The sequence below is a fragment of the Lacerta agilis genome, chromosome Z (genome assembly GCF_009819535.1).
Source record: "Lacerta agilis isolate rLacAgi1 chromosome Z, rLacAgi1.pri, whole genome shotgun sequence".
Classification (NCBI taxonomy): Eukaryota; Metazoa; Chordata; class Lepidosauria; order Squamata; family Lacertidae; genus Lacerta; species Lacerta agilis.
In genome coordinates, this window is record NC_046331.1 from 28,081,563 (window position 1) to 28,658,278 (window position 576,716).

The 576,716-nt window shown below is 42.9% G+C and overlaps 8 protein-coding genes across 18 annotated transcripts; 5 read left to right on the plus strand and 3 right to left on the minus strand.

The window, feature by feature from the left end:
* The first annotated feature begins 9,275 nt into the window (after positions 1 to 9,275).
* On the plus strand, positions 9,276 to 311,020 carry DACH2 (dachshund family transcription factor 2). 2 transcript variants are annotated; one of them, XM_033138097.1, is made up of 12 exons: positions 9,276 to 10,111; positions 160,247 to 160,362; positions 202,669 to 202,800; positions 232,911 to 233,066; positions 237,754 to 237,926; positions 253,496 to 253,631; positions 256,302 to 256,382; positions 295,713 to 295,858; positions 297,510 to 297,657; positions 298,612 to 298,755; positions 300,230 to 300,295; positions 300,424 to 301,764. In XM_033138097.1, exons 1-12 carry the CDS (start codon positions 9,549 to 9,551, stop codon positions 300,696 to 300,698), a joined length of 2,136 nt encoding a protein of 711 aa, XP_032993988.1. In that variant the 5' UTR covers positions 9,276 to 9,548; the 3' UTR covers positions 300,699 to 301,764. The 2 variants fall into 2 exon arrangements, with proteins under 2 accessions (XP_032993988.1, XP_032993989.1); XM_033138098.1 differs by lacking the exon at positions 300,424 to 301,764 and adding an exon at positions 310,068 to 311,020 and having other exon boundaries at positions 9,279 to 10,111.
* Positions 311,021 to 416,565: 105,545 nt separating this feature from the next.
* On the minus strand, positions 416,566 to 423,677 carry CETN2 (centrin 2). The gene is made up of 5 exons (XM_033137276.1): positions 423,573 to 423,677; positions 421,269 to 421,427; positions 419,616 to 419,744; positions 418,879 to 419,016; positions 416,566 to 417,428 (listed from the first exon to the last, which is right to left on the minus strand). The coding sequence occupies exons 1-5, from the start codon at positions 423,573 to 423,575 to the stop codon at positions 417,339 to 417,341; spliced, it is 519 nt and encodes a 172-aa protein (XP_032993167.1). The 5' UTR covers positions 423,576 to 423,677; the 3' UTR covers positions 416,566 to 417,338.
* A 432-nt stretch (positions 423,678 to 424,109) lies between these two features.
* On the plus strand, positions 424,110 to 432,725 carry NSDHL (NAD(P) dependent steroid dehydrogenase-like). The gene is made up of 8 exons (XM_033137275.1): positions 424,110 to 424,127; positions 424,715 to 424,813; positions 425,133 to 425,294; positions 426,349 to 426,495; positions 428,306 to 428,434; positions 429,094 to 429,236; positions 429,593 to 429,695; positions 432,042 to 432,725. The coding sequence occupies exons 2-8, from the start codon at positions 424,793 to 424,795 to the stop codon at positions 432,372 to 432,374; spliced, it is 1,038 nt and encodes a 345-aa protein (XP_032993166.1). The 5' UTR covers positions 424,110 to 424,127; positions 424,715 to 424,792; the 3' UTR covers positions 432,375 to 432,725.
* Positions 432,726 to 441,973: 9,248 nt separating this feature from the next.
* Positions 441,974 to 506,128, plus strand: ZNF185 (zinc finger protein 185 with LIM domain). Of its 5 annotated transcripts, none has more exons than XM_033137715.1 (29): positions 441,974 to 442,283; positions 467,821 to 467,898; positions 468,143 to 468,278; positions 469,641 to 469,715; positions 470,915 to 470,977; positions 471,582 to 471,620; positions 472,826 to 472,894; positions 473,795 to 473,863; positions 475,960 to 476,040; positions 477,041 to 477,124; positions 478,631 to 478,714; positions 480,752 to 480,832; positions 482,550 to 482,633; positions 483,022 to 483,105; positions 483,263 to 483,334; positions 485,122 to 485,205; positions 485,518 to 485,622; positions 488,631 to 488,729; positions 491,076 to 491,171; positions 492,078 to 492,176; positions 493,989 to 494,072; positions 497,121 to 497,375; positions 498,712 to 498,810; positions 499,193 to 499,279; positions 500,667 to 500,735; positions 502,128 to 502,208; positions 502,726 to 502,828; positions 503,466 to 503,564; positions 505,646 to 506,128. In XM_033137715.1, the coding sequence occupies exons 2-28, from the start codon at positions 467,874 to 467,876 to the stop codon at positions 503,562 to 503,564; spliced, it is 2,406 nt and encodes an 801-aa protein (XP_032993606.1). In that variant the 5' UTR covers positions 441,974 to 442,283; positions 467,821 to 467,873; the 3' UTR covers positions 505,646 to 506,128. The 5 variants fall into 5 exon arrangements, with proteins under 5 accessions (XP_032993606.1, XP_032993603.1, XP_032993604.1 ...); XM_033137712.1 differs by having other exon boundaries at positions 441,975 to 442,283; positions 485,515 to 485,622; XM_033137713.1 differs by having other exon boundaries at positions 441,975 to 442,283; positions 480,755 to 480,832; positions 485,515 to 485,622.
* A 6,765-nt stretch (positions 506,129 to 512,893) lies between these two features.
* Positions 512,894 to 531,153, plus strand: LOC117039923 (SLAIN motif-containing protein-like). Of its 2 annotated transcripts, XM_033137312.1 has the most exons (9): positions 512,894 to 512,909; positions 516,844 to 517,596; positions 519,135 to 519,268; positions 523,043 to 523,192; positions 526,022 to 526,162; positions 527,732 to 528,046; positions 528,170 to 528,307; positions 529,138 to 529,459; positions 531,018 to 531,153. In XM_033137312.1, exons 2-9 carry the CDS (start codon positions 516,890 to 516,892, stop codon positions 531,070 to 531,072), a joined length of 1,962 nt encoding a protein of 653 aa, XP_032993203.1. In that variant the 5' UTR covers positions 512,894 to 512,909; positions 516,844 to 516,889; the 3' UTR covers positions 531,073 to 531,153. The 2 variants fall into 2 exon arrangements, with proteins under 2 accessions (XP_032993203.1, XP_032993204.1); XM_033137313.1 differs by lacking the exons at positions 512,894 to 512,909; positions 523,043 to 523,192 and having other exon boundaries at positions 516,668 to 517,596.
* Positions 531,154 to 535,849: 4,696 nt separating this feature from the next.
* VAMP7 (vesicle associated membrane protein 7) lies at positions 535,850 to 549,558 on the minus strand. Of its 4 annotated transcripts, none has more exons than XM_033137412.1 (9): positions 549,433 to 549,528; positions 548,777 to 548,863; positions 543,429 to 543,587; positions 541,213 to 541,270; positions 540,088 to 540,225; positions 538,603 to 538,693; positions 538,011 to 538,078; positions 536,431 to 536,523; positions 535,850 to 535,972 (listed from the first exon to the last, which is right to left on the minus strand). In XM_033137412.1, the coding sequence occupies exons 3-9, from the start codon at positions 543,572 to 543,574 to the stop codon at positions 535,907 to 535,909; spliced, it is 660 nt and encodes a 219-aa protein (XP_032993303.1). In that variant the 5' UTR covers positions 543,575 to 543,587; positions 548,777 to 548,863; positions 549,433 to 549,528; the 3' UTR covers positions 535,850 to 535,906. The 4 variants fall into 4 exon arrangements, with proteins under 4 accessions (XP_032993303.1, XP_032993304.1, XP_032993305.1 ...); XM_033137413.1 differs by having other exon boundaries at positions 548,719 to 548,863; XM_033137414.1 differs by lacking the exon at positions 548,777 to 548,863 and having other exon boundaries at positions 549,476 to 549,558.
* A 456-nt stretch (positions 549,559 to 550,014) lies between these two features.
* LOC117040336 (DNA-directed RNA polymerases I and III subunit RPAC2-like) lies at positions 550,015 to 556,403 on the plus strand. Of its 2 annotated transcripts, none has more exons than XM_033138044.1 (5): positions 550,015 to 550,145; positions 551,292 to 551,389; positions 553,298 to 553,374; positions 555,232 to 555,311; positions 555,979 to 556,403. In XM_033138044.1, exons 1-5 carry the CDS (start codon positions 550,101 to 550,103, stop codon positions 556,030 to 556,032), a joined length of 354 nt encoding a protein of 117 aa, XP_032993935.1. In that variant the 5' UTR covers positions 550,015 to 550,100; the 3' UTR covers positions 556,033 to 556,403. The 2 variants fall into 2 exon arrangements, with proteins under 2 accessions (XP_032993935.1, XP_032993934.1); XM_033138043.1 differs by having other exon boundaries at positions 555,229 to 555,311; positions 555,979 to 556,394.
* Positions 556,404 to 560,875: 4,472 nt separating this feature from the next.
* Positions 560,876 to 576,667, minus strand: LOC117040355 (endothelin receptor type B-like). The gene is made up of 8 exons (XM_033138077.1): positions 576,491 to 576,667; positions 573,004 to 573,539; positions 566,452 to 566,564; positions 565,879 to 566,083; positions 564,624 to 564,773; positions 564,101 to 564,234; positions 563,273 to 563,381; positions 560,876 to 561,997 (listed from the first exon to the last, which is right to left on the minus strand). The coding sequence occupies exons 2-8, from the start codon at positions 573,457 to 573,459 to the stop codon at positions 561,854 to 561,856; spliced, it is 1,311 nt and encodes a 436-aa protein (XP_032993968.1). The 5' UTR covers positions 573,460 to 573,539; positions 576,491 to 576,667; the 3' UTR covers positions 560,876 to 561,853.
* Positions 576,668 to 576,716: the final 49 nt, after the last annotated feature.

Below are 576,716 nucleotides of genomic sequence, written 5' to 3' on the forward strand. Positions count from 1 at the left end.
ATCACAGTGTGGATTTGCCAAGCGTGCCTTCCTCTTAGCACGTGGGATCAGGTGTTAAACAGGGTTGTGTTATTGCCCCAACTCTATTCATTATTATGCACCATATATTTAAAGCACCCTCTAATAATCCTGGAAACTGTAGTTTGTTAAGAGTGCTGGGAACTGTAGTTCTGTAAGAGGTACAATTCACAGGATTCTTTGTGGGGGGGTGGGGGTGTATTAAATGTATGGTGTGTATGCAGTCTCATCTTCATGTATGGGGATATCATGAAATGATGAAAACCTGTTGCCCCTTAACCCCCCCCTTTTTTTAAAAATGGCACCCATCCATAAATCTGACCTTTACAGAAAAGTTATCAGGATATGTTACCGGTATATTACGTTTTTTGCTTTGCTTTTCATATGAGATGGTGGTGATGATACACCAAGAACTGCCTTTCCACACATGAACCAACCCAGACCCTACCCTCATCAACTGTGTCCCTTATCATGTGCCCAAATGGAAAAATATTACAGGACTTGATGATCCTTGGGGTCCCTTCCAGATCTACAGTTTCTGATTCTATAAACTTTGGCTCTGGTGCAATAATGTTTGGAATATTGCTGTTCTGGAAAAAGTTACACTCCATCTTCGAACATTGCAAGGCACAACTACACTGTGTACTTTTTAGGCTGGATACTTGCAGGATTTTACTTTGCGTTCAAATGAACACCAACAGCAGCAACTTAACACTGGCTCCTTGTGAGATCTGGAACTCTTGAGTTAACTTTATTGGTTTTATTTTTTTTTGCCACAGAATAAGATGCAGTATATGATTTGTGCTGTTCTTTATCCCCATGGTTCCTTATCGTTTTTGCTTTTCTCTGTCTTTGTAATGCTGTTTATTTTTTTTAAAAAAGATTTAAAAAATAGAAAAAGAGCATGCCAGTGCAAAATATATTTAAAAATCTGATTGCACCCGAGTCAATTAGGACAGAGAAGCATGGCTGCACTCTCCTTTGACAATCTAAGATCCTTCCTTGTTCAGTTCCCCCCACCCTCTATCAGTAATTGGCACACAGAATTACTTTGGGTGCCAGAGAACAGAAGCAATGAAAAGCTCCGAAAGCCCTGAATCATGTCCCAACCTCAACATTGCATCCTCTGCTGCATTACTTATTGATGGCATTTTTAGCACACTTTTCCTGCAAGGAACCCATGGCAAGGCGCATTGCCCTGTTCCTCCACCCAGCCCTGTGCAGAGCTTGCCACAGGTGGGAGTCTTGTTAGAATAAAGTTGTAAACTCTATCAAAAAAGCAACCAGTCCCTGGAGGCCCCCCACCCCACCCCACCTCAACCAGCTTAGCCCTCTGAGGCCCAGGGCAGGTGTACCTGGCTGCCCCCCTCCATGCTCACAACCACTCTGTTCAGAAGCTTAGGCTGCAACAGTGGCTGGACCTATGTCTGGAGTTGTTGCAGCAAGAAATGGGAACCATCTCTTCTGTATGTGGCTGCCCCTTGTGGCAGGCTGCTGTTACTGAGGCCTGGAACATCTTCTCAAGGTCTGGAACATTTTCTAAAGGTCTGGACCAGCCACCCCAGCTGGTGACTGCCCCTCCAGTACAGGATGGGCTCTAAAAGCCTTGTTCTTTGGGCTGGACCTTTGCCTGAGCAACAATGGATCTTCTTGGCTATGGTGTGCTCCTCAGCTCTGATGCACCTCTTACAACTGCTCAGGTTTCAGACCTAACACCATAAGTGGTTTCAAACAGTGTGCTTCCACTAGCACAAGGGCTTTGGGTTGTGCCACAAAACTCCCCTTTCCTTATTTTCTGCCCCCCTCCCAACCCTTTGGAACAGATCTGGGGAAGATGCAGTAGATGGGGAGCAGGAGTGAAAGCATCTGCCAAGAATGTTTTCATTAATCAAGAACGCAGGTTGGAAGTTCGAAGACGATCAGATACTGTCATAATTCTGTCCATAAATTATGCTGACTGGTGCTCTGGTGCCATTATTCCCATGACCCACCGGGCAGGTTCTGAAAAACCAAAGTCTTTGGGCTCCAGGGGAGTATGGTTGCAAAGCTGAAACTTAAATGAATCTGCAGAAGGATACCACCAGGATTGGAGCCTGTGGCTTAATTTGACTCAACACGGGAAAGCTCACCTGGCCAGGACAAGGAAAGATTTATACCACCCTTTATCAAAAGACCTCAGGGCAGTGCACAACATTAAAAACACTGCTTGCCAAATTGTAATTTTATTACGGTTGTGTGATCCTAATAGACTGGCCACTATGCTAAGTTTGTGTGTTTGAGAGAGAGAGAGAGAAATTTGCAATAGATTTTAACTGTTTTTGTATATGTAACTGCTTTGTATGTTTGTATATGTTATCATATTGTAAATCACCTCAGGATGCCTCATGGAAAGTGATTAGTATTACATTATTATTATTATTATTATTATTATTATTATTATTATTATTATTATTATTATCATCATACGTCCTACCTTTCAGATCCTAATCAAACACTCTAGCTACTACAGGCTCAACACAATGACTGCATTTTTTGATTCGCCTTGGGTGTGTGACTAGGGACTCTGCTTGGGGGCATGGCTAGGTGTGTATAAGGGGAAGCTGTCATACTGAGCTCCTGCACTTCAGACTTTTGAATGACATCGCTGGTGAATAAGGATTCAAATCCAGCTCACCCCAGTCGTCGTTCAACAATCTAACCACCATACCACACTATCTCTTGTGACCGTGGATGGCAGCATGTAGCTTTTAGCTCTGAGAAGTGCACCCCATGAACTTTTGCAACACTGCGGTGAATGTTGGTGCTCAAAATGTCATGTGTTGGTTGCCTCTATACACTTGCATGGATTGCAAATCCAACCCTACCCCCACCTTAGCATTCTCCCCACCCCTCCCTTAACTTTAACAGAGCTGTCAATCACAAAAAGAGCATACCTAATACTTAATAAGGAATGCCACATCTTAGAGACATTAGAAACAGATGTCACTGCATTACTTCACTGCTGATGTATGTAATAGAAATGACACTCTAATTAATTTAATGCAGTATAAAAGGACTGATTATTTATCATGGCTGACAATAAAATTAAGAAAACATTCAATTACAATCAGGAGTAATTCATTATTTATTGATTTTGCATTATGCACATATTAATACAATGAGTTTAATTACACAGGAGAGGGTATCATTTCTCTATTGACAATCAACCCTTTGAGTCAATTTCATCCCCCCCCCACCATTTCATTTCAATAGGGAGTTTTAGGATATACTTCTAGCAGTACCAATATGTGTAATACCAACCTGGCGCCCTACATATGTTTTGGACTACAACTCCCATCATCCCCAGCCAGCAGATAGGTTGGTGAGGGTAACCATAACTATCCCTGTGTGTGAGCAGTTAAGTATGTATGTTTGTGTGTGCACATCTCAATGTAGTAGCCTTAGATCTGCATCTTAGCCTTGCCAGAGACTGCTGCACGTTCTGAATCTATCACTGTAAGGTGCTCATCAGACATAGGGATGGGTTCATCTGTCAGTTTTATTTTTGCTTAGCTTCTCATCTTTCCACTCTTTGGTTCAGTTTCCCCACATTTCTCAGTGAGTTTGTATTTTAAGAAAAAAGGTCTCACAAAAATTCTTCAGTATTTTAATGTGCATTTTGTCTCTCTGTGTGTGTATGTGCAAACAAATTAGCTGAATCTGTATTATTATTTTTTGGTATCGCTGGCTGTATACACACGAACAGCTTAAAATGCAGTGAAGTTGTCACCCACCCCCGGGCTGCATTTGCACATTGCATTTGCACACTGCTGTACACACCAGTGGGGGGTCAGGGATGTCTTCATCCAAGGAACACTACCTGTATCCACACACCTTCAGAGCTCAGAACTCCTTTTAATGAAGCTGTCATCTGCACATGTGCAATGGCACACACACCAGCCTAACTGTGAAGTGAATGTGGCTTATGTTTTTAAACTGGATGGAAGCCAAATTGAGGGAAAATTAGGCAAAACAACTGTATTGAGAATGAAACTACAGGATATTTATGTATTTTGACTAATGTCACATGTACACAATGATGTGTGCTTTTTAATGCACACTTTCTCATAACGTATGCATTTTTGTATGCTGGAGTGGGGTTGGAGGACTGTGTTGCAAAATTTGGAGAAGTGTTGATTTTGAAAGACAGCTGTGTTTTGGTTCATCTATTGTTTCAGTATGAACAAACTAGGGAGGAATTGAACCAAATTTCTCCCCTGCCCTTAGTCTGTTGGGGTAGATGCTAGAGACATGGTCATGGGTAGAGGTCAGACACCAGATTAGGTGAACAGAGTAAGGGCCATGTTATGGCTAGTTTTGTTCGAAGCTGCCTAGGAAGAGTTTGTTCTTAAAAGCAGCACATAAATTCTTTAAATTAGTAACTCTGGAGATGCCTACTGCACATACGTGCATGCTATCAATATTTGCCAACCTGATGCCCTCCAGATGTTGTTGGACTACAACTCCCACCAGTCCCAACCAGTGTATGCTGGGTGGGGCTGATGTGAGTTGTAGTCCAACAACATCTGGAGAGTATCAGGCCAGCGAAGGCTGTTTGGAATACACAAAAACATTTCTCCAAAATGGGTTGAGGAGAGTGCTTTTACCAGGAAAAACTACTTTGGGACATTTCATGGTAAAAGGTAGCAGTTGGAAAGTACAAGTACTGTATTGGGGTCTGAAAGGACCCAGAAGTTTGCAGTCTCACAAATCCCTCCCCAACCCTGCTGTAAAACATAAAATCCCCAATTGCTTACTCTTTTTTTTTTTTAGCATGGATGCTGTCAATCCATTTTTTAATTTGTACTGAAAAGTGCTCTGATATTCCCCCCGGTTGCTCATATCAAGCGGAGAGGTTAAAACTTGGTTTTCGAAAGCTCAAATGGGGAGATATATTAGATCAAGAACTATCACTTGTGATGTGGGGCTGCTGGGCCTCCATTTTGGTGGGAGCCTAAATAAGCTGCCAGACCCAGGAGGCTGCTGTTGAAAAGGGTGCCTTCAGTTCATAGTAGGGGTGGCCAGACTTCAGAACTGCTGTATCTCTGTGTGCGTTGTTTTGAAGTAGAACCTCCAGACCTACCATGCAAAAAGTCCCAGATTAAATAATTGGCATTTGCAGGTAGGGCTATGAAAGACCCATCTGAAACCCCAAGAGCTGCTGTGAGTCAGTGTGGACTAAGGGTGTGGTGGGAGACCTCTGGCTGGCATGTCTAATTAAGCCTGATAAGCCACTGTGAGAACAGGATGCTGCACTAGATGGGCCACTGGCCTGAACTTGTGGCCCCCCAGATGCTGTTAGATTCCACCTGTCTTTAGGCCCAGCCAGCATGGCCAATGATGATAGGAGCTGTAGTCCAACAACATCAGGAGAATCACAGGTTCCCCAGCCCCTAAATTATAGATTATGATAGGTAGGGCTGGGTACAGGTTTGAGCAATGTGCCCCCTTCTCCATCAGTGAGCCCTGGCAGACTCACCTGGAGGCAATGGAGCAGCAGTGTTTTTAACCAACATTTTCACTTCTCTCAAGAGTCCAAAGTGACACATAATCTGGGGAAATTAAGATGGCACCTAGTCCCAGGGTCCCAATCCTTTTTTATTGTGCATTCATGATGATTTGTGCCCATGATCATGATTGCAACTAGAGTAGTTGTACACGATCCTGCTTTCAACGCTGTTCATGCTTTCAGGGCAAGAACATTTCAGGGTTCAGGGCAGACCTATAGCTTCATATCCAACTGGTACATTTCTGCTGAAATCCTAGTTACAGGTAGGTAGCCATGTTGGTCTGCCATAGTCGAAACAAAATAAAAAATTCCTTCCAGTAGCACCCTAGAGACCAACTAAGTTTGTTATTGGTATGAGCTTTTTTATTTTGCTGAAATCCTGTAACTTTTCATATGGCAGATATTCCAGGTATGCGTACGTCCTACTTTCGTTGGTGCAAGAGTGCCCCTCCAGGTGACAATAATGCAATAACACTGGGGAAACATGGCAGGGCAACTAACAAAGCAGAATGAGGTGTGGATGGTCTAGTATAAACCCACCAGAAATGCACTCTTATTGTGTCCTTGTAAAGGACAGCAAACCATGATCTCTGATCACTTGGCTCATCCTTACATGTGAACAGAGTCAATGCACAAAAGATTCAGAGTATTTTTTTTAAAATCTGCCAATATATTAAAACTGGGTCATATGTTTGTTTTACCCTGAAAAATTATGGGAAATAATCCTGCAGACTAATGTAGTCAGCTCTTCCATGCTCAGGTGAGCTGGGCCATTGCCTGGTATTAATTCACAAACCTTGAGCCTTTCCTTAGAGTAAGTGCAGTTCTCTTCTCCATGGATAGTCGCTTCTCAAGGGTACCGTTTTTTACTACAGCCTTTATGATTTTATATTGCTGCATGCCACTCTAACATGCAGGGTGGGAGGGAGTTGGGGGGGGGTGATGCGCAAGACTTCATCTGGCCTTGCAAAAACTCAGCCTTATTTAGAAATATATTTAGCCTATGGAAGGCATTACAGTCCAAAGCTGGGGGGGGGGGAAGGGTAAATCCCAGAGAGTGGAATTTGATAGTCTCATTAATCTGCAAGCAAAAATTCCTTGAAAGGGAGGAAAGGAAGGAAAACAACAACAATGCAAAACCTATAAATCAGATTTATATTTCCTGCTCAAAGACCTTTGCATGTTTTTGTTTTTGTTGTTTGCAGCTGAAGATACAAACCTTAAAAGTGGATGGAACATAAGAGGAGGGACAAAATCCTTTGGCTGGCCAGAAATTCTTTGGAAAGTTTGAACTCAGTATCTCTCAGCTTTTGTTCCTCTCTCTCTCTCTCTCTCTCTCTCTGGAAATGGGGGTGTCACAATGGCCTCCCTTGGTGTATTATTGTGAAGATGAATGATAGAATGGCTGCAATGTAGCTTTGGAATCCTAAACCCAGGGGTACGTTGCACTGAAGGTGGGAGGTCTAGTAGGTGCAAGGGCAGAGTAATCTTAAAAGAGGCAAGGGAGGAACAGTGTAGGAGTAGCAGGATCTGTCAGTTTCAGTTTTATCCATTTCTCATTTTAAATTCTGTTCTCCACATTTCTGCAGCAATTATTATTATTATTATTATTAATTACTGTATTATTAAGCCCTTGTGAAAACTCATTAGCATTTTTAGTGCTGATTCCTCCCTAAAAACACATTTTTGTATGCTGTTCTCCCTAATGTAGCCTACACTTTTTTGCAATCAATTTCCCAAAACACAATGCATTTGGGGTGTTATTTTCACTAATATCTTAATTTTTATGCACACTTTCCCCAAATATGTGCATTTTGGGTAAACGCTGGTTGATTGGAAATCCGCAACGCAACATTTAGATAAGTTTGGATTTTGGTTCACATACTGTTTTGGAAACTGTGAATTTGAAAGATTTGCTTGTAAATGAGTATTGTATCAGATTTCTGCCCCATTCCTTTCTCCACAGAGCGGTAAATTTACCAGTGCACCCGTACTCCTGCTGTCTCCTGAACTACAACTCCCATCAGCTTCACACGGTTAACACAGCAAATGCTATACTGTACAGGGATAATGGGAGTTGTAGTTCAGCAACAACTGGAGGGCCAAATATTCCCTTCATCCGAGCTAAACAAAGAGTTCTAGGGAACTAAGAAAAAATTGCTTATGATTTGGCAATATTTTGGTTGGTCTTAGTAAATATAGTACCAGTATGATAGTGTGGATTTGGGATTAACATAATGAAAGGAAAAGTCCAACCTATTTACTTACAGTACAATCTTCCTCATGTTTACTCAAATGCAAGTCCTAGTTCCAGGGTATGGTTTAAAGCCAAGTAAATCTGGGTCTGGTCAAGATGGGAGGCCACTAGTGCAGTGTTTTTCAACCACTGTTCCACACACTAGTGTGCCGCGAGATGTTGCCTGGTGTGCCGTGGGAAAAATTGAAAAATTCGAAAGATTTTTAAAAAACAGCCAAACAGACCCAGGTTGCACACTGAATAAAGTATTTTATAATTTTTCATATTTCATAATAAAGTAATTATAAAATACTTTCTTTGTTTTTATTTGATTCCTATTCAAGAGAATTACTTTATATATAGTCAATATAGGCACAGAGTTAAATTTTTTAACATTTTCTAATGGTGGTGTGCCTCGTGATTTTTTTCATGAAACAAGTGTGCCTTTGCCCAAAAAAGGTTGAAAAACACTGCACTAGTGAACCACATCTTCTGGATAGTTCGGTTGGCATGGGCATGGTGCTGATAACACCAAGGCTGCAGGTTTGATCCCCATATGGGACAATTGCATATTCATTGCGGGGTGTGTGTGTGTGTGTTTGGACTAGATGATTCTCAGGGTCCCTTCTAACTATGATTCTATGTACAGTATGTATGTATTTATGTATGTAGGCTTGCGTGGTGGGTAATAAATGCCAGGATTTATATCTGGGTAATAAATAATAAATAAATGTAATAATAAATGCAAATAATGTATAAGTGTATACAGTATACACATTGTGTTCGAGGGTGCTTTGTCCCCAGTAAACGTGCCACAGGATTTCAGATTTGTAGCAGCTCTGCACTGAGTGTCTGAGTACTCAGAAAGTTAACTCCTAGGTTAAGTGTGCACGAGACGGCAGCTCTCCATATCTCGCATCCCTCAGTCGGATGCCTTAAGTCCCACACTGAGCGAGATCTTCGGCGCGGAGTCGCCCTCGCAGGATCAGGCTGCACCTCTTGCGCACCTTCCCTTTGGCTAAGAAACCCAGTTGAAAATTCAAGCGCGGTCGCGGCTTATTTCCCAGTCACCTGTGCCTCTGGTTGGGGCGCGCGCAAACTTTCCCGCCACCCCTCAAGTTTTAAGTTTCTTTGCTGCCCCCCCCCCCCGCGCCGCGGTTTTCTCTTTCTCTAAGTCATAAAAGGTGTCCCACCCACCCACCTACCCCTCAATCCCGCAGCTAGAACGTCCAGCCCTTTCCCAAAAACGCAACCTCGGGTCGCAAACTCTCTTCCACTTTCCCTTTCCCTCCTCCCCCAGCTGGGTACCCTCCTCCTGATGCGTCCCGGCGCTCCATTCACAGGTACCCAACGCTCGGGGGCAAGGGAGAGAGGGCCCCGCCCCGCCTCGCCTCCTTCTCCATCCTTAGCCAGTGGCTGGCGGCCAGGCTGAGACCCCGACGCGTCGCATTGGCCGCCGGCCGCTACCGCTCTGCGCTCCTCCTCCGCCCCTTCGCTGGGAAGTGGGAGGCGACTCCGCGAGCGGCTGGGTCGTGGGAGTGCGTGCGGGGTGTTTTTTTTCTCCCCTCTCCCCCACTTCTTCCCCTTTCTCTCCTCTCTCGCTCTGCGTCTCCGTCTCCTCCGTTTCCTCGAGTGTTGCAAACAGTTTCGGGTGGAAAAGTGGAGCCGGCAAGGTTGGATGCTGTAGCTGCCGCCGCCGCTGCTGCCGCCGCCGATGATCCAGGCGCCCGGGGCGGAGTAGAAAGCATGGCCGTGTCTTCTCCCCCGATTATCCCGGCAACTTCGAGCGGCGGCGGCGGCGGCAGCGGCGGCACCAGCAGCGCCAGCACCGCCGCGAGCGCTGGGGGCTTGTTCCGGGCGGACGCGCTCTATCCCTCCAGCCCGTCGGAGTCCCCGCGCCTGACGAGCAGCCTCATCCACAGCTTCATCGCGAGCACCGCCAACGCTCCCACTGGCGTGCCGGGCAGCGGAGCTGGAGCAGGAGGCGGCGGTGGCGGTGGCGGCGGCGGCGGCGGGAACGAGTGCAAGATGGTCGACCTGCACGGGGTGAAGGTGGCTTCATTCCTGGTGGACGGGCAGGAGCTGATTTGCCTGCCTCAGGTCTTCGACCTCTTCCTCAAGCACCTGGTCGGAGGGCTGCACACCGTCTACACCAAGCTCAAGAGGCTGGACATCGCGCCCGTGGTGTGCACCGTGGAGCAAGTGCGTATCCTGCGCGGGCTGGGCGCCATCCAGCCCGGCGTTAACCGCTGCAAACTCATCACGCGGAAGGACTTCGAAACTTTGTACAACGACTGCACCAATGCCAGGTGAGAGAGTGAGAGAGAAAGAGCGCGTGCGTGCGTGCGTGGGTTTGTGCCTGTGAGGGGTGTATTTTTTTGGGGGGGGGGCATAGGATATGGCGGTTCAGGCCTCCCCCTTCACCGGGGTCCCGACCGTAGTGAGGAGCAGAGAGGTCCAAGTCCGTCCGGCCACGGCTCCCTTCCCTGCAAAAACCGGGTTCGTTTGAGGGAAGCGTCGCTTTCCATGGCTGAGTGGGATGTCGAAAGTATCCCAAGTGCTTAGCTCCTTGTCTTCCTGAAGCTGAATGGATGTTGCGTGCTTCTTTTAAAAAAAAATAATCACCCGCTTTTTTATTTGGGAACAAATCCCGTTAGGTTTCTGTGATGCTTGCTTTAAAAAGTAGGGTACGCTGCTTTTTTTCTTTGCTTCAGATAACAGTTCTGTATAAATCCGACATCCATCTAATTGCGAAGTCCCAGGGCAGGTCAACAGAATTGTGTTTTGAAGATCCCACGTGTGCACAAAAAAGTTTTAAGCCTTGTTCAATTTGCTTGAAACAGGAAAATGAGCTGAGGGAGCAAGGAACCACTGATGTGAGAGATGCAAACAGGTCTTGTGAAGTGCAACTTGTTTGGGTTTTGATTAAGAAAGAAAAAAGTTTCTTTGAAAGGGAACGAGGGAGTTTATTTTAAAACTCTTTGGAAGTGACTTGCCTGAGGAGTTGCAATTAAAATCAGTGGGCCGGGGGTGGGATGGGGTGTGTGGGTTGGAACCTTAAGCAAACTTAACTTCTGAAAGTTTAGCCGCATTGTAAGTGATGGTAGTTGGTAGGGAAGTATGTGATCATCATTGATGATTTGGGGTAGATTTGAGCAGACCTACTTGGACATTAGGCTCACAGAAATCCTAAATGGGGCTTGATTGCGTGGAAGCAAACAAGCTGCAGCTGTAGGCAAACTTACCAAGGAGTAAATTAGGCTGCAGCTGTAGGCAAACTTAGGAGTAGTGCTTGTCAAAATTGGTCATATTTGACCCAGTACATCTAATGCTTAATAGATGTTCAGACAAATGCATTTATGATGGGTGCCCTTACCTGCAACTGAGTGGGAAACTGGGATGCATGGCCAATTCACACATTATGTTGGACACTGGTTCTGTGGGTCCTAGCACCTGTATATAAATGATGGGGAATTTTATATTTACCCAGTGATCAATATTACACACTTTGGTTGGAAAATTCTCCAAGGGTAGAAATTTTTTCCGAGGGGAAATACTTAGCATCAGCAATATAGTTCTTTGAACAATACTGAGTGCACTTAGAGGAATATCTTGTTGATTTCATTCAGCAACCTTTACTTCCAACTGCAGGCGTTTAAAGAGTGGTTGTTTAAAACTTAGCTTCCTTGAAAGTAAGTTACAGTACTTTGATTGGGACAAACAGATTTTGTTTCCCCAATCAAATAGGGTTAGGAGTAGGGGATTTAGTACGCGCTTACCAGGAAGTAAGTTCAAATGAAAGGAATGCAACTTGTGGTAAAAAGTGGTAAAGTGTTCAACATTGAGGACCAGCCTCTTCCTTTTGATAATGAAACCCAATTTGTGTCTACCCAGAAGTAACTCCCATTCAGCTCAATGGGACTTGCATTCAGATAGAGTGCGCATAAGATCACAGCCTAACAGTGCAATCAGGAGTGAATCCCATTGAGTTCAGTGGGCCTTGTTCCTAGGTAAGTGGTTACCTGATTGCAGCCCTTACGATGCAATAATTAGCATGTTATATTAGGAACATGTGTATTTAGGGTTGCAGCTTAAACGAACCAGCAGGTGAGCATACCTGCACCTGAGTTTTAGGAAAAGTAGCTGCAGGAGCCCTGAGATGCTGCCTGGCTTCCCTTTGCTTTTCCTGACAAGTTTTTGTCTGTTGGGAGGGTCCCCCTCCCCATCTCCTTTTTTATCCTGTTCATCATTTCAGGATAAATTCAACATGAATCATTATTTTTCACTCTGCCACATTTTTCTTAGTTTTGTATAGTGTGTTGTCTGAATGCCTGCCCTGCCGGGTAGCATTATTGGGGGTATAAGCAACAAAAAGCCCCGGGGGCACCTTGGAGTCTGCTGTCATGTACCCTTGGTGCAGTAGGTGAAATTGTGTGGCAGGTCAGGGAGTCTATCTTTGTATTCATCCCCCCACCCACCCAAAAATTTGCACCAATTGCTCTGTGCTGTAAGATTCCAAACATGGCACAAAGTTGGTCTGTCCAGAAACTGGAATTTGTGGGTGCTTCTTCCCTGTACAGTGAAAGTCTTATTGGACAAGTTCTGCTGGTCTCTTCAAATCATTGACCTTAAATCTCATTGACCCTAAATCTTCTGTCCTCATTAGGATGCTCTTTGCCCAAAGGAGATTGCGACTGAATTAGATTATGCAAAGAAGTGTGTCACAACTTTTCCTAATAGTGATATAATATACGTGGTTGAGATGTTCATGTTGGGGATTATCTGGTATCCTTGCCCAGAGAATAACAAGGTTCACAGTTGTGGTGAATGTTAAAAGGAGAGAATTGCGTTTTTCAAATGTGTAGTAATAAATTTCTTTCTTTTTCTTTTGCAATTGTTTGGCAATCATTTTTTGCAATAGTTTTAACGTGCATGAAAGGATATACTTCTTTGCATCAAAACAGCACAGCACACACATACTTCGTATTCCTTTGAAGACGAAGAAAGTTCCCTGTTAGATATTATTTTCTGTGAAACTTTACCTGTTAGGATCTCGCTAGAGGTTGTGAACATAACTTGGTGATGCTGAAGCACATCAAGTGGGGGGAAATTCACAAGAGAGCATTGTGAGATAGGAACCTAAGAACTGAAGGAGAGTTTACAGACTAACTGTTGCTTAGCATAATTCTGGAACAATATCATGCTAGTGAGTTAGGAGGGTCTGTTGTGTTATCTCATTTGGAGCTGTTTAAAAGCAGCTCGGGTCTAGGGAACTGTGAAGAAGCTTCTTCAAATTTTAGGGTGCTTAATTCCATTATTAATTGATAAAGAAATGCATGCAATGTAAGCAAGAATCTTCAGGACTCTATAATGTAAATAAAAGCTTGCATCGGATCCTAAAACCTGAAACTATTAAATCATTTTTATTGGATTCCTCCCCACTCCCATCTTCTTCTGCAGGGAAGGACCTGCATTAAAAACCTATTATACATTTGCACATGAACAAATAAAGCATGTGTTAGTTAAAAAAAACCACATGGCAGTTTGATTAGGTCTATTGTGACTCATTGTGAGGTAAATGTTTTGCAACTTTTTTGTCCGCAATAGGAGCCTTGTGGTTGGTTACATGTTATTCCTTAGAACCTTTTATAGGAAAGTGTTGGTCTTATGTACAAAAGTGTGACTTGGATAACACGCTTTCTGCACTTGCTTGGGAAGTGTCCTAGTCCCTTAGAAACTGATAATTTCTCCAAGACTAGGCTCTTGATCACCCCATGTTAATTGTCAGTTTGGCAACAGGTAAAATTCTAGAGCTGCTCAGAGCACTTAACTCTTGCTCACATCCATACCTATTCAGTAATTTAGGTGCATATGTGACGGAACAAATTCTACTTCAGGACGGGGGGGGGGGGTTCTGTTTCAAGAATAAAGAGTTTAAAATTTCACAGGTTGGCTCCAATTCCTGGGTAGTTCTTTAGATTGAGGAATGCAGACTTCAGGCTTGTAGGACCTTCTTGGTATTTTACTAGAATTCTGGGATCTCCCAACTGTAGTCAAGTGCAGCATATAAGCACTTCGAAATAAAATAATTCTGAGCCCAGGATTTTCTTTTAAGTACAGAATTCAAGGGAGCTTTTGGTTCACTCTGAGTTACTCCTACCTTCCTTCATTTCACAGTACTTTTTTGGCGGGGGGAGAAGGGGGAAAAGTTTTTTTGTTGCTGCGCTTGCTAAACAATTAAGGGACAAGAATCTTTGCTGGTCCAATATAAATCAGAAGATCTACCAGTAGATTTACTGTCCTGCCTGCTTAAAATTAAGGACCAGGAATCAGATCTTGTGTCTGGCACCATGCTAGTTGACCACTGCCCATAGTTAACAGGGCAGCACATTTTGCTGACAACATAACTGCAAAAAATCCAATGCAAAGTTCTTAACAAATGTCTTTTGACATTCTTGGTTCCATTTGGCACTGAGTGGGAGATGGGCTCTTTGAGCCATTGACAAAACTTGCTGGAGGGGAGTTATGAAATCGGGTCTAATAATGGATAAATCTGATGGGGCACCCTGAAAGCAAGAGGCTTGAAAGCATGGAGAAACATAAAATGTGAATATGGGAGAGCTATTTGTGCAGCAAAGATATAATACAGAGATTGGGGAAAACAGCTTCTGCCTCCCAAAGTGAAACAGGAAAAACTCAAAACTGTTATGTGTGTTTTGCTAGTTAGATTTTTTTTTTCAAATCTGCTCCTACAGCTAACTCAGTGGCCCTTGTAGCTATTATTTCTAATTGTTTCTGCTATCTGCTTAATTTCAACTCTCTGATCAAGTTGTTCTGATAGCAATTATCAATCTTACTGGAAATGAATTGCTGCGTTTTTATATTAATCATCCTGTGAGATACTTGTTTTCAGTTTTGACTCAACCACCATATCAAATGAATCCATCCATCAAAACAAATCTACTTCAAATTTTGATTTAAAATCTGTGTCATTGAATGTGTGGATTATATGCACTGGAATTTTCTCATATTTCAACATTTCTGAGTTAGACCCGCGCATATAAGATGAATCCAACCGTTTCCTCTTGCAGGGTCACCTACACTAGTTCAGTGTCTGCACCTGGAAAGTGAAATTGTCAAGATGATATTATTGAGCAGGTGGGGTAATTTTTTTCCTGTATGCATTCTTCAAAAATATCGCTCAGTCATTGCACAAGTCAAGTTATGGGCTATTTTGCTCGCCAATCACCGCCACAACAAAAAAGTTACAGACACTTCAGATCGCTCTGATATAATGTCAACTTCAGTGGGGGCTTGAAAAGCTGTTTTGAAGTTTCACATCCTTTTCGTGCAGCAGGATGAAATATTAAACAGGAGCACCTTAAGCTAAGCCGAGGGACAAATGTTTCCTTATGTGTCTCTTTGATTTTTAAAGTGGAACTCAGCTACTGAATTTGTGACAAACTATAGTAAGCATCTCATGCACTCAGATCCTAAGTGTTCCATGGAAGTCCTGTTGAAAACATACACTGCTATAATTTAACGTTTGGGGAAAGGCCGTAGCTCAGTGCTAGAGCATCTGCTTTGCAGAAGGTTCCAGGTTCTACACCCAGTGTCTCCAGGTAAGATGACGAGAGACTCTTGCCTGCTGGGAACTGGTGCCAGTCTGTGTTGGAAGTACTGAGCTGGATGGACTCAGAATAAGGTGCTGTTTATGTGTTAGGATTTCAGACAATGATAATCTGCTTATGTACCCATATATTTGTTGTTCGGCTGAAATATATTGTACAGTACATGCTTAATTAAAAGTCAGCCCCATTGAGTTCTGAGTAGATATGTATAGAAGTTTCTTACTTGCAGTCTGAATTTTAGAATCAATATTAGAATAAACTTTTCTCACATAAGCAAAGAAGGGTGATTGGTAGAATAGAGGCTGTACAAAGAGCATTATAAATGTTATACCTTTCCCTCCTTTCCCTCCTAATAACGAGGAAGCATTGTTAAAAAGAAACACCAAGAAAGTCCCCTGAATCTGGCCTGTACATACGCACTTTATTCTAACTGTTTCTAGTTGTAGGGTCTGTTAAACAGAGTCCAGTAAAGTTGCTGGTTTTTATGAGAAAAATCATGTCAAAGTTATAGTTCTAGGACTTATGCGCCACTCTGCAGATTTCAGTGCACACATTGTTCATCCATGCTCACTTAAATAAATGGCATGCTTCTCCCTACATAAATTGTCAGCAGGGATTTAAACTTGCCCCAAGCTGTATGTGGAAAGTGTTAATTTTGCTGGTTTGGGCACAGATGTGAATTTGGGGGGGTGGCAGTCTTGGGGTCATGTAATGCAGTGGCTAAGAAGTGAGCCTTCAGTTCAATTATTTAACCTGCCGCAAATTAGCCTTGTGGCTTCAGGAAACCACTGTTCCCTTACTCTCCACCTCTTATCATTTGTAAGATGGGAATATTAATACTGAACAACCTTACAGTGGTGGTCAAATTATGAGAAGGAAAGCTGATGGAGGGCATAATCCACCCCGGGATACTTCCCCGTACTAGCCAAATTATTTCCCCTCCGTAGCATTTGAAATACAGTGGCAAAAAGGGCCAGCATAAAAGACAACGTGATTAGTTTTGTTCTGCCTTTTCCCTCAAATTTGAGCACCACATTACATGTCTGTTAGAATCAATGTGTGTGAAGCATCTTGAACACTGAATATGCACTATAGAAATGCTTTGCTTAGTTAGTAGCATTATTTTACCAGCATATGTATAAGCTTATTCACCAAGTCTCACTGAAATTAATGGGATTTACTTCCTAGTAAATATGTTTAGGATTGCATCCTACGTGTCCAGAGACATGGAGAAACTGTGTGTGTGTGTGTGTGTGTGTGTGTGTGTGTGTGTGTGTAAAGCCAGAGGTTTAATGTGCTTCTGTGTGTGCAATTCAGAACAGTTTTGGCTTTTGTTTGCCTTTAGCACACTGAATATCTTACTGGCTCATTGATAAAGAAATCTAATTTGAAGGAACAGTGATTTAAAACAAATCTTGTAATTTCTGAGAGCTCTAAGATTTCTCCAGCTGCAGATGAAATGCTCCCCCCCCCAAAAGGGAAATGTTTGTACGTTTCCATTAGATGTTTGAGTTTTTATGGAAGCAATTTCTTCACAAACTCTCCCTACCACCTCCTCTCTCCTCCCCTTCCCCCAAAATACGGCATTCTGTGCTCCTGGAGCCAAAGCAAAATAATTAGGCATTAATGATGTTCTCGCCACATATTCAAAAGGTCTTTGGAAGCATTTTTCCTCTCCCCGCATCTCTTTTTCTCCTTTTCACCATCTCAACCTGCAGAAGAACTCTTCAGTGTCACTTCAGATCCGACAATTCTGAAAAGATGTAGGGATCAGAACGCGCACACTTTCAAAACTCATTGGCTCTGGCAAGGGAAATTGAGCATTTGCACCCAATAAGCCTGATTGTGGAACTGAATGCAAATTGTGTTTTGATTTATCTCTTTTTCGCTTCCCCCCCCCTCCATTTGAATTGATCTTGCATTAATTTTGCCAAGCAGCTCTGTGAGGCTGCAGATGTTGCCCTGTGTTTAATAAATCAACGAGACGGATCTGAATGAATCACTTCAGATGGATTCTCTGCTCGGTTTGATGTCTAGATGTTATTCTTAGCTTGTTATCGTGACAGATGCATTAATGTTCCCATACACTGCCAGCAATGTCAAAGAGATTGAAGCTTTTAAAGTGGCGGTAACCTCTCTCCCCCTCCCTCCCTCTCTCCAGGTTTTCTAATGGGGGAAAAAAAATCTCACAATTTTTCCTCCCAAAAACCCCAAAACAGTATTTTTAGCAAGAGGAGGAAACCATAAGTAAAGCCATAAACTTAACCGTGGCGTAAGATGATTCTGGAGGGTGGGTGAAAAGGGGAATTAACCTCTTGATTAGCCAGCAAGTCAGGGTTAAATTTGTAAGAATTTATTTCTGAATGATTAATTATTGCACAATGGCAGAAATCAATATATGTATCTAAATATAGCACAAGGTCTTTTAATAGCGTAACCATTTTCTCAACATTAATATTTCATTGCAAAAGGAAAAGGAGGATTGGGGGGGGGGAAAGGATGACCAGGATAAGTAATATAAGATTAAGTATGTTGAAAATGAAAATGTTGAAAACAGAACTAAATTGATTGCTTTTGTTGTTGTGGCTGAGGGTGGGCTTTTCTCATTTTGGAGGTGGGTGTTAATTCAGTTGGACTTGACATTTCTTAGGTTTCTTCTCTTGGATCCATCAATTTTACACTAATTTAAAACGGTCTCACACATGTACCAATACCTTGGTTGGAAATGAATGAATATTTGTTGACAGGCACATTCTGGTAACTTTTCCTACAGAAGTAGCATTTGGCATCACAGATCATAAAGTTGCGTAAAGTACCCTGACGGCTGCTGCTTTTTTTAACAGAGCATGCTATTTTAAATTCTAAACATGCTCGTGGAAAAGGAAAGATATCTTGGTTATTGCACTGTAGCATTTTACCCTGCCGTACTAAATTCAATTTATTACCTGGCTTATAATATTTTAATGGCCTCTTCGGACCCCCTGCTACCCCCACAACCCTTATGACTGACATATGAGGAACTAGTACTTTGTATGGGATCTGTTTCTGTCTGCGTTAAGGGTCTTAGAATGTTATTCAGCCATAGTTGAACACTTTTAAATCCCGTTGATTTCAAGGGGGGATTAAGCATGCACTTCAGTCTATCTCCTACTGAAACTGGTGGGGCTTAAAAAGTGTTTATAGTTGGCTGGATCATGCCCTTAGTGCCCTGCCAAATGACGTGGGAGGAAAATATTTCTAGTGCTTTATTTTTCTATGGCAAATTTTATCTTTAAAATAAGTTTTATTAGGAACAACAAATGGGTGCTGATTTCAAATGTGATAGTAAGGAAGTTTGACAGTTTTGAAAGCACTTGTACGTTTGTTTATTAAACACAGTATAAGTAAAACAAATATGCTGAATTAAATTTGTAATTAACGTGGAGTCCAATAATTACTGGTTGCACTTTCACCCAACACTTAACCATGCTGGCTGAGTATGGTGGGGATTGTAATCCAAAAAATATGGAGGGCACCAGGTTGGCAAGGTCTGATTTAAAACTCTAGGTTGTTCAGCAAACTGTGAGCTATCTTACAGGCAAAGGAACTATGGCTAGTTGGTCCAAAAAAAGGGATCAGCAAACTTTTTCAGAAGGGGGCCGGTCCACCACTGTCCCTCAGACCTTGTGGAGGGCCAGACTATCTATCTATCTATCTATCTATCTATCTATCTATCTATCTATCTATCTATGGGAAATGAACAAATTCTTATGCCCCACAAATAACCCAGAGATTAATTTTAAATAAAAGCACACATTCTACTCATGTAAAAACACACTGATTCCCGGACCGTCCATGGGCTGGATTTAGAAGGGGATTGTGCCGGATCTGGCCTCCGGGCCTTAGTTTGCCTACCCATGCTCCAAAGACTGGGTCACTTTCCTGCTGCTCTTCCATTGTGTTTCTATAGCTTGATGAGCATTTGGAGTTGGCTGGCCAAACGAACTATGGTTAAGTGAGGCTGCTAGGCTTGGACATAACACCAAACCACAGTTAAACAAGCCATGGTTTATGAGCCAACAACAAACTGTTGCAGTTTGTTTCCAGAAAGCCAACTCTGGTTAAGCCATGCTTTGGCTAAACAACTATATCATAGTTTAATGTTCAAACCTCGACAACATCTTCTAGTGTAACTCCTTTATCGTCATTGAACCAGTGGTATTTAAAATAGTCATATGGTCGTAGATGGTATTGCTGTGCTGTGTTTGCGTTTTTTCCTTTGCTGAAGCTTTCAAAGTCCTACTCCTCCTTACATCTGTTGAAATTTTCCATCTCTCTTTCAGTTTTGAGTAGATGTTTCTTTTATCTGAACCCTTTACTTCAGATAGGAGTCATTACTCCAGATGAAAGCTTTTTTAAAAAACAAAACAAAACAAAAACCTGTCCTCAACTCCTTAAACCTGCAATATATATTAAATGGAATAACTGGTGTAAAGACACTTGTAAATAGGAGATTTTTTGCCTCGTGCCTTCACCTGCTATTCAAACATAGCTGAGCAAATGTAAAGTTCTTCTTGATGTTCCAAACAGAGGGTTGCCGCTAATGCTCGTCCTTTGTAGAGTAGACCCATTGAAATCAATGAGCATGCCTAACCCAGACCTATTAATTTCAGTGGGTCTGCTCTGAGTTGGACTTAGGAGGATACAACCCTATGTCTGCAGTTCTGCATGCAATGAAGCAACTTAAATCCCGCTGAAGTTAATGGGGCTCATGCAGCTTAACTGTTTACAGGCCCGCAGCCAAAGGCGTTCTCTTTCCCATTCATTAAGCCCCTTTATATATCCTGTAGGAATCCTTCGCTACACCTCATTCAGTTGTGTAGGCATTTTTTTTTTTTTTTTTTTTGCTATTGACCTCAAAACCTCAGTTTCAGCAACGACTGCAATGAGAACGCAACAAGTTGTGAAGAAAGAACAGACCTGATTGGAAAAGCCACAAATTTGAACTCTTTAGTGCTCTGAAAAGAATCTCCAGCAGTGCAGCCAGGCTCATTCTTTGCTATACAGTATATGTGCAGGGCAATTTTTTTATTTTAAAAAGAGTGTTTTGATTAAACATGAATTACTAAGTGCTACAGCTAGTCTAGCATGTAATGGTTCTCAGTGATTACAGATTTATTCTGCTTGATATATTAGAGACATCCCTTGGGGCAATGCGGTTTTGCTCTCCATGGCCACCGGTTAACGCACGCTTCTGAAAGGCAGCAGAGTGCGGGGAGAAACTTTTCCCCACCAGTTCTACAGCTGGAGAATTAGAAATATTAATAACCACAGCTAAAGGCATTATGTCTGTCCCTGAAAGGTTCCAGTGTATGCCTTTTTATATCCATGTAATTAATGACCTAGCGATATAGCATCCCTTGTATATGTCCTTTTTCACATGAACTTCTCTGTCGTCTCTCTGCCATAAGTGAGAGTAAGGAGATTATGTTTCTTATGTCTGTATGCTATTTTGACCTTCTAAGCCTGTTTTCCTTGTTGCATTGCGTTGCGCCAGACGCATGTTCTTGATCTAGCTCTATGAATTCTCAATAAAAATCCAAAGTCATGCAAATAATTAAATTGACAGCATAACAGCAGTTCTTATGTCCATGCAACATTTATTTTCCTTTTAGGATATATATATATATATATATATATATATATATATATATATGTAATCCTGCTCCTTATCAGTAGTTCTAATGTAGTTTCGCAAACGTTTAAAGCTTTACAAAATGTTCAATTACTGTTGTGTGCAGTGATCATATCGGGTTCCTCGTGGCTGATCTCTGGTAACAGCATTTAAACTGCAGTTAGAGACAACACGCTATTTATGCACTGGGTTAAAAAGGAAAAGAGTAATATTGATCTGCCTGTGGATTAAAGTTTTCTTTTCTTTTTTAAATCGGTAACAGCTCAAACACAAAAGGCTTCTCCTTCCCCCCCCTCCCCTCAACCCCTTTATGATTTCTCAAGCCTGCCATTGATCTACTGGTTTTATTGCATTCATTATTTATTAAAAGAATTTGCAAGCTAAACATAACGCTAAGCTAGTTTGCACAGAGGGACCGCACTTAGGAAATTGAATGGAGATTGCATTAGGGATGAACATCTGTGCTGTTTTTCCACTCGTGTATTTATTGGTTTGTATAAAAGGTGTATTGGATTAACAGTTATAACTGTTATGGCATGAAGCTTTCTCTCTGAGACCCCAGGCAATTTAGTTGTTGTTAGGGAAGGTTGCCGCCTTTACTTATTGTAAAACCCGCGACAATCCCAGACTTGGCATGTTCTCTCTCTCTTTTTAATGCAGCTGTTTCTGTTTGGATATAAAACACAATACATTGATTGTATGATACATGCAATATCGAAGATGATGTAGCATACAGACGGCCACCCTCTCTACTTTCTGGTGACGACAGGTGTAGTTTTGTAAATTAGTATGGAAATAAACTTCATCCTATAACCCTAACCTCACTTACTGGTTACTAAGCACCACTGGAACTCAGTGGAGCTTATTAATGAGTCAATATGTTTAGGGTCTTACTCTCTTAAGAATTTGTGCTATATTATTTTGACTTGGTGAACCACTCAGAACTCTGGTGGCAGCACTCTTAACTAGCAGCCGCTTCTGGATATTCTTCAAGGGTAGCCCCACATAGAACACATTACAGTAGTCTAATCAGAAGGTTAAGGTAAAAGGTAAAGGGACCCCTGACCATTAGGTCCAGTCGTGTCTGACTCTGGGGTTGTGGCGCTCATCTCACGTTACTGGCCGAGGGAGCTGGCGTACAGCTTCCGGGTCATGTGGCCAGCATGACAAAGCCGCTTCTGGCGAACCAGAGCAGCGCATGGAAACGCCGTTTACCTTCCCGCCGGAGCGGTACCTATTTATCTACTTGCACTTTGATGTGCTTTTGAACTGCTAGGTGGGCAGGAGCTGGGACCGAGCAACGGGAGCTCACCCCATTGAGGGGATTCGAACCGCCGACCTTCTGATCAGCAAGCCCTAGGCTCTGTGGTTTAACCCACAGCGCCACCAGAACAAAATTATATACCAGAACATAATTTTCCCCTTGCAAGGCTCTAATGCAGGCATCTGCAAACTTTTTCAGCAGGGGGCCGGTCCACTGTCCCTGAGACCTTGTGGGGGGGCTGGATTATATTTTGAAAAAATAATAATGAACGAATTCCTATGCCCCACAAATAACCCAGAGATGCAGTTTAAATAAAAGGACACATTCTACTCATTTAAAAACACGCTGATTCCTGGACTGTCCGCGGGCCAGATTGAGAAGGCGATTGGGCTGGAACCGGCCCCCGGGCCTTAGTTTGCCTACCCGTGCTCTAATGGTATACAAATGGCTTGTAAATCCTCCACATAGGCCTCCTTGTGACCATGCTGAATCAAGGAGTGCCCCCAAGCTGCACACTAGTTCCTTCAAGGAGAGTTAAACCACATCAGCAACAGCAACCAACCCAGAATACCTTCCATTTATCTGCATTAAGACTCAGTTTATCAGTTCTCATCCAGCCCATTACTTCCTACAACACCGACCAGATTAAGAAGATTAAAAACCTGCATATTGACTGCAACTTCATATAGACTTCATATCATTGTGTTAGTTTGATGTCAATGGATGAAATATGAAATGGGATAAGTAACACCCAGGAACAGGTAATGCGTTGGCTGAGGTGCTGGTTCCTGTAGAGTCATTCCCTTATTGCTTAACCTGGCTCTCGCTGCCGTTTCTCAGAAGCCCTCTAAATGTCTAGGTTGAAATGCCAGCTGGAGGACTGTTTATTCCACATGCTCTTTGGGTGGAATATCCAGCCTTGTGTGTCATTTAGACTTTGTGACACATGTACCCACCCAAGGCCTAATGACTTGTCTGCAGATGAGCTGTTATTTATTACAGTCATGTAGAATAAAATTGATTGTCTTCTGAAATTAATCTTTCATTTGCCTCTAGCTCTGTTTTTAATACAGGACACACAGTTGCCTGTTTTGCAGAAATACTGTTTAATCACATTAATATCTCCCCCTCCCCTTTTCTCTCTTCTCTTCCTCCCCCCCTCCCACCTGCCCGCCTCTGGGCTGGGGAAGATAATTGTACAAACGAACAGCAAAATCTGTATCTTTAACTTCTCTTTATGATTAAATTATGCAAATGACTTATCTCCTGCCCTTCCAAGCAGTAATCATCTAATTAGGAGTGATGTGTTAAAGGGACAGTTTTGAATTGGGAGGGGGGAGAGTTGGAGAGAGAGAACGAGAGAGAGAGCGAGAGCGAGAGAGAGAGAATGAGACATGGAAGGACTCATTTTTTAGCCCTAATGCAGGGACAGCATTGGATGGCAGGTCTGAAAGCTATATGCTTAAAAGCTCTTGTTACACTCTGTGCAGGTGTTATTCTAAAAGGGGTTGTCTAGCACCTAGTTATTCATTGCCTGACTTCAAGGATCTGCTTTGCAACGTGATGCCCCCCAGATCTTGTTGGACTCTCAGTTCCCATCAACTCTGACCATTGGCCTTGCTGACTAGGGATGATGGAAAGTGGACTTCGCAACATCAGAGGAGCACAGGCTCCCCACTTCCATTTTACTGCTTTGTATTGAGTTCTTTAGTTCAGAGATAATTACCGTATATACCCGAGTATAAGCCGACCCAAATATAAACTGAGGCACATAATTTTCCTACAAAAACCTGGGAAAGCTTATTGACTCGAGTATAAGCTGGTTCACCTTTGCCGCTGTGAAGGAGGAGGAGGAACGAGCAACCCGAAAGCAGCCCTTTGGGCTGCTCCTTCCTCTTCCTCCTTCACCAAGTTTGCATTTATGCGAGCAGTTCAGGAATGGAACAAGCTGCCTGGGGAGAGTAAAGAACCGCTGTTCTTGTACGCTTCTTAAGGAATGGTTGACTGGGGAGAGCAGGTGGCGGCATGAGCGGAGAGAAAGGGCTTCTTTCTCCGCGCTCCCACAGCCCGCCTCACTCGAGTATAAGCCGAGGGCAGCTTTTTCAGCACAAAAAATGTGCTGAAAAACTAGGCTTATACTCAAGTATATACAGTATTAAAAGGGTATTGAGTTGCCTTGAATGCTGAGAACCAGTCCCCATTGCAGCCTTTTCCAAGCTTGGGTTCCTAGTTGTTGCTGGACTTCAAGATCCACCATTGGCTGTGCTGGGCATGATGGGGACTGGAGCCCAACAAAAACTGGGAAGCAAAGTTTGGGGAAGAACACTCTGTTGCCTGTCTGATGCAGACAGCAACAAGGAAGGAAAGAACTGATGCTGGTTACATGTATGAGCATCAAAAGTATTGAGGCAGATAGAGAAGAGTAAGATTGGTATTGAGAAGACTTAAATTACCCAAGCCTCTCAGGAGCTACTGGGTTAAGAACCAGAAACCCTCAGCCCATTATGGTGAGCTGTGCTATGGTGCATCTCCTAGGGCAGTGAAGTATTCTAAAACTGGTTTCTCTCACGATAGGTTTTCATTGGGCACTTGTAGACCAAGGTCTATAGGAACATAGGAAGCTGCCTTATACTGAATCAGTCCATTGGTCCATGTAGCTAAGTGTTGCTTGCACTAACTGGCAGCAGCGCTGCAGCTTTTTCAGGTAATGGTCTCAGCAAGCCCTACCTGGATATATGAGGGCCTGAAGCTGGGACTTTCCGTATGGTAAGTAGATGCTGTACCACTGAGCTATGGTCCTGTTTAGTTTGGGGTTTGGGCAGTTGTGGCTTATCTGGCTTGGGAGCATTTTGATGTGAATCCTGCTTTGGTTCCTCACCTCTGACTCTGTGGCGCAGCATCTGGTTTCTGGCTCTTCTCTAGCAGCTACCTGTGACATATAAGTATATTTATGGCTATGCTATGTTAGGAAGAGCTAGGGATGTGTGGTAAATTTTATTCAGTTCACATTTAAAGGCAAACCTTACTAATCCACACTTTGCAAAACAATGCTTGAACCAAAATAGCCATCCTTCAAAATTCAAATTTTGCTGAATTTTGCATTCGAGTTCTCCAACCAACCAATATCTACAAAAAAATGCATCTATTAGGGGAAAGTGTCCATATAAAATAATACATTACTGAAAATAACCTAGACAATGAGTTACACTAGGCAAGGCATGACCAAACCTGGCTCTTCAGCTGTTTTGGGACTACAACTCCCATCATCCCTAGCTAACAGGACCTGTGGTCAGGAAAGATAGGAATTGTAGTCCCAAAACAGCTGGAGGGCCAAGTTTGGCCACGCCTGCACTAGGCAATGTATATTGAATGCTTTCAAAAAATCTGTATATTAGGGAAGATTGCATAAAACTTGCATACGGTATTTAAGGAAAATTCAAACGAAAATTCTACTGAATTTTCTTTTTATTTATTAGTAAAATAATTCTTTATTTCATTTCAATCATTACAAATTAAACAAAAGAGAATCATAATGAAAATAATTTACATAGCCAACACAAAGTATAATATACGTGCCAATTATCTCTTCTTCCCTTTCCTCCCCTCCCCCCATCCCTTCCCTCCCCTCTCTGTATTCTACTGAATTTTCAAGATGACTTAATTTTGTTGTTGTTGTTCCTGACATGGAAATGTGGAGAGCTGAATTCAAGATGGCGGAAATGAGAAACTGAGAGAATTCAATTAAATTTTATTGCACACTTTCCCCAACTGTATAGGTATTTGGAAATATTACTTGGCTGGAGAACTGCATAAAACATAGGATTGCTGTGTTATACTTCATGTATTGCTTTAAAGGTAAAGGGACCCCTGACCATTAGGTCCAGTCGTGTCCGACTCTGGGGTTGCAGTGCTCATCTTGCGTTACTGGCCGAGGGAGCTGTCATATAGCTTCTGGGTCATGTGGCCAGCATGACAAAAGCCGCTTCTGGCAAACCAGAGCAGCGCACAGAAGCACCATTTACCTTCTCGCCGGAGCGGTCCCTATTTATCTACTTGTACTTTGACGTGCTTTTGAACTGCTAGGTGGGCAGGAGCTGGGACTGAGCAACAGGAGCTCACCCCGTGGCAGGGCTTCGAACCGCCAACCTTCTGATCAGCAAGCCCTAGGCTCTGTGGTTTAACCCACAGCGCCACCCGTGTCCCCATGTATTGCTTTAGGAAGTGCAAACTAGGTAGGATCATCTTTAAATGTGAACCAGATCAAATCCCACCCCCCATCCCTTGTTGCAGGCCTGGAATCTTAAAATTTACAAACTGTACAACTGACTTACCCAAAATATAATACGATCTATATCAACAGGATTTACCTGCAATGAAACAGGTTAAGGGATGGGAGCATGGATGTGAACCTCTCCATTAATTCCAGAAACAGTGTTACAAAACGATCCACTGCCTCAGAAATGCACCTTGCCACTTCTCTCCCCCCCCCCAATTTTTTATGGTGCTGCTGCATCCCTTGAATTATTATTGATACACACATGTCATCTTAGCTTCCAAGACAGCTGCAAATGGTGTGATCTTTTTTTCTAGGTGTGTGATCTAGGCAGAGGGAAACTTCAAGTGAGCTGTGTTCATGCTGCTCTGAACCATTTGCCATGGAAAAATAAAAAGGGTTCATGTAACATGATAATCCTGGGCAGCTTGTGTCTCTCTTTGTACCTACATCTTCCCCTTCATGTTGTGACAATGGTGGTGAATGCTAATGAAACAGTACATAGGTTAGCCCCCTTAGCAGTAATTTTAAGATAATTAGTTAAAGAGTCTACAAAGGAGGAAACACAAGTTCTTTTTTACCCCATAAAATAGCCCCACTATGCGGCTCATACGACTTGGATTATTCACTACGTGATCTCATAGAGTAAAATCACTCCATGGCTCTGTGCACAGGATGACTTGCATCAAAGTCTAAAATGACCTCCACAAACTTGAATATTCCTTTTGTTGATTCCCAAGACCAGATTCATACAGTGGCCTATGAACCAACCACCATGTGGGGCCTCGTGGTAACTGTGGCAGCAGCTCTCTGAACTGATGGAAAGCGGATATGGAGAGGCCCCTTCTGGTCCTCTGTGTCCTCATGCAATCCCAAACATTGGCATCTTTTAACAGCAGGAAGTATCAAGGATGTCAGAGTGACTTCCTCCTTCCTCTCAGCATCAACTTGAACAAAATATTGGAGGGTGCTCCGTCTCTTTGTGGGAGATGATTATTCATTGCACACATTATTGCAAAGGACACAGTTACCTTAGAACTGCCAATGTTAACCTTGCTCAGTTTGGGGAAAACGAGCTGTAACCAATAAATGCCATTATTATCTTACTGGGGAATTAGGCATACTCAGAAAACTTGTGCCCCCCACAAACAGTATTGTAACTCTGAGAAAATGCAAAAGCCCCATGTCAGCTGGCTAATGCTTGTAAAATGCTTTGAAGATGAAAAGGAGAAAATAAATTTCAGCTTGCAACTAGTGACATTTCCTTCCTCAAGAAAGGCTAGCTGGCACACCGATTGCTCCTATTTATTAGCTGTGATTTATTTGTGAAATTCCAGCAGGGAGCCATACAAAGGTCTCCAAGTTGCGGGCTGAGATAAATTGTGCATTTTGAAATGTATTTAGCTAATTAAAATAGAAACCGCATTAAAAATATATTAAAAAGGAAGTGGGGAAAATCTTCAGTGGCTTGAAAGTTATTTACACTCAATGGCTGAAGCTGTTTACCATCCGTGCTTGCTGAGGAATATATTTGGCTGATACACCTGTGCTTGCAATCTAGATAAGCTGTTGTCCCTCTCAAGAGTAGCTGTTGGTACATTTTAATTCTCAAGCATGTGATCAGGTCCACTCAACAAAACTGGGAGAGTTTTGGCTGTTTAACACTGCCAGTTTTAAACTTTTTTTTTTAGGCCTTGAAGAGGACATTTAAGATATATTCTGTTGACCCGGCTGTGAACTGCTCACACAATTACCAACAGGTACCATTGATGATCCTTTGCTTGCTAAGGATCATCAAATGGTTAGAAGTAACAGTGACCTGCATGTAGCACGAAGGGAAAGGGGGTGAGTTGGGAACAAGAAGTTCCTGTGTCAAATCATAATACCCTATAAATCAGGCTAGATCAGATAGGGTTTCCATATTTCAAACAGCGAAAATATGGACAGAGCTCCTTTTCCCGGACATTTACCCCAGGCATTGCTGCCGCCTGCAGTATTCCGGATATGTTTGGGAAATTCTGGACATATGGCAACCTTATATCAGACCAGATCTTTGTCCAGTATCCTGTTCCCAGTAGTGGACAATCAGGTAGGGTGCCTTCCCAAGGGAAGAAGGCTCAGAGTCTAGGGATTGATGGTGGGACAACAAGGTGGGAGAAGACTGGTGGGAAGCTGAAGGTGTTGGAAGCTGAAGAGGTAACAGGGGAGAGTCTGGCAAAGTGAAGTGCAGAATCAGAGGCAAAAGCTGGCGTGGGGGGAGAGTGGAAGGAGGGAAGCCAAGAGGCAGAGATGAGTCAGGCTGGTGAAGAATCATGGGTGTCTCCCTTTCCTGCTGCGATGAGCTCCCCTTCCCCCTTGTTTCCCTTGTTTCCAGTACCAGAAGAGGTATGAAAAGGGTGAAGGAGAAATTGGTGACGCACCAACACAGTCTTGGGGGGAAAAAAGAAACCTGGAGAGGAGAGGACTTAGGCAGCTGTGGGGAGGTGGGGACCTTCAGTCTCAGCAACAGCTTCATGGGGGTAACACCTCCTGGATTTGAGTTGCTGTGCTCAGTAGGCCTGACACTCCCGTGTCAATGGTGTTTTTGCTAATAAAGAGTTAACTCCAACTTGCATGGTGCGTTTATTGGTCGCTCACTCCTGACACCTGTCAGCCATTGCTAAGCTTTTCAAATTCAAGGCCCCCTAGACCTAAAGTTTGAGTAAAGCAATGTAAAAAGGAAATGGAGAGAGAAACTGTGGTTTTAAACAACAGCATGGATTTGAATAAAGTAGCTTTTGCTCAGTTTTTTAAAACCATCATTTCCCTCTCAGTGATCCCCTATCCTTGCTTTACTCAAACCTCTGCTTTTGTTTAAAACTGCCAATTGCCTCTCTGTGTTTCTCACCCCACTTTTGTCCAAGTTCTGCTGTTTAAAAGAGAAACTTTCCCCCTTTCAGTACTCAGTACTCAGATTCTCCCTCTTACATTCCTCAGCTGCCTCATGTGAGAGAGATGAAAGAGGTGGAGCCCTCTAAAGAGTCCATAGTTCCTTCTCACCATGTATTTTACTTCTGGTACCACAAGTGGGACGCAGGTGGCGCTGTGGGTTAAACCAGAGCCTAGGGCTTGCCGATTGGAAGGTCGGCAGTTCGAATCCCCGCGACAGGGTGAGCTCCCGTTGTTCGGTCCCAGCTCCTGCCCACTTAGCAGTTTGAAAGCACGCAGTGCAAGTAGATAAATAGGGACAGCTCCGGCGGGAAGGTAAACTGCGTTTCTGTGCTCTGCTCTGGTTCGCCAGAGCCACATGACCCGGAAACTGTACTCTGGCTCCCTTGGCCAATAAAGTGAGATGAGCACCGCAACCCCAGAGTACGGTCAGGGGTCCCTTTACCTTTACCACATGAAGTGCTAGATTCTATGTAGCTATGTAGGCATCACAGGTAGACAAAGCATGTAGTAATTTAGAAGAGATACTTCATTGTCTGCAATACAGAAATGATAATGTTGGCCTACCTTGCAGAGCTGTCTTAAGGATTCCTAAGAATTTACCAAAGGTACCTTATTAGGCACTTGGATGTGCTGTCTGTGGTGCTTTTCGTGTGAGATGGTACTTGTGATGCGGAATATCAGCTGTCAGTCACAGCGCTTTTGTTAAGATAGGAGTACTGGCACCTCCTTTTCTTTAACTCCAAAAAAAAAGACCACTGGCTGTATTAAAGCAAAATATTTATTATATCAAATCATACAGGGCCAAAGGAATATGATTGATAGCTATGCCTGTATTCCAATGCTTCTGTTGGAAAGTTCTTAGACTTGGAGCAGGAGTGTTGCACCCACTTAAAAACACACATTTTGAAAACGGTGAAACTACATATAAAGCTGTTCTTTGCTTCATAGACTGCAGTCCTGTACACACTTACTAGGCAGTAAGTGACACGGAGCACACTAGGATCTTCTACGTAAACACATGTAGGATTGCACTGCCCATAGCTAGAATTATTGTGGCTGCTAAATCCATGAAAACCCTTTTATTCAAAGGCCACTTCATCTATAATCCAAGTATCAGTGTGCAAAATGAAAATGAATGGAGCACATGGACATTAAAATTGCGATATTTTTTTTCCTGGTGAAAAAGGTGAGGGGCTGATCAGCAGATTCTGTATTTATTTCTGGGAAAAGTAGCAATTTAAATTGTGCTTTGCCAGTTGATCCACAAGGGTATAAAAATGTTTTGCAAGGGACAAGGAAGGCTCCTGAAGCCTGGGGAGCTGCATGCAGCCCTCCAGGCCTCCCTGGTCTGGTCCTTGGAACTCTCCCTAGGCCACACCCCTCATTGGCCTTGCTTCTTATCCTACTTGAGAGATTTTGCTGGGTTGGAATATATCCTTAAGCTCTTACAATGCCTCTTGCAGGGCTGGCTCACCCATGAGGCAGGCTGAGGCAGCTGCCTCCAGTGGTGGAAGCCCAAGAGACAGCGCTCCTGTGGGCACTCCACCTACCCTGGCAGCACTTGCAACAGTGCTGTCTTCTGGTGAGATCTCGCAAGATCTTGCTGAAATATTGCAGCAGTTTTTTGCTCTCCATGAGATCTCAGAAGAGCTGAGCTAGACTATGTGAGATCTCACCGGAACCCGCTATGGCTGCTGCTGTTTTGCAGGTGCTGCTGTGAAAAGTAAAGGAGGGAGTGGGGCATAGCGAGGTGGCACCTTCCCCTTCTGCCTCAGGCGGTGAAATGGGACGCCCCACCCCGGCCTCTTGGTAGTGTGGATAGAGAATAGGGAGGTTGCACATAGGTGATGTGGCCTTTGAACTATAGAACATTCACCACCCTTCCTCTTCATAGAGACTGTTATTTGGGTAGCCTACTTCTCTCCCCCGCCCCCCCCCGCCCCTCTGTAAGTGTGCATTGTTGAGCAAGCCTCCTGGCTCCTGCAGCAAACGGAGGAGAAATTGGCAACTTCTTGATTTCTCGGTGTGTTTTAAGAGATTAATTGAAATGGATAATTAAATCATCTTGTGCCTTAAGTCAGCAGCTAATCGAAACCTAAGGAACTCAGATTGTGTTCTGCAAATGCATGCTCTGGGTGCAAACTCCCTTCCTTTTAAAGGCTATTGTTGAGTGTGGATGGCAGTGGAAATTTCACTCTTGGGACCCACCTACACCATACCTTCAAAGCAGCACCATACTGTTTTAAACGGTCATGGTTCCCCCCCCCCCAAGAAAAAAATCCTGGTGACAGTAGTTTGTACTGAGAGTTCATCATCACTATTCATCATCATAATCAGTTTTAGTAATAAAAATTTGATCTGTAATTCATCCTTCATCCTAAGGTCCCTCTCACATGCCCCTTAGAAATCAGAATGATACCAGCAATGTGTTATTTTAGGCACCTCCTTAAGACTTTTAAAAATTCAATCGGTTGACATTAACATTTTCAGGGTGGCATTGTTGGATAAAAACAACAGCACCTTTTATGTCCAGCACATGTAATATCCACTGAGCATCTGTTTGTCTTTGCTCTTTAGCTCATAGGAATTGAGAGTGCAACCTTACTCCTTAACAACTGGTAATCTGTTCCTTCCACTCATTTGCTGGGTCAGAATGGCATTTACAAGGTGAGCTCACACTCAGAAAAGCTTGTTGGACACAGAGGAACAGCGGGAGGAACCAGCTGGGAGCCCCTAAGCAAAGAAGGCTCAGGGGGCAAGACCTCCTGGAGATGTGCTGCTGTACACATTAGGCCTGACACTTCTGTGCTGATTGTGTTTTTGTTAACGAAGAGTTAACTCTAACTTACACAGTGTGATTTATTGCTGGCTCGTTCCTGAGAAAGGGGTTATGTGTGTGGGGTGGGTGTGTGACAGCAGGGTTGATGGTCAGAGTAAGCAGGGTTGCATCCAGGTTAGCAGCTGATGGGCATTGGAGCCCAAGAACATCTGGTGGATCATCTGGTAGATCCATGTCTATCTTTTTTAAAAAGCACAAACATTCACATTAGGCAGTATACAGTGCTAGTTCTCCTCAGAGTAGGCCCATTGGGTTTAGTAGATATGAGTAATTTAGGTTCATTAATTCCATATTATTGTAGAGTTGGAAGTAACCCCCAGCAATGCAGATATTTCAATGGGTCTACTCTGAGTAGGACTTTTCTGAATGCTATCCATGATTTTTGAATGTATTTTTTCCTCACAAATTGTCCATTTTTAAATGCAATTTAACCTAAGATTCAGGGTTACACATTCAATTTGATACATTTTTCAAACCAATAATGGTATCACAAAATATGGAGAAGTGTGAAAAACAAAGGATAACTATGTACTGATTTGTGCTTTAGTCCAGAATCAAGTCGATTTACTTAAAAATGCAGATTGAACAAAATCCTCAAGCGTATCTAGTTGGCAGTCACAGAACATCCAGAGTTAACACTGACCATTTTAATGTCTGCAAAGACTCCTATCTATTGTTGCTTTCAGTCCACAAGTGATACATAATCAATGGCATTTTCTCCCATTTGCATTGTGCTTCCTTTGCATTGGAATGAATGGGATGGAATAACAGAGTGTCAATGTAATTTATGTAATTACATAAATTGTATAAGTTACATAATTCCACCCTGATGGACAGCAAGAGAAATAACATTTTCAATGTAAGATGATCTGCAGCATTATGGAAACAGTGCTGTATGCAAAGAATAAAGGCCATGAGGGAACAATGATGCCTTCTTACATCTCTAGGTACCATTTTTTATTTTATTTTGGCACTTCCTTAAAACATAATTATTTAGCTATTCAGATGTAATTCCAGTTTCCGTTCTTCTTTTCCTAGTGATCTGCAGAAGTGTTTTTTATTCTTCATATTTCAATTTTAATATTTAATATTAGTTTTACTTTTGTATGTTGCACATTTTTAATATGTGCATGGCCTTGAGGCTTTGCTTTGGATGAGAAAAAGCAACCATCCAGCTTATATGTCCCTACTGAGCACCTGCTTCTTCCTGCTCTTTAGCTCAGATGTACTGATAGTACAGTACCTTGATGTTGCTGGGGATCCTTTTCTTGGTCCTTAGCTGGGTCAAAAAGTGTGCATGCACATGAAAGCTCATACCAAGAACAAACTTAGTTGGTCTCTAAAGGTAAAGGTAAAGGGACCCCTGACCATTAGGTCCAGTTGCGGATGACTCTGGGATTGCAGCGCTCATCTCTCTTTATAGGTCAAGGGAGCCAGCATATAGCTTCCGGGTCATGTGGCCAGCATGACTAAGCCGCTTCTGGCAAACCAGAACAGTGCACGGAAATGCTGTTTACCTTCCCGCCAGAGCGGTACCTATTTATTTACTTGCACTTCGTGCTTTTGAACTGCTAGGTTGGCAGGAGCAGGGACTGAGCAATGGGAGCTCACCCCATTGTGGGGATTCAAACCACGTTTTTTAAAAATTAATTTTTTAAATATATTTCTACTGTGTCAGACCAACCTGAATCTGGCATTTTGAAAGATGAGCTGGCATTGAGAAAAGCTTGGCAACCATTGCTAATTTCTCCAAACCCAAGGCTCCCTAAAACACAGTTTAAACCCCTCTCTCCTATAGGCTTTTCGCTACCACCTGACTCTGGTTCTTGCTGAGAATGAACAGACTTATGTTTTAAAATCTCATTTTTCTCAAGGATGGAAAAATATGTCATTTGACATCTTAGCTTGCATGGTAGATGTGAACACTTAAAGCTGAAGTGCTAGTTGGTGTGTTGTGCAGAACAGATATTTCCCTGATCAAACTTTAAAATAATTTGTATTCAGAAATACCAACAGTGAAATCTCTTTAACTAGAGTTAGTGGGCAGCATTCAACTAAGTTTTACTCAAAGCAGAGCAATTGAAATGAATGGACACAATCCATTAATTTCAATAAGTCTAGTCTGAGTAAAATTTAGCAGAGTGACACCTTTTATCTCTTGCTTTGTCTACATGGGTTGCCTACAAAGCTCCTCCTGTCTTGCTCTGCTGGCCTGGACAAAAATTGCAAAATGTCAAATTGTCTAAGAAGTATTCTGTTGATTCCTCATTGCTCTACCTGTAATCATGCATAAAAAAAACTTTTACAAAAATCCTGCAGAAGTCAAAGGTGGTGTGTGTGTGTGTGTGTGTTGAGTGGGATGCTCACACTTGCACCATAAAAAACCTTGTTTATTGCCACCATCCCTCTTCAAAGATGCACCCCACAATGGGATTTGGTAAAGCCATTACAAGGTGCCGTATGAGTTCCATTTGCCTACAGTAAATAGAATGTCAGAAGTGTCAGAGGGAAATAAATATCGGGCTGGTTAAAAGGGAGCAGAGATGGCTCAAAGCATCATTGAAAGGATTGATTTATCTGGCGTGCTGTAATGACTGCAGATGTGGATCTGTTATTCTAGATGAGCAATGAATTTGATGAGCTGATAACACGGGGGCCAGCAAGGCCTGGTTTTAATTACTGATGAGGAATTTATTTGTGAAGTGTTGTGATTTACGGAAGGTTTGTTCGGTTATTGACAGGTGACCTTGGGTCTTTTCCTCCCCCCCCCTTTTGGAGTAAAATAAAGTGGCACACCTCCCTGGTTCCTTCCTTGCCTACCTCCAACAATAAAAGATGATGTGCTTTTATCTGTATGGAAAATACAAAAAAGGGCCATTTTTCTACGATACATTTTTGGAAATTACGCCTTTATAAATATATTCCTTTTGTGGAAACTCTTCAGAGGCAGCTTCACTGTGAGACAGAGCAGGGTTTGTTTAACCTGAAGCCCTCCAGATAATGTTGCCTTACGGCTCCCATTGTATCTGATCGTTGGCCATGAGGTAAGTGGATGTGTCCAGCTGATTCTGGCAATGCATTGTGGGTACCGTTAAGGACAAGAGAGTGAGAGACAGGCCAGCAACTACTGCAATGACATAGTTACAGGAGACATAGCTCAGTGATAGGACTGCGCGATTTAGTGATAAATAATTGAAAATCCACATCGCGATAACCGATTCAAAATATCTGCCTTCTAGATAAACAACATGAAACCAGCCTTTGTCTGTTGCTCTGCTGACTCTGCTCTCCTGCAGGGGGCAGCAAACCACAGAGCAGGTAGAGACCAAGAACTTTCCTCTGGCAAGGCCGCCATAAGCTGCTCTTCCAGAAAGGCTACATGGTTTATGGGCAGCAGTGTCTGCAGTCGGCGCAGATAGAGCTGTGCTGTGGTACTAAGGAGGAACGGAGGAGCTCCCAGTAGTCACCATTTGCACAACAAGGCCCTTGATGTGAGTGGGAGCTGGGGGTAGCCCAGGGAGAGGCCGTGCTGCGGTGTCACTGATTGCCACAGACAGCTGGCTGGCTACTGAGCCAGTTCAAACCGATTTGAAGTCCTCCTTCCTCATTTTCAGACATTGTGATGTTTCTCTGTATCACTATGTTTAGCTGGTGATACATCACAATGTTGAAAACCTACTCAGCCCTACTTAGTGGAAGAGCATCTGCTTTGCATGCAAAAAGTCTCATGTTCAACCACCAGCATCTCCCAACAGGGCTGGGGGAGAATCATCCCATAAGACTGTTCAGGACCTCTGGATGACGGAGAGCACCTGGGCCATCAACTCGGGCTGGATCTATACTGATTGTAATAAACACTAAAAAAAACCCAACAAACATTATATAATGCAGTTTTACATTGACGATTTTTAATTGTTCTACAGCACCCTCTGGTTTCACATGTTTATAATGCATTTATAACATTTTAACTGACCAGTTTAGATGAGTCCTTGGCCTATCTGATATACCATTTTGGGATGAAGCATCATTTCTGCACACAGACGCTGGGGGTGGACAAGGGTTACAAGAACCAGTCGTTCTTGTTAGTGTATTACTGCCTAAGAGAGTACACCAAAGGGAAGCCCTTGAGACTTTGGGGAACAAATGGCCTGCATACACTTTGCTGGACTTTTGCATTGGTTCATTCCCTCTTGACAGTGTCTGCCTCATCAGTTCGTGTTAATTCATTGCTCTTCAGTGGGTGTTGATTGTGGGTTTTTATGATACCTTTTCATTTTTAATGTTTTGATTTGTTAACTGTCTTGTGAGGGACCTTATGATTGAAAGGTGGGATGCAAAATAGTTTAGGTAAACAAACGAAGCTGGCACAATAGATTCCCCAGGTATTAATCAAGGGAATGGTGCCCTTTGCAAAATTTGTGCTCTGTTTTACATTGTCTCTTTTAAAAATGATCCTGTGATTATCACGACTACTACCGTGTTTGAATGTGGCACTTTATGTCCCTCCTTCTTTATGTGTGAAAAAGGCATTGTAATCTTCCCAAGAGGCAGTGAGCTTAAAAGACACAGTGTTGTATCTTCTTCTTTCCTCCTGTTAATGCTGTGATACTGTACAGAAGGACCTGCTCTTGAATGTTGTCAAGTTAGGTAGTTAAAGCTGAGTGCTTAGAAGATCTTTTTAAAGAAGATCTTTAAAATTAATTTAACAGGAAATCATCTGGCAGAGCTACTACTTTTATATGTGTTTTAATTCCTGGGTTCTCTTGGGAGAAGAGAATTAGAAGAAGGAATTGCATGCGTTGGTGTCACCCTAATTTCTCTTGCCTGTCTGTTTTGGAAGAAAATGTTTCCTACAATGCATTTGAATGGGCTCCTGCCCTTTCCAACTGGTTAAAGTTAGCTGGAGCAAAGTGGCCAGCCAGATGGGCCCAGGGTATTGGGAACACATCCTTAAGAATGTTAGAAGAACCTGCTGCAGCTCAGAGTTTTAACCTTTCTGAGCACATTGCTCCCTTGACTACATTCTTTCTGATGCTCCCCTGTGGCACAAAAACAAAACAAAACCAACCACCCTGTGTTGGTATTTCGTCATAGAAAGTTATGCCAAAAAGGCAAAGCCTAGAAGACTGGCAGAAGGTAAAGGGAAAGGAGTAACATGGAGGAACGACACGTATGAGTAACATTTACAGCAGGGGTTGGCAAGGTTTATCTTCCCTGGGCCAGATTGGTCCCGTGGAGATCCCTCTGTGGACCAGATCATGAGCGCCTGTGAATTTTAGCATTCGTGTCTGCGCAGGCGCGATTTTTGGCACCACGGAAGTGAGTCCCTGCGCTGTGCCGGTTTAGCACAGCACGCAAGCGGGCAGCTCAGTTCTGGGGCGGCTTGTGGGCTGTTCAAACGACCTCCGCGGTCTGCTTCCGGCCCATGGGCCTTAGGTTGGTGAACCCTGACTTACAGCAACATGGTGGTATAGTGGTCAAGATGTGACAAAGCAGGCATGTGCAATGTGAAAGGAGCATTCAAAAATGGGACGGAATCACTAGCCTTATAATCAGTGAAACTAATGCAAATTAACCCCACGTATGAATGCAATTCAATCTGGCCTGGTTTTCAGACCAAGTCATTTTTGGCTGCCTTTATGGGTGATCTTTATTGTGGTAGGTGAAGTGGCAGTTTGGCCCTGTTACTCTCACCTGCTCAGTGGCTTTTGATACCATGGACCATGGTAACCTCCTGGATTGACAGTTCAGGATGGGCATTGGAGGCACGGCAATGCAGTGGCTTCTTTGCTGCCAGGTGAGTCCACGGGGACTGTTCTTCAGGGAGCGCTCTGTGCTGAAGCAAGATTCAGCTGCCAGTCCAGTCAGGTTGTGTATGTAGAACTGTGTGCGCATGCGCACAACCATCTTGTCGTTTGCCCAAGGCAGCAAATGCCTTTGGCCAGCCCTAAGGGTTAGATAGAAAACTGAGAAATGATGTGAAAAATCAGGTCTTAGAAAACAAAATAACCCGAGGTCTTACACCAGCAGATGCTAAGCTTCTTGGGACTTGAAAGCTGTGATCCTTGGTTTTCTCTCACCCCACTCCTTTTGGAGGGATGAACAAATCCCTCCCCTGTGTGTGCTGAATTAATTGCAAAGTCAGAGAAGTTCATTTTGTGGAGTTATGCGATTATTATGTCTGATCCTGTGGGTTCCCCTCACTATGCAAAGAGGAGATGCTTCCCTCTTCTGTGAATAACTAGGGCTTTATTATCAAAATACATGAAGAATTTCACTCCAGGGACTGTGTTATAATTAAACATCTATTGGACTGTTTTAGACTATATTTGTGACTTAACTCTTGCCTTTAAGCAAATGTAATTAAAAAGACTATTAGATAATACTCCTTCTGAGGGCGAAACGTATCATAACCCTGACAGAACGTTCAGTGTGACCTCCCCCCCACCCCCACCCCCATCAAACAACAGCCAGCAACAGACTTCAACATTTTGTTCCACTGAAAAACAACAGCAAAGGGCATTATGCTGCTTAAATCTCTTTAGAATGTGCCTGTCACTTCCCCCTCCCCATTCAATTGAATAATAGTTCAGTATTGTGCCAAAAAAGGGAAAAGGATAAAGGTTAATGAATTTGGACTGCCAGGTAAGTGCACCAGGGATCCTGTGATGGGTGTGTGTGTCACCAAGCCTCACCCCCCAAGCCAGTCCTGATCTCCACCCTCCTGAAGTCCTTTTGTATGGCTGGAATGTGTCTTTGGACTGTGATACTCTGTCCAGGCAAGCAAAAGGTGCTATGGAGACTTTTTGTGTTGTGTATGTAGATCACAGAATCATGGAATTGTAGAGTTTGAAGGGACCCCAAGGGTCATCTGATCGAACTCCCTGCAATGCTGGACTATGCAGATACTCTGTGAATTTGTGTGGTTGGAATATAGCCTACTGTAGAAACTGCTAGGTTGCCCCTGGAATGTTTCCTACAATGGAGTGTGGCTCTCAGGCTATGATTTTTAACCTCACCCAAATAACTTTCCCTCAACCTAGCGATGGGGCTGTGGCCCTCTAGATGGGGTGGTGGTGGATGTTGTTGGACTGCAGCTCCTCTTCAGCCCCAGTCAGCATGGCTAATAGTTAGGGCTGGTGTTAGTTGGAGTCCCAACATCTGGAGAGCCACAAGTTCCATTTCCCTGTTTTAAACTTGTTTCATACAGGACAGTTGTGAGGTCCAACAGTCGGAGGAGCACGAGCAGGTGCAGGTCAGACTTCTTGCCAGTCTAGCCCAGTACTCTCTACTCATCCCCTTGATAGCTCAGTTGGCTAGAGTGTGGTGCTGATAATGCCAAGGGTGCAGGTTTGATCCTCGGAGGGACAGCTGCATATTTCTGCATTGCAGGGGGTTGGACTAGATGATCCGCAGGGTTCCTTCCAGTTCTATGATTCTAATGGACAGCAGCTGTCCAGGGTCTTGGGTCCAGAAGTCTTTCTCATGACTTGTTACCCTATCCCATTAACTGGGGGAAAAAATAGACATTGAGCCTGAGACCTTCTTCATGCAAAGTTTCTGATGTAGCCTGGCCCGTAAACTATGTATGTGCTATACCACCCTCCACAACCTGGGGTTCTCTGGATGTTGTTGGGCTACAACTTCTGCCAGACCTAGCCAGCATGACCAGTGCTCAGGGATGGTGCAAAAGCTATCTGCTGTAGCATTCAATGTTTCATTGATCGGTCAGTTTGCAAGTGATTCTTTGAAAGCAGAAATGCTCTCTTGTAACCAAAACTCACCCAAACCTCTTCATAGCATTTGTTTTAGAATGCTGAAAATGTCAAACTGTTTAATGTGCCCCCCACCCATTAACTGTATTTTGATTAGGAGGTGCTGCTCCAAATTTTGGTGTAGCCTGGGCTGCGAGTGCAAACATTTTGAGGTGGGGGAAAGTGAGGAGCTGCTGCTACTCTTCCACTGGTTGTGGCATGGAAGCGATGGAAGCTACTGCAGCACTGGAGACTACTACAGCTTCTGCTGTTTACTCACTTAGCATGATGTTAACATTCTTCAATTATTAGAAAATATAATGAGCAACAGAGTTCCCTTGAGAATATTTGCATGGATTTAAAATGGTTTTTCACATCTTATTGGGGAGATCCATCTTTGCTAAAGAACTGGCAACTCTTACAGTACCCATCCAAATGTTTTTGTCATGGAAGGATTTCTTATATCATTTAATGTCAACCCAGATGGAGATTCATCATAGTGTTGTTTCCTCTTATTCATCATTCTGTCAGAGCAATCATACCGCTGAAATTATGATTTCACATTGAGTGGGTTTTCCCCATTGTGTGCAGAGCTGACCTCTGATAGAAATGAATGAAAAAGTTTTTTGCTGCAGGGTAGGGAGTGGGCAGGAAGTTTGGAAATGTATATTGGTTTGCCATTTCTTCAAATGATTGGCAGGGTGGGAAAATTAAACACTGCTCCTTGGCTATAATCCAGCACACAGTATGGATATAAGTAGCAATTAAACAGGAGAAAGCAATATTTCATTCTCCATGAAATTCTGTATTGTAATTCCATTAGCAAAGGGATGTGGAACCTATGGTTCTCCATATGTTGTTGGACTCCATCTCCCATCAGCTGCAGCTAGCCTAGACAGTTATCAGGGATGATGGAAGTTGGAGTCCTACTAAGATCTGGATGACCTCAGGTTCCCCATCCTGCTTTAAGAGATGTTGTGACGGCTGTGGAAGTTTCATTGGCTGAAATCCCAGAAAGGTACAGCAGCAGGTGGTCTTGGCCATTGGCTGACTTGCTTAATCCTGAAGCACCTCAATGCATGACATCAACCCAAATAGTGGTGTGCTTTGCCAGGGAGATTCAGAATGCTAAGTTTGTTCATGCTTTGGTTCATTCTGGTTTTAACATAATCTTACTCAGATTTGTACATCCTTGTTTTGTTTTAGTCATTTTAGCAAGTGATAATTTTAATTTTTAAAGGTGATTTGTTAGGGAATTTTAGCATTCTGAGTTTGTTCATGCTGGGGAGAGGACGTCACTTCCTGCACTTTCCTTATTGTGGTGTTTTGTACAGAGCCCCCGGTTGTTTCAGGGATTATTGACCTGTACACCACTGCTTCATTCTTACACTGCTACCAACCAGGTTTCTTCTGGTGAAATACCGAGTCTCAGTCAGGTTGTAAAGTCAACAACGAAGATTAAAGTTTATTAAGAACAAACAAGTTTTAAATATACGGTATTCAGAACAGTTTCTCAAATGTGCGCCCTTAACTAGATGTGGCACCATCTCACACTGTCACACTCTCCTCTCTCAGTTCTATCCCTGTCTCTCACTCTAGCTGTCACAACCGCTATGTTCGTCTTTTACTGGCTCTGCCAGACTCTGACTCCTCTATCTCCCAGTGGTAAAACCCCTGGGCTGAGCCTCAAAACCAGGTAGGCTCCGCCTCTGAGCTTTCTCATTGGTCAATCTACATTAACCATTTCCACCCCCCTGTACAAACAAAATAACAAGGAATGGGCGAACGCCACACTTACATTCACTCTTGGTGGTTGTGAGGATTGGGCCAAGAAAGGAAGAGAGAGCAAGGAAAACAGGCAGAAGTAGTGAGGAGGGGCTCACTTAGAGCGGTGGGCACCTGAGGCCATCTTGCCCAATGCCCCACCCCACCCAAAAAATTGCCGCTCATACTAGTAGTTAGTATTCCAAAAAGGGGCTCATTCCTGATTCTCCAAACTGCACTTTGAAGGATCAGAAACATTCTGCCGAAACATCTCATATTGTTGGAGTCTTTGAAGTGATGACATCAAAGTAGCTTGTTTGAGGGGGGGGGGAACCTGCAAATATTTTCGTATTTATTATTAATAATTGCCTTTATTTTCTGCCCCGTGACCCAGTGGACCATTCTAGAATGTACTGGCTTTCCAAGACACCTTATTTGCCCTTAACAAGTCTGCAAGGAAAGGAGGAGGAGGAGGAGGGAGTAAAGGAGCGGAGACCCATCTTTAAAACAACAATCAGGCTTTGTAAGGTTTCATTCCAGGCTAATGGCTGGTGAAATTGTTCCGGGTAGTTAAAATGGAATGAATTAAAGAACATGAAAGGGAGCAAGCTGGATACTTTATTGCTTTTCTTTGAAGGCCCAATAGCTGCTTGGTGTGTGTGTATGTATATATCTGTGTCAGATATTTAAAGTCCAGTTCTTGAGGACAAGGGCTATAAATCCAAAGCTACAGTGTACCATTCAAATGAGGGCAAGTACTCAAAACACACACACACACACACACACACACACACCGCTAACAGCACTGAAGCTTAAAGTAGGATTTTGCCCAATGAATGTAAACAGGCATTTACCTTATACCAGGTTATGCTTTTTGCTCACTTAACTCAGGATTGTCTTCTTTTGACTGTTGCCTACCTGCAGCCCTGGAGAGCTACTAAGTCCCTCCCATCACATGCTACCTGACCTTCTTCACTGCAGATGCCAGGGACTGAACCTGGGACTATTTGCGTGCAGAGCATATCCTCTGCCGGTGAGGCATGATTCCTGCAGAGATCAGTGCTCAAAATACAGAGGACACCTGGGCCTAGCATGCTTAACCTTTTGTGCCCTGCCCTTCTTAGCATTGCATCATTACCTGAGGCTACCTTACCTGGAGATGAGGTGCCGAGAAGTCAGAACATGCTAAGCAGCTCTAAACCATGGTTTGGCCCTTCTCTTTGGGAAGTTCAAGCCATGGTTTGGGATTCCAAACTGTGATTATTGTAAACCATGGCATTATGTCTAAATTGAGACTGAATTCTCTCACCCTTCCAGAATTCTGAGATTTTGGCTAACATTTTCATCATGCCTTAATATATATATCATAAGAACTAGTGAACTGAATGCCAGTTTTCAGAACACAGTATTCTGTGTCATTTACCACATGGCTGTGCTCTTGGGGAATTACTGCAAATGTAGTGTCCTGGTAGTTATTATCTACATAGAAAGAACTGTGGGTAAGAGTGGACACCAACTGGTTCGCCTACTGATAGATCTTGGCTTGAGGTTTTTGCCAGAACTGATTTCTCCCCCGCCCCCCACTTTCTCCATGGAGGAAAGAATATTACCCAGGAACTAGTCCTTATTTGCTGTCTCAGCAAATCTTATAACATTTCCCTTTTTCTTTTTAGTTTGTGTTTTTCTTCTTCTTTAAGTCTCCTGCCTAGAAACCTCTGAAAGGTGACTTCTCTCCCCACCCCTCCTCATGCACCATCCCTGCTGAGAGCTAAAGAAGCCCCCCTCCTCCCAAACAGGGCAAGGGATAAGGGAGCTTAAAAAGCACCTGGTATGTGCAGGCTTCTTTTTCTCCCCCCACTTTTTTTTACACAGCTGCAAAAATAAAGTGTCCTATCAGGTTGGGGTCACATTTGTCTAAGAAAAACTAACAGGAGTATTTCTTTTGTCAACACAGGAGATGAGCAGGATGATAAGGGCAAATTATACTCCTCTGATCTGTCCCTCTTAGAGAAGTGACTGGAGATTAAAGCCTCGGTCTGGAATTTCAATACATCTATGCATTTTTCATGGAAGACAATGTTTGTCAAAATTGCTGGGAAAGAAGGGTCAGAATTTTTCATGAAAAAGCCACATTGTTTTTCTCTCTCACTTTCCTCTAAGCCAGTGTGCATGGCTTAGTAGGTTTGGAAGAAAAAAAATACAACCAACTTCTTCCCCCACTTAACGGATGTTTTAATTGTGCCTTTTTGCTCTTCCCTTCCTCAGAGTAAGGGTTCATCCACACTTACTTTTTGCCCAGTGCTTTCTAGTCATTCTAGACTTTCCCAGTCCATGTATGGGGACTTTCTGCAACTTTCCCCAGGAAAACCCGATCTGTCCCACTGAATCGGAGCAAATGGCAATTCAGGAGCCCAAGGATTATAAGTACACCACGTTTTTCTATTTTCCCGTAAAACATTGGAAGAGTATGCAGTAGTAGTTGCTCTTTTACTGAGGAGTGTATGAAATCAGTGGTGGCTGGCCTGGGGACCTCCCGATGCTGATGGACTACAGCTCCCATCATATCTGACCATTGGCCAGTCCATTAGTGGTCAGTGGGGTGGTTCATGCAAGGTAGCCTTGCTCACTTGCTTTTCCAACTCTGAGCATCACTGCTGGTTCCTGAGAGGATGAGGTGGAGAGAGAGCTCAGTGCAGGTACAGCAGTGTGGTGAATCTGATATGTTTATTCTTCATCATCATCACCATCACCATCATTTTCTATTACCCTAAGGTCCCAGGGCAGGTTACAACATCAAAACACAGTATTAAATTCAGTTTAAAACAACTTCCAATCACAGAAATATGGTGTGTCCTAAAACTGGGGGTACTATTCAGTGTTGTTTATATTTGAGTAGACCCACTGAAGTGCAGGTGGGCAAGTCCGTGGATCTCAGTAGCTCTTCGCTTGAGTAAATCTTGGTTGGCTATAACTCTCAAACCATGGAGTTCCCCTTCGGTGTAATCCTGATTTGAGGCATGCATGAGAAACACTTTTTTTTTTTTTTGGAAAACATCAGCAGCAGCATACACATTTTGACATTTCTGAAACTTTGAATCGGTGTGACTGTAAAAATATTTATCGTGCTTCAGCTTCAAAAGCTGCCATTGATTTTAAAATATGGCAGGAGTATTTATGTAATGGAAAAAAGCTGTATTTCGGCTTGTGTTTACTTTAATAAAACAGCTCGCTGCTTTCCTCTGATAGTATCTAGGCTTGGATAAAGGAGCGATAATTGGTCGAGGAGCGTAGTGAAAGAGGGGCCTCTTGTCTTATCTAACATGGCAACATGGCATTAATCAAAATATCAGCACTAAATCCACTAAAAAAAATGGAAATGTTTCCTTTGAATATCATTGAATGTGTGTGATTTTGGGGTGGGGCAAGAGTGGTTGAGTTTTATATTAGGTTTTTCAGCTTTTACCTTTTCCTAAAAAAACAAAACAAAAAAAAACTGCTTGTACAGTTCAGATTGTAGTTTAATATTACGGGAATAAGCCCTATGGTCACATGCTGTGATCCCTTAGTGGTACTTACAGTTTGTGGGGAGAATGCGTTCCATGCAAACCATAGTTTGCCTTGTTCAGAAGTAACCATGGGATAAGGACAAAGTTTTTATCATTAAACTTGTCCATGTAGTGCCAGCCCTGCTGTTGGGCACCAGCGTGAAGTGACCTGCTTCAGGAAACACTTTAGGGCAGGAAAGATGAAGGCAGAAATTGGTGTCTGAATGCTGCATGGAATACTTTTTTTCACATGTTTGGCCTCGCTGGGACTGCCATGGTGCATTTTCATCACAGCTGAGTAATTACAAGAGCCAGCTGCCCATCTGATTTCCTCTTCCTTCCATGATCAGGGATGTTTATCTGTAGCTGACCACTGTATATTTTGTGGTAGAACTGGACTCAGCAGCTGACTGCTCCTTATTATTACTACTGCTACAATTTATTACGTACCCTTTACACCAAGGTACCAGGGTGCGTTACAAGAATTAAAACACAACATTGATTATTATTTTTTGGGAAAGTTTTTTTTTATTATTTCATTTTATAATGTGTATAAAGCAGAGAGAACAAGTATAACAACAACAGACAGAAACTAAAAGATGAAAAAAAAACCCAAAGCTGTAAAATAGTTACGTGGAAAGAGTAGTTGTCCGTGAGTTAAAATAACCAACTTTATCTGTCCACTTTATCAGATCATAAAGTATAGCTATGCTCCAGATTTGCAAGCCTTGCGACAAGGGTTGTCTTGAAACTCCAGTGGTGCCTCACAAGACGAATTTAATTCGTTCTGCGAGTGCTGCCGTCTAGCGAAGAATTCGTCTTGCGAAGCACGGACGGGGGAAGCGCGGTTTGACGGGGGGGGGAAGCTATTTTTTTTTGTATTGCGAGTCGCGCCCATAGGGAAATTCGTCTTGCGAGTCACCCTTTCGTTAGCGAATGCCTTTCGTCTAGCAAGGCATTCGCCTTGCGAGGTACCACTGTATACAACATTAATATTAAGACACAATATTACAAAATAGTTTAAAAACAACTTTAAATTCCCCCAAACACTTGAAATCCCCTGTTGAGATGAGATGCTAGAACAAATGTCCCCGAACCTGGCACCTTCTGGATCTTTTGGACTGCAGCTCCCATCAGCTGCTGCCAACGTTGCCCGGCGGTGATGGAAATTGTAGTCCAGCAACATCTAGAGCATGTCACATTGGTTGCAGCATGCTGTGATCTTACAGCATTGTGGATGGCCTTAATGGTCATTTTTATTTTGTTTACTTAAAAGTATTTTTTTTTCTCCTGCTCTTCAACCAAAGAAAAGCTCCTAGATGGGTTTGCAAACATTTCTAAGCCTGGGGATTAAAGTCCAAAAAGCATAGGCATCGAAGGGGAATGGATTAAGAGAGAAGAGGAGAAAAGAAAACTCCAGGCACCAGTTCTTCTTCTTATTCATTTATTAAATTTCTATACCACCTTTCATCTGAGGATAACAGGGCGGTTTACAATATAAAACACAAAAATGCATAACTTAGTAACAAGGAGAAACAATTATAACCCCAATACAATACAATACAATACAATAGTTTTAGAGAGAATAGGTGACTTCTCTTCCCGCTTCCCGCCACAGGAAGTCTGAACATGAGTTGGCCTTCCTTTGCAATTGCAGTTAGCATTGATTGTCCTACCTTGCTGACATGCCTGCCTACTTTCACTGAAAACCTTCAAGGAAGGAAGTTCTACAGACTCGCTTAGCAGCTTGTTCTGCTCTGGCAATGCAGTAACTGGGACAATCAACAGTCTGCCTTGCCACAGCATGTGGCATGGTTCACCTGTGGGTTGCTGTCACCCCCAGTTTGGTGAAGACTTGTGTCAGGTCAAGACATTTTCGTGCCTGCAGAGCAGCACCAGACAAGAGCTACTCCCTGCCCTTATGCTTGCAGCTACAAGAACCCCCCCCCATACATACACATTCACACACACATTGGAACCTTGGTTCCCGAACTCCTCTGTTGTATGTTTCGGTTCTCAAACGCCAAAACCCCGGAAGCAAATGCTTCTGTTTTTGAATGTTTTTTGGAACCCGAACGTGCAATATGGCTTCCGCTGAGTGCAAGAAGTTCTTGCAACCAACGGGAAGCTGCGCCTCAGGTTACGTACGTTTCGGAAGTTGAGCAGGCTTCTGGAACGGATTTCGTTCGAGAACCGATGTACCCCCCCCTCTCTCTGTATAATGTACACACACACACACACTGGACTATAAACATTTCTCTGCCCATTGTCCTAGGATAACATCTGTTGCATGTGTGATTTCACCTTTTATAGACCCACAAGCAGCCTCGTACTTGGTGTGACTTAGGAAATCCAAGAAGCCAAAAATTCAGTGCTGTTTTGAAAGGCTAAACCTACCATCTAGATTTAAAAACTGCTCCTTGATCTCTGATGCTTTCATGCAAAATTTGGTTGCGATAACTTAAGAGGTGTCCAAATACACAAAGAAGGAACAACTTTCCAGAATTCATATTAGATTCGGTATTTAAACCAGCCATTGTTAGAAGTGCTTGTATTTCATTACGCATACCTTTTTAGAGTGATCCCCTCTCCCTGATTAGCTTGCTGTTTATATTTATTTTTACTCATGAAAAATTCAACAGATGGTGCTGGGTTAATTTTGTTGTAAATTAATCTTGCAGTTCACCGCCGGTCTTCTTCTTCTTCTTCTTCTTTTTTTTTTTTTTAAAAAAAAGGAGTTTAAAAGGCCACGAAGGCAAAAAAAAGGGGGGGAGAAAAGAAGCTTGAACATGCTGTTAGGATATAATGTCACAGTTGAAATTCTACAGTATATTAGTGCAGTGGATTCACAGCCATTTCATACTGTATAAAAGAGTTGTACAATATTGATCCTCCTAGATTATTACATTTGCTTTTAAAGGCAAATGAAGCATTAACACCTGGGCCTACAGCATTGATCATAACATTGGCACTGTAAAAGCTTTCCCGCTGTTAGCTGACTTCCAAGGTAATATGAACAACGGCCTACCTTTAAAAAAAAAATTAGGTGATGGGCAGAGCAATCTTATGCACTAGTTTCATGGTGTATAAAGGATATGCCACTGCTGTGGTGTTGGAGCAGTTTCTGTACCCAATTTGTGTGCTCTACCTGGAAGGGAAAAACACACATTCAGGAAATATGTAGTTTGTGCTGGTATAAGTTGTACTGCCAGCGGGGGGCCATGGATCATAGGTGTAGTAATAATAATTTATTTGTACCCTGTCCATCTGGCTGAGTTTCCCCAGCCACTCTGGGCGGCTCCCAATCGAGTGTTAAAACAATACAGCATTAAATTCGTTTAATCTCACTGTAAACATGTGGTACAGTGACAATAAAGTATTTCTGTTTCTAAAGATTAAAAACTTCCCTAAACAGGGCTGCCTTCAGATGTCTCTTAAAAATAGCATAGTTGCTTATTTCCTTGGCAACTGATGGAAGAGTGTTCCACAGGGTGGGCGCCACTACCGAGAAGGTCCTCTGTCTGGTTCCCTGTAATCTCACTTCTCGCAGTGAGGGAACCGCCAGAAGGCCCTCGGCGCTGGATCTCAGTGTCCAGACTGAACGATGGGGGTGGAGACACTCTTTCAGGTATTCAGGACCGAGGCCAGTTAGGGCTTTAAAGGTCAGCACCAACACTTTGAACTGTGCTCAGAAATGTACCGGGAGCCTATGTAGATCTCTCAGGACTGGTGTTATGTGGTCCCGGCGGCCACTCCCAGTCACCCGTGTAGCTGCCGCATTCTGGACTAATTGCAGTTTCTGGGTCACCTTCAAAGGTAGCCCTACGTAGAGTGCATTGCAGTAATCCAAGCGGGAGATCACTAGAGCTTGCATCACTCAGTCTGAGGGCAGGTAGGGTCTCAGCCTGTGTACCAGATGGAGCTGGTAGACAGCCGCCCTGGACACAGAATTAACCTGCGCTTCCATGGATAGCTGTGAGTCCAAAATGACTCCCAGGCTGCGCACCTGGTCCTTCAGGGGCACAGTTACCCCATTCAGGACCAGGGAGTCCTCCACACCCACCCGCCCCCTGTCCCCCCAAAACAGTACTTCTGTCTTGTCAGGATTCAACCTTAATCTGTTAGTCACCATCCATCTTCCAACCGCCTCCTGGCACTCACATAGGACATTCACCGCCTTCACTGGTGCTGATTTAAACGAGAGGTAGAGCTGGGTGTCATCCGCATACTGATGAACACCCAGCCCAAACCCCCTGATGATCTCTCCCAGCGGCTTCATATAGATATTAAAAAGCATGGGGGAGAGGACGGAACCTGAGGCACCCCACAAGTGAGAGCCCAGGGGTCTGAACACTCATCCCCCAACACCACTTTCTGAACACGGCCCAGGAGGAAGGAGCGGAACCACTGTATAACAGTGCCCCCAGCTCCCAACCCCTCTAGCCGGTCCAGAAGGATGTTATGGTCAGTGGCTCTCCAAGGTTGTGGATACCAGCCCTCCCTTGAGACACCACGGATTGAACCTGGAACCTTCTGCATGCAAAGTGTGTTTGCTCCATCACTGAGCCACTGCCCTTCTCTCATTGCTCTTCAAACCCTGCAACTAAAACAAAAAATCATATGCTATTCTTTACCTTTACTATTTTCTAAGTACCCCTCTGGCTCCGTGCATTAGTTGTCCACGCATTTGTTATTTTAGGAATATAGGAAGCTTATGCTGAGTCAGACCAATGGTTCATCTAGCTCAGTATTGCCTTCACTGACTGGCAGCAGCTTTCCAGGGTTTCAGGCAGGAGCCCAGGCCATAGATGCCTGGGATTGAACCTGAGGCCTGATGTATGCTGAGTGGATGCTCTACCTCTAAGCTGCAGTGGTCTTGTTCTGTAGGGCAAAAAAGGGGGTGTGCCAAGGAGAGGACCAAGGGAAGAAATGGGTCCAAACTACAAAGAAAACTACATCAGCCTAGGAGCTGGCATAATTCACTTCCCTTTTTATTTCCTTTTCAATTAGAACAATGGGAGAGGGGAAAGTAAGAAAAGAAATCCTGGAAACAGACGGAGGGGTGTAAGAGCACTTGCTTGTCCTCTCTTCCACCCTGCCTGTGAGAGCCCAGCAGTGTTGGGTTATGCAGAAGGACTGCCATTTGCTTCCTCCCCACAACTTTAGGTTTGCCATTGCAGCCTAGATGTCTCCTTTGAGAGGAGGTTTTATGAGGATGAAAACATAGCAAGAAGAATGTATGTGCATGTTTTGGTTTTTTTAAAAAAGTTTAGTGGAAACTTCAATCATTATTAAACAGGAAAAGAAAGCGAGGATGGAATTGCTCTCTGCTCTTCTGGAGACGTGTCCTTCCTTCTTCCTTTAAAGCGATTCTTAGCAAAACCTCAGTTTGTAGCAGTTTGTTTAGCAAGAACGGCAGAGCTTACTGGGATTAAAGATGAAAAAGAAAGAGCTCAGGGAGGAGGCGCTATTAACACCCACGATGATGGGGCTGACAGATCAGACCAAAAGTGGCGCTGGGGCAGAGAAGCATCAGCCCTCGTAATGGAGACATGTCTGGTGGAAAGATTGCTCTATCACGGTGATGGGTTCCTAGCATGTTATAAATCTAAGATTGTTTCTTTCCTGCCACAGAGATGAGCAGGCTCTTTCTCCCCTTCTAGGATGAAATGTCGGACCGAGACAAGGAGCTGAGATGAAAGCACCCCCTCCCCTCCACAAATAAAATAAAAAAAGTGGAGAAAGTTATATTTTTAACATAAATCTTTTGTGGCAACTCTATTGGACCCTCTTGCGATCTGAAGGATTAAAGCTCTACTGTTCCACCTGGCCCTGGAGAGAGGGAGAGCTGGCCCTCTCTTTTTTTACAGCCCTCCTGTGCATTTATGGTCACTAGAACATATCTATATCTATATATCATCTATATCTATCTATCTATCTATCTATCTATCTATCTATCTATCTATCTATCGATATCTATCTATATGGGAAAAGGATATATTTTGACATATCAGAAACACCTAATTCTTGGGGCAAAATAAGCTTGCTGTCATCAAGGATCATCGTTATGCAGCGTGTTAGCGACCTGTTTTTAATTTTATTGGTAGGTACATATGAGTCAGACCATTGGTCCATCTAGCTGAAGATTGTCTATCCTGAGTGGAAGCAGCTCCTTCTGATTTCAGACAGGGAATGTTCCTGGTCTTGCCTAGAGATGCTGTGTCTTCAATGTGAGATTTCCTACATGCAAAGCAGATGCTCTACCACTTATATAACATGCTTGTTCTCAAACCAAGGAGCGGCACTAACCTCTCTCCCTTCCCATATTACTCACGGACAAATGCCTGTCATATGTTGCTTGTGTTTACTCCGCCACAGTGTTGTTTTGTTGATACTATTGCTTTCTAGCCCACCTTTCCTACAAGGAGCTTGCATGGTTATCCTCCTCGTTGTTTTACCCCACAACAACCCTAACAAGGTAGCACAGGCTGAGAGATAGTACAGTCATACTTCTGGTTGCGTTCGCTGTGGGTTGCACTCACTGCGGGTTACGAATGTGCCGAACCCAGAAGTACCGGAATGGGTTACTTCCGGGTTTCGGCTAAAACGTGCTTTGCGCATGCGCAGAAGTGCCAAATTGCACTGCACACATGCGCAGATAGGGCGCTTCAGGTTGCACTCTTTTCATGTTGCGAATGGGCCTCCAGAACGGATCCCATTCGCAACCAGAGGTACCACTGTAACTGATCCAAAACCATCCAGTGAGCTTCATGGCTGAGCTAGGATTTGAACCCTGATCTCCCTAGTCCCAGTCCAACACTCTAACCACTACACCTTACCGACTCCCTGTGTTAAGTCAATACTTTTTGGAATAGAGCAAGAGAGATGTGGAGAATCAGTGGGAGGGAACAGGAAAACATTTGCCCTACTACCTTGGCCTCAGTGGGGCTACAGATGTGGGTGTGTATAGGACCACTCTGCCTAGTTTTCATAAATAGACTAGAAGAGCTGCAACTCAAGTATTTTCAGCAAAATGCACTGTTTGGTTGGAAGTTATCTGGTGTGGGCTGGGGGAATAGAAAAGGACATACCCCCTTCTACATGCATGCAGGTTAGTGTTTTTAAAACATTTCTGCAGAGTGTCCTTGCAATAGGTACAATAGTTTGTGAGGGACAGTGACTAGAAAATAGCGCTCCTGGGGTATGGTCTGAAGCAGTGTGAGATGTATAAGCTAGGTGCCAAATTGCTCCTTAAACCAGGGTTACAGCCACCAATACAGGATGCTTAGTTGCAACTTTGGGCCAGATGGCTCAAAAAGTTATATTATTCAATGCAACCTTTTGGTTCCTGCTTCCATCCCTCCCTATGCTGCTGCCTGATTTTGGAGGGGTGTGCCCTGGTATGTGAGGGACAGGACCCTACACAAGTGATAGAGTTTCTCCTTTGCAAACAGAAGGAGCTTGCTTCAGTCCTTGTCATCTTCAGCTAAAGGGTCTTAATGTAGCTGGGAAAACTTGCCCAAGACCTTAGCAAAACGCTGTCGGCCAGAGTATGCCCTGGGTACTTGACTATATAGGCAATTGATCTGACTCTTATTAGAGCATGTGCAAAATGCCTTCCTGCTGGGAATTCATAGCCATGGCTAGCCCCTGGTCTGCCACCCACATGGGTTTAATCTTGGGCGGGGGATTCTCTTTTTGTTAACAGCTGTATCCCTGTTGAGTTGTCCCTGCAAACACCAGCCTTACCTGCTTGTAGGAAACTCTGAAGATAAAGCTGGAAATCTTGCTCTTATAATTTTGCTCAAACATGATTGATAACAGTCAGTGTATTTAAATTTCTTTTTTGAATTGGGCAACACATGCAAATGGACCGCGGCCACCCCATCCTCGATTGCCAGCTTTATTCTTGTTTTTCAGCCTGTGGGAAGTTATTTAACTTCAGCCGGCAAGCTCATAACTTGCCTTTATAAATGCTAAACCTCTTTTAGCTTGGAACAATCAATGTTTTATAAATATTAATTAACCCTCGCAAAATCCTTGTGGCTCATGTGCTCTGTTTTTTAACCGTAAAGAGAGAGGTTCAGACACAGTGTGGTTAAGAGCCTTTTTGTGTGTGTGCAAAAGCCGTTTAAGAAGGAGAGGAAAGGGGGGGGGGGAGAGAGAGAGAGCCTGCTGATTCCTACTGAGGATTTGTCAATGACACAGCACACGTGCCGTTTCCGATGAAGACAGAGTGAGAAATTTGCCGGCCCAAGGTCACAGGGAAAATGAGTGGCAGACTAAGAAACAGAAACCATGAATCTTTACTATCTTTTTCTCCCTGTGTTTTAACTACTGACCAAGCACTCCCTTCAGCATGTACAGTTTGAAAGAGACACTGTGCAAGGGCTCTTTTTTAACACTATAGAGCTTGTTTAAGGAAACGAGAGATTGTGTGAGGGTTGCTTGGGAATCTCACCTCCCTTATTCTTGTGAACCGCTGCTCAGTTACATGATGCAGGCAGTGAATTTTGGATCACTCCCCACCCCACCCCACCCCACCCAGAATAGGGCAAGTCCCCTGGTTGTGGGGCATGGGGAATAGGAGGGAGGCAGAGGGACACACCACCTGCCAATGGAGGAGTTTTCATAGAATAGAATCATAGAGTTGGAAGAGACCACAAGGGCCATCCAGTCCAACCCCCTGCCAAGCAGGAAACACCATCAAAGCATTCCTGACAGATGGCTGTCAAGCCTCTGCTTAAAGACCTCCAAAGAAGGCCATACTCCTTGGCAGCAAATTCCACTGTCGAACAGCTCTTCATTGAGTTTCAGTTGGTAGCACTAGCAAGGGATAGTGAAGAGGGCAGCAGAGGTGGTGGGGATAGCACAGGTGAGTCGGGGGGGGGGGGCTGGCATTTTCTGTTTTTGCTTCATGTGGCAAAAATGTCCTGAGCTGGTGCTGGTTTTGTGGGAAATTAGCCTTTTCTCACCTTTCAGTGTGTCTTTAGCCAATGATTGACATTTAGGAAAGTAGATCTAGCCAACTGGACCAGGATAAGGCTAGAGTGTTCAGATTCCCAAGGGAAGGAATGTCTTGATTTGTTTTAAAGCCTTTTCTGCTGGTCTTCCCTGGTGGATAAATGATTCCCGCTGCCCCATAGAAGGAACTCAGAATGTTAGCGTACCTATGATCGGGGAGTAGTGTGTCCATTTAAAAAAAGGAAAAGAAAAAAGAAAACGAAAAGCAGAAGCGAAGAAAGGGATTCATGCTCTTTGTAATGGGTTTTATTTCCTGCAAAAAATTGTGACACCCTCTCTCATGGGTAAATATTTTAAAAATTACCCCTTGGATGCTAATGCAGATAAAGTCCATCACACAGTGTACTGGGCCCAGGTAATACTGTTGACATTGCTTGCTGCTGACACTTACCACCCCAGTAAGTGCTGCTACCACCCCTGGCAAGCACCTATCTCTTTCGTATGTATTTTTAATCTAAAATACACCTTTTAATACACATCTGGTAATTCTCTTCTCCCTCCAGAGAACCCTGTTGTTGGCATCCATCTGCCTTAAGAGACAACGGAGTTTGCCTCTGGGAGCGAAGTCAAACTACAGATTTGCAGAAGTGCAAAAATAAAAATGAAGGTTAACTGATTTCTGATCCCATGTATTGGTCCAGAAAGCATAGATCGGGCCTGCTTACTTTAAAAAAACAGAGCCTGCACAAAATCTACGGCTATCTTTAGTGTGGAGTTGAACTCCTCCTGTGGCAACACCTCAGCTTATCAGAGACACTACTTGGAAGTATTTCTAAAGGTAGCCTTCGCCAACCTGGTGCCCTCCAGATGTTTTAGATTGCAAACCTGGCCTCTTCTGGTAGGTCTGGGTGAGACACCCCCTTCTCAAATTCTGGAGAGCCATTGATAGCCAGTGTAGACAATGCTGAGCCAGACAGACAAGTGGTCTGATTTCCCATTTTGGAATTGTACAGAAAATCCCCCATTTGTCCGTGTTCGGCACATGCGTGACCACTGACCCACACACGAAGCGGGCAGAGCGGGCTTATGTGCATCCCACCGTGCCTCAGAATGCAACTCCTGCACAGATGTGAAGTTGCCTGTATTGTAACAATGCTGGAGAACACTAGATTGGCACAGATTGCATATTCTTTTTCTATCCATTTTTCATTAGGATTGCTTCTTTCAATTCTATTCCCCTCCTCTACCATGACCCATTCCAGTTAAATTCTCCCTATCTTGGTGAATACAAAATATTATCCTTCAGGTTGATGAGTTATGGCTTAGTTGTGTGTCCGTTATGATAGGTAAGGTCAGTAATTATGCAGTGCAGGGCTTTAGCTGTGGTGGCACCATGTTTGTAGATTTTTATTATTACCAGTATTTCCTAGTCCTATAAATGATGTAGATTCTACCTCACCCAGTGTCCGAGTCAGCTTGCCATTGTTATTCAATTAACATCCACCATGAATTAAAAATTATGATACCTCGGACAGTGTTAATTAGGTCCCAAGGTCAACTACCAAAGCACCTTTCTTAATAAGGAAGTCTCTCTCTCTCAAAAAAGGGTGGTGATAATCTAGGCTATCGGACTGGTTCAGTTGCCCTTGTGAATGTTGCCTTTTGTGAAGGCTTCTTTTCAGATCAGTAGCCAGTTTTTTTTTGTTTTTTTTTTTTGGGGGGGGGGGTAGACTAAGCCAAGGCATGTTAGCCTTATATACTTAACATTATTTAATGGTATTATTTTTTTGCGAGCAGTTACCTATGTAAAATATTGGCTTCCTTCAAATATCCACAAGGAAAAGAGCCAGATTCTCAAATCCCAAAATTCAAAGAATAAACCATATTTTTCCATGTATAAGACTAGGTTTCCCCCCTAAAAAAATAATGTCAAAGATTAGGGGGCATCTTATACACGGATACACCTCCCCCCATTTTCTTAAATCTGAGTCCTCAAAAATAGGGGGTGTCTTATACATGGGGGCGTCTTATAGACAGAAAAATGTGGTACTTAACATGGGCCTGGAAACTACAACCCATTCATAGCTACATAACTGCCTCTTTCTCTCTCTGATGTTTTTTTCCCCTTTTAAAGGAACTAATGGAGAGAGATGTGATGGACACGACGTGCAGATTTTAAATAATGGATTGTTTAATGGAATCATGAATAAATGGTAACAGATTTGTCTGTCAAAAATTAAATAGTGGTATTTCTTTGATTAATATCAGAATCTAATCTAAAATAGTTTTAGCCATTTCATACAGGTGACATCTGTGCTTAAATATAATTTTCCTCTCCCTGTTCTGGCATGACTGTTAATTACTTACTCAATGTAGTTCAACATTTAGTTAATAAATATGTCAAGCTTTTACCATGGTGTTCTTTTTGCAGAGTTGTGAATTTGCAATTAGTTTTAGATTTACTACATGGTGACAGACAGTGCTGTATAAATAGAGGTTAAACACACAATTTACATATTAATTTCATGATTCATTTATTCAATGATTTATGTGGATATAGATTGTATTTAATCTCTGTGCTGTAGTTGTTTGAAGCATGACGAACAGAGTCACTATACTGGCAGAGCAATAATGATCGTTGCATTGAGCTACTGGTAGCTTGGAAGAAGAAGAACACCCATGAAAGATTTGGAAACATGAGTGTTTATTAGCCTTAATGCTGGGGAGATGGGTGGGCAGAGGGATAAAAAAGTAGATTGATAGAAAGTAGGGATTATCTTTTTTTTTAAAAGACCCATGGATTGTATGTGTGCATTGTGTGTACGCATACATACAGGAAAGGCAAGTTGTACTCTGAGGAAAGCTGATTTCTGTGAGGTGCAAATTTGCATTATGAAAATTCCATCATTTATCGCTTTTCTGAAAAACACAATTTGTATCTTCATCTTCTTTGGAAAAAATCAAACTTGTTGTTAATGCTTATTACAGATGTACAAATATAACCGGAACTGGACAATGTGTAAGTGTCTCATTTCACACTTGCTTAAATCATGAATGCCACCGCCCTTTGTATACTTTTTTGAGAGCAGTTGCTATTGGATTTCATAGGACTTGCAAGTACATAGGACTGGACTGTAAGAATCTGTTTATAGATTTAGTGGGATCTAACATGTAAACCTTTTTTGAGCTCTACTGCTTCCACCTACAGCCTTGACCCAGTTTACTTTGTATGCAATTTTTTCTTACATGGCGCTTGTATTGAATACACACTTTTTCTGAGTTATTACACAAATTCATCAAATGTCTTGCATGGTGTGGTAAGTACTAAAAATGCACTTTTCCTAAGATATTGCGACAGGAAATACTGGATGTTTCAATGCACCTCCGGGTGCAATACTCATGATGTTTCATTGGTGCAAGAACTCTTGCATCCGATCCTGATTCCTGGCCTTCCTTGGTTGGCTATAGGATTCTTCCATAAGAACCCACCCGTGAACTGAGATCTTGCTGCATGCGCCTTCTCCAGCTAAATCAAAGTGGTGGCAGCAGGGATTCTTGGCACGGATGGCAATGGTGTGGAACCTCCCTCCTTAAGAACATACACTTTCCTCCTTTTCTGCTACTGTTCAGACAGCTGGCATTTTTTCCAATGGGCTTTTGGGGCTGAATGATTCCTCCGGATCTGCACCTTTTTGCTGCTGTTTAATGCTTGTTTCCTGATGTGTGGTGAATTGCTGCCAACTTTCATTTTGCTGTCTTGATTATTGTTGTAGTGATAATATTTGTACACTGGGCTTTTAAAAACAATAGCTTTGCTGCCTTGTGGATTTTTGAATGGACACGCTGGGTTGAAATGATAAATCTAGGCTTAGTGTAAGGGTGTCTTTCTCCCCACAATTGGAGTCAGCAGGGAGGAAGCTACTTTATTGATTTTTTTTGTTAAAGCAGGTTGCAGAGTTCAAATCTGGCTTTCCGACCCCTTGAAATTGGGAGCCGTTAAGGAGCAGAAATGGAAGGGAGCAGGTGCCGAACAATATTTAAATGACAGTCTTGGCAAACTTAAGTATTGAATTGCTGTGTCATTTTTTTTTGGTGAAAGAATAATCTACTTAAAGAAAATCGTTGCAAACTGCCCCTGATATTTGTTCTGCAGAAATTATTTTCACTTTATCTTCTGCATTGAAGCTCCCCCTTCTTTTAATCAGCTCAACAAGTTGTTGAAACTGCTTGCAATGAAAGAAAATAAAGGGGGTGGGTGGGAGAAGGTAATTGACTATTTTATCAAATGTTTGCAACAAAACAGACTCTGTGAGTCATAAATGAAGATTAAAACTCTTGATGGCAGGGAGGAATAAATAAGAATGATTTGTTATCCGAAGCTTCAATACTCTGTTGCTTCAGATTTTTTTTTTTAAACAAATGAAGGCTGTAATCCTATAATATTTAACTGGAAGTAAGCCCTATTGAATTCAGGAGGGGTGCTTTACATCTGAGTAGACATGCATACAATTGTGCTGTTAAGAAATAAAACAAAACATGTTCATCTTCCCTTTCCTGCAAGGATGCAGGTGCTTCTTGTCTTAACCAAGCCAAGGAAGATGCATAAATGTGTACTTGAGATCAGGAAACAAGGTAGGTAAATATGTCAGAGGAGAGACCAGCTTCTGTAAGACTTTAATTGAGAAAAAGAGACAGTAATAAAATAACTGTGTCAAAGCAACACTGTGTGTACTTCACAAGGGGCAGTGTGGGTTTACTTACGGTGTATTAACTTGTATAACGTCAGTGCCTTGAAATGGAAAACTATCTTAATCTCCTTTAGTTGCTGGATATTGGGACTCTCACAACAGTTGCAGAAAACATTAATGAGGAGGTTTGGTAATTAAACTCTCCCTGGATTATTATTTTTCGGGAAATAGGCCAAAAACAAATGTCAGCGCACAAGTGGATTCTGGTGGGATCCTCTGTGACACGTAGCAGCCAAGGTGATGCTAAAATGGGTTTAATTCCAAGGACAGATTGAGAGGCCCGGAGGGCCACATTTGGCCTCTAGGTCTGAGGTTGCCCACCCTAGACAGGTCAGAGAATGGACCATTTGCCAATTATTGGCCTATTACATAGCAGAGCCCCTATTGTCCAGGTTTCAGATGCTGGAGGATCCAGAGTGGAGAGGACCTGAGATGAAACTGAAATTGAAGTATGACTCTCTATGCTGCCTTCTCTGAATGTCATTCCTTCTGAAGAAGGTAGGCAGCAGTATGCTATTGTACTTGGACCAGGAAATCCCTGCTTGGTTATGATGCTTAGTGAGTGCTGTTAGGCAAACCTTGATCTCCTCCAACCTATCACCACAGAAAAGAGTCATCTGTATGTTGGTTTGAGTTCCTTGGAGATAAAGTGTATATAGCATTGTAACTGATAAATAAGCAAATTGCATCTTTTATTTATTCCATTTCCTTTCCCTACAGCAGTGTTCTTCAGTCTTGCCTTCAGCCACAAAATGTGTGGGGTATTTTGGCATATAACTCCCACCAGGCTTGTTCTTTGAATAAGCTGGCTAGAGATCATGGGAATTGTTGTTCAACAAACATATAGGCACTCAAGTTTAAAGAGCACTGCCTAATTTTACACATTTTCAAGAAGCATATACAGACTCTAAAAAGTATGCAGGGGAAGAAAGTGATACCCCTCAAACACACACAGGCACCAGCATAAGAGTCTGCTGCATCAGGGTAGTGTCCCAGTATCCTGTTCTCACAATGGCCGAAAAGTTGACCATGGGAAACCAGCAAGTGGAATTCAAGCACGATAGTGTTCTCCCCACCTGTGGTTCCCAGAAACTGTTATTCAGAAACATTGCCACCTCAAACTGATAGCAAACTCATTCTAACCTTTAATAAGCCAAAACAGTAAGGCTGACCTTGGTCTTGGAAATAAACAAATGTCCCTCAGTGGCATGCCAGTGTTGAGTCTTCAAACCTCCAGGAGTTGGGTTTCTTTTTTTGCTGAGTGGTGAACCAGATCCTTGCAGGCAAGATACGAGCTCAACAGCACTTTCCTCAATTGTGTTCTTTAGAAACTGGTAAACAGGGGGATGCTGCATCTGCCAGTGAAGATTGTACACAGTCATGATGGTTAGTAGCCACTAATAGGTTTTATCCTCCTTGGATTTTTGTGTAAACTCTTTTTAAAGGCACCCAAGTTGGTGGCCATTAGTCCATCCTGTTGTAAAGAGCAGAATTTGTGGAAATTCAGAATTCTCTGCCAAGGGCATTACAGTGGGATTCCCTGCTAGTAGAAAGCCTTACAACTTTTGGATTTACCACATCACTGATCACCTGAACAGGCCTTTTGACATGTAAAGATGTTTTATAATTGTATGTGTGTGTTTTTTTAAAATAAGTATGGCATAGTGTTGATTTCACCTGCCCATGGAATTGCCCTTTCTTGGACCTTGATGTGGAAAGGTACTACTCTGAAAGCTCAAAAACTGATTTTGCTCTGTTTGGAATGTTTCACGAAGAACTGTTTGTTCACTATTTGCATGCACTGTGCAGAGCTAAAACATATCCGTCTCGGTTCAGCCTGACTTTTCATATCCACCAGCTGTGAGTCTGTTGTTGCAGCTCCGTAAACCTCTGACATCGTATAAAGCATTCTAGAGCTCTTTCGTACTTTGTTGTAAAGGTGATCCTTGGAAATTGTTTGTTGAATAACCCCATGGTATACTGTACATCATTTTTATTCTTTGTAATAAAGATGGAGAGGCTACATACCATCTGCACAAAGTTGGTTGGATGCTTGTATAAAACATTATGTTCCACAGCCACATAGATCTCAGGAGCTGGAATATATTCACTCCCTTGCTCTTTCCATTCCAGTGGAAACTCTTCCCAGTCTCCATGCAATGCAGCTGGGAATGGTTTCAAGGTTGGGTTGGACTGAAAGTTTGATTAGGCTTCTGAGGATCTATTTTTAGCTCCCCCAAACTGTGTGAATGATTTGGAAATTATTTCAGAGGTTTTGTGGTAGTGATAGAGTTTACTGTGGCAGCATTTTATCTTTTTAAATAACATAAGATACACACAAGAGCATACACGGTTAGTTTGAAGTCAAAATACCAGCAGATTTTTTCCCCAGGCAATGAATGGGCAATAATTGAAGAGGCCTCAGGCCCGACCCATCCTCTGATGGAAGTAAGTGATTTTGTTTAGCTATCCATGTGAAATGTGTAGTGCTTAAATCAGCTTAACTTTGGCTGTATAGAGTAAGGAGTTCATTCATTTCATTTCATTTCCTTGGTTGTCAAAACACAATCAAGTTGTAGTGGCATTTGCATATTAATTATTTAAACCAGGTGTGGTTTACCCAGACATTTGGCTTTTCAGATGTTGCTGAACCACAACTCCCATCATCCCTGCCAATCGGCCATGTTAGCTGGGGCTGATGGGAATTGTAGTCAAGCCATATCTGGAGGGCCAGAGATTCCCCACACCTCCTGTGTACCAAAGAAAGCCAACCTGCTTTCTGAGGGCCTGATCAGGCCCCAATGCCTCTTGGTCTTGAAGCTCCCCATGCCTCCATCCCATTCTTCCTCCTTCCTTCTTGTTTCTTTCCCACTTATTTTTCCAGGATTCTAAAAGTGCCTTCCTTATATAGAAGGGGCAGTGTTTTATCTTCCTTAACAATTTTGTCATAGAATAATTGCTTTGCACTTCCAGAATCAAAATTTGTAACATGAAAAACAGATTCGCACTCCTCTTCTGTTGCTGGTTCGAATTCCTCTACTCGCTTAAGATGTTCATTAAATAATTTATTAATTAAATATATGTATGTCATGCTCCTCCTCCTAAAGGAACACAGGGCAGCAGACACACAAAATGATGAAGCAGTTAAAACATTCAAAACAATTCAAATACCGATGCAGGTTGGGAAAGATCCTTACTTAAATGATATGCTGGAAGAGGAAGGTCTTCAGTAGGCAGTATATTTGCTAGAAGATACGTTGAGTGAAATGATTAGCAGCATACTCCCATTCATAGTTACTCAGAAGCAAGACCCATTGGAGCTTATGATTTGGTAAGTATGTTTAAGGGTGTAGCCTAATTCAGTAATGAACGGACAATAAAACAAACAAACAAACAGCCATCAATCAATCAATTATACTCTAATAAATAGAGCAACTTGGCTATGAGAAATCAAGTATTGAGGAATATATATATGCAGGCTTTTTAAAGTGGTGGCTCCTGTTTGTGGAATCCACTTCCCAGGGAAATGTGCCTGGCACCATCACTGGCAGTATTGGCAGGCTGAAACATACATATTTACCCAGGCATTTGGTGCTTAAGTTAGTGTCTGCTGTGAAGCTCATATTTTAGTGAGGTGGGGTATGTCTTATTATTGTTTTGTTGGATGAGCATTTTAGGAATTTTTTTGTTGCATGTTGTTTTCCTTTCTTTTTTGCTTTTATATGGTTTTAGCTTTTTGTAGTTTATCGTGTCAAGTCACAGCTACGTCTTTGAAAAACTACCTCCCTCCCCAAACTCCAGGGCAGTGCAGAGATGCAGCTGCTGCTTTTTTTGTATAAAGCAAGAAACAAACATTATTATTATTAATAATAGAGTGTATCCAGTGTTAGTCCTAGTCAGGGTAGACCCATTGAAGTTAATAAACATGACTGCCTTAGGTTCATTACTTTCTGAGTTAGACTTTGTTCAATATAACCTAATTTGTGTTTCAACCTGAAAAAAAGTACTCATCCCCACCTTTTCACAGATAGTATTGGGTATAACAGCTCACTATTAATTTAAACGTAATTTAAACTGTATTTATTATGGTGATTATAGCAGCTGTTTAATTATGATGAAGGCTGTGGATTTTGTGACAACTTGGGAAATAAAGTAACAATGCTTTCACTAAAAGATCCCCACAAGTATTTTGAGGGAAAATAATAAATAGAAATTATGAGTTGCGTTTATAATTGAATGGGGTACAAAAAACTGTACTTGTATCATAAGAAGTTGATTTAAGTGAAGACTGTTTGTTCCACCTATTTTGGTATTTTCTACACCAGTGGTTCACAATTAGCTGAGTACTGTGGACCCCCCCCCTTGTTTTTCTAGAGCCGAGCCATGGACACCCACTTATCAAAATTGATGGGATTGTACATTCAATTGTATCAATATTCTATTCGTGTTATACATTCCAGTGTGTAGGAACAGATGGGTGCATCCAGGAACAGGAAACTGTTGAGATGCAGATGCCCTTGTTCCAGAATTAATGTTTGAGATTCTCCTACTTTTATTATTCATTTTTAAGGCAGTGTTCTCTAGGGTAATTTCCTCTTAAGGTAAGCACTGTACCAACATACCAAGCACAATATATCAGAATCAGGGTGCCGTGAAACATCAGAAAGCGCTGTAAAAATAGTACAGCCCAGCGATAAAATTAGCAACAACAATAACATCCCAGCACAATGCTCCTCAAATAGTTTAAAATTGATGTAAAGGCATGGTGCGTAGAGCAAGTCAACAAGGTTGACTAATGGCCCAAACCCAAGGAGGTGGCCCACTGACAAGAGGCCTCTGGATGAGTCCTTGTCTTAACCATTGCAACCCAGTTATTCACCAACCTTTCTCCCTCTCTACCCCAGGCCTCTGTGGTGGTGAGAAGGGCTAGTAAAGGCCACTGTCTGCTTCCTTATTGGCTCCATACATGGTAGCAAAGATGAGGAAGAAGAGCAGTAGCAGCTGAGAACGAAGGTAGGCCTCCGTATGCATCATACCCAGAAGTTTAGGCATGTTTTATATACACAGTTGAGCAGCCATGGTAGATCAAAATGGTTGGCAACATGCTGTATATATGTCTTTTAGAGCTTTGTACACATGCTTGACTGGAATCCAGTGAATGTTAGCATATTAGCCAGGCATAGTGTTTACTGATGCTGATTGGATTAATGAATTAACAGAGAGGGACCTTTTCCAGTGGCTCTCCAAAACCTAGAACTGTCACTGATAGTACCCATGCCTGTCTAAGACAGTGGTGGAGAACCTTTGACTCTTCACGTGTTTCTGGACTACAGTTCCTATCAGCTGTTGGCCATGTCAGCTGGGGCTGATGGGAGCTGGAGTCCGTGAACATCTGAAGGACCACAGGTTCCTCATCCCTGGTCAGAGAGAACGCAGTTTGACCAAACAAATCTTAAAATCCCTTTGTTGGCAGAAGATCCCAGATGCAATCCCTGGCATTTCCAGGGAGGGCTGGGAAAAACCCTCAGATTCTGGAGAGCTGCTGCCAATCAGTGTAGACAATACTGAGATTATCTGCCCAATCTGATTGGGTATAACACAGCTTCCTATTTCGCTATTGGGTAGAATTTCGCAAATATGACATCGGACCTGAGAAGATTAGGATACAATTCAGGAGGAATTGGAAGTTGGTCAGAATGACCTAGACTAGAGGACTAGTGAAGGAATATCTCTCCTCCATAGAAAAGGTTCAATATGGCCGGTATTGTGTCCATTTTTGTTCTGGTACCAATTCACTTTGGGAAATGATGCTTTTTTTAGGAATGGAAAATTGTCACTGGAAGGATCTAATAGTGGGAAGCTCACCTTGTTCCCCATCCCTGCATAATTTCCCATCTGTTTCAAATAGGTGCTTTGAGTAGAGAAACTGGTGGGGCTAGGAGCCAAGATGAAATGTGGCAAGTGAGAGGATGGAGCTGGGACAGAATCTGGAGTTATAAACTGACTTCTCAGAGCCTAATATTTTGGTGGTTTTGCTGATCAGATCAGAAAAATACTAGTTATTTGGTTAGTATCCCATTCTGTAAAAATGACACAACATTGTCATTCTGAATGCAGCAATTATACTAAGTCACCCCCATCACTACCACCACTGTGAAATCAATCCATGGAAGCATTCTAACTTTTAAGAAACAATGCTCCCTTATCAGGGTTTATCCTTGTGGCCTCCCCCTGCCCGTGAAGCATGGATACTGGTATAAGGAACAAGCTTATCACATGAAGATTCTCAGCCCGAAATTGTTTCAATGTTTTATGAGGTCTCTCCTAATTATAGCTTTTTAATTAGTGCAAGTCGTTAGCTTCTGATTAGTTTACAAAAGAATAAAAAAGGAGGAGGTTATTGCTCTTTAATAAGACTCCTAGATTTGAATTCTTGAACATTAAGTGTGGTGGCCGGGGCTGAGTCTTGGGGGCTGGCTGGTATACAGCTTAAGAAGTCTTCCAGGGTTGTAGCCTATGAAGTTTTTACTCACAGTGGATCCATCAGTAATGGTAGTAAATTTCATGGTCATAAATTTCAGTGGCTCTACTCTTAGTAGGCATTGGCTACAAGCCCTACCTCCCTTCTTGAAGAATACTTTACTAGCTTTTTGTCAGTGATGTGTGGTCCACTTCAGCTTCTGTAGAATAGAATAGAATAGAATAGAATAGAATAGAATAGAATAGTTGGTAGGGATCCTGAGGGTCATTTAGTCCAACCCCCTGCAATGCAGCTGGCCAATAAGCTGGATCGAACCTGCAGCCTTGGCGTTAACAGCCCCATGCTCTAACCCACAGAGAAGATGCTTTCGGTCCAGAAGTAGAATGACAGACATGGGGTGTGGACAGGAGTATGAGTTTCAGGAAGCATAGGTCCCATATGCACTATACATTTAAAACAGTATTACACCACTTGCATCGCTTTCTCCCAAAGAAAGTTGAAAATCCAAAGCCTCCCATATTAAATATCTTTTGGAAGACAGGTCAAATGATATTACACTGGCCGTGGCAAAGTTTCTTTCAGAGGTGATGAGAAACAAAGATCATTATGCCCTAGATAACACACAAAATGACTGCCTTGGTTTCTTCCATCTGTGTTTTAACAGTATCTTGTTTTGAAATTGTTTTGTGGGTCTTTTGACCACAATAAAGTATTATTATTATTATTATTATTATTATTATTATTATTATTATTATTTGACAGCAGTGTTGGCTCCAGGTGAACTTTGCTAGGGAAGGCTTTTTTCCATCTGGGGTGCCACCACCATGAAGGTCTTGAAGAAGGAGCCCTGCTGAAGACCTTAGTCTACAGCAGGGACAGGGAACCTCAGAGCCAAGTGTGGCCCTCCAGGTCTCTCTATATAAACAATTCCAGTTTGGAACTGATCCTATGTTCTAAAAGAGACCAGCCATCAAACTTATTTCCAAAATATGCTTAGCCTTGCAAGTTAGAAGCAGAAGTGTCTAACAGAAGTTGGTATGCCCCTTTTGCCTCTTGCTCCACCTTCCACTGGCATGGGGCCTCATGAGAGTTGTTCTGGAAGTGAATTGGGCCTTTAGGTTGAACGATATTCCCAGTACCTGGTAGACAGGTAGACTCTTGTGGAAATAGGTGTTCTTCCAGGTGCCTTGATCCCAAATCATAAATGGCTGATGATATTTATTTAAAATTATACAACAACGCTAGTATTGTTATTGTTTTATTACTATTACCCAGTCTTCAGGACAAGGGACCCTTAAAGGTCAAAACCAGCACTAAAACAGCTTGAAAGCCATTATAATTTATAACAGCCATTGACAAACTGGAGTGTATTTCTAATTTGCTTTTATTTTATTAAGCTGGGCTGTGCATTTGTTCTGAGGTTGGGGACAGCAATCCCTTTAGAAAGTAAAAATATTAGGTGCTTTAAATTTATCTTATTATACATACGTAGAACATTTCACTCAACTCAGGGCTCAAGGTGGTATCCATGGGAAGTGGGGTGCTCAGGTGGTCTCCCATCGGGTACTGACCAGACCCGAACCTGCTTAGCTTCAGCAATATAACTGTACTATGTATATCCAGACCAGGCAATAAGGTTGTTCTTGCCATTTATGCAGTGGTACAAGCACATTTCCTACTGTATGACATCTGAACGGGCTCTGATTCATGCTGAGAGATGTGGTCTCTTAAGCTATACAAGTCTTGATCAGAAATACATCTGGATATGCAGTTTTTGAGCCTGACGTGTGTGATACAAATGACAGTTTTAAGACTGTGCCAAAAATCAGCCTCCTTCTTCTTTTGTTTTGTTTTCCAGGTGGTGTATATTTGGAATCCTTGTGCTCTTGATTGTTATGTGCATTTTAGATTTAGACATCCTATTGCGATATTTTTATACTTTTCCTTCAGGGATCGTTATTCTACTGCATCCAGCACAGGAAGTTTCAAGGTCAGCATTACTTGAACAGTTGTAATAGTCCCAACAGAAAGATAAATATATATTGACTGTAGCTGAAGCTACGAATCTTGCAGTTGCTGAAGGTCAACGACCCCTCTGAGGTGCTCTTCAACCTTCAAATGTCTATAGGTTAAATCGCTGATGAATTGCCACACGCTTTTGAAGGGTGGAAATGCATAGACACTGAGATTGCAACCCTGAGCATGGCAAATCATGCACAAGTTCCACAGAATTCAGTGAGAATTATCCATGCATTGCAGATGGTAGATTTGCAGGTGTGTGTGTGTGTGTGATGTATGTGTATATGTGTAGTGAAGGGAGGAGAAACAGAATAGAGAGCAAACCAATATTTATTACAACCAAAGACCTAAAATAGGGTGAAGTAAATTAAACCAAAAAATATAATTGTTTTGCATTCAGTATGTCATAGCTTTTTGCCCCATTATTTTGATTACAAATTGTTTTAGCAGATTTGAAGATTGTATTTTTACTTTGTTATAACCTACCCTAGGATGTTATTGTGAAGGCCAGGTATGCCACATGGGAGGGGCGTTGAGCTTCTGCTTTGCGTGCAGAATGCCCAAGTTCAACCTCTGGCATTTCCTTGTAGGGCTGAGAGAGACCCCATCTGAAACTGTAGAAAACCAATGCCAGTCACTATAGATCAGCTTTTCCCAACCTAGAGCCCTCCAAATGTCACTAGGCTGCAACTCCCATTATTCCTGATGATTGGCCGTGCTGACTTGGGCTAATGGGAGTTGGGAGTCAAACAACATCTGGGAAGCTCCAATTCGGAAGAGGCTAGGTAAACAACATTAAGCTAGAGAAGTCAATGGTCTGACTTGATATGCATTTCTGAGTGTAAGCTTTGGCAGGACCATTCTGGGGTCAAGGGGACATGCCCAGTTCAGAACAGGAGGCTATGTTCACCTGCTTCAAACCCCTAATGATGTGGAAGGCACTATTCTGTTGATCAGATACAGTCAGTGAGACTTACTTCTGAGTATACATGTATAGCATTGCTCTGCAGATCAGGAAATCCCCTCTCCGCTGGTTGTGTGGTGGGGTGCAGAACTACTCAAAAGTAATCGGAACCACTCAAAAGTCAATTAGCTGTGGAACTTAGAAGTGGCAACTCAATGGTCCAAGGCTGTGCACCTCCTTGACCCCCATCAGCTGCTGGTGATGGGAAGGAAAAATGATTAAGTCTATTATTTTCAGGGAACCTGTTGTTTTATGATTCTGCAGGTGTAGATTGAATTTTAGAATTCCACATTGAAATGTACTTCCTGCCATTTGCTTAATGTTTCTTTTTCCTGCCTGTTTAGCACCGGTAATATGAAAGGCATATTTACGTAAAAAATTGAAAAAAAATATTTTAAAAATTAATCCATAACCTTCATGAATATTGCATTGTTGACCCATTTATTTAACAGCTTACTAGAATACGGCCTAGTGCACCTCAACCATCCAATGAATTTTTAATTCAGCACCATGAAGAGCAGATGCTCAGTTTCACCTGCGTAACAATACTGGACCGTAAGCAAACTTATGAAGACCAATCTCAATCAAGATGCAGTGCTTGCATCTCTGGGTGGTATCCTGCTGTAGGCAGCTGTTCCTTCTCTCTGTATATTCTGAGGCAGGGGTGGACAACCTACTGTCCACTGCCTAATGTAAAAACCCTGTGCAAGTGAGTAGTTAGACCTCCAGGAAATGTTGCCCTTCTTTCTGTAGAGAGTCTGCTAGGTGGAACAGGAGCGGGAGAGATAGAAGAGCAGCAAAATGATAGATAGATAGATAGATAGATAGATAGATAGATAGATAGTGGTCCAGCCCTTTGCTTTTGCCCATTGTTGACATGCAGTCTGAAACAGACTGCTCCATCTATAGTGACTACACATCATTGGACTTCCGATTCTCAGTTGAAAGCTGCAGTTTGCAGAGTTCCTTTGATCTGTTCCAGATAACCCACCATTCAGCTTCTCTGGTCCTCAGTCATGCAGCACTTTATTAAGTCCCTTTGCAAGGGCTATGCTGCCAGTGCACGTGATTCTGTGTGGTTCTGTTCCTACTTACCGTATATTGCGGCGTATAAGACGACTGGGCCTATAAGACAACCCCCAACTTTTCCAGTTAAAATATAGAGTTTGAGATATACTCAACCACAGATTTTCCACCCGGCGTATAAGACGACCCCCGACTTTTGAGAAGATTTTCCTGGATTAAAAAGTAGTCTTATACGCCAGAATATACTGTATTTAGAAAACAACTGGAAAGAAAACAATGGGAAAGAGAACAGTGCACTTTTTGAACTTTGGCAAAGAACTTCAGGACTTTCCGAATCTGTCAGAGTTTTCACATTGACACAATAGTGTGAGACTAGTGGGGAAATTAGCATTGGTCAGAGATTCCATTGTTTTACACATAAAAACTTAAGTGTTATATATATTCCAGCATTTTAATTTTTAAATGTTCATCTTTCTCTTTCAGTGCTAAGGGGAAAAATATTCTTGAAATATAAAGGAACTGCCCTGTGGTCAAAGATAGTCTTAACTACCTGTCAATCAAAAGGAGAAATTTGTTGAGACACTTAATTACAAGATAATGTAGTCATCAAAATGTCGTTGTGGTAACTGACAGCTCATTTTGGACTGAAAGCGGAGAGCACCCTCCCCTGAGGTCAGAGATGTTCTGAGGTTAACTCAGTAATGACAAGTCCTTTATTATCACATTATGACATTGAAAAAAAATTGCAATTATACTAATAAATTAATAACAGTAATAAAATGACAGTCATAATTGCATAATATACATGTTGTCAACTACATTTTGGTGACATGGTTTGAATTTTTATTTTAGCAGCGTTATCTTATATGAAGTCATTCCAACTTAGCACAAAGATTCCTTGCTTCTAAAGCTTTGGGTGTTTGCACTTTCAGCAGCTTTTAGGCAAGAAATAGGAACAAAGAATGTGGACATTTTGAGGCACCCTCCAACTAATAAATGCCCGAGGCCTTTCCCAATTGCTTTCCTTCCAAACATGTGTATTTATAGATTTTGCTCTGAGAATTCCTATTCCATTATATTCTATCCCTTGATTTCCCTTCTCTTATTAGCTGGACTTAATCTACATACAAGACTGATTGTGGCTTAGCCATAACTCCTTTTTATTGATACCATTCACCAGTGGAATATATAAAATAGTGAGTTCTTAGAGCATATATGGAGTGCTTCTTATTCACTATTGCATAATCATAATCAGCCCCCTTGACACGCTTATGATTAGGAGAAGGGCTTCCAAATAAGAGGGCATGGTTTCTGAGCATGTGAAATAAAAACCCTTCTTCCCACTTATTCATTCTAGGGATTCTTTTGAAATCCTCCCATCTGGTTTTGAATCTTGATCTTGGAGTTCCGAGTTGCCTGGTCTTTTCTGTGGAGTGATAGCAATGCTTTAGGGACCTGTCATTATTCTGTGCAGTTTACTACAGCTAATTTGTTCAACCCATTCTCCTCCCCCAGCCCAATGCACAGAAATGCTTGCACACACTGATAAAAGGGTAGCTGAACAAGGCAGCTGGATGCGCCTCTGCCTGTATGTGCTATGTTTCATCAGCTATGAGCATTTCTAAGAGAGGAGCAGAGGGCAGAGTAAATGAAAGGAAATGCAAGTTGTGGTAGAGTATACATGCACCATTTCTAGAATTAATTCTAGAAATTAACCATGTTCAGCCAGAATGTTGGCATGTAATAGTGAATGAACCCATAGAATGGAACCAGAGATGTTCACCCCATGTTCATTCCTCCTTCTCTGTGCCAATGTCAGGATTAACACTTGATGCTTTGAGCAACCAGTGTTATCTTCCAACAATCTCCAAAGGAACTGTCATGCAGTGCACAACACTCCAGATGCGGTTGGACTACTATCCCTGATGACTGACAATGCTTGTTGAGGGCTGATGGAAGTTGGTGTGCCATATACCGGTATACTGGAAAGAAGTGAAGAGACGCTGCTTGGAACTGATCAGGCCTTGAGAATAAGTTTAACACATGTTCAAAATTGCACCACCTCTCAGTTGATGCAGCACTCCATGCAGCACTCCTTGTTCTGTGTGCTTTGCCCAGAATCATTCTTCCCATTTGTCTATAGTTTTATTCCCCTTTGAAAGCAGTTCCCATTTTTTCCTGAATGGGCATTTGAGGACTTCTTTTACATTTAAGGCAGTGTGGTATTTTGAGTTCATCTTATTGTCACAAGGTAGTCAAGGATGGTGTATGTATTTTCCTTTACAGTAAACATTTCTCCAGTAGCCTTCGGATTCCCCAGATGCCCACACTTTTTGATCTGAAAAAAGCCCTATGAGAGGAGTGGTAGCCAAGGGCTATTACTGAAGGCACCTGGGATGGCTGCGGACTGCGGATGAATTGTTGAAGGGAAGAAAGGACACTCAAAAACACCTCTTGACCATCTCAGAAGTTAAAGCAAACACATAAAAATCCCAGTCTCCCCCACCCAGGAGAATTTCACTCCAGTTTTTAAATTGAATTTCTTTTCTCAAGAAGAGGTGGAGAACGGTTGAAAAAAAGAGCACCAAGCTAGCCCTTATATTCAGTTCAGCAAACGAAACAGCTCATTGTGTCCACGTAGTCACCTCCTCCATTGATGAGTATGGGGAAGCCATTGCAGATGCAGTGATGGAGCCCACAAGGACTCTAGGGCAATTAGCGTTTTACAGCAAGTACTCAAAACTAAATGATTTTTAACTTTGCTAACTGAAGGAAGAGATACAGCCACAAAGCCCTTGTAAATGTGCTTCTGCCTCTCCAGTTTAATGTCGGGAATTAGATTTGCATTGATGCCACTACACAAATGGAGTCCCGTTTCCCGTCTGCTAAATGCTTACAAGGGATAGTTTCTTACTGAGAGAACTTGGTGAGAGCAAGCTGGGTTTTATTTTTATTTTTATTTTTGCTTACTCAAGAGAGGAAACGTAAGTGAAATTCTTGTTGACAGAGGGTCTCCTCTTGCTCACCTTGAAGTCTGTGCCAAAGGTCCTATTGATTTCATTGAGTAGCACTGTCCACCTTTGTTCTGGCTGGATCAAGACATGCTATTGGTGACAAGTAAGCATAACTCATACCTGCCCTTGGGGCCAGCCCTACCATTAGACAGAGTGAGGCAATCAGCTTGTAGATACTGTGCGTGGGGGCAACAGCAGCTCCCCCCATCTATTTCTCGTGAGCCCCCCAGCCATTGTCCTCTAAGGGAGATTAGAGCTGTGTGCCACAGGCCTGTCACCAACCCCTTAAACTAGCCTTCTCCTGCAGATGCAGGGAAGGATGTTGTTGCACCTCTAGTGTTGAAGCCAGGCTACAGCTGCACTATACATTAAAAGCACTATTATACCTCTTTAAACAGTCGTACCTTCCCCCAAAGAATCACGGAGCTGCAGTTTTTAAGGGTGTTAATTTCCTCTCACAGAGCTTTAACTCCCAGACTTCCTCAGGAAGAGGGATTAATTGCTAAACCAATCTGAGCTAGTGTATTCCCCCATACCCACCTTGGAGGAATGGGAGAGATCCGTACTTCAAAAGGATCCATTCCAATAAACGTCTAGAACACTCCCCCCCTTTTATCTCTGCAGAGACAACAGAGGGGCATTGGTGACAGCCCTTTCTATTGCAGCTGAGAGGGGGATCCCCAAGGCAGATCCCCTTCTCTCCCCTTTGAGAAGGAGATCCTCAAAATCTCATTGTCTCTGGAACAGCCTCTCAGTGACTGTGGGATTGCAGCCAGAATCTTAAACTTGGAAGATGGGTGCAGACTGTAGAAGTTCCTACTTTATGCAAAACACAATAGATCTTCAGAATAGAGATGATCCAGCCTAATGTCTGGATTCGACAAATAGCCAACTAAACTCTCTCTCTCCCCCTTTAGTTTTCTCATCCTTTTGGCTGCATTTGCTGGACCGAATTTTCTTTCTGGTGGCATCTGCCCTATTCACTCTCCTTTTTCTGACTTACATTATGCGATATCTCTGGGGTGCGCTTAAGAAAGGTCACCATCTGTGTACTTGGGGAGGGAAGAAGGGGAGAGATAGAGGTGCAGCTCCTGGAACCAGGAGTTGAGGATTTTCTGATACTGAGCACAAATGCAAAAATGGCAGCATCCAGGGATTAATGAATAGCAGAAAGTGCTTTAATTTATTTGGAAGCAGTTTGTAAATGGTGTGGAGTGCAACACAAATTTCCCCCTTGGTGTATTTTATTCTGGAGAAAAGAACCTGAGCCCCTGGCCCTCAGAGAGATATATGATACATGACAATTGGCTGATGGAAGATCCCCTTCTTTTCATCAGGAGGGGGTGAGACAAGGAGACCTAGGCCTATAGCTTTCTTTTATGTTAATAGTAAAAGTTCTTACTCAACTGCAGAGTGCCCTTTCTTTATTGCACAGCACAGCAGAAACCTGGTGTATTTGATGTGTTTTACGAAGCACGTGTATCTACAGATGGTGTTTTTGGAACATGCGAAATATCCAGAGTTTGGAAAGTTCATTTTACAAAGGAAATAGTGCTAGTTGAAGTTCAGCATGCATGTCAGAAAGGGAACTAATTCCAGTTTGCATTTGATAGTCAAGAGTTACACCCACTCATAGCCACACCCCTTCTAAGATCATACAGTTATAATTATACAATAATAATAATAATTGGTGGGTGCATTGCAAATATCAACACAGATCTCCAACTAGATTTTCAGCTAGATTTACTGTTTTCTGTGCACGCACTCTGGTTGGCTCCAATCAACACAAAGGGTGAGGTGGCTTTTCCTTGGTGGCTGGAAAGCTCCCCTTTCATGCTGATAGGGTGGCTGTAAGACGCTGGAGGCTGGGACCCTGCTGCAGAAATAGTCATGGGTCTTCAACCTCTCAGTGACCCTAGACAAGTACACCTCTTCTGGAGAGCTTATGTCCATCCTAGTGTACAGTACTGAGATGGACTAGATGGACTATGAGTGCGGCTCCATATCAGGCAGGTTTTATTCTTCTGTAGATCAAGGGAAATCAGTGGATGTAGTATATCTTGATTTGACTAAGTCTTTCAACAAGACCCCCCCCCATTATATTCTTGCTGTTAAACTGTGGGTTAGATTATTGAACTTTTAGGTGGATTTGTAGCTGGATGTTGGACCATACCCACAGAATGTTCATCAGTGGCTCCTTGTCAACAAGTGCAGGGTTTCTGTCCCAGGCCCAGTGCTGTTTAACAGGTTTAAGAATGACTTGAACAAAGCAGTGGAAATGATGCTCATCAAATTTTCAGGTGACACAAAACTGGGCTGATGGTTATAACTAGCATCTTAAGAAGTCAGAAACAGGATTCTGGCTGATCTGGACAGAATGGGGAACTGAGTCCAAACGATAAAAATGATTTATAATGGATAGAAATGTAAATTGCTGTGTTTAAGTTGGAAGAACCAGGTGTACAGCTACAGGATAGGAAACTCCTGGTTTGACAACAATTTGCAAAATGGATCTATTGCTTTTAATAAAATTGCCAGCTAAACATGAGACTGTGGTGTGATACAGCAGCTAAATGGACTGATGCGTGTCTAGGCTACATCGATAAAAAATAAGGTTTCCAGATCCTTGTTTGTTAATATCTATTGTCATCAAGATGCCAAGTGTATCTTTTTAACCATGATGCCAAGGAACTTGCTTATACAGTCGTACCTTGGAAGTTGAACGGATTCCGTTCCAGAAGTCCGTTTAACTTCCAAAATGTCCAAAAACCAAATCGTGGTTTCTGATTGGCTGCAGGAGCCTGCAGCCAATCAGAAGCCATGGAAGCCATGTCAGACGTTCGGGTTCCAAAAGAATGTTCGCAAACCGGAATAATCACTTCTGGGTTTGTGGCGTTCTGGAGCCAAAATGTCTGAGTTCCAGGGTGTTTGGGATCCAAGGTATGACTGTATTTAAAATGAAAACTGGATTCTCAGCTTATGTTAACAACTTTTAAGTTGCAAAAGATTTAGCAGGTGGCAGGTGGGAAGCCTGCCGTTCAGATGTGTGTCACTCTTTGGATAGAATGGTCCTTTGTGTTTGCAGTGAGGCTTAAAAGAATGCCATTATTGCTTTCCTATATCTGTAAAATGTGCCATAATAACACTTATTGAGAGTCATTTTTGCAAGGGTAACATTTTGAAAGGGCCACTTAGCAGGAAATATAACCCCCCCCCCAACACACCCACATGCAGGAAGAGCATGTGTCTGAGTCAGATGTCCCCAAAGCTTCATTCATTGTTGTTATAGAAATCATAATTGTGCAGTTGCACGAACCTAAAGTTCAGAGATGCTCCTTTGTGCTTTTCCTTGCAACAAACGGCCCTTTTAAAGGTTACTTGTATGTTGTGAACAAATCCTTTTCTTACCCCTGTAGCTGTGTTTGGAGGTATATGTTGTAGCATCCCTGTTGAAGCTAAGCAGGTCTGGGTTCAGTCAGTTCCTGGATGGGAGACCACCTGGATGCATGTTGCCTTGAGTTACTTGGTGGAAGAAAGGTAGGGTGTTTTTGTACAGCTCTCACTGATTTCACAGTTATGCACTGTGCCTCATGTTAGTTAGTGGGAGGGGGTTGCCATTTGGATTTTCCAGTTCAGCGTCAGGATCTGCTGACCACTGCCCCATGTGGTGAGGTGCATGACTGCAACCTCTTGCTGAAGAGTCAGGAGCAACTGATCACTGCCCCCATCAGGTGAAGTACACAACTGCATCCTCTCGGTAAACACCAGGAGATGTTTTGACTCTGTCCAATAGGCTGCATGTTGGTAGGAAGGGAATATATGAAAGCTTCCTGCCTCCGTGGTGCTTTGCTTGAACAAGGCCTGCTGAAGTTCTGTTACTCCTAGTCTTGCTCTTCTAGTCCTGCTTCCTGGCTTGTGTTCAGGTCCTGTCTCCTGGTTTCCTTCTCACCCTGATTCCTGGCACCAGCTTGCTACCCAGTCCTGACAACCAGGCACTAAAATGCCTTGGGTAGATCATGTCTCATGAAAGCCTGAGAACAGTTTTGCTAAGTGAGTCCATTGGTTCAAGATCAACTGTCATTCTGTTATTCACAGTAGCCAGTCAGATGCTTCTGGGATGCCCACTAACTGGAAATGAAGGCAACAGCCCTCCCCTGCTCCCTAAGCAACTGGTATTTCATGGTAGACTACCTCTGAATATGGTGATTCCATTTAGCTGTCATGGCTAATAATAACTGATAAATACATTTTCTGCAAATCTATCTCTAATCTTCTTTCAGAGCTATCTCAGCCAGACTCCAGCATCTTGTGGCAGTGGATGAAGAAGACGGTTCTCTTTCTTATTCATTTCCCCCTCACTCCATATATATATAGGCCTGGGTGTACATGCACGCCTGAAAAATCTTCTAGGTTTAATGCATGGTTTCTCTACTTAAAAGGGTCAGACCACAGAACATTCAAAACACCTCTATCTGCCCCAAACCCTGGAGAGATGCTGGCAGTCAGAGTAGATAAGAACATAAGAAGAGCCTGCTGGATCAGACCAAAGGTCCACCTAGTCCAGCATCCTGTTCTCACAGTGGCCAACCATATGCCCACAAGAAGCCCATAAGCAGGACACATGCACCTGAGCATTCTCTCCTGCCGAGGTTTCCAGCAACTGGTATTCAGAAGCATTACTGTCTCCGACTGTGGAGGCAGTGCATAGCAACATGGCTAGTACCCACAGATCACTCTTTCATCCATGAATTTGCTCCTTCGTCTTTTAAAGGCATCCAAGTTGGTCCCTGTCAATGCCTCTTGTGGGAGTGAGTTCCACAGTCCAACTACACACTGCGTGAATAAATATTTTCTTGTCAGCTCAAGACAGCCCAACTCGTACTTGCTGACTCTTTGACTCGTAGCATCCCTCTAAGGTCTTGGGCAGACTTCCTCATCTCTTGCCAGGGCTTGAACCTGGGAACAGTTGCATGCAAAGCACACTCTCCATCTACCACTGAGCTATTTCCCCACCTTACCTGACTTTTGTCTCGATGAACCCAACCCCAGCCTAACGTGTCAGTCTTTCCTCCTAAGGAAGGTGCTCCAACCCCTCGATAATTCTGACAGGCCTTTTCTTGAAAAGAGCCGTGGTTCCTAGTTGCATAATGGCACCCGAAATCTGCCACCTTCAGCAGGGATCAAACCTCTTTGCTCTGTGCAATAGCCAAGGGGGCTGAATTGCATTGTTGGAGGTGCCCTCTGAGGATGAGCAAGCCGTCCTGAATGCATTTATCCCAACAGCCCAGGGGAGGAAAAGGTGAGGGTTCAAGTTGGGTTGAAAGAGGGACTTGGTTTTTGCCAGACCCTGGCTTCTTCTTGCTTTGCTGCTTTCTCTTTGGTTTCTAATTGTCTTACCTTCTGCAGTCTGTTTGCATTTGAATTAGAAGACAGGAGCATTATGCTTACGCCAGGCTTTCAAGTTGTTCACCTTTAATTTCTGAACTGCAATTAGATCCAGTGTGGTGTGTGTCCCCCCTCCACACACTTTTCTTGCTGCTTTTCAGGCTAGCAATTAGGAAGGGTTGGGTGAATAAGGTTACCATTTGCTCCATCTCTATTACTCTGACGGATGGAGCTATTAAATAAAGGCAAACTGTAATTCCTCATTACCTGCCTGCCTCATTTCTGCTCTTTGCCCTGGAGAAGAGCTGCATAAAAGATCAGAGTGTTATTGAGAGCTACCGGACAAATATTGAGTATTTGCAGCAGAAAAGAAAAGGAGCAGCAAAGATTCAGCAAAAGGGCAGCTGCAGTTGGGGCAGAAGGAGAATTTTTTTGCTGTTAAGAGTGACTGCAGAGGGCAAACAAAAAAATACTATAAGGCACCTGTCTCCAACCCTGTGTACTCTATATATTTAAGGCCTATAACTCCAATCAAAACACCTGGAGGGCACCAGGTTGGGGCAGCTGGTATAAAGTATGGGGGAGAGCCATAATGCATGCAGAAGGTCCCAGGTTCAATCCTGGCATCTCAAGCTAGGGCTGGGACCCTGGAGAGCTCCTGCCAGTCTCTGCGGACAGCGCTGAGATAGGTGGATTACTGTTTCAGTTCAGTATAAGGCAGCATCCTATGTCTTGACTGCAGACTTGTAAATAAGCCCATAGTGGTTACTAGCCTGCTGGGTAAATTGACCATTGATCCTGCTGGCTGGGACTGATGGGAGTTGGAGTCTAATAACACCTGGAGTGCCACAGGTTTCCACATGTTGGGGAGTGCAGTATGGATGGCACAATATGTTTTTAAACAAAATGGTGCCACTACCAAACAGTCGGGAAGCATTCCCTTTCCCTCCCTCAATAAACCAAACTCTAGAATATACCTTTGAGTCTCTAGTATGAAGGATAAACAGTTCCCTCTTGTGGTTTTAGCTGGTGAGTACTGTCTCCAGGATTTTGAGAGCCCTTGAGCATGCCACCCTCAGTGTCATCCTCCCCAATCTGGAAGAGACAGGGCATGTAAACTGACAACCTCTTAAATTGCTCCTAATCTTCTTGGATGCAAAGGGGAAACAGTAGTGCTGTTAGGGAAGTGAGCCCTCTGCTGGTCTTGCCCTGTTAAATGCCCATTGATGTTACCCTCTGGAACTGGCCCTAGAAATGAGGTCCCGTAGAGTAGAGTTTGGAATCTCTTTACAGTATGGTATACTTCATTTATGGAGAAGAATTTGCCAGCGAACTGCTGCTTTTCTTACGCCAGTCTCCACTGTATCTAGAATCAGGAACCAAACACTGAGTTAGATTGCTGGGTGCAAACAGCCCTTAGCTTAAACTATATTAGCCAGCAGCAAGTGACACACTGGAAGGTGGTATCCTCCTTTTTCTTTTTCATTTGCATCTTTGTTTGTGCATAGGTTGCCAGCACATGCAATTGACTTCCTGTCTGATTTCACTGTAAATGTCAACATGGACTGGCTGGGTGCAGAGGTGGGAGGCCCCACCTGGACAACCCCCAAGGGAACCCCCTGGGGAAGAAGGCTCAGAGCCAGGGAATTGGTGGTGGGATGACGGTGAGTGGTTAGATGGAGTGGTGTTGAAAGCTGGAGTGGCAACAGGGTTTAGTGAGCAGGATGAGTCTATGGCAGAGTGCAGTTCAGACTCTGAGGCTGAAGCAGAGGCTGTGTTTTGGTTTACTTGCATAAAGAGTTAACATCACTGGCATCAGTGACAATTACTTGAGTGCTGATGCGCATCTGACTGCAGCCCTGACACTTTCTCAAGCAGTGAGTGAAGACGCTTTCATGGTTCCCACTTAACAGCTTTCAATGTGATGTTCATGCATGCCAAATCCCAGTTACACAGAAGCAAGATTTGAAGTTATTAAAGGAGATTGAGATTACAGTATCCTAATAGGGTCCTAATAGATCATTGACCTGTTTCCTCTGTGTCTTGTCCTGTCTTCTCCCCATGTGGGTGGGGAGAGGTGGGAACCTTGCAAGGTGGAGCTTTTTGTTTCTGGCTTTGTTTGGGCACCACACTTAACCCCCCCTTTCCCTCTATCCTTCCTCCTATGTGGCTGAGAAGAGTTTGGAAGCTTCCATTTCCACTTTTCAAGAACTACAGCTTCTAGAGCAATCCTAACTGGGAACTGTGGTTAACATTAACTGTGCTTAGTTTAAAGTCTGCTGGATTTAGAAATGATGATGTGAAGTTGAATTGTTTTCAGCAAACCACAGTTGATGTTAATTACAGTTCATTGGTAAGGAATATGCAACAAACTGTGGCTAACTAAAGCAAAAGCTAATGCAGGGGAAATCATGAGAGCCCAATAAAACTTATTCTTGCTTTTGTATGTCACACTAAACCATGGCTTATAGTTATTTTCAAATGTGCCCACTCTCCCTCTATACCTGTCTTCTCATATGGGTGGTGGTGGGGAGATGGGGAGCATTCTGAGTATGATCTGAAGGCACATATTGAAACAAAGTTAGAAATAGATCAGTAGATCTGAGACTGATCTTTGTCTGGTTGGAAGACCACCTAAGTGCTCCATAATCAAAGAAAAGCAGGATCATTAATGTGCTAAAATGTATATTGCACTTTAGAGGATTTAAAGGGCTTCACATACATTATCTTCTGATCTTTGTTGTTGTTCAGTCGTTCAGTCGTGTCCGACTCTTCGTGACCCCATGGACCAGAGCACGCCAGGCACGCCTATCCTCCACTGCCTCCCGCAGTTTGGCCAAACTCATGCCAGTCGCTTCGAGAACACTGTCCAACCATCTCATCCTCTGTCGTCCCCTTCTCCTTGTGCCCTCCATCTTTCCCAGCATCAGGGTCTTTTCTAGGGAGTCTTCTCTTCTCATGAGGTGGCCAAAGTACTGGAGCCTCAACTTCAGGATCTGTCCTTCTAGTGAGCCCTCAGGGCTGATTTCTTTGAGAATGGATAGGTTTGATCTTCTTGCAGTCCATGGGACTCTCAAGAGTCTCCTCCAGCACCATAATTCAAAAGCATCAATTCTTCGGCGATCAGCCTTCGTGATGGTCCAGCTCTCACTTCCGTACATTACTACTGGGAAAACCATAGCTTTAACCATAGCTTCTGATCTTTACAACAACCCTAAAGGTAGGACAGAAGTATTTATAACCATATTGCAGGTAAGAAGGCAGAAAGGAAGGACTTAATTCCTGGCCATTGAGTGAGTTCCTGGAAGGGGCAGCATTTGAATCAGGGATTTCCTGACTGGATACACATTGCAATGAGGCTGCTGCAGACTAAGAATGCTCAAGAAATTTGATTTTTGTGAATCAAGATAGAGACTGACATGAACCATATACCCCGGATCAATGTATGGACTGTCAAAGGGACACGGTAAGGGACACAGACAGATGCTCAAGAAGGTAGAGGTGGCTTTCTCAGTCTCTTACAAGACCTCTTCCTTGGGCTGCCAGCCCTATGTTAAATAGCTCACTGAGCTCCTTCCCTCCCCCCCACTTAGCCCTAGTTGGACACAATTACAGATGTGGCTGTTCCAGTGAGTATTGGTGCTTTGCCCAGTCCCTAACCCAAAGCTTTCCACACGTTAGTGTGTTGGCTGCAGTGTGAAGAAGGTGTGTCACACGAATGCTCCTCCTGGGGATGGAAAGGGGGTTAAGTCTAACCTCCGGTTTGCTAGTAAAACTGAATTACTGTGTCGCAAAATGATGCATGTCTGAAAAGTGCGCCACCAACATGGAAAATTTGGAAAGCTCTGCCCTAACCAATCAGAACTTTGTTATCCACCAGCGTTTACACATCCTGAATGTTGCAATGCAGTTCACAGTTCAGGAAAAAAACAACCCAACCTATCAAAATATGTTTAAAACGAACATTTTAAAAGTATGATTAAAAGTCCATGTTTAAATACATATTTAGGAAGCAAGTTTTAAATATATACAGTGCCATTAAAAAAATCACAGATTTAATGCAGGAACAAGATGGAACTGACTTATTGGGGGGGGGGGATGACACATGTGAAAGTGACACGGACTGGATAGAGATTGATTTGCCCATCGCTGCTCCAGCCCGGTCTTCTCCTGTGGGGTGAGCAGGTGTGTGCATTTGGGGCAGGGGGGGGGGGGGGCTGTGCTGCTTAAGCCTCCATTTGCTCTTGCCTTGTCTGCATCTACCAAGAACGAGAAATACTGTAATAATTAGTGAGATCATTAGCATGGACCCCGTGTACTTTAGTATTCACAAAGAAGTCTTTAAGCTAAGCAGTAAGCTTTCCGATGCAGGCGAGAAACAAATGGATTAGATCTTGCTGAATAAGCTCTTTAGGATCTCCAAGGAGGTGACTTCTCCGCTGATGGCCAGTGGGGGTCTGGAGAGTGAAATAATTACTTAACAGTGTGTAAACAATGTGAGATGTGAAGTGTGCTTCCCCCCTCCCCCTCCTCCCCTCTCCCTCCATCTCTTTCCACCGCTCTCCCTTTCCCCCCTTTCCTTCATTGAGAGAGTTTCTCATTGCGATGGCTCCGTAGGGACACACAGCAGAGAAATTTGATTAAATGGATGCCTGGGGTCGTGACCCTGTCTAAACACGTTGCAGCTCTCAGCATTAATCAAAGAACAGTAAAAGAAAAAAAAATTCTGACCTTGGTGCACGTGAGGTTTGTATACAGTTGCACAGAGGAAGTTTGTGTGTGTGTGTGTGTGTCTTCCTCTGTGTGTGTGTCTCTCTCTCTCTGTGTTTATGTGTGTGTGTGTGTGTGAGAGAGAGAGAGAGAGAGAGAGAGAGCAGGCAGGACACAAAAACAAACTAGGGAAGAAGCAGATTTGTAGAGCAGAGGTCCAATATCCTAATATTAGTATCATCATCAGAGTCCTACTGCATCAGTCCAAAGGTCCACCTGGTTCACTGTCAATATACTTATTATTATTACTGTTTATAATTATAAATTATATTTATGTCCCTCCCCTTCCTCCCAAGGGAGCCCAGGGAGATGTCATGTTTTCACAGCAACTACTAGGATGCCTCTCTGGGAAGCATGCTATTAAGGAGTGGATGGACATAGCAGACGACACAGAGATTTCTCCAAGTAGCTCTTTATAAGTACTGTAAGCTGGAACTACACACCAAATAGCTCAGCCGGCCTGCTTTTATAGGCAGCCGGCTGGCAATATTGTAACAACAACAGCCCAGGTTGGCCAGGGTGAGAACTTCAATGCATAACACCCCTCCCCACCGAGATAAGGCGTTACAGTGGTGCCCCGCTAGACGAATGCCTCGCTAGACGAAAAACTCGCTAGACGAAGGCATTCGTCTAGCGGAAGGCAGTGTTTGCCATATATATGTTTGTATATGTATGTACACACACACACACACACACAGAGAGAGAGAGAGAGAGAGAAGTACCATTGAGTTCAGTGGGGATTTCTCGATAAGTTTTTGAAGTTTTTAAGCTGTCATACAGAAGGAAATGCCTATCCTAAGGTGGTACCTGCCATGCCAGTTGTGTGCATAATTTTAATTGAGTACTGTTTTTTATTTACATGGAAATCTGTGCAACTTTAGTCAATGAGTGTAATTACTAAAACTCATGTGGTTAATAAACATTTTTCTTCCTTTCATCATATGACAGTCTAAAACCTATCAATATGTCCAAGAAAGTTTATTTATGTATTTAAAACATTTCCCTCTCACCTTTTCCACACATGTGCCCAAGATACCTAATAAGATACATTTATAAATAAATAAATAAATAAACAAATAAATAAATAGCTAGCTAGCTAGCTAGCTAGCTATAACCACTAAAATTCACACTCAGGGAGTACCTAAAACAGGTCATACATTGAAGATGTCAGTGGGTGGGAAGTCACAAACACCACAAAACATAACACCATTAAATGTTTGGCCCTCCAGGTGCTGACTACAACTCCCAGCATCCATGACTGTGAGCCATGCTGACTGGGGCTGATGGGAGCTGGAGTCTAGCATCATATGGAAGTTCTATGGTTCACTAGTTCTGCTTAATTTTTTTTTTTTTTATGGTGGCTGACTGAAAGACTGCTGAAAAAGTGTTGCACTAAGGCAGTGGAGGGCCACTGGAGAGTGACCAAGATGAGCTTTCCTTAGTAGGGATTTCTGCAGCCACAGAGAAGTCCCTTTCATGTGTGCTTGCCAGCCCTACCACAGTCACTGATGGGACATAAAGAAGAGCATCTCCTGCCAATCTTAACAATGGGATAGACTCTCATGAGAGGAGATGGTCCTTTGATATCCTGGACACAGAACACCTTGCAATAGTTCAGTCTCAAGGTTATTAGAGCGCAGTATCTTATCTCTTCAACACAAAGTTTTCAATGCCCAGCACTTTGAACATACCCTCCAACATTTCTCCAATGAAAACAGGGACGTCCCATTCCATAATGATAATTTTACTATTTATACTCCACACATCGTACTGGGTTATCTGAGCCACTCTTGGCAGCTTCCAACACATACAAAAACATAATAAAGCATTAAACATTTTTTTTTAAAAAAACTTTCATTTACAGGATTGCCTTCAGATGGCTCAGGGGTTGGATAACTCCATCCCCTTCAACATTTCTCCAATGAAAATAAGGGCATCCTAAGGAAAAGTGGGACATTCTGGGATCAAATCAGAAACCAGGAGGGCTTCTCTTAACCAGGGACGTCCTTGGAAAATAGGTACACTTGGAGGGTCTGTTTTGAATTGATCTTGGTAACAAACTTGAAGACAGCACTGCTCACCTCACACGTTCCCCCCCTTCCCCCCCTTTTTGGTTGGCCCAGTGTTGTAGCTGCATCATCTATTTTTGTATGTGGGGAGGGATTTGAAGGACTTGAAACCCTCGTGAGCGGTCTTGGAAGTGATGGCAGCTGTGCGAGGAAGTAATGCTCTCCACAGAACAGGTGAACAGTTGCAACAACAGGATTTTAAGAATTACCAAGACAGGTTTTCTGCCTTTGCAAGCACAGCCGAATACAGAAACGCATATGGCATGTTCATGGTTGCTCTCTCCCCCCTCACTCCTCTCCCTGCTACCCAGGTTTTGAATGCTGCTCTGACACACAGAGAGCAGTGCTGTGCTGAAAGAGTTAAATTTTCTCTCGCACCCCTTGATAAAACAATTCTACAGTAAATATTTTAATTAAGTTTTCTTGGAGAACACAAAGGTTCATCTAGACACAGGTCACATTGACAGCGCTAAACAGCATGGCAAGATTTATGATCTCCCCTTGTTTACCCAGGAATGTAAAAATTTCCCTTTCTAAATGGGACAGTCTTATCTTTATTATTCCAGGGCCCTTTCAGTTTACAGTTGTGCTGTAAGCAATGTTTCTGAAGCTTATTTCGGGATTCCTAAATAAATGAACAGACAAAATTAATGCTTGGTGCCAGCAATCTTAACATTTTTATATATTTTGTGATTGAGAGTTAAGTCTAGCTAAACAGAGGCAGGAGAAGGGGGGGGAATAGAGAAAAATTGACTGCTGTACTTTATTTATACAGAATTTATGTGATAACAGACAGTAAATTGAGCTTCTGGAAATAAACCTTGTTTACAAATCTTTTTTTTTTTTTTTAAGGAAAAAAAGTGGAAGCCAAGCTATGATGACTTGAATTTCAAGTCTTGGTAACATCAAAGAATGCAACTCTCCTTTTAAATCTAATATCTGTCAAAATGGATGTCTTCATGCATCTTATTTATCTGAGCCCTAGGAACATGTGGCTCTGCTAACCTACTCATGCTCTAGCTTGGTTGTTATAAACTATTTCCCCTCCCTTTAGTGAAAAGGCCAAAAGCCAATTTTTATTGGCTGCAGGATGCATCTTCCTCCCTTGCCCACACTGAAATGATCAAATGTTAGAGGCATTGTCCTAGCCTTGATGTCTACAGGAAACGTTGACTTCCACATCTTTGTACAAACTCGGAGTCTTTGTGTTCTGCAGAGAACTTTCCAATACGCCTTGTCAATAATAATTGGGAAAACAGCTAATCTTGAGGTTCAGGAGAGACTATTACTTGCTTCCTTAAATAAAAGATAGGCTACAGAATAGAACAGCTGACCAGGGCGGGGGGCGTGTTGGAGAGCTGTTCCCATCGTCTGATTTTAAAATCAGATAAAATAACAAGGGAGGTCCTAGCTGGAACAAAGAGTACCATTTGTATGCTAAAAATATTGGAAGAATGTTTGCAGACCAGACCATCTGTGTTTTGTTTCCAGTAACAATTAGTAATGCCATTATCTTTCTCCCCTCGCCTTGTGTTAGTTAGAGCAGACTTAGGCAACTGGGTGCCCTCCGCTGTTGGGAGTTGTAGTTCAAAGCATTTGCAAGGCATCAGGTTGGTGAAGGCTGACCTAGAGACACAGCTTCACAGGGCTCAGTCCCAGAAGATGCGAAGAGACAGGGAAGCTGAAAGAAGAGATCCTGGATGAATTTGATCTTTAATAAGTTCTGATATAGACTGACATACACAGCAAAGCTCTGTCTGATATGCCCATTGTATCCACACTTCCCAAATGTTCTGGTGCACTTATTGACTTTAAAAAAATGTATAAAAATAGTTTAAATGAGTAGTTTGAGATGAAATAAAAACACATATTGTGGGATATGTAAATATCTCATTTTTTGTGTCTATCTTTATATTAAAAATCAGATTATTGTGGAAATGGATGCAACAGACTGATGCATGAGCACAGACTTATATGAAAGTAGCACAGACCAGAAATAGAATGATTTACTCTTCCTTAGCTGGGAGTTCTTCTGAGTGCATGCATAGTTTTCATCAGTCAGCCATGAAATCAGAGCCAGGATCCACAATGAGTTAATTGGTTTGTTTGTTTTTTAATGCCAGAACTGGTATTTTAGAAATGAAGGAATTTTAATGTTAATTTTTTTTCTTATTGGTTTCTTTTTATGTGTGTTCATTCCTTTGATGTTTCATAGGAACATAAGAAGCTGCCTTTATATCAGCTTTGTCCATCTAGCCAAGCATTGCATACCCTGGTTGGTAGCTGCTCTCCAGGTTCTTAGCACAGGTCTTCCACATCACCTGCTATCTGAGATCTCTCAACTGGAGATACCAGGTATTAATCAATTGATCCCTTCTGGATGCAAAAGTAAGTATCCTGATACCCTCAGCACTCAGGATCTGGCATAGTTTGGCATTCATAGAATACCGGTAGTTTAACAATCAGTCCCTCTTCCCAGTAAACTAAAGGAAATAAAGGTGACTCCAAACAGTTCTCAGCACCCTTAACAAACGACAGTTTCCAGGATTTTTTGGGGGGTGGGATGGGGGGGGGGAAAGGGAGACAAAGTTTAAAGTGGTATCATAGTGCTTTCAATGTATAGTGCAGGCATGACCTAACACTTGTTGAGATTCTGCACAAGTTGCTTGCCCATCACTAACCACCAGGTGGGAGATTCTTTAAGAAGAAGAAGAAGAAGATAAGAATCATATGATAGCTGGCAAGACAATCTATAGGGATGGTAGAATTTCTTTCAGTCTGCATTTTTAAGAGAACTGACTTAATTCATATCTCATGAATTAATTCAGGGGTCGGCAAACTAAGGCCCACGGGCAGGATCAGGCCCAATTGCCTTCAGGATCTGCCCCACGAACTGTCTGAGAATCGGTGTGGGGATTCTGTTTGTTCAGGCTGCACCCCCCCCCTGCGCCATTCCATTCCCCCCCTCCCTCACACACATCGTGCCGCCACTGCCTCCCTCCCTCCTCCTGGCTTCTCCCTGCCCTGCCTAGAGGAGGAAGGGGGCTGGGCTGAGCTGCCTGAGCGCCATTTTAAGCAGCCCCTCTCCAGAGCCAGCCCTTTTGCACTGCTCACCTTCCTTCCACTGTCGCCGCTGCCCTGGTGCTCCTGTGGGCCAGAGAGCGGAGCAGGCGAGCTCACTCTGCTTACCCATGAGAAGAAGTAGCGGTGGTGGCAGCAGCAGCCCCTGGGAAGGTACGTGCAGCAGGTGGGGGTAGGGGTGGGGTGGGGAGGAGGATTACTTGCCCCTCTCACCTCTTCTTCCAGCTCCCCCCCCCCCGGTGCTGCTTCTCTGGCCCGCCACAAGGTCTGAGGGACAGTGGACCGGGCCGCTACTAAAAAAAATTGCTGACCCCTGAACTAATACATGGATTGGAATGCAATTATACTTCAAGTTTCACACTAGGATCCCAGTGCTTCAGGTGGCAGGGTCTGTGAGCTGCCTGCCATTTTAATTGCCCATAGTTAAGGAAGGTTATGGAATTTGATTTCTGTGAATTCCAGTGTGAACAGACCTGATCAAAACCTCTTAGACCTGTGCTCCTTAAACTCACCCTCCCAATGAATCACTTGAAGATGGCTGAGGGTCTCAGCAGATTTTTCTGCCTGTCGTAGCAACAGCAATGCCCTGTGCTACATGAAATGATTTTTAATTGTGTTTTCTTTGTTTTAAGAATTTGATTTCTGTAGAATTCAAATTGTAAGAAAAGAAAATACAATAAAAGAAGTAATAAATGTAAAAATAAATAAATCATAATGACTGTTTAATGTGATGAATCTGCTACTTCTCGACCAGAACGAACCTTGCAGACCACTGGTTGCTTGCAGGCCAAAGTTTGGGAGCCCCTGTCTTATACTAATGTGTGCACTGGAATATAATTGTCCTTTGGTTTTCACAATTTCCCCCCAAAATTGATGCAAATTTCTGCTCAAAGCACCCTGTCAAAACAAGTTAGCATACCCTCCAACATGTCGCTGCAGAAAACCGGGACACATGTCTTCCGGGATGCGCTCCTGCAGGAGTCACATGACCCACATGCTTTGGGGTGCCCTGTTTTCAAGAGCACGTCCCCCAAACAGGTTGCCCCGATTTAATGGGGGGGGGGGCGGTGCAGTTGAGGAGTTTGCATTAGTTATGTATATTTTGTAATAAAAGTACCATTGGAGTTGCATGCGTTGAAACAACATAGGTATTTTCTTTTCATATGGTGCGTGGGATCGAATGGATTTGCAAATGGACACATATGAAATGGCTTGCAGTTCACATTTCAACAGCTTGCAGTGCGGCCGCCGCTAACAGCAAGTCAAGCCATTGGTAGGTGGACACTGATGCAGCACGGAGGGTTCTCTGATACCTGCAGCTGGCCTTGAGTTTTTTTTTGCACTGTTTTCATTTGGACTCTGGCCTGGGATTGCAGCTGGATCTTCTCTTGTCCTCTATAGGAATACAAATGAGGAGCCTGGATCAGGCTAAAGGTCCATCTTGGTCCAACACCCTGTTCTCACAGTGGCCAAGCAAATGCCTGTGCAAAGGCCACAAACAGGATCTATGTGAAACAGCACCCTCTCCCATTGTGATTGCCAGCAACTGGTATAGTGGACATAGCGTGTAGCCATTGTGACTAGTAGCTGTCACAATTGTTCAGAGGCAATCCCTGGGCTGCCATTTGGGAGATCAAGGAAGCTATTCCCTTTCCCTCTGGTGCTTGAAACCACATGTTCCTCAGGGGTCCCTATCTCTTTCTGGTTATTCTTATACGTTGAGCATAATGGTCTTAAAAGGCACTCCTTTTTATGCAATGTGGTCTTGAATAGATTGAAGCAGAGGCCTTTGAACCTTTCTGTGAACCTTGACACCTGCCTGCAATCCCTGTGCCCCTCAGTTTCAGGCTTTGCCCTTTTTTTTTGTTTTAATTTCCAAATTGGATCCATGCGATCTGTTAAGCTGGTTTGTGAAGTTTCCCTTTCTGCGTCTTCACTGTCTCCAGCCAGACAATGAAAACAAAGATACAGTAGGATTCATTTTCTCATTATTGATTTCACGTGCCAGCTGCCAGCTGTTTTTGCTTGTTCGTTTATATAACCCTCCGGGCAACTTTTTTTTTTAAAGTACTTTTCTTTGACCATCTGCTAAATGCAGTTGGTTTAATAATTAAAGACTTGCCGTCCTTTTCCCCCAACAAACACAACTGCTGCCATATTTGCAGCTGAGAGATCAACATTTCTGGTGTGTCTGTGTGCTTCTATTCCTCTGTCGGACTATTTCCCTTTTTGAGACAAATTCACAGCAATAGAGTTTTTAGATAGATAGATTAAATAGATGAATAAATAAGATAAATGGAAAGACTGGCTAATTAGATAAATACATAAAATTGTGTTGGATAGATTTTGTCTCATTTACCCATAGCAGGGATTTTATGCATTGAGAATCCAGATAAAACTTCTGACACTCTTTGGAGATTTTCACATTTGCCATACACCTCCTTGTGCATGCTGACAATGTTTAGCTTTTCACTGTGCTGCCTTGCAGCCACATCCTCTGTGCACAACACACACTCTCCTGCTCATTGTTCTGAATAGTGCATAAAGACATCATATTGCAGCTCAGCAGAGAAGTCTCTGTTTGTTTTCGTGATGTCTTGACAGTGACAGCTATTTCTGTAGTGACGTTTGGATGTCTGTGTTTCGCCATCTGTTTTGCTCCTGGCAAGGGATAGTGAAGCTGGTAATGCTTCAGAGATGGAGAGGTACAGCTATTCCCTACAGTCCCTAACAATCTGAAAGGGGGGGGGGGAAATCAGCTGGAAGCACAAATCCTTTGCATTTATGAGCTCCTTGATTTGATCTTGCCAGAGATTTTGAGGCTTAAACTGGGAATCCCATCGGCTGAGGCATGAGCTTGGCTACAGGTTACCTGCACTCACAGATCTCTCCAGGTGCAAAACATAGGAACAAGGTAGGCTGCCATAAACCGATTCAGACCATTGTTTCATCTAGCTCAGCATTGCCCACACTGACTGGCAGCAACTCTCAAGGATTTCAGGCAGGATGCTTTCTCATACACACCTGGAGATGCTGGGGATTGAAACCGGGACCTTCTGCATGCGAAGCAAATGCTCTGACACTGAGCTATGGCCCTTCCCCAGAAGGGAACAGGACTGTGTAATATTGACCCTCAGATTGGCAGACAGTATGATGCCTCTGGGTTGGCCAGTCCTGGTATATAAGCACCTTTGCCTTTCCCTGGCCTACAGAGAAGGAATTTCTGCCTGTTCCTTTTTTCAGTCTCCAGCAGAAGCCCTTGTTTTAAAAAATTAAATTAAATTAAATTAAATTAAATTATTAAATTAGTTTACTGCCCTTCATCTGAAGATCTCAGGGCGGTTCACAGCATAACAATACAAACTAAAAACCCAGAATACATATTAAAAACAAGAAAGGAATAAACCTATTAACCTGCCTCCCACATTGTTTTCTTTTTACTATAATAAGTATTATTCATTAAATTTCTATATAGGCAACAATCATTTCGTGGGTGCTCATAGCATGTGTGGCTACATTCACGCATCGCCGCGAACCCAGAAGTGGCAAGAAAAGCGGGTGAATGCAACCCCCTTGCAAACTGGGGTGTGTGTGTGTGTGTGTGTGTGTGATCACAGGGTGGTTTGCAATATAAAATCACAAAAATACATAACATAGTAACAAACAAAAACATTCATCTCTCCCCCCCCCCCCCCAGTTTAAAAGGCAATGGATTAAAGGCATGGGAGAAGAGGAATGTTTTTGCATGGACCCAGGGCTGAGAGTAGGGTAGCTACCAATCCCTAGAAAAATGGGACCACCCCGTTTTGGGACAGAAGTATCCTTTGTCCTGTTTGGACTTCAAACCTCCTCTCCCCATATTCAAGCAGTTGCATCACTTTTGGCTCTGCATGAGTGACAAGAGAGAAAAGGGGGAAGTAAGGACCTCCTCTCCCTCCCTCACCCACTCCTCCCTCCTCTCTCGCTGCTGCTCCTCCTCCTCAGCTGCTGCCCACTAGTCCAACATGGTGCGGGTCCTCCAATTCTTGGCCCCCTCTGCCACCCCAGCCTGACCTCTTCTCGCCCCCCCCTCCTCCTCCACACTTGAGTCTCTTCCAACACCAGCATGGGTGAGAGGCTGGAGCTACTGCTCAAGTTGTCCATGGGAGCCGGCTGTCTACCCCTGGCCACTGCTTGTTTACATGAGATTAAGGGGAGAGAGGGGCCAGGGTAGTGAAGGAAGCAAGAGGCCGAATGTGGGGAACCCGCCTCCAAAAAGAAGAGTGGAGGATTTGGAGTCATGAGAGTGTGTGCGCTGCCCAATCCCCACCCCAACCTGTCTTTTATTTTGCCCGACCTGTCCTGTATTTTGACTGACCATAGGTGGCAACCCTAGTTGAGACCTCCCCAGGTGTTCACCCTCACCTTTTCTGAACGTTTTTCAGACTGAAGACTGTAATGCAGCTTTCTATGCTCAACTAACCTTTATGGCCACTAGGTTAGTAACCACCTAAATCAGGATGTGATTGGGCAAGACTCCTTACGTTGTCTGGAAGTTGGATTTTACAGGATTTTAACCTTTTGTCCATATCCTTCTATCACCCCCTTTCCCAAAAGAAAAATAGAGGTACTTTCAAAAAACTAATTGAGGACTTGTGTAAAACAGATTTCAGAGCCATAATGTGCATGTGAACATCTTTCTGAGTGTGGTATGCATCCTGTTTATCCTTAAGGTTACAAATAAAAAAGGCTACTAAGGAACTCAGGATAAGTTCATAAACTCTTCTTGCTTTGAATGATTAAAGGTTTGATTTGCTCTTTATACAGTTGTTCATTTGCCATCTTGTTTTGAAGGGCATCCAAAAAAATCCTTCCTCCAGTTTACCATTTTCTTCAAATGTATCTTGAACCTGACCTGCAAGATTGTTCTCTTGAGAGGTGAAAAGGGGTAATCCTCTTTTTAGAAACAGCAACAACAGTCTTTTAATCTTTGGGTCCTTTCGAGAACTGTTTCTGCTGTAATAATTTGGTTTTGTTTTGCTGCAGAACCGTTTGTACAATCTCCCATTCCTTGCCACATAATTTGTTCACAAGGCAGTGCAGATATTTATGTTTGTGATGGCGATCTTAAAAAATTGTGCTGGCGTTTTTTCCTTCAATAGGACTGAAGAAGGAAATGATTGTGTGTTTTCTTAATGAGATGAAAAGATACCCATATTTTTCCTTTTGAGATCACTGTATTTGTTTGTCTAAAATATCTTTTATACTTTTTATATAAACACAACTCTATTCCAGACAGCTGTTGTACTCAGGAACTCTTTATTACTTTTAAAATTGATATAAAGACGTTTACTTACCAATGTTATCTTGATTGCTGGAGTTGACAGCAGGGATAGAGCCTAAGATAAGGGGATCGGTACACTTTTAGTAGGCCTTTTTCATACAACCACTGAATGCATGGCTGCCCACTGGTATCATTTGCAGCCATGGCAGAGGGGGCTTGTACACTGAATAACAGGGCTATATGGCTGGTCCATTAGGGCACAGGAGCACTGCCCCACCAGCTGCAGTTTGCCCTTAGCCAGCCCTTAGCTTGGTTTTTTTTTATTTGCAACCAGTTTAGACTTCCTGATTCACAGTAGAACCCAACAGGGAGGAGGAGGAGGGCAAAACTAGATGTAGTTGTCTTTGCTTGGCTCTTGTTCCCCACCAGAAACAATGGGCAGCAGCCACAACATAGAGTAATAGAATTATAGCGTCGGAAGGGACCCCAGGTCATCTAGTCCAACCCCCTGCGATACATAGAAAAAAACAAACCATTGTAAGAGTAACTTGTCTACTTTTTGCCTTTTGATCACTCAGCTGTTCGCCCCATATGCATAGTGCAGTAGCCTCTGGTTGGAGCGGAACCGGTGGTCATAACTCCGGTTTTTCAATGCAGGCGCCACACCAAAATAATTAGCACAAGCCATGCCTTGCACACACATTTCAAGACATGGTTTCTGGTTCCAGTTTGTTGACCAATTGCAAACCATCTCATGTCACTCCAAAATGTACTTAAGCTCCCTGAAGAAGGATCTGGCGCGATTTTTGAATTGAATCATTGTAACACACAGTCCAGAGGGCAGGGCTTATTTTTGAATAGCCCTAGTTTGGACTTGTTGGACTTTTTGGTCTGGTCCTGCAAGTCAGTTCTTGAGCTGTGGAAAATCCCCGTGGATCTCTTTTGTGCCCTTTGTATTCGGTTTTGCTTTGGTTATTCAGGGATAGGGAAACTGTGGCCCTGCAAATGTTTTTGACTCTTGACTCCCATCAGCACCTTCTAGTATGGCCAACTCTCAGACCAGTGACACTTTGGGCAGGGGCGGGGGGGAGGGGTGGCACACAGGTTTCTCAGCCTCGCAATATGGGATATGTCATGGGATTTGCCCTTGGTTTCCATGAGACGAGTATCATAGAATTGCAGAGTTGGAAGGGACCCTGCGGGTCATTCCATCTAATCTCTTGCAATAGAGAAATTTAGATGTGCTGAATCTATTGGAGCTTTCTTCAGAAAGCAGCATTTTGAGTTCACAGATCAAATTATTCATTTGGTAGTTCACGCTTTGAAAAGGCAAACCTCAGTAAAAGAAAATGTTACAGTAACACCCTATAACTTTCTAGAAATGAAAGAACATCTAGTCAGTCCTCTTAGCAGCCTCTGCTTCCCCCAAGTTCTATAAAGCAGATATTTTAAATCTACCTGCTTGTGATATTCCCACCTCCCAACTGCAGGGCAGAATTATGCACAATCACCTTGCTTTTTTAAAAAAAGGAAAGGTGAGGCAGCCACCTGGATAGTTTTCCTTTAGACCAAGCAGAGAAGGTCACTGAAGGCACCTCTAAGATCTCCCTGAAAAGACTTGTCCTCAGCGACTGCTTTCCTGGAGTATTAACAGAAATGGTGCTACGTGACTGAATTTCTGTTTAAAATGTATACCACCATTGGAATGGGAGTGAGGAGAGAAGAGAAGGGGCCCACCTTAGAAAAAAAACAAAGTTGTATAGTTTTGTCAGTTTTGTACAGTTCTGGTATATGCGGCAGTGAAGTAGAATGTAAGTTTCCTGTAGTGGCTGTAACTTTTTGCATGAGGGCCTAATAGTAAGGCAGGGAGGTCTGAGGCTGTGTCAACCAAATCCGGCCAAAGCCCAGATCTTCCTGGAATGGCCTAGTTCAGTTAAGGGTTCAGGCTTTGGGCTGATCCCATGCATAGCCCTAGAAATCACCCCCCCTCCCAGGCACAGAGATAAAAACCTAGGAGTACAATGTGGGCACATATATGCCCTGGGGGTCCCAAATTTCCATTATAGAAAAAGTTTATGGGGGGCAGGATTAATTCCCCTCTTTCTCCAAGTCCACAGCTCTGATCCAAATTTTGCCCTCCCTTTGGGGAGGGGGGGAAAATATATTTGGAAATAGCTTCAGTGACTCCCTTCTGAGTAATACCCCTCCCCACTCCCTCACTATATTTAAGGGTCTGGTGACTTCCGTTTCAGTGTATCTGAAGAAGTGTGCATGCACACGAAAGCTCACACCAAGAACAAACTTAGTTGGTCTCTGAGGTGCTACTGGAAGGAATTTTTATTATTATTTTGTTTTCCCCATGTCAAGTCTACGTTGGCCTGTGGTCTGCGGAGATGTGCTAAAATGTTAGACACATGTGCTCTTTAAGGAGCAAAGGTTGAAGGGGGGTTTAACTGGAGAAAAATACAGATTTCCTCCGAGAGCTAGAAAGGGAGAGGTTGTGTCACCTCTCCTTTTTTCACTGCAAGCTAACTCAAACGGGCATCTCTGAGTCTTCTCTTTTCCAACCCACCCTGCTATGTCACGCAAAAGAGCAACCGATTCAAGTGACATTCAACTTGATGGCGAAAGGAATAAGACTTTGGAATAATTAAAACAATTAGCGCAGGCTGAATTGAAAGGAGGAAATGAGTGTGAATGTCACTCAGTAAGGGAACGGAGAATAAATGTGATAATTCAGGGGGTGGGCATGCCACACTTCCTGTGGAGCCTGAGGCTGAGGGTGGGGATTTCATAAGACATCCTGGGATTCTCAGCTTTCATTAACAAAAAGGGCAGAAGTTGTAGTGTTTGTGGTTTGGAAATGGCAACTGTGCTGAAGTTTGATAAGAAGGTACATAAATCCTGTGCCCACATAGAAGGCAGAAGTATCAGCAGGCTCAGGGGAACCCTGAGGTTTGCAGAAGTACGAAAATATTTAGCAGAAGGGTGGAAAACTGGGCAATGAGGATCAGACAGAATTCAGTTGCCACAGAGATCTGGCTGTTGGAGGGGAGGGGATGGCGCCATAACCAGACCCAGTGCCATGATTTCATTGGAGAGGGTGGTTGGATGCTGAGGAGGAGTGGGAGGAGATTGGAGAGCTGGAGTTGGGAGGACCTCAGGGAGGATCCTAGTTGAACAAGGGAGGAGAAACTGGGACCCTCAAAAGGAGTCTGACCCAGACAAGGGGCCCAGCAGACTGGGAGGTGGAGAACTGGATCCCAGGAAGGGACTTGCCGCCTGTCAGAAGAGCAGTCTGCCCCCATGGTACTAGATATCCCGAGGCCCTCCGCATCAGGAGAAGATCACAGGGGAAGGGCCAAAGCTGAGCAGTAGCACATGTGTTTTGCACATGGAAGTTCTTTAGTTCAATCCCTGGCATCTCCAGGGAGTGCTGGGGAAAATTCCCTGTTTGAAACCCCAGAGAGCTGCTGCCAGTCAAAGTAGACAATACTGGCTTAGCATACGGCAGCTTCTTGTGTTCCTAAAATGTCAAGCTGGCCCCCGACTCTGCTCCTATTTCCAATGATGTAGCGGTGGCAGCGCATGCTAATCTGTGCCTTGCTAGGCCTACACATCCTATCACACCCAGCAGTTATGATACGTTTTACACACACACAGTAGAACAGCCATGGTGGCTCAAACCTGGTGGCCCTGTGCCATGTTTGTGTCTCTCCTATAGAAGCTGTGTGGACCTCTATGCATATATTTGCTGCTTTTGATAAAGGTTCACAGAGCCAAAGTATCACAGAAATTTTGACATTGGTATGGCACCAAAACGAAAGTGAAAGCTAAACATGTTTTAGCAAACAGGAGCTGGAAATGTGGTTTGGGGCAAGGATAGATGGACCATGTGCTCCCATTGTCAGTTTTGAGACACAGCCTTTTCATAGGCTGCCACTGAGTTCTAATTCTGGCAAGGTAGGCGAGGGCCAGGTAACTCAGAATTGTCTACACTGACTGGCCATGGTTTCAGGCAGGGAATATATCCAGCCCTACCTGGAGATTCTGGGTGATTGAACCTGGGACCTTCTGCATGCAGAGCAGATGAGGTATGGAGGAAAGGAAGCAAGCTACTGGGGGTGGAGCCAGTTCTGTTTGGTTCTGGCACCTAGACTTTGGACTACTCACCCCAAGCATGTTTACAAGACTACCTTAATAATTTAAGCGCCAAGGAAAACAGTTTCTGTTTCTGTTAAGGGTCTTGACCAACCTCCCCCAACCCTGGTGTCCTCCAGATATTTTGGACTGTAGCTCTCACCAGACCCACCCAGTGTAATTGGCAGTCAAATCAGCCCCTTTTCTTGTTTTTTATTTCTTCTTTTAATGTATGAGATGGTTTGCTGTTAGCCACCTTAGATCTGTGGAAAGTGGGAAGGGTGTGTGCGAGTGAGAGATTTTAAGCAAATTAATAAAACAGATAAGCCAGGCTCTTCATCGGGAGTAGTTACATTTAAGCATAAGGGGAGGGTGAAACACGTTCACTCTTTCAGCTTCAAAGATTCTGACACCTTGCTTTCTGAGAGAGAGAGAGATTGCATCCCAAAGATATTGAAGTTTGCTGGCTATAAGGCAGTGGCATGTCCCATTCTCTCCATTCCTGCCATGGGGATCATGTCACTCTGATCAGTGAGGCTGAGGAGCTGTCCAGCAGGTGAGGAACCAAGGTGTTCCATATTGCAGGGTAGCTGTCCAGCAGGAAATCACTGACTAAACAGTTCTGTGGCCTGCTGTGCTTCCCCACACCTCCCTAGCCTAGAATGTCATCAGGACCCTTCTCTAGAAGGTTTTATTGGATTCTTTGTAAAGAAGCCAGTAACAGATACATATCCTGTAATCAGCCACTGTCCACAACTGTTGGCTTGATGTACTAGCCAACCATTACTTATGGTTGCTATCAATCATTCCTCCTTCTTTTCCCCTTGAAGAAAGAAGGAAATATTTGTGTTGGGCATTGGGAACAGAGGTACTCCCCAGAAGGGAATAGGTGCTTGCTGCTGGTGAATGGGCAATTATATTTATTGAACCCTGCTTACAAGGGTACAAAACAGGGCACAAAAAATATGGTATTCCCTCTCTTGGGAAATCCACCAGAATATGCTCTCTTCTGTTTTTAGGAAGAAGGCAAGGTACAAGTTGTTGAGAAGGGTTAAAAAAAAAAGCTGAATAGTATCCTGCTGCAGATTATAAATTGTGGTTCTTCCTGAGGTACTGGGTTATTTTGTGGTCGGGGAATTGTTACTGCTCTTTTGTTTTGTTTTCATAATCATCTGCATTAATAGTTTCTAGATTGCAATCTGAATTTTCTCCCCAGATGGGAACCCAGAATATAAATACAATAAATACAAAATTCTGGCTCCACCACCACCAACAAAAATCTGACAGCCAACCAGGAGGCCAATGAAAACAAACACAAAACATGGCCCAATCATCTGGTTAGAAACTCTTAATTAGCAACAGATAAAGCTGCCTTCTGCTCTGTTAGCCTAGCTCAGTATTGTCAACATCAGTGGTGGCTAACCTCATGGCCATTCAGGTGTTGCCGAACTTCAACTCCCATCATCCCTGGGCCATTGGCCATGCTGACTTGGGCTGATAGGAGCTTTAGTTTAGCAACATCTTGAGGACATCAGGTTAGCCACCCCCTGGTGTACACTGCCTGGCAGTGCCTTCTCCAGGGTTTCAGGTAAGGATTTTCCCATCCCTTCCTGGAGATGCCAGGGATTGAAGGTGGGGCCTTCTGCATGAGCCACAGCTGCTCTCTCCAATAAGTGGATCAAGTACAGTTTGATATAAGTGTATCATGACCATTAAGCACAAGTTTTTGGAGTGAGAAGGAACATTCTGATGAGAAGCTTCTGAATTTCAGTCAAGGTTAAAGCATCACGAATGGCCTCAGGTGCCCAGTCTACTCTGAAAGAAATAAATTGCCAATGTTGCTGTTTTCTTCCCGTTATTCCCCACAGTTTCCCTTTTGGGAAAAGGAAGATCGAAGAACAGAGAAGACAGGACTTGATTGGGGCATTTTGTTAGAAACATAAGCAGCTACACCCACAAGCTGATACTATGTTTTTGTTTGTTTGTTTTTTTCCTTTTTGAAATAGGAAGATATATTAGGATGACTTCCTTCTCTTCCTTTGCTTCAGCATTATTGTTATCATCAGCTGAAGAAATAAACTTTCATAGAGATTAAATAGTTCTTCAACAGCTACTGGAATGGAGTTGTTGTTGTTGTTGTAGTTGTAGTTGTACATAAGAAATAGATCAAAGCCATCATTTTAAAGAATACAGGGAAACTTGCTTTTCACAAAGGCCAGACTTGAATGTTTAAATCATGGCTTAGGAAAAAACAAGGATTGAGTGGCTGCAATAAACAAATCTTGATTTTTGATGACAGGCAGAAATGTACAAGAAAAGGAAGATGATTATGCTTGGGTTATTCGTAATTTATTACATCTGTCCCCTCATTGCTGTTGTAGGAACTGAGTCTTGCTCGTGCTCAGAGTTGTTAGGCGACCCTTATTCTCCTCACAGCTACAATTCCCAAAGTGATTTAACATTTACTTTTCCCAAAGAACTCTGGGAATCATAGCTCTCCAGGTGGAATAGGAGTATCCTAACAATGCTCAACACCCTTAACAACCTACACTTCTTAGATTTCTTTGAGGAGGAAGCCATGACTTTCTTTGAGGAGGAAGTGGAATCATAGTGCAGATGTAGCCTTAGTTACTCTTGAGCATTTCTGACAGTTGCTTCTTCTTCTTCTGGGTTCAATTGGATTTAAAAAGAACTGTCCTCCTGATAAGCCAGAGCACTGAGTGTTTCCATGACATACATGACATCTTACTCTTAATCACTTTCCCCTTTCTGTTGCATTCCAGATGTGTGTGGATGGATGAGAGAGCCTGGCAATGTTATCAGAAGCATTTCTTAATAAGAAAGGTAACCCAAGGAGTTAGCATAACAGAAGCTGAGTTGAACTGCTGATTGGAACGCTGAGGTGGATAAAACAAAAGCTTGTTATCTGAGATTTATTTTATAAGGGTCTTTTCCAGCAATCGGAGACCTTCACTTGTTTGCCTGTCTTGCCCTGGACCTTGGCACGTAATTCCACAGTATAGTTGTCTTTCTGACATCCTATTGGCCTTTCCATCAGCATCAATCCGACAGTGTGTTTGTCTAGAAAGGAAACAATTAAATTCCAATCTCTCTTGAAAAATCCTAGCTTTTTTAAAGAAAACACACTTAGGCAGTCATAGAATGGTGTTTGAAGAAACAGAGACCATATCAGAAGCACAATTCGGTAGGCTAGAACATCAATGTTTGGCTATGAATCCTGCAATTTCAGTAAAAAAAAAAAAAAAGAGTATAGCCTCTTTCTTCGGCCACATTTTTTTTTAGTGCAGTTTGCATTTCTTTTTTTTCCAACAGAAGTTTCTAAGCATGATTTGCTGCCCTCTTCTGCTCTCCTACATCAGACTAAGCAATTGATGCAAATGCAAAAAAATATTAACTCGAGGTTTTAAATATCTGTATGTTTTGCATGCATGTACACAAACAAGATGCGGAATTTTATTATGGTAGGAAAAGGAAAGTAGAGCAGAAAGAAATAGGTCCCTTCAGATTTTTACACCCAAGTAGTTTCTTTGGATGGTGTTAGTACATTGAGTGACTGCCTGTTTCCTGCAAGCTAACCATAGACTGGGCTGCTCTGATGTATTGCAGTGAGTATTCCGAGAGCTGAGCTGCAAGTGGGAATGATTCTGTATATTTGAATGTAGTGACCAGCTGCAGATTCCTAATCGGTTATTTGCTTTGCTCTAAGGATTCAAGCCAGAAAAGGTTCCCCAGCTCTGGGCTTTATAGACAAATGGTCTATTTTGTCCAGTATATTACTACATGATGCCAAAATATCAAATCATCAGTTTTAATAAATAAATAAATAAATAAATAAATAAATAAATAAATAAATAAATAAATTATTCACGTGATCAATGGATTATTCTGGATTTCCTTTTTGTTAAAAAAAACTTTGCATCTCCTGAAAACATGGATTTTCCATAATTCTTCCTTCCCAGCAGTTATTTCATCTGTCTTTCACTTCACCCTCTGTCTCTTTCAAAAGCCAGTTGTGATGGAAGTGTTGATTGTTAGCCAGCACTCTTGTGAATCCTCGCCCTCCCTTCGTGCAGCTCAGATTCTCTCATCGTCTGTGTAGGTGATGGAGGAAATTATATGTCCTAAAGATAGACAGTCTTATTAGGATTCGTTTATAAGAAGGAGAGGAGCTTGTCCCTGTGAAAAGGGCTGAGTTGGGTTCATGTTCCCTTTTCCAGTTTCCCACATTTTCTCGAAAACTGCATGCAGTACACAAATGTGTACCATAACTAACTTTGGAAGCAGATAATCTGCTGTGGAAAGTGATGGAGAAAGGTGATTTGGAATTGAATAGTGGCAGGTGTAGAAAAGAGTTAAGGTCCTCCCCAACCTTCACCACTCCAAAATTCATCCCCTTGAAGCTTCCATAAAAGACATATACGCACGAGAGTTTTAAACACCTTATTCATTTGTGGCATGTAGTTAATCATCTAATTTAGATGATCGTTTCAGGGAGTGTATGGTCCATGCCAGTGAGCTTCTGCAGATTTAGCAGCTGGAACCCTGGTTATGCAGGACCCGAAGTGATACTATCCATACTTTCACTATCATAGTGTGTGAGGAATCCTCCACACAGAGAAGCTTTTCTCATGCATCAATAGGGCTCTGGATTAGAACATATCTCCATATAGGTTATATATCAATGTATAGTTCTGAGCGTTTAAGAAATGGGAATCCCACTCAGGGCAAATGAAGAGACTTGACATCTGAATCTAACTCACCAGGCCTTGAGAAGAAGTTGCACACATGTCCCGTATTGCACCAACACTCACAGTTGTTGCAGCACTCCATGCAAGCAGTGTTGTAGAGAGCTCTTGCCCTGCTGGGCCGAAATCTGTCCTCCAGTTTTATCTAAACCTTTCTTCCCCTGAACTAGAGGCTTCTATTTTACTACCTCATTCTTGGGACATTTTAGAATGTCTCTATAATTTTGAAACAAAATAAAATAAAAAATTCTTTCCAGTAGCACCTTAGAGACCAACTAAGTTTGTTCTTGGTATGAGCTTTCGAAAGCTCATACCAAGAACAAACTTAGTTGGTCTCTAAGGTGCTACTGGAAAGAATTTTTTATTTTATTTTGTTTTGACTATGGCAGACCAACGCGGCTACCCACCTGTATCTATAATTTTGGTGATTGCAACATTGAACTTACCTTATTGTCACAAGATTACCCAGGGTGGTATGTGTTGTTATTTTCCCTTAAACATTTCTGCAATCTCCCCAGCTGCCTGCAGTTCCTGATCTGACAAAATTCCCCAGTGGGAAAAGTTATCTCATGACATATTTCTCTGAGCTTTAATTGAAGCAGGGGAAGCTACTGAGTGCCTGAGAATTGGTGCAGTCACTGATTTTGTTTCTAAGGGAAGTGCTTAACTTAGACAAAATAGCTGCCAAGTGGAGAACAGACAGTCTCCCCATCTTCTCATGCTAACATGAAAATCAAACTGAGGACATCATGAGGTTGTCAGGAAATACAGGCACCAGGAAAGTTCTAAAATTGTGGTTCCTAATGGACCTGTGGACCCCCTGTTTTTTTCTAAAGGCAAGCCACGGACCCCCTGCATTTGAAAATTTTGATATCTCTGTGGTAGTTTTTGTTATGTGAATGGTGCCACAGACTCCCTGGGTGGGTTATGCAGACCTCTTTCAGAGCCTGCACCAGCAAGGAGAGGATGAATTATTTAGCCCTGCCGTTTCAGTTTCCCTAATATGAAAATTAATTAGTACCTTTTATGTCACTGGAACAGAAGTAGTGTGTCTCTCTCCTGGCACATGCTTGACAGGTGAGGCTATTCTCTAAAAGGCTTTCAGTGTTTTGACCATGGATCCCCTCAAGGAATGGATTCCTTTGTTAAGATATTAAGCAATGTGCTTTTGATCTTTCCTACAACATAATACCCAAATGTTGGTGTAGAACATAAGCCATTTACTGCTCTTAAGAACCCAGCTTGAACCTCCTGAGCTAGTCATTTACATGATGTTTTCTTGGGATTACCTATATTCTTGTCCACTCTGACCTTGTAATTTTGTCGCAGTTGGAAACGTAATGCAGAGTGACTAAGATAATGTTGTTTACACAGCCTTTAAGTGGAGTGACATTATAGTCAAGCAAGTGTCACATCACCCAAAGTGAAGGAAGACTTAATTACCATAATCCTGTGAATACTAAAATTCCTTAGCCATGTGCAGCATAGTAATGTAATGTTCTGCATGTTTGGTTTCATAACCCAAAGGAAGAACATACTAGCTCCTGTCTTTCCTTTTGCTTCCTCCTCCAAAATGAGAACAGCCGGGTTTTAGGAGTGAGCAAAACAAAATTTTAGTCTTAAGAAAAAAAGTTTTGTGTAACAATAAAGTACCAAGATAAAATAAAGTACTGCAGCATGTTAGAAACCTAAGAGTCAATCCAGATCTTTGAGAAAACCCATAGACAGTGTTATTTCTTGCCTGCAAAAGGTCTCATTTTTTAAAACGTATCCTTTGCAAGGTGTCAAATCTTCTTGCATTGGGAAAGCTAGCATGTGGGAAGATAGCCAAGCTAGACCCAGAGAGTTTTTCACATACAGTATTTTTTTTTTCCTTTGAGACCAAGCAAGTGACCTTCACATGTGTCATTCTGAAGTGACATGTGTGTTATGCTCTGTTGCTAGATAGGTTCATGGGTTACATAGAGTCATTTGCCATTCAAGGACTGACATGTCAAGTAAAGCCTTCTTTGCCTTCTTGCTGTGTGTTCAACACCACACAGAAAGAGCAAGAAGAGCCTAGTTTAAACTCAGTGTTTCCTCACTGTTTGCCCTGCAAAAGGGCCTTTTACTGTTTTCTTCTCAATGAACTCTCCTGAACTGCCTTGAAAGCATGCCATGAGTCACTTGGTGTGGTCCACAGACTATGTTTTAAGAATCATTGATTCAGAAGATAAAGTTTAGTTGTTTTGGTGGTGGTGGGACTCTCCTAGGAAATGGAATTCTAAGGTTGAAGAACATCTGCTAGGGATCATCTGTGTATGATGGAAGAGTTGAATAACTGCTCTCTGTTGATATGAGACCTCCCATGGGATAGCAATCTTTTTAAGCAGCAGAAGCTCATCCCCATGTTAAAACTATAACAAAACATTCACTTCCTGTGCTATCTAATGGTTTCAGTGATGATTAACATGCTACATGAGCTATCCCCAACCCACTGTCCTCCAGATGATGTTGGGCTACAGCTACTATCATCCCTGACCATTGGCCCTGCTGGCCATGACTCCTGGGAGTTGGAGGGCATCGGGTTGCTGAAAGCTGTGCTACATTTTCTTCATATGTTTGCCCCATAACAAGTAAAAACAAAAACAAATGGCTGTTCTATATTTCTTTACATTGGGTGAAATAGTATGGGAAATTCTGCTATTTAAAAGGGCAATGTAACCAGTTATATACAGTTATAATTTCAGTCCTACACCAGAGTCATTTTATTGGTTAATATTTTCATTATTGTTATTCATACCTGGTCATCTGAAACTCACAGTCAAAACAAGTTTAGCTATCTTGCTAATGCTATTACTATCTTTAGCTATCTTGCTAATGCTATTACTCTTGAAAACTGGGTGGCCTGACTACCACCAGCCCTACTAAGCACTAACAGTTCTTAAAATCATTTCTGTCCATGATAGATCAAAAGTTGCTGTTTTCTTTTATCTTTCTAAAGTGGTAAAGCAGATTAAAGTTAACTGAATGACAGAGAAGGAACGAGACTGAGAAGATTATCATTCTCTATTGAAGAACGTTGGGAATTGTGCCATTTTTCTAAGGTCATGAACAACTGTCCTTCAGTATTCAGATGAACCTACAAGAATCTGACGTACAATATTTTTGAGCATTTTTTGGCCTAGTCTACACTGGCAGCAGTATGAGGTGATATAAAGTTCTGAGAAGGTGAAGTGGACTGATTGGACTACAGACAAAGGACAGTATTTTTAAACCCCTGTTTGCATCAAATACTTCTTGCCAATTGAAAAGTAGCACAGCAAGGAATGGGCTAGCCTGGAAAAGGAGTGGATGGAAGGTACTTTGGGATCTACTGATTGGTCTCTGAAATCAGCAATTGTTTGAGAATAACAACAGGGGGGGGGAAACAGTGTTTTTCCTTCTAAGTTAAGATCTTTGAATGAGGTCCTTCTGTCCTCCATGGAAGTGCATTATTCATCCATAGATATGAGGGTCTTTTCGGTAGTGGCATTCTGATTTTAGAATCTCCTCTGAAAGGAAGGAAGACTGGTGCAAACACTGTACTATTTTTGGTGCCAGATTGAGTTTTTTTTTACTCGCCCAGCCTTTTTCAATGTATATATTGACTTAGGTGGTATAATAGTTTTGGCTTTACTATATTTCAGTTTTTTTATATTTTGATTTTTAAACATGGTTCCTTTTAATATTGTACAGAACTGGTGCCTGACTACAAGGAGTCTCTACACAGTGCCGCCAACGCCCTCTTTTTCATGCCCAAAACCATACAGTATTTTTTCTTCTAGTTCCTTTTTAACTGCGTAAACAACACTGCCCTTCTTCACTCTTGTCTTGTCACTTAAGTGGTGGGTGGAAGTGCTGGTTGTTTCCCATCTCAAATGCCTTCAATCTGACTTGGCTTTATGATGTCACCAGAAAGCCAAGTCTGATTAGTTTTGTGGTGCCATGGCATCATCACAGTAGTTATATGGTTGGCTAGAAGAGGCCATTGGCCATCTTAAATGTTCTCACTCTGACTTGACTTTATGATGTCATCACAAAAGCAAGTATAATTGGTTTTACAGGGCCATGGTATCATCACACAAATATGATCTCTGATTGGCTAGAACAGAAAATCCCTTTATTGGGGCGGGGGGAGTTGCCCCAAGAAATACCAAATAGGAAAGAATATGGTGCAGAAAAATAGTGTGGTGGCGGCATTTTCAGTCTCCAAAGGTGTTCTTTTTCACACCAAAAAGGTTCAGCCATGTAAAATTTACTAAGCCTCAATTATGAGAATTGCCACAAGCTTTAATCAGTGTAATCCATGGATTAATCAACTAAAGCTTGAGGCTGTAATTGCATAAATAGTTGTATGCTTAAATTCGATGGAAGTCGAAGATTGATTGTTAGTTGGTTAGGGCAAATGTTAATTGATGGTGCTGAGAATTAAGGGCACACTTGTTTACTTTTTGAAGTCATTTTACCTCTGCCGTTTTACTGGAATAGGAAATGAGAGAGAAATGGGAGGTGGACTTCTCTTTCTTCTAACTGTGCATTAATGTCTTGTGTTACCAAATTGAAAATGGTCCCACACTTCTTTCAGTGTCTGAAGAGGACCATTAACTACCTTATTTTTCGCTCCATAAGACGCACCTAGTTTTTAGAGGAGGAAAGGGGGAAAGGCCATTTTGGCAGGGATCAGCTCACAGTTGTGCAGCTTCTTTTGCAAAAGGGGAAAGCCCCCCTTTTGAGGATCAGCCCAAAGTTGTTGAGCATATTTGCAAAGGGAAAAAAATCCTGTTTTTATGGGGTTCAACTCACAGTTCTGCAGCTTCTTTAGGAAAGGGAGCTGTTTCTACAGTTTCCAGACAGATAATCTAATCAGCCAGTCACATGTCACTGGGGAAACAAACAATTATTCTCCGTCTGGAGGCCTGGGCAAGGTGGCGGGGCTGGAAAGGGAGCCAGCGGGCGACCACCCATTCACTCCATAAGACGCACAGACACCCCCCTTACTTTTTAGGAGGAAAAAAGTGAGTCTTATGGAGCAAAAAATACTAGTTTAAAGACAGGTTTTCTGCTACAATTCTTAATCGTTCCAATAACAAATAATGTCACATTGAAATACCAATGCCATACTGTATCTACACAAAAATGTTACTTCAGGTGCTTCATTTCATATATTTATATCCCACTTAATATTCAGAATTTCTGTTGCTTTTGTTCTTGTTAAAGCTAGCTGCATTCAAGGTGTACAGAGGAAAACAAGAGGCTGGCTTATACTGAGTCAGATCATTGGTCCATATAGCTCAGTATGGCCAACACGGGCTGGCAGTTGCCAGGGATTGAACCTGCAGCCACCTGCATGCAGAGCAGAAGCTCCAACACAGAGCTACTGTCATGGACTGGCTGGATGCTGAGGAGTGGTGGGAGGCACCAGCTGGAGAACCCCCAAGGGAAGAAGGCTCAGAGCCAGGTGACTGGTGATAGGACAACAATGAGTGGTCAGAGGGAGAAGAGGGAGCAGTTTGGGAGGAGAAAGTGTCAGAAGCAGAAGAAGTAACAGCGTTTAGTGAGCAGGAAGAGGCGGTGGCAGAGAGCATTTTGGAATCAAAGGCAGAAGCAGCGGCTGGCAAGGAGGGGGCCCAAGAGGCCGTGATCAGGCAGGCAGCTGCTGAAGCCAGGGGGTTTCCCCCTCCTGCTGCGGCCAGCTCCTGTCCCCCTGATCTCCCATGACTAGAAGTGGTATGAAGAGGGCAGAGCAGAAACAGACACATCAGTGGAGTGTCAGATCACTTGGGAAGGACCTGGGGGAGGAGGCGGCGGCTTAGGCAACTGTGGAAAGGCGGGGATTTTCAGTCCTCACAACTGCCTCATTGGGGCAAGATCTACTGGGGAGAAATACTGCGCTTATGAGGCATTAGCTGTCTTGTTTCTTTGAATAAAGTGTTAACTTCACTGGCAGCTTGTGAGTAATTACTTACCTGACCCTCGTACCTGCCTCTGACAGCTACATCTGTTCCCCTTGTTGATACATTTTGGACAGCTACAGATCTTACAACTGTAGTGTGCGTGAATTTCTGCTGAAAGCCTGTTTTCACATGGCGGACTAAGCAGCAACCTTGTGGATTTGCTGGATCGTGCTGCAAGTCACCAGCAGCCTCCAGAGGGAGACAGCAGGAGCTCAGAGATTTGACAACATGACTCAGCGTATCCACATGGTTGATGCTTACAAATGGTACGGCAGCTATACTGTTCTTCTGAGATCTGATGCTAGCTTGAGGCAAAGTTAAAGGCAAAGTCAGAACAGGAGTATGGGCTCCTCTTTGAAGGGCCTCATACTCCAGATCTGTTCATTAAGCACCCCTTTCCCATGACATCACTGTACATCCAGCATGCTGCTGTGACTGACTGCATCCTCTGGCAAGGGCAAAGGTATGCAGAATTTGGGAATATCTTCCATGTATTTTTGCTGACCTCCTTGCAGGGTGGGAAATGAGACTGTAGTACTGTATGTATCTAAAGCAGTGGTAGCCAAAGTGGTGCTGCCCAGATGTTGTGGTCTATGGCCTGTATCAACCCCAGCCAGGATGATTAATAGCCAGGGAAGATGAGAGTTGCAGTCCAAAACAAAGTATCACATTGGCTCCCCCTGATCTAATGTGACGTGTGAAGACTAGAGGAGATACAGTAAGGACAAATCATAATATGTGCATTGGTTCCAAGTAAGGCTTAAAAGGATAGCCTAATCTCAGTTGTCCATGGACAGTGACCTCCCATCTGGACTACTGTAATGCAGTCTACATGGGGCCATCCTTGAAAGGGCAGCCTGGAGGCTGCAGCTAGTTACGAATGTAGCTACAAGGTTGGCCAGTGGTGCAGCCAATAGAACAATGTGTGATTTGGTCATGAAATCGCTACAGTGGCTGCCAATGAGCTACAGAGCCCAATTCACAGTATTTCTGATCTGGATTGGATAAAGAGTGGCAGAGAGGGTATTTGAAGAGTGTTTAGATGGTGCTCCCCACCTATGCGATTTTCACTTATGTGTGGAGGATGCTGGAATGTAACCCCCCACGTAAGTGGGGAGTCATCTGTACATAAAATAGCTCCTTCCCTAGTATTGACCGTCGTGGTTCTATGATCACCTTTTTTGCTGGTGCCTACTGCCTGGCCGACATTGACTTGTAACAGGACCTTCTTGATGTCAGTTCACTGTTTGTGGAATGCCCTCCCTGATGAGGTTTGTCTGCGTCTATCATTATAAACCTTCAGGAAGAACTGAAAACACCAGTGTTTATCATAGGAATTGTAGAGTTGGAAGGGATCCCCCGGGTCATCTAGTCCAACCCCCTGCAATGCAGGAATCTCAGCTAAAGGCTGAGATTCAGGGATACCGAGGCATCCAAAACATCTGGCGACAGCAGGCTGGAGAGGGCTGTGTTACACCTGCGCATTTAGGCATTTGGCAGTTGAAGACAGTGCTCCTGGCCACCTTGGAATTGTTAGCTCTGGGAGTATATAATGTTTTTAATTGTTTCTAGCTGTTGTTTTAAATAGTTTTTTTAAAAAATAAAATTTCTAGTTGTATTGCTTTAATATTTTAGTGTTCATTGCCCTGGGCTCCTTTGGGAAGAAGGGGGAGGGGATAGAAATTTAATAATAAATAAAACCCAACCAAATGGTAAAGGTAAGCACCATGTGCAAAAAGATCTGAACTTCTGCTGGTTCTTTTCCCCACCCTGATCTCTCCCCGGCCCCATGCAGCGCTTTTTTCTATGATGCATTTGCTTGAAATGGATTTAAGGCTCTTAAAGAGAGAGAGAGAGAGAGAGAGAGAGAGAGAGAGAGAGAGAGAGAGAGAGAGGGGACACAGAGTTCTATTTTGCTAGCTCTCTGCACATTTACAGAAAAAGTAAAATCAAAGCCTTGCCTCCTTTTGTTGTGGTGGTTGGTGTGCGTGTGTTCGTGTGTGTCATCTCCCTCCCCCCCCCCCCCCACAGTATGTGCTCCCGATCGACAGCTAGCTGTGCTTAGATTAGTTTTCATTGCTTCATGCTGACCAAATTTCCCTTTGAAATAAGGGCACTGGAGCTTTAACCTTGACTCGGCGGTAATGCAGCAATCCTGCCGTAAAGTCACTGAGCTGGTGCTTGAAAAAGCGTGGAGCACCTGTGAGCACAGACTGTTGGACTGAATTCCCAGCCCCTAGAGTGTTGAGGCTGCAGCTGCCGGGCTCCGAAGCAGTTGGAGGTGCTTTGCAGCTCCCTCTTGTCGCCTCCCCCGGGACCCACTAAAGGGTTTTAACTTTCTTTGGATGTTTAATTTTTGTTGATTAACAGGAGGTTCCGGGAAGGAGCCCTTTTGTAAAACTGATGACAGGGAGGAGCTGCGGAGAGCAGAAGCTGTTGAGCAGCCGTCTTTGTGGCGAGGCTGAGTGCTGAGACTGCCACTGAACCCAAAATTCTCTTTCTCCCCGTTTCCTACAATTATTTGGGGCAGTGGCTTTAACTAATAATAGTATTAGTATTAATAGTATTACCGGTAGTATTAGTAAGGTGGTGCAACCCAGAGGGGTGAATCTCAAGTTTTCTAGCATTTTGCCTTTTCTGATTGCATTATATAACACAATCGTGGCATCATCACGTTGAAGCAGGCATGCTACCATTTCCCCACAGCCCTCTTAATCTTTCCTTAATGAAGAGCAGAGCTGTACTGCAAAAGGCATCGTTGAAATACATTTTCTAAAATCCTTCCTGCAGGGCTGTAAGCTTGATTTGTAGAACCACTGGTGTTCTTTTCCTTTCAACTATCCCACTTAATTAAAAAAGAAATCATTGTAAACTATCAAGGCATAGGACCTAATAATGAAGAAATTAATAATAATAATAATAATATATTTCCAAAGGGGAGAGATTATCATTTACTTTTTTTTCAATAAAACATCTATCCCGATTGTTAATCCAATAATGGGCTCTCAAACTGATACATCAAATTTTCTTTACTAAATTCATATAACATTTGAGAATGCGAAGATATTAACAGTAAAAAATATCAACAAGCCAAAATGCATGTTAAAAATAACTTTTAAGAACATTTGGGAAGAAATTCGGAACATCAAAATTGTTTCACAATTGGTTCTGGGTTTGTTTGTGTATGTATGTGTGTGTTTGTTTGTTTCTAAGTCGAAATATAAAACATGTATGTTAAAAATAACTTCTAAGAACATTTGGGAAGAAATTTGGAGTATCAAAATTGTTTCGCAATTGGTTCTGTTTTCTGTGTGTGTGTGTGTGTGTGTTTGTTTGTTTCTATATGTGTGTACACATGTACATTTGGATAGCCATCTGGCAAAATCATTGCCTGAGGCTGCTATCTTAGCCCTATTTAACTCTGAGTCAGCGCCATTGAATTCAGTGGAACTTACTTCTGAGTCGACTTGTATGCAATCTTAGGTTTCAATAACATCCTTTTAACATGCGACACTAAAGGAAGAGTCACTGGAATAGAAGAGAGCTTGAATCAAATCTGAACATTTCACCATCTGTCTTTCATGGCCAACCGTGTGCAGCAAAGCCATTTGTAAAGTATTTAAATTACTGCATAAACTTTTTCTCCACTGCATAAACTTTGGGTTTTACAAAGGGCATGCAAACTTTAAAACAAAAGTCTAAAACTCATAGGATGACTTCAAAAAAGGGGAGAAACTTACTTTCTTCTTCTTTTCTCTTCAGTAATACTGAAGGGGAAATTGTGCATTTACCTGTTATAAAGATGAGAAGGGTTTATGCAGACACAAATTATTAGTTTTTATATAAAGTTATTGCTCTTTCAAAAAAAAATACGTTTCCTTTATGAAGCCAGTTACATCCAGAATTCTTGTGACTGCAAACCTAATTAGTGAAATTAAGTTGAAAATGCTGTAAACAAGTAAAGTTATTATTCATTCTGCTCTGCACTACAAATGTGGGAGGACATGTTAAATGATAAATTAGGCATGAACTGCTTTAATCTGTAAACTGAACATGTGAGAAAACGGACTGCATTTGTAATTAGTGTTTACGGCCACAGGAGAGTGGGTCTTTTTAAAACAGTGACAGGAAATTGATCAGTTTAGGTTGTCATAGCAACCAGAAAGGCCTCAATTTCTTTGGCTGGCTTTTGCCTATTATGCTCTCCCCATGTTTCGAAATATATTTATGAACTGTAAAGATAATCTACTCAATAATGCAAAGTGGTCTGGAATGGTTAAATGCCAAACTGACAGGGTCCGAGTGAACGCCTGAACACCCTGATAACAAGCTTAAGTGTCCTATGGTTGTCATGGCGCTGTTTTTACAAAGCAAATGATGTCTGGAGAAGGGGGGGGTACCCTCAAAATTAGCTGAAAATGCAAATTGCTTTATGAGGCTGTCACCTTCATAATAACAGACAATAATTGATGATTTATGAGATGCCACCATAGCAACCTACTTCTTGGCAGCCTCCTGTTTTTGGTGTTGTACAGAGAGGTTCACAACACTTCTGTGGAAAAGTTTTGAATGTAAGCAACAACAAGGTCTTCTAGGCAGTGCTGGCTGTCAGTGAAAAGCACACTGTCACACTTAAAAAGCAAACAAACCCACCAAACCCTGTAAAACTTCTGGTGCTCGTGGCAAATCCAGAGGACACGTTTTGAAATGGTAAACTAGACTTCTAGCGTTGCTTAAAACCTTGCGAAACAAAAGGGCGGAAACCTTCAACGGCAAGCACTCCCCCCCCCCCTCTTAGGTTTGTAAGTGTGCCTTTAAGTTCTCTTCTGGGAATGAATTTCATAAAGCACTTCATTTGAAAAATATAAGCCTTTAAAAATTAATTGCCCATGCTAATCCTTTTGGTCAGTGAAAACTAGCTCTTTTTTATTATTAACACAAACATTTACTTGGATTAGTAGCTGCTCTTCCGTTATTAATTGGAATTTTTTATTAATGGCTGTGATGCCCCTAGATGGGGAAGAGACCTTGCTGTAATGATCTATTTTTTAAAATAAATAAATAAATGGGCTTTTTAAACTCAAAAAATAATTTTTGATAAAAATATTTGATTAATAGCCACAGCTTTTAAAGAAAGTATAATAAATGCCTATTATTCAAATTTTTAAAAAGAAGCCATGTACACCTGCTGCCTGCAGTTACATATTGTTTGATACAAAGAGTTTGCCTTTGCTTCTACCCTTGAGTGACAACCTGGCTTAATTAGGAAGCAAAGGAATATGAGAAGCTGCCTCATAGAAAGTCAGACCATTGGTCAACCCAGCTCAGTGCTGTTGACACAGACTGGCAGAGCTCTTTAGCCTTCCAGACAGAGACTTTCCCAAGCCCTACCTGGGTGTCTGGGAAAACAAAATGCGTGTCTGGTCAGTGGCCTCCTTGAGGAGAACACTCAAGTCCTTTCCTTCTTCCTTGTCCCTCTTTTCATAACAAAATCGAAAATTCTTTCTAGTAGCACCTTAGAGACCAACTGAGTTTGTTCCTGGTATGAGCTTTCGTGTGCATGCACACTTCTTCAGATACCTCTTTTCATAACTTTCATGGCTTTTCCACTATCCATTCCCCTTTATTCAGGTACTTCAAGGACCATTTCTTCAAGCCTTCTGACTCTTAAAACCAGGGCCGTCTCGTCATAGGGGCTGGGTGGCATGGTGCACCAGGGCGCCAGGCCCCCCAGGGGCGCCCCCACGAGCCCGCCGGCATACCATGCGCCCCCTCCCCAACCCGCGCCCGCTCGCGCGCCGGCGGGCAAAGTGCAAGCCGGCTGCCCTCCGGAGCCCCAGCTGGAGCGCTGGGAAGGGCGCGCAAAGCCCCACGCCGCTCCAGCGCCAGGCCCCTCATCCCCCGCTTGCCCACCCCCCCTCCCGAGGGGCGGCCAGCACGGGAGGGAGGTGGGTGGAGAGGCGGCCCACTGGGGGTGCCGAGGGATCGTCGCGCCAGGGCGGCAAATCCCTTTAAGACGGCCCTGCTTAAAACCTTACATGGTTGAAGGCCCCTAGACCTAAAGGATTGCTTTTCCATATATGAATTTGCCTTGGAGGTAGCAAACAGAGAAAGGCCTCAGATCATGACACCTCAGGGTCTGGGGAAATTCATATATTGAAAAGCAATCCTTTAGGTCTAGAGGCTTTCAACCATGTAAGGTTTTAAGAGTCAAAAGGCTTTAAGAAATGGTCCTTGAAGTACCTGAATGAAGGGGAATAGATAGGAAATGCATTGGATGCAACCCATTGCGCAGATGTAGCCAGGGCGTGCAGGGGAGGGACAGCTGCCCACCTAAATCAAGTAAATAAATACTGTAGAAATACTTAACTAACTGACCAACTGTAATGCAGATAGCTCGGTTCTGCCTCCCCCCAAGCCTGCCCTGCATAATGCCTGGCTACTACACTCAATACCCATTTACTAAGTTCTCTTTGAAATCAATGGCTGTACCATGTGCTGGGGTAGCCAACATAGTGACACTACAGGTAATTGTTGCACTGCAGTTCCCATCAGTCAGTCCAACCAATGGTCACTGATGAGAATTGTAGTCCAAAACATGTAGAGGGTACCATGTTGGCTACCCTTTGCATATATGATGCTGCATTGAATTATGGCTGTAGAGCTTCGTTGAAGGGAATCTGCTACATAAGCCTGATCTTTTGGTATTTTTTAGAGAATAGATAAAGTCTGCCTTTTAAAGAATCACAAACTGGCTTAAAATGTTGACAAGACACATTTATTCTTAATTAGCTCTTCCTGCTTGTTTTTTTTAAGACCTCCACAAATTCATAAATCTAATTTTTCTCTTATATTTAATACTTCATGGTGTTTTATTGCTTCTCCCTCATTGCTTCAATGAGGTGTCTGAAGAGCTCTACCATATTACGAATAAACTTCAAAGATCTTGTTTGAGGTTGCCATATTTCAAAAAGTGAAAATCCAGGGCCAAAGTGGTTGAGATTTTGTGTGTGCAAAATCTCAAAAAAAGAAGAAGTTCTTGAGCTATTTTCAAGGAAATCCATTAAAAAAATCAACACTTCCGACATAGGTTGCCATATGCCTGGGTTTCCCCAAACACTTAAAATCAATTTCACACTGTTTGCGACAGACGAATCCTGGATATGTTTGGGAAATCCCAGATGTATTTCAGCCCTAATCTAGTTGGATTCATCCATATAAGTTGCAGAATGTATGCATGCTGGGATTCCTGCCAGCTTCTTCCTACCACTGACTTTATGCCACTTGAAGATTTCAACACTTGTGGGCCACTGAGTTTTTTTTTTTTTTAAATGGCTTGTGTCTTCCCACCCTTAAGTACAATACAAAATATGTATTTGAAGATGAGCTACTGTTGCATCTTGTACCAATAGGAGAGAGCTAGCATCAGCATTCAGCAAGGTCTTTACCATAAAGACCATTTGAAGTTGATAAATGCCAGCTGTGAAAACAGAGAATTAAACAAAAGCAACTGAAAAGTTGCTCTGAAGTAAACAGGTGAACAGTATGTAAGACAAAGTAACTTCCCAAAGGCATGGAACATGGTCATTATTTAACCCCTGGCTGGAAATAAACAGTGTTGACAGATAATAAATGTTTGGAGGGAGGGGGAGCTATGGTATATTAACCACATCGATACTGTACTTGTATAGCCTATATTTTGACATCCTTATCTGTAAGCTTAGACAGATATGTCAGCTTGTTTTTGTTGTATTTTTAAGTTGCCTCTTTTGATATCAAAAGATAATCTTCCCATTGTCTAATGCTAGACTACAGGAAATGTTTGGAGAAATGTCAATAATTGTGGGGGTTTTCTCCCTCCTTCTTTTTAAACACAAAATCCTTTACACTTGGCTACATCTCTAGAGCACAATTGTGAATATGGGACAGAGTTGTTTGCATATCAACAGCAGACAATAAACTGTTTTGTCATATTCAATTACTGATGTCAAAGAAATAATGACAGCTTCTCTTATATATTTTTTTATAAAAGCAACACAAAACACACTAATTCTTTGCTAGAGCATAGTTGGAGAGGCTTGAACTAAACATTGTTGTCTAATAAATTAATATTTAGGTCTTGTGATCTTTTAATTGGAAAATAGCAGCTGTGCTTAGCTAGAGAGTTACTCTTCTTTTCCTTTGTGGTTTACAACTGAACTGTAATAAAGGTTTTGCAAGCTTCTCATGGGGGGGCAAGAATTATTTCTCCCACCACCTATCAACTCCTGAGTTTGTTAAATTGGAAAAGGAATTGTCAAAATAAGGTATGATTCTATAAAGGCAAATTCAGACACTAGGGATAGCACACATTCTCACCCCCACCCCGCCCCGAGAAGGTGATTCACTAAATTAGATGTATATCTAGTTTATATCTGCACAATTATTTTAAGCAGCATGCAGGTTCCAGTGCACATTTTAATATGCATCCATTTGTACATTCTGGTGTACAATTTGTCCATCTAGTACACTGCAGTACTTTTTGGGTGCTGAGCACCCAAAAAACCAAAGTGCTGCACCAACAAGCACAAAACAACCCCCTGCAGCACCACAAATCCAACTAAGTGGTGTAACGTTGGAAGATGTTGATCACTTCTCCTATCTGGGCAGTTACCTTTCCATGAGGGCCGACATTGATGCCAAAATCCAGCATTGCCTGAGCTTGGCGAATGCAGTTTCTCCCGATTGAAGGGCAGAGTGTTTGAGGACTGGGACATTCGAAGGGAAACCAAAATGCTCATTTACAAAGCTATTATACTATAAATCTTACCGTATGCTTGTGAAACATGGACCATTTATAAACGCCATCTCCAACTCTTTGAAAGATTCCATCAGTGGTGTCTCCGAAAAATTGTACATATCAAGATCTCCAATATCAAAGTAATGATTCTTCAATATCAACTTTGTTAGACTGGTCATTTTGTTTGGATGCCTGATTATCGTCTTCCAAAGCAACTACTCTATTCCAAACTTAAAAATGAAAAACATAATGCTGGTGGTGAACAAAAGAGGTTTAAAGACTCTCTCAAGGCAAATCTAAAAATAGATAGTATAAACACCAACAATTTGGAAACACTGCCCCGCGAGTGTTCCAGTTGGAGAACAGCCTTTACCAAAGGTGTAATGGACTTTGAAGATGCTCAAACTAAGGACGAAAGGGAGAAACATGCTAAGAGGAAGGCACATTTGGCAAACCCTCACCATGATCAACTACTGCCTGGAAACCCATGTCCCCACTGTGGAAGGAAGTGTGGATCCAGAATTGGCCTCCACAGTCACTTACGTATTCACTGTTAAGACCATGTTCAGAGAAGACAATGTTCCTCAACTACGAGTGACCGCCAAAGAAGAAGAAGAAGAAGAAGATGACTTGAGTAGTCCCATTGAAATAGGATTTCAAAGGATATACACTGAGTATGTCTAATATTGCTCACTTATTACCTTACAGCATTATTATTATTATTTTAAAAAACAACAACAACCTGTAACTGCAGAACATTTCAAGAATGTTTGTAATAGAAGGGGATTCAGAATGACCTGGGAAGCCTCATTTAAAACAAAGAACACAGTCTGCTTAGCTTGATTTTGATTGACAAGGATGCCCAGGATGAACCATTGGGTGACATGTAAACATGTCTCATCAGAGCAATCTGCAACACTCTGAAGTCAGCTGAGCATTAAGAAACCTTATAGCAAAAGGTTTTTTGGAACTGGCTTTAAGTGACAGGAAACATACTGATTCAATATTTCCCCCATATTTTTTTTGTCTGTAGGTACAAAAAGAAAAAAAGAAAAAGGAATCTAGCATATGTTTACATCTTCCCATGGCATTTTGCTCCAATAAGTGATTCAGAAAGATTAGGGAGAATATTAAGAAACCCATGGTTTAGGGTTTCTGCCTTTTCATGCCGAGTGACAGTAATCCTCTTTGACAAAAGAGGGTTATTACTATCAGTAAATCACATTCAGTAGTTCCCTCGGCAGCCTCTAACAAATTCTCATGAATGCGGGGCAAATAGGAATTGTCAGGTTGAAAGACTGCTCAGAACACCTTGGCCACAAGGGTACAGCAAACGACTATCCCTGAGGCACCAACAGTGGACAAGCTCCAGTGGACAAGCAGGCATCTGTGATGGTCCAAGCTCACATTGAAACCCTGTCTCAAACCAGACTTCTAATATTTACTGAAGACTGACATTTGACCAGTCTGTCCAAATCCATTGGTGAAATTTAGTCCTCATCTTCTTGACCCCTCGGGCTACTTTCTCCACCTTTTGAAGCTGCCTTAGTTGCCCCTTTCTTTTCTGTGTGGTGAGATAATGCTAAACCTATTGGGAGTGTTTTGCTGATGGATATAAAAATGCCAAATGGACACAAGTTATTGGGAAGAGGAATTAAGCCAGTGGGTGGTGGTGAGCAGTGGGGCAGTTCTGGCAAAAGCACACAAGAAAAGCTCTGCCTGATCTGGCCATCGGTCCATTCCGTCCAGTATCCAGTTTTCATAGTTGCCAACTAGATGCCTGTGGGAAAGCTTGCAATCAGACCTAGTTATCCCTAGTTATTGGTATTCAGAGACACACTGCCTCCAACAATGGAGGGAGAATACTGTATAGCCATTGTGGCTAGTATCCATTGGTCACCTTGTCCTCCATGAACTGGTCTAATCCTCTTTTAAAGCCACCTGAGTGGATGGCCAGCACTACATCTCACAGGAGTGAATTTCATAGTCTAAGCGGTCATCTATTTTCAGCTGTTAACTCAGTGGTAAGGGGGAAGAGCATGAATCAGCCCATTGGTTCTGCCTCTCCTCTCACACCCTTTTGACCAATCTCCACAGCCCTCCACACTTTGGTGGGCTTAATGTTGGCAGCAGGGTGCCATTTCCACTTCTGAAAGCTCTGTGCACAATCTAGAACCCTGATTGCACATAGTTTTAAATTGCATTAGGAGCCCACTCCAGGCTTTCCACAGCTGACATACATCCCCAAAAACATGGAGAGTGGTGAGGATCTTTGCCAAGGGGACAACAGAGGGGATGGAGCCAACGACCTCGTCCCCTTTCTCCCCTTCATGTCATTCTAATTATGGGCAAGCAACTGAATAAGGCTTTGGTTTTTTGCATTATATCAAAGACATTTTGTAGACTACACCCACAAAACCGAATGAAAAAAGTCCAGTTTGGGGCAAGCCTCACCCTGCAAAGCTTAGAAACCAAAGCACACTTTCCCCCCATTGGTTTTTGCCCTCTCTCTAAATTTGAGGAGCTCTTTTTCTCTGTTACATGGATGTATATAACACTCTTGATAAAGACTACGCTTGTACTACAAAGAGGCTAAGAAGTAGAGGCTTCTCTGTTTATAAATACTCTTTCTGTAAGGAAAACATCACAATTCTATGTGTGTGTTGGTGAGGAGGGGGGATGTTGCAGATAGGTTGCTTACTCTTCTGTCTTTGAGCTCATGCAGTGTCACAGATAGCAAAAAAAGCAAGGCCTTTAAATCAGCCCAGATTAAGACCCTGTTAGCAATGTGAAAGGGTAACGCTCAATCTGAAAATTAAAGCTAACATCAGAGGTGATGGAATGTGATTAATGAAGGAGATAATGGACTGAGGGGATCTAACAACAGAGGACATTTGGCTTGTATGAGATCAGCCATGTGAATACTAGCTGAAGAATACAGTTTTATCTAATTTCAATGCTGAAACAGATGTTTAGAGATAACAGTGTAGAAGGTCACCGTGAGAGCACACATATTAAACATAATCATGATATAAGTAAAGTGCATTCTTCAATCCCCTGTGGGATACTCAAGCCATCCAGTGTCTATGGAATAATCACAGTGCAGCAGAGAAAACAGCAAATTAGGAGGATTGTATGAGCAATAAGTACTCAGATCCAGAGCCTTGCGTGTGCTTGGACGTGTGTCTACAGAGACCCTTTAGTGCACATGGATTGTCCTTTTCACTATCAGAAGCCAGGTTCATACATCTGCTGACCTCTGTGCAACTGACTCTGGAATGATTTGCAAAACTCAGCAGTCCAATCAGCACTGTGTGGAGGACCTGCTTTGTATGACTGATGGTTCCATGTGTGGGCTGTACAGGCAGCTGCTTCTGCAACTCTGTGATGGTAGTCGTTTGGAAAACTAGCACTGCAGTTGTATCTAGGAATGGATTGAAAGGTGAAACTACCTAATTTGCATGAACCAAAACTCAGCCATGCTTCAGAATTTTCACTTCTCCAAATTTTGCAATGTGGTTCTACAGCCCAGTGCTGCTGCTGCTGCTGCTGCTATTATTATTATTATTATTATTATTATTATTATTATTATTATTATTACATTTTTGCCTGGTGCCTAAAAGCTGTATAATGGAGGTGCCAGACAAACCTCCCTGGGGAGAGCATTCCACAAATGGGGAGCCACTGCAGAGAAGGCCCGTCCTCATGTTGCCACCCTCCGAACCTCTTGAGGAGGAGGCACATGAAGAAGGGCCTCAGAAGATGATCTCAGGGTCCGGGTAGGTTCATATGGAAAGAGGCAGTCCTTGAAGTATTGCAGTCCTGAGCCATTTAAGTACTTTGAATTGGGCCTGGAAACTAATTGGTAGCCAGTGCAGTCAGACCAGGTTCGGTGTAATATGCTCAAATCATCTTGCTCTGGTGAGCAACCTGGCTGCTAAATTCTGCACTAGCTGAAGTTTCTGAACCCTATGTACAATGCATTGCAGTAATCTACCTCCAGGTTACCAGAGGATAGATGACAATGGTTAGGCTATCCCTGTACAGATAGGGGCCACTGTGCCACTGAGGTTGTCTGAGCCTTGAGCGACAGCAATGGATCCAGGAGTACCCCTAAATTATGAACCTGCCCCTTCAGAGGAAGTGTGACTCCATCAAGAGCTGTTGATCTCCCACCCATCCCAACCCTTTTTGTTACATACAGAAATGCATATACTGGGGTAACATATCCATAAAAAGACAAAGAAGCAATATTTTAGGAAAAAATGCTTTGCAAATATGTGTATATTAGGCAAGATTACATAGAAGCATGTGCATATTAGGAGATGCTGCTAAATGCTCATGAGGACTTAAAAAAAAGATTGCAGAACGATGTGAAAATGTGGAGAACTAAACTTCAGATTGGAAAAATGAGAAACTAGGAGGATCCAAAACTGACAGCTTGACCCATTCCTAATTGTATCAGGTGATGTTTGGGGAGATTGGCTTTGAATGGTTGTTTCTTTCAAGTCTCATGAGAACTTTAGAAGGGGACGACATATTTTCTCACAACTAGGCTGACAGAGGTTCTACTTATTTCTCACAGGTTTTCATTCTGATTATTGAATTACCGCAGCTATTTCATTAGTGCACAGGTGGGAATGCTGTTGGAAGGTGAATGCTATTTCTTTACAGAACAGTAATAACTTTGGCAAATGCGAAATGCATGCTTGTGTGCTTCATCACTCGCCTTCACACAAGTTACTGGGTACAGTGACACACAGAGAAACCGGGGAAAGATCAGAAGAATGTTGGCAAATGAGACTTCTCCCCCCCTTCACAAACTTTTTCCAGAAGAGAGCTTAATGGTATTTTAGAGTTGATATTACGCCACTGAAAAAAGGGAGTAATGCACCTTTAAAAGCTAAACTACATCTTCTTTCCTTTTATCAAATTCTCTATAAATCTTTCATGACAGTTTATTTAACAGAGTGTCATTGAAACTGTATGGGTGATTGATGTGACCCACGTAAGATCAACATGAAATGTTTGTAAATGTCAGCAAAATGTGACCATTGAGGAGTGAGTGAGGATGGCGAGGCAGTAAAAGTGGAAAAACAAACCAGGCACGCGCAGGGGGGGGGGGGTTGGTTGGGGTTGGGGGGGATATGTTTATCTTACTTTTTTCTTTCTGGGATATAATTAGCCATTTGTGAAAACAAGTATATGATATTTCTTGGAATTTGTGCCACAAGGGGACATTGACACTAGTTTTGACTTTTCAGCATTTCAAAGCATTTGCTAGTTTAACCCGCCCCCTCCCCAATCTCATTTTAGTGATAGAAGCTGGAGAAATGAAGGTATACTTCCTCCTGTAGAAATAATAATTTTTTTAAAAAGTGTTCATTCGGATGCCCACAATGAGATACAGTGGCTAAGTGGTACTTTACTCCGTTGCTGTAGGCTGCAGGGTCACTTAGTCTCATGATGGATGAGCATTTGCAATGATGGCATTGGATAGCACTTCTGTAATCCAAGGAAAGCAAGTGAAGGGGTAGTCTGCTCTTCCCTCCTGCCTGGCTGGGCTCTGGGCTACTGAAGGATCTCTCTCTCTCTCTCTCTCTCTCTCTCTCTCTCTCTCTCTCTCTCTCTCTCAAAACAAAATAAAAACAGTGTTGAATGACATAGCAAGACATTCTGAAGCATGCAAAAGTTCTCTGTTTACTATATAATGGCTGGAATATGGCTGATTTGGACTGTCTGTCTTTAGTAGTAAAGGAAGATGGGTGATAATCTTTTTGCACTCAAAGCTTATAATCTTTCTTATAAACTGGGACATATTTTGATCTCTTTAGGTTCCTACCCATATAATTATATTTAATTAAATGTTAAAGGAACCAGTTGCCAGTTCTAGCAGGGAGGGATTTAGGTGAGTGCTACCAATTCAGTAGCACTGGGCGCAAAGCCTTGGGGGAGCCACAACAATGATGTATAATGAAAAGCAGGAGGCAGAGGGTGCTGAATTTTGGTGTTGCTCAGGGCACCGTTGAAATTTGAGACCCCAAAGTCTACCACTGGTTCCAGGCACGTAGGAAGCTGTCTTATACCTAATCGAACCGTTGGTCCATTTAGTTTAGTATTGTCAATACTGACAGGCAGTGGCTTTCCAGGGTTTCAGGCGGTTCTCTGTGTATTGCATGAATAACTGTGCAGTGCTGTTCTTTTGCACATAAGTAAGTGTCCCTGCTATCAGACGGGCATACTGTGTTTTCAGGATTGTAGCCGGTGTGGCTAAAAGACTACAGTATAGTACCAATACTTGATGAGATTATGGGTTTCTCCTTTTCGCCACCCCCACCCTGTACTGAATTCTATCATTAAATAAATAAATAAATTGAAATGTGTAGTTTGGGAAATTATTCATATAGCACTTCTCTTCCCCCACCTTCTTTTTGGCAGAAAGGAAAACAATGAATAGATTGAACTGGCTGCTGGCCAACTCAAATTCTCAGTGGAAGTCGGCAGCTATGTTTGAGTTTATTTAATTGAAAATTAAACCCTAAAATGTAGCTTGTTTTGAATACTTGAGTAAATTGGTGTGTGCACAACTGTAGCTTTTTGAGAGGCTGCTTTCGATCGCAGTAGCCAAGCCAGGTGTACAGCTTTTCTTTAAATAAGCATGGAAAGTGCAAAAGACGCTTTTCGTATCACAATCGCAAGTAATTTGGACATTTTCGTTTGATGGCTACTTCGGTAAGCTACTCAAGAGATGAGCTGTTATTGATTCTCTCCCCCCCCCCCCCGCCTTCCAGCCGAGAAATATTACAGAAAGGGGATGATGACAACAATAAAAATCTTGATGGCTATATGAAAACTCCAGGAAGCAATATAGGAAGTAGAGGAGCTACGGTGTTAGCTCAAGCGATGTGCAATGATGTCTGTTTCAACAAGTATTGGAGAAGGACACACACTTGATTAGGTGGGAAACTTCAGCATAATGTTTTAAGTAGCAGTGCCAATAATAAGAACATACAGAGAGCCCTACTGGATCATAAGAAATGTCCACACAGTGCAGCACCCTGAATCCAATACTGGGAAACCCGTTGCTTCTGGAAAGCACAGAACCCTCTTCCTCTGCTATTCTACAACAACTAGTGTTCACTGCTATACCGCTTCTGAGCAGGGGGGTTCCTTTTACCTGTAATAAACTGTTGCAGCATGGAATCTTCCAGCCAGCTATCCATGCCCCTTTCCCATTCTGTTTCCCTTCCCTTCCCAAGTTCCTGCCTTCTGACAACCAAACAGCATGCTTGATTGTCACTGGTACTACAAGAAAATGTATTATAGGAAATTGCGTTATTCTGAGTCACACCTTTGGTCTATTGAGGTTAGTATTGTCTACGCTGACTGGGGGCAATTCTCCAGGGTTTCAGACAGGGGATCTTTTCCATCTCTGCCTGGAGATACCAGCGAATGGATGCAAAGCAGATGCTCCACTACTGAGTTACATCCCTTTCCCATACATTGCTCTGTTAATGTGAATATCATTTTACAAAGCAGCTCTCAGAGAGTTGAGAGGTTTGAGGTGAAATGACAGAAAATGCCTAATATGTTTTAAGCTTGACCTGTTGTTGCACCCCAAGGTCCCGCCTTATCTTCCTACCATCCTTCCTCTTCCTTCCTGAATGGGCCATCAGGCTTGACCTTTGTTTGCCCCATCAACTTCCGGATACAGTTTAGGTCAGTATGTCAATTTCACAGGCTAAGATCTATAAATGCTTAGCCAAGTCCTGTACATAGGGGCCATAAATTGGAGTTAGCTGGTGAAGCCAAATGAATTCCATGCCGGTCATCTGCCAGAGAGGCAGCAAGAGAGACTGTTGATTTCAGCCTCAACTAGTACTGCAACCCAAAAGATAAGATGCCTGACTATGTGAATGGTTTGGACAAATTCAGAAGTTAAAACAACCTTCTATTGTTTATTTAAATTGATTGCAGGACCATGCTCTGTATATTTTATTAATGAATCAAATTGTTTGGTTGAAGTAAAGCTGGGCACTGGGTAACCTTTCGTCCCTAACCTCACATTCTTGCTTTGGGGCTTTAGCCGAACTGTGGCACAGTCCTACTCAGGAAGCGCCAAGACTCAGTGGCTTTGCACACCTCAGCATCTCCTACTAGGCCTGGGAAAGAGTCCCTGTCTGAAACTCTGGAGAGGCCACTTTCACTAGGCTACATCAACCCAATGATCTGATTCAGTATAATGCATGACCATCCTGGTCGTCCCCCCACCCCACCCCAGCATGACTGGATAACTTCATATTTAATAAAACTTTCCATCTGTTTTCCCAGAGCTGAAGTTAAACTAACTGGCTTGTAATATGATCCCTTTCAAATAATTGGTGTTAAAGTGCCCATGAAATTTTGCAGAAAGGAAAACTCATAATATACCCTCTCCTTATCTCCACCTCATCCTTGGTTTTGCTCCCCTTTTCCCTTCATTAGCCATATTTGCCAAAATCGCTGTCTCTTTTATCTCACCTGCCTCCCAGACATCTTGTTTTGGCTATTCACACCCAATCCCTCAATTTAACCCCAACTCTGCTCTGCTCACCTCAAGGGGACGGTACCCATTTGGGGAGGCACCCTATCTGGCTTGAAGCAGGAACTTTCAAGAGAAACCTGATCTACCTGGAGCATTTTCCCGCCCTCTTTCACCTTCACCCTTGGAAGAACAATATGCAGAGAATGTGGCTCATTTAGCCAGGGCCAGCCCAAACATTAGATAGGTTGAGGCAGCTGCTGCAGGCAGCAAATGCTGAGCAGGTGGACAGTGGCAGGAGGTGTTATCACATGGCCTGCTGCCTTTGATTGTGGAGAAGGATGCTATCCTATGGCTAGTGATGTCTCTGTCTTGTCAGTTCCTTTACATGGAAGGGACAGAGCGCCACCTAGCCCTTTGCAGTGGAGGCTAGTCTGTTAGGGCAAATAGGGCAGTGCCCTGCTAACCTCGGCATGACCTCAGCCAGACCCACTTGCTTATGGGATTGGCCATCAGCTTCGCTTCATCCTGGAATCATCGTTGGCCGTAGTCTGCATTCATGTGACAGGTTATTCAATTTCCTTGACATTTCCCTAGCTGTTATATTGGTCAAAAGTCCACAGTTCCGTAACACAATAGTTATTGCAATGTGAGGGTGCCATTGCAAAATGTGAAAGAAAAACTAGCACTATAAGCAGGAAAACTAACACAATATAACCCACATCTGCTTCCCCGCCTTCTTCCCTACCAGTTTCAGTGGGCATCAGTGGCTGCTGGTCTTTTCCCTTGGGTAACCAAATGCCTTGAGCTGACCCTGTTTCAGAAATGTCGCAGATGAGATTTAGCAACACATATTTCACATTGATCTGAAGCAAATTGCAGATGTATTAATGTTTGTAAGTTTGGGTTTTTCCAGGTTTATTTATTTGCACACCTCTGAGAGGGTATTTTCTATCGCAACCTCCCCCTCCCCCCCCGCCCTCAAAGCAAACCTTTGAGATTTGAGGATTTTATCAAGACCTTAATCAACTGCTTTCACCCAGAGGAGGTTCATCATGTGATTATCAGGACGCTTACTGACAGTTTAGGATTCTGCTGCAGAGAATAAATAAACACCACGTGTAAAATGAAAGCTACTTTGGATGTGTATCGGAATACATTGCATCGTGCCTTGTGAGTGACTGCACCATCTCTTGTTGTGACAAGCCATCACATAACACGCAATGATGAATGCCCCACCCATCATGAAATTGTATCATTATGTATTCTGTTTGTTAAGCAATTTTAATAGTGTTTTTTTTTTGGGGGGGGGGGTATGCCAGTCAAAATACTAAGGACATGATATATTGGAGTGAATATCTCCTTGCTTCATATGTGCCTTTCACCATGCAGACTTGTAGCCAGGGAGCTTAACAGTTAGTATGGGTGCATTTGCTTTCCCAAGCAAGTTTATAGTCCTCATTGTTGGGGGGCGGGGAGGGATGAAGAACTGAAAGTAAATGGAGATTTCTCCTGCAATTGTAGAGCACACCTACACAAGAGGGAAGACCCTATCTGTTTCCTTTACACTCCTTCATATAATATCTTCATCCCTTGAAGAAACAGAGAAAAGATAAATGTGTATATAGTATTAGCCATGTCGTTGAAGAAAAAGAAAAGTTAGTAAAATGTTTGGTTTTCTATTGTTGTGCACCAGTGCTTTGACACATTGGTCAGTTGTTTCGTCCTATATTGGCAGCTGAACATATATTATTCGATTGTGATCAAATATTCCATGAAACCCAAAGTGCAACTGTGTTTACCCTTTTTTAATATTCCATTGTCAATGACAAGATTAAAGGCTGTTTGCCCCCTAGCCCAGTAGCAGTGATGTGTAAATATACCAGTACAGTACAGCAGCAGCTCTTCAGCTGGTCACCTCCTGTAACTGCAGGCATTTCTGAACACTAACACAAGCAAGCCAACTTCAGTGAGGAACATTTACTGCCTAGTATCACCTATGATTCCATCTTGCTTGTTGTTGGAAAGGGGGAAGCATATCATCTGCAGATCTATTCTGCAAAGATCCTGTGTGGGACTGGACTCGGGTCTAAAAAAAGCTTTTGATAATAAAAAATGGAAGATACTGACTGAAATAAAACATAACGCTGCAAGTCGGATGTTAAACTATGCATTGTTGAAAAGTCAAAATTATTTGCTAAAAGTGGGTGCTTATGAAATGCATAACCATTCCAATCTTAAGAGTAGTTTAGAAGAAGTTGGAGTATCTGATGACCGATTGAAAATACTTTTCTAGAAGTTATTTCAAGAAACAAAACAATAGTATTAATATTGTTATGATTTATATTTGGCATAAATTTCAAGATAATCATATGCTCCCAGGTCCTCGTTTATCTCTTATTTTTTATTGCTATAAAAACCATGATTTTCCTCCTTGCATGCTTTTCAGTTTTATGATTTGTAAACAAAGCCTTGACTATTATTTGACAACAGTTGACCCATATTTGACCAGGCAGTTGACCACATTATCCAACTCTAATACCACCTGGTGCAAAAGTGCAAGGCATTTCATACATAACATGCTCATCACAAAGCAGAAACTTTGCTGTTTGCCTGGCTGCCCTGAGCAGAACCAAAGATGGTTCATCTCGAACTGACAAGTTTGAGTTGAAAAGAGAGCATCAAGTTTAAAAGTATGATTGTAGTGAGCGTGCTTGGGGCTGTGTGGCTGTGCAAAGGAAGAACAGACATATGGAAGCAGCTTTCTCCAAGGTACCAGCGGGCACCGTTTGTGTGTCTCAGTGCGCCTGTTGGCATGGTTGGCAGCTCTGCTCCCCAAGAAAGGCATTGCTTTCAAACATGAGTAATTGATGAATTGTATGTAATATGCAAATGTGAATGCATAAATCTCCTGAATGACAGCTTAATTTATGTGAGCCTTTAAGAATGCAGGATTAGATTTTAATTAAATATCTTCAAAGGCACCCTGACTTACTCAGTGTTCCCCCCCCTTTTTTTTGGCTGCTGCACTCCGCAAAGGGTGTGGGGCGGGATGGTGGGTCATAATATCTACTTGCACGGTTTACTTTTTGCCCCCTATGCAATCAGTGCAATCTGATGCACATTTACCCAGGAGGGTGTCCCAATAAGTTCAAAGGGGCCTACTCCCTGTGATTGCAGTCTGTGTTGCAGAACAAGAGAACGTGACTGAATAAGGTTGCACATGTATAGCCGCTGTAATTATTTCCTTCTAATAAGTTTATATGCTTTTGCAAATTAAGGTCGGCTAACAATACAAAAATTAATAGAATCCGAAACCTCAAACAGCAACAGTAAACAACCCTCCCCATCCCCTGTGTTTATATGAAACAAGAAGCAGCAATCAGCAAAAAAGGACCCTGTTTCCAAAGCAGCACAAATAAGGCAGTATCCACTGTCAAGAGCTTTTCCGGATGGCCTTGTTTCCACCAACCAGCAAACATTAACAGCACCAGGCAAGCCTCCTGTTCCAAGGTGCTGTACTTAATCAGAGCACCACCAAGTGATAGGTTCAATTCTTCTTCTGGTCCTTTCCTCCTCACTTCATGTGCCTGACTTAAGATAAGACTTCCTAGTTTGTTAAACAATTTGTCCTTAATATCCAAACCAGGAAACTGTGGTTTAAGCATCTTCTCCAAGCCAAGTTTGCAAGCCATGGTTTGGGCTAGGCAGCATTTAAACTATGATATCTAAGGGTTCAGATGTTATAGGAAACAGTGGTTGTTGTTTTTTTAAATCAAACCTAATGGCTATTCTCTCACTTCAACAAACCAAAGTTTGTTGGACTAGGAATGCTACATCTGAAGTGAGCCACTTTGTGACTGCCTAGCTGAGTTGTTGGAAGGGAAGATGGAGAAGCATGGGTACCACCCTGAGCAATTTGGAGGAAGGGTTGGATGAACAAGTTAGATATAACATGGTTATTTACACATATCACTCCTCCAATTTTAACTTCACAACAACCCTGTAAAGTAGGTTAGGCTGAGAGACCATGATTCCAAGTACAGTACAGTACAGTACTCAGTTTGGTACGGTATATTAAAATTAAATTGGACCATAAAAGGACAATTAGCGCCCCCCCCCCCATTAGACATACCCACAGAATATCTTGACCAATAAATTCTGTAACAAGCCAACAAATGACACTCTCTGTGTATGTAGATCAGGCTGGATCAAAGACATTGTTCACTATGTCCTGTGTTGTTCCTTTGAGACCTCTATTCATTTTTGAATTTTCCTAAAAGGTCAACCATATGATTTCAGAATTAGATAGTTACTGTCTGGTGTTGCCTGTAGGGTAGCTTTGTATGTGCTAGCAGTGTTGACTCCCTAGGTTTGTTTTGTTTTTAAACACGTAATCTAAACGATTTGGAGAATTTTAAGACCTGATGACTTGCAGTTCCAAAAATTGGTACGTTTTAACTTACCCTTTGATTGCCTTGTTTGTTTATTGCCCTTTATATTATAATGGTCATTGGCCACTGGCAATAAAAATCTGACTGACTGGCGTGGGCAAAGGTAGGTTCACATGACTGAGTGGGGATTTGAGCTCTCATCTCTCAGGTTGTAGTCCAAAACCTGTAGGATGCGCCTAAAAGAGTTGCAACGTGCAAGTGCAATAGCCAGGATCACATCCCCTGTGTATGATGAGATTTACCAGTATATCCTTTTTTATTTTTATTTTTACCAAAAAGAGGAAGTTAATCTGTTTTTATATTTCCACTTACTTACTTACCACCCTTCAACTGAGGACAGGGTGGTTTAACAATATAAAAATGCAAATGTACATAACAATAGCAATCAAAACAATACCCACCACACACAGTTTAAAAGGCCCTAGATTGTTTAATTAGCTAAATACCTCGGAGAAGAGGAATGTTTTTGACAGGCACCTAAAGATACGCAATGAAGGCGCCAGGTGACCATCTGTGGGGAGAGTATTCCACAAACGGGGAGCAACTACAAAAAAGGCCCATTGTCGTGTTGCCGCCCTCCAGGCCTCTTGTGCAGGAGGCAGACGAGGAAGGACCTCAGATTATGATCACATGTTCCAGGCTGGTTCATATGGGGAGAGGCAGCGCTTAAGGTATGGTGGTGAAAGCTTTGCTTTATATAGAATGGCTCAGAAATTGAGACGCGCATTGGAGTGAAGAGAGCACAGAGTGACTCAGAAACAGATTCACATTTTCAAAAACAACAGCACAGATGCAGGGTGAATCTTGGAGCCCACGCACAAAACCAATAAATAATAGTGCAGCAAGCATGCATTTCTTATTAGACTCTCCAGTCACATGATGGGAGTATATCTGTTTGGCCATCGTAAAACTGTTGCCATAAAAACATGTTTATTGAGCACAAAACTTTAAAACAGGTTAAGGAAATCAGGCTTTCATTCAGTAATAGGCTGAAAATAGGCTTCAGACATGAAGGTATTAAACTTGTCCTGTTTGTGAAAGAACTTCTTTCATAAACTGTTTAGAATGGAGAGCATGGAGCCTGAAGACAAGCATACTGTATTTAAGACAGAACTCAAAAATAACCTCTTCAGATAAAGAGAGAATGCATTCTGTCATTAGTGTTTACTTAAGGAAGAGCTATGCCTTCAGAACCAGGAAACCACAATGTGTATTAATGGAAAAGAAATCTAAAAATATATGACTAGCCTCCCCACCCTCCTCATTGCCCACTTCGTTCCCTTGAATAGAATTGCAGGTTATATGTTAACAGTTCTATATTCTTGCAAATGTGGTGTGTGGTAACCATAATGCATACATAATTCATAGGCCAAGTGAACATGTGCCATTTTGCTAGGTTTGTCTATGATTTACCTATGCATCAGCTGCTGCATCAGAAAAGCCAGAATGGAAAATAAGGTCTTTCCTTGCAGATCTGGAACTGCTCCACTGTTGATGGTGAATTCATTCTGGGGCTGGGCAGATTCTCACCATTATGGTGCATATCTTCAGGATTTGCCACCAGCTACAATCCCCACAATTTTTTGCTAGATGTTGGGGGCAGCGGGAGTTATTCAGTGTTTCCAACAAATGCTGTTCCTCCATTGCCTTTCTCTTCCACACATGGTGTTGCCTGGTATCTTGGGCCTGCGGCTACTCTTTTTTTGGGGCAAGATTTTGATGCAATATTTTTAATAATGTTTGTATTTTTTTTATGGGGAAATAGATGAAAGGGTTAAAAAACAGGGATATGGAGCCTGTGGTCTTGCAGCTGTTGTTGGTCTACAACTCTCTTCATTATTGGCTATTGCTCACTGGAGCTGATGGGAGTTAGAGCCTATCAACATCTGGAAGTCCCAGGCAGGACTTCTGTACCATTAATTGTTTGAAGCACCCTTAACAAAAATTAGGAATATAAGAATGAATATAGTTCTCAAAACTAAAAAAAAGGATTGCTGACTGAACCCTGCCCAGCTTTTGTTTCCCTCCTTTTCCTGAACAAGTTGAGCAACTGCAAGTCAATCACAGCTGCTGCTTTTCCTACCTGCAGCGAGGCTTGCTAATCTGTTTTCTCGCCATCCATTCCTGGCCCCAGCCACATCACATTGCCTTGGGCCAAGGCAGGAAATTGAGGAGATGAAGGTGGCTGGCAGCCTCAAGGAACAGTGCTGCTAGTGCCAGCGCAGTACCAAGTATTCTGTTCTTGTCTGAGATGACGGTCTTGATGATGCCTCAGGGATTCTGATCATCTTTAATTTTCTCTGCTAGCAGACATGGGTAACAAGAAGATGAAGGGAAAGGTAAGACTAAACTTTAGGCAGAAAGTAGCAGGTGTCAAACATTGTGACGCGCACTTGAAAAGCAATGGGGGAAATGTGTTTATTTGCTTGTTACTGCTTACTCAGACTTCTTCCCACCTCTCCTCCCAGATCCCAACCCATAAATTCTTCCTATACCTTTTAGGCTGCTGATGTAAGACATTGATGAAACAGTTGTGGCTTCTGTTATCTCTACCTCCCCTTTTTCCAACCTTACTCCTTCCCTTTCATGGTATGTACAGTATGTGGAAACTATAGATCTGCTTGCTTCAGGAAGTTGGGAAGAGTGGTAGGAGACAGAAGAAAGGGAAGAACTAGCAGGAGAAACTGCCTTGCCCCCCACCTTATCACCAACTGTAAAGGTATATGGTGAATTTTTGAGTTGCACCATAACTCTTAAAGGGCTTGGTTCTAGTTAGGAACATAACAAGCTGCTAGTGGCTGGAAACCATAAGAGGGGAAAGTGCTCTTGTACTTGAATCCTGCTTGCAGGTTTCTCACAGACATGTGATTGGCCACTGTGAGGACAGGATGCTGAACTGGATAAGCCATTGGCCTGATGTAGCAGGCTCTTCTTATGTTCTGATATTCCTCGATTTTCTCTTATGATTTCTTTTTAGCCTAAGGGACATATTTCCTCATGGACCCTCTATGTACCAGTTGTGGGTAGAGCCAAAGCTGGTAATGGTTGGAGTTTGGAGGCAAAAGCCAGTGGAGCCACAGATGTGATTCTTTGTTTTGTGCAGTCCCAGCCTTGTAAAAGCTAGATGTATCTGCCTACACCTCTCTACATCCAGGCAAGCAAGTGGCCTTATCACTATTATTTAATAGAACACACCTCATCATCTTAGAGCCATCATGTAGCCAGGGCTTTCTTACCCATAGGCGCTAGGGGTGCCGGGTCCCCGGGCGCCTGGCTCTCAGGGGCGCCAAGCCGAGAATTCAGGATCCGAGAGTTGAGTCTGGGGAAGAGCCCGTCTGTCGTTTAGAGCATTGTGGCAGGCTTTGCTGCTGCAGGCGGCTCTGTGCCGCGAGTTCAGGGGTGACCAAGCCAGCAAGACGCTGAGGCAGCCGGCCAGTTCTGCCCTCCTGCGTGCTGGGACTGAGCAACCTGGGGGAGGGGGCGCGGGGCGGATCTTTGCACCCTGGCACCGCACATGCTTAAGACAGCCCTGCATGTAGCTAATTCCCAATCCTTACTCTATGCCCCACCTTGCATGTTTTTACTACTACTACTACCACTACTACTAATGCTGCTGCTGCTACTTCTTAGTACTATGGAAGGGTTGGAGTGGCTGATTTCCTCTCAGCTCAAACATAAAAATTATATGATAATCCACAACAAACCTTTCAACAATCCAACCAATAGGGGCTGCTCCATTAAGCTAAATGGGTCACTGTCCCACCAACCTCAGTCAGCCCCCCACCTGCTTGGTTTCTTGCTTACAACCAGCTTCTTCCTCCTTGGTCTTAGTTTTGCCCTTGTAGGGAGAAAGATGAGGATGAAGCTAAAATGAGTTGACTCTGACTATCACTGGCTATGGCTTCACCTGTTGTTGGACTCCAAACCTTCAGCCTCACCAGTCCCAGTGGGCACCACCATCCATCTCTGAATCCAATAGTACAAATTTTTGAGGACAAAGCAAGTTCAGAGGGAATGTGAGAGTAGGCAAAGAAGGAGGAACAATTTAGTGCTGTAAAAATGTCTATAGTTCACCCACTCAGTAGTCAGATGTGAAATTGGGCTCCCAACATCTACTATCAGAGTGTGAGCGTATTCTGTTCTTATTAACTTGCAGTAAAGGTAAAGGGACCCCTGACCATTAGGTCCAGTCGCGGATGACTCTGGGGTTGTGGCGCTCATCTTGCTTTATTGGTTGAGGGAGCCGGCATACAGCTTCTGGGTCATGGGGCCAGGATGACTAAGCCGCTTCTGTTGAACCAGAGCAGCACGGAAATGCCGTTTACCTTCCCGCCAGAGCGCTACCTATTTATCTACTTGCACTTGGACATGCTTTCGAACTGCTAGGTTGGCAGGATAAATTGCAGTATCTCTTTGCAATTTTTGGAGTTTTGTTATCGAAGTCAGCATTCTGAGGACCTCACGTTTCATTTGGTTTAAAAGCAAAAGACTCCAGCCCTCAAGAGTGTGAGCAGTTCCTTTACAAAGTATGAGCCACTTCCAATATTTACCAGGCAAGGCTTTGAAGTATGTTTGTGTGCTTTTCTGAAGCAGAAAGGACAATGGAAAAAAAGAAAATTGTAAGGTAATTTCTCCAGTTTTCCATATACTGGTTGTAGAATTAAGCATTTATTGACTTATGCTTTTGTGTGTATGAAATTGAATTCATTGGCTTGTATCATCATCATCTTCTTCATCACCATTATTAACAGTTTGTTTCAAAGGCTTCTGCATGACTTTCAGAGTGCTATCTCTGAGTAGTCTCTTAACTCTTTTCCAGGCAGCCTGCAGCAATATTGTTAACGGCAGTTGAAATGCGGGATGTAAATCCTCTTAATAAATAAAACACACACACCACTGAAATATTTAAAATGTGAATATTTTCACTCTTTGGTGAATCACATATGGCTGCAGCTGTTTGGGGATCTTTACACGAGAATGACTGTGCCTGCCTCATGTGGGGGTAACTTAAAATAACATTGATAATTACGTTCTTGGCATCACCATTGCCATTTGCATGCTCATGTTTTTGAGAAATGCTTCCCAATCCTACATGCCTCATTATTGGCTAGGGCCACCCTGGGAATGCAAGAGCTGTCAGTCAATCCCGAAGCATGTCATGCGTTGGCAAACTACATGTTGCAATTACACAGAAGCTGAGTGTTCCGAGGGCACAGTTGCAGAGGGTTTGGGAACTCGACCAAAGCCTGGAGAATATTTCAGCAAAGCGGAAAAGCTTGTCTTCACTCTTCATGCCCCCTTCTGATCATAAATGAAGGAGGCAATGGAAGGGAGGGAGGGGGAATGAAGAGGAGAAGGCACAAATAACAAATTGCCTCATTTGCACTGGTGAATCAAGGCTATATGCTGCAGTCATTACCAGTAAAGCACGCCAGAGTTACCGGTAGTACCTTCCTATCACTCCAGATCTCCTGAAGTGGAAGTCTGTTACAATGGTACCTCGGTTTTCGAACTTCTCAGTTGATGAACATTTCGGTTCTCAAATGCCGTAAACCTGGAAGTAAGTGCTTTGGTTTTTGAACATGCCCGAAGTCGAACATGCCACATGGTTTCCGCTGAGTGCAAGATTCTGAGGCCTAGCTGAAGTTTTCTGTTTTTGAATGTTTCAGAATTCGAATGTTCTTCCGGAATGGATTACTTTTGAAAACCGAGGTACCACTGTATATGCTACGAGTTCACACATTAAATTGCAATTCGGCAGGTGCTGGATTACTCAGAATGCTTCCTTCTGTAAGGACTAATTCTCCTAAGAAGAAAGGTTGCATGTTTTTAGCTCGGAGAAAAGTTGAGTAAGAGGTGAGATGATAGACGTTTATAAAATAAAACATGGCATGGAGAAAATGCATAGAGAAAAGTTTTTCTCTTTATTTATTTATTTATTTATTTATTCAACTAACATATTACAGTGGTACCTCAGGTTAAGTACTTAATTCGTTCCGGGGGTCCGTTCTTAACCTGAAACTGTTCTTAACCTGAAGCACCACTTTAGCTAATGGGACCTCCCGCTGCCGCTGCGCTGCCAGAGCACGATTTCTGTTCTTAAGCGGAGTTCTTAACCTGAAGCGTACTTAACCCGAGGTACCACTGTAGTTGCTTGTCACCTGAAAGTCTCCGAGTGACTTACAGTAATACACACACAATACCATAAGGAGGGGAGGGGTGTGTCTTATAATATATTAAATATTACCAAACACAACACTTAATGAAAACAACAACACTCGCCATAAAAAATAATAGCAAACAAGATTAACTATACTCTAATAAAAAAGAACATTCCCACCCACTAATTAGCAGACGAACAACTATTTCCCCACTTTAACCAAATTGAGATTGCTGTAGCTATTTGTTGACACTTTCTAAGTGCTTTGTGGAAAGTCTGTGTTCTCCCCCCGCCCCCCGCCCCTGCCCCGTTACTTTCATGGAAACACAGCCTTTGACTGAAAGAGATTACATGCTGCTTTCAGCATATCAACAATTCCTCAATGGTCACATTCAATTAGTGAAAGGGAAACACCTGTATTTGTAGAGGAAGAGGCTTGTAGACTGTGCAGCCTTAAGTGGTAACATTAAAAACAGAGTGTGTTACTTATTTCCGGTACAGCAATGTGTGGTGCAGTTGGGGCTGAGAGAGAGAGAGAGTGTGTGTGTGTATTTGGATAACTGTTTTGCACGTGGACTTTCCATTATGCTTTGCTAATGGAAATCAATGGATAATCATTGCAGCTTTCTTGTGCTTTTATATAAAATATTATTTGTGCATATGTAATGTTAGGGAGAGCTAGTTTTTAGCATAGTAGCTAAGAGAAAGAGCGGTGAGAGAACATCCTGGTTTCTAATCTCAACTGTCATGTCAATTTACTTGCTGGCTTTAGGCAAGTGGCTGTCTTTTACTCTTTTGGATAGTAACATTTGTGTTATTCTGCAAGGTTGTGATAGGTTTACCTGAGAAAATGGGTGTGGTTCAGATATAACATGCTTCCAAATCATGGTGTGTCAGGTCAGGAATGTGCTAGGTTCTCACACACATTTTTTAGTACCAGTCATAGTTTACCCTTGCATCCACACTGGCAAACAACACTTTGTCCTATTTCTGCAAGCCACAATCTGGGTTGAAGTGTGAGTGCAAAATGCACAGAGCACTGGTTTGGTGCAATGGTCTGCGCTAAACAGGAAATAATTCATTGGCTTAGTTCAGATATAGCGAGAAACCGTGAAATTCCATTGGAAGAATGAGCCTTGGGCATGTGTGCATCTTTCTTTTGCACCTATGAGAAGACAAGCATTTGACATCCGAACTTAAGGATTTGGTGCTTTGTTCAAAGTACGCTTCATGAGAAGAAGCCAGAGATTTCAAGCTAACTACAGGAAACTATGGTTAGTTTGAAGTCAGAAGTGAACGTGCTTGATGTTCTTCATGAATGTGAGATCAGAGCAGGAATCTGACACAGAACACACTGTGGCTCATTATCAAGGAGGAAAGCCATGGTGAGCAAATATCCAACACTATCATTCTGGTTGCACAGCAGAAGTCCACTAGCAGAATGGAATTCCCACCCACTCTCCCCTGCAGCCCTTGCATGCCCTCAAAATCAGTTCCAGAAGGTTGGGGGAATCCTCTGGAAAAGATTTTGGGGGAGCACAAGGGGAGAAGAAATGGAAGTGCCACTGTACCAGGGGAACTCTGCTAGTGCTGTTTTGAATACCACCCATGACTTCTCATCCCATCTGAACCAAGCCGCTGAATCTGCGTGTATGAAGTGAGAAACACATAAGCCTGAGGATAGCTCATGTAATGCTGAACTTTTGTTCAGCATTTTTCACATGTGTAACATACACCAAGGCAATGCCAAGTCTTAATAATATTTATATTAGTTGATGCTAAGTACTAATATGTCCCAGACAAACAAAGTGAGGTAGGTAGCCAGGAGTGAGAGGACCTTTCAAGGGAGCGCTGTGGCTGAGTGGCTGAGAGCAGGCGTTGCATGCAGAAAATTGCATATTCAATACCTGAATACCCAAGTAGGACTGGGTAGAATTCCTGCCTCATATTCTGGAGAGCTACTGCCTGTCGGTGTCTATAGCGCTAAGCTAGGTGGACCAAAGGCTTGATTTTGTGTAAGGCAGTTTCCAGTGGTTGAACGTGGCAACCTGCTTAAGAAACCAACTTGCCGTAGAGCTTTGCCCAGTGCCATCTTTCTGCCAGGTGAAGAACTTATTTTATTCACCCTGGCCTTTCAAATAAATTATGGGCTGGCACTCTTCATTTTAAAAACACATGATTCAAGTACTTTTAAAGAAGTAGTTGTAGTAGTAGTAAAGGGGGGGGTTCACATTGTATTTTAATTGTTATGCTTGTTTTTTGTGACCTTACATTATGGAGTGGCTATATAATGTCTTTGTCTGTCTGTCTGTCTATTCATCCATAGGAGCCCATTGCTAGGGGTTGAAGTCATTTCACCCCCCAATAAAATATTTGAGGGGGCTGGGGGCCCCCAAAGTTGGTGGGCATTGCCATTCAAATGGTTTGAGAGTGCCATGTGATCGATAATGCAGGGTTGGGCTTACCTGCGCCGCCATATTTTATTCAAGTTGGCCACCTCTATCTGTCTATCTGTCTATCTATCTATCTATCTATCTATCTATCTATCATCTATCTCTATTTTACATAACAGTCTTAAGGGGTGGGTGGTGATGTATTGCTGTTGCCCCACCCCCACATCTCACACACTAACTGATGTTAGTTTTTAGGTAGTAAGTGAGAGAATGTTACTCCAAATGCTTTCCAAAAACCTTTATTTTTGCTGCTAGTTGCACATTCATAATTATCATTTTATCAAAGGAGAGCAAATTTCAAGGAAGTGGGGGGTGGGGGAGGTTATTCTTGGCAAGAGGCCTAAGGTAAAAACCTGCTGCGTTTAATGTGTAAATTATAATGTGTGCAGTTATGAAGAGTAATTTTTGTGAAATGTTCACATAACCGTGAGATTCCTGAGGAAGCTGTCAGAGAGTCTGCAGTCTTCAAGGGCTAAGATTAATTGAAAAGCAGCTTGTAATACATCGCATATCTGAAGGCAAAATGAATAGTTTAACTTAAATAACAGCCACTAATCGTACAGAGGGAAAGGATTAGAATACAAAACAAATGGACCTTCTCTCAGAGGTTGACAAAAAGAGGATTCTTCAGCTCTTTACTGAGGAGGACCCCGAAATTGATTGATTTCCCTGTAAGTGAATGTAAATGAGACATAAGGCAAAAACTTACTCATTCTGACCCTTCCCTTGGTTTTCAAACTGAACTTGTCTGGGTGACCTTTTCAGATCTCAGGGACAAATGGTATATACTTAATATTTAAACAAGACATTTGAAGGAAAACATTTGTAGAAAGGTGGGTGGGAGGGATCTGTCCTGTAAATATTTACTAATTCTCCTTTTTACAATATAGACACACAATATATCAGTGTTAAGGAGCCTGGGACCTCCCAGATGTTGGTGGATTCCAACTCCCATCAGCCCCAGCCCAGTAATCCTTGCAGGGCTACAGGCTCCTCATCCCTAGAATGCATATGTGATTTGCCCCTCTGCTGTCCCAACCCACCCCAGTCCCACAAACTGATTAATATTCTGGTTTGAGCTCAGTTTTACTAACTGCATACATTTCAAAAACATCTGTTTGTCAAGGACAGTGGTTATATTCTGGTCCCTGACCATAGTAAATTGGGGTGTCTGTCTGTCTGTCTGTCTATCTATCTATATCTATCTATCTATCTATCTATCTATCTATCTATCTATCTATCTATCTATCTATCTATCATCTATCTATCTTACCTATCATCATCATCTATCTATCATCTATCTATCTTGTTATTGGATTGGGTGTGTGTATTTTGGATGATATATTAGTGTCTGTGATTTTGTATCTGCACGATTGTTGTTCGTAGTAAAAGGGACAGCTGAAGTGGTAAAGCCCATCTCTCTGTTAAGTTAATGGCCCTAGTGGGGCCAGTAAGCACTCCATTTACATGTCTAAAGAGTTACTCAAGAATAGATGTTTGCCATAGACACAACTGGTATAATGCTTTTTCAGGAGGCAGGGGGTAAGCTTACTCCTCTCTTACCTGGCTGGATGCCATGCCATAGCATCCCAGGGGGTAGGAGAGTAATAGGCTGTGGAGCTAGTCTTTATTTTAGTCTTGTGTGAAGCTGGGAGCTGTAAAAGACAGAGAGGCTTAATTTTGCTCTCTGGGCTGAATCCAAAGCAATAGCTTTGGGGACTCCCCTAGAAATCTAATTGGGAAGCAAGATCTGCTGGGATGTTAATGCTATGAGCCCTTCTATCTCATGTTCAGTTGTATATATACTGTATGTGTAAATGAAACCATATACCCTGAAGACACCATAGTCTTCAGTGACCTTCATTCCATGGAAACCAAATGCTGAGTAAGCACTGGCTGAAGTCTCTCACTACTTGGAGAGTGGGGTGTGCACAACACTATGCATGTGGGTATCTTTTTGCTTCTTGGATGTTTGCAACTCTAGGTGGCTATGTGCATCTTTGGATTAAAAATATGTTTGGCTGCTTCAAAAGCTTTTGAAGCAGCCAAACATATTTTTAATCCAAAGATGCACATGCAAATAATTATGTAAGGGAGGAGTTACTGATGATTGCTCAGGTTTTGCTTGCTTTATTCAACTTTTGCTAGCGGTCAAGTATATTTATTGCCTGTGGTCGTAATACTGTTGTGTTCATGTATTTCTGATGTCCATGTTTTCTGTCCACTGAAGAGCTGTAGCCACAAACAACCTCATGGAACAGAGATTTACTTGTGTAGATTTAAATGGTCTACTGCAACAGATCCTAAATCCTATATTTCAAAGTTTCAGAGGTAGGCCTACGTAGTCATGAATCAAAAGTATTCTGTTTTGTTTCCATTTCTCCCACCCAATCTACTGTTGACCCAGAACCTTCTCTGCTAGATTCATTGACAGTTGGCACTAGACATAAGGTTACCAGATTTTTTTCAGTGTATCCGGGGACACTTTTCAGAGCTTCAATGGATTTTGTATGGGGACTGATTTGTAAATCCAGGGACTGTCCCCGGGAAACGGGGACGTCTGGTAACCTTACACTAGAATCCCTGGCTGCCATTTTTCCTTACAGTAATGCATGTGAGTAATTCACATTCTCTTAAGGAAACTAATGAAAGTAGCCTAATTTACAAAGGTAAAATTACTTCTTTGCTCCACCCACCATGGGGAGGTGGACCTCAGAAGGTTGCCAGAAGGAATGTGGTTCCCAGCCTCTGAGGTAGGCCTTTAATCGAAACCAGCAGGGCTCTCCTTATGTTAACTAAGGTGCTGTCAGCTGATATGAATGCCAGCTGCGCAATCCTGGCAACAGTAAGAAAGAAGTGATGGTAAAAGAGTGGGGTGGCCCATCCCACTGTTTAAGTGATTAGTGTTTCCATTAATGGAGAACAACAGTGCCTTTTCACACGAGAGTAGCTCACACTCCTAGTTAGTCAATTCATTCTCTCAGACCTCTCATGAAAATAGTTTTCCTAAGTTATGTTCCAGCTTTGAGGATTTGCTGAAATTATTATTTATCGAGATGATTTATGAGCTTCCTAGGCCCCCTAACTTTTCTGTGGAAGTCTTTTTCTTTGTTTTCAAACAGCTCCTGGCATGCATACGTCAAAAGCAGCAGTTGCCCCCTTGGAAAAGGTCATATTTTCTGCTTGAAAATAGGCATTCAGTGTTGGATAATGACACTGCTGGATGAGCCGGTCTTCGGCGTAAAGATACTTCCTTTTAATTTCTGCGCTCAGGAACAGAAGTGCGTTGCTTGTGTTTGGCTTAGATGAAAGTGGATAGAACTAATTTTAGATTTCCAACCCCCCTCTTTGTTAGTTTTAACAACCTTTATTCTAATGGCTGGCCTGCTGAGCAGAGAATCAAAGCCCCTTCAAGGGGCAGGAAATCAATAACCAACAAGGAAAGTCTAAAGAAAATGAATGCATCCAGTGTGAGCAACTGACAGAGGAATTACTTTTTTTTTTGGTATAAGAAGGGCAATAATAGAATGCACATACAAATATAATAGAAACATAAAAAACACCAGGAAGGGTGGGGGGGGGGGGAGAGAGAGAGAGAGACTGAGGCTCAAATATACCTAACTCCTATTTATACATCAAAGCTCTCGGCACTTTTGTTTTTACATTTAAAATGGGATTTGAAGATGGGTTTCAGCCGAAATATTTGTGCCTGTAAAGTGCTTGTAAACTAGCTGGCTTTAATAGAAACATGTATTTAATGTTTCAAAGGGGGGGGGAAATCCTCCCTTCTCAGCTTCATGGATTAGGATTGCCACTTACACTATATTATCATTATTGTTATTATTATTACCGCTACCGCTACCACCACCACCTCCTAAATATATAATCATTTAGCCAAGCTTTTGCAGGTGTGTACTTCTGCGACGGGGTGAGCTCCCGTTGCTTGGTCCCTGCTCCTGCCCAGCGGCCGAGGAAGCCTCTTTGCCGCCCGGGGCAGCAGTGCAAAGGCACGCCCCTGGGGGTGGGCCATCACGGTGCGTGTGTCGTGACATCACGACGCATCTGATGCACTGCGCATGCCCAGAAAATCTGGGCATGCATAGTGGATCCAGCCGGTGCTGCTGTGAGCCAGTGAGAGAGTGGCGAGTTGGGCAGCCCCACGACCCGCCACTTGCTCGCCGGCTCGCCGTGGGGGGGGGGGGAGCAGCGTCGGCCAGGGTACATCCGGCTGTCACTGCTGCAAGCCAGCGAGCGAGTGGCAGGTCGGACAGCCCTATGACCCGCCGCTCGCTCGCCGCGGGAGCAGCAGCGCCGCCGAATGCACCCAGCCAGCGCTGCTGCTCCCACAGCGAGCTGGTGAGTGAGCGGCGGGTCGTGGGGCTGCTCTGTCCATAAAGAAGCACGGACGGGTGGGTGGGTGGCGGGGGAGGGGCTGGGGAGTGTCACCCCCTCCCCTGGAACATGGGGCGGAGTGCCCCCTATGCCCCGCCCTTCCTACGCCACTGCTCCTGCCAACCTACCGGGTAGCAGTTCAAAAGCACATCAAAGTGCAAGTAGATAAATAGGTACCGCTCCGCCAGGAAGGTAAATGCATTTCCGTGCACTGCTCTGGTTCACCAGAAGCGGCTTAGTCATGCCGGCCACGTGACCCGGAAGCTGTACACCGGCTCCCTCAGCCAATAAAGCGAGATGAGTGCTGCAACCCCAGAGTCGTCCGTGACTGGACCTAATGGTCAGGGGTCCCTTTACCTTTACCTTACTTCCAGTTTTAGTTCTCACCCCGCCCCGCACGCCTGTTGCAGCTACATTTTCATTTTCTTCTGTATACTGTTGGGCTGGTCTTGTATTATGTGTACTGCTTCGAGACTTCGGAGAAGAGGTGGTGTGGACAGGATTCAAATAATATTAATTTTATAAAGTATGTAACATTTCTTAAGTATAGCACACGGTTTCAGATTGTAAACTGGAAGGCCTATCCCCATTAAAAAAGCCCAACTCCAATAGGCAAAGAAATTAGCGATGGACATGTTACCCCACATGTCCCAGGATGATCAATGAAAACATCTGGAGGAGTGCTAGTAGTGGCCACCCCCATTGACCAAGGGCATGGCTCATGCTGGTGAGAGGTTGTGCCTTCAAGTGAAGTGGGCCTTAGGTATATGGGACCCCATCCTATTAGAAATCAGGCAGGCACTATCTCTGTTAAGTTTCAGGCACCAAAATAGGATCATAGAGTTGTAGAGTTCAAGCCCTATATGTGCATTTTTCATGTTTCTGTTTCTGACATTTTGATTTAAGTTTTAAATTTTCTAGTGTGTATGCTTTTTTTCTTACTGCAAGCTGCTTTGAGACACTTATGGTGGAAATCAGGTTGTAAGTTATATTAAACAAACAAACAAACAAACAAACAAACAAATAAAGATAAATTTAAAAAGAGGAAATCAGGCAAACTCACAGGCACCAGTTCTTTAAGTGACATTGCCTGAAAGAGCGTCTCCAACCCCATCGTTCTGCCCGGACACTGACGTCCAGCGCCGAGGGCCTTCTGGTGGTTCCCTCACTGCGAGAAGCCAAGTTACAGGGAACCAGGCAGAGGGCCTTCTCGGTAGTAGCACCTGCCCAGTGGAACGCCCTCCCACCAGATGTCAAAGAGAACAACAACTACCAGACTTTTAGAAAACATCTGAAGGCAGCCCTGTTTAGGGAAGCTTTTAATGTTTGATGGATTACTGTATTTTAATATTTTGTTGGAAGCAGCCCAGAGTGCCCGGGGAAGCCCAGCCAGATGGGTGGGGTATGTATGTATGTATGTATGTATGTATGTATAAACAAACAAACAAACAAACAAACAAATAAATAAAATATCATCCTTGCATTCATTCATAAAATGTTCATTTGAATTTCCAGCTTGGATAGAAACAATTTAGGAAAGGATGTGTGAGGTCATAAGAAATAACGAGCGAACACATCTAGTCTTCTTGCATCCTATTTTGAAAGTGGCCAGCCAGATGTGTTTGAGAAGCTCACAAGCAGGTTTGGGTTTACATCCTGCTGTTCTCCTGCCAGAGGGAGAGAGTGAGTTTGTTTCGGGGAATAGACAAACACACACTCACACACCTACCTTCGAGCCAGTGTGCTTTAGTGCCTAGAGGAGCAGGGAGAGCTTCTTTGAAATCTCCACTCAGCCCATGAAGCTCGCTGGAAGATCTTTGGCCATATTCCATTATGTTGAGCGAGACCTAAACTGCAGCCTGATTTAGTGGGGTACTTCTCTGGAGCAAAATCAGAGGTTTTTGAAATAGTCCATTTGTTGGCAGAACCTATCCCCTGGTGTCCCTGATATAAATGCTGAAGGTGCCCACTGCTCATATCCCAAACGTCTGGAGCAGACGTAACCAAAATAGTGACCTCCAGATGTTGTTTCATTGCAAGTCACAGCACCAGCCAGCATGACCATTGTTCAGGGGTGATCAGAATTACAGTTCAACATGTGGATGCCTCAACATTGGCTTCTTCTGGTCTATGGGGCCTACATTTCACCCCTTCTGAGCCTACTGAGATGCCTCTTTAGAGGGGCATAATACTTTCTGTCCCACTTCAAAGACTAGATGGAAGTAAAGCATCAAGCTATGCATTGGCACACCCATTTTTGCCCAACTTCAATCGGAGGCAATTAGGAGGAGAGCCATGTGTATCCAAGACATTTAATAGCGCATTCCTATAGTGCTTTCAAACATATTTTAAAATGTCTTTCCCTCATAAATAATTTACTTAAGTTTTTTGAAAGGTTAGCACTTGCTATAAAGGACGCATCTGGCTGTAAGGGTGGTTTTATGGTTAGACATTAGATAAGGAAAAGTATGTTTGAATATTGGACATTGGGGTATTTCTCCACATTATGGCTATTTTATTTTTTTTAAGAGTTCTGTTGAATCTACCAGGGCAGAAAAATAGAGCTATGACTCGGAGGCATGATAAGCCAACAAATGGTTCCGTTAACTTTTTTTATAGCAGCTTTGAATTCTCAACAAAACTAAAAAGGTTTAACATATCGAAAGGGAGAAGACCTGTGTATAAGGTACATCAAATGAATTCTGTACTTACAGGACTAGTACGACACTAGTTATCTGATTGGCTTGGGGGTATTTAATATTTAAAATATTAAGAGTGCAATTCTGTGCATGTCATATATTCAATGGGTCTCACTCCAAAGTAAGTGTGTTTAGGACTGCAATCTAAGCTTCGTTTCAAAAGAAGGAGATCCTGGAAAACAAATTGTCTTATCGATTTTGTATGATGTCGCATCAGGAGCTCTCTGGGGCGTTGCAGTCAATTTTAAATAGCTTCACCAAACTTCTTCAATGCTCATTGGAGCATCGGAAAAGGGGAGCCCAGGCCAGACATCAGCAGAAACGGCCTCAGTTGATGCAGCTCTGATCACTGAGGAGGATCATGTATTCCACAGCAGGGCCACAGATATCAAGTTGCAGTGGTGGTTGGTGCCCATTGGGTCTGGTAAGGCAGAGAGTCCAACAGAAGGTGGAACAAGAGCCAACGACAGGAGGGACCACTATGTCTGGTTTCAGCCGTTTCTTCCTCCCTGCTGAGTTCTGCAAGGGGAAGCAGTGAGACTAAAGAGAAGAAAGATGTCTGTCAGTGGCTTTACCTGGCCTGCCTGTAAATAAGGAGGAGGGCAGGAAGTGGCAGGCTATAACCAGACTGGGTTGGTTCAGGCAGTGCCATTCGCTAATGGCGCCTTAAAAACTGGGCTTGGAAGCTAGTTTGTGTGCAGGGGTTAATCTCTTTCCACAGGTGCTGCTGCTTGTAGGATTTCACTGCTGACTCCTTCTCCTCCTTTTTAATGTTGCCAAATTCTGCGTTTCTGCTATTAGACGCAGGAAATATGAGCTATCCATTGACAATGCGCAGGCAAAGGCAAACGTTTAATTTTATCTAAGATCTTAATTTCGAAATGCTGTTTTTTCGTGTGTTTGTCTTGTGTGTGCTTCGTTGGACGATTTGGTCTGTGACCGTTTAATAAAATTTGATTTGATTTGATTCTCCTCCTTTGGTCCACGCTCTGTCCTTTTTCCAGCTCAGTTTGGTTACTCAGCTCTGCTGCATTCTCAGGCTGAGGCCTGACCACCACCTCTGTTTTTCTCTCATACTCCATCTTAGTCTAGTGGATTCTGTTGACATGGATGAGGACCAAGGGGCTGATGGTATTTGTGGTGGCTGAGGCTATATAGGAAGGTGGTCATCTTTGTTTGTTTGCTTGCTTGCTTGGGGTACGGGGAGTGAATTATTTATATGAATCTGTGAAGAAATGAAAATAATATGCCTGGCAAAAGGTTTAAATTAAATGAAGAACAAGCAGGACTGCAGTTGAAGTATTCATTATTGTTACTGACTATTGTGTTTATAGTTATTTATTTGTAATATTTATTCTACTGAAGTAACAGTTCAATGCATTTAATAATTTCATATTAGGTGCCCTTTTGAGAATTAATCTTTTAATGCTGTTTCTTCAGATGGTTGTGACAATGTAAACTGTGCATGGTTTGTATGGATTATTAAAAATTAATGAAGGAAAAATTAGAAAAAAAGAAAAAAGATTAATATAGCACTTAATAATAAAAAACCCTTTAAGCAGTTTACATAAAATTATATAAAATATTCATACAGATATAATCAACAGACCTAAAAAAAACAAGTAGATTTAAGAAAACTAACACACTATAGATAAAACAAACCATTTAAAAAACTAATGTACATAATAAAATTACATGTCTTAAGTTGGTTTTCCTAAACCAGAAAGGTTTTTAGCTGGAATCAGAAGCACTACAACCAAGGCAACTGCCTCTTATTAATAGGCAGGGAGTGTCAGAGAATAGAGAATGCCACACAATCAGTTGAGAATAAATCAGAACCTGATTTATTTATTTGAATAAATTTATTAAATTTATTTGATTTATTACATTTGTTCTGCTCAGAGTACTTGGTTGAGTCTGCGAAATAAAAATAGACTCCTCATCACCCTTTAATAATGTGTAAAATCTAAGAAGTAAAGCTAATTCCCTATAAAAAAGAGAATAAATCAGAACCTGATAGTGATAATAGGATCCTAACTCTTACTGGCATCCGCAAGCCTCCACCCAGGCCGGCTCAACATGAGGCAAAGTGATGTAACTGCCTCAGGTGGAATCCGCTAGAGGCAGCTGCAAGAGCTCCCTGGCTATTTCTTCTGAGCTCACGGTGTGCCATGTGGCCTGCCCTACATGCTCATAACAGACCTGTTGCCCTCAAGTGTGGTTGGCATAAGGTTACCAGATTTTTCCCCAATGAATCTGGGGACACTTTTCAACCAGTAGGAATGATAGGATTTTGTCAGAGGACTGATTTGTAAATCTGGGGACTGTCCCCTGGAAACTGTGCGTGAAGTCAGACACTTTGCCTTTCTCTTCAAGCAGCAAAGCTCTTAGGAGGGTCCTACTCCATCTTTCCCTATGACCTGCCTCTTAGGAAATCTTGCTAGCTCATCGTTCCTAAGTACTCATTGTTGAGGCCCTTCTCATTTCTTAGGAGGAGAGGAGGTGTCTTTATAAAGGAAATGGGAATGAGACCACTGTGGGGTTGTCATCTGTATAGATCAGGGGTGGGGAACCTCAGGACTGGGGATGACTTTCTAGGCATTTCTTGCCTGGCCCTTGGAATATACCTCAATGGTCTTCCTTCACCCCTACACACACATGTGCACACATGTTTTCACCTGGCTGGAATAATAATAATAATAATAATAATAATAATAATAATAATAATTTATTACTTGTACCCCACCCATCTGGCTGGGTTTCCCCAGCCACTCTGGGCGGCTTCCAACAAATATTAAAATATATTAAAATGTATTAAAAACAAATATTAAAATACATTAATGTGTCCCTGTGTTATGATAAGGCTTCTTGCTTGTCTTGATGGAGGAGAGAGGTATGTGCTGGAAGGAGCTAGCCTACTGGACAAAGGTAAAAATTATATTTGCTGCTCCACTCACTTTTTCCTTTGGCTGCACTTGCCATCAGTGCATGGACCCCAGAAGGACTCATTCCAGACAAGCAAAAGCACTTGAGAAAGGCGTGGATCAGGGCCAGTGAGAGGCGTGGCTTACAGAGAGGGCATGATCTAGGGAGAGACCTGAGGAAAAGCTTGGCACTGAATTTCTATACTCCTGAGCTACATCAGCTGCCTTTAGGCCTGTGGATCCTAGGCCGTTTGCCATTACAGTGGAACCTTGGTTCCTGAATGGCTTGGTTGCCAAACAAATCAGTTCCTGAATTCCCGAATGCCGCAAACCTGGAAGTAAGTTTTCTGGTTTGCAAATGTTTTTCGGAAGCCGAACGTCCAACGCCGCTTCTGCTTGAGTGCAGGAAGCTCCTGCTACCCATCGGAAGCCGTGCCTTGGTTTTTGAATGGTTTTGGGAGTCAAACGGACTCCCGGAGTGGGTTAAGTTCGAGAACCAAGGTACCACTGTATATGTGCATACACACAAACCAGGCTCGTGGTTGAAGAGTCTGTTGCCCCAACTGCATTATACATTTAAAGCGCTGTGATACCACTTTAAACAGTCAGTGGTTTCTCCCCCCCCCACAAAGAATCCTCTGAACTGTAGTTTGTTAAGGGTGCTGAGAGTTTATAGGAGTTCCCTGCTCCCTTCACAGAGCTGCAATTCACAATTAATTTTCCCATTGAACTCTGGGAATTGTAGCTGACTGAGGAAAACGGCAGGAGTCTCCTAATGACTCACAGCACCCTTAGCTAACTACAGTGCCCAGGATTCTTTGAGGGAAGCCATGTCAGTTTAAAACTGTATGATACTCCTTTAAATGCACAGTGCATATTGGGCCTGTATTTGTGTGTACGCACACCTGCTCCCTGCCACCCAAAGAAGATTGTAAGATTGATAATTGTGCGAACTGGCTCCAAAGCTGTGGGTGAAGCCTCAGTGGTATGCAGCTAAGCACCATGTCATTATACCATTGGTCATCCCTCAACAGTAATTCACTTTAGTCTGTTAAAGTCAAGAGGAGACAGCGGCCTGGCGTTCCCACAAGATGTGGTAAGGAGAGAGTCCGAACATTAGCGTGAAGCCCTATTTTATGAGGGTTGCTATGGTGACCAGGTTCTAGTTATCTGCTTAAACAGCTTCATGTATGATTAATGTTAATTACCCATTTTGCATGGTTGACTCCCCACCCCCACCCCGCTGCTGAATTGGCCTGCTGTTGCCTTTGATCTGGTTAGTAATACAATGTGGTTCAATAGTTAGACAAGTGATCAGTTTGCCAATGCTGAGAGGAGACAGAATCGGGTTGCAGAGAGGTCATAGTTTCTTTATCTTCCTAAACACTCAGAAGGTCACATAGAGTTTAACTGCATTTGGTAGGGTGGAAATGTGTGCAGTAAGGCCCAAGTGAAGAGAATAATGTTATGAGGTCAAAATGCAGATAAAGAACTTGTAGAATGAGGAGTAATGTGTGTGTGCATGTACGTGTGTACTCCTTTTGCAGGGATAAAGCTCCAAAGAATATTTCAAATGGTTATCGCGTCACATCCTCTTCCTTGCATTCCATTTGGATATACTTATGAACCAATCCTATTGAAACTGGCTTCCAGTGGTCACTAAATTTGAACTGTAGGTCTCTCTGTTCTTTGAGCCCCGGCACTCAGATTGAGCTGTCACCATTCATGTGAACATGAATTTCTGGATTTTCAAATTTGAGAATCATTGAAAAGTAATTTATGGGAGTAAATACTTTCCTGCTTGGGTCAAAGAGATCAAGTCAATGGAAAAGTATTTTAATACACTGCACTTAATTAATTTATGGACTTTGCTGCTGTAAGTTGATAGGTCACACCCACAATATTCATTTAAATCATATTTACACCAGTTTAGCAATCATGGCTTCCCTCAAGGAATAATGGGAACTGTAGTTTCACCCTCACAGAGCTACAGTTCCTAGCATCCTTAACAAATTACAGTTCCTAGGGGAGTCATATGGCCATGTCGCTTAAATATGATTTAAATACTGTATGTAGTGTGAGTAATGCATGAACGGGGCTTCTCCCTGAGATGTATTTCCCTCCCCGGCTGTAATATGGAGATGAACATTGTGTATTTTCTTATAGAGTTTATGGACAATCTCTCTGTTAATTAATGAGAAACACTCTGAAAGTTTTTGGGATGGGGGGGAAGTGCTGTATAAGCAATTGTTGTAAAGCAGCACACACTTGGTTCTTAAGAAATTACCTTGATACCCTGCAAATGCCTGAAAGAGAGAAAGAGAAGGATCCTACAGCTCAATCAATACCCTGGTTGAGATGAATGCATTGTATATAAGCTAATGGAAACCCCACTGGAAGCTGTCTTTGAGGGTTTTTGCTTAAGTGCGTTGTGGATTTGACTGTGTCAGATGTGCAAGAATTTGCCAAACCAAACATTCATAGGAAACTGCCTTATGTTGAATCAGACCACTGGTTACTCTATCTCACTATTGTCTACACTGACTGGAAGCAGCTTTCCTGGGTTTCAGGCCGGGGTCTCTCCCAGCCCTACTTGGAGGTGCTGGGGATTGAAACTGGGACCGTCTCCATGTAAACCAGAAGCTCAACACTGGGCTACGACCCTTCCTCTTACAAAAGGTTCCTGCGATCAACAAGTAATTTACTAATCAGAGTCCTTGGATAGAGGATAGGGTGAAAATCTGCCCAAATCAGTAGAGATTACCAAATTGTCTGGCATTAATTCATAAGTAGCAGGTGTCAAAAATTGAGGTAGCTACCAGTATTATTATTTTTTAACTTAATGGAAAATATATTGGCTCCTTCATTTATCACCTTTTGTAGCAAACATACTTTGGAATGTGTCATATCTCATTGACACCCAGAGATTCAATGCTTTCCGTTCTCATCTAGATAACTGCCAAGCCCACAAAGTTTATAGGGAGGCTGCTGAGTTAATGTTGCTGGGTGATAATCCACTTCAGTTTCAGAAACATGAAGTACTGCTGAGATATATTTCCAGTTGGTTTATTCTCAGCACTCAGGGGGATAGGATACTATTTCAGTTTCTTTAATGAAGGCCAGAAAATGAAAGGCAGAGCATCAGGTTAAATTATGCCTAAATGAAGGGCTAGACCCCCAGAGGAAATCAAGCTTCTGCGGGACAGTATCCCTCCATTAATCCTACAAAATGCTACATCTAATGTTAATTCTTTAAAGCTGAACTGTCGAAAGATCTGCAGATCCACCCAGTGCTTTAAACAGTGATAATTTCAGCATTAACATTTCATGCTCATAGGGAGTTGTTGCTACACAAGCAGTTGCATTGGTGCAGTTTAATAGTATGCATCATGCACGATGCAAGTGGTTGTCTTGGCAGGATGTGAGCCTTGATGTGTTTTGTATATACTATCACTTTGCTATCCTTTTCCCTTTTGTGGTCCATTGGCAGTATGTTGCCATTGGGATGCAATGCTCTGCAGTACCTAATAATGACAACTTCATTGCTGAAGCTTTCTCCTACTAAGGGTAGGTATTTGATGTTGCCTCAGCAAATGACTGAAGCCGTGTCCTGCTGAGGTAGAAAGATGTTGTTCCAGCAGGGAGCTGAAGTCCACTGAAACATTGTGGGCTAATGAGACCTGTACTATGACTGGCTCCACCGCCCTAAAGGAGCTGGTTGGGTTGTTAAAATGCAGTCTTTTGATTTATTTGAAGGTGGAGACATGGAAGGTACTGCAGCAGACTCCTTCTCTGAGTCTGAGGATGGTGGCAGAAGTGTTTCCTCTTTTTGGGAGGGACGTACCCGTAGATATGGTACTGGCAGTTCTCTCCCTGTGGAAGTGACCTGAACTTCATCTTCATCAGAGTCCTCTGCCATGCCTTGTATGGTCCCAGGGTCAGCAGTCATGACACTAGCAGACCTTTGGGGAGCCACTTTGGGGAGGCACTGGTAGTCAGAAGAGACAGTTTTGGGCCAGTGGTCAGACTCAGTACATGACAGTATCATATGCTTCATAAAGTCAGAACTAACTTCCCTCCCCCATGCTTGATTTCAAAAGGATTTAAGACATTCAAATTTATTTATCTGGATGGGTTTTGTGTGGCTTTGTATTTTGATGGGCATATGGTTCATAGGTTCACTACACCAGCAATTTTGTTTTGTGTAGTGTAAAAGTATGTGTGCATATCCTTTCATCACATATATAAGAGAATGCATTATGTGAAAGCTCTTCAAGTTGCATTATCTCCCTCCTCCCACTTTTTTTTTTTTTACAAGGGAATCTTGGTGTGAATTGGGCCCTCTTATAATTCTTTGGGTTTGGTTTAGACATAGTTAACCCAGTTGATTTCTGTTGCACCAGGAATGAGTTGTGTGCTCCCTCTCCCTGTTGTATCTCTTATACACCTTAATTTAATACTTCTTAATTTGCTAATCCAGAGTTTCTCGTGATGTCCAAATCAGCTGCGGTTGAAGCAATCTCTGTGAACCAGGATACCAAATTATAGTTTGATTCTGGCCTAGTTGGTAGGGAATGCTAAAACCTGGTTTGGATGTCACAGGAAACTGTGAATTAAAAAACTAAAGAGATGACAAGGAGGGAGAGCATGGATGGACATATGACTTATCCAAAGTCCAACAAATCATTACTTCTAAACTTGACCCCATATGGAGGGGGACACATATGTTTACTCTGTTATCACAGTTGAAGTGGGTTTATGATCTGACCCATTGTCTTTCAGCCTACATCTCCCTCCAAAGAAAAAGAAAGAAAGATGAAATATTATTTTATATTGCTGAGCATAAATAAGCTAGTAATTAAGCAAAACACACACAAGCAACCTTAATAATCACTAGCAAGCAATCACCATTCAATTAAAGAATAATTACATGGCTATTTGTACCCTGCAAAACAAGGCATTACTAAAATCAGTAACACAATCAATATTTTCACTGCAACAGGATGTGGTAGTGATGGACCTTTCAACCTGTGCTGATTAAATTGCCATCAGATTGTTTCCTAGTTAAATCCCCACATGTTTATTTGTCTTGATTAATATGTAAATTTACATCGGATTCTAGTAACTTTAAAAGTAGAGCCTTGGCCTCCATCAGGAAGGCTATGTTTTCAGCAATTAGCATACAAACTGCTTCTAAAAGTTTATCTTTAAGTTTGCAAAAACAGCAGTTTTAGACTATCACATGACAGTCTACTCTCATATCATTTTGGCCACATTGGACTTTCAGTGAAGTTCACTTTCCCCTCCTGTAAGATATATGCCTACATGGCTCAATTTCAAACTAAACCATGGTTTGTGTAGCCATATTTTTAGAACCTAAAACCATACTATTGGCTTCCAAATGTACTGGCAAGACACAGTTTTGACATGCTTGTGAAGTTTCTATTTCTTTTTTTCTGTGCTGCCCGGCAAGCCATAATATAGAGTTGCTTACTCACTTCAATCTTCTCTGGGGTTCATGTGGTTTCTGCAGAGGTGGAGCTACGATGGTTTGTCAATTCACCCACTGCACCAAACCATGGTTTGCACTCCATGGTTTCCAGTTTTGTTTCACTGGTCAATTGTAAGTCACATTTCAGATCAGTCTCTTCCTTAGCCATGGCTTGCACTGATGGTTGAAGTGAGCCCCTGTAAATCCAGAAGGGTAGGACCTGTTACTGCCACCTTTTCTCCCCCATTCATAGTGCTTAACTGTTTGCTCCCTGTCACACAGAAGTGGATGGTAGAACATAGATGTGATATACAGCAGTGTGCAAAGGGTGCCGTAATGGGGTAAAACCTGCCTTCCTCAAGAGATGCTGGAGTTACGTGGGAAGGGGGCTATTGTTCTTACAGGGTCCTCATAGTTAGTTAAGACTGCTGCAATGAGAAGACCAGTGGAAAGCCTGCCCCCCCCCAGAAGTGGTTGAACTCTAAGTCCCATCAGACCTCCCATCAGTAGTCACTGGTGATGGGAGCTGTGGCCCAATACAATCTAGTTCAAGTTTCTTTCTGCCGCTCCGTTTGTTCCATTGTGGTGATACCCAGCTTATCACTTCCTCATGATGCAATACTTAAGGTGCTTAGTTAGTGTGCATTGATGGCTGTGTGTAAAACTGCACACTTAGTAAGTATGATGTTGCAGTGATGTGAAAAACAAGTGATCTTGTCATTCGGTTGCTGCTGCACAAGAGCAGGTCTCCAAAGCCCGAGGACTGTTGTGCAATAAAATGTATTGATCTATACAGCACAGTTTTTATTGTGTTTTGCTGCATTGTATTGCATAGGACTCCCCAGAGTATATTTTAAAAATGCACTGACTATGGGACTTAAAAAATTAATCTAGATAAAAAGGACAAGGTTTATAGGCCTAAAGTAGTAAACTCAAGAATGATTTTAGGATGTGATATGTGTGTGTGTATCTGAGGTCTAGACAGATGTATAATAAAACAAATATTATGCACACTCTTTGTGGAAGTATGACTACAGTAATGGCACCTCTGTGCAATAGTACCAGAGATTTCTGATATTTAACCACTTGAGTGTGTCTCCTTTTGATAAAGAGCTTTGCTACTGCAAGCTTGATGGAGTGAAATTTAACTTTCGTTTCTTTGCGAACAAGGGAAATCATTTTTGAGAGAAATGGTTCTTGCTATGAACCTCTCATTCATTGTTGCTGGTTGGCTGTATAACACAAAGTTTGTCAAAAGCTTCTTTACTCATCTGGATGGAATGGATTTCTCTCTAGAAAATAAGAGGAGGGAGAATGTCCAATTCGTGTTCTGTTTAGTGAGTACTAAAGGCTTCAGGTGCTTTTGTACATGAATATTTCACTCACTGGGAAGTTGCAATGTGGGCTGTGTAGTTTTATATATGATTTAACAATTAGGCTGCAATTATCTGGGATTTAGTTCCATTGAACTCAGTGAAGCTTTTGGGTGTACATGCATAAGCTCTTAATAATTCTGCCAGATGTATATTTTGTTCACAGTTGATCTGCAGGAAAGCTTGCGTTCCAAGTGTCTGCCTTTTTGGGTGGCAGGTCTAATTGGAAATCTAGCTTGATGACCTAAGTCGCTTCAGGCGAAACCAGAGCAGCACATGGAAATGCCATTTACCTTCCCGCCGGAGCGGTACCTATTTATCTACTTGCACTTTGACATGCTAACTGCTAGGTGGGCAGGAGCTGGGACTGAACAACGGGAGTTCACCCCGTTGTGGGGATTCGAATTGCCGACCTACTGATCGGCAAGCCCTAGGCTCAGTGGTTTAGACCACAGCGCCACCCACTGTACAATATGCTGAAAAATGTTTCAGGAGCCCCATGAAAGCAGCACAGGTTTTATTCAGCTAGGATACTGAGGTTGGACATGACATTATTTTAGCACAATGAACCTACTATAGATCCCGGAAATACGTTCTGAAGTCAGTTGTCTTCATTTTACAGGTGGGAGTTTTGAGGTGCACTGGGTTTAATCAATGTTATATGAAGGAGTTTCTTACCAGCATATTTTTTTGTACAAGGACTATATGGAAGGGAAGCTGGTTTCCTTCCACCACAATGGGCCCAGTGTGTCAGACAGCAAAGAATTAGGGTGGCCATTTGCACATTGCCTAAAGGAAAAAGGAAACGCATCACCACAAAAGAAGGAGAAGAGAGCAAAGATTTGCACAAAATTTACATCTGTAAATATTTATGAATAAATGCAAACTTAGAAATAATTTCCATAATCTAAGACTATGACCAGAGACAGGAGCAAACTGTTGATGAGAACCTCCAGGGTCCTTACTTTCCCTTCTTAAGGTTAGTGGTGGCTTATGCCCACCCATTGCGTTTGGTAGGATGCAGGAAGACCAACGGTAGGTGGAGCCAGAGCCAGTGAAAGGCAGAGCCAACTAATTCCAGTTTTGTCCCCAGATGAGTCCTAGGTAGAGGGGGGCGTGGAACTGATAGGCAGTGCCACACTCTGGACTGGTTGCAAGTAGGAAGGCAGGCAGCTGGGGACAGATTGGATTTGGTGGGGCAAAGCCTCATGTGCCTCCACTCTTATGGTTCCTATGAGTCTTATGAGACTTATGAGTCATCTAACCTGGTGAGTCTTATTGAGACCTGGGTAGATGAGAAGATTTCGTCCAAAGATTGCCATAATAAAGGACAAAAGTGGGAAGGACCTAACAGAAGCAGAAGACATCAAGAAAGATATGGAGGTCTCGTACACCCTAGGTGGTGGTTGCTGACCTTGAGCCAGACATCCTGGAGAGTGAAGTAAAATGGGCCTTAGAAAGCACTGCTAATAACAAGGCCAGTGGAAGTGATTATATTCCAGCTGAATTATTTAAAATTTTAAAGGATGCTGCTGTTAAAGTGCTACACTCAATATACCAGCAAGTTTGGAAAACTCAGCAGTGGCCAGAGGACTGGAGAAGATCAGTCTACATCCCATTCCCAAAGAAGGGCAGTGCCAAAGAACGCTCCAACTACCACACAATTGCGCTCATTTCACATGCTAGCAAGGTTATGCTTAAAATTCTACAAGGCGGGCTTAAGCAGTATGTGGACCAAGAACTCCCAGAAGTGCAAGCTGGATTTCGAAGGGGCAGAGGAACCAGAGACCAAATTGCGAACATGCGCTGGATTATGGAGAAAGCTAGAGAGTTCCAGAAAAAAACATCTACTTCTGCTTCATTGACTACGCAAAAGCATTTGACTGTGTCGACCACAGCAAACTATGGCAAGATCTTAAAGAAATGGGAGTGCATTTCTGACACATCTCTATGTGGGACAAGAAGCTACAGTTAGAACTGGATATAGAACAACTGATTGGTTCAAAATTGGGAAAGGAGTACGACAAGGCTATATATTGTCTCCCTGCTTATTTAACTTATATGCAGAATTCATCATGCGGAAGGCTGGACTGGATGAATCCCAAGCCGGAATTAAGATTGCCGGAAGAAATATCGACAACCTCAGATATGCGGATGACACAACTTTGATGGCAGAAAGTGAGGAGGAATTAAAGAACCTTTTAATGAGGGTGAAAGAGGAGAGCGCAAAATATGGTCTGAAGTGCAACATCAAAAAAACTAAGATAATGGCCACTGGTCCCATCACCTCCTGGCAAATAGAAGGGGAAGAAATGGAGGCAGTGAGAGATTTTACTTTCTTGGGCTCCATGATCACTGCAGATGGTGACAGCAGTCCCGAAATTAAAAGACGCCTGCTTCTTGGGAGGAAAGCAATGACAAACCTAGACAGCATCTTAAAAAGCAGAGACATTACCTTGCCGACACAGGTCCGTATAGTTAAAGCTATGGTTTTCCCAGTAGTAATGTATGGAAGTGAGAGCTGGACCATAAAGAGGACTGCTCGCCGAAGAATTGATGCTTTTGAATTCTGGTGCTGGAGGAGACTCTTGAGAGTCCCATGGACTGCAAAAAGATCAAACTTATCCATCCTTAAAGAAATCAGCCCTGAGTGCTCACTGGAAGGACAGATCAGTACTTTGGCCACCTCATGAGATGAGAAGACTCCCTGGAAAAGACCCTGATGTTGGGAAAGATGGAGGGCACAAGGAGAAGGGGACGACAGAAGATGAGATGGTTGGACAGTGTTCTCGAAGCGACTAGCATGAGTTTGGCCAAACTGCGGGAGGCAGTGGAGGATAGGGGTGCCTGGCATGCTCTGGTCCATGGGGTCACAAAGAGTCGGACACGACTGAACGACTGAACAACAACAGCAGATGAGAAGAGTGAACCAAGCATGATCCAGCTTTGCCCACCTGGGTACCTGGGCACAAGCATAGGTGGTGGTTGCGGGGAGAGAGTTGGCTTCATACATAGGAATTCTACCTTCTCTATCATGAAAACAATTCATCTGGGAGCCTGGAGCTGCTCTTCAACACAATGTGCACAATGTGTCAGCTGAAGCCTTGAGTTTTTTGGGGGGATAGCCTGCTTGTGGCCCTGCCAGTCTGTTTTGCAATGACAGGGCCTTATCTGTCATGGCACCCTATTTGTGGAACTCCCTTTCTCTGAAGAAGTGACGATTCCTATTTCTGTATCATCTGAAGTCACATCTTTTCATTCTTGCCTCTCTTACAACAATTAATATTTTACATATTGCTGTATTTAACTTGTTCTGTTGTACTGAATGTTTTGATAATTGAAATATTTTTGCTTGCTTGCTTGTTTGTTTGTTTTGTTTTTTTTAGTTTATTAATGGATTGTGATCATTGTGTTTTGTTTGAATGTGTTGTAAACCACCCCTGGGATATTTTGGGATAAAGCTAGCAATTACAGCGGTACCTCAGGTTACATACGCTTCAGGTTACATACTCTGCTAACCCAGAAATAACGCTTCATGTTAACTTTGCTTCAGGATAAGAACAGAAATTGTGCTCTGGCGGCGTAGTGGCAGTGGAGGTCCCATTAGCTAAAGTGGTGCTTCAGGTAAAGAACAGTTTCAGGTTCAGAACGGACCTCCTGAACGAATTAAGTTCTTAACCCGAGGTACCACTGTAAATCAATAATGGCTGGGTTGCAATTAAATTAAAGTTGGCTAGCAATTAAATTAATAATGACATGGATCAGAATCTAGAATGCCGACCAGTCACACCCTGGAACAAGGGTGCATGACTAAGAAAATCCCTTTTCTCACCAAAGGTATTGAAGAACCACAATTATCATGTTTAATCATGAGAGCTGGTGCAATGTGGTGATGAGATTTGTTTACTTTGATCCTCATTGCCTAGGGAAGGTTGGGCTGAGAGGTAGCGACTGTCTCAAGGTCACACACTCTAAATTTTGTGGCTAAAGCAGGGTCCGAATCCTGCTCTCACCTGTCAAATCCTCATTCAGCTTAGCAGGACAGTTGCTGCATCTCAGCCCATCCTTCCTCACAGGGTTCTTATGAGGGTGAATCAGAGGAGCTGCATAATGACCGTAAACCTTTAGAAAAAAGAGTGAAATCAAAATCTTGTAGATAGATGAGATTATAACACTGGGTCATCTAGTAAAGTTGAATAATTGCTCTCTGAAATGGAATGCAACATTCCTCACCCCTATCCCCCTCGTGCAGACCATCCAAGTGTCCCCATTTTCCAGGGACAGTCTCAGATTTACAGAAGCTGTCCCAGTTTCTGATTTCCCTTAGGATGTCCATATTTTCTCTGGGATGTCCATATTTTCTCTGGGAAAATGTTGGAAGGTATGGTAGGATGTCCCTATTTTCACCGGAGAAATGTTTGCGGGGTACAGAGTTATCTGACCCCCCCCCCCAAGCCATCTAAAGGCAGCCCTGTATAGGGAAGTTTTTTGTTTTTTAAAAATGTTTAATGTTTCATATATATATTGGAAGCTGTCCAGAGTGGCTGGGGCAACTCAGTCGGATGTACGGGGTGTAAACAGTAAAATTATTATTATGAAATAGAATTTCCCTGCTTTCATTGGTGAAATATTGGAGGGTATGTCAAAGTTCAGAAAAGCAGATTTACCCCAACACTTGTTTAAGGGCCACTGTCAGAATCGGGTACCGAAAGAGTTAAGGCTGTAGGAGCTGGTTTTGAATACAGCCAAGGCCTCTATGCTATTCAGGACCTTAAAAAATCAATGCAGAGTGCATTACTATGCAAATCCTTTTGACAAAAGAGCTATGAAAAGTTCATTTTCACTTTTGTTTCAACAGTTCACGACCAGGAAGACCCCCCAAGCGCTCTCTGGGGGTTGCAATACAAGAGAACACGCGCCTACTGCCCCACGGAGTACCAGGCCTCTTATCACCAGGACTTATCTCCCCAACAGGTAATAAAATCCATTGGATGATCGGCTCTGTCTCTCCGTACTGCACAGCAGTTGAAATAAACTAATATTGATCTAACTGCCTTGTCCTTCAGGGCTTTTCAAGCTTTACCAGAGGTTACGCTATTGGATTTCTTGAGCATTCATGAAAAACCCCGTGTGGTGTTGCTGTGCTGACTAAAACCTAATGGATTTGCGATTTAGTTCTTCATTAATCGTAATTTCCTTAAAGGGAAAGTTCCATTAGATACTTGGCTATATGATACGGGCAGAGGCAGGGGTGGGATGTTGATCTCCAAAGGGCCTCATTAATACCTTCTCTTAAGTGTAGTGGGGTGGGCGAAATTATTCTTTCTCCTGCTCTGTCGAAACACATGGAAGCCAACCGCCCAGTGCTGCATTACCAAATAGGCAGAGTAGGCACTGGCCTATGGGCCCTTTTAAATAATATAGGTTTGGTCTTGAAAGAAAATTACAATCAAACTTTCTTAGTTCAAAAGCTATCCCACTAGAGCGTGTGCACGAGAAACCTCAAGAAACGAAGCTTTCTGTGAGTTGGTGTGTCGCAAGTTCCTGCCAACTCCGGATTCTAATAGAATATTTGTGAGAACTAGGAGATAATTTGCAAGGGGGGAGGGGAGAAAGATTTCGACTGCTCAGGGGCCTCCACAGGGTTTAATCCGGTGCTGCAACCATGATCAAAGAGGACCTTCATGCATGGTGATAGCTGTAGGTAGCACCAGTAATGTTTCCTGTGGCAGACCATGCAAGATGTAGAGATCACACACATGTGTACATAATGCCTTTGAACATCTGGGTAGGCAGAGCTAGGAGAGGTGGGTAACAGGATCCAACCATGGGCTAAATTTGACCCATTTTCGACAATGACAGCGACCCATTTTTGCTGTCCTGGTTTGAAATCAAACTATGTCGGCAAGCACATTGCCTGGAAAACCCCTACAAACAGCTGATCATTTGATTGTGTCTTGCAGAGTGCTGTGTATGCAGTGCTTCACAAGGCCCGGCAATCAGCTGATTATTGGTGTTTGTAGGGCACAATGCACATGACACTGTAAGATCCAGTGATCAGCTGATATCAGGTAGGGGGACAGTTGAGCAGGGCTTAGCCAAAATGCCCTTCCATTAGCTGGCTGCTAATTAATTAGGTCCTTGGTCTGGGGGTTCCCCACCACTGGGTATCATGTACAAGAGGGCAAAGACTTGTTCTCTGTTGCCCCAGAGGGCATGCCTGCATCTACAGGATGGTAGATTTCATTTGAATATTTGGAGATACCTCTGCCCCCATTATGCACTATGTGTTTAAAACAGCATCATACCACTTCAAGCAGTTGTGACTTCCCCACAAAGAATCCTAAGAACTGTTGTTTGTTATAAGTGAGTTGTCAGGAGTCCCCTATTCCCCTCAGAGAGCTACAATTCCCAGAGGGATTGTGTTGGGTTTTTTTTAACCACTCTGGAAACTGTAGCTCTGTGAGAGAAACATCAGTGTAGCTCAGAGATTTCCCACAGTTGTAATGTGTGTTTGAAGACGAAGCAAAGCGAAGGGCCTAATACCACAATATATACCAGTGCCATTATTGGGACTCAGATAAAATGTCGTGCAATGTTGTGAGCATGCTTTGGGGCACCCCAAAACCCTTCTTCAGACTTCGAGTTTTGTACAAATGCATATTCATCTCAACTTTTACTGGAAGTTACTGTGTGGTCAAACTCTCCCTGAGTAGTTTAGATTGATGGTTGAAGATATCAGTTTTTTTGTCTGCAGGGAGTTGTGGTATGTTTGTGTACCATTCCAACATACAACAACCCCCCCCCCACACACATGTAGTATGAGGATCTTGTGATGATTGGTATGTTTGGACTTAAGTAAAGCTTGAAAGAGAAATGAGATACCACCATTTTGCCCTGCTTAGAGATCCCACCCCTACTGAGTGATCTGGCTAGTGCCTGCGGACAGAATGCTGAACTATTGGAAGAATTGGACTGACTCAATTTGACCATTCTCCTTATAACCTGGGAACAGTGGCAGATGTGAAGGAAATGCAAAATCACTTCCAATGTGCGTTTATTAAAAGGGCAGAAGCTGGTTGACAAAGATATTTCACAACTGCCATGTGATGACTGCTTTAAGTTACCCCATGGCTGGCTGCTAATTAAAGGTGCAGGAACACACACACACACACACACACACACACACACACACACAAACACAGAGAGAGAGCTATGGGAAGCACTAGTGGTTAATGCTGATGTTTATTGCAACAAATGCATGAAACATGGGCATTGTATGCATGCTCACCTTTAAACATCTAAGCGTATGCATCAGGGAGACAGGATTGGGTCAGTATTCCCAAACATATGCTACGTGCCCCAAAGTGGAGACGATTAAAAGCAGCAGCTTCATGTGGCAATCGAGACATACCACCCTAGCCATCTATATGATACAAAATGTGAAGCAAACTCCTTTAAAACGACTGTTTCATCCACTGTCTCGGTGGAGACTTGTTCTCGGTGACAAAAATTCTGCGAATTACTTTGATGTTTGTGGCTAATAAATTAATATGATTAAGTTAATGAGCAGCACAAATGTTGCCAAACTCCACAAAGTCCATCTTTTGATTCCTGCTCTCTACATTTGCAGTCCTGCCTTTCCCCCTGTGGTGAGAGGATCGTTGCTTCCTACGCACTGTCACTGTGATAAATGGCAGATCCCACAGTACCCTGTGTTCCATCTGGTGTGCCCTCAAACTAATCCAAAATGAGAAGCATTTTATACAGATCGCATGCTCATGAGTGATGCCTTGCAGGGATCATAGGAAGATCTGATTATTTTTAGTTTTAAACAACAAAGTTGTTCAAGAATAGTATCTAGGTCTGCAAGCTGTAATAGTTAAATTGATCAACTGATGCTAAATTGGAGTGGGCAAATTTTTGATTTGTGGGGCTGCAAGTTAAGGGAATTCACAAGGTATGTTGATGGTGCTACAGCACCTGAAAATACTGCCTTTCTCCCAAGTTTTTAAATATCTCTTTTCTCTGAAGACTTCTGTCTCTTTCTTTCTCACACTCTCTCCTGTCCCACCTTCCTTAAACATCTTGTTCCTTTCTTTAAACATCAAGCCTGTGGATTTGTTCTTTTTAACATATTTATTGCAAAACTCCTAATCCTTGAGGTGATTGCTGCTGCTGTTTTTACTTTTAATGTAATTACTGAATAGCTAGTCATAGTGGTTGTTGCTGCTGCTGGTTGTTGCTGCTGCATGGTGGTAGGTAGCAGGGAGGCTGATTTCATAAGCTGAAACCGATCCCACAACACATCACAAACTGTGGCACTTGTATGCTTTGTTTGGAACTACAACTGCAGAGTCAAGGTCACTCGAAATCAAGCAGCTTTATCCTCAAAGTATATAGCCACTTGGACACAGCTCTGCAGGCTGCTTCCCTACGGTGGGAGGCAGTAACCTCCAGACAGGTCAGCAACCTTTTTCAGCCGTGGCCCGGTCCACCGTCCCTCAGACCATGTTGTGGGCCGGACTGTATGGGGGGGGTGTCGGGGTTTGGGTGCTGGAGCTCCTCGTGCACAAACTTGTACTGCTCATGCACGAGGTACCAGTTGCGGGGAAAGCGGCCAGCGTTCCGCATGCTTTTGAGCACGGGCGCCGGCCAAGTCTCACAATCCGAAGGAAGCTGAGTAAGCCAATTGATGACTCCGAAGGTGCATGAGTTCTTAGTTGCCTTCTAAATGAAACGTTGCCTCGAGAAATAGAATATACCCTGACTCTGAATAGGTGGACCAACATAAGGAAATAAAAATTTTAATTTAAGCCTTTTACTCCCCCCTTTTACCCCCAAAGGAAGACAGACACCGGTTGTATCTTTAGTGGCTTCGGCAGAACCCGCATAGGCTCGTCCCCTAAGCTAAGTTCTCCTAAGCTTAAAGTCCCTGCGCGCCCAATCTTCCGCGAGGCTAGCTAAATAATACTAAAACCGAAATATCTTCCGCAAACCTAGCCCTAGGCTAAACCTAAAAGAAACCTAACTAAGGCTAAACCGAATGATCTTCCGCGATCTAACTCTAACTAAAAGAAAAACCCATCCAACCCATCCAGCCCGCTCCTAATCCCTTAAAACTAAACTTGACTTCAACTAAAACCCAACTAAAGCAGAACGGAAAGAACGCATGAACGCCTAACTGACTTGCCTAAGCGGGGAGCCTCAGCCTTTTATTTAGGAACCAACGTGACATCATGATCAATGCCTCAACCAATAAAATCACTGTTGCTGCCCTCCAAAAAGGCGGGAAGCAAACTTAACGCTCATTAATAACTTTGAACATGACCGGAACTATAAGGTAAAGGCGGATTAATCTATTAGTGAACCAGACTATTCATTCTTACTTTTGCTTTCGCTTTTGCGCGTATTAACACCAAAAGTAGTTCTCGAAAACTTCATTAAATAATTAAACAAATGTGGATCCTATGGCGGATCCGTGAAACGTATTCCGACAGGGGGGAGGAAATGAACTAATTCCTATGCCCCACAAATAGCCCAGAGATGCATTTTCAATAAAAGGACACATTCTACTCATGTAAAAACACGCTGATTCCCAGACCGTCCGCAGGCCAGATTGAGGTGGTGATTGGGTCGCATCTGGCCCCCGGGCCTTAGGTTGCCTACCCCTGCTCCAGACCATCTAAAATAACTCTGCTGGCTGACTACTAGAGAATACATTCTTTGCAGCCCGCATTGCCTCATGGTAGGTATGATTATGTATGCTATCCAGTGTTTGGTTGGCTTCCGAGCAAGACATGCACAAGTTGTGCTAGAGTCTCTGTCCAGCTTTCTTCATAGCCTGAAGCTCCCCAGAATACTCAGTGTTGGAGAGGATGCTTTGGAATCATGTCAACTGCTTAGCAAAACCAGGGCTTTGACAGATCATCAGCTTTCTCTACAGTAAGATCCCCCAGAGTCAGAGAAATACCTAAAGGACAAAGTAAAACAGTAATGTTCCCCATAGCTTCTGTGTCCCAGAGCAACCACTGCCTCAAAGACTTAAAGACTTGGCATTAGATTTATGGGGACTGATGCACTTAAGACAGGGTGATATTAAAATTCTTTTTGAAAGCATGACAATTGTAATAGTCAGTAGTGTTCCATATTATGGAAGGAGATGTGGAAGTTATAGGTTGCTCATTTTTTTATTTATTGTATTTCCAAGGCAGTAGCACTCCTGCTAGTTTGTGGTCTGTTATTGCATCGGGATGTGGGCTCAAGGATTGCCTTGGTATCTAGACTAGAAGATAAAGGAGAGTCATGTTTCATCATAAAAAAATCTTAAGTGGTAATGGCAGCTCTTAGAATAACTTGACTGATAGTGATACCCCCTTTAGTCCATACAATTGAGAGGAACAAAGTAGGCGTTTATTTGCTTTTGACATAAGAAAAGCAAGCCATCATGCTTTTAAAGATGTACAGAATCCCAAATTAGATAAATATTTGCTTTACAGCATAGCATTTAATGTTATGTTTGCCATAATTTGCTGCTATTTTGACAGGCCACAAATAAGAAGTTAGTCTAACACTCCATAAAAATGCAATAAATTAGATACTACATCCCCAGGAAATAATTATTCCACGTATTTATGAATTGTGCGGGGATTTGCAGTTTGTATCAGAGCTATTCATTTTCTCAGTCAGACTTAAGTAACCAAAAGATGGAGGTGGTGGTGGTGGTGGGGGGGGTTGGATGGGTGGTGGGTTTTGCACCATCCAGATTTTGGTGCATACTGTATTAGAAATGACTCGGAAATCTTGTTCATGCAATAGGATTTTAGAGACCCCAGAGCAAGAATTGGAGGCCATTTTCAGCCCAAGGGCCACATTCTCTTCTAGGTAACCTTCTGGGGGCCACATGCCTGTGGTGGGCGGAGCCAGAGGAAAAAGTGGACAGAGCAAATAACAGAGCAATTAACCTTTCTACAGTAGGCTAGTTTCTAGAGGCACCCACATGCCCTTCGCTATCCTTCATCCAGGCAAGCAAGAAGGATTTTCAGAATTCATGAACGCATACAGCTAGGCAAAAACATTCAAGGGAAGGTGCAAAGGAGGGCATTGGGAGATGTGCTCTGGGGAGATGGGGTGTGACTGGGAAAGGGTGTTTGGCCTGGAGAGGGTCCTGAGAGCCAGATAGAGAGACCATACCTGGCAGGACTCCCAATCTACTTGTAGGCTCCCTTAGTTTTCTACATTTCCATGTTATAGCCACTTTTGCCTTCTTTGAACACACCTCCTCAAATGTAGTGGAGGTTTGCCTATATGTGGAAATGGGACACTGTCCCAACAACATCAGTCTCCCTCAACCAGTCCCCTCTTGCCTGCCTTCTTATTTGCAACCAGTCCATTGGCTGACTGGCTGTCAGCATCCTCCTCTTTAGTCTCTGTGCCTTGCAAGGCACAAGGGCAGCACTGGGCACAAAAATAAGATGCAGGTTGTAATATGTGCCTATATCAGTCACATAAATAAAAGCTGTTATCTAAATATTATATTGCAAACAGGGTTTAAAAAATTATAATGAATTAATAATTATGAAAATACAGCTCAGAGAAACAGACTAGGAAAGAGAGAACAACCTCTTCTGAAAGAACTAGACGATAACCTTTCTGGAATTCTTTAGCATGTTGAAAGAGTATTTTTGCACTGACTTATTAAATTAGGCAAGGTCACCTTTTCATTTTATTAACAGATTAGGTTTGCCAGATCGTGGACTTTGATTCTGAAAAAATGTGGCTAAATCGTTCAGGAACCTATGTCAAATAGAAAATAGACTGAAACAATGTTGAATCAATCAATTTGAGGTGGCTTAAACCTTCGGTGTTGTTGTTTTTACCAGAGGATGATTTGTTAAAGCATGGAGACAGTGCTTTAATTTATGATTATGTAATTCAAGGCTTGATTAGGTGGGCTTTTCAGAAAAAGATGGGAAGCAGAAAAATAGTTTTGAGTAAGCAGCAGCGTAGGAAGCCTTTTCACTGCCCGGGGCGGCAGCGTGGAGGCACCCCCCTGGGGTGGGGTGTCAGGGTGCGTGCGTCGTGACGCCACAACACGTCGGATGCACTGCTCATACCCGGAATTTTCGGGCATGCGTAGTAGATCCGGCTGGCGCTGCTGCGAGCCGGCGAACGAGTGGCGGGTTGGACAGCCCCACGACCTGCCACTCGCTCGCCGGCTTGCTGTGGGAACAGCAGTGCCGGCCGGATGCACTATGCATGCCTGGAATTTCCGGGCATGCATAGTGGATCCGGCCGGCGCTGCTGTGAGCCGGCGAGCAAGTAGCGGCTTGTGGGGCTGCCCCACCTGGACGGGGTGCCGGGCGGCGGGGGAGGGGCCGGGGAGTCTCACCCCCCTCCCCTGGAACCCGGGGTGTAGCGCCCCTTACACCCCGCCCTTCCTACGCCACTGCCGGTAAGACTCTTCTCTCATACTGACTACTACTCTCAAAAGCAGAGAGTGGTATACATCAGTAATAAGCCGAGTATGGATGCCTATGAAGCCAAAATGTCACCATACATAAGAGGGAGCTATCATCAGGTTTGGAGGAACCCCAAGATTTGTAGTAGGAAAGCCCAGACAGCCCAGTGAGGACCAAAGCTGCTCAGTTGCCATAAAATGCTGAAGACCTGTTGAGAGTGAGCAAGAGATTTACTTCATTAGCTATCTCTGGCAGTGTTAAATCTATGCCTCATTGCTCATTATTTTTCATGGTTAAATCGTCTCGAATAAGAATAATAATAATAATAATAATAATAATAATAATAATAATAATAATATATTCTTTATACCCCACCCATCTGGCTGGGTTTCCCCAGCCACTCTGGGCGGCTCACAACAGAGTTAATGATAATAATAATAATAATAATAATAATAATAATAATAATAATAATAACATCAGACATTAAAAACGTCCCTAAATAACCTGCCTTTCTTCCACTTTGCAATTCACACGATAGCACACATAGTTTCAGGTTGTGCTTGTGTAACTATTTTCGATATGATTCTTAATGTTCTTTTATATACCAGTGGTTATTACCGTCTCCAAAGGGACTCACAGCAAAGGCAGTGGCAGAGACAAGTAATATAAACACATAAACCATTAACAGTGTCTTGTCTAAATAAAAGGTTTTTCATACATTACTAAAATTAGGTCATTATCACGTAGTAACATATGAGCACCACCAAATTCCCAGCTGTAGCTAAACAATCTGACTCTTAAATTGGGTCTTGTTGGATCTAGCTGTGTCTTCTCCACCTCATCCTCTTCAAATAAGTGCCAGAAACATAATTGCTGGTCCTTATAAAAGCAAAACAACAACAACAACCCATAAAGAAATCTAAAGGAGGTAGAGTACCTGCAGAGTCATCCATTCTATCCAGCCTTCTTTCTCTTCCTTCTCACCAGATCTCTTCTACAAGTTGAAGGGATCTGTTCTGAGCTACTGGTCTTACTAAATGGGCAACTTCTCTCTCTTGTCACTATTTTCCTTATTTTTATGAAATAATCTTTAGAATATTATTGGGAAGTGGTGCTGTTGGAGCAAGCAGCTAAGCTAGATGAGGAAGGGCCATAGTTCAGTGGTGGAGTGCCTGTCTTACACGCAGGAAGTCTCTAGTATCCCCATGTAGGGTTGGGAGAGACTCCAATCCTGACTCATATCCTGGAGAGCTGCTGCCAGCCAGTGTAGACAGTACTGAGCTAGATGGGCCAATGGTCTGACTCAGGATACAGCTGCGATTGATCCCCTCTAGTTCAGTTCATCCAGACTGTGACCATCTAAACCAACCTTAAGAGAGCAAAATGCAGTAACTGTCTTCCAGAGAGAAGGTTCATATAGTAGTAAAAAAGCTGTTTCTAATATGCGGGAATGGGCTGTGTTCCACTATCATTTACATCTCAATAGTTCTGCACACATATGCAGCAAAGGTTCCTTTTTTGCAATGCATCGCACACCCTCGGTGCTCAGCCGAGTACAATTGACTTGGCCTCGGCAATCATGGAGCAGGTGACTCGATTATGCTGAAATCAGGCAGAAAATGTCCTCTTCTGGCTACTCAAGTGAATCAGTCAAATTATCAAGTGGCAAAACCAATCTTAGGCCTTGGGCCATTGGAGCTGCCACTTCCTATAAGTCAAGCCTGCATTTTAGTGTGAAATTGTTTTCTTTCTTTTCTTTAAAAACAAAACAAACCCACTTTCATTTATTATGCTTATTTCAGCTAATCTGTTTAGCAAATATGAATTCATCACCCCCCAGGAGTCACTTCAGATATACAATCTTCTCTGGAAGCTGTACTGAAATATCAGAGGGCCTGTCGCTGCCAATTTAGTGAGTGTCCAACCTAGGGATGACCTAAATAGGGAGAACAGAATTTCAGTGGTTTGTTTTGGGTTTGGTTCGTCTTAGCCCTTTATTTTATTTTATTTTATTTGCAAAAGGCTAAAAAAATTGAGAGAGGAGATAAGGGTTGGAAAATGGTGTAATTCCGAGAGGGTGCATACTACAACTCATACTTTATTTATACACAGCTCAATTCTAACAATGCCTACTTGGAAGTAAGTCTGATTGAATTCAGTGAGGCTTACTCCCAGGTAAGTGGGGTTAGGATCTCCAGCCTTGTTCTGTTGTCGGCATCTATATAGTGCTTTCTAGTCAGTGAACTCAAGGCAGTTTGCCGTTTAAATTAATGCCATGCTATCTCATAGATGGGTGGCACTGTGGGTTAAACCACAGAGCCTAGGGCTTGCCGATCAGAAGATCGGCGGTTCGAATCCCTGCGACGGGGTGAGCTTCCGTTGCTCAGTCCCTGCTCCTGCCCACCTAGCAGTTCGAAAGCATGTCAAAGTGCAAGTAGATAAATAGGGACCGCTCCAGCGGGAAGGTAAACGGTGTTGCATGCGCTGCTCTGGTTCGCCAGAAGCGGCTTAGTCATGCTGGCCACATGACCCGGAAGCTGTACGCCTCTGCCAATAAAGCGAGATGAGCGCTGCAACCCCAGAGTCGTCCGCGACTGGACCTAACGGTCAGGGGTCCCTTTACCTTTACCTTTTATCTCATAGATGGCAATCAAAAAGAAAAAAAAATGAGTGGAACCATTATGAGGAAAAAGGAACAAAGTGAAGTCTCAGTACCTACAGAATGATGCATCATTGTGGTGACAGCCCATGTGTGTAGTTCTGAATAGGTGAGGAGTCCAATGGCAGTTGGTCACATCACACCCAGGCCAATGGAGGGGGCTCACTGTCTCTTGTTTGCCCATGATGTAGTCATCTCAATAGTTCTTCACACAAGTGGGATAGCTGCTGTGGGTGGCAGTTCTGGGAGGGTGGGAGCAAAACAGCAGCTGGTTCCAGCTAAGCACATAATGTAGGTGCTGCTACAGTATTTCACTTGTAACCAGGTGGAGAGCGGAAGCCGAATGCCAGTCTGCTAGAGCAAGCCTTGCTGTCTCAGCTGCCCCTCTGATGTGCCCAGGTTGAAAGGCTGCTGGCGGAGGGAGGCAGTTCTCACTTTGAAGAACCTTTCTGCTATTACCGGTGGGCTTTTAAGGACTTGTCCGCATGCCTGTAATGTTCATAGTGATGTAGTGAGTGGAGGAAAAGAAATCAGGCATCTACAGCGGCTGAGTAACTTACACTTGCAGTGGATCCTAAGCCTAAGATTTAAGGGAGTTTCAGCAAGCCAAGGGAGGTAACTGCAGGGAAACCAACCAGACCAGCAAAGCAGTACCTTAACCAAAGATACTCATAGGTCATGTGATGCTCTCTGACCCATTAACATACTTCAAGTTTAGACTTGCCACAGCCTTGTCCTCTTACCCCAGCTTGACACAAGTTCACCCTGACAGTTTTTGATGAAGGATGATGGGGGGTGGGGGTAGGAACCCAACAACATCTGAAAGACACCACATTGAGGATAGAGGAAAGTTTCAGAAAGGTGAAAAAAGGAGGCTGATAGGTTTCAGCTTCTGCACATCAGAACCCAGTGGAAGAAGCCTTTGCTCTTTGTTCAACCACTTGTGGATGCGTCTCTCAAAGCCCCCCACTTCCACTAAACACTTGTTAATCCCATGGCTCTGAGAAGCAAAGGTTGCTGTTGTTGACGCAGGCCAGCCATTGCTCTGAAAGAGCCGGTGTACCTGAAACAGTAATTGTGGCTTTCCACTCTATTATTAAATTAACTGCATGGGGATTGCTCCCCCTCCCCATTTCCTCCTGTGAGTTGATGCATAAATGACATAATTTACCCTCCAATAAATCTAACATCAGATCAGGCCATGGCGCAGTGTACATATACCCAGCAGTCCCATGACAGATTATTTTTGATTGCTTCAGGAGTTTACAACAGCTTGAAACCATTCAAATTTAAAGACATCATTGAAATTTTACAGTGTTCCTAACTCATGCAACAATTAGACATAGGCCAGCCAGAGGTTTTCTGGAACAGTAGGAGCTGCTGTTAGGTGGTGTCATTCAGGAGAAGAGTTCTGGATCCATGAGTGTCAACAATTCCAGATTCTCCTCTAGCAAACCTCAAATTATGCAATTGGAATACAGTATTCAAATAGGATCTATAAACAATATGTACTTACTGCTTAGTACCACTCTCAGTAGAATAACATTAATAGGGTATCAAAGTCTTATGCTCTAGCTATGCTTTTCCAACCTGGAGTGGCAAAGTGGCCAACTGCAGGGCATTGAGTCCATAGAGCAGGTCTTGGAAGTAGAATAGCTTACAAGTAGGAACTGTTGCCACATATTAATTTATTTAACAAAATTTATATACCGGATGATTGCAAAACAGCAAGCTCTATGCTGTTTACCACAATATAAAATAAAACATTGAAATTACCTGTAAAAATAGTTAAATCGGGTATTTTAAACTATTAAAAAGAAAATTAAAATCAACACTAGCTAAAAAAAGAAAAAGAAATAAAACACATGTAACTTCTGTATGTCTGGATAGGCATTCTTAAGCCAAAACATTTATACGGGGGCCACATTCTCTTCCAAAGGCCACATTCTGGTGGTATTTCTGAATCTATATATTGGCTTTGACACAAAGAGTTCCCACTAGAGCTCTGTGCAAGTGGCTTCCCAGAATTCTCCACCCTACCTGTGGAAATGAGGAATAAAGCCAACAATGGCTACTAGCTGAGCCATTGGCTGAGCTGTACCTCCATGGCTGAGCTGTGCCTCCATGGTTAGGGGTAGTATTGCTTATGAATATCAGTTGTTAGAAGCCACAGGAGGGGAGAGTGCTCTTTTGCTCAGGTCCTGCTTAAGAGTTTCCCACAGGCATCTGGTTGACCAGGGTGAGACCAGGGTGCTGGACTAGATGAGTCATTGGTCTGATCCGGTAGGTTCTTCTTATGTTATTGTGCTGGAGAAACTGGGAAGAGTCATGCTGGTGGTGGAGGAATGCTTTGCCAAAGTTCTTCAGCAGGCAGATAACTTATCCAACCGTTTATTGGAGGAAGGGCTCACCATTAGTAGTGACAGTGGCATAACTTCTTTTGTCTCTTTTTGATGGTATCTTTTGTTTGTTTCCCACAGCAAGTGGGAGCAGCAGCAACTGTGTTGGCAACCTGACTGCCATTTTGCATCCTGCACCAGAACCTAGTGCCACCCCAGGGTAATGTGGTGGTGGTGGGCAATGGCAACTTATACTAAAAAAAGTTGGAAAATAATCAGGGGAAACTCTGCAAAATGGCCTTACTTTTTTAAAGGGGTGGTGGTAGTAGAAAGGAAAAATCTCAGAAGCTTTCTAAGGAATATATAAATAGTATTCTGAGAAATTCAGCTCAACGCTAGAACTTCCCACCATATACCTTATGAGTGGGAAGGCTCTCTAGTCATCTATGGATGAACAAATGTTTCTCCTGCAGGGCCTTACAGATCTGAAATGCCCACCTCTTCTTGTTCTATCTGTATATATGGACAAAATGACATAAAAGACAGTGTTCCCATTCAATATTATGTAAAGGCTTTTAACAGTGTTTTTCTTTCCAGATATAAGAACTTTGTTTTTCCCTGATGAAAGCCACATAAAGTTTGCAGAGCTCAAGACCCTTCAAATACAAGGTGTTTACTCCTATTTATATCTTGTGTCACATACATTTTTTCCTCCTTTAGAACATAACTTTGCATATATATATTTTATATAAAAAAGCATGTGTGTTTGTATTCCTGCATATGCATATGATTTCTGTCTGTTACCCTTGAATTATTCTAACTTGCAACCTCTTGAATTTAAAGCTTTGGTGTAGCTGACTTGGCAATCAGTTAAGATGTGAATGGAAAGAAACACTTCTTATACACAATACAACATTAACTTACTGAGGGTTTTTGTTTAAGCATAGCTGTGTTGGTGCATCTGAGAAATTTCAAAACCCACAGGTGGGCAAGAACTTTATATTGACCGACAAACTAGAATATCCCAAAATAGTGAACAAGTTCCTCCAGAGCCTCTTAGCTGGCTGGGGGTTAAGCAAAGCAACTGGAGGGATGTGAAGCTGGTATTGTTGAAGCTACAAAATATATATGAATTCATAGTCTTAAGGTGGAGTGTAATAGGAGCTAGACTTACTTGGGCTAGGCTTTTCTAGGTGCTGTGCATGTACCTAAAGATTTGGTGATGGCAGCTAGCTTAAGTATCTAGGTGGGCCATGTCTGTATTGCTCTGTTAATGCCATGGACTGACTTAGGTAGGTTCACACATATGGAGGGCACAAGTAGCCAGCAAGTGGCGCAAGCAATGGAAGGTTGTGATGCTCCTAGAGAGGAGCAGGAGGCCCCATAGATCCAGCTGTAACATAACAATTGTAAGCTGTCTTATATCAAGACTTACCTAGCTCAGCATATGTTGCCTGGCAGTGGCTTTCCAAGGTTTCAGACTGGAGTCTTTCCCACCCCTACTGAGACATGGAGACTGATTCATGCATCAAAAACGGGTGCCTTTCCTTTGAGCTATGGTTCTTCTGAATGTAGAAAGCTGCCTTATACCACTAGTTCATCTAGCTCAGTGTTGTCTACTCTGTGCCCTACTGAGAGCAGTTCAGGATTTTAGACCTTAGTATTTCCTAGCATCTCTTTATAGATACCAGGGATAGAATTGGGGGCTTTTTAAAAGGATGTGCTGTGCCACTGAGGCACAGCTTCTAAAAAGCATGGCTCCGTTTACCCTCTATTCAACAACTTATGTGGGAATTGAACACAGGACCTCTCAAACCGAAAGGGAGAATTGTGCCACTTACTAGGTCAGTAAGCCAGATACTTAGTCATCTGCCTCCGAAAGCACATTAAAATCTCTCTGTGTGTATGCTGCAGTGTGCTCTAGAACAGCATTCTCCATGTACTTCGATCTTAATTTATGTCCACTTGCTGAACATATTGGCAGCCACTGATTTGGAGGCAGATGTTTAATTCAAGAAGTGGAATAGCTGATGTAGAAATTACTTGTGTGCCGTGGGTCTTCAAACATCATGCAGCGTTGAGCACACTAAGATCCCTAATCCAAGCTCAGGATTGCTCCCAGCACTGAATTGGAGAAACCCACTTAGTGCTATAGTTCCATCCGTGTAGTGTTAGCAGCCACAGAACTTCAGGGTGGAATGAATGCACATACAGTTTGCAAGACCTAATGGTGGGTTCATGGTCTGAAGCCAAGTCCCGCCCCCCCTTTTTTTTGGTCAGCAAGCACACTTTGGGATCAAGAGTCCTTTGACTAGATGTTGACTGTGCATGTAGCACTATTACTTGTGAATGCAACCTTTCCTTCTGACCCATGAGATTAGCACTATAAAGAAACTGAGAATAAATCTATTGTTTAGGTTCCAGATGTGGCCACGTAGCATCTGGGCAAAGTCATCTGTGCACCTGTAACCTAAAAGTTTTCTGCATGTTCCAGCATAAATGCTTTAAGTAATACCACAACCTATTTCCTAACGACTTCAAAGGAAGCACGGCCATGCTCAGACTGAAAACATGAATTGTTTGTAATTCTTAAGCATTGTGTATATTAAATACAATAAGCAATGGGTGGATTTGGGTAGAATATTATGTGTAACCATAGCCAAGGGACACATCTCATGTGTGCACTGTGCAGGAATTGTCAAACATGCACAATGTATGCTTTCAGCTTAAATCTGGCATTTGGTTGATTTCTTTTTAGTATTTCTATCATCTTATAATTTCCTCCAGAGAAAAGAAAAGAGCAATTTGTACCTTTATGAGGGGATAGAAATTGCTAATTGAAACCATGTAATAAAAGGGTAATTTGAGGGGGGGCACTATTAGTTTTGGGGTTTGTTCATTTTTTATATATATAAAAAACTATTTTAAACCGATTATTTTTAAAATTACTTTTGTATTTTAAAAGGCTGTAAAGTTGTGTTGTGTGTCAGCACATTCCACCTTCCCTACACATTTCATTTCTGATTTTGTTTTTATTTGCATGAATAGTTAAATCTTTATAAAAACGAGGCTGCAATTAATTGAAACAATTCCAACTGATGTTTCAATGCTTCTGTTTATGTTTTAATAAGTTCCACTGTACACCACTTTCTGCCACCCCCCCTACAGTTAGGGGATGGGCGACTAATGTGCCCCCCATAGGGTTCTCTGTGAAAGCAACTACAGTGCTAATGAAGAGGATGAGATGTCTAATCAAGCTTTTATTAGAGGTTTGTTATGCTAGATTTATAACCAAATGTGGATATAATTTATTTATGGTCCTTCTTCTTCTTCTTCCTATACTGTACTGCCCTTCATCTGGGGATCACAGGGCGGTTTATAATATAAAGCCACAAAAATACATACTATAGTGCCAAACAAAAACAATACTCCACACACAAGGTTTAAAAGGACATAGATTGTTTAATTAACCAAAGGCCTGGGAGAAGAGGAACATTTTTGCCTGGCGATTTAAGATAAACAACAAAGATGCCAGGCGAGCGTCCCTGGAGAGAGCATTCCACAAGCAGGGAGCCACCACAGAAAAGGCTGTTGGTAGTTTATTTAATGACTACTGCATCCATACTCGTGACTTTCCTTTGTGGACCTCAAGGTGGTATACATGGCTCCCTCATGTCCTCATGGTGGCTTAGGCTGAGAGAGTGTCTCGGGGTCACTGAGAATGCTTCATGACTGAGTGAGCCCTGGAAGCACCAGAGACCTGGTGCTGCCCTGACCTTTTGGACTTCATATTCCATCATTCCCAGTCCTAACTTGAAGGCACCAGGCTGGTGGAAACTGCACTACACTGTACCGACGCTCAGTGTAGTGATGACTGCCACCTAGTATGGCTTTAAACGGGGATTAGACAAATTCATGGGAATAAATCTGCCAATGGCTGCTAGTCATGATAGCTATATACTACCTCTACAATCACTGGCAGCATGCTCCTGAATTCCTGTCGCTGGGTAACAGAAGTGGGCAACTGCTGCAGCTTGTGTCCTCCTTGCAGGCTTCCCTTATTGATCTGGAACAGAATCATAGAATGAAGGACTAGATAGGGCTTTAGGCTGATCATTTAAAATGTTTTCTCAAAAACTGCAGAACCAAAGGGTTTGCAGCCTTGCTCCAGGGTTGAGGTGTGCTATACACTTCATCAGATTCTCCAACTGGCTCGACCACCTAGGTACATTCCTGGGACTGGCAGATCCATGGCAGAGCTTTTGTACAGCTCAACTTTTCCCAACTTGGTCCCTCCAGATGTTTGGGGCCATGGCTCCCACCAGCCTCAGCCAATAGACTGAGATGATGGGAGTTGTAGTTGTACAACATCTGGAAAGTCACAGATTCTCCACCCCCAATTTATTTATTGAAACCAGCTGGTTATATTTTTGCCCTGAAGGTTGGCAGCGACAGTCCTGCCATTAGGCAGACTAAGGCAACTGCCTGAGGCATCTGAATTTGGGTGTTGTAAAAGACAGCAAGTTCTTAGCTACTTATTTTATAAATTTGTTGTATTTTAACTGCCAGGGAGTGGGAGGGCTGCTTGTGGATGTTTCTGCCTGATGTGCTCAAATAATCTGGTTGGCCTAAAGTACAAAACACCTATGACTTTGGAAGAGAAGACTTCTCAGACAGCAAAATGTGTTAGGCCTTCCTTTCCCTTTATTCCCCCAGATGTGGTGAGACTACAAGCATCACCATCCCTCTCCATTGCCCATGCTCAGTGGTGGAACTGGCAGGGCAAAAAGTCAGGAAACAAAAATCGCAGGGAGCTGGAGCCAATGAAAAGTGGAACCAACTAATGCTAGTTTTGTTCCCCATCTTCCTCCCTGCTGAGTTCCACAAGGGCAACACAGAGACAAAGGAAACCAAGGAAGGTGGTGGGCAGGTGGGGGCCAGCAGAGGGCAGGCTGAGGTTGGTGGCATTTGCCCCACTGGAGAAGCCTCCACTGGGTGCCAACTATGATCGACGGGAATTGTAATCCAAAACATCTGGAGGCAGAAATCTGGGGAAGGCTGGGCTCGAAAGGCTACTTTGAGAGACAGTGAGCTTTGTTTGCCCTCCTCACACCAACACAGCCACACCAACAGAGTCCCCACCTCCCGTTTGTAAACTTATTCTTAATGTGAGGATTACCTGAGTGTTTGTTTTCTCCAAAAGCCATAATGTAATCTCAGACCTAATACTCTGACAACCGTGCACTAATTAAAACTACAATTTTATTTATATATATATATACACACACACACACACACACACACACACACACACACACACACACATATTGCTCAAACAAAACGACTTCATAAACATTACCACAAACTGTTTACCCTCCCCACCAAAAGGAAAATAGGAAGGAAAGGGGGAGAAAACAATTTATGCTCGCTAATACAATTTCCCATTAAAGCCGCTGCCAGGTAAATTAAAAAAAAAAACCCTCTTGAAATAGTAAGTAAGTGGGAAATTAATTCAACAGTTTAATCTAGAGCTAATAACAGTTGCAAGCTCTGAAAGAGATTGCTACAGCAGGGAGTTAATTAACAGCTTATTCCCTATTTGATAAAAGTAATCCACTCTAATTCCAGTGTAATTTACCTCAATGTAATATAAAATCACAAGCTGCTTCTGGTGCCGGTAATAATTAGCCTTGTCCTGTGGCCATGTTGACAATGAAAGTCAGCAGTGGTATTATTATTATTATTATTATTAGGATGGCGACTAAATACCTACATTTGAAGATTCTCTCTGAAATCTTCTAAATGCGTTGCCCTCAGTGTCTTTGTCTAATTATGGCAGTTCTCCAGATGTTGCTGGACTGCAACTCCCATCATCCCTGACCATTGGCCACGCTGCTGAAGCTGATGGGAGTCGGAGGTCCAAAGACATCTGGAGGGCAGCATATTGTGGGAAGGCCAGTAAATGGTGTGGTCCTGCATCCTCGTTTGCGCTGCCTCTACTTAACACCTGGAGACTGAGCAAAAAGAAAACAAGCTATAAGGAAGTGAAATCCTGCGACTGGTTGCTTAATAGCTTAGAACCAGAGCCCCATTCAAGTGACTCAAAGAAGCCCTGTAGGGACATAGGAAGCTGTCAGACCTGGAGATGCCATGAATTGAAATTGGAACCTTCTGTTATACATAGCATGTGTTCTGCCACTGAGCTATGGCCCTGTGCTTGATCAGCTGTGCTCCCCGCCACCATGCTGCATTTAGGTGTACCTTGTATTAGTACACATTGTGTTCTTAGGGAAGCCTCCGTGTGATGTGGAATACTACAAAATCAGGGTTCCAAGTCATGCAGAAGCATTTGTGCAACAGCTGCATGTGTGAAGGCCCCCTTCCTGCACATTTTCATGCTTTACCCATGGACACCAAAGGGTGGGGCTTATCAAAGCACACAGTCTTTGGGAACAGGGCTAGAGGGCATGCCTTGCTCTTAAGTTGAATGAGGCTTGGGATAAGCTAAGACCAGGGGTAGCCAATTTGGTGCTCTCCAGATGTTGTAGGTGGGAGCTGATGGCAGTTGCAGTGTGCAGCATCTGGGGGCTATACCTGCCTTAAGAACTGCTTCTTCAGGCCAGCACCAGAGCTACTCTCTTTTTATCCCACCAGCATTAGAGGATTGTTGAGGCCTTTTCCATGGCAGGGCCTGGATTGTGGAAGTTGATGCCCTAGGATCCCCCCACCCCACCCCCAGATTAACAGCTAAGGTTGTCTGTTTCAGCAGGCTTTTGCTTTTTAAATGCCTTCCCGTGAATTATCAATGCTGCTTCCGGTGTTTTATCATAACGATGGTTTTCATGTGACATTTTTATTGGTTGCTTTAATCAGTTAGCCATTTTGTGTCTATTGTATGGAAAAGTGGGATATAAATATAGTGAAATAAAATTATGTTTTTAGGTGCTTATTTTGCATGATTTATTCTGGTTTGTGTGTGTGTGTGTGTGTGTGTGTGTGTGTGTACACACACACACACACACACACACACTAGATTGTTTTCTTTCCAAACACTGACCTGACCTGGAACTGTTTAGCTTCAAGCACACTTGTTGCACAAAGAGCCAAGTGGTCTGAAAGCCTGTAGAAGACCAAGGAGCTATATGGAGCACTGACTTAACAACTGGCAATCCTGTTCCTACCTGCCCCGGAAAAGGGGGAGCTGGATGTTTTAAAGCTGGGGTAGGGAACCTTTTTGGCCTGGCTGGCATTTTATCCTCACTGCATGGGCTGATGTCCTCATCACGCCAGGTAACTGACAGGTGGGTTGTTCAAGCCCTCTGCTCTTCGCTGAGAAGTGAAGAGAGAAGTCCTGCTTTCTGCAGAGTTCAGGTATGCGAGCAGTTGATCTAGCCAATATCTACTGTCGCAACTTAACATCACATATGACATCAGGTGTGGGGCAGGTAGATGTGATTTGAGGGAAATAGCCCCATGGACCAAATGAGAATTGGCACGCCAAATATGCCCTGTGGGTCAGAGGTTCTCTACCTTTGTTCTAAAGGAATTTCAAGAGAGGAAGTGCAAGTGGGATGGGCTTTTTCTTCTCACAGTATTTATGATGCAGTGAGGCTTCAGGCCGATGTTCTCTCCATATGTTGCCCAGAAAGTGTGGCTAAGTTTCAGGAATGATGAGAGTTGTAGTCCATCAATGTCTGTAGGACTCCAGATCCCCACTCCAGGTTAGAACATACTGGGCATCTCAGAAACTTAGGATGTGGATATACATATAAGTTTTTGTGCCCATAGACACTCCATTCCTTCTCTGACTGCCGTTGCTGAATAAAATTCAGTGGGCATCCTCTGTGACCAGGGCCTTTTCTATGAGGGCACCAACTTTGTGGAATGCCGTATTTAGACAAGTGTCATTGTTACACCTTAACACTATGTTATTTTATGGACTTCGCTCTTTCAAAAAGCCTTTGGTTGCCTAGGTTCAACTTTTATATTTTAACCTGTTGATTGATTAATTATCGGAATTGGTTGTGCTTGCCAGTGCTATGGGATGGAATGGTGCTTTCTGTAACAAATGTTTATTTTTATTTTACATTGTTTGTTGTTTCATGATGTTTCCATTGATTTTTTTACTTGTGACCTGCAAAGTGATACATGCATTGAAATCAAGTATAAAAACCAGAATAAAATTTAAAACTAAAAAAATTATACTGTATATAAAAAGGCAAATTTAACTGCAGATAAATCTGTCAGCTTCTTTTATCCAAGTCTCTTCATTTGTCCAGTGTTAAATTTAGTTGTGCAAATTTCCTCAATGATTTAGATTTTAAAAAAAATCTAACAAAGATTTTAATTAAATATGCATCTTTGCAAAGTAGTTTCCCCACATATATTCGATTTCTGTACATTATTTTCAGCAAGATATGCATTTTTAATGCACACTTTACTATAGCACACACACTTTTTTTTACAAGTTGCTTAGCTGGAGAACTGCATTGCAAAATTCAGAGAAGTGTGAATTTCTTAAGGACGGCTGTGTTTCAGTTCACATACTGTTTTAAAAAGTTCAGATGTTCTGGGTTTGCCTTTAAACATGAACTAAACCAGTTTTATTTCCCATCCCTAGATCTAACTCAACCCACCCTACTAAAAGTAAGGAACACAGATTTTGAATATCTGTAGTTGCTGAGAAAGAACACATAAAGGAACATAGGAAACTGCCTCCTACCAAGTTAGCCTTTCAGTCCATTAGCTCAGCGTTGTCTACACTGGCAATAGCTCTCTAGTGGAGTGAACTTTTTCCATCCCTACGCGGAGATGCCAGGGATTGAACCTGGGACCTTCTCCAGGCAAGCCATGTGCTCTACCACTTAGCAGCAGTCCTTCCTCATCGGCACTGTGTGAAGCCTCTGTCACACATCTCAGGTTTGAAATAAGCCAATCAAGTGGTATATTAGCAAGCCTGATTTGTAGGGGGCTTCCTCGTTGTTTCATATATTATCTCCCCTGCCCCCTGAGCTTTTGCGATAAGGCTTGGATAGATGTCAGAAAAAGAGATCTGCAGCCTGTGGTAAGTAATATTTTTAATCCTCCCATCACTGATCCGTTTGGAGTCGTTCAACAAATGTAAGTAGGGTTTGCTTTTGTTCTGGCTGACTTTTGTTCAATTCTATTAGCATCGGACTTCCTTTAATGTATCCAAAGTACTCCCCGTCGCTTCCTATTACAGATATCTATCAATTAGACTTGACTTCATTGTAATCTCTTTACCACCTTTCTCTTACCCTCTCTGAGGCCACTGACCATGCAGGAAATGATAATATTTAAGATAAGTGGGTTTAGTGTGAACATGGGCACCACTGAAGGACTTAATCATAATTTGAAAAGGCTGTTTTGCATAATATATCACTTTGACACTCAGAGTAGAAATAAGTGGTGCGTGACATTACTCTATCCAATTAGATGTTAACAAGGGTTAAATGGTGTGTGTGTGTGTGTGTGTGTGTGTGTGTGTATAGTATACACACACAGAGTTATTGTTTTAAATATTTTAAGTACACCATTGCTCTTCTGGAGTAGGTTCCTTCTGATTCTCTAATGGAAATTATTTTAGTTGTCAGAAAGCAAATAACTTGTTGGAAAAGTTTCTATCTAATATTTGTATACTCTGGAACTCCCTAGCTATTGATATTAGGCAGGTGCCTTCACTGTGTGCTTTTTCCGCACCTGCTAAAATGGTTTAGTTTAGGGAAGCCTACCCAGACATGCAGTTTTATTTTGTATATTTGGTTTTCAAAATACGTTGATTTTATCTTCATTTCGATCATTTCATTATGTCTTTGTTTGCTATTTTTAAATGAATATTTTCTGCCATGTTGTGCAAACCGTTTTTAATTAAGTGGTTAGGATAGCTATGTGCCCAGATAGGATGACTACTGTGTTGCAGAAAAAAGAGAAAAAGTGTTTGCCAAAAAAAAAGCAGAGACTACCGATTCGCAATTTGCACATGCTAATTCATATGTACAGGTGCAAATTTAGAAATAACTATTCTAGTGTAAATAGGAGCACGATATCTCTCTCCCCAAAGGTGCAGGTGTGTAGTCTGTGGGTGCTGCTAGATCTGTCTCTATCACTGGCATCATTAGAGGCTAGGGGTGCCTTTTACCAGCTTCAGGTGGTAAGGCAGGTACAGACTTTCCTGAATTGGGTTAGCTTGACCACAGTACTCAAAGTTGGGTTGCTGCAATGTGCTCTTATGGAGGGACTACTCTTGAGGTTGGTTCAGAGGCGGCAGCAGCAGTGACTAGCTTGCTTGTGAGAACAAACTCCTGCTAGCATATAGCATCTTATTTGTGAGATTTGCAATGGTTCCCAATCAGCTATCCAGCAAAGTTAAAGGTCTTAATAACGTATATGACCTTATACAACTCAGGGCCAGGTTACTTGAGAGACCACCTTATAGGCTCAGTAGTTCACAGTGTTCTGCAGAATACTTGCTCCCTGAAGTACTGAAAATATCAGAAGCCTGCTGCACAGTAACCTCCAGAGCAGGACTTCTGGTGGGAAAGACCCTGTTCTGTATTCCGGATATGTCAAATGCCCACTTGTACTCTCCAGAAACAATTGGAGACATTTTTCATTCAGCAAGCTTTTCAGCTAAATGAAAAAAGAATTTGCTGTAGATGTTGATTTTGTCATGTTTTTAAAATTATACTTGGTGGTTCTTCACCTGTTTTTAAAATTAATTCAGCTTTTTTTTTTTAAAAAAAGCATATGCCTATAAATTGCCTTGGGACATATATATACATATATATATATATAATCTCACTGTAGTGGTCAAGTGACCTATGTGTTGCTTAGTCTGCTGTCCTGGTGTTCACTGTTGATGGGCCAATTTCAAGGCTCCTACTTTCCCTTCTAATGATCTCTTATCTTTAAACCAGACTTGGACCAGACAGCCCTTCAAATAGACAGTTCCTACAAACAGAGCTGTGTCATCTGTAAAGTAGGGCATATGGCTGCCATAATCATAACCCCCAAAGATTGATACGGTTTTTGAGGGATGAAATACTAAGACCTTTCATTGAATGGGCAGAGTTCTTTTCAAATATTGGATGACTAAAAAAAGGAAAAGGAAAAACAACCATGTTGCTTCAAGTGGCATTCCAGTCTACCCATGGAAATGTCTTGGGACTCTCACAAGGTCTTTGAATCCCTTCCCCCTAACTCCACCTGAGAGGACAAATGGTCCTGTAAAAGGCAGATATTTGGTCCAGCTTTATTGTTTATCTAGATGGCTAGATTGATTGTCTGTCTGTCTGTCTGTCTGTCTGTCTGTCTGTCTGTCAAGCTCATTTACTTTACCTGGCAGAGGCCACAATGAACTGTCACACTTATGTCCCATTACTCCTGAAGAATAAAGAGGATACTTACTTTTAATAGTCTGAAACTCCTCACTAACCTAATGGATGTTTGATATTCAGATTTATTTATTTTTTTATTCGGTCTTTTTCAACCCAATGAGGTAAATTGAGACAATTAACTCACACATTGTTTCCTGGGGGCAGGAGGAATGTGACTAGATAAAAGTGCATGAAATTAAGTTGTCCATGTCTATTCTAGTAGAACCACCTAACATCACTGTTAATAACAGTTACATTTCCCTACTACAAACAACTCTGTTCACCATAATGTGAACACCTTTAAAAGTTGCTGAAATTAGCTCCATAAAAGACTTGGGAGTCTGGGAGTAATTTACCCCCCCCCCATATAAATTTTCAATTAAATAATTGGCTTTCTGACTTTAAAAAAATACATAGATTAAAAGAAACTGCTAATTGCTTTCAAATGCACTGGCTGAGAAGACTTCTTCTAACCTAAACAATGGCTTTGATTGAAATACAATTTGGCAAGTCATTAGGCCCAAACTTGATGTTGAATAGCTTTTAACATTTTGGAGAATAAATGTTGAAGTTGAATTAGCAAAGAGACGCATCTTCTGTCTGTTTTCAATAGACGACCCACATGATGAAATGCCTTTGTGCCACGTGATATTCAGAAAATAAGAATGCAATTCAGTCGAGTTGAAGTACTTTTATATCCTGTTGTTTTCAGTAGGGGAAAGAGTCAAGCTTTGCTTAATTCTACCTTTGGTGGGCATTTAAAAGGTGCTTCTCTTCCAGAATCAACCACAGGCCATGAAGTTTAGGGCCAGCTGCAATCTCAGTTTAGCTACATGTGGCCTTCAAGGTCCCAGAAGACTCCAAATTCAATCCCTAGCTTTACCATCTAGGGCTGGGAAAGAACCCTGCCATGAAATCCTGATAAACTGCTGCAGGTCAGTGCTGTTCTGAACTAGATTGACCAATGGTCTGTCTTGGATAAGGCAGTTTTCTATGTTCCTTTGTTGTCTCTTTAGTCCCAATCTAGTCTGATTGACTGAAAACGGGCCTATTTATAACCAGCTTTCTGTGTTCCCATTGATCCTCATCAAGCTGAGCTGAAAAGAAGCAGTACCATCTCTGGTTGCATTTGGGTGGCAGTGTAGAGATGGCACCGATAACACCTTCTGCCTGATTGTTGCCTTGATGGTTCAGGGAATAAGGCACCTTCCAAACAAACTGACCCGTCAAAACGTATGGGTGGGTCATGGAATTTGTAGTATTCCACAACAATTCAGTTAATTTCCAGTTAAACAGGTGCATGCAAGACCTCCCCTGGTTTCTGTAAGCAGCCTACCCTTCCCCACTTTTTCCCTTATTTCAAGGAACTATTCCTTAACTTTGAACCTAATTTATTTGTAAGATGTACCATAACTGCAAACCAGCAACAAAATACACTATGCATTAATAAAGTACAGTAAATGTTCTAACATTCACATCTGTTTTCACAATGTATTCCTGTTCTGGAGCTCTTAAAGCCTAAATGCTAAACCTGGTTTCCCAAGACTAATAATAATAATATTTTACTGCAAGTATAAAAAAGAAAGCAAAAAGAAACATCAACTCACATTAACAATAAGAATAATCCTAATTTGAATATATAGTTATATAAGCAGTTCTTATGTTCAAATAGATATGCAAATGGTATTGATGATTATATGATACACATTCTAATGTAGAAAGGGCAGTACAAGCTTCAGACCATTATTGGATAATGGGTGTTTACACTTCACACCTTGAGGCATAACTCTTTGAAACCATAAGGGCCTGCTGGGCAATCACTTGTAAACACTATTGTACCTGTGGTAACACAGTGCAATGTTACATGCAACCCCAAGGAATATATTTTTATTTCTTACATTTATACTCCGCCTTTCCTTCTCAAAGCTCAAAAGTATTTAACTGAGCCTTTTGGACATTATCACACCAACACATACTGTCAATTAACTGCAAAGTCACTTTATGCAACCCCTACTTTTGTTGTTGTTGTTTTAGGGCCCTTTAACACCAAGATAGATTATTCCTTAAAGTGTACGTGCACAGGTGGAAAGCAGATGTGAAGGCAAGCTTTAAAGTGTGTTTACACGGTGAATGATTGCACTTTATTCTCTCCTGCCTTGTATTATGTACAGTTATGTTAAAATAATGAATACTTTAAAATAACGAACTAAAATAATGAATAAAATATGTTCTTTTTCCAGCTTGTTCCAAGGGTTTGCTTATACTCCCAATGCATGCATCTTGTATATTCCTTAGACAGCTCAACTTCCTTACTTAGATGAACATTTTTCTTGCATCCCCTTAAGAGAGACATTGTTTACTCTTATACTGCTGCCCTGTTTCTCAGCTACAAAAGCTTTTGAAGCGGCTGTTAAAAAACCTGAATGCACCAAATGTAAAATCCACAATTAAAACTAATTATTTAAAATGCAGCTGTCTAAAAACCACACACAAAAGACAGCAAATGGAAAAAACTACAAATAACGCTGGGGAGTTACTGTGCTGTAGTGGTTAGCAGTGGAGGCCTGGACCATTGGGTTGAATGGGGCACTGCCCCACCAGCCTCAGTCTGGTCTCAGCTGCCTTCCATGTGCCCACCTTCTTTCTTACATTCAGGTCTAGTGGTAGCATTGCCTGTTAGCTTCCTTTTCCATAGTCTCATTGTCACCCTTGTAGAAATCTGCAAACATGAAGATGGGGAGAAAACTAGTTGACTCTGCCTGTCATTGGCTCTGACTCCAACCGCTATTGGGCTCCCTGCCTCCTACCCTACCAGTTCCAATGGGCACCAGCCACCACTGGTGGTTAGAGTATCTCACTTGGACTGGGGAAACCAAGGCATAATCTTTTGTCAGCTGTGAAGCTCCCTTAGTGACCTCGGGGCAGTTCCTATATTTAATCCTAACTACAGGATTGTTGTGAGGTTAAAATAGGGAGAGATGTGAAGTGCCTTGAGCTTTTTAGAGAATAGGTAGGTTACATGTGTATAATATATATAGGCTCTTTACTGGCAAATAATGGTTCGGGTGCTAATTGTGTAATATTAATTCAGATCTTTTAGTTTTTATGCTTAGGTGGCTCTGGGTCTCAGCCCACAGCTGACTGATTGTAGTCTGCCAGTCATCTATTTTTGTTTATTCCTGGCCAAGGTGAACAGATTTTAACACAGGGGTTGCCAACCCTTTTAGGCCTGTGAGCACATTTGAGTGAGTGCTATGAGCAACACCCTCTCCAGTTAGTTCTCTCACCTCCCCATGATACATCCCCCAGGCAGAGAGAAAGAGAGAGAGCGTGCACTTCACTTTTCCAAGAGATCTTGGTAAAAGTCAAATCTAATGGACTTATTCCAAGCCTTGCAAAGCACATAGCACTAAAAGAGGAAGTGAAAATAGAGTTACTCTTCCTCCTTCAGGTCTTATGTACTTTTCCAGGGAGAAAAAGGTAACCTGACAGTTTGTCCAAGTGTCCCTATTTTCCAGGGACAATCCCGGATTTACAGAAGCTGTCTCAGTTTCTGATTTGTGTCCCACTTTTCCTCAGGACACCCCTATTTTCATCAGAGAAATGCTGGAGTGCATAGAATAGGACTTCCCCGGGGCTTTTTTTCAGCTGGAACTCACCAGAGCTCAGTTCTGGCACCTCTTTTTCTAGAAAAATAACACTGGATTTGCCCATTTTCATTGGCGAAATGTTGGAAGGTATGTAACCATCTTCACCACCTCACGACTAAGGGGGCAGTGAGTGAGTGAGTGAGTGAGTGAGTGTAAGTGTATGAGAGAGAGAGAGAGAGAGAGAGAGACTCAGGGAGGGGAGAAGCCTTTTTTCAGGTGCCAGGGAAAAATCTCAAGAGTGCCACTGCACCTATGAGGACCATGTTGGCAGCCTCTGCTCTGACACTGGCTTTGCACCCCGGATTCTCCAAGGCTCTTCTTCTTTTACTGAGTTGGACCATTGGACCCTCCAGCTCAGCATTTTCTGTTCTGCCAAGCGGCAGCTCTCCAGGATTCAGACAGGAATCTTTTTTGAAGATGCTTGTTATCAGACCTGGGACTGTCTACATTCAAAGCAGATTCTCTTTCTGCCCTTCCACAAACATTGATACATCTAGCACTATACATCTTATCTACTATACTGAATGCCTGTGGCTCTCTAGTGTTTCAAGCAGTGGGCTCTCCCAGCCCTACCTGGAGATGCCAGGGACTATCCACATGCAAAGCTCAGGTGCTCTACCCCTGAGCTCCAGCCCCTCCTCTATAAATATACTGTCACAGCCACACCATGCATTAAAGCACATTTAAAGCACATGACTTCTTTCAAGGAATCCTGGGGATTGCAGTTTGTTTGTGGTGCTGGGAACTGTGACTCTGTGAGGGATAAACTACAGTTCCCATGATTCTTTGGGGGAAAGCTTGTGTGTGGTGACCTCAGTCTCAGTTTCTAACTGGGTCCTCAAAAGGGAGTCAGTCTGTTGTTTTTTTAAAGTATTTTTTTTATTAAAGATTTTCTTCATTTACAAAGGTATGTGTAATGCCCCTCGTATTTTTTCCATGTAACATTTTTACAAATCAGTTTTGGTTGTTGAGACATTAGGAAGAAAAGGGGGGAAAGGTGGGTGGGATGGGGAGATGGGTGGGGTGACAATGTTTCTATTTTACTTAATATATGTAGGGTTGGAGTCAGTCTGTTTTGAAACCAAAACTTTGCAACATTAAACTTTTGGAGCTTTGAAAATTTGCTAACTTTGAGAAGTTGGTGATCTTTCTGGCCACCTATGAATTTGCATTTTTATTACACATGACAACATTATTATTGATGTGTGTTGAAGGCTTGTAATGTGACTTGCACGATCTTATGAAAATCAGGCCTTTTTGGGTTGTGCTCTGAAGATGAAACATGGACTATTTACTTTTTGCCATAATGAATACTAATGTACCAGGGGACAAGCAAGACATCTTTGCCGTCTGTTCGCCTTGGCCAGAAAGAAACAAAAATAGATGAACGGAAGACAACAATCAGTCAGCTGTGGGCTAAGTGCAATTGGAAGTTCTGACTAAAGCCAACTGATACCCAGACCCACAAACCTCTCTTGTCTCATTTTTGCTGTGACTAAATAAAATAGGAACAGACAGCAATTTGTCCTGTTTCCAGGATTCCTGGTGGGGGGTTCTGCATAATAGATTCGTTGTTTCTGCTTATGTTTACATTGCTTTTAAAAATAATAATCTCATAATTAGTGATTGTTTTGTTCATTTGTATTGGGAGTTTTCTTCCAGGAAGGGGGAAAGAGCTCATTTCCTTGGAACAGATCTGTCTCTCTCTCCAGGCTTCAGACTGTGCATTCTTGCTTATGCAAAAGCAAACTAATAAGCCACGAAATGTTCCAATAAAACATAAACCATTGCTCACTCGCTTTGATAAGGCTGTGTGCTTACCTAAAACCGTAATTAGGTAGAGCAAGATGTTCTTGTGTTTGTTTGTTTTTGTTTTTTGTTTGTTCAAAAGAGGAAGATAAATTGGTTGTTTACAACCGTTGGGACAAAATGCATCTCCTGTTATTCTTTTCGCTTTTCCTTACTGCCCAGCAATTTAGGCTGTTTATTTCTAAAATGTGCAGCCTGCCTTTACATTATTCTGTGTTTTTACTATAGACTAGGGTATGTGCCCATGTTTAAAAGTGATTTGAGTTGTTATTACCGGTATTATAAATTTTAGTTTTGCAAATATAAGCGGGGAGAAAAGAAACATGGGCTGCATTGAGACATGGGGTTGATTGTGCCAGTTTTACTGGTTATAACTCTATAGCTTATGTCCCAATTTCCATTGTTCCTTTGACACTGCATTACCTGTTGCATTATGGAACTGTTGCCTTTCAGTAAATATACCACCATGTCACACTGAATTTTAAATGGCAGGAAAGTATTCTTGGATACTGCCCCAAATTTAATTTAATGAAATTACAGCACAAAACTCCTGCGATTTTTCAGGTTAAGTGTTGTAAATTGCCCCCCTCCCCCGGAAATAACATAGAAATGCATGCTAACTTACTTACTTGGGTTTATTGCAGCTTTAAGCTCATATATAAAATAACACACAGTATTAGGTAATTACAACCAGTAATATATACGTATAAAACATAGATAGAATGCATGCTAAATGTCTGCTACATTCCATTAGATTTCCAGGAGCGGTTTTTATGTCGTGTGAAAGATAACATAATATGAAAAAATGAATAGGTAAGGAAATATTTCAAAAACCAAATAAAATGCTGTCTGATTGCAGCCATTGTTAACTGACACTAAGAATAAAAATATTCCACGTGAAACTAGTGATGACTGGCCATTCCCAAGACTTTCTCCCTCTGCTGACTTGGCATTTTTTCTTAACTATTTGTTTCCTTTGCAATCAGCAACCCTTTCTACCAGTCTTCTCTTCCTATAACCTTCTGGTGGCATTTCTGCCATCGGAATCAGTTGTGCAAAAATAATGTGTCATGCACTGGTTTGCAGAAGATCCTTTGCAGGGTGGGGTGGGGGAGTGGTGTGAGTTAGGCTTGATAACCTTTTGCATTCTGAGATTTTCTCAGAATAAACAAAAGATCCTATTGTGGTGGTTGGCAGCTGGAGGACTTTGAACTACAGCCAACCCATCCTTAGCCCACCACTTCCGCTTTCATCAGGGAAAGAAGCATTTCAGCCTTCGCTAACCACAGGCCTTCTTGAAGAAGAGAGGAGTTGCATACACACCATACATTTAAAGAACACCCACATCCCAGAAACCCAGGTAATTGTAGTCCGCCCCGCCCCCAGCTACAGATCCCAGCACCCTTAACAAAGTACAGTTCCCATGATTAATTGGGAGTCTGTGATTTAAATGTATGGCATGTCCACAGCCTAACATTCAGGAACACATGCTTCCAACCACAACCCAAATCTCGCTGACATTTTCCATTCCAATTTATATGTGTGCTTTTTATTTATTTGTTGCTCCTTATGGCAGAAAGTGTCTTGAAGCAACTTAAAATAGAGTCTGTAAAGTCCAAAAATACAACAAATGGCAGATAGATAAACTGAAATGCTAAAATGCACTTGGCATTCATTGGAGGTGTCTGAAACACTGGCGAGCCACTGCCAGGCATTGCTGACAGTACCAGCCTAGATGTACCAATGGTTTGAGTCAATCTGTGGAAGCTTCCTATGTTCCTGTGAAGACACTTATGCAGTCCTTTGCTTTCAGGAAAACAGTCAAACTCCTTTGCAGGTGGCTTTGTTCATCTTTATCTTTTTTTGCTTGGAAAAGTTCCATAGAAGGGCACACATACAAGAACAAAACGCACCTCGGCGTGATCGCTTTTGGTATCTCATTGTTAGTGTTTATTTAGGCAAAGGTGCTCTCATTAATGTCTCTGTGCCAGATGGTCTCATCCCATGATACCCCATATAAAATATAATATATAAGCATCTGTATCAATAATTCAGCCTGCATGGCATAAATCAGTCACATGGCCTGTTCCAGCAGATGGGGAATGCCCTTCGATTTTCATACTAATAACCTAATTCATAAAACATTATTTTGCTTATTTCCATATCATTTTCATATACGTTAGAAGGGGAAATGCTGAGCTCACTCTTCTATCTTGTATAATTATGTGTCTGTATCCATGCAGATGTTAAAGATGAAGGGGAGATAAATGAGATTCCTGCAATCCCTGTGCTTGTCACCATGAAGAACCGGGGTGGGGTGGGGAGCAACCTGTGAACTCCAACTCCCATCAGACCCAGCCAGCACAATCAATGGTCAGGGATGATGGGAGTTGTAGTCCAGCAATATCTCAAGGGTCACAGGTGTTCTGCCCCAGATACAGAAGGAAATATTGATAAACCTATAGGTTGCTTGAGCCTAGGGGCAAATTTGCATGAACTTTTTGGGGAAGTGAGAAGTATGTTATTCCCTTCTGGGTTAAGATCTCTTGTGAATGTACTCCTTATTCTGAAATCTATATTAAGCCACAACAGTTGTCTGTGTGATGCCTTCCAAACTACTTAGCCAGCATCGGCAGAAGAGGTACTATCAAAGAGCTTTGGGGGGCTGATCTGTTGTGGTGAATGGGGTACTTCCCTACCAAACTCTTGATGCCCACAGCCAGGCCCCACTTGCCTGTCTTCTTACTTACACCCAGTTCAGTGGCACTATCTGTGGCAGCTTACACTTCCTTAGTCTTAGATAGGGCAAAAAAAATACCGTATTTTTCGCTCCATAGGACGCTCCGGACCATAGGGCGCACCTCATTTTTAGAGGAGGAAAAAAAATATTTTTCTGGTTTTCCTCCTCTAAAAGCCCTGTTTTGTTTTGTTTTTTGTTTTGTTTTTGAGGATCAGCTAAAAGTTTTGCAGCTTTTTTTGCAAAGGGAAAAGCCCTGGGGTTTTGGGGGGGGGGTTTGGAGGATCAGCTAAAGGTTTTGCTGCTGTTTTTGCAAAGGCAAAAGGCCTTTTTTGAGAATCAGCTAAAAGTTTTGCAGCTTTTTTTGCAAAGGGAAAAGCCCTAGGTTTTTTTTTGTTTTTGTTTTTGTTTTGAGGATCAGCTAAAGGTTTTGCAGCTTTTTTTGCAAGGGGGGAAAAGCAAAGAGGAAAAGCCCCATTTTTATGGGGTTTAACTCACATTTCTGAAAAATCTTAAGGAAAGGGAGCCATTTCTACTGTTTTCAGACAGATAATCTAATCAGCCAGTCACATGTCCTGGGGAAACAAACAACCTCCCTCTGCAGCACATTCAACAAAGAAGGGCGGGGCTGAAAGGGAGCCGGGGACTCTTATCTCTCTCCCGATCTCCTGCTGATCAGCTGCTGAGCAGGGTCCTTTCAACACTCCCTTTTCTCTTTGTAAAATAAAAAGCACAATCTGCTTTTGGCCCCTGGGCAATTCAGCTCCTGGGACCACCATTCGCTCCATAAGACGCACAGGTATTTCCCCTTACTTTTCAGGAGGAAAAAAGTGCGTCTTATGGAGCAAAAAATACGGTAATTAGTTGGCTGCACCTGTCACTGGCTCTGGCACCACCTGTTGCTGGCTTCCCTGCCTTCTACCCTATCACTTCCAAGGGGTACCAGAAGGGAATGACACACCTGCCAGAGAACTGGCTAAGAGAAGACAGATTAAAAACAACACTTTTGTCCCAGTTGAGAAAGGCAGACAAAGCCTTTGTGGTCTGATGCAGAAGCCTTAAATAATGTAACCAGCTCCAGTTTTTCTCCCTCCAAGATGCTGCTGAATGGGCAAAATGTTTTTTAGCTTGTAGCCCTGCAAGTTACTCACCAAAGATGACCTCTCTTCAAATTAGTCTACAGTTGGCATACTTCAGCTCCTTTGAATAAGTATCGCCTTTCATGTTTGAAGCAGGCAGCCTAAGGAAGTGAAGTTTCTATCTGTGTTGAGAAACAGGAGATCTGGTTGCATTTTAAGAATGACTTCTCAGGAAAGCTATGGCAGTGACCTATTTCAGCCACACTTATACTTGGAATATGTTTTATGCATTATCATTCATACTACTCTTATTGTTTAAATTAAAAAATAAAGAAATTGTAGCTGGGAAGGTATGATCTGCAGGGAACTGTGGCAGGGGTCAAAGTCCTCTCATGTTTTCCTCCACTAATAATTACCCCCCCACCACCTACTGTTTGCAACAAACAGCATCTTCGTGCATGAATAGGAACTTGAACTAACTTTATAAGCAGTGCTATTTTTCTAGAAAAACAGGTGCTGGAACTCGCCATGAATGCCTCCATTGTTCTCTTGTGGCAATGGCGACCACCTGAGAGGTGCTGGAACTGAGTTCTGGTGAGTTCTGTCTGGGAAAAAACCCTAATTATAAGGCCCTTGAACTCCAATGTAGATACATTTTTTAAAATATTTTTGTAAACCACTTTGAGGTTTTTTTACAATCAAGTGGTGCATAAATTTTGTGGAATAAATAAAATAAATTTCATGCTAATCGTCATTCTAGAGCTAATCATCAACCTGTCTGGAATCTGATCAAAAAAGTATCTGTGAGTGGTGGTGACATATTGAGTGTCCAGCTCTCCTCCTCCCTCCATATATCTTTCAGTTTTCTCCAGGAAACAGCAGGCTTTGAGGAGGAAGGATGCCTCTGAATACTAATAATAACAACTGGGGGAAATACTGTTGTGCTCATGTGCACTTCCCATCAACATCTGGTTGGCCACTGTGAGAGCAGAATGCTGGACTACATGGACCTTTGTCCTGATCCAGCAAGGTCCTTCTTACATTCTTAATATTAGCTGTGGTCATAAACTCTGTCCTTGTTCTCAGTAAGGTAGTAAATATTTGCTTGCATATTACCACTAGAGACTACAGGTAAAGTCTCTCTCACATACAAGTAACCATCACATGCTGAGAATATTTATTTATTTATACACTGTTTGATTGTTTTTTTGTTTTTTAAAAAAACCTTAAGAGTTTTGGAGTATGCTCATAGCCTAGTCCTTCCTCTGGTGTGCTAGATTTCTGTGGGCAGGTATTTGCTTTGTATAGAGAAGCATTGCACATCAAGACACATCAAGCATTGCACATGATAACCAATTTGGGCCATTGTTCCATCTGGCCCAGAATTGTCTAAATCAGGGGTTATCAACCTGGTCCCTGGATGTCAACCTGGTTCAGGATTCTAGGTGGGCAGTAGGGGGTTCCACAGCACAAGCTGAATCCTCCTTCCATCGAGCAGTGGTGGGCGGTAAGGAAATTTTTACCGTCAAGAAAGATGCATTAGTGGGTGGTAGGTATAAAAAGGTTGACTACCTGTTGTCTAAATTGACTGCCAGCAGCTTTGCTGAATTCCCAGTGTCTTCCCCAACCCTATACCACAGTGCCAAAGATTGAATCTGGAACCTTTTGCGTGCAAAGTGTGTTCAGTGACAGGGAGTTGCACTCCTTTCCCACCTGCAGTCTGAAGGGGCACAACTGGCCCCCGCAGCGGTTTGCACAGTCTTCTCGCAGGACTCAGTCCTGTCCATTTCGTCAAGTCTTGCGCAGGAGACACAACAGACTTTTCCCACTGCCTGTGCCCCCCCCGCAAGTTACAAATTGCAGCATGTTTGCACCATCTTTAAACGTGTTCAGATTAATGCACTCAATAGCAACAAGCTTTTCATTCCATCTGTTTCCCTCAACTTGCTTGTTTTATTGATCCCATCAATAACAATTATTAAAAGTGTAAGAAACAGTTGCTTAATTAAGTTCAACTACAGTGGAGGGATTGCTTTATCTTCCTCGCCTACCGGTGCTGTTTTTAAATTGTTTTAATGTGTTAATTTAAATATATACGCTCAAGCAACTTTGGATGTCAGATTTAACATAGTGGCACGTGGCCATTAAAAAACCCCAACCTTCTGCCTTGCAGTTATAATGATGGGATATCTTTTCATCCCAATAAAATTGGTAACTAGGAAGCAAGCTTTTAAAGTGGGGACTATCTGGAGGGGACTGGGGAAAATAATTTCCTTCCCAGTGCTTCTAGTGAGACATGTTGGATTGAAGGTGGGGTGCTTTATAAAATGCTAGTGAAGTACAGGCTGTGACCATTTTGGAAGCATTCAACCAATGTGCAACTACCAATGCTTGGGTTGATTTGCACCTAGAGGAGGGCAGAATGCGGGTGGGGTGGAATGGGGCAGGGCGGGCTTATGCACACAGGAGACAGGTACGCAACCCATGCACAACTTGGGGGTTGCTTGTAGTACACGCAGATTCCGCTCTTGGAATCTTTGTTATCCAAAACCTTGGTTATCCAAGCACAAGGAATTATTCCCAAACCTTACTACCTGAATGGCAGATCCAGATATCCAAACATCCAGAGTTTGCACGCTTATTTGTGCTTTGCTGGCTAACAGCAGCCATTTCAGGCAAAAAGCATGGAGGGGGAGGGATATCTGACACATCAGGGAGCAGGAGAGGTTGGGCAAACCAGTTTTTCCTCTGTCTCTCTTTTGCTGGTTGACTGCAGCCATTTTAGGAGGAAACCATTGGGGAGGGGGAGGGGAGATCACAGATTAGAAATGTTCCCACAGGAAATAATGGAAATTGCCAGCTTGTTATGCAAATGCTCACCTAATGAACAATTTCCTGGGAACACATTGTATTTGAAAAGTGGGAACTGTGCGTATTTTGTTTCTACTTTTAGCATTGCTAAGCTCTTTCAGAGTTGTGTTAGACTTCTGTATCAAATACAACCAAGAGCCTTGTAGCTTTTAAAAGACAATGATATGACTCAGACATTAATGCCAAACCATGTTTTGTGTTGATGTCTAAGCCAACATAATGTGATGGTCTGTGCTTTGCAGGTTGCCACTAAAGCAGAATCCCAACCAACACAGTTTCAAGATGGCTTGCAAACATTTGAGTAAATTGGCTGGAATGCAAACTCTTAACTTCAATTTCAGAAAACACATAACCATCAGGGTATTTATTTGTTCATTTGCTCATTTGTTTATCGTGACACCTAATCCCTTTTTATGAAACATCTGAAAACAATTTAACAATGAAAACATTTCACTTAAAAAGCAATTAAAACCATTTCATATGTAAAAACCATTTCAAGTCCAATACATGTTTTTAAAATAATAATAATAATTCCCCTTCAAATGCTTGTTGAAATAGAATGAAAGACAATGGAGACAGTGCCTTTCTATATTTACAGGAGAGAGTTCCAAAGGGTAGCAGCTGCCACTCACCAAAGTTCATGAATATTGGGATGGTTGCTGGGATGATGCAGATAGAATGAAAAGCAGATATAGGTATTAAGTCAATGGGAGAGGGAGGGAGGGAGGGAGGGCAGGTTGGTTGAAGATGGTTGATGAGTTGACTTGGGGCTGTCCATTGAGAAACTGCACATTACCATGGAAGTGTTCAAAACACTTTACGTATGTTATCTCAGTCATTATTATAACTGTTTTATGCAGGAGGTAAATATTGTTGTCCTTATGCTACAAATTGGGGGGAGCTGGCTGCAGTTGAGAGGTTGTAGCATTTTTGGACTTACATCCCACTTTTCCTCCAGGGAACATAAGAGGTTTACATGTTTCTCACTCCCCCCCCCCACTTCATTTTATTCTTATGACAACTCTACAAAGCAGGTTAACCTGATAATATAGTTACTGGCACAACTCGCCTAATGAGCTTCACGGCTAAATGTGGATTGCAACTTGGGTTACCCCATTCCTAGACCAACACCCTTGTTAATTTCACTAACCTGGAACATTCATTTAGGTTGGCCAGTGAAACAGTGACAAAGGTGAAATTTGAGCTAAGGACTTTTCTGGCTTTTGTTCATGCATACAGTACAATTCTATAAAATGAAATCTCACTTTATTTGATGGAACTTGTGCTTTCAGATTGCACCCTTAACTACTCTGCTGAAAACGCAATGTAGTGCTACTGTATTATATAAGAATAACCACCAGGTGTGTGGTGGGTGTGAACACCTTGTAGCCAAATTCTTAGAAAGCTTTGTTTTGTTTTGTTTCCTAAACTTCTTCTGTGGTACATGTTAAAGTTTTACAAAAGCTATTAAAAAAGAAACTTCAAATAGAAGGCAGTTCATTTCGGCCATGATATCACTCCAGAATTGAAGCATTATAGAAAAGCTAAACAATGCCAAATGGATTTGGCCGAGATCAAAAGCCAAATCTATTTGTTCGCTTTCATCTTCAGTGTTCCATTTCCTAGGAGTCTGACCTTAGTCAAACATCTATTAAAGTTAGCTTTTTGATCTCCCCCCCCCCTTCTTTTTCAAAAAAGAAGGGGGGAAAGTCAATCTTGAAAAATTTTCTTCCAAAGACAATCACACTATTGTGTTTTTAATGTTCCTCCAGCATCTAAGTAAATAGGATTCTCTGGTGTATGCGACAGAACACTGGTTAAATGGGACAATCATTTTTGTGTCTTAGACAAGAATCAAAAGGAAGCATTCTTCAGAGGCTGTTAACTGGAACAAGAAAATCCCCCTTAGGTCACTGGAAACCTGTTAGCTGGTCGATCTATGGCCTGTTTTAGTCCTTTGATTAAAAAAAAAAAAGCTTTGTAATTTGATAACAGGTAGCTTAGTTGCTTCTAATGTGGTTTCCTCTTCATCAGTCAAAGTTGACGGGTGCTTAATCAGGGAAAAGGTTCATTTACTCCTAAATTATGAGACTTGTAGTCAGGTTTCAGTACCAGTAGAAAGACAGCCACTACCAGCTCTTTGATCCTCCCCAATAATGTTAAAATGATCACTTTTTATTTACACCTTTAAAGTATTATACTTTCTGTAGCATGCTTTCTGTAAATAGTTCTTAGTGTACTCCATGTGTGGCAATGGCTAGAGAGGGCGCAGCCTGCAGAGGACCATATAAGGAGGCCTGAAGGGTCACATCTGACCCCTGGGCCTGATGTTCCCTGTCCCTACCTTAGCCTATTACCTCAGAACTGTGCCATTTGATAACAATGATAGAGTCATACATTCATCATCTATAGTGGAAACAAAACCAAGAAGGGAAGCTTCTAAGTCTAGCTGCTATATAGAAGCCTATATTGTTCTTTCTTCTTTGGCGCTCACACATAGCCAAGTAAGACTGTTTTCCATCAACACAGTGTTAACAGTGAGTTCATAAGTGACTGTGGAGGGCAATTCTGGATCCGCACATCCTTCCACGATCGGAACATAGGTTTCCATTGGGAGTTGATCATGGTGAGGATTTGCCAAATGTCCCTTCCTCTTAGCTCATTTCTCCCTGAGTTCATGCTTCTTCAAAGTCCATGACGCCTTGGTAGAGGCTGTTCTCCAATTGGAGGGCTCGCAGGCCAGTGATTCGCAGTTGTCGGCGTTTGTACTACTATTTTAAAAAAGATTTGCCTTGAGAGGGTCTTTAAACCTCCTTTGTTGTCCACTGGCATTATGTTTCCCATTCTTGAGTTGGAAGATGATAATCAGGGGTGTGTGTGGAAGGGACCACAAGAATCTTTCGTCCATCCCCATGCCACGCAGGAATCTTTTGCTCAACATGGGGTTCAAACGCACAACCCTGAGATTAAGAGTCTCGTGCTCTATCAGCACTCTAACCTAGGATTGGGCAACTTGAACACCTCTAGATGCTGCTGGAGTTGCACTTCTGTCATCCCTGACTGTGCTGGCTGGGCTTGATGGGAGCTGGTGTCCCAACAAAGTTCTGGAACAGGGCCAGCTCTACCATCAGGCAGAGTGACACAGTCAAAAACTGAAGCCTCATCTCAGCTAGGCTACTGCCCTCAGGTACAGTTGAAGGATGCTGTCCCATTACCAGTTCCAACACTGATTTGTTCAGCTCCTGCATAGTGAGTGGATGCGAGGGGGCGTCATCCTGTCCTTAGCTCAGGCAGCAAATATTAATAGCCCAGCCCTGGCCAAGAGAGCTACAGGTTCCCTATCCCTGCTGTAACCAGTACACCACACATGTGGCATATTTACTTGGGAGTAAGCCCCATTGTGTTCAGTGGCGTTTAGTGCAATTGGAGAGTGCTTAGGTTTGCAGTTTTTGCCCCTTAGCCTCACGGAAACCTAAGTTCAATGAGTACTTTTATTCTTCTTCGGTTAATGCATTTACCAGGACAGTTGCCACTTTTAAAAAAGAGGTTCAATTATTGTAGGACATGGAACACTCTGCTGATTTTCTGGACAGCAAGTCTTTCTTCCCCCTCCCCCTCCACTCTCTTCAACCCCATCACCCAAAATCCCTTCTCTGCCTTTTTACATTCATCTTTGTGATCCTGAGAACTGAAAGGGTCAGGCAGTCAACTATACAGAATAAGATAAAGGTCGCTGGAGTGGAGCTCACTAAAAGTATTAAGTATTACAATCCTGACAAATCATTCCCATAGCCTAGACTCTAAAAGGAATGGAAAATGTCATGAAATCAATCAACCATCATAAGCGGGTCTCTGAAAAGAAAGCAAGGGAAAATACAATCTAACCCGGCCTTTTCCTTTCCAACTCTGATTTTGTCATTTCCTCTCAATCATATAACTTAAAAAGATTTTCAGAGTATGAGATGGATGCATCTTGTTTATGCTTCATCCATCGTTGATAATATTGTTATTTTACTGATTTTAACATTTTACATGGTGGAATAATATGCCAAGATACATACAAATAGTAATACACATACATTTTCACTGGGTTTGTTTCAGATTCTGGGACTGAAGTTCCCCTGAGAAGGGTGAGGCCAGTTTCCAATCTGCTCCTGATCAGTGCTGGGGCAATATCATAGGCTGCTTATTAGCTGGACTTAGCCTGGCATCTATCACTTCCACCCTGGCATGTTCCATCCAAGATCCTAAAACCATCGCTGCCATTTTAGGACTTATACATAAAGCAGAATGAATTGGTTGAACCAATGAGGGGGCAGTCAGTGAAAACAGCAAGTGGTGGGTAACTTTTTTTTTAAATACTGCCCCCACATTGCAGATAACAACTCCAAGCAAAACAGCCAGGATGGAATTGGAATGTCAAAGTTTGTATCAAAATATTTTCATAGAGAAGCATTAAAAAAGAAGACACCCCCCCCCCAATACAGTCATAAGTGATGTGGTCCATTCCGGCACCCCAGAACTCAACCTACTCATTCCTCCTCCTTTCTGATCTATCTGCAAACTAGGTTTTGGTCTCCTCACTAGTTCTAGGCTGAACATTTGAAAGACTGAAGGATTATCCTGGATTTTGATCGATTGAAAGAGGGATAGCTGTCAGAAGAGCATGAGACTCTTGATCTCAGGATTGTGGGTTCGAGCCCCATGTTGTGCAAAAGATTCCTGCATTGCAGGGGGTTGGACTAAATGACCCTGTGGTCCCTTCCATCTCTACAGTTCTATGATTCTATGTGTGTGCAGTAGAGGGTAAATTTCACCTTTTTTCCATTAGGTTAGTTTCTGTACACACCCACATCCAGGCAAGAAGCATTATCAGAATTCAGGGACAAATTTTAAGTCAGGCGAAAACACTCAAGGAAAATACAAAACAAGGCCAGTGAACGGTATGACATCAGGAGCAGGAGTGTGGCCTTGGGGAAGGTGCCTAGACACAGATAGAAAGGTCCTCGGGACTAAGGTTCCCCACCTCTGCTCAGGAAGTTGCCTCCACCTTCAGACCTGGTCTGGTTCCCCTGGCAATCAGGGACAGTCTATCTTCCCTCAAGAGGTAGTATCTGCCTTCTGGCCTGGTCCTGAGGAAGGCACAAGCTCCCTTTTGAGGAAAGCATGCAGTAACTGGTGCAGAATGATAGATGGGTTCCTTCACCCCATAGTTAGCAAGATTTCTCTGGTCTGGAGGGAGGACAGTTCACTCCAGCCTACTTCTGATGGAAGCTAGGAGCAGCTGCACTCATCTCTGAGGGGTATGGGACCCAGAGACTGCAACATGGCTTTCCCTCCCCTCCTATTGTCAATATGGCATTGTGCATTAACATTTCATACCACCAGATGTTTCATTGTTCTTGCTTTCTGAATGTCTCACTTGACCCACAGCAGGTTTGAATGCGGATATCGCATACAACTGGTAGAGCACCCAGAAACCAGGCACAATTTGGACTTGAAATCATAGCGGCGCCAGAGCCTTAGTGGTTTTGTGTGTTTTCTCCCCCTTTTGAATGTTTCCAGTTACAAATAGTTTGATAATTTAATTAAATGTTTTGTTTTAATATGAGGGACTGTAGTGCAGGCAGTGTGGCTTGCCATTCAGTTTTAATTAATTAATTGCATACCTCAAGATTGGATTACTCATAGCTCCTCTTTAGTTAATTCACTCGTTCACAGTTTTGACAGAAAAGCTTTATGAATAATGCAGAGGGATGGGTACCATCTAACCAATTACTAAATTTGGGGTGAGGGGTGAGGATTAAGTTGGAGAATAGTACAATCTTCTATCATCATCCATAATATATAAATATGAATGCAAAATACATATAAGTATGAATATATGTGTGAATATCTATCAGGGTGCCCACCAGGTTCTATAACTCCATTTGCACCAGGTTATAAATTATAATTGCTGTGTGAGTCTCGCCTCACTCCCTCAAGCAACTGCCCACATTATCAATGGCTGAGAGCCATTATGGCAATACACTGCTTCCTGTGCTGGAGGGAATAAGCCAAACATCACAAGTGGAGAGAGTGTTATTGTGTACGTATCCTGCTTGTAGGCATCTCAGAGGCATCTGTTTGGCCACTGTGAGAACAGGATTCTGAATTAGATGGGCCTTTGGTCTGAACCAGCAGGGATCTTACCGGTATGTTCTTAGGCAAGGTGAAATGACAGGAAAGACTGTTTGGTCATTTTGTTTAAATAATTTTTCTCTTTATTTCTGTGGCTAGGTCTAACAGCAGCTGCCATGGCAGAGGCGATGAAATTACAGAAGATGAAGCTGATGGCCATGAATAGCCTTCATGGAAGTGGGAGTCAGAATGGGACAGAATCTGAGAATGAGGAGCTGAATTCCAATGCAGGTAAGCAAATCTGAAATATGTTTCTTTGAGTTTACCCCTTAACTGTTCACTCCTGGGAATGAGAAACTCCTCCATTGTCAAACAGTTGCTATTTTGGGTCTCCTGCAACTCGAATAGCCACTTTACGAGAGTCACACATGGAAAAGCTGCCAGATTATGGAGATGATGGTGGTAACTTGCTTCTCCACCTTTGTCTTTCTGTGGGATGACTCATACTGCATTCCAAAAATTAGAATGTTTTGGAAGTCATCCATAATTGACAGGAAAAGTCCACACACAATGGAGGATTTTTTTCTTTTCTTTTTTGGCAACAGGAGAAGTCATTGTTGCACAAATGAGCTTTGGGGGAGATGTTGATCACACCTTTTGCTTTTGGCAAATGGCAATCTTAATGCTTAGCCTTGGGGAGAATGATTGTGTGTTTACGTGTTAATCATAATTAGCATGGATCTAGCACATTTCAAGTTTTGAGAGCACTTAATGTATATCAGCTTAATGTCCTTATGGGATCTTCTAAGATAAGCCTCTATTATTTTCACCAGGTTGCAAATATGGTGCTGAGGCTTGAGATAAGATTTATTATTCCATTTTTTTAATCTCTCAGTCTTGTTATGAGGCTGTTGAGTTGTCTCCAAATCCAGACACTGATCATATTCATACCACAATGTTGCTGCATTATATGCATTAATATCATAGCTCTGGCTGAATACTGGCTTGCCTGAGATCCTCTGGTGTATGGATTGACAATCCACAATGGCACAATATGCCTGCAGGGTCTCATTTCCTGAAATTAGACTTGAAATAAGCCTTCTGTTGTAGCCAATAGAAGCTATTTTCGCCTGGGGTCCAAAAAAGTTTCTCCACTTTTCAATTTCTCCGAAGGTCCAAAAAAGGTTAGCAACCCTTCTTGACTTTGAAGAGGCTCACATCATTGATTCCCCAGCTCACAGTACTGTTTACTTAGCTTCATTTGTAAGACCAGCTGGTACAAGGCAGTTCACTACATAGTAAAAGTGTTTCGGGCATCACCAAAAAACCCCAAACTGAATTGTGGCTTCCTAATTTGTTCAGCTTCCTGATTCATTTCTCCCACTCATGGTGCAGGAAGAGCAAAGCAGTAGTGATCAAGCACATTGGACCAGCACACTGCTCATTCCAAATAATGCACAAGAGCCAGCAGTCTTACCATGATGTGCAAACATGGCCAATGTATTGATCTTGATCCATGCAGTGAGTTATTACAGCAGGGTGGAACAGAAATATGCAAAGAGGGTGGGTGATTTTGCCAACTTCCTTATGGCAATCGTATGAATAGAAAAATATACCAGACCAGACTGTTGGTCCTTCTAGCCCAATGGTGTCTGACTGCAGGATCCCAGACAAGCTACCCCTGTATGAGAAGATACTAGGAATTAAATCTGGGACCTTCTCTGTGTAAAGCAGGTGTTCTGCCATTAAGCTATGCCCTTCTCCCCAGTCATAAAGTGTATACCAACAATTATCTCTTGTGCATGTTCTTTTTGGTGCTCTCTGTACCACCCAAGGCCATCCAGATCAGCATTTCCCAACCTTCAATTCCTTAGCTGTTGTTGGACTACAACTCACATCATCTCCTAGCCAGTGGCTGGGGTTGATGGGAGTTATAGCTCAACAATATCTGATGACCCAAGCTTGACAAACATTGATCTATATACTTCACTGAAACTATGGTATGCCCATTATAATTCTATATCTACACTCAAGCTTTTAACAAATGTTTGGGGTGGCGTTTTTGTGTGTATAGACTCATATGGGTAAAATGACTGCTAAAATAAAATGGTGTAAAACAAAAATAAAAGGAGATTGAATTTTGAAAGTGACTTCTTAACAAAGGCAGGAGGCAGCATAGCCACTGAACCAGGAGCCACGTCAGTGAAGAAAACATTTTATTTTAAGGAGACAGACCTACAGTTTCTTTGATTCGAGGTTGTGTTTAATAGCTTCTGTAATGGCTGCAACATGACTCTGCATCTCGATTTCAGCATGAATAACAACCTGTTCGTGTTTCATTTAGCTCCAAATGAGAAATTCTGTCTTTTTATTGTTTTAGGAAATTAGTCTGTGTACTATTGCTCCTGGAACTTTATAATTAATCACTAAAGGTTATGGCTGTTGAGAGTTTGTGGGAAATAGACGCCTGAGTGGTTATAACTATAGCTGTCAAATCAGAAATATTGGTTTACAGTGGTAGAGTTTGTTATTCTTTTGGATTTTTAATAGATACACACACACACACACACACACGAGTAGCAAAGAGTTTGAAGTCACCTCTTTACTTGAAAAAAAGTGTGTGCGTGTGTGTGTGTGTGTCCGTGTGTCCTTTCATTCATTGCTACATAGTGATTTCCACCAGAGAGATAGAAAAGATATGTCTTTAAAACCCTTTTCATTCTGGATGATTGCCTCGTTGCCTTTTGTGATGGTTTAAGTGGAGCAAGGAAAATGTTTGCCAATTGGGCTTGAATAAAATGGTATTTGCCAGTGTCTTTCTTTTTTGAGTATATATTATTGTGCTTTTGTTAAGATTCAAATCCAAAGTACACCTGGAGCTTCTGTGAGAAGGATGCTGAACATGTAGTGTGTCCTTCTACAAGGGTTTCACAGTTTTTCTTCTGCCCACCAGTGGGTGGTAGGGTGGAAAGCAGGGAGACAAACAGCAGGTGCTGTTAGAGCCAATGACAGTCAGGCAGAGACAAATAACTCTAGTTTTGTTCCTACCCATCCCCACTTCTAGCAGAGTTCTGCATGGGCAAAACTGAGAATTAGGAGGAGTTTGTCAGGAGACTTGTAGTCCCAACACTGAGCTCCAATTCCCAGAGTTGCCTGGGAAGAAGAATTCATTGTTAAACCTCTCTGGGAATTGCAGTTCTGTGAGGGGATTACAGGTCTCCTAACAACTGTCAGCACCCTGAAATTCCCAGGATTCTTTGGGGGGGAGGAACCATGGTTGTATAACATGGCATGGTACTGGTTTGAAAAGTATAGTACAAATGGGCCCCAATTTTATGGAACTCCCTTCCAGCTGAGGTCAGGCAGGTCTAATGTTCCACTAAAACCTTTAAAAAAAAAAAAATCGTTTAGCAAGCATTTCGTTTGAGTTCTGTTTTTACAGTTTTCGCTTACTTTTATCTTCTTTGTGTTATGGCATAACTTGCAACCACTTAGAGACTACCCGTAATTAAGTGCTTATATAAATCATCAGTATAAATAAAACACAGAAATTAGAAGTACTAGTAGGTGTGACAGTCACGCCACTGCTGATATGTGACCATTATTTTGGGTTCTTTGCTGATGTGCTAAATATGTGAATGGGTGGATGAAAGGGAGATAAAAACTGAATAAACTGATGGTTGTCTGCAAGTTTTTGTTGTTGTACTTTGAAGGACTTTTTATGCCGTTGTGCTGTAATCAAAGAAACATCAACATATAACTCCAGAGATTGAAGCTGCCTATTCCAGCCATTAAGCAAGGAATAAAGTTGACTTACACTGAGGTGAGGTGGGGTGGAGGCATTTTGATAGAAGATCTCCAATACATATGTGCCTGTAGCAATTATTATTATTATTATTATTATTATTATTATTATTATTATTATTATATTTATTGGCATTTTCATTTTCAAAAAACACCGTGTGATTTTACATAACTTTACATTACTTATATTCTGACTCTCGCAAGTCAACGACTTCCCCCCATCCCTCCCAACTGACTTTCTAGCTTCCAATTATCATTTCATCCACATTTCTCATTCCTTTCATCTACCTTTCCTTTTACTCTAAAATTCCTTATCATTGTAAATAGGTTTCTAATTTTAACTGACAAACCTTTAAGCCCGTCCTGTTAATGTTGTTAAGTGTTTACAATGTTCTTTCAAATAAATAATAATTTTACTCCAGTCTTTTTGAAACTGTTGGTCTTGCTTGTCTCAGATTTTCCCAGACAGTCTTGCCAGCTCTGTATATTCAGTCATCTTACTCTGCCATTCTTCTACTGTTGGAGTTTTCTGCTGTTTCCACTTCTGGGCTAAAAGAATCCTTGCTGCTGTTGTTGCATATAAGATTATGGTCTTTCTTAGGAATCTCTTCTCCTAAAATACCTAACACGAAAGCTTCTGGTTTCTTATGGAATGTGTTCTTAAACACTTTCTTAAATTCATTATAAATCATGTCCCAGTATGCTTTCACATCATTGCTTGATTTCTGAGGCAAACAGATATATTAGTAAGGAGCAGGGCAAGCAAGGATGCAAGCCTTATGCAGCTTCTGGCAATTCAAGAACCAGGGGGGAAACCTCTTTTATAGAGTAAATGATGATGATGATGATGATGATGATGATTATAAAGATGATGATGATAATGTTTTGTATGTGTAACATGAGTTCCCCCCCCATGTACCTGCCATGCAGTTCCACCCGCCCCTCCTAAATGCAAACATCCTTCACGATCTGTTTAAAAAACCACAAATACATCACTCAGAGGAATATTTAAAGGAGCATCAGGAGGAGAGAAACTCATTGGTTTAATGGAATGCTGTCAAGAAAAATCAGCATCAGAAATGACACAAGGGCAGAATTGATACTTCTGCACTGACACGTTAAAAGAAAATCCCATACATTATTTAGAAAACCTCGAAATCTGTCAGCAGTATGATTGCCGAGTTAGCAGAAGCAGGAGGGAAGAGGCTCGAAGTTGAAAAGAAAAAGCATAGGCATGGATCCATATTGTAACCTTTCATGTTCTACACCCACCACAAGTACCTAGCTATTACACGGTCAGCATTCCCTCCCCCCTCCCTTTTAAAAATCCCCATTTTAAAAATCTCAAGTTGAAAGTGGTAGGTGTTTTATTCAAAAAAACAGGCTGCCTAAGCTGTTATTTTGTTGTAAGTATAAAGATGACATGATCCAAGAACAAGGTGTGTGCGTTTTGTTTTGTTTTTTAAATAATATTTTTTAATGCCTTTGCTGATTTCCTAAAGTAGTTCCCCCTGCTGCCACCCCCATCAGTAAAATAGGCATGCCCACAATAATGTGGGCATGTTTTGCTTATTTAAACACATTGGTAATATATGGACAGTTTTATATTCCAGTGTTGCCAATGTTTAATTCTCCATATTATATATCTTTTATCTACCCACATACGGCTAAATAAATGCATCTTGATTTTTTTTTTAATCTTTATGTTATATTTTGCAAGAGAACTTATCCCAAAAAGTATACTCTGGGCAAGGATACATTTTATGGACATTGAACACCCCTCCCTGCCCTGTTTTGACCACCCCACTACCACCAGCAGCCACAAAGGTCCAGGTGTCAGTGGCAAAAGAAGACTTGTCCTTATTTCAAAAGTCACTTGGGCAGGAATTCTGCACATCTAAGCATGAAGGACAGGACTGGCTCCAGGTCTCAGATTCCCCTAGTAAATTGCCCTCTTGTGGGGTTCTCTCCTGTCACAGGGCCCCGGTGCATTTACCTGGCTGCAGGCCATGCGGGGTGATCCTAGATCTGGGACAATGTGGTGTATTATAGGAATGGCTGCTTGGTGTGCTAGGCATATAAGGGGGCCAGGTAGTAGACCCTACTATGGACCTGGGATCCTGGCAGCTCTTCAGTGTGCATCAATTTTGTTGTCATAGCAACTCAGTTGAGCTCCCTTTATCCCCTCTTAACTTTGACAGGAGCGAGGCAGGCTGGCTGGCTGCTGCAGCACCAAGGACAGCTCCTAGTCCAACTCTCCTACACTCCTTGTTGAGTACTGTACTACTACTACTTATTAATTGCTTGTTAGCCAAACATCTCCAAGCAACTTACAGCACATTTAAAAACATAAACAGAAGTACATTATACCATTAAAAAAAAATCAGACAAAACACCTGCCACTTATTGATAGACAGGTGTATGTGCATTTGTGAGCATATGCGCGCGCGCACACACACACACACCTTCCTATCTATCTTACATCCATATATACACAAAGCAGCCATACATTACACCTGTTGGAAGCTTTGGCAGCACACTAGTAACAAACCATCATTTCAGTCCATCGAAAACCCGGGGGAAATGCTAAATCTTGACTGGTGCTGAAAATATGTCAGTGGAGGCACCAGACAGATCTTGCTGGAGAAAGCATACCACAGGTAGGGAGCTACAACCAAAAATGACCTTTCCCTTGTTACCACCCTTCATCACAGCAGGGCCTTGATGAAGGGCCTCAGAAGAAAACCTAAATGGCTGGGTAGGTTCATATTAGGTGAGATGTTCCAGAAGATACTGGAATCCTGAGCTGTAAAGAGCTTTATAGGTCAAAACCAGCACTTTGCATTGGGGTTTGAAGTGTACCGGCATCAAGTGTATTTAGAAGAGTGTAGGTGTTATATGATCTGTTCGCCTGAAACCTGTCAACACTCAGGCGGATGCGTTCTCCACTAACTGAAGCTTCTGGACTTAGTACTAGAGTCTCTCAAAGGACTGACGCACTGGCCTGTTGGCACTTCTTCTGCCTCCCATGGCCTCCCACCTGCACTGCTGGACTGGTGTGGTGGGGCTGGAGACTCAGTGGAAGGCACCCATGAACGTCCTGACTCTGGTTATACAAGGCCTGATGTATGGGATGTGGTCCATCAGGCTCCTGCCTGCAGTTTCAGGTTTAGTGGTTCCCTGATCACCTGGCCTAGCTCTTTAGCTATTGCTACTGTCGCCTCCAAGTCTGCAAGGTGGCCACTACTAGACTTTGGGGTCACGTCACAATGACAGGGAGTTAAACTAGATGATATTTGATCCCCCCGCCAAATATTGTGATCCCATAAGATGATTCTTGTTAATATCTTGTTGTACACTGCTATGAAGTGGTTTATAAATTTGCAAAATAATAAATAAATGAAATCACTAATAAAATAAACTCTCTGCTGTCAAATGATTAGAATTCTTGCTCTTTTTCATAGCAATAAACTAGAAGATAGGTGTTAAATTTTTCTTTTGTTGTTTAAGCTGCTATGCTTCCATCATACCCCCTCCCACAGAGATATTTGGGAGAACCCCTCTGTTAGATGGGAAATACTGTGCATCATATGCCCCCATTGCACAAAAGGTGTAGTTTAGCAATCTGGCAGATTAGCAGGATGCTTACTGAGGTAGCACGTGCTCTGATTGGCTGAGTTTACCTGAGAGGGTTTTCTTTTGCTTGGTTTGATTGAATGTCTCCTTGTTACATACAAGGCCTGAAGTAAGAAAGACAAAACATCTCTGTTCCTTTCTCCTCAAATTATACACTGTTTTTGTTCAGTTTTCCTTAGTGAAGTGTTATCAGGATTCATTTCCTCTTCAGACTCCCATCTGTGTTATTTAAGTTAGTTTGCCAACACCTACCTGCAACACATTACACTACTAACAAATGTCTCTAGAATGAATTGTGAGTAAATGTATGGCCCAGTTCTACCGGGAGAAGAAGCTTGCTTGCCACAGCTCCTTTGCATATGTCAGTTCATATTCCTGGTTATCAAATTAAAAATTGCCTGCTGCCATTCTTAAAGTTGAACTTAAGCAAAGAGTAAGGTGGCAAAAATCCATCCAGGCCAATTTGGAACCAGTTCAGGCATTCCTTAATGCATGTGTGATAGTAAAATGTACTAGAGAAATATTTGGGAAAGCAGACTACATGTCCACTTTTAAATATTTGACCCAAATGGCACTGTTAAAGTTAACCGTGTGAGTCAGTATCAAGAACATATCATTGCAAACTTGTCACCAGCTATTAGCACCATTTTAAATAAAAGTTAGTTATTATTTATTTAGGGCATTAATATACCACTTCATTTATACACCATGATGGCTGAGTTCTGCCAGCGCTGTCAGAGGTGGTAGTGTACCTTCTGAACAATTGCTGGAAACCACAAGAGGGGAGAGTGCTGTTGTGTTTGTAGGCTTCCCATTAGGGCATCTAGTTGACTGCTTTGAGCACAGGATACTGGGCCAGATATCCCACTGGCTTGATCCAGCAGGCTCTTCTTAGGATCTTATTTCAAAGCAACCTTCCGCCATAGTTACTGTTTTGGCACGAGTACAGGGCAAGTGAATCCAAGCTGCAATCCCCAGGTAGCAGCAGTAAGACAGTGAACATACATTAGACTGCATCAGTGGTCAATACAGCAACAAGATGAGTCAGGAGAAAACACTCAAGATGCATATAAGCTTTTTCCCTTGGGCTCACAAAGAAAGCTCAGAAATACTGACTCACCCATGACTAATCTTATCAACCTTATTTTTTACTTCACTTGAAATTCCTTCCCTTATTAGAAAATTCTTTTATGGTTAAAACTTGGTGGCAACTTAAGGACATGACGGTATGGCTTGATGAATTGGTCAACCACCAAACTGGGTCACTTATGCATGTGGTCACAATACTCATCAATTTGTGAGTATTACTTTTTAAAAACTTGGAAATTTGCAATTAAATACAGATTTTAAATACCCCCCTGCAAATATTAATATCCACTGCTGGGGGGGGTACTCAAGGTTACACAGTACCAGCACCCACCCACCCACCCCCAAAATGTTAAAAGTGTGGCACTTACTGTAACAACTTTATGTTGAGTTCCGGCACCTTTTTTTACTTAAAAAAAAAAAAAAATACCTAACAGAACAATCCAAAACCAGGGGAGGAAGAACCAATGGGAGGTAAGCCACTTTTTTTCTATAGCCTGCAAAGCTTGTGCTGGCATGAGAGACAATGGGATGTACATTTCTCCTTCCTTCCCCCCTTCCTATTCCATTAAAAATGAAGAACAATTTCCCTCCCATTGATTCTAGTGGGAGGGAAATAAATTATGCCAACTTCAAGGTTGGTGTAGTTCATCCCTCTTTCTGGGTGCATGTCGGTGGACTTTAAATCCTGTGGATCCACAGTGTCAGCTAGCACACTTCCCATGCACCCCCAGAACACCTTCTCTGATGTTGAAGTTCCAGTGTTGAGGGGCACCATCTGTGTGCCATTTTGGAACCCCTCAGAGGAGGCATGTAAGCCTGGGTCTCCCACTCTGAGGTCCATAGCTCAATGGAAGAACATCTACTTTGCATGCAGAAGGTCCCAGGTTCAATCGCAGGATCTTCAGGTGTGGCTGGGAAAGATCCTTTCTGGAATCCAGGGCAGCCACTTCCAGTCAGTGTAGACAATACACAGCTAGGTGGATCAATAATCTGATTCAGTATAATAAGGCAGTTTCCCTTGTTCCTGTATTTTTGTTCAAGTTGGAATTTGCTGGAAACTCTAAAAATTAACAACAAAATATTAAATTATTAAATCTTAGTGTGTCATAAGATGGCCTAGTGATGAGATTCAAGTGGAACAGAACTTTTTTAAAACAACAACAACAACAACAAAAATGCCTCTCCCAAATGAAGAGAGTGCCTATATCTGTCACATTTTTTTGTTTCCTTAACAAATTTATAGTATTTGAGTGCAGAGGTCTAACACTTCAAAGCATAAAAAAGAGAAAAGACATTCAGCATTCACTAATCTTCATCCCCCCCCCCCATTCTGCTATCTTCTTACAGCAGCACTAATGGAAATGTATTTTGTTTAATGACTCTGAAATCCTGTTTGTAATTAGATGTGGGAATTGGTCTTACTTTGCAACAGATGATACTGGAATAATAATATGAGAGATGCTACACTGAGACCACTTTCCTCCTAAATCTATATCATCTTTCAAGCTATTGACAGGAAATGTGTCCGAGAAAACATAGAAAACATAAGAGATTGATTTTTTTTAATAAAGAAAAAGGCAGGAGTGTGTCTGATCCGGCTTTATTCCTCATCAAATTATTTATGGGTTTACGTAGTAAACCATTTTGTTTTTGTTTTTCATTCAGACCCGAGTATTTTAGGAGCTCATGTGGTGGGAAGGTTAGTGAGGCAATGCTTGCAAAAAGTGTGAGTTCTATTTTGGTCCCACTTAGAGTGCCACTCTCTTCAAAACCTACATTCATTGCAAAGGCCAGATGTGACCCTCTAGGTTTCTCTCTGCCTGGCCCCTGGAAACCCTGAATCTGGCCCTTGGAACAGGCTACACCCTTCATTGGTCCTGCTTCAGACCCTAGGTGTTTTCACCTTGCTCAGACATGTCCCAGAAACTCTGATAAAGCCTCTTGCTTCCCTGGATAGAGGATAGAGAGGGGTGTTTGTAGAAACGAGTGTACTCAACAGAGGTACAATTGGCATTAATTGCTGTGCCCTCTTTTGCATTTGAACTAGCTCACATCTCTGGCATGTGGCCTGCAGAAGTTTGTCTAGAATGTCGCCTTTGGGCTGAAAAGGGCTCTCCATACCAGCTTTACTGTGAAGCCTTTGTGAATCCCTACTTTTCATGTCATGCTGTAACGTGATCTCTGACCAAAGTTTTCAGATAATTGTAGAGTTGAAAAGGACCATGTGGGTCATCTAGTCCAACCCCCTACAATGCATAAATTTTTACCCAACGTGGGGTTCGAACCCACAACCCTGAGATTAAGAGTCTCATGCTCTATTGACTGAGCTATCCAGCAGAAGAAGTCGCCCATCCTTTCCCTGTTTACCCCTCCCTATAGCTCTGTCCCTTTCCCCACCTATGTTGTGTTTTAGATTACAGGCTCCTTTCGTTTTCTGTGAAGTGCCACACACATTGCTAGAATGGAATAAACAAACAAATAGCAAATACAAGGTTTTTTTTGTTGTTGTTGTTTTGCGTGGTGACAAAGCACTGATGCCCTTGAGTCACCCCTTGGCAATTGTTTGACTGATGCTCTCCCTGAAAGGTACAAAGCTCTTTCAATGTTCCAAGAGTTAAGCTGCTCATGCACCCAGGATCAGGTACTTGAATACAGAGTTATACACAATTCTCTTAGCCTTGTCTTTATGTGAGAGTGGTTTGGAGTGGATGCATAAAGGCTGGATTACAAGATTTCCCCAAGGGGAGCACCATTTTCTATGACCTCCGTTCATTCTGTCTCCCTCTGTTTGGGGGTGGGAATGTATCATTGGGCTGAGTTCCATTTTTTGCTAGAAATGAGTTTCACAGGGGACAGCTGAGAAATTGTGTTGTTCCTGTTTATTTGTTGGTTTAATTTTTTTCAGCCCCCCTGAACAAGTAGCTCAGGTTTCTTATGCTTCATAACTAAGCAGTAAGAAGGTTCTGGCCATTTCCTAATTATTGCATTAGGAAGCTGCACATGACAATGATTAGTGTTTCCAAACATCTACTGATGTGGAAGCTCTTTGCTAAAACTTAAGAAATTACTCTGTGTGGATGTGTACGTGTGATACTGTCATTCTATCTGAGCAGTAAAGGAGACAGCCCAGAACTTTAGCTTCATAATCAGAAGCAGGGAGAAGGAATGAAATCTGAATAAAACACTCCCCAGAACCCAAAAAATGTTAAACAGTTTATCCCATCCGATCAACCGCACGCGCAAAGCTGAAACCGGAACGAGCATTCTCTCTTTGGATTTGCAACTCCCATGCAGAGCGCAAGACGTTTCTGCCAGCTATACAGCTGCCAACAGCAGGAGCCACATAAATGCCAATTTTAATCAGAGCTGATTTTATCAAACCCACATGCAACAATAAAAAAAATACTAATTTATGTAGAAGGCAGCGATGTTTCCTGACAACATGAACATTAATTGTCTCATTGATTGCTTCTTTATGTATATGTATAGACCCAGCTGGTTCCAGACTTTTGGAAGGCCCTGGGCAAGAGACCATTAAAGGACCTTGACAAATAACCAGCAAGGTGTGGAAGGGATCTAGGGCCTGCAAACTGAAAAAAGACACCCCCGCCAACTATCCCTAGCCATCTGCAGCACTTTTTTTTTTTTTACTTTGCACAGGACGACTCATTTGTACTACTTTTTCAATTTGAAAAGAATCGCAGTCATTAACAACAAACATCTAAGGCAGATGACTATTGCTATCACTGCACTTCAGAGGAAACCTGAAGAAGTCACCCATCCTTTCCCTGTTTACCCCATCCTCTCACCTACCAGGTGACATGATTGGTCCATGCCTGCTGATGTGTGAAAGGATGGGGTTAAGCCCTACAATGGCTGTGTGCATGTCTGTTCCCAGCATAGAGCCAGTGTGAGCAGCCAAGGCAGCAGGATTTGACTGCTACTCATCGGCTGGGAATTACTGGTAAATCTTGCTCTGTTGAGTAGAATTCCATGCAACCCCCTTTCTTGATTCAGAAGAAGTTTGCATGGGAATCCCTGAGAGCAGGAAGGTCCCACACCTTTCATTTTAGCAGGGGCTTCACCCCCTCTCGACAACTGATCGAAAGGGATTAAATTCTTGCTTGCACAAACTTGTTCCCAGTAGGGAATAGTCACATGTAGCCAGAGAAAGGCTGTATAAAATACAAGCTTCTTTATCTCCCTCCCTCTATCAGGAGGAGCGATAAAGTGATTGGCACTTATCAATGTGCTGAGCATAGGGCTAGCAATGGGCCTTCTGCTTCAGTTCCCAAGCAGCAGCCACTAGCCAGCTTACTGTTAGATGCTTGGGAACATTCCTTAAGAGATTTTGACAAGTTGGCAGGACAGCCCACCTGTTGAACGTATGACACAAATGGCAGGTGGATGATTCCCCCCCCCCACAACCACATGGAGCTAAAAGGATTCCCCACCCTTAACTGAATAACAGCAGCATGTACCAAGGATAGCTAACACAATGCACTGCCATCAACCCCAGCCAGCATGTTCAAAGGTCTGGGTGTTGGGTGCTGAAGTCCAGCAGCATCTGCAGGACACCACACTGACTACCTCTGCTTGATGCTATTCTCCAATACTTCTGTGTAATAGCTGGGCAAACTTGGTAAAACAAATGACGTCCCAATGAAATAGATAGATAGATAGAGGATAGATAGATAGAAGACATCCTATGTGTATACATCTGTTTCACCATTTTATGATGTGCATTGAGAAAGCAAGGTAATAGCTGGTCAGCTACATTTTGGCACATGGTTTTCATACCAGGTAGTGATGGTTGCTGGTGTGTGTCCCATTAATTTGGCACTATTAAAAACCTGGCCCAATCAAGACCATAGCAATTTGCCAAATCAGCATTAATTAACTTTGCAGTTGTGCTGCCATGTTGCTTCCAGGAAACCCAAATGTATCCCAAGAACAGAAGTGTCAGGCCTAACATATTTTCCCTTCTAATTTTATGACACTTTTCATTTGAATGGATTTTTCTAATTGAAAACATACACATTTCACGTTTTTGACATAAGATGCACCACATGCAGATTTGCTTACTTTGTTTAATATATGCGGGTTGCAGAAATGCTGTACAACTCTGTGCAATCCCCCCCCCAAAAAAAAGCTCAACAGCTGAGCCATCTCCCTGCCCCATTTTCTTAAATTTGAGTCCCCCCAAATAGGGGGAGTCTTATACATGGGGGCATCTTATACACGGAAAAGTACGGTATCTGTGGCCCTTTTGCATGGGTAGGATGTTTTAATCTAGTTTTTAAAAGACAGAATGGTCTTTTAGATTATTATTGTAAACACTGGTTTTAATGTATATTTATGTTTATTTTATGCTTAAAATATTGTAAGCCACTTTGACTTGCCGTGGCAAAAAGGTGAGTAATAAATGTTAGTAATTATTATAATTGTAAAACAAAACCAACCAGAGTTATTCATTGAATCAGAACTTGGGGAACTCTGGGTAGTTTGAATTCTGGTTTGTTTAGGCCACTGTTTGATTCTGTTGGATTTCTGAAAAAATCACTAGAGGAGAGTGTGGCTAAGTCATGACTTCTTGTTGCATCTCAACTAAACTAGAATGCTTCCATTTATTTACTTTTTGTGCCCAAAGCAGAGAGTTGCTACAGACGATTAGGAGATCTGTGTGGATTCAGACATGCACATGTATCTGTTGCTCAGAGGAATGTGAGACTGGATCACTTCACTTGGTTGAAATCAATGATTAAGACATTTGCTGGTTGTGTACCTGTTGGGCCTCTTGCATTCAGAAAAGATCATGGCAACTGTGTGGCAGTTATAGAGCATCCATTGTGCAAATGGATAGCCCAGATAGCTCTAGAATTGGATGCAATTACCTTAAAATACCATAGTCTACAGTGAGCTTAATTGTATGCGTGTGATACCTTCTAATTCAATTAAGACTAACTATTCCACATTAAGGTTTCTGCTAAAATCCATGCAGTGTACTATAAAAAAGTCATTAATTTGGTAATATCAATTTAACTAGTTTTAGCTCATTAACCTTGACACTGTCGGTGCAAGAGAGAAGAACCCTTTTAGATCATTTTTGTTCTCAGCACAATACCAAGGCGCTCTAAAGACCACTTGAAAGTCCACGTCCGTTACCTTGGGCCATCAGTTACACAAATCTGTCTGTGCTTTGGAATTATAAATAGGTGGACACTTATTTTCAAGTCACCTTCAAGGGTGTATACTGTTTCAGCAACTTGTTTTCCATGAAATTATTTTGTGTGTATCTTTTGGTCCCTAAAACAGCTGCAGGCATACATTTTATTTATATTAGGTAGATATATAGGTATTGTCTACTCTTCCTTTAAAAAACTTGGAGCTGATAACATGTGGTTATCAATTATAGCCTCAACTTCTTGGCTTTTTTTATTATAAAAATGTATACTTCACATTTTAAATGCACGATCAGGACAGCTTACTAAAAATATCATAAATACTGTAATATAACCAATACTTTAAAATAACCTAAAACCATGCACTCTATAAATAGATCATCCAAATAAAACAGGTCAGCCAAAGTTTTAAAAACACAGCGGGGGGGGGGGGAACTAAAAGGCTTTGCTTGGTGCCGGAAAGACACCAGAGTGGGGCCCTAATGAGTCTCTCCAGTGAGTATTTTCTTCTGTTACAACTTGGGTCTTGCAGAGGCCACAGAAACTATCAATAAACTCTTCTAAGTAGCTGTGGACCATGGGCAGCTGCCAGTGGATTATGCTGGCTGAGCTTTGGAGGATGTTGCCTCAGCAAAGATCTGAGGGCTTTTATGTGTAGCTGAGATCTGCACCAACCTTCCCAAACATGATATCCTCCAGATGTTGCTGGAGTGCAGTTCCAATCATCCCTGACCATTGGCTAAGCCACCTAGGGCTGGCGAGAGTTTGAATCCAACATTTGGAGGGCACCAGGTGGGGGAAGACTGACCCATATTGCAATTGGTCCCACCATCTTAGGCATAGGTAGGCAAACTAAGGCCCGGAGGCCGGATCCGGCCCAGTCGCCTTCTAAATCCAACCTGTGGACAGTCCAGGAATCAGCGTGTTTTTACATGAGTAGAATGTGCCCTTTTATTTAAAATGCATCTCTGGGTTATTTGTGGGGCCTGCCTGGTGCTTTTACATGTGTGCTTTTATTTAAAATGCATCTCTGGGTTATTTGTGGGGCGTAGGAATTCGTTCATTCCCCCCCCCCCAGTATAGTCCAGCCCCCCACAAGGTCTGAGGGACAGTGGACCAGCCCCCTGCTGAAAAAGTTTGCTGACCCCTGATCTTAGGGAGCTGGCTGTGTTGACTCTCATGTGGTCCCTCATCCAGTTCTGAAGAAGAAGAAGAAGAAGAAGAAGAAGAAGAAGAAGAAGAAGAAGAAGAAGAGTTTGGATTTGATATCCCACTTTATCACGGCCGAAAGGAGTCTCAAAGCAGCTAACATTCTCCTTTCCCTTCCTCCCCCACAACAAACACTCTGTGAGGTTAGTGGGGCTGAGAGACTTCAATGTGACTAGCCCAAGGTCACCTAGCAGCTGCATGTGGAGGAGCGGAGACGCGAACCCGGTTCACCAGATTACGAGTCTGCCGCTCTTAACCATTAATCCACACTGGCTCTCTGTTGATTTATATGCTGTGGAGGAGATGGGTTTTGTTTTTGTTTTTTATTGACGACTCGTCCTTCAGGACTGAGGAAACTCTGAGAGCTATGTCCTCAGACAGGAGAACCCGGGGGAGGTGCTGAGGACCCCCCCCCCAACATAAGAATGGCTTACTAGATCTGGCCATTCACTCAGTTTGGAGGGATCCTTTTGGAGCTCTTTGCAATCCCCTTTTGTTTTAATAACCATGAACAATTTAGTGTCTTCAGCTGGCAACCTCACTGCACACTCCTTTTATGAACAAGTTAAATCACACAGGCCCTAATACTGATCCTTGGGGGACCCAACTTTATGCTTCTCTCCATTTGGAAAACTGTTCATTTATTTTTACATGTGGCTTTCTGCAATTTAACCAATTCCTGATCTACAAGAGGACCTCCTCTCTTATTCCTTGACTGCTAAGCTTACTCAGTCTTCAGTGAGGTATTTTGTCAAAAGGTATTTTGAAAGTCCAAGTACACTATGTCAAATGGATCACCTCTATCTGTTTGCTTGTTGACACTCTCAAAGAATTACATTACGTGTGTGAGGCAAGATTTCCCCTTGTTCTTCTATGTGCTTGGTTTTATTGTAACTTTAACAATAATTTTTACCAGTTTTCCAGGGACAGATGTTAAGCTAACTGGCATGTGATTTCCAGGATCCTCCCTGGATCCCTTTGTAAAAATTGGCATTACATTGGCTGCTTTCCAGTCCTCATGTATGGAGGCTGAATCAAGGGACAGGTTACATATTTTTGTTAGAAGGTGAGCCGTTTCACATTTGAGTTTCTTGAGAACTCTCGTGTGGATGCCACTACAATTAGGGCAGCCTATCTTTACTCCTCACCTGAATATTCTTCAGGGTAGCATAAGAGAATAGGTTCAAGGAAAACATTCCAATGCCAGGTCATCACCACTGAAAAGGTCCTCTCCCCAGTGCATCTTGTTTGTGGGGATCCTGTGAAGAGCCTCTGCTGAGGTTCTCAAAGTACAGAAAGGCAGAGATGGAGACAGATTACCTCTCAGGTACCTTTTGAATTGGTCCCAGAATCAGACTGGGATCCTGTGCATTTGGCAAAACACTAGCGTTAAAACAGCATAAACAAGATCTAAATCAAAGCTTTCCATAATAAACACTTATCTTGTTCATTTTACATGTAACATATTTGGGGGAGGGGTGCAATTTGGATGGTGCAGTAGAAACACTGCTAAGAGCAAATGAAGTAAAGGTCACATTTACTCTTGCAACGCTCATTAGTGTAATTACACACACAGCTAGACGTTTTGAAATGTGATGATAGGGGGAAACGTACAGGAGTAAGTAGGCAGTCTGCTGGTCAAGGATTGACCCAGACATATATCTGGTGATGCAATGGATTGATAAAATCTGATATTGCGGTAATGTAACTTTATGAGGCAAAAAACAAAATGAATCACTGTGATGCAATTTTTAAAAAAGAAAAAAATAAGGAAATAAAATGCTTTGTGGGGTGGCCATCTAATTATTTATTTTAGGAAAAAGGAGGTGGTCCACACCAACCTCAGTCTGCCTTCAGCAGCCCTCACCAGCCTGTCTTCTCATTTACAGCACCACCACCACCACCCCCTGCAATCACAGCCAGTATGTCACCTTCCTCCTTCTGAGTCTCAGAATTGCCTTTGGCTCTATCTGTCATTAGCTCTGGCTCCACCTACTGTTGGATTCCTTGCCTTTCGCCCCCGCCAGTCCCAATGGACAGCCACTGGCACTGGGTGCCAAACAGAAGGTGCACCCATTAATTCAATGCAGGTTTGCATGCAACATTCTTGTGCAGTATACGCTTAACTATGTTCTCACTTCTGCATTTGGTTGGCAATGTAGGACCAGCAGGTCTGACCCGGGAAGCCGCAGGAATAAGTTCTGCAGGTATCAGGGTAATGTGATCTCCCTGCACATCTGAAGTTATGAATGTCTCAGCTTGCCCACTGTTTGGAAAATGCCCTGGAAAATGCCTGTGCAGTGAACGAATACAATCTATCTGAAGAAGTGTGCATGCACACGAAAGCTCATACCAAGAACAAACTTAGTTGGTCTCTAAGGTGCTACTGGAAGGAATTTTTTATTTTATTTTGATTTGACTATGGCAGACCAACACGGCTACCTACCTGTATATAAAACTTGTAGTTGATATGAATAAACCACCCTAAGAACATTAATAGAGTCATGCCAAATCAGAGCAGAAGCCTGCCTAATCCAGCATTCTATTCTCGTGGTGACCAAACAGATGCCTTTGGGACCTACAAGTACAGCATGAGCTCAGTAGCACAATTGACCAGGTGCAAGGTTTTACATAGTGAGAGCTGAACTATGCAAGCAGAAATAATGTGGTATTGAGGTAGCAGACCACATGTTTGAATGCTCTCTCTCTCTCTCTCTCTTAGATCACCTGGCTTCCTTGGTGTAATAAGTCTCCGACATGAGGGGAGCATTCAGATACTAAATCCCACACTTGCAGGATGAAGTGGTGTAGTCCAGGAAAGACTGTATTACGTAATATTTTTGAAGTGCAGATTTGGCTTCCATTGTCATTAGTAGGATATGTACAGGCTTCCTTGGACGTCTTCTTGCAGCCCCTGCTGCACACAATGTTATAACATCTGCATGCTTCATACAGGGTAAAATGAGGGAGTCAAAACTGCTGGGGAAGGACTTTCTCATTTCCATTATTGTTTAAAGAGAGAAATGCCTTTCGCCACATAAGAAGAGCTCTGATGGATCAGGCCAGTGGACTCATCTGGTCCGGCATCCTGTTCTCACAAAAGTCAACTAGATGCCAGTGGGACGTGAGAGCAGTCTTCCCTCCTGTGAATATTAGCAACTGGTACTCCAGTGGAGGAATGTACAGGGAAACATGCTCATCATGTACACAGAGTTGATTCAGATGATCCTGCAAACCATGATTGCAAAGATCAGAGAGGAATGGTAGAATTTCCCACACTCTCTCTCTCTCTCTCCTCTTTCCTTTCCTGGTTCAAACCAGCCAAGGTTTGCCTCCGGACAAGTCCAAATAAAAGCAATATACAAAATGACTTGTTGATTTTCTCCAACTTGTTTGTGGGCAGAGAAACTGACAAATGTCTCCACAGGGAGGAGAAATTCCCCAATGGCTTCCCTGGGTGAGGCTCATCATGAGTAGTGGCAGGAGCATGGCATCTTTATATTTTTCCTTTCTGATGTTTGTTTGTTGTCTTTGTTTTGTGCTGCCATTGCAAGTGGTAACATAAATCACTGTGTTTGCAGTGTGGCCATATTTTGACATCACCTCCAGTGCATGTGACTCAGCATCATTTTGCGGTATTCAGCGGTGAGGGGGAGGAATGGTACCCATCACCCTCAAAAGTGTTGAAGAATATTTGGATAAAATTTCGTGAATTGACATTATTTTTCTAAGTTGGTGGGGTAGTGAGAAAAAGAAAAATTTCAGAAACCTTTTCCGAAAATCAACTTCTGAGAAATTTCTGCTCAGCTCTGGTTCAAACTATGTTTTCCAGTTCTGGTATGGAGGCAACTTGTGGTCCTTGTAAACCACAGGCATATGATGGTTTGCTGAACCAGGAAAGGGAGTCAGACAAGAAATCAGATACCATGATGGGGGGGCGGGGTATGCATAAACCTGAAGTTCACTTCCAATATTACAAACTGTGCTTTGAGAGATCACCAGAAAGATCACAGCTTGACTGTGATAATAAGTAGAGAGAAAAAGTCAACAAAATAATGCACTCTCCACAAAAGACATTGTGATACATTGCTTTTTAAGAAAATATAAATTTTATTGCATGGGATGTTAAGAATGAACATCAACTTTCTTCCCAAAATGAAGAGCTTGGGTGAAGTGAGCATTTGTCATTATGTTTAATTTGCACATACCTCACCAAAGGAAAGGCCAAGGGAGCTAGGCCGAGAGCACAGCTGTACGGGCGCCTCAACTAATTGCCTCTCCATCCTCAACCTCATTTATCTTCATTTCTTCCCAATTATACCACATTATCAATAGTCTCTGTTGCATCAGAGTCTTAATCCCCTTTATTCAGGCAGCATTAGATAGTGGCAGATGACTTCTTGGAGGTAGTCGGAGTAAATAGCTATGAAATGCCACCTCTGGCAGATGGCGTTGCTTTGCAAGAAATGGGACAAAACATTTGGAAATGTGTTGCTGGGCACTGGTATGAGAACGCAAGCTGTCAATATTTTTATAAATGATCATCAAGGTGCTGCTTGCTTAGCACCAGAATGTAACCCAGCCAAGATGGTTAGTAAAGTTTGGAAACTGTTCCTATATGTAGATTTCAGATATATTCCAGAGAGTCCCTTTAGAAGGGGTATTGGCCTTGAATTATTATAGATGGGAACTTCAAGGGTCATTTATTCTGACCCCTGCTGATGCAGGAAATCCACAGCTACACAGAGGTTGCCAACATATATGGGAGTGGGTAGACTATGGGCATATTTGGAAATAGGAGAAATTGTAATGGGCATGGCAACAAAATGGTGTTTGTGAGAGCCTTGCAAGTCACAAAATGGCTGCTATGAGGGCCACAACAAGGAGTTGTGGGGAACAACAATGCATTTTGTCCTCCACTGCATCCTACTTTTGAAATTTGTTCTCCAGTGCCAAAATGTAAAAGTTAGCAGCTCAGTTGCTGATCTCATGCTTTGAATGCAGAAGGTACTGGGTTCAATCAGGTTCAATCCCTGGCATCTTCATGTATGGCTACAAAAACCTCCATCTGAGATCTCAATGACTCACTGCTAGTCAGTGTAGATCAGAAATAGCCAACATCATGCCCTCCATATGTTATGGGCTACCAATCCCATTAACCCTGACCCTTGGCCATGCTGACCATGGTTGATGGGACTTGGAACTCAGCAACGTCTGGATAGGTTCCCCATCCCTGTTCTAAACCTGATCTAGGTCGGGTGCAGGGCACCTTTGGTCCTCCACATGATCCCTGGCCATTGGCCATGCTTGCTAGGGCTGATGGAGGTTGTAGGTTCAGCAGCATCAGGAGAGTTAAAAGTTCCCCACGCCTGGTTTATTGCATATATACAAAAGCAATGTATACAAGTTAACACATTAGCAGGATTTTTTAAAATGCTTATAATATTATAGATAAGGTATAAAATTGGAAAGTAAAATGAGGTAAATAATTTATGGACATGCATGAACAACATAGAACAAGGGAACCGGGGCGGGGGGGGGGGAGTCATGGAATTCTAGTAGTCCTATGTTTTGGATTCAGTATGGATTGTGTATACGTATAGTTGTAAGGATTTGATGTATGGCTTTTCTTTTTTTATGTTTTGTTGTTGTAAAAATTGTGTGTGTGTGTGTGTGTGTGTGTGTGTGTTCGTTCCCCATGCCTGGTATAGGTGATCATCTGAACTTGGCCTGTCTATGTAATCCAAAACGTCTAGAGGGCACCAGGTTGGCTACTGGTGGGGTAGATTTAGATGGGTCAATGGTCAGATGGCACAAGGCAATATGTGTTCCAGTGCAACTCAGCAGTATTGTAGCTCATGGTCTAGAAACTTAATGACAAGCATCAAATATCCCGACAGACGTGCAATTTCTTCCACCTACCCCGTTTTAGTTTTTAAAGTCGGAAAGAGTTTTTAAAGTCAGGATAGTTTTTAAAGTCAGAAAGAGTTTTCAAAAAGTTTGGGGAGAAAAAAATGATATTCTGGGTGCCTTTCCCCTCCTTTCTCCCCAGTGACTTTTTATTATATAATTATCAATAGATTACCACACCTAAGTTGTGACAGACATATTTTTTAAGTATGACTGACTGATGGACAGACTGGGAATTGCTGAATTAATGGGCATATTTCAAAGCCTTGGCAGGACTGAGCAGTAATTACATCTGCTGAACCACTTGATAACTTTTTGGAAGTAGACCAGTAAAGCCATCGCTAGAGTTCTCAATTTTTAATATTTTAACTTAACCAGTTTTATAGCTTACTTCGAGTGCACGGTACAGAACACCCTAAACGCAGCTGTACAAACCGGTGCATGAAATGTCGAAATGCCTTTTGTAAGTCATTCATTTATCATTTCAGATTATTACTAGGCTAGTTCTTTGGGGAATTGTTTTGTCCAAAGGATTTCCAGTCCCTCTCTTTCCCTTCTCCACCTTTAGAAACTCAATCCTTTCTCCATCACCTCAAAATGTCTGGTGCCTTTTCATGATGGGCGGAGAAGGATGTCAATTCTTCTTTTGCACTGAAATTGTAGGTTTGTCAATTTAGAATTATATCACCCTGTGCTTAATGTTGAATTCAGTGGCGCTTACCTTTGAGTAAACATATTAGGATTGTGCTGTAAGTATGTATTTCCCTTTTACTCTCCTTTCAAACACTCCTGAAAGAAAAATCAGTTTAGAAATTTGATATGATGTTGATTGGAGTTTATAGGAGGGGAAAGTGTACTCAGTCCTAAACAGAGCAAAAACTGACTAACAAATGCCCACTTGACCGCTTCGATTGGCGGAATTGGCACTACTGCAGGTGCCATATAATACCTGTTCCATATTTGTAAGAACTTGATTGTTTAGTGTGACAGAAAGTACACTTTGGAACTCCCTGCTTGTTGAGATCAAGCACTCTTTTTGGCACGTATTAGAATTCTTGTTTGGATAAGCCCTACTCAGATGCTTATAAAATTGAGGTAATTTTAATGTGTTTTTGTAGGGTTGTGAACTGTGCTCTATTTTATTGTTTTATCTTTTTGTAAACCGCTTTGAGGTATTTTTTGTTTTGTTTTGTTTTTACAACCAAGAGGTATTTAAATGAATGAATGAATGAATGATAGGTGGGCGCACACACACACACACACACACACACACATACTGTACCAAATATGTGTGTGTGTGTGTGTGCCCACCTATCCAGGCACCAAATTATCTCAATGTGTGTGTGGCCCTTGCAGACCTCTATCTCTTTCCCCAACCTTAATGGGCATGTTAGTAAGGAGGGCTCACAGAAGCCATCTCCATTAAGATCTAGATGTTGCAGGGAGTGTCCATAGCTGCTAGGGGTCCATGGGAAGATGGAATTCTCATGGCTCCTAAAGTCCCTAGACATGTGTGCTTGGAGTAGGAAAGCTTTTGCCCTCCATATGTTGCTGACATACAACTCCCATCATCTCTGGCCATTGGCCATTCTGACTGGGGCTGACAGGAGTTGCAGTTTAGCAGCATCTGAAGGGCCACTGGTTTTCCATTTCTTCTCTAGGGCCCCATAAGCCTGACCAGCGGTGGGGTGGGAGAATTTGATTATGTTTGCATTTAAAGCACTTACCTGAATTTTGTGGTGCAACTCTCATGAAACAGCTAAAAGCACAGAATTGAAATATTGGGCATATTAGGGGGGAAATGTGCACAAAGGTGAATATATTAGTGAAAATAACATACGAAAACACATTATATTAGGATAAATGGCTTGCAAAAATGCATACTTTAGTGAAACTGCAGACAAAAATATGTTTATGAGGAGAAATATGCACAAAATGCTGAAGAATATTCATGAGGGCTTATAGAGAATCTCACAAATTACTGCAGAAATGTGGAGAACTGAATTTAAGATTGGAAAAATGAGAAACTTGAGTTGACCAAAACTGATGAATCTATTTGTCCCTCCACAAAAATGACAAAGCTGCTATTATTTAATTCTTTAATTAATTCCATTTATGCTTTGCTTCCTATGAAATATCTTAAATGGATTTCACAATAACTACATCAGCAATAAAAAATACACAATTTCATGTATACAAACAATGGACTGCATTCAATGTTAATCCTACTAAGAGTAGACCCACTGAAATTAATGGACATGATTGATTAGGTCCGTTAATTTCAATGAGTCTACTCAGAATCGGATGTCTCATACAACCCAATTATAACTGTTTCAGAAAAATTTCAGAAAAATAATAATGTCAAGTTATCGTTTTTTTGTGAAACGCTTTGTGGTTTTATTAAAACCAAGCAGTCTGTAAATGTTGTGGAATAAATGAACAGATAAAAATCCAAAGTAGGCTGGTTGTTTTCCTGAAGTCAAAAACAGCTCAACTATTCAGCTAAAGAAAAGATTACCATTTGTAGCCCCAAAACCTTTCTAAACATGAAGGTTGTAGCCACCTGGCAGAAGAAGGCTGTTAAGAAAAGGCCACGACAAACCTCTGCTGTGGGTTATTTATTTATTTATAACACTTATATTCCACTTTACTTCTCCATGAGGCTCTCAAAGAAACCTACAAAAGATTATCACAATAAAATCACATTCACGTCTGGTATAAAGAGTATGTTGTGCCTGTGGTGCCAGGATTATGCAGGTGGCATTTCCCCTTTGACCTGAGCCTCCTAAGGAGCGGAGCCTGGGTTCTTCTGAGGCAAGAGAGTGGTGCTAAGCTGCTGAAACTCACTCAGCCCATGATGGAGCCAAGTGGCAGCTCCCGCTGATGCCCTCTGGGGCAAGGCACAATTGCCTGGGCTCAGTTTTGAATGGATTCAGAGTGCAGACAAAGTGCAAATATTTGCTTTATTTTTGCAAGCCGATATTTGTTGTTATTGTTTCATTTTGCCACGGGAAACAAAAAAAGGGGGGTGTTCGGGACTTCCCACCCTTGGGCTGTTAGGATGTGCATGCGTGAACGCACACACACACACCAGCTTCTGAGAATTCACCAGGCATGGACACTGAAGACATTATTGCTTTCAACTAGGGAATTCAATTTTCCCCTCCCCCTCCCTGAATTGTATAGCAACAAATCAAATGTCAAACGCAGATAGATGTAGTGGACAGTGTGAATTTCATTTAGACAGACCACACAATTTTAAAAATAGATAGAAGGAATCTGAAACCAAAGGAGAAAGTGCTGTCAGCCGATTGAACTTTAGATTGGTTTTTGGAAAACTTTTATTTCCCTCCTGTCCATCTAAAACTTCAAAACAAATTTGCATTTTACAAAGTTGCCTTCCCCTGAAAGATGTGAGTTTGAAGAACCAGTGGCTGATACCTGGAGTGTGGGCACCTGATTTTGTGCCTGGAGTTCCTTTTCAGAATCTTCCCCACCCCAGAAAACCTGGCTTCGAAAAGCAATTGAGGAATTTGTCCCAACAGATTTTTATGGTGGAAATGCTGCTGGTGTGAGGTGGCTATTCTGCTACACAGGGAAAGTCACTCAGTTGTTGTGAGGATGAAATGGGAAGGGGAAGGCCATGTGCTTGAGCTGCTAAGAGGAAAGGTGGGATATAAAGGAAATGATAAGCCCAGGGGTCCCCAACATTTTGATTGCACCTTTGGAAACTGTCATGGGAATCCATTTCACAGAAGAAAAAACTGAAAATTAAACCCTATTAAAAATCCTAGCGAAGTGTCTTGGCCAAAATAATACAATAAAGGCAACTGCCTGCACTCCCCCAAAGCCCCTGAATTTTTTTTAAATGGGAGGGACGGTGGACCTTAAGCTGGCAACAAGGGGGTGTCTGATAGTGCTATGGTGCCCATGAGCACCACATTGGGGACTCCAGTGCTGGCTATACTGTCACACCCAACTCTGTATGGATAGAAAAGGATAGAAAAGGGGAGCCTAGCTACATTAAAGGAACAGGGCTGCTGGCATAACCTTCATCTCCCCTACAGACATTTGTTCTACATGTGGAAGGGGAGACATTTGTAGTCAGCCTATAAAACTGTGCTCTTAAGAGGTCATTACATCTTCACCTTCTTTGAATGGATGGCATCTCTGTAATATGTATTGTTTCTTTACAATTTCTGAAACCAGCTCAGCTGAACTTGTTTATCAGAGAAGGCTTCTGTATCTGACTGAAATTTTATATGTAGCGTCCCTGTTGGCCTGCATTTCAGTTCCTTTTCCTCTTGGTTAGCATCTATCATTCAGACATCTGGAACGTGCCCAGGCACAGATTATCATCTTAATTTACACACTGCATCCACTGTTTTGTAAATGATGTGGACCTCAACAGACTTAATTATGATAGAATATGTGTTTTTCTTTTTCAAAGGCAACATGGAATCATAGAATTGTAGAGTTGGAAGGGACCCTGAGGGCCATCTAGTCCAACCCCCCGGAATGCAGGAATCTCAGCTAAAGCATCCATGACAGATGGCCATCTAGCCTCTGCTTAAAAACCCTCAATAAAGGAGAGTCCACCACCTTCCGACGGAGTCCATTCCACTGCCAAACAGCTCTTATTATCAGAAAGTTCTTCCTGTTGTTTAGCCACCTTTGGTCAGAAAAAATATGCCCATGTCAAGCAGATCCACTGATTCAGAGTAAAAGTTGCCTTTAGCATTAACTACAGATTGTATGTGTATTTCTCTCTCTTGGTTTATCACTATAAAGAATCAAGTGTGGGCTAGTGATTACAGTGTTGGACTAGGACCTGGGAGACTCAGATACAAAGTACCATGAAAATTTACTGGGTGACCTAGGGCCAGTCTCTCAGCCTAGCCTACATCACAGGGTTGTTGTGAGGGGAAAACCATTTATGCTTTCCTGAGCTCTTTGGGAGAAAAGTGGCATATAAATGGAATAATAAACAAAATTGTAGCACAACCTTTTTCCCGAAAGCCAAAGCAAGTAAGGTGTTTACTCTGCGTTGTTGGAGGAAGGGTAGTTTGTGACTTCTTCTTTTTTAAGTTACTGTGACATAAAATGTGCTTAGCAAAATGTGATGGGGATCAAATTCTCAAGCCCTTAAAACTTGCATTTGATTCTGCCAACGTTATTTAAAAAGTTAGAAAACTTTGGCCACAATCCAGAACACATTTTGATTTTTGATTTTTTTTAAAAAAGGAAAGGGATATATTAATTTATGCAGACACCATATTGTGTGTTGTTTGTGAGTGTTTTATCTAGCTAACTTTTGTAGACACAGTATAATTACATAATGGTACATGCAATTCACATATGCATCCTGAATAAAAGAAAAAAGATTGACCCTTTTAGAAACCAGAGTTAGTGGGCTCTTTTATCACTTTAACAGGAGACCGATATTCCTATCACAGAGTTAACAATTCCCAGAGAGAACTACAGTATAGCAATTGCAGCTCTGTGGGGAGAATGGACAATGGTCTCCCAAAAACTCTCAGCTCACTTTATAAATTAACATTTTTGATAAACTCTTTTATAAATTAACAGTTACCAATATTATTTGGGGGAAAGCTTATGGTAGCAATTAACCTTCTCCTACTCAGAGTAGACCTGTTGACATTAATGGATATTGAGAAGGGAGTACAAAACTGGTGATTAAAGGAAAGGATTTGGTTCAACAAGACAGCTCTTTTTATAGGGACTGAATCCTAACTTTTGTTGTTAGGTGTACCCTTAAAAATGGGTGTAAATCTAAAAACTGCAATTGATGAAGCTACTTACCTGTGCTATCGTTCCTGAAGATAATCTCATTGGTGATGGGGGGTGGGGAAGAGGTAACCCCAAAAAAGAATGTCAAAAAATGTCCACAACCTGGTTCCCACCAGATGTTTTAGACTACAGCTTCCATCGTTGCTGATAACTGACCACTCTGGAGCTGATGAGAGTTGTAATCTAAAACATCTGGAGAGTGCCAGGTGGGGGCAAGCTGACCTATAAGAACTCAACTTCCAAGGAAAAGGAACTTTTAATTCTAGAATGCAAAATGCATATTGTCTGCTTTGTGCTCATTAGTCCAGCTATGTTTAATCTCTGGAACACTGGCCTTTCAGAAGATGCAAATACCACCATGCTTTGGAATGCACCCTATTTCAGTCAATGTGAATTGGGGACAGTCAATGCACAGTGTGTTAAATTTACGATGGAAGTGCTGACACAACTAACGCAAATATAGCAGCGCTGTTGAACACCGCTGTAATTATGCCACATTATATTAAAACATATGGTATAATTTAGCTTGGCATAAATGTATCTTTCTTTGTCACTGCATTGCTCATCATTTTTGAAAATTACAAATCTGTAATAGTAAAGGTAATTCATAGCTTAGCTGTAGTATTAAAATGATGGAGTGTTTCCCTTTTTGCTCAATCATTGATCTTTCAAATTTTTTGTTCTGTTTGATAGCATTAATCACATTTATTAGCCAAGTGCTTATCATAAAGAATGTTGAATGTTTCTATGCTGTTACTTTCATCTTCAATTAAGATACATTTTTCCTCCTGCCACTGTCCCTTACGCACCAACAAAGTATTACTGATTCTAATTGGAAATCAAGTTAATGAATTCCTGGCAATGTCAATAACCCAGACAGGCGCTTCCCCTCCCCCTACCCCACCCCACCCCCCACCTCCTTCGACCAATACAAAATCTAATCGAATGTTTTCATTGAAAAGGAAAAATAACGGAAAATACCTTGATTAACATTAACATAATACTTTGCTCTGTAGAAAATTATTGTGGCACATTGGCACAGGACCAAGTGCATGGGCAAAATTAATAATGCATTCCTTAATTAGCATTTCAGGGTTTTTTTTTAATCCTTTTTTAGTGGGGAGACCAGATTAGAAAATTGGGGAGGTTTGGGCTGGCAGAAAATGGTTGAGTAGTCAAGGGGTGGGACCATTTTGAGTGTCTCTGCCTTGTAACAGGAAATGTACATGACCTGGTACATGGAACAAGATGAGCCACGTAGAACAGGGCAGTCCACTTCACACACACACACACACACACAACATCCTGCACCAAGGTTATCTGAAATAATTCCTTATGCTGGTCTATGACTGTAATAAAGATGTGAATTGGAAATAATTCCAACAAAAACAGAATTCTCTGACCTATACAACATTCAGCCAATTGGTACGCATTTGTGTTATCTTTAGACTTTATTGTTCCTTATTCTAGTTGTACAGAAGGGCCATCAACTATTAATGGTGTTTCAAGGGACAGCTTGGTCCTGACTTCCAGGCAAATTCTCTTCAGCTGCCCACTCTGAGATGTGCTTGTTTACATGAAGAGCTGAAAAGATTCCATACTCTGTGCATTATATACCAGAGATGGGGACCCTATGATTCTCCATATGATGTTGGACTCCAACTCTAATCAGTCACAACTAGCCAATACAATGGTCAGAGATTATGGAAACTGTAGTCCAACAACATCTGGAAACACTGGTTCCAAATATAGGGGGCCCTGGGGCCAGGCACCCACACCGCAGGGCTGACGTGACTTCCAGACTTCTGAGGCGATGTCCGAGGTCCTGTGAAACCTCTGACGCAACTTCTGGTAGAAGCCAGGAGTCATTTCAGAGGTCTTCAAGGCCTCAGAAGTGCCGCTGCGCAGCGTTGATGTAACATGACATTGTGACACCACAACGGCATAACATCACATTATGTCACGGGTGCCATTGGGCACCCATAATCTGAGGCCAAAGTTGGCACCCCTGTGGAGAGTCACTGGTTCCCCATTTCGTGTTATACAGCATAGGCTCTTTCTACATAATTGGGAATTCTGGATGGTGGATTTCCTGGTTAGAGCTCATGTATTCTGTATATGTGTAGTCTTTAATCAGTCTTTTGGTCACATTTCTGAAAAGCAGGGACATGGACAGAGGGTGCAGTCAATCTTCTCCATCTTTTTTTTTTCTTCATTTCCATGGGTATGTCACATGCACAAGTCTAGAATCCATTATGTAGGAACTTCATTTAGCCATTGACCCTGAACATCTTATTCCTGTGGCGTCTATTGCTATACTGTAACAAAACAAAACAAAACAAACCCATAACTTAGGTCTAAGTTCAGTGCTATTTGGTGGAACTTTATTTTGTAATCCAATATGTTGGATGTTCAATTCTATATGTCAGTAGCAGCCAAGAATATATGGATGCCGCTAGATCCTTCTTCTCCTTACAGATGGGCTTTCTCTTTTCTTCTGCCCGATTGTATCTTAGTAAACTCTTGACCTCACAGACATCCTGTGTTGGGGTTATATTTGTGTCCTTTCTTTTGTTTGTTGTATGTATTGTTGTTTCCCCACCACCACCATCGCCACCTTAATGCATAATTGAACATTTCATCTAATTAACTATTTTTTTTTAATCTTCCTGTCAGGGTAGGGGGGAAATCTTTTCATGACCCTTTACCAGTGATGAAAAATAATTGCTCAAAACCCAATCTTTGCACACTCTTTTGCAGGTGGAAGTGAATCTTCATGGGATAAAGAGAAACTTCAGTCACCCATCCCACCAGGATCCCATCACGGGGTCAGCCATGCGACACTGGCAGGGCAGCCAAGCCTGGGAAGTGCTCATCCTCTCAGCCCTCTGCAGCAAAACCATCTGCTCACAAACAGTATGTATGATGCTGTCCCCTTTTCATTCTCCACATGGCCATGAGAAGTGTGGGAGGAAAGCTGAAAACGTTAAACAGCTGGGCTGAAAATCCTACCACACTTTCATCCTCTGCAAAAATGTGTGGAGATACTTAGAAACTTTTTGAGGGCCAAGTGGATTCTACGAATTGTCAGGATGGTGTTCTTAAATACAAGGTATTTACAATATCAGGAAAACCTTAATACTGCTTCAAGTGACCAACATGGCAGCTCTCAACAGCCCAGTCAACATTCTAGGAACATAATTTCCCTGGGCTGTGGAGGGTGGTTCTTTAGGGCAAATGGCCCAACCAATCTCAGTCTTGATTTTTTCAAACCCACCTGTCTGCCTTCCTGCTTACAACATATCCAGGGGGTAGGAGGATGAGGCTAAGATAAAATGTGTTGGCTCAACCTGTCTTTGGCTCTGGCTCCACCTACTGTTGAGCTCCGTTCTTTCTGCCCTACCAGTTGCAATGTGTACCAACTACCACTATCCTTGGAAATCATCTTTCTTTATCATTTTGGTAAAGGAAAGGAAAGAACCTTGACTGTCCCTTATTTAAAGGTGAGATCACAATTAACAAAATGTTAGAATTCACCCATCCCATTAATCCAATCTTTGGGGGTGCTATTATCCCCCTCAAACTTGGACCTAATACTTAGGACCATAGCTATAACTTGTAGTCCTAGATCTTTCATGAGTTACACTGAAAATCTAAGCACTTTTGCTTGGTTTTGCTTACTTTTTGTGTGTGCAAACAAATGGGAAGTGGACAACAAACAACAATAACATTTTATTGGAACATTTGGTTTTTGAAATAAAGCTGGAAAGAACGATTCCTTGTTATACAAGTTTCTTTGGTAATTCTGCCAGACTTAGTTGTTTGAAATCATTGGAAAATACAGCCTTTCTTTCCTGGTGCACAAAAGAATATTTTGTCCAGGCAGGAGAAGGAAAAGAATGTAGATGGGTTGCATGCCAGATAGACAAGGAGGAAAAGAGTTGTGAAAGGGTGACAGCAAATGAATGAGGGAGAAATAAGATCTGCATTGTAATGTTTTAATTTGCGTTCCGAAATGTCGAAGGTAGGTTTATGCAATTTACTTAGGATACATATGTTTGTGCATATGTGATGCATACATACAAAGTATCTTGATTATCACTCCCAATGTTAGTTGATCACACTGAGCAATTTGTACTGGTTCTTATAATAACGCATTCTCTGGTCCCCTATTTAGCTACAAATCCCTAGACTTCCTGTGTCACATTGAATGACAGTAGCTAACTTCTATATACTGCTAAATTTCATTTTGAGGAGTTCAACACATTTGTAGTATCTAGTATCTTTTCAAGGTCTGCAAATGAAATTTCTTTCCTTCCTTTCAGGTTTTTTTCACTATTTTTTATTATTGTTGTTGATCACCCTGTTGTCTTGCTGATCACTCAGCAGTCTTCCACAAGACAATTCAAGGGTTTATTGAATATCAGGCATCATGTCTGATTTGTGAACATGAGATGTATTTCCTTCACACACCCTTTTGAAAGCACTTGATGTATTGTCCCTTAAAACTGGCAATGTGCTGTTAAATTCCGTTTGTAGTTTGCATTTAGTTTGCATGTCAATTGGACTCTAAGTAGGCACGCAACTCAGTGCAGACAGATGGTGTCTGGGAGGGTTGAAAACTCCATGGAGTATGAGGAAAGATTACCAGACTGCTGTGGGGGGCATCAATGAGGAAACAAAGACTTACGTTTGTATGAGCTTGGAGGTTTGGGTGAGGTTGTAGAACTGCTTAAAGAAAAGAGGTGTCACACACACTGTTCCACAGCCCATCTAAGTGACCACTTGATTTTTATTTATTTATTTAGCATTTTCTGTTAACATTTCTTAACTGGCAACCTCTCAGCAGTGTACAATAAAAATCAACGAAACACCAGAAAAATTATAAAATCATAAAATGCAGAGCAAAAGACCAACGCTGAATCAGATTAATTGGTGTTTAAATTCAGATCCAGCCCTAACTTCAAAGATTGTGGTGCACATAACATTTAAACAGATTAACGTGCTCAAAAAATAAATTTAAAAATGGTTGGGGCTAAAGATGAATGCGTAATACATCCCTGTCCATCCCTAGCACAAAATTTCTTCTCATGATTTTTTTTTAAAGGTCTTGCATAACTGCTACACCTGTGAGGGACAGTGGAAATTTTTTGGTGTCTGTGCTTGGAAGTGGTGGTGAGAGGGCTAGTGCTGCAACATCTACAGTGGCTTCCTTTTGTCTTCCAAGTACAATGACACCTTCTGGTTTTGCTTTACTCAGCCCTTTAATGCATTGACTCCATATGACAAGCACAGTCTATACTAGGGATGGGGAACCTCTGGCCCTCCAGATGTTGCTGGATGACAACTTCCACCATCCCTGACCACTAGTTATTTTGGATAGGACTGATGGTAGTTGAAGTCCAACAACATCGGGAGAGGTGCAAGTTCCCCATCCTGTATATACAACAGGAATTGAGAACATTCCGCCCTCCGGGTGTTGTTGGGTTCCAGTTCCTGTCAGGGGCAACCAACATGGGATGATGTGAGTTGTAGTCCAGCAATATCTGGAAGGCCACAGGTTCCCCATCGCTGGTTTAAGCAAAGAGCCTTCTCAGTAGTGGCACCTACCCTGTAAATCACCTTCCCATCAAGGAGATAAATAATTATACAACTTGTGGAAGACATCTGAAGGTAGCCCTGTATTGGGAAATTTTAAATGTTTAATGTTACATTTGTTGGAAGCCGCCCAGAGTGGCTGGGCCAACCCAGTCAGGTGGGTGGGGTACAAATAATAAAATTATTAGTATGATTAATTATAAACAAGCCTCAGGCTGTCAGATTCCCCACACATATTTCTTTTTCACACATGAGAGGAGGGGAGAAAAAGCTAAGCCTTAGAAGTAAGGTGCCATTCCCCATTGCTCTTGAACACAGTGAATTGTGGTTGATTCCAACCACAGTTAAGTAACAGAAACTCAGATCAAACTGCAGTTTGATATCCTAGAAGTTCTAAGGTTAAAATGCACATTTTCTTTCCCCTTGTATCGCATGAACAGGAGGAGAAGGGTGTGGGTGTGGGTGCAAGCCCAAAGCGTAGGAGGCAGTGGGAATGATCTCAAGATTCATTTCAGCTGATACCTGAATAATGATTTTGTGTCACTTTCATCAAGAAGTCTGGGGCTGATGGGAGTTGTGGCCCTAAACATCTGGAGGGCACCAGGTTGGTGAAAGCTGATTCGGATGAATGTGAATGAGCCTGGAGATCACACCTTCCCTTTATAGTTATTAAAATGTGTTTGCCCTATTTTCCATCTGTGTAGGACCATAAAGGTAGCTAAAAATGCCCTCAGCCACAAAAACATTTTAAAAGTTCATAATAAGTTCATAACAATTATAAATTTGAAAACAAGCCATCCCATCAGTACAACTTAACAGGAAGAGCAACCGGCGCTTTGCTGGTCAGTTATACAATGAATCTTTTTGACTGAAGAAGTTTCTCCACTGACATCCAAATCTGTATTCTTGCAGCTGCATATTTATAACCTGGGTTATACACCTGAGTTGTCTGTGTTTCTGGTCTTTTATAATTACCATTTATGTCAGTGTTTTATGCCCAAGTTCACTCTGCTTAAAATATTATCTCCATCTTTGTTAAGAAAGCTTCGCCCCTTGAAAATGCCATCTGGTTGCCGTGTGGATTTGTTTATTTCAACGTCTATTCCTCACCTTTCCCCAAGGGCTTGAGGAAAGTAGCAATACTTAAAAAATAAACCAAGATAACACACCGTAATGAAATTCAAGATATCCTATAGCTGTTCAGTCCTGGCCATTGCATGACAACTGAAACAAGAAAATACAGTTCTTCAGGAAGCTATTTGGAGGATATGGTCTATGTTGCAGAGTATCTATTTGGCTCCCTCTCCATCTGCTTTTGGATTCCAGGTCAAGATGTTACACACTTTTTGACCTGGCTGGGAAGTAATGATTGGTCTTAATCATTTTAGGCTATCTTAAATCATTTTTTTAAAAAAACAACACAATATTTTATTAATGATATGTGTCAAGTGGTGGCTGATGCCCATTGGGACTAGTGCAGTGGTAAGCAGGGGGGCCAACAGTTGGTGGGGCCAGAGATGACAGAGAGCCATCCCCTAACTGGTTGCAAGTAAGAAGGCAGGCAGATGGGGGCTTGTCAAGGGCAGTCCAAATGGACCAACGTCTATATGATTAACAGATGGAAAAAGAATGGGCATCATTCCACACCTCCTTTTCAGCACTTCATAGAAAAAGCCACAGATCTCTATATCTTTCTGGTCTTTCTGTGTTCCCTCACTTTCTTCTCCTCCTCTTCATCCTCTTCCTCCATCTCCTCCAGTGCAGACAGAAAAAAAACTTATGACATTTTAAAAGCATCCTGTGGTTCCCATCCCCATCTGTTTTCTTGTAACATCCACAGATACCACAAATTTTCTTATCACCCCACCTGCAATTTGGTGGGGGAAAGATCTGATAGATTATTAATTCCATGGAACAGTTGCAGTCTTGAGTAAAATGTCAGATTATTAAGGAATGAAAAAAATAACAATATTTAACTGATCCACAGCCTGTTTCTCCCCTCTAGGAATAGATCTGCCTTTTATGATGATGCCCCACCCACTTCTCCCAGTTGGCCTACCTCCTGCTTCGGTGGCAATGGCTATGAACCAGATGAACCATCTCAACACTATAGCTAACATGGCCGCTGCAGCTCAGATGCACAGTCCTCTCTCAAGAGCAGGAGCTTCAGTTATAAAGGTAAGGCTCAAAGCTTAGTTACACAATCAACACCATCACATGGTGCAGCTCTTGTTGGAATATACCCTGGCAGCAAGAAGGGAGGACCTCATATTTACAAGCTCTTTTCCTCACAGAGAAAATAAAATACAGAAAAACTGGGTTTCCCCCTGAGATGATCTGTTTCTAGTTCAAGGGGAATGTCTCTCAGGTCAGCAAGGTTTAGGGGAGTGAGTTGTCATGCATAGGTAATGTGCTCTGCAAATCATATAGCCCAGGTAAGTAGGAAGTGAAGTTCCAGGATCCTAAGAATTATTACACATATATGAACCCCAAACAGCAAAAATTGGAGCAATTGGAAAATGAATAGAAGCAATGAATGGAGTCATCTCAAGTACTTAGAGCACAGTGGTGATTTCTGAGACCTTTCTTCCTTCAGCCTTCATGGGTTTTGTGTGTGTGTGTGTGTGTGTGTGTGTGTGTGTGTGCTAATCATGGTGGAGCCAACAGTTCCTGAGAGCAGCCTTCTCCTCTCCCCTGTCCCATATAATGCCTGGAATAGAGTCATCATCCATGGCATTGTTGAAAACAAAAATGGCAGACTCCAGAATCAAGAGTGTTGTTGTTAAATGACAGCCCAGAACCTGCATCAATGTGGGCCTTGCTAATGCTCACCAATATTAGCCCATATGCCACTCTAATTATAATGTTTAAATGGGATTAATGCAATCAATAGATTGAATTGTGCAAACCCTATTGCAAGCTGTTGTATAAGTTAGTTGCTTCTCTGTAGTGTCATAAGAGTCTGCTTCATGGACATCTTTGAATGAGGTTATCATGTGTGTCTCCCTCCTTGCCTTAATTTATCTAAAACAAAGCTGCCTCTCCCTGCCTTCGCCACTACCCTGCTGCAAAATGTGCCTGCTCAGCAAAGTTAACATTTAGTACTCTGGAAAGAAATGTCATAACTATGAAATTTGATTTCATCTTGACAAGAACACTATACATTAGGAAGAGCTACAGAAGGCCCATTTAGAAAGCCTTCCTTGCCATCTTTAATCTAGCCTAATGTGATTAGCAGGTCCTACTAGCACTTCTGTAGTAAAGACTCTTTGTCAAAAACTCTACTGTAAATCCCTGCCTTTACAGTCCCGCTGAGGAAACTTCCCCTCTTTGAATCTTGGCTTGCTGTAAGTCATCCGTGGGATCAGAATTTTAAACAAAGCGTTAGCACTCTCTGTTCTGCAGGATATGTCTTTAAAAAGTGCAGAATGAACTGAATGAGTGTAAGCTGGCTGTTGAGTGTAGGACTAGGAATGGGAAGATTTCTCATTTCCCCAGTTCAAGAAGGCTTTGCACAGATACTTAAAGCTCTAATGGAGGCTTCATCTTCTACACCATACATTTCCCATTGTGGTTTAATCAATGCCTCTATCCAGGGAACATTGGGAACTGTAGCTCTGTGTGGGGAATGGGGTTGCCTTACAACTCTCAGTACCCTCACTGCTCCTAGGATTCTTTGAGGGAAACCATGACTGCTAAATGTGGTATAATAGTGTTTTAAATGTATGGTGTTGTTATGACTGGAGCTGTTACATAGGAGCCAGAGATTCCACCCCCCTTCCTAACTCTCAACCAGAACCTGATCCATACAGGTGCATATATGTAATTATCTCTGCTGCTAAGTAGCCTTGCATGAAGCTGCCTGGGCACTTCACAGATGGCCCTGAAGCTCCTGGCTCACCTTCTTCCTTGTCCTTATGACTCCAGATGGAATGAGCCAGCCAGGAATTTAGGCAACTGGTGTGGAGCCCTCTGGTGATGTCTAGGTTGAAGTACTGTCATTGGTCTGAATCCATTGCCACGTATGTCTTATCCAGTGACTCCATTGTCATTGATGCCTAGATCTAAGGACTCCATTGTCATTGGTTTGAATTCATTTTCATTAATATCTGGATGCAGTGACTCCATTGTCAGGATTGCTGGCAGCCTCGAGATCTGCTGAGGGAGAGGTTATGCTGCCTCTGCTCCTCCTCTAAGGAAACCCTAGGTTCCAGGTCTGAACTTTGACACAAGCCCCAGTCCAAATCCCCACTCAGCCATAAAAGTGAAGATGGTTAGCACTCAAAAGTGTCCACTAGTGTGCATGCCACCCTGTGAAACTCACTATTCCAAACAGCATACTAGTTTTTCTCACTGTACTTGTTTCTTCAACAGGTTATGCCCCCCCCCCTTTTTCTGGCCAAAGTCTTCTTGAAAGACACTGTTCTTAGCTGAAGCTTGAGTTGAATTTTCTATCCTGCTGCCAAGCTCTGACTGCTAGTGATTTCATGTTCTTTTCTGTCCTTTCTTGACATGTTGGCTTCTTGCTATGTATATTTTATATTGTGTGTCATTTCTGCATTTTACAGAAAAGTGACTAAAGCGTAGTTTTAAAAAGAATAATAATAATTAATAAATGGCAAACTTTTTGGAACAGCTGTAAAGACTGAGAAGTGGGGGAGATCCAGGAAGTAGTGTTTATCCTTACAAAGGTCCTCTTTTTCTCATGGTCAGCCTTCTGGGGGCCACATGCCAGTGTTAGGCAAGTCCTTCAGATAGCAGGGCTTTGGTTTTTTTATCAGCCCCCCCCAAAAAAAATCCTCCTTTCTCCAAACTAAGCATATCCAGCTCTTTCAACCATTCCTCCTTGGACTTTTAGTTTCCAAAGCTTTCGCTGTCCTGTTTGCCCTCCAGGGGTCATGAACCACTTTGTCAACATCCTTCTTAAAATGTAGTAGCCAGAAGGAGGGAAATAAACAGAAGGAAGTGAAATGATGCGCGAGGCAGTGGAAGACAGGAGTGCCTGGCGTGCTCTGGTCCATGGGGTCACAAAGAATCGGACACAAGTAAACGACTAAACAACGACTAAAGTGAAATGAAATGAATAGAAGGAAATGAAAAGTACAGCAAGCTATTCCTTCACAGCACTCTGTACAAAATTCGTTACTTTTTAAAAATTGTATATTCCTACTATATCACTTTAGAAAGAAGACCAGGTCATTCGAATTCAAAAAATAAATAAAGACAAATTTGCATGAGAAGCATTTCAGAAGAATTCCAGTTGGATAGTCCCAGAAGTCAGATAGCCACACATAACACTGTCATCTGTACAACAGGGATGTAGAATCTAAGTCCTGGGCAGGGCCGTCTCATCATAGGGGCTGGGGGGCGCCCCCACGAGCCCACCGGCATACCGGGCGCCCCCTCCCCAACCTGCCCCCGCCCCCACGGGCAGGCAGGCGGGCGCTCGTGCGCCGGCGGGCGAACTGCAAGCCGGCCGCCCTCCAGAGCCCCAGCTAGAGCGCTGGGAAGGGTGTGCAAAGCCCCTCATCCCCCGCTTGCCCACCTCCCTCCCGCACTGGCCACCCCTCGGGGGATGAGGGGCGTGGCGCTGGAGTGGCGCGGGGCTTTGCGTGCCCTTCCCAGCGCTCCAGCTGGGGCTCCGGAGGGCGACCGGCTTGCAGCGCCATGCCCCTCATCCCCCGCTCGCCCACCCCCCCTCCCGAGGGGCGGCCAGCGTGGGAGGGAGGTGGGCGGAGAGGCAGCCTGCCGGGGGCGCCGAGGGATCGTCGCACCAGGGCGGCCAATCCCTTTAAGACGGCCCTGGTCCTGGGGGCTGATTGTGGCCCTACATTCTCTTTATGCAGCCCACAGGACACTCCCCGGGGCACACCCTGTCTCCCTAGGCCATTTTTTTTCATCCATCCTGTTCCTCAGTCTTGTTGAGTGCTTTTGCCTAGCCAGAATGTGTCATTAAACTGTGGTAATGTCTCCTGCTTATCTAGATTGAAGAAAGAGGGGGGGGTAGGTAAACCCCTATCTTTTGCATGGTTTGGAATGTAGCCTATTATTGTGCAAAGATAAGAGTCATATTTATAGCTCTGCCAACCCTTTGGCTCTAACAGACGTTTCCTCTGTCACTGCATGAGGCAGGGCTAGAATTATTATTAATGGGTTGAAATTGGAAGAAAACACACTTCAACTAAACATTAGGAGAAATGTCATGGCAGTGAAATCTGTTTGACAGTGGAAACGGGCTGCCCTGGGGAGTGGTGGCTCTTCCTCACTACGGGTATTTAAGCAGAGGCTGGCCACCCATCTGTCAGGGATACGAACAGGCAGGTTCCGCACCATCGTACATCCAACACACATTTAAAGCGCATGTCTTCCCCTCCCAAAATGCTTGGAACTGTAGTTTGTTAATTGCATTGTAGCTCTGTGAATGGGAAGCTAAAGTTCTCTGGGTTGGGGGGGGGGGAGCCAGGTTCTGTAAATGCGTGTTGGATGTGCTTTAATTGTATGGGGCAGACTGTTCCCATTGTTGAATTCTGCATTATAGATCCTGCACTGAGTGGGAGGTTGACCTCCAAGATACCTTGGAGTCTTGAACATTATTTGATTCTATGTTCATTTAAAAAAATGAAACACTGGGGGAGGAGGCACTTTGATAATATAGGACTTCAAATGCATCAGTATATTAGTAGTAGTAGTAGTAGTAGTAGTAGTAGTTTTACTGATACACATGCCTAATGGTAAGAACACTGCAGATCTCCCAGTTCTGAAGCAACTGCAATTCAGTTTGCCGTGCAATCCTTGTGATGTTATAGCAGGAGGAATCAATGCTTCTTCCTCAGGGGGATGCAGGTTTGAGACCCTTAAGTGCCAGATAAAAGTTCTTCCAAAGCTCAGTGGTAGCTTCTGGTAAATAATAACCAATGCGCTGTGTTTGTCTTTAATGTTGGGAGAGCTATTTTGAGTTGCAAATCCACATGCTTTTCTGTAAAAGCTAACCTGGGAATATTGTCAGACCAATCACTTATTAGCCTTTTGCTGTGCTTCAGGTCCTTTTAATGTTGGCTCAGCCACCAGCATTTGTTGTTAATAACAAATATAGCCCTAATGTGGGCTGGAAATAGCATTAACGTCATTAAGCCTGGAAACATCATTTAATCAGTCAGACACAGCATCAAATAAGGAATGTTTTCATAGTAGGAAGGAGATTGCTGGGAGCTCGAGAGAGTGAAAAGCCTAATTAGTTTGAAGAAAGTGAACCATGTGATGGAAAATAATGGCTAGGCAAAAAGAGGGGTGGGCAGTGCATTTAACATGCCTAGAAGGGCTTGCTTCACCCCTCCCAAGTTTACCCATGTAGATTTGAGGAAGGCAATCCTCAAATCTCAACAGGTACAGTTGACTTCTTCTTTCTCCTTCTTTTTTCTCACAGCCAGAGGCAAATTGGACTTCCAAAGCAATGCTATACGGGTGTGTGTGTGTGGGAGTGGTTTTCTGGCCTCTTGAATCTCTGTGCAGAGCTTGGGGATGGGGTGGCCATGACAGGGTACGGGTGTTGCAACATGTCTTGAGCTCCAGTTGAGTCTCAGCTAACAGCCTCAGTATGCATTCGCCTCCCCTGCTGTTCCTTCACTATATGATCACATGTGTACCGGTTCTTTGTTTCTTGCTATTATTTTGGAGTCCTTTTTAAATTTTTTAATGATTTCTACAAATCTTGGAGTTCCCCCAAACAGGCAGATATCTCACCACTGGTTTCTCAGTAGCCCAATTTTTGGCTTATAGTGCTGTTGGCATAGGCTGGCTGAGTTCAGTATTAGGTCTCTCCAGCCACCAGCATTTTGTACACAGAGGAGAGTTTGCTGAGGCTAGGATACTTTCTAGCTTTCTCCCTCTTGACAAGAAAAATGGAATGGGCAGAGGAACAACCACTAACACTGCCTCACATCAACCAGTCCTCCTTGGCATAGTCTTAGCAAAGAAACTGTTCATCATTTGTTCCAGGACCTTGAATTCAGTACTTCCTTACAAAATAAAATAAAATTGCTTTCCAAGAATAAGCCTATTAGAACATAAAGCTGCTGCTAGCCTACAAACTATTCAAAATGCTGATGGACAGGAACCCACCCAGTTCCTATAATTTGCAAATGAGCAAAAAAGGTCTCTCAGCTGTGTGATGGGAATAGTGTATATACTGGATTTCGATAGTTGCTCTTCTTTGTGCACCTAGTTCTGCAGAGACAGCTGGAAAATCTAGATTATTTTCTCCCCAAGGGGTTGCAGATGCCACAGAAGCAAACTTGGAACATACTAAGTGCCCTGCTGGACCTGAGCAAAGTTCCAGCTTCATATGTTCCACAGTGACCAACCAGATGCCAAAAGGAAATTGCAGCAGGGTGTGCAGAAGGAAGATGGCATTCAACTCAAGTTTCCACTTTTCTAATCTATGCCACACCTGCTGAACCCATCTGTCTGTTTGATGGGATTTTATCACATACGTTGTTGACTGACGTATAATGTAGTTTGACTATTCCTCCAAATGAGGAGTGGGGAACTGTGGCTCTCCAGCTATTGCTGGACTGTGACTCTCAGTATTCCCAACCATTTTAAATGCTTACCACAGCTGATGAGAGTTGTAGTCCAACAACATCTGGAGGGCCAGAAGTTCCCCATCCCTGCACTAAATGTCCTCTTACCTTTATTTTAACCTTTATCTTTGGCTCATTAATTTATTCCCCCCCCCAATCTGGAGTAGCAATACTGATAAGAAGTCCAGGAAATGTTATAATAGCACAAAGGAAATGTCTGTTACTATTCTTCGACTCACAGAGAATTGCCAAAGTGGTGTGTTCTTGGTTGGCTATTTACCAATATCCTCTGATTATCTATGGGTTTGTTTGGGTTGTTGTTTTTCCTTTGGCTGAGCAGCTGGCAATTAATGAGTTGATGAGAAATGGTCACAATGCAGTGAAATTAGTAAGTGAACATCTGGTATTAAAAGCTAATGCATGCTGAAGGTGGAGGTAGTCTTTCAAATTATAGTGAAACAAAAGTCCAGTTCGGGCCTGAACAGGAAATGCTTCTTGTAGGGGGCAGGGGTACAGGACCATCCATGCTGGCTCTGCCCCAAACATCCTATCCACTTACTTCCTAATCTTCTTGTGTTGGGTGGGGAAAGTCTGAAAGGGGCTTCTAATTGCGTTCACTTGGACATGAGTTGAAGTATTCATGCAGTTAGACACTCTTGATTATCAGAGTTCCCAACCATGTTGAGCATTCTATGTAAGCTCAGTGTTGAGAAGGTTGGGAACAGAGAGGGTGGAACTGGTGGACATTGGGACATGGTGGATGAGATGAGCTTTTGGAGTTAATGCCTTCAGGTTGGTAGTCCTTCCCCTCCCCCCACCCAAGGCATAATTCCTAAACAGGACTACTCATTTTATTGATACCAAAGTGCTTCCTCTGGAGGGACAACGACATTGTGTTAGAGCACATTCTTTGCATGCTCAGAGGTAGAGCAGGTGATCCACATTCAGAAAGTCCAAGGTTAGCTTTCTGTTTCCAGTTTAAAAGCAAGAGGTAGTTAGTAGTCGGAAAGATCCCTGACAGTCATGGTACACAGTAGTCTGGTAAGCCTTTAGTAAACCAAGTGGTAGGTTAGAAAAGTGTGAAGTTCAGATCATTACTCCAGGGATATGCTGTGGATGAGAAGCTTTGCTGTGTACATGGAGGTCCCCCAACTCCACTGTAAGAGCTTCATTCATTGGGATTGCCCCCTGTGTTGAAAAGAATGGGAAAGTCTACATTCCTGAAGCTAAATATGCAGGTTGTAGCTCACATGAGGCTCTGAATTGAAACACATCTTTCCAATGTAAGCCTGATTTATACTTTACCTGTGGCATGGTTGTCACTTCCTGGTGGTGGGATTCTATGGAACATTTGGATGATTCTCTCGTGTGGTTACAAGGATTACATGGGCAAAACAGTTCAGAGCTCCACCATTTCTGAATATTTGTGGGGAGTGGGAATGTGATGGCTAGTCACTCCCAACACAGAAATGCTCATTTGGTCATACCCCATGATACCTCTGCATCCATTTAAATGTATAAAAGTGCCCACTGTTCTCATGTTGCTTTCACAAATTTAGCTGAACATGTGGGTGCCAGGGGGCATAGACAGAGAGATGTGCCAATATTTAGGCAAGGCTGTTCAGCACAGTACATCTTTCCCTCTCACATGTTCTATGAATGCATGGGGAGGTTCTTTGAAAAGACTATTTCAAAAGGATACAATGGTACCTCGGGTTATAAACACTTTGGGTTACAGACTCCAATAACCCATAAGTAGTACCTTGGGTTAAGAACTTTACCTCAGGATGAGAACAGAAATCGCGCCCCAGTGGCGGGAGGCCCCATTAGCTAAAGTGGTACTTCAGGTTAAGAATGGACCTCTGGAATGAACCAGAGGTACCACTGTATTTGGCTGTCAAAAGATTGACCCAAAGGGGATGTGTCCCTTTGAGCTACCCTTGATTCAGCCTTCAGCTCCTTGCGTGGCAATGTCCCTCCCTCCCCGTGGGAAATAATGACACGTGAGACGTAATATAGGTTTAATGGGCAGAAAGGCCACAACTTTATTGGTTATGGATGTTGAGTGGTATTGGCTTAGGCATTGGACCCTAACCGACTATATCCGACCCCAACCCGTGTGTTGGAAGTCCAGGAAGGGTTAACCACCAGGAAGGAGCCCAGTGATGCGTATCTCCTGGAACTCCCCCTGTGATCACTGTTAGGGGTGTGCCTTAGGCCCTAACCTCCCTAGGCTTCGGACAGGGCCACGCCTTTGGAATCCTTTAATGGAATACCCTTCAAATGAGGGGCAGGTGATGGTGCTACCTCCCCTTCTCACCTCTGTTGATGTTTTCCAATGCCTAACTGCCACTCAAGCCTAAAGAACTCACCGCCAATACCCTCAAACCCACAACCAACACATAATTATGTCTGCCAACCAAATATCATTTCCTGCATTTGATAGATGCACACCACCATCGTGGTAAAGGGACACCTCGCAGCATTTTATGTCGGGTTGCCGGATAACCTGACCCTTCAGTGTTATCATCCTGCGCGCAACAGAACTGTCCAAGAGCCTCCTAGCTTTGTTTAAGGCAAGAGGGCAATGCCCATCGTGCCACCAGCACCTCTGAAGCAGTGATGACCATAATAGCATAAGGTTTGGAAAAGCCGCAAGCTGTTCGTCAAAGTCCCTGAACATCGTTCACTTTAAATCAACGGATTTGCAGTAGGCCAGGTCATTTTCGCCAATCTGTATGAGCAAAGCATCAGGGGGACCTTGTGAGGTGGCCCTGGTTTTCACCATTGGCAGGAGTTCATCCCATTGCATTCCCCTTCTAGCAATCCAGGACACTCTGACTCTTTCTGGTAGGCCAAGACCGCAACCAAGACCGGAATTGATCGCCCGCTCATGGGCCCAGTGGACTATGCTGTGGCCACATATCCACATGCGCAGTGGATGGTTATCTGAAAGTAAAAGGAAGGATAACAACTGGGTCAGGAGGATCACTAGTTGGTTACCGGGTATCCCAAACATACCCCTTGTAGGCGTTAGACTTCCACCGCCCTAAGTCTTTTATCCTTTCGGCTGACAACCCCAGATGTACGGCAGTAGTCGGGGCGCCTATTCTGAAAGAGTGGGCAGCAAACTCGTTAGGCTGGTGTCCAGTGTTTGCAATGGCCTTGCGCATGACGTGTGCGAACTGGTGAGCCGGGAGCTATCTTGGTGAATTAGCAACGGGCCCAGGCCAGCTGGCCTTACATAAAGGAATCTCCTGGTGTCCTTTACCGGGCAGGGTCCCCTTTGTCCAGTTGCCAAAAGGCATGTGCGGAAGTAGCCTTCTGAGAAGTGCAGCCTCAAACAGGTATAATAACATTAAAAACACCACAGTGAAAACATCACATTGAAGAGATAATTTACATTACCAAAGGTATTCAGTGTTCATCTGGAAGCCTCACTTTCCCTATAAAATCACAATCTTGAAGTTTCTTCATTTATGTTTTCAGAAAGATCCTGAAGCAGGGTGATGTTGTTATGCTGCCTCCAGTTTCATTAGTGAGTTAACTCCCACATTGCCCTGCCCAGAAGATCACAAGAAGAATAGCATAAATTAAAAAGAAATATCGAGACAAATGTATGAATAAAATTTCCAGTATTCAGACAGAGCTGCAAAACCCACTTGTCAGCAGAGAAATGCCATTAAGTCCTTTAGGAACTCATTAATAGATTAACATTTGGATGAGTAATTATAGCTGCACTAGAAATAAAAATAAACAAGCAAGCCTTAGCATCACAGCTCCTCTAAACACTTGGCACACAAGTGAAGATCAATACTATGAAATATCACTACTGGAAGTACTAAGGTCAAGTTGATTATGTCAAGAATAGATATGCTCTGCATGTGTGTGTATCTGTGTGTTATGTATATGTTGTTGTGAGTTTGGCTGACTTGATAGTCACTGTGAATGGGTAGTTTGGGCCCTAGCAAAAGCCATCTTCTGTCATGTGGTACCCATTGGTACTGAACTTATAAAGGGGCTATGCAGAATGCATGGACTAACACACTACTGATAACCACCACTCCCCCATGGTTGATGCATGATCTTATCCATTTGAAGCAGACATGGGTGTATATGCATAGGGTTCCATCCATGGAAATGGGAGTGCTAATGTCAGTACTTCCACGTGTATGAATCCCTTTAGGGTGTTGGCATCTAGTGGGAACAGTTAGCCAGTGCATTCCAGACAGCCCCTTAACTAATTCATGGGTGACTTACATTTAAAACAAATACATAAAAATGCATATAAAACATCAATATTCTCATGCAAACTCCTACAGTTAAATCACACACACACACACACACACACACTTACTTGCACGCACGCGCGCTCACACACACAACCACCACTTGCCCAATAACAGCTACAGAAAGCTTTGGCAGCACAGTAACAGCACTAAAGTAGGACTAAAGGTAATCTTAAATGCTTTTTAATGACTGGATGGTCTGTTGAAGTTCAGCAGTTCAATTGCAGGGGAGTGGGGTGGAGTATGAGAAAAATGTCCTGCAGGTTGCTTTTCTGTACATGTGTTAGAAGGGGATACAATGGGAAATAGGACACTTATAGGTAAATGATAATGTTGTTGTTATTATTATTAAGCCCATATGTGTTTGTCTATTTTAAACTGGCAGCAGTTTCAGTTTGTATGGAATGAGAGAGGAACAGAGAGAACTGGTAATTTCTCGACGGAGCTGTTTATTAATTATTTTACTTTGAACAATGTATATAAACTGTTCAACTTTTAAAAAATGCAAAGCAATGTACCAAAAGTAAGAAAAACATTGCATAATAAAATAATATAAAAACAATAAGAAATGCAATAATTTCACATATCCAGAATAACTAGCAATATACATGACTCTCAGACTAATCTTGGAAAGCCTTGGTAAAGAGAAATGCTTTTAGAATGGTAGCATAGAAGGCAAGGCTGTGCCACCTGGCTACTGGAGCATCAGGTGGCAGATGTTGGTGGCGTGGAGTGGTGGCAAAATGTTAGTGCACAGTTGAGTTGTCTTTCATTCTTACGCCATCCTGATGCCCTTCTGTGCAGTGAAGGACGCTGTCCCTTTGCCAGTGCTGAAGCAAGATTCAATTACCACCACCTTCCCTACAGACCCTCTCAGGTGTTAAGATTGGAAAAGCAGCCCTCTTAATACTCATTCCACCCTAAGAAGTTCTGCAGGTGACAGCTGAGGAGAGGGCATTATCTGTGGTTTGACTGGTGCCTTCGTTATACACCTTTAGGTGCCAGGCTAAAATGTTCTTCTTTAACTAGGCATTTGGCTGATTCACATCTAATGCCTTTTTAAATGTGTTGTCGAAGGGGAGGTGGTTATTGGTTGTCTTTGTTTTGATTTTTAGTATGGATGGATGGGTGAACGGACGGACAGACAGACAGATGATAGATAAATAGATAGACACACACAGAGAGAGGGGGGGAGAGGGAGAGAGAGAGATGATAGTAATCTTATGTTGTTAACCGCCCTGAGATCTGTGGGTATAGAGCAGTATACAAATTTTAATAATGATAATAATGATAACCAGCACTTTGAATTGAACTGGAAGCCAGCACAGATTAGACAAAGATAAAGTAATGTGGTCCCCCAAAAAAATCCCAGATAGTACTCTTGCCACTGCATTTTGCACTAGTTGAAGTTTCCAAACAATCTTCAAGGGTAACCATGCAGGTCTACTTTATCTAGGAAAGGGTGCAGTTGGTACTCCAACCAAAGCTACCCTGGTCCTTCAAGTAGAGTGCAATCCTATCGACAGCAGGCTTTAGTTTTGTGGTAAAGGTAAAGTTACCCCTGACCGTCCAGTCACGGACGACTCTGGGGTTGCAGCGCTCATCTCGCTTTACTGGCCGAAGGAGCCGGTGTACAGCTACCAGGTCATGTGGCCACCATGACTAAGCCGCTTCTGGCTAACTAACCAGAGCAGTGCACAGAAACGTTTTGTTGTAGCAATCTTCTAATACAGGAATGGGAAATCTGTGGCTCTCTGGTACCCCTGCAATTCCCACCACTCCTGACCATTGGCCATGCTTGGCTGGACCTGACAAGAACTGGAGTCCAAGCACCACAGGTTCCCCTTGCACTTGTCTGATATTTTCTTCTCTCTGAGTGAGTAGTAATTCGCTATTCAGAAGGAAGCCTTTAATGTTAGGCTAGCGGAACAACAGCTATTTTCAGGAGAACAAAACTGAAATACATGAAGAGTGACACGGGGCTGTAAAATTCAGAAACGACAGAATGAAGTCATCAAGGTGTAAAAAAAAGATTTCAGGCTTTGAGCTTTGCAATTTTTCTATTGAAATGTCCTCATTGATTTGTTACAAATACTGTTAACCCTGTGTTTGGAAAATGGCGGGGACATTATCGCTTGTGTTCTCATTTGTAATAAAATAGATTAACTTGCTGTGAAATTTTAACTAGACGGAGACACAACAGTAGCTACCTAATGAACCACAGCTCATTGCTGTTAAGTAGCTTAATAGATGCATACTGATTACGGGGCTGAAAAATGGATCTGTTTACGTGCAAAGAAGAAACTGCTCGCATATATTAAGGGGTAAAAAGAGAATCACAACCGCCTTCCATTATAGAGAACGTCTCAATCCACATCTCGGTTCTCATTGCTGGGTCTTCATTTATCACCAAGTGCCATCTAAATGTAGTTTGTCAAGAGTCCAGACCTCTAGGGAGCTCCACTACTGCCTACCTGGGAAATGGAAATCCTTCTCGCATCAAGCATGTGTCCACATGTTTACCGGTAGTTAGCAATGATGCAAATTTGCTTTCTCTTTCCAAAAGGGTTCATTATTTGCAAGTTAAGCTGTTCTGTCATTGTTCCATTAGGCCAGAGACTACAACTCTCATCTTTTCTGACCATTGGCCATGCTGGCTGAGGTTGATGGGAGTTGGAGTCCAACAACATCTGGAGGTCCACGGGTTCTGCTTTAAAGTTTTGAATCAAAGGGGTTCTTTGGGGAGAGTAAGGGATTGGAGACCAAGAAAAAAAAAACTATTCAAATGCATGCAATAGATGGGAAGAATTCAAAAACAGAACCAACACTTCTTTGTTTCTCTCTCAGGTCCTTTCTCAGTTTAGGTAATTTAATCCAGAGGCCATTTTCACTACTCAAAATAGTAGTGCCTATTGTTCTCCTCCTTTTCTTACCAATATAGTTATATTCTTTGCAATAATATCCTACAGGCCCCCTGGGAAGAGAGAAGGAAAAAACACCCAATGTTTGTTTCAAACTGATTTAAATCAAAAATGCCCTCAAGATACAGAGGCACAAAAGGCCTTGAATAGATTACGATCTGTTTAAGGTTAACAAATATTTTTAATTAGTAGACAAATAGTACAGCAATTAAATGCTTCTCTTTTAAGTTTTATTAGTTATTGTATGTTCATTAAATAAGAGATAATGAGTTAAAAAGCATGTCCGTTGAGGATTAACCACTGTATAATAGATAGGCATCTGTTACATGATTTTGAGGTTCACTTGGCATTGAATGTCCCATAACTATCCTATTAAAAAAACGAATTTCAGGCAACATTTTCAGCGCAGTGTGTTTGGAACAGACAAATGCTACGTATAGTATTACAGTTAGGAAACTCTGTTCTAGAGCCCCCTGCACAGCCGCCTGCTGCAAGCAGAGCTTGAAATATGAGGCCTGATTTAGTAGCGTGGTAACTTAACACATTGCCAAAACAGAGGAAGCTTCTTTATACTGAGTCACACCATTAGACCATCTAGCTCAGTGCTGTGTACACTGACCAACAGCAGCTTCGAAGATCTAAGAGGGGGCTTTTCCCCAGCCCTACCTGAAGAAGCCAGGGATTGAACCCGGGGCATTGTGCATGCAGAACAGATGCTCTACCACTGAGTAGTGGCCCTCTCGTCCCAAGACAACATGCATGTATCACAAACAGAGGACACAAAGAGGATAGATTTACATAAAATTTGCATGTGTTAATTTGTAGGTATAGATGCAAAATTGGAAATAATTACTGTAATTTAAATAGTGGGTTGAAACTCTGACCAGCTGACCAGTGTGCCTGCTTAGTCTGCTGTCCAGCTGCTAACTACTAATGGGCAGCTTCAGGACTCCTGATCTCCCTTCTTTTTTATCTTTAAATTGGACCTGGATCAATCAGCACTTGAAACAGAGAACTGTATTCCGTATAGTAGGATACTTTACTGACTAGGGAAGCCGAAGCCTAAAATAAAAAATCACTGGGCAGGGTCTGGCATCGGCACGGAGAGAGATCAGAGCTGCAACAGGTGGCGAGAAAGAGGTCTTTGATGGATCTAAGGACAGAGCCTCTCAGACTTTGGCAAACCTTGAGGCAGAGCCTAGCAGATGTAGGTGGACCCAATCCGTAGAACAGAACACAAAGCAATTCAGCAAAGTTGTGCAGCAGGAGTGGCTAGCCTTTGGCTCCCCAGATGCTCCTGAACTACAACTCCCACTATTCCTGGCCATTGATCATGCTGTTTGGGGCTGATGGGAGTTGTAGTTCAGCAAGATCTGGAGAGTCATAGGCTACCGCACCCCTGGTATACAGCATAAAAATGCATTGAGGGTAAAATATACTGTCCTTTGGGTAACTGATCTTGAAAGTGTATTCTAAAGTAACACCAAATACTATTTGATTGCTTTAATTGCTTACTATGACATGGTCATCTCACATAGCCACTGCCTTAGCTTGTGCCCCAGGTATTAAGGAGTGGAGTTAAAGCACTCCCCCCCCCACCTCTCTGGGCTCTTTTCCACCTTTGACTTTCTCTCACCAGAGCACTCTGGGGCAGGTTGATGCCTGGCTGCCTTATGAACAGCCACCTACAGCACTCTCCTTACCTGCTATTCCCAGCAGTCTCGAGTCCCTCTTGTATTTAAAGGCACTGCAACAGAGCCGTGCCAGCATACATTCCTGCTCTCCCTCTTGACTACCCTTGTCTGCCTCTTCTCCTGAGGCACCTAGGATAGTACTGTCTTGGCAGATATTTGTGTGTGTTCTGATAGGTTTGGGGGATGGCCTAGCTATCAGTCTGAATTGGGGAAGCAGTGATGTACTCCAAATACTTTATTTTAATGTGCTTCTTCTTTCTAAAGGAGAGAATTCATGACAGCCCTTCACCAGCCCCATCCATGGAAGAGAGTCAGCGTCCCGGGAGTCATGCCTCTTCACACCAGAGCAGCAGCATTTCAAGTTCTCCATCGCAGCTTGACAACACATCAGATAGAATTGGTTGGTACCCTATTCATGTTGACTGTTATGATGCCACTGATGTTTGGAAGTGTCCTTTGTCAAAGATCTCTCACAAGAGACAGGTGGAAAGAAAGCTAATTGTGGGAAGTGAGCATATATCCAAAGGATGCAAACAAGCAATAATGACTGCGGTTGGCAGTGACATTTAATCAATTAGATTAGCCACTTAAGAGCACAAGCCTAAGATTGTTCTCAGAGAAGTTCATCCCAATGTTGAGTTCAGTTGGATTTATTCCCAAGGAAGATTGCACACTAAAGAAGGTGCACCAATTTTAAGTGGACAGAGGGATATGAAACAAGCTTGAATCCAATCTAATTAGGTAACAGTTATAATTAGTATTTCCTCACAGAATATGCTCTGGTTGGTTTCAGCCCTGAAAAAATTAGGAAACAGATTATATTAGTTTAGGAGAGCTCCTGCAAGTCCGAGTAAAGAATACTGAGGCTACCTACGTTCTTATGGTCTCAGTCTGCAATCTGATTGCAACCTGAAAATCGCCATATTTATTTTAAAAATGTTTTCTCTCTGACAACAAACATTCACCAGAGTCATGTAAAGTATGTTATTGATAATAATAATATTTTAGAATAGAATTTTAATAGTTCTGTTAAGTATGACAAATGTAATTTTTAATCAGTGGAGAAGATAAGAAAGCCAAATATCATATAGTTGCCTCATCCATGTGATTTTACAGGTGCTACATTAAAAAAAATAATCTCAGTGGCACAGATTATTGTCTTTGAACTGTCATCCATCAGTTTGGGTTGTTAACCATCTAGCTGTCTATATCTGTCTATTAAGTGAGAGGAATTACAGATAATTACCAATTCCTTAAATCCTCTGGTCTATTAAAAGCATTTTTCTTCCGAAATGATTTCAATGAATCACTCTTCTTAATTAGTTAATCTGAACATTTCAGAGGAAATCACTCATGTCTCAACTCATTTGCAGTTTTTCACTTTCTTCGTGATTTTCTTTGTATTGTGCTTGCAGGCTTATATTCCCCTGTCTGCAAGAATTGGTAATTCCCTCCCTCCAAAATAAAAATAAAAATCCATTCATTTTGTCCATACCCCTAGACTCCCATTTCTCATGTGTGTGGCTAATGGATGGAGGGTGCGCATTGCTATTTTTTCTAGAAAAATAGGTGCCAAAACACACCATGAACACCTCCCTCATTCTCTTATAATGGCAATGGTGCCCACTGGAAAGGTGCCGGAACTCAGTTCCGGTGAGCTCCTGCTGAAAAAAACCCTGGGGGGTGGCATGGAGCTAAGCCTCATGGTCTTTCCCATGGCAAGTGTGCTTATCTGGCTCTTCCCTTCTCACAGAAAGCAGAGCCCCCTGTTCTCCTGTATGCAATTGGGAGCCCCAGTGATGTGGAGAAAGGGCCATTGGGAATATAGCTAGCTGCAGATATTCACTGAACATGGAGATGTCATTGTAGCAGGGCACAGGGATGTTGGAGTACAGCTGTTGGAGAGGGGGCAGAAAACACAGCCCCAGTCTACCTTTAATGTATTAGGCTTTTATATGGAGGGAGTAATGTGGGCTCCAACACTAGGTGCCTTCTGACACAACCACTTCAGAATTGATCATACAAGGTGCATGAGCAAATGGTGCATATGAATTTTTTTTTTGAACTTGTGAATTTTGTCCAACATGGTACAAAATATGGGAACTGAGCATTTTTTTAAAAAAAGTGAAAGATAATTCCCAGAAATGGTGGTGATTTATATTTGAATGATCTAACTGGTGTGCATTTTCACGTTCCATGGCAATTTTGCAGGCATCCATTACTAGACTCCAGTTGCCAGAATTTATCACAAAGCAGGGATGGAGAACCTTTGGTCCTCTGGGTGTCAGACTACAACTCCCATCATCCTTGGCCATTGGCTAGGGCTGATGGGATCTGAAGTCCAGCAACATCTATAAGGCCACAAGTTACCTATCACTGACATAGGTGGGGGAAAGTATTTTGCAAATTCACTTAGAGATGAATTTAGGAAATAGTATTACTTGGTATTTCAGAGAGCATAAATGGATTGCCATTTGAATACACCTCAGGCAGATTAGTAGAATGATGATAAAGGAGACAACTAAATATTTATGTGAAAGCATCTGTAGTAGGAAGAGTAAGTATCCATCCTGCTAAGGCTTCCTTCAGTTCACACAATCCCACACTGCGATCATGGTGGGGTTAAGCCTTAAAGGACACCTGTGGATTCTTTGCAGTGGCCATAAAGTTAACTATTCTGGTTTCTCTGGCTGGGATGTAATGTAGCCCAGTCAAGGGCCACCAGTGGAAAAAGGACACCGAATAACTAAAAGGAAGCGCTCTGAAGGCCCTTTCCCATCTGACTTTCTATGAATTGGCCAGCTATGTTGAAGCTCTTGGGCTTCACAAATCTCTTACCCACCTGCTAAAGCAGTGTTCATTATAAAACCTGATCCTTGGTGGCAGGTGTGCGGAACAATACATTTCCAGTTCCTGAATAGCAATCTCAAGAAGATTGAGTGCCCCCAAGAATATAGTAATTGCTCTTCACTGTTGTACATTGAGGATATTGTTTATAATTTTGGCAAATATGCAGGTCTATGTCCCTTACTCCTTCTCCTTCTTCACTCTGTAATGCCTTTTCTTTTAGGCATGCTGCCAAATAATAGAGAGGGTGAACCTGTGGATCAAGACCCTGGGCCCAACCCAAAGAAACTCCTGAAGGAAAAAGGTAATGTCCTCTCATGTTTTGTTCTTCACAAAGGATCACAGACTGGATTCACTGCACTCTTCCTGTCCGTTGAAAAACGATCACAGTAGCTCAGTTTGTAGTTTTCATTAGGTTTCAGATTGCAATTAGATGCCGTTTGTTGCAAAGGCCCCTCCCCATGTACTCTGTCTTCTAACCATGGAGAACAAACAAACAAACAAACCCTGTCTGGTTCATAGGCTACAAGTTCTGCTTACATGGTTGAATCAGTTGTTAGGGATATTGATGAGCTTCTTTCATATAGAGGTAAAACAGCTGATCCAGACCTCTGAGGCCTCAAGTTTCATGGAAATTAACACACCAGAGAAAGGGACAGACAGAAAAGCAACCCACAAGTATAGGCGTGGAGTTCAAAAGAGCCAGGTTTTATTTATTGGGAAGAGAGCATTTACGCAGGTTGACAAACATAATACATAATTTCAACACAAAGATAGATGTTGATGCACTTGGATAGGGATATCTATTCCTGAATAGTTCTGGAGGACCAAGACCAAGTTTAGTGCAGTGGGAGCCTTGAGATATTAGGGTCTTGAGCTCCATAAGGCTACATATATCAAATCCCGTATTGAAATACCCATCTGGTTCCTTCTTGTCTTGCCTTCAGACACCAGATCAAGACACTGTTTTTCAGTATACTTTTGCTGTCCATGGTGAAGGACAATAACACACACACACACACACACACACACACACACACACACAAAATGTCACGTACAGAAGCTGCCTAGTCTGGCAGCTGAATCTTACTTTGATAGTGGTAACAGGATAGTGTCCTCCACTCTACCTGAGGCTACTGCATTGATAAGGGTGCAGCATAGGCTCAGAAGCACAAAGGGACATAACCACCAGGCCCTTGGTCCACCTAGTTCAGTATTGTCTACAGTGACTGGCAGCAGCTCTCCGAGGTGTCAGACAGGGAGCAAAATAATAATAATTCCCAGCTTCACCTGGAGGTGTCACGGGTTGAACATGCCACCTTCTGCATGTCAAGCAGATGTTCTACCTCTGAGCTATGGCTGTTCCCTTGTAACATGGCTCTTGGGAATGTGCCCCAGCATTTGTCACCTGAGTCTTCTGCCTAACAGGTGGTCATCTTTTCAGAGTTAAGTCCTGGTTTTGCTGCTGCTTCTTTTTCCCAGTTTTACTGGTTGCTGCATTCATTGAAAAGTGTGTGTGTGTGTGTGTGTGTGTGTGTGTGTGTGTGTGTGTGTTTTTTTTCAATGTCTGAGCTTTCTGGGGGTTTTTGTTGCTTTGAAGGACCATATGAATGGAAAAGCAGAGTGAACATGTTTACATAAATAAATTCATGTATAATATGGTATGCAAAAACAGATTAAATATGAATATGACTAAAGATTTTGAGTGCTTACTGTGACTCAACAAGTTGGCTGACAGTTGCATTTCTGAATACAGTTTTTTTCCTAGAACACCCAGTTTTGGAGTGAGCCGTGGCTACAGATTATTGCAAGTTATATGGCAAAATTATACAAATATTGATTCACACTGCACCAAAATTATACCAAGCGGATGAATATTAAATAGGGAATGCCAGTTCAGGAGTGTAAATTCTGCAGTCTTATCTGGGCAGTGCCTTGTAGCTTACCTATATACTTCTGTTACTTGTGTTTTGTATACAGTATTTCCTTCTGTAATATTTGTATATTTGTATGAAATGTGAGCCTCATTTTTCATACCCTGACTGTTTGTCTTTACCGAGAAAAATAATAATAATAGTAGTATTTATTCCTGTGAAGGTTTTCAAAGTTATTATTAAGGTGGTATGTAGTTAACTCAAAATTATCAACATTTATTAAGTATGACAAGTCAGCAATTTACACAAGCATGGCAAACATATGTTTTCACATCTGGTTTGAGTAATATCATCATGATTTTTAAAATGATTTATAGCTCTGCAGGCCATAAAATGCCAGCTTTGCTGTAGCTTGGAGTTTTTCAGTCATTGAGCAAATTACTAAAAGCGTGTACCGGTAATGGGGGCAGGGTGGGGGAGCAGGGGAACGAGGGAGAGATGTTTGCCCGCGTCTTAAATGTAACTCCAAAAGTTTGGTATTCCATAACAATTAGCAGGGCAACTCGTGCAAAATTCAGCTACAGTTGTTAACACTCCATATTAAGAAGCACTAAAATGCCGACAAGGTGATCTTGTTCCTCAATTGGTAGGGAGCAGAATTCAGAGTATGTCCCTGTAGGATGCCACAATAATCAGGACCACCTAGGGGCGGGGAAGAGGGGTTACAGGTCCAGATCCAGCAGGGGAGACAAACAGTGAGCTTTCATTTAATAAATAAATAAATAAATGTGTTCCTAGCTCATGTGGAATGAAAGTTATGAAGCAAAATGCGCAGGCACCATTTGAAGCAATTAATTTGTTAGTTATGAGCTTACCCTTTCAGTGTGTTTCACCAGTGAGTGAAGTCAGAGGTGTGTTTGATGAACACTATAGAGAAGTGTAGAGTCACACAAACCAGAGAAGACACGAACATGGCTTCCTAATGCCCAAGGAAATCCCTTCTCCAGACAATATAGAAGAGATTTCCTGGGTCATTTTGAAGCCATGTTTAGGTGGGGTGGGGGCGCATGTCAAACTGGTTTTTCCTCTAGATTCAGACAATATCAAAAGGCTGCTCTGTTAATTTTTAAGGGACTTTCTGTGTCATTTTGAAGCTGCCCCATCATTTTCCATGAAGAAGTGATTGCTACCCAAATAATAATAATAATAATAATAATAATAATAACAACTGAGAAATCAAGAACTGCAGTGCTGTGGCGACAGGGCAGTAGTGTGTCCTCTGAAAATTAGCAGCAAAAACAGGAATTCATGCTCTTTCTAGCTCAGATTAAGCTTCATGCTATCTTCTTCTTCTTCTTCTTCTTCTTCTTCTTCTTCTTCTTCTTCTTCTTCTTCTTCTTCTTCTTCAGTATGTGGGTATCAAGTAATTGCCCTGCTAATGGAAATAAAATCCATCGTTAGCATATATTGCAAGGAGCAGGAGAATTGTTCTCGGCGAAGTGTAGGTTATGTCGTCCATGCAAAGTAGCCCAGTGTTGCTATACTTATGGGGGGGGGGCGAGTAGTGTATGATGAACCCCTTGCAGTGTAGTACAGTGTTGCTATTCAGTCTCTTTTAGGTAAATGCAGTTGGTGGAGGCAGGGGTTAAACTTATAGCAGCAATGGGCAAGGCAGGTGATTAATGGCTTTAACGCCCATAGAGGGAAAATAGGGGGATTCATCAAAGGCTGAAATACTTTTTGTTCAAAACAAGAAAAAGAAAGTGGTAGCTGTTTGACTTGTTCTGATAACATTGCTGTAGATATTAAGGAATAAATAAATGATCACAACAAATGTTTTTAGAATGTGCAGCTTGCTTTTTAAGAATTTAATGTTGATTTCTCCAGGCCTGGGCTTAGTTGCTGTAAATCATCAATCTCCTTTGATCACAACCCCCGTCCAAAATGTACTGTATCTAGTACTGCTAACGTAAGATCTGCTGATGAAAGCTCTACAGCAACACAACCAGTTTACAACTCATGAAACTTAAGTTCTTTCCATCATTCAGGATTGGCACAGGAGCAAGAGCAGGGCTCTTGAGCTGTATGGCAGGCAGAAATCCACCAGGTTAGGCATTTTCTATTATGGAAATAGCTCCTGTTGCTCTGTCGCAGCTCCTGCCAACCTAGCAGTTTGAAAGCATACCAACGCAAGCAGATAAATAGGTACCGCTGCAGCGGGAAGGTAAACCACATTTCTGTGCACTCTGGCTTCTGTCACAGTGTCCCATTGTGCCAGAAGTGGTTTAAGTCATGCTGGCCACATGACCCGGAAAGCTGTCTGTGGACAAACACCGGCTCCCTTGGCCTGAAAGCAAGATGAGCACCACACCCCATAGTCACCTTTGACTGGACTTAACCATCCAGGGATCCTTTACCTTTTTTACCTTTACATCTATGGGGAAAGCTTCACCTGTTGGCATTCTTTCTGTCAGATATCTTTTTATTTTGTGTACCCCATCCCTCCTACAAAAGAGGGTATGAATGTTCTTATGGCACAAAGTGTATGCAAGTTTTTGTACACTTTTGAGTGTGAGAAGGAGAGCCCAATTCACATGTAATGTTCTGGGCCCCTAAAAATCATGTCGGCAGCCCTAAGTTTAATTCTCCCCTTCAGTATTATGTAGTCTCTATAAACTGGAAAATTTGAATATGTTCAAAACAGGCAAGGGAAATAACACACCAACCCTTTCCTGCATTTTTGAACATATGACACTTTTGTTTAGCTGAGGATGGGTAAGTTAGTTCATGTCATTTTTGCATGTGTTCATCATAAGTCAATTCCATTTCTGCTTTAATCTGTGAATTTTAAATTTTTCTTTTAATCTGCATGAAAATTTAGCATTTAAACACACATTTAAATATCCACTCTAAAATGTATTTTTGCCTCAAAATATGCACTTTCAAACATACTTTGAGCCAAAAATCACACCAACCGTTTCAGGATTTGTGAAACCTGGTAAATAGCTAACTTCCAAACCAGACATGGAAGGTACAACTGAAGTCTGTTCATAGTAGTTTTTACGAACACCAGATTCCTCAATCGACCCAAGTTTTAGCAATAGATATCTGAGCTGATTTGTAACACTGTTTTTTGAAAAATCAGTTGCCTACAAATTTTGTGAAAGGGCCATATCCTTTCCCCATTTGTTTGTAGAGACTAGGTTGGATTTGGTAACTTTTATTATATAAGGGGTGAAATACTGTCTACCTGTGTCTATAAACCCTTAAATCATTCCCAGTTTTTGGGATAATGTACAAATCTCTCCCCCCCCCCCCCCGCTTTTTGTTTTGAAGTTTTATTCTGCATGGCATTGCAGTTTCTGATACTTTCAACTGTTCCAGCATCTGTTATTGTTGCTTTCAGAAACTTTGGAAGTAGTTTTGGGGAGGGGAGGGGTTGCAGTAATAACAGACAGTCTTTCAGATGGACTGTTTTCATTTTTGAGCAAGGGGTGAAAATTAATGAGTTGGAAGATAAGAAAAGATCAGTGATTTGGCTCAGGAACTTAGCTGACTTCCCCCCCCCCCAACTCCTTCTCTCTCAGCTTTTTTGGTGTGTTTGTTTTATATGATTCCAGCACCTACTCAACAGAATGCTGTCCAAGAAGAATCAGTCCCCCCCCCTCACTCGAACAGTCGCAGTCTAGAATATCAGCATATGTCTTTCGCTTCCCATGAGGTGATCCCAGACTTTATTCTCCCCAAGAAAGAGTAGCAAAGAAGTGGTTCATAAATGACACAAATCTAGAGGGCAAGCAGATGGAAAGGCAAACTAATATCCCGAGTTGCTGTTTCCACCAATATGCCACGCAAACTGATAAAAATGCTGATGGGCTTAGCATCTATAGCTTTTAAAGCTATAAGCTGAGATCTTTTTTTAAAAAAATTAAGAGATCTGAGTTTATGGTGGAGCACTCATTTGGTGAGGGAGTGATTTGTACAATAAAGCAATGGCTTTGGGAAAGGGCTGCAGTTCAGTGGTAGAGTGCAGAAAAGCCCAAAGTAAATTCCTGGTTGTCTCCAGGTAGGACTGGCAGAACCTCCTGCCTGAAACACTGGAGAGCTGCTGATAGTCGGTGTGAGCAGTACTGAGCAAGATGAACCAATGGTCTGACTAGGTGTGAGGCAGCTCCTTGTGTTCTTATGGGCTGACCCTGTGGTCTGCTGGAACAGACAAAATGTTAGGTGCATTGTGTGCTGGCAGGCATGTGGAATAGTGTCTTCTCCGTGGTGCCCCCCCCCCCAAAAATTGTGGAATTCGGTACCACGTGAGATCAAGCACATCCCGTGCCCCTCTACGCTTTTAAACAGGCCTTCAAGACTCAACATTGACTGAAGGCTCCCCATCTGTATCCTCAAAGGTGGGATATAAATCAAAACATTCAGAGGGACCAGCTCCCTTCCCTTCCCTCCTACTCGCACCAGTGCAGCACCAGGAGCAAAACACACAAATGTGAAGTACCTATTGTGAAGTGACCCTAGCAGCAGAATCCTATACATGCTTCCACAGATGTAAGGGCCATTGAGTTCACGGAAGCATACTGGTAGGATCAGGAATAGGCTGCCGGTAATAGTCCAGTGGCATTGGCAAGTATCTCCCCCACACTCCCGTCACAATTGACTGATGCTTCAGAACTAGTTGACAATAAACCTAATAGGCTAAGGCACTCTATAACTAACCTTTAAATGAGAAGAGCCCATTGTTCCTCTTGCAATTAATCCAGTGTTAAGGAATTTAATTGACCACAAGACTGCATTATTAAAGGAGCGGGGTGGGTGGGAAACGGTCACCCTAATTGAGACTTGAACCTGTACCCTTTATTTACTGTGCTGCTCAAGATGTGATTTAGGGGTTAATTGACTGGCTAGCATTTCCCTGGCTGCAATTATTTCCTCTAACCAGCGCTAAATGTGCACTGTAGCTAAGACTATTTTTAATGGCATCTTTTGCTATCAGCTCTTAGAATAGTGTCACAAGGACAGCCATGAAAGGCTGACTGGTGGGGCCATGGAAGGATATAAATAAAGAGATTCAAGGTTGTCTTTCAAGTTTCTAGTGAACACATCAAGAAAGAAAGAAAGCGGGTATTGATGTTGATTCACAGTTACAATGGAGGGTGGCTAATTTGCACGCGGCTGATCCACACATCCCGTAATTCACACGCAAACCTAAGCAACATCTTTGATGTCATAAGCAATGTTGAATTATCTTGGACCATTGCAGGCTCTTTGTCTTTTGCTAAGTCTTCATTAATCAATACAAAGCTTCTAACTAGCAGACTATTAAATGCCATCACTGGGAATGATCCCACCTCAGAGGTTGAGAGGCTTGTTTTTTTTGTTTTTTGTTTTTAACTTCACACAGAATATTTGGGTTTGCCTGATACATTGGAGCATTGTGCACTGTGTTAAGCTCTCAGCATCACAACCTAAGAAGAGTGGCAATACATTAGGGCCAGTCCAGTGTAGTGTTTTGCATTTCAGGCTACGACCAGGGAGGCTCAGGTTCAAATCCTCACTTGGCCATGAAGCTCACTGGGAGACTCTGGAATCTCTTGCTACTCAGTCCGTTTCACAGAATGTTTGTGGTGCCGAAATGGGGAGGAGAGCAGCATATGCTGCTTCCAGCTCCTTGGAGGAAAGGCAGAATACAAATTCAGTAAGTAAAAATCACGTTAAGAATGGTATGACATTGACTGCCAGATTTGGGGTGTTGCATGACTTATTCCTATGTGTCCTGTTTTTAGCTTCATATGGGGCATCTCACTAAATACAAAAACAGACGACAGACCTGTTACTGGTCTATATGGATCTTTGGTCTGAAGCAAGATTCCAGGGGGTTGGAGCATGCCCTGCTGTACCCAACATTGGGGTGAGGGGGAGAATGAGAGGCGAGAGTGACATAGATACACCTTCCTTACAATGGTGGTGCATGATGCCCAGCTGTGATTGCCACTTATTATGTCCTTTTCTTTAGCAGGCCTCCCTTGGCATGGTTGGCCCAGGGCAGCATCTTAGTTGATCATATTTCTAGACAAGAGCCAGCAGTGCAGTGCGGCTGCTAAAAAAGGTTAATGCAATGTTGGGCTGCATTAACAAAAGCAATAGTGTCGGGGTTAATAGTTCTATTTTATTCTATGCTGCTCAGGCCAACATCTGGAACGTAGCATCCACATTTTAAGAAGGGTGTTGACAAACAGGAGCATATGCAGAGGATGGCGATCCAGATGCTAAAGGACTGGGAAATTAAGTCCTGTGAGTTGAAGGAGTTGTGTACATAGTACATTTAGCCTGGAGAAGATTAAGTGGAAACAAGATAAGCATCTTTAGATGTATGGGCAGGTGACATGCAGAAGATAGAGCACATTTATTCCTCTGTGGTCACATTGCAGTTTATTCAGTTTTACTGATTGTCACTATCAGTTAATTTCTGCATTACATTTGAGCTTTCACATTACATTAAAAAAAGCCAGCTTCCAGAAAAATAGTGGAATAAAATGCAAGTTTAGCAAACAGATTTCTTCTTCTTTTTTTCTGGAACAAGTAACATATAAATGAGCACTAAATCTGTGCAATTGCATTCCACGATGTTTCTGGAAGTGGCTTTTGCATCGTGAAAATGCAGAAATTAACAGTTAGAGGAAACATGAGGATGGAACAAACCGCCGTGTGAACACAGCCTATTTCTCCAGAAGGAAGCCATCTGTCAGGGCTTCTACTAGCCGCATTCTGCCTTACAGGTCTTTTATCATTTTATCATTATCTTTTTTATTTTTATCATTATTATCACTGTTGTTATATAGATTTATTTTCCCTGACGGGACTCAATGCAGTTTACAGATATAAACAAGAACCACTAAAAGCATAGAAAACGACAGTACTTTAAAACAATTAAACATTAATATAATTATAATTATGTATGTAAATAAAGTATGTTTACAACATACAAATAGTTACACAAAAACAGCATGGTACCAGCCCTTTCGTTAAAAGCAGTCAGTTCCCAATTCCCAGGTTAGAATGTGAATTCTTTCTCTCTTGCCTGCTCCCTTCTGTTATTTTATTTAACAAAATCTTTTTACCACTTGATTGTAAAAACAAAACTGTTAAGTGGATTACAAAAATGTAGAATGAAACATTGAAATTATCAGTAACACACACACACACACACACACACCAGTTAAAATGGGTATTTAAAAGGATTATTAAAATCGACAGTATCTAAAAAGAGGTACAACATATGTAACAATATTTTAAAAAATGTTTTAAGCAGGTGACCAAAAGTGTATTGCAAAGCAATAGGCAGAGAATTCCAAAGTGCAGGTGCAGCCACAATAAAAGATTGATTTCATACAAGTGCAAGATGTGTATTGTGTAGCACTTGTAACAGTACCACTTACGCAAAACAAAGCGTTCAAACAGGCACATACGACGGGTTAAGGTGATCCCACAAGTAAAGTGGTCATAAGATGCTATGGGCTATATATATATGTTAATAGTAACAATCTGATCTTGGCCCGGTACTTATAAAACTTGATGGGCACAACTTCTTATCAGTTGGGTCCAGGCTTAGACTAAATTCCATGGAAATCCACGGGATTCAGCTGAACCCAGAGGCGTAGGAAGGTCGGGTGGTACCCGGTGCGAAAAATTTTGTTGTCACCCCCTCCCCATTGATTCCCCCCCTCTGCAAAAATGGTTTTACGTTACTTCATATTTTCTTACAAAGGAATAATAACAAGTAATAATAATAATAATAATAATAAACTTTTATTTATATCCCGCCCTCCCCGGCCGAAGTCAGGCTCAGGGTGGCTAACATCAGATACATAACATTGGTATAAAATCAAACAGTAATTAAATTACCTCCTAAAAACATCTCAAAATCAAATTAAAATCTAATTAGATGGCTTTCCACAGGGTTAGGGTTGGGAACAGTAAGTGCTTCACTGAACTGAAATTTCAGCCTTCACGACATAGGAAAACAGCCAAGTAAACAGCTATTTTGGTGGAGGAGGGTCAAGATATTAACCGATATGCATGAAATTTCATATATAGCTATATAATCCCTAGTATAGTAAGATAAAACCTTTGGAGCAGGCATTTAAAAAAAAAACAGTTTTTATGAACGCCCTAGTAGGGCAGTTATTGTTCCTTGATAATTTGTCACCCCCTCCATTATGGAACATGGGGTGGTCCGCCCCCTATACCCCCCCTTGCTATTCCCCTGGCTGAACCTGCAGACTATCTTAAATCCTGTTTATTGCAATGAGTCAGCTCTAGGAACATCTAAGTTTGGATCCAAGCATCTATTTTTAGTGGCTTTATTCAGTCTTCCTGGGGAGATGGGTTCTGCCCAATTCACCAGACCATGTTTTAGCCTCCATTTGCATGATCCAGTTATCTTCTTTACCTCCTGGTTTGCAATAAGTTTAGTTGATCTTTGCATCTGAATCACACAAACTGATTACTGCAAGCCATTGTAGATATAGAAACCATGCTTTGAAATAGCTTCCGATTTTGACTTGGAGGTGAGTGATGGGTCGTGGTAATATTAGCTTGCTCAGTTCAGGTGCAACAACCAGTTATACTTCATACTGACCAGAAACGAAACCTGTGAAAGGCTGGGGGTGGAGGGAGGCCAAGGCTCTTTATATAGCAACAGTCAAACCATAGTTTGTCCCGTAACATCTGAACTGGACCAGTGGGTGTACCAAGACATTAATATTTCCACATGCACAACTGTTGGCCTTGGAGACACCATTCTGCAATTGTAAAGTGCATAGGAACCAATTTAGGGCACCTTGTAAAACCCTTAAAGATCTTTGCAATGATTGCAAACCTAACAAAATGCCCAGCCTGCACACCCTTGCATGCTGACATACCTTTCTGTCACCATTACTTGGTGAAATAACTGATAGCAATCAATGTGATTATTTCCCGTCGCCAGAACATTTTTATTTTTACTGTGGTATTAGCTGGCTGTATGTTTTGGGAAAGAAGATATAAATATGTTTAGCCTCTGAATATAAGCTCCGTAGAAATGTTATATTACCCACTTGGAAGTGAAACTGTAGGTGACATACTGTTCAGGAACGAGGGCCAGCTTTGCTTACAAATCAGCTGGATGATGAGGTTGCAAAAGTTATATTTTCCCTGCTTTCACTGGTGGAATTTATTAGCTTCTTGGAATTGATTCTGGATGCCTTTCATTTGCCATTGGGCTAAAGTCAGAAGCAAAATGATGATATACCGCATTTTTGCTCACTCATCTTTTTATTGCCTAACTATTGTTATTGAATAAAAGACATTTGATATATTTCAAGAAGGAGACCCAGAACGAGAGAGGGAGAGAGAATGTTTCATTTTCTTTCTTTTTAAAAATGGTCATCCGTTTATTTGAATGCTGGGCTGGCCGGCCACAGTATTGAGCTAGCAGCTGGGGTGAGGGGTTGGGGGGAAAGAAAGGGGGGAGAGCATGGAGAGAATAGATCCATTGACAGGGGGAAAGCAGTGAGGCCTACAGAGGCTGCCAAAACGTTGTGTCATTTTATTTGCCCGGGAAGAATGGACCGGAGCAAAGTTAATATCGATGCGGTGTATGAAAGTGTTTGAGTCGTTATCTCTGGGAAGATAATGTGAACTCAGCAGTATCATTGCTTTGATCTTTGGTTAAAGTCTTAACAAAACTAGATTGCCGTTTGACTGACAACCTTGTCAAGGAATGAATGAAGACTGACACTCCAATATTGAAAATGCAGCGTTTACAGAAGTTTTTTGAGTCCCAAGTTTTCTCATGACACTGCTTCTTTTGTGGAAGACTGAATTTCACATTTATTTCCACCACCCCCCACAAAAAATAATGAAAATAATAAAATATATACCTTGCCGGCTACAGCAGAAACTTACAATTTTTAGTCTCCCGGCTGCCAAAAGCTGCTGCCTTTCCTGACAAAGTTGTTTTTGATGTGTTCATGCTAGCAGTACAACCAAACAATCTCAGCTTGGCAACACTGGGATTTATCGTTTGGAACAGATACTACTCTGGCAGTTTTCGAGAGTCAAACGAAATTATGAACCCTTCTACTCAGATGCAGGTGCCCATGTTTTCTCCCATTGAGAGTTGCCTTTATTGTTGTTTTTTTATTATTATCTTCTTTTTTAAGATCTTTAACCTGCTGCATCTCAAGGGCTCAAATGAATAGCAATAATTTACAAGGGCGGGGCAACAAACTAATTAACTGTCGAATACAGTGCCAAGCGAAGCATTACAACTGCCTTACTATATATTGTATTATTATGCACGGTGACAAATTTGTACAGATTTTGGGTTGGAAATTGCTTGGAATGATATATAATCCCTAATGGATCTGGGGAGGGTGGTTTCTGATGTTTTGAACCATACAGTTCTCAGACCATTAAAAATACCGTAATCATATCCTGCAAAGGTTCTAGTTAAAGACAGCTATAGACAAGGTGAAGCAGCCATCTCCCTAGATTATGGGTGCTGTTAATGATTCCAGAGATGGTCCCTTTTGACAAGTTGTGAATAAAGCTGCTTGCATGGAGGAGTTCCAAAGTGTTAGCATGCATGGACGCTGAACAAAGCAGTTGCTGTAGGATGCTCCCATTTTGGAGAGGAGATGTTACACCTGAGCAGTAAATCTCATGCCTTGCATGTTTAAGAAACCAGTTTTGATACGATGCATCTTCAGGTAGATCTGAGAAAGATCTGTGTCTGAAACCTCTGTCTGTTGCTTGCTTGGATGCCTGTTGTGTGTATGTAGAAATCTGTGGTTTTATATATGGCTGGAATGTACAAGTGCAAGAGTTGTATCCGTTGCTTTGCTCACTTTCTGGTTCTGGCATGTGGCCTACAGGAGCCCGCAATGCATTGTAGCCCTTAAACTGAAAAAAGATCCCCACCTCTGCTTTCAAGAAGAAGAAGAAGAAGAAAAGTTTGAAAAACAACAAATCTCTAGTATGCAGAATGCATGTTGATTTGCACCATATCACCCCCAATCCCCATGCCACCTCTCATTTGCATTGAGAAGGGCAGTTGGTCGAAGAACCATTTCTGCAGTTGTGACTTTGTCATTCTGGTCTATAGGGCTATCACACTGAAAATCCTGCCTGAATTTTCTCCTGGGTAAACCTTGCTTCCTTTGGTTCTGCATATCCAGGGACACTTATTGGTAGCAGGATTAATCACAGAAGTTTGTTTCCTCTCTCCAGTTTTCCCAAGTCATCTTCGTTCTTTCTCATGGCTTTTGTGTAAATATTTCACGGTCAAAAGACATGTAAATATTTCTCTTTTGGGAAATGCAATACATTTCCGCATAAGTGTCATTCTCCTTTTCTGTTCTGATCATTTAGAACATGAAAGAGAAACTTGTTTTATTCCGACTTCACTCTCTCGACACTGTGACAATGTGCTCTTATTTATTGCTGAAACAAAGCTGTAGGAAACGTATATTTGGAAACCATTAAGTTACTATTATCCCAGCAAAGCTTTTCAGAGATGGCTCACTTGTTGACTGTTTTTGGTTTTTATGTTTAAGTAAATAAATAACCTTTCCACTTCTTCCAGAGAAAGGGGGGGGAGAGAGAGAGAGAGATTAATATTTTCCTCATCCCCTCAGCTAACAATTTCCTTGAAGCAGATAAATTACAGCACCCCCTTTTTTAAAAGCTGGAGTTTTAATTTAGTGTTTCCTTTCATCTACTAAAATATTTTTTCGAGCCTCCTATAGTTTGTTCTGCTCATTAACATTTCAGTAAAAAAACAATAAGTTTGAAAGGTGCTTTTTATGTTTGGGTAGACTGTGGTGCACATTTGGCTGTTAAAACCCCAACCTCCTTAAGTCTCTATTGATGCTGAATACTCACAGCTATTTGGAGCAGTTCACTGCCCAGTTTAATGGTGCCGCCAAGGGCAATGATCACATTACTTGCTATTATATTTGGGGTAGGTGGGTGTTACTTTGGCAATAAAGGCATATTTCTTGAATCGCGCACCAAAGAGCTCCAGGGTTAGCAGCATATGTCTATTAACAACCCATGCAAGAATTTATTGCGGCAGGAAGATAGGACCTTCTTCAATCTTAGCCTCATTTGTTTCTTGGAGTCTCAAGTTCTGTCTTTAGAATACTTGCCTCTAAAGTTAGGAAGCTTAATGTAGATTGTTTAACATGTTCTCTATAAACATTCTTTTCATAGATCAAAAAACAACCCAGGAAGGAGCTGCTTAGCTCTTACACCTCCCGTTATTTGTCTGCTCAAAACTGCAGTCTGCCCTGCCAAAAATTTGCTCGTTGTTTTTTTTCTTCTTCTTTTGACAATTCTCCATCAGTTCATGAGAAAATAAATTACATTTGAAAATAATCAAAGGGGAGAGAGTGTTTCAGTGAGATTCTCATGAGGGTGCCGGGGTGATGGTTGTATGCTTACTTTTGAAGTAGCCAAGGGGTGCTTTTGAGTGTCCTCAACATGAAGGTGGTGGGGAAATCTGGATCATTTTGGCTATGAGTTCCCTTATTGTCTGGATCTGGTAAGCCACCAGGATGAATGCCAAAGCAGCTGCCTAGGGGCATGAATAGAGGTAAAACCAGTGCAGAAAAGACCTTTCAGATAATTGGTTGGTGCTCCCTTCCAAACCTACTTTCATAGCGAAAATGTTTCAACTCAGCCCCAGCACCAAATGCTTCTCACCAGCACTTCAGAGAGATCACTGTAATGTTGGCGACAAATATGCCATCTCAAGTATTTAGGATCACAGGAACATGGACTTGACAGATACATATGAAGACGGATGCTGCCCATGACAAGCAGCCGCCAAACATCTCCCTAACAAGGGGTGATTACAGAAAGGAGGAATGTTTGGGAAGGGAAGGGAAGCCACAGTTCCCATATTGTTTTGCTGGTATTCAAATATTAGTGAACTATTGGGGCAACTTCCCCACCCCCTTTTTTCTTCCTTCTTTCTCTGCAAGTTCATAGAAGCAGCATAACCACCTGCTTCCACCACTTACTGTGTTCTCTGTAAAGGTAAAGGGACCCCTGACCATTAGGCCCAGTTGCGGATAACTCTGGGGTTGTGGCACTCATCTCGCTTTACTCGCCAAGGGAGCCGGCGTACAACTTCCGGGTCATGTGGCCAGCATTGACTAAGCTGCTTCTGGCGAACCTTCCCGCCGGAGCAGTACCTATTTATCTACTTGCACTTTGACGTGCTTTCGAACTGCAGGAGCTGGGACCGAGCAACGGGAGCTCACCCCTTGCTGGGATTCGCCAGCCTTCTGATCGGCAAGCCCTAGGCTCTGTGGTTTAGACCACAGCACCACCCGCGTTCTCTTTAGAGACTGACAAAACAGTTAATTTCAGTTTCTCTCAGTTTTCTTATTTTTCTAGTCTTCCAGTTCAGCTCTCCACATTTCCAGATCATTCCTTATGAAAATTCATCAACATTTTGGTGTGAATTTTCTCCTAATATAATATTTTTCTATGTAGTTTTGTAAAGCAATTTTCCACACTTTATTGCATTTCTGTGGCTATTTTCACCAAAAAATGTGCATTTTTATTCACACTTTACCCTAGGGTGTACATTTTTATACACATGGCTTGGGAAGCTACATCGCAAATTTGTCTCAGAAAGTATGGACTAAGGAGGTTCACCTTTCCCACATACACCCCTCATCACTTGTTCTACTTCACCTTTTATTATTGCTGCTATTACTAATACTTGTTGCTTTATCATTTTTATTTACTCTCACAAAGGCACATCATGAGGCTGAATCAGTGTCCCCCTTTCTATTTTATTCTTTCTAGGAGGGAGGGAGTTCAAGCCCGACTTTCCCTATGGCCTGCAGTCCTCTGTTTTGTTTAGCATTCTGCTTCTTTCTGCTTCTTTATTGGGGGGGATAAGCTTTCCTTTTATGTTTTTGTTCGCTTCTTAATTGTTTAATTGTGGGGGGGTGGATTGTTTGTTTCTACTTTGGTTAAGCCTCTTTGAGTACATTGCTTACAAAAATACTCAATGAATAGTGATGATAATAAATAATTGAGCCACTGTACGAGGCAGTCATCATTCCGACAAAGAAAGCAAAGTCAACCATGCTGATCTTAAAATATTTGTGCTGTAAGGAGAATTAAAAAGTGGATCATATCAGGACAAAGCTGGCAGAAACTCTGCAAGACATGAAAAATAAATTTTCTCCATTCCAAATGACATTGTTTGAAAAGGAGTGTGTTGTCCTGAACTTTGAATAAGAAGGAATGGCTTGTCACTAATGAACTCTGACAATTGTTGCAACATCATCTTGTACAAAACAAAACTAGAGGAAGCAAACCCTAATAGGATTTTTCAAAATTGAAAACAGCTTTGGTAGGCTGCAGTTGTCAGTTACAAAAAAAATCGGGGGGGGGGGAGTTTCTAGATACGTTTATCCTTGCTAATAAGCATATATTACCCTGCAGAGGGGAGAGGAGCCCAGAATAGCAGTTGGGGGGAGGTTGCCCTGCTAGCATCATTCATCCCCCAGCAAGCCCCTACCTGCCTGCCTGCCTTACTCATAGCCAGTCCAGAGGGCGGCGCTGGTGTCAGCTTCCTCCTCGTGAGTCTCAATGTTGCCCTCACAGAACTCAGCAAGCAGGAGGATGAAACAAAACTGGAATTACTTGGCTTTGACTGAACATACCGTTGGCCTCTCTGCTGTCCACCCTAACAGTGGCCACCAGCCACCACTGTTGCCCTGCCCTCCTATGTGCTGAAGAGAGGACAGTTCATCTGTAGGTGCTGACACCTAGTGATCCACATCACCAGGACACAGTGGGGAACTGCACAACTTCAAGCCATGAGTGGAAAAGCAGACTGACTGGACTTGGCACCAAGAAGGGAATAGCCCAGGAAGGAGGGGAGACACCAGGCAGGGAAGGAATACGTAAGAGGAAAAGAGAAAGGAGGAGAAGAAAGATGAAATTATAGACATGGAAGGAGAGGTGGGGTTTCATGAGGACATGTGCAAGAGGAAGGGGCTATGTGTACCCACCCTCCCTGGTGATATGACTTAAAAGGAAGGGCTGTAGCTCAGTGGTTAGAGTAGCAGCCTTGCTTGCAGGAGGTCCCAGGTTTGATCCCCAGCATCTCCAGGCAGGGCTGGGATTGCCCCTGTCTGCAACCCTGTAGAACTGCTACCAGTCTGTAGAAACAGTACTGGACTAGATAGACCAGTGGTCTTAATTTGCATAAGGAGTCTGACGACCAGCAGGGCTCCTGCTTATGAGGGAACAAAAAAGAGTATCTTTGTCCATTTGCTTGCTTGTTTTACATTTTCCTTTGGTTTGTTTATTAATTGCAAATGTTCACATCCCACTCATCAGCCCACGGGCTTTCAGAGAAGCTTACTGTTTAAAAGCATTTAAGCATTTAAAAGCATAAATGGCATCAATAATAATTTAAACTACAACAACAGAAGTAGATTCTTCAAGAGAGAACAACTGAAGCTCAAGCAGTCTGTTGTCAAAAAGACATCAGAGTTGAAACATTTGGGTCTCCCCTGGTGCAGCAGCTGGGAAGAGATATGATGCCTGTAGCCAAGATGGAAAGCCAGTAAGCTACACGCCTACCTGAAGCTAATTTAACCATTATAATGGGGAGGGTCAGGGGTGGGATACCTGTGGCCATCCAGATATTGTTGGAACACAACTCCCATCAATATCTAGTCCAGCAATATCTAGAGGGTTAAAAGTTCTCCATCCATAGCTTAATGCTTTGCAAATTAATCTCTGGCATATCCAGTTCTAAGATCAGGTAGCTGGTGAAGAGAAAGTAATCAGCCAGAGATATACCGCCATTCAGAGTAGACAATGCTGGACTAGGAAAACCAGTAGTTCTTATAAGGCAGCTCATACAGCCATGTGATTGGATCTTTGCCTTCCTGTTGAAGAAGCATAGATACTTGCAGCCACCCCACCCCCACCCCCACAGAAATCAATCAATGAGACTGAATCAGTCAGATATACCATATGATATGTCCCACTTTACTTGGACTAACTATAAAGCATGCTAGAGCCTGGACAGAACCTTGCATTTCCTAATTTTCAACACAGGCACACTCTGCAGCACCGGTTACGCAGGGTCACTTCCAGGTTGAGGGGCATTGGGGCAATGTGCCTTCTCAGGACCAGAATACCCATAGGGTCATCTATTTATGTTTTATCTGAGATTCCTACATTGCAGGGGGTTGGACTAGTTGACCCTTGGGGTCCCTTCCAACTCTAATATTCTATGATTTTATCTTCTCCTTTATCGCCCAGCATAGTCAGTACCTACGGGACTGCCTCTCCTGGTATGCCCCACGGAGGACCTTACGGTCCACAAATAATAACATCTTGGAGGTCCCGAGCCTCAAGGAGATTAGACTGGCCTCAACCAGGGCCAAAGCCTTTTCAGCCATGGCCCTAGCCTGGTGGAACACTCTGTCACAAGAGACCAGGGCCCTGCTGGATTTGGCATCTTTCCACAGGGCCTGCGAGACGGAGCTGTTCCGCGAAGCCTTTGGTCAGGGTTCAGTCTGACTCCCCCTCCCCTTTCATAAGAACTTGCATGAAAGTGGCCTCCTAATTTTTCTCACAGGCTCATATAAATTCAGCACAAACAGTTGGGCCTGGTGAGCATTTAAGGTCCCCAACCCTAATCTGTGGGTTGCCATCTGATTGGATTTTATTCTGACCCTGATCTGATTTTAGGATGTATTTTATTTGATTGCCTGATTTTATGTTAATGTGTTATACATTTGATGTTAGCCACTCTGAGCCCGGTTTTGGCTGGGGAAAAAAATTATTATTTATTATTATTATTATTATTATTATTAGTCAAGGTGGGTCATGGCCCATGGAGACGCAGCTGATGTCCACTAACGGCACAATGCCTTTTCTGTGATTGCCCCCTTAATATGGAATCATCTTGCTCCTGAATTTTGGCAGGCACCATTTTTTACTGTATTTCAGTGCCTCTTTAAGACATACTTGTTTGGTCTTTCCAGGTCATTAATTCAAGTTTCAAGTTTTTTTTTTCCTTCTGAACCTGAGGGCCTATTTCAGGAGCAATATGCTGTTGGTAGGTGGGGCCAGAGGCAGTAGTGGAAGGGGCAATTGATGTAATTTTTGCCTTTGTTTGGTAGACTTGTTTTTTACACACACACACACACACACACACACCTTTCTCTGCCCCCCATCCAGGCAAGCAAGAATTTGTATCAAGAGTCCAATGACACATTTTAGCCAGGCTACATACACCACCCAGGGACAGGGCAGAGTAGGACTGGGGAGGGAAGCAGACTTGGGAAGAGTCAGAGAGGTCACCTATGGCCTCTGGGCCTGATGTTCCCCGCACTGGAATAGTCTTGGTTGATAGAGCATGAGAGTTCGAGACCCATCTTGAGCAAACAAATTTCTAAATTGTAGGGGGTTGGACTAGATGACCCTTGTGGTCTCTTCAAACTCTTCGATTCTATGAAATTTTGAAAAATCAAAATGGCAGCTCCTGATCCCAGGTGTGCTCTTTCAAATGAGGAGGAGGAGGAGGAAGACACAGGGCATCTCTCAGTGATGGGCCCTAGTGGGGCCTGCCAGATGCCCAAGAATGTCATGTGGTGGCGATGGGCCTGCAGTTGCTTGGAAGAAGAAGAAAAACAACCTCACTGTTTTACTGATCTGGCTCTCAGCCGTGTCCTACTACAAGTTACATTCATTAACGATGGCTCGCTAGCAGCTGTTGATGGGGCTGCAAGTGAGTATTCTTGCATGCTCTTTAACAGTTGAAACATTTTCTTTAGGTAATTTAAGGTTTTATATAGTTCATTACTTTATTTTTATTTCACTCCCAGACTCACTGTCCAATTTACATGGTCTTAGGACCCCCTCCCCCTCCCTCTCCTGCCCTTTCAGGAATAGTAGAAGTAGCTTATTTCAGTCAAAAGCTATTACTGTAGGATATAAATCCAAACAGAATAGGCCGTAAAAGCAGGAACATGTTTTATTGTTTGAGAACAATTGAACCACAGAGGTTATACACTACTTCATTAATCTGAAAGACTGAATGGCTCCTTTTTTCTGCAGTCTTCACAAGAAATGGTGGGAGGAATTGGGGGCGGGAGGGGGACAGCTACTACTACTACTACAACAACTCTGTACAGATGATGATCAAGATTGATAAACTTTCCAGTTCATTACGATTGCTTGGCTGTCTGAATGTTCGTTGGGACATTTGCTCGTTTCGCCTTTTCAAACACAATTTTTAGCACTTTGCTAACAATGGTACATTGGTATAGAGCAGTGATAGGATTCAGTAAAAAGCAATGGGGCTGGCTCACACATGCAGCACAATGAGGTGGTAGAGACTTGCTCTGGTAGGCTGGGCTGTACCACGTCAGGGAGCCTGTGAGGGCCCACGTTTCCGAACGCTCCCTTGTATCAAATTTCCCTGCAAGTAGAAACATAGCCTGGCGAGGAGTAGGCTTTGCTAGAATTCCACACCCCAAGTTCTTACTTTTTTTAAAAACTTGCTTTGGTAAGTAATGTAGGGAAACATTCAAAACCACAACATACCTCTCCCCCCCCATCCGCACCTGTAGTGGTCACAGTTCTCTCTACCAGTTTAGGATTCTGCCATCTTGTTTTGCTGCTTATGCAGAGCTGGTTTGCTACCACTCCTGATCTTCACCTGCCACAGGGGCATTTTGGGTGCCTTTTAGGGTGTGCACTCAGTTCTAGGGTGTGCACTCAGTGCATATTCGGCAGTGCAAAGGCCAACAGGTATGGCTAACCACCCATGTGAATTTATACCCTAGAGCAGTGTTTTTCAACCTTTTTTGGGCAAGGGCACACTTGTTTTATGAAAAAATTCACAAGGCACACCACCATTAGAAAATGTTAAAAAAATTAACTCTGTGCCTATATTGACTATATACAAAGTAATTCTCTTGAATAGGAATCAAATAAACACAATTTTTCCCACGGCACACCAGGCAACATCTTGCGGCACACTAGTGTGCCGCGGAACAGTGGTTGAAAAACACTGCCCTAGAGCAGAGTTTTCCAAAGTTTTCAGGTTGGTGACCCACTTTTTAGACATGCATCATTTCATGACACAATAATTCAGTTTTCCTAGCAGACCTGAGGTTAAACTAACTCTTTCCCAGCCCTATGAGGAGCACCAGGCGGGGGGCAGGGCGGGGAGGTGGCATTCGTACAACACACCTACACGCTGCAACCGACACACTAACATGTCACGATATGCAGTTTGGAAAGCTCTGCCCTAGTGCATGTTTGAGCATAGCATACACCCCCAGGTAAGAAAGCTGGCAACTTAGAGACAAGTAGGTCCCCAGAGGGTTATGCACTGACCACCTTTAAATTAGATTTTTATATCCCCCCCCAATGTTATTCTCAGCAATGATTTTATTATCAAACAGGCATATGCCAGACACATCACTAGCCTAATCTGCAAAATTTATGAAAGGTGGGCTAAGGAGTTGTGATGATTTGCAAGGTGGGGGTGGGGACAGCTTCAGGCTTCTGTGTACTCAGAAGTCACAGAAACCAAGTGTGAAGCTGATTTTACAGGAGTGGATGTGTGGGGGCATATGGCTCAGAGGCAGGAGGACTGCACGTCCAGCATTTTCGAACCAAGCACCTATAGTTAGCAAAGTGCCCTGAAGTACTTCAGAGGTCCTTGTTTTGGTTCAGGGTGATTTGGAGACAGCCTGCTTTAGCTTGGACAAACCCCACTTTGGTTCTTAATGGAGGATTTGTTCAAATCTAAGTCAGTGTTTTTCAACCTTTTTTGGGCAAGGGCACACTTGTTTTATGAAAAAAATCACGAGGCACACCACCATTAGAAAATGTTAAAAAAATTAACTCTTTGCCTATATTGACTATATATAAAGTAATTCTCTTGAATAGGAATCAAATAAACACAATTTTTCCCACGGCACACCAGGCAACATCTCGCGGCACACTAGTGTGCCGCGGAACAGTGGTTGAAAAACACTGATCTAAGTTAATCCTCCTCCGAGGTTATCCTCGGAATAACCTCATGAGGTAGGATAGGCTGAAAAAACAGTGACCCAAAGTCGCCTAAAGAGCTTTCATGGCTGTGGGGGAATTTGAACCCAGGCCTCCCCTTTAATATTCTCATAATATAACTACTCTACCACTGGCTCTTACATTTGAAGCCATTGCAAAAGAACCTGTGGAAGAATGACATTTTTTCCTATCTTAATACTGAACAGATATTCAGTATAGGGGGGTGGGGAGCTCTGAAAATTAGCCCTATTGGTCAAATGCCCTTGGTTTGTGTTGAATTCTGCTATTAATTCTGCCTGATTTCAAGAGTCCGGCTATGATGGCACCAGGGAAATTAATAGACAATGTCCTCAATGGCTTTTCAAAGATTGGAGTAGGGTGGGGTGTGTGGGGGCTCCATTCCACCTCTTAAAATTATTTAAGCAGGTGTTGCAGGAAAGCTATTGCTTTTATATGACTCTTCAAATGTTTACAGCTAAACATTTTTTCCCCGTGATTGAATTTTTCACAGTGCTAAAATACCACCGAGAAATATGCTTCCCATCAGCTTTATTGCTCCCCAGATACTTTCTCGACAAACCTTGTATCTTGCTTGGACACAAACTCTCTATTGCAAGAAGATATCTTGCCGTTTTTAACAAGCTGTGTTGCTTTGAAAGGATATGCTTGTAGCGCCAGTGGGAATGTCAGTACCTTAAGAGTAATACTGCTTTAAGGGTACTATTTTATTAAAGCAGACATGAGTAATTCGTTCCTGACTGTTATACACCCCAAGTTTATTAAGGGTATTTTACATCTGCGGAGGAGATTACTACCTCACTTATTTTCTCCACTTCTTGGCTTTAATAGATTGTGGGGATATAATATTTATTAAGTCTAAGCAAGGAAGGGTATAATAGCGGAATTGTCCTTTATAACCTATTTAATACAGTTGTAAAATAAACCTTAATAAAACAGGAAGTGGGAAACACCATTTCCTATCTGGTGTGTGTGTGTGTGTGTGTGTGTGTGTGTGTGTGTGTGTAGGGTTCATGGGGTGTAACGTGTCTCCATATATTGCTAATATGTTAAGAACTTCAGCTTTACAATAGCATTAAACCTTGCAAGATTGTTGGATAAGTCTGAGCTTGATCTTTTACCATGGCCATTTCAAGGATGGTTTCATGGGATCATGCATTTTATTAATTCAGCAATTGCAGTTAGTGGTGTGCAGGATTGTGTCTCTGGGTTGCAAATTTTCGGATTGTATGAAGACAGGGCTGCCTCTCAATTCCCCTTTCCCATTTTCCCTACAGAATGGAGGGATCCGCTTCAGAACAGTCTGAAATGAATTTTCTCTGGGCCTCGGGACTCCCTTTAGTCTCCCCACAGCCACCCACCTCTCTGCATGGCATGACCCCTGCTAACCCTGATTTGCAGCCTCTTGGCTGGAAGTGTATCCTTGAACTCTGATAATGCCTTTGGCCTGCTTGGAAGCAGGACAGAGAAGGCTGTGAGAGTGTATGTAAAAGCTAGTCTACTGGACAAAGGGAAAACACTTGCCTCGTGCCCTGCCCAGCACTGCCAGGTGGTCCCGAAGAGTTGCCAAGAATGCAGTGTAGCCCTCCAGCTGACAAAGTTTTGCCACCCTAGTATATATGTGGTATGGATATCATACCACATGGTATGATAAGTGCATGGCTAACATTGAAGGAGGTGGTCATTGTGGCGTTCACCCCTAAAGGTTCTCCAAGGGTTAATTTGGCAGGGAGGAGCTTGACCAATGGGAGCTCTCCAGGCAAATAGAGTGTGGAAGGATGGCAGTTAGAGAGGATAGAAAAGGCAGTTAGAGGTTAGAAGTGAGACAGTTGAGTTGAGTTGAGTCAAAGGGATAGAGGGAGATAGAGCCAATGATCAGAGCTAGAGCAGAGTGAATAATAAACAGGAGGCATTAGGGATAGTTATTGGAATACTAGGTTGAGAGTTGAAATATACTTATCTGAATAACCATACAGTTATATTAAACGTTTTACCAAGTCATTTGAAACCATTACGCTTTGTACAAACAATAAAGAAACTTATGTTTTATTTTCACCGAAATCTGAATCTGAAGTGAGTTATTCATTGCCAGAGTGAATACTGGCTGGTGGCAGCGGAGAAACCATATGTCGTTGGGGCAGTTACCAATAGACCGTTAAACGTCCGGGGGTGCTGCTCAGGTCTGAGAGAGTGACCGCGACAGTCATATTTAGCCCGGAGAAGAAATTATTAACAGGCACTATTTAGCCTTCTTCACATACCTGAAGGGCTGTCGCATAGGTGACAAATTCATCTTCTGTTGCTCTTGAAGGTAGATTAAAGGAACTAAACTGTAAGTGCTGGAGCACATGATAGCAAGTCAAAGAGGTCAAAGTGCCATATGGTAAAACACATATGCCAAGAATGGAGAGCATAATCTATACTGGGTGCAACAAAACCTGGTGGAGTTGAGAGAACATGGTGGATGTAGTGATGCTGTGTTTATCTAAATAGGATGTAGAGTCCGACATGCTAGAAATCCCCAAAAAATATTTCTTATGTTGGCAGAGGGTTGGGCTAGAAGAACTTTAATGCCCCTTGCAACTCTGTGATTCTAAGATCAGATAAGGAAATTCAGCAAGGTGAGGGAATAGGGTTAGACATTGGTCCCCCTGCAGAACTGGCACTGTATCAGCCTGCCCCACACTTAGGATTAAGTGAAATTAATGGCACTTTCCCCCCGAAGCCAATGCATTTAGGAAGGAAGAGGGAGGATAGCATAATGATCTCTGCTGATGTCCTTACAGTGTGTGAGTGGGACTGGGTGGATTTATTTTTATTTTTATTTTATTTTTTTAGAGAGATGCACTAAAACCACCTACAGTGTGACAACAAGTAGAAGGATAATTGCTGAAAATGAAGTCTTCTCTGCCATGCATTTCCTTGAACATCTGTTGTTCCATATGGAGTCATAAATATTTGCAACAAAATAGCTAGGGGAAAAAATCATCTCAACATTAATATGGAAAAGCTGAATCTGCCAAGGAAACTCAAGATTCTTTAGAATTCTCTGCCCACCCCACCCACCCCACTCCACACTGGCAAGTTTCACCTACCCATGATAGTGAGAAACAAACAAACAAAAATGTTATTTAATGGGGGGGGTGGAGAGAGACTTCATGGGAAGTTTGGGTATTGGAAAGGGAGAAGTTTCATATAAATAGGTTTGCAAAGCTTATAGGTACATAGGAGTCTGACTTAGGTCAGTTTGTCCCTCTGTACTCATATTGTATAGATGGGCAAACCTGCAAGCCTAAACCACCTGCCCTTATTTTAAGGGGAGGGGAAGGAGCAAAAAGCGGGAGGAGAGAGAAAAGGGGATGGATGAGACAGAGAAACAAAGGAGGAGAATGGGTGGTTGAGACAGAGAGAGAAGGAAGTAGCAGGAGACCCAGGGAGAGAGGTAGAAGGGAATGGATGAGATAGAGCAGAAGGCGAGGGGGAGAGGGGATGAAGGAGAGAGTGGAAAGGGGGTGAATGAGGAAGAGAGAGGGGAGGGGAGCAGGAGGAGGGAGGAGGAGGAGAGGGGGAAAAGAGGTTGACAATAGGGAAAGACAGTGAGAAAATAGCAGAGGGGGGAAGTGGCAGAAAGAGGGAGGGGGGAAGGGGGTGACAGAGACATGGAGACCCACAGGGTGACCTGATGCCACTTCTAGTATGTAGCCTCTGACAGATTATCTCTGAGGGAATGTGCCCCATAGCAGTTGCTACCCCCACCCTGCCCACAGTACTATCTACTCTGACAGGCAGTACCATTTCCTGGAGAAATAATCTATAGATTCTTTTTCTACAGGTACCCAAATGCTTGTGCACCTGTTGTTTATTTGTGGCTCATCTATGTAGGTTGTCATTGGGGACTACAGGTTTGCTGGTGGGCTGTTGGTTTTTCCTTTACAGCAGGGACAACAGCAACTGTCAGTCCCTCTTGTAATTCTGTTATTAGTAAGTTCTGGATAACTTGGAGGTGTTATAATTGATGATGGATTAGAGTGTGTATGTGGAAGAGCTGTTGCCCAGAAATGTTTTTCAGTGGGTTTTATGGTATTTACATAAGCTTTCAATCCACATACTGCATGATTATTTTAAGTTTTCAACATAGTTCCATCGTCCCTAAAGAATGAATGTTTTGACTTGGTTGTTTCTGTGGCTTTGCTGATCTGAGCTCCTTACAAACCAAATTAACTGTGTTTCTCCCCAAATTCTTATCCATGTTTGCCATATATTTCTTGCCTCTAAGTAGGTTAGCTATTCCCTCCCATCATGAAGATTTAAGTCCAAATTAGTTTAAACACACACACACACACACACACACACACACACAAAACTGTTGACAGGAACTTATGGCACCAAAGTATATTTTAAATATGCACCCAGTTATAAATAGGCATAATCTTCAGTGTTATTAATGGGAGTTTCGTGCAGGTAAATGTCACGACTGCATAAATTACCTAGGTGTATCATTGTTAACAAGTATACTGGCATAATTCTGTGTTGCAGGGTAATCTTTGAGCTATTGTACTGATATTTTCTAAGTGATTGTTTGTTTAAAACACCTTTGACAAGAATAGCTCTGTAAAATGGTGTGTGTGTGTGTGTGCGCGCGCGCGTACGTACGTAATTGTATGAGCACTGTTCCAGAGTATTTTTCATTTTCATGTATATTATATCTATTCAAAAAAAATTGGTTAATGAAGAAATTACATATCTTTCTACTAACGAGTGTTGAACTAATTCGCTGATGAAGAATTCAACGAAACAGTAGTTGTTATCCGGAAACACTGTTCAGAGTTGGACATCGGAATTGGACATTTGCCGATTATACAAAGCTTCACAGCTTGTTCTCCGCTGGGTAAAGTCTGGCATCGTGATTCATTTAAGGGCTTTCAGAGACTTCAGTTTGTTAGTTTTGATGTTTTGAATCATTCCATAAAGTTTTTCATATTGTATTTGTTTCTGGTCATTGTGTTGCTTTTGATATTGCTATTCCCAGACCAAGTCAGTTTTGCCTGTGTTCATTGATAAAGCCATTCTGTCCTGTTTCTGCATCAATCAGTCAATCTGAAACTAAAGAGAACAAACGTACACACAAATATTTACATTACATGTTTTATATGCATTGTATTCTAATATTAAGGATGAATGAATCTGTCACAGAGGTTTAAATTCTGAAGTGTGCCTGTGCTTTCAGTTTGCCAGTTGTTTTGGAAAATGCAAATTAGATAAGTTCATGTTCAAATGTGAGCTGCATCAACCCCACCCCCATCTAAAATACAGTGGTGCCCCGCTAGACGAAAATAATTCGTTCTACGAATCTTTTCGTCTAGTGGTTTTTTCGTCTAGCGAAGCGGCAATGCAAACCGCGGTTTTCGCTAGACGGAAAAAAATTTTTTTTCGTCTTGCGTGGCAGCCCCATAGACAATTTCGTCTTGCGGGGCAGCCTTCCGCTAGACGAATGCCTTCGTCTAGTGAGTTTTTCGTCTAGCGAGTTTTTCGTCTAGCGAGGCATTCGTCTAGCGGGGCACCACTGTACACATATTGGTGTGGACTTTATACTAAATTACACATTTTTTCTGCAAACATTTTATCCTAAAAGTGCAGTTTTAATCTACTTTTTTTTTAGCAGAGAACTGTATTGCCGCATTGGGAGAAGTGTGAAAAACAAAATATAAATTCATTCTAATCTATGTATTAGGCTAAGAACTGCAGATCAGATTCACTTGAAATACAGATTGAACAAAATCCTCACAACCAGTAGTTTGAAAATTGCAGTTGATACCTGAATGGAAAAGAACCTATTTGAATGAGTAGACAAACACTTCAAATTATTCCATTGTTTTTCCCTTGCTGCCTCTTATGCCTGGACATGCCTCCTGCAACACCCATTTGGTGTCTCATTGTTCCTTAAAGCCCCTCTTCAAAACCCACCTTTCCGGTGAAGTCTTTAGCACAACCCTTTAGCCTTCATATTGTACTGTAAACTAAGGGGCAGACACATGTGCAGCTTATGGGTTTTTAACAGAATTGAAGTAAACGAATAGCTAGTGTGGGAGAGGACAAGTCACTTGGCCCTACTATACTCCTGATGGGCAGAACCTGTATTAGGGCCTATGTGCAAGTATGTGCAACTAAAAAAAAATCGCCTCTTTATCCTGTTTACTTTCCTCTTCTTCCTCTCATCATTCCCTTTTTATAGAATTTCAAATTGTAAGTATCTTGGGGCAGATATTTGCTTTCCTGTTTGTCTGTAAAAAATATGTTGTGCATACCTATGGCTTTCAATAATAGATGGTGGTGTAACTAAGCTTAACTGGCAAATAAGGTAATCTACAGGTTAGCTGTCTTTTTCATTTGATGCTTTTTGCAATGCTTCTGGGATGCCCTAGAAATGTGCACATTGGACCACTGGAGGAGGCACCACAGCACCAGGCAATATAAATCATACCGTGAAAATGATCCCAAAGTTTGATTTAACGCTCAGCAACCAGATTAATCAGCTACTCCTCAAATTGCATTCATTTTGACCCCTTTGCACATTCAGGGGGTGTAATTAAGAAAAACAGCCGGGACTTTAAATTTGGCACATGAATTGCAAGGTTAAAGCAGTAAATTTGGGGTGGCTTGACTTCTGCCAGGTTAGACGGAGGCATCCCCCTTTCTCACTGATGAAAAGAACGACTCACCTCCTGGCAGAGAGGCAATGAAAGCAGAAGCAGTGGGCGAGGGAGGAGGTTGCAGCGCTAGTAAGTCATTGAAGGTAGATAGCCTTGTCCTTGAAGACTTGAAAATGGATGTGAAATTTCATGGAATCACAGAGGTGGAATCAGGGTGGAATGCAGATTTCCATCAGACTTTTTTTTTTTTAAGGTAAGTCTCCTGATAGCAAGATCTGATAACTGTAATGAGCAGGGCCGCATTAAGACATACCAAACTATGTCATGTTTAAGAGGCCCCACAGCAACAACAAAAAATGTATTATTCTAACATAAAAGACAATGAAAATAGAAAATAATAAAGTGGGTTGGATTGGGTGTAGTCTGCAATTGATCTGAACTGGACTTCAGCTGCCACTGGTGCTGTTTGGCAATTTATGGACTGAAGTCACTAATAAATTCAACCAAAGCTAGTGATCTCCTAAGCATACCCTCACCCAGCTAATCCCATGTACTCTATTTCCTCTTCCTCTTCCAAGTCATGAACAACCATGGTGGGTGGGGGCAAGGAAGAGGGCAGTTCTGCCCCACATGACCCATAATCTCCAGTTTCTCAGTTTTCATTTTATTAAAAGTAAAGAGTGTGTTCCTAGCATTTTTCTAACTTGAGATATGAGGCAAAATGTACAGGCACAAACATTTCACATTTTTTGTGAGAAAGTATCCTGTTCCATTCCCCTTTCAGCATTTTTTTAGCCCCCCCCAAAAAAAAATTTGTTCCAGAGCCCTGTGCTCTTGACTGTCAGCTGTCTGTGGTCTGTGCTCTGGTAAACTTGTAAATTGGATTGTAAATGCAATTTATATTAAATGCAGTATATGTGGGACTGCCTTTGAAGATGGTTTAGAAACTCCAGCTGGCACAGAATTGGCCAGTGCAGAATGGTCCAAGCATGTAACACCAATTTTGGCCCAACAGCACCAGCTACCAGTTAGTTTCTGGTTTCATTTCTTAGTGCTGCTTTTTTACCTATAGAACCTTAAGTTGCTTAGAACCCCAGTACCTCTAGAACTGCCTTAACTCACATGAACCAACGCAGACCTTGCAATCATCTGAGGCCCTTCTCTGTGTGCTCCTCCATATGAGTTCTGGAGGGTGGCAAAATGAAGATAGGACTTTTCAGTGGTGGCCCCTACTTATGGAATGCTCCCCCAGGGGGCTTGTCTGGTCTCATATTCATCTATTGTAATGCACTAGGCCCTTTGGTCCTTAATTTGAAGGGTTCCAAGTGCTTTTAAGTACTTGTATCCTGTTTAGGTGGGCCAGGTTCAGTAAGACCTCAGTTTTTAAAATTCATATAGGTGTGTTTCTTAAAGCTTTTTATTGGTTTGTTGTAGTTGGTTTTAGCATTTATACTGTGCTGCAAGTCACTCTGAGTCACTTTTGTGAGGCAACTAAGTAACAGTAGTATTAATAATAACAACTGTTACTTCCTGACTGTCATTCCCTGCTCTCTCTCCCCCCCCTCCCCCAGTATATGATCAGCTGGGCAACTCAGTTGGTTATAGTGTGGTGCTGATAACGCCAAGGTTGCAGGTTCGATTCCTGTATGAGACAACTGCATATTTCTGCGTTGCAGGGGGTTGGACTAGATGATCCTCAGATTTCCTTTCATCTCTACAGTTCTAGGTTTCTAAGTACAGTGGTGCCCCGCTAGACGAAAATAATTCGTTCTGCGAAATTTTTCGTCTAGCGGGTTTTTCGTCTAGCGAAGCGGCAATGACAGCCGCGCTTTCGCTAGACGAAAAAGAAGACGAAAAATTTTCGTCTTGCGAGGCAGCCCCATAGACAAATTCGTCTTGCGGGGCAGCCTTCCGCTAGATGAATGCCTTCGTCTAGCGAGTTTTTCGTCTTGCGAGGCATTCGTCTAGCGGGGCACCACTGTAATCTCTATCCCCCCCCAACCTCTCCAAACACAAGCCCCAATTACAGTTAATTATACAATATTCAAGCAAAACAAACGTTTCTGGTTTGGGACACCAGGAGCCATGTTCTGCCATTAGGTGGTTTGAGCCAATGTGATACCCCTGCCCTGATTTCTGATAAGGGCTGGCTGCCCCACAAGTGATGCACTTCTATTGATGGATTTGACCATATGAAGCATAGCTAAGCCCTCAGGCCAAAGTTTTAGCTAAGGCCAAGTAGACATGCATCAGTAATGTGCACACAGCCTCAACTCAAATGAACATCTCCAGTAATTTCTGTGAAAGAGGGTAGTTCTGTGACATGCACATTGAGGTGAGCCAATGGAGCTCACCTCAATGGGAAGTACTTGTTCAGGCCAGCTCTAAACATTGCACTCATCTTGTGATGTGTGATGTTCTCATGGGATGTGTATTTGCTCAATTGCAGTCTTGACCACATCCAGGTGGCTCGTGGCTCCCACTTCCCACCTCAGGAATTCCCTGATTGTTTGTCATGCTTCCTATTCTCCTGGCACACGAGTGAAGTTTACATTAAAGAATACAATTCGTTGCTCATAATATTAAAACTCAAGACCATCCGATGAAGCTGCACGCTGGCGGATTAAAGACAAGACAAAAGAAAAATAATTATCCATACAGCACATAGTTAAGTTGTGGAATGAACTCCCCAAAGAGGCAGTTATAGCCACCAATGTAGATGGCTTTAATGAGGGTTAGAGAAACTGATGGAAGATAAGGCTGTCAGTGGCTACTAGCCACAATAACAATGTTCTGCCTCCACTCTCGGAGGTAGCAAGCCTCTGGATACCAGTTTCACGGGGATTACCAGTGGGGAGAGCACTGTTGCACTCAGGTCCTACATGCCAGCTTCCAATAGGCACTGTGTTAACAGGATGCTGAATTAGGTGGGTCTTCGGCCTGATCCAGCAGGGGTTTTCTCGTGTCCTTAATATAGCTTCCCTGCTTTACCCTGCCTCCCCTTCTTTCTGTTCTTTCCACTTTGTTGAATTTCAGGTTGCAAGTTCCATGGGGCATGAACTTATCATCTTGTACCTCTTGTAAAGTGCCATGCACACTGATGGTGCTATATAAAATGATGGTGATGATACTATATAAGATTATGATGATGATACATTCAGTTCTGCTTGGGAGGAAGTTATTTGTCTGCCTGAACAGATTGTGCAGTGGCCAGAATGGAAGATACCTGTAATCTAGCCCTCTTCTTGCCTGTGTAAGTTATCAGTCGAAAGCACTGGCACATAGGGAGGTAGCAGTTTGCCTAAGCAGATTGGCCAAATTAGTTAAGAGCAGACATTATGGAAAGAGAAATCAAAACTTCTGTTACAATACATTGGTACCCCGGGTTACGTACTTAATCCATTCCGGGTTACAGTACGTAACCTGAAAAGGATGTAACCCGAACAATTCGTTCTGCACATGCGCAGACCGAAAAAACCCGAAGAAAAACACTCTGCGCATGCGCAAACCGTGCACGCATCGGGTTGTGCTTCCGGGTTAGCGGAGTTCATAACCCGAAAAGTACACAACCCGGAGCGTACGTAACCCGAGGTACGACTATACTACCAGTGGTGTCTGGTGCCCATTGGGATGGATAGGGTAAAAGCATGGAGACCAAACAGTAGTTGGAACTAGAGCCAGTGACAGGCAGAGATCAATTAATTTTAGTTTTCTCCCAGTCCTCCTTCCTTCTGAGTTCTTTACTGAGGCTAAGGAGGAGGAAGCTGATAGGCAGTGCTTCCCTCTGACTGATTGTAAGTAAGAAGGCAGACACTTGGGGGCTGGCTGAAGGCAGCCTGAGGTGGGTGAGACAGCTCCCCCTTTGCCCTAATGGAGTAGTCTCCACTGAATACTACCAATGCCTAATGGGAGATATGTTTCTACAATGCAATTATATCTATATCTATATATTAGAAAAGCTATCATGTTTATCTATGGAGGGGGGAGGAGCATTGGTGTAGCGTGGTTGCCAGTTCCCGGGGCAGGGTGTGGAGGGTGAACAGAGCCTGCCGTGTGAGCCCTCGCCACTGACACCACCAGAGTGATGCCGGTCCCAAGCCGCTTTGCGAGGCTGGGATCTGATCTGAATGATTCACCCATCTTATTAAGTGCGTGCACGTTTGTGTGTGACACTTAATAAGATGGACATTTGTCATGGTAGTATTGAGCCATCATGGTCAATGGCACTTTACAGAGTAATAAGAAAAGGCTACGCTCCTGCCCCCACTTAAATATGCAGTGCAAGGGAGGCAAGAGAGGGATGGGAAGAAGACGGGTGAGAGGTTAAGTTAAACAGAAGAACTCAGTTCGGTTCAGTTACACAAGGGGTGGGAAGCCTTTTGCACTCCAAATGTTGTTGCACACTTAACTCCCATTAGCCTTACCCAGCATGACCAACGGGCAGGAACGATGGAGAGTAGTGTTCCAACAACACCTGTAGCACCACAGGTTGTGCACTAATGAGTTAGACATCGGCCGCATATGTGCTATCCATTTAAAGCACTAACATGGCTTCCCCCAAAGAAACCCGGCAATTGTAGTTTGTTAAGGGAGAGAACCACTGTTTCCCTCACAGAGCTACAATTTCCAGAGTACCAATGAAAGATGGATTGATGGTTATACCACTCTGGAAATTGTAGCTCTGTGAGAGGAGTAGGGGTTTTCCAACAATTCTCAGCACACTTAACAAACTGCAATTCCCAGGTTTCTTTGGGGGAAGCCGTGACTGTTGGTTTGATACTGCTTTAAACCAGTTTGGTGTAGTGGTTAGGAGCGGCAGACTCGTAATCTGGGGAATCGGGTTCGCGTCTGCACTCCTCCACATGCAGCTGCTGGGTGACCTTGGGCTAGTCAGACTTCTCTGAAGTCTCTCAGCCCCACTCACCTCACAGAGTGTTTGTTGTGGGGGAGGAAGGGGAAGGAGAATGTTAGCCGCTTTGAGACTCCTTCGGGTAGTGAAAAGCGGGATATCAAATCCAAACTCTTCTTCTTCTTCTTCTTTAAATGGATAGGAAGCAGCTAGTTGTTGACTGGAATTGAAATGTTGTGATGAATTGGATGCAGCGGAAAAACTCTTCCACTAGGGCTACTGGGGTAGAGCCCTGCCAAAGATAATGTCCAGTGTGTGTGTGTGTGTGTGTGTGTGTGTGTATCCCAAATCTCAATGCTACACATGTAATAACCAGTGACACCCGCAAGGACAAAAGGAATGTATTTCTTTACGCAACAGTAGCGGCTAGATTATTATTGGCTAAAAATTGGAAAACAGAAAAAAAAATACCAGAAATATCAGAATGGTGAGCTAAAATCTGAGAATTTGTTGAGATGGCAAAATTAACGGCAACAATTAGAGGCTGTTCCAACCAAAAAAATTACAAAGAGTTGGAGAGCGTAAAGGAATACATGGAAAGATTTGGTTTTGGAGCTTAAATTTAATATGCAATAGGTAAAATGCGCAAGGATGCAAGACGATATCATGACATATATGGAACAACAAATACAAACTTTTGTCAACACAACGAGAAACAATATTAGGTTGAGAAGATCTCACATGGGTGAAGGGAAGTAACGGGAATGGGGGGAGGGAGGTATAGGGTAGCATTTGGAAAATTGTTGAAGATATATATGTGATTTAAGAAGTTAAGAACAAGGAGTTAAAAGAAGGAGATTAACATGAATGAAAATTAAAGTCATATTCTTGTTTGTCTTATGGTTTATTTTGGTTGTAAAATCCTCTGATGTAAAGAGTGTACAAATTTTAAAAATAAAAATAAAAACTTAAAACTTTAAAAAAAAATCTCAAAGCTACACATGCTTTCCCAATCCCAGTAAATGCTTTCACAGCTTTTGGTGTGATTTTGGGCTTAGGATCATAGAACTGTAGAGTTGAAAAGGACTGTGAGGGTCAACTAGTCCATCCCCCTGCAGTGCAGGAATCTTTTGCCCAATGTGGGGCTCAAACCAACAGCCCTGAGATTAAGAGTTTCGTGTTCTACCAACTGAGCTGTTTCAGTGCTAATGCGTCTTTGGGGGGGGGGTCATATTCTATCCATTCTGAGCATTTTGCTTTATATTCTGTTTCTCAACACATGTAAAAAAGAACAAGAAGAAGAAGAGCCTAACAGGATGCCTATTCATCATGGGATGAGTGCTAGAAATTAAAACCATGCCCTCTGAATAGAATCTAGGATGCCATTACAAGGCATGACAAACAAGCTCCATAAAAGCAGTCTTCCCTTTGCCTCAATAAATGCAATGTTGCTTGTGCCCTTGGTTAGGTCCTAGTTTTATTTCCTGTTTATTCTGCCACCCCATGGGTGGCAGCTTTCAGTGTATACATCGTGAATAGTGGGTGTTAAAATTCAAACACACACATCAAAGCCTTTGTATTACACCCACAAAGAGAGTGACCTGTTTAGGGACATTCCATACTTATTCTTGCTGTTGGGGTTGTCATAGCATCATCACTTTGCCAATTAAGATTTTTATTTTTATGTCTTTAACAAATTAACAAATACAGTTCTACTCCCTCCATGTGCTTCTGTTGAAGGTAGCCCTAAAAGGGGGGCACCATTCAGATGTGAAGATCTATTACAAGATTGAAATAGATTTCTAATGCTTATATCATTCATCTTCGCAGTGTGTGATTTCAATCAGGAGGAGAAAATGATGAATTGTTTGACAGGGGTTCTTTTCTCCCCACCCCCCTCTCCCTTTCCCACCCATAGACGCTAAACCGTAATATGCCTCCCCTAGTCTTTTCCTAGCTATTACGGACTTTAACATGCAATGTGACCTTGGTTGGCAAACCATGTTTGGTTAGCACAAAAACTTAATCATAAGAAGTCATAAGTAGAATCCTTCTTCTTTACTGCCCCTTTTTTCGGGGACTTGGAAATTTATGGCTTGCGGGACAGGTAGGATATGAACAATGGGGCAAATGGAGTGCAGGGTTATCTCATCTGTGTGAAAACCGCTGGTAGAAATCGATGTGACCTCTGCTAGGCTGTCATCCCAGTCTCCACCCTCCATCTCCTATTTGTCTTTTGGTGGGGAGCTTAGATCTGGATGCTGTCTCCCTGTGTCTCTCTTGGGCCAGATTATCAAAATGAATCATTGCCTGCATAGCTCTTATATTTCTATTTATTTTCCTGCTGTTGACTAGCTCAGGTGAAATATGATTTCTTTTTGCATTTGATCCTCACTGCAGCCAGCAGCACCTAATTTAGCCGTGTCTATCTCTTTAAAGAAGACTAATGCCATTTTGAAACTTCAATCTACTCTACAGCAACATTACTAACCATAGACGGTGTGCCCTGTCTCTGCAGTCAATATGAATTTTCCTTTTGGCCATTTTAATAGCATTACTTTCCCCCACCCTCCCATGCCCCCCCCTTCCCAAGCAGTTGAGGTTTCTAGATTGTTTTAAGCAGTTTATCCACAATTCATTCATTGCACTCGCCCGCTCGCTTGCTCTCCCCCTCTGTCTTTCCCTCCACCTCTCCAAGATACGTTTAGTTTACCTTGCTTCACAGAGGAGTAGTTTTGGGCACAAACAATTAATTTTAATGACTTGACCCTGCATATGAAATATTTGAGCATGAGAAATGGTATGTAGTCTTTGACTTGGGAAGAACTTGTTTTAAGTGTGTAACCAGAGGATAGGGTTGGAGGGAATAGCAGAAAGATTGATCATACCTTCTCATAAAATATTAACTGAACTGATGTGCTGAGAAGACAGAATCTTATTAGAAACTCTGAAAAATAATCAGATAATAATAGTGATAATGACAGTAATAATAATAATAATGGCATGCATAAGAAATGGAAGAAATGGGAAACAAAGAAGAAGAAGAGGAGGAGGAGTTTGGATTTGATATCCCACTTTATCACTACCCGAAGGAGTCTCAAAGCGGCTAACATTCTCCTTTCCCTTCCTCCCCCACAACAAACACTCTATGAGGTGAGTGGGGCTGAGAGACTTCAGAGAAGTGTGACTAGCCCAAAGTCACCCAGCAGCTGCATGTGGAGGAGCGGAGACACAAACCTGGTTCACCAGATTACAAGTCTACCGCTCTTAACCACTACACCACACTGGCAAGAGTATACACGAGTAGCCAACAGTTACAGGGAGAAGATCAGGCAGGCCAAAGCTCAGAATTCAGGCTTACAAGAGAGGTTAAAAATAACAATAAAAGGTTTCTTTGGCTATGTTTGAAGCAAGAGGAAGAGCAAGCAAATAGTAGGTCCTTTGTGTGGCGAAGATGGAGAAATGCTATTGGGTGACAGAAAGAAGGCGGAACTGTTCAACACCTACTTTGCCTTTGTCTTCACCAAAAAAAGAAGGCAATGCCCAACCTGGTGATAACAGAATAAATATTGTAAGGAGGGCGATGCAGCCCAAGATAGGAAAAGATGTGGTAAGGGAACACCTAGCTACTTTCAATGAATTCAGATCTGCAGGGCCTGATGGGTTGCATCCAAGGGTACTAAAGGAGCTTGCAGATGTAATTTCAGAGCCTCTTTCTATAATCTTTGAGAATTCTTGGAGAAAAGCTGTGGCCCCTGTGGACTGGAGGCAGGCAGACATCGTCCTCACCTTCAGAAATGGGAGAAAAGACCCAGATAACTATAAACCAGTCAGCTTGAGTTGATACCAAGAAAGGTGGTAGAACAAATAATGAAACAGTCAGTCTGTGAGCACTTAGAAAAGGATGCTGTGATTACTAAGACTCTGAAGGGGTTTCTCAAAAACAAGTCATGCCAAATGAATCTCTTTTTTATAGAGAGAGTTACAAGCTTCATGGATCAGGGGAATGTTGTGCACATAGTATATCTTGATTTCATAAGACTTTTGACAAAGTTCCCCGTTATATTCTTGTGGAGAAGCTGGGAAAATGTGGGCTAGACATGAGAGCTGTCTCCAAGTATCTCAAGGGCTGTCATATGGAAGATGGAGCAAGCTTGTTTCTTCCTTCTGCAGAGGGTAGGACTCAATGTCTTGAAGTTACAAGAAAAGAGATTCTGACTTAACACCAGGAGGAGCTTTCTGACAGGAAGAGCTCTTTGACAATCTCCTTCATTGGAGGTTTTTAAGCAGAGGTTGGATGGTCATCTCTCATAGTTGCTTTAGCTGAGATTCCTGCATTTTAGGGGGTTGGACTAGATGACCCCCTCAGGGTCCCTTCCAGCTCTACAATTCTATGATTCTATAAACTTCACTCCTAAAATCTGTGCACCCTGCCTTAGACCCTGGAGAATCATTGCTAGAATTTGTTGTTGTTTTGTTGTTGTTTTGTTGTTGTAGCAGCACTTAATGCCGAAATAGGTTTCTAAGTGGTTTATATGAATAAAAACAAATTACAGAAACATTAAAATACAGAGATGAATAATTAAAATGCACACTGAGCGATCCTATTAATACATTAAAATGTAACACCTAGAATTAAAATATGAAATAAAGCAATCCTATAAATATAAAATATAGATAGACGTACGGGGATGCATGGATCAGTGGTCTGACTTCACATGGCTGTATGGCACCTTCACACAGGACATAGAGCTGTCCACCCGTTACTAATTTCTGAACTTGCACAGTGTGGTTACAGAATATACACAGCCCCAAATTTCCATTGTTACATGATCACTGAGTATCGCAAAGGGGATTTAAAAGAATTAAGCATTGAATTCATCCATCCATCAAAAAGGGCAATGGAGCAAAAATCTGATTTCTTTTAATCCTTTTTAAATCAGCAAGAGTGAAACAATATGACCAACGAGAAGCAAAAATGACTCTCAATGCAGTAAAGATTGTGCACAGTCTTTTGTTTTATGTAAAAGCCAGCAGTTTTGACTGTATTTTAAACATTACACAATTATAGTTAGTATTATACCTGTTGTTAGAACCAAATTACTTCCATTCTGTTTGTTGCTTCGTTTATTTAAGACAAAGAAGTTTCCGGGGCAAAAAAAAGAAGAAAAAGTTATCGCATTTCTTTCCTTCCTTTAATTGTTCCTTTCTGGAACTGCAAGATGACTTCATTTGATTTGGTTTTGATTTGATTTATTGTATTTCTATGCAATTTCTAAAATAATTAGCAAATTATCAGTAAACAATTACAATGTATAAAACAATCTAAATATCACAATTACCGCAAAGGTCATATTGTATAACAGATATATTACATAACATATTATATATCATATTATGCAACAAATATTTATAATCTGTAAAACAAAGTTAACAACAAAATAGCAGCTAAGTGAACAAGGTAAGTACTGTTAAGTTCACAAACTCTCTCTCTACTCTTCCATAACTCCTAATATTTCACTCCATTCAGTTCATTAAAATACACATGATGCCCATTGCTAAACCAGCTCAGACAAATGCTGCGCTGGCTGAGGTCCTCAGGTAGTGGGCCATGGTGGAGACTGAGAGGCTCTTGGGCCTGTTGCCAATGGTAAGGTGAATATTGACTCTGAGTAGCTCACCCAGGTGCCATCAATGAAGAACTCATCCTTGTAGCCCTTGATAATAACGAGATCCATTCCCACCTGAGGAAGTCCAAGATGATCCTGTCCCTCCAGAGCAACTTTGGTTGAGGGGCAGCTGTCTGATTCCATCAGTAATTCTTCATACCGGTAGGTGTGGATAGGTAGCTAAGCCCCAACTTCCATGCTCCACTACTCTAAGTGCAGAGCCTAACATTTCTCCCTATTGAAAGTCGTTTTGTTAGTTTTGTGAGTCTGTTAAGGTAATCTTAAATCCTAATTCTGTCTTCTGTGGCATGAAATACCCCTCCAAGTTTGGGAGCATCCCCTCAATTCTTTAATAGAGGTCATTTTTAAAGATGTTGCCTCAGTTGCTCCCCAGGTAATAAGATGCTAATTAGTTGTAATTGTTCCTTCTCTGTCATGTCTTTACAGAAGAGATCCAGATTGGCATCCCAATAATGGCACCAACCTTAGAGAAGATCCAACTGGCTGGGCAGACTGTTCCTCCTGGTTTCCGTGCACCTTTTCTTTTTGCAGATGGATTGTCATCCGTAGAAACTTTATTAACCAACATACAGGTAAAATGCCCCAGTGATTATTCCACCTCCCACCCTGCATTGAGATGACAGAGACTTAAAGTCAAATTATATTGGTATCAAATATTAACAGAAATAAGATAAATTATTGGTTATAAATTAGCAAGAGTTCCTCTAGTCTGTCTGATTATCTTAAAGAAGTGGTGTCCCCAAAGGACAACTTGCAACAACTGCCCAGATGACTACACAGTATGATGTCTATATGTCAAGTTCAGAAAAAGTCAAAAACCCTCCTGAATTAGCATTTTGGATAATGGAAACTTGGGAACAAGTATACATGTAAAAAGAATAAATGTAATCAGAGCCAGGGAAGGGAGGCAAACAAGAGAAATTGAGTTTATTTTGTATTGGATAATAATATGCAGGCTGTAGTAAACCCATATGCCTTATATGAAAGATGTGCTCATGTATATGAGGTCAGATATGTGAGAAGGATAAATCTCTATTATCTATAATATAGTTGGGATTTAGGAACTTTGTTTTATGGTGGGAAATTTGGATTTAGTTTCAATCAACTGTTCGTTGATCTCAGAATCACATTTTTTTTAATGGATGGTGATTTTAACGTGAATTGTGAAAAGTAGAAAGTTTGTGTGATATTATGTTATATTACAAATGTTATAAGCTTGCAAGCACTTCAACCTAACTTTTTACCTTTTGCTTTTTTGTCATTGGTTTTCTTAGCTATCCTGAGGATCTTATAGTCAAAAAGCTTGATGGAAATCATTTAAATAAATCAACTAACAAATACTTCTTCTCCTTAGAATGCATATGCCGAATTATTTATGGATCATCTGCCAACGTCCACTTGTCCTTCATTCATCAATAGATTTTAGCAATGAGATTCAGCTGATACGTACAGTTCCACTATATTTGAATGCCCCCAACCCATGGAGTTCTTTCACGCAAGGGACTTCAGGCACACACGAGTACCCCCACCTTCAAAATCTTCCACAAGTATTTCAGACTGAGAACTCCAAACAACGTATGCAAGTTCTGAAATAAATGAGGAAGCCCCTAAATTGGAAAAAGAGTGATGCATGAGCATTAGAGGGAGCACAATTAAGTCATTGCTGAGTCTTCTCCCACAAAAACCATTTGGTCCTAAAATATGTTTATTTTTCCAGTAACACAAATCTTTGGGTGAATCCAGTATTTGCTGAAATTGGAAGAGTTTGTGCTAAGATAATAGTGGGAATCCATGTTAATTAATGGTGCAGCCTTTCTAAGCCTGGAACCCTTCATATGCTTTGGATTACGGCTTCCATCAGCCTGAACTAGCATGGTCAATGGTCAGGAAAGATTTGAGTTTCAGATCAAAACATACTGAGGGCACCAGATTGAGAAAGACTGCTATATTGTATTGCACTGATGTATGAGACTGGAAATTGGAGTGTGCATTAACCAGAGCCTGGATCTGTAGTAAACCATCTGTCTCCTGCAGACTCTGAATGGGATTGTTCATCCAGATGTCATCCAACAATATTGTCAACCACTAGATTCACCAGAATTGTGATCATGTTGACAAGGCAAAAAATAATACAGTGCCCATTGTTCCCTCGCCTGAGCTCAGCCCTACCATTCCATTTAAAAGATGTTTTCAGGATCAGTTTGTGTGCACCTATTTTAACAGGGGTTGCTGAAAGTTGCTGTAGATAATGCTCGAGTGCAGGAGAAACAGATCCAGCAGGATAAGAAAGAGTTGAAGATGGAGCTGTGCAGGGAGAGAGAACTGAGAGAGAGTCTGGAAAGGCAACTCACTGCTGAGCTGCAAAACAGAGGTAAGCCAAAAGAAAAACTGATTTCTGGCATGCTGCTCCCTATGGTTAGAAGCCTTTCTCCTTCCTACCTAATTCATTAATTAATCTAAACCTAATTCATTTGGATCACCATGGCCTCACCTCTTCTATATGTGCTCTTACTATATCACAGAGGGAAACAGGGAGAGGCTGCCAGGGAGAAACTTGAGAACAACAGAAGAGAGCTGTTGCCTTCATATCTTGTTTGTGGACTTTCCAGGGGCATCTGGTTGGTCACTGTGAGAAACAGGATGCTGGACTAGATAGGCCTTTGGACTGATCCAGCTGGGCTCCTCTTATATTTTTATGACATTGATGACATCTTTAAGTCAAAACATGTAGAGTATGCTATCATACTTTGAGAATATAATAGTTTATTCTCTTAAGTATGACAGTGTAGATCCAAACCGTTGTTTTGTCGTTGTCCCCAAAGAAAGTCCCATGGATTTCAGTGGGTCTACTCTAATTATCTAGAGTAGATCAAACCCTCTGAGTTTTGCAAAAGCAGAACAGAAACCTCGACGGTGTGCTTACCATTTCCAAATGGAAAGAAATTTGACATTCCAGGTTATGTCTTTGTTTTAATTGTATTATTATGATTAAAAGTAGTATTACTATTACTATTATTTGTTTGTTTGTTTGTTGTTGCTAAACACTCTGCTCATGATTCATGGAAAGGCAGGAGGTAATTTTTTTAAATAAATAAATTGATAGATAGATGATAGACAGATAAGATAAATTTTCATTTTGATGCCCAAATGTGTAGCAAGCAGAATCACAATTATCTAATTTTCAAGAATGTTTATATGGAGAAAGAGGGTGTAATAGTCTTGTAAACCCAAAGCAGAACTGGAATGTCAGCAGAGAAATATATTTGTTTTATATTCCCAGGGAAGGTCCCATTAATGCTTTCATAATTGTGTTTTCATCTTTCAGCAATAATTCAAAAGCGCTTGAAGAAAGAGAAGAAAGCCAAGAGAAAATTGCAAGAAGCTCTTGAGTTTGAATCAAAGAGGAGAGAGCAAGCGGAACAGGCACTTAAACAGGCAACATCAGGCGATAGTCTCAGGATGCTAAATGGTAACGTGTTAGTTGGGCATCGCTGGTGAATTCATTTATTTGTTCATTCATTTAAATCATATTATACTACTTTTCAGGAGTACAACCTTCCAAAGCAGTTTATAAAGTGTGAAAAAATACAGTCTCGATGAAGATTAATGCAGCACTGCATAAGAAGATCACAACAGGAGAACATTTTAAAAGCCTGATGACTTCATCAGTCAGATTTGCAGAGCAATCCTAAGTATATGAAGCCAGCAAAATTTATACCTGCTTAAATTAAGCAGGCATAAGTTAACTGCATTCCAAACTCCATACAGGAGTATGGCCACTGCTGTCTGAGTTGGCCCAAGCCTGGCAGAAGGAAAACAGCCCTTTAAAAAAAGAGTTTGACGTACAACCACCCTTTTTGTCACAGTTGCCAGGTCATGTGAATGAGCTGAAAGAGGTTTGGAATAAGTGTTAAGTGTCTCCTTGCACCATCACATCCCCAATCACATAGCTTTTTCAGGACTTAGGCCAGGGGTAGGCAACCTAAGGTCCGGGGGCCGGATGTGGCCCAATCGCCTTCTCAATCTGGCCCTTGGGCGGTCCAAAAATCAGCATGTTTTTACATGAGTAGAATGTGTCCTTTTATTTAAAATGCATCTCTGGGTTATTTGTGGGGCCTGCCTGGTGTTTTTACGCGAGTAGAATGTGTGCTTTTATTTAAAATGCATCTCTGGGTTATTTGTGGGGCATAGGAATTCGTTCATATTTTTTTTCAAAATATAGTCCGGCCCCCCCCCCACATAGTCTGAGGGATGGTGGACCAGCCCATGGCTGAAAAAGGTTGCTGACCCCTGACTTAGGCCTTCTTAAGTTCCAACAGCTGAGCCAGCAAAGACAGATAGAGGGATTTATTCCTGCATGCCATCAGTTCATCTTGAGTTTGGATTGTGCTACACAGCTGCAATCCTAAATCCATTTTCCTGGGCTCTGATGTGGATCCTCTTACCTGGTCAGTCAGGTTTGTGTGGAAAGAAGTGTTCCTTGCTGTATCCAGGGAACAACTGAGAATGAGGTGCGCCAATATTAGGCTGCTGCAGTAAACAGCTCCGGAAATGCACTTCTCCCACACAAGTTAAAATCTAGAATCCTTTTTAATCCCAGTTCAGGAAGTATGCTTACAGAGTTGCCCCTGTCCAAACTTTTCACCAGTCTGTAGCAAATCTCCAAAGACCAGAAAATTCACTGGGCCAGTCATGAACTCCTACCTCACAGGGTGGTTGTGAGGATAGACACGGAGAGGGAAGCTTGAGCCCTTGGAGAGAAGGTGGAGTATAAACATAATGGAATAATGAAATATTATTTTGATCTGTGCTTAACTTTCTTCAGATACTGCGGTTGCATAAATTATTATTGTTGTTGTTATTTATTAATGAGTATATTTGCCCTATCCCCGTAGATCTGAGGGCAGTTCACAACATAAAAAACTGCAAATTGTGCTTTGCAGATGCTGGGATTCCAGACATGGAGACTGAACGCAATGGAACCCAACATGACAGTGCACCAATGCAAGGTATGGTATGTTTCGGCTCTTCTATCCTTTTTTTGCTTCTAACCCAGCAAGCTAGCAATTAATGGGAACAAAGCCTACACAGCCCTAAAGATGCTTCTGAAATTCTAATCATACAGATTTCTCCACAGATTTCTCCACCTGTGGCCCTCCAGATATCGTTTGTCTCAAGCAGCAAAATCTCTCAGGCCGGTCTTGCCCTTGGAAACCACCACTGTTTCCTCAGCATGCAAGTCTTAACTCTTCACTCTTGTGTGGGCGTCCAGCAGGCAGTTGCATTGTAAAGCCGAAGAAAAGATTCACATTTGAATGTTCTTCTGTTTCAGTTGCCATAACTCACTTGCGGGGCCAAATGCAAGGATGGTGCATCAACCAATTTTTATCAACCAATCTCCGTTTCCCATAAAATAAACATACTGGGTGTCATTAAGTGCACCTTCAGATCAATGATTTTTGCAAATGACATTCAAGTACCGTTCGAGTGGTACATTTTTTGCTGATAAAAGCAAATTAAATTAGCACAACTACAAGCGGTGCTGATAAAAACTGAAGCTCGAACAGCAGCACCATTAGCTAACAAAGTAATATTTTCTCTTTACTGCTTTCTGCCATTTAGTTATTATCCTATTGGAAATCTAATTATAATCCTTTTACTCCCCAGTCAAACTTCACAGTTTTTGCAAGCTTAGCACTGACATGTGATTTCATTACGTTTGATTGCTCGCACCCAGATTGACTTAACTTCACTCGGAGACCTAAAAGCCCTCTCAGTTTCTCAGATTCCCTGTTTGCACATTACAGCAACAGCTCCTTTAATTAATTAGCATGAACAGCAGTAACATGAACTGCTGAACAGAAAATAACATCATTTTATGATCGCAAGGAGACTTCTCCTTTTGCATGTTTATACCTTAGTTAACTTTTGTATATTATTATATTTCATTTAGTAAGAGCCTGTAGATGCAAAAAAGAGGAAAATAATAACCAATGCTAGTGTTTCATCTTTCTCTTCTTCTATAAAAATAAGAGTTAATAATACTCCTTAATATTACAGATGTACCATCACAGTAAACATGAAAATCTTCACTTTTAAAAAACAAAATAACAACAAACTTGTAGGGTGGTTAAGTTGAGCACATTTAGAGGCCAGTGATTTCATTTGGAAAGTCTTGACAAAATCGGTGAGACCTTAAAAGAAGACCTGAGCAGAATCTTCTGAATAAAATATTTTAAAATTGAAAGTTAGAATGGTGGGATGTATCCCTTCTTTGCCACCTCTTTGTAGTTCTGACAGCAGCAGTAACCGCATTCCCTGCCACTGTTCAGCATCCATTTTTTTCTTTAGTTGCAGCAGAAAATATGAGCCTTACTCTGGTTTGGCTTCATGATATCATCACAAAACCATTTTATTTTCCTCACTCTGAATTGGCTTTGTTGGATCATCATGAAACCAAATCAGAGAGCATTGCTTTCTTACTCTTGCTCTCATGTTGCATTATGCAGCTAAAAGAAATAATGGGTGCCACTCATCAACATGGGGTACCACCAACGTTGCCAGTGGCAGAAACAGAACTGGCAAACTATCTGTCTATGTTCTCACCCCATCCTGAAGAGGGATGGGGTGAGAACATAGGGGAAAGGGGAACTCTTTGTACATCTTGAAAAGGGTGATGAAATTGAGGGGATTAGACTGAAGCTTGAGAGCTCCAGTTTTGACTGTATGTAATCTGGAATAGAGTTAAAGCACCAATCAGCTAGTATGCTTTGCTAAACCCCCTTCTCACTAAATTACTGTATGACCTAAGTAAAGGGGAATAATTCAAATATGTGGGACCCCCTCATTCAGAAACGGTACAGTCTAGCATTATAATTTGCTCATTGGACAGTTTTTATTGGTCCTCGCTGAGGACTATCAAAGACAAGAGGAGAGCTGTTCTCCCTACCATTTATTTATTTATTTATTTATTCATTTGCTTACTTGTTTGCTTGCCATTTAATCGCCAAAGACTCTACATGTAGGGAGAGATTTGAACACACAGCAGTGTATTCAAGCATGCCGTCCTGCCACCTACATTCTGAAGTTTTCAAGTCCCTGGAGAGCATATGAACTGGCCTATAGAAGCTGTGCTTTGGGGCAAGTTTCACAAAATTAGAAACTAAATGTAAAAATCTGTTGTGTGCATGTACCCACAATGCCAGCAATTTGATTGAGCAACATCAAATGAGCCACTTACTGTGCTCTCATGACCATGCACTGAGAATTAAGGGAAGAGCTGCAGCACAGTGGTAAGATCACCTACTTTGCCCACAGAAGGTGCCAGGTTCAGTCCCTGGCACCTGCAGGTAAGGCTGAGGAACAAACCCTGCCTGAAGCCCTAGAGAGCTGCTGCCAGTCAATGTGGACAGTAGTGAGCTAATGGACCAGTGCTCTGACTCAGTATAAGACAGCCTCCTAGGTTGCTATTAAGAGTCCCACCTCCAAAATTACTGAGTTTCCCCCCTTTTCTTCCATGATACCAAATATAGAACAGAGGGAGACATCTATACTATGTAATAACAACCCTGTTAGGAAAGAAAATATCATCCAAAGGGGAAATTACCATCATTAACATAGGATTTGGCTCACAGGCAAAATTGTGAGATCTTTATTCATGTTACACAATGTACTGGGTCTGAAAACCCTTTCTAAATGTCTTCCTTATTAAGGCAGTCATGCATTTCACGGTAGGTTGTAAAACAGCCTATCATGCACTGGGGGCTCATAAGCATATTTTAGTGTTGGGGAATATCATTTATACCCTTTTTATATTGTCAATATTATCCCTAGAGAATTAAATTATGCTTTAAACTACTGTAAATCCACAGTTTGGCTCACCTTTGTCTAATTTCATTTTTTAATAGAATGAAGCCCACATAAATGAATATTTGATTATGGGATAAACCTAATAAAATAATACGTTTATGGCCCAAAGATTTATTTAAAATCTTCACTATGTAATACAGTAAAAAATGCTATAAAATGGAAACATCAATAGGTCCTGAACATTCCATACAGGATGAATTTTTGACCTTAGCTTCTTTTCCTATTCAACCAGTTTGCACAAAGCCTGAACAATGAAAAAGATTTTGGTGGATTTGGGAAAGGGAAAGAAGTGGGAAATAAGGTAGTAGGCATAACATTGTAGGACTGGTTCCTACATGCACCTTATTGAATGAGTGCAGCATCAAGGTACATCTTGAATGTGTGAGTCTCAGATTGAACATCCATCTGTATTTCAGAGTCAACACCTATGCAACTCTTAAATGCAACAACTCCCATGGTGGTTTAACAACAACAACAACAAAACCCATATCAATAAAAATACAAGCTCCAATAAAACTCAACACAATTAAAGAAGTAGGACAAAAAGAGCAATAAAATCAAATGGAGTAAAACTCCTCAAGTTATAAAAGCCCAGGGAAAGTAAAGAAAAATATTTGCCTGATGAAAAGGCACACAATCATAGTAACACAGAATTGTAGAGTTGGAAGGGTCAGAATGTTCTTACTGACATTTAGTCGGAATCTCTTGTAACTTGAATCCATTGGTTCAAATCCTACCCTTCAGAGCAGAATAAAACAAGCTTACTCCATGTTCCATTTGACAGCTCTTTAGATCTTTGAAGATGGCTGCCATATATTCTCTCAAGTCTCCTCTTATGCAGGCTAAACAAACCCAACTCCCTCAAACATTCAGTGCCAAGTGAGCCTCCCTAGGGACAGAGAAGGCCACAGCAGAGAAAGCTCTTTCCCTACACAGTGACGTTGATTATCATCAACATCTCTTACATTTGCATTGTCACCTAATAATGTATGTTCTATGGGCTGCTCACAGATATGCGTCATCCGCATTCTGCAAGCAAGGCAACGGTAAATAGTGGTGATAGTGACACAAAGCCTGTATACTTAATATCAGCTAATGTGTAATTGTTACGGCATAACACTGCATCCAGACATCACAATAAACAATGGTTTGTCACAATGGAATTGTCTTAGCTGGTGTGGCTACAAGGAGGCATTGGAAGCACACGAAAGCTCATACCAAGAACAAACTTAGTTGGTCTCTAAGGTGCTACTGGAAAGAATTTTTATTTTGTTTTGACTATGGCAGACCAACACGGCAACCCACCTGTTTCTGTTTTCAGTTAATTATGGCTTGCTGTATTGTCCAAACCTGACAAAGGATCTTAACTATGATTTGCTTCAAACTGTGGTTTCAACAAACCATAGATTAATCACAATTTGGGCTTGCAGTGTAATGCTAAACTGTGGTTAAATGAAACCAGAAGCAAAAGTTTCCAAAATTCCTAACAAACTGGGGCAGGGGGCTGCTAATTTGGTGATCTGATCAGGGTTCAAAGTTGCACATTAGCAAACTAGAGAATTAGGGAATAGTGCATATCCAGTGATAAATACCACAGACTCAAGATTATAACTGAAACAAATCCATCAGTTTATTGACATGCAGTGCTTCATTCAAAGCATATTATTACCTTCATAGGGAAGATAATGATACTCTGAACTTGAAACGGAACTTGGCAACATAAAGCAATGAAAGATAGCAATATGGTACTTAGAAAAAAATACGGGTTGAGAATGGCTTAATAGCATTATAATTACATTGACAAAGCAATCAGAGTCATTTGAATGAGCATCTTAAGCTTGCTATTTCCGACTCTTAACTGAAGATTTCGCCTCCTATCACCCTTCAGCCCACCTAGTTATCAGACAGAATAGAGTGGGACTATTATTTCCCTTGATCTGGCCACTATACTTCTGTTGATGCAGCATAGAATAGCATTAACTGGGGGTTTTTTTACATCACTTTGAGACATGTGTATGGAAAGCAATTTATAATATATTGTTAATAATAACATCAGTAATAATGATTTGCAGAGAATCATTTCCTTTCTTCTTTCATTGTTGGTACCTATTCAGCTCTTCATTAAGTGCTTCCTCTCAGCTCTGTCTGGGCAACAGTGAACTTTATTCCCAAATGCTAGGCATGCTGAGAAACACAGAAATGAGGATAAGGTATGGAACATAGAAATTCTGCCTTGGAATACTGTGTTCAGTTCTGAACACCACAATTAATAAGGATGCTGACAAGCTGAAATGTCTATAGAGGAGGGCAGCCAAGATGATCAAGGGTCTGGAAACCAAACGTACAAGGAACAGTTTAGGGAACTGCATATGTTTAGCCTGGTTAAGAGGAGACTAAGAGGAGATATGATAGCCATTTCCAAATATCTAAAATGGGTTGCCACACGGAGGAGGATGGAGCAAGTTTGCTTTCTCCTGCTCCAGAGGATTCAAGTTACAAGAAAGTAGATTCCAACTAAACATCAGGAAGAGCTGTTCAACAAGAGGCAGTGGGCTCTCCTTCCTTGGAGGTTTTTAAACAGAGGTTGGATGGCCATCTGTCACAGATGCTTTAATTGAGATTCCTGCATTGCAGGAGGTTGGACTATATGCCTCTCTGGGGTCCTTCCAACACTACAATCCTATGATTCTATGCAATTAAAACAGCTTTAAAAACAATTGTTTTAAAAATTAATATCAAGTAGATCCCCATGGCAGAGACCTATTCATCTGGCTGAGAAAACTTGTTGGAACAAAAATGTCTTCAATTGTTTCTGGAAAATGCAGATAGTGGTTGCCTGTCATATCTCAACAGGAATGCTGTTCCACATAACAGGGGCAGCCACAGTGAAAGCCCTGCTCTGAGTTACTGTGGATCCGGCTTCTGGTGCACTTGGGACTTGAAGGAGAAGCTCTCCCACAGACTGCAGTGACCTACTGGGTATATAAGGGATAAAGTAGTTTCTCATGCAGCAGGAAATGGAACATAATTTTCCATCTTTTCCATCATTATTTGACTTGCGTAGGCAAGCTACGTGAGTTGTAGACCTTGAATGTCCATAACCTAACTAGGGGGAAGTATATCTGGGGTCCATGCTTGTCCAGCATTGCTTCATTAAGATCATGGTCTATCCAACTCATCCCAGCACATTCTATTTTCAGTAATGTTTGGAAGCACTGTTTGGTTTTTCTTTTCTTTTTTGTGCTCTTTAGCATCTTATTGTGCTAACATTGTGCTTTTCCAAGATGCCAAGGTCTCACATGACTGCCACTGAGAGAGCTGGCTAACAGTTCCAAGCAGCCTTCGCAGAGTGGACCAGAGTTGAACTTTCCCATCCTTGTCATCCATTTTGATCCATCATGGCTGCTCTGCTGTTGGGTGAAGCTTGCTGAAATGGCTTGTGCCCTCGTGCCTAGCAGGGCCCAGATTAACAGAGACTAGGCTCATTCCCAGAGCAATAAACCATCGTCTGTCATGACATCTGAACATATCCATTATCTGCCTACCATCATCTGTTCATTATTTTTCTGTAAAATCTGCTTCCTGTATACTTTACACAGGCCATACCCTTGACCTACCATTGTCCACCATAAGTGACCTTGCCCCATGGCTGCTAGACTCCATTCTGGGCCCTGTGACTCATGGAAAGGAGCACTCTTCACTTATGTGAAATGTTGAAAGTTGTTTACTCTTTGCCCAAGCCCCTGTGGATCTCATGGCAGTAATGTTGCGCCACTATAAATACCTCCACAGTCCAGTTCTCCTGGCATCCTTTTTGAGGTTCCCAGGCTCCTGAACATTCCTCTGGCAATCATTTGTCCCTGGTATTTATTCATGTTTATGTCCAAGCTCCATATTAGATCATCACTGTTTGGAAAGCACAAGCCCTCTTAAAAACATGAAACATTCAATTACTAATTAGCTGTTTCCTGTTTGTAATAGAGTGAACATGCTGGATGTGGATTAAAATTCAGCTCCTGCACTCGGCTGTTTATAGTTCCAGATGTTTTTGTTTTATCTAGGAGTTTACTTTGACAGCTCCCGTTAAATGATAAATCACTCATATTATATCTGAAATGCATTTCAAAATTGAAATGTAGCAAAACTTGGTGATTGCTCCAAGGATCTGTGTCGGTTAGCCGGTCAATACAGGTTCTTTCCTTATGAAGATTTGGTATTGGCATATGTAAAACAGTAATGGGAGATATGTCAACATTATACACACGCCGGTTGGGTTGATCATTTTCCTACAGCCTCCAAAAGCAGTAGTTGCTGGTGCAGCTGTTTGGACTTTAAATGTATTCTAAGACTAATAGGAATATAGATTTGCATTCCTTTTGGCTCTCTGTAGACTCCCCCCCCCCCCATCCCCACCACCACTGCCTGAACTTAAAACAGCATATTTCTTATCATTAAGAAAAGAGCTTGGTGTCTGTTTGCTTTTCCAGATAAAGAGGATTGCAGAAAACAAAGGTGATAGAAGTGGCTTCTCCTCCCAATCCCAGGAGAAGATATTGATTTACTAACCATGCTGATTTGTAATGCAGTCTTTTATGTTTTAAAATATGCCCTCTTGCAGATGGATTGGGCATGTGATGAGCTTAATTCACTTTGTAGACTAATGGAAGTATTCACTTGATTCACTCGACACCTTTTTAGTTCTCTCAATTTCATATTCCAGGTTTTATTCAAGAATATATGCAAAAACAAAATAAATTAAGCTGCTTCAGTCTAGGACCTCACATACTAGTACTGGCAAGACCTGGATAAAGGGCAGGCCAGCTGCAGGAGATCAGGACCATGGTCAGCTCTTGTGTGGATTTGGTGTCATGGACTGGCTGTAAAGGCACTAAAAGCAGTCCAAAGTCAACTGGATTTTTATAGTCCTGCACCGAAGAGGACTTTAACTGCACCCCCTCTGAGGAAGCTTGCGACTGAAAGAGCTTGTACTCTGTTTCTCAGGCATTGGCTTTGGTGGGGCAGGGAGGGAGGTCCTGTCTGGTGGTGTCAGGCTTCAGGGAATCAACCCCCACCCCCCAGTGGCAGCAGATAAGCAGAACAAAGGGAAAGGGAGTCTTCTTACCAGTTAGAAACTTTAATGATCACAACAAGAGAATAAAGAACCCATCTCCTAGGAATGGTGCTGCTCCCAATTAAGAATCTCACCCCCTTACATCCCTATTCATCCATGTCACTTCTGTGTCTTGAAATCTGAGCTTATACCCTCTGTGCTTTGTGTGCTTTCTGTTCTGCCACTGTCTCAGCTCTTCTTGACCTTGGAGAGAGTGGAGGAATGCTTTCCAGAGACAGTGAATCTGTTAACCCTCTCTCTCTCCCAGTGTTTCTTCTCCTAGCTGTTCCCCATCCAGTATTTCCTAGCTTCTTCCTTCTGAACTATGTCCCTCTGCAAACCACTGTTCCAAATCTATACTGTCCTTCTGCTCCTGGGAAGATTTAGGATCCAGCTCAGGAGCACAGGGAGGGGGAGGCTCCCACCTTTCCTCCTCAGTGCAGCCCTCTTCAGCATGGTCTCTGATAGGTGGTAGTGGTAGGGTGCCCTCCCACACTGAGAAGGGTTCTGAAGCGGAGGTGCCCTCAAAAGAGAACGGGGCAGATGCTGACAGTACTGGTTCCCTGGGTTCTCTGGAAAGGCAGATATTTCCAGGTATGGCTCCAATCCCAAGTCTCCCCCCACCCCCATCAAGGTCTGACTTAAACTTATTGCTTATTGTCATACTTTTAAGCAGAAAAGAAAATGTTAAGTCTTTTAAAAAGCAAAAATAAAAATAAATCTAATTGGTCATAAACTAGTTGTTGGTTCCTAGTTTGCTGGATGAGGTCTTGAAGTCTTGCATGGAATCTTAAGTGCATGACCTCCCACCAGAACTATCTAGCACCTTGGATTTAGCAACGTTTTGTTTTTATTAACTTAGAAAGGATCTAGAGTCTTACTGGGGGAAACCCAGCCAGATGGGCGAGGTATAAATAATAAATTATTATTATTATTATTATTATTATTATTATTATTATTATTATTATTATTATTATTACTACTACTACTACTACTACTACTAGAGCTTTTTAAATGTTCTGCATAGCTCTTTTGCTCTTATTTGGCTAGTTCAGCCCTTAGTGATTTTGCCTAACCCATAAAGACAGAGTCATAAAGTCAGGAACCAATGAAGGCTTTTCTGCTGCAGAGCAAATTCTGCTTCCATTCATTTTTGCTCCTCTAATGACATGCATACCTGACTCTGAATCCAGTACAGGTTACCCCCCCAAAAAAACAACAACAATATGGCTAAGCTTTTTTGCTTTTAAAAAATTGATGTGAATGATACGTTTAGCAGGTTAAATGTTTATTTCTGCACCTAGGTATGTTTTTTTAGCTGGTCCATTGTTTTCTATCATCATCATCATCGCCACCATCACTACTATTACTATTACATTGATCAATGCAGAGGAGGGGAAGTGAGTTCATAATTTCCACAAGGGCCAGCCAATCAGCACTTTGCACAGCCAGAATCAGGAAGAAATTGGTTGTTACTGAGCTCAGTTCTTTTAGGAAGGTTGTATGTCTGACCCAAGCGAAGTGAAGGCGGATCCACAACAGGCTCACCATCTTTGTCCATCTGTACAGAGCCTTACAAATATTGTTTGTATATTTACTCAGAAGGAATTGCCATGGTACATGTCTCACTTCTCGCTGTACTCAAAAGTCTTACTTTTACTCTAGCCAATCAGGGATATTCCTGCATTTGCAGATTTGAAACGTGTGTGATTCATAAATATTGATTTTAACTCAGCCTTTTCAAAAGTGCAAATATTAGATTTATGTAATTACCATGCTGTGTTCTTCTTTTTTTCTTCCAGAAAACAGAGCATACATCAAACCTACCATTATGTACTGAAGACAGTAAAAATGAAGGGGTGGGATGGGGAAAATATAATGATCACTATTTGAAGACTATATAACTCATGAAAGAAGTCCCTTCTAACCTTTGATGCCTTCAGTGTTCTGCGAAGGACAGGATTGGTAGCATTGAAATGTGGACAGTGTGAAGCAATTTACTGTTCCTGTGTTGAAAACTGCCAAAATGTCATTGAGAAATATTATGACTTCTTTCAAGCTTTCTGTACTATACCAAACCTGTTGTAGCAATTCATTTTAGGCCCCAGAGGATAGAGAGGGAGGGGGTAAAAGTTTTAGTATATTTAAGCACACACAAGAATGATTCCCCAAAATAACTAACTTCCCACCCCCCACCCCAAGGAGTTAGCTATTACAGTATAGCAATGGCACAATGGATTAAACAAGCCGCAAAGATTCTCACTGGCTGTATGTCCTACAGGTCCAGTGTTAGCACTGAAACAGTTCAACATAGAGCCGTTTCAATTGTGTTTATAAATTTAAGCTTTGTTTACTGAAGCTGAAACTCAATATATAATACATTTCGAAGATAAAAGTATGTACATTTTTTATTATGATAACGATGTAAAAATTGTCCTTTCCTTAGATGAGCAATCTGAGAGGGTGTGAACTTAACCCACAATAGCTGATGTAATAAGGGGATTATAAATTGATTCAGCATCATCATCATTATTATTATTACATTATTATTATTATTCTCAGTTCCGCTTGGCTTTTGGTCTTTCAAGAAGAATGGGGGGGAGGGGAGGATGACTATATGGTAGAATATTAGACAATAGAAATTTTAAAGTATAGTTTCTCTGTTGTACAATATTAAGTTAAAAGTACACATTCTTTGTTAAAATGTTCTTGCTAAAAACAGCAGTATTAAAAACATTTTGTTTGACTTTGGAAATTGATTGCATTTTTTTTAAGTGTTGGAGAGGGGAAATGCCAAAGGGAGACGAAGCCATAACAGTGTTTGTGTTTGTCTGTTTGTTTGTTTGTGTTTGGTAAGGATGTAAGAAAGCATTGATTTTTATTTTGCCCATATTTATTGCAGCATTGTTTCTGATCTGCTGCAATTCAGTTTCCGTCAAAAATCTTACTGTCTTGCTGTCTGCCATAGCAAAACTTCACATAATTATTTAAGCAATTAATTGCATTATCTGACACTATTCATTTCAATGCAAAAAAAACGCAATGCAGCTGGTGGGAGACAGGGGAAGTCATCAGTCACATAGCATTTGTATTGTTTTTGGAATGAAAACAAGAACAGCAGTGGATACTGGTCACATTTTCTGGATTGATTTTCATTCCGGACATCGTATGAAAAAGCAAGCATCTGCAATTTTAACTCATTTCAGGCAGTGTTCAAAACTCCCATTGTACTAGGCGCATTTTGCGACAGAATTTCATTAGTGCAAGCAGTTTCTGAGCTCTGGGCGCAGTACTGCACCTAAGATTTCAGATTAAAACTGCAGATTGGAAGGAAAAGGAGGAGCTTTTTCTGCTTCCCCACTTCCAGCTACTCTCTGAAGACTCTCTTAAGAATATTAGGGGGTGGTCAGGGGAAGGACTAGACCATGTGAAAAATGAACATAATATTTTAGCTGCAGTTCATTCATTCTCATTCATTGCATTCTGGTTATTAAAAAAAAAAGTGCACCTAGACATTTCATTATTGTGCCCATAACCTAGGATTAAGGTGCCATTTAGCTCCTAGCTTTTATATCTCAATTTCTTAACACTGATTTCAGAGATGATGGGAGTAGGGAGTTCAGCAACATCTGAAGTACCATAGCTTCTATAGCATTCATGGTTCTCTGGATCCGGCTGCTGCTGCTGCTGCTGCTACTGCTACTGCTGTTACTGTTACTGTTACATTTATATCTTGCCTTTTCACCCAAACTGGGACTCAAGGTTAAAACAACACACATAAAATACAGAAAGCTAAAAACATTTACATTATAACAGTTAAAAACTCATTAAACTATAATAAAATTAAAGCAATACAAAAGCAAATTTGTTAAAATACAGATAATAAAAGCAGCATACCAAGATGGTCCTCTACCACTTCTTCACCAAGAGTAGTCATCATGGTATATACTGATTGCGATCTCGAATTATCTGAGTATTTACTTATTAAATAGGCTTCATATTTACTCTTTATGAATACTGACACCGTTCACATCCTACATGCAGACTTCCAATGTTGCATCTGGATGCTCAAATTGAGAACAGGATTCTGAGTTCTCGGTGGAGCTTTAGTCTGATGCGGCATAGCTTCTTTTGTGTTTTTTGTGTTGCCAAGGTGGGGGGTGTGTGTTAGAATAAACTATAGTATACAACTGAATTTATCCTTTGAAGCAACTTCAGGAAAGTGATCATAGCATCCTTTTCCTACTCAAAGACTGGCCTATGTTGATACCAGCTTGGCAAGCACAATTGCCAATAATGGTTTTAAATGTCAGGCACAGGCAAATGAGGTCTAGGGAAGGGAAAAGTTTCAAACAAAAGCATGACTTAGATCATGTTCACCATCCATGTTGAGAGGTGTATGCATGAGCTCCTTCAAAACAATAGATGCCCAAGGTTTTGTTCCTTACTTTTATGCAGCTAAATAGCATTTCACCACCACCACCACCACCAACAACAACAACAACAACTTTGTCAGAACTGATTGACAGAGCAAGTGTGACATAATGGACAGACAGTCAAGCTTCAGCTGCTGGGGAAACCAGAGTTCAAATATCCATTCAACCAAGGTTATTGGTTAACCTTGAGCCACCCAGGCAGGCTTTACCAGCCTCCTCTACCTCACCAATTAGTTGTGAATATCAAATATGCTACCTGTGAGGCTAAAATGGATTCACAGCCCTAAGTTCTTCAGAGGGAAAATGAGTTATTTCTGCTATTTAGTAGTGTTGGCTTCTGTCTTCTTTACATGTGTGTGCATGCGTGCCCATTGGGACTGATGGGGCAGAATGCAGAGAGACCAACTGTAAGTGGAGTCAAGAGCCAACTAATTCCAGTTTTGCACCCATTCTGCTCCCTGCTGAGTTCTACAAGGAAAACACTAAGGAGGAAGATATAGACAAACAGGAGCCCCTGGTCTGGCTGTAAGAAGGAATCGTGCAGGTGCAATCTGGTTAAGGCTGGTGGGGCAGTTCCCCACTTCTGCTAATGAAGCAACCTCCACTGCTCCTGCCCCTCCATGTCTCTCTTAGTTGCCCCTCTTCTCCATCTCCCCTCCCTCTCTCCTCTCCCTGTCCCCCTTCTTCATTTTTTTTATCCCTAATATGAGAGCATAGGAAGAGTCCTACTGGATCAAGCCAAAGGTCTAACGTCCTGTCCTTACACTGGCCCAATCTGGTCCCTGCAAGCAGGACCTGTGCAACAGTTTTCTCCACTCCAGCAACTGTTTGGTTTCGGTTGAGAGCACACATGGGGCTCCAGATCATGAATTTTTAACATGATTTAATCACACACACACTTCTCAAGAGAAATGTCCACACAACATGTACTATCAGTGTTCACATCTACATAATGGGTAAGAACAAGGAACATAAGAGCTCTGATGGATGAAGCCACCAGCCTATCTATTCCAAGGTCTTGCTTCACACAGTATTTAACTGGATGAGAATGGTGATCTAGTTTATTTCACACCTTTCACAGGCAGGTCCCAGAGTGGTGATACACAACTCAGTGTTGAAACAAATCACAGCCACAGGAATAGGGTGGGTCTCCAAAAAACATCTGAGGTGGTAATGAGGGAATACCGTAACCTAGGAGCAGTGACAGAAAATGGTTGGGAATTTGAATAATGAGACCCCAGTTCAGAAAACCAACATGTGGTTGGAACAAGCTACTCTTCTGCTCCATCACATGAAGGTCCTACAGCAGGTGTGAAGAACCTTTGGCCATCCAGATGTTGCTGAAGTACAACTCCCATCAGCCTCATCAAACATAGCCAATGACCAGAGATAATGGGAGTTGTAGTTCAGCAACATCTGGATGGCCAAAGGTTCTTCACACCTGTCCTATGGTAATGTATAAACTGAAACAAAGGCATGTGTTGTTATTTGCAAATAATGCTTTTGCATGTGCCCTTTGTACACAAGCAGAAAACTAGCATCTGCATGTCAGCGGGGACCTTAATGTATAAACTTTTGATGAGAAGTCAGCATCTTATTCCTAAACCATTAAAATAATTTTAAAGGAAAAAGAAAGTTGCGTGTTATTATTCCAAATGGAAAAATTAATTGTAAATAACTGGAAGTCAATTAAGGCTGGGTTCTGCTGGGTAATGCAAATCTTTTATAGTTTTCTTTCAGTTAACTGCCTCATTAATGATTTATAGATGTGTATACAGCTGTGGGAACAGCAGCATTATCTAATGTGCTCTGAGAATAATTACATATGAAAAGAGCCACACAGTTCGGGTGGCGGGGGTGGGGGAGAACCGTCTGAAATTACTTCCATAACCCTCTGCTGTTAACTCCAAACATATAAAAATGTAACACAGAGACAAAATATTTTCTCTAAAACGTAGTACTAGATAGATAGTAGATCGAGCAACAGGAGAAGTCTCTTATTAAAGAATGGAGTTTATAAAATGGTTCCATGAAAAGCATACATCCAGCTATCAAGAGCCCCTGTATGAATTTCAGTCAGCTCTTGTGTATTTAATATGTACCCCTGCCTATTCGACTAATACAGTGGACCCTCCAGATACGAACTTAATTCGTTCCGGGGGTCTGCTCACACCCCAAAAATTTGGTAAATAGAGGTGCGGTTCTGTGCTTGCACACGGCATGATTGAGTGCTGCACATTGCGCATGGTGCGATTGAGCACTTCTGTGCATGTGCAAGGTGCATAGGGCGCTTCTGCGCATGTGCCCGTGGCAAAACACGAAAGTACACACTTCCAGGTTTGTCGTGGCTGTAACCTGAAAATTCTGTAACTAGAGGGGTATGTAAGTAGAGGTACAACTGTACTGAAAGGCTAGCACTGCATAGATGGAACAGATCATGCAGCTTTTCCTCACCTGATTATCACACAGCCAGAAGGTAGGGCAAGAATAGGAATGCTTGAGTAGTCCTACCCACATTGGGCAAAAGATTCCTGCATTTCAGGGAGTTGGACTAGATGACCCTTGGAGTCCCTTCCAACTCTACAATTCTATGAGTCAGTTCCTTGGTCCACATAGCCCAGTATTGTCTAAAAAGACCTGTTGCAGCAGCCAGGACCGGTGCTAGGGCTTCTGGCGCCCTAGGCGAGTCCAATCTTCTGGCGCCCCCCCCCCGACCCCGACCCCTGCCAAAGCCTGCTTTAGCGGGAGGTGGGGGGTGAAGAGGCAAGCAGTGGTTTCTCCGCTGTAGCAGAGAATCCGCTGCTCGCCCGCCCCGCCAAAGCCTGCTTTAGCGGGAGCCGGGGGGTGGTGTAGGGGGCAAGCAGCACCTCTCCGCTACGGCGGAGAAGCTGCTGCTAGCCCGTCCCGCCCAAGCCTGGCCAGCGCCCCCTCCATTTTGGCGCCCTAGGCGATTGCCTAGTTCGCCTAAATGGACACGCAGGCCCTGGCAGCAGCACTTTGTGCCAGGACCTCTGCTAGTGCAATGAGGCTTTCCCCTCCCTACTCTCCTACCCTGTGTGCCCACTTGCCCCCTAAACAGCATGCAGAGGGAGGGGAGAGGAGGTCAAAAATGTTTGCACAGATGGAGTGATCTCCTTAGGGCTACGCTGAATTCCTTCCACAGAATGAAAAGAATAATGCAATCATCAATGCACCAACAAAGCAACAACTTCGAGAATCACATCAGTAAAAGCGATAGCAAGGTATCAGCAGTATATCGGCCATAATAACACAACACAACTCACCCAAATCCGGCGGAGCATATGCCTGCACTGCCCAGGGTGGGCGCGCTCCCAAGAGGGTGCCCTCCCACACGCCACAGTTCAGGGTAGGAGAGGAGTGGGCAAGCTGGGTGCGCCTTGCCACGGCTGAGTAGGGCTGCTGTGCCGCTGGGTCAGAAGAGCTGTTGCCGCTGGGAACGAGGTGTGCCGTCCACTTGCCTGCCATTTTGTCATGACACGCAGGGCGGCCGCCCCCACTGACCCCCCTCCTATGCCTCTGTCCCTGTGTAATATTTTCTTTAATAAATTAGAAAGGATCCAAAGACCAATAGCTGTGGTGCTTTTGCATTGTTGGCCAGTTCCCCACCCTCAGCTAATTATTCAGTGAGCTGGGCATAAACTGGAACACAGAACAGTATTTGAAGGAGAAATCAGCTGCCCAAAACTTTTATGCCAGGCCGATTTCCATTATGTTTTCTTGAATAATGGCCAGGAATGTTTATGACAATTTCAATAACTTCACATTTTTTTAAGCCAAAGAAAAATTTGTTGAAATGAGTCTCATACCAGAGTAGAAAAAGCCACACTAACATTTACTGAATTTTATAATGCATTTTACTTTCCATAAACACCCGCTTTCTGAAACTAGATATCGTTCTGCCAAAAGAAAAAAAAGACGCTGTTTGCATTTACACTTCTATCAATCCTTCCCAGGCATTGAAGAACCGGAAAAATTAAATAAAATGCCCTTATTGGGGAAGCTTGTTGAATCCATGCTTTAAAAGACATAGCCATAATGTCTACATTTTCCCTCCACTGTTGGAGGCAGTATGCCGCTGAATGTCACTTGTTGGGAATCACAAGATTTTGATGTTTAATTTTATCAGGTTTTGTTTCCAACTCTGTTTCCCCCCACCCTAAATTGAAACTGGTGTAGTAGAAAGCCACTATTATTTCTCTTTTAAAACATTTCTGGATTTTTGTACACAGAATTTCTTTGGAAGGGAATCTGACAAATCTGGGGTGGCTATGGTTATCAAGGATAACCTATTAGGACCAGAGGCAGTATTAACTCTAAATAACAGTTGCTGGGAATCACAGGTGAGGAATGTGCTGTTTAGGGTTAGGAGACACCTGGTTTTCAACTTTGTGATATATCACCAGCTAAACATCACAATATACTAATATATCACAATCTCTGAAATAAGGATGGAGCTATGTTGAGTCAGGGGCTGGCTTCACGGTTTGTCCCCCATCGTAATTTTTTGCATAGCACACACACACACACACACACACCATGATTTGTGATATTTTGCCAGGTCAAAAATCATGAAACTGATATCATGATATGGACTTCAAGCTGTTTTTGGACAATATACAGTGGTGCCCCGCTAGACGAAAATAATTCGTTCTACGAGTTTTTTCATAGAGCGAATTTTTCGTCTAGCGAAGCGGCAATGGAGCGCGGAGGTTTTCGCGCTAAAAAAAAAAATCATCTTGCGAAGCAGCCCCATTGACTTTTTCGTCTTGCGGGGCAGCTTCCGCTAGACGAATGCCGTTCGTCTAGCGAGGCATTCGTCTAGCGAGGCATTCGTCTAGCAGGGCACCACTGTATTGCCAAGCCCTAATGCACATCATGATTCGCGATATATTGCCAGGTCAAAAATTACAAAACCAATATCACGATATGGACTTCAAACTTGTTTTGGATGATGTATCGCCCAGCCCTAATGCTGTTGTGCTCATGTCCTGTTTGCAAGCTTCCCAAAGGCTACTGAGATAAAAGGATGCTGGTCTCTAGGTGGTCTGATCCAAAAGTCAGGCTCTTCTTATTTTCATTGGGCTGGCTAACCACACCTCGGCCTCTTGTAATCCAATTGGTATCAGCCAGATCATAGACACTGCTGTGATTTGAGGGCCCTGTTTGTTTCTTCCTTGTTTTATTTATTTAACCCTCCTGTGACCATGATGACAGCTTGTAAATAACATGGCAAACACTGAAGTGTATTTACTGGATATGTCATTGTCATATGTTTCCAGAACTTGCATGGGCAGTGAGGGAAGAAGGTTTTTACTGTTTCCTTTTGCTCGCGATATTAAAAGGGAAGGGCCCTTGGGCTTGAATCATATTGTGAAGGGAACAGAGAGGGGGAAAGAGCCCTATAAATTAATACAGGGTTTTACAGAGGCTTGTGTGGAGTCAAGGGAGAGTTATCCAGGCCCTTCAGCTGCTGCTTGAAAGATCAGGAGGACAATAGGAAAGATAAATCCACTTGTAGCTTCCACCCTGATCAATTTTAAGTTGAACATAATTTCACTTAATCCAGGTGCCGACGGCACCTCAAGCTATTACTCTGTGGCATAGGCTTGCGAAAGAAACATTGTATTGGAGCTTCACCTGATTAAAGAAATCTGATAGCTGGTTAATCATAAGTTTAAGGTGATTAACTCAGGAGGAAAAAAGCAGCTGTTCTGAAGGTGGGGAAGGCCATGGGTATGCTCTGTATCAGAGACAAATTTGTGATTGCAACATAAGGCCTTATTTTATCACAGGGACATTGGAGGATGCCTTACACAGGGTCAGATCATTGGTCCAGCTAGCTCAGTGGTGTCTACACACTGACTGACAGCAGCTCTCTCAGCTCTGCTTGGAGATTGATTGATTGATTGATTGAGGAGTATTTCTACCCCTCCTATGAACCGGAAGTTTTTGAGGCAGGTTGCAAGATTTAAAGCACAGTAAAATAGACAATGATACAATAGTCACTAAAGCAGGGCAAAGGTTTGGACAGTGGTACCTCGTTTTCCGAATGTAATCCATTCTGGAAGACCATTTGACTTCCGAAACATCCGAAAACAGGCACGAAGGGCAGCCTACAAATTTAACTGAGAAAATTGAGAAACACGTAGTAGAAACCGTTCAGCTTCCAAGGCATGTTCGAAAACAGACTGCATTTACTTCCGGGTTTTTGGCGTTCGGAAACCAAAACATTTGACTTCTGAGACGTTCAGAAACAGAGATACCACTGTATAAGCTTTTCCTCCTTGTTCCCTTATGTTCCAACAAATGCCTAGGGCTGACAACTGAAGCAATTCCTCCCACACAGGTCATGAAGACTTCCTTACTGGGTGGCTGCTGCTACTGCTGCCTCTCATAGCCCCAGGCCCTGGTGGCAGATGCAGAAGGTGCTGGGGAGGGGGGAAACAAATGTGTTACAAACCTCCCTCCCACCCTTCAGATCTAGCCCTGCCCTGTGCGTGATGGAGAACAAGCGTCAATCTTCATGCAGCGGCACCATCAGGGTGGAACTTTGGGGCAAGAGTTCAGACGTCTCATTCAGTAAAATGAACAAAAGGGGTCCAAATTCAGCAAGGATAGCTTACATTTTGAAGCGAGAGAAGCATGGCATATTAATTCCTCACCACTTCCAGACTTATGCATATGTACCTGAAACTCAAGGTTGTGGGAAGGTTTACTTTAGCAGAGTTAAACAATCCCCTTTATAAGTTTATGCAGCAATCAGCTTGTTGCTGACTCGTCTGAGTTCTACTAATGAAGATGCCTTCCTGGTTAAAAATCCCTTTGAATCCTTCTTAAAGAATACACACACGAATCTGATTCATGTTAATATAAAACTATTTTACTCTTAGATTCATTCAGATTTACAGAACTGTACCTGAAGGCAGGCTTAGGTTACATAACAAGCAAATAAACTATACCAAAGGGAAGTTGGTCCTGAGGTGACTGCAACTGAGCAGTTATCTTTCAAAACTACCAGCAACCAACAAACTGGTTGTCACAGCAACCGGTTGGAACGTGGAAGCCGTTAGTCCTCTGTCAGAATGTTGCACTTGACTGCACCTTTACATCCCACAAAGGTTAAGAAAAAGAAGCTTACAACATCAAGTTAGGGCAATACAGAAAAATCAGAGGGTTTTTGTGGTGTTTGAATGGGTTTTATTACATATGCAAACAAAGCAGAACTTGGGTTCATTCCTCTTTCATTACAAGGTATACACAGATGAGGGATACAGAACCTCAGGCCCAGGGGCCAAATGAGTCCCTTTAGGTCTCTCTGGTTATGCAGGACTTTCTCCAGATATTGCCACATCCAGTTTCCTCATTGGGTGGCTGCTGTTAAGGTGTCATTGACTGACTGGCTGCAGAGGAATGGTGGGAGGAAGCAGCTGCGGAAACCACCAAGGGAAGAAGACTCAGACCCTGGGCGGTGGTGGTGTGATAATGATGAGTGGTCACAGGGTAAAGACTTGGAAGAGGAGGTGATTGGGAGCTAACAAGTCTTAGTGAGCTGGGAGAGTCTGCGGCAGAGAATCAGAGTCAGAAGCTGAAGCAGGAGAGTGGGAGAGGGAGGCCAACATGCAGAGATGAGACAGCTAGTGAAGAGTTAAGGGTGTCTCCCCCTCCTGCTGTGACAAGCTCCCCTCCACCCACCTGACTTCCAGGACCAGGAGAGGCACGAAATGGGTAGAGCAAAGACAGGCTGCATGCAGGCACAGTCTCTGATTGCTTAGGAAAAGCCCTGGAGAGGAGGAGGCACAGGAGGCTGTGGGAAGATGGGGACCTTTAGTCTCAGCAACTGGTTTCGTGGAGTAAGACCTATAGGGAAAGAGCTGCTGTGCTGACACTGAGCCAAGTCTGTGAAGATCATGATTTTGCAAATAAAGAGTTAACTCCAACTTCCAATGGTGTGATTTACTGCTGGCTTTTTCTTTGACATAAGGTCTCCCACAGCCCTGATGTCAGACAGAGGAGGGGCTGGGGAGCAAAGATGCCTTCCACCCAGTTCTCATGTATTCCAACTGATGCTAATGACACACTAAGGAACGAACCTGGGACCTTCTACATGCAAAGCAGATGCTCTACCACTGAGCTTCAGCTCTTCTCAATGGTTTGTTTTTCTTCTTCCCCTCCCCACTTTTCCTCTTTAAATTTATTGTGAGTTTGTAGGTTGTGCAATTAATTGTAAGCTGTCTGGTGACATATCATCATGATTGTTGTAGTCTTTTACTGCTTATTGTTTTGTTTTTAAGTTAATACAGTGGGCAGTGTGGGCAGTTCTGTTGCACAGGGCACCAAGCTCAAGGGGTGCAAAATTGAGAAGATCTATAACTGAAAAGTTCCATTTGGGGGCACCAATTTTTGGCCTTGCACAAACAGAATCCTGACATGGGAGTGGGCTGCTCAAGACATGGACCAAGCACTTAGTGCAATTTCCCCCATTTCCCCCAAATTACACCAACAGAGGAAGCTGGCTGCTGTGTCATGTGACCAAGCCAAAAGGGGTTTGGAAGAGGTGAAAGTCTGTCTTTGTCCTGTGCTATCTCTACCACAGTCCCAGAATGCTGGATTAAGTTCCACTGCCTGAGACCCAGCTGAGCTGGCTGAGCCACAGTGAGGGACTTATGCTCAACTGGGAAAGCTAATGATCTGTCAAAGCTCTCTCACCCTGGTGGATGCTGGATTTGAATTGTGCTGTAAGTGACCTTGGGCTGCTAGTCACTCTGTTTCTTAAGAAAAGAAGAAGAAGAGCCCTGCTGGGCCAGGCCAATGGCTCATTAGTCCAGCACCCTGTTCTCACAGTCACTGGTGGAGGAAGAGGGGGGCAGGGGAGCGCACCGCCCCTGGCAGCGTGATCCCAGTGGGGTCCATTGCGGCTGCCCCCCACCCACGCTAGGCATCATGCCCCCGCAGGCAGCACGCCACACCCCCGAGACAGGTGCCAGCCATGCCACGCCTATTCTCTGCCCACCTGGTGCTGGAGCATGAAGCTCCGCCACTGCTCACAGTGGCCAATCAGATGCCCATATGAAACCCACAAGCAGGACCTGGGTGCACTCTCCCAACTTGTGATTCCCTGCCTCAAGTGAACCGCTTCACAGGGTTGATGTGAGGATAAAATGGGCATGGAGAAATCATGCATGCAACCCTTGATATTTTGAAGGATGGGATAAAATGCAACAAGTAAACAAAAATTGCATGTGGAATCCCTCCCTGCAGCTGGAGAACCTGTCTTTTGTATGACCATTGATTACTGTGGAGTAGTCAATGTGGCACCCTCCAAATGTTGTACACTATAACTCCCATCATTCCTGACCACTGGCAGTAGTGGCTGTCACTGATGAGTACTGGAATCCGAAACATCGAAAGGATGCTACATTTTCTGTCCTTGGATTACTGCGTGGAGACCCGAGACATTTAAAGCTTGTGTAACCCTGCTTACAGCAAAGATGGGAAACCTGTTGGCCTCCAGATGTTGATGGACTCCAGCTCCCAGCTCCCCTAACTAGCATAGCCAAAGGTCAGGGATGATGGGAGTCCAGCCACAGGTTCTCACCACCTCTAGCATACAGTTTTGGGTGAACAGGTGGATAAGGGTGGGCCCTGCAGACACAGTCCCACCACCCCAACTACTCTTCCATATCCTTGGATATGTGGGATATGTGGCAATATTTCATGCCCAGTGTGAATTGTTTTGTTATTGTGCTGCTATTAATGCACTTCAAAGAGGTGTGTGTGTGTGTGTGTTTGTAAGACGAGGGCAAGTTGTTGTTCAATGGACAGCAGGCACACTTGAGGATGGCTTGAGCCTTATGAAAGACCAAGAGAGGATTCCTCCGCATAGAACAAATAGTATGTCCTGGTTAAGCAACTCAGCCTGAAAGGTGCAGATGACATTGGTGAGAAATAGCGAAGACAAGGTGTTCCAAGGGGAAGACAGATTTGTGTGTGTTCATTATACATTTTCCAGCTTTGTTATTCTGGCAATGTCTGGCTTATAAAAAATACGTGGCTTCAAACCAGGTGGAACTTCTGGTTTCATCCCAAGTTGTTTACCCACAGTGGCATACGCAAGATAATTTATTGGAGTGGCAAACATGGTTATAGATTTTACCTGTCACCTTTCTCCAGGCTGCTGTCCTAAGTTACAAAATCAAGGTGGGGAGGGGGGATTTGGGCAGCACGTAGGCCATATATAATTAAAGTTGCTGGAAGAATCACAGACTTCAAGCTTTTGCTTTGTGGAAGAACACTAAGGAGAGAGATCAGGACCCCGGACATTTCCCATCCGCCATTGGCACCCAGACAGCAGACTAAGCAAGCAGAACACCTGGTCACAGTATCCTATCCCCCTAGGATAAAAGGTACTTATATTTAAATTAAATATGAGCCAATGCATTTAAATCAGCATATGTAATTCAATGTCCTCTCCTCTCCTTTTTTGGTGAGGAATTTCCTCTCTTTTTGGCAATGTACAAATGGCAACCCTAGGCCAGGGGTAGGCAACCTAAGGCCCGTGGGCCGGATGCAGCCCAATCGCCTTTTCAATCCGGCCCACGGACGGTCCAGGAATTAGCATGTTTTTACATGAGTAGAATGTGTCCTTTTATTTAAAATGCATCTCTGGGTTATTTGTGGGGCATAGGAATTTGCTCATATATATTTTTCCCCCTCCAAAATATAGTCTGGCCCACCACATGGTCTGAGGGACGGTGGAACAGCCCACGGCTGGAAAAGGTTGCTGACCCCTGCCCTAGGCTGTCATTCAGCCCTATTAAAGAGCCCTTTTACATGACCACTCTGGACAACGCTGGCCCACCCATGAGGTGGGGTGATGAAGACACCTCAGGCAGCAGAAGCACAAGAGATAACACCCGCCCTGCCCTGCCAGCACCAGAACATCCCCAGTCCTGATCTTGCTTGTTGGCAGCAGAAGTGGTGGGGCAGGCAGGGTGCAGTGGCTGTGGGGCATGTCTCTTGTGTCACCTCAGGTGGCAAAACAGGACGGGCTATCCCTGAGTCTGAAGAACCCAACTGAACAAAGCAGACTTCATCCTATTGCCTGTTGGAAGATTTACTTTTTCTTGGAATGTTCTTAGAAGCTAACACACTGTAACTAAGCAAATGAAAATGTATTCATTGCTAGAGAAAGGGACTCTGAGAATTTCAGACCAGGAAACGAGTAATTTATTTTACATTTGATAAACAAGAGGGAGTGATTTACCAGACTGTACCCATCAGCCTTCTGGAGCTTGTAGACAGGGAGAAAAAAATTGATAGAGATGTTTTAGAAGGCTAGGCATCCCTTGGGAGCATCTCTTGCATTTAATAAGGGGGGAAAGAGCACCTTTTGTGCGTCCAATAAAAGTTGAGCCTCTCACGAAGATTTATACCATATTACACTGAGAAATTCAATGTACAACGATCCCTCCTGGTGTGCTCAGATCTCAGAGTAATTCTCCTTGACTGTGTGATCAACTTAGGTTTGATGCAAGCTCTACCGTTTTCAATATTACATACTTGTAGAGGACAAGAAAATATTCTCAGTTCATGAGACAGCTTGCCTCTTCTCTTAAACAAAAACTAGGCTACTATCTTAAGTCTGCTGAGAATTAAATTGCACGTATGTAATTAATACATGGCTACCATCACAGGGATGCTAGGCGCCAGCCTTGCACCTTTCCCTTGCTTGCAGGGCAACTGGGGACTCAGCAAAACACAGTAGTGCTGGGCATCTATAAATAAAGTGCATGCAAATGTTATTCATATTTTTGTTATGGGCCTGGACCCTGTGTCCTTTCAGTATCTGAGCTCCTTGTAGACCACAAGATGCAGTGGTGGATGTTGGTTCATATGTTCCTGGGTAGGAATGGAGGGAGAAATTCAATTCAGTTAACATTTAAAGGTGAATCTAGCCGATTCTTGCTTTCTGAAAAACAAACTGAAACACAGCCATCCTTCAAACTTCACACTTTGCAAGGCACCTTCTCCAGCCAAGGAGAAGGCAAGAAATGTTTATAAAAATGCATACATATGAAGGTAAAATCTGCATCACGTGCATATATAAGTGAAAATAACATACAAAAGGACATTTTATTAGGGAAAACTGCTTTGCAAAAATGTGTACATTACAAGGAATAAACACTAAAAAAGATAATTTTTTATAATGACTTAAAAAGAAGAAGCTCCAATCATACAATGAAACCTTTCCTACTAAAATCAGACAAGTACCTACACTTTTGATATTTCATCACTGCTGAATACAAAATGTTAATGGTTTGTTGTACACCAGCATGCTCCCCCCCTCCCATGACACAGTGGTTTATAAATATTTTTATGAATAATAAATAAAAATGTTCTCTGAGGAACCCATTCCAGTGATGTCTTTGCAGCTGTTTCTGTGATCCAGGTCTCTCCATCAAAGCATTATTGGGTTACTGCAAGAAGTGCTGTGTTCACGTGACCGTTCCTCTGTCTTTTCTGATACTTCTGTACCTATTCAAAAGCCCCAGCAATGATTTATGTTTTGGAAGGCTGTGTGATGGAGTTTGACGTTTTCCAGCTGAGGCGTGGCCCTCCTCCAGCTCATGCTTCATTACGTCTCGCTCCCTTGGAGAGGGATGGAGAGAGTAAAAATAGCCAGGTTGTTTAAAATGTAGAAAGGCATAAATTAATTCTTACCAGATGGCCTGTTCAATTGTCATCTTTATAAAATTATGGTTGACAAACTTTTGCCCACCACGAAAAGGAAGAAAGAAAGAAAGCTAGATCACGTAGGCTGAGAAAGACTTTATATGTACCTCTTTTTCTTCTAAACATTCTCCTCTCCTATATAAAATAAAAAATATGGCTTGGTAAGGATTTCATACCTGTAACTGCATGATGGAAGTGGTCTCACCCAAAACTCTCTGTGTGTGGTTCCAGAACCAGAATCAATGGCCATTAGCCATGATGGCAATTGATGATTTACTCTTTTACAGAGTGCCCAGTAATACCAGTTGCTGGGAATCACAAGTGTGGAAGGAGCTGTTGCACTCACATCCTAATTGCAGGCTTTCCATGGGTATCTTGCTGGCCAGTGTGAAAATATGCTGGTGGACTAGATGGAACTTTGTCCTTATCCAGCAGGGCTCTTCCCTTATGTTCTTAACAGATAAAAAGAAAGCTTTAACAGGAGGTTTATAAGCATCTGCCATGTCTCCTCTTACTCCCCTTTTATCTAAACTAAAAAGTCTCAAATGCTGCAACCTTTCCTCATAACAGAGTCGATCAACACCCTTGATAATTTCCTGAACCTTTTCCTGCTCCACAATATCCTGTACAGATGCCAGGACTGTACACAGAATTCCAAATGCGGTAGCACCATAGATTTGTAAAACAGCATTATGATATCAGCAGTTTCACTTTGAATTCCTAATTTCTTAGTGTTTCCTAGCATGGAATTTGCCTTTTTCGCAGCAGTTACACACTGGGGCAGCATCTTCATCAACCTATCCAATACAAATGCTAGATCCCATTCCTGGTCAATCACAGCTAGTTCCGATTCCATGACAGCTGAGCTTGCTCAGGAGTCTTTGGTGAGGTACCTTTTCAAGAGCTTTTTGAAAGTCCAAGTGTGTGTGTGTGGGGAGGGGAATTAAAGCCCTCATTAACATTCCTCAGGATTTCTCTTAAAATACACATATTTCTATGCAATTTTGCCCAACAGACACATTTTTGAAAAGCATATGCTCCTAATATTTATATTATCCCTAATATGGTATTCATATTTTTCCTTATGTAATATATTTTTGTATGTTATTTCCACTAATATATGAATTTTTGCACTCTTTTCCTTTGTTATCCATTACGCACATTACTTGGCTGGAGAACTGCATTGCAAAATTTGGAGAACTGCAGATTTCGAAGGCTGACTGGCTTACTGTTCATGCATTTTGGGGGAAGTCGGTTTGGTTTATTGTGTTTAGCAAGCAGCCATTACACACATAAAATAATAATAATAATAATAATAATAATAATAATAATAATAATAACAACAACAACAGGAATACTGCTACTAATAATGGTTTACGTTTCTACTCCCTGACCCCTAGTGGATAAATAATTTCTCGTGCCCCCCCTCAAGTTTTGTTACACAAATCTGTAAAGCCTTAAAAAGAATTTTAGATGTTCTAAAGGATATATCTCTCTCAACATCAGACAGCAAAAAAGGGGGGTATTTGCAAGAGACGACCTTCCCTTTTGCAATCTTAGCAATGGGTGGATGTAATTGTTTCTGAGATCGTCACAGAAAGGGCACTCAAGGAGCACATGAGTTATGTCTTCTGTTGATAAGGAGTTGCAGCCGCAAGCTCTATCCTTCTAAGGAACTCCTTTATGTTGGCCCATCCAGTCTGCTAATGGAAGGACGTTTAGTCTTGGCTGTGAAAAAGGCTATCCTCGTTTTAACATTTGTAAATCTACCAGATATCTTGGCAGGGATGGACACAATTGGATAAAAGAGGCATACAGTTTATTAGATTGACAGATGTTGGTGTCAGCAACTTGTGATTGCATCTTGGTGTTTCTCAACCTTTGGAGTATTAATTCTTTAGCTCTCTGAAAAACCCTGCATCACAAGAAAGGGGGCAGAGAGTCCCAAGCTCGTGGCCCCAAACTGCACTTCACGTTTCCACAAGTTTGGAGCCTTGTCTTCCAAAAATGTCATGAAAGATTCTGATACCTGCTTAAAAATAAATTTAACACCCCCCCCCCCGAAGAAAAGCAGAGCTAGTCTAAGGGCTTCGGCTTTAATATGCATTACATTCAGTTCTGCACAGAATAGTGCTATTTTTGGAGAAATGGGGGCTGCGCAATTTGTTTTGTTTTGCGCTCTCTCCAGGGAGTCACAATTGGTGATGGCGCACAGTGGCGCTCCATATAACAACTCCATATAACAACACTCTGGCTTTATAAAGTTCTAAAGTGGGCTGAACCAAGTTGCCCCCTTTTGCATGGTGGAATCATAATAATCCATTTAAAGTTCTACAAGCTAATAGTGCACTGGATTGTGTTGTAAGCCCTTGGCATGTGCTTCACAGAAAATCCACTCAACCTCAACTGAAGTAGTAGAAAAGAAAAGAAAAGAAAAATGCCCCAAAATAGTCCTGGTTCAAGAGTCACGGCACCAAACGTTGTAAGCCAAAAATGGCTTATCTCCTGAGTTTATGCCAATAAAACCCAGAAGCTTGAGGAGTTAAGGGTCCATCGTTGTTTATTGCAAAGCAATAGGTTACAGTTGGATTGTTCCGCAAAACTGCAACCCTGCCCAATGGTTCAGGCAGTGCTATTTATAAAGTTTCAAACAAAGCATTTAAATCTACACCAATTGTGTACATCATTATGTCATTTCATGTTTAATACACATGCACAATAAGCACTGGCAATTTTGCTGATTCAGTGTTGATTCTCACCATGATCTGTTACATTTTATTAGTATGCATGTTGAGCTCCTGTGTTATGTGTAGCCATTTTGCACCATGTAGCAACTTATGTTCCAGCTTTGAGCAGAGGCGTAGCAAGCCCAGGTGGTACCTGTTGCGGAAATATTTTTGTCACCCCCCCCCCCACACACACATTGACAGCTCGGGGTAGGCTTGGGAGCCACTGGCGGGCACCGAATGTTCCCCCTTCAGCGATGACCCCTGGGGTGGTCCGCCCCCTTCCTACACCTCTGCACCCCCACCCCCGTGACTCCCAAGTACCCTGAGCCGTTGGGGGAAGGGGGGAGCTATGCCACTTTGCCGGGGCACTGGCAAAACTGCACAGCTCGTCTTCTCAGGAGCCACTGCTCCCGTTTGTTCCCCTCTCTCCCTCCCTCCCTGGCTTGCTGTAAAGCAGCAAAGTGGGAGCCGCTTACAGCAAGCCAGGGAGGGAGGGAGGCTGGGAGGGGGGCCCCTGCTCACCATAAGTGGCTCCCGTGGCTCCCGCTTTGCCGCTTTACAGTGAGCCGGGGAGGGGAAGCCATGGCTCCCGTCCGCCCCTCCCTGGCTCTCTGTAAAGTGGCAAAGCAGGAGCCGCCGCTATGTACAGCGCATGTGTGTTCTCACTACGTACAATGCATGCACAGTGGTCGCCACTGTGTGCCACTCCAATGTCATACAGATGGTGGCGGGATCCTCTGCTCATGGTTGCCGCTGGGAACCGAGGATCTTCCACATGCGGCTGCGGCAGCGCGATGGCTGCTCATGCCACCGCACCCAGGCCAAGGCGGCAGAGCAAGTACCCCGCGGGGGGCCTTCTTGCCACCCCCAGACATGGAACCTGGGTCACACTGCCCTCCGCCCCCACCTTGCGACGCCACTTGCTTTGAGCTGCATCTTTACGATTCACATATTAGCTGTATTTGTGCCCCAATGGGGGGCAGCAACATGCAAAATCATCAGTTTCATAAAGCAACAGGTTACCATAACTTCTCTATCAGAAGCATAATCAAAGATTTACAGGGGTACACATTATCACATTTATTGTGGCCCTTTGGGCCACCACCACAATTGGACCTGTGCAGACCACCCACACCAAGATACTTGAAAGAGATTACTTGAGAGTACTGTTCATGCCTTTTGGAGGAAGTGCAGATTAGGTAGATTTCCCTTTAAATGCAAACTAAACCAAATTTCTCTCCCACCCCTACAGGAGGGCAAAGTAGGGCTTCCTCTCCCAAAGAAAGTGGACCAGCAAAGGCAATCCTAACCATGTATACTATACTATTGAATTCAATGGGACTTACTCTCAGATAATTGGAGGTAGGATTGCAGCGTTGCTATTTTCTCTCTCTTCATCCTAAAGGTTCTCGCTCACATCTTACTGATTTTCAGATTGGTATAGTCATTGGAATGTGGATATATAATTATCTGTTAGGTTAATCACTATCTCAAGAATAATAAATAATAATCATTTCCTCTCTCTCTCTCTCTCTCTCTCTCTCTCTCTCTCCCCTCTCTCTCCCTCCCTCCCTCTCATTATATTTAAATGGCAAGTAAAATAGAGTCTAATGATGCAGATTTGTTGCAGCAGAAGATCGTCATCGAATCATAGATTTGTAGAGTTGGAAGAGACGCTGAGGGTCATCTAGTTCATCCCCTTGCAATGCAGGGATCTCAACTAAAGTATCCATGATAGACGGCCTTCCAACCTCTGCTTGAAAACCTCCAATGAAGCAGAGTCCATCACCTTCCAAGGGAGTCTTTTCCACTGTCAAACAGCTGTTAATAGTCTGAAAGTACTTTCTGGTGTTTATTTCGAAAATCCTTCCATGTAACTTCAGTCCATTGGTTTGGGTCCTACCCTCTGGAGCAGCAGAAAACAAGCTGGCTGCATCTTCCACGTGACAACACTTTTAGACATTTAAAGTTAGTTATCATATCTCCATTCAGTGTCCTCTTTTCCAGGCTAAACCTAGCCAGCTCCCTCAACCGTTCCTCATAAAGCTTGGCTTCCAGACTCCTGGTCATCTGGGTTGTCCTCCTCTACACACATTCCAGTTTGTCAATATCCTCCTTAAATTGTGGTGCCCAGAACTGGACACAATCACTCCAGGTGGGGTCTACTGAAGGCAGTCTACTGAAGGGAGTGGTACTTCCCTTGATCTGGACTTAGCATTAGCTGATTTTGCTGCTGCATCACACTGTTGACTCATGTTAAGTTTGTGGTCTACTATGACCCCTATATTCTTTTCACATCTACTACTGGCAAACCATGTGTTCCTCATCTTATTTTTGTGCAGCTGGTTATTCCTGCCTAAGTATAGAGCCCTACATTTGTCCCTATTGAAATTAATTTTGTTAGTGTTGACCCAGCAAACTAGAGACCACTTCATCAAATGCAAGTTGAAAGGCAAGATGATACACTTGCAAAAATATTTATTGTTTATCATTCAAAAATAACTACACCCTCCCCCAAACCAAATCATATGAAACTATTTCCATGGAATTTGGCAATGACATCATTGGGCAACGTTCAAAGTTCTAGAGGGATAGCAACAAGTTTTTGCATGGTTAAATTTCATTAATAAGTTGGCTGTCTTCCAAGGTTGTATGTGTGTGTGTGTGTGTGTGTGTGTGTATGTGCATATAGTGCTCATCTGCCACAATGTCCAGAAGGTAAGGAAGACTCACCTGTTCTGTCATCTCTCTGCATTTTAATTGCTTTCTCTTTTGCATATCAGGGACTAAGCAGAAGGGGAAAGCCTTAGCCTCTTGCTGTGAATGTGATTTTGTTGTGGAGGGGGGGGGAATAAAAACATACAGAGATACAGAGAATCTGTAGATATTTAATTTTATTTACATCCCAGTGTTCCTTCAGAAGACTCCGAGTCAGGACCGGCCCTACCATTAGGCGGTGTGAGACAACGGCCTCAGAAGGCAGTGCTCTGGGGATGCAGTAGCAGCCCTTGGTATTCCTTCTGAACCAACCAGCCATTCCTCCGGTGGAGGCTGCTCCATTATGGTGAATAGGGCACTGCTCCACCAAATATAGTGTGCTCCCAGTCAGCCCCCCAGTTGCCTACCTTCTTACTTAGAACTAGTTCAAAAGATGGCGCTGCCTGTTAGCTCCCTCCCCCTTGACTCCTGTAGGACTCAGCAGGGAGGAGATTGGGGACAAACTTAAAGAGTTATTTAGCTCTGCCTGTCACCTAATGTTGGCCTCCCTGCCTTTCTGTCTTACCAGTCCCAAAGGGGACCAGTCACCACTATATTCTCCTCTGTGGCCACATGGTCTCTCCTGGCCCCCTTAACCTGGCCTGCTGCTTCAGGTGTTGTGTGGGATGCTATCCCATTGCCAGTGGTGAAGTAAAATTAATCTGCCAGTCCAGCTGACTTCTGAATGTGGAATAAAGGGGAGCACCATCTTGCCCTTCACCTCAAGCACAAAAATGTCTTGGGTCTGCCCTGCTCAGAGGAGTTTATGTGTGATTCCCTAAGACTCCCATATAGACAAGTATTCATGTACTTATTAGCTCCAACAGAACTAAGGGCAGGCCCACTAGCTTGATCAAGTGTTATGACCATTGAGTTATGACCATGTTGTTGATAGGCTGTTATAATTGTCACCTCGCCACTATTTTGCTAAGGAGGCTGTTGCTTTGCAGTTCAGCTTAAGCCCTGTTTCCCCCGCAGTGCATTGTGGGAGGAGCAAGGCTGTGCATTTTAGTCCCACCCTTCATACTCCTGTCACTGTCAGCTCCACTCTGCCTTCTGCACATTGAATGGGACAGTCTGAAGGGGAAATATTCATGCATTCAGCCGAGTGTGTTTAGAATACTCCATACACACAAGATTCTAATCATAGAATGTTGGAAGTGCAGCAGGGGACATCATTCTATGAGCAATTTTAGGGTATATCCTGTTAGTAAGTTAGAATTGCCAAGCCAATTCTGGATAGAGCCCAGGGGAGTAACAACAGTAACAGCAGCAGCAGCAACAACAACAACATTTTATTATTTATATCCCACCCACTCTGGGCAGCTTCCAGAAGAATATTAAAACATAATAAAATGTCAAACATTAAAAACTTCCTGATACATGGCTGCCTTTAGATGTCTTCAAAAAATTGTTTTAGTTCTTCATCTCCTTGACATCTGATGGGAGGACATTCCACAGGGAGGGTGCTACTGCCAAGAGGGCCCACTACCTGGTTCCCACCATGGGGCCCAAAGAATACAATTGGTTGCCATTTTGAATCAAGATGGTGGACTGAACCTTTCAGGACTGCACTGTTTTTAACCACTGATTTCAAAACTAAAATGATGAGGGTTTTTCTTTTTCTTTTTTTTTATAAATTCCCAAGCAACACTGGGTATGAAGCTGCTGGTGTTGAGATAAGTAGCTTTTAGCCATGGGATCATTATCTGTAAAACCATTAAGCCCAGAATCTACAATTATCTGACTGCACCATTGGATGTTGAAGTGGGTACACTGCCATCACATCTCAGCATGTGTGTGTGTGTGCGCGCGCGCATGCGCGCACAATGAAAACAGAAAAATGCAAATGACAGAAAACCTAGTTTCACATAGTATCTGTAGTTATAGGTTTAGCTGGTTGGATAGGCAAAACAAGCATGATATGCTGTTTTAAAGTGGATGACATTCAATTAGTGTGAATACATTCCACCCCTATCATATTCATTCCCATCTTTCTGGGTATTAGCTGACTGCTGTGAGCATAAAGGATTTTTCTGTTTTTGTGTGCATTGCAAGCCCTGTGATGAGACATGATTAATGAGATGAAATCCCCAATTGGAGTTTCCTTCCAATCGATAGGCAGATGGGCAGGAGTAGATGTTGAACGAAAAGACAGCAGGAGATGCTTAAGTGATTACTATTTTGGTGACAAAACAAGGGAGGGGGTTTCTGAGAATGATTGAGACATTCTATACTTCCCCACACTTCCTAATCAGATGTGCCTTCGTTTTCATGCCTCTCCATTCAAAAGCTTAGTGGAAGAGTTTTTTTCCCCATGTGCCAGTTCCTAAGTGTTTGTTTCAGTGGGGATTGTGCTTGGACTAAATCCCGAGTCAATGGGGTGGATCCATTGAACTTAGGCCCAATCAAAATTAACAAAACAAGATAGTCATGACCTAAGTTCCACCACTGCCAGATTTACCGGTACACACAGGCTAAGTTAGCTATATTTAAGGCCTCAGATTGTGAGTGCCTCTAATTTTTTTTAAAAAAAACCCTAAATTTAACGTTTCACATAATTGGTTACAAAATAATAGAACCATACATTTTATTTTATTTTATTTTATTTTATTTTATTTTAGTAATGCTTAACATAGCTGAGCCCTGAGTTATGCTGTTTGCAATGGGAATTAAATGCAACTAAAGCGTTTCTGTGTGCAGCTCTGGTTCACCAGAAGCGGCTTAGTCATGCTGGCCACATGACCCGGAAGCTGTACGCCAGCTCCCTCAGCCTGTAACGTGAGATGAGTGCCGCAACCCCAGAGTTGGACACGACTGGACCTAATGGTCAGGGGTCCCTTTACCTTTACCTTTAACTTACTTTCAGCCCTCGGGGTCAGCAAGCTTTTTCAGCAGGGGGCCAGTCCACTGTCCCTCAGACCTTGTGGGGGGCCGGACTATATTTTTGAGGGGTGGGGTGGGGTGGGAATGAATGAATTCCTATGCCCCACAAATAACCCAAAGATGCATTTTAAATAAAAGCACACCTTCTACTCATATAAAAACACCAGGCAGGCCCCTCAAACAACCCAGAGATGCATTTTAAATAAAAGGACACATTCTACTTATATAAAAACATGCTGATTCCCGGACCACCTGCGGACTGCTTTAGAAGGTGATTGAGCCAGATCTGGCCCCGGGCCTTAGTTTGTCTATCCATGGTTTATTGGAACTTACAAGACAGAGGAGATACTAATTTGATTGCATTTTAATGTATTATCTACCTATTTCACTCTTCCAGAACTGAAACACAAACTTTAAAGTTGGCACAGTTGTGCAGTTCTTCAATGGGGGAAAAACATGCACACACTAATGTGCTTTATTTAGTGATAATTACAAAAATACATCATATAGGGAAGATACTTGCAAAAATGTTTATTGGCCAAGACACAGAATCATAGAATGGCTGAGTTGGAAGTGACCATGAGGTCCATCTAGTCCAGACTCCTGCAATGCAGGAATATTTTGCCCAACGTGGGTCTCAAACACATGACCCTGAGATTAAGAGCCCCCTGCTCTACCAACTGAGCTATCCAGTTACCACAGTGTGTACAGTGATAAGGACTGGGATAGCTCAGTTGATAGAGCATCAGACTCTCAATCTCAGGGTTGTGGGTTCGAGCCTCACATTGGGCAAAAAATATTCCTGCATTGCAGGGGGTTGGACTAGATGACCCTCGTGGTCCCTTCCAATTCTACAGTTCTATAATTCTGAGTAAGGGAAAGATGCAGTAATATGCATTACATTTTTTTTTTTTTGGTGCAAGCTGCAAGAAAGAATATGCAAACCAATGTGAAAATACAACAAACTGAAACCAAAGTTGACAGACCTGCCCATCCTTACTCCCAGGTAAGTGTGCAAATGATTGGAAACTTAGGCAACAGGAGAAGGCGGCATACTGACCACCTGAAAATCCAAGTCAAACTGAGAGCATTCAGGACACTGGACAGCTCCAGAGATGTTGTCTCTGCAGATAACCGAAGCTCTATATAGGCTGAGGGGTGTATGGGGTGTTATGGGATTAGTAGTATCTCTCTGGTGGGGGACACATTGTGCTGCTTCTGGGGTAGTTTGTCCACCTTTGGTCCCCACCCTGCACTCAATTCTCATCTATGACTTCTAGAAGCTGTCAGCATGTGACAGTGGCCACACCCCAGGAATGGCTTCAGTTGGCTGGCTGACCAAGTTAGCCAGTGGTAGCCAGTGGGTCTCAAATCTTGACCCAACTCTTCATAGAGGGCACTGCTTCTGCAGCTTCAGCAGATGGAAGAAAAAAAATGCCTTCCCAGCTCCACATTGGCTTATGCACTTCGGCTGTTCAGGAGCATCAAGGGAAGGACAGAGGTTTAACATTGCAGGAGAGGAAAGGATGGGTCAGGCAGGGGAAAACTCAGCATGAATGGGACCTGTAGGGTAGACAGTAGGAAGGACAGCAAGAGGTGGAGTGAAAGCCAATGAAAGACAGAAACAACTAATTCTAGCTTTGTTTTGTTCCCTTCCTCCTCTTTGCCGAGTTCTATAATTCTGAGACTAAGAGGAACCTGATAGGCAGTGCTACCCCCTGATTGATTGTAAGAATGTGGGCAGATAGGAGCTGGGTGGAAGCAGCCTGAGATTGGTGGTGCCATAATGGAGTAGCTTCCACTGATCAGTGGGTCCCACACGTAGATACTGCCTGCCCTGCCCTATTTTCTGGCTCTCCCTCCATACATTTGGTGAAGAATGAAGGGTTCAGAGGCAGTTGCAGAAAACCATCAGCTGCAGCAGAGCAGATGTTTAGCTCAAAGGGAGAGGATTTCTGTAATCTTCAAACAGATGCTTTCTTGATCAAAGGAGCAAAATTGCCCAGCAGGTCCTTCTGCTAAAGTGTTGCAATGGCCCTAGTGAAACACATCTGCCTTTTCCCAACAAGATTCTGTTTTTTTGGGGGGGAGGTACCCATCATCCTTTGTTTTAAGTGGAGCTCTGAAAGTAAAGCAGAGTTCAAAAGCCACAAGGTGGTATGTTAATGACATTGCCTCAGGGAAAAAAGGTTTCTCTTTGGAGAAAAGTGCCTATCATAAAGCCATCTCTTGTGGCTTTATTGGAGTTTTCTCCTTTTTTTGCAACTGCTAATGGAGAAATTAAATAATTGAAATCATTAAAATAGTCATGGAAGTCTAGTAATTTGTACAGTATTATAAAGGGGGCAGACAGCTGGCTGTTGTAGGCTGAGCTCCGTTCTTCAAGAGCACAACTCATGTTGCAGTGCCAGTCTAGTCACCTGACTGAGCACTCAGTCCAGGGATGTGGAAGTTCAGGTCCGGGGGTGGGGGTGGGGGCGCAAAATGCAGCCATGCACGCCTCTCTATCTGGCCCCCATGACTCTCCACAGTCCATACTCCATAACGGCCTTGTTTTGTATTAAATTTGTCAATACATAGATAAGGTTTAAGATAAGTTGTAAAGAAGATTTAAAGTAGTTATAAAGTTACTAAAGTATATTGGAAATGAACGCAGAAGAGAGGGCGAGAGGAAGTCCCCCCAATTAAGATATAAAATAAGATCAAGATAGTTAAATAGGTGTTTTATGTATTTTTTCTTATGTTTTGTATGAGTCTTTTTTTCTTTGTTTAATTTTTTTGTAGTATGTATACTTTTTGTAATTTGAATGTTTGTATTGTTTTTATTTGTTTGTCATTTTCCTTGAAAAACCAATAAATTCTTATAAAATAAATAAATAAATAAATAAATAAATTTGTCAATACAATTTTTTTCCAATTCTTTTCTCCCTAATACTAATATTAGTTCAGTGGTTGCAAACCTTCCGGGGACCTTCCAAGCGTATTTGCAAAATTGAAAAACTGTTATGGGCCCCATGCACTTGCTGCAACTGTGAACATGTGCCCTGCAGCCAAGCACATACATGCCCCTTCCCCTCCCTCATTTTCCCTCCTCTCCAACAGCATTTTATACCTGGTGCACTAGTTGCCTTTGCTACTGTAAGCATTTTCCTTTGCATTTGTAAACATTCTGCCATGTAGTGGCACAGGCTGAGTAGAAGCCATATCATGTGATTTTGCTGACAGCATGAGTTGGCTCTGTTAGGCTTCCCAGGTAAAGCCACATACATGGATATCTTTTCCATCCTTCATTTCTGTCCTCTCTGGATAGCTGTCACTTCTTTGAAGGGAAAACATGTGCAGGGCATGCATGTGATAAATGTATGCATCACAACGTAGGAAGTCACAATTACTTGTGGTGTGTATGAAGAAGCCCATTGTGAGTGTGCAGGTTCATCTCCAAAATCAAGCTATTTTATTACTTTATTTATATTTATATTTTATTTATTTGTATCTTCTCTGTCGAGTTCCTTCCTTAGTCTTGATTACTTTTTTTTTCTATATACAACTTTATGAATTGGCATATACAGGAATCATGCTGCCATATCTGGGGTGGAAGACTGTGACAAGCAAGCATAATATACACATGATAATTCTCTAGAACTTGGGGGAATGAGGCTATGACCTTCCTCCCAGAAAACCGAAGGCAATATGGTAAGAGTCACTGCTGTGTGCACTCATCACATTATTGTCTTAACTTGCAGTCTTGGAGTATGTGTGTGTTAAAAAGTCATTCGAAAACCTGTTTGAACAAAGGCCTCCACAGAACAAAAGAAATAGGGTGTATAGCATGGGAAAGGGGCTGGAAGGATGGTGGTAGACCATACCTTGCTGCTTTCATTGTATCCTCAGTGTGCCACCCAGCAGAGCTTTTGCAGATAGTGTGGGGCCTTTTGCAGTTTGTCCTGAAGGAGATGGCAGAACCAATGGCACTCACTGTGACTTGTTTGCAAAGCATTTTGTGGATAAAAACTATTGCATCAGCTGAGAACTTGATGCCACTGTTACAGCAGATGACTCTCAAGAGGTGGCTTGAGCACTGTCTAGTCCTGTTGTGTTGGATTAGTTTCAGTTAAAAAAGCTTGAAGATGCAAACAAAGGTGCTTAGATTGTTCAGGACAACCACTTGCATTCTGGACCCCTTTCCCTCTTGGCTTATAATAACTAGCAGGAAGAGGGACAGCTGGCTATTCCAGGGAGGTGATTAATACCTCATTACAAGAGGGGATGGTCCCTGCCTGCTTGAAGGAGCAGTGGTAAAACCACTCCTCAATAAACCCTCCCTGGATTTGGAAAATCTAAGTAATTACCGGCCAGGTGCCAATCTTCCTTTCTTGGGCAAGGTTCTAGAGTGGGTGCTTACATACCAGATCCAAGCACTCTTGGAGGAAACTAATTCTCCAGATCCATTTCAGTTGGAGTTTAGGCCTGGTTGGCACAAAATTTGCTTTGGTCACCCTGGATGATGACCACTGTTTGAAGAGAGACAGGGGGAATGCGTCCTTGTTAATTCTCTTCAATCTCTCAGTGGCTTTTGGTCCTATGAACCATGGCATCCTTCTGGAGTGGCTATCTGAGTTGTGGGGGTGACACTGTTTTGCAGTGGTTCTGGTCCTACTTGTTTCCAGAGGGTGATGCTTGCTCTTCAGCCCTGTTGGAGCCTTCAACATAAGGTTCTTCAGGGTTCAATTTTATCCTCCATCCTGTTTAACATCTACATGAAACCATTAAGTGGGGCCATTCAGAGCTATAGAGTATGTTGTCAGCAATATGCTGATGACACACAGCTCTACTTCTCCTTTACATCTGCAGGGGAGGCAGTGGATGTTCTTGACCATTGTCTTGCCTCTGTAATGGACTGGATGAGAGCCAACAACTGTGTGTGTGTGTGTGTGTGTGTGTGTGTGATTTTGGCCCAGCTTAGGGAACCATAGTACCAAAGTCCGCCCCTGGTTGCACCTTAAGCTTTCATTTGCTCTTTGGATTTCAAAGAATATGCCATATTGCATTTCAATCTACAGTGGTACCTCGACTTACGAAGATAATCCGTTCCGAAGGCGCCCTCGTAAGTCGAAATCTTTGTAAGTCGAAGGCGCCATCTCGGAATGGAAGAAAACTTCACAAGTTGAAAAAAAACGCATTGAAAATCTCGTAAGTCGAGGTATTGTGCCGCCGTTTCCCCTTCGCAACTCGAAAATTTCAGAAGTGGCGGCCATTTTTTCACTTCCGGAAATGATTCGCAAGTCGAAAACGTCGGAAGTCGAGTCGCTCGGAAGTTGAGGTGCCACTGTAGTTATCTAACCCAAGCCTTTGGGGGCAATACGCTTCAGGGAGGTAAGTACTGATCACTTCACTTGCATTTTTGAGTTTTATGAACTACTGCTTTTGCTGCTTGTTTGCTGCATTATTTGTTTTAGGAATGTATAAACCTCTTGGTACAAAATATTTTAAGTGGTGAACAAGAGTATATAAAAATACATCGGACGAATTCAGTCATAAAAAAATTAAAAGCATAATAAAGAATCCTTTATTGTAGATTGTATTGGCGAGAAGAAATTAAGGACAACTCAGCTGCAGAATGCCTGAGGAAAATGCAAGCTTTTTGTTGATTTTGGAATTTATGATAACGGTAATTTTTCGGAGTGGTTTAATGTATTTCGAAAATTTGTTGTGAGCTGCCATGGGTTTCTTTCTTTTTTCCTTTTTTGTGGGAGAGTGGGCTATAAGTTTTTTTAAAAAAATAATAATACCATAAATATATAATTCAATGTTTCTAGTGCCCACCTGTGTAACTGAGGCAGACATGGATATTTTGAATTGACACCTGCTGATTAAAAACACACTTAAGGCACATGGCTTTCCCCAAAGAATCCTGGGAGCTGTAGTTCATTAATGTTGCTGGGAATTGTAGCCCCGCGATGGGTAAACTACAATTCCTTGGCTTCTTTGTGGGAAGCAATGTGCTTTAAATGTATGAAATGGAAACAACTTACTGCCTCCTCTCCTGTTGTTTTTGATGTTTGGAGACTGAAATCTGATGCCAAAATCCTTTTGTTTAGCCCTCCTGATGTTGCTGAAGGCTCATCAGCCATCACCAGGAAGGCCAATGATGGGAGTTATAGTCCAGCAACATCTGGAGGTCCACAGGTTAGGTGCCTTGGTTTAGGAAAATGCACATATAATGAGGCAGGTGTTTTCCTCATTCAAGGGGAATGGAGAAAAACCTGTAGGCACAGTTTAATTTTTGTTGAAGAGTCCAGAGTGACATGGAAATAAGAAATGGTGCATTTTGGTAATTCTAAGTTCTCCCCTTTCTTCTTTGGGAAAAGTATAAAACCAAGAAAGGTGGGGACAGACATCAACAATAACTGCATAATAGGTATGAAATCTGTGGAACTCATTACTGAGAAATGTTAATCTGTGAACAGGGACACTGGAAGAATGATGTTACTCAGCAGTATGCTAATTGCCTGACCAAGGCAGTTTAAAATGTCCTCAGTACAATGTAAGTGCCTGTGGCAAACAGGGCATGGAACAACGAAGTTGCTTTGCAGGATTAGACCAAACTCTTGTCTCCAATAGAGGGTAGTCTGGTGCTCTTGGGAAGCTCTCATCAACAGTGCATGATGGGGAGAGCTAAGCTACGGTGGCCTATTTGGCATCAACAAAAAAAACAAAGTTGAAAAGGGGACTCAGATTTGCACATTACTTTCATATGCGAATTTGCTTTTTTTTAAGTTGAGAAATAAGGCCTATAATTAAACAGGAACGCAAACTATCTCACAATGCTGGGGGAAACTGTGATCCATGTTCCTCATTAGTCTGCTGTTCAGGTGCTCACTGCAGATGGAGAACTCCAAGGCCACTAAAATGTCCCTTCTTAGAATACTTCAGGTTTGGGGACTTCCGGTTGGGCGCTGAGCTGCAAAGTTGGGAGAAGCCTCGGCTCCGAGGTTTCTCTATTGCTGAGGGGGGAGGGGGAGTCGCAACTGCGCTGCGACCCCCTGAAAAACTCCAGGAAGAGCATCCTGGAGGCATGGATCCTGCGGATGCCCCCAGAGCCTCCCCTACTCTTCGGTAAGCCCTAGTAAGGGCTGCTGAAGCGAGCGGGGTCGAAGGCTGGGTATCGTGGATCACCACTACCCCTTCAGCAAGAAGTAGCGGTTGCTGGCAGAAGGAGCGCTCAGTTCCTCCACGATTTGGACTTATTTGGGCCTTGTAAGTACCCAATTATTAAAGGAAATTCATCCTAAAAATTTGGCTTGGAAGGGAAATTAAAAAACGGAGGTCGTTTCCCTGACTGCTGACGCAGTGGAGACAGTGTTGCAATTTATCCGAAGCTGCTGTCAGAAGATTTGAAACAAAGAAAAACTTCTGTAACTGGTTTTCCTGCTGAGGAGAATTAGGTTTTAAGAATTGCTTGACTGAGTGGTTTCACGAAATATATACCCCTTTTCCTAGGGTCTTGGATAATTTGGCAAGAACAAAGAATAATGGCGCCGAAGGCGGAAAGGAAATAGTTGTTTTGATTACAAATCTGTTTACCGGCTAAGCGAAAATGGTCACCGCTGTTTCAGGAGAGGACTTTGCAACTTATGCAGGACTTAACAAAAAGAGTGCAGCGCTGGGGCCAGATGGTTGAAACAGAAGCAACTACACAGAATGAAGAATTTGAGATTGGGGACAATTTGGAGAACTTGATGTCAGGAGGAAGAAGGAAATACAGATGAAGAATTAACAATGGAACTTTGTGCACAAGAAGAAATTTACAATGAAGAAGCCGCCTCACATGAAGAAGAGGAACAAATGCAAATACCCAGTGCTACACAACTTAATTGCGAGAAGATTACAAAGCTGCAAGAAGATGAACAAGAATTAAAAGTTGTTACTTCTGACTCTTGGGGTGGGCTGTTTGAAAGGGTTGGGGTAGGTTAGAAAGACTGGACTTTTTATTAATATTTTAGGATATATGGTTTTGTATAAAGGGACATGGATATTTGACAATGGTAAATGCTAATTAATTAAAATTAATTAAAATTTGCCAAGTTTTTGAGGCTTCAGGGAGGGGGGCAATAGGGGGAAGAATTAGGAAAAGTGCAGAAGTATAAAGAAGCTAAGGAGGAAAAGGAAATGTTAATAAAGTAGGTAAGGAATATAAATGTTTATGTAAAATTGTCTAGGAGGAAAGAAAAGGGGATTAAATTAGATTTAAAAGATGAGAGAGGAAAACTGTAAATTATATGTTATTATGGAGTCAGCAGGCGGGGACCTGGGGAAGTCAGGGCAAAAAAATTGGACATATGATTACCTGACCCAGGAGGGGGGTTGGGATTAAGCAATGATTTTAATATTGAATGAGGTTGAACGTGAAATGATTTTAGCAACTCCTGTGAGAGGGGAGTGAGGATATTTTGCTCCCTTCGGTGGGAGAGGGGGGAGTTATGAAAAGTTTAACCCTGTAATGATTTGTGCTGTTAATTGGAAAATCTTATAAATTCTTAATTTAAAAATAAATAAAATACTTCAGGTTTAAACTAGACTTGAACTGGACAGCCCTTCAAACACAAGACTCTCCTCCATATGCCTTCTAATAGAGGATTAATATCTGTAAAGTAGGACACATGACCACCTTACAGTCAACAGTGTTCACCACGTAATTACCTGTATACCTGTATAACTAGTTGCATAGAGTGTTGGACCCTTTCAGCCCATGGGCTCCAATTCCCTCATGGAACACCTTCCAGGGGCCACATGGTATTAGTGGGTGTGGCCAGAGACAAAAGTGGATGGAGCAATGACTCTCACTCTTACCTTTCAACAGTTGCCATACAAGTGTGTCTGGATGTTTCCAGATACACACACCCCTCTGTGAGGATAAATGTGAGTATGCTTTAAAGAGCACATTGTCATGGACTGGCTGGATGCAGGAGTGTACGACGTGGGGGGCGGAGGGGGTGGGCCGCCCCAGGCATCACTCTGGGGGAGGGGCTGACAAGATGGCCCCTGCCTGCCCCCAGCTGTAGAGTGGCCGAGGGCGTGCACAGACAGTATGGGCGCTGCTCGCGCGGAGTCGTATGGACTGCTGCTCTCCTTCCGTTGCAGGAGATCTTGGGTTCTTTACAAGGCCCCGATGGTATAGGTGGTTCTATTAAATTGTGAACCACCAGAAAGATTCTCCTGCTACTATTTACTGCAGGCGCAATACAAGTGGCAACTACTGCCCCTTGGTAGGCTCTAACCAGTGTCCAGTCCGATTCAGGATGAGTTTTCTGCCACCGGTGCTCTAGCCAACTTAGTGATTGTTTCTTTGCCCTCAGCTCCAGAGAAAACCAATGGGCTATCTAGGCTCCATGTAATTGGAGAGGATGCTTCGGAGTCAGTCAATTGCCCTGGCTAACTCTGCATTCCAGTGGGCAACCAGGGAATCAGCTGAAAGGGCATCAACATAGGATAAAGCATCCCTTACCACTCTCTGGAAACCATTTGGATCCATTAAGTGGCGGGGCAGACCATCTGAATAGGGCCTACGTCCCTGAATAGGGGAAGGGTCATTGAGAAGTCCAGTTGCACCAGGAAGTGATGTCACCAGGGCACTTGGGTACATATGGCATCACGTATGGACTGCGCATGCGCATCACCACATACAGACTGAGCACACGCGGCATACCGTACAGTGTGCACAGGTGGACTGCACACGTATCGTCCCGTACGCAGTGAACACAATGCATGCATAATGCCATGAATGCGCAGTCCATATGGGTTGCCGCACATATGCAGTCTGTACGGGATGCTGCATGTGCTCAGTGCATACAGGATGCTGTGCATACACAGTCCGTACCTGATGTTTCATGTGTTCAGTCTGTAGGGGATGCTGCACTTGCACAGTTTGCATGAAATTCTGCGTGTATTCAAATAATATGTGATACCGCGAATGCGCACACCATACTGGATGCCACAAATGCGCAGTCTGTACAGGATGCCACAAATGCGCAGTCCTTACAGGATGCCGCAAGTGCTCAGTGCGTACGGGATGCCGCAAGTGCGGACTCAGTAGGATATGCACGTGCGGCATTGCATATGCACTGCGCAACATTATGTACACACTGAGCACGTGCCGCATCCCGTATGGATTTCACACATGTGGCACCCGCGCCTGTGCAGTCTGTACAGGATGCCATGCGTGCATACTGTACGGAGTCCACACGTGCGGCACCCCGGACGCACTGAGCATGTGTGGCATCCCGTACAGACTGCACACATGCAGCATCCCCTACAGACTGAATACATGTGACATCAGGTATGGATTGTGCACACGCGGCATCCCGTATGCACTGAGCACGTGTGGCATCCCATATGCACTGAGCATGAACGCCATCCGGTACAGACTGCAAAGGTGCAGCATCCTGTACAGACTGCACATGTGCAACATCCTCCATGGACTGCACATTTGCGGCTTCACGGATGAATTGAGCACACACATAATCCTGTGCAAACTGCACATGTTCAGCATCCCCTAGGGACTGAACACATGCGACCTAAGGTACGAACTTCAAATGTGTGGCATTCCGTATGGATGTGCCCATCCCCCCCCCACTTTGTATGATGCTGGGTGCAACAGGAAATGGGGATGAAAATCAGGATTACAACAGGAAACACAGGAGATGGAAATTCATTACAACAGGAAACAGAGGGGGACGAAAATGGGAAGCGCAACAGGAAACACAGGAGGATGCAAATTCATGGCACAACAGGAAACATAGGTGGACACAAATAAGCAGTGCAACAGAAAACAAGGGGGACGCAAATTAGAAGCGGAACAGGAAAAAGGGGGGACAAAATCAGTGGCACAACATGAAATTAAGGGGGATGCAAATTTGTGGTGCAACAGGAAACATGGGAGACGGAAATTCGTGGCACAACAGGAAACACAGGGGGACGCAAATTCGTGGCACAACAGGAGACACAGGGGATGCAAATAAGCAGTGCAACAGGAAACAAGGGGGACATTGATTAGAAACAGAACATGAAACGTAGGGGGGTGAAAATTAGAAGCGCAACAGAAAACACAGTGGGACACAAATTCATTGCACAACAGGAAACACAGGGGTCGCGAATTTGTGGCGCAACAGGAAACACAAGGGGATGCAAATTCATGGTGCAACAGGAAACACGGGGGGACGAAATAAGCAGCGCAACAGGAAACAGGAGGTACGCTTCTAATCTGCGCATGCGCAGTCTGTACCTTATGTCGCATGTTTTCAGTCCATAGTGGTTGCCACACTTGCATAGTTAGCACTGGATGCCGCACGTGTGCAGTGCATACCAGATACCACACGTGCTCAGTGCGCCCAGGGTGCCGCACGTGTGCATTTCATAGGGTATGCCCGCGGGGCATCCCACATGCACATGACATCAGGTACAGACTATGCACACGCAGCATCCTGTACGTACTGCGCGCGTGTGGCATCCCGTACAGACTGTACATGTATGGCATCCTGCGCAGACTGCACATTCGCGGCATCACGTATTAAATGAACACATGCAGAATCCCGTGCAAACTGCACATGTGTGGCAACCCCTACGGACTGAACACACATGACCTAAGGTATGGACTGTGCATGCATGGCATCCCGTATGGATGCGCCCATCGCACCCCCACTTAGTAAGATCCTGGGCGCAACAGAAAACAGGGACACAAATCAACGTTACAACAGGAAACACAGGGGGCGAAAATAAGAAGTACGTGCGGCATCCCTGACACACTGAGCACATGCGGCATTCCATACAGACTGCACATTTATGGCATCCTGTATGGACTGTGCATTCGTGGTATCACATATGGACATCACATATGTGGCATCACATATGGGCACAAATTTGTGGGGCAACAGGAAATACAGGGGGACGTGATTTATGACGCAACAGGAAAAAACAAGGGGATGCAAATTCGTTACAACAGGAAATAGAGGGGGACGAAAATGAGGAGCACAACAGGAAACACAGGGGGACAAAAATTCGTGGCACAACAGGAGACATAGGGGGATGCAAATAAGCACTGCAACAGGAAACAAGGGGGACACAAATTAGAAGCGGAGCAGGAAATACAGGGGGTGTAAATAAGCAGCACAACAAGTAAAGACGGGGACACAATCAGTGGCACAACATGAAATTAAGGGGGGTGCAAATTTGTAGTGCAACAGGAAACACAGGGGATGAAAATTAGAAGCGCACCAGGAAACACAGGGGGACACAAATTCGTGCCACAACAGGAAACACAGGGGGGATGAAATAAACAGCGTAACAGGAAACACAGGGGATGAAAATTAGAAGCGCACCAGGAAACACAGGGGGACACAAATTCGTGCCACAAAAGGAAACACAGGGGGGGTGAAATAAGCAGCGCAACAGGAAACACAGGGGATGAAATTTAGAAGCGCACCAGGAAACACAGGGGGACACAAATTCGTGCCACAACAGGAAACACAGGGGGGGACGAAATAAGCAGTGCAACAGGAAACAAGGGGTACGTTTCTAGTCTGTACCTTATATCGCATATGTTTACTACATAGGGGATGCCACACTTGCACAGTCTGTATAGGATGCCGCACATTTGCAGTCTGTACGTGCTCAGTGCATACGGGATGCGGCGCGTGCGCTGTCCATACCTGATGTCGCGTGTGTTCAGTCTGTAGGTGATGCCACACTTGGGCAGTTTGCATGGAATGCTGCACGTGTGCAGTCCGTACGGAATGCCGCACGTGCATACCGTACGGAATCTGCACGTACAGCATCCCGGACACACTGAGCACGTGCGGCATTCTGTACAGACTGCACACGTGCGGCATCCCGTGCCAACTACACAAGAGTGGCATCCGCTACGGACTGAACACACACGACATCAGGTACAGACTGTGCACACACGACATCCCTTACACACGGAGCATGTACGGAATCCCGTACAGACTGCACATGTATGGCATCCTGTACGGACTGTGCATTCGCGGCATCACATATGGACTAAACACACATGACCTAAGGTACGGACAGCGCATGCGCGGCATTCCGTAAAGACACGCACATCGTCCCCCGCGTCGTATCACCCTGGACGCAAGAGAAAACAGGGACACAAATCAGCGCTACAACAGGAAACACGGGGGATGGAAATTCGTGGCGCAACAGGAAACACGGGGGGACAAAAATTAGAAGATCCAGAAGAAACACAGGGGGACACAAATTCATGGCACAACAGGAAACACTGTGGGGGTTCAAATAAGCCGTGCTACAGGAAACGGGGGGATGCAAATTTGTGGCGAAACAGGAAACACAGTGGGACGCAAATTCGTGGTGGAACAGGAAACACAGGGGATGAAATTTAGAAGCGCACCAGGAAACACAGGGGGACACAAATTCGTGCCACAACAGGAGACACAGGGGGACACAAATTCATTGCACAACAGGAAACACAGGGGGTACGAAATAAGCAGGGCAACAGGAAACAAGGGGTATGCTTCTAGTCTGTACCTTATATCACATGTGTTTAGTACATAGGGGATGCCACACTTGCACAGTCTGTATAGGATGCCGCACATTTGCAGTCTGTACGTGCTCAGTGCATACGGGATGCGGCACGTGCGCTGTCCATACCTGAGGTCGCGTGTATTCATTCTGTAGGTGATGCCACACTTGCGCAGTTTGCATGGAATGCTGCACGTGTGCAGTCCGTACGGAATGCCGCACGTGCATACCGTACGGAATCTGCACGTACAGCATCCCGGACACACTGAGCACGTGCGGCATTCTGTACAGACTGCACACATGCGGCATCCCGTGCCAACTACACAAGAGTGGCATCCGCTACGGACTGAACACACACGACATTAGGTACAGACTGTGCACACATGGCATCCCTTACACACTGAGCACGTACGGAATCCCGTACAGACTGCACATGTATGGCATCCTGTACGGACTGTGCATTCGCGGCATCACATATGGACTAAACACACATGACCTAAGGTACGGACAGCGCATGCGCGGCATTCCGTAAAGACACGCACATCGTCCCCCGCGTCGTATCACCCTGGACGCAAGAGAAAACAGGGACACAAATCAGCGCTACAACAGGAAACACGGGGGATGGAAATTCGTGGCGCAACAGGAAACACGGGGGGACAAAAATTAGAAGATCCAGAAGAAACACAGGGGGACAGAAATTCGTGGCGCAACAGGAAACACAGGGGGGATGAAATAAGCAGCGCAACAGGAAACACAGGGGATGAAAATTAGAAGCGCACCAGGAAACACAGGGGGACACAAATTTGTGCCACAACAGGAAACACAGGGGGGATGAAATAAGCAGCGCAACAGGAAACACAGGGGATGAAATTTAGAAGCGCACCAGGAAACACAGGGGGACACAAATTCGTGCCACAACAGGAAACACATGGGGGGACGAAATAAGCAGTGCAACAGGAAACAAGGGGTACGTTTCTAGTCTGTACCTTATATCGCATATGTTTACTACATAGGGGATGCCACACTTGCACAGTCTGTATAGGATGCCGCACATTTGCAGTCTGTACGTGCTCAGTGCATACGGGATGCAGCGCGTGCGCTGTCCATACCTGATGTCGCGTGTGTTCAGTCTGTAGGTGATGCCACACTTGGGCAGTTTGCATGGGATGCCGCACGTGTGCAGTCCGTACGGAATGCCGCACGTGCATACCGTACGGAATCTGCACGTACAGCATCCCGGACACACTGAGCACGTGCGGCATTCTGTACAGACTGCACACGTGCGGCATCCCGTGCCAACTACACAAGAGTGGCATCCGTGTCTGTAGGGAATGCCGCGCATGCCCTGTCCGTACCTTAGGTCATGTGTGTTTAGTCCATATGTGATGCCGCGAATGCACAGTCCGTACAGGATGCCATACATGTGCAGTCTGTACGGGATTCCGTACGTGCTCCGTGTGTAAGGGATGCCATGTGTGCACAGTCTGTACCTGATGTCGTGTGTGTTCAGTCCGTAGGGGATGCCACTCTTGTGTAGTTGGCACGGGATGCCGCACGTGTGCAGTCTGTACAGAATGCCGCACGTGCTCAGTGTGTCCGGGATGCTGTACGTGCAGATTCCGTACGGTATGCACGTGCGGCATTCCGTACGGACTGCACACGTGCAGCATGCCATGCAAACTGCGCAAGTGTGGCATCACCTACAGACTGAACACACGCGTCATCAGGTATGGAGAGCGCACGCGCCGCATCCCGTATGCACTGAGCACGTACAGACTGCAAATGTGCGGCATCCTATACAGACTGTGCAAGTGTGGCATCCCCTATGTACCAAACACATGCAATATAAGGTACAGACTAGAAGCGTACCCCTTGTTTCCTGTTGGGCTGCTTATTTCGTCCCCCCATGTGTTTCCTGTTGTGGCACGAATTTGTGTCCCCCTGTGTTTCCTGGTGCGCTTCTAAATTTCATCCCCTGTGTTTCCTGTTGCGCTGCTTATTTCATCCCCCCTGTGTTTCCTGTTGTGGCACAAATTTGTGTCCCCCTGTGTTTCCTGGTGCGCTTCTAATTTTCATCCCCTGTGTTTCCTGTTGCGCTGCTTATTTCATCCCCCCTGTGTTTCCTGTTGTGGCACGAATTTGTGTCCCCCTGTGTTTCCTGGTGCGCTTCTAATTTTCATCCCCTGTGTTTCCTGTTGCGCTGCTTATTTCATCCCCCCTGTGTTTCCTGTTGTGGCACGAATTTGTGTCCCCCTGTGTTTCCTGGTGCGCTTCTAATTTTCATCCCCTGTGTTTCCTGTTGCGCTGCTTATTTCATCCCCCCTGTGTTTCCTGTTGTGGCACAAATTTGTGTCCCCCTGTGTTTCCTGGTGCGCTTCTAATTTTCATCCCCTGTGTTTCCTGTTGCGCTGCTTATTTCATCCCCCCTGTGTTTCCTGTTGTGGCACGAATTTGTGTCCCCCTGTGTTTCCTGGTGCGCTTCTAATTTTCATCCCCTGTGTTTCCTGTTGCGCTGCTTATTTCATCCCCCCTGTGTTTCCTGTTGTGGCACGAATTTGTGTCCCCCTGTGTTTCCTGGTGCGCTTCTAATTTTCATCCCCTGTGTTTCCTGTTGCGCTGCTTATTTCATCCCCCCCTGTGTTTCCTGTTGTGGCACGAATTTGTGTCCCCCTGTGTTTCCTGGTGCGCTTCTAATTTTCATCCCCTGTGTTTCCTGTTGCACTGCTTATTTGCGTCCCCCTGTGTCTCCTGTTGTGGCACGAATTTTCGTCCCCCTGTGTTTATTGTTGCGCTTCCAATTTTCATCCCCACTGTTTTTCCTGTTCTGCCACGAATTTCCGTCTCCCGTATTTCCTGTTGTAACACTGATTTGCCTCCCCGTTTCCTCTTGCGCCCAGGGTCATACGAAGCGGGGGACGATGTGCGTGTCTGTACGGAATGCCGCGCATGCCCTGTCCGTACCTTAGGTCATGTGTGTTTAGTCCATATGTGATGCCGCGAATGCACAGTCCGTACAGGATGCCATACATGTGCAGTCTGTACGGGATTCCGTACGTGCTCAGTGTGTAAGGGATGCCATGTGTGCACAGTCTGTACCTGATGTCGTGTGTGTTCAGTCCGTAGCGGATGCCACTCTTGTGTAGTTGGCACGGGATGCCGCACGTGTGCAGTCTGTACAGAATGCCGCACGTGCTCAGTGTGTCCGGGATGCTGTACGTGCAGATTCCGTACGGTATGCACGTGCGGCATTCCGTACGGACTGCACACGTGCGGCATCCCATGCAAACTGCCCAAGTGTGGCATCACCTACAGACTGAACACACGCGACATCAGGTATGGACAGCGCACGCGCTGCATCCCGTATGCACTGAGCACGTACAGACTGCAAATGTGCGGCATCCTATACAGACTGTGCAAGTGTGGCATCCCCTATGTAGTAAACATATGCGATATAAGGTACAGACTAGAAACGTACCCCTTGTTTCCTGTTGCACTGCTTATTTCGTCCCCCCATGTGTTTCCTGTTGTGGCACGAATTTGTGTCCCCCTGTGTTTCCTGGTGCGCTTCTAAATTTCATCCCCTGTGTTTCCTGTTGCGCTGCTTATTTTATCCCCCCTGTGTTTCCTGTTGTGGCACGAATTTGTGTCCCCCTGTGTTTCCTGGTGCGCTTCTAATTTTCATCCCCTGTGTTTCTTGTTGCGCTGCTTATTTCATCCCCCCTGTGTTTCCTGTTGTGGCACGAATTTGTGTCCCCCTGTGTTTCCTGGTGCGCTTCTAATTTTCATCCCCTGTGTTTCCTGTTGCACTACAAATTTTCACCCCCCTTAATTTCATGTTGTGCCACTGATTGTGTCCCCGTCTTTACTTGTTGTGCTGCTTATTTACACCCCCTGTATTTCCTGCTCCGCTTCTAATCTGTGTCCCCCTTGTTTCCTGTTGCAGTGCTTATTTGCATCCCCCTATGTCTCCTGTTGTGCCACGAATTTTTGCCCCCCTGTGTTTCCTGTTGTGCTCCTCATTTTCGTCCCCCTCTGTTTCCTGTTGTAACGAATTTGCATCCCCCTGTTTTTTTCCTGTTGCGTCATAAATCACGTCCCCCTGTATTTCCTGTTGCCCCACAAATTTGTGCCCATATGTGATGCCGCATATGTGACGTCCATATGTGATACCACGAATGCACAGTCCATACAGGATGCCATAAATGTGCAGTCTGTACGGAATGCCGCGCATGCCCTGTCCGTACCTTAGGTCATGTGTGTTTAGTCCATATGTGATGCCGCGAATGCACAGTCCGTACAGGATGCGATACATGTGCAGTCTGAAACGGGATTCCGTACGTGCTCAGTGTGTAAGGGATGCCATGTGTGCACAGTCTGTACCTGATGTCGTGTGTGTTCAGTCCGTAGGGGATGCCACTCTTGTGTAGTTGGCACGGGATGCCGCACGTGTGCAGTCTGTACAGAATGCCGCACGTGCTCAGTGTGTCCGGGATGCTGTACGTGCAGATTCCGTACGGTATGCACGTGCGGCATTCCGTACGGACTGCACACGTGCAGCATTCCATGCAAACTGCGCAAGTGTGGCATCACCTACAGACTGAACACACGCGTCATCAGGTATGGAGAGCGCACGCGCCGCATCCCGTATGCACTGAGCACGTACAGACTGCAAATGTGCGGCATCCTATACAGACTGTGCAAGTGTGGCATCCCCTATGTACCAAACACATGCAATATAAGGTACAGACTAGAAGCGTACCCCTTGTTTCCTGTTGGGCTGCTTATTTCGTCCCCCCTGTGTTTCCTGTTGTGCAATGAATTTGCGTCCCCCTGTGTTTCCTGTTGTGGCACGAATTTGTGTCCCCCTGTGTTTCCTGGTGCGCTTCTAATTTTCATCCCCTGTGTTTCCTGTTCCACCACGAATTTGCGTCCCACTGTGTTTCCTGTTGTGGCACAAATTTGCATCCCCCCGTTTCCTGTAACACTGCTTATTTGCATCCCCACTGTGTTCCCTGTTGCGCCACGAATTTCTGTCCCCCGTGTTTCCTGTTGTAACGCTGATTTGTGTCCCCGTTTCCTCTTGCGCCCAGGGTCATACGACGCAGGAGATGATGTGCGTGTCTGTAGGGAATGCGGTGCATGCCCTGTCCGTACCTTAGGTCATGTGTGTTTAGTCCATATGTGATGCCGCGAATGCACAGTCCATACAGGATGCCATACATGTGCAGTCTGTACGGGATTCCGTACATGCTCCGTGTGTAAGGGATGTCGTGTGTGCACAGTCTGTACCTGATGTCGTGTGTGTTCAGTCCGTAGCGGATGCCACTCTTGTGTAGTTGGCACGGGATGCCGCACGTGTGCAGTCTGTACAGAATGCCGCACGTGCTCAGTGTGTCCAGGATGCTGTACGTGCAGATTCCGTACGGTATGCACGTGCGGCATTCCGTACGGACTGCACACGTGCGGCATCCCATGCAAACTACCCAAGTGTGGCATCACCTACAGACTGAACACACGCGACATCAGGTATGGACAGCGCACGCGCCGCATCCCGTATGCACTGAGCACGTACAGACTGCAAATGTGCGGCATCCTATACAGACTGTGCAAGTGTGGCATCCCCTATGTAGTAAACATATGCGATATAAGGTACAGACTAGAAACGTACCCCTTGTTTCCTGTTGCACTGCTTATTTCATCCCCCCCTGTGTTTCCTGTTGTGGCACGAATTTGTGTCCCCCTGTGTTTCCTGGTGCGCTTCTAAATTTCATCCCCTGTGTTTCCTGTTGCGCTGCTTATTTCATCCCCCCTGTGTTTCCTGTTGTGGCACGAATTTGTGTCCCCCTGTGTTTCCTGGTGCGCTTCTAATTTTCATCCCCTGTGTTTCCTGTTGCGCTGCTTATTTCATCCCCCCTGTGTTTCCTGTTGTGGCACGAATTTGTGTCCCCCTGTGTTTCCTGGTGCGCTTCTAATTTTCATCCCCTGTGTTTCTTGTTGCACTACAAATTTGCACCCCCCTTAATTTCATGTTGTGCCACTGATTGTGTCCCCGTCTTTACTTGTTGTGCTGCTTATTTACACCCCCTGTATTTCCTGCTCCGCTTCTAATTTGTGTCCCCCTTGTTTCCTGTTGCAGTGCTTATTTGCATCCCCCTATGTCTCCTGTTGTGCCACGAATTTTTGTCCCCCTGTGTTTCCTGTTGTGCTCCTCATTTTCGTCCCCCTCTGTTTCCTGTTGTAACGAATTTGCATCCCCTTGTTTTTTCCTGTTGCGTCATAAATCACGTCCCCCTGTATTTCCTGTTGCCCCACAAATTTGTGCCCATATGTGATGCCGCATATGTGATGTCCATATGTGATACCACGAATGCACAGTCCATACAGGATGCCATAAATGTGCAGTCTGTATGGAATGCCGCGCATGCCCTGTCCGTACCTTAGGTCATGTGTGTTTAGTCCATATGTGATGCCGCGAATGCACAGTCCGTACAGGATGCCATACATGTGCAGTCTGTACGGGATTCCGTACGTGCTCAGTGTGTAAGGGATGCCATGTGTGCACAGTCTGTACCTGATGTCGTGTGTGTTCAGTCCGTAGCGGATGCCACTCTTGTGTAGTTGGCACGGGATGCCGCACGTGTGCAGTCTGTACAGAATGCCGCACGTGCTCAGTGTGTCCGGGATGCTGTACGTGCAGATTCCGTACGGACTGCACACGTGCGGCATTCCGTACGGACTGCACACGTGCGGCATCCCATGCAAACTGCGCAAGTGTGACATCACCTACAGACTGAACACACACGACATCAGGTATGGACATCAGGTACAGACTGTGCACACACGGCATCCCTTACACACGGAGCACGTGCGGAATCCCGTTGCACAGGGGATTAACATTAGAAGCGCACCAGGAAACACAGGGGGACACAAATTCGTGCCACAACAGGAGACACAGGGGGACGCAAATAAGCAGTGCAACAGGAAACACGGGGGGACATTGATTAGAAACAGAACATGAAACACAGGGGGGTGAAAATTAGAAGCGCAACAGGAAACACAGGTGGACGCAAATTCGTGGTTGAACTGGAAACACAGGGAGACAAAATCAGTGGCACAACATGAAATTAAGGGGGACATAAATTTGTGGCACAACAGGAAACACTGGGACACAAATTCATGGCACAACAGGAAACACAAGGGGATGAAAATTCGTGCTGCAACAGGAAACACAGGGGGGACAGAAATTCAGATAAATTCAGATAAATAAATAAGCCGTAGAAGCTGCAGGATCTTGTCAGACTGTGGACTGCAAGGATGGGAAAGGAGATGGCAGGATAGGTGAGGGGAGTAGCCTGGGAGACAATGTGTGGCCTGGGGAGCAGGTCTAGCCTGAGGTCATACAGAGAGTCCTAGAAAGCAGCATTGAGCACTTGTTCCTAAGGCTTCCATGACATAGGCTCTCTTTAACCAAGCATTAAACCAGGCAGAGTAAGCAAGCTACAGACTCACCTTCAGACTGCTAAATGTTTCTATAATTGAGATAGCCAACTTTCTATATGATTTCAACCCCTCCCAACACACACACACACACACACCACTGAAGGTATTTATTTTCCCAGGCAGGAAAATGCCTTTGTTAGACATTTAGCATTTGTTCTGCAAAAGTATGCCCCCCCCCAAAAAAGTGTTTAGCATGGGGTGTGTTTGTGTGGGTGTGGGTGGAAAGAGGGAAACACATATTTGTTGTGTTGATTTGTTTTGGATCCATCCTACCATACAATGAGCAGTTTGTGCCTCATTCTTGCAGCCATCTGACTCCTTAATAATACTTTAGAAAACACTTAAATTGTTGTTTTAGATGCTGGATGTGAAAAACAAACCCAATATTGTCTGCTTCCCTCCCTTCCTCTCTCTTTCTAAGTCTTTCTCTCTGTTATCATGTCCCTGGTTTCCCAGCAGGTTCAAACGCAGATGGCTGCCGTATTGCGACAGAAGCAGAAATACTACATTAATGTTTAAAGGGATTAAAAAATCCTCTTGGCAACAGTGGCATATGTTACCAGTTAATTGTAGAACTGGAAGCTTCCCTGCTGTTTTAAAACATGGACTCATTTTACATGCTTTTCTGCAGAGCAGTATGAAATGTCAAATGTGTTGGTATAAGTCTGGAATTGAGTCTGACCAAAAAAGAAAAAAGAAAGAAAGAACCCCCCCCACACACACACACCCTCATAAAGACAATGTTGTTTTTGCTACCTAACAGCTTTTGTATCCAAATAATGTTTTGTGATGGTGCCAATATTGGTGGTGCATTGATCAAACAGTGCAGATTGCGTTTGTGTTCTGAGCTCAGTGTTTTGGAAGATTCATTGAGCCTTTTGATGGTGCTGCTTCACAGGAACATAGGAAGCTGCCATGTACCGAGTCAGAGCATAGGTCCATCTAGCTCAGTACTGTCTGCATTCCCTGGCAGCAGCAGCTCAACAGGGAGCCTCTCCCAGCCCTACTTGGAATTCCTGGGAACGGAACCTGGGGCCTTCTGCACACAAAGCACCAAGATATGGCTGCTTCACCAAATACAGTATAGGAAGCTAAGCCAGGCATGTAACGAAGGAGGGAGGGTCAGTCCCCTCTAGTTGTTCAGTCGTTCACTCGTGTCCGACTCTTCGTGACCCCATGGACCAGAGCACTCCAGGCAGGCCTGTCTTCCACTGCCTCCTGCAGTTTGGTCAGACAAGTTTGACCAAACTGCCTCCCCGCATTATTCCAATTTGGTCAGGCAGTTTGGTCTACCCAGGACTAAATTCCCAATTTTGCAACTTAGTAGGATGATGTCAAGGGAAAACCAACCCTGTCCAATAATACTGCCTGCATCTCTGAAAAGCCCCCAAAACCTGAGTCAGGATGCTCAGATCTGCTTCTGGGTGCCCTTGGGATTTACCTAAAAGACAAAGATTTCCACTTGTTCTCTTCCAAGATCCAAGTCCACAAGCTATTCAGTAGAGATAACCAAGCAGCAGCAACAACCTCAACAGGAATATCAGTCTTTCTAATACAGGGTACATTTATGGGAGAGAATCTTTCCCATCCTTGCAGTCCACAGTCTGACAAGATCCTGCAGCTTGTACGGCTTATTTATTTATTTTAATTCATGCAATTGGCTTGAATACAGCTATCACTGTATCACATCCATGTGAATGAAGACTGAGACATCTATCTACACAGGGAATGTGATTCTCAGATTCTGCAGACAAGGAACGAGGGGTATGTATCTCAATTTTAAGTCAGGTTTCCCTGACCTGGCTCTTTCCAGATGTTTTGGACTATTTATTTTATTTAGTGTTGGCTGGAGCTGATGGGAATTGTAGCCCACAACATCTGGAGGGCACCAGGTTGGGGAAGACTGTTTTAAGCCATTTTTGTGAGTTCTCCAGGGGAGCTTGTATCCAAGACAAAATGCTAGGCTATATAAGAGAAGCACTGTTACATAACATGAAGCCTTTTGTCTTCTTCCAAACCAGCTACTTTCAAGTCCAAACTTAAATCTTTTGGATTATCATTCTCTCCAGCTCCACGGCAGAAAACTTCTAGCTTGTTCTCAACATTAAATCAAATCTTGGTTTTAAAAGGAGATATTTCTGCAAGGCAATTACTGTTGTCAAATATAAAAGAGACACAATGGCTGGAAAGAAGCCAAGCGCTCTCTCTCTCTCTCTCTCTCTCTCTCTCTCTCTCTGTGTGTGTGTGTGTGTCTGTGTGTGTGTATAATTTCAGCATCTTCAGCCTTGACCTTCCTGTGGCTGCAAAGATCAAGAAAAATGTTCAAAGAATCAGCATCTCAGCTTTTCAGACATTGGAAAAAGAAATGCCAAACACAACATTTTGAGTTGACAATCTGTTGGCCAGAACTTACGAGTCTTTCACTGAAGGAGAATGTGAAGCCTGAAGTATATTGTGTTTGTTTGTTTGTTTGTTTGTTTGTTTGTTTGTTTAAAAAGAAGGTTTAATGGGTAGCAGCCTTAAAAACAACACCCTGGAATTTTAAAATGATAAATCAATTTGGTAACAGATGAGATAACTGTTATTTTTTATGGGCTCATTTCTTTATATTATCCAGTATTTATTTATTTCCTTATTACGTTGTGTATGCTGCCCCATAAAATAAAGTTCTCTAGGTAATTTACAGCTCGGGATGAGAGAGCAATTCGAATCCATTTAGATTGAAAGGCAAACTTACCAAGTTTGCTCTTTCTGAGCCAATATGAGAAACAAGACACAGCCACCCTTCAAAATTCACACTTTTCCTGAATTTTGCAGTGCAGTTCTCCACCCAATTCATGTGTAGGAAAATGCACACAGTAGGGCAAAGTATGCATATAAATGCATATATTAGTGAAAATATCATACAAAATGCCTTATATGAAGGAATATTTCTTGCAAAGATGTATATATGTCAAAACTGCAGACAAAATTTGGGAGGAATTTGCGCTCAAATGCTAATGAAATCTCATAAGGATTTTTTTATTTATTTAAATGATGCATATTGCTGCAGAAATGCAGAGGACTGGATTTAAGATGGGGGGATGAGAAACTAAGAGAGCTAAAAATTGGCACGTTTTAAAAATAAGGTTGGTTTTTTTAAAGTGGAAAGTAAGTTATAAACCCATAAAAAGGAAACAGAATAACAGCATAAAAAAGCAAAACAAAACTCACCACACACCCTGAAGTAAAAAAAAAAACCCACAGATATAAAAGTGGACAGGGGTCTAGGAGAATGGAAAAGCTGTTACCTGGTGCAAAAGCATGACATAGCATAACATAACAATGGCTCTAGACAAGTCTCCATGGGAAGGCAGGTCCATAACTGGGGTGCCACTACTAAAAAGGCCCTCTTGTATGGGAGAAGCTAGTCTTTCAACCAGCCTGGTTCCAATGGACTCAAACATTTCTTATGTCAAAAATACATTCATATCTCATTTCCCTCCCCCGCCCCTTCTGGGAATTCAATTATCTGCCTGTTTCAGTAATGGCCTTGTGGTGGCATGAAGAACAAGCCCATTCACAAAACACCCACAGCAGTGAGGGAGCCAAGAGGGAGGGCAATGATTGAATGGGAGAGGAAATCCACCTGATTCTCCCTGCCCACGTGGGCTTTTAAGTCAGGTTCACTCCTAAATGTTATGGGGTTGCACCAAGGGTGAACAACTGTCTTGAAATCCTGTGTGGTGTAGAGTGTTAGGTCACATCCCATCCATACCATAAGTATTTAAAGCGCACAGTGGTACCTCAGGTTACAGATGCTTCAGGTTACAGACTCTGCTAACCCAGAAATAGTACCTCAGGTTAAGAACTTTGCTTCAGGATGAGAACAGAAATCATGTGGCAGCAGCGTGGCGGCAGCGGGAGGCCCCATTAGCTAAAGTGGTACCTCAGATTAAGAACAGTTTCAGGTTAAGAATGGACCTCCAGAACGAACTAAGTTCTTAACCCAAGTTACCACTGTATTTAAAATACATGGCTTCCCCCAAAGAATCCTGTGCAGTATGAAGCTAGAAAACCAGCAGTCTGACTTGGTATGAGGCAGCTCCCTATGTTTCTGTTATTAACATCATATACTTCAGGTGCTACCACCACTTGTTTTCTCTTCCAAAAATAGCACTGGGGTAAAAAAAACAACAACCCTCAAGAGACCATTTGATCGATTCTCATCAGTGATGACAAAAGCTTTTATTGAAAGCAGTCCTATTTGGGTTGAACACTGTATTTCCTCTCATGGGGAATGTGAAATAATTTCATGTGCAAATACTTCTGTAAACACAAGGCTTCCAAAAAGTAAAATAAAAAGAAAGAGATCCAGCATATGTTTGTGTGCTGCAATCCTCCAGAGGAACACGGCACTTCTGTGAAAGTCATTTAATAAGCACCAACACTTAAGAATTTGTCCCATTGGAATGAATCACTTCCTCCTGTGTGTCACACCCAGCGTTTCACCTATTTTTGTTTGCTTATTGAAAAGAAAACAATACATGGGTCAGCACACAATAATACTGCTAAGCCTTTATGTTTTCAGAAAAAGAAATATTTGAATCCTACATATTCTGAGAAGCACCTTAATTCCAAGCGAGCACAGATATCCCCCTGATTCCTTACCATTTCCAACGTTGCCATTACTTGTACATGGGGGGGGGGGTTTAAAATCCTCTAATATTGCTCATAATTGCCAGTCCCAGTCTGGCTCACACCTGGAGGAGTTTGCTTACAGCTGTGTCTCCTTCCGCAGTGATGAGGAGTTGGAGATGGAGCTGTTTAGTGTCGTTTTTTTGCTTCACATCCTATTCAGGAGCAAGTAGATTTCTCATTTGCAGCACTGAAGATGTTAGCTGAGAGAGCTTTGTTCACAGAAAGATGCCAACAGTCTCCCTGTTGGCTATTTAAACGGAGAATAGCAACTTTAAACTATCTATCAGTTGACTTTTCAAGCTACTCTGTAAAGCAATGGTCCCAATAGGGAGAACTTCATTTTACCTCTATTACTTACTTCACATATAGGCCATTTATTAAGTAAAATCACCATCCCACTTACTGGTAATAATTCCCAGAAGTCCAAGAGTGATGAAAGACGCCATAAGGCCTTTCAGAGATGAATTCCTAGACATAATACTCGACCTAAGGTAAGCGTAAAGACTTTGATTTCACAGTGCCTTCCTTTTCATTTTTTAATTAAGGGATTCAACTATTTATTAGCCTTGTATAATTTTTTTACACTGCAGCATGTGTAAATATTAACTCAGAACACCTGGTTTACATGGCAACCAGCCTTTTAAGTTGCCACATCAAATACAAAAACAACAACTCACAGTTCAAACCCATGGCATAGAATTCCATTTATGAAGACTAAAACTTCCTTCCATTTCTAATGCAATAAATCAGGTATTGGAATTTATTAATTGGAAAAAATCTATTTCCAATCTTTCTTTTCTTCTTCAACCCCCCCCCCCTTTATAAATAGGAGGCTTGAAAGCATTATCACAGCAAGGGATCATTATATGAGAACATAACACAGTCTTTGTACTGAAACGATCAGCCTTTGGCACGTCTACCTCAGCATTCTGTTTGAACATCCACATGAGAGACAGTGTGGTGAAATGGTTAGAGTGTTGGACTAGGAGAACACGGTTTCAAATCCCCACTCAGTCATGAAACTCACTGTGTGACTTTGGGCCAGTCACTGTCTCTCAGCCTAACCTACCTCACAGGGTGGTTACGAAGATAAAATGAGGAGAGGGAGAACCTTACATGCTACTTTGAACTTCTTGGAGGGGAGGAGGCATATAAATGTAATAATAAATTAGGTTAAGTAAATAAAATCAATGGCTTTCTCTAAACAAATTCAAAAAACAAAACGAGAGGAATCTGTCAGACACAACGTTTACCCATTCAACAGAGTAGAAACAAGATCAAGGCAGAATGTGATCTGCAGAGGTGGACTGTGCCTCCCCAAAACTGGCATTTCTACAAATCCCCTCCACTTGGCCACTCCACTATCATGCCAACCCATCTTCCCACTGCTTCACTCGTATGAAGCTCCCCCTAACTGTTTTACCTTCAGCCCTGCCTCTGCAAGCCCACCTATCAGTTATGACAGCTGCATGGAACAGTCATGTTCAGATACTCTCAGATGTTGACAGCAAACAACTGGGAGGCACATGACCAAATACTGAATACAGGGATCTGAACTCTAAACACCTCTCCTAGTCATTCACCTTTTCAAGCCTTCTCCATGCACACATGAAAGGTGTGGAGAAGAGGGAGCATAACCACACCTATTTTTTGTGACTTCCAAAAAGCAGGATCTATGCACACATGGTTGCAACACACTAATTTCAGGTCAAACTATTTGTCCATTGAGCCCAGTATGGTCTACTCTGCTTGGATGAGACAGGGAACAGCCTTTCGTAACTAAGAGGTGGGGAACCTCAGGCCCAGGGGAGGCCACACCCCCTCCTCAGGCCACACCCATCTTTGGCCCCACTCTGCACCCTTCTTTAGTGATCTTACCCAGCTGGAATGTGTCCTTGAACTCTGATAATGGAGGATAGAAAGTATGTCTGTCTAGCCACACCTACTTTCACACCCAGAATTGGTGTGTGGTCTACAGAAAGCTGCCTAGGAGCTATCACTTAGCTGTAGCTGTAGCCCTTCCCCATGATTGGTGCCCCTCCCAGGAACTATGATCTATATGTATGGATGTTGAGAGGGTGAGTTTGGGGTGTGCAGAACCTCACAGGTTGGAAGTATCCCCTAGAAGAGCTCTCTACTGCTACCACAGTTCCAAGCTGCCAAGAGGTGACCACATGAACTGCAATATGATGACAGTGATGGCCAAGGTGAGCCACAGGGAAACAGGTAAGAGTAGCTCCCCATCAACGATTCTGCTCTGCTGCCACTGCACACCTCACAATGGCAGTGCCATTTTGGCCTCAGAAGCATAGGAATCCAAGGGGCATAGCTGTCAGCTTTTCCCTTTTTAAAGGGAAATTCCCTTATACTGAATAGGATTCCTCGCAAGAAAAGGGAAAAGTTGACAGCTATGCCAAGGGGCCTGTTTTTAATGTTGCATTCTAAGTTGTTGTAACCTGCCTTGAGACCTTAGATTGAAGGGCAGGCAATTAATTAAATAATAGCAATAATAATAATAATAATAATAATAATAATAATAATAATAAGAAGAAGAAGAAGAAGAAGAAGAAGAAGAAGAAGAAGAAGAAGAAGAAGTAGTAGTAGTGCTGGGGGATTAGGGGGTACTAAAAGGCACCCCCTTTTGTTGCTGTTAAAAAGTGTGGCACTTACTACAACAACTTCATGGTGAGTACCGGCACCTATTTTTCGGGGGGGGGGGGAGCACTGATAATAATTAATAAGAAAATATTATTCCAAATCTGCTTCCATATTTCAGAAACTTTCTGAAACCTGCTCTTATATTGCAGCAACACATTTCAGCTCAATGTACCAGATGATGTTTTGTAAAGAGATCTACTTCTTTCAGGAAGGAAGGAAGAAGGGAAAACTTGGTGTGAGTGCCACACAATGGGCTTTGTAAAGTATTGGCCCTCCTGGCTTGCCATACCAGAAACTCTCAGGCACTGTGCTTTTAGTTTCAGTTCTGCACTGCAAGCAGCACCCTGCTGGCGTGGTTTAACCCCCTCCATAAACTGTTTTGCATTAAAGTTGTTTTTGTTATGCATCCTCTTTGTGTGGCCACCTCTTCATGATTCTTTCAGGTTTCAACTTCCAAAATGAACATAAGGAGGTGGGGGGGGGGAGAATGGGAATATGGGAGAAATCTATTCCCTGTTGATAAAAGGAGAAATTTGTCCAGCTTCCAATCTAAAACTTGACTTCAGTGATAAGAAATCTGCTGTTAATGAAACCTTTGAAGGGAATTAATTTAGTAGCCAAAGGAACGGTGCTTTCGTCTTTTGATCTGGCAGTAGCATTCCCCCTTCCTCTTAATGTTTCACTGCAACAACAACAAAAACTATGGGTCTAAAAAATAAAAAAAATAAAAAGCAGCAAGAGTCTTAAAAGGCTGAAAGGAAAACTAAAGCAAAGGAAAGCTTTTGGCAGGACACAAACATGGAGAAAATACCAAGAGATTTAAGTTGAAAGAATTCAAAAATAAACATTTCATAATGCATTTATTTGTCTAGAGGAATAGCACTTTCTGAGATTATGGGAAAGTTGTGGGGCTTTGTTGTGAAGTGTAGGCAAGTGTCTGTCTCTCTCAACAGTAGCTTTCAGTGGCTGGATCCTTGCTACTTCCCTTTCTAATTTGATCCCATGGGCCAAATTGTGTCCTCATCACGGAGGGGCACGTGTTGCGGTGAGATCACCAAGACTGACCTCACCGTTTGTGTGGGTGGGATCGTTTGGATAGCCACAACAACCCGATTAGGTCCCTCGGTTGCTGGGGTAATTCTGGCCAATGGGGTTGAGAGAATTTGAAGCTGGGAGACCTATTTATACCGCTGCACATTGTGTCAAGCTTCCTCTTAGCGCCTTGTGCATCGGATCACCCACCCACCCTCCCTATATTTAGGGTCTTGCCATGACCTTGCTATGCCGCCATGGGTTGTCTGCTTTTGGGGAAGGGGCCCAGTAGGAATTTTACCATTTGGCTGATTGGCTGGTGCCACTTGGGTTCCGCCTGCTGCGTAGCAAATCGTCACAACTTTGTAAGGTTTGGCGGTTAGGCATTGGTTCAATGTGGAGTGGAGGGGAGGTTGTCACACCTGCCCCTCCCAGTGTGTGATAGGGTATTCCGTTAAAGGAATCCAGGTGCTCGCCAAGCTTTTGTCCAATCCCCTTCCGGGGGTTAGGGCCACGCCAGAGCATCTGGGAGCATTTTGGGGTGAGGTTGCATCTGTGGTAGGACCAACACTCCCCCAGTATGTTTACCCTTACTGACTTCTGCCAGTGTCCAGTTGTCAGTGCTGCCCTGCTGGAAGTGTAGGTGCAGCTAGTCGAACCAGTGCCTAAAAAAACCACTCACATTCTGTAATCAGCTCAGTCATGACCAGTAGCTTCTGAATTTTCTATGCCATCACAGCAGCACAGCCAGTACCAAAGGAGGCAAATATATATAGTGCCATCTATTGATACTACTATTTGGGGAAAGTGTGACTTTCATAAATAATATCTAAGTGCCAAAAAAGGTGATGGTTCATATTAGCTATTGAGCAGGTATATTTAAGAAGACCGAACATGTATACAGAAAAACAGGATGCTATGATGCAGTGTGAACATAGAAGCTAGTTCTTACTGAATCAGCAATTTGATCTCCAGATGTAAACACAATTTTTAGAATGGAATCTGGCCAGGATAGTCAAGGACAAAAATAAATAACAGGGAATTTTGTCAATGCTGTCTGAACAAATGCAGGCGTAGTTCTATGTAATACAAAATTATTCAAAGATGCAGTGAAATTTCTTATTACCCAATTATGCTGCAAACATCATAAAAATGGTAATATACCCAGTTTGACACTGCATCAAAATATAACAGTGGGCTTGACTAAGCCCTGGATTCAACAGACATGGTGGCTGGGGCAATCTGTGGAGCAGGGCAGCTGTTCTTCCACCTGACCCATGCTCAGTGCTGCTGCCCTCCTGTTCCCTTGCTGTTGAGGAAGGGCATCAGGAACACCACTGGCCATCTTTGTGACTCGGCCCAGTATACCTGAAGGAGCGTCTCCACCCCCATCGTTCAGCCTGGATCCAGCTCTGAAGGCCTTCTGGCAGTTCCCTCTCTGCGAGAAGTGAGGTTACAAGGAACCAGGCAGAAGGCCTTCTTGGTAGTGGTGCCCGCCCTGTGGAACGCCCTCCCATCAGATGTCAAGGAAATAAACAATTATCTGACTTTTAGAAGATTCCTGATTGCAGCCGTGCTCATGGAAGTTTTTAATGTCTGATGTTTTATTGCTTTTTTATTATCATTAATTCTGTCGGGAGCCACCCAGAGTGACTGGAGAAACCCAGCCAGATGGGCAGGGTATAAATAATAAATGATGAAGATGAGGATGAGGATGAGGATGACAGGCAGCTTGGCTGACTAGGCTTCTACTTGTAGGAGTGGGGTGTTTATACTAAGGTCTCCCTTATCTATAATATGATAATGGATGTGAATGCTGACATGATGTATAGAATTGAGAGCTGAATGGATGAGATGGGGGGGGGGAGTGGCAGAGGGAGGTGGCCCCACAAAAACACCCCAAATTCTGGAGCTAATCATTTCTCCACCCTTGCATTGAATGGGTTTCCATAGCACAAGCCAGAAAAAGGTGCCCCCAAATCTAAATGGATGTGTGGAATGGAGGCAGGAAAGGGACCTTTCCATTGGGGATCAGTTTCAGTGCAGCATGTATAATGAAACATTTAATATGTGTGAAGGGGTATATTTTAGTTAGTGCTCGGTACAACTTCTCAATATTTTGGTTCTCATGACTCCTGTGGCAGCCAGTCAAGACAGAGATTTAACATGTATATTTATTTCTGCTTCTGATCTCCGTATGACCTAGCACTGGAATTCAGACTTCTCTCTGTCATTTCTCTACTGGGTGTGCATGGCTAATATATAATGGCAGGCAGCTTTGAGAATAAATAGTGTAAGAAATAGCAGTCGCTCTGCCCACATGGGATCTTACTGTGCTACTGGATGAGTGTCTCCCATAGCACAAAAACAGGAAGAAATATATGCTGCATGGAGTGGGATGGCTCTGCTGTCCATGTGGAGGGGGTTGTGGGAGAGCTTTCATAGTAATCAGCATGAGCCAAAATTAGTTAAAGCAAGCTTGAGTCTCTTCTGCTGACCCCCAAAAGACAGTCTTAATTCTATGTCCACTTAACATTCTTAACATTAGGGTGTTGGGGGGGGGGGCGGATCTCCTTCCCCCTCAAGGGTTCCCCCCCTAAGGTTTTCTGCATTTCTGCAACCCCAGGCCTGCTAATGCCTCCCCTCCTTGTGCATGGATGATGCCACTTTGAATACGTAAAGGCCTGCAATCAGACAACAGGGATCATTGGCATCTTCAGGGTGTATTTTTCATCATATGCTGAAGATGCAGTCCTTGGCCTTGGTCTTTTGACATGTGAGACCCAGCTTACTGTAAGTTGTAAATTGTTTCAACTGATTTCCATCTATTCTATACTGTTGCAACCTGCTGGCAGAGCTCATGATGAAGGGTGGGTAAGAAATAATGACAACAACAACAACAACAACAACAACAACAGATGTGTCCTTCATTCACACATTAGTAATGGATGTGATAACAGGCCTCTTAAAGTGATTCTTTTAAGGAAGTTAAACATGTAAGGGAGTGAGCTCTGCCCCCACCCACCATAGCCCTGATTTTCTAAAATGCCCAGGAAGTCTCCATGGATGCAATAAGACCTTCAGTGAGTAGGCAGGTGAGTGAAGCGGCGATGCAGAGGTGGTGTCCCCCCCCCAATATATACATATTAACACTTGAAAATGATGTAAAAGTGCCATAATTTCTTATTTTGTTTACTATGAAAATCTTTCATTTATATAGAATCTTTATTGGTTTCCAAGTAACATATAACTTCGACAACTATAAGCATTTCATCCAAAAGGAGAGCTGCTGGAGAAGCATTGTTTTAGGAAGGTTAGCACTTCTACCACAAAATTCCAGTTTTCCTAATGCTATGATCTGTCACAAGGTGTTGCTGTTGGTTTCTTTGGTCCCTGAGGGGATATTGCTGCATTCAGACACAAACTCTCATCTTTCACTTACACTCACAAACTAGCCACATATCCCACTTGAGTGAGAGTGCATATTTGAAACCAAAGCTTACAGGAAATAAGCCTTATTCCAAATGCTCAGAAAGAGAACCACACAGAGAGTTTGCAAATTTACCATTTTCTACACAAACACACACACACACACACACACCTGTGAATTGAAATGCTACATGACATTTCTTGCCATCTTTCTGCTCCAAAACCCATTTAGCATTCCACAGAGCACTTTTCGAAACATCAACCCGCTCTGCTATGTTCTTGCCCCTTCCTTTCGTAAACAGATTGCAATGAATGAGCCAACACAGATCAACACATATTGAATGACACTGGGCACATATCTGAAATATTTTTATTGCATTAAGGGCGGTTTTCTGACAACACATTTTGAAAGTGATTTCTTATCTAACAACCCCCAAAGAGGAGGAAAAACAATGTGGAAAAATATATGAATAATTACTGACTGTAATCTAGTACTGTAACCCTGAGTATACAAATGTCCACAATTTGCAATGGTAGAGGAAAATGGCTCATGTCAGACTTGGCAATTGTTCTAAAAAGGTTGTTACAGATCTGAACAGTAGCAAAGCTAGCCGCCTATTCAGATTTATATTTGCCACATTGGTTGGAGATGGGCTGTAGCTCAAGGTTTAAAGCATATGCTTTGCATGCAGAAGGTAACAAGTTCAATTCCCAGCATCTTCAGGTAAGGCTGGGGAGACCCTTGCCTGAAACCATGAAGAGCTTCTGCAAGTCAGTGTGGACAGTGCGGAGCTTGATGAACCAATGGCATGAGAGCCAGTGTAGCGTAGTGGTTAAGAGCGGTGGACTCGTAATCTGGGGAACCGGGTTCGCGTATCTGCTCCTCCACATGCAGCTGCTGGGTGACCTTGGGCTAGTCACACTTCTCTGAAGTCTCTCAGCCCCACTCACCTCACAGAGTGTTTGTTGTGGGGGAGGAAGGGAAAGGAGAATGTTAGCCGCTTTGAGACTCCTTCGGGTAGTGAAAAGCGGGATATCAAATCCAAACTCCTCCTCTTCTTCTCTTCTTCTTCTTCTTCTTCATCATGGTTCAGTAGAAGGCAGCTTCTGGTATGCCTATGTTAACTTTGTGCTGCTTTAGCTGACTATGTGAATTGCTAACTCCCATTGATCAACAGTAAGAACTTGAGTGTGTAATGCTCACACCATTAAAAAAAAAAACTAGCAAAACGACCATCACAATTTTTTTTTAAAAAAATCACAAAATGGTTCTGAAAAAGAACATGATAAAAAGGCCAAAATATTGGGAGCACCATGGTTAGCATCACGCAGAGCATGAGTGAGCCAGGCTTTGCAGTAATGGGGATGGGGCAGGGGCCTCTGCGGAAGGGATGGGGGGGGGGATTTGATTCAGTTCACATTTAAAGGCGAACTTGCCAGATATGCACACTAAACAATACAGAAGCTGAAAAACACCCATCCTCCAAAGTCTACACATGCCCGACCTTTGCAATGTAGTTCTCCAGCTAAGTAATGGATACAAAAATGTGTATACTAGAATGCATAAACATGCATCTATAAGTCAAAACCGCATTTTTAAAAAAAACATTATATTAGGGGAGGATTTGCTTGCAAAAATGTGCATACATGTCAAAACTGCATACGAAAATATATTAGGAGAAATTTTCTCTACAATGCTGACTAATTTTCTTGAGGATTCTTTTTTTTTCCTTCAAGAAAGGAAAATTGTTGCAAAAATGTGGAGAACTGGGTTTAAGATGGTCATAATTAGAAACTTGGAGAAAAGAAATTGACAGAGTTGCCCATCCATTCTGGGTAACTCAGGTCCACTTTCTCCAGTGTTTTAATTCCACTTGTGGCTATCCACACAATAATGAACCACAGAGCTTTAACATAAAGCCATGGCGAAAGATATACTGGTAGGCAGGTTATAGGTTTCTGACTGAGACGGGCTCTGCTACTGTCATCTTATCAAGATAATTGCTGGATATGTGTGCAATCCATTGAAAACAAATAGGACTTTCCGCTCAGATTGCAAAAAGATGAACTGATAGATCCCTCACTTTATTCCACATTGTGCAAGATTGTCCCAGATTTAAGCAGGCCACACTGGATGGCGTCTACATACATGGAATTTAAAGTACCTGGATTTCCCTCCCAAATGAACTTTGTGAGTTTATCTTTAGCAGACACTTTTCTGGGTTGGTGCCACTTTTGCTTGGAGAAATCCGGAGCCTTGATATCAAATGAGTGGAGCCACAGACTCCCACTTCAGTTTTAAGGAGAGGTGCTCTGGAGGAGATGGGTTCTGTAAATACAGAAAATTATTTTCAAATCATGCACACACTCTTCTAAATTCAGGAACTGGCTTATCTTTAATAACTCCACAATATCTTCAGCAAATAGGAGCACAAACTGACCAGTCCCTAACCCCACACCCATCTCCCATGGCAGGACAATTCAGGAGCAAAAGGAAAAAATGCCCCATTCTGCCAGATCCCCAAGCAGATGGGAGGTCAGTGCTTTTCTATTCCCACCCTATAAGAAATGACAGAAGGGGGGGGACACACAAAAAATTGTGTTCCTTTTGTTATCTTTTTATAGATGCGCAAGTAGCCGCCTTAAGTGGAAACTGCTAACCTTTAATTTATATCCACTTTATAATTATACTTTTGAAGTGGGACTTTCAACTAAAACAATGTGGTGTGTGCCACTTCTGCCAAATGTTCCATTTTACAGGATACTCCATTCCGTTCTCCTCCCCTCTTGCAGCTTGATCTTCTGTTTACTCATCCAACCATCAGCAAATGTTCCATAGCAACTGAACAGACTCAGGACCCATTCATTGCTTTTCTGAGATGTTACCTCTGTCCTTAGAGGGTTTGTTTGTCCTAAGTATTTTAACTGAATTTTCTTCATATAACCTAAATAAAACAACACACTGGTTCCCACCCTGCACTCAGCTCTCACCTGTGGCTCCTAGAAGTTGTCAGCTTGAAACAGCAGCCACACTCCAGGAACAGCTTCAACTGGCTGGCTAAAACAGGGGAGGGTAGCCAATGGGTCTCAAACCCTTAGTGAGTTTGTGACTTCCCCTGCATGCAAAAAAATTCTCCGGCAGATTGAGAAGACAAGATTGATAGTGGGTCCAAGATGTGGTTTCTGCATTTGCTGTAGCAGGAAGTGAAGGGCAGACAGGGCTCATCAACCTGGGAAGGTGGCACAGTAGGACAGTGCTGTCAAGTATCCCGTTTTCCCCGGGATTCTCCCTTATTTCAAGCAGTTTCCCGCTGCTCTCTCTTATTTTTTATTTCCCTTAAATTTCCCGTTTTTAATGGAAGCAGCTCCTCTCCTACTGGCCAGGGACTGGGTAGGAAGACCTCGCCTACTTGGAGAGAAAAGCCTCAGCCTTCAAAGCAAGTGGGAGCCGTTTCCCGTGCTTACAGGGGGGCGTATTCCTCCCCCTGCATCAGCCCCTGTCCGTTGCCGCCGAGCCCCTCAGCCGGCCAATAGGGTTAGCTGGTGGGCGGAGCCTGGCTGCCTTTGAGCAGCTGCTGCTTCCTGTCCTGTTTTGACAAGAAGATGATGGGGCTCCATCGCGCAGAGCACATGGCTGCCCTCCTCTTTGCTGGCTGCCCTCCTCTTTGCTCCGCTCCAAGCCCGAGCCCGCTTGGAGTTTACATTGCTGCTCCACCCACTTTTGCTTTTGGCTCCGCCCACCACTGACATGTGACTGTCCCCGGGATAGGTGAGACTGCTGATCCCTTATTTTCAAATCCGAAACTTGACAGCTATGCAGTAGGATGGCACACAAAAGCTTATACCCAGAACAAACTTAGTTGGTCTCTAAGGTGCTACTGGACAATTTTTTAATTTATTCCTTCTGTCAACTCCTCCAGCCAAGCTGCTGCCAAACATATTAGCCTGTTTTCTTCTGGACCATATCAGTAAGGTTGAGAAGAGGATCTTCTCACCTGGGCAGCCCAGGATCTCCACACACAATGTCCAAGCTTGTACCCCAGGGAGGACACTTTGGTGCTGGTTAACACAGCGGTTTGACTTCACCCCCGGATGTGCACTCCAATGTCTCTCGAGACAGAAGGATGCCAACAGTAACAACACAAACCCAACTGACAAAATAGAACTTCATGAGTCCAAAATACAAAAACTAATCCAAACCAAGGCTGTCATGGGATGGTACGGTCACAAGGGGGGGGGAAATGATAAAGTTGGTTACCTGGATATTTGTGGTAAGATACAGGCAGGTAAGTGGAGAGTACCATCATAAGAAAAGGTGTGTTGCATGTGTCTTCCAAGATACACAGAACCTATAGCTGAAACAATCAGAGGTGCAAGTAGTACAAAAATTTTTTTTTACTTTCTTGAGAGACTTGCATAAGTGACAAATGTAAACTGGAGTTTTTGAAAGTCACTTTGAAATTTAGGTCTGAAGTGGATGGTAATGTGTGAATGTGTGAGTTAGTTAGTAAAAGCTGATTGAATTCTGATTGGTCTGGTGAATGTGGAAGTGCATCTGACATCAAAGAGTTCAGGGTAGCAGGCTTTTAAATCTTGTTCCAGTGGGATGATTAACCACCCACATAACTAGCAAGATGACTTAAGTGTTTTTCTGCTATTTCTGGTGAAAGCCCAGCCACCCACCCACCAACTGTCCACTTTTTATACCCTGTAGTTTGCTAATTTGGCATATCATGATATCAGCCATCGAAGCCCACATTTGTTTGGTTGATCTTGGACTGGCTTTGTGGTGCTTGAAAGGAACCATTAAATGTAGTGTAGAAAACTGCATTCTGAAGTGGCATAAAGAGGTGTACCAATATCATTTCTTCATGAGTGTTTGTTGTGTGTGTGTGTGTGTTTGAACCAAAAATATACAAACTACCAGAAATAAACTTTAGAAGCAGCACACTTTGTTGTGGTTTTAAAATAAATAAGTCTTATGCAACATTTTCTGTTTCAAAATGTTATTTTAAAAGGCTAATAATCATGTTTACCTGCATACCTGAAGGAGCGTCTCCACCCCCATCGTTCAGCCCGGACACTGAGGTCCAGCTCTGAAGGCCTTCTGGCAGTTCACTCACTGCAAGAAGTGAAGCTACAGGGAACCAGGCAGAGGGCCTTCTCGGTAGTGGCGCCCGCCCTGTGGAACACCATCCCATCAGATGTCAAGGAAATAAACTACTGTCTGACTTTTAGAAGACATCTGAAGGCAGCCCTGCTTAGGGAAGTTTTTTTTTTTAATGTCTGATGTATTATTGTGTTTTTAGTCCTTTGTTGGGAGCCGCCCAAATGGGTGGGGTATATTATGTTTCAGAATAATACTGGTATTAAACTCAAGATCTAAAGGAAATAGTTTTAGACAAGCTGAGGGCCCTGAGATTTAAACTTGCTACCTTGAGGCCCTAAGAATTTACCCAGCGTCAAAACCCGAGCTCAGGAGATCATTACCATTACCAAAGTAGTGCAATTCATGAACAATCAGAATATGGGAGGGTGGAAAGGGGTGGGGGGCAGACCACTGGTTAAAGAGGACTGTAGTTATATGCACCGGGGGGGGGGGCGGAGAGCAGGTGGGGGTGGCATGCCGCACGTCCTGGGGGCGTGGCATGCCGCCTGCAGGGGCGTGGCACCCAGAGCAGGTGGGGGCAGCCACGATGGCACCCCACCGGGATCACGCTGCCCCCACACTCCTCTTCCTCCGCCAGTGGTTATAGGCAAAGTCAAGCTTTTCAGTCTGGTATTCCTGGGAATATCTCAAAAATGGGTGAGACAATTCAAGAGCTTAAATTTCATTCATACCCAAAAGCACAGGCTACCCAGGATTGAAGGAGCCCCTCACACACATATGACATCACAACGTTGCGCAGGCTTGTGCAGCCTTCCACTAGCTGCAGGAAGGCCCGGTGGGGCCCACTGCAGCCCAGGGTAGGGCTTGTGGGACTGGCTGCAGTTGCGGGAAGATCCAGGAGGGCCTGGCAGGCTGTGGAATATTGAGGGAGGCCCCCTTGAAAATTGTTTGGGGGCCCTCAGCCACCCAGATGGCACCCCTGCTCATAAGAAGGAAGGCTGGCTACAGGTCTGCTTCCAGAACACACCACCCCTTCAAATGTTTAACTTCCTTTGACCCTTCTATTGAGGGGGGTCTTTATAGCAAAAAAAGCAACTATTTAAAAAAAAAAAAAAAGCAACCACGAAATAACTGGGAAGTCATAACCCTCCACTCTGGGCTTGAAGGCAATAGCCCTTTGCTCTGATTACTGCCAAGCATTTTATCTGTGAATCTGGAGGTTGTATAAAGCCATCAGGATTCATAGCCATTGAGGGACTTAACCTCCCCCCCCCCCAAAAAAACACCCCGAATTCCAACTTTTAAAGTTATCTAAGCAAGTGGCCATCAACAAATCTGGCCGCCACAAATTCCATCCGTTAATTTTGTGTTGTGCAAATAAATATTTTCTTTTACATTCACTGCATTCCCAGTTATGGAACGAAGTGACATCCAGCTGCCCCACAGTTGAAATGTTCAATAGATGCCTGAAGACATTGTTTTATTTACCCAAGCTTTCGGATCTTGTGTGTGGTCCTGTAGATATTCATCACTCCTGTCCTTTTATATTTTAATGTAATTTAATTGTTTTAATTGATGTCTAGTTTAGGGTTGTTTTATTGATTTTTTTGTGTGGTGGTGCTTGCTGCCCTGTGCTCCAGAATGCAGGATGTGGGGGATATAAAAATACTAAATACGTAAAATAAATAATGAGTGTTATAGCTGAGAGTAGCCTAGTAGACATAGCTCAGTATTTAGAATCTGCTCTGCATGCAGAAGGTCCCATATTCAACCCCCAACATCTCCAGGTCGGTCTGGGAGAGACCCCTGCCTGAAACGCTGGAGAGCTGCTGCCGGTCAGTGTGGACAATACTGAGCTAGATGGGTCAATAGTCTGACTCAGTAGAAGGCAGCTTCCTATGTTCCTTCCCCCCCCCTTCCCCCTTTTCTTTTACTATAACTCCATATGTCAATGGACTAAAAGGATTTCCGAAGCAATGCTTATTTTCCTTGTAGACTTGCAACCATTACGTGAAATTGCTGCACTGTGTTTTATACGTTGCTATTTATGAAACAATGTATTTTTTTTTTAGAAAATAAAGTAATAATACTAATCATTTTGTAATGAAAGAAAACGGATGACTGATGTCAAAAGAGAATGAACTTTCCGGACTCGGCGCAAAATTAATTCCCGCTTTTGAGTTTGCTTTTTTTGCTGATATAACATAAAAGTACAATTATCCATTTACAGGTAGGAAAGAAAGGGGGAACTGGTGATTATACACATAAAAACGGAAATAATAATAAAAGGTGTTATTATTACCGCAGTGGAGCTTTATGAAATGCCAAAAATGATTTTATTTATTTTTTTCCAAATAGAAAGGTGAAGTTTAATTGATGGTTGAGCTTCTTTAAACAGATGCAAGGACACTTCTTAATTTTAATGTCCTCTTCCTTTTTTAATCAGGGACTGCATAAGGCTAGGGTCTTATAGTACCTGGAATTGCATATAAATTGCATACAGTGGTACCTCAGGTTACAGACGCTTCAGGTTACAGATTCTGCCAACCCAGAAATGGTACCTCGGGTTAAGAACTTTGCTTCAGGATGAGAACAGAAATCGTGTGGCGGCGGTGCGGTGGCAGCGGGAGGCCTCATTAGCTAAAGTGGTACCTCAGGTTAATAACAGTTTCAGATTACGAATGGACTTCCAGAACAAATTAAGTTCTTAACCCGAGGTACCACTGTACCTCTCACTGAAGCAAATGGTGTATATTTCTTCACAATATCATCTTGTTAAGCCATTTCCACAGGTACAAAAGACCCTCGTTCTTTTCTCTTTGGGATTGCAGGCTGCTGTCTCCCACTGCTGCTTTGCTCCTTCTCTGCCCTCCACAGCCACTTGCAACGCTTTACCAAGGTATATTCCACCAGACGTATGCCACAAATTCACCAACACTTCCTTCCTCCACAATACCCTACCATTCCCCTTGACCTACCTGTCCAAACACTCCAATCCCCTGGGGGCAACAGTTGCCCAAGGCTGCCCAGAACAGTATTAGCTACTAGTTTATGCTTACTTATTCCTCATTCTCCTCCAAGCAAAGGTTCCAGTCCTGGTCGCGATGCCCAAATATGCGTGAGGAACAAGGGGAAAGAAGGCCATGCTCCCAGTTCCGCGTTGGAAGTTTGGAAGCCTACATGTTAAAACAGCTTCCGTTTCATTTACACAGTTACACATTTCATGATACAAAGTGCTCCCCTTCAGCCATTAAACATCAACTTGTGTGGCTTTGAAATAGGGTTAGACAAACAAATTCATGGAGGAGAAGGCTATCAGTGGCTAACAGTCATGATGGTTATGCTCACTTTTGGAGGCAACACAACTCTGAATGCCAGTTGTTGAAAACCACAGAAAGGGGAGAATGCTGATGTGCTCATATTCTTCTTGTTAGCTTCCCATAGTCATCTGAGAGAACAGAAGGAGGCCTGGAACTGAATGGGTCACTGGCATGATCCAGTTAAGTTTTTTCTCTTTTTACATCTGTGTGCTTCCTTAATGAAATCAAGGCAACACATAGAAAGTAAAAGTGCTATTTATCCGCCTTTTGAGTTTCAGTATTTCCCAGCCTCTTGGATTAGATCTCAGAAAGGATTGTTTGCAGAAAAGGTCTTTATTTTAATAGGTGCTGAGCATCAGAACCAGTTGGAAGAGTTGCTAAGGATGGGGCTTTCCGCCAAATCCTCTGGTTTAAAATAGTTTATTATGTCCCAGCAACCCTGAGATGGATTACGACAGAAGGTGGGGAGGGGAATGGAAGTTATCACTTTGGTTTTCATGAGAAGGACCGGGCCAGTTTGTGTGGTTATAACAAAGAAACATTCCATAATCCCTTATACTTTTCAACAGAACTCCCTTTTAAGCCAAATATACAGCACATTGCTGTTATATCTCTCCATGTTCCATTCACATACCTCTCATAATTTGCCCTAATGCCGAGAATCCAAGGAATCAATTTTATTTTCATATATTTTTGTTCTCTGAGAACAATCTATTTTCAGAACCTGATTCCCAAGAGCTAAAACAAGAAGCCGAGCTAAGAGGAGCAAATTCTTAGGCTGGCAGTGGTGGTGGTGGTGCATGTGTTGGGTGCAGATAATTTGGTCCACCATGAGCAGGAGCAGGGGTCAGCATCTGCTGAGGCCACCGCCACTAAGAGGAAGCACACTACCTATCCCAGGAGCCACCAACATTTTTTAGCCTCTGGGTGCATTTGGATTTTTGAGTGAGTGTTGTGAACTCTACCAGGGCAGAACCAGGCCTTGGCTGAGTTGTAAGAGGACAACGCCAGAACACCCCAGTTTGTGTTGGATGCCCTGCAGCTGTCAGGGGGTGGGGATGTCAGGTGAAAAGGAGGAAGTTTGGCTGGGTGCCTGTTCCCAGCAGGGAGCACATGGCCGCAGTCAAACTGAGCAGAATTGAACTGAATTCATTCCTGCAGGTTGCAGGGGTCTGCTTCTGCCAGCTAGAGTGTTCCCCTGAGGAAAGGCACTGGGGAATCAGAACCCAGCAGGATTGGATCCTCAGCTTACCAGCTCAACATTCCATCCTGATAGCTGCAGGGCTTTGCTTAGTGTTCCTTGCTGTAAAGAGTTCTGAGAAAGCGAGTTCTCCTTCATGGAGAGCATGTGTTGCGGTGGGGGCCAACAAGACACCCCTCTGTTGCTGGGCGGGATCGTTTAGATGGCCAAGGACTGTGATTGGGTTCTGCGGGTTGTTGGGGAGAATTTAATGTTGCAAGTTTTGATGGTCAGCCCAGAGGCTATATATGTTTCTGGCACACAGCGTGAGCCCCTCTTTGCTGCGTGTATCAGATCACCTGCCCTCCCTCTCTCCCTATAATTTAGGCTTCTGCGTTGACCTTGCTATGCCTGTCATGGGGTGGTCTGCTTTTGGGGCAGGGGTCTGGTAGGAATTTTTCCATTTGGCTGACTGACTGGTGCCATCTGGTTTTCGCCTAGTGCATAGCAATTAGCCACAACTTGTAAGGTTGTGGTTAGGCACTGGTTATTAAATTGGTTGGTGGAGGGGTAAGGATTGGCTGTGCCTGCCCCTCCAATGCTGCTGCTGCGTGGGGAATTCCGTTTGCGTGGCAATGTCCCTCCCCTCCCCGAGGAATTAATGACACAGACACGTTATGCAAGTTTTAATGGGCGTAAAGGCCACAACTTTATTGGTTACGGATGTTGAGTGGTATTGGCTTAGGCATTGGACCCTATCAGCTATATCCGACCCCAACCCGTGTGTTGGAAGTCAGTGAAGGGTTAGCCAGTAAGGAACCCCAGTGATGAACATCGCCTGGAATTCCCCCTGTGATCACCGTTAGGGGCATGCCTTAGGCCCTCAGTTCCCCGGGCTTCGGACAGGGCCACGCCCCCGGAATCCTTTAATGGAATACCTTTCCATTGAGGGGCAGTTGATGACGCTACCTCCCCTCCCCACTTCATATAGAAATTTTCCAATGCCTAACCGCCAAACCAGGAGTTGTGACATCGTGACGCCCGCAAATCCACCTCCTGCTGATGCGGAAGTGGCCTAAAGGAATCCAGGGGCTCACCATGCTTTTGTCCATACCCCCTGGTCAGGGGCTAGGGCCACGCAAGAGCCCCTGGGAACATTAGGGGAGAGGCGAGGGCGTGATCCCCCGGCCCCCATTCTCTCCCCAAAGTGTTTTCCCTTTACTGACTTCCGCAAGGCGGGCGGATGTCAGTCAGTCCCCAGGCGGGGACAGATAGTCGGAACCAATGCCTAAGCAACCACTCTTTTAAGGGAATGCTGGCAATTGTAGATCTGTGAGGGGGACAAGCATTCTCCTAGCAACTCTCAGCACTCTCAATAAACTGCACTTCCCAGGATTCTCTGGGGGAAGCTATGACTGTTTAAAGTGGTATGGCATGGCCTTTAAATGTGTGGAGCAAATGAGGCCTTATTGTACAAAGGCAAGAGATATCTTTGTTGCTCCACCCTTTGGCGTCTCCCACCACCCTCATGCTCCCCTCTTCCCTGCCGGTTATCCATGAGGGAATGGGACCCTCTGGCTGAAAAAGGTTCCTGACCCCTGTTTTAGACAAATAACGGTTATTACCTTTCTATGGCCATTATCTCCAATCAAGAACTCAACCCCACCAACCCACCCTACAGCCAATCACCACCCTTCTGAGTAATACCCCTCCCCACTCTCTCACTATATATAAGGGTCTGTTGATTTCTGTTTCAGTGCATCTGAAGAAGTGTGCATGCACACGAAAGCTCATACCAAGAACAAACTTAGTTGGTCTCTAAGGTGCTACTGGGAGGATTTTTTTTATTTTTTTATTTTGTTTTGACTATGGCAGACCAACACGGCTACCTACTTGTAACCACCCTACAGGGAAAGCCACCACTCCATGGCAGGGAACGCAAAAATATTCTCCTGAGCAATATCACTGCAAATGAATAAGAACCATGCATTTAATAAAAGCGACCTGTTTTCTTAATTGAACCTAGGACTGTATGGTATCTCCACCCCTCCGCCCTTTCTGACAGCTGCTGACTTTTCAGGCTTAAAATAAACAAGCACTCAATGAACTCAAAACCCTTTCGGTTCTTTTGTAAACCAAACGGCACAATCTCAAAATTAATACTAAATTGAATTAGGTTTTCAAAGTTTGCTTACATTTTAGAAAATAAAATATTTCACGAGAATAAATAAAGCACAGATGTACAGGTCACAGGGATTGGGGCGGTGGTGGTGGCGCATGCTCGTTCGTGTTCCTGTGTGCTGATAGATGGGGATTGCTCATATAAAACTAACCTAGCACTTATTGGAAAATTAAGCCCCTTTATTTGAATCACGGCTCCTGTTGCAGAGTGGGGAGGTATAGCTTCAAGGTAATATTGAAAGCGTATCTTTTGCATCAAAAGATTTAGCTGTGAGAGCCAAAGAAACAAAAAACATATTCTTAAAATATCTGCCCTACGTGCTGGGAGATGGAAAAAGTCCACAGCAGCTAGCTTTAACAATAAGGTCATTCAGCTTGATTTAGATATCTGTTGGCAGATATATTCACAATGCCTTCTATATTTCATTTAGGTTTTGAATAAATCAATCAATCTGCACATTATTAAGAGGTTCAAAATGGGCTGTGGCCACTTCTCTCTCTTCTTTTTTAAAGTCAATTGGCAGGAGCTGCTGGATCTGTGAGCAGCACCACCATGTGGTAAACCACCAAATTGCAGGCAGTAACTTGGGTCCAGGACTGACTCCACCTGCACAGGCTTGCCATTGGACCCTGTGGACAGGAATTGCTTTGTGTTCCAGCTGAGCCTTACTTGAGCAACAAGATCTCCCTGAGCTCTGCTGTGTACCTGTATTCTTTGGTCTTGTCTCCTAATTCATCCTCCAGTCCTGACTTCTGGCTTCTGCCTGTAGGCCAGTCTGAGATACCCTTCATAATTATTTCCATGTAAAGGATGCAAAATGTAGAAAAATGCTTACCTAGTGGAAGGAATGCATGGGTACATGAAAATGAGGCATGCAATGCCATCCTAGGCAAATGTATCCAGAATCATATCCTAAAACCAGGCTGGAGAACCTCAGGCCTCTCTCTCTGGCCCATGGAGCTCATCCCAGACCACACCTTTCCCATGCTTTGCTCCATACCTCAAAAGTTTTTGCCTGGCTGGAATATGTCCCTGAACTCTGAAAATGCGTCTCGCCTACCATAGAAATCAAATTTAAATAAATTGTGTAGCTTAAGGCAGTACTTCAGATAAGCTGACAAATCATCCCAAGCTTTAATGGTCAACATCACCAGCACTGTGATGTTAGCAGTATCCATATAGAATTCAAATGGGATTCTACTAGGAAGAATAGCAGAGTTGGAGGCTATGGAGTTATGCTAGAAAGCAGAAAAGAGAGCTCAGAAAACAATAAGGAGAACATCAATAAGATGGCTTGGGAATCCTGCTCTGTAGAAATAATAATATGTGGTCTATAATAGGCCTGGAGAACCTCAGGTCTGGGGTACGTGTGCTGTGGTTCTCAGTCTGGCCCTCCAAAATCTCCTAAGGCCACACCCTTTATTAGCCTTGCTTCACACCCGAAGTGTTTTTGCCTGGCTTGAATGTTCCTTGAACTCTGACAATGCTCTTGCATGGTTGCTGGACATGCAAATAGATATGAGAAGAGGGTTTGGATTTGTATAATGGCTGCTATTGCCAGAAAGGCACTTATTCCTCCTTAGAACAAGGGGGAAGTAGTGCTAAGACTCCGTGCATTCCCTCACAGAAATGTACATTGGGCAGTCCACTCCCTTTTACGCCTAAAAGAGCGGACCCTACCCTTACCTGGTCCGCTCCCCTGGCTCCGCCTTCCCAGTCACGATTGGTTATTTGAACAGAGGTTTGGCGAGAACCTCAAGGTTCGCGATTTGGGGAGATGGCCCAGGAGCGCTCTGCCGGGAATCATGTAGGATCAGGGGTGCTGTGTGCAGGCACGCAAAGGGTGCCCTCTGTTTGATGTGGAGAGCAGTCACTGTAAGCAATGGTTGCAAATGTTCTAAACTTAGATACAACAAATAATAACAATGACTTTGCGTTTGGGTTTTCCTGTGCTGTGTTTCTGGAGTGTGGCTTTAATTCAGCAAGACTATGGGCTATCCCTCACCATCAGAGCTGACCCAACTCCCCACCCCCGAGTACAAATAAACTAATTCACACTACTTATGAAGTAGTAGCAGACCATTGCCTGCGGACGGTAGAGGTAATGCATTTTCTTTTTTTGTGTTGTGATGCGATTTTTTTCCTTTTTAACCAGTGATGTTGGGTGCACAAACAAGAGAGTAAATAAAGAGAGTTGTGTTAATTTCAAGCTCCATTAGGAACAGGATAACAAATCAATTTGAATCAAATGGGGAAAAGGGCAAAATTGGTTGGGCACATTTTTTTAAAGACTTCTAAAAACGCATTAGGGAGAAAGAGTGTGGGAAAATTATCAGCCATCCTTTGACTCCCCCCCCCTTTTTTGGGTAGTGTAAGCAGAGCTTGAGGTAGAGTCACACTGCTCTCTTTCTTTCAGATCAAAACCCATTTTCTGGTATGCTCAAGCCCTTGCTTACCCTAACCTTCCCACATCAGTTATTTGTCCCATCAGGGGTAGGAAACATGATGCACTCCAGATGTTGTGGGACTACAACTTCCATCAGCCCTAGCAAGGCATGGGAAATGGATGATAGGAGCTGCAGTTTAACAAGTTCTGGAGGCCACTGCATTGTGTCCCTTTCCCCCCTGAGGGAGAAGACCTTTTCAAGGGTGCTCCACCAGTTGTGGAATGCTCTGATAAGAAGCTTACGAAATATCGGATGCTGCTGTTCACTGAATCAAGACCACTGCCCCATCCACCATAGTAGTGTCTACACTGATTGGCAGCAGCTCTCCGAGATATCAGGCAGGGGTCTCTCCTAGCATTACATGAAGATTCCAGGGATTGAACCTGGAGCTTTCTGCACGCAGAGCAGATATTCTGCCACTGAGCTACATCATTTCTACTTAGACTCACCTGGTGCCTATGCTAGCATCTCTTTGACATCAGGCGAACATCTTAAAAATCTTTCAAAGAGTTCTTTCTTTCTTTCTTTTTTGTAGTCCTTCTGTTTGATGAAGGCTGGTTGGCTTTGACTTGTTTGGTTTTAGGTCACATGTGTTAAATTATTTTATTGTGGTTAGCATTAGTTTTGTTGTTTTGCGACAGTTTTTTATTTTAGCACTGAACCCATCTGTGTTGTTGTCAGGGCCAGCCCAAGATATTGAGGTACCTAAGGTGAAGGGCAAGATGGTGCTGTTCCCCCTAACTTAACTAGCAATTGAATCATGTTTCAACACATGGTGGGATACTATCCTCGCAATAGGCCATTTAGAAGGGGTGGCTAGGACAGACCATGGTAGCAACAGAATGAAATGACCAAGGAGTTCAGGTGGGACAGTTAAGGGTTGCTCTGGGGCTGCCACCAACAGGACCTGCCACCTGAAGCAGTTGCCTCTCTCAGCCTAAATGTAGAGCCACCTGTCCCTGTGGCACAATAAACTTTCCCTTTCACTGAGTGTGCTGTCTCTTGCTCCTAAAAAGAACTCTGAGGACCAAGATGGATGTGATAAGCCCCATACAGTGCCTGTAAATATCCCCTTACAGGAAATGGCAGCCCCTCAAATGGTGATGGTGGTGGGGAAGGGAAAATATGCAACAGGACAACAGTACGAGCTTAAAAACATGTCCTCCATTTTCATGGTCTAATGAACCAGGGGGACCTAGCAGCTATTTAATAAAAGGAGGAAAGAATAAAATTGCAGGAGAACCTATAACAGATCTGGTTTAGTCTTGAGCCTTGAGAACCCAACAGCCTGAAGAATTTCCACCATAGTTGTGGCGTGGGAATCAGGTTGCCATATGTCCTCTTTTTCAGGACACGTGCTCTTTTTCATGGTTATGTAAAATGAGAATCATCATAGTGATCCATAATTAAAAGTAGAAGTCGGCAAATGTGTCCTCTTTTTTGCTCTTCAAAATATGGCAACCCTAGGTGGAGTTGCCCCAGATTTACAACAGTTAAATAATTTACCATTTGCCTCCCTTTAATCATCAGAGAAGGAGGTCCAGAAGAGCAGTCAATGATTTTTTTAAAAAAGACAATATATGTATGTACACACATTCACATTTGGGGGGGGGCACAAATTGAAGGAGGGCAGATTACCCACCCCTGCTATAATGAGTCTCAGAACCTGCCACCTAACCTTATACTACCTCATTGCAGGTCTGGCCTTATGAACGAACACCACTCATTTGCCTCAAGCAGTGGTTCCCAATTAGGGGTGCAGGGACCCTTGGGGGTCTGTGGAATGCACCCAGGGGGCTCATGGCCCCATCCCTTGCCTCCCCCCAACTAACTTTTTGTCAATTTTGCATGGTGATATCACAAATTTTGTGGTCTGGGGTTTTTTGTTTTTTTTAGTATACCTAAAATCCTTTGCTTATTATTTTGTTCAAAAAATTGCTTTGCTTTGCTGAGGCAATTACCACAGAGTTGGTAAAATTTTCATAAGTAGGGAGTCCTTGGCTTGGCTTTTGAAAAATAGGGGGTCCATAATTAGTTAATTGGGAACTACTGGCCCAAAGAGTTGTATATATGGGTCACAGCTTTTTGTAAGGATCTAATGTTAGAATATCTAAATCGTCACTACTCCCAACTGAGAGGAGAGGTTCTTTTGGTGATGCCTGTGGTTGTATTCTCCTTCCCCTGCATGTCACTGCTAAGTCCTCATTAGCAGGTGAAATGAACTGGAAAGAATGCTACAGTAAAAGAAGAAGAGAAATAAGTGTGTGGAGGAGTGGCAGCGAACCAAAACAGCAGGTTAATTTATGACACTCGGTTTTTCTGTCCTAAAATTATTCTGTGGGTTGTCCTAGTTAAGCATCTTCTGGCTGTCTTAAGAGTTAAAGGAAGGGAAATACTTCCATGGGACATGCTAGCCTCAGAAATACATGTTGTGTTTTTTTTAAAAAGAACATAAGAAGAGCTCTGCTGGGTCAGGGCAAAGTGGGTGGCATCTACTACCAGCATCCTGTTTCTAGAAGTGGCCAATCAGGTGCATATATGGGAATCCAGGTGCAAACAGGAACTGAACACAACACTCTTCCCACTTGCGATTCCCAGTCACTGGTTGCCGGAGGCATAACACCTCCAGCAGTGGAGGTAGAACATGAGTTTGCCATCCAAGTTGGTGGACATCACCACAATAGCCACATAGGTGTCACATGGCAGGGCTGGCACCAACACCTGGCAGCCTTGGGCAGTTACCAGTGCCCTGGCACAGCTCACTACTGATGCCTGCCATACTCCCATTAATTTTCCTTTCCTTTTCTGGCGTTCTAAGTAGACCACGCAGATGGATCTAGTCACCCTTCTAATTTCTGACAACGCTCTGAACTAGCTTCTCTCTAGATTGTTTTTTTTAAAAAATAATAATAATTTATCCATATTGCATTACATTTGTGATTTACATCTTTGTACTTTCATGAAATTCTTACTGTAACTGTTGTACATTTCATTTAAACATACATATTGTAGTTATAGTATTTGTTCTATATCAAATTCACTTTTCCTTCTATTATTAACATTTTCCCTATCTTCTTTCCCCCTCTGTCTTCTCTTCACCCGTATGTGACTTCCTTAATCATTTTGTTTATTGTTCTTATTGAGATTGTGCTTCTGTACCTTAATGTTGTATAATCTTTATTGTTTATTTACGTAACTTAACCTGATCTATCTTGTCTTTATGAATTCAATCTAAGCATACCAATAAATTCTTGTTGAAACCTCTTTTGTTCATGTATTCTTCTACGCATTTCCATTCTTGTTTGAGATTTTGATTAGATTCCATTCTAATTGCTGCCGTCATTTTCGATAATTCAATCATTTTTTTAAAAAAATTTTTTGCCACTCTTCTAATGTTGGTACAACTTCTGCTTTCCAATTTTTTGCAACCAATAACCTTGCGACGGCTGTAGCGTACAAGATTTTTACCTTATCTTTGTTACAATTCCCAAAATAAACGCTTCTGGTTTCTTATTGATTGTTTTTTTAAAAATATTTTCTTCAATTCCTCGTGTATAATTCTCCAGAATTCTTTGATTTTTTTTCACATCCCCACCAAATATGATATAGAGACCCTTCTGAGGACTTACATCTCCAACATAAATTTGATGTTGATTTATATATTTTTGCCAGTTTTTCAGGGTTTAAATACCTGCCGGACCTGGTGCACTCAGAGAAGGGTTGAGGGATAGTGCTCTGACACAGTGAAGCTTCTCTCTAGATTGTTGTGCAGAATTAAAAGGATAGCTTTACCCAGCTACCCAATATGGATTCTTGCCAGGTAAGCCTACCTGATTTTATCCTCTCTTTTATATTTTACTGTTCTATTACACAGTTATCATAACCCACCCAGAGAACTTCGTTGGTTAGTAAAGAAATAATGTCCCCTATCATTTGGGCAACTGGAAAGGTGGGTGAGAGAACAGGAGATAATGCTCCTAGGCTCAGCTCACTACAAATAGCATGTTGTTGTTTCTAGGTATTCAGTATGGTGCAAGCTAAGTACTAGCTCCTCTCAGAGTCAGTGTGCAAGAAAACATCACCTTCTGCAGTGGAATAGAAATGAATTCACTCCACATGGCACAAAAGAAATATAAAGCATGAAATAGACAAGAAAATGAACACATAGGTGTGAAGAAAATGCTCGTGTTAAAATTAGGTTAAATAGATTTGAACCAACAGGTTCCTTTTCTTTTCCACCTCCCACTTTGTCTATTTTCCTTCATCTCTTCTTTTTTATCCTTAGTAAAACTTCATATGATTTGGCTGTTGGTCTGAAGTGTGTTTATGCCAAACTTGAGGATTCTTGTAGTCTCCCACATGCCTAGCCACTGGGATCATACTACCTGAGTGAAAGAGTGAGAATTTATGGGGGAAAGAGCAGGCTGCAGTGAGCCCCAGGGTGAGGAAGGAAGATGAATGCTAGCCCTGCCATTCCTGATAAATTGAGAGGGATTTGGCTGATGGTGCTGTGTCTCAGAGTCACTTTGGAAGCAATTGCTTTGGTCTCCCAGACTTCACCCCACCTGGAGGTCATAGGGGTTAATAAAGGGTGTGGTGGCAGTATTACTGGATAGTTTAGGTCACAACTGGCCTACATTGCAAGGCAGTTGTGCAAGGAAGGGCATAAGCAGGCTCTCTTTGCCTCCCCCTTCCATTACAAACATAATGTACAACAAGGACCTTGTCTGAACCTGTCAATTGTCTTAAGGTTTAGGGCTTACGGAACTCATTAGCAATCTCCTATCCCAAGCTCATTATGAATAATAAATAAATTGATAATGCACACAAGCACCACACACACACACTCACACACACACACACCCCATCCCGGCCATCCATTTAATATATCACTTTTCTACTTCAAAGGGTCAATAATCACATTTTCTTAACAGGGAAATACAGCAGCTTTCTCTGAAGAGCAGAGCAATCAGATTGCTTTATCCATGTGTCATTCCTGTAGCAAAGTGTTTAAGGAACATAAATTGACTGAGAAACTACTTACTTCACTGAAATGCTATTGCTGGGCGTCGGAGTGGGGGGAGCGAAACAAAATCAGATAAAGAAAAACAATGCTTTAATCTGAATGATTTCAGAATCAATTACATTCATCAGAATAAAAGAAAAGCTTTCAAATAGGCTTCCATGCTTTCTTAATAACAACACAAATAATCTCTAAAAGGTCTGAAAATTTTCCATGCCATCTTGATACAATCAAATGGAAGACCCGTTTAGCCTAATGAGCATTATGATTAAATCATTCACTCACAGATCAAAGGAGATTTTAATTATGCAAACCAGTTGTTCAGACGCATAAAATGTTCCATTAAGCTTCACAATTAATACATCCAGATTTAGGAGTAGTTTAGTCTGTGTAGGTTTCCTCCGCAACACCTCTCCTTGGTTGTTGTTTTTTTCTTTTTTAATGATGGTTACCATTTGAAAAGTTTCCTTGAATAATATTGATTGGGAGGGAAACTATTTTGAAGTTACAAAAGTAACAAGCAGCCAAAAAGATTTTATTGCCTCTTTCACCCACACAATTACTTTTCTATTTTGTTCAGTTGGTACTAAAAAGCATTTTGTCTCCAGATGTTCATTACTGTGTGTGTGTGTGTGTGTGTGTGTGTGTGTTCATGCTTTTCTGTAGGGGAAATTCCATGACTATGTCTATAACAAGTTGCTGTAAAATTCTCTATAGAAAAGAAGAGTGAAAGCAGAAACACTTTGAGGGATAGACGGATCAGCCTATTGACATTCCATGACAGTTTTGCATGCGCTCTAACATGCACATTCATCCTAGTGTTTTTTGCGGATTAAAAAATAAAAATAAAAATCTGCATGGGGTGGCTAATCTGTGGCCCTCCAGGTATTGCGGTTCTCTGGCAGGGTTCTTTCCCATCAGCTGCTGGTTGTTGCAAAGTGTCTTGTGTGGGGATGTGCAGGTGTGATGATCAGGCTCACAGAACACAAGGATATACCTTTGCCCGCCCCCGCCCCATCACAGGTTAATTTCAAACCATGCAGGCAACCTGTCGGGGACTGGCAGAGCCCTGCAGTCTGTGTGGCGGAGGTCTGGGACCAGGGGAGTGACCCTGGAGAGGGAAGCAGTGATTTGTGGGGTGTTATTCCACCTACAAGGCAGGGGCCAGGGGAGGAGGGAGAGTCAGGGCAGTCTGAATTGGAGGAAGGCATGCAGGAGGTGGTGAAGGAAGATAGGACAGTTCAGGAGAGGAACGCGTCAGCAAATTCCCCACCTTCCCCTGCCTCACAGTCTTTAAGCCTCTTTTGTTGACCACCAGCATTACGCTATCCCTTTTTAAGTTCAGAATAGAGTAGTTGCTTTGGAAGACAATAATTAGGCACTGGAACAACATGACCAGTCCAATGAAGAATCATTGCTTCGATACTGGTGAGGTTTGCTTCATCCAGTACATTAGCTTTAGTTTGCCTGTCTTCCCAAGTGTTATGTAATTTTTCTTGGAGATGCCCTTGATGGAATCTTTCGAGGAGTTGGAGATGGCATTTATAAGTGGTCCATGTTTCGCAAGCGTACAGTAAAGTTGGTAGTACAATGGCTTTGTAAATGAGCATTTTGGTTTCCCTGTGAATGGGAACACACTAAAGTTCAGGAAGACCTGGTTGTTCAACAGGCCCAGTGCCAGTGGTTGGTTTAGCATTGATTGTAGGTCCCAGGGCTTTAAACAGGACCCCCACTGGCCTGGCACTGCCATGCCGCCAAAAAAATCACCCTCCATGCTCCCCCCCCCACCCTGAGTCATTTCAGCACTTTTCACTACCACCTTTCAATGGGTAGCCACCCACCTTGTTTAGTTACCAGATACATACTGCCCTGGCCTATAGGATACTAAGCAGCCTAGGCAGATTCTGCAGCCAAAATTGACTCCCCACACATAGCAGTCATACATATAGACAAGTGAAGTTCTCAATTTGTGCTTCAGCTTCCCATCACAACTGCCCCAACATCATACAAACTTGGTTTCTCCTAATTTTGTGCCCAGTTAAAGAAACTCCACGCCATTCCTTTCTCATATCCAAAGCACCATTCCCCAAATAATGTGGTTGGTGCCCTTAAGCATCACCTTCTGGCATTACCAAATGGCACTTGATCATCTCAATATGGCCATTTCATAAGGAGCAATGTTCCGTGTCCTTACTTTAAAAAGAGAGAAGCCCTTGTCCATTGCGTCAGCATGATGGGTGGAACAACTTTTCAATAAACAGATTGTTAACCGGCCATGCTGTGTGGGCTGCTAACGAGGAAAAATTACAGTTCAGAGCAAACAAACGGCTGAAGGAGCACTGCTAAAATATTCAAGCTGTATTGGTTATTGAGTAATTTATTTCTAGCCGAAGTTTTACTAAGGAAAGCAAATCATGAGGATGGAAGGTTGCTGACACTAAATAATCTTGGAAATCGGAGGGAACAGTTGTAAGAAAACTGATTACTACTTAAGAATGATGAACATAAATCCTTCCAAACTCTCAAGGCCAGCTGTAGGCATCAGCAAATTTTTCTGCCAAAGGCAGTGCCGCCTCCATTTAAAGAAACCCTGAAACAAACAATCACACACACACACACACACACACACACACACATACTTTCTTTGCCACAGTTTGATCTCTGTGTTCACTGTTCAAGATGAGGGATCCCAGGGTTCATTTGGGAGGTCCACATCAGTAAGGACCCATCCAATCAACTAGTGACTCAGCCCAAGTATCATTAGGCAGATGCTGTGCGTGGCAGTGGCAGTCTCAACACCACCATTCAACTAGAGCCCGAGTTGATCAGGCCACCAAAGGCCCATCTAGTCCAGCATCTTGTTCTCATGGTGGCCAACCAGGTGGCCTTCAGGAAGCCCACAAGCAGGACCTGAGTGCAACTGCAACAGCAAACATAGGACCATTAGTCTATCTAGCTCAGTATTTTCTGCTTTGACTAGTAGTGGCCCTCCACAGAGGGGAAATCCCCAGCTCTACCTAGACATGCCAGGGATTGAACCTGGGAAGTTCTGCATGCAAAAGGGATGTTCTCCCACTGAGCTACCGCCTTCCAGAACTGTGTGTATATTCCCTGCCATACACCTCCTATGCCAGCTTGCTGGCTTCAGCTGTGGTAGATGCTGTTGTGTTGAATCAAGTTTCAACTAGCTGTCCAGTTGGTTTTTGAACAGAGAATAGAATATTGTTCTATCCGCTCCATCATGTGTGTGCACCTATCCATTCATCCATCTAGTCTCAGCTCCACCAGAACTCCTAGCTCTCAGGTGTCACTTGTGTCACTCCTAGCTCTCAGGTGTCACTCCTAGCTCTCAGGTGTCACTTATGCTACATTGGCAGGAGCTAGAATGTTGGACTAGGATCTTGGAAACCAGGGTTCGATTCCCCCACTCAGCCAATAAACCTCACTGGGTCACCTTGGGCCAGCCACTATCTTTTAGCTCAGGAGTGCCAACTTGAATAAAATATTGTGGGGGCCCAGGTAAGCCTGAGGCACACACACACAATTTGAATGGGAATACCCATTGACTTTGTGGAGGCCTGGTGGCCTCAAATTTTTTATATTGTGGGGGCCAAAGCCCCCATGGCCCCTGAGAGGTGGCTCCTATGTCTTAGCTTAACCTACTTCATAGGGTTGTTGAGAGGATGAAATAGAGAGGAGGGTAACTATGCACACCACCTTGAGCTCCTTGGAAGAAAAAGACAGTATATAAATGTAATAAATAAATAAAATAAAATAAAATTCAACCAGTCTGCCTCAATGGGAGAGTTGGTAAGCCAGGTTCATCGCATCAGATTTGCTAAAAGACCAGCTCCAACAGGCACCTGTTAATCCAGGACTGTCTCTATGCCGTTTGCGACAGAGAAGGAAGAGGGAAAACAGTAAAATCAGGCACCAGTTCTTAAGCAGAAATGGTGCATGAGTTTACTCCCCCCCCCTTTATTCTCTCTGTCCCTTTTCCCTAATGTGTTGTTATTTTAGATGGTAAGCCCACTGTGGGCCATCTTGTTTTAATTGATGGAATGTAAGCCGCTCTGGGAGATTTTTTTTGACAGAAGAGCAGGGCATAAATTCTCTTAAGTAAAAATAATAATAATAATAATAAAATCATGAGCTACCGCCTTCCAGAACTGTGGAAATGCCATTGAAGAGAAATAGATTCATAAACTGCCCCCCAACCCCTGAATCACTTTGTTTTGCCAATTCATTTTGCTGTTTTGTCAGCATGTTTAGTCGGGAGTAAGTCCCATTGAACTCAATGGGGTTTCAGGTTATTTGCTTATTTGGAACATCTAACCTTGTTTTAGTCTGTTAGGGCTCCAGTGTGGTGTACAGCAATTTGGCATGCAAAGGAACGTGTTGTCAATCTCCACTTACTGCTCCGTAAAACAAGGAGGGAAACGAAACATGACATTGGATCTTCTTTCAAATGAAGCACATTTTGGTTTTTGGAAGTAGGGGTTCTAGTCAAATTCAATTCAGCACTCATCTAAAGACAAAGATATCTAGTTTGTACTTTCTGAAACTGTACGTGAACCATCTTTTGGACAGTCATCCTTTGAAACTTGCATTTATCCAACTTTTGCAATGCACTTCTCCAGCCAAGTGATGTGTGCAAAAATGCATGTGCTAAGGTAGAGTGTGCATATATAAATGCATATGTTAGTGAAAACAGAATATAGAAGTGTACCATATTGTGGAAAATATAAACATATGGGGAAATACTGTATGCTTTGGGAAAACGTGTATATTCGAGAAAAATGCATACAAAAATGTGTGTATCAGGAGAAGTTCACACTAAAATGCTGGTGTGTTCTCATGAGGACATTACTTCATTGAGAGTGCAATCTTATACTCGCTAATCTGGGAATAAGTACATAACAAGCATAAGATGACGTCACATTGTTCTGTTAAGATGGCCCTTTCTATACAGTTCTGGGCACATCTCAAGGGGCTAGTTGATGCTCCTTGGTTCAGTCTAGGCTGTCTGTGCAGGTCTACTCAGAAACAGTCCCAATTCCCCATTGAATGCAACGGGACGTACACTCAAGTGTGTCTAGAATTGCAGCTTGAGTTAAGGCACATTTTATTCCCATTGAAATCAGTGCAACAAGTTAGCTCACCTGGAAGAACTACCAGATTGCACAACAGCAGAAAAGATTGCCTTGGAAAGTGGTGTGTTATCCTTCACTACAGGTTTCTGTAGGCTTGTTCACACATTACTCTCAACACAGATATGAAGCTGCTGCCTCTACGAATGTAGAGATGTTTGTATGAAAGTATGGTATGTACACAGGTCAACTATTGTGTGGACTGTATGCTAGTTGGATATGATGTGTGAAAGACTGGATGGCCACATTTGGGGGATGTTGTAGCATTGGTTTCCCTGCATCAGTGGGGTGTGTGTGGACCAAATGCCCCTTGAAGTTCCCTTTCCATCTCTATGGATCTATGGTTTCATTGGGACTACTAAAGTGTGATGACTTTAGCTCTAACCAAAATTAATAACTATTTGTCCAAAATTGGAAGGGGGAAGGAGAAACAGGCAGGACTGACTCCCCTCCCCTCAGTGGTTGGCAACCACTATCAGAGTATAATGCTCCAACAGCCCCCACAAAACTAGCGTTTCTGCTAATTTTCCTGGATTCCAATACAAGGCTATATGCATGCAGCTACATTTCAACAAACAAGTTCACATTATTTTAAAAAGTTTCCTGTACTTGGGGATCATAGAACCAACCCCTTTTCTTGCCATTAACCCATAAATCATCTCCTTGCATGACCATTGAACAAGGAAATGTCAAGGGTTTTTGTGCGTGTGCATGAGGGTGTTTTGTGTTGTTGTTTTTAACAGATAAGCACTGTACTTAGGGAAGAATGAGAAGCTGGTTTGGCTAGAGAGAGGCTGCTGTGAATTTTTAAAAGCATTATGAAATTGACAGGGTGGTGGTAGGGAAGTGGATGGAATTGTGCTAGCTTTGCCAATTTCTTTAATTAAAATAACCTTCATTCAACTTTGTTTTCTGCATTCAACCTGTGTTGTTAATTTCTAATGGGTTAGAGAAGGAAGACTTGGGGGGAAGGAGGGCTGTTTCAGTGTCATTTGCTGCCCCCTACTGGACATAGGTGGGCAAAAAGAAGAAGAATTCTTTTTCCAGCAGGCATGGTTTTTTTTAAAAAAAAAGGTGTGCAAAGACAGTAGTGTGAACAGAAAGACCTTGTTTTAATGACCAGTTGGCAGCTTCTACCACCTAATAGAGCTGTTTTTGAAAATGTGGGTCTCCCACATTTTGGGGGAACTTATCTTGAGCAGAAAAATGGCCATCAATAACAATTCCCACCCACATAACTTTGTTGACCAGTGATTCCATTTCATAGCAAACATCCAGCCCCTCAGTACAGTGTACATCAATCCAGCATAATCGTTCTGGAATGACCTAGGGCTGCATCCAGCAGTCTCTATCCTCCAGCACAAGTTCTCCTGTTCTAGCAGATGGGTGAGTTTGTATATTGCATGGCCAAGGAATCTAAGGCAATAGCTATGCTAGTGGGAACTCGGTGCATAGCAGAATTGCAAGTAGTAGTAGTAGTAATTTATTATTATTTATACCCCACCCATCTGGCTGGGTTTCCCTAGCCACTCTGGGTTGCTTCCAACAGAATATTAAAATACAATAGTCTACTAAACATTAAAAGCTTCCCTAAAGAGGGCTGCCTTCAGATGTCTTCTAAAAGCCTGGTAGTTGTTTATCTCTTTAACATCTGGTGGGAGGGCGTTCCACAGGGCGGGTGTCACTACCGAGAAGGCCCTCTGCCTGGTTCCCTGTAACTTGGCTTCTCACAGCGAGGGAAGCGCCAGAAGGCCCTCGGTGCTGGATCTCAGTGTCCGGGCTGAATGATGGGGGTGGAGACGCTCCTTCAGGTATACTGGACCAAGGCCATTTAGGGCTTTAAAGGTCAGCACCAACACTTTGAATTGTGCTCAGAAACATACGGGGAGCCAATGTTCCCAGCATAGCTACTGGTAACCTGCTCCTGTGTTCTCTTGTGCAACAACACCCCATTGTGTCTGTGGCAAAACAATTTGCCAGAAGAACACATACCGGTATACTGCTCAGTGACTTCGACTCAGTGCTACATTGGATCATACAGCCCCTAATGCCACATATTCCATCTCTGTTTACCTAACAAAAATACCATTGGTCATAGTACAGTAGAGGTGGAAGAGACCCCAAGGGTCACCTAGTCCAACCCCCTGCATTGCAGGAATCTTTTGCCCTATGTGGGGCTCGAAACCCACAACCCTAAGGTTAAGAGTCTCATGCTCTTACCAACTGAGCTCTGCTGCACCTGATGCTCTGTTCTTTCTATAGTCTTTTCATTCCTCTTTTGTTTTTGCGTTAACTATTTGTTTTCTTCATTTTGTTAATTTTTAAATAAAAAATAAATAAAACTCAAAAAAAAGTGTTCGTACTTTAGAACGAGTGCTTGAGCATGCACAAAACGTGTTTAATCTGTGCAGGTTTTTTGTGCATGAAAAGAAGACGAATTAAAGATGATGTGGCTGTAACCAAATAAATTCTACTCAGAGTCAACCCACTGAAATTGACAGACCTAAGATGTTTGTTAATTTTGATGGTTCTACTCTGAGTTGAACTAAAAATGGGTTCAACTCCAAATGTTGTTGAATGTGTGCAGAATCTTTTTTATATACTTCTGATAGTATTCCAAATACTCAAAGGCATTCTGGCTGCACATCATTTGTAGTTGTTTAGTATTCTCCTTTTTGAAGAGCATTATCTCACCAAGCTATAGTTCCCAGCACTCCCAATTAACTACAGTTCCCAAGATTCTTTGGGGCGAAGCCTTGTGCTTTAAATATTACTTAGATGTATAGTATGGATGTGGTCTTGATCAAATCATGCTGTGTAGTTCAGGCACCCAAAAGCTTTAAAAGTGTGTACTGATGAATAAAATATCCAAGTAGAACCAGAGGAACATTTCTCTCCCCTGTTCCTCCATCACTAAATCTTCATATCTTTGTATACATGAATATTTACCCATTTGGGTTTTCTCTTCATTTATTCTTCTTTTCTCCACATTGATTCCTTAATTTTCTCGAGTGCAAACATGGATCTGTTTGTGTTTGTTTTCCTCCACATAATCATATGGAAAAGATGCAATCCATCACACACACAAGTCTGTGCTATTACTACAGCCAACAAGCACAATATTTGCATTTTTACTTAATGCATCTGTTAAGGAATTTGCTGTATTTTATAAAAATCTCAGTGTTGGCAGTTAATTAATCTATTAAGGAATCAATCTCTATTTAAAACAACAACTCAATGCTGTTAGCATTTCAATATCTTTCGGTTTCTCATTTTTTTCTAGTTTTGAAGTTCAGTTCTCCACATTTCCACATCAGTTTCATATTCCTTTAAAGTCCTTGTGAAAATTCATGAGCTCAGTCACGTGAATTTCTCCTAATGTACAACTTTTTCACAGTATGCACATTTGTGGAAATCAATTTCCTCTGCCATAAAACAATTTTGTATGTTAGTTGAATATATGCATTTTTATGTACACTTTACCCTGGTATGTACATTTTGTACACATCACTTAGTTGGAGAGCAGGATTGCAAAATTCAGAGAGGTGTGAATTCCAAAGGATGTCTCTGTTTCGGTTTGCATATTGCTTCAGAAAGTGTGGGTTAGGTATGTTGACCTTTAGATGCAAAGTGAATCAAGTTTCTCTCCATCTCTGGTTGGCAGTTCACTCAGTTTTTGCAGTTAAACATTTCATCCAAGCTTGATCTTTTTTTTTTTTAGAGTAGAGGAAAGAGTGAACTAATGTGAGGGCTCTTCCAGATGACCTGCTTATTGAGCCTTCATCCTGAGTTGCTTGCATAAGGCTTATATATAGGTTAGACTATGTCCAGTTTTCAACAGCCATTTGTTCTGATTTGTTGTCAGGAAGGTTAAATGACAATGAACATTCATCCTGCATTCACCCTGATTTGCTTGCATGTTGATTATACATATTTACATTAACCCATTAATTCATCCTACGCTTAACAACAAGAATGCAAGGTTTTGTTTGTGGATGGATTTGTTGCACGGGGTTACAAAGCACTTTAATCAATTGCACAAACCTAAATTTCCAGGATGTGCTTGAATCTCTCCTGCAAAATAGTAGCAGCATGGAGGCATTAGATATTTTATAAATATATTGCTCCAAAATGCCAGCCTGAAGCTATGGAAAGATCTGAAATAATCTGTACTCGAATTTCTCCACAGGTTTTGGAATTTTGAATTAACAGGTCTTGTTTTCAAAGCAGGACCGATGCGCTAGAAATCCCATATTGCCATATTTTTTATGGCATGGTATGGTATGCACCCGCATTGTCATTGTTCATGTGTGCGTCGATTTAAAAACCCCACAGTTCTTTATTTATATCCTTTGTTTTTAAAAAAATAGTTAAAATCACAACACAATAGAACCCCACATGAGAATAAATAGAGGCAACTAAAAAATAAAACATTTAAACCCTTAAAATGTCCAAGCAAACAATATAGATAAGAATGCCATCACAATCTGCAATATGCTCAACCCGTCTTGTCCTGGTGAGCAACCTGGCCGCCGATTTCTGCAGCAGCTAAAGTTTCTGAACCATCTTCAGACCGAGCATTCCATAGACAGGATGCCAGCAGAGAGAAACCCTCTCCACTGCTGCTATCTAATGCACTTCATTCAATCATACAAAGCATGGCATTGCAATTATTTTTGCATGGTTTTCCTCCCATGTGCAGGCAAACGTGTACATCTTGGAAAGGACCTCAGTGGCAGAGCTCATGCTTTGAATGCAGGAAGTCCCAGGTTCACCCCACACCTCCCCCCCCCCAGCATCTCCAGGCAGGGCTAGAAGGGACTCTTATTTAAAACTTGACAAGCTTCTGCAGACCAATGGTAGCTGGTGCTGCTTAGGACTGCTGGGGTAGAATGCAGGAAGGGCAACACAAGCCCTTTCCAAAACAAACAAAACAACAACCCCAAGCCATTTGATCAGCCAGTCGCTTTAATGACCGTTCCCCACGTTAAATGGGGAGCGACTTTTGCATGGTCACGCGCAGCCCCCTTGGACCCCCAGAGCGGCTCCTGCCAGTTTGCGCTGGCATCGCCTTCCCCAGGCTGGATACCTGCGGTCCCCGCCTACCTCAGCCAGCATCCATTCCCACCTGGGGGAGGCGTTGACAGGGGGATTGGCCAGGTAAGGGGAGGGAACCATCCAGCCCACACAATAGAAGGTGTAGCTTACCTGGGGAAATGGCAGCCGGGCTCTAGAGCTTCTCCCATCCTCCACCCCCTCAATTAACTCTTAATTTTGCAGGTTAACCTCTTCTCCACAGGTACACAGGCGCTACTATGTCAAAGCTGCTGTTGAAGGGCCGGAAAGGAATTTCCCTGCATTGGCAGGTTTTGCCTTTCCCGTAGCAAAATGTCACAACTTTGGCGGTTTCAGGCCTTGGGTGGAATCCTTCAGTCATCTTCCTAAATGGAGGGGTGTGGGGTGGTGATCCCACACCCCCAGTGCGGCTGTGATACCAGGGTTCCCATTAAAGGGGTATAGGGGGGAGGCATTGACCATACGCTGAGAGGTAGTCATTGCCCTCCCCCTCCAGCGACGGCGAACCAGGGGGCGGGCTCTCTGCTTGAACATATGTTCTCCAGAGCCAGCCCAATCCCCACACATTCTGGATAACCCTGAAGTTTTGCAGATCCCCGGCTGGGGGCTGGGAAGGATAAACGCCCAATGCCTGAGCCAAGGTCTCCCTACCAGGACCGGTGCTAGAGCTTCTTGCGCCCTAGGTGAACCACCTTCTGGCGCCCCCGCCAAAGCCTGCTTTAGCGGGAGGTGGGGGTGGAGAGGCAAGCAGCAGTTTCTTCGCTGTAGCGGAGAGCTGCTGCTCGCCCACCCCGCCCAAACCTGGCCAGCGCCCCCTCCATTTTGGCGCCCTAGGCAATTGCCTAGTTTGCCTAAATGGACGCGCCGGCCCTGCTCCCTACATCTGAATCTTAATAAAGTTGTGGCCAATTTTAATCCCATAGCACGTTGTCATTATTCTGCTCAGGGGTCGCCTGGGGTTTGGGGGACTCCGCCTGTCCAAGCGATGATACTTCATATATTTTGGATGCCGTTTTATGTTTTATTGCTGTACTCTACCCTGATATTTCAGGATATGGTATTATAGAAAACAATTTTACAAATAAATAAACGGTAGTTGGGCAGGTGGAGCCACTACCATGAAAATGAAACTAATTCTAGTTTTGTCCTCCCTGCTGAGCTCTGCAAGGGCAATGCTGGAGCTAAGGAGAAGGATGCTGGCAACTGGAAGTGCTGCCTTCTGGACTGGTTGTAAGAAAGAAGGTATGCAGGTGGGCTGGGTAGCGGGCTGAGGGGCAGACAGAGATTGGTGGGACTGTGCCCTGAACTCAGTCTGGTAACTTTTGCATGCAAGGCATCTGCTCTGCTACTGCAAGACCTTCCCTTAAGTCCCAGTGAACACCATTGAACTTGCACTTTATGCAAAGGTGTGTGTGTGTGTTTAAGCTTGCTTAGGAGCAAGGCTGCAAGATCCCGAAATGCTTTTTCTTTTTATTCATTGAATGAGAAAAGCCTATAGGGCTGTGGGCTTTCAAGCTTCAACACTTCCTCCACGGATGCTTGCGCCTACATACCACTACTAGTTGTTAAATAGCTGAACCCAACAGATCTACGGGTGTTTTATTTATATTGTGTATTGCCTGCCTATAGGCTGCACTTTATCACACTGACGGCTCGATCTATCACCCTCCACCTGGAGCTATAACAGGAGCGTGCTCGGATCAACAAGTCCTTGCTTCAGAGTAACTGAACTGTAAATTGTCCTTGACCAGGCAGATAAACAAAAAACAACCTTCCTTGTTAATCTGCCCGAGACCAACAGCTGACTGTCTTTCATCCACCAAGGAAGGATGGGGGTGGCAATAGGGTTTAATACGTCTCATCCTTCACACAACACCGCTCTCCTCAAGTTCCAAAGCTCACCGATAGCTTCTTCACATGACCATCTGGATGCATGGTAGGTGGCTTCAGTGAGGGGACAGGGAACGACTCATGTCCATTTTGTCTTCCCAGCTGCTTCCACCTTTGGTGGTCATGTGCATCCAATCAGCCTCCAGGCACAGGAATCAGCTCTTTGGGCACACCACTGGAAACAGTCAAAAGTCCTCTGTGGCCCCAAATGCTAACTGCTTTACTTACCATACAAGGGAATTTAGAAAAAGAAAAATGAATTGCGATAACAGATGAGTGGTGTGAGGCGAACATTGGCTCTCTGTATGCCCATCTGCTTGCTTAGGTTTGCAGCCTCGTCATGGAATGAAGCCCAACTATTTTTTAAAAATATATAATTTAGGTACCCCTTTGTATTGTAGAGTTTTTAAGTTAGCCCGTTTAAATGCATTCCCCTCTTTTGTACTCTCTGGAAGGTTCCCAGAAATACTCTTCCAGAATAGACTTTGCTCTATTGGTATGAATAAACCAGATACAAAATACCATATAATTTTTGGACTGCCCTCTCTTCAAAGAGACCTACCGGTGACTCCTTTGAAGCTTAAGAGTATCTACTTGCAAAGAGTTTGTAATCCATGATATACCCAATGAAAGATGATATACCCAAAACTACTCAGATTGTTTCAGGATATTTAGCCAATATTTTAAAAGTCAAATTTAAAACTACTTAATTTTACTGAGTGGTGGCTACTGAGTCTTTTATATGTTTTATGTGTTTAATATGTCTGGGTTGCCAATGTTTTATGCATGGTTTCCCCCCCTCCCCTTTTATGATTTTATTGTCTAAAAAATCATGCCAATATAGGCTGAATAGATAAGTGAGTGTTCTGTTTTGCCATTCAGATTCCTGAAGGGTTGAAGCCACTGTGCATCAGCTGAGGGGTGTGTGTTCAACCCTGCTGGAGAGGGTGCACAATCAAGTTCTCCTGTAGAAAACAGCTTCCCAGTCTTATGCTCAGAGCTTCGCTTAATGTAGGGCTGGCATAGTCTTTGGCTCTATTTGTTTCTATTTATCATGTGTTTTTTATATTGTGAACTGCCCTGAGATCTTTGGATGAAGGTTGGTATAGGTAAAGGTAAAGGAACCCCTCACCATTAGGTCCAGTTGCAGACAACTCTGTGGTTGCGGCACTCTTCTTGCTCTATAGGCCAAGGGAGCCGGCGTTTGTCCACAGACAGCTTCTGGGTCATGTGGCCAGCATGACTAAGCCACTTCTGGTGAACCAGAGCAGCGCACAGAAACGCCGTTTACATTCCCGCCGGAGTGGTACCTATTTATCTACTTGCACTTTCATGTGTTTTCGAACTGCTAGGTGGGCAGGAGCTGGGACCGAACAATGGGAGCTCACCCCGTCGCGGGGATTCGAACCTCCAACCTTCTGATCAGCAAGCCCTAGGCTCAGTGGTTTAAACCACAGCGCCACCCGCATTCCAAAGGTTGGTATATAAATTTAATAAATGATAATACAGTTCCCAAGTGCCTGACAACCATAGTGCTTGGTAAGCACTATGCTAGGGGCTTTGACAGGAGAACAGGACCACCCACCTGTCAATCATTTGATGTCACAATGATCCCTGGGTGATTGACAGACTGGGCTGTCCTACTCAAGTCGGCCTGCGCAGGTGGGAACAGATCTGGCCCACCAGGCTGTAAAGATTCCCTGTTGCAAAATTAACATATTAAGCCTTCATGATCAATGTTGACATATACTTGTGTTAATTTTTCTCCAGTAGATACCTCACTTTGCTTCTATGTTTGTGTGCATGTTGGTGGCATTTCTATAACTGTCCCATAACAAGCATTTTCTGGTTATATGTTTGTGTGCAGGCACACATATAGTCTTGATAAGATTCCAATTCTTTATGCTTTTAATGAATCTAGGAACTGAATCCAACTATTTCATTCCAAGCAGAAGATAAGCATACCTTGTGAAATGGACCTCAAGGCAATCAGCTGGAAGTGTTTGAATGCTACCAACAGACTGCTTTTTATTAGAAACAAACCGACCGACCGACCGACAGACAGACAGACAAAGCACCTAAATCAGGGCTAAGCAGGAGTGGACTGCTGCTGGTGGAGAGTACTTTAATTTTGAAGGCACCTTGCCCCAAAGCCAGCATTCTTCCCTGACTCCAGCAAAAATGCTGACACATCCCCCTTACTATATGTAACCATTTCCCCCAAAGTACTATCAGTCACATTTCATTACCTTTTCATCACCTGGTGCTTTGATGCAACCTGACTTGACAGGCACAGCTGCACCGTCAGCTACAAAATTTGACTAAATAGGTTGACTTCCTCAAGAAACGGTTATTACATTTTGCCTTGTCTCAAGGAAAGAATCATTGTTTTATTTCATCAAAACTTTATATGTGTCAAAACCAGCTCTCAAAGTTTGGTTACACCAACCTTCTCAAGCTGGTGCCCTCTGAGATGTTATTTGGCTTCAACTCCCATCATCTCTAACTGTTGGACACTCGGGCTGGTGTCCGGCTATTTCTGCAGGGCAGGCAAACCTATGGGGAAACGCTGGTTACATTATCATAATTGTTTAATAATAATAATTGCATTTACACCCCACCCATCCCTCCAAAGAGCTGAAGGTGCTATATGTGGCTTCCTACTCCATATCGTATCTCCATAGCAACCTTGTGAGGTAAGTTAGGTTGAAAGACAGTGTGACTGACCCAAGGTCACCTACTGCCCTGATAATCCCAGGTCTTACACTCTAACCACAACACCATACTGGCATGGACTGTATGTAGACTGAACACAGAATAAAAAAAGAAGACTTGGTTGTGCTCTCTGGTCCAAGACCAGCTTCAGATTTGAGGAGACCCTGTCCTAAGTTGGTGGGCCTTTAGTAATGTCAGTGAGAAGTGGCCATTTTATTCCTCACAATGTTGTGACACAAAGTTGCTTCAAGGCATTGTGGGAAATGTAAATGGTTGTTTGCTCTTGCCACTGCCAGGTAGATAGACAGGTGAGGCCCAGCACAGATGAGCTTTGCTAGGACACTGAGGCTCTACTCACAGGTTCCAGATCCTGCTGGGAGGTGTACTCCACCCTGACCTCAAGGCATTCAGCTGGTTTTTTTCTTTTTCTTATAATGGGCTGTAAGTTTCAGTTTCCAATTGCCAACCCATTTGAGAAAACCACTGTGGAGCTGAGGTGGACAAGAGGAAGCCATTTTCCCTCCAGCAACATTGAAGGCCAAGCTTCAGAAAAGGGGTTTTGTGGTAACACAGCCTGAAAAACAGAACTTTCAGAAGACGGTGCTCTGTTACATTAATCTCATGGCACTTGTGTAAATTATATCCTTTGTGTAAAATCCTTATTTGTGTACTGCTGTTTGATCATTTTGCTATTACAGTATTTAACTACATATAAACCCTTTTTAAAACAAAGAAATACTGTGATAATATTTTGGTGCTTCCTAGAAAACTTTTGATCAACTTTTGTGAGTGCAAGTAGAAATGTTCTTTCCCGTCGTGTCACTTTTGGAAGATATTTTTTTCCCTTGGAAAGAGAGAGGAAAGGATTAATGAAAAAAAAAAGACTTTGTAGAAATCCATTGAAGTAAAAAACAAACAAAAAAGTGATATGCAAGGACTATGATAAGGATAAACACCCTTTGCATTTACATGAACAATTTGTAAGGTCCTTGGTCAACAGCTTTTGTATATATTCAAATGTACACCAGCTTGCTTTGGATAGCTGGAGCTGACAGAATGATTAATTGTACTGTATTACTCATTGCCATCTGGCAGATTAATAGAATTATCAGAGCTCAAGTTCATCTTTAAACACCATGATGGCATTTGTATTAAAGGCATCAACTTCCATTTTTCATCTGTTGCAAATGGGCATGGGGACACCTCCCCCTGGGGTGGGTGGAGGGGTAGAGGTTGTGCCCAATTTCCAGAAGATGGTCCTTTTATTGGAAGGTGCCCTGTATTTGAAGTGCTGTCCAAGTCTGGCTTCAAGATAAAAGAGCCTTAGGGAGGGAGAGCTACAGAACCCTTGATGTTGCCCATCAAAGATTAACACTTAGGCAACAGATCTTGTTGTTTGATTGTAGTTTTAGGATTTCTAAGCTACCCGGTACTTCAGCCTACAAATACAGAATTACATAAATTATGGAAAGTTGCACAATGTAACTTACATGTGGATTATGTAGGTCACATGATTTTGCTACAGCAGACAGCGAGAAAAGTAGCATAGCTTTCTGCAGAAGGAGCACTGCAACAGAGCGGAAACAGGGTTGCATGCAATGAATAGAGTGGAACACAAAATGATTTTTCCTGACACCCCTATTTTTGCCGTATGACATTCAGGGCGGCACACAAATTAGATAGATAACAAGTCAGGGCACATTCTCCGTTGTGAAGAGATTTTTGACATTTTACTTAAAATAACATTTTATGCAAGTGTTTTCCAGTGACTGTCCAAGACATTTTGAATCCTAAGGCAGTGCCTGTCTTCATCTGTTTCCACTGCTACCACTCCTTTATGGTGCCACTCAAGGGGGTCATTTAACCCCTGGTGCACTGCAGGACTAGTCCTGGGATATTTGTTCTGCAGCATGCACATTTCCCTGCCATTCCCTCCACCCACACTTCCCACTCCTTGGCGCATAGAGTGTACTTTCTTTTATAGTGCAAGGAACAGGAGTGTGTATTCTGTGTCTGCTCTGTCACATTAATTCATGTTTTATATACTTCTTACAAGGTGATCATTGTTGTATGCTGAAAAGGCCTCTGCACACTAGTCTTGATGCACTTACACACCCACACTCACACCCACACCAGCATGCTGACCTTTCCTCCTCTTTGGGGAAATGTATCTTCTTTACGTCCTGACCTTTATGTGTTTCTTCAAGATGGGACTTTTTTATTTTCCAAAAAATATATAATGGCTGAGAATTGATGCAAAACATTAAAACTTGTCAGATGCTCTGGCCTTAGCTCTGTGCATTTCTCAAGGAACTTCAGAGGAGCCATAAAATTGTAATGGTCTCACAAAAGGTGACCCAGAGGATGTATCCCTTCCTTAAAAGTCACCCCCATTTTAATATAACTGATCATTCCATTTCTCCACTGGTAGAATGGAAGCCCTGGGCTTTAGTCTTAGTGATTTTGAATGTCAATCTCTTTTTAAAAATTATTTTCAGTTTAACATATTGGAATCACACTAATTAGCTATGTAAAATAGCAGAGTTTTCATTTCAATTCGTATTTCTTGCATGCAGCATTGTTTTCCTTTTGCTGCAGTTTGTCTGCTGCCCAAAATGTCATTATTTGTCCTACTGCCACTGTGGCAAAATTACATAACTTAAGTAATTGCATAAATTGCATGGCTACATTATTGTTACATTGTTCCACCTCATTCATTTCAATGCAAAGGAAAGGCAATGGAAATATGGGGAGGGAGCAGGGAAGAGAGACAGCACATAATCAATTATGTAATGTTTGTAGACTGAAAGCAACAACCATATCAAATACCAATTGTATTTGCTAGGTTGAATTCCACCCCAGACATGGGATAAATAAACACCAGCAATTTCCACTCCTATTTTGCTTTACACCAGAATTACCCAAGATCCCTATTGGTGAGCTAAAGGTGAGACTACTTGAGTTTGGGTTGGATCCAAACTCAAGTAGTTTCATCCAGATCTCATTGAAATCAGAAGGATTTAACTTTAAGTAACTAACTTTACACATTTATTTCAATGGAATCTAAATGCAGCTAATTTATAGGTTATGGGGAGGAGAGAGAATTTTGATCAGTTATTATTTAAAGGCAAACCTACTTATTCTGCACTTCCTGAAAAAATACACAAACCAAAACACAGCCATGCTTCAAAATTTGCACTTCTCATAATTTTTCAATGCAATTCTTCACCTAAGTATTGTGTATAAAATGCATATGCTAAAGTGTGCATAACAATACATATATTTGTGAAAATAATATTCTAAAAGGCATTATTTTTTAGCAGAAATGACATTGCAAAAATGTGGATTGATAAAAGTTCCATCTAGGGGAAATACACTGATGAATCTTCAAGAACTTTATTATTATCATCATCATCATCATCATCATCACAAATTGATATAGAATACAGAGAAATGAACTTTACAGTACATTGGAAAAGTGGGAAACTGGAACAAACCAGAATTGATAGATTTGTACATTCCTATTCACCGTGGCCCCCCAGATGGTGACAGCAGCCATGAAATTAAAAGACGCCTGCTACTTGGGAGAAAAGCAATGACAAACCTAGACAGCATCTTAAAAAACAGAGACATCACCTTGCCGACAAAGGTCTGTATAGTTAAAGCTATGGTTTTCCCAGTAGTGATGTATGGAAGTGAGAGCTGGACCATAAAGAAGGCTGATCGCCGAAGAATTGATGCTTTGGAATTATGGTGCTGGAGGAGACTCTTGAGAGTCCCATGGACTGCAAGAAGATCAAACCTATCCATTCTGAAGGAAATCAGCCCTGAGCGCTCACTGGAAGGACAGATCCTGAAGCTGAGGCTCCAAGACTTTGGCCACCTCATGAGAAGAGAAGACTCCCTGATGTTGGGAAAGATTGAGGGCACAAGGAGAAGGGGACGACAGAGGACGAGATGGTTGGACAGTGTTCTTGAAGCTACCAACGTGAGTCTGCCCAAACTGCGGGAGGCAGTGGAAGACAGGAGTGCCTGGCGTACTCTGATCCATGCGGTCACGAAGAGTCGGACATAACTAAACAACTAAACAACAACAACAATTCAGAGTGGGCAGCAATATCCCTATTAACAGAGCACGGGGAAGCAGTTGAGCTGGGTGGTGGGGTGATCAACAGATATGTAGCATTGTTAAAGAGGGGAAATGGTTAAGAAAGCCAGTTTCCTGATGTGCTAGAAGAAGCAATGCACTTGGAATGTCAGTGACAAAGCCATTCTCTGCTTAATTGACAGTGGTCTTTTTGACTATCGCTCTATTTTACTGTGCTTTTCAAAAGTGACAGTAGTGACATATGGTGGGTAGTCTACTTTTAAAAGTAGAAATCGTTGTACTTCAGTTTTAAGTATAGATGGTGCTAGTTTATACCAATGCCATCATTCTATGGAATCGGTGCCAAGAATTCCATCTTCCTGCAAGGTGACCGCTGTGATAGCAATGTGACATTAGGTTTGCAGAGCAGCAAGTGCCCTAATAAAAATGCTTGGTTGTTGTACTATTAGGAAATGTGGGGAGGGCTGTAGCTCACTAGTAAAGAGCATCTGTTTTGCATGCAGAGGATCCCAAGTGCAACCCTTAGTGTCCCCCTGCTTGAAACCATAAAGCATCGCTGCCCATCACTATAGATCAGGAGTCAGCAACCTTTTTCAGCCGTGGGCAGGTCCACCGTCCCTCAAAGTTCAAAGTGTGGCAAGCAAACCCAGCTGCTGTCAGGGGCGCTGGGCTTCTGCTCAAAGGCCTTCCTATGACTACTTCCGGCAGGTGCTAAGAATGTCAAACTATTCAATTCCCCAACAATGAGATGCTAGGCAGGACGGACCACGAGGCTATCAGCAGACAAGACTGCCTTTGCAACTATGGTCACATCCACACCATCCATTTAAAGCATATGACTTCTCCCAAAGAATCCTGGGGACTGCAGTGTGCTAAGGGCACAGGAAACTGTAACTCTGTGAGGGGTAAAACTACAGCTCTCATTATTCTTTGGGGAAAGCTTTAATGCAGGGGTCAGCAACCTTTTTCAGCCGTGGGCCGGTCTACCATCCCTCAGACCGTGTGGTGGGCCGGACTATATTTTGAGGGGGGGGGAATGAATGAATTCCTATGCCCCACAAATAACCCCAAAATGCATTTTAAATAAAAGCACACATTCTACTCATGTACAAACACCAGGCAGGCCCCACAAATAACCCAGAGATGCATTTTACCGGTAAATGAAAGGACACATTCTACTCATGTAAAAACACGCTGGTTCCCGGACCGCCCACAGGCTGGATTGAGAAGGCGAATAGGCAACATCCGGCCCCCGGGCCTTAGGTTGCCTATCCCTGACTATAGATGATACTGAGCTAGATAGAACAATGGCCTGATTCGGTATAAGGCAGGATCCAAATATGACGTTGCAAAATTCTAAGGCACGAATGTTGAACTGCAAGCTTACAGGCGTGATTTAGCCTTCCAGCCCCCTGACCTAATTTTCTGATGGTGTGGGGCAGCTGTAGTGTGCTGGAAATTGGGAAATCATTCCCATAATGCCTCTGGGCTGGATGGAAGGGTTTCAGTCTAAGGATTTCAGCTTTCATTTTGAAAGTTTCCATGCCTGACTGTATTGTTTGTTTGAGAGTTTTTTAGTAGTTTTTTTTTTAAATGTTTCATATTTTTGTAAGTGGTGTTGAATGTGAATTATCATAGAAAAGTGGGATATAAATGTCAAAACAGATAAAAAATAACAATGGTGCAGTGAGTGTATGTATACCCATTCTATCATCTCACAGATGGAAAGTAATGGGTTGGGTGAGCTTGTCGTTTAGCCGAGAAGTATGTGTTACTTTTAATTTCTATAAAATGTCAATAGACAGGTTTGATGGTTCTTCAGGAAGAGGTAATTTTCCAGTCAAATGCATATGCATTATTAACTTGTATAACTGTACGATGCTATTGAAGGCAGAAAAATCTATATGGTACTTAAAGTGAGAGTATTGAATGAGACTTGGAAAAGCCAATTCAGCATTCGTATAGCTGATCATAGGATGATTATAGCTAACAATATCTGTTTTGTTGTTAATTAGTTGCACTTGATAAGGCAATGCTAAGTGGCTTTATTGCATTAAGATATGAAGAAAATCAAAATCTCAATAACGCTTTTTAGTGTGATAAATCTAGTAAAAGGTTTTTTTTTTTTTTAAAGCCTTAAACAGAACCTAAATATATTGCTTATTATAGAACTTCAGAAAAACAGTAGGGAGTGCCTTTTGTCACAAAAGAGCCTGGTATTCCTTCCTGCAGATTTAAGGAGGGAATATCTCCCCAGGTGTTCCAACTAGGTTCCAAGACGTAGCCCAGAAAACTATTTCCTAAACTGAACTGGGAATTTTTGAGAGAGAATCAGGCAAGCTATGGGAACATGGCATGAATTCTGCTTTACTTTGACAACTTCTGTGTAGCTCAACGTATGAATAATAACTTAAGCTGAGTTGGCAGCCCAATGCCCTCCAGATGTTGTTGCCCAATGGTCAGAGACGATGGGAACTGGAAACCAGCAGCACTTGGAGGGCACAACATTCATTACCCTTGACTCACTGTGATTTTCCTGTAGAAACTAGTGGTTTTAATGGGTTAGAAATGCTTATCTCAGTACACACTTTGGTTTTGTGAACATTTACTTTTTAAAATGGTATTTGGTGTTATGGGTTTCTTTGGTTAGTACATTTTCAGTGATGTCCCCTTCCAATAGTACAGCTTACTCCTTCCTGGAATAGTCACATGCGTGATCGGACAGAATCGGGGATAATGCGGTGAATGAGATAATTGATTGCTACAAAACAGATCAAGTTTGACTGTGTCATGGTATCAGCGAGGGCAAGTGACAATAACAGATTGAAAACAATGCAAATGAATTGTTGACCATTATCAGAAGGAGTGCCAAAAACAGACAGCAAATGAAAGTGATTTGCACAAGAGCAAGCGAAGGCAATGGAAACAAATATGCCACCATTTTACAAGGAAAGCCAAGAATAGTAAAAAAAAAAATAGGCTTTTTTTAAAAAAAAAACAAAAAAAAACAAAAAACCTACTGAATACATTGGTGGGAAACTGGGTGAAGTTTCGGCTCAGCTCTTTGTAATAATTATATTTGTAGTTTTGGTAGTCTCAAGAATGGTTGAAAGATCTTTTTTCATTTTTCAATTTCAAAAAGAAAATAGGATCATATTCTGATTTAGGTCCTTATGATCTGTTGTCCCCCAACTTCATTGCTATATAAGATGATGGAGGAGATGATTTATTGCCGGCTGTCATTCTTTCTGGAGAAGAACAATCTTCTTCCTCCATATTAAAGTGGCTTTCAGGCAAATCGATCATCCATAGATCACGCTGTAAGACTGTCTGCTGATGTTAATAAAGCATTCTGTAATAAGGACTTTTTATGTGTTGTATTTATAGACAGTAGGGGGAAAACTCGAACATACTTTAGTTTTAACTGATGGCCTCTGAAAAATAAAGCTTGAAGTAGTTAGATCATTGTGACTCAGAATTTTACAGCATTGAGTGTATAATACTCTAGTTAAGGACAAGAATGTGCACCCAAAGTTGGCAGTTCTACTGTGGTTAACAAATGCTAATACTGTGTAAATACTGAACGCTCAACACACAGGCAGAAATTGAAGGTCTTTGCCCTGATCCAAACTTCTTGCATATGCTGGCTGGTTTGGTCCTACAAATATGCAGAGTGAGATGACTACCTTAGATGGGGGATTTAGAAAGCGAAATGTTAAGAGGACAAAGCTGTGTGTGCTACTCAGTCTGCCCTCCACCCTCAACTCAGCTTGCTGTTGTTGGGTGGAAGATGCTTGTTCCATCATCAATATTTGGGAAAGGACTGTAGCTCAGTGATAGAGCATCTGCTTTGCATCAAGGTCCCAGGTTTAATCCCCGGCACCTCCACAGGCTGGGAGACTATCGTGCTTGAATTCCTGGAGAAATGCTGCCAGTCAGTGCAGATAAACAAGGAGGACCAGTGGCCTGATTCAGTATAAGGCCTCTTGCTAAACTAGATTAGATTCAGCTGCTACTCCAGTATGTGGGAGAGAGGAGGGTGCCATTGTACCCTTCATCTCAAGCAACCATTCTGGAATGAAGGAGCAGGTCCGCCTGCAAAAGAAATCCCCACTGAAATGAGTGGGGATGGCCATACAACTGAGAAAGCGCCAGTCCCAAGTTATAAAGCAGGAGTAGGGGAACTTTGGCCCTCCAGATGTTGCTGAAATGCAACTCCCATCAAGGCCAGCAAGCATGGCCAATGGCTGGATATGAATGTTCAGCAACATCTCGAGGGCCAAATGTTCCCACCCCTGGTCTAAAGTTACTTTCCTGGTATCTTGATTGTAAAAGGTTACAGGGTCAACTGCAGGATTTTTCTAATACTTTGGAAACTGCTGGCAAGCTGGTCCAAATGATATATTATGTCAAATGCATTTCTGCCCCCTCCTACTCTTGACAGCTTGCAGCTGTGAAAACTGAACCCATTTAAAACTAGGGCTGCACGTACTCCATACATTTAAAGGACATCGCATCTGCCGAAGAATCTTAGGAGCTATAGTTTACCCCTTATAAAATTACAATTCTAAGCACCCTTAAGCAATGGTTTGCAGGTTTATTTGGGATAAATTGTGTGCTTCAAATGTATGGTGTGTACTAGGGCCTGGTGATATCTGGTTTTCAACATCATGATATATCACCAGCTAAACATCATCATATACCAATGTATCAATCACAGTGTCTGAAATAAGGATGGAGCTATGTAGAGGCATTGGCTAGCTTCACAGTTTTCCCCGCATCGTGATTTTGGCTGGTGCCTGCTCTTGTGATTTGCTGCCCCCTAGATGAGGCAGGGGAGAGCTGAGCTGGCAGAGTAACAGGGGCTGCAGGTATCGAGAGAAGCATTGGCTGGCTTTACAGTTTCCCCCCACATTGTGTTTTTTGCATAGCGCGTGCACACACACACACACACACACACACACTTCACTACCTGTATATACTGTGAGTTCAAAAATTATGAAACTGATATCACAATATGGACTTCAAACCAGTTTTGGATGATATATTGATATATTGCCCAGTCCTAGTGTGTACACAGACCTCAACAAACACGTTGTATGAAAGTGCTTTGTGACCCCTTAAAGAGACATAGTGGATCATACCACTTCTCACTAAAGGACTGGGGGTGTGCCAATATCGTATGCTCTTCCCATTCCAGTTTAAAATACCAAACTACCGTACTTGAAAGAAAAAACAAAACAAAAACAACCTATCACAGCAAGGGAAAAGGCCCTAACTCAGCCCAGTCCCAGGAATGTTATTTTCTACTTGCAGAAAGTTTTTAAGTGGGAGTATTCAGAAAAGTGACTTCCCCATTGGCATCTGAAGTGGTACAGTCTACTCTAGCAGCTCATCCTGTTGCATGTGTGAATCATTCACACACTTGAGTCGGACACTTAAAACTGCAATTACCAAGTGTTGAATATACATACATGTGAACCAGTCTCTCTCTCTCTCTCTCTCTCTCTCTCTCTCTCTCTCTCTCTCTCTCTCTCTCTCTCTCTCTCTCTCTCTGTGTGTGTGTGTGTCCTGGATTTGGAACAATTCACCTGCCCTGTATGTATAAATTTCAATTCAGGCAGTTGGGCTGTTAGATTACTTATCAGGTTTCAGTGCTGAGTTATTTGACGTTCTGATGGCACTGAATTAGATTGCTAAAGTGCAACCTTTACAATCTGTCACTTTTCCAGATCTTTTAAGTGCCATTGATATCATCCTGGAAATTTCAATCACCAAAGAGGGTCTGGCTTTGGAAATTATTGATGTCCCTAATATGGTAATATGTCACGGCAACAATGACATTTTTGTATAGATCTCAGCTTGTGCGGGTATTAAAGGAAATGAAATGGGAGATAAAGCAGTCAAGAAAGCTTCCCAAAATAATTCAAAAGATCTAAATACTTCAAAGATTAGAACATACACACACACATCAGTTGAACAACAATGTGCGATGCTGCTAAGTGAAATAAAATATGTGAAGGTTAAAAAGGGTAAAGAGGTTGCATTATAGTTCTAAAGGACTTCAACACTTGCAGTGCAAGCCTATTTTCTCAGAAGTAAAACCTGTTGAGTTCAATGGGACTTACAGTAGTGTTTGTACAATTGTAGACATGCTCTCCATTTCCTTATATTGATAGATACATACGTTTCCTTAACGACTGTAGAAAGTGCACCAATTGTTACTGTGGCAAGAAAAGTTGGGCTTAGATAGCTCAGTAAGCATGGGTAGGCAACCTAAGGCCCGGGGGCTGGATCCGGCCCAATCGCCTTCTAAATCCGCCCCGCAGATGGTCCGGGATCAGCGTGTTTTTACATGAGTAGAATGTGTGCTTTTATTTTAAATGCATCTCTGGGTTATTTGTGGGGCATAGGAATCCATTCACCCCCCCCCAAAAAAAAAATATATTCCAGCCCCCCACAAGGTCTGAGGGGAAGTGGACCGGCCCCCTCCTGAAAAAGTTTGCTGACCCCTGGCTCAGTAGGTAGAGCATGACATTCTTAGGGTTGTGAGTTCGAGCCTCATGTTGGGCAAAAGATCCCTGCATTGCAAGGGGTTGGACAAAATGACCCTCATGGTCCCTTCCAACTATACAAGTCTGTGATTCTGTGAAAATATTTTGTCTGTTGTTAAATGCTCTGAATAGTTTGTAAGATTGATTAAATACAACTAGTCTGTAATTTACACACACACAGACACACACACACACACACATAAAACCAGGTAACATAGCAGTCATAAAATAGGTGCAATGGTCTGAAATAGAATGAAAATTTAATAGATAACTTTAAAATGGAAGAAATCCTGTCTAACAGAACAGTAGCAATCATGTAAGTTGTATCTAACATCTAATGCAATATATTGTTGTGGGTTTGCAGGGGGCAAGGATCCCTTAAAATTCCTGGGTGCGAGGTTCTCCTCATATTTTCTGAAATTAGTAAATATGGGGTTTGAAGTCAAGCCAGCTTCCTCAGGAGCTGGGCTTCCTTAGAGGGGAGATAGCAGAGTCATTATCCTGATACAAGGTCAGCGGGAGGCTGCCAGGATTACTTACAGGGGGCAAGACATCACCACAGTAAAAAAAGTGCTTTTTGCAGGAGGCTTTTGAACCGGAGGTTGCCAGGGTGACAGAGGGGATGCTGGAAGCGGAAGGGGGAGAGTTGTTTTCTGCAAAGGCTGCTGGGAAGAAGCAGCGGGAAGTGGGCAGATCTCCATGCTTGCTGGCTAGGAGAGGCAGCTCTGAGAGACTGGGGGGTGCTGTGCCTGGCTGCTGTAAATTGGACCCAAGCTTGTTGAAGAGACACTCTTGGTGTGTAATGTTCTGTGCCCCCTCTGTGGAAGGCTTTAGGTGTAAACGTGTGTGAACAAACCACATTTCTAAGACACAGCCAACTCCACTGTGCCTTGATTTTGCACTGGAAACACAACCCTGGGTGAGTGCCCGGAATCTTGTGCAAATTGAGGTGGTGTTTAACAACACTAAAGGCAAATTCTTCTCTCTTCCCAAATGACACAATCTGTACATAAAAGAGAGATATCAGCAGGCATGGAGAGGAACCCCAAGATTTGCAGAAGGACAAATCGTACCAAGAGGGGATATTAGGGTGGGACAAGGGTACAGTATTGGAAGAGAAGAAGCAAAAACAGTTCCGTGAGGACTGAGGATGCTCAGAGGTGGTGGGAGTGATCTTGAAATCTGGTAATATGAAATGGAGCGTCACGGAAAAAAAGCATGGCTGACTGGCACCCTGGACAGGAGCACTTTTTATTTACTCTCTCACTCACTTGTATAAAACAATTATAAACTGCTCTACGTGTAAGGAATCCCTGAGCAGTGTACGTAAATAAAATAGAACAGAAAACCAATCATAAAACAGTGTTAAAAATTATTTTAAAAGCCCAGCAAGGATTAAAAACTGCAGAGATAAAACAGACTAATTTGGGAAGGCAATTCACACTGCAGCATTTTGCTAGAGGTCCCACTTGACAAATAATGTTTTTTTAAAAAAAATTCTATGAGATGCAAAATATATGCAGAGTTTGAAACTAAATTAACACCCAGTGCACCTCCAGCTTAGGAGAAGTGAGTCCACGTTGCAGATTTTTCATCTTGCTTTATGAATATGTGTGTTTGTTTTACACACTTCTACCTACTTTTCCACTTTCCACGTTCAAGGCAACTTGATTTTTTAATTAACACCCCAACCCGCAATTTAATACAATGTATTTCAAGGCTGGTAAACCAATAAAATGAGGCATAACAAAAGGAAGCAGAAAGGATAACAAAAGACATCCACATGATTTAAGGGAAAAGGCAGGTGTGTGGTTTTTTTTTTTTAAAGAAAATTAAAGTGTGGATGCCAGACAGAACACTTTGAAATGGGGTACAATCATTTAGAAGCCCCTTGTCAGAGACTATGATGTGGATATGAATAAATGAGTAGGATTTGTATTGTAGAATATGGTCCTTCAGGTACTCTGGTTACCGTATAAGCCATTTCTGTATTGATTTCTGATCTTTCTTTAGGAAATGCCAAAATTTTGACATACTTTTCCATTACTGACTTTCTCAGAACATAGGAAGAACCTTCCGGACCAGGCTAGTGGCCCATCTAGGCTAGCATCATGCTCTCACAATGCCCAACCAGATGTTTATGGGCTATAGAGATTTATTGAGTTTTCAGGATAATGAATGTAAGCTTCAAAAGTTCAACGAAATACAAAACTTAGTGGATAACTGGTTCCAATATCATCAGTTAAACAAAATCTATTAAAAAAGGATTTAAAGAATGGATTTACAGAGCAAAAGTCAAACTTTGAAGTAGGTTTGTGTGAAAATGATGAGAAATTAATTTCTAAAATGTATAAATTGCTGATGGCATGGGAAACAAAGGTTGAAATGGTTTGGTTTGGGAGGAGGAAAGGAAGGAAGAATAACATTTAGTAGCAGGATTTCAACTTTACTTCTTGTTAGAAGAGCACACATGCAGTGAAAATACCTACTAAACAGGCTTTCTTTTCCCACAAAAAATATTTTGATTCCCCCTAGTGGCATAGCTTGAAACAGACCAGAAGAAGGGAAATAATAAATTGGTAAAAGTGTCATTTGCAGATGTGTTTTATTAATCTCCATTGATCAATAATTTATAGAAATGACTCTTTTTTCTATTAACTTTAAAATATTATTGGTTTTGGTGGGGGGAGACTCAAACACAGAGGAAAGTGTTTGCCTCTACATAGTTCCATCCTTATTTCAGACATCATGATACAGTATATTGATATATCGCAATGTTTAGCTGGTGATATATCACAATGTTGAAAACCAGACATCGCCCAGCCCTAATTGAAGTCTGTGTCCTTGGAAATACACTGTTCTTACTTTTTTGACATGCCTGGTGGCTTGGGAACTTATTGTGTTGCTGTGCTGGATTGTTTTTAAATATAATTTTGAATTGTGGTTATTCTTAATGCTTTTTGTACTGGTTATTTGTTTGTATACCCTTTGTCAATTTCTTCTTTAAGAAGCATGTTATAAATGTTTTATAGAGCAAGGCCCCATCTGCACTATTCATTTAAAGCAGTATCATACCACTTTAAAAGGGCATGGCTTTCCCAAAAGAATCTTGGGAACTGTTAGGAGTGCTAAGAGTTGTTAGGTGACGTCTATTCCCACCACAGAACTACAATTCTCAGTTCCAAGGAAAGAGCGATTTATTATTAAACTGCTTTGGGATTTCTATACGGTGTAAAGTGCAATACACACTGAGGGCATGGGTTCTTTTATAAAAACACTAGATTTCCCTCAAAGTCAACACCAAGATATACCATTGTAACCAACCGAAGGATATTATTGTTTACAATTAATTTCTGAAACATGAGTTGTGGTTTTCATTAAGAGCTTCCCATTCAGTATAAAGGGTCAGAAATGGGATATATGAATGCCTAGTCAGTATGTTGGCATGTGGTTTCTAGCACACTGGCCATGATTGTGACCACCCCTACAGGTTATTTTGTGTGGTTTCTCAGAAAATAAGGGAATGAGCTGCATGAGAGCAGAGTTAGCAGATAATCACCATTACAGAGTAGGGACTTATCCTTTCATGCAGTTTACTCCTGTGCTGACAGCTTTTGTCAGTTCATGCTACGTAAAGTTTTGAAAAGTGAATGTTCAGGTTGTGTGTTTGGGTTGGGTACCCTCACCAGATACCTGAAGGAGTATCACCACCCACATCATTCAGCCCGGACACTGAGGTTCACTTCTGAGGGTCTTCTGGAGGCTGCAAAAAGTGAGGTTGTGGGGAATCAGGCAGAGGGCCTTCTCAGCAGTGGTGCCCTCCCTATGGAACACTCTCCCATCAGATGTCAAGGAGATAAAGAACTACACAACTTTTGGAAGACATCTGAAGGCAGCCCTGTATTGGGAAGTTTTTAATGTTTGATATTTTATTATTTTTAATATTTTGCTGAAAGTCACCCCGCCAGATAGTTGGGGTATAAATCATCATCACCATCATCACTAGATATCTCACTTTGATAATGGTAGGTTTGGTCTTTTGAATGACATCTTGCACATATGCCCTAACAAATGGATTATTTAAAGAGTTTTTACCTTCAGTGTTCTTGTAACAATCTTCATTAGAAAAGCTGCCTAGGTTCCTCAAGTCCTGTCACCCTCCTTAATTCATTTAGTTCCCAATTTTCTTGCATCTGGATGCACTGCAACATGTATTTTAATGAGATTTCTATTAGAACCGCAACACAAATGAGATGGGGATTCAGCACTGTGTGTAGTTATATCTGGCTTTGACCTGTGGCCCACGAGTACCCAAAAAATGAAATAGGGGTGCCTCTTCTGTGGAACTGATCAGGAGTGTGACCCTGAGGTGACAGGAGTAGTGGGGCATTTGATTTAAACCCACAAAAGCAAGAGCGTAAATCTCTTGTTTTGCTGATAAATATCCTGGCTGTAGCTTCAGTCGCCTGATATCCAGAGTATTGAGGTTAAATTTTTCATTTCCATAGGAGAATTGTAAATTACATAAACACACACACACACACACACACACACACCCCTTTATAGGCTGCTGATTTTTTTCATTTGACTTCAAATGTATGAGTTCCTACTTTAATATTGTAAACTGCCTTTGGTGCATTGGCAGAAAGGTATATAAGTACAATGAATAAATTAACAGTGGCCCAGACATTTGAGCTGCTGGCTGAGACAGTACTTTGTGGGACCTGGGAGTACAAGCTGTGCAGTCAGCACAGGCAGTGCAAGCTTTCTTTCTCTCCATGATCTGCTGAATAGTTGTAACATACAAAACAAAACAAAAAACAAAACACCACCCAATATATAGTGGTGAGATGGGCTTAGCATAGCATTTACCTCTTAGATTCCAGAGTGTGAGCCACTGATGAGTTTTTAGTTGAGGGTAGCAATAGTAAAGAAAGACTTATGACAAGAGAAACAGGGCAGGAAACTCCACAGGAAATGCATTTCCTGCTCTTGCAATGATTGGATGTACAATCCAACACTGGGTGAGAGCCATCCCACTGCAGCATCAGCAACAGGATAATTACGGTAACTGGAGGTGACCCCGCCATCTGCCAATGTAATGTGCAATAAAGAATACAGACAACTTTGCTGTCATGAACTATTTTATGTCATCTTTTACATTTCAGCAACACAAACCATAAGCATTTGGAAGAACTGTTACAGGCTCTTTCCAGCCAATTCAGGGATTCAAAACACACCAATTTTACATTCAATGCTTTTTGAAAAAGTGTAAAGGCTATTAAGTAAGTACACTGTTTTCTTTTAAATCAAGGCTTAAATACTGCAGGCACTGCATTTCAACCTCAACATCCAGAATCAAGTCACCTCCTAGAAGGCAGGGAACGACCAATGTGGAGTAGGTGCAGAAGCAGAACTGGAGCAATCCACTCTTTGGCGTCTTTTCACTTTGGCAAGTACCAAGCGCCATACAATGCAAGCTTCAGGTAATTCAAAACAAGTTTTAAAAAAGAAACATCCTTGTTTCTGAGAATACCTAAATTGTCTCTGGCAAAAAAATATGTACTTCCTTGCATGTAAGTCCAGTGTGCAAGTACACAACCTCCTTTAAAAGGCAGCTCAACCAAGGAAGCCACTTCACATTACTGTTGGAAATATAAAAGATGGATCTGAAGCACAACATTAGGAGGTGGTGGTGGTGGTGGTGGAGGAGGAGGAGGAGGAGGAGTCAACAGAGAAGGACATGGGCATAAAAAATGTGAGGGTTATCTCACAAAGCTATTGAGATCTGGGCTGCTGCTGATCCCTTCCAGAACAAGCACCACGGAGGTCAAACTCAGGCAACAAAACCATGATAAGATTAAAAAACAAAACAAAAACCGCACACACAAGATGCCAAGCATCTCAGTAGAGGCTGGTCTTCTTCATGATTCGTAAGAACTCTTGCTCATTGACTTCTCCATCTCCATCCCGATCAGCTTCATCAATCATTTCCTGAAACATGACAAAGAATCAAAGGCCAAACCCAGTGAGTTAAATGGTGGTTGTGGAAGTGAAGGAAGAGGCATCTTTTTCTTGCAATAGGTTTCCAAAGGGGACTGAAAATACACTTTTGCCTTTGGCACTCATTCTACCTCAAAATACATCAGTTTGTACACCAGCAGCTTTTCATGTAACATACTGTTACCTAAGCATCCTATTCATTCAGTTTGGGGAGATCCCTTTGGAACAATTTACAGTTTGCCTGAGATTGTAGCATCCTAAATAAATTGTTAGACAAACTTCACTACATTAATCATAACCAACTTCAGTTCACCAATACCAGTAGCTGCAAAACACTATAGTTTCTTTCTCTTGAAAGCAAAAACACCCATTTATTCCTAATAATAATAATAATAATAATAATAATAGTAATTTGTAAATAGGGTTTCCACCATATGCATTGGCTCAACACTTATCCTTTTAACAGCAGCATGAAACATGGAGATTAAACAGGTAGTTTTTCCTGACATGGTGATAGTGGGAAAATATTCATCAGTTATTTTAATGTATTTTAGTATTTGTTGGAAGCCGCCCAGAGTGGCTGGGGAGACCCAGCCAGATGGGCAGGGTACAAATAAATTATTATTATTATTATTATTATTATTATTATTATTATTATTATTATTAGCGTGCCAGGCTGTTGTTAAAGGCACAGGATTGGGTCAGTACAAAAAGTGACATCCTTATCAGATTTTTATGCCAACCTTCTTTCAAGGACATATCCCACACACCCCTAAAAAAAAATCTTCATATGCTTTAGTCTTCAAGACAAATGACTGGATGATAATCACACTGTAAGCTTTGTGAATAAGTGGGTTTCCCCAGTCAAAGTCCAACACTCTAACTGCTATACCACAAAGGCTCTCAATAAAAAGGACATGTCCTTTTGGGTAGACAAGGTGTTGAATACTCTACTTAGGTGAATCAGTGATGCCAGGGGAATTCCTCAGACTGCTTGTTGTAGGTAACAGTAACAATTCTTTTGAAAAAAAGAAAACAAACTCAATGGGGTCTCCAAAGTATTGCAAGAGCTGATGGGGAAAGCAGCACCCCACCTCTTTCAAATATTAAGAACATAAGAAGAGCACTCCTGGATCAGAACAAGGTCCATCCAGTTCAATTTCCCCAAAGCAGCAAATCAGGTGTTCCCATGAAACCTTCAAAAAGGACATGAACGTGATAGCCCTGCCCCTACTGTTGCCTGCCTGCAGGTTTTAAGAATCATACTACCATTGAAAGCAAAGGTTCCATTTATCTCCAACTTAAGTACAAATTAGTGATGCTTGACAGGCTACAGAATTTGAATGCAGGTGATTCAGAGCACTCTTAGTAATATGCAAACTTGCTAAATCACTATACTGAGTGGCTCAAGCATGCATGCAAACAGACACACAGTCCAAACCTGTAGCTCCTCGTCTGTAAGATTCTCCCCCAGTTCTTTGGCCACACGTTTGAGGTTTTTGAAAGAGATTTTGCCAGTTTCGTCATCATCAAACAGCTTGAAGGCTTTCAGAATCTCTTCTTTTGAATCTTTTTCAGCCTTATTTTTGTTAATAAAGATAAGTAAAATAGTAACATTTCAGACATTTGGTTGTTACACATGAAAACAACCAGCTATTGAAATGGCAAACTGTTATAACTTTCCTACCCATGTAAGAAATGTAAATATAACAAAAAGTAAATTAAAGAACTGCCACCAAACTTCTGGCTATAATTATATAGCCACATTACTGCAGATGCAAAGTTTAACAAACAAGAGAGAGTACTACATCCTTTTAGGGCATGGTCTATCCTAATTTGGTTGTGGTGAATGAATAGACCTCTGTAAGAGGACTTTTATTTATTTCAAAGAATCTAACCACTGCTACCCAATCAATAAAGGCAAAATAGCTATGCTATCTGTCACAACCAGAGACTGACATCTACATGGCTTTCCCAGCCACCTGAAAAGCAGCTGATGTAAGCAAATGTGGATCTCCCACACACCCCATAATTGGAGCCTTACAACAGGACAGAGTCCCGCTTCCATCACATCTTCAGCACACACAGATGCAAATATCATAACAAGGTCCCTTTAGCCCTCCCTCATAGACTTCAGAAAAAGGCCATATTTTGTGGCAGCTGTTCAGAACAACCTACCATTTTCTGGGTCATCACTCCTAAGAAGTCTTGGTAGGTAATCTTTCCAGTTCCTTCCTTGTCAATGTCCAAGATCATTTTCTTGATCTCATCTTTCTTAGGTTCAAACCCGAGTGCTCTCATGGCAACCTGCAAACAATGAAAACAGACTGGCATCTCAGCAGGAAAAGGAATAGTAAATACCTCAACTGTACAGTATAGGAGCAGAACTTCTGCATCTGAGACAAAGACTATATATTTGCATCCTTGTCAGCAGACTTTGAGATGTACTAGTGTCAAGATACTGAGAATATCCACTGCTACATAAGGTAGGAATGGGACCGGGAATGGAGCACACTGGGTCATCTGAACTGGCATTATAACAATGTACTCCTCCAAAAGTCTGGAGAGAAGGCAAATCAGCTCATGCAACTCTTCATCAGATAAGCAAACAACCCAATACCACTCAAAAACTAAAACTAAATTACTTGCTTTTCTACCTCCAGATGAGATAGAGAGAGGCAATCCCTGGCAAACTAAGGATAATCTTTCTCAATGGCAACAACACTAACAATTAAAAAAGATTCCAGGCCAGGAAACCCAAAGCCTCACACGAAGAATCTTCATCTTCCAAGATAACAATCAAGTCTAGAAAATCTAGAAACCCGTGCTCTTTTTTAACATCTCTGCTCTGTTGCAAGTTGAAATCCTCCTATGAGAAATGAGATGGTGAATGGTAGTGATGGCCGAGGAGCCCTGTGCTTGCCCCAGAAATATGATTCTCTCTGCTTCCTGATATTCCATCCCAGTCTCCCAAGGGGAAAATAACTTCATATTGGAGACAGGGATGAGGTCACACACTGTGGAGGTTTCACTCAATAATAGGAGAGACTGCTGGATTTACCGTAGTAAAGACAATGCCAGCACAGTGACACTAGCAGTATCTTCTACTATCAGGAATCACAGAGATTACAATACTTCCAGGTATTCTATTTTGTACTGTTGAAAAGTTGAAGATGGAAATATCCTCCTGTAGCTCCTAACAAGAAGTAACCCTTTCTATACCCATGGTATATAGAAAGATAGGATGAAAACTTTGTAAAGGCACATGGCTGTAACAAAGACACTTGACTCCATTAAATGAAATCTGAACAGGACCATTCCAAGACAAATCTGGATGCCACTGAGTTTTTCAGACTGTATTTACTTTAGCTGCTGAATCTGTCATTCAGGGGAAAAGGTTAACCTTCTACAGTGGTACCTCGGGTTAAGTACGCTTCAGGTTAAGAACTCCACTTAAGAACAGAAATCGTGCTCTGGCGGCGCAGCGGCAGCATGAGGTCCCATTCGCTAAAGTGGTGCTTCAGGTTAAGTACGCTTCAGGTTAAGAACGGACCTCCGGAACTAATTAAGTACTTAACCCGAGGTTCCACTGTACTCTTTATCTGTTTATTCCAGTCCTTTTAGATTCCCTCATTGAAATATCACTGAGGAGGAAAAATGTTAACCACAACCTGGTACCTTCCAGATGTCTTGGACTACAGCTCTCATTGGCTAAAGTCAGCTCCACAAAGTTTAATCCTCTACATGTTTACTTAGAAGTAAGCCCTGCTGACTCAATGGGCCATATGATTACAATCTTAAGAAACATTTCAGTCATGTTTTTCTGCTTGCCTTCAACTCTTTCACATCAATGTTCCCAGTGCCATCAGTATCAAACAGATCAAAGGCCTCCCGGATCTCCTGTTTCTGCTCTTCAGTGAGCTCAGTCTTGGGAGCTGCCTTCTTCCTCTGAGGTGGAGCCCCCATTGGTGCTTTCTTGTAGCTGGAAGCCTTAAAACATATATCAAAGACCCCCCAAAAAAGATAACATTAAAACACAAGTACATGATTTTAATCTTCCTGAACATTTAGGAGACATTAGTCAACCAAATGAATGAATGAATATTTCACAATTCCAAACAAATGATCATATTTGTGTACTGTCTTCCCTGAAAGGAGCTCAAAGCATGGAAATCTTGTTCAACCCCTTTGAGGTAAGGTGAGGTTGAGGTAGTCAAATGCCAAGTAGTGTGTCTCATTCCTCAACAGGAAATTAAAGATGGATTTCCTACATTTAAGGACACCGCTTTAGAACCTGGCTACTTACAGCACAGAAGAATTACAAAGATTATGATTTCCAAGAGAACATGAGTGACTAAGGTCAAATCTTGGTTCTTCCATAAACAGCCTAAGTAAACTGTTATGTTTGGCTGTTGTTGTAAGGATCATCAAGGTGAGTTACAGGTGGGTAGCCGTGAACATTATAAATCTACTGAACATTATAAATCACAATTTACTTATTAAGTGTCAGGAATGCAAAATTGTTCAGGAGAAGCCATAAGTTAAATAGGTTTTCACAGTACAATTCTATGCAAGCTTGCTCAAAATTAAGTCTCACAGGGCTCAAAGTGTATTTAGGATAGCAGTCCAAAGGGGCAGTGTTTATTTAAAGTATTTTGACCTGCCTTTCAAGGCACCTGGCCCTCACAAGGCAGCTTACATGACTCGTAAAACACATTAAAATATACTTCCCCATCCATACACGCACACACACACACACACACACACACGAGAGAAACCAGAAGCAGTTGAAGATTTATTCAAGTGCAGCAGAATTCAGTTAAATGCAGGCTTTAAAAGAACAACAGCTCTGAAGACCATTTATTTAAGACCAGCAAAGAGGGGGCTGGCAAAGAAAACATCAGGGCCTTTCCGGTTGAATACCCTACCCCATTTATTTTAAAATTGTAAACAGCCCTGGGTGCCTTGGCAGAAATGCAACAAACACACTTTGAAGCCATACATACTTCCCTGGACAGGCAGTTCCAAAGTGTGGGGCTACCACTGAAAAAAACCTATCTTTAGCAACCACCAGCCTGACAGCTTTTGCTGGCAGGCCAGAGGGCAGAACCTGTGATGCTGATAATAAAGCCTGGACAGCCTCACACAATTGTAGGCAACCCTTCAGATAACATGGATGCAGTCCTATGCTGACTGTGGGTAGTTTGGCTGTCATCCACAGGCTAGGGGATTCCCCACCACCCAGCACATCAATCCTATTTCCAACTGAAATGCTCAAACTGCTTTGACAGTTCTACTACCAAGTGCCTGTGCTGGATTATAGGGGGGTGGAAGCCTTTGGCCCTCCAGCTGTTGCTGAGCTACAACTCCCACCCCCGACTGCTGACCATGCTTGCTGGGGCTGATGGCATTTATAGCTCAGCAACATCTGGGTTCCCTCAAAGGCTTCCCACATCTGGATTAGAGAGACGAATGCGGCTTCATGCCAAAAGCAAAGCAAAACAACAACAACAAAAAGCTGACTGCCATCAACACCTTGCTCCACTTAGGGAAGTTTGCTTATGAGAGAGCAGGTAGGCTTCTCCCTTACACCATACATTTCTAGGCACAGGGATTTAAATTTTATTTATAGACAGAAAATCATTATAATCATTAATTTGGAGGCCACCAGGAGCTGTCAATACTGGTGCAGCGGCCCAGACCGATTTACCACCTTCGGGAGAGGCTGACCCTCAGCACAGCCCCCCAAAAAACAAGCACCTCGAGATGCTCACCACGCCCCTCCATCAACAAACAAAAAAAGGAGGGGACAATCCTCGAGTCCATCACAAGGACCTAGACCAGACATCTTTGGACTATAACTCTCAGCATCCCTAGCGAGCAGGGGCAATGGTCAGGGATTGGGAGTTGTAGTCCAGCTACTCCTGGAGACTCCAAAATTGAGAAAGGCTGACCTAAACTGTGACGCCAACCTGGGCTTTCACTTGCGTAAATTAACATAGGAATAAACAAATCTGCATGACGGTTGCCTTCCCTGCGAGGGAGGCGGGTCTTAACGGCCCTTCTCCACTAAGCCGCGCCGGCCTCTCCCTTCACTTCCCCCTCCCCACCCGCTTAAGTCATAACCGCACTGACCATCCCGAGCCGGGACCGTCGGAAGCCGAGCCGGTCCTGAGGCGGCAGGAGGCGTGGGAAGAACAACCAAAAAAAAAAAAAAAAAACCAAACAAACGCAGCGAGCCCAACCGTCACCACAACAGCGGTCCCTCTCAATATCGCGGCTCCCTATTGGCTCCTCTCCTCACGCGGTGGTGTGGGAGCAACTGCTCTCGCGATTGGCCGGCGAGTCGGGCGCGCGCGGGGGCTGTATCCAACCCCAATTGGCTGAACCGCAAGCTGACGAGCCCTGCAAGGCGGGTCTTCGGTTGGCAGAGCTCGATTGGATCGAAATGGGAGAGACGCAGAGCCAATGGGAGAACGGTCCAGCGCTCGGCCGATTATCGGCATAGGGGCGGTGAGCGTGGTGCCGCGCGGGAAGGAGGAGCTGAACGGGAGAGCGGGTAGTGATTGGAGGGATGCAGAGGTGGGCGTGGTCCAGCGGCAGCAGCAGCAGCAACAACAGTGTAAGTGGGAATAAGCGCTGCATCTTCGCGACGTGGGGTAGGTTTGGTCTGTTGGGGGGCGCCTGCAGGTAAGAGCAAGCTGTCGTCCCTGTGGGAAGTGGAAGCTGCGTGGCCTGAAAGCCTGTGTTTGCATTTGTTAAGCTGATTTTTTATTAGTTCGTGTTTTTTAAATATCGCATGCGTTTAATGTTTGCATTATTATTTTTTTGCTTTGTGAACTGGGGAGATCCTCTTATTAAATCAATATAATAATGAATATATAAGCAAGCGGGCAGTGTTGCTTTCTAATAGTGGAGGCTACCTTTCAACTTCATTGTTCTATTTAGCCATCTTGTGGCAGTGAGTTCCAAAAACTGTGTCGTGTAAAGAAGTACACTCTTGCAAAATCATCCTATGGTGGGACTAACTGGTGGGACTTTGCTGTCCTAAATGTGGCGTTAGTGGCTAACTTAGATGGCTTTTAAAAATAGACTTATGACAGATTTGGAGAGGAAAGTGGGTTGCATTGGTATTGACTAGTCTCACTTCTGACAAAATCTCACTTCTGTTAAAGAGAGAAGAGCAGGCTTGGAATTGTTATCTTAGTCAATTGGCAATCCTACTTATGTGAGCTGAAAATGGTAGACCTCTGTTTGATTCACATATGTATTAACAGGAAAGAAAGTTTTGGAGTCACCGTGTTCATTGGGTGCTGCCTTAGAGTTTGCTACACAGTCATCCATAGCTCCCAAATATGGCTACTCGACTAAGACAGGTAAGCAGGTTTTTGTTCTTTTTTATTGATAACTTGATTTTTCAAGGGAAAGTATTTTCACAAAACAGCTTACAATATAGCTACTGTAAATGCATTTTTTTTCTTTTTTCAAAAAGCATCTCTTAAGATATTGCACCATATTTGTTTTCTATGCATCTTCTGTTTTTCATTGCTTGGTTTTCTCATTGGTTGTGGCTGTTCAGTGAATTATTTCCTGATGCTCTTTGCTCATTCCCAAAAACCATGCATGCTAACTCACATGTATTGAGCAGTGCACTGGTCTCTGCTGATGTGCCCTACCCTTTGCTTTTCTTTACAGTCCAGAAGGAAATGCACTGTGATTGGTGGCTCAGGGTTCCTGGGTCAGCACATGGTACAAAGTCTGCTAGAGAAAGGCTACACGGTTAATGTGTTTGATGTCCGTGAGGGCTTTAAGAACAGCAAGGTGCAGTTCTTCCTAGGTGATCTCTGCGACAAAAAGGTATGAGCCAAAACTACAGCTGTGTGCACAGAAGCAAAGAGATGTCGGCATGCTGGTGCATCTTGTTCATGCTTCAGATTTGGAATTCGTTGGTCTGCTTGGCACTGCTTCAGGTGACCAGTGTTCTTTTTGGAAGCCATATACATAAGGATGCAAGTGTGTTTAAAACTGGTGGGATGAAGAAGTATGGTTCACCCTATTAATGCCTGTTGCTGACCAATTACTGCACCCGTGTGATTGAGCTATTGGGTAGCTCATGCCCATAGCCAAATGATAAAACTACCCTTGGAGTTCTGTGTGACCATTTTTTGAAATGCATGCAAGTGTGAACAATTTGAAGGGAAGTGCACACACATTTCCACCACGCTGGGTGAGCCCAAAGATCAGGCATAGGCAAACTTGGCCCACCAGATGTTTTGAGACTACAATTCCCATCATCCCTGACCACTGGTCCTGTTAGCTAGGGATGGTGGGAGTTGTAGTCCCAAAACATCTGGAGTGCTGAGTTTCCCTACGCCTGCCAAATATGATTCTGTCCCTAATCTAGTGGAGACAGCTAGCCCCTGCCTGCCTGCTTTCTTACAACCAGATATGAGGGTGACCTGGCTGTCAGCTTCTTCAGTTTCAGTGTTGCCCTTGTAGAGCTCAGCATGGAGAAGGATGTAAGCAAACCTAGAAATAGTAGGCTCTACCTATCATTGGTTCTGGCTCCACCTGTTGTTAGCCTCCTGCCCAACGGGTCCCAATGGGTAGCAGAGCAGACCACTACCCTAATCTATGAGGTGTAATGTTATTTGAGTCTCTGCACTAAAGCTTCCTTTTTTTAGCTATCTTCATGGAGCTGTGCTTGAAAGTCTGCCTTTAGACTATGGATGTGGAACACTCCTCCCGATGTTATAGGTCTGCAGCTCCCATTATTCCTGACCACTGGCCAGGTTGGTGCAGGTTGAAACCCAACAACACCTGCAGATTCATAATCTCTGTCTTAGACCCAGTTGTGGCTGTTGTGATTCTCCAGGTAGGTTGATTCTAACCTCCTCTTCTGTGCCTCCAGGATCTGCTTCCAGCTTTACAGGGGGTGACTGTTGTGTTTCACTGTGCCTCACCGTCACCTTCCAGCCACAACAGAGATCTTTTCTACAAAGTCAATTATTTGGGGACCAAAGCAGTCATCGAGGCTTGTAAGGAAGCTGGTGTCGAAGTAAGTGCAGAGCTAGAACTTAAAGCAACTTGAATGAATCTGGTCAAGTTTTGTGGCTATGTGCACATATAGCACTAAACCCTTCAGCATTATTGCCCTTCAGGAAAAGTTGTTAGTGGTTAGCCAACTGTGAGTTGCCTCACAGATGAGCAAGCAATCTATGGTTTGTTTCTCCAAAGTTTTCTTTTTGCAGTTCTTGTTTTGTGCCTTTGTACCTTGGTGAGCACCTGGGATTGGGATACCAAAACAAACCATGGTTAAACAAGGCTGTTGGTTTGGACATAATGAGCTATGGTTAAAACAAGTCATGGTTCATAAGCCAACAACAAACCGTGGCTTCATGTTGTGGTTTGCTAAGCAGAAAAGATAGCATGGTTAGTATGCTGTGCTGGTCTGGGCTCACACATTCAAGCAAACCATTGGTAGGCTAAGCAAACCATGATGCAGTGTTATGTGTGTACCATTACTGAAAATGTTCAGGCAGACAGTAAACAGGGTTGGTTTTGATCAGTGATGTGGGCTTTCTGGAAAATGTTTGAATTGGAATTTTGCCATCAAGAGCCTACTTACTTACAGTATCTATTTAGCATCCAACAACCACTAGACACTTGTATCAAAGAGGACAATAAAGTATAAGAGTAAAATAAAGCTCGGTTATAGCATTCAAAATGGAGCTAAACCAACAGAACAAATATTTCAAAATGGTACAAATTATTTTCTGCCAATCAAAAATAGTTGAACTGAAATAATTTGATGGGGCGGGGAATAAATTTCTGCTAGTGTGATTTAAAGAGCTAAATCAAAGTGTTACTTAATATCACAAAACATGACAACTTAATAGCATTTTTCTTACATTATTTAGATTTTAAAGGGGTGGGGAGACAGCTCTAAAAATAATCGCTCTGCCTCAAGAGCTGCATGCAAATATATGTGGGATAGTCCCCTGAAAAAAATGAATTGCTACTTTGATTATAAATGTGAGGGATATTATAAACATTTGTTTTTAATATGGCCAATTCATTTTGTGTGTGGTAGGGGAGGAATATACCAACGCTGATCTCAGTGGGCTATAGTGCATATAGGAGGTATTTTGTTCTCCCTTGGGTGGTTTCTTTCAACTTGCAGGGGTGTCAACAAATCCTTGTGCACCTTGGTAGCCAGCCAGAGGAAGAGAACAGGGTCCTTTGACATTACCCTGATCTCAAGACCCAACAGAAGAGAGAGGGAGGGATGAGCCCTGGCTTTCCTCTGTAACTGAGGAAAGTGATGAGGGCTTGTTCCCGTTGTGATAAGCAAACACTTGGAAAGACCAGGAAGTCCTTACACCTCACTCAAATGTTTCCAAATCTCAGTGCCACTTCTAAGAGAGTCCCATATCTCTGAAGGTCAGCCTGGCAGCACAGAAACTCCTTGTGGTTCCATGTCAGGATTCTCCTTGATTCTGTACTCTCCACAGAGGAAAAATGCACTTGCCAATGGCAAGCTGGTGGGTGCATTTGTGGATCCTTGCTTTCTCAGTGTGTCCGTGAAACCCATTAGACTAGGAGGCTAAGGGAGGATGTCAGAATCCCCTTGCACCATCCATGCATCCCAGTACTAGCTGCTGGCTGGAAATGGCAGGAAAGGGCTGTTTCCTTCATGGCCCGCTGCTGCGCTCCTTGGAAGCCCCTGGTTGGCCAACGAAATGCTGGACAAGGTGGACATTTGGCCAGATCCAGTAGGAGTATTACATTTTTGCAGTTCTTGTCAAAGCATTCTGTGTAAAAGTCCATGTATTGTGCTTCTCCCCACCATCCCTTTCCTGTTGCAGAAACTGGTGTTGACTAGCAGTGCCAGTGTGGTCTTCGAGGGCACAGATATTAAGCATGGAACTGAAGATCTCCCCTACGCAAAGAAACCCATTGACTACTATACAGAAACCAAGATTCTGCAGGAGAAGGTCTGGATGTCCTCTGTTTCGCTGCTGCTACTAGGCTAACAGATCCTATATGTGCTAAACAACATAGGGAGCTGTATCCAATGTAGGCTCTATCCAAGTGACTCAATGGTATACATGTTCCATTGGTGAACTGTTTTGTGCTAGTGGGATGTTGCTGCACAAGAGAATGCTCAAGCAGGTCGCTGCTAACTTCCTTGCATTATAGATAGCACAATCTGGTGTGCAACGAGTTTCTGCTAATGCAACTGTTGTGTTGGATTCCTGTGCAATGTTAAAATTCACACATCTGCTAGTGCAAGAGCCCTTGTATTAGCAGAAAGAGAATGTTGGCTACAGCCAACAATCTCCTGCCTATTTTAAAAGAAAAACAGAACAATCACAAAGTGTGAAATCGTTATGTTTGGAGTTCCAGGCATTCCATTCCTCTTCCCACCAAGTTGTCATTCTTTTACCTCTCTGTCCGTCTTTGTGGGGCTGTTTTTACCATATCTGCAAAATGTAAGGATACCTCAAGTCTACTGAAACCTCCTTCTTGGGTAAGGTGACACTGACTACCCCATTTTAGATGCCCCATGTATTTAGAAGGCCCTGTGTGGGGCAGGGGCGGAGCATTGTTACACCGGGAGCACTGATAGATGGCGCAGGCTTTTCTCTTGTAGGAGGTGCTGAGCGCCAATGACCCAGAGAGGAATTTCTTCACCACGGCTATTCGTCCCCATGGCATCTTTGGCCCACAAGACCCTCACCTGGTTCCCGTCATTATCCAAGCAGCCAAGAGTGGCAAGATGAAGTTCATGATTGGGTAAGGAAAGTCCAGCCCCTTCAGATCTTCCTCCTCTGGCTGGTGGGTGGTGCCAGGCTGGCCTTTCCCTTGTCATGATGCTCTTCCTGGACTGCAGTAAACCCTTTTGTGAACAGGAGGTTAAGTGGGGACTGCAGCATTTTTGACAGGACCACAGTAGGGGAGGTTTGACTCTCCACAATCAAGTTGCTGCTTGGTGCTCACTGCAACTCCAGTGTACTTTCAAAGCAAAACAAAACAAACTTGCATGTTAATTGCATCCTAAGAGCTAGCACCCCATCTAGGTTGGCTCTCTGTTTCCAATAGATTTTTCCCTGCATGTTGGTGTTAACCTTCAACTTCTTTTCTCTGTGCAGAGATGGAAAGAACTTGGTGGATTTTACCTTTGTGGAAAATGTGGTCCATGGGCACATGCTGGCTGCAGAGCAACTTGAGAGAGACTCTCCCCTGTGTGGAAAGGTGGGTCCTCCTTTTTCTCTGTGAAGGAATGCGACTGCTACACCATTTTATGTTCTGTCGTTTTCTTGTAAAATGGTTTTCTTTCCTGATCTGGATGTTCTGAAGTTCACAGCAGAGTCAAAAGTTAAGCCCAGGAACCTAAGAGGAAATGAAACCTAAAAATCTAACACGGAAAAGAAAAACTCAACTGGTATTCATAATGGAGGGTTAAATAGGACTCCATTAGCTTTTGGCTTGGCTAATAGTTTGGAAAGGGAAATAGAACTTTTGTGGATAAGAGAAGCTGGTAAACAGAGATAAGTTGGTTGAACTGAAATGTAACATTAATTGCTGGAACACCGGAGTGTTTTACAAGATGGTTGGACTCTATAGAGAAAGAAGCCAGGAGAATGCTGCAAATAAGCTGATCTGAAGGACAGAAATTAGTAAGTATTGGCTTGGCAAGCAATCTCGTTTAGGATCAGCAGGATGTGATTTCCTCGGTCTATTTTCTTGGATAGCTGTCCCTTAAAGGCTCTTTTTCATAACTGTTATCTTACAAAGAGAAACCTTAACTAAGAGCCACATTTGTTTTGGTTTTAACCTATAATAGTCATGCCTCACCTTGCTGCCTTGCCACTATTTGAAACAGAGTTGGCTGGGCCAGTTAGCTTCTAAAGGTTAAAGGACTGTTGAATAGAGACAGCCAGGAATAGAAAATACCTACTTTGTGGCAGCACGGAGGCAGGCAAGAAGGTGGAGATTTTATTTATTTATTTATTTAGTTTGTTTGTATACTGGCCTGTACCTATAGATGTCAGGGTGGTTCACAACATAAAAATCTGAAAAACAGAAAATGCATAATAAGAAACAAAACAGCGACAACCCCATAATCCCTCTGATTGGTTTCCCTCCCTTCTCTCTCACGTCAAAGCTACATAGCCTGATCTGTCACACTTGCACATGGTTAAGGGTGCTTAAGGGATGAGAGAGCCAGCTCTCTCATAATGCTGGTTGTTGCTTATGCACCAGTCTCATTTGAAATTCCCCAACTGTGATGCACAGAAGCCACCCGGAGTGACTAGGACAACTTGTTGGTATTTTCCGTTCTACCTGTAGTTGCAGACATGGGATTGTTACGTGTCACATGTCTGTTTACATTCCAGCACAGTTTGCTGGCGTAAGCGGAACTTCCGCTGTATTGCTTTTGTGGGTTTTTTTGTTTTTTAAAAATAAATTTTAATAAATTTTACATACATTCTTTTAAACATCCATTGATATTTATCTCTTATACATATTTTTGACTTCCACCAATCTCCTCTCAGGATTTTCAAATTTACAAATTTCTTATTGTATTTCCAATTTCACTATTACTTTTTATCTCAACAATTAATTATTACCATCCAAAATTATTTCTGTAATACTTCCTAAAATTAACCTTACAAAACTCCTTGTAAGCCTACTAGCGTGATTTGCTGTTCACAATTGTCTTTCAAATATTTCTCGAACTTAGTCCAATCCTTCGGGAATTCCTGGTCCCGCAGGTTTCAAATTATTCCTGTCATCTTATCTAATTCTGCATAGTCCGTTAATTTTATCTGCCATTCTTCCATCGTCGGTAATTCTTCTTGCTTCCATTTCTGTGCCAGTAACATTCTTTGTATTGCTTTTGTTCTGACTCTCTCTCAGAGAAGGCAAGGAGAGACGACATGTTTCTTGGTCTTGATTTATGTTTAATAAATCCCTAGTTCATAGTATGTGTCCATAGCCTCAGCCTCTTCTGTTTGTGCGGTTTACACTGCTGAGTATAGTGTGCTCAGGTCTGGGAGGCTTGAGTCACTGATTTATGTCGGAGCCAGAGGTTGATGGATCTCTGCAGCGGCATGTTTGATGATGCAGCTGGGGGCTAGCCAGCTGGCCTTTCGACCCCCGGATGCTGACACCACCCAGTCAGATGGGCGGGGTACAAATAATAAAAGTGTTATTATGCCCTCACTTGCTAGGGCTTTTCCAGAGGCTCCAGTTGAAGAAGCAAACTGATCAGTTCATGATCTCTTACTTTTGGAGCATTGTCTCTCCATCCCCTTTGCTCAGTTTCAGCCTCCCAAGTGTTGCTGATCTACAGCTCCCATCAGCCCCAGCAAGCATCGCCAATAGTGGGGGGGGGGCGGGGGTGATAGGTGCTCCTGAACACCTGTAGAGCGAAAGGTTCCCCATACCTGCTTTAGCTAAAAAGCATCCCAAGGGTAGCATACAAAAACCAGAAGTAGCACAACTGCCGACTTCAGGATTGCAGCTTTAAAGGGGTGACGGGCAAAGGATGATTCTTTACTCTTTTGTTTCTTATCTCTTTGTGTCAACTCGCAGGCATTTCACATCACAAATGACGAGCCAATCCTCTTTTGGGAGTTTATGTCGCGCATCCTGACGGGCCTGGGCTACGGGGCTCCCAAATACCGCATTCCCTATTGGCTGGCCTATTACTTGGCCTTCCTCCTGTCACTGGTGGTTATGCTGCTGAGCCCCTTTGTCACCATCCATCCCACCTTCACCCCCATGCGGGTGGCGCTTGCTGGAACATTCCACTATTACAGCTGTGAGCGGGCCAAAAAGCACATGGGCTACAAGCCACTGGTTAGCCTGGATGAAGCCGTGGCAAAGACTATCAAGAGCTTCCCCCACCTCCACCGTGCTGCGTAGCTGCCTGGGGCCCATGATAACATCTCCACTATCTCTACGGACTCTACTTTGGCTGCTCCCGTCTCTCAGTCTGGTTTCCCTAGAACACTTTTTGCAGGAACCCCAGTCTGAATTGATTCTGTTGCCTCAGCTGAGCTGCTGTGACCCAACATCTCTGAAGTGGTGGCTGCACAGGGTGAAACAAAAACTGTGCAGTTCATTAATTCAGGCACAGTTCTCCAAGCCTTTACTCGCCTTAACCTTATTCAGAGGGAAGTGAACTGTGAAATACAAGGCTGTGGAGCTTGTGGACTTTCACAGTGGACTCCCCAACTCCTGTCAGACCTAGCCAGATTTCGGTAATGAGAACCTTTGGATGCAACATCAACTTCTGCCTCTAGGTAGTGCTCGCTTACCATAATTGCTCTGCGGGTTCCATTGATAAAACTCAGTATGATACAATAGATGCTGATTGTTTCTGAAGTAAAGGCCTCTTGCCAAGTCACATACAATACTGCTGTTAAGCAGGACATTCCCACCTCGCCAATGGTCAGGGATGATGGGAGTTGTAGTCCAGGAACATCTGGTGAGCCATAATTTTCCGTACTCTCTTTCAGGACAGTCACTTTTTTGTGGTGGGGAGATCTGTGCTCAAATTCCAGAGCTGGGTAACCCATCTTTATATCTTTAAGTTTAGGCAATAGGCAAAAGCATTTCTCTATGGCCAGGCCTTTTAAATGTGCTTGTGGGAGGGTGTGTGTGATTGGTTTGTTCTTGTTTTATCATGTATTTCGTGTTCTCATTTTGAATTTTTATGCTGTGAGCAGCCCTGTGATCTTTGGGTATACAAATTTAATAAATAATAACAATAATATAGTGGTCATAGTTAAGGTAAAGGTGGGCAATCTTGAGCTGATATTGCATTGCAACTCACATCAGCACCAGCCGGGTGCTCGTAGCCCCAATAACATCAGGACAACATCAGCATAACCACCCTTTGCTGTAACAAGATTATGTGGGAAATCTGTAAAGAAGAGGCATTTGCACTTGTGTACTTAAGCTGTGGCCAAAACTTTCTGGAATGTGACTGCACAGGTTCTTTTCTTTAAGACAGCCACTGTTCATTTGTCCAGCAGACAGGAAGAGTTTGCTTACATACTAAAAGGTAAAATGTATTTCAGTGCAATTGCCAATAAAGTACACTGGGATATTCTGTTCTGGAAGTATCTAAATCTTGAGACAGTTTCTGCCTTCCTGAAATACGTAAAATGCATGTTGGGATGTGTGAATCTACGTTCATTGCTAAATTGAAAAGGGGCATATGTAATATGAATTAGCATCGCGGCCAATGTATCTCCTGCCTTCACGTTCCACAGTGAGAACTGCTTATAAGCTTCCCATTGGAAAATGATTTCGGTAATGAGAACCTTTGGATGCAACATCAACTTCTGCCTCTAGGTAGTGCTCGCTTGCCATAATTGCTCTGTGGGTTCCATTGATAAAACTCAGTATGATACAATAGATGCTGATTGTTTCTGAAGTAAAGGCCTTTTGCCAAGTCACATACAATACTGCTGTTAAGCAGGACATTCCCACATTATATTAATAGGGGTTGCAGTCACAGGTTTATTTAGTTTGCTGGCACATTAATGCAAATGTGAAATCCCACTGCTTCATGCTGTCTTCACAGGGCAAGCCTGTACACCCCTTTGCAAATCAATGTAGTCCTAAATTCTTAGATGAAAAAGTATGAGGATCCTATGTCCCTTCAGAAGCTTGCGGACCACAGCTGCTGTTATCCTGACCCTGCCCATTAGCTATGCTGACTCTGGCTGATGAGAGCTGGAATCTAACATCTGGAGGGCCAAAGGCTACATACCTGGCCTGTAGTGCACAAGCGCTAGAAGAAGAGGAAGAAGAGTTTGGATTTGATATCCCAATTTATCACTACCCGAAGGAGTCTCAAAGTGGCCAACATTCTCCTTTCTCTTCCTCCCCCACAACAAACACTCTGTGAGGTGAGTGGGGCTGAGAGACTTCAAAGAAGTGTGACTAGCCCAAGGTCACCCAGCAGCTGCATGCGGAGGAGTGGAGACGTGAACCCGGATCACCAGATTACGAGTCTACCACTCTTAACCACTACACCCTACTGGCTCTACACTAATGGAGTGTAGGAATGAGCAAGGTGTGGCTGTCCAGATGTTGCTGGACTCCACCTCCCATCACCTCCCAACCTTTGGCATTGTTGGCTGGTGCTCATGGGAGTTGGAGTCCCATATCAGCTGCAGGGCCAATGGTTGTGGTTGTTGTTTAGTTGGTTAGTTATGTCCGACTCTTTGTGACCCCATGGACCAGAGCACGCCAGGCACTCCTGTCTTCCACTGCCTCCTGCAGTTTGGTCAGACTCATGTTGGTAGCTTCGAGAACACTGTGCAACCATCTCGTCCTCTGTAATCCCCTTCTCCTTGTGCCCTCAATCTTTCCCAACATCAGGGTCTTTTCCAGGGAGTCTTCTGTTCTCATGAGGTGGCCAAAGTATTGGAGCCTCAGCTTCAGGGTCTGTCCTTCCAGTGAGCACTCAGGGCTGATTTCCTTCAGAATGGATAGGTTTGATCTTTTTTACAATTTTACAGTCCATGGGAATCTCAAGAGTCTCCTCCAGGTTACCCATTCCTCTTGCAGGGAATGGTGAACCTGGCTTGGTACTGAAGCATCAGTGATAATACACGTTTCCTTATTAGAGTAACCTCAATCCATTTCACCCAAAGCCTTTTGGCTTTGAGCCAGAATAGCCTCTTGTATCTAGAGTGCCCTCTTGTAGCCACAAGTGTTTCTGAAGTGCTCCTTTCTTTTTAACCAGGTTTGTACCCTGAAGTCACACCTGCTGCAGCATACATTTCAAATCACGTTGCTTCTGAATAATCTAGGGGACTGCATTTTGTTAAGGGTTTGTAGGAACTGTAAATAAACAATTTAATAATAAAAAATGAGTGTTTAGGTTTAGAGAAGGGAGGGGGAAATTTGAATTCAGTTTGCATTTAAAAGACAACCTACCACATTCTCCAAAACAGTACGTGAACTGAGACGCATCAATCTTTTCCAAGTTCACCATACAGTTTTCCAGGCCAAGTTATGTGTACAAAACTACATAACCTGGTGAAAATAACATTTTAAAAAGCATTCTATTAGAAATGGTTTTTTTTAAATTATATATTAAGCAAACTTGTGTATACAAAATATATAATTGGAGAAATTTGCACTAAAACGGTGAATTTGCATGAGGACTTAAAAAAGAATTCAAACTAATGTGGAGAATTGAACTTAAGGTTGGAAAAATGAGAAATGAAAAGAATCTGAAATTGATCGATCTGCCCATCCTTAATTATAGCACGCCTGACAAGGAACTACAGAAGAGAGTAACTTCCCATTAGGAAAGCCAGGGTGATCTGGCTGCGACATCTGTCACCCCATTGATCGCCAGGGTTGATTCGGCTGATCTGGCTGGCTAGGCGGGTGTCCCCTTCCTCCCTCACCGCTCCATGTGTGTCCCTCCCGAAGCTGCGCGCTCGGTGGAAGAGGACGACCATCCCAGATAGAAGGAGTGTACCGTTCTTCGGTCAAGGGTATACGATAGCTGCGCTCCCCTGCTAGAACCTCCAAACAAGCTCAAGGAAAGGCAGAAAGGGGCCTAAGAAGTCCCCTTTGAACACAGATCCAGTTCTCTGGGGGCTAGCAACACAGAAGACAAAATATTTGTCAACCTTATTTAGCCCTATAACAACAGAGCTGCCTTGTGTTTCATCGAAGTTATGGGTGATACCTGCTCTGCTTAGGAGTTTGCCAGCCTTTGCCTGTGAATTTTGAGAGGATTCATGCCACCAGGAAGCTTCTGCAGTGTCATAGGCATAGTTGTGAGGTGTGTGGAGAGCCCAGAAGCAAGAAAAGCACCAGTTATGCCTATGAGGGGGACAGAATAAGCATTCCTGTAATGCAGATCTCAGAGATCAATGATGATGTGTCACATTTGGAAGTGATTGTGCTAACATTGCGATGGGAGTGCCCAAAAATGTTGCAAAGCATCAGCAGTTACTGTTTTTTAAGGTGCTTACCTGGGTAAAAGTTTGGAAGAAGCATCTGGACTGCCAAAAACAAATGGGTGTGTGGATGGTGTCAACGCATAAGAAAAAAGATAATGTAGAGGTTGCAGTTCCTGTGAACACTTGTCCCCAAGTAGTCTCAAAGGGCAAAGTAGCTAATCACAGTAAACCTTGAGATGATACTGTTTGGGTGATACTGAAGAATGAGAGAAGGGGGATTGGGGGACTTTATATTGTAAGGAATTCCATTCAGTCTTTCCCCATGAGTCAGAGTTACAGCAAAGCTCTGTTGTGGCCACACCTGGGTGCATAAAGGGCAGAGATGGGGCTTGGCCTTTATTGTGGAAGAATGTGTTGTATCTTTCTCTGCAGGTGGAAATTGGCACAAAACCAGCATAATTGCTGTATCCTCCACGCCTTGACCTGTTGAGTCCTAGATTAACACAGCAGTTGCTTGTTTCAGTGTGTTTGCGTTGTCACCCAATACCCATTGTTTTATTTATTTGTTTGTTTGTTTATTTCATAAAATTTATATACCTATTGATTGTTAAAAAACAAAAACCTCAACTGTTTACAAAAAGAATAAAGCAACAAAGTATTGGTAAAAACAATTAAAATGTTCAGAACAATTAAAACCAGCAATAAACTAAAAACACATCAGCATTCCAAATATCTGGGTAGGCTTGCCTTTAAAAAAAAAAGTTTTTAGCAGCATCAAAAGAGTGCATTGAAGGCACCTTCCTGATATCAATAGGCAAGGAGTTCCAAAGTGTAGGTGCTACCACACTAAAATATCACTTTCTTACTAGTGTGGAATGTGTATTATGATAGCTATGTTACCTTCAGTGCCACTGGGAATCACAGGTGGGGACAGTGCTGTTGAGTTCATGTCCTGCTTGTGAGCTTCACAAAGGTAATCTGGTTGGAGGGACGCAGATGGCGCTGTGGTCTAGACCACTGAGCCTCTTGGGCCTGCCGGTCAGAAGGTTGGTGTTTCGAATCCCTGCAACAGGGTGATCTGTCCCACTGTCCCAGCTCCTGCCAACCTAGCTGTTCGAAAGTACGCCAGTGCAAGTAGATAAATAGGTACCGCTGTGGCAGGAAGGTAAACACCATTTCCGTGCACTCTGGCACTCATCAGGGTGTCCTTCCTATCGTGGCAGAAGTGGTTTAGTCATGCTGGCCACATGATCCGGAAAGCTGTCTGTGGACAAATGCCAGCTCCCTCAGCCTGAAAGAGAGATGAGCACTGCAACCCCTTTGACTGGACTTAGCCGTCCAGGGGTCATTTTTTCAATCTGGTTGGACACCGAGAGCAAGATACTTGATTAAATGGGTCACTGGCCTGATTCAGCAGGGCTCTTCTTGTGTTCTCTGGGCAGCTTAAAAGTACATTTAAAAACAATATATGGTATCAAGGGAGTCAGAAGCAGCATAAAAATGATTCTGTCTAGTATAAGAAGAAAAACCATTAATAGATCTACAACTCACCAATGGAAGTAGTAGGGGATAGAGTAATAGGTGGCAAACCCACACTAAACATTTAAAAATAGTGTTTGTATACACAATGCACTCCAGTACATCCACAGACAGGTGACATGCAATTTTATGTTGGATCCTCCCCCCCCCCAATTCTGCATTTTTGCAGATTGGAAAAATCCAAATTAAATGGGACGGGGGAACACAGGGTGCCATTTTGTTGAAGATGTCCTGTAGTTGACGGACCTTTCAGATTTATGAGTATTACTGCTGTTATTACCAGCCTTTAACCAGCAGGTTCCAGGGTGGGTTGCAACAATTCAAAACAGTATTAAAAACAATTAAAATGAATAGCAGTCACAGGAATAAGTTGGGTAATGAAAACACAAATCTTAGGTGTTGGGCCAGTACTTTTGTGAAATCTGGGGCAATGCTAATAAATAGCAGACATTTTCTGTGCTTTCTTTGGATTGATGGATATGTTTGTTTTGCTTTGCTTTGCCCATTGGCCATAACAACATCAAAATAACCGCTTACGATACTGCTGAAGACTATTTGCAGAATTAAAAGCGTGCAAATTTTCAAGCAGTAACAAGTTTAATATACAATCCAATTGAGACATTTAAACCATTTGCACAATCCTAACCATTTGCACAATCCTGACAAGGCATATGCTAAAGCTGTTAAAGAGATTATTGCACAACGGTGTTAGAAGGCAGATGAAAGTTGAAGATTCAAAATAGTGAAATGGACCTGGGTCATTTTAATGGCTTTGAAGCTTGCAGGACAGTTGTTGAACCAACCTTTGTAGCTGCTGGAGTCAAGAAGCTTGTTCTAGAACAACTGCATTTGTGTCAAAAAGAAACCATTCTGTTGTGTCCTATTTCTGGATATTTCATGGTAGCGTTAGAAGCTCCAGAATGCTATCTCCAGATTAGTTGGCTGTGCAGTGGAATGGCAGGTGGAATTCAGTTATGATGTACAAAGTGGCACACAACCCAAAGGCTTTGTGGGAATGGTGAAAGCTGCTCCAGTTTCCCACAAGCATTTCTACAGTAAAGAGTAAATAGACACAAAGTTCTCAGCAGAAATTGCATCTCTCTCTGTGTGTGTGAGAGAGAGAGAGAGAAAGAGAGAGAGAGAGAGAGAGAGAGAGAGAGAGAGAGAGAGAGAGAGCATGTGTCGGTGTCAGTGTCATGTGTGTGGGGGGATATTTTAACTTCCCAGGACACTTAACTCTTCTTACAAAGGCATATGCCATAATACATGTTAGTCTTTAAGGTTCCATGAGACTCTTCTTGTTTTTGGTAAAATTGAATGCATTTTGGATTGATTGTCAGCCTTAGCAAGAGGGCTGCCTGCTACCTGCCACTCACACTTAAGGAGGAGAGAAGCTCTGTGGAGCAAGACTCGTGAAAAACCTGTTTGATTTCCTTTCATCAAATGGGTGGTTTGACTTCCACACCCTTCTTCTTGACTTTCAGCATCATTCACCCTGTTCGGGGAAAGAGGAGGGTGAAGGAAAGCAGCCTCTTGCCTTCTGTCTGGTGGGAGATTGACGGTTACTGAAAACAGCGGGAAATCCAATTAAGTTCTGAGGCTCTTAAATATAGAGCTGTTGGAAAGAGATTAGGCTTTTGCCTGATGTTATACTTAGCCTGTGAAATTTGCCACCACAGTGGTTCACTGAGAGGTCAAATAATAATAATTGGGCTCATCAGTCTCATTAAGAGAGCTTGAAGATTTATAACCAAAGCACAAGTGTTAGCAAATCAAAATGCAAGAATGACCCCCCCATACACACATACACACTTGAACATGGACAGCAAACTGCACAAAACAGGAAAGAATATGCATCTCTACACGGTGCAAATCATGTCTACAAAACTGTTGGCTCCTTAAGTCACATGGAGCCCAGTACCCATGTCATTGCCAATGGCCAGATGATGGACAGCTCATCTTCTTTGTCCAGTTCCAGGAAGGCAGCCAAATGAAAACTGGATTGTCTCTAGTAGGCTTCTATGCATGTCTAATGAACTAAGGCTTTACTTGGCATGCCATAAATCGGCACTTGGATTTGTGGAGGGGGGAGTGAAGAGGTTGGTTTTTCTTGTTATACGTGAGCTTCAAGCTTTCACAAACCCTTAATGACATCATGCTTTATTAATGAAAGTGTTTATATCCCGCCCTCTCACAAAACATCAGGGCAGGGTATAGCAACCTAAAAATAAAAACCTTGAAAAGCAGTACAGAAGGATCTGTTGGCATAAAAAGTCTTCGAGATACGCCTGAAAGTTAAAAGTGAGAATGACTACCCAATCGTTGCTGGAAGAGTGTTTGAGCCACGGGACCAGCAACACTTTTAGTAGTAGCAGTTGGTGCAGCTGCTGCTGTAGTTGTTACTTGATTTATGAACTGTTTCCAATGAGGCACCTCAAAGAAAATTAAAATACAATTAAAACGTGTAAAATAATTACATAGATAGGAACAAAACAACAGCAATTGCATATCTTAAATCAACTTCCCCGTAGTAGGCTAACATTCTGGATCTTCCTTGTGAACAGAAAAATGAAGCGGGGGGAGAAAATGAAAATTAAGAATCAGCTGTTAATGTTTTCCTCAGTTTCTCATTTTTACATTCTTTGGCAAACCGCATCTTTGCACCTCTTTGTGGACTTCTGAAACCCAACATGAAAATCCATACTTAAACTTTGTGTGTGTACTTTATACTAATACAGTGGTACCTTGGGTTAAGAACTTAATTAGTTCTGGAGGTCCGTTCTTAACCCGAAACTGTTCTTCACCTGAGGTACCACTTTGGCTAATGGGGCCTCCCACCGCCGCCGTGCTGCCACTGCACGATTTCTGTTCTCATCCTGAAGCAAAGTTCTTAACCCAAGGTACTATTTCTGGGTTAGTGGAGTCTGTAACCTGAAACGTCTGTAACCCAAGGTACCACTGTAAATGCTTTTCCTTTTTTCCTTTCCTTTCCTTTCCTTTCCTTTCCTTTCCTATCCTATCCTATCCTATCCCATCCTTTCCTGTGCACATTTTGGTTTGGAGAACAGCATCACAGAATTTGTAGAAGTGCAAATTTCAAAGGCTAGCCATGTTTCAGTTCGCATATTGATCCGGGAAGTGTGAATTAGGTTTGCGTTAAAATGCAAACTGAAAGAGTTTGTCCCTCATCCCTACCTGGTCTGTAGCTCAGTGGTAAAGTATCTGTTTTGCATGCAGAAGGTTCCAAGTTCTAATCCTGGCATCTCTTGGTAGAACTGAGAGAGAACCCTGTCTGAAACCCTGAGGAGCTGCTGCCAGTCAGTGTGGACAATATTGAGCTAAATGGGCTAATGGTCTGAGTTGGTATAAGACCGCTTTCTATGTTCATATGTCTTTCAGGAAAGGACTGTAGCTCAGTGGCAGAGCATCTACTTTGCTTGCAGAAGGTCTCAAGTTCAATTTCCTGTATCTTTATGGAACGAGAGATACCCTGCCTGAAACCCTGGAGAGTTGCTGCCAGTCTGTGTAGACAATAATGGGCTAGATGGACCAAATGGTCCTAACTCAGCAAGAGTTCCCAAGTTCTTACGGAAATAAGTTCCCTAAATTACAGAAATGCAGCAAAATAAGCAAAATAAAACAGCTAATTTCTCAATAGCCCTGCCCCTGTCTATGAACGTTTTATTAACTTTTTGGTGTGGGGATTCTCATGAGAGCTATGTGTCCATCCCTTGATGGGCACTTTAGGTTTGTAGGCCTTGGTTAACAGCAGCTGAATAATTGTATAGAACAGGAAGGGGAACTGATTCACAAGATGGCTGTTTGTGAACCCTCCTTGAGTACCAAGCCTTACTCCCCATACGGAATTTGGCAAAAGCAAAAGCCAAAAAAAAAAAAAAAGCTACCGTGACTTGGTTTCCAATTCTCCTTGTCAGCCTAGGGTGTCTCGAGCGACAGAGGGCAGAGAATGTAAGGAATGTACTAGGGAGAGGCACCTCTTTGCCGAAGTGCAGGGGGGGGGGGAGAGAGAGAGAGAGAGAGAGAGAGAGAGAGAGAGAGAGAGAGGAGGGGAAGACTTTCTGCTGTGGAAAGAGAAACCTGTTTGATCCCCTGAAGGGCAAAAAACACACACCCACATTGTCATCTCCCTCCCATAACAAGGCTGGGCCTTTTTTTTTTGGCAAGGGCAGCCTTAGCTGTCTGGGACACATTCTGGCTTGCCCACACCTCCGCCGCTGAGCGCATAAGGAATAGCAGGGAGCGCACTGCTCCAGCCACAGCTGTGAGGGCGGGAGTCCTGTTAAATGCTCGAGGACACCTTTCGGGAAGGGACCCACTGCCGCTGAGGTTACGAGTAAGTACCACCTTTTTGGTTTGAAAGATGAGAGAGTTTCCTCTCTTGACCTTCTTCCTCTGCTCTTTTCCTCCCTTCCCTTGATTATCCTTTCTTTGAGGTGAGGGGACAGTTTGCCACCAGGGATCAACAGCTTGTGGAAAGTGGCTTCCCCAATGCGCCACCTGTTGAGATTCCTGCATTGCAGGGGGTTGGGCTCGATGACCCTCATTCTACGAGCTGGCATGGCTTTAAACAGTTATTTGGGCTGTGCATACCATATATTTAAAGCACATCACTTTCCTTCAAAGAACCCCGGGAACTGTAGTTCGTTAAGGGTCCGGGGAATTGTAGCCCTGTGAAGGGTAAACCACAGTTGCCAGGAATCTTTGGGGGGGAACAATGTGCTTTACATGTACACTATACATGTAAAGCACACCACCACCACCCCAAATCCTGGCAACTTATTTCATTTTTACCCCACATTTTCCTCCAAGCAGCTGAAGGTGACATACAAAATCCTCAGATATTATCCTCACAACAACCCTGTGAGGTAGGCCAGCTGGAGAAATAGCATTTGTCCCGATGTCACCTAGTGGACTTGAACCTGATCCTAACCCAACACTCTAACCACTATGCAACACTATGCTCTCTATAGATCCAGCTTGGCAGCTGCTAGCATGGTCCAATACTTTGTTGTAACAATTGCCACTCCCCCCCCCCCAAGCAGATTTCCTGAAATGTTAGCTTTATATTTTCCTCCAGTATGCAGATGCAGTGATGTGAAATGTCGCTGCAGTTCTTATTTCTTATGCAAATTTCTTACTTGGTGCTCATTGCTAATTCTACTAATCTTTACAACAGCCCTGTAAGGTAGGCAAGTCCTGGAGAGGAGGTGGCATTTGAGCTAAGAACGCTGCAGCACTTTCTCTTAATTACAACACTTGCTGTGTTATATATACTGTGAACGTCTGTCCGCCATACAGCTGTTAGCACCATCAGTACAAAAAGTTGCTTAACTGGGGAAGTGGGAGAAGGGTTTTGCTGAGGGGTCCTCTGCCCTCCACCTTGCTGGAAGCACACAGCAGGGTCAAAAAATGATAGAATTACGGAGCTGGAAGCAGGAGTGCCTGCTTGGCCCCCAACTGTGGGTGCCCAGGCCCGTGATCGCCATGCAGCTTGTATAACCCTGGTGCCAGAATTTGTGGTTGCCTGGCCCCTCATGGGGAATTTTGTGGGTGCTAGGGCACCCAGGGCCCCAGGGAGTTGGCACCTATGGCTCCAAGAGACCTTGGCAGATGCTCTATCAATATCTTTGGGTGGGCGGCTCCCAAATAGATACTGGACATTATCATCATGAAGAGAATGCTGGTTTTAAGAGATCTGCAATAATGTAGATGTCAGGTGTTTTCTGATTTTTAGAGACATCCCTCATTTGTTAATGTCCGACATTCATTTTTCATTATTTCTTTGCAGGCCCCCAGTGCCTTTTAACATTGCAAAGCAGGCAGAAATTCAACTGGTGTTGTTCACCCAACATTTATCTGTGGCATTTTTTAACCCTCCTGCAAGGTGCTTAGGGTAGTGTACGTGGTTCTCTCAAACCTGTTCTATGTTCACAACATTCCTGTGTGGTTGGAGAAACACAGAGTGTGACTACTCCATGGTAATTCAGTGAGCTTTATGGCGGAGTAGCGATTTTCGCCTGCATCTCCCTTTATGCAACACTGCCTTCTCAGTATATGGGTGCAATGATGAGGAACTTCCTCTGTGGGATTTCTGCCTGCTGTGCCACCGTTAAATCCTTGCAAGGAAAAAAAAATGGTGACAAGCCTGGTTCTCCAGCTCAGAGTTTTCACTTGTGTATTTAAACATCTTTTAAGTTGATTTTCTTTTTTTTCTTTTTTTTAAATTTGATTTTTTATTTCGTTATTTCGATACACAAGATAATATAATCAACAATATAACAACAAATACAATTGAAAAGGGTAAATTAACAAGTTCCATATAAAAATACAGGCGAACAGGCACCAGTTGGCTGCAGTTTAAGAAGTGCATCTGCCTTCCTGGTAGTTCTTCTTCCATCGAATTTTTGTTGCGAATCTGTCACAATGAGAAAGAAGGAAATGTCTGGGCAAGGGAGGAGCTGATAGAATGGGCAGTGCTGAAGAGTCCCTCCCTCAGCCCCAATTTTCCACCTGATCACAAATCCTGTTATCTTCCTGTCCTCACACCCAGGCCTCTAACTGTCATAATGGCAAACAGCGCAGATGATGTTGTGATAGCATCATAATAACAGGCCTTGTCCACATCCACGTTTACTTTGTGTTTGCAGCTGTTTGTGTTCCCAATTTAATTTGCAGTGTCTGCATTACGTTCCAACAATACCAATCCCAGTGTTTTCCCTTTGTATGTTCTGGTTGACCCAATACAGGGATAATCCATTAAATTGCGGGAAAGCAGAATTTAAGCCATGGGTAGGCAAACTAAGGCCCGGGGGTTTAATCAGGCCCAATCACCCTCTCAAGGCCCGTGGATGGTCCAGGGATTAGCATGTTTTTACATGAGTATAATGTGTTCTTTTATTTAAAATGCATCTCTGGGTTATTTGTGGGGCATAGGAATTCGTTCACCCCCCCCCCAAAATAGTCCACCCCCCCACAAGGTCTGAAGGATAGTGGACCAGCCCCCTGCTGAAAAATTTTGCTGACCCTTGCTAAGCTGTTCCCACTTGGTTCACAGATTATTTGTTTCAATGCTTTCGGGTTGGTGGGCAATTAATCACCACTTTCTGCTACTGCCTTTTCCATTCCCACTACTTCCTCGATACTACCATTTCTTTACCAGCTGTACTCAAGGAATCTCCACCCCCTTCCAATCCCTCAGATATGCACGAAACTGGGAAACTGCATGCACACGCAATTTTAAAATTGCATATCTGGACACTTCTCATGCAGGATTTTATACACACACACACACACACACATACATACACACATACACAACTATCGGCACACATGCCCTGTTGATGCTTAATTGACATCATAAAATCAACACATTAGAATGTGGGGAACAAACACAAAAAGGAATGCCTACTGGTATAAAAAGGAATGACTGGAGTGGCTCCTCATATACTGTACAAATTCAAATACACACAGGTGTGGACTACTCCAGTCTACTCCGCATGGGGGAAAGTGGACTAATAGCTAAATACATGTAATGCTCAAATGTAGACAAACCCATAGTTGCACCAAGGAGTGAGGAAGTGGTTTCTTTTATAGCACCCTCTGCATTCCATCAGAAACCCCCACTTTTCTCTCTCCAAAAATTAAAAAGCCACAGATTCTCCAGCCCTGATCTAGTCCACTATCATTTGTGCTCCCAAAAGTAAAATTTGCTGATATAGATGGTGTTCCCAAGACAGGGCTCTCTATGTTTTCTGTCTGACTGCTTCATTTGGTACTGAATGCCAAATTCAATATAATTAAGAATCCATCAGCTTCCTTTCTTTACTTATCTATTATGTGTGTGTGTGTGTGTGACCACCTTTCTTCCATCATAGTAAACACAGAGTAAACATATTAGTAAACATAGGGGCAGTAAATATAGAGGTGCCCAGGCAGTCTATCCTCCACACACCAACCAAGTCCAGACATCTTCAATGAGGGCATTGTGTCATGTGTCCAAACGTAGGGCAATCTTGGAAGTATGTGAGTGTGTGTACCTTGGCATATCTGAAATCAGGGTCAGGGAGGAACAGAATATGATTTCCAGTCATTTGCAAGTAGACTCTCGGTGCCTTGTGCCACCCTCCCCTGCTCTTTCTCCTAATTGTAGGTGGAGAATAATCTCATGCACAAAAAACAGAAATATGCAATGATAGTTAATCTGTACAATATATGCAGGTTAAAGAAGTGGGTTACCTTATCAGAATTAATGAATTGATAAGTGTATGGCAGGAGCTGGAGCAGCTCTGGAAAATAAAACTTTCAGATCTGTGATGCTGCTTTATGCTTCGTCATACCCGATGCTCCATTTTAGTCCAAGGGCTCATCAGCCCCAGCTAGCATAGATAATATCCAGGGATGATGGTGGGAACTGGAGTCCAACATCTGGAGATCCACAGGTTCTCAACCTCTTATGTAGATTAATATCAGACATGCTCTGAATGCTGTTGATTCTGTAGGTGCTCAGGCAGAGGGTAGTCTTTCCCAGTTCTCTGCGGAGATGCTTTTAATCCCTGGGGACTGAACCTTCTGCATGCAAAGTTGTGTGATGTATTCTACCACTCAGCTATAATTTCCCCCATTTTCTGCAACCCACTCTCTCATGGGCATATGAAACAGTCTTAAATTAACTCTGGCTCTTTGGTCCCGCTCTTGACACTGTCCGTGGGGTGTGTGTGACTTTCTCAGCCATGAGACACCCTTTTCCGGATATGCCAAGGATGGCGCATGGGGCTCCTCTAGCATGCAAAGTTACACATTGCCACAAAAGAGGATAATACTGATTTGCAGCACTCCCCTTCAAAACATCCTAATGTGTACATAGGGATACAGAAATAACTTGTTTAATATGAGTAGAACTAAAATGCATCTCATCATCGTGGGAGACATGAATGTGACCATATGAACTTCTGAGAACATAAGGAAAGTCGTGCTGGATCAGGCCAATGGTCCATCTATTGCAGCAGCTTGTTCCTGCAGTGGCCAACCAGAGGCCTGTGGGAAACCTGCAAGCACTCTCTGGTAACTGGTGTTCAAAGATAGTAGCCTAGAATATAGGAAGTGGTCATATATGGAGCCAGATCATTTGGTTCATCTCACTCAGTATTGTCTGTACAAACTGGCCGCTGCTCTCTTTGGTTTCAAATGCTGGTCTCTACCAGTCCTATCTGGAGATGCCAGAGATTAAATTTAGGACCTTCTGTAGGCAAAGCATTTGCTCTACCCTTGAGCTGTGGAACTTCCCTTGTGGCCTGTGTGCCTTCTTAGTCTGCTCTCTGGCTACCAGCTGTGGATGGGCAACTTCAAGGCCTCTGCAGGTTTTCCTTCTTGCAGTTCTTGGACTGCAGAGCCCTTAGTTAGAGGATGCTTTCAAACCAAGGACTATCATCTGTGCAGCAGGACACTTGGCCGCCTTAATGCAAAGCAGATGCTCGGCCACTGAGTTAATAGGCCCTCGTCAAGTTGTGCATGGGGGGGGGGGTTGCTTTTCATTGAGCAATGACTTCTCTGAAGTGAATCTAGTAAGGTGCCTTCTGCTCTGTTTATTACAACAACAACAACAACAACAACAACCTGATTGGCAGCCGATCTCCAGGATTTCAGGCATGAGACTTCCCCTGGAGATGCTAGGGATTGGACCTAATCTTCATTGCTCTTTCCCAGTGACACACACAAACACCTCCCAACGCTTCTTCTATTTCTGAAATTGGGATGGAAGGCTGAGTCTAGCGTGGGTAGCACTCCTCTTCTAATTGCTGTTCCTGCTAATGCTGAACAGAGTTTATGCCGTATTGATTTGATCAGATATGTGCATAAAATTGTGGGGTATGAATCATTTGTTTTGCTACCAGAGAGATTTGATTTATTAATCAGTTGGTTTATTATTATTCCACTTTCCTTATGGCCCAAACCCATCAACTGTCAGGGCAAGGCTGCATGTACATTGCTGCTTACTCCAGCTCCAGCACACTCCCACCACTGGTGATTGAAGTGGAGTACACATGACAATAGCTACATCCATAGGTATCCTATATCTTCTTGAGAAATCCCCCTGTTTGAAGTGCTTTCCTTCAAACCATCTTCCGTCTGATTTGAGAACAGAAGCCAGGGTGCATACGTTTCAGGCAGCTGTTGTGCATAGGTAGAATTTGGCATGGAAAAACAATTCGGATAATTTACGTTAGATGAAGACATCCCTGCTGCCTCTCTGGTCTGCACAGCAGTGTAAGAATACAAACCGCAATGCAAGGGGTGTGTGTGTGTTGACCTTACTGCGTTTCAAGCCACAGATGTGTGCATAACCCATTCTTGCAGTTCTGTCATATACGAAGACACGGTTACCATTGGCTCAGGTGGCTTTTAATGAAGAGATTATTAGACACATTTGTTTTGTTTGGACCTGTACTGTATATTACCTGCTTTTCTGGAATGTAGTCTACAACAACAGCAGGGGTGACTGACCTGAGGAAATAACCTGCCTGGCAAACATCTCAAATACTCACGCACTTGCATGAGGCCCATCTGGGATGCCACTTGAGGGAGGCAGACTTACTCCCTAGTCCATCAATGTTACAGACCAGGGGTGAGGAACTTTGTTCAGAGTGAGGGTCACATTCCTTTCTGGGCAGCCTTCTGGGGGCCACAGACCATTGTTGGGTGGGACCACAGGCAAAAGTGGGACAAGCAACACACATAAATTTTACCATTATACAGTAGGCTACTTTTGAGAAATGCCCCTCCATATTCTCCAACCAGACAAGTGAAAGTTAAGATCAGAGTTCAAGGAACATTCCAGCAAGGCAAATGCACTCAGGATGTGAAGCAAGGTCAGCGAGGGGTGTGGCCTTAGGAGAGTTATAAGGGCCAGAAAGGCTGGCCTCAAGGGCCACATGCACACACACTTGTAACCCACCCCCCTTGCAGACCACCTGTAATTATTTCTATGGAGCAACATTCCCAAACCAGTTCATTGATATTTTCCCCATTGTCTTCCAAGCTCTCATGTCTGCTTCCTAAAGTAACTTCATAGCTTCCAGCACTGCTAGTCTTCCCACTGGAATCTCCCTTGGATGTTATCCTGGAGTGTATATTTTGAATACTTTGAATGATATTTATATATATAATTGGCAGATGGAGAATCTGATGCCCTTCTAATTCCTTTTTCTTATCTCTCGTTTTATTTTTATTTTCTATTACTTCTAATTTTTGCTTTCTCTATCTGTATTTATGTTGTTGTTTTGATGTTTCCTACTTTGGGTTAATGAAGATACACACAGGAAGGTGATGGATGGAAGATGAAGGGACTGGGTAGGGAGGAACTCCCAGGGTAGGAGGGTGGGGAAGCTCCCAGGTGAGAGCTGGGAGGGCTCATCCTCTTTTGTGTCGAATAAGGGTTAAGATACAACAACTTTTATTAAATTTGCTTGGTAACCTAACATTATTATATATATTCTATGAAACAAAGAATACAAAACAAAATTCATTCATACTACAATGCATAACTACATAACATTAATATATAAAATGCCCATAACTACATAACATTAATATATAAAATGCCCATTTTTTGTGATTCTTTGACATTTATTTTCCCATCTACCCTCTGCCCCAATCTGTGCAAATATTTCTGATTGTACATATTCAAAAACATAATCGTCCCATTTTTCCAAATTCCATTTAGCCTTTTCTTTCCACCCCAGTGCAATAACCGCCATTCCGGCTAGAATCATAATCTTATACAACTCTTGCATATTACTTCTTACTTTATTATTTCCCAATATTCCGGAAAAGAGCAAATCCCTATTAACTTCTATGTTCGTTTGAAATAATCCAGAATTTACCTTTATAATCTTTTGCCAGTATTCCTTGACCAGATTGCATTCCCACTACATGTGGGCATATACCGGTAATCCTTTTTCCTGACCACAATGCCAGCATTTGGGACTAAACCCTTTCACTATATACACCATTTGTGCCAGAGTTCTATACCATTTTAATTTTTAAAATTCTACTTAATTCTTTATATTTTTTTCTATTTTAATATTATTTATATTCTTCATCAGTTCTTGGACCGTATTTTGAAGGATCATACGTTCCTGCTCCCATTTAATCTGGATTATCCTTATCATTCTTTCTTTGTCGCTTATCATCAATTTATATAACATCCCTGCTATCCCTTTCTCCGTTATTTGTCTTTTGTTCAGCACCATATCTATTTTCATTTCTGTCCTCATTGTCTCCTCTACTCTTTCCGTTTTTATTAAGTCATAAAGTCCTTGCACTTTCAGCCAATATTGTTTTCCTATTTTCTCCAAAAAACCTTTTTTTTGTAATTAAATTCCCTTCTTCATCAAACATGTCCTTTAATTTATAAAATCCCCGATCTTCTAATTTCTTCCACCAGCCAGGGTCCCTTTGACCCTCCTGCATATATTTTAAAGGCATCCACCTTGAGTATGTTGCCTTCCATTTCATATTCCAGTTCTTCCAGATTCCTAGTGCAGTTTTCCTTGGCCCTATTGTCTTCTTACAAGCCATATTAATATCTCTATTAAATATCCCCTCTCTTCCTATTCCTTCATTTATTTCATTCTCCAGCCTAATCCATTTAACCCCCATCCTTATATCCAATATCTATTATATTTTTCAATTGGAATGCTTCATAATAAAATTCTAAATTCGGTATTCCCCATCCTATCTCTTCTTGAGATGAATAATTTACTATATCTGGGGTTCTAACTCTTTTACTTCCAAAAATCCATTTTTAAATATCTTATTCCATGTTTTAAACCATATTTTCCTAATAGGTAGTGCAATTACTTGAAATAAATATAATAATTTCGGGTTAAGATACAACCTTGATAGAGGGCTTTTTATTATTTCCTTCCTTCCTTCCATTCTTCTTTTGCTCTATCTTTTCTCTCGCAAGTGTGGTGTAGTGGTGGTTAAGAGCGGTAGACTTGTAATCTGGTGAACCGGGTTCGCGTCTCTGCTCCTCCACATGCAGCCCATGTCGGGGCTCCGCCCAGGGAGCCGAGCAGCGAAAAAAGCCGCTGAAAGGGGGTGGGGAAAGGGAGCAAAGCAGGCGCTTTGCCTGCTTTGCTCTCCTTCCCCCCCTTCAGCAGCTTTCTCCGCCGCTCAGCTGACCTTCCGAAGGCCAGCTGAGCGGCAGAGAAAGCCGCTGAAGGGGAAGGAGAGCAAAGCAGGCGCTTTCAAGCTCCTGCTTTGCTCCCCCCCCCTTCAGTGGCTTTTTTGGGTCCGGATGTACTACGCATGCCCAGAAATTCCGGGCATGCGCAGTGCATCTGACATGCGTCGTGATGTCACGGCGCACGTTGTGACCCTGCCCCCCAGGGGGGTGCCTCCGCGCCACCGACCCGGGCAGCGAAGAGGCTTCCTCCTCCGCTGCTCTGGAGGCTTCACCCAGGGCAAAAACCCAGCTAGTTCCCCTTCCCCAGAGCTACAGCACTGGCTAATCCAACATGCCTCCATATTGCCAGGATTCAGACTCCGCTTGTTGCCTCTTATCCAGCCCATGACTGTGTCCAGACACACATCCAATGCTTGTACAGCCTTTCCTGATTGAAGTGTTATGGAGGGGGGAGTTTCTGTTAATGGTTGTTTGGCTGGTCTTTGCATTGTTTTCAGCTTCTCCTTAAAGCTATTTAAATGATATATGAGCTTGCCTCTTGCAGTTGTTTTTACAGTAGGTGAGCCAACTTGTGTGGGCTTTGCCTTAAAAGGCAGCTTAAAAATAAAAGATTTTCACAACCAAACACCACAACTAGGGATGGGCAAAGCTGCCTATTTCAGTTTATCTCTGTCTCATTTTTTAATTTCAGTTCTCCAAATTTCCACATCAATTTTCAAAAATTCTTTTAAAAGGCACTAATGAAAATTCCTCTGCATTTTAGCACAAATTTCTCCTAATGTACATGTTTTTCTATGCAATTTTATCTAATACACACATTTTTGGAAGTGAGTTCCCCCAATATAATGCATTTTGGTATGCTATTTTTACTAATATATGCATTTTTAAATGCACACTTTACCCTAGTCTACACATTCTTGTAGACATTACTTGGCTGGAGAGCTACATTGCAATAATCAGAGAAGTGTGAATTTTGAAGGGTGGCCATGTTTCAGTTTGTATATTGCTGTGAATTAGGCAGGATCACCTTTAAAGGCAAACTATATTTTCTCCACCACCCTTAGATTTACAACAGAGCAAGATGCCTTCACCCAGGACAGATTGCCTGTCCATCTAGCTTTGTAAGTGGTGGCAGGAGCTCGCCAGAGTCTCAGCTTAGATGTCTTTTGCATCACCTGCCACCTGCTATCAGATCCTTTAAAAGGAAGGATGCCAGGGATTGAACTTTAGCGTTCAAAGAGTGTGCCCTACCTACTGAACTACACACACACACACACAGAGAGAGAGAGAGAGAGAGAGAGAGAGAGAGAGAGAGAGAGAAATCACAAATAAGGAAAGCCCCTTTTTCCAGTTAAGAACAAATGAAGTTTTTAAAATCCCAGAACAGACTATTTGTCTGGCTAGCCCAGCACTACTATTTGGACCCAAAGGGGTGCAGGGGGCGCTGTGATCTAAACCACTGAGCTTTTTGGGCTTGCCGATCAGAAGGTCAGTGGTTCAAATCCCTGCAACAGGGTGAGCTCCTGTCGCTCTGTTCCAGCTCCTGCCAACCTAGCAGTTCGAAAACATACCAGTGCAAGTAGATAAATAGGTACCACTGCGTCGGGAAGGTAAACAGCGTTTCTGTGCGCTCTGGTTTCCAGCACAGTGCTCTGTTGTGCCAGAAGCGGTTAGTCATGGTGGCCACATGACCTGGAAAGCGGTCTGTGGACAAACGCTGGCTCCCTTGGCCTGAAAGCGAGATGAGGGGCGCAACCTCATAGTCGCCTTTGACTGGACTTAACCGTCCAAGGGTCCTTTTACCCGTTACCTTTTACTATCCCACAAAGACCTTCACTCGCACTGTTATGGGAGCCTCAAACTCTTCCCCCAAATGGGTACCCGGTAATTTTAGACTCTAGAATTAATGGGCTTCCAGGCAGTAATGTATACGACTTACACTTGTTTCAAATTGCATCATTGCCTGCCTGTTTAGAAGGCAGATGTGTATTATTTCAAAAAGCTTCAAAATGTGGTAAACCACATTTTTGTAGTGTTGTGAGGGGGCTCTTGTTCAGTGGGGCCCTAGACTTCTGCCCCAAAGCCTTACCCTGATGTACCCAGAAAATAGGGTCAGTGATTTATCATTGGAGCACATGGGTGGTGTCTGTTGTTATTGCTGTTACATTTCACTTCCATAGTACAGGCATATGAAAATAGATCTATGCAGTATGCAGAATCGCAATTAGAACCAAAAAGGCACTTTACATGAAATCAAGCATTATGTAATTTAATTATCACATCAGAGGCTAGGAAGCTGAAATCAAAGCAGAAATCCATATGCACCTCCTTAGGACAATTTCTTGAGTGTTGCTGATGCTTCCTGAAACTGGCTGTGCAGGCTGTAGCAGCCACAGGGCCTTCATCCTCTTTAGGTAGAGGAATCTGTTGAATAATCATTAGGAATTAATTATAGGTAACAACAATAATTACCAACAGCTGAAGTGGGGCGAGGCACTTCAGAAATGCCAATAATAACTGGAATTTCTGCCTGTCAGAAATCTGTTAGAGGCAACAAATCTCTATCAGGTATTGGTGGTAGCAGTCAAGAGTGGGAGGCAACAGCAGTCCTACATTTAGAGTCCTCCCTTTATCCTGTCTTTCAGAACTGCAGAAACCTAACTCCACCTCTGCATATGGGGCCTTAGGCACTTCCATACCCTCCAACATTTCACCAATGAAAATAGGGATGTCCCTCCATTGGGATGCGGGTGGCGCTGTGGGTTAAACCACAGAGCCTAGGGCTTGCTGATCAGAAGGTCGGCGGTTCGAATTCCTGCGATGGGGTGAGCTCCCGTTGCTCGGTCCCAGCTCCTGGCTACTTAGCAGTTCGAAAGCACTTCAAAGTGCAAGCAGATAAATAGGTACCGCTCAGGCGGGAAGGTAAATAGTGCTTCAGTGCGCTGCTCTGGTTCGCCAGAAGCGGCTTTGTCATGTTGGCCACATGACCCAGAAGCTGTATGCCGGCTCCCTCGACCAGTAATGTGAGATGAGCACCGCAACCCCAGAGTCGGACACGACTGGACCTAATGGTCAGGGGTCCCTTTACCTTTACCTAATAATAATAATAATAATAATAATAATAATTTTATTATTTATAACCCTGCTCATCTGGCTGGATTGCCCCAGCCATTCTGGGTGGCTTCCAACATATATAAAAGCATAATAAAACATTAAACATTAAAAAGGAAAACTTCGCTATACAGGGCTGCCTTCAGATGTCTTCTAAATGTTTTTTCTTTTCTTTTCTTTAAAAAAATAATTCTTTATTGGTTAAAATCATAAACACTTACATATACCGTAATCTCATGACCGACAGGGAGAAACCTCCTCTCTCTCTTTCACATCTATTAGTATTTTATTTTTTATTCACAGTTTTTTCCCCTTGCCAGATATATTTAGAAATAGCTTTTTGCCATTTGTTGAAACAATATGTCTTTTGATGGAAACAAAAATGATATCCTTGGTAATACATTCATTTTAATGGTCAACAACCTACCCAATAATGAAAGTTTCATTCTACTCAATATTTGCTAATTTCCTTTAATATCTTCCCAAGTTTTTAAATAATTATCTTTATACAAAATTATATTCTTTGTTGTTAACCACACACCCAGATATTTAATCTTCTTTTCAATATTTAAGCCTGATAAACTTTGTAATTTATTCTTACTCTCATCTTTCTTATTTCTTACCAGGAGCTTAGTTTTATCTTTATTAATTTTAAGACCTGCTATTTCTAAAATAAAAATAAAAATACAGTATCTCTTTGGGATTGACTCTATTGGTTCCTCTACAGATATCAGCAAACAAAAACTTTTAATTTATATTGTCTCTGTCCCGCCCTTATTCCTTCATTGATTACATCTTATTCTTTGCGCCAAAACTTCTAAAACTGTTATAAACAATAAAGGTGATAGTGGGCAACCTTGTCTATTCCTTTAGTTATTTTACAATTCTCAGTCAATACATTATTTACTATAAATTTTGCTGATTGATCAGTATATATTTCCTTAACTCCTTTTATAAAAGTGCCTCCACAATCCATATATTCCAAAGCCTTAAACATAAAGTCCCAGGAGTCATTGCCAAATGCTTTCTCAGCATCTAAAAACATTAAAGCTGCTTGTTTTTCATTTCTAAATATTCTATTACATCAATTATGTTTCTAATATTATCTTTCATTTGTCTTCCTGACAAAATCTGGCCTGATCTTGATGGATTACCTCTTTTAAAACAGTTTTCAACCTACTAGCTAATATGTCTGCAAACAGTTTATAATTGTTATTCAACAACAAAATAGGTCGGTAGTTCTTAACCAGCTCTGGATCTCTATCTTGCTTATGAAACAAAGTTATGTATGCACTCTTCCAAGAATCTGGTAACTCTCCTGTTTTCAAAGTTATATTCCTGATATCTTTTAAAGGTTGTATTAGGTAATCTTGTAATTTATTTTATAATATATTGCTATCCAATAGGTCCAGATGTCTTCCCTAATTTTGCCTGTAAAATTGCTTGCTGTAATTCCATCATTGTAACAGGTGCATTCAGAAATGTCATTTTATTTTTTTGGTATCATAGGTAGTTTGTTGTCTTCTAAATATTTACCCATTTCTTCTAAATTACCTTGTTTGGCTCGATATAGCTCTGTATAAAAACTTACAAACTTATCTCTTATTTCTTTTGGGTTTTCCACAACTCTACCTGCTACATTTAGTCTAGTAATTCATTTTTCTTCTTCTTTCTTCTTTATTTGCCAAGCTAATGGTTTCCTTGGCTTGTCAGCTTGTTCAAATTGTTTCTGTTTTAAATATCTAATTTTCCACTCTATTTCCTGCTTTATTATCATTGAATATTGCATTTGCAACATATTGATATCCTATTTCACTTTCTCTTTTTGAGGGGAATTTATTAATTCCTTATCTTTTTTATTTATTGTAAAATTTCTTGTTTTTTCCTGCTGTCTTATCATTCTCTGGTATGCACTTTGCTGTATAAAAAACCCCCGCATTACTGCTTTACTTGCATCCCATACCACTTTTATATCTATGTCTTGGTTTAAATTAATTCCAAAATAATCTTTTAACTTTTTGCCCCTTTTTCTAATATTTCTTTATCGTTTAATAAATTTTCATTTAGTCTCCATCTCATGAGGAAACTTGTCCCTGTACTTAATTCCACTATTATAGACTTGTGGTGTGATAATGTTCTTCATAGAATTTCTACCCTCTTTACCTTAGTATACAAATCTTTAGAAGTCCATACAGAGTCTATTTGGCTCACAGAATTATTCATGTGTTTTTCTCTCCAAATGTAAATTAAACTTAAATTGTCAGTTGTCCTAAAAAAGGCATTTGGTAGTTTCCCTTCTTTTGTTTCATTCCTGTCACAATCTAGAGATTCCTGTCACAATCTAGAGAGGCTACACCATTCGTATTGCCCATCAAAATCATCTTTTCATTCATATTTACAAATAATATTTCTTCCAGCCTCTTATAAAAATCCATTTTTTTCTCATTAGGTTCATACATGCCAATTAACAATATTTTTTCTCCATGTGATGTTATCTGAGTTATCAATATTCTTCCTTGTTCATCTTTAAATAGTTGTTTTGGATCAAATTCTGATTTTATATACATTATAACTCCTTTCTTTTTCGTTACATCTGAGGTTACAAAGTCCTTTCCCAGTTTTTTTTTAAATAAAAATTCTTCTATGTTTCTTTGCAATGTGTGTTTCTTGAAGGCACATAACACCCAAGTTTAACTTCTTTACAACAAAGCTTATACCAAGAACAAACTTCGTTGGTCTCTAAGGTGCTACTGGAAGGGGAAAAAATATTTTTTTATTTTTAATGATTTCTTTTGCACAGAAATCATTAAAAATTAAAAATGATTGCTAAGTACTTGTAGTTATATCATCATCATCATCATCATCATCATTTGGCATTACCTGTCATTTTCAGAAGGTAACATTTAAATTCTTTGCTTTTCTGAAAACAGGCTTACCAACCTAAATGTTGCCCAGCCTTAAATATATTAGCAGATTGGAATTCCTCACACCCAAAAACATATTCTTAAGACCTCCCACTGAATAAATTTGCAAAAATCAAGTTTCACCCCCTATGACACACCCTAACATCCATTATGGTCTGTCCTGACTCCCTAAAGTGGAAAGGCACACCCTGAGATTAAAATCTATAATTAATCAGAGAGGGTGACATCTCCATCACTTGGGTTTGTAGGTTTTTTTATATGCCCACATAAATTGATCAGGCAGTTACTATATATCTAGATGTCTACATTTTACTGACAGCTTATTGCCCCACTGCACTCATTGAGAGAACCGGTGTGGTCTAGTGGTGTTAGGCTAAGTCCTGGGAGACCAGGGTTCAAATCCCCACTCAGCCCTGAACCTCATTGGGTGACCTTGAGCCAGTCAATTACTCTCAACCGAACCTACCTTGCAAAGGATAGAATGAGGGAAGAGGATGTACGTTTGCCACTTTGTGCTCCTTAGAAGATAGGTGGAATAGGAATGTCGTAAAATGTCGTAAATAATTAGAGTAATAAAATAAATTTATGAGTAGTGAAATATATGTGGCCCTACAAGCATCTCTGTCTGGCGCCGGGCTACAGCCCCTCAACAGCTCTGCTTTGTAGCCCAAATATATTTGCTTGGCATGTGCCATTGAGTTTGGATAATGCCAGGAGGATCAGGATATGTGCATGTAAGTAAGTAAGTAAGTAAGTAAGTAAGTAAGTAAGTAAAAACTAGCCTACTCTGCTGAGCACTCACTATTGCCTCCACTGGAACACGGCACTTGGAAGATTGCTCAGAAGGGAATGTGGCCCTCAGACTGAAAAAGATTTCCCAGCCCTGATATATAAAATGATATATAGGATGTCATATAGAGGAGGGTGAAAGGTTGTTTTCTGCTGCTCCAGAGAAGCGGACACAGGGCAATGGATTCAAACTACAAGAAAGAAGATTCCACCTAAACATTAGGAAGAACTTCCTGACAGTGAGAGCTGTTCAGCAGTGGAATTTGCTGCCAATGAGTGTGGTGGAGTCTCCTTCTTTGGAGGTCTTTAAGCAGAGGCTTGACAGCCATCTGTCAGGAATGCTTTGATGGTGTTTCCTGCTTGGCAGGGGGTTGGACTGGATGGCCCTTGTGGTCTCTTCCAACTCTATGATTCTATGATTCTATGATTGTTCCATGGGCTAGCCGAATAGGTTTATGCAGTGCCTCCCCCCCTAAAAAAATAATGTTTAGGGGTACTCTCATTTTCCAACTCATATTGAAATACTGCTGCCCCCTCAGTAAGGCCAAACTCAGAATCACAAAATGTTTAGGAGTATGCATACCCCTGTCCCCCCCCCCCGAAAAAAGCACTGGGTTTATGATCTTAGTCTAAGAGAAGCTATGCCACCCTCTTGGTCTTACTACACCTGATCCAGCCGCCCCTATTTCATACCCTCCAAGTGTCCTGATTTTCCAAGGACAGTCCTGGGATTTCAGAAGCCATCCCAGTTTCTGTTTTGATCCTGGAATGTTCGGGATTTCCTTTTTGCTCCTCTCCTCGTCTTGATTAAAAGTGGTGGAAAGAACAGACCCACCCCCTTCCTGTTCTTTTTGGAAATAGGAGCTGTTGTCCCCCCCCCTCTGTTTGTGTGTGTTTGTGTATAGGTGCAATAACAGAGTCCTGTTTATACCGCAAATACTTGCATCAAATGAAGAAAACAATGAAGCTGGCATGCAAAGCCCTTCCTATAATTTTGGAGGAAAATGTAGTCATTCCATGTTCAATTCTTTAATTGCAATTCTCCAGCAGCCAGTCATTTTTAAGGAAACGTGCATGCATTCTTTAGGCATGCTAGTGGTACCAACAAGCCACAACTTAGGGATGGTGCTTGGTGGAGGCGAAATTATTGAGAAGCCAGTTTCTGAAGATGCAGATTCATATTGTTGTATTGCCATTTATTGTAAATGGAGCCTTACACTGTCTACTCAGAAGTTAAGTCTCACTGTATTCAGTGGAGCTTATTCCCAGGTAACTGGGCAAAGACTGTGCAGTGTTGCATCGCAATCATAATCATTTTTACTCAGAACTAAGTCCCACTGAGTTTAATAGGATTTACTCTCTGGTATATTCCTGATCATTCTCGTTGTTGTTGTTGTTGTTGTTCACCTTTCCCCTGAGAAGGACTCAAGGCAGCATATAGCTAAAATTTTATTTCATTCCATTTATCTGTGGAAGGTGCTGTATAAAATCCCTTCCCTCAGTGGCATTGCAATGGGGGTGTTTGACACCTGTGCTGTAAGCGGTTCCTGCTTTGCCATTTTACAGCGAGCTGGAGAGGGAAGGAGAGAGGGGGACGGACAGGAGCCATGGCTCCCAAGAGGGTGCAGCTTTGCCAGCGCCCTGGCAAAGCGGCGTGTGTGGGGGGTGACAAAAAAATTCTGCACTGGGTACCACCTGGGCTTGCCACGCCTCTGCCTTCCCTCTCACATTTTTTCTTTACAACAATCCCATGAGACAAGTGAGGCAGAGAGGTTGTAGTTGGCTCAAGGTGACAGATGTATATGGGTATATATGACATCTACATGTGTGGTGAGATTGAATGCGGGAGAAGCTTCCTGATGTAGAATAGATTGTTCCTATTTTCATCTGAGAGATGTTGGAGGGTATTCTGTTTGCCATGCTGAGTCCCGGCTTCAGGGAAGGGCCACAGCTCTGTGGGAGATCACCTTCTTTGAATGCAGAAGGTCCCAGGCTCAGTCCACAACATCTCTAGGTAGCACTGGGAAAGACCCCTGCCTGAGTCCCTGGAGAGCTGCTGCCAATCTGTGTAGAGGCTATACTGAACTGGTTGAGCGAACGGATTAATTCAGCATAAGGCAGTATCTTTTGACTCCACATGAGATGAGCGCTGCAACCCATAGTCGCCTTTGACTGGACTTAACCATCCAGGGGTCCTTTACTTTTTTTACCTTTGGTAAACTACTCAGGGTTGTATCCAGCTAAACCCACTGAAATTAATGCATCTCAGCTAGTCATTCCTATTGATTTCAATGTGGTTACTTTGAGAACGAGCAACATTGAAAACATCCTTCTGTCTTTATTTTTGGGTTTCAGGGATGCCTTGTTAAAATTTTATTTGTGTGAGTTGCTAGCATCGTTGCCTTGGTTCAGCTTCTTCCTCAGCATTTCAAGAAGTTACATTTTTATTCGTTGTGTTTATAAGTATCTATAAACTGCTTAATAATAATAATAAAATTCCAAAGTGGTACACGTAAAAACAATATACAACATATATCAATTATATACAAATAAAGCCAGCAAGATTATATGTCAATTTATGTCTGAAGGTGGATTGGCTGATGCACTTTCTTCCTACTTGGGATTGATGAGTCTTTGGAGGAGAGAACATTGGAGATTTATGACATTTCTATGATGCTTGAGTTTACTTACAAATATTCAAATTCAGCAAAGGTTGAGGAAGACAGCTTGACACTCTTACGAAGAACAGATCCACTCACTGTCTCCTGTGTCAGAACTCCAGAGATAACCTCCTACCCTTAGAAACTTTCAGCTTTGCAGAGCTCAAAGCCTCTCTAGAGGGGTGCTGCAAAATGAGAAGGCCAGAGATGACACTGAACTTCATAAATGGAATGCTGATGGGGATCTTGGGGGGGAACCTGAAAATTAGGTGGAATAGAGTGGAGCATCTGGAATCATGAATGGGGGAACAATCCATGCTGCAACAATTTGTTGTAGGTCACACTTATAAGAATAATGTTGCACACAACCCCAAACTGATTCCAGGGGTTCTAGGCCTAGGGTTCGGTTTACTTAGAATGAGGGAGACTATGGTGTGCTAGGATATATGATTTATTCACACATATATACAACCTGAACCTACAATGGAGGGGCTCACAGCATTAACCCATCGGAAATTCTTGCTTTTTCCTTCGCCACCCATTTTTTTAAAAAAATGTTTTTATTAAAGGTTTTTCTTGGGTTACAAAAGTACATACATCATCTCTGTTTTCAGATCATAAAGCCCTTTCTACAGGCCAGTTATATTTGATGTGAAACATTAATGTTGTATACAGTATGAAATTGGGGTTGAAGAGAGGAGGGGAGAGAGGGAGCAGTAAACTTTCTTTCTTTTACAATACAGTGGTACCTTGGTTTACGAACATAATCCGTTCCGGAAGTCCTTTCTTAAATCAAAGCGTTCTTAAATCAAGGTATGCTTTCCCATAGCAGCGGGGGACTAATGGAACACACTCAACATGAGGCGGAACATGTTCTGCTTCCAAGGCAAAGTTCACAAACCAAAACACCTACTTCCTGGTTTGCAGCGTTCTTATTCCAAGTTGTTCATAAACTAAGTTGTTCTTAAACCAAGGTACCACTGTTGTTTATGTGCAAGGTTTTTGTATCAGCCTCATGTGGGTAGGTTCTCTTTCTATTCAATTATTAGTTCTGATTGGCATTGAGAGAGGTTGGGGGGCCCAGGGCATGGCTGATTGTCTTCAGTTGACGGCAGTGAGTTGCAGAAATCAACCATGGCACTCACTCTGTGACTTCTGCCTGCTTCTAGCCCAGTTCACACACACACTCTAACTCCAGCTATTGTCTTTTTCACTGCCAGCCCACTCATTTGCCCTGTGGTACAGAGCAGCTGTCTTTGTTATGCTAACGCTACTTAGGTGGTAATGACAGTCCTTGCCTGGCTAATTCAATCCATTAGATTTTAACCCCATGCAGACTAAGCCCCCATACTCACAACAATACTAACTGCAGGTCATCCAGGGTGTCTCTTGCTCCAGATGACTCACCAACATTGGGAACTGGGTGTACACATTACTAAAAAGCAGGAAGCACATAGCCCCAAAAAAGTGGCGTAAGAATTGCATATGGTAATGTATTACTATAGATGCAAAATCATAAATAATGGGGGGGGGATTCAACAGCATGCTCTTCTGATCATTCTGCCTCTTTCTCCCCCTGCATGCTGTCCTGGGTGCTCTCCTGACCCCCTCCAGAGCCAATTTGGGGACAAATTGGGGGCACACAGAGAGTGGAAAAGAGGAAACCCCATTAAACTAGTGGGAGCCCTTGCACACTGGATTACTTGAATCTGGCCCAATGAGTTGTATCCAATGTTAGTCATAGAGTAGAGCCCTTGAAATTAAAGGACATGACTTAATTACAATAATTTCACTGAGTGCATTCTGAGTAAAAATTTAGTTGGATACAACCCTGTTACTGTAATTTAAAGAACAGTACAATGCAGCTCACTTTAACAGGAAAGCCTGTGCCAGGCCACTGTTGATGGGGCATCTTCAAGAAAACTGCTCTCCCTTCTTATGGGTATTGTTAAACTAGGCTTAAACTGCACAGCCTTTCAGAAGTAGGACTCCTTCAACTAGAATTGGGATGGGGAACCTGTAGCTTTCCAGATGTTGGACTCCAACTTCCATTGGCCATAGCCAACACAACCAGTGGTAAGAGATGATGAGGGGGGGTTCTAGTCCAGAAACATCTGGATGTCCACAGGTTCCCTACCCCTAAACTGGAAGGCTGTCCTGTGCAAAGTGGGGCATTCTACCTGAGCTGCTGTGTTATAAAACCACTAAGAGGCCATACAACATGGCCCTTTCACCCTGTCCCATCTCTCGTACAGACCCACGCTAAAGCAGCCGTCTAATTTTTCAGAGACTTGACAATGTATGTACTGGCTACGCCAAGGCTCTCTCATCAACAGGTCTAGACTGCCTCTTTTTCTCAATTAAACTTGGAATAGCTCATCCCAGACACTCAGGTTGCACTGGAATTTCTGGCTTTGCAGATTCATGCATAACTAGGCAGGTTGGAAGCACTTGCCAGGTATGGCTTTGGGGAACAACAAACAGCCCTTGCCGGTGCTCATTTCCCCTCCCACAACTGTGAGTCATAAAACAGTAGCAAGCCCTGCCCTTTCTTGACAGTTTCCTCCCAGCATGTTACAGGTACAAGCACTCTTTACAAGAATCTTTCCTGTTCCACCCCAGAGACACTCAGCATTCTATGTCCTCTGAACATAGGTACATTGGGATTTGTTTAGCTGTTGCCCCTTTTGGATTCTTCCATCCACTGAAGTTTTATCATACTTCTGCAAACCTTACAGCTCTTTGGAGGTTGACACCCCCCCTCCCTGCTTTGTCACTGCATTTTTAAAATTTTTTAATGTTACCGATTTGTTAACACACACAAAAAAATGTGCAGGTATAAAGAAAGAAAACAAAGGATAAAAAAATGTAGACCATAAAGCATCACAGCCTGGGAGGACAAGAGTTCAGCGCAGTTCCAAATCCTCTATAATAAAGTGCAAGTGTCTCTGCGTCCAGTCCCTGTGTCCGTGGGATTGCGCATGTGCCCCACGGACAGCCGTTGGGACTTGGAGTGCAGAGACTTCGGACGGCCGGGTGAAACTGTTGAAGCGGCGGGTGTGCGCGGGCACCCGGCGGGTGCACGCTCGCGTGGACTTACTTCTAAGTGGCAGCAGCCGTTACAAGTGGCGGTGGGCAAGCAATGTCAAGTGAGAGCTGCTCAGTTGTTAGAAAAAAAACTGAGATAAGCGAGAGCCGCTCAGTCAGCTCTGTGCATGTCCCCGACATTGCTAGGGCAACAGTTTGACCACATATGTTCTGTTGTTGTTGTTCAGTTGTTCAGTCGTGTCCGACTCTTCGTGACCCCATGGACCAGAGCACGCCAGGCACGCCTATCCTTCACTGCCTCTCGCAGTTTGGCCAAACTCGTAGTTTGGCCAAACTCGTAGTCTCGTAGTTTGGCCAAACATATGTTCTAGCGCCCGTTAATTTAATGGGGTTAATGTACTAGTACATAATAAAGCATTAGCTCATACAAATATTCCCTATACAAGTAACAAAATATATGTAAAAAATAGAAGTTTTATCCACCTGTGGGTTCCATCATTACTGAGGTTCTATAACGTCAAGATGAGCTAGATATTTGCATAGACACCCCATTTGTTGGTGGCAGGGCTTTTATTTCAGCCAGAACTCACCAGAACTCAGTTCCAGCATATCTCAGGTGGATGCCATTGCCATTCTAAGAGAACAAGGGGTAAGTTCATGGTGAGCTGCAGCACCTATTTTTCTAAAAAAGAGGACTGGTTGGTGACAGAATTTGCATTGCGCGAGTGGACTTTGTAGTAGATTTCACAGAATATTCTCTACAGAGCACTCCAACTTCTCCAGCAGTTTGGGGATGAACCCCCAATGCAGAATGTAGCTTTCAATCATCCTTGGTATGATGGTTGCTGGGGTGTCAACATGCATTTCTCTCTTCCCATCTGTGACATGTTGGAGAGTGTGCCTGTAGTCTCAGTGCCTCTGATACTTCAGTACTTTGCTGTTATGGAAACTAGCATATTTGAGGGATCTGGGTGGGGATCCAAACCTGGTGCGCTGGCTAAAACAAACACCTTGGAATCAAGGCAAGTTCCTGGTACTGGGGAAATAAGTTTTATTTCCTGCTTTCAGTGCTGGCGACACCAGTTCTTGACTGCTGGGCTGACACATTTACTGTGTAGGATTGCATTGTGATAAGGAAGCGAACAAGTGCACAAATATGCATGACAGGACCAGGATGCCAAGCAATGGCTAGGCAGGGGGTGGAAGTAGCAGTGCTTACTTCATCCTAAAGCAATGGGAGTGGCTCACTGTCCCTTCCATCTTACAAACTGACAGTGAACTCATTCTCTGAGGGCGGATCCTTACGTACACACAAAAGGGTGGCATCAACAGGCTTGGGTGGCAGCCAAGGTTTGCAAAAGTGCGAGAAAACAGCCTAGGGCCAAAAACAGTGTGCTCAGTAGGCATGGAATGCTGAATGACTGTTGTGTGCGGGGCAGAGGGTTGGAGCTAGAAGCTGAATGGAGTATCTTTGGAAGGGCATGGCTGGCTGGCTTGAGTCCTGAACGAGAGCACTCCAGAGTAGCAAGATCTTGTGCATCCACCCTGTAACTGGTCAACACTATGATGATCAAAACTCCTCCTCTTTTCTCCTACTTCCCACAACTGTGTCCAGGATGTCACTGAACCTACATCCCCTTAGAATGGCTGAGTTCAAAATGTCAAGGGTTGTGCTGGCCATATGTTTTGGGGAGACCTTGGGCAAGATGCCTTCAGGGCTCCCTTCCTCCTTGAGTGGGCACCCTCCTCCTCACCAGTGCTGGCAGTCTCTGTTGGTTGCCCTCTTTCCTGTGTTCCCAATCCATTGAGCCACCCAGAGAGAGAGAAGGTGAGGCAAGCAGGGAGGGCAGACGGACAAGAAGACAGGTCAAGATGGAACGATATGGATTTCAGTGGGTACCCAGTGATACTGACTTCTGGTGTCAGCCATTTCTGTGAGCCATTTCTATGAGCTCCAGTAAGTAGGTCTGGTTCCAGGTAAGCGCTAAAGAGCAGAGGTCGGGGGATCTGTGGCCTTCTGTAAGTTGTGTCTTCCATCAGCCCTACCCAACATGGCTGATGATTGGGGGTGATGGGAGTTAGCGGTCAAACAAAACACGGAAAATCACAGACTCCCCATCCTGCTTGTTATATGAGGAAAGCTGAGCATTTCCAAAGCAGCTCCCTACAGCTGTCTTCTCCTCCCTCTTCCTTCCCTGACCAGCCTATTTGTGATTCTTCATTTTTCTCTCTGCAATCAGGATAAGCTTTAACTCATCGCTAAAGTCATATCACAGACACCACACATTATAAGACGTTGCTTCCTCTCTCTGCTTCTGTTAAGGTTTTTGAGTGGAATACTGGAGCACACTTGCCAAATCTCCCCCCCCCCCCCCGAAGCTGCTGAATCAGGAGCCCAGAGGACTCCCCCCCACTCTGCATTTTGGAACACAAGCAGCTCACCTGCAGGCAGAACGCATGCTGATCTCAGCACCCCACCTAGATATTCTCTCTCCTTAGAGACACTCTTCTAGGCAGCTCTACCAACTGTTGATCTATAAAGACAAGAGACCTGCACAACCAGCAGTAAAACTCCATATTGTAGAATCTTGCTGACAGCCCATAAACCTTAGGAACACACACACACACACACACAATACATTCATGAATTGAGACAGAGGTTTCCATATGTCGACTGCCAGTGGATGTGTTGTTGACCAACTTCATTCAGGGTGGTCTGCAATGTGGATTTGTTGTTAATTGCATTTTTATTTCTTCTTTTATTTCTCATAACAGTTTTTTTTTTGTTCTGCAGTGTTAATGTAATCAATTTCTATAGAGCCCAAGCAACAATTTCCTTAGTTTATGGTACATTTCCTGACATTTATACATTTCCTGTCTTGTACGTTGAGATAAGAATGCTTAAGAAGAAACATCCATCTAGTACGGCATCCTGTTTCCCCACAGTGGCCAAACAGGTACTTCCGAAAAGACTGTAACACAAGAAGCTGCCTGGTAGCAAATGGGCCTATCTGTTCATCTGTCTAGCTCAGTATTATCTACTGTGATTGGTTATAGTTCTCTGGGGTCTTTGCTACCTATGTGAGCCTTTTAACTAGAGATGCCAGGGACTGAACTTGAGAAATTCTTCGTGCGAAGTCTGCACTCTGTTACGGAGCTGTATATCATCCAACCCCTTAAGCAGGCTAGGAATGAAATTGGTTCTCTAGCCATTGTTCTCCAACAACTGGTATCCAGTGAAACATTGCCATTAGTTGCTTCCAAATGGCCTGTTTGCTTATTTTGAAGTAGGTTTACTGAACATAAGGACCAAAACCACATTCATTGTGCAACCAGAACTTGCTGGTATGCAACTGGACTCCACCTGCAAGATAACAACAATCAGGAAGGGGCCACTGAACATTGAGGTTTCTTTAACCATTAGGGCTAATAATTTCTTTAAACACAAGAGCTCCAAGTTTTTTCCCCTCTGTGTCCATATTTCTGTAAATCCAAGGTGGATTTACAAAACAACATTTGGATTTACAAAACAACATTTGGATTTACAAAACAACATTTATTTGGGGGGTGGGGGTTGGATCCTTCGGGATGTTGGACTACATGAAAAGCCTAAAGGTGCCGACATGCATTTTAAAATTTAAGTTTTTACAAAAAGTTCACATAGCAGGAAAAAACTACCTCCTGAACCCATACCCCAAGGACAAATGGTACCATCTAGGCTTCTCTCTCTGAGTCTTGGGACCCTCTAGATCCTACCCCCTACTCCCCCCAGCCTTAAGTGCTTTTGCCTGGCTGGAATGTGTCCTTGAAAACGTCTGATACCTCTTGCTCGTCTGGATGGAGGCTGGAGAGGGATGTGTATCTGTGCAGAAACAAACCAGCTATGCAAAGCTAACATTTGCATTCATTGCCTCACCCACTTTTGCATCTGGCCCTGTCCACCAGCAGCAAGTGCCCCCTGGAATGTTTTCCAGGATGGAATGTGACCCTCTGACTGAAAAAATGTTCCTCACCCCTGCAGTAAGTAATGGAACTGTTGGAAGAATCGTAAAACAATAGTGTCCATTTTGTAGAAAGTTCAGCAATGCCTGAAGTACTTCCATTCCTCCAGTCTCATTAATAACCTGGATTTCATTCTTCTCTTCCCAGTTATACCTGCTAGCAAAAAACCCGGAATATTGAGGAAGGAGGAAACACAAACCATGCTGTCCCTTGGCGTTGTGAAAGGTAATGAACTGCTGAGTAATTCTTACTCCTTCCCAAGGGTTTAGAACTTTGCAGCTCATTCTACAGGGCTCTACTTTTAAGCTGCATACCCTCCAACATTCCGCAGATGAAAACAGGGACATTTCTCACTGCCCCCCTGCATTTTTTGTCCCCTGCAACAGAGCATTTCCAATCAGAAGGGCAAGTGCCACCACTCTGTCTGCATTATGCAAGCGACTTAGCTAACACTTTGTGCATTCATTAGATGGCGTCATTCTACCTAGCGATGAGGATCGAAAGAGGATCATCACCCAGATGAAAGTGCGGACAACACTGAAAGGGGATAAGAGCTGGATTCAGCAGAGATCGGACCCTGAGGAGGAGCAGAACCACAGCCCATTGTGAGTTGTTCCATCTGCCCAGTCCTCTTTCCAATGCTGCCAAAAGATAATTTGCATGAATGAAGACACAGGACTCAATAAGTAAGGTTAATGGGCATGAAAAGGCCACAACTATATTGGTTACGGATGTTAGGCCAGTCAGGCGCCGCGCCAAGGGCTCAGCCAATGGCGTCAGGGGATGGAGCCATCCCCTGCGCACGTGAAGGGCTCGTGATGCCTGCAACCCCACTCCTTTTTATGGGTGGAAGGGGCTATCTCAATCATCACCCAACTTCTCAGAGAAAAGTTCACAAGGGATCAGACTTCAGATTTTGCATTGTGTGCAGTGCTGTTGAATATGAAGAGGCTTGCTTAAAAAAAAAAAAAGACAGTTGTCAAGCAGCTGGTATCTGCCAGAACACTGAGAGACATTGGCATGCAATTGAGGATCCAGAGCACCAAAGATCCATTTATTCACTTTCCTCTGAAGGTGCAGCCTGCAAAGAGGGAACAACTAGGATTTTAGATTCTTTGTCAGCTACCTCATATGTAAGCAAGTGGAATGACTGAGGTTTTATGTTGGTCCTAGCACAGGAGAGGGTGGAACCTTCAGCCCCTGGGCCAGCCATGGCCACACCAAGTTACAAGTTGTCCTGCATGGCCATTTCTCCCAAACCACATCTGCCTGTCTACCAGCTGGTGTCCCTGCAGGGAATATACTGACAAAGCAGACCCCTGCAGCCAAAAGGATTGAATCCTCACTTCACCAGCTGGTGAACACAGAGTTCAATCCTGAAGGGTGCTGCTTTGGCTGTGCATTCTCTTGGGGAATATAGAGACAAGGCAGAACCACCTCACCCTTGTAAGTCAGTTTTGCCAGTGGGCAGAACTGCCCATCTATCAATTGTCTAGAGGTGGGAGAATCTGTTCTCTCATTTTCTCAGTTTCCCATTCTCCACATTTTGCAACAATTTATAATCTTTTTAATTAGAAAAAAATCATGAAAATTATTCAGTATATTAGTGCAAATTTCTCCAGATAAGCACATTTTTGTACAAGCAGTTTTGACCAATATACACATTTTGCAGAAGGTTTCCTGTAACATGGTGAATTTTTGTATATTATGATTCTTCTGCTTGGAGAATAGCATTGCAACATTCAGATAAGTGAAAATTTCAAAGGATGGTTGTGTTTTGGTTCTCCAGAGTTTATGGCAAAGGGTGTGTAATGAATAAATATTGATATAATGATATCAATAGTGATATATTGATTTAAATATTGATAACAATAACTGAAAGAGCATGAAAGCCTCTTCTACCAGGGTTGCTTCCACCACACTGATTTCTCACTTTTGCCTCTCTTCTTCCATCTCCCATCCAACAGGCATTCACCATTGAGGACCAGGAGCACCACTGGGAAATCTCCTGCCTCACCGAAGAGTTTGTCACCGACTCGCAGGTGCCTTTGACGAACCGCCTACAGACATCTTGCTTTCTTTGGCAATTCTGGGTGGGCTCCGTAGGGTTTGAGATGCCTTCCGGACTTAGAACATTTTGAGATGCAGCAGTGCCACATTTGCCCTAATGGACCAGCCTCCACTGGAGAAAAACCAATGTATATTGAGAATGCTAATTACATAATAGACTTTTATACAGCTTTATGTTTACTTAAGGGACGCAGGTGGCACTGTAGTCTAAACCACTGAGCCTAGGGCTTGCCAATCAGAAGGTCAGCAGTTTGAATCCCCACAACGGGTGAGCTCCTGTTGTTCAGTCCCAGCTCCTGCCCACCTAGCAGTTTGGAAGAACGTCAAAGTGCAAATAGATAAATAGGTACCACTCCGGTGGGAAGGTAAATGGTGTTTCCGTGCGCTGCCCTGGTTCAGCAGAAGCGGCTTAGTCATGCTGGCCACATGACCCAGAAGCTGTCTGCGGACAAACGCTGGCTCCCTTGGCCTATAGAGCGAGATGAGTGCCGCAACCCCAGAGTTGTCCGCAACTGGACCTAATGGTCAGGGGTGCCTTTACCTTTACCTATGTTTACTTAAGAGAAATTGATTTATTTAAAAAAAAAAAATAGCAAAGCATACCCAAAAATATACTTTGCTTCCCCATACAGGAATGGTAGACCTTGCTTAGTGATAGAGCACATAAGGATATAAGAACAGCCAAGCTGCGTCAAACTAAAGGCCCATCTAGTTCAGCATTTTGTTTTCACAGTGGCCAACCAGATGCTTATGGAAAGCTCTCAAGCAGGACATAAGCACTCTTCTTTGGGCTGCATAAGATCCCAGGTTCATTTGTCAGTTAAAAGGAACCCACATTGCAGAGCTGGGAGGATGCATCTGCATGATATTCTGGGAAGCTGTTGCCAGTCTGAGAATATAATATTTGGTTAGATGGGTCAAGAACCTGACTCAATACAGTATAAGATAGTTCCCTTAATTGATACACTTCTTATTACGGCAGTTGACTCAACTGCTCAGCTACCTTCAAAGGCTACTAGGCAAACATCAGTCTACATAAAAGTCAAGTGACAGCAAGCTGTTCCTTAGCCAAATGCAATAGGACTCAAATTCCATCATGAATTTGTGATGCTTTATCCTGCTATGATGTTGTCTTTTGTCACCTGGTAACATTTCTCTTCTGTTCTTCCAGATTAGCCTTTGCTGAACCGCCTTCCCAAGCAGAACCACAGTCTCCAAAAAGTTATCCCAAAAAGTTAGTGACTCCCTTTTACTGCAAAAGTAGGGCACTTAATGGGGGAGAGGGGCATGGTTACCTTAGATGCACTGCAGGTTGTAGCCTGTGAATTTCAGTTTGTGTATGTGTTTACTGTAATACTCTGTAAAAACTAGATATCAAAGTTCTCCTGAACCAGGCTAGGAAATGAACACCGAGCAGTTGTAAATCCCACCTTACAATGAGAGAAGAACTTTTAAAACCCTGCAATTGTTCTCTGGCTTAGATTAAAAACTGAGCTGGAGAAGAATTTGCGGCTTCTCCCCAGCCAATATCTACCATCCTTCCCTATCCTCCCCAGCCCTAAACTCAGTAGTTCCCTCCTTTCTCAGGTAAAAAAATAAATGTCACAGGATGGATGTAGTTCTTGCAATGATTCTTCCAATGGTTTGTAAAAAACAAAACACACATTTCCCCAACAACTGGGGCAAATGTAGTTTCCCCACAACAGCGGTGCTTCTCCATGGAAATGTCTCTGTTTGTTCAATCTTCCTAAAGCCAATAGTCTGGATAAAACCTTAAGCGCTATGTCTCTGCATATTTTTCTCCTTTTGCCAATAATGTATTTCTGTTCTCTACCTAGATCTCCCAGTGCCACATCACCTTCTGGGTACCTCATCAGGTGAGAGAGATGGCATTTTGCTTTTGATATAGAATCATAGAATGAAGGAGAGTCCACCACCTTCCAAAAAAGTCAATTGCACTCACAAACAGCTCTTAATGTCAGAAAGTTCTTCCTGATATTTAATCAGAAATTCCTTTCTTGTAACTTGAATCCATTGATGCAGGTCCTACCCTTCAGAGCAGCAGAAAACAAACTTGGTCCATCTTCTATAGGACAGTCCTTTAGATATTTGAATATGACTATCATACAGTATCTATCCTCAGTCTCTTCTTATCCAGGCTAAATATACTCAACTCCTTCAACCATTCCTCTCAAGGTTTGCTTTCCAGACCCTTGATCAAGGCAGAATACAATGATACTATTATGTCTCTTAATAAGGACACTAGATGCAGTTTACAATAACATTAGCTGTTTTTTTGCTGCCGTGTAACACTGATAAGAGGGATGCAGGTGGCGCTGTGGGTTAAACCACAGAGCCTAGGGCTTGCTGATCAGAAGGTTGGTGGTTCAAATCCCCACGACGGGGTGAGCTCCCGTTGCTCGGTCCCAGCTCCTGCCCACCTAGCAGTTCGAAAGTACGTCAAAGTGCAAGTAGATAAATAGGTACTGCTCCGGCGGGAAGGTAAACGGTGTTTCTGTGCACTGCTCTGATTCGCCAGAAGCGGCTTTGTCATGCTGGCCACATGACCCGGAAGCTGTACGCCGGCTCCCTCGGCCAGTAATGTGAGATGAGCGCCGCAACCCCAGAGTCAGACATGACTGGACCTAATGGTCAGGGATCCCTTTACCTTTTTAACACTGTTATGAAGTTTGTGGTCTGCTAAGACCCCTAAATCCTTTTCACATGTACTACTGGGAAGCCAAGTTTTCCCCATCTTATATTTGTGCAGCTGGTTATTCTTGCTTAAGTGTGTCCTCCTAGCGGTGCAGCAATAAAATTGCCAGCACATTTGCAAAGCTAAGAAGGGTCTGGTATAGTTTCAAACTGGTACAAATCCACCTAACAGTAACTTTGTCCAGCCCACATTTTACCAGCTTCTCTGCAAGAATATCTTGGGGGACTTTGAAATCAAGATACACTATGTCCTTATGGAGATCAAGATACACAAAGTCCACAGCATTCCCTGATCCACCAAGCTCATAATGTGCTGTGTGATCTTGGAAGTTACTTACATATTTTTTTCTCTCTGTCTCTCTTTTAGAGGGGTTTTCACCAAGACCATTGATAAGACTACTCCTTTGAACACAGCATCCAATGGCTCACAAAAGAGGTGTGTTTGATTAATCCCTGATCTTGGGACAGACACATGGCTTTGTCAATGAAGTCAAATCCATACGATCTAAGCACACCCCTTGCCAGAAATAAGGTGTGTGTGTGTGAAGGATGGGCAATCATTGCAGAACTATCAGAATATAAATATAGGTAGCCCACATTTGTCTAAAAAACCGTGCCTACTCAGAAGTAGTTATGATAGAATGGTAGAATCATAGAGTTGGAAGGGATTCCATGGACCTTCTAGTCCTATGGTTCCCAACATGGGGCACACACCCCACAGGGGGGCAATTTGATTTTTAAGGGGGGGGGTGCAATTCGAGTATGAGTTAGGCCAAGTTAATGGCCTTTTAGGCTTCGTCCACGTGAATAGGAGTTCACTTTTTGAACAACAACAACAACAACTTTATTATTTATACCCCACCCATCTGGCTGGGTTTCCCCAGCCACTTTGGGTGGCTTCCAACAAAATACTGAAAATACAACAAAATAATAAGAATTATATGTCCGGGGGTAGGGGTGTCCAGGATTTTCAAGATGATTAGGTGGGGCATGGCCAAACAAAGCTTGGAAACGACAGATCTAGTCCAACTCCCTGCAATGCAGGAATGTTCAATGGGGCTTACTTCCTGGTAAGTGTGAATAATCCCAAAATTATTAAATTGTACTATGTCCAAGAGTGTAATTGGATAGTCTTGCTGCACACTTTGTCCTGAAGCTGGACATTTAGAAAAGTGGTGTGGCTAAGAGGCTGGGACATCCGTGGATACAAAACCTCACACCTTTGACCCTGCAACTTCTCCACACTCACCGTTACATTATGAGGATATAACCCTGCAGACATATCACTTCTGTTTGTTCAAGCCACTGATTATCTCTGGGCGTGTTCTGCTTTCAGTGCCAAGAGCTCCAGCCTGCCCCGCTTCAGTCAAGGGCACAAGATGAGTACTGAGGAATACAAGAAACTGTGAGTATACCCAGAGGGGATTTGCTCCCCTCCTCTAAGAAACCCCATCTTGGTCAGGGCAGACACATCATATGTAATGCTCAACAGAACTCAATCACAGGCACGGAAGACCCATTCTGATTGACGCTGGGGATGGTTTGTTTTGTTTTGTTTTACAAAAAAAAGCCTCAAAGTGAATTGTACCACATTTTAAAACATCAAACTACTTATCCAATGTTTAAAACTAGGTACGTAGAATAAGCACAAATTAAAAGCCGAAAGGTGTTTATCCAGCAACATGAATAAAAAGGATGCATCCAGCCCAACCTTGCTGAAAGAACAATGTTCATTTATTATTATTTAGATTCATATACCACCCTTCATCACAAGACCTCAGAGCAGTTTGCAAGATAAAACACTGCATGATATTTGCTTGAACATTATCACTTTCCACAATAAAACAGCACAACCTTACAATTAACAAATAAAAGCAACAACAAGGAAAAAAACTTGGATTCTTTTTTGTTTTGTTCCTCTTTTCGTGTCAGGGGAGATTTCTTATAGTAACATAGGAAATGGCCTCATACAGAGTCATACCATTGGTTCCTCTGGCTCAGTATTGTCTACACTGACTGGCAGCAGCTCTCCAGGTTTCAGCCCTACCTGGAGGTGCCAGGAAATGAACCTGGGGCTTTCTGTGTGCAAAGCAGATGCTCTGCAACTGAGCTACATCCTTTTCAGCTGCCTCCTGCACCTGCAGCCCATCTGCTCCATATCCCACGCCATTCTCAAGGAGATCCTAAGCCCCAGGATCACATTTCCAGGAGGAGCAGGGTGATGCAGATGGAAGGGTGAGGCAGGGAACAGGAGCTATGCTCCATTCACTGAATGGAAGCTAGAATCCAAGCCAAAGGCAGCAAATGAACTAAATTCCCCCCACTCCCGTTACTTTACATCAGTGTTTTTCAACCACTGTTCCGCGGCACACTAGTGTGCCCCGAGATGTTGCCTGGTGTGCCGTGGGAAAAATTACTTTATATATAGTCAATATAGGCACAGAGTTAATTTTTTTAACATTTTCTAATGGTGGTGTGCCTCATGATTTTTTTCATGAAGCAAGTGTGCCTTTGCCCAAAAAAGGTTGAAAAACACTGCTTTACATAACAATGATGGCAGTTATCTGTCAGTATTGGACAGCAGTCAGATACTCTGTGACACAAAGCACCTTTCAGTTTCAGTCGCTCTCTCTCCAGCCTTCATCTTCTTCCCAATGTTCAGTTTTGTTGCTTTGTTCCCTCCCCCCCCCCCCCGTTCTCTTCTCTCTCTGGTTGTTCTTCAGCTCTCACTAAACACCATCGCCCTCCTTGCCTTTCCCGCAAGCTCTATGCTCCTTCTTTCACTTTATTGGTTCAGGAGAATAAGTAGGTATAGAAAGTACTCTTTGTTGAGAAAATCCTAGCAGAGATTTAAAATCACAAAATATGCAGTAAAGCAAAGGGTGGAAATATAAGCTATTTAGACCTTTAAAATATGTCTTTCCAAGTGAGTTCCAAAACAGTCCCATCTTTCCCCAGCATAGGAGAACACCACGTTTAGTAAGTTACAAATGATTTACTTACAAACTCTCCAAAAGTCCCGTTCTTGTGCTTTTCCACACATTGGTCATGAAAGTTGCACGGCCGGCCCACCCATGAAGCAGGTGGCAGAATCCACAGGGCAGGAGATCCCAATGTAGGTCTTTATTCCACCCTTGTTCCTGATGTAGAACATCCCTGGTGGGGAGGAAGGTACCATGTCCTGGGCAGGCCCTTCCTGCATTAATTAAACTTAAGTATGTCGCTTATATGAGGCTGGTTATCTCACATGCGTTCCCCACATCCTATGATCTCACAGTCCAGAAGCCTCATCATTCCCAAAGTTCAGAGGGGCATTGTGGATCCTTATGTAGCCACAAGAGGGAGGTATTGGCAGGCTTCAGAGAATCCAAAGTGTACTTTGCTGCCTTTCACTGTGGTTGGGGCTGTTGTAGAGAGGTGAGGCTGATGAGCAAGCTTCTTCCTGCAGCTGTTTGCTGAAAATTATAACAATCCACCTCTTTTTTCTTATACATGATCCAGAGCTCCTTATAACATCAAACGAGAGCTATCCGAACCAGGGGACGTGGAACCTTCCGTTTCCCCAGATGAGCAACAAAAGAGGTACCTCGTCACAACTCACAACAGCAGCAGGCTGCACATTGAGGGTGATGTTTGAAAGCAACAGAGTTCAGTCCCTGGAGCTGAGAGAGCACCATGAACAATGAGCTCTTGTACAGCTGTGCATGGGGGATTTACGATGCAATCCAAATCCCAGACTCACCAGAATGGGGAGCTTTGGATCCAGCGGGTTTTGCGCTGCCCCAGCTGAGCCAGGGCTACACTGGCATAAATCTCCCACCCAGGCTGAGCTGCTGCTATGCCAGGGTAACTTAAGTAGGCATAGCCCCCTCCCATGAAAGGGGCATTCCAAGGGGGGGGCGGGAGAGAGGGAGATAATTGCACCAATTCCAAACATCTTTCAGCTCAGTCACATGAACCAGCAGCCTAGCAACAGTTCATATAGATTGGATTGCTTTGTTGGACCAGGTTCTCGTTCTCACGTGTCTGACTGCACTTCTTCCAACTGCAGCTGTGGGCTCACATAATTAAATGCTACTTCATATGAAAAGTTCCATCTGCACAGAAAACCAGCAAGTTTTCTGTGCTCAAGGATTTGTTGATTTGTGTGGAGCTTTCAGTTAAGAGAGCCTTCATCTGCAGTCTGAAGCATACAGTACAAAGTGTCCAGTCCAAGTCTGATTTAGAGGTAAGGGATCCTAAGAAGGGAGAGAAGGGGCTTTGAAGTTGCCCACCAAAAGGGAGCAGCTGTTGCCCACCAACAAAGCAGCAGAGAGAGCAAGCATACAAGTCACCTAGTCAGTCTTGCCCACAGTGATTATTTCCAAATTGGCATCTATAAATATAAATCAGTATATGCAAATTTCATACAGGTAGTCCTATTGTTGAGGTGATGTAGTTCGTCTCTTTTGGCAACATGTAAGATGCCAAACCTAATGGGAGTAGTCTATACAGTTCTGTATATTCTGTGATTAAACTTCACAGATGTAGAAACTGGCGTGTCCTGTTTCCATCCTACTTCCTTTCTCTCTTCCCCTTGCAGGACTGAAGCTGCGAGCAGCGTGCTCAGGAGAACAGCCAGCAGGGAGCGCTCCTATGTCCTTTCAGCTGCTAAGAAAAGCAATGGGTGAGTTTGAGTGGAGGGAAGGGGATTTATTAACAAGAGAAACAAAAGAACAGTTCTTAGCGACGGTTGAAGGTGTAACAACCTAAAACAGGCCAGTAGAATTATGACTGGATTTTTGAATTAACTCATTTGGAATTGACATGGATTGGAAATAGACCAGCCTCTCCACCAGGGCCATTTTAAGCATATCTGGCGCCGTGGTGCAAAGCTCCCTCCGGTGGCGCCCCACCCCATTTCCCAGAGTTATCGACCTTTTTTAGGGAGGGTGGTGCTGCTGGCAGGGCTGGAGGAGGCGGGCAGCGGCTGGAGGGCGGCTCCGTCGGGGAAGAGGCGGAGGCAGGATGCGGCGCCTCCTGGCTCAGCTGGCCGTTTTTGTGCCGCGGTGGCCACAGCAGACGGAGGCTCTGGGCGCAGTGCTGCTTTGGTGCAGGATGGCGGAGGAGGGCGAGGGCAGTGAGCTGATGCCAGGAGGCAACACATCCAGCCTCCGCCTCTTCCCTGGTGCCCTCCAGAACTTGGCGCCCCAGCGCCCCATGCCACTAGCCTCCATGGGTAAGACGCTCCTGCTCTCCACCCCTACCAAATACATACATACACATTTTGCCAGGTTGTACTCTTCATAGCACCCATTTTTAACAGTGACATTCATGGCTCTCCAGTTGTAGTCATTGGACTACAACCCCCACCATCCCTGATCATTGGCTTGGCTTGGCTTGGCAGGAGTTGGTATTCAGCAACAAACTGGAGGGCCACAGGTTCCCTACCCGTGCTTTAGATTTTACACAGGAGTTATGGGAGGAAAACAACAAACAGGGTTTCAAGGATTCCTTTGAGGGGGTTGGGCAGAAGAAGAGGAAAGGGTGACTGAAGGTTGTGTAACAGCATGGGATGAGGGAGCAGGCAGAGGTGTGTTTTTGTAAGAAAAGTGGTGACGGCATTGCCACCTATCACTTTTATTCACAAAACAATGAATAAAAACACATGAACAGTTGATATTTTGAAAGTTATGGTGACCTCAACTCACCCTGCCGATGGGTTTTAATTCTTGTGTGTTTTTAGAAGTCCAACACAAGAGGCACCATCCTTCATGGCCAAGAGGTGAGTTAAGGCCCCTTGTTGTCTCTCTGCTGGTTCAATGGTCCGGATGAGGATGGACAACAAAGAGTCTTACAGCACCTTATGGACTATCCAATGTATTATATGGCATAAGCTTCCCTGGAGTGGAGTCCACTTTCTCAGATGCTAGCCCACAAAAACCTATGCTATAATAGATTGAGTAGTTTGCAAGGCTGGGTGGAATTATGCCTTTGGGCTCCCTTGCTCCGTGTTTTTTAAATGTCCCCAATGAAATTGCTTTTCAAAAACAAACACATCAAATTGGGGTGGATGGTAGGAGAACATAAGAGCTCTGTCAAATACGTGGCACACCTCACAACCTAAAAATGAAGTGTGTGCAAAGAGAGGGACAACACAACTTATACTTGGGGCTTTTTGTCTTCCTGATAGGCTTGATCTAGAGGATGACACAGGCCCACGCTCCAGAAGTCAGACAGTACCTGCTTCAGGATGGTTCAGCCGCCGTGGGAAGAGGTAAGACCCTTTGGTCAATATTAAAGTGATTTTCACTTTAGATGTGTCCGCATGCCCACCAGTTGGTATGGGAGAAAACAGTCCCCCAATAGCCTCTCTGGATAGTGGCCCATATTGCCTTATGGCTAGACTCTGATACTCTCTCACCATGACTAGGGGGTGGGCAAATCTGTAAACCTCAGCTTCTTTCAGTTTCAGTTTTCTAATCTTCAGTTCCCTTTTCCACATCAGAAAGCCACCATGATAATTCATCAGCATTTTAGTGTGAGCTTCTCCTAATGCACACACGTTTGAATGCAATCTTGCGTAATATACACAATTTTGTAAAGCAATTTCTCCATCAATAATACATTGCTTATGTTATTTTCACTAATATAAGCATTTTTATGGACACTTTACCCTAGCATATGGATTGTTTTACACATTTCCATAGCAGGAGAGCTGCATGGAGAAGTGCGAGTTTCGAAAGTTGGCTGTGTTTTGGTTCATGTACTATTTTGGCATATGCGAATGAAGCAAGTTCACATTTAAATGAGAATTAAATCAAATTTCTCTCCCATCCTTAATCAGGACATCTACGTATATCTGGTGGCCACCTTCCTTCCTTCCTTACCTGCTGTCCTGACCCTTCACCAATTCTTCCTTGCCTGCCTGGCTGCCTGCAACTCCCCCGCCTTTCTTTTTTCCTGTCCTTTTCATAGAGTTTATGTGCGGCAGTGCTAGACCTGCATTTTAAACAATAAAAAAATAGTTTAGGAAATGATGGCATAGTTTTGTGAGGAAGCAAGTAGCTTTGTTGCAGCTTCCGAAACAGAAAAAGAAACAAAAGACCTGCATTTGTTAGAGCAAAATGTGGGAAAAGTCCAGATTGAATTCTACAATGTTGCCCGATTTTGGATTTTTGCAAATACCTGCTCCTGAGCTGGATTTTATTATTTAAACCAGGGGTAGGTAACCTCAAGCCACGAAAACTAAATGAAACCCCCAGGCATCGCAGTCTAGCCCATGGAACTCTTGGTAGGCCACACCTCCTCTCAGAGGCCACACCCTCATTGAGTATTTACCTGACTGACATGGATCCTTGAATTGTGATAAGGCTCCTAACCTCCACGGAAGGAGGGTGGAGAGATGCTGTGTGTGTTGTTTAGTAATTTCTACCTTTTACATGTCAGAAATGTACTGTAGAAAGGTAAGCGCCACATCCATTGTTCTTTCCACTTCTGCATCTGGCCCCCTGCCTACCAATGGCATGTGGCCCCCAGAAGGTTACCCATGAAGGAATGTGGCCCTTGGGCTGATTGCCCATCCCTGATTTACACCCTGATATTAATTGTAGGAACTATTCCAAAGACAAACCTGCAATTGGCTGCTATAGAATTGTCTACTTTGAGCATCTACCATACCCTCCAATATCTCTCCAATGAAAATAGGGACGTCCCATTCCATAATGATAATTTTACTATTTATACCCCACACATCTTACTGGGTTGCCCCAGCCACTCTGCGCAGCTTCCAATATATATAAAAACACAATGAAACATTAAACATTTTTTAAAAACCTTCCCTATATAGAAGAAGAGTTTGGATTTGATATCCCACTTTATCACTACCCGAAGGAGTCTCAAAGCGGCTAACATTCTCCTTTCCCTTCCTCCCCCACAACAAACACTCTGTGAGGTGAGTGGGGCTGAGAGACTTCAAAGAAGTGTGACTAGCCCAAGGTCACCCAGCAGCTGCATGTGGAGGAGCAGAGACACGAACCCGGTTCTACCACTCTTAACCACTGCACCACACTGGCTCTCATATAGGATTGCTTTCAGATGGCTATTGGGTCGGAAAACTCCATACTTCCAACAATTATCCAATGAAAATAGGAATATCCTGAGGAAAAGTGGGACATTCCAGGATCAAATCAGAAACTGGGATGGCTTCTCTAAATTAGGGACATTCCTGGAAAATAGGGACAATTGGAAGGTCTGGTGTACTGAAGACAATAAATGCCATGGACTAACCACTAGGCCTTCTCTGTTTTGCCAGCAGCTCCTATGGGGAAAGAATAAGCACTTCAGGATCCTCACGAAGTGAAACAAGGATGGTGAATGCTTCTTCTAGCACAAGGTTAGTGTAATCTGCATTTTCCTTTACCATTCCATACTATAGCAAGCAATGTTTGAAATTAGCCAGGCGCCAATTGCATTTTGCACCTGGCTATCAACCACTTGTGACCAAGTGAAGGTGTCTAGATGCCAGGATGGCACCTGACGTCTCCACTACCTGGTGGTAGCATGCCTAGGGATCCTGGGATCTTGACTGTTTTAGTACACTAAAACCACATCCTGTAGAATTCAATCAGTTATATTTTATCTTCACAATCAGAATGAATTCCAGGAACCTATATGAATGGCCTGTGTCACCATTAAGAAAAAGAGGTCGAAATAGGCTAATATATATGTCCCTGGATAAAGTGACTCTTCTTCTTTAAGTTGTCAGTGTTCTTAACCTAGTTCAAAGTTGTCATCTGAACTAACCAAATGTTTAACTGATAATCAATCACAACCAGTCCATCATTTGAAAAATAAGACTTTTGAGCTGTCTTGCCCCAAAATGGCAACTAGACATTCCGATATGGTGACGGTAACCTTGGTTTAAGGAGCCACTTGGCACCTAGGTTGTATATATCTGTTTCTAACATGGATAGCAAGTGGTGAAAACCAAAATAGCCTAAGAAATAAGCAAGTGTGTCCTTAACTCAATTGCCCTGGAGGATGGCCCATTAGCTGTCAGTTTCCTCATTGCCCCTTGTAGAACCACCAGGGAGAAGGAGGCCCATCGCTCACAAATACCTGTAACTCAAGAAACATCTCCCTGGAGTCTGGGATCCTGACATGTGGCTTTGTTGTGAAATGTGTGAAACAAGTCTTACTGAACTGGTTATACCAAGCTCTCCATTAAAGCAAGGGTGGCTAACCTGTGGCCCTCTACATGTTGCTGGAATACAACTCCCATCAGCCCCATCCAGCATGGTCAAGGATAATGGTTACTGTAGTTCAGTAACCATCCCCTTTCCATATTAGAAAGACAGGTACTGAGCCAAATCAGGGCCGGGACATGCAAGGTATAGGAGCACATGAGGCCTAATCATGAGAGCTCTGCTGGATCAAACCAAAGGTCCATCTACTTTACATTGCCCATAGTGGCTACTCAGATGTCTCTACAAAGCTCACAAGCAGAACCAGATAATCTGTCAATCATGCTTTTTCTCAGTTTTTAATTTTTCTAATCCTTTGCCTTTTTATGTCTTCTTATCAACATTTTCATGCCTCTTCCTCCAAACATACGGTTTTGCACAATATACATATTTTTGCTAGCCATTTCTGTAACATAATGCATTAAATTAAGGGAGTTTCCTAATGATTCTCAGTTCCCTTAAAAGCTACAGTTCCCAGGCAGTTCTCAAACAGCCATGACTGTTTAAAGTGGTATACATTTTAAATGTATAGTGCAGAGGGGGCTAGAACAATCCTTTGAAATTTGCACACCTCCCATATTTTGTGATGCTGCTCTCCAAAAATAAGAATCAGCTCCAAAAAGGGAAATGCATTTTTCTTCCCATTCCTATTCAAAAACAAGGTATGAGAGTGGGATCCTGGTCTATTGTTGCTCCCCAGCAACATGATATCCAGTGGCAGGCTGCCTCTAAACCTGGATCAGGCCCATTTTATCTACAAGAGGAAAGTGGTGTTGGAGGGAGAAGATCTGGGTGGAGGAACTCCGGGTTTCAAAAGGAGAAAACCTTAATGTACTTGCCCTGTGCTGCATTGTTCTCTTTTCATAGCTTCGATTCAGGGAACAGTGGAAACCAAGCCTCCAGTTCCTATTCTGAATCCTTGTTCAACCAATTCAGTTCTTTGGAAAACAGGTAAACGAAGCTCCTCTCTACATTGGCAGAATGTATTGGGCAGAAATCAAACAGATATCCTAGTTAAGAATAGCTCTTGGCCAATCTAGCTTGTTGAAATGATGTCTCTTTCTCCAGCATAGATGCCCAGGCCTCAGTTTCAGTTATGTAAGTTGCAACAAACTGACCATGCTTTATTCGTACTCAAGTGTTTTCCTGTATATTCAGGTTTGTGGTGAATGTTATACATTTGTGCCACTGGTGCAAAATAGGGGTCAGTGTCCTGCAGTGTCCTCCAGTGTCCTGGAGACTTTTTCCACACGCAGAGTTCAAATCCCTTCTTCTTACTCTAGTTTACTGTGCCCAGATATGCTCCCAGGGACATAATTATTCTACTTTCTTCTTCCAGTAACAAGCTGGATCAAGAGAGTAATCAGATGACTTCCTGGAACAACTCTGCTCCAAAATCTCCTGAATCTCCTTCACGTAGAAGGTAATAATCTGCGCAATCCTAATTTACTCATAAAATACAGGCAGCTAAGTAGAGAACTGCTCTTCCTGGTGGAACTGGCATGCTTGGTTGGAAGGAGTGAGAAAGAAATGAATCGTAATTAATTTCCAACTGCTTCTGCTTTGATTTCCATCCACAGTGAGAAGAATGAACGAAAATCCGAGGCCACACGAAGTGCTGAAACACCTAGTGCCGTTATTTCTGAGGACAGGTAATCCTTCTCGTATTGTTCTATCCTAAAACACCTGTAATTCACTTCCACATTTACTGCAGAGGTAAAGTGTTTAGCTTACGTACACTGTTTGCACAGCAGTGTCAGAGGGTAATTTCAACTTGCATTCTTTTACACTGACTAATCCTATACATATTTACTTACCCCTCTACTAAGTGTGTTTACAATTAATGCTGCTGCTTTTTTAAAAAAGCACTTTCAACAGGCATGGGGAACCTTTTTCAAGCCATTGGCCGCATTCCCTTGTGGGGAATCTTACAAGAGCCACATGCCACTGATGGGCAGGACCAGAGGCAAAAGTGGGCAGATAATGTAACATAAGAAGAGCACTGCTGGATCAGGCCAAAGGCTCATCTAGTCCAGCAGCCAGCTGCCTATGGGGAGCCTGAAAACAGGACCCAAATGCAACATCACTCTCCCCAGCCACACAAAAGCCAGGTGTGCATGCACTTTCCCATCGAGGCAAGAAAGAGCCATTATTACAGTTCCAGCCAGGTAAAAGCACTTGAGGAAAGCACAGAGCAGTGGGCAGTGAGGGGCATGACCTGGAGAGAGTCCATGGGGCCACGTGTGACACACAGGCCAGAGGTGCAACCCACGTGCCCAACAAAAGTGTTACACTGCATAGTGGTCAGAGTGCTGGATTAAGAATTGGGTTTAATGCCCCGTTCTGCCACAAAGCTCACTATTCCCCAGCAGAATCCACCTGTCAAGGGCTGTTGTGAGGATAAAGTGAGGATGCATATTTAGACAAACGGTAGAGTGAAACGGTAATGAATAACTGGAATACTTGCATTTTATTTTTCCAACCATGAGGGTCATGATTACATTCATAATTAAAGCAGAAACACAATATCAGAAAGGATCAGAAGCACTAAAGATAGCATGTACAAAATTTGGAGAATTAAAATCAATATGCTTTCCTCTCAAAGTTTTAAAAAATAAACTAGAAGTTTATCAAGCTGCTCTCAATGAACTTTCCCTAAGTTTTTGAGGCAGCTAATGCATATCTAGCTATTTACTTATTTACCCTGCTGTTTTTTTCTGGGGGTACTCAAGGGTACACAGTACTGGCACCTCTTTTTCGCACTGGTCGAGTACTGGCACTGGTCGAGTACTGGCACCTTTTTTTCTAGAAGAAAAAGCACTGCTTATTTGATATTTAGATTAATGCCCTACTCCTCAGTCTGCTACAAATTTATCTCAGGCATATAGTATAAATACGATTTGATGGTTGGCATTGGATCTATTTTTTAATTCAGCAGAGAGTAAGTTTCTTCCTTGGTTCAGAATATAAGAAAAAAAACACAATACAGTTGATATATCTTTTCTTATGTGATCACCAAAAATGCAAAATTAACAATGCAATTCCATATATGTCTACTCAGAAGTAAATCCCAGTGAGTACAGTGGGGCTTACTTCCTGGAAAGTTGTACAGGGTCACGGCCAAAGTTGTACAGGGTCACGGCCATAGCTGGCTTTTTTCTAACTCCCTAAATTGGGAACGTTTTTCACTCTTTGGGTGCACATTCCCACATCCCAGGAATAGCATGGCAGTGGTAGGTGGAGCCAGAGTAAACAAGAGGGTGGAGCAATGGATGTGTTCGTTCAGTAAGTTGTATTCTGGGCACACAAAAGTTGGAGTTTCCTGAATATACACAGCCCAACATTCCTGCATAGATACCTGGAGTAACAGAAAACTGGTTGAGAATGGAACAGTGGTTGTAGGCCTCTTATTAACCAGATGCCCTCTTGCCATCCACAGCTGGGAAACAAGAAAGCCCAAAAGTACAACTGTGAGTCAAACACCTCCACACATCATCATCTCCCCAGAGGCGAGCCCAAAGAGGTAAGAACTTCCTAATTCATTTTTGCTGGCGCTCAGAAATCTGTCCCGTTTTGTTTGAATTCTTTTGAGAGATTGCATGAAAAGTTCACATTAAAATTGTACATGCTATTAAATGCATCACTGTATGTGTTATTATTGTATGTATTTTTGTATGCATTTCCACAAAGCTGTTCCAGTGCGCATTTTATGAGTGTCTTAACTGCAGCAAAAACTGGGCCAAATACATCCCTACTTCTAAGTATGGAAATCCCCATTAGTCACATTTGTTTGGCCAAATGTCCTCACAAAGGTTCATTGGACTTCCTTTAGCAGGCCCACCTCTCATTATCGAACCAGAGATGCTTTCTCTACACCTGAGACTTATCTTCAGTCCATGGCTGGAGAACACCTGCGTGACGTAGATGTTGGCTCCCCAAGGTAAAAGGGCATGACTAAAACTTTGGAGGTCTAAAGATAATGTAAAATAGTGGCTTCTTTTTAGATTATAATGATTAATTTGCTTGTTGCATTTTCATCACACCATCCTCCAAGATGGGTATTCTGGGCTGTATGTCTCCCTCCTCCACCAGCTTGTGATATCTAGACTTTATTTATTTATTTGCAGTATTTATGGCCTGCTCCTCAATAAATATTTTCAATCTAAGAGCAGGGAGCAAAGTTAATGAAATAAAGAGAGGAAAAACCAAGTAGACCAAAAGTTTTTAAAAAATTACAGGTCCAATGACCAACAATTTAACCAAATACTTAGGTAAAAGCAAACACAAGGCATTCAAGCAATTTAAATAGAATAAATAACCTGTGGTTTTAGCAACAGCTCCCACTCTGTTGTTCACTTACAGCAGCCCACTCAGTCCTCCTCTCTCTCACACACAAAGACACTCTCACACTCTATGCCAACAGACTCTGTGGCTTTTAAGTAACTTAACCCCTTTTCTTCCCCCACTCCAATCCATCCAGGCTCTCACCCTGAGTGGTATGAATTGGTGCCCACAACCATCCACAACAAGAAACCCCACTGCCAACAGAGAAAACACACATGCACAAAAAGAATGCAGGTGGCAATGTGCCATAGCTGCTGTTTCTCTGCCAGCTTTTCCAGTCCTGAAGAGACTCATGGGCTCAAGGGCAGTAGTGCAACCAGGGGGGAGATGTGCAGGTACATTTGCTGGTGTCCACGCTCCGGCCCCCTCGTTCCTTTCCTTTCCAGCCAGCACAAAGAGTGTTCAGGGACTTCCAGGTCACCCCCTCCCTTTCTCACATTTGCCATTCCAAATGTATGGGATTCATTTTAGTGGGATATGGGTGGAATTATTTGAATATTTTGATTACTGAACATATGAATATTTTTGACAGTGGTTGCATGGGTATCCTGTGGGGGGGGGGATATCCTTCCTCCTGCAATTTAATTCTAATTTTAAAAGCTTCTAGCATTTGTAGAAGTTGATAAATGAGACAAAAGGTACAGGCACTATTTTTCACATTTTTGATGAAAAGCTAGCCTGCTCCCTCCTTTCACTTTTTGACTACGTCCGCCCTGAAAAATTTCCAAGGAAACCCAAAAGAGGGTGGCATTTACAGTGGTGGAAAGGCGAGTGGTGGGGACAGCTTCCGGGGGGGGGATAGTTTTGTCGTTGCCTACGAGAATGAAGCTCTACACACAAAGCTCCTGAACTGACACCAAAGGTGGTGGCAAGACTTCCCCCTAAAAGTGGGTGGTGCGGGCATGGATTCTGCCACCACTCACCTCATTGCCACAGCATTTCAATTCAGTTTAATTAGAACTCTAGCATGGTAGTAACCTCCCATGGACAAGAATATTCACGTAATTTCATTGTTGGCACCCCTGAAATCCCCACCTTGCTCTGTTCCAAGGTCCAAAAATTAGCCTGCACCTGAGAAAAGGCACCATAATTGCAATTTTCAGCAGCTGCCAATTCACCCCTAAGAATGTACATTGGAACACCTCACAGTATTCCAGTAGTTCATCAAGCTCAGTATTGTCTGCACTGATTGGCAGTGGCTCTCCAGGGTCCCTCCCAGACCTACCTGGTGGTGCCAGGAATTGAACCTGGGATCTTCTCAGATGCCCTACCACTGAGATATACCCCTTCCCTACTCTCTCAGGTAGGTTAAAGCTGAATCTGGCCCAATTTCACTTACTGGATTTCATGTGCAGCAATGGACCTGTGTCTTCTAAGTCCAGCCCTCTAGGTCTGACACTCTAACCCCTGCAACACGCTATATCTATGCCCAGGGTCACCAAATGAGCTTCCTAAGCTTAGTGAAGATTTAAACTGCGTCTTCCCTGTTCCCTTTTTCCCCCTGGGGAGTTAAGGCTGGGAAATGAGATGCATGAACACACACGAAAATCCTGCTGGATCAGGCCAAAAGCCCATTTAGTCCAACATCCTGCTCTCAAAGTGGCCACTCAGATGCCTGTGGGAAGCCCAGCAGCATGAGACAAGTGCAACAGCACTCTCTCCCCCACTTGTGTTTCCCAGCAACCGGCATTCAGTGGCAGCATTCCGCCTTTGATACCGGAGGCAGAATATACTGTTGTCATGCTCAGCAGCCATTGACAATCAGTGTTGCTTCATGCGTAACAAAAATTCGCTGGATGTTTTCTTGGCAGATCAGCCCCAGATCACAAAGAGGGAAGCTCCACTAGGGAGGCCAAATACGGGAGCCCGAGTTCACGAGCCACAGAATTCACACAGATTTTGTGTGAGCATGGAAGGGGAAAGTGGGGAGCAAACTCACTAACAACAACAACAACATTAATAATAATAATAATAATAATAATAATAATAATAATAATAATATTTATACCCCACCTATCTGTCTGGGTTTCCCCAGCCACCCTGGGTGGCTTATATAAAAACAGCATATATAAAAACATAGTAAAATATCAAGCATTTAAAACTTCCCAATACAACCACAGTAGGGCCCCCAATTGCATGTAAGCAGCATCTAAAGTGCTTCTGAAAAGACTTTAGAACAGCAACATGCTCCCTGCACATGGGCCAGTGTGGTGTAGTGGTTAAGAGCGGCAGACTCGTAATCTGGGGAACCGGGTTCGTGTCTCCGCTCCTCCACATGCAGCTGCTGGGTGACCTTGGGCTAGTCAGACTTCTCTGAAGTCTCTCAGCCCCACTCACCTCACAGAGTGTTTGTTGTGGGGGAGGAAGGGGAAGGAGAATGTTAGCCGCTTTGAGACTCCTTCGGGTAGTGAAAAGCGGGATATCAAATCAAAACTCTTCTTCTTCTTCTTCTTCTTCTTCTTCTTCTTCTTCTTCTTCTTCTTCTTCTTCCAGTTTAATAGTCACAATACAAATGAAAAAGGGGGTGAGGCTGGAAGAGGAAAACCAGCAAATCCAGGCACTGAATATTCATCTAACACTGAACTGTATTTCTGTCTCTGATAGGGCTGGCTCTTTCAATAGGGACAGCACCGATACTCCTTCTAGAGCAACATACAGTGTTCCCACCCATTTTGACAGCGATGGGGATGCCGGCTCACAAAGGTACATAGGAAAAAGCAAAATTGGTATTTGGGCTATATTGTCATCAGCCTTCTTCCCAGAAGGTCAGAACCAGGTTTCAGCTATCTTAGGTAAAGAGTCCAATTTTAGGGAAATATTCCATATTCTCCCCCCCCCCTTGATGGGGGAGGGAACCACATAATTTGGGAGGAATTTGCTATCATAATTAGGAATGGGGTTGGGAATTCAATTCACCATGCTTTAAAAAGCAAGCCAACCTAATCCGCACTTCCCAAACCGGGGCTGCATTTCCCAACTTCCTGATAATTTCTGCATTTTATATGATCTTTCACATGGCATAAAAGCCACTTGTGGAAATCTAGCAGAATCCACGGGGAAATTTAGTGCTAATTGCCTACAGGAAAAGAAATATATTTTCTACCTGCTAACCTGGAAAACTACGGGAGTTTTTATCTATAATTTCCCCATGATTGTCATGGATTGTGTTGCCATCTGACAAAATTTGGGGTGGTATTCTAACATACAGTTATTTACTGCCATTTTCATGGGTAAAATAATGGAGGAACAATGTGGTCTGCTATTGTGTCATACCATGCCCGGTAGTGTGAATGAAATTTAGCAAGATATGGTAGTATATCGATCAAACGGCTGCACCCTGTCTATGTACACAGAGGTCTGCTTGGCACCAGCTTGTCCTTGTTTTGGTACCCTGTGCATTTGGGCAGCACCAACGATTGGATGTTTTTACTCTGGCTGTGTCTTGAATATGCTTATGTATTTTTATCACTGCATTTTATTATTGTTGCAAATTGCTTTTGGGATTTTTGTGTGTGTGTGTGTGGGGGGGGGTTATTTATAAAATCAAGGAGCCTAACCTCAGCTGAAGCAATGCTCAAGGATGATGGGAATTGTAGTCCACCAGCATTTGGAGGGCTGCTGGTTCCCCACCCCTGCGCTGAAGGGTCCTTGCACACAACTACTCAGACTTCCGGAAAATTCATCAGAGATACGTTGTCCTAAAGCTTCGTAAGCCATGCTAAGAATTAGCGTCATTGGTTCTGCAGTAATTCATTGTGTTCATGTGGGTTAATTTAGGGTTGCCATATGTCCGGATTTTCTCGGACATATCCAGAATACTGCAGTCGGCAGCAGTGTCCGGGCAGAAATCAGCCAAATGCCCAGGAAAATCCAGACATATGGCAGCTCATACGTTTTGCATTTAAAGCACATGATGCTCCCCCTAAAGAGTCCTAGGGACCATACTTTACTCTTCATTGTTCTACAATTCCCAGCACCCTTAACAAACTACAGTTCCCTGGATTCTTTGTGAGAGGCATGTAGTTTAAATGTACAGTGTGCATGTAGCCATTGTCTAATGGGAGCAAGGCGCACCTTCTGGCAATTTTATGGATGGCAATAGTTTTCGGTGGACTGGAATTGGCAGCTTACCCAGTCCCAGGATGGGTGGCGGTTGCGGCCTGTCGCGGAGGGCCTCGATTCCCAGGGAGCAATGCTGGGCGAGGTGGCCAGCAGGTGGGGGATCCCAAGGCTGGTTGCGGGTGTTCCTGCCATCTGGTTATTTGAATTCTGGCCCATCTGGCCAGGCTGAGCCGGCGGGGCTTGTGAGAGGACCAGAGTGAAGCAAGTTTCTCTCATGTCTGCCCCTAGCCTACAGAAATTCTGGCTGTGCCCACACTTGGGACTGTAGTCAGGCGAAGAACAACCCTCCCTCTCTCCACCCCATTTAGTGATGCTGTGGTTTTTGTATACCAACCTTCCTTCCTTCCCAGGGCACTGCGCTTACTGGCTTTCCTGTGGTTCAGTAATGGTTGCCCTTTTCCGAGCTAGGAAGGAATTTGTCTGCAAACAGATTGGCCCCTTTGCAGGTTTTGCCTTCCCCATAGCAATAGTTGCACCTTGGCTCGATAAGGCATTAGGTGGAATCCTTTTAGTCTAACATCAGGCCAGGGGTGAAGTGGTGCATCACCCCTACCTCAAAACTGTGCGGTCACAAAGTACCCCGTTAAAGGGAACTAGGTGGAAGTTTCTGTCCAAAAGCCAAGACATGGGGCAGATGGGCCCTAGAGCTTCCTTCAGTGGCCTGGGAGGGCCATCCATGTCTTGTGGAGAACTCATTAATCCCAGGCTTGACCCTGTCATGTGTCAGCCCTCTACCTGGGGGCTGAGATAATATACATCCAGTACCTAAGACAAATCCTACCTACACCTGGAATCAATAAAGTCATGGCCAATTTTAAATCCAAGAACATTGTCTTGTCCAGTTTGTTCACCTTCTAAGGCTAGGCCTTGCTCCCTGGGGAGGTGTCACTGCAAGTGGGTCCGCAACCGTCTCCTTTCTTCTTGCAGATCTTTCTCTGACTTTGAGAAGAAGGCTATGCAAGAGATGGCATACGAGAGTCCAAGTGACACAGAATACAAAAAGGTGGAAGCTCATCTGGCAAAGTAAGGAGGCAGAGAACAGAAGGTTCCACCTTCGCCACTTGATATAGTCGGGGCAAAAGTCAGATGAGCTGCTTTCTTTAAAACTTTTCACAGAAGTAGTGAGAGGAGGACCCTGTCGAACCTTCCCTTTGTTGAAGATATTTTGCAGCTCCACTGTCTCTAGGATACCAATGGCATTTTTCACCTGTGCCTTTGTTCCTTAAAAGTAACTCTTGCTTCTGATATGTGTGTGTGTGTGTCCCCGTGTCCCTGCAGCACTATGTTGCGGTGTGGAGTGTTTGTCTCCAGAGTTCGAACCACAGCGTTCCATTCCCTCTCCCACTTTGTTTTCCAGTTTTTCTCCAAAACTGTCAACCAGTATTCCATGCTTACAGAACATGTTCAGTTTCCATTGTTTATTTATACTTAGGCTACAGCCCTAATCCCTGGCAAACAATAGCAGGGCTTGATGGAGTGGTACAGCCACAGCCCTGCCATGCCCTAGGCAGAGCAGAAGGTGTGGTGGAGGGAGAGAGGAAGGAAGCCCCTTTGCTGCACGAGAACCCAGGATTGAAAAGCAAAGCAAAAAGCAAAGCAAACCCAGATCAGGTGATGGCATGGCTCATGGCAGTTCAGGGGGCTGGATTGCTTTCCCATTTATTTCTGATGTTCTTTTTCCAGTCTTCATTGCCAGATTTACATTAAAATCAAATACACATTAAAACAAAGCAGGCAGGAAAATATACAAACAATCACACAACCAGCAGAGATAAACTAGTGTGGCAGTCCTATGGGAAGCTTCCAAACAAGATCCGAGCTCACCTCACCTGTGATTCCCAACAACTGGTATGGAGAGGAATATTGCATCTGTATTCTTCTTTTTTTAATGGACAAGATTTGCCAGTGTTACTGTCTTTCCTCGGTCAGATCTGGTTCATGGTCCAGTGAAAGCAGCCTTAGTACCGGCATCCAAGGCGAACACCTGAGAGCTGTCAAAAGGGATGAGTCAGAGCTGGAAAGTGCAAGGTGAGTGCAGGGTTCAAGAACTGTTCTTGCTGCGATGGAGTATCACTCTGTGAAAAGGACATGCCTTGCTCACAGAATGCTCTCAGGGGGTCCTCTCCCTGATGGAACTCAAGCAAGTAGCATCAGTTTCTTATCAGGAGCAAACTTCACTGGGTCTTCTGGAGTCTCCACCACTGCCTGCATATTTCCTCTGTTGCAGGGAAAATAAATGGGTCTTTTGGGCAGGGAAAGGAAGAAGGTATAATGGACATCATTCTCCCCCTTTGCAATTAAATGTCAACTTGCAAAATTCACACTTCCCAAATCAATACACAAACCAAAGCCAAACTATCCTTCAAAACTTTGCACTTCTCTGAATTGTGTGATGCAGTTATCCCACCAAAGAACCCATACACAAAAGTGTATATGAATGAAAAGTGCATGGGGGATGCACATGCTTGTGAAAACAATGTACATAGATGCATTCTGTTTGGGGGAAATTGCTTGCAAAAATGCATATACTAGGCAAAATCGCATACCAAAATTGTGCATATTAGAGGAGGCACACATGACAATTATGAATTTTCATGTAGACTGTAGAAATAAATAAATGCACAAATGTTTGCAGAAATGTGCCAAACTGAATTTAATATTTTTTTGGGGGGGGGGGAGAAATGAGAGAAATGGAAATGGACAGATTTATCCTGTCTTAGAAGGGAGAAAGCTGTGGCAGTGCTTGCAGTTTTGAAGTGAACAGGCTTCTGTCTGTGTTTTCCACACAGTACAGTGGTACCTTGGTTCTCAAACTTAATCCGTTCCGGAAGTCCGTTCCAAAACCAAAGCGTTCCAAAACCAAGGCATGCTTTCCCATAGAAAGTAATGCAAAACGGGTTAATCCATTCCAGTCTTTTAAAAACTACCCCTAAAACAGCAATTTAACATGAATTTTACTATCTAACAAGACCATTGATCCATAAGATGGAAGCAATAAACAATGTACTGCAGTCACACAATCAATTCATCAGTAGTGGTCTTTGGTTTCCTGTGTGAGTGGAGTGGGTGAGCGTTTTTGATCAGGTTAGCCAACCACAAATGAACAATCACACCCTACGCCAACCCCAACCTCTCTCACCACCAAAGGAGCACAAGCGAACAACAGTGAACGTGCACCAACCGCTGACACCAAACCCTACATATATTAAGTAAAATAGAAACATTGTCACCCCACCCCACCCATCTCCCCATCCCGCCCACCTCTTTCCCCCTTTTCTTCCTAATGTCTCAACAAACGAAACTGACTTGTAAAAATGTTACATGGAAAAAATATGAGAGAGACATTGCACATACCTTTGTAAATCAAGAAAATCTTTAATAAAAAATACTTTTAAAAAATCAATCCATCAGTAGCTGAACTGGGTTCCACACAGTCACGTAAACAAAACAAAAAGAGCCACAACAACAAAACCACAAAATAAACAGCAAAAGCAGACAGACCTCAGCGTAACACTCAAAACGGAAGTGTGGCACTCAAAATGGGAGCATGGCACTTAAAATGGAGCACATTTGGCTTCCAAAAAAAGTTCACAAACTAGAACACTTCCGGGTTTGCAGTGTTGGGTTCCAAGTTGTTTGAGTACCAAGGTGTTTGAGAACCAAGGTACCACAGTATGCTATATGCAAGGTCCCACTTGTCTCCAACTTGCTCACAAGGATTTGAACAGGGATGCTTGTTTTTCTGGCCATCTCCGCCCAAATGCTCACAGCAATGGAAAGTTGGAAAGCATGGTTTGCACACACATACATATGTTTATATCCCCTCTATTTCCCTGACAGGTCCAGTTCTCTTTCTACGGAGAGTGGCGTTGCCACTCCGGAAAGCCAACAAGGAGAGCACGGGTCAGATTCGGACGCATCAGGGTAAGGAAACATGGAAGACTGCAGTGTCTGCAGGGTTGCCAGTCCTCAATGATCTCATAGTTCCATGCTTGAGCTGTAGCCTGGGAAGATGCTGCATTACCCGACAGCCTGTAGCCCTCCAGATGTCAATGGACTCCAGCTCCCATCAGAAACATAGAGAGTCCCAGGTTGAAATCTTGTCTCTACCATAAACTGACTTAGGTGACCTTCAGCAAGCTTCTCTCTCTCTCTTTCAACCTTGGTATCCACATCTGCAATATAGGGAATAAGCATGCAAGGTGAGCCCTGTTGGATCAGGCCAAAGGCCCATCTAGTCTAGTTCTTACAGTGGCTGACCAGATGCCTGTGGGAATTCTGCAAGTGGAATATGAGTGCAACAGCACTCTGCCCACCTGAGCTTCCCAGCAACTGGTATTCGGAGGAGCAGTGGAGGGAGAACATCACCATTGTAGCCAGCAGGTACAGATACTCTTAACCTCTTTTAAAACCATTGAGTATTATTTACATTTCTACTACAGCAGGACTTACAGCAGGGAACCTATGACCCTCTAGTTGTTAGATTATAGTTTCCATCACCCCGGTCATTGGCCATGCTGACTGGGGCTGATGGAAGTTGGAATCCAGCTACACTTGGAGAGCCACAGGTTCCCCATCCCTGTTGTAAAAATATCATTCCCCCCCCCCCAACCAGTGCACTGTAGAGCTGCCATTTCCACCTCCCTGCCTCTTATCCTGCTCTTTAAGAGCATCCTGCCATGAGAAAACAAAGCAAACAAAACTCTTTCTCCATTGTTTTATTGTTCCACATGCACCTACTTGTTTTCCATGTCTGAGGCTGCTGTGAAATGGACAGGAGTAGGGCAGGGGCCAAGCAACGGCAGGTAATGTGAGAGTCTCACTTAGTTAGTAAATGTACATAATGGGTTGCTGCTGCTGCTGCAAGTTTCTGATAGAGTTTATCTCTCCACTGAAGAGGATGAATACTTTTTATAACTTAGCCCACAACACTTCCCTAGCTGCGCATCCACAGAAGACAGCAATCCGGAATTGCATGCTCAGTGCACACCCTCTCACGAATTACGTCAGCATGCAAAATTGTGGTTTATGCTGACGGCATGTTAAATTTGATGGGTTATTTCACCACAAAGAGGGAAATGCCACATGCTGAGTATAAGCAACAGGAAGAGGTAGTAGAGCATCTGCTTTGCATGCAGAAGGTTCCACCGCTCTAGCAGTGAAGAGAGATGTTTTCATGGCCTTCTTGAAAGCCTGTGCCAAAGGGGGGCATGCATAAGTCATTCAGAAGGGAGTTCCGTGACTCTCTGTTGCACACATCAGCCATTCCAGTTGGCACACAAGTAGGGCCTTCAGTGCAGATCTTAGTGTACAGGCAAGGTCATGATACTAACCTGTGCCATGATGGTTAGGACAGTGAAACAAATATTCACCTGCTATGACTTCGGTTCAGTTGCCTCTTGTCTTTGGCAAGAGAGAAAGCAGTTGCTTCACTTTCCCCCCCTGTTATATGAAAGTTGCAAAACATTAAGTTGCAAAACATTAATCTTCATCTCTCTACACTCAGCATCTTGAGTTCTTGAGTCTCTTCCCAAACATTCTAGCAGCTGATCTCATTTGTTCCTGTCTTGTGAATCCATTTAAGTTTGTTTGTGTTATAAATTTTACACCTTTCTTAAAGCGGCAATCAAAACTGGGTATAGTATTAGTATTTTTCAACTTGCTTATCCTGTGGAACTGTGCTATCTGCACTCTAGTGCTTCCTGAGATGAAGTTTCTTTTGTTGCGATATATTTTCTGGCATATTTACATAGTTGGGTCTTCTCATTTTATATTACTGCTTTGCGGCCAATCGTTTTTAAACCTAATCCTATTCTTCTTATTGTTTACAGTCCTTCTCAGTTTTGTGGCACTAGTTAATTTGACAAACACGCTGACAGAAGTGGTTAATGAGAAATCGGAACATCACTTAATCTCAGGCTGGCAATAAGCATATTGTGTGTCTTGTTAATCTGTTAGAAACCAAAACACAGGTCAGATTTTCAGCCAGAATGAGACGAGGATATTAACTTCTTCCTATGTTGTGTTGAACTGTGCCAAGGCCTTTATTTGGAATGTGAAATATCATGTTTCATGGTGCATTATTTACCTTTCTACCGTCTTTTCATCCATCTTCCACTGAGTTCTCCAAATAGATGCTGGTAACTCTGAAAGTTCCTCATCTAGTTCTTTCAGCATCCATGGGTATACCTTTGCATCCTGCTGGTCTGAATTTATTTCAAATAGCCAAATATTCCAGAATGGCAATCTGGTTTAGAAAAAAAAACCAAAACATGTCTACTGAAAAAACTTCATTAGAATTGATATTTTGGCTATTTGTTTTTATTCTCATTAAGTTTTCATCATTCTTCAGCTCCAATTCCAGCTAAAGTTAGTTCCAACAGTCCCATTAAAAGCAAGGGGGATTCGTTGGGAATAACTTGTTCTATTTTTTTCTATAGGATTTCGCTGATCTGGTGGCTTAAAACAAAACAAAAAATATGGCACAGCTTTTCTTTCTGGCACTTTCCCTTATTTTTCAGACTGGTTAAAACTTCCTTCTTTATCACTCAAGTGTTCTAATCCTAAATACATTTATTTGGATGTGAGATCTATTGATTTCTGCTTTGGATTGCTGCCTTGTTTTTCCTTGACTCTTCCTCCTCCTCAGCATTAAAATAGTTTGCAATTTTGCAAACTATTTGGCATTGTTAGCACCACCAGATGTTGTGGGCTTCCTTTTTCTCCAGCTGCTTTCCATCTGGATAAATTTATCCACCGTTACATATTAATACATGCCAGGACTTGCAAACCATCTTGCTGTCCCCTCAGCTTTGGACAGAGGAGGCAACATTCATTCTTGTAAAGCAAACATGGTGCTGAGATTCTCCCATGTTTTATGGATGAACTACTCCAATAGTTAATCATGGCAGATAGGCAACAGAGTCATCCTCTGAGAGATCTTGCTATGATGACAATTAGGATTTCTTTTAGTCTCTCCAGGGGGGTTACTTTGGGCATGTCAGAGACAAGTCATAGGATGCCAACCTATATGGACAACCCCAGTGTGTTGGAGAGAGATCACAGGAGATCGTCATATCTGGATTGCCAACCCAACAATACCATCAGATCAGACACTAGGCATGGGATGTCATCATATCTGAGCAACCAGCCATCCAACGCCAGAAAGTTGGAGATCAGTCATGAGATAACATCATATCTGAACAACCAAGCATCCAACAGTGGAAGGTAAAGAGGCTTTGAACAGTCCAAAAGACCTAAGTAAGAAATCCATAGAGAACAGTAGAGTGAAAGCAGTGTGGGAATTGGACCTGAGAATCTTATAACCTGGCTCAGATCAGTTGGATTCTGGTCTGTATAGTAAAGAGTCTTCAGAAGTCAGTGGAAGCAGTAATTTATGAATCATCACAACCAGATAACACGGTAGCAAAGAGGCAGGATATGCAAGAACACCAGTGATGGCTTGAGACTAGTAGGAAGGAAAAATCAGCTCAGTTGCCATGGATAGCATTATTGCAATAGGTATCACCATTATCCTAACTTTGCTGATCCCATGCTTGTGTGCAATCCTGTTCAACCCTCTGCGAGCAAAACAGTGGTTTAGCTGAACTTCTTCTTATCCCTGCAGCATGCTTGTCCTGCAGAACATTTTGAAATATGTGGCTGACGTAGTTACTTCTCATGCCAGAATTCTATGCACTAATAGCAAACTCATTCTTCAAGTATCCATCTTTGTCCATCCAAAATGGTACAGTCTGTGTGCAAGACGGAGAACGTAAGAATAGCTCAGCTGGGTGAGGCCAATGGCCCATCTAATCCAGGACTCTGGTCTCACATTGGTGCATCAGATGTCTGTGGGAAGCCCACAAGCAAGGCCTGAGGGCAGCAGCACTTTCCTCTCCTGCGGTTTCCAGAAATGGGAATTCAGAAACACACTGCCTTTTGACAATGGAAGCAGATAATAGCCATCATAGTTAGTAGCTCTGTTCTAGGTATCAGCAGGCTTGAGGGAACATCAAGGTTTATAGAAGTACAATAAATCCTCTAATGGAGGGGTGGGGTAATCCAAAATAGGCAAATGGGGACTTAGCATGTTCAGTGATCATGGAATACTGGCTGGTTTGTTAGGGGAAAAGAATGGGAAATTGTGGGAATGGGAAGCAGTGTCCTGGAAAAGGACATGGCTGGCTTCCAGGAGAATTATGCAGTGCCGTATTTTGTTGGTGGTGACTATTATCAGAGAAACATGTACAGGTACTGTGCAAGAACTGAGCTTAATGTGCTTTAGAAGCACAAAGCAAAAGGAAAAGTATATTTTACTGGAACAACTAAAGGTTAATCCAAAAGGAACAAAGGCATCTAAATAATGAATAAAAATGTCTATGTATGGACCAAAACAAGCGCCTTAATTTCTTTAAAATGTAGGAATGGGTGTTTTTAATAATGCACATGTACTTTGAAAGCTCACTTTGGTTATTTAGAGACAACCCATAAAAGGCGTCATCTCATTTGTTCTTACATTTCTTGCTGTTTTGCTAACACTGATAAATTTGTTTCTTCCCAGTATGTCCTACTACCCCTTCAGAGATGGCCCAATAACTGGCTCCCCAAGGAGCCACAGGGTGCCTTTCTATAAGGACATCTGTGACACAGATATCAGAAGGTAAATATGAGGTGGTTAAATAGGTTTGGGTGGGATTATTATTCACCCATAACAACCTGCCAAAGCTTTAAATTGCTGGCACAGATATTTGGCCCTAGCTTGTTCATAGTGCTGGGAACTATATCTCCATGAGGTTCCCTGTATCCACAGTTCCCAGGATTGTTTGTGGGAAGCCATGTGCTTTAAATGTATGTTGTGGAGGTGACCAGTGCTGCTGTTTCTTGGACTGTCTACACCTGGCCAAACATTCATTGATGGCTGCTCAGGCAATGAGGGGATACAGCAGAGATGCCACTCTGAATGTCTTCTCTTCTCTGACACATGCCCCTGAGCTGACATCTAATTAGATGTGCTGATCATCTAATTTCCTTTCCCTTGACAGGAATTCAGATGAGAGGGCTGCGACAGCTTCCTCTCGGCTTAAGAATCCTTCGGCCTCTGGTTATGACTCAGACCCCACCACATCAAGGTAAAAAGTGGAGGTCAAGGGGAAGCTAGTTTTCATGGCTACACACTCCCACAAGTCATCGTACGCTGCCTGTGACATTAATACAGTGACAGAACTGCTTAGTGGTTCCCAGAATGTGGCCTTCATTTCTGCACTTCCAGAATCTCGCCTTCATCTCTATGTTCTAAGGAGATCAGGATATTATACAAGTTCCCCTTTCTCCTACTTGATTCGGCACTACAACCCTGTCAGGTAGATTAGACTGAGGACTCAGCTACATTGGGAAAGATAAAGCGCTGCAGAGTCCTGTTTTTCACCAACAGGATTTCCCTGTATGAAGTCTACAATGTGTTTAACCGAATCCCTTCTTTGATGTGTCTAGATCCAGCCTGAGAGAGATCATGGCTAGCCCAGAGTCACCTGAGAAGGGCTTGTGAGGAGGTTGCACTAGCTAGCTTCACTCTTCAAACAACCCTCCACCAGCCATAATATGGCACTGTGGAGGAGTCCAGCATGCATGAGTCTGGGTGGTGCAGTGGTTAGAGTACTGGACTGAGATCCGGGAGATCGGGGTTCAAATCCCTACTCACCCTTGAAACTCACTGGGTGGACTTCAGCCATCCACATCCTCTCAACCTAACCTACCTCACAGGGTTGTTGTGATGATAAAATGGGGAGAAACATGTATCTCACCTTGAGTTCCTTGGAGGAGAGACAGGCTATAGGTTTAACAACAGCAATAATAATAATAATAATAATAATAATAATAATAATATTCATCTGTAGCCATATGTGGCCCCCTTGCACTGCCACCAAACACACAGCAAGGCTACTGCATGCATCATCAACAAGGGCGAGCAAGGGTTATTCATTGCAACCTCATGTATCCTTTACACATGCTTTCAAACCATGAGGGTATTCATTGGAACTCCCTCTAGTGACCATGGCTGAGCTAGGGATCTGAATGTGGGTGTTCCTGCTCCTTTTCTGGCACTCTCTAAACCAGTGGTGTCCAAACTTTATTCAAAGAGGGCCAGGTGAAGGTCTTTGGGGGCCGGCCAAAAGGCCAACCAAAGTTGTTGACCTTTTTTGGGGGGGATTGAAGTTGTTGAGCTTTTTTTTAGGATTTTAACCCAAGAAATAAGCCCCTGAAACTCTTAGACTGTCTAATCTGAAGTGAACTTGGTTCTTCTACTTCTACAAATATTTATACTCCACTTCCACCTTGAGGTGATTTACAGATGGACCCCCCCTGCCCCCGCTAAGACATAGAAAAAAATTATCATTAAAAATTGATAGAAATAATATGTTATAGATAGATAGAAAGTAGATTAGATTAGATAGATAGATGATAGATAGACAGATGTATAAATCAACGTGTTTAAAATCTGTTTCTTGCCGTTTTTAGCAAAGGCCTTCTCTTCGTGAAGCAATCAGTCAACAGCACAGAATTGTCATCCTCACCACGTTACAATAGGTAAGGGAATGAAATATGGAGTGGATGGGTGTATCTATGCCATTTTTATGTATGGATAAATCTGTGTGCAAAACATTTTGTTAGTTTGTCTTTGGCTACTTTGGCTCTGATGACACAAAAAAATGGTCCCACACATGCAGAAGATGCCTCAGATGGCTCCTCCAAATCTGATGATGTAGTAGATGAGAAAAGGCGTGGATATAGGAGGGGATGAAGCAAAGACTTGCTTTGGAGAGCTAGCATTTATGTGGGAAACCAGAAATATCTCTGACTTCCCCTGGATATTTCCAAATTAGAGCCTGCCTTGCAATTACCATCCTTTGTTCACTCACTTTTAGCAGAGCATCTAGAGAATATCAGTGTTAGGCCATTGCAGACCAGTGCTTTCTGTATTGTTCACCAGTGCCTTTTCAGTTCTGATTTATGACATTTTAAGTTTGGGTGCAATAAGATGCAAGTACAGTACTAACCCAGCCAGTGTCAAAGTTGCTATTAAGGCTTTAGGGGGCTCCTATGCCTTTAATTAAAGGTTTCCAATTTGCCAGTCTTTATCCTATTGATCCTGGCTGGGAGACTAGCAATGAATTACCTTTGAAAAGCTTCTCTTAATTGGCTCAGTGTCCTGTCCCTACAGTGGGACAGCTTTAAATAATGATTTCCTCTCTTGTTCCCTTTTCTTTTCTATTTAGTAAAATAGTAGGACACTGAAGAATTAAGAAAGGCTATTGCATGAGGCAGTTAGTAATCTTTCTGCTGTGGTCAACAGAGAGTTTCCAACAGGAAACTTTTTTATTAATGTTAGAGGGACCTTTCACTGAAGAGGGCTATATTTGTGAGTAAACATCATAGAAATAGAATTGTAATAAAGGTTGTGTGGGATATCCATTTTAATTCAAAATGGAAAAGCCTCCAGGACATTGGGTACTCCAGCATGAAAGCAACCTCTCTCAGTCTGCCATAATCTCTCTGTGTTGCTCCTTGCAATCTATAAATATTTGTGTATTTAAATGATCCTCCTTGTATGCAATATTTGATTGCAAAGTCAATTGAATAGCACAGATAGGGTCCAAAGAGAGAGAAAATCCTGATCACTCTTTAATAAGGAAAACTGAATGAAAACAGGCTATACTTTAAGGAGAAAAGAACAGAGAGGTTTGTACATAGTAGGGAGACATTCAACCAAGCCTACAGAGGAAAAGCTCCCTCAGAACTACACAGCCAATCAGGGCATGAGCTACATCAGCAAATATCATGTCATTCTGCCTACTTGCTAAGTAACACCTCCACATGTCCCCTTCTTGGCTAGTTGACTTTAACACTAAAATAATTAACCCTTAAGTTGTACATGTAATGTTGTACATGCAGTGATGTATTCTTACCTTCATCCCCCAGTCGCAGCCTGGCTGATTTGTCTGAACTGGAGAGGACAAGCTATAGCAGTGCCAGCTTTCTGAATAGCAGCCCCCCGAAAAGGTAGGACCATTTGTCAGCCTGGAAAGCTTCATTATAAGAAATAATTACAATGTCCAAGTGGTAATTCCTACAAAGGGACAACATTACATACTTTGGAACCAAGGAGCAATTTTTTAAAAAGGTTTTTTTATATAAGGAGCCTATTGGGTTGCTCACACAAAGTTATTTTACTCTTTTTCCCCCGCATGTATTTTTTCTTCTTCTTTTCACTAGATTTAGATTTTAAAAAAAACTTTTGCACAAAATTAGAAAAGCAGGAAATCTGGGAAAATGCAATATGTTTAGATGTAGATGCTGTGAGATCCATGGCCTTGTGTAGGGAAAGCAAGAAAAATACAGCATTGTGGACAACTGAGGATCAGATCTCCTGATGTTTGTTTTTGTTCACTTAAATCAGTCAAGAGGAAGGCTTCAGTCAAGAGCAGTGACACTTGATGGGCAAGTTGGTGGTGGTTAACCCATTCCCCTTATATGCATTCCTAAGTCCCTAAGTCCTCCTCCTCCTCCTTTACTTCAGGCCAACTGAAGACATCTGCACTTACTGTGGCCGTGAGATACGCAACTGTGCTAAGATAACCATTGAGAACCTCAGAATCTGCTGCCATGAGTACTGCTTCCGGGTAGGTCCCTCTTTTTGCCACAATTCATGTGTATGGATCTATATGGCAAGGGAAAAAATGGAGAGGTTATATCATATGGGAACCACCTCACACTTATTAATCAGAAACCTTTGAAAACAATAGTTTACAAGTATCAAGATGTCTTATTTCACCACACCAAGACCAGGCACAAAAGTAGGGTATTGGTTACACAATTTATTATCTGTTATGGGTCCCTGGGCTCTGTCAGTATCTGGTACGGTTTGGCAGCCCCAGACAGAAGAGAAGGTCAAGGAAGGAGAAAGAGCAGCTGAAAGCTTGGCAACCGGGGTGGAGGAGAGAAGGGAGGACCTTTCCGTGTAAGATGTGGAAGCAGATCTTCCAGCTGTCTCCACCATCCCTCCTGTAGATGGTAATTCAAGGAAATTTAGCATTCGGTGTGTTTCAGAATCTTCACAAGCACCTGTTCTTTGTGTGGCTGTATAACTGATGTGCAATATTTGAAAATATTAATAAGCTTGCTGCCTGTCCAACCGAGATGTGTGAATAAGTATCTTCTTTTGTATGCTGCCACTCTACCATTGTGGGATTCTTCTGGATATATCCTTCCTTTTTGGCATATTTCAGTTGCAGCTATTTCTTCTTCCTCTCTCCACAGTGTGGGATTTGTCACAAGCCAATGGGAGATCTCCTGGATAAAATCTTCATTCACCGGGACATTGTCCACTGTGATAAGTGCTATGAGAAGCTCTTCTAAGTGAGTGGGGCCTTTTCTCTGAAGCATTAAAATGGGATGGAGAGGTAAAGGACAGGAGGAGGGAAATACACTAGTATAGTATACAGCATTGTTCTTTAACCTTGGTTCCCTTGATAATGTTGGACTATAACTCCTGTCATCACTTTCCATTGGCTAATCTGGCTGGGGCTGATAGGAGTTGCAGCATCTGGAATGAGACCCATGGTTGAAAAACACTGAGGCAGAGGCTAAATACCGAAACATAAATGTTGCTGATTATATCTACTTATCTATAACTTTTAACCAATGCTGTACACACGTGGTCTATAGAGGAATTTTCCACCCTATCTGTAGGCAGAGTGATTTAGAGGGCATTTCACTGAATTTCAGTAGGGGAAGGAAAAATTGTACAACGGTTTCTTTTCTTCTCCTTTTTATTCAAAGTTGTTTTGTTTTGTTTTTTGAAATTTTCAGGGAGGATACCTCCCACCCTGCAAAAAAACAAAAACCAATCACCCCCAGGATACAGCAAATTCTCCAACAGTTTCTTACAGAGCAGACCTCACTGTAAGCGGTAGCAATAGCACAGCTTCTCCCTCCTGCAAACACACATCCACGGCTTAGCAGTAGCAGGTTCAACTGCATTGGCAGTCAGGTCACCATTTTGCACCCTTCACAGTGCCCTGGCCTTAGCTGCATTTTGAAGCATTGTGGGAGTTAAGTGGCAGCCAAAACACACACATTTTTTTAAAAAAATGGAGAAAAAATGGCAAAATCTTATTCTTTTTGTGAGGTGGGTGTGGGAATGGGAATTTTCTTTTCTCTTTTTGCCTCAGCTTAACTTTAAATTCAATGGGTTGTTCTACTTGGCAATGGCTTTGTGAAATTAATGGACCTAAGTCAGTCATATCCATTCATTTCAATGGGCCTACTCTTGGTATGATTAACACTGGATACATTCCCTGTCCCTGACATCAGCAACATAGGCATAATAATGTCCTGCATTGTCAGATGTTACAGGTAATGAATGTGGGGTACTTTCAACACTGTTAAGGAATTCTAGGAATGCTAATGATATGTTTTGTCGTTGTCGTCGTAACTGCTGTAATTATATACTAATAATATGCTTGGCACCAATGATGCAGGCACAGTGTGGCTGTGATGCATAATGTAGCTAGATCTGGATCACGTAAACTACTTATTACTAGTCCCTTTCCTACAGGGAAATCAGGATAGTATATGTGATCCTTTTCTCTCTTGCCCATTTTATCCTCTGGTGAGATGAGTTAGGCTGAGTGTGTGTAACTGGCCCATAGTCACCCAGTAAGCTCCATGGCTGAGTGGAAGGATTTGAACCCTGGCCTCGCCAGTTCTTTGTCTGCCCTTCTAATATCTCGTCCCTACAAGAGGTAGGGCCATAGCTCACTGGTAGCTCACTTTGCAGTTAGAAGGTCCAGGTTCAATCCTCAGCATCTCTAGGTAGGGCTGGGAATGTCCCCCTGCCTGAAACCTTGGAGAGCCATTGCTAGCCAAGGGGGACAATACTGAGAGCTCAGCCACGCTTCCACTTCTTGCATGCCTAAAAAAGCATTGCCCTACTCCTTCCCCAGGGAAAACTCATTCTGTAGTGCTGAATCAGAGTGTGGAGGAAACACGAATTGCTGTTGGATCCAGCTAAACGCTAAAGCGCTGTTTTCCCCAGGGGAAAGCAGTGGGAGAAAAGGAAGTGTGGATGAGGCCTGAGTTAGATGGACTAACAGTCTAACTCAGGATAAGGCAGCTTCCTACATTCCTATGGCTGCTCTGTTGTAGCAGCCAATCTGGTTGTCAGCCTTCCTCCATCTTTGGCTATTACCCGGTAACTGGCAGCAGCAGCAGCAGCAGCAGCAGCAGCTCAATTTTGCAATAGTTGCCCGTATGAGGTGGTATATTGCCACTGTGCTGTTTCGCATCACTTGCTTCTTCTTCTTCTTCTTCTTCTTCTTCTTCTTCTTCTTCTTCTTCTTCTTCTTCTTCTTCTTCTTCTTCTTGTGCCAGTGCTTTGCTGTGTTTATTGCCTAACCAGTTCATTATCGTCCATTCATTCTCCAATTTTCTCTTAGATTTCCATCGGCCACAAGAGCCTAACCCAAGAGAAGACCGTAGCCCACATGGGCCAGGATGATTTGACTGCCTTCTGACCAGCGAACATCTGTTCTTCCTCTGCTCTTATATTACTCTTTTTTAGCCACCTTTTCCTAGGGAAAGTAATTCACACTCATTCATTTAACTTTACTTCTTCCCAGTAACGGGCAGGCAGGTCCAAAATAGGAACAAAAAGCCAGTGTCACCAGTCAGAGAAAAGAGTGTTGGGAAATTATAAACTGCTGATCATTTGTCTTTGGGAAGATTTGTTGGGACACATTCATTCTGATAAACTCATCCAAATGCTAAACTGAATGTGATGCAGAGGGGGAGACATTGTCCCTATCTTCCAGAGACAGCCCTTATTTTCTGGTATTAATCTCTTTAAAAATCCTGTCTCTGGTGGTTAATTATACAATATTACACCAGGCAATTGTAATTCTGTGTGTTCCAATGCATTTCCCAATCAGTACTGGGGGGGGCAATGTTTTTTGGGGGTGGGATGGGGGGTAGGGAGCAGGTTTGTTGCACGAGAGAGCTGAATCATATTTAATTGTGCCTCCTGAATTTGCTGATATATGATTGAATTCCACCTGAAAATAGTGGCAGTCTGAAAACATCCTCTGTTTTGATTTTGGGGTGCTTTTAAACAAAATCAGCATGGAGACGTGCACACCTGGGAGGGTGGCCATATGTCCTAGAATGCAGCTTTCTGTTTGAAGGACTGTCTGATCCAAGCTTAAAGGAAAAGTACTATAAGAACGCAGATTTTCAGAAGCCATCAACAGCACCTTGACAGCAGAACTGATCAGGCTCAGGTCACACTGTCTACCCCAATAGGCTACAATATTCCTATTATATTAATTCTTTCTAAATTTGTAGCTAGACATACAAATGAGATGTGCAAGTTGTATGCAAATCTGTGACTTGTTCTTTTTGTGCACATATGATGCATTTCCTCTTTTGGAGCTATGTGGAACTGACCACCCTTGGCACATACGGAATGGGCATAGCTAGTTCAAACATGCCTTATATGCCTAACGTTGAACTCTGCCATTTCCAGGTGTTTTGTTTTTAAAGGATCATGAACAGCAAGTGATTGATAACATATCCCAAGATCCTGGACAAATACTGCCGTGCAACACAGATATTTACTGAGCTAAGAGGACCCATGTCCCCATTCATTATAGGATAGCTTCATATATCCAGTAGCTTTCCTTCCATTCCACCAAAATTGCTTGTCCGGAAATGAAATGTTGCTGAATGTGTTTTGAGTTGCATTGTAGCTAATCTGTAAATGCCCTCAGTTCTGTTGTGGGTTTGAATATTCTTAAGCTTTTTCTTCTTTTTTAAATACAAACTGCTCAACAGGTTATTCACAAGGTAAATGCATATAGATGTATAGCTGGCAAGCCTACATAATGCATAATAGTGACTGCATGAAAGGCGTTCCCTTGTGCCATCATTCTTGGTGTGAGAATAGGGTTGTGTTCACATGAGAGTCCTTATTTGACTTGTGAAATATTGGGAGATGCAGTGGTATAGTTAGGTAATTTTAGGGTCACCAAAGTGTCGTCTATGGATGTGAAAGTGCCATTGATTCATCTGGGCCCCCAAAGACTCTAAGGTCCCCCACTCGCTGCCTCCATCATCATGAAGTAGTGCAGGTGGTTGTCTTTCTTTCTCTCTGAAAGTACATAGAGCTGAAGGAGGAAGTGAGAAGAGTGACACTCTTTCCCACTTCCTTTCAGCTCTATGTGCTTTTCCAGACTTAGATTAATTCTACAGGATCTGAATTTTATCAGAACCCTTGGAAAAGCTTAGTGCATGTATTAAGCTTTTTCCTCTGTTACTAGGGGTGATGATAATTGGGGATAAACTGACCAGAATGGGTGTCATTCATGGCAGTTACTAAAAAAATCCATATAGTAATGTGGATTTATTAAAAAAAATTTATAAGAGACGTGGGGGTAGGAGTTTAGAGATGATCACTGGAGAATAGTATGAGGGGTGTGTGCCTGCCTGGTTGAGAGGGCTCCAGTAGAATATTAGTGTTTGTTGTGGCTGCTAATTAATAAGACCACCATCTTAACTCAAAATATTAAACTTATTACAGCACCTAAAAATAGTGGTGACCATTTTAGACTCTAGACTTAACAGTCTTCTCATGGGGGAGGGGTCTTTTTAGATGGTAATGTCTATTCCAGGGGTCAGCAACCTTTTTCAGGAGGGGGCCAGTCCACCACGCCTCAGACCATGTGGTGGGCCAGACTATATTTTGGGGGGAAAATATGAACAAATTCCTATGTCCCACAAATAACCCAGAGATGCATTTTAAATAAAAGGACACCTTCTACTCATATAAAAACACCCTGATTCCCGAACCATCCGTGGGCCGGATTGAGAAGGCGATTGGGCCTCATCTGGCCCCCGGGCTTCAGGTTGCCTACCCCCTGGTCTATTCCTTCACTTCAAAGAGTGGTTTGTCATTTTCCCTGTTCAGTGAGACCCTCTACCTCTGCCCAAAAGTACTGCCAGGCATCAGGGTGTTTTGGCTGGCTCATTACAACATATGAAGCAAATATGCTAGGGCTCATCCACACTCCCTGTTGTGCCTCATTTCTAGGCACAGGTCTGGTCCCTTCAGGTCCAGGTGATTTATTCCCTCCCAGCACTTTCCCCAGGAAAACCTGCATTTTACTGCTGAATTGGAGCAAATGGCAATCAGATTTTTCAGATTGCTGTTTGCTCTGATTCAGTAGTAAAACACATGTTTCCCCGGGGAAAGCATTGGGAGAAAACAAAAACATAACTGCATCGACACAGACTTGGAAAAACCAGACCTGTGTCCGGAAAGTGTGGAGCAAAGGGAAATGTTTGTGATCTTTTCTCCTAAACTTCTTTTTTCTCTGATTTTGAGCCTCAGGCTATAGCTATTTAACTCTTGCAGAAATTTAAGGCAAAACTCTTGCAGAGTTTTCGGCAAACCTTTTGCATGGTGAATTGCTATATTCATCAAACCTTTCATGTTCAAGTTTCAAGACATTAGCTTTTTCCTTTACATGCCCCTCATATGTTTTAAAGATATGCCTCCAGTTAAAATACCTGCTGCTCATGAAAATTACCAATTCTTAGTACACAAGCATGCGATAAAACCTGGTGACTTGGGCAAGATCTTTTGTTAGAAGTCCATGGTCAATATTTAACTTCTAGGCTGACTTCTTTTTCTGCAGGCTTTAGAGCACACATTTTTATCAAGGAACAAGTAAGATTTCAGAAGCTGTTTAACTGATTGCTTTATTTCCTCAGTGACATGAACCGCTGCAAGCTGCTTTGGGAAGGGAGATATAGGTCATATAGATGTTTTGCTTCATTGTCCTTGCAAACCTATTTTCTTTGAACCAAAAGTTTAATCTCTGCATAACAGTTCTAATAAATATTATGTGCAGAAAGCTGACTTAAGTTCTTAATAGTCTGTGTGATGTATTTCCTGGTGTTCCAGAGCCAAAAAGGTCCTACGCAGCATTCATAATCAACCTTCGGTCCCCAGATTTTGTTGGTCTATAACTCCCACCACCCATTACTTTTGGCTAAGCTGGCTGAGACTGATAGGAGTTACAACATCTGGACTGAGACCCAAGATTGAAGTGCACTGGTCTAAAAAGTTCATATTGTGGCACAGAGGAGACTATTGGTTTTCAGAGGAAAAGCACATTTCTCATTCTTATGGCTCCTGAGAATTGTGGCAATGTGTTATTTTAAAGAGGTGGCAGCTAAGGGAAATTTCCAAACTGCACAAAATGGAGAAAGTGGGTAGATTTCTGTCTCACAACATTGTCTCTATCTGTCTCCCTTTGCCATTAAATTGATTAGTACTAGATTTAGGAATGGGGGGAGTCCTTTGCACAACACATGATTCACTTAGGCCACAAGATGGGGAACAGGGCATAGTTCAGTGGTAGAGCACCTGGCTTGCATGCAAGAAGTCCCAGGTTTAGTCCCTGGCATCTCCCAGCAGGGCTGGGAGAGACTCATGCCTGGAACCCTGCAGAGCATAACACAAAGCCTGCTGGATCAGATCAAAGGCCCACCTAGTCTAACAACCTGTTCTCAAAGCAGTCAACACCAGATACCTTTGGAAAGCCCACAAGCAGGACATGAGTGCAACAGCTCTCTACCCTCCTGCAGTCTCTACTGCCAGTAAATCTAGACTAGGAGGAGCCAAGATGGTGCCCTCCAGATGTTTTGGACTACAACCTGCAACATCCTTGACCACTGGCTAAACTGGCTGGGGTTTACTTGTCCAGCTACAACACAACAGCCCTGCAATACTGTCAGTTGAATCTTACTCTGGTAGATGTTGCCACCTGCTTTTTCTTTCGGTCACCCACAGCCCCAGAACCAAAGGGGGAAAACTGGTGATGCACCAAATCAATTAATTTAACAAATTACTGAGGAGTTCACTCTGTACACTTTGGTTCAACCTACACACAGATTGCTTGGAGGCAGGCAGGGGTAGTTTCCAGCTGTTTTATCCCACTTGGAGATCAAAGCAGCCTGCATTCTTCCAAACATCCGAAAACCAAGAGATTGAGACCAACACATCCTGTTTTTCCCAGATGGTTCTCTTATAAGTTGAGTAAAGGCAGCAGCCCACACACCTCAAGTCTCTTCCTAGATCTCAGAAGGATGTGATGGTCTCTTAAAAAGTAGGGGGAAAGCAAGCAAAAGGGAAAAACAGAATACAGTACACAATAAATCAGAGCACTGTGGATTTAAAACTGGACTAAGCTTAACCTATTGGCTACAATACTTTTAGTCTACTTATGAATAGATTGCAAGGATGGTCAGCTTCCTGGTATGAAAATCCTGGTGTGGACCCTAATGGTAGGAGGGAAACAGCTGCAGTAGCCCTCTCCTGCTTGTGACCTCCAGCAACTTAAAAGTAGCATACATGACTAGTAACCACCGATAACCTTATTCTCCAGGATTTTGACAAATACCCTTTTAAAGCTGGCACTCAAGAGGCTTGCCAGCACAGGAACACAGGAAACTGTCTTATACTGAGTCAGTATTATACTGCTTTATACTGAGCCATCTTCAAATATCTTAAGGGCTGTCACATGGAAAATGGAGCAAGCTTGTTTTCTGCTGTGGTGGAGATTAGGACTCAAACCGATGGCTTCAGTTTACAAGAAAGGAGATTCCAACTAAGCATCAGGAAGAACTTTCTGACAGTAACAGCTGTTTAGATAGTGGACTCCCTTAGCTGGGGGGGGCAGGGGGGCAGCTGCCCCCCATCAAGTAAAACAATAGAAATACTTAACTAACTGACCAATCACATTGGTTCTACCCCCCTAACAAAAGTCCTGCCCCCCCAACTGGCTGTGCCCATGCTCTCTTTCCTTATAGGTGTTTAAGCAAAGGGGAAATCTGTCAGGGACACTTTAGTTGAGATGCCTGCATTGCAGGGGGGTTGGACTAGCTTACCCTTGGGGTATCTTCCAACTCAATGATTCTATGTGCTCTTTTAGGGCAGGGGTCAGCAACCTTTTTCAGCCATGGGCCGGTCCACTGTCCCTCAGACCATGTGGTGGGCAGAACTATATATTTTTTTTTGGGGGGGGGAGGGAAATGAACGAATTCCTATGCCCCACAAATAACCCAGAGATGCATTTAAAATAAAAGCACACATTCTGCTAATGTAAAAACACTAGGCAGGCCCCACAAATAACCCAGAGATGCATTTTAAATAAAAGGACACATTCTCCTCATGTAAAAACATGCTGATTCCCAGACCATCCACAGGCCGGATTGAGAAGGTGATTGGGCCGCATCCAGCCCATGGGCCTTAGGATGCCCACCCCCTGTTTTAGGGAGAGATGGTGTCACCTCTCTCTTTTTCACTGCAGGCTAGCTCATCTGTGAGTCTTCTTCTTTCCAACCCACCCTATGTCAAGCAAAAGAGCAATCAATTCAAGTGGCATGCATCTTGATAGAAATAAGGAATAAGACTTTGCAATAATTAAAACAATTAGGGAATAAGACTTTGGAATACCGTAATTAAAACAATTAGCACAGGCAGAACTGCATCTAGCTCAGTATTGCCAACTGTGAGTGGCAGTCACTCCACAGGATTTCAGTTGGGTCTCTTTGAGCCCTACCTAGAGATGCTGAGGTTTGAACCTGGAGCCTTCTACAAGCAGAGCAGATGCTCTACCATAGAGCAGACCTAACCACCTGGCATCCTTGGTTAGTTACCATGGGTGTAGCTGCCCCCCCCCCAGATCAAATAAAACAATAGAAATACTTAACTGACCAATCATGTTGGTTCTGCCCCCCAAACCAAGTCCTGCCCCCCTAACAAAAATCCTGGCTATGCCCATGGTAGCTACAAGTGTCCTGGTACAGCAAACTGCTGCTGCCTGCCATGGGCCACAAGAAGGCTGGATCCAGCCACCATTTAAATTTCTCAGAGCATCCCTAATGTAGTGCCACTTTGAGCATTGTGGGATACAGAGGCGTACCTTGGCTCCCTTCCTTGCACCCTTGGCAAAGAGATTCATTAGCGCCTCCAAAGCCAGGAGGGACTATGGACCAGAAACTCCGAAAAGTTTGCTTTTCAACACCTTTCGCGCTCCGTGGCCATCAGGGTTTGCTCTGCTCTGCTTCCTCTCATCTATTGTGTAGCGCAGATGGGGCATGAGGCTGCGAGGGCACACCGATATTGGCAGGGCAGCTCCCCGTCCCGTCCCGTCCCGTCCCCCATCCCCCCGTTTAACTCTAACGCATCAGCCACAATCTACCTAGCACCTCCCGCCCAACAAAGCAAACTCCTTGCCTTGCCTTAACTAAGCCACCCTTCTTTGCCCCAAATCTCCTTGCAGCTATCAACGTACAGGCGTAAAATAAGATACAGTATATACCGGTGCACCTTTAGGACACGCGCGCCGTCAGGAGGCTTCCAAAAAACCGGAGGTGGGCGGGACTTTTACACACACACACACACACACACACACACCGCTTCCACCCCGCCCCCTCCCTGATTCGCTTTCGCTCGGCCGGACTTAGATATGCAAATGAGGCTGCCAACGTAGCCAATCAGCCACAGGAGGACGAAACCAAAAAAAAAAAGGAAAGGAAAGAAAAAACATTAAGCGAAAAAGCAGTAGCAGCAGCGGCGGCAAACGGTCGCTGCTGGAAGGAGAGAGAGGAGGCGCGCGTGTGGGGTGTGTGTGGCAGGTAATGAGCGCGCCCTCGGGGATGTGGCGGGTGGTGGTGGTAGTGGAGGAGGCGGAGGCGGCAATGATAAGGGTCTGGCAACGGTCGCTCGGTGGAACGCCCCCCCCCCCCCGCCCGCCTTAATTTCCCCTGAAATTAAGCCCGGCCTCTCTCGCTCTCTTGTCTCTGCCTCGCTCTCTTTCCTGCAGCCTTCGTGGCTCAGTTTGGGTCCCCGGGGCCTCCTCCATCCCTCCTGCCCTCCCTCCCTTCGCGCCCACCTACCACATCTCCCTTGAGCGGACGATCCCCTCGGAGGTTCTTCTCCGGTGAGGAGCCAGGTAGGGAAGGGGGGGGGGCGGACCTGACTCAATTGCCTCGGGAAATGTGTGGGGAGGAGTGTGTAAGTCCCATAGCAGGTGCCCTCCCTCCCTCTCTCCTCTTCACCTTTGGTTGAAGGATGTGCATATTGTGTCTGTTGCTGCTACTGCTGCTACTAATACAAAACCTTCCCTGCCTGCTCAGCAACTGCTGCTCTCCCCCCACCCCACCCTTCCCGGTCATCCTTTAAATAAATGAAATAATAATAATAATAATAATAATAATAATAATTAAAAAAAAGACTGGAGGGGGAAGGCACCCACCTATCTGTCCCTTCTGGCGGTGGCTGCCTTCATGGGGGTTTTGGGGAAAGGCCCCCCCCCAAGCTTTTTTGCCCAATTCTTTCTCCTGAGGAGAGTCCCACCTTTCTTTTTTTAAGGGCTTGGAGAAAGGGAGATTAGGTTTTTGTTCATCTATCTGTCCCTCTTGTTCTCTTAGAAAGGAACCCCATTTTTAGGGCAGGGGGCACCAGCCTCCATTCACAAGTAGAGAGGCCCTCCTTAGACATTAAGTGCTTCTGTTGTTTGATCCAGATCCTGCTTCTTCTGGCAATTGATTTGTTCTTTCTTTTCGTGGTTGTGTGTATCTTTCTCTCCTCAGGGCTTCATGCAACGCCTCTTCAGCCTGTAAGATCATCTATCCTGACCAGGGTGCTTCTTTTGCTCTGTTTTGCTCTGACACTTATGCTGGTAAGAACTTGACTGCTCTCCTGGAAAAAAGAGAGAGAGGGAGATGGATGCTTGGAGCTTCAGTTGATCTCATGGGTAGTTTAGAGATAATGGTTGCCACTTTCTGCTTAATTGCAGCAGCCTGCTTGAAATAGGGCTAAAAATAGTGACTGGGAAACGATAATTATACTTTAACAGAACTCTTTTTTTTTATAAAGAAAATGTTACATTACTACAAGTGGCTTTCCTTCAGTTTTGTATGATATACAGTAGGCTCATTTCTGGTCTAAGACTGGACACAAACATAAGAGGGAAAGATGATTTGAATGAGAAAATAAAGAAAGTCAGGTCTCCCCAGAATGCTTGGGAGATATTCAAAACCACAGTAATAGAAACATGAGTAGAATATATACTGCAGATTAGGGAAGGTAGGACTGAGGCCAAGAGGATTCCAGTGTGGTTAAAGAGCAGAATCAAGGAATATATTATGGGTAAAAAACGCTTTCTTTAGAAAATGGAACTTTCCATAGAAGGCAATAAAAATGAACACAAGCTTTGGGAAAAGAAACACAAGCAGATGATAAGGGATGATAAAAAAGAATTCGAAGTGCTCATTGCAGAATACACAAGATTACTAAAGATTACTAAAAGCAAATACATTAGTAAAAGCAGGCTGACTAGAGAGGCAGTTGGAGTCACAAGTAAGCTAAACAAAGAAATATTGCACAGAAGCTGAATGAATTATTGCCACCTGCCTTCACTGTGGAAGATGTAGGGCAGATCGCTATGCCTGAACTAAGTTTCACAGGAAAAAACAGGAACTCAGGCAAATGGTGGTTACAAGAGACAAAATTCTAGGTCTTACTGACAAAACAAAAAATGACAAGAGTTCAGATTGCATCCACCTCAGAGTTCTTAAAGAACTCAAATGTGAAATTGCTGATCTTCTATCAAATATATGTAGTATGTCCCCAAGATCAGTTTCCATAGCTGAGGACTGGAAAGTGATCAGTATAATACTATTTTTTAAAAAGGGATTCGGGAGGAATTCAGAAAATTATAGGCCAGTTAGCTGGCTTTATAGTAAATTCAGTTTTATGGGAGGGTGTTATAGGCTCAAAATCGGGGCAGATATTTCTCCCCTACAGATGTATTTAATTGGAAATTACAGTTTATATGATGGTTCCTGTAGGGCATGTGTAGGCAAACTAAGGTCCAGGGGCCGGATCCAGCCCAATCGCCTTCTAAATCCTGCCTGCGGACGGTCTGGGAATCAGCGTATTTTTACATAAGTAGAATGTGTCCTTTTATTTAAAATGCATCTCTGGGTTATTTGTGGGGCCTTCTTGATGTTTTTACATGAGTAGAATTTGTGCTTTTATTTAAAATGCATCTCTGGGTTATTTGTGGGGCATAGGAATTTGTTCATTTCCCCCCCAAATATAGTTCTGCCCCCCACAATGTCTTAGGGACAGTGGACTGGCCCCCTGCTGAAAAAGTTTGCTGACCCCTGCTTTAGGGGCTTTGACATCTATTTTGCTTCCCAAGAGTTGTAAATGTGAGCAGAGAAACCTGTTCACCTTAAGACTTCTGTAACAGCCTTACTAATAAGTCCCATGTACGACATTAATAATAGAGCCCAGAGAGTCTTGAGTTTTTTCATTGCTTCCTTTTTTGTGCTCATCATCTGTAATTGGGTACGACTTAAATGAAAGACTTAGTGCATACTTATTGGCATCACTCTGTACTTTTATGTGTGTCTCGTGCACTTTCAAGTTAATTGACAAAGGTGGTTCCGTATACACCCTTCCATGTGTCAACATAACCACTCAGTTTGAAGTAAAGTACTGAGCCAAAAAAGGTGTGTGTGTGTGTGTGTATAATTGTCTTTCCACAAACATACATACTATGTAAACTGAAGCCCAAGTTCACTGGCTTTTGTCAGGCCAAATTGCTGGAGTGGGGGAAGTATAGTAAAAAGTTGCTTATGGTCAGTTCCATGCATCTAGTTTTAAGTAAACTGCTTATGTCCTTAATTCTCTTTCACTGTGATCACTTGTTACCAAAACCTGCAGAAATAAATGTATGGTTTACTGTTCCAATGTAAACAATTGGGAAAGAAGCAGTTTCCTCTCCTGCATTTTCATGATCCAATATTAGCTACTGGCTTGCTTTGTTTCTTGCCTCCAATAAGTAATTTTCCCATGTTTGTGCACACACAATGTATGTAACCAAGCTGTCAGTTAATTGCAGAATTTATCTACTGAACATGGTAATGCAGCTGCTGCACAACATAGGAACTTCCCTCTAATATTAGTGTTTCAGATATTTAACAAGACTTTCCATATCATTCAGTCTTTTTTCTCCCCATTGAAAAAGCTGGGTTACAAAAATCCTAAACACTTGAAATTTAATGCTGGCTGGCAGTAATTCAAGTTATACTTGAAATATCAATTCCATGGTAGTTTGTCTCCGAATCTATCATTTGGCACAGACTTAGGTAAATATTGTGTGCGGTTCTTTTTTGCTAGCTCAGAAGAATTTTGCAAGTTTGAGTTGGTCATGTCCTTTCCAAATTGACCTCACAGATCTAAAACTGTCTTCCTGAAACCACTTTTGCCTTGGCAGCTCCATGTGAAGTTGGGAAGATTATAGAGCACTCTACTTATTTTGTATGTGTTCATTATGGCTATCTGCTTACACCATGAACAATGACATGCCTTTCCCATAGTAGTGATTATGGATGCTGCTGGGCAAATTTAGTTCATGTCAACATGTCCATTGTAAGTAACATGCACTACCCTTGCAGATAAGTGCCTTCAGATTTTATTAAGGCTTGGCTCTGCACCATTACCCTGAAGACATTCAATTGTTAAAAGAACTGGTATGTTTACTTTATTTTTTAACAGGTATCTTCTATGATCTCTTTTTCTAGCAAGTCTCTTCAGGGGTTCCATGAAGATGGTTGTCCCTGGGAGTGCCCCTATAATTCAGCCAGACCACAGTCTTGGAACTGAACTCAGCCAGGGCTCAGCAGAGAACTCTGTGATGCGTCCCGATACTGAACCAATGGATGATCAAGTGGGCCCTGAGCTGGAAGAGGTGCGGAAATTGCAAGAACTTGTGAGGAGACTTGAGCTCCAGAATAAGCAGTTGAGAACTAGAAGCCTTCGAAGTGTGCCAGAGGCAAAACTGTTGAACCAAGCTGGCGCTGGAGTGGATAATTGCAATTCCAGGGTCAATGGGATGGAAATGAATAATAGCATCAACACCCTGATGGATAAACAGGAATTGCAGATAGTGGCAGACTTACACTCTGCGCTGAGTAAAATGAGTTCAGAAGCAGGGGATACTGATGACATCTTGCAAAAGGATGTAGAGGCCACAGAACAGAACAACTGTAGCAGTGGTTGTGGGGAACAGCCTCCTAACCCGAAATTTGTGAGCAATACAGAAATGCAGAACAGTGATGCTAATACCAATGACTTGTCTAGTTGGAATTGTGGCAGCACAGTGCTAGTAGAAGACTTCACCACAGGTATTGAGCCACCGCTGAGAAAGAGCGAAGGGGATGCAGAGGTAGAACACCTCTTTAATGAGACAACTCTGGATGAAGTGGAGCTGTTAGAACTTGAGAATGCTGATGATGAAGAGGACACCTGGTAAGTCACTCAAAATTATGCCTATCAAGGGAGGAGGGAACTGGACCAAATTTCTGGAGCAGTTTCTATTTTGTTTTACTTACTTTAAAAACCTGTATCCTGCTTTTCACCATCTAGGTCCCAAAGCAGCTTACAAAAAAGAAATATACAACATACAACCATTAAACATACAACCATTAGATCAGCCTCAATTTTTTTTTTGCATGAATCCAGCTATTCATTAGAAATAAATTATGTCATTTTTTCTGGCTGGAATATGCTTGCTGTGGAGACTTGTGTATTTATATTTTTTGTGGAAAGGTATTTGGGAATTGAATGTTAGTTGTATACACCTTGAATTTTTGTGAGAATAGAGAATTCATTTATCTAAAGCTGTATGTGGCTACTCAGGAAGTGAGTCATGATTCTGGTTGTAGTTAATGCTCATATGTCAATATCATAGATAGTTACCTAATAATTTGTGGCAGGACTTATATTTCATATAGCCATGGATCTTGTTAATTCTCTAAAGGAATGTCACACCTGCTGCATTCCAATAAATTTAAAGATAAGTGCTAGGAAGTTCCATCTTAATTGTTCATTCTGTTTTTCACTAACAAGCCTTTGTGAGTGAAGTGTGGCAGACTTACCAATGAGAAACGGAGGTAGAGGCATCATTTCTGCATTTCTGCACTTGAAGCTGGTATCTAGTGATTAAAGCACTGTGGCATACCTGCTTTTTGTGGTGTAACCATATCCTGTTATGGATATCCTAACATAATATAGTTTTTTTAATAAAAAATTTATTGGAATACAGAAATAAAAGTGCATTATGTGTTTATACAGTAGTACTCTGCTTCAGAACAAGATCTTATAAAATGTAAGAAAAATATTAGTATTTTTTTTCTATTTGGAATAAAATGGAAGACTTCCTCAGCCCTTAAAGTAGGGGCTTGTCTTTGTTTTGTGCTAGGACTTTTCCCTTTTAGTTAACCATGATTTTACCCTTTCTTTGGCTAAAGAACCAGTCTTGTTTAGAAGTTAAACAATGAAATTTGTAAATCGCAACACTTTCTTTTCCCATCCTTCTTGATGTAGTGTCAGTTTTTTTCCTCTTAAGCTGTATGAATGAGTAACTCAAAATCTTCCAAGTTTGGAACTCTGTTTTAAAACTGTTAAAAGGGGTTTCTTTGAGTACTTTACTGAAAATGTATTCAGCAAAATTTATCTGCTCTAACCACAAGCAGTTCAAGTTAGTAAAAGCTGCTGCTGGATGGCTTCTTTTGCTGTAGCACCATTGTTTGTTGGACTCCACCAGAACCATCTAATTCACCAAGTATAATTAAAAAAAATAAAATACAAAAATTATTAACTGACCTTGCAAGAACACTGACCCCCTATTTACAGTGTAATAAATGAAGTTTTCTATTTGGGGTGGGCATACATACTGTATATATTTCATGTTGCTTATTTCAGCAGCTTACCCAGGCTGTAAAGGTAAACAAACTGATATAACTATTTACTGAATCAGCATGTTAAACTTTCTCCTTCTGCTTAAGGCTCTATGTGTCTTCAAGAAAAATACCAGCAGATGAAAAGGAGTCTCCCCTGAAATGGTGTAGGCACGTGTTAGACAATCCTAGCCCTGAGATGGAGGCAGCCTGCCGTACCCTAATTAGCAGACTTGACCAAGGTAGGTGAGCTGAATGTGTTTGAAAGGGTGTTTTAATATTTTGTGTTGTATGGCTGCTGAGGGAAAAAAACCCCAGAAGGGTCAAAATTATTATTGTCAGTGTGATCTTGTCTATGTCTACCCAAAAGAAAGTGCAATAGAGTTCAATATGACTTATTCCCTGGAAAGTGAGTGTAGGATTGAGGCCTTGGTTTGTCACAAGAATTACCAAGCAGATAAACCATGAAAGTTCTCAAAGCACCTGCAGAATTAAATTTGATTGGACAATTCTGCTCCTTCCATAGGTGGTATTTGGAATTTTGCAATTGAATTTAGTTCAAAGAGCTTTGGTACCTTGATCTCTTGTTTTGCTCTTTAGCATTTTCTTGCCAGAGCTTAAACCACATTGCATTAGCACTAATGGCTGGGCAGGGTGCCATGGAGATAATCTTTCTAAGCTTGCCAGAGGTAAGATGGTGTACATGATACTTGGGCTGAGGTGGCTTCATCAGTGGATGATGTCTGTTCTCATGATGATACTAAGCAAACAGCTTTGGTAACTTCATGTCAAATAGAGAATCACTTTTAACCATAAATAAACATTTTCTTGAATTTTTGATACTGTATTTGCTTCAAACAGTTTTTCAGAATAAAGATAATTAATCATAACATATCACTGTGTGATGTATTTTAGTTGTTTAAAAGTATAACAAACAAAATTATAACAAAACTGTTATAATGATAACTGTTACAGATGTGTCCAGTGCTATGGATGCAGCTGAAAGCTCCCGTACCCCAAATAATTTTATTTTTTGAAAGTAGGGGAATAATATGGAAAATTAATACTTATTATCATATCTGACTCAGTTAGCCCAGGACTGCTAACAATTGTTAATGTTAAAGCCATTGATATTGTAGTAAACAAAAGTAGGGCTTTATGATCTATACTTAAAATCATTATGTAAACCTCATAATTCTTATTCACAAACAGGAGAGTGGTTTTTTAGAGAGCTCTGAAAAATGAATCTCCTGTGGATCCTAATTCTATTCATGTCTACTCAAAAGTAAATTATTTTAGTCCATCAGATTTCTTGTTAATTGTCTACACACTATATAATAATATTGAAGACTTCAGTTTCCCATCATTCATAGCAAGTAATAGCAGGTGGATGATTAGCCTCCTTATGATAAGTATAAACTTTATATGGCAACTTTCTCTTAAAACTTGTAGGCATCATGGAACAAAATAATAATAAATACATCAATATAAAAACTGCAGGGGCAAAAGTTTTTTTTAAGTTACAAGTTTAAAAGAATTAAATTCTTGATTAAATTGTGCTATTTTAAAATAAATATTATTGGGATGGGGTAGAATGCAAATCAAGGGACGTGGGTGGCGCTGTGGGTTAAACCACAGAGCCTAGGGCTTGCTGATCAGAAGGTTGGTGGTTCGAATCCCCGCGACGGTGTGAGCTCCCGTTGCTCGGTCCCAGCTCCTGCCCACCTAGCAGTTTGAAAGCACGTTGAAAGTGCAAGTAAATAAATAGGTACTGCTCCGGCGGGAAGGTAAATGGCGTTTCTGTGCGCTGCTCTGGTTCGCCAGAAGTGGCTTTGTCATGCTGGCCACATGACCCGGAAGATGTACGCCGGCTCCCTCGGCCAGTAACGCGAGATGAGCGCCGCAACCCCAGACTCGGACACGGCTGGACCTAATGGTCAGGGGTCCCTTTACCCCTTTACCTTTGGAATGCAAATCAAAATCTGTCCTTTAACTCAGAATCAGTATCTGGAAGATTTGCATGTATTTTAACAAGCATCTCAACACTTTTCACACATTTCAGTTTGCTCATTGGTGTGTGAAAATGTTCATACATTGATCATAATGCAGAAAATAGAGGTCTGAGGCAAGTGAGAAGCAAGAAGATTCAGATGATGTGTTCTACATAGATAATTGTATGTTGCAGTGGCAGTCTGCATTTCTGCTTCAAATACTGAAAAAATGTTTTGTATGTAGTCTGCAATACTCTTATTGTTGCTTGTTCAGCAGTTAAGTCAAGTTGGTAGCCATGTTGTAATTGCTAATTTTACTAGCTTTGATCTTGAAAATAAAAGTTGCGTCCATATGTATTAGCTGTGGTAGCAATATGTTTTAAACATGCTTTCAGAAGTGTTGTGCTTACTGTGGAAAAAAAGTAATAAAAGTCTCATTTGCTCCATTTTAGGCCTGGGTTATAGGGGAGTAAAGAATTCCCACCCTATTTTTAAATGAGCCCTTCAGACTTCTGTTTTGCACAGATCTCCTCTTGCACCAAAGCACCAGGATTTTGTTAGCCTACATACAGCCAGCAACAGAATACTGGCAAGGCTCTGATGACTGGTGGAGTGCAGAGATACACATCCCTCCAAAGCCTAGTTTTGTCACTTGCCATCTATCAGCCTGCTCAGGGAGGCAGAAACACAGTATAATTGTCTACTACTGGGTGGCCAAATATTAATCTTACTATTTTCAAAATGGCTCTTAATATGTGTAAGGTGAACACTGTAATCATTTTGTCTTGAACTATTAAATAAGCCTGTATTCAGACACTGGAAATGTATTCAGACCACCTGAAAATGTGTTATATTGTTCAGGCTTCTACCCATTTCCATTTTATGGCTGAGTTGGTCTCTCTAGAAGGCATTCAGTTAGCTTTCAAAGAATCTAAATGCCCATTGTATCATGAGGTACCATTCTGAGTTGAGGGATTTCAAGGACAAGATGGTTCAGAATAAGGCTTGATTGTTCTCTGCACTAATAACACCACTCCTCTTTGAACTCTCAACATTAACTTGTTTTAGATCTTAGCTGCAACTAATGATGGGAAATCTGTCTTTGATTTTAAATGTCTGTATGCCAAGTACCTGTGGACTATTCATGCTGGGTTTTTATGGCTGTTATTTGCAGCATGTCTTTCAAAACTTCTTAATGCACTTTAAATGAAAATGCTTTAGGAGAGCATTGAGAAGAGAAGGACAACATTATTTTCCCTCATCCCTGTAAGTCCACAGATGGCTGCTTCATGGGACTACTCCGCCTGTATCTGGATCAGCAGGATAGCTGATTCACACTGATTACTCTTGGATGTTTGATTTTTAGTATACACAATGTATGTTGTATATTATTATCCTGTAACACATTGGGTGATGTGAAGCAAAGCTCCCTGCCCCTGCTTGGGAAGGCCAGCTACTTTACCAGCATAAATGTTAACTGTGCTAGACTGAGGCTAGCTTTGCTGCTCAGGATTGCCACAAAATGATATTTGTGAATCATTTAAATCCTCACTTTCAGGATGACGTAGAGGTCGAAATTATCCTGTCTTCCTACATGAGGGAGCTATCCCATCTACCCTATCTATATATTATCTGGGAAGCATGGAAAGAGGAAACACTATTAGTATTTCAGTGTAATGCATGAAGCACTCTCTCTCCTTCTGTCTGATATTTTTGATGCTGTCTCAGGTGTATATGGGGAGGGCGTTATAAGCTGAGGGAGAAGCAATTGCATTGTTTGTCTTAACATTTGCAGGCATGTAGTATTAAGCCAAGGAGAGAACCCTGCATGCAGAACTGAGATCTCTCTTAATTTTTTCTATATTACAGACACTTTAAACTGTTGGTAATCAAATGATTTGTTTGTATTGTGTTCAGGGTGAGTGTGTTTGGCATGTAATGCATGCAAATGCAGTCTGTCATTCCTTCTGTCCATATCTTTTTTAACTTGGTAAAGTTACATGGCTTTCTTGTATTTTCCTTTAGCCAGTAGGTGGAAATCCCTGTATTGCGGTCCACTGGAATCTTCAAGTGTGCATAACTTGAATACAGACACAGGGTCCTGTAGCAATGCACTAAATATACCCGGGTACTACAAATCAACTAACAAACCGCTACTAACTTGTGGCAGCTCAGGTATGGCATGGCATTGGGGACACTTTCAGAGGACTGGAGGTGGGAGATGCATGAGGGAGTCGGGGAGGAAGAGGTGAGACTGGTTTGGTATCTTCAGGCTTAACGTGATTGCCTAGTTCTTTTTCTTGCCTTTGCCTAATGCTGCTTGTTTAGACCTCTTTGCTTGTTTGTGCTAATTCTGGGGAATTTAAAAAGTTTTATTTCTTGAGAGAAAAGTCCACCTCCCAGCACAACTGAGCATTTCATTTCTGGGGCATTTGATTGGTCTTTAAGATAGAGCCCTGATGAAGCCTCCTGTTACAGGACTTCCCTCTGCTGCTTTGCCTCTTCATGGTTTGTATGAAGACTTGTTGTTTAACTTGCATGTGTAAAATTCTTTCTGTATTGGGGGAGGATTAGCTTGACATTTGAAGTCAAAGGACTATATATAAATGGGCATGTGAGTTTCTCTGCTTAGACTTGGGGAAAACTTCAATTGGCCACAGTGTTTTCCAAAGTGTAGTGTGACCAGTATGCACAGGTGACAACAGCTTAACCAGACCACATAACTAGTGGCCAATAAGATGCCTATGGAAAACCCACAAGCAAGGCATGATAGCAATAGCCCTTTCCTGCTGTTGGTCCTCAGCAACAGACAGACTCATGCCTCTGAATACAGTGGTACCTTGGGTTACGAACTTAATTCGTTCTGGAGGTCCATTCTTAACCTGAAACTGTTCTTAACCCGAGGCGTGCTTTCGCTAATGGGGCCTGCCGCCACGCCACCACCGCACGATTTCCCTTCTCATACTGGGGCAAAGTTTGCAACCCAGAGCAACTACTTCCCGGTTAGCGGAGTTTGTAACCCGACCGTTTGTAACCCGAAGCGTTTGTAACCCGAGGTGCCACTGTACCTAATTCCTTTTTAAAGCAATCTAAATTGGTGGAAATAACCAGTGTTTAGGAAGCAAATTCTGTATTTTAACAGTGTGATGTATGAAGAAGTGCTTCCTTTTTGTCTGTCCTGAATCTTCTGTTATTCAGGTAGTTTCAGTTCTGTATTGCCTTAACTTCAATGAAATCAGCATGATGGCTGCTGTTTGTCTAAGAGTCTGAGACAATTAAGATTGCTGAGGTTAGACTTGAATGCATATCCTGCCTAGATACATATGAACCATGTAATATAATTAGCTTAGGTTCTTGGTCTGTGAGTATGCCTGTATTTCCCTTAAGGTGTCCTAGGGCTTGGTTAGTAGCCATTTACCTGATTATCTATGATGAGTAAGAATATCTTTGGGCAATCAACCAAAGAAACTTGACAAATATTGGACTGTAGGTTGTTTCCTTTTAGGTCACAAATGAACTAGAAGATGGGTTAGGAGGGGGGGAACATGATAAATGAAAGCTGCCTTATATTGAGGTGTTACATCTAGCTCAATATTATCTACACTGACTGACAGTGGCTTTCCAGGGTTTCAGATCAGGAGGCATTCTGTTCTATCTGAAGATGCCAGGGTTTGAACTCAAGACCTTCTGCATGCAAAGCAGATACTTGACAGCCCTTCTCCACAAACAAGCTAATCTTTGTGGGGACTCGCAGTGGGCTTACACAGTAAAGGGGCTGTTCTCTCTTGCCCAGTTGTTTTTGCATTGGACTTTTAAATCTTTTTAAATAGTCAATTATTTATGATGTTTTCAGGCAAAAAGTGTTCCTCTCTGAAAATGTCTTATAGGAAACTTGGGACTCAGCCTAAATCCACAGTGTGTGAATTGAGGATGAAGGGATAATATGGAGGAGGACTCCTAAATCCACCTCCAGCAAGAGGACAAGAAAGGTTTTGATTGTTGCAATCTAGGAGGCTTTGACGCGTGAAGATTTGGTGATCTGATTTGGTTTATTTGTTTTTGCCATAGCCAGAAGAAGGGGTACCTTTTATTTTAAAAAGAACATGTTTGCAAATATTGTATGAACACATTTCACTCAAAATTCTAAAACACATCTCCCTTCGACTTACAGTGCCTGTTTTCTTATTTGGAAAATGGGGAATGATGCCAGTTAAGAGAGTCACTAGGTTATCATAGGCCTAGCTGTAGCTCCACCAAAATTCTTTCAAGGGCCCTAGACCTTTCCCTGCCCCCCTACTCCCTTGCTTAGATACTATATGCCATTGGGCCATTAAATTAGTGACCTTCCCAAAGTCTTTAGAGTGAAGGGCAGGATATTAACAATAATAGGTAAAAAGGTAAAGGTAAATGACCCCTGGACGGTTAAGTCTGGTCAAAGGTGACCATGGGGTGTGGCACTCATCTCGCTTCAGGCCAAGGGAGCTGGCCAGCATGACTAAACCTCTTCTGGTGCAATAGGAAACCGTGACGAGTGCCAGAGCGCATGGAAATGCCGTTTACCTATCCGCCGCAGTGGTACCTTTTTATCTACTTGCACTGGCATGCTTTCAAACTGCTAGGTTGGCAGAAGCTGGGACAGAGCAACGGGAGCTCACCCCGTCATGGGGATTTGAACCGCCAACCATCTGATCAGCAAGCGCAAGAAGTTTGGTGCTTTAGACCACAGCACCACCTGTGTCCCTAGATGACAACTATGTTAAATGCAAACTCTGTACAGTACTTGTGGACCTTCTCTGTAATTTAGTTACATAAGGAAGTTCTCTTACTCAGAAGTAATTGCTAATTAATCTTAATGGTAAACATGAATGCTTTATAAGGAAGTGTCACTGTACTCATTACTAGACTCAAACAAGGCTGTGTACCTAGTATGCTACTACTAGTGAGTTTTAAAGAATACTTTCTAGTCCTCATTTTGGCTTTTCTCTCCCCCACCACTTCCGAAAGGTTATTTGGGTGTGCATTCAGCATTGAGCTCTCAGTCTTCCGTTGACAGTGAACTCAGTACCTCAGATGACTCTATCACGATGGGATACAAACTGCAAGACTTGACAGATGTGCTGGTTATGGCCCGTCTACAGGAAGAAAGTATGTGAAAGCAATTTATTTTCCTCTACTTTAGGACCTTATCACCTACAAGAGATTTATAAACTGCCCAAATAGAGGCTAAATAACATTTTGCTTTTGTTTTCTCTCCTTATATGTAACATTTTAATTTTGTTTTCTCGCATTATATGTAACACAGTAACATAAATTCTCCACTTAGATTGGGTAATTGAGTAGCCCTGCTGAATAAATTATATTGATACTATACTAGTAAATGATATGAACAGTATATGTGTAAGGACTACTGTTGCTCTGATGAATGTAAAACCTTCTTTCAGGCTCATTGCAGTCGCTTCTGGATCAAAAGCACGTTTTCAATTTAGGTGATGGTCAGGTGTACAGGCTGATTTGGGGGAAGAAAATAAGTTTGACAGCAAACATAGTTTGCTGAACAGGTTGGAATAGCATAACTAGTCCTGGGGTCCGTGGCCTGGAAACAGTATCTTTGTGAAAAGTGCAGCAAAATTCCGCCAGCTTGTGTAAACTAAAGAAGTCTTTTACTAGCTGCAGTGTATGAAACACATATGGAGCATTTTGGTTTCTCATACATATATGCACTTCACAGCTAAAAAACTCGTTGAAATCTTCATGAATTTTGTTATGCCCTGAATGTGGGTGTCATGGCCTGTAAATATATAAACAGCTACTTTGCAGAGTGTTGCTTTCACAACTGCAATTTCAAAGTTCTGAAGTTACTGAGAAGACATGGGGTTAGAGGCATCAAATGCTGTGGCATAAATTAGTGTTTTTTGGTGCAAAAATGTGTCCATCTTATATATTGGGATCTTCAGTTGAGCTGTTGTGCAGTTAGTCTGAAAATGTTTTTGCTTAGGTGGGATTTAAAATGGAAACAAAGTAACCTGAATTATCCTCTTAATAGAACTTAAACGAGCAAATGGGCTGAGTGGCTGCTTGTTAACAATATTACCCCACTGGAAGACAATCCAGTCAAATAGTGGGGAAGCAAAGATCCATAACAAAAGAATAGATGCAGTGTGTGTGTGTAAATGCTTTTTGTTGTTGTTGTTTCAACAAATGTCTTGTTAACCTCCCTGCAATTTAAAATTCAAGCGATTCATTTTAAATGACCACACACATCACTGTAAAACTATATGTGTAGTCAGGGCTTCCCCCCCAGCTGGAATTCACTGAAACTCAGTTCTGGCACCTCTCAGGTGGGCACCATTGCCATTATAAGAGAACATGGAAGGCATTCATGGTGAGTTCTGGCACCAATCTAGAAATATAGCACTGTGCTAATACTGTTTGTATAGTTTGTACCTAGTACAGTTTGTAACTAGGTTTTAAAAGTAGCATAAAATGTGAACATACGATGGGAATAAGTCATCTCTAGGGTTTGGAACAATATTTGTGATTGCACCACTGTGGTTGTGACAAGCAGTGCAGTGTATTATGTCTTTGTTTTCTGTCTGGTTTAGTAGTTCAATGGTGGGTCATATTGTAGAAACTTCAGCAAAGATAGGTCAGGCAAGAACTCTGGGAAAAAACAATGAGCAATGACTGTATCCTTTGTGGTTGGCCATACTTTAGGTCTTCGCCAGGATTATGCCTCCAGCTCAGCCTCTGTTTCCCGTCGTAGTTCCAGTGCTTCTTTGCATTCATTGCGCAAAGGCACCTACAGTGACCAGGACTTTGACACATACAGTCTGGAGGATGAGGATGATGGCTGCTCCTTTTCCTATCATAGTAGCCACAGATACTCACCATCCCCACTGAACTCACCACGGTGCCAGTCCCCATCCACAAACACAGACTTTGGCAGGGCAACAGGCACACGGATTCACACCTCCCGGAGAGCAGTGCAGAATTCCATTCCGGAAAGGCTGAAATATTCTGGGAATGAAGGTATGTGATACTCTTGCTGAATCCGATCATGTTTGAGAAGATCATAACAGTGCCTGCAGTGGTTGTGTAAGTGAATACATGGAAGCAGTTGGATTTCTCATTTTCTTTGCATTTCCCTTATAGAAGAGCTAAGGCACAGCATGCCTAACCTGGCTAGAACAGGTCGGCGTTCCTTGGAGTCTATAAGGAACAGCTGCAGCTTGGAGTCAGATCGGCAGGTTCCCAGTAGTCGACTCTCCAGAATCAATCAGCCATCGGCTAGTAAGTTAGCTTTTCTTTCGGTGAATGTTGGTTACTTATCTTAAAAACAGGTAAGACAGAGGTGCTGGTGGGTTGAGGGTTATGATAATCTTGCAGTAGACATGCAGTCTGTTCTGGATGGGGTTACACTTTCTGAGAAGTAGCTGGTTCACAGCTTGGAGATGCTCTTGGATCCATCTCTGCAAACTAGTTGTACATTTTCCCGGGGGTGTTGGACCGAAGTTCATTCATGCCATTGTCATCTCCTGGTTTGATTATTGTAAGGAGCTCTATATGCAGTTGCAGAATACAGCTGCTGTCCAGAATACAGCTGCTAAGGTTTTGTCTAGAGCCAGGAGGTGGAACATGTCATCTCAACTTTTACCAACTTGTTTGGCTACCAATTTTGTGTCTAAAATCAATTCATGCTTGGGTCCTAAACAGCCTGGAACAGTATATCTCAACAATCGCCTTCTGCCATAAAGCATTTTTTTAGAATTCTGCTTTACTTCTGAAGCACTTCTTTCTGTCGCTGCATTGATAATTAGGAATGAAAACAAGGCCTTTTCTGTTGTGTCACTCAGTCTGTGGAACTTCCTCCTAAGAGAGGTGTATCTGACTCCTTCACGGTCTGCTTTTAGGATGGCATTGAAGCTTCTCCTCCAATGGGAAGTTTTCAGGAATGAACTTTAATGGCTATCCTTGGGGTTGTTGGCAGGAGGGGTGTCCTGGTTTTGTTTTGTTTTGTTGGTGTTTAAATTTTGTAATCCTGAGAAGACAGGATATAAACTTTGTAAAAAATAATAATAATTGTGGTCTCACTTGTGCCTTTTCTCCCACCCCACTTCAAGGTCTGGCTCCAAGTAAGCTCCGCTATTCCTCGGGTGCTGGGAAGCCACCCTTAATAGTCCGACAGCCAATGAAAGCAGGTTCTTGTGCCAGCAGTCTCATAACACCACAGCAGCCTGTTAGAGCTGCTGGTTTTGCCAGTACTATTGGTAGAGTTCGAAAGCTACAGTCTTCCACACAGCATCCAACTTCTGGTGGTGGTGGCAGTTCGGTGGCTAGAAGCAATAGTATGGCCACAGGAGCAAAACATGCCCTTCCAAAAAGTAGAACGTCCGTTGGGGGAACATCCTCCCTGAAGAGCAAGCTGGCACAGCCAGCCAAGAGGTAAGAGCTAAAAGTTTTAAGTGCAAAGTAAAAAAAAGGATGTTCTGGGCTTGTGCCGAGAATTAAGAAGTATCTGTGCTGTTGGCTTGGCTGGGATAGCACTATTGGCTTCTAATATTATTTGCATTGGAGTCAGGCAAGAGTCCAAAGGCATTCTCCTAGTTCTGGAGATGCAGTGTGGGGCAGAATGACCCCTACCTCCTCAGCTGAAAAATTGGTAAGAAAACTGTAACTTGTTTTTAGTGCTACATGGCCAGGTGCTTGGAGCATCTGGCAAGCACAGACGCAAAGCAAGCTTCTGCCTCCTGTCCACTTCCAAGATGGAAGTTTGTTTCCAACTTCATGACGTCTCAGGGACACAGTGCAAAATCAGAGGCAATGCTTGATTTGTGGTTATATGATCCTGGCATCCACAATTTTTTTGGCTCACCAAGGCCAACCAAAATTTGTGGACAAATTGTGATAATTTCCTTCAACTTTTGAGGAAAATGCAGAAGCTCTATCAGAATTCAGTGGAACTTCCTTCTGAGTGGTCAAGTTTAGGGGGCAGTGTGTTAAGTTTCTTTGCTTCAACCATGAAATGTGAAAAGGCAAACATTATGTGGGATTGAAGATTGATCATTCTGTGATATGGCAGTGGACAAAGCTTATTGTAACTTTTGAATAAATGTTTTTTTGTTTTTTTAAAAAGGCCAAATATGAGCAAGGAGGTGGATGTGAGGGCAGGTGCTTGCAGCAAGAGATTAGGGAGTTATTACAGTCATGAGTTGCTGTTACTTTTGCTAATTCTGAACCGACTTATTGGGTGAAGTGCATAATTCTTTTTCTCAACAAGCAGTAAGTGGCTGTAGTAAAGGAAGATTGCTTGGTATATGTGAAATATATGGTGCTTAAACCATCTATTTTGAGGTTGGCCTTCTGTTTGGTATAGAATTGATGCTAGTGCATAGGGAAGAATCCTGGTTCTTGTGTAGCTACAGGGATGTTGAGAAGCATGAATGTTTTAAAAGCCAATCAATGTACTTTCACTTTGATATTTATTTCAGCTGTAGAGCTCTCTGATATGGTAACAACTGTATCACCTTGGATTTCCTATGTGACAATCAAGGTTCCATGTTTGTGCAGCATGCCCGGGGAAAAATCACCCCCTTTTAATTGAACAAATAAGAGTACTGCTCAATACCTAATGTTTCTCTTTGGTGGATATAAGAGAAGCAGTATACATTGTAGTAGGGAAAGTTGTGTTACATCTATTTTGCTGCATATCAGTTTTCTGGAACCATCCTTTCAGTTATAACTTCCCAACACATGCACATGTAGTAAAACACATTAACACCTGTTTTTCTTGCAGCTGTGTAGAAAACAGATGCCCTGAGCACATTTGGGGAGAAAGCTAGTTTTCTTTGTGCTTGGAGGTTTTTAATACAGCAGAGCATTCAAACATTAACTTCTTGCTGTACTTTAGCAACATAAGTGCTAATCATGTATGTTGGCTCTTAATCTATTACAGTAGCATGTGGCTACTCCTCTAAAGTACTTAATCTTTGTATCCCAACAGATTTCCGAAGGCCAGTGTTTCTGCTGATGACTCATGGAAAGAAGGGTGCTTCTGAGCCATTGTGAAGATACTGATAAACAGTGACTGGTTGGTTTGGGAAATACAGTGGTACCTCAAGTTACAAACGCTTCAGGTTACAAACTCTGCTAATCTGGAAGAGTTACCTCGAGTTGAGAACTTTACCCCAGGATGAGAACAGAAATTGTTTGCCGGCGGTGCGTGGCAGCAAGAGGCCCCATTAGCGAAAGCACACCTCTAGTTAAGAACAGTTTCAGGTTAAGAACAGACCTCTGGAACGAATTAAGTCCGTAACTAGAGGTACCACTGTAGTTGGACCAAGAGCCCAGCTGGCTGGGCAGGAGGATCTTAAAAGTCTACTCATCTTTAGCATCAGTGCACCTGAGCAACAGGGATATTTTTCTGAATTCATACCACCTCTTTGCCTTTGTTTTATTTCAGTGGTAGAAATTGACTGCCTTTATTTTTGTTTTAGCTGTTATATTCTTATTGCTTTGTACTTGGGAATATAGAAAGCTTCCTGATTACACTTGAACATTTATTTGAACATTCCCCCCAAAGGGGGGGGGAGACGAGCACAGGATAGTGCCCCTATGGCTATAAAAGCATTTGATTTGGGGGGGGGGTTCCCTCCCAAAAAGCATCTAGAGAAGTAGAAATAATTAGAAATTACAGTGTCATATGGGGTACCTTAACTTTTCTGGGAACTTTTCAGAGGTTTTCTAATTATCCCAAGTATGGGTATCTCAGTTACTTTGATTATAGTAGTGGTTGAAGCTGGTTTTTGATCATTGATAGTACACACTCCCAAATAAATATATCAAAACACCAAGACCCTTGTGTGCTTTCTTGAAGGGCTGCTGTGTACCTTGAAGTGAATTCATGTGTACCTATTTGCTCTTTTCCTTATATTTTACCTGAGTAATAATGGTCTTTGGTGTATTATTATAATTTTATTATTTATGAAATTTGTATGCCACCCTTCATCTGAAGGTCACATGGAGAAGTACAAAATGAGAACACAGAATACATAAAACAAACCAATAACCCCCAAACCCATTTAAAAGACCATCGGATATTTACTCAGCCTAAGTCCTAGTTCTAGAAAAGGGGGTTTGCGTGGCACCTAAAGATATGTAATGAAGGTGCTAAGACAGGACTCTGTGTAGAAAGCATTCCACAAGTGGGAAACCACTGCAGAAAAGGCCTGTTTACATGTTGCCACCCTCTGGAACTCTTGTGGAGGCAACACACAAAGAAGGACCTCTGACGATGATTGCAGAGTCTAGGTTAGAGTATATGGGAAGAAGTGGTCCAAAATTTTCTAGGACAAACCCAGCAGTTTGAATTGAACATGGAAACTAATTGGCAGCCAGCGCAGTCAGGCCAGGATTGGTGTAATATGCTCAAGCCACCTTGCCCCCGAATTCTGCACCAGCTGAAGTTTCTTGACTGTCTTCAGAGGCAGTCCCACATAATGTGCTGCAGTAATCTAGTGTAGGTAGTGCTACATCTGAAAGCAGAACAAGTGCTTGATGTTTCTCATCTGGTAATCTCAGATACTAAAATCCTCCTTTTCTGCTTTTTGTACAACTTTATATTTTACTGTTTTTAATGAAGGAAATTGAATTTTCAGCTAAATCAGTGCCTGCTGGTGCTTGCTATAAATACAACACAGTCATACCTGGGAATGCAAACTGGCCTGCCACTCCTAGTTCCTGCCACCAATGTGACTTGATATTGTAGTTAATAAATGTGATGGGGCTAGTACCTACCTTCTATTTAATACTAAAGTTCCTTTTTCAAAATCGTATATGCACAGAGTGGGGCTGTATGGTTTCTTTTGTAAAAACGAAAACAAAAAAACCCTTCCCCTATGGCACTGTCTTGCCTTGAGGATAATGTGAACTCCCATGAAAAGACCTGCATTTGGTGTAAGTCTGTGGGAAAGTTAATTATATGTAGGTATTCTGCAGGAGGAATATTGCCCTCAAATAATGAAAGCTTTTACTTCAGTACTTGTATATTAATTGTGTCACTGAAATGGCAGCAGCTGAACTCACTATTTAAATTTAGCATTTAAGTGGGATGGGCTTGTTGGTAATAAACCTGAACTAGTAATTAACAGTAACTTGCAACTAAGAGCTAACTAATAATAAGCAGAAGAGTGGAGTGGACAGTCATGCTTGTGAATAAAGCTGGACTTAGCCTAACATAACAAAAATAACAAAAGAGAATGTATTTCATATTAAACAATGCTCAAAGGTAGAAGAGCATGCATAATTAAAGTACTAGCGACTGTCCATTTATAAAAATAAAGCTGTTTTCAGCTATTGAATTGCCAAAAAGCAAGATCTACACTAAGCTTAATATACCCTCAATCCAGACATTTGAGGGTGAGGTGCAACATCACAGATGCACATTCCAATAGTAGGTCTACAATATAGTTCTAAAACACTGCCAGCTTGTGCAGTATGTTATTTATATTCTGAAGTCTCAAGGCAGAGAGATACAGAAGGTATGCTTTAGTGGAGATTCCAGCATTGAAGGGGGGTTGACTAATTACCCTCAGAGTCCCTTCCAACTGTGCAAACCTATGATTCCAACTGTACACATACCTCAACCCTTCTAAGGCCTAGGCAAAGAGGTGTGTCTTCATGGGATGATGGAATAACAATTACAAAGGCATAGGATCACTACTAAGAATGTCGTTAAAGTAACTGGAATTAAGCTAGAAGTAGTAAAATCTACTCCCCTCCTCACAAAAGCTACTTTTGCAGTGTTAAGAGTTTTAAAATTGAAGTGGGACAGTTTGAAGGTTATTTGACCATGCATTGGTGTGTGCTTCAGTAATTTACAGGCCACTTTTTAAAGCAAGCATCTCACAGAATACAGTGAAAGTTCCTCAGAAGTGTTTTAGCATACTGTGTGACTTCCACATATATCTACCATACACATTCCCTTTCTCAATGCACTACCTACAGCTGAGATGATCCTGTATTGCATTTCTAAAATGTTGATGTCATTCAAGAAAAGCAGTAAGCTCCCCCACAAAGGTTCACATCAATTATTTGTACAATAGGTTTATTTAAACAGATTAACTTTATTTTACAATGCATCAGTGTATTTTTAAAACAAGAAGAAGCTGTTTCTCTTCAAGGTTTTACATAAAGGCAATAAAAATAAGAGAAAATTAACTGCTACCAACTAATTCTAAAACATGCACAATTAAGTGAACATTGACATGTGCCTGGAAAAAATATTAGAGGAGCCCTTCTCAGATAGGCCCTGGGCAAGTGAGAACATGCCCAGGATAGCCCAACTTCTGCAGCACAGTGGATAGGGCATAAAGCAACACTCACCTATGTTGCTGTTGAAAATTACCTCATCACAGAAAAAAAGCATTAGTAAAAGAACAGCACTGGGGGAGTGGCAAAGTGCCATCCTACTTTAGGGAGTTGCCTCAGTTCTTCAGTAGCATATAAACCTGGGGGAGGAGGAACATTTAAATGCCCTATGGCTGCTGTAACCAGCACAAATCAGTGTTGTTCTCCCATATAATTTGTTCTTGTCCTATACTCCCAACACAAGGATGAAGTCAGCCAAAGTATCTTGTCAGTTTGAGGTCTTGGGGCAGCATATGTAGAGTATCCAGTTGGGACTGCAATCTTGCCTTGTCCACCAACATTTCAAACAGCAGCCCTTTATTTTTAGTGCAAGATCCCATAGAAGCTTTAGCTCCCAGGTAGAGTCTGCCACAAAAATCACTCCCAAGTGTCCAGAAGTGCGCTCAGCGTGCATACAAGCTTTGAAATTGCATCCAATTGCATTTGCGCAATCTACCAGCAGCTGACAATGATGTGAAACTCCTGTATGCAATTAGGGCAATGCATTACAGATGGGGGGGGGGGAGAAAGTACTTGATGAGCCGATTCCATGGGAATTTTGTTTTGAGTAAGCCTTAAGCAGTTCTTTTCAGCCTTCTCCTCCCCCAGATCAGCAGATGAGGATATCTGTGTTGTTTTCTGGCCTGTCCTCTGACTGTACTCATTGCCTGTTAAGCACCCTCCCCACCCCCCACCCCATTCAGAATCGACTAATAGCCTATGTTGTGCATTGTGCAAGTGCTCTTTTGCAGGGCTTTGTTCACTGGAACAATATTTTAGCCCCTTCTCACTGACCCTGCAGGTGGAGTCTGAGCTGAGCACTTTTTCCAGACTGAAAACATTCCAAACCAGGCAGGAGAAAAAACACAACTACACAGAGCAGATACATTACAGCAACATCAAAACATTACACACTTGGCAATCACCCAAGTCACAAAGCAGAGCCCACCGGTGTGCACATCAGTTGGCCACAGGAGGCTCCTCCAAGGACAAGTCACAGCCTGACATGAGTTTAGGAAAGGCACCACTGGGAAAGCAATTGTGGGAGGAGCTGATCACATGCATCTGGGCTATGGGATGTAAACAGGAACCCATTGGCTTCGGTGGTCCCACCCACACTGCCCCCTCAAGGGCCAAAGGATGAACAGGACAAATGACCATCAGCTCTCCCCTCCTCTCAGGAATCAGGACAGTAAAGTGCAAAGCATGGTAATACAGAATATGTTTAGACCCTCCCAATGTCAACCACTTTCCTCTTGGGAAGCCTTTCAGTTAAAAGACAAAACTCCCTTCAAGTAGGTAGGTTTAAAAGAAATAAGCCTCCCTCTGGTTGGGGTCCCACACAGGCCCTTTTGGGGTGATAAGGCAAAAAGACCTGAGCGTCCTGGAAGGATGAAGAGCAAGGAGGTCCATGTTTGTTTTATGAGGGTCGTTCCTTCAGAAATTCTTGCTCACGTGTGCTCTCATGTAGACGTGTTCCAACAGCTACTTGTGGACACACGGCCACGAGAGCCCACCACAAGCAGCTGACACAATGATGTAGATTATGACCTGTGGAGAAGATACAGTCACTTTAGTGGACCCACCACAATGAAATGTGCACACTGCCCAATAGTTGTAAAGAGAGCAACTCTACATTTCAACCAAGGTTGCCTTAAGTTTCCCTCTTGCTTGGGGGGTGGCTGCTCAAAGGCCATATTTGTCACTTATGGACAAAAAGTACTGGAACCCAGGAGTTTAAGGGTACCAAAGGCACTCAGAATTGTACAGACCTATAGCTTAATTCACCCTAGCTATAATGTTCCTTCCAAAAGGCCTGGAAAGAATGGGGGCATAGGAGAGAGATAAAGAGCACCAGCCACCAGGAGGGAAAAGAAGAATACCCTAAGAATTCACCTTTGCAGTGCACGACAGAGGTAAACATCAGTTTATTTCATTTTACACTGAGATCTAGACTCAAGTGTAAAGCCCCCTTCCCCTTTAATGTCTGATGTGTACAAACAACTTACAATGGATACTATGGTGATTATGATGGTGAGCTTGAGGTTCTTCATGCACATCGCTCTAGCCAGGTTTCTGCTGGTAGTTTTGAAAGTGACGGACTATGGGAAAAGCACAGGCGAGATGCATCCAACACCATATTATCCTTTTGTGAATGTACATGCCAGTTTCTCCCTAGCCATCCCCCCAGCGTTAGAAACTGAGATATGAAAACTAGGAACTGAATGGCACCTTAATCCTTGGTTATGGGTGCAAAAATGGAATGTCTAGGCACGTTTTTATAACAAGAATACAAAGCTAAACTGAATGAACTACAGCTAAGATATTATGTTCATTGTTCACATGGTCTAGTAGTCCTTCCCCTGACCACCCCCCTAATATTCTCAAGAGGGTCTCTTCTCAGTCTTCAGAGAGTAGCTGGAAGTGGCGAGACAGAAAAAGCTCCTCCTTTCCTTCCACTCTGCAGTTTTAATCTGAAATCTTAGGTGCAGTACTGCACCCAGAGCTCAGAAACTGCTAGTGCTAATGAAATTCCCTGTCGCAAAATGTGCATATAACAATGGGAGTTTCGAACACTGCATCCCCTGCAAAGCTCGTCCAGCTATTACTTCGTTTTGCAATTCAATCTCAACATATAAGAATAGGCAAGTTTTAATTTGCTTCCAATACATTCAAATGAACATTTAAGCAGGTCTAGTTGTCATTACTCTCTCCTAGAATAAGCAACCCTTCTGCAAAGATCACTCCCCCCAGAAAGATGCCTCAACCATTAAAAGCACCTGGTCTCAGGCTCAGAACCATTGATTGGGCCCTGTATGGCACACTGGAGAATTTGAACCCCACTTGGGAGTCTATAATCTATTCACAAATTACAGCAAAAAGTGATCCTGTCCATTAGTCTGGTTCTTCTTTTCTGATCCCTGTGATAATTTCCTTTGCCCTGAACAGATAATGTTCTCAATCTCTTCCTGCTGTGCACCATGCAACGGCTTTCTCACCCAACTTGCTTTTCACATAGGACAAAAAAAACAACAACAGCCTAGCACCAGGATAAATTCCGGCATGAAGAAGGTCATTACACTGTCTTGGTCTGGAAGCTTCTCTAGACTGGGCTTTAGAGAAATCCTCAAAATGCACCCACTCTTCACTTCTCTTAGTTTTATTTCTGAACACACATTTCTAATTTACACTTGGACTATGGAGGGTCTCGCTATCCAAGGACAGCATCTGGCAACCTCCACTCTGCTGTTTTGTTCTGCCAAGCTAAAGTTCTGCTAAGTTAAACAGCATCCTATCAAACATCAACAAATTTTGTTCTGAACACCTAGGTTAGGAGGTCCTGTGTGACCTGAAAACATGCAACGTATGTTCTAAGAAGTGGCTGCTCTGAGAAAAAGCATCACCCGATTTCCTCACCTCCCAGCCCCACATCTGTATGCTACTTCTTTCAAAGCATTTTCTTAAGATGGAAACACAGCAAAAGCCTATGAGGGCTGGGAAGTCTTCCCTTTTAATCCTGCCTTTTTTGCATGCAGGTTATACATACCCTGAAAACCCAACCAATTCCACTGCCAATTTCAGAACTTACCGAATCCACAAGATTTTCAGTTTTGTCTATCAGCAACTCCAGCTTTTCTCCCCTTTGGGCCACCAGATCTGGGATGAAGAAAGGCTACAGTGAGAATCCAATGGGGAAGAAACACCTCCTTTCATGCTGTTAGCTAAACAGGCGGCTTATCCTCAAGACCACAAACAGTAGCCGACTGTATGAGCATTGTACACTTGATCTCTGGGGCAGGTATGTAGTGGGTTTTACCCTACTCAGTGCAAGATCTGCAACAGCAGAGCACAAGGCAAAGGGGCTAGCAGCACAAGGGTCAGCTCCATGCCAGGTTCAGGGCGATGGCAGACTGCAAGTAGAACAAGCAGCTTGTATTTTGTCCTATGCAACCTTTTTGCCAGGTGGGTCAGCTGTACAAGAGCTGTGCAAGAGTGTGACAGCCAACACAGAGAGCCATCCCTCCTTTCCCATACTGATCTTTCCCACAACAAAGCAAGGTCCAGGCAGAAGCACAGCTATGCTACTGCAAGAAAGGGACACTCATCACACCCAAGCTGTCTCATCCTCAGTACACATGCAGGACCTTGCACAATCTTTATGCCAATGAGCGCTACAATACCTATGTTGCGGACCATGATCCCTTTCAGCTCGTCCACCTGGGCCTGTGTCTCTGCCACCTGGTCAGGGCCCTTGTTCTCTGAGTGGTACTTCTGCATGAAAGGAAGAGCAGATGTAACGAATTTCTGGTTCTTGCTTAATTTGATGAAGCAAGAGAAAGTAAAGTCTCTGTAGAGCAATCTGAAAAGTCCAACAGGATCCTCTCATAAAAGGAACTATCCTCAGCATTAAGAGCTGGGCAGGGTGACCCTCAGCTCCACTTTAGTTGCTTCTTCAGCCCTCAGAACAATTCCTCTCTGTGCTTCCCAGTACTGTAACTTAAAGAAGGTTTCCCTCTATTGGCAGATCTGAGATTTATCTGCTCAGCATTTAGCCCCAAAATTCCTAAGCTATGTTTCAGGGCAGACCAGCACCATAAATCCGGAATACCAGCCAACAGAAGAATCTGCTTAAAGCATTGCTGTACAAGTTACTGCAATCAGGACAAAATAGAAATGCTCTCCATCTGAGGTCCAACCAACCCAATGACAGGGCGACTGCCTGTTCTGCATTGGATTTCCACTGAAATATCAGGTTGGGTGTGCTCCTGATGTCCAAGCAATGACAGTAGCCGGAATACTTTTGCTCAGGTTTGAATGTTGTGCCAGCTGTGCCTAACCCTGAAGATCATGGAGCTTGCGAAAGTCACACATGCCTTTGTTACAGCTGGGCTGAATTAATGTTAACATACCCTTTATGGGGCTGCCCATGAAGATCATCAACTAGTCCAAAATGCTCTGCAAGTGTTCTGACTGTTGTCAGGTTTGGGGAGCATGTTATTCCCAAACTGTACCAATCACGCTACCTGCTTGTTCATTTATAGGTGCAATTCAATGAGTCAGTCATTGACCTTAATAGCTTAAGCTACCACACTTAAATAACTAAACAAACAATGAAACCATATGAGCTCCAAGATAATTTCATGAGGTTCCTACTTCAGAGTTCTGCCATCGCCTTGAATGGCTTCTTTTGCTGCATGCTTTCAATTTGTCTGTTGCATAGGATTCTCCATGTTTTCGTCTCAGTTCTTTTCAGTGTTAACTTTAGGTCAGTTACTGCTTTTGCACTTTTTATGGGTTTGCCTGCAATTCTTGATCTAAAAGTTTGTTTTACTTTTATTAATTCATTATGCTAAGCTACTTTGAGCACCTCAGTTCTGGAGGTGGAAAGGCAGAATCCAAGAATCTTCGTCAGAAACACAGCCATGCAAGTTCTTCTAAGAGCGGAGTTTGCCCCCTTTCACTATAATGCATGCTAAGAAGCTATCTTTGGAGGTTGAATAAAAATTCACTGCCAATTTTAAATAAAAGTGTGTCACCAGGATTAGAAGGCTGGGGAGGCCCTAATCTAGCTACAGGATAATTAGCCAAGCACAGACCTATTCCCCAACATCAGGTGCTCTATAGTTGAATGCTGTGTCCAGCAGACTGACATCAATGAACCTCACCAGCTGTGCAGCCAGAACACTGGAAAACTCGCTGTTCATGGCGTATGGCAGAGCTGTTTGTGCACGGGAGCCATAGGTGGTCTGAAACCGCTTCTTGATTTCATTCAGGAACGTGAAAGCTCTGGAACGCTCAAAGTCCTAAAAGCAGAACAAATTCATCAGAGCAACAAATGCACTTAGGATAGGTGCATTAACGGCTATGAACTGTGACTGCAAAACAGAAACTCAATGTACATGGGCAGTACAGTGGTACCTTGGTTTAAGAACACTGCCAACCCGGAAGTAGGTGTTTTGTTTTGTGAACTTTGCCTTGGAAGCAGAACATGTTTTGCTTCCTGTTGAGTGTGTTCCATTTGTAAATTGAGTCCCCCGCTACTATGGGAAACTACACCTTGCTTTAAGAATGCTTTGGTTTAAGAACGGACTTCTGGAACGGATTAAGTTCGTAAACCAAGGTATATCTAAACAGGAGGTGCTGGGGACAAACCACAGGGGCACCTGGTTGGGCACTGCTGGAACATGGGGCCCACAACAGCTTTTGTTCTCCAAACAAAATAACCTCAGAACACTGTCACAGCAAAAATTGCCAAAAAGCTATTTAAGCAGAAAGATGGGGGTACAAAGCTAAAGCAAATTCTGTCACTAGCCACACTAGAGTCCTCAATACAAACAAGACCCAAGTAAGCCTGCAAAGACCTAGATAGAGATGAGAGCTGGAGGGGAAGAAGCTGCTGGTGGAAAAAGGGCGATTATGTTTTCATGCAGCCACGTATGCACACTTCCTAAACCTTAACTACAAGGCCTAGATTGCATTGCGGGGGCAGTGTTGCTGCATATATTCAGTGTGTAAAGTAAGATCCAGCCCAGGGGTGACTAACTTGTGGCCTTCCAGATGCTGATGGACTTCATCTCCCACCAGCCCCAGCTACTATGGCCAAGAGACAGTGATGCCAAGAGTTGTAGTCCAACAACACGTGGAAGGCCACAGGATAGCCACTGCTGGTCTAGACCTTGCTCTACATAATGAAGATAGGCAGCAACTCCACAGTATTTGGGCCCCAGTGGGCATTTCTAGCAATCACCTTCAAAGAGCACAGAAATACATTTTTTGTCCTACATACTTACATCATCAGTGATGCAGAGGTATATAATCCGGTCCTGGCAGATGTAGTGAAACAGATAGCTAGAGGAAGACAAGATACCAGAACCATGTTTAAAGTAGGTGGGTATAGATTCTGACACAACAGCTACTAGGCCATACGTTGCCATATACTCAATGGCATTTCAAGCACACAGGTCTATGTTCGCATTAAAAAAATTCCTTCTGCTGGCAACCAGCCCCCATTAATTCAATGTCTCAAAGAGAAGACAGCCAACCAATTCCTCAAAACATGGAGAAAACTTGAAAACAAAATTACCTGAAAACAAAGTTATATTCACATGGTGCAAAAGCAATTACTGAATAATACAAAGCACAAAGCAGAAACGTCAAACATAGCCACCATTCCAAAATGGATCCAAGCAGGCAAGGCTATTGCTAGCACATTTTCATTTCACACAGAAGTTAGCACTCCCATCCTGACACTGATTGGGGCACACCTACTTAGCATCAGTCATGGAACAGTATTATTTTACCCCAAAGCATTCCCTGGACTCAATCAGTAAACTGGTAGTTGGGAAGCTAGGAGCTCATGAGAAGACTTCAACAGAACGAGAAACCCAACCATTTATAGTTCTCTGTAAGAACTGTGGATAGTACAACTTCCCGTTTTAATTAAATCACATGAATACAAACTCTTCTACAATAATGCAGGCGTGCAAATAAAATAATAATGACAACGACAACAACAACAACAACAACAACAACAACTTTTCCATCTGACTGAGCTGCCCCAGAAACTCTAGGCAGCTTCCAACAAAAATTAAAAACACAATAAAACATTAAACATTAAAAAACTTCCCTATACAGGGCTGCCTAAAGTTGTGCAGTTCTTTATCTCCTTGACATTTGATGGGAGGGCATTTCACAGGGAAGGCACCATTGCTGTGTTTGCCCTCTGCCTGGTTCCCTGTAAGTTCACTTCTCACAGTGAGGAAACCACCAGAAGACCCTCGGAGGAGGACCTTAGTGTAGAGGCTGAATGATGGGGGTGGAGGCGCCCCTTCAGGTATACAGGGCCAAAGCCGCTCAGGGCTTTAAAGGTCAGCCCCAACACTTTGAATTGTGCTCAGAAACTGTTTTCTGCCTAAAGGCTCTATTTCCTTCCAGGATTGCATGCTATTGGTGAGTGCAGCCAGAGGCAAACATGTGGGAAGCAATACATGTAAATTTTACATTTATACAGTAGGTTTGTACACACACTACTCTCCCTCCTCCATTCAGGTAGGCAAGAGACACTATCGGAGTTAAAGGACCTGTTCCAGCCAGGCAAAAACACAAGAAGAGTGTGAAGCAGGGCTTGTGAGAGGCATGGCCTGGGGACAGCCCTTAGGGCTATATTTGGCCCCCGGGCCTGATATTCCCCACCCCTGCAATAATGTGTTGTTGTTGTTGTTGTTGTTGTTTGTAGTAGTAATAGTAGTAGAAGACAACTTTTCATCTGTAGATCTCAAGGCAGTTCACAACATAAAATTATAATATATAATGTAGATTAAAGATAGGAACAAAAATTTTTTTAGCAATCCCCCCTCCAACAACACAGTTAAAAGGGTATTGGATGTTAATTAACCAAAGGCCTGGTTAAAGGGAACATTTCTGCCTGGCGCCTAAACATTTACTATGGAGGCACCAGTCAAATCTCTCTGGGAAGAGTATTCCACAAACGTGTAGCTACTGCAGAAAAAGTCCCTTCTCGTGTTGCCACCCTCTGGATGCCTCATGGAGGAGGCACATGAAAAAGGGCCTCAGAGGATGATCTCAAGGTCCAGGTAGGTTCATATGGAGAGAGATGGTCCTTGAGATGTTGATAGCATCAATTCTCTTTGATTTAATAACATTTACATTTACAAAAAGTAAGCAGATTCAAAACTCCAGGAGACAGAACTGAGAACAGTAGTTCATGAAAGGAGTCTCCTTTTTAGATGATTTGTTCCAGTGTTGCTAGATAAACACATGGTCATATACTGATCAAGGCAGGCTTGCCCCTAACCAGTGCTCTAGTTGGAGAACATAACAGAATGGATCTGGGAAACATTCCTAGATCAGCTGCATATCACCTGAGACTATCACACCAACCTTTTCATGAGCAACCACCACCATCCCATCCCACTTTATTTCCTCATCTGCAACAGATCCATTTCTCCCACCCTGCCACATCCTTTCCCCCCAGAGCAGTACTCACTTTCCATGGGAGTAGGTGAGTTTGTTGTTCTCAGAGGGTATTTTGGCCAGGATCTGCTCCGTCACCTCCAGGAAGTTTCCTCCACACCAAGCGTGTTTGGCCAGGATCGTGGAGCCCCTGGCTACAACTGCAAACAGGATAGCCATGGCTGTAGGCTGGCTACAAAGCAAAAAAAAAAGCATAAAGAAAACTTTTGCCTGTCAGAGCAAAGCACACACACCACACCTCAGCCGCTGCCCCATCTTCTTCAGTGTGCAACCAAGAGCAAAAGAAACACACAGCAACAGAGCATTGGTGGTTCCGCACTTTGCAGATATCTTGCAAACCACAGCCAGTTTTAACTATCATCGGCAGAAATCCACTTTTTAGATAAGCAACATCACAAGAGCTGCTTGCAACAATTATTTCCCCCCCTTTCCCCTCACCCAAAGTCTGCATCACTTGCATTCACTCCTAAGAGCTTTGCATTCTGAAATTAATAGTTCTTGCAGGACACAAAGAATGGGGGACCAAAATGAGAACATCATTGTTGCTGCAGGTCGAGGGAGGGGGAAGAAGATACTCAGACCTGCAGACACCTCTGCTGAAGAGAGCTGGTGCTAGGCACCATTCAAGTAAAACAAAGGGGAACAACCCCACAGAGCATCATTATATTTGATAGTCCTTGCCTATGTGGCAATCCAAGTGGAGTTTGACTAAGGACTTTCTGAGTTCTCTGCAAGAACTCATCTAAGTATTTCAGGGAATCTGAAAGTGATTGTCATACTGCCCTTTTTAGAATTGTTTTGAGTATCACAAATGCACATGACATATTGCCTTAAATGAGAGTCACATGCCGTCATTCCACTGCAGGTTGTATAACTAAACAAAGTCCTCTCCAGGTCTTTTAAGAGGTTTGTTCACATGTTACTGGTGCTATGTGGAGGTCATGTTTAACACAGTAGTGGGTTATTAGTAGGTTCCTCTACACACATAAGAACTCCTGCCTGGGGGAGGTAAACAAGGGGTATGTCCATCTAGCTCAGTATTGTTAATCCTTGAGACATGTAGTGAATTTTTCTGCAACTTTCATGGTACAGATGCTCAATTATGTATATTTACAGGTAAGTGCAAGGTCCAACTCAGTGTACAGTAAATACCACATCATCGTACATATTAACTAGTCACGAAGACACAAATTTACATGTTATGCCTTTATCTGCTCAAACTCGTATTTGTTGACCTAGCAACTTCCCCATAAAGTCTACTTTTTAAGGATTAAATTAATACTGGCTGTTGTCCACAAAGTATTGACTCTAAAGCTCCCTATGAAAAATTTGAATATATGTGACACTTCAACTGGCCTACAAAGGAATTTATAGCCTGCAACCAATGTCAATTACATGCCTACCCATGGCAAATATGAAGCAGTGCTATTCCAGCTTCAACAACAGTTCTCAGTCTCCCCATGGTATGAACAAAACACCAGGTCATCTCCAGTGATTGTGAGTGTGTGTGTGTTGGTAAGCAAAGGAGCACATGATTCAATCCAACTAGCCACCTGACCACCTCAAGATGCTTATGGAGCCAAACATCTGGCACAGAAAGGAAAACTCAAACAAAGAAGCAGTCACAGGAACAGTGAGCTGTGGGTCCATAAATAGTGCATAAATTTCAGTTTCTTATAAATACTGCATACAGTACATTAAAATTTCCACATGGAACAATCACAGCATTCCTCTTTCCAAAGGTTTTGCAACTCCAACCACTGAAAGCTAGAGCAAACCCATTATTTGTTTCCATTGGAATTCAGTTTCTTTATGAAGGGGAGAGAGGAGGATAGCCACTGAGTACCTCTATATCTGGACCAACATAACTTAGTTTGCAACTACAGATCACATTACACCCACCACTAACCCTTGACATTTCTCTGTGCCACTTACACTCATGTTCCACACTCTATGGGTATTCAGCATACATTTCGCTCTCACTCATCTTCAAACTGGTGAAACTAAACTGTCTACTTTAACTGTTCTCCTCAAGCATGTTGTTTCCAAATTCACACCATCATCCTGTTCTTCAGAACACTGTTACTGTAGAGGAATTTCTTATTTTTCTCATATTTTTGAGTGGTGGACAGGAGCTCTGCACCTTCAAAGTGAATGTACCTTTGCAACTAATGCAATAAATGTACACAGAACAACAAGTTAAATACTGGTGAGTAAGCTAACCTTGTCATTGTTAAGTCTTGTCAGTCTTAATTAACTGCGCAGTTTAAAAATAATAATAATGATTATGATGATAATAATAATATTACAGACTGCTCCAGGTGGAATGAGATGCCAACTGGAAACCATTCTGGAAATCTGCAGAGCTGCTTTCAGAACTTTCCTCCAGGACAGAAAAAGCAAACATTTCTGAATGCAGCAAAAAAACAATCAAACTGCCTTCACTACTCTTTAAGCGATGTATTAATTTTTGCCCTCTGCCAATGCTTTAAGGAGAGGAGCTGGCATTCAAGAATGCTCAGAAATCCCAGGCATGGCTAAAAGGCACACAATCTGATCTAGAAGGCCCTCCTCACCTCCTAGATGTAACAGACAAAAGCCACACTTGCTCAATGTAAGCGTTGCCTTTTTTTTACTACTATCCATGTCCCATGCTGTTGACCTTGTGTTGAAAAGGTTCGAAAAGTCCCAGGTTTTATTCAACCCTGCGTCTTGCACAAAACCTCACAAATATAAGAAAGTTTAATGTGGTATCTCCCCACCACCACTTCCTAGCTCCCTAACTTGCTAAAGGCAGCAGCTATTGCTCAACTTGATCCAGCCAAGAAGGGCCTTTCTTGCATGCTTCCCCCAACAGTTTAAATGCCCTCTCTTTGCCTGGCCAACATCACTTGTTTTCTTTTGCTTGTGTTCTAGATCCATATTAAAGTCCAAAGTTCTTTCCAGTCCTTTTCCCTTATTCAGCACAACTGAAAGTCTCCACTCATTTCTTGCACTGGGTGCAGATATTACCTTCTCAATTAAGTTTTTCAGTTTGGAGGATGTTGCATGATTATTTAAGCAGACCGCAATATACTGTTGCTGAGAAAATGCAATAATTTCTGTCCGCTTAGCAGGGGCCATTGTCATTTGATGTGTTGCCTGGTTGTGCAAGTCAGACATCTATGGGAAAGTACCCATGACAACACTGAAAATAAGCTACATATTTCCACCACCCAACCCATTCCGCAATTACAGTCTGTGCTTCACATATCTGCAAAGAGAAGTTTCAAAGAACAGTGGACACTGACAAGTCTCAAAGCAGAAATGTAGAGAAGGGTCAGTTTTCCTGCTGCTCAGAATCTTCAGACTTTGCCTTGAAATTTCAGCTGCCCACTTTGAATGTCAGTCACACATCACACCTAATTGTTATCAACTTCTCCTCCACATTTCCCATTCCTGCCTGGCAGGTGCAACAACTGGATTAGGACTGGGGGCTGTATCCAGATTCAAATTCTACTCAGCCATGAAGCTCACAGAATGACTTTGGACTAGTCATTCTCTCACAGGCAAACCTATCGCATAGGGGTTTTTTGTTACTATAACAGCAGGGATAAAGGCCACATATACCACCTTGAGCTCATTGGAGAAAAGGTGAGATATAAATATAATTTTAAAATTAACAGATTTGTGACTGGCAGAAATTTAGTAGCTGATACTTCCACTAGCAATAATTCAGGCTCCTGAATGCATTTTTCAGCACAAATAGGCAATTACTACCTATCTGGGATCCAGATAAATTATTATAATAGCCCCTCAAGGAAGTGCTTATTTGTTGTTGCATCAGAGTATCTCCAAATCCTTCTTCAAAATCTTTTCAATGAAAGCTTCAGTTGAAACCCACCACTAAAACTAAGCTTAAGTAGATATAACTAGACTGAACACTCAATTTCTCCTATTTACCCTCAACTCAATCTCTCTCTTTTTCCTCTATTTATTTACTATGCAAAATTTAAATTGCAAACTCCTTGGAACAAGAACTTGTCTTTCTTGTACTTCATAGGTGCCATGTTTACCAAGAAAGAAAAAAACTTGCTGGTTTGTAAGACACTTGAAAGTTATGAATAAATTTCCTGAAAACATAGTTTGATCTTCTTTACCATTGTCTCCATCTTCCTCCAAGATCCTATGCTGTCTTCTTTCTCCCTATCTTTCCTTTTTGAGAAATTTTAATTTTGTCACTACAGGGGCCTATCCTTTTATGCTCTGTCAAATAAGATGTGCATTGAGAAGGGCCCTATCTAAACTTGCCTCAAAAGTGAGGGATGTGAGATGGGAAGCATTTCTTTCTGCTTATTGTTATAATAATTTCCAGAAGTGTAGCTGATAGATAGATAGATAAATATTTATTATTATGGCCACTGGCCCATCGCGCACGATTTTTCAAACAACATATATATACTTAGCCTTTCTACTTAGAACTTCGAAAGGACTTTAAAGTAACAGACTAAGCAGTAAATTTACAACATAAAACATCACCCCCTATTTATAAAATTATAAAAACATCAATTAAGGTAACACATAATTACATCCTGAGTCATGATTTAAAAGGAATGTCCAATCCGCCCAGAAGTCCGTTTTTCTTCTTTTGGGATAGGATGATGATCAGAAATCTGGCAACTAGTGTAGCTGTATTAATCTCATACAAAAAACAATAACAACGAAAACAGTTACTCTGTGGCACTATAGAGACCAATGCATTTATTACTGCATATGCTTTCACAGTCCATAACCCAGTCCATAACCCACTTTACTATTTCAGATATTTCTAAGCTGCCTTTTGTGACTATTGCTTTTCCAAAGCAGCTTGGCATTAATAACACACAACTTGATTTAAACCAGTGGTTAATAGCATATAATGCAAGTCACAATAATAATAATAATTCAATCAACACCAACTAAAAACCCCAGCAGTTATGATAACGGTCATATCTGATAGATGATGATCCAGGAAGCTTCTGTCACAATGTCAAGACACACGAAACTCTTCACTGCATCTGCTCATCATACTGTTGTAATAACAAATAACATTCGCTTTCATAAAACTAACTCCACCTTTAGCTGAACACACTTTCACTAACTATTGCATTGTAACAAGCGGCCAGCACTTAATAAAGCAAAAAGCACTTCCTTTTTTATTTTAGGCTGTGCACATACTGTATTTATTTAAAGCATATTACTCCCCCCCAAAAAAACTATCCTAGTATAGCAACTGTAATGCATTATGGGTGCTGGGAACCATAGCTCCCTGAGGCATAACTTACAGTTCCAAGGATTCTTGGGGGTGGGGATTATGTGGGTTAAGCAGCCTGGTATCCTCACCCTAGATTTCCTACACGCCCTTTGATCAATGGATAGAAGATACGACAACTCTTGCAAAATATGAACGGGTTGCCTTTAGATAAGATTCTGTGTAGATAAATAGAACGACAATTTGGAATGCATTTATAAAAATTATAAAAAACTTGTTAATAATTTTACATTTGCTGGGATAATGGTACTACCTTATATACATCGTATTGTTATCACAATTTCAAGTATGTTATTGCTGTTTTCTTTTCTTTTCACTTTATTTCCTTATTGTAATTTCCGCAATAAAATATATATTTAAACACACACACACACACACATATACAGTACACACACACACAGAGAGAGAGAAAGTGAATTGTATTCCAATATCAAGCTTTATTTCTAGAGAGGGCAGGGGGTGCAAGCGCCCCTCAATACACACACAAAGGGAGGGGGCAGACCGACCTTTCCCTGAGGGGGCGTTGCCATAGCGACAGCTGGGGTGGGGGCGTTTCTACCCTAAAGGGAACTCATTGCTCCCTTTCCTCTCGGCAGCCACAGTCAGGCCTCGCAGCAGGGAGGGGGTGACGGGGGTGAGAAAACGAAGGTGAATCCCCACCCCCCGCAATCCCCACAACAACAGCAACAACAACCAGGCAACAACCGAGCGCCCGCCTGTTCCCTACCTGGTTGGGCGCCCGCCCGGAACCCCGTTTCTCTTCCCCGTACCCGCGTCGCGTCTCTCGGAGGACAAGCAAACACAGCACGTGAGCTTCCGCAGCCGATCGCCGCGCGGGATTCTGGGAAATGGAGTTCTACTACTACCACCGACAACAGCCACAGCAAACTGGGAGGGCGGAAACAGTTACAAAGCCCCCCCCCCTCCCGTGTTCTTGTTGCCTTCCGTTGGAACGCATATCGGAAGTACGGTAGCAGAGTCGGCTCTGGATTGGGTCAGCGGATGGCAATTCCCGCCTTCTGGTATCTATTAACCCCTTCGCTGCCGCCGACCTTAAGAATCAGTTCCCTTCCTCAGTTTTTCTGTGGCGGCGGCGAAGTTATTGCGGTTTGTGAACATTCGACTCTTCCCCCTTCACACTTTTTTTAAAGCTCGAATTCCCGCTCTCTAAGGGAATTGGTGGCTGTGCTACCCCTCCCCAAGGAACTACGATTCCCAGTAGCCCTTTGCGCGCGGGCTCCTGTACTTCGACGCGCCGCCTTTCTGCCGCAGTGGCTGCCGGGAGCTGATGCCTGGTAGGTTGGGCTTTTGCGTGCGTGAGGGGGTGCGTGAGCGTCACGTGCGTGACCGCGGCTCCCGTCGTCCTCTGCGCTTGGCGGCCTCGCGGGGAAGAGAATGGGGGACGAGGAGGACGGGAAGAAGCCGCGAGTGCTGCAGATGGTGAGACCGAAGCGTGTGGCGGGGATGGTGGGGGGAGACCGGGCAGGGTAAGGCTGCCCCCTCCACAGGGGGTGCGCGACAGGCTGATGAAACTTTCCTGTGTCCGGGGTTGTGGACGGGGAAGGTGGCCATCTGAACCGGGTTGTTTTTATACGGCGAGAACCACCGCGGACAACCGATATTTATTTGTTTTATTTACTTCATAAAATTTCTAGGCCGCTTGACGGTAAATGGGGAGTGGGGAAAACCTCAAAAGCGGTTTACACAGAGATTGAAACAACTAAAATCGGCCTTGCTTTAAAACACAAAAAAGTAAAAAGGCTAAAACAGATTAATATTACCCCGGCTTTCTAATCCCCTGGGTAGCCGAAATGAGCACAAGTGAAAGGCACCTGCTCAGCCCATCCAGTGTTGAAAAACATCACAATGTTGTTATTACTACTATTGCATTTATACTAGCGTTGTTGTTATTGTAACGGAGTAGCACGTTATCCCCACAGCATGGCCAGCTGAAAAACACCATTATTATTAGTAGTAGTAGTAGTAGTAGTAGTAGCAGCAGCAGCAGTAATGCCGTTATTATTTACATTTATATTTCTCATATGTGAGCCCAGTGTGGCCTGCCTAGTTCTTATATTCTCTCCTGCCTGCTTTTATCCTCTCAGCAACCCTGTGGAGTAGGTTAGGCTGATGGTCTGACCCAGGAGCCCTCTTGGCTGAAACGTGGTGTTTAAAAAAATGTTTTTCAAAACTATTGCTTGGCCAAAATCAATCCACAACTGGCATCAGGAAAATGTCTCGCTTTTTGCACATGGAGACATACTGCAAGCATGAAATCAATATATCACCAATACCATTTTGGTATTAAACTTTCAGGAAAGGTGGTATTAAAAGAAATGATGGAAGGGCCATAGCTCAGTGGTAAAGCACATGCTTTGCATGCAGAAGGTCCCATGTTCAATTCGTGGCATCTCCAGGTAGAACTGGGAGAGTATCACCTGAAAGGGCCTGGAAAGCCCCTACCAATCAGTGTAAAGTAGATAGTACTGAGCTAGATGGACCAATGGTCTGACTTGGTATATAGCCACTTCTTACGTTGTCCTTCAGTGACCCTTATTTTCTTTATCATCACTACTTCTCTTTTAGGTACGGGCAGATGGGACAGATAAGAACTGTTTTACGTTTGTGCTCCACAATGAGGACCACACCCTTGGCAACTCCCTTCGATACATGATCATGAAAAAGTAAGTAAGGGTCCTTTTTTAAAATTTAAAAACAATTTTATTGAAATATCCTAAAAAGTATAATCAAATAGTCATACAAACGTTTTTACAATATTACATTTGAAATTAAAGAGTTACAAAAAAGCAAAAAGAAAAGGTAAGTTACATATTGCCTGATGGCGTGCCGAAGGTGAGGCCAACACATAGGCTGCCTGGGCTAGCCATTGATTGCCTTATGAGGAGCACCTATGTCTGTGTTCAGATGTAGCTGGGACTGCTAAAGGAGTCAGTTAAATCAGTGGCAGGTTGATTTTGCCCATTCTGAACCCTTGGGATCTGGCTGGTTCAGAGAATTTTGGTTCAATTCAGTATGCAATTAGATGGGACATAGGACATTTGAGATTAGGAACTGGAGCTGAGCAGAATGACCCTTCTGTAGTCATTGCCGTATTCACTATGAAATGTGGGGGTGGGAGGGTGGTGGATTATAATTCCAACTATTTATGAGGAGGAGACAAAAACTCACTATCTCTTCAAATCTCTGCTAAGTTCCCCACTGCCATTTTAGGTTTCCCAGAATGTCCTGGGATGTATGTGATTGTGTGTGTAAGTGTAAGGTAACTACTGCAAAAAAGAGAGTGTATTTTTCTTAACCTGAAATGCCCCTAAGAGCAGCAATCTTAACATGGTGGCTATTGGATTTTGAAGAGTTGTGGTGAGTTTCCTGCCCCTGGAAGCCACACATGCCCAACCAAACAACATGTGCAAGAGAGGGGGCAGTTTCTCCCTTTGCCAAATCGCCTTGGGTTCAAGTGCACTACCAGTTTATTTTAAGACTGCCTTTATCTTAGCTTACTTCCAATAAGCACACATTGCTGATAGTGTTCTTTTTTGGTTGTATTTGGATATTGTGATCGACTATGATTTATTGTGAGGGAATGAACCTAGGCTCCCTCTTGGCACTCCCCCTCCCTTTTCATCCAGAAGCAGAAGATTGTTGCTTCTGTTTTTGATTAATTGGAATTTGTCATGTTGTCCAAATGTGACAATCTTTGTAAACCTTAACTATGTTTTGTCTGAAGCAAGCCAAATTCATTTTGGGATTTATAAAGTTGACTTGCTTCAACAAATTGTAATTAAGATCAAGTTCTGCATAGGGTTCAGATTGATATAAGAATTGGATACCCCAGGCCTCGGTCCAGTATACCTGAAAGAGCGCCTCCACCCCCCATCATTCTGCCCAGACACTGAGGTCCAGTGCCGAGGGCCTTCTCAGTAGTGGCACTCGCCCTGTGGACCACCCTCCCACCAGATGTCAAAGAGAAAAACAACTACCAGACTCTTAGAAGACATCTGAAGGCAGCTCTGTTTAGGGAAGCTTTTAATGTTTAATAGATTACAGTGGTACATCGGGTTGCGCACTCAATTCGTTCCGGAGTGCTGTTTGCACCCTGAACAGTGCGCAACTCTGGCAGCGCATGCGCGAAAACACGATATTGCACCTCTGCGCATGCACTGACTGCACAGACATGCACAGAAGCATATGAGTTTTTGTTCTGAATGCCTCAGGGCAGACCTTCTCAATTGCCACATTGAGTTGAGTGAGCTCTTTCCTATTGCAATAGCTATAATAAATTCTGGATCCCTAAATCTGGATGCTGGACTCTGAAATAGGTTCTGTGGTTTATTCAAAAGGTGGTTGTTCCTCAGCTGGGTAATGAACAAGGTGGTGTAGAGGTGAATCCTTAACACAAGATTTAATACTACACTGTGGTTAATTGAAATGAGAAGCCACAACCAAGTCAGAGGAAGCATGCAAGCCTGGGGGTTAGGTAGGCTTTGTTCCCATCACTATAAACCACAGCTTATTGTGATATCTGAGCACAACTACTCTCTATCATGAGTAACCTCCTCTTCATTTCTCCATAGCCCTGAAGTGGAGTTCTGTGGATATAGCATCACCCATCCTTCTGAAAGAAAAATAAACCTCCGCATCCAGACCAAAGGTGAAGTGTGCAGGCCTGCTTCTTAGAGGGCTATTTTGCTAAAGGGCAGCTATTCTTTGTGATTCAGAGACATTATGCAAACTTTTGGGTGAAAACTACACATTTTACTCACGTATAGCAAGAATCAACATACAGTACACCAAGCTAGCCTGATTCTGAGCAGAATTAGCCTGCAAATTGCATATTAAAGCACAAATGGTCCCTTATAGCCACAGTGCAGCATCTCTGTCAGCTCTGGGTCTTTACTTACAGTACCTGATCAAGGTGCCATGATCTGAGCTAGCTGGAGATGTCCTTCCCTTCCTTAACATTGTCTAGCTCCCTCTTACATAGTGTTGCACTATTTTGACAAGGCTGATTGGTGTATTCCTCATATTCACTTGGGCTTTATGTCATTAGCTGCAGCATTCCATATGCATCCGTGGTGAACTCTTCTTTATATCCAACCATCAGGCTTGGGCACTCCTGTAGAATTTAGTTGTGGGTTTTATGAGAAATGGTGCTTGCACATAGCATAACTTAGTGGATAAGAAGCTGAGTTACAAATGCTGTTCCAAATCTTGTCCTTGCCTTATGCAGTCACTCTCACTCTCTGCACCTTCCTATTCCCAGCTTCAACATAAGGGATAATATTACTATATTGTGTAACAAAAATCAGTGCTCTTCTAGTTGTTGGACTGCAGTTCTCATAATCACTTAACATTGGCTAATGTTATGTTGTGCTCAGTGTTTGAAACCAGGAAAGAAAGCAAAGTGCTACATAGTGCCTGGAATCTGGGTTGTGGGGCACTGAAACACAGTTTCTAGTCGCATTTGTGCTGCAGTGCTCGGCAGATTCCCCCGGCTCATGCAGCACCCAAAGAGGCACATCTAGGGTCGCTCGTGGCAGCGGCAGGGGACAGCGGGATGCTTGTTCTGCTGCTTCAACTTCTTAAACAGCTCCTGCAGCTTTGGCGCTTCGGAGGCGGCATGGCTGATAAAAGCACCCTGTGACCCCCTTGCTTCCCAAGGCAGCAACAGGAGCAATCCTGCTTCCACGACCTCCTCCTCTTATTCTCCCTACCTCTGTCAGGCAAAGCCTCCTGTTCTTCCTCTTCCCCAACACTGCTGCTGCCTTGTGAAGTGAGTGGGTTGTTTGGAGCTACAAGCAGCTCCACAATTGCAGCATTGATGAGGCTCCAGGCAACAGCACCTCGGCAGCATCCACAGCTGCGCAGGGTCTGGCAGGGCTTTCTGAAGCCACACAGCTCTTCCCCACCCCACCCTCGGGCAGGCAGGATACGGCTCTCTTCAGATCCCCACTTCAGCAATCTCTTTAACGTAGGGCTGGTGGAGAGGGACTTCCAGCGCCCTCAGCACTAGCTGATGCAATTGAAATTGAAATCTTTGGTGCAGTGTACTGCGACAAGAGTTCAGAAAATGCTTGCAATAATAAAATTCTCTATCACAGAATGTGTCCATTACTGTTGGAGTTTCAAACACTGCTTGTGCTGCAAAGTACATTTCCCTCCAGGGTGCTATTCAGATGTTAGGTTTTTTATTATTATTAATATTAATATTATTATTATCAGTGTTAATGAATGATATATAGGAGGAGGAAACTAATGTCTCACAGCAAATTAAACTGATCTGTAGAAAGCACAACTTGAAAAAAGGGGCAATGCACTTTTTTTTAAACTAAGAAATCTTTAATAAAAATAGATAGGAGGCAATTATTATGGTCTCTTGCCTGCAGGCAGTTCTGTTTCACAAGTTCATGGCTCACCTGAAAATGGAGGAACATATTAATGCAGAGGAAGGATCTGGGCCCTCTTTAAGTCTTGCCTGTCTCTAAATGTTTCCCTTTCTTCGTAGGAGGCCTACCGGCTGTCGATATGTTCCAGAAGGGGCTGGAGGATCTCATGGGTGTCTGCCAGCATGTACTCAGCAAATTTGAGGTGGGTCTTGTCCTTTCCAACCCTCTTGAAATGTATTTATTTTAATTTAAGGATTAAGGTCCTTCTGCCAGAAACAGAGCACCATTTTGTTATTCTTGGGGTACCATAGCTGCAGTACCTGGCTGCATCATCATTTCTGTTCAGAGCAGGGCAGGTACCAGTTATCAGTTATTTTTCTAGGTCACCCAAGAGTACTCAGCAAGGTGCAACATGTTATCAAAAGCAACTAAGAACTTGTAATACACATTATAGAGTGACAAGTAGGACCTGTTACAGTGTGAAGTGCATGGGTTCAGGATTCAGTTACATTTTCTCTCCATCCCTCCCAATCCTCCATTCTATTGACACTGAGCATGTTTGCTACTCATTGGTTTTTGAACCTCTCCCCTTTGTTTTTCTCCTCTTCTGAACTTGGAACATATTTCAGGGTTCCCCCCAATGCTACAATGACCCACAGCTTGAATATAAGAATTAGAAGGATGGATCAAGAGGCACACAGTCTGAGCCCAAAAGTTCTATTTACCTATTACAGCTAACAGAAGGGGACTGTACAGAATGTTGTGGTGCAGCTTCTTTGGTTCAAGGGCCCATCCACCCCCTAGGAGCTGCATCTCAAATGTGGACCACAAATCCCTTAACCATGGCCTTTGTTTGCTCCCCCTTGCAGGCAAGCGTGGAAGAGTACAATGCCCAGAAGGATGTGAATATGGAGGAAGCATAGTCTTGAGTTCCAATCTGCTAATCAGACCTCGCCACAGAACTTAGTATGCTTTGGTTGTCCTGATGGATGGCCTTTGCAGAGTGTGGGACGGGAAGTGTGACCTTGCTCCTGCTTCTTGTTATCTCATTGGCATTTGATGCCGTTAACCATGGTATCCTCCTGGACAGGCTCCAGCAAATGTGATTTGGGGCAGCGGTTCCAGCCCTATGTTCAGGACCAAGTCTGACATTGGGAGGGTGCGTTTTGAACTGGAAGCTACAGTTATTGCAGAATGCTGCAGCATCACAGTGAGGTGGTATATAAATTTCATTAAATAAGTAAATAATGGCACCCCGTGACTTAAATTGGATTGTCTTGTTGTGGGGAGGTGGTAGGGTTGAGAAAGAAAGGGTATTGTTTTTATGGACTAAAGGTTCCCCCCCCCCCTAATAAACATTGGATGATGCAATCCATTCCAACTTACTGTGTGTGTGTGGGGGGGTGTTTTTAAATGCTTTTGCTCTCTGTTTAGAATTCTCTTAAAAATTACTATTGCGTATCTGGTAGCAAGAAAGCATCAGGCAATGACAGAAGGAAGTTGAGCCAACTTGTCTGCGTTACTAGGAGCACCCAAAAAGGAGATTTTGTTCACATCACTAGCAGTGTCCAGGCATCTGCTGATAGCCTGGCATGGGCCCCTGGCCCAGCCTCCACCTCTCCATTGGAACCTGCTGATTGTTCACCTGCCTTTCACTTTGGCCCAGTCGGTGGTGAGAGAGAGGATCAGCAGATGTCACTGCCTGCTTCCTCTCTGCATGGCAAGCAAGCAGATGGGAGCAGTGATGAGGGAGAGTTGCTGCAGCGCCTGGCAGTGAAGCTGAATCATCCTCCATGGCGCCCCCTCCCTCAGTATCTCCACAACCTGGAACCAGAACAGTTCACCAGTAATTTTTGACAAAAGGGCTGTATCCAGTGTTCTGTGTTGGCTACTACAAAGGCTGTTGTCTAGCAAGCGAGTGAGTGTCAGTGTTGCACAGAAGAGGAATCCAATCAGCTGTGATAGTGAAAGCTTACATGCATTCTGTTGTGCAACAAAATTAAGCCACAATCTGTTTATGATTTTTCTCAGGAGACAATGTTCTGGACTTGGTATGGCAGCTTAAAACATGTTCAGATAAGCCCAGCAATTACATGGTACGTGCTGAGCATATTCTCTCCTTCCTATGTCAGCCACTGGGGCTCATGGGATTGTCTGCACTATGTTTGCATTCTCCAGAGGCACACACGAGAGGGATGAATTAGATAGCAGTATGAAGTATTTAGTAGATTCCCAGCCCCATGTAACCATTAATAAGAATCCCTTAAATCTTTCATACAGGGAAATATTTTATTCACACTGAGCTGGGAGAATGACAGGGGTATGAATGTCACCATTTGCCGTACAATTGTTCCTTCACCTACAAATTGACCAACATGGCCCTGGGGGTGGCTTGATGGTGTGCTTTGCTTATGCAGACATTAGGCCAGGAAGCAAGCTAGACCCAGGTATTTCACATTCACTTCTGCTGAGGATACACTTGGTGACTTCTTGGAAGACTGCGACAGAGTTAACGACTTGGCAGAACTGCAGCGTGGTGACTATTCCCCCCTGCAAAGGTTTTCTTTTTTGTGCAAAACGGATGCAGGATAATTACTTCAGGCTGAGTGCACAACTGCTGGGAAGGGATGCAAAATCGCCCAGTGGCGGCTGTTGCTCATTGCAACTGGTTGGGTGGAAAGGAAGGAGCTCAACAGCAGGTGGAGCCAGAGCCAACAGCAGGCAGATTTGACAATTTCTAGTTTCCTCCCCATCCTGCTGAATTTTGCAAGGGGAACACCAAGGCTAAGGAGGAGGAAGCACACAGCCAGAGCCACCCTCTGAACTGGTTGCAAGTAAGAAAGGTTGAGTTTGTGAGGCAGTGATCTATTTGCCCTAATGGACCAGCCTCCACACCCCACCTTCCAGATGTATTTCCCCCTCTTTGGGAGAGATGGATCTGAGGCAGTGCAATCCAGCACCCAGTTCTCTGACCCAACCAGCCAGCATTCCATGGCCACTTTGTATACTATTTGGGTTGAATACTCTGTTCTTTGGGTGCTCCTGCCTCAGGTCCCCCAACCTCACATTCTGTACTTTTGTAAAGCTTGGAGCTTCCAACATCTGTGGATACCTCCTTGAAAAATGGGTGGTGCTATTTTCAGCTAGTTATGCAAAAGCTCTTGCACCCAGCCATCACAAATAGACAAACAGAATAAATTACCGGTATATCCAGGCAACTAGGAAGTGGTTGGCTTATAGTATGGATGGGGATGGCTAAGGCCTTCTGCCATTACCACTAACTCTTGCAACTGCCAGTCAGCGTATTAGCCAGAAAAAAAACTTTGAGGCACAGTCAATGAACTTTTAATTGAAATTCAGCATAATATATATCACGGCTACATAAACTACAGAATAAAGTCACAACCCAAAGTTATGATGTGTTCATTCTGTTGCAAAGAAATCCTTTTCAAAATACTTGGAAAAGGAGGCCCGGGTGTGGTGCTAATCACCAGCACATGAGTTGCTCACATTCACAAATTAACAGGTTCAAATCTCATTGGTACCCTTGAACATCTACCTGATGCGAATGGAAACCAGTCATATTGTATCAAATTACAGCTGCTTGTCATTCTTAAATCACAGCACTATCTTATCTAGCAGAAGCTTAGGAATGTATCCAATGAAATCCTACTAAATTAGCCATATCCATTAATTTCTATGGGTCAACTTCATTGGATACAGCCCTTAAGAGTTTACTTGGTTCTCTGTACAATATATTATACATGCATGAGAGATAAGCTACTGTCTACACAAACACACTCACATAGGTAAGCACTGAAACACCAGCAGGCCAGCAAAATCCAAAATAAAGAAGACTAAGCTATCTTCAAAGCCAAGTAGTCCAGGAGAAGAGGTGAAAAGAAGCTGATGAAACAAAGTGACTGATGGGTTGCAAAAGCATTTCAGTGGGAGAGGCATTCCCATTACAACCATCTCATATTTTGCTTTCTTGGTGGCTTCAGCTCACAATAAGTGATGTCACATATGCAGAGCAGCAAACAACCAAGGTCCATTGAAATGAATGAACATAATTAAATTACAGTGGTACCTTGGGTTACATATGCTTCAGGTTACATACGTTTCAGGTTACATACTCCGCTATCCCAGAAATGACGCTTCAGGTTAAGAACTTTGCTTGAGGATAAGAACAGAACTCGTGCTCTGGCGGCGCGGCAGCAGTGGGAGGCCCCATTAGCTAAAGTGGTGCTTCAGGTTAAGAACAGTTTCAGGTTAAGAACGGACCTCCGGAATGAATTAAGTACGTAACCAGAGGTACCACTGTACATCTGTTAATTTCCATAGAGCCACTCTGAGTAAAACATACAGTGGTACCTTTGAAGTCCAACAGAATCCATTCCAGATGTCTGTTTGACTTCCAAAACATTCAGAAACCAAAGTGCAGTTTTGCTTCCTGCAGCCAATTGGAAACCCTGTTGGATGTTCAGCTTCCAAAAATAGTTCTCAAACCAGAACAATCTCTGGTTTGCGGCGTTCAGGAGCCAAAACATTTGAGAACTAAGCTGTTCGAAAACCAAGGTACGACTGTATTTGAATACCACCCATATTCTGGAAGTGATGACACAATAGGTGGAGCATTGTTATTGTCCATGTGTATATGATCAACTCCCGCCCGGAAACCTATGCCCCCACTGTGGAAGGACATGTGGATCCAGAATTGGCCTCCAGTCACTTATGGACTTGCTGTTAAAACCTTGTTTATGGAACACAATCTTACTTGGCTACAAGTGATTGCCAAAAAGAAGAAGAATGTGAGGAACCTTTTTCAGCCTAAGGACCTCTGTCTTGGCCAGCCTTCCAAGGCCTGCATGCCAGGAGTGGGTCGGGCCAGAGGCAAAAGTGGGTGGAGCAACATAATGATTGCAGTCAGCTATATTGGAACCAGAGGTTTTCTATACATACATACAACTCTCTCTTCCATCAAAAAGGCAGTACAATAGTCCAAGGACACATTCAAGGAAACATTTTCTAACCTCAAGTTCAGTTTTCCCTATTTACATATCGGTTAGCTTTTTTTAAAAAAAAAATCTGCATGAAAATTCATCTGCATTTCATTGTGAATTTCTGCTCATATACACATATTTGTAAGAAATCTTGCTTGATACACACATTTTTTGCTAAGCAATTTCCACTAATGTAGCACATGTTTTTATGCCATCATGTTTATGGGTGTGTGTTAAATTAAATGTGGATGAAAAACTGCTGCGAAATTTAGAGACTTGCCAATATTGTGATGGAGGGCTGAGTTTCAGTTCACCTACTGTTTCAGAAAGTATGAATCAAGTAAGTTTGCCTTTAAATGCGAACGGAATCAAATTTCTCCCTCATCCCTACCTGCACACGTGCAAGAGGGAAACCTGGGAGTGTAGGAATGAGTGGGGGTGAGAGGGGGAAGTAGGAGAGGGACTGCCCATAGCAGGAAATTACCACCACTTCACCCTAATCCATAGCCACACAGTCTGCTCTACTACAGATAGGGATGGAAATAACTCTCAGTTTTAGTTCTTTTAATTATCATTTTCCCCATCTTAAGTTCAGTTCCCTACATTTATGCAGCAATTTGCAAAAATCTTTTCCAAAAGGATTCTCATGAAATTCCTTCAGTGTATTAGTGCCTAATAAACACATTTTTTGCCTTCAGTTTTGACTAACACATGCATTTTTTAAGTTATCTTCACTAATATATTTTATGCACACTGCCTCCCAATACATGCATTTTTGTAAACATTGTTTGGCTGCAGAATTGACTGGAGAATCTGGACACATGCAAATTCAGAAGGACAGCTGTGTTTTGGTTCTCATACTGCTTCAGGTGTTGTGAATTTGATAGATTTGGCTTTAAACGTGAATTGAATAAGATTTCTCTCCCTCCCATCCCTAGCTACAGGTCTACCCACCCTGCTTTAGGCAAGAGGGAGAAGGGAATCTGCTACATTGTCCAATTCCTTTCCAGCATTCTGTCCCTTCCAGAACCACATCCCTTCTGCTTTCTTGTTCTCCATGTCCTCCCTCTAGGGAAAATTGGAACCTAATACACCAACTGCATCTTTGGGTGCAGAATCATTTTCAGCTCAAGGGCCACATTCACCAGTAGGCAACCTTACAGGGGCCACATGCAAATAGGCAGCAAAAGTGGGCAGAACAATGAATTTTACTCCTACCTTTGTAGAGTAGGCTACTTTCCAGCTACACATGTTTAAAAGGTTTCACACACTCACCCCTACTCATCTCTCTCTCCATCCATCCATCCATCCATCCAGGCAGGTAAGGAGCGCGATCACAGTTCATTCAGGGACTCATTCTCAGCAGGCAAAAGCTGCCAAGGAGGGTGCAAAGCAAGGCTGTTGGTGTGTGTAGCTTGGGAGAGCATCAGCAACCAGCCAGAGAGGCCCAAATTTCCCCACCTCTATACCAAAAGCACCTTTGGTCTGCCCCAACCTGCCATTTATTTTTATGAGGGATTCTGCTGTTTAGAAAGAGAGAAAGATTCATTAATGGGGTGGGGTTAAGGAAGTAAAAAGAGGCTAAGGAACACCAGGTGAGCAAGACCTTTTCAAAGGGCTGGGTGGTGAAAGTGCCAGTTCCTTCCAGAATAAAGCAGAGAAGTTGAAGAGGAATCACAAGGAAAATCAGGCTGGCCATCTCCATAGTCCTGGTGGGCCCTTCTTTTCTTTATCCCCTCATCTACGAAGAGGTGTACTTCAGGTGGGAGCTGCTCCGATCGAGGCCCAATTCTTGCCCGTTGGCTTTCCACTTCCCAACAGAGCCCTTGTCATCTGTTGGTGCAATGCCAAGAGCTGGTCTCTGGCACCAGCAACAAAGGCATGACTATGAGAAAGAAACCAGAGATGTTAAGGGCTTCTGAAGAACCACCCTACACCACAGCCTTAGGAAGATGGAAAACCTGCAGGGTATGGTGGCTAGAGGGTTGGACCAGGATCAAATAGCCACTCAGCCATGAGACAGCCTGTCACTGTCTCCTTAGTCTAGCTTACCTCACAAGGTTGTTGTGAGGATAAAATGAGGAGTGGGAGAACCATAGATGACAGCATGAGCTCTTTGGGAGGAGAAAAGGTTCTGAAAATGTAATGAATAAATAAAGGCTCTGCCAAAGTCCCCATCCCAGAGAGAGGCTGGGACATTACTGCCAAGGGCAGGCCAAGATGGAGACAATATTGCATTCTGTGCTGTCCTTGAGATATTTTTTCAGGATGTTGAAAAAATTGCAAATCTGGCTTTTTGACCTTTGGACTCAATTAACATTGTGAGAAGAAAATTGTATGCCAGTTTCAATCCTTTGGGTTCCTCTCACTCACTGCCTCTACTGCAACAGCACTTTAATATGTTTCATCTGATTAATTGTGGTGCTTATTTGTTAAAAGGGTTACGTATTATTTTATTGTGGATTTTATTGTTGATCATTGCCTTAGACATTTTTTTGAATGGAAAGGCAGGTCATAAATGCAACAAACAAATAAAAATCCTGAGAGGTAACTTTAAATGTCTTTGGGGAATGTTTACTTCTGATGATACTCGTTCTGCATGTGCAAATGTATTGAAAAACAAGAACATATTGAGATAGCAGGTATGGGAACTCTTTTGCCCTCCAGATGTAACTGAACTACAACTCCTACCAGTCCTCCCAAGCATGATCAATGACCAGGGACAATGGTCAATGACTGTGGTACAATGGACCAGTGTGTCTGGCTGTTCATCAGAATTTTAGTGGTTTGAGCTCATCCAGGGATTTTATAGGCAAGATTCCTGCAATGCAGGCAGTTGGAAAAGATGACCCTCAGGGTCCCTTCCAACTCTACAATTCTGTTAAATCTATGATGATGGGCAGTTGTAGTTCAGCAACATCTGTTCATAATATGAACAGTGAAGGCTGAGTAATAAAATATAACAACAACAACAACAACAACAACAACAACAACAACAACAACAACAACTGCACTAGAGAGAGAGAATTAGCCCCAATAAAGTTTTCTCCTCCTCCTCCTCCTCCTCCTCCTCCTCCTCCTCCTCCTCCTCCCGGTAACAACTGGGCTGGGGCACTTGGTCCTTTCCCCTGCACCTCCATAAGCACAATCCCGATCCTACCTGAAAGCAATTCTTAAACTTCCGGCTGACAAAATAGAGAGCCACAGGGTTGATGCAGGAGTTGAGTGAAGCCATATTGATGCCAAAGTAATCCATGACCAGAAGGAAGCTGGAGTGGAGACGAGAAAGGAGAGTCAGTGCTGCCAGAGGGGAGCATGATGGCAGCTGCATGTTTCAATCCTTCTGCAACCCAAAATTTATGGCCACCGTCATACAAACTTTGTCGAAAGGGCTGTGGCTGACAGCACATGCCTCATATTTCAATGGGGTGAGGTTCAACCCCCGTTGTCTCCTCTTAAGATTATCAGATAGTGGGTGATTATAAAGACCTCTGTTTGTTACACTGTAGAGCTGCTGCCTGCCAGAGTTGGCAGTGCTGGATTAAATGGGCAAATAGTATGACTTGGTATAAAGGCAACTTCCTGTGCCCTGGGAGTCTCCAGAGTTTGGCGGTGGGTTCCCAGCAGAGGTGTGGGCCAGCAATGCCAACGTTTGGCACTGGTCTTGCCTGGAAATCTCAGTGATCAAAATGCATTATCAACAGCTCATGAGTAAGTCTGAAAGCCCTGTATGTTGGAGAATCCCCTTATACCTCTTGCATTCCTTCACCCCTTACACCATATCACCATATGGATCACCCATACATACATCTTGCTTTTAGTTAACAGTAATGTGGACAATACTGAGTTAGATGAACCAGTGGTCCAAATCAGTGTGAAGTGGCTCACTGTATTTCTAACACTGGAAATGGCCTCTTTAATTTCAGGGAGGGTAGAGGTCTCTTCCAGCACCAAGAAGAAAATAAGGAGCTTCTGATATTGAGCTTACCTAAGCAGTTCACACCTATCAGCATCTTGTTGACTATAAATGGTCTTCTTAAGGATCCTGCTGAGATGGAGAGGTAGCCAACAGAGGGCGAATATCACCACAAGGCAGAACACTGTCTTGGCCACTTCCCGGCGCTGGAACACCAGCAGTCCAGCCATTGAAGTTAATGAATGAAGGAGCAACAAAAGGCAAAGATGACTTGAGCATGTGTATAATATGGTACAGACGTCAATAAATACCATCAACCCCATTCTTCACATCCAAGCCCTGTCTTTTCCTGTCTTTCTCCTCCCCATTGCTGTTTCACACCCTGGTTTCTCTTTTGTTCGTCCTGCACTATTATGAGCTGAAAGTTCAGCTTATTTAACTGGAATAACTTGTGTGATGCATGTTTTGGAGTGTGGTAGACTGCCAGACAGAGCAGGCAAAGCCTGGCTAGGTGGGCTGGTGGCCTGATGTCATTCCTTGTATCTAAGCCAAGGAACAGGGTTTGTTCCCTTGGGCCTTGGTTGGGGGACCTCACCCGTTTCATGTGGTCGTTGAGTGCTATCCTCATGCCATTCCTCTTGCTCAGCATCTCACACGACATGAGGGAATAGAAGACACCAGTGCAGGCCAGAGGCAGGCAGAAGTAGAAGCCAAAAAGCCACCAATCTTTCACATCCTTGTAGAACTGCAGATGGAAGGGAAGGAAGGAATGAAAGCAGCTGCCTCTCCAAGGGAGTTAGCTGTTGTGTGGAGGGTGGGATTGCCTTGGGGACTTTTGTCCCTGTGGAACACATGAAGACCAGAGATGGACTGAGCCTTTGATTCCACTATGTTCTGGTTTCACTGGCATTCAGTTACTGAGCTGTTCCATCCCCTTCCCTCCCAGGATGTGCCATTGCATCCCACTGGCTATCAATGGGTACTAGCTATGATGACTCTGCTTCCACTGTCAGATGCAGTAATGCTTCTGAATATTAGTTGCTAGCAGGTGCAGGAAGGGAGGGTGCTGTTGTGCTCAGGTTCTGCTTTCGGGCATCTTGTGCGCATTTGGCTGGCCACTGTGAGAAAAGGAGGCTGGACCAAATGAGGCCCCTTTGGCCTGATTTCTCCAAGAAATCAGGTGCTATTCTTGTGTTCTTATGTTATGTTAACTGAATGCTATTCCGCCCTGCTCCATCTCATTGTATGCATTTGGGGCACATTTTTAACATAAGAATACACACTTTGATTCAGTTAATGGCAAGTTTACACAAGCCACATTTTCCAAAACAATATGCAAACCAAAACACAGCCATTGTTCAAATTTCCCAATTGTCCAAATTTTAGGAATGCAGTTCTCCATCCAAATAATGTGTAAAAATAATAAATAAATGCATAAACTAAAGTGTGCATGTAAATGTACTCATTTGTGAAAATAGCATACAAAAATGCAGCTCGGTAGCTGCCATGACCAGCCCAGGAAAAAACAACAACAAGCATCATGGAATCATAGGGTTGTAGAGTTGGGAGGGCCCACAAGGGTAATCTAATCCTACCTTGACCCCCCTGATATGCAACAATATTTATATTAGGGGAAATTGCATATAAAAATGTGCAAACAAGGGGAAAATTGCACCAAAAAATGCTGGTGAATTTCCCTGAGAACTGTTAAAAAAAAAAAAATCACAAGCTGATGCGGAAATGTGGAGAGCTGGATTTAAAACAGGGGAAATGAGAAGCCGTAATTGACAGACTGGCCCATCCCTTCCCTTGGTTGTTCAAATCATCTTGCTGAACAAGAGAGAACATACCGTCATGAAGCTGGATTTCTGTTCAGCGGCCAGCATGCAGACCCAGTGCGTCTGTTCACGGTAATTCAGTTCCACCAAGTCAAAAGCAATGGCTTCAGGGACAGCTAGGATGATCGCCACTGCCCAGATTAGGGTCACCTCAACAGCCTTCCACATGGGGATGCCAATCCCTTGGATCCGGCTCCAAGAGGCCACAGCTCTATACCTGCCATGAGCAGCCCAGGAAAAAGCAAATGGAATCATGGAATCACAGAACTGTAGAGTTGGGAGGGACCACAAGAGTCATCTAGTCCAACCTCCCTGCTGCACAGGAATCTTTTGCTCACATCTGAAAACTCCCAGACAATGCATTGAGAAAATACAGCAGGGAAGTTGAAGGTGGAAGTTTCAGCCTAGCAACATCTGCAGGACCACATTCCTGCTCTAAAGACAGTGTAGCTCCACTGGGCTGAAAAGGTTATCCACCACGGTGTTCAGGGAAGACTGAAGAGGGTAGGTAGGGCTGGCTAAGTGAATGGCTGAATGGACCTAATTAACCAGGCTTGACAGGAGGCAACAAAGGTGGTCTGTTACCTGTCTATGCTGAGAGCACAGAGGCTGAGCACTGTGATGCCAACGGAGGCCTTCTGAATGAATGGCACCAATTTGCACACCTGCACGCCAAAAGGCCAGTCTTCTGCAAGTAGCTGAAAGAGAGGAAGCACATCACTAGCATGCCATCTCAGTGGAGAATTGGATTCTTATAATTTTGTACTTATTTCTTTGCATGTGTGGGGTCATCAGGCAAACCCATACACCAGCCTTTGACAATTTGGTGCCGACCATCCACCCCCGGCTTTCTGGTTGCCAGGAGTACATTTTAATGTTCAAAAATGTTCCTTGGTTGTAGCCTACAGTCCCATTCTGCACTTTCACCATTGTACCACCTCTTTCTGTTGTGTAGTTCTAGGCCGAATTGATGCCCACCCTTTCAAAGCTAGCCAACAACAAAATGCTACACAAAAATGCTAAACATCCCCTCACCCTAGTAGCAAACATGGATGGACTCAGTGGTGCAGCAACTGCTCTGTACAAGATCACTTTAATGAACATATAAAAATACCTCATATAGTCAGACAATTGGTTTAATTAGTTTACAGATGGGGAGTCTGTGGCCCGCCAGATATTTCTTCATTGCAGCTTCTAGTGCGCCTGACCATTGGCTGCAGTAGCTCTGGATGATGGAAGTCAGAGCCCAATCACACCTGAAGTGCCACAGACAGTAGTGAATGGGGGGAGAAGCTGTGGAGGACCAGTCACAATGGGCACCAGTCACTACTGAGTCCAACTAATAAGGTAAAGGACCCCTGGACAGTTAAGTCCAAGCAAAGGTGACTATGGGGTTGTGGCGCATCTCGCTTTCAGGCCGAGGGAGCCGGCGTTTGTCCACAGACAGCTTTCTGGGTCATGTGGCCAGCATGACTAAACCGCTTCTAGCACAACAGAACATGATGATGGAAACCAGAGTGCACGGAAACACTGTTTACCTTCCCACTACAGTGGTGCCTATTGATCTACTTGCACTAGTGTGCTTTTGAACTGCTAGGTTGGCAGGAGCTAGGACAGAGCAACGGGAGCTCACTCTGTTGTGGGGATTCAAACCGCTGACCTTCCAATCAGCAAGCCTAGGAGGCTCAGTGGTTTAGACCACAGCACCACCTGCGTCCCTATAAGTCCAACTGATATACCATTCTGGCTATGTGTAGCCTCTTCCCTAGAAAAAAATAAATCTGCAAGTTCTTGTATGAAATGCAAGTGTTCTGCTCATGGAACAAATATGTAAAATATCAGTCAGCTGTATTTTGAAGAATGTCAGGTGAAAAGCTGGCAATAGTTGCTGATCATTAGATGAATGAACTTTGGAAACAAAATAGTTATAAAGGTAAAACTGAAGGGGACAGTTCCCTGTTGCTAATTATTCCCTGTTGCTAATTCCCTGTTGTGAAATGCCTTTTAATGCTTTTAATGCTTTCTTTAGCTTGTTTAAATATAGTCTTTAAATATATTTGTGTATTATTCACAGCACTGTGCATTCATATTTCTCTGTATTGCTTATATTACAAGCCTCTGTAAAGAAGAACAGTTTAGAAGGGCCCCTTTCTTGGCGGTCGGCCAAAATCGGCCGAGGTTAAAAGATAAGTGCTGTGTCTGGGCGAAACAAAGGAGTCTTGAATTGTCTATTAATGAAAAATAGCACCCGGCCTGTACAAGAGAGGGGGAAGAGACCTTGGAGTTGGAATGTGTCTAAGCCTTATGAGTTAGTCTTATTAATCGTATTATAAGCATCAAGCATGTTAGAGTATTTTATGTATTGCTTTATTGATTTATACCCTTTTATTCTAAAGCCTAATGCAATAAGTTTATTGCCAGTTAATTGAAATTATGCTTTCTTTGTTGATTGGCAATCATAGGTGTTATGAATGAGACTCAATCTTCAATAGACAATAGGGATCTGTGTGCTCACTAGCTAGGTTCTATGTTGCCACCTTGGAGGAAGCTTGCCAAGAACAAACTCTCTTTACATTCTCAGACAGGAGGGTGGGCTCTGGGAGGCCGGATAAGTTTCTATTTTCGGTTTCCTATAAATCATATGATTCCCGTAAAACACATGTCCTAATTATGAATTAAGTTTCAAATTCCTATTATCTATATATATAAAACACAAGTGTCTCTGCATCCAGTCCCTGTGTCTCTGGGTTTGCGCTACTGAGCATGTGCCCCACGGACACAGGGATTGGAGCAGAGAGATCGGGCCGGGAGCAGCGGCGGCAGTTGAAGCGGCGGTTGAAATGGAACGCTGGCACTCAGGAGGCTGAAGGGAGGCCGAGAAGGGAGGCCACGCTGCCACTCTCGCCACTGGGCAGAAGGAGGAGGAGAACTGGGTGTGGGGGGCGAAGCCTCCCGGGAGATGATGCTGCCACCTCCGCTGCTGCCTCACCCCCTTGCTTCCCCACCCACCACCCCACACTCCGAAAGGGGCTGGGAGCCCCACACATCCGGAAGGAAACCTGTTCTACCGTCCCCCAGCCCCACACCACTCCAGGGGAAAAAGCCCCCTCCTGTCGCCGCTCTCCCTCGGCCGCCCCTTCCCCCGGCCAGAAGACCCCGGCCGTGGGTGTCTGCGGCAGCGTGTTATTTCTGGGCGAGTGACAGGCATGTGGAGAGCATCGCGCATGCGGAAAGTGAGGGGAGGAGGCAGCAAGCCATGCTTCGTGCAGTATGTTTAGGACAGGAACAATAAAAGGAAACATGCCGTCATTTCTCCCTCAGGAATCTTAACACCGTGTAGGGAGCGCATGGTTTGCCCTGCTCCCTGCACTTCAGGACCTTGGGTTTTGTGTCAGAAATGTTCTAGCGCCCGTTATTTTAATGGGTTTAAACCACTAGTCATGTATAAAAGGAATGCACGCTAGTCTCTCAGCGTGCAGTTGGCGAATTATTCCCCTGCACAATTTGCTTTTGCTTTGCATATGCAATTCAAAATAAATCTGTTGTATCCTGCATGGTGTTTGCCTCTTTGTGTTCATGCTCCAGCACTCAAGAGCCCAGAATGGTCTTACAAAACATCTCTGTTTTGAAAACTGTTAGAAGAATTTATGAAAGCTCTCCTTACATGTTCAGAAATGACTTGCTGGCTGAGGAAGTTCCTCTTTCATTTTTTTTAAAAAAGCTCTTAAATCAGTGAATCAGCTATCATGGAAATCTGATTACCAGACTGGTTTACTTTGAATTAGACTGGAAAGTTTTGTTTCAGTTCACGCTAAATATTGGATTACATGGATACGGCAAATAATAAAATGTGGATTAATGTAATAAATTGTGTAACAGTTAAGATATTCCATTCAACAACCAGAATGAGATCTCCTCTTTGTGTTAGGTCCTGAACAACTTGTCCAGTTTATAGAACAGTTGTCATTCACAGCCTATTAAGACCTTGAGCTTTGGGGCAGGGATGAACTTCCATGAGTAACTCAGCTTGAAGTTCTAAGCCATGGGAAACAGCTAAAATTAGCCATTCTCAGACCATAAGTGATAGCCAACACTATTCATAGAGTAGACCCACTGAAATAAATGGTCCTCAGTCCATTTCAGTGGGTCTAATGGGTATGACAGGCTCCATCTGCACCATACATTTAAAGGGCTAAGATACTATTTCAGCAGTCATTGTTTCCCCCCATAAGCATCCTGGGAATTGTGGTTTATTAAGGGCAAAGAGAGCTGTTACAGTACCCCCTGTTCCCCTCCCAGAACTACAATTCCCAGTGGTTTAACAATAATTCCTGTTCCCTAGGGCACTCTGGGAACTGCAGGCATGTGCGGAGAATGAGTTTTCCAACAGCTCTCAGCACTACACTTCCCAGGATGCTTTGGAGGAAAGCTATGGCTGTTTAAAGTTGCATGATGCTGCTTTATATGTTTAGTGCAGATGGGACCAGAAATAATAATAATAATAATAATAATAATAATAAACCCTTCCTGCATATGGAAAGCTAGTATGTCAAGGCAGGGAAAGGGATCTGCTGGTCTTTATCCTTGAGCTGTTAGTTTTTGGTGTGCACGACACTTTGGAAAGCTTTCAAACATTCATTCCTACCCATTCACCCCTTATTTCACCCCTTAAAGATAGAAATGGTAACAGTCATGAATTGCTTCAGCCCTTAGACTGCTCCGGAAAAACATACATGAGGGCTAGAAAAACAAACAATTCATTTGCTTATCTTCTGAGGCAGACTCTGGTTGCTTACAAGACAGGGGCTTTGAGTAGCAGCAGGAGCTTAGGGGCAGGGTGCATGCTTTGCATGAAGAAGGCATGAACTTCAATCTCCATTATCTCCTAGCAAAGCTGGAAAAGACTCCCACCTGAAACAGAGTAAGCTGTCTTATATACCAAGTCAGGCAGTTAGCCCATCCAGTTCAGTATTGTCTACACTGACTGTCAGTACTCCAGGGTTTCGTGCAGGAGTCTCTCATAGCACTATGTGCAGAGGCTGAGGATTGTACCTCGGGACTTCTACATGCAGAGCAGATGCTCTGCTACTGAGCTATGTCCATTTCCCATCTGAAACCATGGAGAGCTAATCTTGGAGGGGCCACAGAGCACACTTGGCACCACCGAATCTCAGCAGTGGATCTATAGGAGTGGTCAGTGGTCAGTAAAATTATGACCATGACCATCAACGCTATTTCCAAACAGAGAAAAATTAGGGCTGGCTTGAGGGCACAAAGATCTTGTATCATCACAGCGGGCTACTTCTCATAGTGGGCAGTAAATACATATTTTAAAAAATAAATTATTAAAAATAATTTTGAATTTTTAAATTGCTATTTTTTATTTTAAAAATGGACACACGGCACAAAACCCCACTGGCAGCACAGTATCACAACAGGGGGCCTATGGAAGCAGCCTCTAAAAAAAGTTATTTTAAAATTTAAAAATAAATTAAATGGGGGCAGGCCTGGGGGGGCATAAAAACTTTTGGCATCATGCCATCACAACAGTGATCCATAAAAACAATAGAATTAATTGTTAGTGAAAATAACATACAAAAATGCATTGTGTGGTTTTTTTTGGGGGGGGGGAGTGTATTTTAGGAGAAACGCTGATGAATTTCCTTGAAGATTGTTCTTTTAAAAATAAATAAATTGCAGACTGATGAAGAAATGCATCTGAACTGCATTTAAGACTGGAAAACTGAAAAAGTCAAAAACAGAGAGTCAAAAATATTTACTTATCTCTAGGCTGCATAAAAAAGCAGAACTAAGGCAGAACTCTTATTTCCTGTGATCTGGACACTACGCTCCAGTTAATTCAATCTACAATTGCATTCATGATTGCTGCTTCTATTTTGTATATTGTGAACTGCTTCCATGGGAAATTGGTAGACAAATTAAAGATCTAACTTAATCCCATCTTTTCTCTTTCATAAAACCACTCCTTTCTTCTTTAACGTAGGGAAGATTTTGTTCAACTTTCTGTTCCTTCTCTCTGTCAGTCAAGGGATGTACAAAGATCTCTGCATCTAGAAATGGAGAGGAGGGCAGTTTTTGGGAAAGCCCATTGCTCAGTGGTTACAACACCTGCCTTGCAAGCAGAAGGTTGCAGGTTCAATCCCTGATATCTCCAGGTAGGGTTGGGAGAGACTCCAGCCTGAACCCCTGGAAAGATCCTGCCAGTCATTGTAGACAATACTAAGCAAGATGAACCAAAGGTCAGATTGTATATGCCGTTGCTGCTGTGCCAATTACAGAGAAGGCAAGCAGGAGTAGCAGTCCTTTCAAAACAAAGTCCCCATGAAGGAGACCCTACACTCACATCCCATGTGTCCACAACTGTTTTGGCTCCTCACCAAGGCACCTCCTGATTAATTGTAATCAGGAGGTGCCTTGGCTAACATCCAAAACAACTTGAAACATCCAAGTCAGCCTGCACAAACAGTTACGTCTCACAGAAATATTTTGCACTGGAGGCTTCCCAGCTGAGTACATGCGAAAGCCGAGTTGTGCTGCTTCTCTGACATCTGACCAACTTCTGGCTCTCAGATCCAAAACAGTAGCTTGATTGTGTCCTCAGCTGCAGGGCAAAGAAAGGAGTTCAAAGAGGGATGCTTCTGATTTGAAGTAAACACCGAGCTTTCCTAAATGCTTCTGAACCACCCATCTCTGCACCATGGTGCAGTAGGGAATTTTAGATTCTGGACCGGGGTTTCCTAAATTTGTGTCTCCAGCTGTTTGTGGGCTACAATTCCCACCATCCCTAGCCAGCAGGTTGAGTAGCCAGGGATGATGGGAATTGTAGTCCAAAAAACAGCTGGAGACCTAAGTTTGGGAAGCCCTGCTCTGGACTTAATGGTCATAATAGCGGGTGGGACAAGGAAAGTCCTCTTTAAATGGCAATGTGTATATGACTTCACTTATCTGTTAATGGTCACTCTATACCAGGAGTGGCCAACTCCCAAGAGACTGTGGTCACTGTTTATTGCTGAAGAGTCTTGATTCCCCAGGCAGTGCATTGCAGTGATGTAACAAACTCATCCAAACTTGGGTGCTTTCTTCCTCTTTCCCCACCCTGGCCAAGAGGGGCCTCACCTTATATACATTGATGGGCAAGGCAATGAGAATGTAGAGAAGATCCCCAAGAGCCAGGCTTGCAATGAGGACATTAGGCCCATTCCTCATGCATTTGTTCTTGTAGATGATCCTCAGGAGGGTGGAGTTCCCAATGATGCCCACAATGAAGATAGTGCAAGACACAAATGTGTTAATGTACTTGAAGGCCTGTCGGATTTCTGTCGGCTTAGCACACATGACTGACAGCTGTGGGCCCTCTGTGATGGCATCTCCAATAAGGTTGCCTGAATGGTTGGTGATGGCTCTGGAGTTTGTAAATATTCCAGGCTGAATGAGACTGTAAGCTTTATCTTGATCCAGAACCTCAAAGGGGATGGGGGTATTCCTGAAGCTTACGGCTGTCTGGCTGGAGACTCTCAGGATGAGGCAGGCCAGACAAGAGGCCAGAACAAGTAAAGTAGAAAAGTTGCCCATTGCGATGGAAAGCTTAAAGCTCAGCCAAAGTTTTGAGTCTGTTGATGGGACCCGGAGCTAAAGATCTTTCCTGATCTTGCCTGTGGAAGGAAGATAAGGATGAGTTCTCTGAGTTACAAGAAAGGAGAGAAACAGTGATATTGAACAGTTACTCTGTATGAATTTCCTTGGGGCTGATTATTGTTCATATAGGGCTGGGATAGAGAACCTGTGTACTTCCAGATGTTCATAAAATCATAGTATTGTAGAGCTGGAAGGAACCAAGAGGTTCAACTAGTCCAACCCCCTGCAATGCAGGAATCTTCCACCCAATATGGAACTGAAACCCATGACTCTAAAATTAAGAGTCTCATGCTCTAACATCTGAGCTATTTATTCATCACTGATTGACTCCAAGTGCCATCAGCCCCAGTCAGTATGGCTGATGGTCAGGAGTGATGGGAGTTGTAGCCCAACCAAACCTCAGAGAGTCATATGTTCCCCATCCCTGCTTTAGGGTATGACAAAGACATAGGGAACTGGAAGAGACAAAAATTCTGTCTCATTTTTGTAGCTACCATGAAAATCAGAAACACAACCCGAAAAAGCAAAAAAGAAAAAGAGGTCATGAGACACACACACACACACACACACACACACAATCAATCAATCAATCAATCTGTGACTCACTGAAGTTTCAGGTGTCTTTGGTAAAGAAGAGACTGTGCACCTGTATAAATCTACAAGGGTAATTTTCAGTTCACTGAAACTGCCTGTAATTTATTTATTTATTTAAATATTTTATAAACCACTTACCGGTAATTGCAATCATCTCTAAGTGGTGTATAAGAAACTCGTTGGAAAGAAAATGAAAAGTGTGCTAAAACTATGAAATCAAAGTTCAGTTAATATGTCTGTTGGACAGTCAGTGACCAGATTTTTTATTTTTTTAATCTTCAATCCATCTAGGCCAGGGGTCAGCAAACTTTTTCAGCAGGGGGCCGGTCCACTGTCCCTCAGACCTTGTGGGGAGGCAGACTATTTTTTTGGGGGGGGGAATTAACAAATCCCTACACCCCACAAATAACCCAGAGATGCATTTTAGATAAAAGGACACATTCTACTCATGTAAAATCATGCTGATTCCCGGACCGTCTGTGGGGTGAATTTAGAAGGTGATTGGGCCAGATCCGGCCCCCGGGCCTTAGTTTGCCTACCCATGACCTAGGCATTGCCCACACAGGCTGGCAGCATCTCTCCATGGTTCCAGGCTGAGAACATTGCCAGCCCTACTTAAAGATACTAGGGACCTTCTGCATGCAAAGCAGATGCTCTGCTACTGAACTATCGTCTTCCCTGTTGACAGGATCACTGATGCTTGGGATTAAACCTGGGGTGCTGTTCATGCTGTGAGTTACTGCTCCTTGCCATGTATGTACCGGTATGTATGTATGTATACATTAAACAGGGATGCATACCATATTTTTCTTACAAAAGTGCTGCTAGGGGTATACAAATCTGCCAATTTTTGCTTCTCTCAGTCTTTTAATTTTCTAATATTCAGTACAGTACGCAGGGCCGTCTCATAATAGGGGCTGGGTGGCGCAGTGCACCAGGGCGCCGGCCCCCCCAGGGGCCCCCCCGCAAGCCCGCCGGCATACCGGGCGCCCCCTCCCCAACCCGCGGCCGCCCCCATGGGCGGGTGGGTGGGCGCGCGCGCCGGCGGGCAAGCTGCAAGCTGGCTGCCCTCCGGAGCCCCAGCTGGAGCGCTGGGGAGGGTGCGCAAAGCCCCGCGTCGCTCCAGCGCCACGCCCCTCATCCCCCGCTTGCCCACCTCCCTCCCACGCTGGCCGCCCCTCGGGGGATGAGGGGCGTGGCGCCGGAGCAGCGCGGGGCTTTGCACGCCCTTCCCAGCGCTCCAGCTGGGGCTCCGGAGGGCGGCCGGCTTGCAGCGCCACGCCCCTCATCCCCCGCTCACCCACCCCCCCTCCCGAGGGGCGGCCAGCACGGGAGGGAGGTGGGCGAAGAGGCGGCCCACCAGGGGCGCCGAGGGATCGTCGCGCCAGGGCGCTCGATCCCCTTAAGACGGCCCTGACAGTACAATTTGCTGCATTTTCACAACATACATACATACATCTAATATAATGTGTTTTTGTATTTCTCTCTCTCTCCCTCACCCCCTCTCTCTCACATACTCCCCTAATATAGGTTTTCTTGCACACATTTTCTTTTGTTAGATAACTGCATCACAAAAATTGGAGGAGTGTAAATTTTGAAGGATAGCTATGCTGCGGTTTGCATTTTAAATTGGAAAGTGAAAAATTGGAGAGCTTGCATTAAAATAAGAACTGAACCAATTTCTCCACCATTCCCAATTCACACAGAACCCCCATTCATTTTTAAAGCATATTGGCAGTGTGCCATTGTTTTGAAAAGCTCTTTTTTTAAAAAAGCCCATACACACACAAATGGCAGATGGTTTCGTTCATCCACCTGCAAAAGACACACTGTCAAACTCCATCCTTAATTAGGACTGGAGAATGTATCAATTTCAGTTTCCCATCCCACATTTTTTCTTCTCCGCATTGGTGTATCAGTTTGTGAATTTGTTCACACAAGTCCTCATGAAAATGCATCAGCATTTGGGTGCAAATTTATCCTCATATACACATTTTTGTATGCAATTTAACCTAATATAATCATTATTGCAAAGCAGTTTCCCTAATTTGAGTACTTTCACAACTATATACATTTTAATGAAAACTTTACCATAGTATGTGCATCTTGGTACACATTACTTGGAAGGATAACTGCACTGCAAAACTCAGAAGTGTGCAAATTTTGAAGGATGGTAGTATTTCGGTCCACGTATTGTTTGGGAAAGGTTCGCCTTTAAGTGCAAAATGAATCATATTTCTCCTCCATCCCTAGCCACAATATAAGATATTTGTAAAGGATAGGACACTTAAAATATATACAGCCTGTTAAAAAAGAATATCCTGCAGTCATAACAACTCTAGGATAATTGTCTGCCCTGACAATATTCAGTTACCTTCCCAGTCCTTTTGAAGGAGGAAGCCCTCTGTGTTGGTCGCATTCACACCAAAGATCCCTTTCACCAACGAGAGTTACCCAACAAAGTGAGCTGGGTGGTTTTGGAAATCAGAGGAGTTTGGATCCAGCCACTTCCCAAAACTGATGCTGATGGAGATGCTGCTCAGTTGTGATGTACGCCCTCATAACAGTTTGATGAAAAGTTTCAAAAAAGGAACGGGCTG

Excerpts from the sequence above, each read along its gene's own strand:
- DACH2 (XM_033138097.1), top strand. The coding sequence starts at position 9,549 with ATGGCCGTGTCTTCTCCCCCGATTATCCCGGCAACTTCGAGCGGCGGC. Across the intron at positions 237,927-253,495 it reads CAGGAGCTTCAGTTATAAAG|GAGAGAATTCATGACAGCCC; the intron begins GTAAGGCTCAAA and ends TTCTTTCTAAAG. Across the intron at positions 298,756-300,229 it reads TAGTCTCAGGATGCTAAATG|ATGCTGGGATTCCAGACATG; the intron begins GTAACGTGTTAG and ends TGTGCTTTGCAG.
- CETN2 (XM_033137276.1), bottom strand. Across the intron at positions 419,017-419,615 it reads GAGTGATGACCCAGAAAATG|GCTGAAAAAGATTCAAAAGA; the intron begins GTAGGTTGTTCT and ends AACAAAAATAAG. Across the intron at positions 417,429-418,878 it reads TTACAGACGAGGAGCTACAG|GAAATGATTGATGAAGCTGA; the intron begins GTTTGGACTGTG and ends GTCATGTTTCAG.
- NSDHL (XM_033137275.1), top strand. The coding sequence starts at position 424,793 with ATGGCTACTCGACTAAGACAG. Across the intron at positions 426,496-428,305 it reads GTAAGGAAGCTGGTGTCGAA|AAACTGGTGTTGACTAGCAG; the intron begins GTAAGTGCAGAG and ends TTCCTGTTGCAG. Across the intron at positions 428,435-429,093 it reads CCAAGATTCTGCAGGAGAAG|GAGGTGCTGAGCGCCAATGA; the intron begins GTCTGGATGTCC and ends TTTCTCTTGTAG.
- ZNF185 (XM_033137712.1), top strand. The coding sequence starts at position 467,874 with ATGCTGTCCCTTGGCGTTGTGAAAG. Across the intron at positions 468,279-469,640 it reads GAGCAGAACCACAGCCCATT|GCATTCACCATTGAGGACCA; the intron begins GTGAGTTGTTCC and ends CCCATCCAACAG. Across the intron at positions 494,073-497,120 it reads TCAGATTCGGACGCATCAGG|TCTCTCCAGGGGGGTTACTT; the intron begins GTAAGGAAACAT and ends GATTTCTTTTAG.
- LOC117039923 (XM_033137312.1), top strand. The coding sequence starts at position 516,890 with ATGAAGATGGTTGTCCCTGGGAGTGCCCCTATAATTCAGCCAGACCAC. Across the intron at positions 526,163-527,731 it reads GGCCCGTCTACAGGAAGAAA|GTCTTCGCCAGGATTATGCC; the intron begins GTATGTGAAAGC and ends GCCATACTTTAG. Across the intron at positions 529,460-531,017 it reads CTGGCACAGCCAGCCAAGAG|ATTTCCGAAGGCCAGTGTTT; the intron begins GTAAGAGCTAAA and ends GTATCCCAACAG.
- VAMP7 (XM_033137414.1), bottom strand. The coding sequence starts at position 543,574 with ATGGCTATCCTGTTTGCAGTTGTAGCCAGGGGCTCCACGATCCTGGCC. Across the intron at positions 541,271-543,428 it reads CTCACCTACTCCCATGGAAA|CTATCTGTTTCACTACATCT; the intron begins GTGAGTACTGCT and ends GTCTTCCTCTAG. Across the intron at positions 536,524-538,010 it reads CTGAAAATCTTGTGGATTCG|TCCGTCACTTTCAAAACTAC; the intron begins GTAAGTTCTGAA and ends CTTTTCCCATAG.
- LOC117040336 (XM_033138043.1), top strand. The coding sequence starts at position 550,101 with ATGGGGGACGAGGAGGACGGGAAGAAGCCGCGAGTGCTGCAGATG. Across the intron at positions 553,375-555,228 it reads CCTCCGCATCCAGACCAAAG|GAGGCCTACCGGCTGTCGAT; the intron begins GTGAAGTGTGCA and ends CTTTCTTCGTAG. Across the intron at positions 555,312-555,978 it reads ATGTACTCAGCAAATTTGAG|GCAAGCGTGGAAGAGTACAA; the intron begins GTGGGTCTTGTC and ends TCCCCCTTGCAG.
- LOC117040355 (XM_033138077.1), bottom strand. The coding sequence starts at position 573,459 with ATGGGCAACTTTTCTACTTTACTTGTTCTGGCCTCTTGTCTGGCCTGC. Across the intron at positions 566,565-573,003 it reads TGCCCATCAATGTATATAAG|CTACTTGCAGAAGACTGGCC; the intron begins GTGAGGCCCCTC and ends CCTCTCTTTCAG. Across the intron at positions 564,774-565,878 it reads AGAAATCCAGCTTCATGACG|TTCTACAAGGATGTGAAAGA; the intron begins GTATGTTCTCTC and ends TTCCATCTGCAG.